This window comes from Bos taurus, chromosome 19 (genome assembly GCF_002263795.3).
Source record: "Bos taurus isolate L1 Dominette 01449 registration number 42190680 breed Hereford chromosome 19, ARS-UCD2.0, whole genome shotgun sequence".
Lineage (NCBI taxonomy): Eukaryota > Metazoa > Chordata > Mammalia > Artiodactyla > Bovidae > Bos > Bos taurus.
The window spans coordinates 30,311,162-30,887,877 of NC_037346.1; the positions used below are offsets into that span (position 1 = coordinate 30,311,162).

At 44.8% G+C, this 576,716-nt stretch overlaps 3 protein-coding genes, 1 long non-coding RNA gene and 1 other non-coding gene across 25 annotated transcripts; 3 read left to right on the forward strand and 2 right to left on the reverse strand.

Annotated features, from left to right (window-relative positions):
- Positions 1-17,431: 17,431 nt before the first annotated feature.
- On the forward strand, positions 17,432-307,894 carry DNAH9 (dynein axonemal heavy chain 9). 10 transcript variants are annotated; one of them, XM_024980551.2, is made up of 69 exons: positions 17,432-17,923; positions 26,588-26,784; positions 28,857-29,015; positions 29,630-29,760; positions 35,421-35,632; positions 36,745-36,978; positions 48,200-48,367; positions 50,484-50,600; positions 53,657-53,807; positions 55,172-55,286; positions 59,480-59,548; positions 61,671-61,797; positions 63,632-63,887; positions 65,096-65,337; positions 72,443-72,578; positions 75,876-76,072; positions 76,170-76,594; positions 86,153-86,375; positions 87,181-87,347; positions 96,566-97,436; positions 100,943-101,073; positions 101,411-101,537; positions 103,540-103,692; positions 105,541-105,666; positions 108,622-108,861; positions 109,198-109,358; positions 122,915-123,071; positions 125,732-125,836; positions 130,370-130,527; positions 132,803-132,941; positions 134,012-134,299; positions 137,492-137,702; positions 143,382-143,509; positions 146,226-146,334; positions 147,489-147,636; positions 148,294-148,468; positions 158,603-158,776; positions 159,519-159,726; positions 171,096-171,261; positions 173,191-173,293; positions 174,239-174,478; positions 181,038-181,199; positions 182,056-182,252; positions 187,005-187,167; positions 188,049-188,172; positions 202,785-202,927; positions 203,931-204,092; positions 204,238-204,471; positions 218,390-218,650; positions 228,818-229,243; positions 236,609-236,728; positions 238,963-239,151; positions 242,014-242,249; positions 244,779-244,901; positions 246,681-246,885; positions 248,661-248,825; positions 252,025-252,165; positions 254,296-254,466; positions 257,352-257,474; positions 265,502-265,695; positions 266,536-266,684; positions 277,507-277,634; positions 280,426-280,653; positions 282,574-282,765; positions 284,061-284,252; positions 285,850-286,020; positions 290,578-290,760; positions 299,204-299,593; positions 302,309-302,784. In XM_024980551.2, the coding sequence occupies exons 1-69, from the start codon at positions 17,507-17,509 to the stop codon at positions 302,534-302,536; spliced, it is 13,461 nt and encodes a 4,486-aa protein (XP_024836319.1). In that variant the 5' UTR covers positions 17,432-17,506; the 3' UTR covers positions 302,537-302,784.
- Positions 305,006-328,844, reverse strand: ZNF18 (zinc finger protein 18). Of its 10 annotated transcripts, none has more exons than XM_024979785.2 (8): positions 328,775-328,808; positions 327,830-327,998; positions 316,508-316,987; positions 314,145-314,331; positions 313,619-313,722; positions 311,127-311,217; positions 310,439-310,546; positions 305,012-306,233 (listed from the first exon to the last, which is right to left on the reverse strand). In XM_024979785.2, exons 3-8 carry the CDS (start codon positions 316,895-316,897, stop codon positions 305,461-305,463), a joined length of 1,653 nt encoding a protein of 550 aa, XP_024835553.1. In that variant the 5' UTR covers positions 316,898-316,987; positions 327,830-327,998; positions 328,775-328,808; the 3' UTR covers positions 305,012-305,460.
- A 9,000-nt stretch (positions 328,845-337,844) lies between these two features.
- On the forward strand, positions 337,845-415,780 carry MAP2K4 (mitogen-activated protein kinase kinase 4). 3 transcript variants are annotated; one of them, NM_001099038.1, is given in 12 exon segments: positions 337,849-338,030; positions 348,124-348,156; positions 367,410-367,512; positions 385,667-385,841; positions 395,149-395,268; positions 399,738-399,857; positions 402,221-402,272; positions 403,996-404,123; positions 408,487-408,564; positions 410,740-410,888; positions 411,924-411,969; positions 413,130-415,780. In NM_001099038.1, coding segments are annotated over 12 exon segments (1,239 nt in total). In that variant the 5' UTR covers positions 337,849-337,909; the 3' UTR covers positions 413,244-415,780.
- Positions 386,195-386,294, forward strand: MIR744 (microRNA mir-744). The gene has a single exon (NR_030988.1). It is a non-coding gene; the product is annotated as a microRNA mir-744 (primary transcript).
- Positions 415,781-426,145: 10,365 nt separating the features above from the next.
- On the reverse strand, positions 426,146-428,987 carry LOC132343047 (uncharacterized). Its single transcript, XR_009491704.1, has 3 exons — positions 428,373-428,987; positions 427,644-427,805; positions 426,146-427,269 (listed from the first exon to the last, which is right to left on the reverse strand). It is a non-coding gene; the product is annotated as an uncharacterized lncRNA (long non-coding RNA).
- Positions 428,988-576,716: the final 147,729 nt, after the last annotated feature.

Here is a 576,716-nt window from a genome sequence, read left to right on the forward strand (position 1 = left end):
GGGGATCAGAGCAGCCTTGATTTATGGAGCCAAACAATTTCAGGCAACCAGCTTCAGCGAAGAGGTCAGAACAAAGATGAGTTTACACAAGCATTTACTGTATAGCACAGGGAACTATTTAATATCTTGTAATAACCTATAATGGAAAAAAAATCTGAAAAAATACATACATATAACTGAATCACTTGGCTGTACACCTGAAACTAATACAATAAGGCAAAATAACTATACTTCAATCTTTTTTTAAAAAATGAATTTACAGAGGATTAACTATTTGGGAAATAAGAAACTGAAGCAGGGTGTATAAACCATCTGTGCATGCATGCGTGCTAAGTCACTTCAGCTGTGTCTGACTCTTTGCAACCCTATGTACCATAGCCCACCAGGCTCCTCTGACCATGGGTTGCCATGCCCTCCTCCAGGGGATCTTCCTGACCAAGGGATCAAACCTCCATCTCTTATGTCTTCTGCACTGGGAAGTGGGATCTTTACCACTAGCACCACCTGGGAAGCCCAAAACTATTTGTAGGAAAGTTTAATAGAAGAACAGATAGGTTGATGAGAAGTTTTCAAGACCACACAAACCTGCTGCTGCTGCTGCTAAGTCGCTTCAGTTGTGTCTGACTGTGCGACCCCATAGACGGCAGCCCGCCAGGCTCCGCTGTCCCTGGGATTCTCCAGGCAAGAACACTGGAGTGGGGTGCGATTTCCTTCTCCAATGCACAAACCTGAGAGTGTTCAAATTTGAAGAGAAAGGAGAATCAGGTGAGGATGGGGACCCAGGACCAGATCCATTCCCTGGGGTGTAGGAGGATCAGAGGAGGAAGAGCAGCTCCTCTGGAACTTCTTAAGGAAGCAAGACAGAGGTCACAGTGAAGGAAGTGGGAGGGGCTGTGCGGGGAGGTTTCTCTGGAGGGTCCTAGTCTTTTTGGCGATGGATGATGCAGAATCACTGAATCAGGCAGGATAGGCTGGATTCTGCTATAGTGATAAACAACTCTCAAATCTCCTTTATCAAAAAGTTATTTTCTACTCGCACTCTGCTGCAGATCAGCGGGGGCTTCGTTCTGTGGTCCTGCCCTGTCCTTACCCGAGGGCTCAGCAGCAGCTGGAGCCCTTACTATCTGTCATGTTCCCCGTCTCCCCCAACCCCCCACCACCTCCCATCGAGAAAAAAGAGAGCTGTGGAAGGTCTGGCCAGGATCCTTAAAAGGCAGCCAGAAGTGACACATATCAGTCCACTATGGTCTGCTTACACAGTCTCACCCACCCCAGAGGAGCCAGGACGTGTGGTTTTATGACCTTCCAGCTAGAGGAGGAGCAGGAAGTATCCAGTGAGTAGCATCAGTGACCATCACAGATGCCATGCTGTGCTGACAGCCAAAGACTGGGAATGTACAGAGGCAAATGGTCCTCCTCTGTGGCAAAACCCTCAAAACGTCCTCAGGGTTAAAGCAGGTAAAACTTTCCTGCAGCAGATTTATTCTATATAAAGCCAGTGGCATGTCCGTTGTTGTTTAGTCCCTAAGTTGTGTCCAACTCTTTGCGACCCCAGGGACTGTAGACGGCCAGGCTCCTCTGTAAATGGAATTTCCCAGGCAAGAATACTGGAGTCAGTTGCCAGTTCATTCTCCAGGAAAGCTTCCCAACCCAGGGATTGAACTCGAATCCCCCACATTTGCAGGTGGCTTTACTGAGCCACAAGGGAAGCCCAGTATGTCCATAGCTATTTCAAATTGGTTAGCAGATGTTTTAATCAGGAGTCATTTGGTTACAAGAAACAAAAAGTCACTGAAATTAGTCAAGGCAAAAGATAATATTATTTTAATAGTAGTAATAATATTTAATTTAATAATGATTTATTACACTAAATGAAAATAAATTTAATACTAATTATCATTGTTAGATATAAAAGCATCTCACAGGATCTAATTCTTGAATGTATCAGTCAGTTCAGTTCAGTCGCTCAGTCGTGTCCGACTCTTTGTGACCCCATAGACTGCAGCACACCAGGCCTTCCTGTCCATCACCAACTCCCGGAGTTTGTGCAAACTCATGTCCACTGAGTCAGTGATGCCATCCAACCGTCTCATCCTCTGTTGTCCCCTTTGCTTCCTGCCTTCAATCTTTCCCAGCATTAAGGTCTTTTCAAATGAGTCAGTTCTTTGCATCAGGAGGCCAAAGTATTGGAGTTTCAGCTTCAACATCAGTCCTTCTAATGAATATTCAGGACTGATTTCCTTTCAGAATATATAAGTGGACCTATTCAAAGCTAAGAAGTTGAAAGCCATCCAGGGACTTCCCCAGCAGTCTTGTGGTTAAGACTCTGCACTTCCATCTCGGGGGTGTGAGTTCGATCCCTGGTCAGAGAATTAAGATCCCACAGGCCCAGCTGTGCAGCCAAAATGTAATAATAATAATAATAATAATATACTAGCTTTCAGTGAAATTCTTTGAAAAAGAGACAGAAAGTCATCCAAAACCCTAGCAACACTCTCTCCCTATCTCATTTCCTTCTCTCTGCAAATTTCCATTCCTCTCGCGTGTGTTTCCCTTCACACATGGCTGAACCTGACTAAGGTGACACCTGCAGTCCTATCTGCATAATCTCCTAGATCTAACCCATGTAGCAAGCTGACACAGTCTCTTTGTACCTCAGTTCCAAAAAGTCTGGGAAAAAATCCAAAAAATCTCTATAAATGATTCCCCTTGTGTATTGGTTATCCACTGCTGCATGACAAAGCTCCCCAAATTTAATAGTGTAAACAACAATTCTTTACTGTTGCAATCCCTCATGGTTCTGAGGGTTGTATGAGATCAACCACACAAGACTCACTAAGGGTCCCTTATGTGGTTGCTGTTGGGTGGTGGCTGGGATTGGAGGCATCTCTGTGGTTTCCTCACTCACCTGTCTGGCTGTTAGGTACTGGTCACGACCTCAACAGGATTACCTATTGGAACCCTTACATGCATCCTCTCCATGTGGCCTGGACTTCCTTACCACATGGCAGCTGGGTTCCCAGAGCAAGTATCTAGAGATAGGATGAAAGAGAGGGAGTGGGCATAGGGAAGATATGGAGAGAGTAAGTCAGGTAAAAAGCTGTAGCATGTCATGTGCTGTAGCCTCAGAAGTTACATAGTATACTCTAAGTCATGGAGTTCTGTCCAGGTTCAAGGGAGAGGGGACACAGATTCCACTACCTAAAGAGACTGTAGCAAGGTTTCATTGTAAGAAAAGCATGTTGATGGAAGGGACAGCTATGACCATCCTTGGAAAATGCAATCTGTCACCTTTTGGGTCAAGAATGTATCCCTGGTCCCATCACTGTGGTCAGGGAACCTTGGATCACATACTCCACCACCCCTGGAGTTGTAGACAGCTTTCTGAAAAAGAAGCGGAGGATGAGCCCATACCCTGAGCAGTGTCTTTACAATTGGACATCCTTGAGATATTAAGAAAGCAGCCCACAAACATAGCATCTACTCTTTAATTCCAACCTTAAGACTCCAGAGAAGACAATGAACAGGATGTGATAACAGTGAATTCTGTGAAACTGCATTAAAATATTTCCTGACAACAGAGTGATGATTTTAAACTGATGGTTCCCCCCGGCCCCCATTTCCTTTTACCCCTACTCTATCTCCCCCAGTCCGAACAACAGTTACCCACCACCTCTCTGCTCCTAGAGAAAAGCTAGAGACCAGAGGAAGAAGGCTTGTTCAACCTTGACTCTCAAAATTGACTTTTGTCAAGCTCACAGGAGCAAAGCTTGTCATGTAATTGCAAGAGCCACAGAGTGGAAAGAGAAATTGTTTCCTATGATATTGAAAGCTGACCTTTAAGTATCAATGAGCCCTGCTTGATAAGAAACCACAGTAGATTGCATATAGAATGTGGAGGGAGAGTCCTTCCCGGCTGTACAGGACAGAGAGAAATACCTTTCTGCATCAAGAGAAGAGATTCAGGGAGAATCAGAGAAGACAGCAAGAGAGCAAGACACTTGTATTTCTGAGGGTCCTGATCATCACCACTGGGTGGGCTCCTATGGATGGGGGGACAAGGGTGGGGAACAACAGAATCCTCCAGACAGATTGGAGGATCTGAGGTCAGAATAGACTTCTGCTCAGCTTCGGGGAGGAAAATTCCTGATAAATATGGCAGGTATGGCAGCTTGGCAATGGTAGCAAGACAGATCTATATAGAGCAAACCCTGCCCGAGCAAGCCCTTCCCCCACCTTGAACACCAGGCTCCCACCTCTCAGAGGCACTCAGGTGACAATGAGTGCCCTGGCTAGGAATCTGAAGGATATGTCTGAAGATTAGGAATTTCAGATCCCACGACAGCATGGAACCACTGTTACAGAGAAAGGAAGAAATATCTGTATTTCTGAGTTACAGTCATGAATTTTAAACCTGGGACACCCACATCCTGAGACCCACTTTCAAGAGTGGTTCATATTTTACCTCTTCATCTTCTTAAGAAGGATTGACATATATACAGTACCACGTGTAAAACAGCTAGTGGGAACCTGCTATAAAGCACAAGAATCTCAGCTCTGTGCTCTGTGTGACCTAGTGGGATGGGATGGGGAGCTAGGAGGGAGGTACAAGAGGAAGGAAAAAAAAATATATATATACATATATATATATATATATATATATATATAAAATAGCCAATTCACTTCATTGTACAGCAGAAACTAACACATTTTAAAGCACTAATATCCCAATTTTTAAAAAAGTATTGAGGATCCCAAAGAACTTTTTTTGGGTGGGATATATCTATATACATTTATTATACTATAAATCAAAAATGGAGACCATTTAAAAAGTTATATATTAAGTCATTTTAAAATAAAAACAATAAATCCATGATGTGTCAACATAATAACACACTGCTGTGAGAAATAACTGTTACTTTCCCAAAATACAGTAACAAGGGTAGAATTACTTCACTCTTTTGCAAGTTTCCTTGCATCTGACTTATGAGAAGATATCTAGATTTTGATACGTGCTTCTGTAGTTATCAGATACTTTATACACCACCCCTCAGAGGTAGGGGAGGTGGAGGATTGACACATATGTACTCCCATGTGTAAGACAGCTAGTGGAAACCTGCTTTAAAGCACAGGAATCTCAGCTCTGTGCTCTGGGTGACCTAGAGGGATGACCTCACCCACAGAGGAACTGGCTGGAAAAGCTGCCCCTTCTCCACTGTCACTGGTCAGCCCCTCCCTTATCAAAGGGACACTGACAAACCCCAGTATACCTGAGCTTAGGCCAGGAAGATGCTTTAGTGTTGCATTAATTTGGAATTGTTACTGTTCTAATGAACTAGGCATATTAATTATTAAGCTGTGAAGTGACCAAATGACTTATTTTCTAAGAATAACCTGGAAAGTAGGGGACAGAAGGAAGGAATTAAGTTGTAGGACTTACTTGCTTGATATTATATAAACAATGTAATGATTATATAGATAAACACATCTGGCATGGGACCTTTGCACAATGTCTTGGATCAAAGTAGAGGAAACATTCATGGAAAAGCCTCAAAAGAGGATCATAAAGCTGTAGGAATGAGAAACCATGACATGGTCAATGGGCTACAAGAAGACAAGGCTTTAATGTCAGGAGCAGAAAAATCCTACAGAGAGCTAGCATGGGAAGGGAGAAGGTGGCACACAGACATGTGATTCGTCGTCCTCCATCATCCTGGCCACCATGTGGTGCCCTACACGCCTCTGGGTATTAGACACCACCACATGCCAACTCCCAGCACAGGTGCGTAATGCAGACCAGACCAATTGAAAGTGAAAGTGAAAGTCAATTCAGTCGCGTCCAACTCTGCAATCCCATGGACTATACAGTCCATGGAATTCTCCAGGCCAGAATACTGGAGTGGGTAGCTGTTCCCATCTCCAAGGGATCTTCCCAACCCAGGGATCGAACCCAGGTCTCCCACATTGCAGGCAGATTCTTTACCCCGCTGAGCCACAAGGGAAGCCCTCACCAGTCCGATTCTTTCGTTTCTAAACCAAAACTTAAAGAGAGAAAATTCCCTCCTTCTCAAGGAATGGGTCTTAATGATATGAATTTAGGGCTATGAGTACCCTTGTCCCCCACAGTATGGAGAAAAAATGCAGAAAAGAAGAACAGTGATAGTTGGCATTAAGTCAAGGCATGATTCCCAAGCACTTTGCATGTATTAACTCATTCAACCCTCCTGTTGTCTCCTCGTGAGCAGGAATTACTGCATCCCCCACTGTTAAGGGGTCTGGCCTTATCCCAAGAAAGAGACGGCACTGAGGCCCCTAGGAAGCATGGTGACAAGATCAAGGCTCTATTTCAGAGGGATCCCTAGGACTCTACTGCAGGGAGGGATTGGAGGACTTCATGCTGAAGGGAGGGAGACTAGGGAGACTCATGTGGATCCTGTGCTGAACCAGAACTTTCACCCTGTCCTCAAAATTTCAACTGCACAGGGCAACACAGGGGTCTCTTGAGGACTGAGTCATTTTCTGATGATTAAAAACCATACTGAGTTATCCACATCATTAATGGTTTTTACAAAAATCTATAGATTAGGGCTTATGTGGTGGTCCAGTGGTTAAAACTCTGCCTTCCAGTGCAGGGGGCACAGGTTTGATCCTTGGACTCAGGATCCTACATGCCACATAGTGAGCCAAAATATATATGTGTGCATACAAGTGTACCTGTACATACATGTATACATACACATAAGCTAATAAACTACTTGGCAGTAGCTAGTATTTGTCACAAGTCCCCCTTTTCTAGTCATCGTTCATCTAGCACTGTGATGTTTATACAATACTTTAAAAAACTCTGAATCATATGTATGTATAAAATGCATAGATAAAAGAGTAAGTAAATAATAGCAACAAATCAATTATCACTAAGTGGTGGGGACTCTATTTGATTTATAGTTATTTCTTTAAATTCTTGATAATTTCTAGTTTTCTATAATTGGAAAAGACTCTGATGCTGGGAGGGATTGGGGGCAGGAGGAGAAGGGGACGACGGAGGATGAGATGGCTGGATGGCATCACTGACTCGATGGATGTGAGTCTGAGTGAACTCCGGGAGTTGGTGATGGACAGGGAGGCCTGGCGTGCTGCGATTCATGGGGCCGCAAAGAGTCAGAGACGACTGAGCGACTGAACTGAACTGAATGAGCATACATTACTTTTATAATCAGAACATAATCAGCATAGGCAATGTTATAAACATCATAAGATCATTTTGTATATAAATGTATCTCCGTGTGTGTGTGTGTGTGTGTGTGTGTGTGTGTGTGTAGCAAAATGACTGGAAGAAAGTTACTCTTAACTATTAAGAGTGACTTACTCTTAACTTTTAAGAGTGAGTTACTCTTAACTATTGGTGGTGAGTCTAGGTAATTTTTAAATTTCCTTTTACTTGCATGCATCTTCCCAATTTTCCATAGTGAACATGCATTCCTTTTATTATGGAAAAAGTAAAATTTATCCTTTTAATTTTTAAAATAAGTGGGGCTGGAGGACTCAGTTGGAATAAAGATGCCACATGTTTCCAGAAAACAAAGTAGCAAACATAACCATCCTCCAGCAGAACCTCCTTTACAAGGGAGCCCCATTGCTCATCCAGGGTTTGGCTTAAACGTGGTAGATTCAAGCACCAAAGGGAGAAGGTGTACTGGGCACACACCTTAAGGGGAAGAGTCGAGCATCACCTGCTCTGACCTTTGTCCCCCTTTTTCTTCCTTTCCTGGACCCAGCTTTGACAGCTCTCTGATAGGCAGAGTCCATCAGTCCCGCTCGCAACTGAGGAATTGGTGAATCGACAGTTGCCACAGGGGTCGGGTGGGCAGAGTGAGTGGCTGCTCTTCCCCTCGGTAAAAGCACACCCTCTCTGGTTCTCCTAGTCCCCCTCACTCCCTGCTTTATCCCTTATAAGACAATAACTCCTGCCTTCAAGGAGACACAATTTCTAGACTATCTGTAATGTTGGCCTAATATAGACAAGTGAGACCCCTTAGGAGGGAGAGATGATTATGAAACCAGACAGCACAGCACACCTCCAGTGAGTCGCTATGACATAAAAATGCCGGCCCAGAATGGCCTATCTTTAATACGTTAAAGGATGAAAAGTACACTGATTTTTAAACGTAGCCATTTAAAATGAAAACATTCTCTGGGCCAGTGTGTTCTGGCTAAACACAACATGTCTGTGAACCATGGTTTGGTTGCTCAACTAAAAATACAGAAGTTCCAAGTCAGTCAGTCAGAGCTGGGCTTCCTTACCCTCATACATCTATGGCTTAGCGTAAAGGCTTAGTCATTAAGTCATGTCTGACTCTTACGACTCCATGGATGGTAGCCCACCAGATGCCTCCATCCATAGGGATTCTCCAGGCAAGAATATTGGAGTGGGTTACCATTTCCTCACCTGGGGGTCTTCCTGACCCAGGGATCAAACCAAATGCTTGTCTTCTGCGTTGGCAGGCAGATTCTTTACCACTGAGCAACTGAACTGAACTCTTTACCACTGAGTCACCAGGGAAGCTCCAACTCATCTGTTTAGCTCAGTTCAGTCGCTCAGTTGTGTCCGACTCTTTGTGACCCCATGGACTGCAGCACACCAGGCTTCCCTGTCCATCACCAACTCCTGGAGCTTATTCAAACTCATGTCCATTGAGTTGGTGATGCCGTCCAACCATCTCATCCTCTGTTGTCCCCTTCTCCTCCTGCCTTTAATCTTTCCCAGCAACCAGGTCTTTTCAAACGAGTCAGTTCTTTGCATCAGGCAGCCAAAGTATTGGAGCTTCAGCTTCAGCATTAGTCCTTCCAATGAATATTTAGAACTTATTTCCTTTAGGATGGACTGGTTGGATCTCCTTGCAGTCCAAGAGACTCTCAAGAGTCTGCTCCAACACCACAGTTCAAAAGCATCAATTTTTTGGCACTCAGCTTTCTTGATAGTCCAACTCTCACATCCGTTATGTGACTACTGTAAAAAAACCACAGCTTTGACTAGACAGACCTATGTAACCCCTTGGAAAATTCTTCTTGGGGATATCTGTTATATCCTAGAAGTAACTTGGTCCATCTAGTTTTGTGTCTCCTGTTAGGAAGGGTGTTGTCCCCTGAAGAAGAGGAAGAGAGTGGAAAAGAACTGAGAACTTCCTCTTTACTGGAGAAAAATCAGGAAAGTTATCTTTGCATATGACAGCAGATAACAATGAGATAAAGAATCAAGGATCTTTTCTCTTCTCCTTAGTTCCAGGCACCATGAAGAATAGACTTCATTTTCTAATCACAACTCTTTTCCAGCCCCCTCCTCATTCTACACCCACCCACATGAGCAGCTCAGGGGTGAACAGAAATTTTCAGATGTTTGATAATACATGTCCTACTTCATTTCATGATGCAGTCACGACTGAAGATATATATTTAGAAAATATGTAATCACCCCACCGGAAGGGTTAGCACCCCAGGCATCTGAAATATACTATTTCTTTCGAAATCAAGAGGCTTATAGCCGAGGACTAAAGTGAATGCCAAGCCCTAAGAATTCTCGCAATCACACACACAAAAAAAGAGCTGAGAATGTGTGCTTTCTGCAGCTTTCCTTGTTCTGCCCACCTGTTTCCTGGGGTGGAAAATGTACAGTTACACTCTATAGATTATTATAATTAAGTGGTGTGCGAAATTCGTTTCTTTAAAAATAGCTTCATCGACTCTTCACGGCGTATTTCTGTGAGACAAGTCTACGTGAAAAGCAAGTGAGGATGGTTATTGTTCAGCACGTTTAATTAAGTAAGTATTTCTTTCACCCTTCTGGGAATTAAACATTGAATGGTGAATAAACACAGGGAAATGTGCCCATATTAATTTCTGGTTCACTGCCTCGATTTAAAAGCAGGGTGAAAATCAAGAACGGAGTCCGTGATCTGGAGTCCTTATATGACAAACGAAGCAATTGAAGTTTCACCCTTCACGTGTCCTGTAGGAACTGTTCCAGGAAGAGGCCCTTTTGTGTTTTCTCTCAAGTGTCTCCCTGATGGATTCCAAAATATATCTTCATCTCTCCTCTTTCCTGGAGAAATGTTTCTTTCCCTGACAGTTGCTTCGGTGTGACTCATAAGTAAGAGGGACAGCAACTGGCTTCCTGGGGAGGGGATGTCTTTGCTCACGTCAATGAAGAGTCCAGTGTGGACTCAAACAGTGTTGTCAGCAACTGCTTTCTCTTCTCCATTTCTTTCTTTCTTTTTAAAGTTTATTGCTTCGATGGGCACCCTTTGACAGGCTTTTAAAAACTGTTTTAATGCTGGATTAACAAACAGGCAAAATAGATAAGTAGACGTTTTAAAACTCTTTATTTTATACTGGAGTATAGCCAATTAACAATGTTGTAATAGGGATTCATGGCTGAATCCCTTTGCCGTCCATCTTCATTTCTTGCTCCATTTTCCTTTTTCTTTTTAAAAATTTTTTAACTTTTTGGCTATGCAGTGCAGCATGTGGGATCTTAGTTCCCCAGGGACTGAACCCATGGCCCCTGCTGTGGAAGTGTGGAGTCTTAACCACTGGACCCCCAGGGAATTCCTTTTTGCTCCATTTTCAGATGACTCTTCCCCTCATGGTACCAAGGGGGTCCCATTCAAGTCAGTTCAGTTGCTAAGTCGTATCTGACTCTTTGCAACCCCATGGACTGCAGCATGCCAGGCTTCCCTGTCCTTCACCATCTCCCGGAGTTCGCTTAAACTCATGTCCATTGAGTCAGTGATGCCATCTAACCATCTCATCCTCTGTCCCCTTCTCCTCCTGCCTTCAATCCTTTCCAGCATCAGGATCTTCTCTAATCATTTAGTTCTTCCCTCAGGATCTTCTCTAAAGAGTCAGCTCTTTGCATCAGGTGGCCAAAGTATTGGAACTTCAGCTTCAGCCTCAGGCCTTCCAATGAATATTCAGGATTCATTTCCTTTAGGATTGACTGGTGTGAAGCCCTGCCCTTATCCTTCTAGGTTCAAGTCCAGGAGGAATTAGAAAGACATTATTTATCCCAACAGTCAAACCAAAGCCTTGGGTCTGACTCTGCTCTTTTGATGGAGTCACATGTTGTTTAGTTGCTTAAGTCGTGTCTAACTCTTTTGCTGCCCCATGGATTACAGCCCACCAGGCTCCTCTCTCCATGGGATTTCCCAGGCAAGAATACTGGAGTGGGTTGCCATTTCCTTCTTTGGGGGATCTTCCCGATCAGGGGATTGAACCCACATCTCTTGTGTCTCCTACATGGGCAGATGAGTTCTTTACCACTGAGCCACCTGGGAAGCCCCAGTGGAGTCACACGTCCATTGCAAAACTGGTGACTGCCCCGAGGGAATGGAATAATCCTGTTAGCTTAAGCCAAATCACATAGATTCTTTACCCATTGAGCTATGGGGAAGTCCCCCTACTCCAATCCTAGCAAGAATTCTCATTTCTCCTTTTAAGGAAATCTGCTTATCAAGTCACCACTGGCTTTTATCCATCTACAGCTTAGCATTCACATTCTAACCTCTCATTCCTCCAGACTGCCCTGTGTATTCAAAGCCAAGCTCTTGGAATTAAACCAAAGGAGCAACACAACATAAACCTTTTCTCCCCCTTAAGTGCTTGGCTTTCACGATAAAAGAAAAGAAGTAGCATGGCTTTCATCGCTACTGTCTCTGCTCTGTGTTTAAAAACGATTGAGAAATTCAATGGACTGTTTCAGGCTGCGGTCACACTCCCCGAGGCATTAAATGTCACTAACTCACCAAGTAAAAGAGCCGCAGGGCAACATCCAAACACACAGGAATAGAAAACCTCAATTAGTATTTCAAAATGCACCCCCTACTTGCAATTGTTAGCACACGCTATCGGTTTACATGATCAGAAAACCAGACCAGAGAGTGCCAACGGAGTCAAAGATTCCCTGCAACAATAAATCGTGCTGTGAAGAAACCCGTCATTATGAGAACCAAACAGGCTGTCATAATTTCAGGCAAAAATCCATTCAATGGGACATTATCTATATCCTAAAACATTTTTAAAAATCACAAAAAAAGGGAGGACAAAAACTTCCTTAAACAATCCTGTCGTTTCAAAATGTTACCTACAAAGGATCAAAAATCAAGCTGGCTTCAGAATTCTCTCCAACAATGAGTTTTAGGAAACTGTGGGATAATTTCTATATAGCTTTGAACAGAACATGGGTATTATCCTGCAATGGTATACCTCTCTAATTCTGGGCTGGAGATGTGGGTTTGGGGGCCATTAGCAAGGCGATGGCACCCCACTCCAGTCCTCTTGCCTGGAAAATCCCATGGATGAAGGAGCCTGGTGGGCTGCAGTCCATGGGGTCGCGAAAAGTCGGGCACGACTGAGCGACTTCATTTTCACTTTTCACTTTCATGCATTGGAGAAGGAAATGGCAACCCACTCCAGTGTTCTTGCCTGGAGAATCCCAGGGATGGGGGAGCCTGGTGGGCTGCCGTCTATGGGGTCACACAGAGTCAGACACGACTGCCGCGACTTAGCAGCAGCAGCAGCAGCATAAAGGGAAGAATTGCATACAAGTTCATACAAGGAGAGATTTTAAAGTGAGAGGACTAGGAGCTCTGAAAGATGCCACAGCAACACCTACATGGAAGGGATGGGCAAAAAAAGAGTACGAGAAGAAGTGGCTGACAAGAGATTGCTGTCATGGAAGCAAAGAGATCAGTGAATCTGGACTCTCCTAGGTTGAACGGAGCCAAGAAGTCAAGTAAGATAGATCTGATGAGAAAGAAGTCACCAGTAATAGACCTAAGTAAAAATTTGTAAAATTGATCAATTAACATTTTAAAAATATTTGATATTTAATCTTAGAAATCTAATGAATTATAAGCATTTATTCCCAAAGTCCCATGGATAGAGGAACCTGGAGGGCTACAGTCCATGGGATCGCAAAAGAGTTGGAGACAACTCAGCGACTAAACAACAACTGAAATGAACTGCCCCACAATACTCAGAGTACAAGAAATGACACATCCTTTTGTTAGGTAGGTAGAATAGGGAAAAGGAGTCCAAAATGGCGGTGGCTAAAAGACAAGGAAGGTCCGAGGACCAGAGTGAAGACTTCGGGTAGAACAAAAAGAACAAACAGCACTCCTGGCTAAGCCCAATTTGCATAGGGCAGGCCCAGGTGGAGGAAAAAACATATAAAAGGAGGAGCCAAAGCGCTTTCTCTCTGACTCTCTCTCCCTCGTGCATGCGCGCTCTCTCTCTTTCTCTCTCTCTCTTTCTCCCTCCCCACGCACTTCTCCACTCTCTTCTCTTCGAGTCTTGGATTCTCCTCCTATCTTATAAATAAAATAGAGCTGTAACACTGATTTGCTTAAGAGCTGTAGCACGGTTTGTCCAAGACCTGAGAGCTGAGAGCTGTGACGCGCCGAGGGCTTTAATGTCCGTTGCTCCAAATCTTTGTTGTGACGAGACAAAGAACCGAGGAACATACACTCGCGTGACACATTTCTATTGTTTATAATTGTGAAGTATATCATACTTACAAAGAAGTACAGAATTAGGATGTACAGTTTACGTAGAATGATAAAATGAAAACACGTAAGCCAGGTTAAGAAATAAAACATTACCAGGAACATAAAAGCTCTACTATCCCATGTCTCTTTGACCCTAACAAGAAGGGATCAAAATCTAAATTTTGTAATAATCACTCCTTCCCTTTTCTCTAGATGACTACATATATATATCTGAAAATATATTCTTTGTTTCATTTAGGTTGAAACTTCTAATAAATATACTCTAATATACTCATCTGTAACTTGCTTTTTTTTGTTCAACATCATGCTTTTGAGATTCATCCTGTTCATGCGTGCAGCTATAGTCCATTCATTTTTACTGCTGTGTAGTACTTTATTCTATGAATAGGGTGTGTGTGCTCAGTCGCTTCAGTTGTGTCTGACTCTTTGTGATCCCATGGACTATAGCACACTAGGCTCCTCTGTCCATGGAGATTCTCCAGGCAAAAATACTGCAGTAGGTTGCCATGCCCCACTTCCTGAGGATCTTCCTGAGTGAGGATCAAACCCATATCTCCTGCGTCTTCTGTACTGAGCCATAGGGGAAGCCCCTATGAACAGTACACCATAATTTATTTATACATTCTATCATGGATGAACACTTGGTTTGTTTCCCCTAATTTTGCTATTATGCACAATATAACAATCAATAGTCTTATATGTATCTCCAGCGTGGAGCCCCAAGTAGTCTGGACTCTCCTTCTGTATGTATCTAATATATCTGGCCTATGACTGTCTGACATCTTCACTTAGGGCATTCAAGGTGGCTGGGAGGAGACCATTCTAACAAGTCACGCATGTTCTTTGAATGAAAACGGAATCATTACTTTCAAATATTTGATACAGAAAGGTTGATTTAGATTCAGTATCCACTAGCAGCACACAAGAAATCTCAATATAACATTTGTCAACAAAGAAAAGGAAGAGCTGTTAGATTATGTAAATATAATGTCACCTGTTCACTTTCGAATAACTCTAAAAGGCTTTAAATTTTGCATTACTTGCTTGCATGAAGAAACCTTGTCAATGATGACTATCCAGAATGTACAGAGATCATTATTTAAAAGCGTTACACAGGAATTGCGCCCAGCCATTTCAAGCAAAATATCTGATATACAAAATGCAATGCCTACTGAAGCAAGTTCAAGCCTCTTAAAGAAATGACAATTATTTCATGTGAACAATTACACAGATTCAACATCTTCCTTAATACCTTCATAGTGTCCAGCCTCTCAGAGAGCACCCAGTGGTTCTTATGCCCTGGTATTCACATCCTGGTGTGGTTCTCTTTCACGGGGAATAGGGTGAAAGTCTGTAACTAATGGGATTATTGTAGAAATGACAGTGTGGGACCTTCAAAGCGAATCATTAAGAGACACTGGGACTTGTCTTGCTCTCAGATCACCAGGGCTAGGGGAAGGCAGCCAAGGTGTTATGAAGACATTCAAGCATCCAGGGGAGAGCGCCACATGCTGAGAAACTGCAGCCTCCTGCAGAGAGTTAGCACTGACTTGCCAGTCATGGGCATGAGCCATCTTGGAAGTGGTTCCTCCAGCCCCAGTCAAGCTTTCAGATGATGTAGCCCCTGATGTCATCTTGTCTGAAACACTATGAGACATCCTGAGCCAGAACTATCCAGCCAAACTGATCCCATATTCTTGACCCACTATAAACTGTGTGAGATAATACAATAGTCTATGGCTATTTTAAGATGCTACCTTTGGGGGTAATCTGTTACATAGCAACAGATAACTAACACACTTGTAACTTTTACTTTTCATACCATAATTCCACAATAGAAAGACAATGTTGATTGTTTTCAATAAGTCCCATACAGACATCCCCCTCAATCTCTTTCTAAAATGGAGACAATGTAATGTTCAACAGAAAAAAAAAAAAAAAAGCAAAACCTGACATCGCCAGTGTCCTGGAGCCTTCACTCTCAGACACTTTTGAGTCATCACCACAGGCTTCTGTGTCTATTATTTTATATACTGGGGCAAAGGGACATAGAAAATGAAGGATAAAATGGGTCATGAAGGGGGAGGGGGAGGCAGGAATTTTGTCTGAAGAGTTTATAAGAACTTAATGGCCCTAAATTCTCTCTACACACAAAGCATGAGCAGGACTCACATCTGGAGTTGCCGAGCATGAAAACAATAAGGATGCCTATCTATCTGAAAAATTAAAACCCAACTAAACTATGATATGTGTAAGAAGCCCCCAACATTTCTATTTTTCCCTAATGCTTTTTTCAGAAATGTCAACTATCAAATCCATTTTAAAAATTGTTTCAGTGCTTCTGCTTTGTCCATTCACTCCTGGTTGGTCTGCCTACTGTTTAATCCAGCACTGAGAAAACACACTCTACAAACTTAAAGATTCATGGTGTAAAGTGGACACTCTTAATCACAGCACCTTCCAATCAATCATTTTACTTTCTGGCCACTGGCTTTTCCTGAGGGGCTCTTATTAGCCAAGCCTCCTTGAATAAGTGCTTCTTCTGCTAATATTCCTTGGAAGCCCATTATAAATGTTCTTTTTACCCAGAAAGTCTGCATTCTCAGATTGGTGACTAAAGTTAGGCTGGTGGGACAGAGAGGGACTCATTTCAGACCTGCAGGCCTCCAGCTGCACAGGTTGTTCCCTTCCTTGTCCCATTCTCACCTAACAGGCACACAACAGGCCAAGCTCTTTATATCCCGATCATGGAGGACTTGGCAGGTGACAAATGCTAATTTCTGAGGTCAGGGGAGGTGCTTCACATTATATCTTTCTGAAGACAAGATCCAGACATAGACAAGATCCCCATAGGATGGGGAGGCCTTGAAGACACTACATATTTAATAGTGCTTTGCTGCATTTACTGATTGCTGGGACTTGCCTAGAGGTCTGGTGGTTAAGACTGCACGTCCCCCAATGCAGGGGGACTGGGTTCAATCCCTGGCCAGGGAACTAAGATCCCACATGCTGCACAGTGCAGTAAAAAAAAAATTTTTTTTAAAGAACTAACTGCTGCCATACTCACGGAAATTAATGTGATGTCAGAGTTCGAGGCCCCATTTGTCAGATTAAGCACACACTTAAGAAAAGAACAAAGCAGGACAGTAGAACTATTTTACTTTTTCATAATTGGTATTAGAATTCTAAAGCTAAGCTGCCTAATATGACAGCTCCTAGCCACATGTGATTATTTCATTTTAAATTAATTAAAGTTAACTAAAATGAAACATCCAGTTCCCCAGTAACACTGCTGCTGCTGCTAAGTCGCTTCAGTCGTGTCTGACTCTGTGCTACCCCATAGACGGCAGCCCATCAGGCTCCCCCGTCCCTGGGATTCTCCAGGCAAGAACACTGGAGTGGGTTGCCATTTCCTTCTCCACCCCAGTAACACAGCACATTCTAAATGCTCAGTAGCCACACAAGCACTGTTATAAAACATTTCAGTTATCATGGAAAAGCTATAAAAACTTGGGTGAATTCCCTTACATTTGACATTGTTTTACCTTTGCATTACACATTTTGGGAGCAGGTGGGAGAACCATAATACTTTCAGTGACTGAAGACCTCTAAAGAATTTAATGTGACTTTAGCCAGCAGCCTCCTTTACCAGCATTTATACCTTTGATCGCGGCTCCACGTACCTCATCAAAAAGCCATTGCCCTGGACAGTCACAGGCGAGCACCTCGAATCCGCTAGATTAGACTGGAAACCAGCCCCCCCTCAGGTGGTCTCCTAGCAACAGAGACGCGACCCCGCCCCTTCCCTTGCCGAGCCTCTCCTACCTTATTGGCCTTGAGGGGGCGGGACCGGGAGTCAAGTGTCCAATAGGAGGGAAACGGAGGAGGGAGTCCTGGCCGCGTCCCCGTCGCCCGGGAAACCGCGGCATCCTGGTTTGCGCGCGATGCCGAGCGCGGAGGAGCGGGCCTCGGAGGCTGAGGACAACGCGGACGGGGAGCCCGGCGCCGACCCAAGGCTGCGACTCCTGGGGGCCTATGTGGCCCGGAGCCTGCGGCCGCCCGCGGGCGCCTGGGAGCGCTGCGCGGGCTCGGCCGATGCGGGGCAGCTGCTGCACGCCTTCCTGGGACAGGGGGCCGCGGAGGGGCCGCGACCGCTGCTGGTGGTGCGGCCCGGGCCTGGGGGCCTGGCGGTGCGCCTGGGACTGGACGCGGGACCCGAGGCCGGCCCGCCTAGGGCTAAGGGGCTTTTTTTCCTGCGCACCAGCCCTGAGCCGCCAGGCCCCCGCAGCCTCCGCGGGGCAGTGCTGTGCGGGGACCTGCCCGCCGCGCCGCTGGAGCATCTGGCCGCGCTCTTCTCAGAGGTGAGAGTAGGCCCACCGCCCCGCGCTGGCGCCGCTGGGGAGGGGGACGGGAGCAGGGGGCGGAGCCGGAGAACCGGGGCGGGGCCTCGACAGCCGTTGGGAGCTGAGTTTGAGGAGCCGAGAGTAAAATGAGATGGGCGGAGCGATGTTGGAGGGGCGGAGCTGGCGGGAAACTAGGACCCTGGGCTGAGCTTGAAATGGAAGCTAGGGGAAATCTGAGCCGGGGTCCTGTCGGAGTCTGGACGTCAGGGAGCTTGCTTCATTCCTGGTCTGTATTCAGGCCAAAGTCAAGGGGAGGCTAGAGTCGGAAGAGGGCCTGGATCCTGACCTCTTTTGGAGGCGCTATCTCTGAATCCCCCCTATATAAACTGGCATCGCAAATGATAGGGAATATTAGACTCAGGGGCATCTCCTATGGATGAAGGAAAAGAGTTAAAAAGAAGAGGTGGTTTGGTTTTGATTTTCATTTCATTCATGAACCGGAGGTCAGCCCTGTGCCCAGGTAAGCAGCTGGGACATCCAGTATATGAAATGCCCAGCAGGCATTTGGACGGGTCCGCCTGGAGCACAGGGAAGGAAGAGCTCTAGGGATTGGGTTACGGGGGCTTTGGTGGCACCACAGCAGAAGACTCGAGAGGGCAGGGGTGCCTGGGAAAGACTTTGGGACATTTAGAACTTTCTGGAATGTGAATAAAAACTTTCCTGAAAGTGAAGTGGATGTGCCTCTGGAGGCTTGATCCCCTGTTGTATCATGTTCCCTGTGATAGGTACTGTGGGGAGCACCAAAGAAATATGACAAGATCCCACCTGTGGACGTCATCATATATATCAAGTATTTAAAGCTAGTAGACTTCCCAGGTGACACAGTGGTAAAGAAGCCAACTGCCATTGTAGGAGTTGTGGGTTCAGTCTTGATCAGGATGATCCCCTGGAGAAGGAAATGGCAATCCACTCCAGTATTCTTGCCTAGAAAATCCCATGGACAGAGGAGCCTGCCGGACTGCAGTCCATGGGATGGAAAAGAGTCGGACACAACTGAGCAACTAAGCGCATGCATGCACGCGTATACACACACACACACAAGGTTGGCCTCAGTGCTTGAACTGGGTACTAGAGGCTCTCTGCTACATCAGGTGTTGGGCCTTTAGTTGCTCCATTAGGAAGCTGTGGGGAGCAGGAGTTCCAGAAAAGGGTCACGGATGACCGAGGAACTCAAGGGGACTTGGGGAAACTAGATTGTTCAGTAGATATGGGAGTATTTCAATATTTTCTTAACCCAATGGCTTTATTGCTGTTTGTTTTCTGAACATTATCCATCCCTGTAGGAATCCAAGCTTGGTTCACAACCCTTCTTAAACAGTGATGATGGGAAGAAGTGCATGAAAATGAATTCACCGTTACCAAATGGGAAAGGGAGGAGGGATAAATTAGGAGTTTGGGATTAAGAGATTAACTATATATAAAATAGATAACCACCAGGGACCTAATGTATGGCACATCGAACTATACTCAGTATAATAACCTATAATGGAGAAGAATCTAAAAAAGAATATATATATATATATAGGCTTCCCAGGTGGTGCTAGTGGTAAAGAACCTGCTAGCCAATGCAGGAGACGTCAGAGACCCGGGTTCAATCCCTGGGTCAGAAAGATCCCCTGGAGGAGAGCATGGCAACCCACTCTAGTATTCTTGCCTGGAAAATTCCCATGGACAGGGGAGCCTGGCAGACTCAGAGTGTCACAGAGTCTGACATGACTGAAGCAACTTAGCATACACACATGCATATATATATATATCTCATTTTGCTGTGTACCAGAACGGAAACTAAAACAATATTGCAAGTCAACTATTCTTCAACAAAAAGAAAAAAAAGAAGATAAACAAAATGCAAAATAGATGAATAGATTTTAAATTTACAGAATAAAAAAGGTTTACTGATATGGAAAAAGAAGTGCTGTTGGGTTCGTATGACAGACAGATGCATGTGGTCTGAGAGCCCTTCGTGTTCACCTCCATTGCTGAACTGGCTCCTGAACAAGGAAATGGATTAGGATAAACAGAGAGCAGGGTAACTTGAACAAAGGTTCAGAGATGGAGCTACACCTAATGTATGTAGAGGACAGCGGGTCATGGCCAAGGAAATGCAGTCCAACCGGAAAAAGTAATTTTAAGATACTTCAGACTCTTAGGGACTTGCCTGGTGGTCCAGTGGTTAAGACACCATGCTTCCAGTGCAGGCAGCATGGGCTCCATCCCTGCTTGGTGAACAAAGATCTCCCATGCCATGTAGCGTGGCCAAAAAGTAAAAAAAAAAAAAAAAACTTCAGACTCTTAAATGTTTGAGAATTTTTGTTGGTGAATTGAAAGAGGCTGGAAACAATGTTCATCCGTGAGGTACTGGGTGAACAAATTAAGGTCCATCTATAATTAAAGGGAACGACTGATATGAGACAGCCCTTAATTTTCTCTTTATTGTGAAAACATTAAATTCACTCTCACAACAATTTCCAACCTCTTACCCATCACCGTGCAACAAATCTCCATCACCCACCGATTGTGCATGGCTAAAAATCTCCAATCATGAGTAACTCCCACATCCCCCACCCTCAACCCCTGGCAGCCACATTCTATTTTCTGTGTCTGTTAACTCAACCTCTCCAGGTGCCTGACAGAAGTGGAATCAAGTAGTATTTGTCCTTATCTGACTGGCTCATTTCACTCAGCAGACTGTCGTCAAGGAGGTTCATTCTCAAGGTAGCACTGTGATGGACTTGCTTTCCTTTTTAAAGCTGAGTAGTATCCCATTGTATGTATATATATATTTTCTTTATCCCACTAATCCAGGGATGGACAGTTAGGTTCCTTTCACCTCCTGGCTATTGTGGATAATGCTAAGATTTAAGATAAGTTTTTAAAGGTGCAGAAAGGTATGCTACCATTTCTGCTAAAAAGAAAAGGGAGGGAGGGAAGAAAAAAACTTTATTTAGAGAGTAATCCCTAGGCGGGAGGAAATGGGCAACTCAGGGAGGTACAGGGATAGACTGAAGACTTGATTTCTACTGTAAAGCTTTTGTACTTAAAAAAATTTGCACCATGTAAATGTGTTATCTGTTTTAAAAAATCGAAATAAAATATTTTTAAAAATATCTCAGGCCTTTACTTGAATTTCTCAAAACCTCTCAACAGCAGTCCCTGGGCCACACAACCCACCCCCTCCAGTCCACTTCTTTCACACTCCCCAAAGAGGATCCAGGGCTAATTCAGGATCTTGCTCATCTCAGTCTCCCGAGCCCCTTCTCCCCTCCCAGCTGTCCTGCCCAGTCTCATCTCCACCTTTGGCTATGAGCTCCCCTCTCCTAATACCTTCCCATAAAACTGCACTAAAGCCAAAATGTCCCCAAGCCATAAACTATAACTTTGTTTTTGCCCCATTACACCAATACAAGGTAAAAAACAAATAACATCCAGGAAGCGTTTGGAGAAAGAAGTTAGGGAATATGGTAACCAGCCCTCCTGCTCCCTTTCTTGTTCCTCTCTGTCCCTTTATTCACTGCAGCCAGCCAGGTTTCCTTTCCTAGGGCTATGGAGCTCGGATACTGTGTTGGAAGTTTGCGGTTTGGGAGAGGGAGTGTTACACATCCTTTCCAATCAGGTGTCCAGTCGGGGGGACCTCCATCTGGGTCCTTCCCTTGTCCAGTGCCGGCTAGTGCCAAGTAAAGGAAAACAGGTTCAGCAGAAGTGGGAGAGGTACGGCTCTGACACAGCCCACGTTCTATCCAGGTGGGGAGTGGGGTGTCCCGCACGGCGCACGGTGGACAGCGAGGGCGGGGCTGAGTGGGAGGAGCAGGCATGCGCAGAGTCTCGTGCGTGGTGGACGCATCGTGGGTGGCGGCCCTCGGCCATTTTGGACTTTTCTTGGTTCCAGTAGTTTCTGTACTTTTCTCCCTGGCTATTTCTGAAGATTCTGCCTTAGTTCCTGTTAACTCATTGTTGACTGGGGGATTTTTGAAGAAACTAATGCCCGTGGCCGGCAATTTTATTTCAGCAGGCCAAAAATTAATTCTGTCATTTTCCTAACTCTCTGTGGGTTACTATATTCAGTATAGGCACACGTGTAAAGTCTTCTAATTTTTCATGTTGTCTTCAGTCCACTGTTCTGTAGAAGCAAAGGAGCGTCCTCCAGCACCGTGAGTTTCATTGTTACTTTCAGTATCAGAATCAATCACTTAAGGTTTTTTTGTTGGTCTAATATTCACATCGTGTGAATCAGAACTATACTCTGAAGAACTGCTATTTTCAGAGACACTATTATATATGTCGTTCAGATAGTCAGGGAGCGTATATGCATAAAATTCACCGAAAAAATTACTCTTCACTCAAAATTTCGCCATGCGCCACCTTTGAAAATTTCACATTTAGAATATACACAAGATTGGAACAAAGCACTAACGGAGCAAAATGTGAATGATAACGACATTCATAAGTTGTATCATGAACCCTTGATCAATTTTAAGCTCTTAACAAGTCCACGTGGTGATGTTAATTGTATCACTCTCTAAAAACATACTGATAGGTTTTCGGTCAATAACGTTGGGGTAACAAAAGACATGTTAATACGTCTCTAGTCAGTAATGTGTTAAGCAAGTACAGCTGTAGATGAATGGGTTGGGAGCCAGAAAGGGGAGGCTGTAGGTTGGTTTTCTGTAGAAGTGTGGGTCTCCCTTGGTCTCAGCCTGCTATGATTTGGAGCAGGGCTTGCGTTCCCCGCCAGAGCCTGGGCTGGGTGGTGGCAGTGAAAGCCCCAGTGGTCAGTGACAAAGGGCCCTGGCCCTCTGACTTTGCAGAAAAGAATTCCCCAAAGACCGTAAGTAGTGAAGCAAGTAAAGTATTTACTAAGAGGAAAAGAGTACAGTACATGTGGATAGACACACTGATGGACTCAGGGAGAGAGTCACTGAATCACACCCTCGTGGCAGTTTGGAATAACTTTCATGGGATATTTCTTCCAGGTTTCCCTTGGCCAGTCATTTTGATTTGACTGGTTCACTGCCCATATTTGGTTTATCTCAGGATCCTCTCACGTGTGTCCAAGCATCCGTTAGCCAAGATGGATTTTACCAAAAAGGCATGTGGGTAGAACATCCCTAGGCATAACTCCTCTTTGGGCTTGAAGGAGCCTTTTCTGCGCACACGAGGTCTGGGAAGTTGCCTGACTTCCGGAAGAAGAAACATACAATCTGTGCAGGGTCCAGCCTCCTCCCTTAATTGCCCTGCTGTTCTCATCTTGGAGTTTCAGTCCACAGGAAATGAATCTCCAATAGATTTACCCCCACTCCCCCAGGGCAGGGGGTGGGGGGCATCTGACTTCTGCCTCAGGTCCTTTTCCCCAGACAGGAGCGTGGATTAGGAGTCTGGCGGATCCAGGTTCCAATCCCTTGTTCTGTCAGATTTCTGTAGTGTGATGTGAACTCCCCTCAGTCAGAATCAACACACCTTGCAGGCTTTTCATGAAATTCAAAATAATTTATCAAGATACTTGAAACAGAGTATGTTAGCATCCCCAAATCCAAACTCATACTCCTTGCCACACGGCAGGCTGATAAATCAAGAGAGAAGACACTGGGGCAAGGAATAGTGACTCTATTAGAAAGCTGGCAGTTTGAGATGATGGACTGGCAGAACCCTTTTCCAAGGGAGAATTTAGGCTTCTTTCTACTAAAAGGGGAGGGAGTATGGCTGTTCATTGCAAATTCTTGGTGCCTGAATCCTTTATTCTTGCAGATGTCCAAGTGGGTCTGGTCACATTGTAAGCCTCCAACTGGACAATTATTATTCTCTGTTCTGCAATTTTTTATTATACCTTGAAAGGTCAGGCTTGGGAGGCAGAGCCTTGTGAACGGACTGTCATGTGTATTTCTGGCTGTGGGCAACTTCCTTTTATTAATACAAAGAGGCAGAGCCAACATGACTAAGACAGGCAAGAGAGTACAAAGATAGAGTAAAAGGAACTGAACCCACGTAGAGTCAGGTTTCTTCTCTGTTACGTTGGGCTTCCCAGGTGGTGCTAGTGGTAAAGAATCCGCCTGCCAGTGCGAGAGAGGCAAGAGATGTGCATTCAGTCCTTGGGTCAGGAAGATCCCCTGAGGAAGGAAATGGCAACCCACTCCAGGATTCTTGCCTGGGAAATCCTCTGTCCAAGGGATTTTCCTCCGTGGGAAAGACTGGTGTCTCAAAGAGTTAGATGTGACTGAAAACAAGTTGTTACATTAGTTGTAGGTTTTCCTTACAAATGACAAGAATTATTGTCACTCTACATCCCACTTAAAAGCTTCCTTACTTCTCTGACCCCTCCTTGTCACCTGCTCTAACCCAAACTCATCTCTTCCCAAGGATTCATCCCTTCTACCTCTGAGCCTGGAGGTGGGACAGGTAACCTTGCTCCTACTTGCTGCTTCTAGATTCAAGTCAAAAAATATCCAGCTTGAAGCTGATGCCATTAGACAAAGCTACCCTCTCCCCCCATTGCTGTGTCATAAACTAATGGCACTGCCTTCATTTCCCCATGATTGGGCTCCCACACACTGTGACTTTCCTCAGCTTTGCTCCTGTATTAACATGTGGCTATATCAATGGATAGCGGGCTTCCCTGGTGGCTCAGTGGTAAGGAATCTGCCTGCCAATGCAGGAGATGAGGGTTTGATCCCTGGTCCAGGAAGAACACCTGGAGAAGGAAATCGCAACCCACTCCAGTATTCTTGCCTGGAAAGTCCCATGGACAGAGGAGCCTGGTGGGCTACAGTCTATGGGTCAAAAGAAGAGTTGGACATGACTTAGCAACTGAGCTCAAGTGTGTGTGCACACACACACACACACGTACACACACATATTACCCAAATACTGATATAACAAAATATAGTAATAAAGTCTAAACTGGCAATAAAATAAGTAGATAAAATAAATACATAAATAAAATGGCCTCTGAGATCATGCTTACCTGCATTTGTCCTGCTTTTTTTTTTTTTTTTTTTTTGCCTCTTGGCCTTTGTGACAATTTCAGTTGCTTATATTCACCCTGTGATGAGGAAGGGATTCTTGCCCTAGGGTTCTGGACATGGCTGAACACACAACACTGGACAGATGACACTGCTCACAGGTTATTATCAGAGATACAGTCCAGAGGAGGAGGACCCTGTGCCAGGCAGGGCCACATAGGGATTACATGTGGGAACAGAGTGAACGACCAGGAAGTGTGGGAGACAAGCTTTGTACTCTCCAGAGGGTATGGGGCCCACAGGTTCCTGGAGGAGGATGGGATTGGCTTGGGGGAATATTCTGTTGGCTGGCAAGGAACAGAAGCCCACTCCCCAGGGATGAGAAGCAGATGTGCCTGGTGCCCTTGATAAACAGGGATGTTGGATGAGGGACCTTCTCTGCGGGAGCAGAATGGGTAGGGAAACTTGTGACGACTGGTTATTGCAGCTGCCCCCCACCCCCAATTTTACCAGATGTCAAGGCAGTACATGATGTTTATTTCATAATGTTAGGTATTAGCTGTTAGGTCTTAGCAGACAGGGAGACCTGCAAAAGGTCGTGCATAGCTCTCTCGACCTTTCTCAGAATAGTCTTCCTTTAAAAAAAAATTTTTTTGTATTGGGGTATTATAGCTAATTAGGGCTTCCCTGATAGCTCAGTTGGTAAAGAAACCACCTGCAATGCAGGAGACCCCAGTTCCATTCCTGGATCAGGAAAATCCACTGGAGAAGGGAAAGGCTACCCACTCCAGTATTCTTGGACTTCCCTTGTGGCTCAGCTGGTAAAGAAACCTCCTGCAATGGAGGAGACCTGGATTGGGAAGAACTCCTAGAGAAGGGAAAGGCTACCCACTCCAGTATTCTGGCTTAAAGAGTTCCATGGACTGTATAGTCCATGGGGTTGAAAAAAGTCAGGCATGACTGAGCAACTTTCACTTCATAACTGATTAACTGCTGAAGCTTCAATACTCTGACCACCTGATGTGAAGAACCAACTCATTGGAAAAGACCCTGATCCTGGGAAATATTGAAGGAAAAAGGAGAAGGGGGTGGTAGAGGATGAGATGGTTGGATGGCATCACTGACTCAATGGGTGTGAATCTGACCAAACTCTGAGAGCTAGTGAAGGACTGGTTAACAATGCTGTGATAGTTTCAGGTGGACGGCAAAGGGACTCAGCCATACATATACATGTATCCATGCTCCCTCAAGCTCCCCTCCCATCCAGGCTGCCACGTAACATTGAGCAGAGTTCCCTGTGCTACACAGTAGGTCCTTGTCGGTGGTTATTGTTTAGTTGCTAAGTTGTGTCCAGCTCTTTTGACCCCATGGACTGTAGCCTGCCAGTCTCCTCTATACATAGGATTTCCCAGGCAAGAATACTGTAGTGAGTTGCCATTTCCTTCTCCAGGGGATCTTCCTGATGCAGGGATCAAACCTGTGTCTCCTACTTGGCAGGCAGATTCTTTACCACTGAGCCACCTGGGAAGCCCCCTTGTTGATTATCCCTTCTAAATATAGGAGTGGGTACACATTGATCCCAAACTGCCTAACTTCCCCCGCCCCAGATAGTCCTTCTTTAGGGTTTCAGAAGTTGCCCACCTTTGTTTCCCGTGCACATCTGTTCCAGGTTGTCATCCCTGTCCTGGCCAATGAGAAGAACCACCTAGACTGGCCCCACGTGGTTTGTCAAGATGTCCAGCGGCATGCCTACAGCCTCCAGGGTGACCTTCTGGTTCTCCTTGAGCAAGCGAAGGGAAAAACCCTGCTGCCCCTTCCAGTCGGCTCAGAAAACATGGGCTCTGAGGGTTCTGAAATCGAGGCCACGTAAGTACCGCCAGGCTGGCCATATGGGTCTCGGAGATAGGGGAGATGCCGGTTTATCTGAATGTTTTCTCTACGACTTTTCTGTCCCTGACTCTGCACGTCTCCTTCTTCTGCACACAAGCCCACTGTTGGCCAGCATCCTCAGACTGTGTGTTCCATGCTGATTACCACCCTCACCAGTACCCCCACCCAAGTCTCTCAAGGCTATCACGGCAACGTGGCCTTCTTTCTGCTCAGAACTATCTGAGAACTGAGAGCAGCCACACTGATTCCAGAGTTTCCCTTATCAGGACCGTGTCTCATCGTTGGCAGAGACCCAGGTCCAGTCTGGGAGACAGCACGCCTCTTCCCAGCATTTACTCAGCACATCATGTCGCTGTCCAGACCCTCTACCAGCAGCAGCTGGAGAGTGTTTTCAGGTCCTGGGGACATTTTTTTTTTCCCCAAGTAGAAACAAATCAGCTTTGTCGAAGTTTGAGGTCCTTGCCTTCTGTGACTGCAGAGGCATTAAACCCCATGGCCCTTCTCCTTATAGGAGTGATACCCACTGTCAGCTTCCACTTACCATTCCAGCCCTGAGCTATCTTTGCTTCTGTTCTGTGGGGATTTTCTTCTTTTTCTTTAGAGTCAGGCTATGTACCTAAAATAATATGTATATTTTTTAATTGTCTTCTAGTAAGCATTCTGTATGTTTGTGGCAACAGTCCACTTTCCTTCACGCGTTCAGTCTGCCACATTGCTGGGACTTTGCAAACGTATTGTCTGTTCAGGGCCCATGATTTGATCTGCAGAATGAGTAATGCATGGGATAGAAATATACTTTACAGTGAGTTTTTTCATATTGGAAGTAATATGCTATGTATATAATTTGAAGCAATCCCAGTTAACTGGAAAACTTATAGGGGCTTCATAAAAATATACAATTTTCGAAATAAATACCTTCAAACGACCATTCTTCTGTTCCTTCTCTCTTTGAATATAACAACATTCAGTGTGAATGTATAATCATTGTGGTGTTTGTCTCCCTTTGTTCAAATTTGATAATTTCCCAAGAGGCTGGATCGTATTACTGGGAGGTGAGTATCTTCTACCTTTAATATCATCCATAATCACTTGTGCCATATCATTGCTCAGCAAATATGAACTTAATTAAATGAAGCGAAGGTGGATTTCTGGCATGAAAAATGCAAATGACAGATTCTCTGTCACCTGTGTCCTGTGTTCTCGGCATGCCTGTGTGTGTGCTAAGCCACTTCAGTCGTGTCCAACTTTTGCGACGCCATGGACTGTAGCCCTCCAGGCTCCTCTGTCCATGGGAGGCTCCAGGCAAGAATACTGGAGTAGGGTTGCTGTGCCCTCCTCCAGGGGATCTTCCCCACCCGGGGATTGAACCCCTGTCTCTTACATCTCCTGCATTGGCGGTGGGTTCTTTACCACTAGTGCCATGAACAGCTGTCAGTTCAGACTGTATGAAAAGGCAAACCAGAATGTATTTTTGATTTTTAATCCTTTCCAAACATCCCTAGTTAGTTTATTTTAAAGACGTATGAGGGACAACACATGGGAATTCCATCTTCACTGGAAAAGTGAGGACAATAGTAATGTTCAGACATCTGACAACTTGCCTGATGGAGGAGGAAGTAACCTGTTTCTTCTTGCTGAGGCGGTCAGAACTGAGACCAGATGAGGGACTAGCAGGGAGATGAACCTGGTCCTGGGTAGAGACAAACTCTTTCCCAAGGACAGCTGATCTTCTCAAAGAATGCACTGCCTCATCAAGCAGGGAGCTGGCTGGCATTGGTGGGACTCAAGGGTTGGGGCTTCCCTGGTGGCTCAGATGGTAAAGAATCCACCTGCAGTATGAGAGACCCGCATTAGTCCCTGGGTCCCGAAGATCCTATAGAGAAGGGAATGGCTACTCAATCTAGTATTCTTGCCTGGATAATTCCACGGACAGAGGAGCCTGGCGAGCTACAGCCCGTGGGGTCACAAAGAGTTGAACACAACTGAAGTGACATAGCCCATAGAGTTAAGCTCTTCCCTGCATCCCAGGAGACTTGTCTCTTTCGCAGCTTGGATTCTACGGACAAGTCCATCATCTATGCCATTGAGTCTGCAGTGATCCAGTGGAGCCACCAAATCCAGCTGGTGCTCAAGAGAGAGTCTTCGCAGCCGCTCCTCCAGGGGGAGAACCCTACCCCACAGGTGGAGCTGGAGTTCTGGAGGACCAGGTGGGCACAGAAACGCCTCAAGAAACGAGGCGTGACCGTTGAACCTTGGCGAGAGTGTCACCTCCCAGTACACAGAAGAGCTGCCTTGACTCAAATGACACTAAGCTGTTGGCTCTAGGGCTGATGAGAGAAGCCTGGGGGTGGGACCGGACTCAGTAGCCACCTCCCCCAGCCCATTTCCACAAACGGCTCCAGCCCCGTTTGTGTCCCATGCCAAGATACCCCATCCTCTTGCCTGGTTTCCTGACCACTCTGCTGACCTACTGTGGGGCCCTTCTCCAGCAGCCTTTCTCTGACAACCTCTCTCTCACCCCACCCAACACCTCACTGTGAGAGCTAATGACCTCCAGCTGCTGAGCTTCTGAGCTACCAGATGGTCAGCAGTGTTCCCTGCTGTTACCTCCTACAACTGCTCCTTTGAACCTGTGTCCAGACTGAGGCTCTTGCCCTTGCTATTCTGGGAACAGAGGCCCTGGCTCTTTGGACTAGAGCATGGCCTCTGCGGAAGCACCCCAAGGCAGACCTCCTCTCTCCGTCTATCTGAAAGCCAGTCATGGCAGCATGACTGTGTTCCCTGACGTTGTTCTGGACTGATGCTTCTCCTTGTGTTGCAGGTGTGAAGATCTGGAATACATTTATAATCAGCTGAGAATGATAAAGAGGAGGGGCATGGTGGGACTTCTGGATAAGCTTCAGAGCAGCTACTTTCCAGCTTTCCAAGCCATGTTCCGAGACATTGGAGCAGGTGAGGATCCACAAGTATTTTCATACACGGACTCAACTTTCTTATTTAGTGCCGGATTATCTTCCTCTCTGATTTCAGCAGCTTCTAGTCCTCACAGCCCTCCGACCTGAGATGGTTTAGCACATTGGCAAGAATACCAAACCTAGAAACAGGAAAGTAGCCACCCTGTTCTATATTTGCATTTCTAGAGCTCTGAGACCCTGGCAGAGTCACCTAACTTCTCTGAGCTTTTGCGTGTAATGCATACGCTTGCCGCCTGCTTCCCTGGGCTGCTGGGAGAGGATGTAAGTGTGAGTTCTTTGCTGACTGTAAATCATAATCCCTCACCTCTGGAGTTCATGTCCTTCCACCCCCAGCTCCTCGGAAAGTCTCTGTTCCATTTCTACCTCCATTCTGCTTTTTCTTTTCCTACTTGTGTCAGATGGGACTGCAGTTTCCTGGTCATCTGAGCACCAGAAAAGATTGGCCCTTGTCAAAACTGCAAATCCAGCAGAGTCTATACTTAGAAGTAGGTAAATCCTTTCAGGGCTCCCTCTCCCCTCATCAGTGCACTTCACTTCTTTCTCCTCTCAAACCTCCTCCGGGCTCTTGGGTATTGTAGGTTGAAATATGCTTCTAAAGGTGTTTGCAATTTCATGCTATTTAAGATTAATCTCCGGAGAAGGCTCTGGCACCCCACTCTAGTACTCTTGCCTGGAAAATCCTGTGGATGGGGGAGCCTGGTAGGCTGCAGTTCATGGGGTCGTTAAGAGTCGGACATGACTGAGCGACTTCACTTTCACTTTTCACTTTCATGCTTTGGAGAAGGAAATGGCAACCCACTCCAGTGTTCCTGCCTGGAGAATCCCAGGGACGGGGGAGTCTGGTGGGCTGCCGTCTCTGGGGTTGCACAGAGTCGGACACGACTGAAGCAACTTAGCAGCAGCAGCAGCAGCAAGGTTAATCTCAGCAGTGATTCTCAAGTGCTTTTTCTCTATCAGAACTCTTTCTTTAAATGCAACCTCTTGTGTCAATCCAGAATGTAAAACTTGCCAAGGTGTATTTGCTGTGCTAAAGAGGGAGTGTCCTGTGTCCAGAGCCCACTGGTGGAACCCTGTCGCACCTTCTCTTCCTTATGGTGTGGGGTTTGGAAACCATGCAGATGAAGGAATAAAAGCACCGGTGGTGGAGTTTCTGACTTGTGCTTTATAACAGAGAATAGCTGGCTTAAGGAGCTGGTCTCTGGGGTCCTTCCAGACCCTAATTTCTCATCCCAGAGGCCCTCTGCCAGCACCTAGAGCTGGCTTAGAATGGGGTTCCTACTGGGGCCCCAGTCTGTTGCTTCTCTGAGAGGTTTTGTGTCTCAGAGCAATCAAATGTTGTTCCCAATTTATACTCCAATTCAAATGAGGTAGTGTCCCCAGAAGTGATCTGTGTACCACTGTTAGTATGAGAGAGAGCTGGGGTAGATGTCTGGGCAGGTGTATTTTATTTTTTATGTTTTAAATTTAATTTAGTTAATTTATTTTTTAAATTGGAAGATAATTTCTTTACAGCGTTGTGTTAGTTTCTGCTGTTCAACATGCATCAGCTGTATGTATACATATATCTCCTCCCTCTTGAGCCTCCCTCCTAACCTCCTCCCCATCACACCCCTCTAGGTCATCACAGAGCACCCAGCTGAGCTCCCTGTGCCGGACAGCAGCTTCCCACTAGCTGTCTGTTTTACACATGGCAGTGGATATATGCCAATGCTACTCTCAATTCATCCCACCTTCTCCCTCCCCCACTGTGTCCACAAATCCATTCTCTGTATCTGCATCTGTATTTCCTGCCCTACAAACAGGTTCATCAATGCCGTTTTTCTAGATTCCATTATATATACATTAATATACGATATCTGTTTTTCTTTTTCTGACTTTCATTCTGTATGACAAGCTCTAGGTTCATCCATATTTTAAAATATGCAAAAGGGTAACTCCTTTTTTTGGCATGTGATGAGAGTTTTCCATTTATGGTTTTATAGAGATTTAATGGTTTCATTTTATATGATTTTATTTAGGTTAAAATTAGAGTCAAATTAGGGAAAGGTATGAGGTAATACTACAGGTTGTAGGCAGTCATGACAACTATCATAAAGGGGGTATGCCAAGGATGGAAATTTGAGGCTCTGGAATAAAACATATAATAAAAGCGTATTTATGAATTTATTATTTAGAGCCCCAAGTATATTTTTCACATTAAAAGATTAATAGAGTACAATCATTCACATTGATTAATAGTAATAAAAGATTTGGTTCCCCAGACCGCCTTCTAAAAGTTTTTTGCAAAAGAATATATTATGGCAATGAAAAGAAATTAGAAAAAAAAGACAATATCATCATAACTGTTTCAGAGAAATACCACTGTAAAAATAGAAATCCTTGAAATATATAACTCAATCCAAATAATGGAAGAAGAGGAATTTTGATCATAGTTGCCAGGTACAGACTTGGTCAGAAATTTTATTGGGATCTTCAGAGAATAAAAATATTTTAGCTGGCACCTGATTTTCCTCATTTCTAATTTAATTTCAGAGTTGTTGTCCTTATTCTGCAGATAGTATGTGCTTTGCACATACTGTATGTCATGATCAGGGTAGTTCTTTGGCTCACAGATGGACAGAAGAGAAGGGGAGGAAAAGATACAGTCCTGGATTGGTGGGCACATGGGGAGTAAAGAAGGAGGTTAAAAGAACGTAGAAAAATGTGTGTGAACGAGATTTTCTGAAGTGCAATTGATTGGGCAGCAAAGAACCTTGGGAACAGTAAGGGTACCTTGGAAAGAAAAGACCAGGGGAGTAAAGACCAAGTAGGGAGTTCCTGCCTCTGGCCGCTAGGAGGCAAGGTTGGCACAGTGCGGCCCAGTTGCCAGTCCAGCATATTTGTGGGTAGAAGCGTGTGGAGAAAAGGGCTTCCCAGGTGGTGCTAGTGGTAAAGAACCTGTTTACCAATGCAGGAGACATAAGAGACATGGGTTCTATCCCTGGGTCAGGAAGATCCCTTAGAGGAGGTCATGGCAACCTATTCCAGTATTGCCTGGAGAATCCCATGGGCAGAAGAGCCTGGTGTGCTATGGACCATGGGCTTGCAAAGAGTTGGACACGACTGAAGCTACTTAGCATGTGTATGTGGGGAGAGAAGTAAAGTCCAGAGGTTTTCTGGAGCTGCCATGGAACTGGCTCTCAGGTTCCCATGAGAGCCCATCACGTGCAACCCTTGTCAACACGGACTCCCCAGCACTCAGTGACATCAAGTTAGTAGCTTGAGATCAGACACGGTGGGAAGATTAGGAGTATTTACATCCCAGAAATTGGCAAATGCTAAAGGCTTTGGGATCAAGGCTTTTGTCCCAGAAGAGCTGTGGTTAAAGATTTACCAGCAAACCACATATATTTCTGTGCAACTGGGGTTTATATTTGAACCTGTTTGGTTTGGTTTTTTTGGCCACATTGCCTGGCCTGTGGGATTTTAGTTCCCCAACCAGGGATCAAACCCAGGCACTGCGCAGTGGAAACACAGAGTCCTAACCACTAGGCAACCAGGATATTCCCTATATTTGCATTTTTAAAAAGCTGTTAGCCTAACTCTGTATCTTTCTTCATCTGCCTTGTGAGCCAAGATGACTGCACCCTGGAGTAGATGAGCCAGCCCTCAAGTGTTGAGCTCTTGAAAATCGGGAGTGCGTATTTGTATGATTAAAGGAGATTTTTCTTATTAAAAAGTACAACATGAAAAGGAGGCTCCCGTGGTGTGATGCTCTGTTTCTCTTCCCTCAAGGCACAGATGAAAGCCTGAGCATGTGCTCATTGGAATGACTGTTGGATTCTGACACCCCCAACCCTACAGTGGTTCTGATACTTCCATCAAACCCTCCCATTTAAGAATTGCTGTTCTAGTTGATTTACCATGACATCTGTCTTTTAAAAATTGGGTTCACATAGTCCTTCCCACAACTCCATTTGGGGTATAAAGCTTGATATACATCCCAAACCTTGATGTACACACCCCAAACTCCCATGTGTAGTGAGCCCCACAACCATCAAGCCAGGGGTTCAATGTAATAAACTCGGGTATAATCCTGCTTTTGCTCAGCCGGGCAGGGCTGACCAATTAACTGGTAGACTCAAGGCAGGTTATTTAGGTCTTAGTGTTATTGTTTTTTTTTTTTAGTTTTCAGCAATTTTTATCGGATGGTACAGTGGTTTTATTTACTTATCTATTTATTGGGCTTCTCTGCTAGCTCAAGTGGTAAGGAATCCACCTGCCAATGCAGGAGATGCAGGTTCTATCCCTGGGTCAGGAAGATAGATCCCCTGGAGGAGGAAATGGCAACCCACTCCAGTATTCTTGCTTGGAGAATCTCATGGACAGAGGAACCTGAAGGGCTACAGTTCTTGTGGGGTCCTACAGAGTCGGACACAACTGAGCATGCAACAAATTACAAAAAATTAGAAAAAGAAATTTATTTGTTATTTTTTGGCTGTACCACGCAGCATGCAGGATCATAGTTCCCTGACCAGGGATTGAACCCATGCCCCTTTCATCAAAAGTGTGGAGTCTTAATCACAGGACAACCGGAGAAGTTCCTAGGTCCTAATTCCTTTGCTTACAAAGTGGAAATAATGAAGCTACCTCATATGATTTTCTATGAGTTTTTCTGTGAGTGGGATGGTGTTTGGTATATTGAAACTGTTTACTAAACAGTGTATATATTTTGAGTTTCTTTTAGGATGAATACAGAGCTTCATCCACATAAAATAACCCAAGACCATGTGCTGTCACACGACAGTGCCGGGTTACCTGCCCAGGAAAGAACCAGCCTTCCTAAACACCAGTTTCTGGGTCTTTGCATCCCCTCTAAGTGGCTCTGCAGAATTAGCACCCAGAGCTACGGTTTTCCTCCTTTCCCCTCGGCCACCACAGGACGGCAGATGGAAAGTGCTGTTTTTCCTCGGCTTCATTCAGTGGAAATGGCAGGAGGTTTTCCTGGCTTTGAAGACCGGCAGAGCCTTGCCATAATCAGCCTGAGCTATTTCTCTATTCCCTGTGACTTGTCCTCCGTAAGAGCTCAATGAGATTCTTTATTGGCAAATATTTATTAGAGATGTGATCGTGCACGCAACACCTCCTTTGGTACAAGCACTGAGCTAGCCGTCTTTGCTGCCTTCACAAGAACCCTTTACATGAGTGACTGTTCAGCCTGTTGTTGAGATTCAGACAGGATAGTCATGCCTGAGGTCACACATTTGATGTATCGGCATTTGAAGGCAGATCTTTCTGACTCTTAAAACCCGTCCTCTGTCATCCATCCCATATTACCTCAGAGGTAATACCAGCAAACAGTCACCAAGCATTTTCTACACGCACAGCACCAGAGGGCCTGGGCTTGGGAGGGCCAGGAGGCCGTCCAGATACAAGAATTCTGTAAGAGAGGCTCCTCAGACCCCTCTCCCAGCTGCCCAGGGCTCTTCTGATTTCAGTGTTTCCTTGCAAGAGCTGGCCAGCCCTCTCTGCTCCCTCAGCCCAGAAAGAGATCACAACCCTTGTTTTCTTATCCTTCATGCCCAGGCCCCAGGGCTCTGCTGGGCGGGTGTGAGCCTCAAGCTGGTACTGTGATGGGTTGTCTCCCGTTCCTTCCAGCTCTGACGGAGGCGCGGGACATCTACACCCACCTGGCGCCACTGCGTCGTCACCTGGAGGACCTCGAGAGCCTGGAGTTTCCTGACGTGAAGCCCCGGCTGCGGCCCCTGCTGCACGTGGTCTGCCTGATCTGGGCCATGTGTGAGTCTTACCGCTGCCCAGGGCGGCTCACAGTGCTGCTGCAAGAGATCTGCAACCTTCTGGTCCAGCAGGTGGGCACCCAGCAGTTCCCAGCCTCACCCCGGGGGCTGGATGGTCCAAGTCACAAGAAGAGTAGAGTGTGCATCTTTTTTTTTTTTCAGAGCAATAATGAGGGCCCAAAGGGTTCTCCTCTGGTGGCTCAGATGGTAAAGAATCTACCTGCAATGCAGGAGACCCAGGTTCAATCCTTGGATCTGGAAGATCCCCTGGAGAAGGGCATAGCTACCCACTCCAGTATTCTTGCCTGGAGAATTCCATGGACAGAGGAGCCTGGCAGGCTACAGTCCATGGTGTCGCAAAGCGTCAGACACGACTGAAGAGACTTAGCAGAGGATTCTCAGACTTGAATTGCTTTATCGTCTATAGCCAGTAACTCCCAAAACTGTTCTCAGTCCTGCTGGGGTACTTTGGAGGACCTGGGTTTGGGCACAGGGTAGAGATGGTGAATTTCAACCTCCTTAAGGATCTTTATGTATGTATATATGATTTTGTTTATATATTTATCTGGCAGCACTGGGTCTTGGCTGCTGCATTCAGGCTTTTTTCTCTACTTGCAGCAAGGAGGGGCTACTCTCTAGTTGCAGTGCACGGGCTTCTCACTGTGGTGACTTCTCTTGCTGTGGAGCACAGGCTCTAGGGCACGCCGCTTCAATAGTTGCGGCTCCTGGGCTCTAGAGCACAGGCTCAATAGTTGGGATGCACTGACTTAGTTGCTTCTCACCATGTGGCATCTTCCCGGATCAGGGATGGAACCTGTGTTTCCTGCATTGGCAGGTAGATTCTTACCATCTGAGCCACTAGGGGAGCCCAGAAAGCCAGTGAGTCACAACAAAAGCCTGGAAAGGATACCTGTCCAGCCCCAGCTGTCCCAAGAGAAGTCTCACTGTGTTTCCTTGTCTCTGACTGGTCACTCGCCATCCCTGAGCCAGTCACTGACCGTGGCTAGAACCCAGGTCCCAGTCCCTCTGTGGGACTACAGAATGGGGTCTGACGTTTCCTGTATTAGGCTTCTGGTAAGTTTTGCATGGGCAGTCGCTCAGTGAAGAGCTGTAGGCTGGGCAGAGTTGAGGACCATCCTGCACCTGCAGCCAGGCTTAGTACCACTCACCTGTCTGCCCTCCAGGCCTCTGTTTATCTCTGCCCAGAAGACCTCCTGAGAGGTGAGGTGGAGGAAAGTCAGAGGAAACTGCATGTGGTTGTGGACACCCTGAGCTTCTTCAAGCAGCTGTTTCAGGACAGAAGGGAGAATCTCCATTCTTACTTCAGAGAGAACCAGGAGGTCCGCGAGTGGGATTTCCAGTCCTCTTTGGTCTTTGTGCGACTGGATGGCTTCCTAGGGCGACTGGGCGTGGTGCAGGTGAGTGTTCTCCTCCCATCAGGCCCCGCTTCCTTGTAGGAGGGAGCAACCGAGGGATCCAAAAAGTAGCAGCAGTAGCAAAGAATGAAATATCATCATGTGCAGCATCATGAAGGGATCTAGAGAGTGTCATATCGAGTGAAGTAAGTCAGGCAGAGAAGGAGAAGTACCATATGATATCACTTATATATGGAATCTAAATAAATAATACCAATGAACTTATTTACTACACAAAAACAGACTCACAGACACAGAAAACAAACATGATTGCCAAAGGGGAAAGAGAGGTGGGGAGGGATAAGTTAGGAGTTTGGGGAGTAACAGTACACACCATTATATGTAAAATAGATAATCAGCAAGGTCCTACTGTATAGCACAAGGAACTATACTCAATATTCTATAATAACCTATATGGGACAAGAATCTGAAAAGTACATGTGTGTGTATAGAAGCCACCAGGACTTACCTGGTGGCTCAGTTGGTAAAGAATCTGCCTGCAATGCAGGAGACCTAGGTTAGATCCCTGGGTCAGAAAATTCCCCTGGAGAAGAGAATGGCTACCACTCCAGTATTCTTGCCTGGAGAATCCCATGGACAGAGGAAGCTGGTGGGCTACAATCCATGGGTTGCAAAGAATCAGATATGACTGAGCAGCTAAACTACCACCACCATATATGTGTGTATGTATATATATGTGTATGTAGATACGTGTATATATGTGTGCGTGTGTGTATATATATGTGTGTATATATATATGCATATATATCTGAATCACTTAGCTGTACACCTGAAACTAACACAACATTGTAAAATAATTTTTAAAATAAAGTGTAGTATTTAAGATTTCAAAAAAAGAAAAAAATGAGGAAGAAACAAATATTTATCAAATTAATTAATTTTTAAGAATAGCTGCCTTTCAAGGTATGTGGAAATCCTATTTTATTCTCTAATGGAAATTAAGTTTTCTCTTATATGTAATTTTCATTACATTTTATGTATGGAGAATGCAGTAAGAGAATTATTGTGTATCTGCAATTCCCAGGCTATGTCATTAGGTCAGCATTTGGCCTTTTCTTTATTTCACGTCTGTCTGCCTAAAGGTAGGATGACCAAATAAAAAGTGAACAAGTGAAAAACAGCAAAGCGCAGAGTAAGAAGAGGTCCGAGACAACAGGGTGATCAGCCTCGCGTTGGCTGGAAGAACCCGTGATTCAGTAACTTTCTTAGAATAGTCATCATGTGATGGTAGTTCTACTAGAAGTTTAGGAAATTCTGATCATAGTCTCAGGAAGGAGTCTCAAGGAATCAATTGACAAATTCAGTTGGTTTTCAAATTACACATAATCTTCTTGCTAGAGGTCTCATAGGAAATGGCCAGTGAGCTGACCTGGATGCAGGTGGCCATGCCCACAAAGCCACTACCTTGAACTTCTCCACTTTCCCACCATCAAGGTGGCTCCAAAAACTACATGACTAGCATGAGTGCTAAGTTGCTTTAGTTGTGTCTGACTCTGTAACCCTGTGCATGGATGGTAGCCCGCCAGGCTTCTCTGTCCGTGGGATTCTCCAGACAAGAATACTGGAGTGGGTTGCCATTTCCTCCTCTAGGGGATCTTCCCAACCCAGGGATCAAACCCGAGTCTCCTGCGTTGGTATGTGGGTTGTTTACCGCTCGCACCACCGGGGAAGCCCAAGACGAGAACGAATCCCTGTACAAATGAAATGCGACTTTTCCTCTTCTCCCCCGGTTGTTTAAAAGTCAATGCAAACATTAGTGTAAGGACCAAGGTAAGAAAACAAGGGCCTTTCTCTTTTGACTGTTTTCCATTTCAGGATTTAGTGTGATTACCACGTGTTTGCATGCTTTGCAGCTCTGTATTCACTGATGAAACTTTGCAGGGAGAGTAGTGGGTATGACAAAACAAAATACATACTTATCCTAAAATTAATTTGGGAGATGCAGGGTCAAATTCAAGATTAGGACAATAGCCAAGGAGACTGAGAAGGAATCAGAAGCCAGGAGACTGAGAAGGAATCAGAAGCATGTTTCTATCCACGATCAGCAGAGATTTTGGGTGAAGAGAAGGGCTGTGTTGAGAGGAGGTAGTGATAATTGCATGGCAGAGACCATGCAATTATGAGGATTAGAGAAGATGAGACGGAATCTCTTCACTTCAGGCCCCAAAGCATAGTTCCAGCACTGCCATGCTCTAGGCACCATGCACCAGGCTCTGAGCTGGGGCCCCAGGGGCAGGACGGTGCCTAGGGTACAGTTTTGCCTGTAAGAAGCCCACGGACCAGAAGACATGAAGAAGGCAGAGACTGATGGAAGAGATCCAGGGATGGGAAGACAATAAAATCTTGAAGCTTCACTGAGGTGTATTAAGTGCCATGATAAAAGCAAAGTGTGTGTGTGTGTTAGTCACTTAGTCATGTCTAGCTCTTTTTGACCCCATGGACTGCAGCCCACCAGGCTCCTCTGTCCATGGGATTCTCCAGGCAAGAATACTGGCGTGGGTTGCCATGCCCTTCTCCAGGGGATCTTCCTGACCCAGGAATCGAACCCAGGTCTTCTGCATGGCAAGCAGATTCTTTACCATCTGAGCCACAGGGAAGCCCAATAAAAGCAAAATTGGTGTGATATTGGGAGCAAGAAAGAGGGGTTCCTAACCCAGAGGGCCTCTGAGAAAGTGGGGAGTACAATAGGAAATAAATTTAGAAACTGGAGTAGGAATTCTCTGGGGAAACGAAGACTGGTGAAGGTGGGAACGGAGACAGAGAAAATGTATGAGCCAGAAGGCCAGACCCTAGATCTTATGAAAGATGCACCTTAAATCCTTCTCTGGGATCATGGAGAATATAAATAATTGATGCCTAGCTTTTTCCTAAATGCTTTGTTTTTGGCACCATTTCCACTATAGCCCTTGAGGAGCAGCCTCTCTTCCCCTTCTTCTCCATTCCATCCCTCTCCTCTCCAACACCAACCTGTTCACTCTCTTTTAACTGGAGGTGACAGAGACTCTCTCGCTCCTGCCTGCCCCTGGCCACTGTGGGGACCAGGGCAGACAACCGCCTTCACAGTCTCCCTAGCCCCGAGGATGGTCCTCGGAGTGGAAGCCAGGGAGCAACGCTCAGCTCTGCAAGGCTGTTGGGCTGTGGCCTGGGGCCCTGCACACACGTTAATGATGTGACTTTGCATATAGACAGCTATCCTGAAGTTGGGCGCCTAATCTGCTGGGATTATTCAGTAACCACAAGCGGCCCTGGCCACTAGCCTCCCCAGAGTCATTACCCTTGCAAGTCCACTCTCTGGTTGCTTTTTCCTTCTAAATCAATGCACAGATGCATAAAAAGCAAAAAGCAGTTGCCCCAGTTTAATTAGAAGGTGAGTTGAATGTCACCCGGTCCTGCTCCTGTTCCTCTCGTAAGTTTTCTGTCCCTGGCTCTGGTTCACTTGTCTGCTCTTAGGCCAAATGCCTCCACTTCTTTTGTCCACTCATTTTCCCTCTTCCTCCCTCTTCCCTCTTCCTTTTCTGCTGGTCTCGCTCCCCTTCTCTGTTTTCTTCTTTCTCTTGTTTAGTTTCTCTTAGCTCTGTTCACCCTGTGTTTCCCTGACTCTGCCTTTTCCTGTGGCTGTTCCTTTCCTTCGTCCGGGCATTTCTCCTTCTTTCATCTTTCATCTCCTAAACATTTGCTCAGATATGCCCCCTGGCCCCTGTCTTCCCTGTCTCTTCCCCACTCAGCTCAGTGCAGCAAGACACAGGCTATCGATCGGCTCTGGGCATATTTCACATCGCCCTTTAGTTAACATTCTGTGTATCCCTGTGATTGATGCCTGTTTGAGATGGGGTTAATCTGTTTCTCTCCAGCAAGAATTAGCATGAACCCAGCCTTATTTATCTTGCCGTTCTGTATACTTTGTGGCCCCTAAAACATGGGCAGCTGCAATTAATAAATACATGAAGCCAAGTTAATAAAATGATTTCAGTGCGTTTCCCTCTCTGCCTGCTCACAAGAGTGAGGTTGTTTAGGGCTGGTTTTTAATCTCCATTGTTCTGTTTTCCCTTCTGATTTGCCTGGCCTTTTTTTTTCTCTTCGCTCTTTGAAACAGGAAAGTTTTATTGTGCATATGGATGTTTCTCCTCTTTTGCTATTCAGTCACTCAGTCATGTCCGACTCTGCGACATGGACTGCATGCGGCACGCCAGGCTTCCCTGTCCTTCACCATGCCTGGAGCTTACTCAAACTCATGTCCATTGAGTCGGTGATGCCATCCAACCATCTCATCCTCTGTCGTCCCCTTCCCCTGCCTTCAATCTCTCCCAGCATCAGGGTCTTTTCCAATGAGTCAACTCTTTGCATACGGTGGCCAAAGTATTGGAGCTTCAGCTTCAGCATCAGTGCTCTGGGCACCTGCTGAATGAAGGTGAGGGCAGGACTGCTTGGCCAGAGGTCCTGACTTGCTGAGCCATCCTGCAGGTCTGTCTGCAGAGGCATGTGGAGTAATTGCATTCTCTGCAAACCTTGTCCTCCTCCTCCCCTTCCTCCTTCTCACCATCCCCATGATGCAGCTAATCTCTTAGAGAGCCAACCCCTGGGAGGGAAAGGAAGAATAGACCAAGAAAGAATTAACATCTTTCAAGAGCCAATCTCGTGTCAGAGCTGCAGCCTTACAACCTTGGAAAGAGCTGGGTATTAGTACCTCTAACAAATGAGCACCGTTACGTGTGACACAAAAATGAACTTGCCCAGAGTCATAGGCTCAGCAAGGCTTAGCTGGGATTCATACCCCAGGGTACAGGGTTCCAAGCACTGTCTTTCCACCAAACGCAGACATCTCCCAGCAATTATAAAGATCTGTTCCCCTGCCTCCCTCCCTGCCTCCCTCTCTCCCTCCCTTTTGAGAGTCCCACATTGGTTTTGTTGTTTTCTTCTGCCCTGACACACTCTATTCTGTATTTGCACACACTATTTTTACGACATGATTTCTCGGTCTTTTTTTTCCTGAATAAGTCATTTGGGTAAAATTATAATTCCCACTCCATGAAAGGGCCTTACTAAGGAAATCCCGAAAGTATATACAGTCTTTGCAATTTAAAGGAACAGTCAGAAATCAAATGGAAAAGTCTTCCGCTGCCTCTGGATTTGTTTCCCCACCCTGCCTTCCTGCAGTGTGCTTCATTGTGCACCTGTGCACCCACACACAACACACACCATTCATACAGACACACACTGCACACACACATACACCATACTACGCATGCATACACACACACACACACCACACTCACACATACAGACACACTGCTCATAGACACACAATACTACACATGCAGACACACACTGCACATAAGCACAGCACACTACACACATACACAGCACACTCACACATGCAGACACATATTGCACTTGTGCACACAGTACTACCCACACATTACATGCACCACACACACATTGCGCATACACACCACGCACACATGCGTGCATACATACACTGTGTACACAACGCTGCGGGCAATACGTGCACGCACACACACATACAGTTTGTTGTTGTGCCATAACATTGCAGATTCTGCAGCTGCCCTGTTTGTGTTTCCACCCCCAGCCTCTCCCCTCCAACAGTGCAGTAAGTAAGCAGCTTGGGGAGAACCCCCATCTCTTTCACTATGAAATTGCTGTAAAGCTGTGATTCTCTTAAAGATGGGATGCTTTCCTGCTGAGGCTCCATGCGCAGTGATTAGCAGGCAGTTAGGTAATAAGCTGACCCAATCTACCATATTTCCCTTGCTCTTTCCACGTCTCCAGCCCCTCCGCCAGCTCCTTTCATTCGGTCTAATTGGGCCGCTTCCCTTTCAGCCAGGCCTGAGCGCTCGGTCGCGTAGGAGACCATTAGCTGCATAAGGTCGACTGCCTTCAGAAGGTAAAGAAAACAGTCTTTTTCCCAATGACCTTTTGAGATTCTCGTCTGTGAATGTCTGCTTTGTGTTTGCCCATAATGAATTCTGAAGACATTTCTTTTAAGATGCGCGGCCTCTCCTGAGAACAGGCTTGCTGTTTGTGGGGCCACATCACCCCATTAAAGGTTGCACAGTTTTCAGAAGAATAGGGCCCAATCAATCCAGCCAGCTGCCCAGGACCCCTTGCTCTTTGTGGCTTCCACCTGGAAAGGAGCACCTGAGTATCAGCTACTGTGCACATCTCGTAGCCACCAATCTGATCTAATGACATTGAGGTGATGCTAATTAATTACAGTGCCTACCGTTCATTGAGGGCTTCCCTGGTGGCTCAGATGGTCTGCCCACAATGCAAGAGACCCAGGTTGGATCCCTGGGTTGGGAAAATCCCTTGGAGAAGGAAATGGCAATCCACTCCAGTATTCTTGCCTAGAGAATTGCATGGACAGAGGAGCCTGGCAGACTACAGTCCATGGCATCACAAAGAGTCAGACATGACTGACTACACTTCACTTTTTTTTTTTTCCCACCATTTATTGAGGGCTTCCCAAGTGGCTCAGTAGGTAAAGAATCTGCCTGCAATACAGAAGTCACAGGGGATGCGAGTTCAGTCCCTGGGTAGGAAAGATCCCCTGGAGGAGGAAATGGCAACCCACTTCAGTATTCTTGCCTGGAGGATTCCATGGACAGAGGAGCCTAGTGGGCTACAGTCCATAGGGTCGAAAAGAGTTGGACATGACTGAAGTGACTTAGCGTGCACACACACCATTTATTGAAGTTGTACAAAGGCACTTCCCATGTAACTCTGTAACTCATCTGCAGATCAGGAAAAGGAGGATTAGAAAAATTAAGTGTCTTGCTTTAAGTCACGTAGCTGGTGAACGGTAGAACAGGGCTGTGTGAACCCAGGGATCTGTGCCCCAGCACTCCTCCCATGATGCCCTGTGTCCTACCCCTGACCTTGACATTTTCAGCCTGAATACAGTATCATGGATTTTGTGTGTTTACAGCAGTGATGGATAAAAATGAATATTTTAAAAATTTAATCTAAACCTCTCATGGGTTTAAATGGCCTTTTATCTGTTTTGTGAGGACTTCTAAATAAACAATGGAAAGAGCTCACATTTAAATATTTTAAGAATCAAAGATATAGTCACCACGATTTCTGTAAGTCTGTTTCTACGATTGTGATTCAGCTTCCTGCCTGATGCAGGAATCTTCTTTATGATACCTCCGTGACATGACATCAGACTTTCAAAATCCACCCAGAGGGACTTCCCTGGCAGTCCAGTGATTAAGACTGTGATCTCCCAGTGCAGGGGGCATGGGTTCAGTCCCTGCTTGGGGAACTAAGATCCCACATGCTGCATGCTAAGTCACTTCAGCCGTGTCCAGCTCTGTGCAGCCCTATGGACTGCAGCCCTCCAGGCTCCTCTGTCCATGGGATTCTCCAGGTAAGAATACTGGAGTGGGTTGCCATTTCCTCCTCCAGGGGATCTTCCCAACCCAGGGATCGAACCCACGTCTCTTACATCTACCTGGGTTGTCAGGCAGGTTCTTTACCACTGGTACCACCTGGGAAGCCCCCATGCTTCATGGTGCAGCAGAAGAGAAAAGAGCTGTGAAATCCCCCCAGATATGGGGGGCTTAGCACCTCTCTTAGCAGCCCAGTGTATGGCTGGACCTTTCCAGGCATGAAATGATTGTGTTTCATGGAGTAGAACCACACGAAACTGCCATTTCTTGTAGGTCAATATGGTCAAAAATCAGAAATTTTGTAAGTTCAACCTACAGGTTGACCCCAAATCTTCTGCTTTGTCCTTTTCACTCACTTTCCTTAATTCTGCCCTCACCTCAGGGCCATGCAAGGTTCTGCCTCGCACTTGACCACAGCTCATCAAACGTTCAAAGGCACAGTTTTGCCTTGCTTCCTAATTCTCTGTTCTTGTCTTAATTCTCTTTATTTTATCCAATTGCTCTGAGTCCAATGTTTCTAGAGTCTCTACCACCCTGTCACCTCTCCTGGAGGTCCTGTTGCTAAGTCCAAGGTCAAAGATGATGTCTTCCTTCATTCAACAAATATTTCTTCAGCATCCAGGACTCTTCCAGGGATGGAAAATACAGTGGGATCTCTAGGGTGTTTACAACCTACTGAGAAAGGTGGATAGGAAATAAACAATATGATGTAATCCAAGATAGTATATTATAATGGCAGAGAGTGATTAAGAGTTCCGAAGAAAAGCTTATGCAGGAGAAGGGCATACAGAGTGTAGGAGAAAAGTAGGGTAAGAGTCTCTTTTATTTGGGGAAGGGGTAAGGAAAGGATTAAGACCTTGAACTGAACCCTAAATAAATGTATTGCCCATCATGTGTTTGTTAAGCAACATAAATATCCATTGTTTCTAGTGACCAGAGTTTCTCCAAAAATAGAATGATTATGTAAGTATTCTTTGGGGGCTTGCCTGGTCTCTCAGTGGTAAAGAACCTGCTTGCCTGCAGGAGATGCAGGTTTGAACCCTGGGTCTGGAAGATCCCCTCAAAAAGGAATTGGCAACCCACTCCAGTATTCTTGCCTGGGAAATCTCATGGACAGAGGAGATTGGCGGGCTACAGTCCATGGTGTCACAGAAGAGTCAGACATGACTTAGTGACTAAACAACAGTATCTATGATTTACCTGTTAGATTGAAAATGAAGCAGCTTTCAGTGACCACCCAGGACTGTGCTTCAAGAATTCTTGAGAAATAAAATATAACAAAATTATCATTTAGTTTTCTGACATAATCAAACACATTGAAATGCATCTGTCTTTTAAAATGGTTAGAAGGTACCTCCTAAAAATTGAAATTAGCATCCACAAACTTATGAAAAATGGGTACCCACATGACATTCCACAGCACAAACACAGTACATTTCTTCTATCAGAATGACTCAAATTACTACTAAAGTCCATTTCATTTGAATCAAGGTGATTGCTATTTCCTCCCTGCATACAAAGTCAAATATGTGTTTAAATAAAGCCTACCCCCTTTCCCCATCTTTGTCAGGATCTCCTGGTTTGGGTATACATCTTCCTTCAGTTGGCTGTTTCTTCCTCCTCCTTTCTCCCAGTTCAGTCCCGGCTCATCAGTTCAGTTCAGTCACTCAGTTGTGCCCAACTCTTTGCGACCCCATGGACTGTAGCATGCCAGGCCTCCCTGTCCATCACTGGAGTCTACCAAAACTCATATCCATTGAATCGGTGATGCCATCCAACCATCTTATCCTCTGTCATCCCCTTCTCCTCCTGCCTTCAGTCTTTCCCAGCATCAGAGTCTTTTCATATGAATCAGTTCTTTATCAGGTGACCAAAGTATTGGAGCTTCAGCATCAGTCCTTCCAATGAACATTCAGGACTGATTTCCTTTAAGATGGACTGGTTGGATCTCCTTGAAGTCCAAGGGACTCTCAGGAGTCTTCTCCAACACTACAGTTCAAAAGCATCAATTCTTCAGTGCTCAGCTTTCTTTTTAGTCCTACTCTCACATCCATACATGACTACTGGAAAAACCATAGCTTTGACTAGATGGACCTTTGTTGTCAAAGTAATGTCTCTACTTTTTAATATGCTGTCTAGGTTGGTCATAGCTTTTCTTCCAAGGAGCAAGCCTCTTTTAATTTCATGGCTGCAGTCACCATCTGCAGTGATTTTGGAGCCTCCCAAAATAAAGTCTGTCACTGTTTCCATTGTTTCCCTATTTATTTGCCATGAAGTGATGGGACCAGATGCCATGATCTTAGGTTTCTGAATGTTGAGTTTTAAGCCAAATTTTTCACTCTCCTCTTTCACTTTCATCAAGAGGCCCTTTAGTTCTTCGCTTTCTGCCATTAAGTTTGGTATCATCTGCATATCTGAGTTTATTGCCTTTTCTCTGGCAATCTTGATTCCAGCTTGTGCTTCATCCACCCCAGCGTTTCTCATGATGTACTCAGCCTAGCTGAGCAAAAAGGGGACTTAGACAGCTGTCTATGGCTGTAAGGATGGGTACCCACTTGAAAATGCAGGAAAAGTCAACCACTTCTTAAAATTTCCCAGTGCCTCTGTCTCTGCTGCTGGGCTTGGTGTCTTGGTGAGAAGCAAGAGATGGGCTGCCCTCTTCTATCCTGATGGGTTAGCCCAGAGCAATGGCCAGTGATATGGGCATTCCCTGGAATGACATCAGGACCTGCTGGGTTTCCAGTCTTGGGACACCTTTCCCTCTTCTTGCCGTTTAAATCTCCTCAGGGTGGAGGACTGCCTCCCAGGGATCCCTGTCACATGTTTGCCAAAATGACACGAAGGTACCCCAGTCTCCCTCTTTGCTACTGAAGAGCTAAGCACACAGACTGGAAGGTACAGCAGGAAGCATGCCTTGATTTAGAGACTTTGTGATTTTCAGTGGGTAGTTGTGATAGATCAGTTAGATGCAGAGTTAGATGTGTTCTGAAGGCTCCTATCCTATCAGAAGTGAAGCGTCCTCGATGGACTCAAGCAGCATCACCGCCCCCGCCCCTCCACCAGGGCTCTAGGTTGTATTGTCACCTGTCACTTGATCCAGAGCCCTGCTGGGAACTGCCAAGTCAATGGTGACGGTAACACATACTCACTGCCTATTTACTGGGTGCCATCCTGAGCCTACACTGACTTGATTCACTCTCACTGTTGTTATCCCAATACAAAGATGTCAGGTCATCACCCACCAACACCCAGCTGGCCACAGGGTCTACAGTCCCAGGTACGCTCAGCAAGGGGACCCCGCAGATGTCTTTTCTTGGCAGAAGTCGTTGCTGAGAATGTTGGCGCCACCTCTGAGCTTGTCCTCAGGACTACTCAGAGGATCCACTTTCCTGTCAGTTCCTTCCAAGACAGCTGTCATTCTGGAACCACACAACATGGTCCATTTAAAATTGGTTTCTTAAATGGGAATAAAGCCACCGGCCATGTAAATAGTGTTATTATTGTATTTTATTATTTATGAGAGAACACAGAAAGAGGTTGAAGCATGAATTTGGTTTTTGTGTGCGAGTAAATTTTATTTATTGGAATTTTCTCTTTGTTATCGCATGTCACCAAGAGTTATTTATATCAGCCCAATCTAATAAAAAGGTTACAAAACTAACCAAGCTTCACATTTTCCTAAGCAACCGCCACCCCCATATAATTTCCAGCCCTTCCTGGACCAGTTTGCGCATCATCCACTGTTGTTGTCATCCTCGTTATCTTAATTCCATTGCAAATTGTCTTCACAGGATCTTCTGAAGACAACTTCGGATTTCCACAAACTGGAAAAGCTTGAGTTCAGTGGTATCAGAGGAAGTGCCTTGAGCCAGCAGGCCCAGCAGATGTACACCGAATTTCAAGAGATGTACAGGGTCTTCTCAGACTCTTCCTACGACTGCTTGGATCTCCAGAGCGTGGTAGGGCTTGGAACGGCTACCTTGCAAGCTTTGTCTCTTTTTCAGATGCCTGCAGCCTCTAGCCTGGGTATTTACTTGCATTTCCCCTGTGCGTTTTCTTTGGCTCTGTGGTCCCCATGGTTTTATTGGCAGAGACCACAATTAATTATCTTTTGTGTCAGGAGAGAAGTCAGGGGAGGGAGTTTTCCAACTGCTGACTTCTTCGGAGTGAAGATACCCAGGGTTTCAGAGATGCTGAGATGGAGATGGGGTGATGGTGGAGGCTGCAGCCACTCTGCAGCTCCCAAAGCTTTAAGCTTTGAGCAGCACCTGCTGTGTGAAGGCCAGGCACACCCAGGCAGAATTTCATTAGTGGCCCGCAGAGGGGTAAGTGACGCAGTAGCCCAGTTTTCTGATCAGACTCTAGTTCCCTAGAGAGACCTCAGGATGAGGCAAGGGCCAACATTGCATTTTCCAGGATCAGGACACGGGAGTCCACATCCCACCTGTAGTGCAGGAGAGCTGAGACCAGTGAGTGCAAGACTGCAGGAACCAAAAAAAGCAAAAGGGTCGGTACAGAAACAGGGAATGGAGTTCCCGGGAAGGGAATGGCTGGATTACTGGAAAAGGAATTTTAGAGCATTTGAGGGAAAAGGAAAAAGCAATTAAACATCTGCTCTGAGCACCCTCCACTGTCTGCGTTCGTGCTCAGTCATCACTTGTGTCTGACTGTGGTCCCGTGCACTGTAGCCCACGAGGTTCCTCTGTCCTTGGAATTCTCCAGGCAAGAATAGTGGAGTGGGTTGCCGTTTTCTCCTCCAGTGGACCTTCCTGACCAAGGACGGAACCCGCATCTCCTGCATTGGCAGGTGGATTCTTTACCACTGAACCACCTGGGAGCCCCCTTCCATTGTCTAGGGGGATCTTAGCTGGCCAAACCCAGGAAATGGAACTTTCTAAAAGTTCCATTAGTTTAAAGTAGAAAAAAAGTTGGCTTACAAAGCAGGATCTATACTGTATGTTTTCTACCATGTGATAAAACAATACAAAACAAAATCCTGTACATAGAGAAGTGTGCTCCAATGTTAGTATGGTTGGGTTTGGGAAGTAGAGAAATACTACTGTGTTTTCCTACTTTTCTTTATCTTTTCATAAAAGTATGCATAGCTATTGTAAAGCAATAATAGATAATAATTTCACAAATTAGAGATGTTTCTCTGAAAATCAATGTTCTCTGAAAATTGCTACATTTGAAGAAAGAGCATGCTCTGTGTTGCTGAATAAAATACAGTTAATTGGGACAGGCTTATACTAAAAAAAAAAAAATTCTTTGTTGATCTGAAATTTAAATTTAACGGGCATCCTGTAATTTTATTTGCTAAATTTGGCAACCGTGGGGACAATGGCTAGCTGCTGTCTTAAGCAATTAAGTGTAGTTAGAAGAAATAGTGTATAGTTGTTAAATTAGCTTACTTTTCTCCTAATAGCCATATCAATTTGTTTACACTGAAAAGAACAGGATTTTCACTTGAGGGAGGAAGGGAAGTCGGGGGTAGTGATGAAGTAGCCCCATTGTTGGGGCTGTTGCTGCCAAGGTGGCTTTCAGGGTGGCCTGAGCTGGTGCCGCAGGTGAGAGAGAAGGGGCTGCAGGAGCTGGAAGTGGGGACACAGAAGAGAGGGACAGGGGGCCAGCCTCACCTCCGACTCTTTACCATTTTGCCTCGAGTGACTCAGACAGTAAAGAATCCACCTGCAATGCAGGAGATGTGGGTTCGATTGATCCCTGGGTCAGGAAGATCCCCTGGAGAAGGGAATGGCTAACCCGCTCTGGTATTCTTTCCTGGAGAATTCCATGAACAGAGGAGCCTGGAAGACTACAGTCCATGGGGGTCACAAAGGGTCGGACACAACTGAGTGACTAGCACATGCTAATACTAGAGAATCTAGGAGAAAAATGCTTAAATAATAGGGCAGCTATTAAATATCCCTATTTAATAGGGATAAACACTGAGGCACACCATAGTGAACTATAGAAAATCAAAATATATCCTTGGTGTGACAGATTAATAGGAAAAAGCATTCCGGGATTGTCCTTCAGAAAATCATGTTTTCTTATGTCCATTTGCTGTCTCTTCAGGAATTTGAAAATGACATCTCTGACTTTAATCAGAGAGTAGAAGACCTTGACAGGAGGCTGGGGACTGTCTTTATTCAGGCCTTCGATGACGCCCCTGGCTTGGAGCATGCCTTCAAGGTTTGTACGGGAGAGGGAAATACCCCCTCCTTCCCCACCAGTGCTGCACTCTCCCTGCCCTCTCAGACAGGGATAAGCATACACTTCCAGCTGTTTTGTTCCTGCAGAGAGGAATTGTTGCTGTTGGTCTAGTAGAAGCAGTACTGTGTGTGTCCCAGGGTGAGGGAGCCTGGAGCCTGCAAAACTGGTCTTCTCAAGTTGACAGCTCAGGCTTTTCTGCAAACTTGATGATATAAAAATACCTTGTAATTTAATTTCTTCTTGATTGCTGTCTTTGGGCCTTACCTATAACCTGGGTGCCTATTAAAAGTGAAGAAGCCTGCTGTGGTCACCAGGGCTGTTTTGACGGCTGCTATCAGGTCAATTCAGGCTGGAGCAAACCACTGAAGCATGAGTAACTAGAATAAGATAATGTGGACCCTTGCCCTGTGTTGCCCAGATCAGATGGTGTAGGAATGTGCAGGAAGAAGTTCAGGATGATGAGTAGATAAATGACTACAGAAATGAGCAGTCTAGGTCCTGAGACCTGAAAGCTTAGGGAGACAGAGCAGGGTTTCCATAAACTATGAAGAAACTTACTCTGTAAAGCCTGAAGGATTAGAACAAGGACTAATCAGGTTACAAGGAGGCAGAGTTTGGCTCAAAAGAAGAAACAGATCTCTGCTAATGCTATTTAAAGATGGAATAAACTTCCTTGAGAGGTAGTTAAGTTTTCAGGTGCTGAACATGTCCAAACATAGACTGGATAAGTGATGGGACAGTCATCAGATCAGATCAGATCAGTCGCTCAGTTGTGTCCGACTCTTTGCGACCCCATGAATTGCAGCACACCAGGCCTCCCTGTCCATCACCAACTCCCGGAGTTCACTCAGACTCACGTCCATCGAGTCAGTGATGCCATCCAGCCATCTCATCCTCTGTCGTCCCCTTCTCCTCCTGCCCCCAATCCCTCCCAGCATCAGAGTCTTTTCCAATGAGTCAACTCTTCATCATAGAAGAGGCTTAAACCCAAGATAGTGAGTCCATGATGTTCTAGAACACTGGATACATGTATATTTAATTCACTCAAGAATATACATATGTATTACATACCTGCTACTCCATAACTCACATAGGAAGCATTTTAGATAATTTCAAGAGAAGGGCTTATATGAAATAATAATAATAATATTTGCCATTATGTCATAATCATTACTCCCATGGACTTCCCATTTAGTGTTAGTGGTAAAGAACCCGCCTGCCAATGCAGGAAATGTAAGAGACACAGGTTCAATCCCTGGGTCAGGAAGATACCTTGGAGGAGGGCATGGCAACCCATTCCAACATTCTTGCCTGGAGAATCCCATGGATGGAGGAGCCTGGTGGGCTATGGTCCATAGGGTCGCAGAGAGTTACACACGACTGAAGTGACTTAGCGCTAATTGGGTTAAATGGGTTGTTACCACTTAGGTAACTGGTGATTCTGGAACCCCATTTCTACCTTGAGGATGTCCAGCTCCATCTCTTTGGTAAATCCCTGTGCACCACGAATTTCAAGATGTCTTCAAGGGTCTCACATATACTCTCAAGTTGCTCTGTCTTTGACATCATCTTTGTCTACAGTCTGCCTTAAAAATGTCCTCTGCCCAGGAAGGTGCTTTCGGGATCTTATTATTGCTGTCCTGATGATCCCCACCATGACAGCATTTCTGTTTATGCCAAGGGCATGTTTCTCTGGGTTCCCAAAACTCCAGTCCTTGCCCATCGTGATGGAGCAAGATTCTGGGCAGAAACAGAGAAAAGCCTTTCCGACTTTGCATACCCTTTACTACCAGGTCCTGAAGCAGCATTGCTCACACCCTGAGTCTCAAAGGACTCTCACAGAAGCAGACCCTTTTTCTTTGGGCTCTGACTCCTCTTCTCAACAAACTCCCCGCCCAGCCTATGGACCTTGTAGGAGAACTGTAGCCATTCAGTCCCTTCTGCCTGCTTGGTTTTTCTCTTTGGAGTCATCTCACCAACAAGAAACCAAAGCCCTTCCTTCCTCCTTTAGTCCAGACAAGAGCTCCTGTGTTCATAGCTTCATGCAAAGAAGTGTGTTTTCGGGTTGTGTAGGGACTGAGAGATCCCCTGAGTCCAGATACCCCGTTACTGCTGTAAGACCATCTGACCACTAGGTGTGCCTCAGTGGATGTGACCTGAAGCAGTATGTCAGGGTCAGAGAACCCGAGCTGGACGGTATAGGCTGGCTGCAGTGGTCCCTCAGCCCACCCCTCCCAACAGGATGTTTGAGCCAGAACTCGGTGAAAACTGCTTGCTTATGCCTCCATGGAGGGAGAGCTCTTTTCTGCTGTCTCCTGGGATTTGGGTGATTTGGGGTTGGAAAACAGGGTGGTCCTAGAAGTCATGTATTGTTGTATCCTAAACACAACTGAACTCATCCACTTTGCCCTGACCTTGTCTCAGGGCAGCATCACAATCAGAGAAACAGTCTAGCAACCAGGAGAAGACGAAAAACACTTCAGCATTTTGATCCCGCTGTTCCCACCAAGGGGGCAGGGCAGTCATAATGCACAGAAAACATCTTCAGAGTGTCCTCGAAACCACTGCCTTCTGGGGGCAACTGCTCTCTGAAACTCTTTTCTTGCCCCTACTCTCAAATTTTAGCCCTCCTAATTCTCCCCAACAGCCAGCACACTTAGCTTCTTGTTTCTTCTCCATCATCACCCTCCATCTCTGCATCGGGTCTTTATGATGTATGTCAGCTTACTCTTTCTGACACCTTTAATTTTCTCTTCATGTTACCCTCTACCCAGCTTCTCACAACACAAGAGGAGGGTCCAGTAGGTCATTCAGCACACAGGGATCCCTCCTTCAGAAACAAAGGTGAGATGGACAGGCTATGAGTATCTGCCAATTCTTTTTTTTTTTCTTCTGCTGATTCTTAATTGTCCATCCATGACCCTCTTACCTTGGAGGACAGACGTATGAAGGAAAAAACTGGGCTAGAGGATTAATGTAACGATGGAAAGGTGGGGTCTGTGACATTTCCCCATCTTCCTCTGCCTCTTTTGCAGCTGCTGGACATAGCAGGAAGCCTCCTGGAGAGACCAGTGGTAGCACAGGATGCCTCTGAAAGATACCTGGTGCTCATCCGCATGTTTAGCGAGGATCTGGATGCTGTGAGGCTGATCCACAGTCAGCGTGTCCAGGAGGAGGCAGAGCATGGTAAGCTTGCTGCCAGGAGACTTGGATGGGGGCGTCTATTAGCAGAAAGGGCACAGGTCCTCTGGTTACACGTCTGCTGTGGCTCTAGGACATTCTCCAAAAGCACAATCTTCTTGCATGAAGATCCAGACCATCTCGCGCGATAGTTGAGCTCACTGAACTGTGCATTTCCCCGTGTCTGGGGCAGGTTTGGCAGACTTGACCCAGACCGGTGAAGTCCTGACTGCTGCCTCTGGTCAGTGGAAACCTCAGCGTAATATATAAGCTGAATCTCGATCCATGCCGCCACACTGATTAATCTTCAGCATACCTCAATTCCACGGTATATTTGCACATGTTTGAGAAACGGTTCTCATCCCTTTCAGTGCCGTACCAACCATGCTTTCGGAGGGAGGAGCCATCAGGAGTTTGACAGCGGGCAATTACACACCTAGGTGTGGCATCTCTGCTGTTATTGCAATTCTTAGATGCCCTGCCTTGTCTGTTTGAAAGTCAACCAGTTCAGTTCAGCTTTGCAAACATTTCTTAAGGCCATGCTGTATGCAAGGTCCATTTGTGGGCACTGCATGCAGAGGCCGACCAGGATAAGGGAGAGAACAATTAATCCTAAAAGGTGGTTCTTCAGGGAACACAATTGGCATATATGGAGTTATAAAGAACTGTAGCAAGGGACTTGCCTGGCAATGCAGTGGTTAAAACTGTGTCCTTCCACTGCAGGGGACATGAGTTCAATCTCAGGTGTGGGAACTAAGATCCCACGTGCCAAGGGGCACAGCCAAAAAAAAGAAAAAGAAAAACAACAAGAAAAAAAGATAAGGTAGCAAAACAGGATGAATTGGGCTGGGAGGTGGGAGGAGAGTTAATGGAGATGGTGGCCTTGTGCTGGACCCTGAAAGATGGGGAGATGGACAGCCAGAGAGAAGAGGCCATGCCTTGGAAGCAAAGGCATGACAGGATGTGGAAGGTGACTAGTCGGACCTGCCTGTAGCCAATCGAGGTGTATACAGGGAGATCAGGTCAGCCATTGAGTTTGGGACCAGGTCATGAAGTTCTCTGAACACCCTATTAGGGAATCCAGAATTCCGTTATTCAGGCAATTGGAAATTTTCAGAAGTTTTAAATGCTGGAGTAACAGGACCACTCTTTCTATAAACAGGTTTCACAGTAAGGTCATTAAGGATGGAGTTCCCTGAGGAAGTCATCCAGAAATTCTGTTGGCCTCAGCTTTACATGGGGCTATCCCCAGAACGTTTGGGACCATCCCTATGGTGTATGGGACCACCTTCATGATACAGGGGTTGTTCGTGGGCGGAGCAGGGCTCAGGGAGAGAGCCACGCTTCAGTCTGCTGTGCCCTGTCCCCAGGGTTCTCCTCCGTGCACAAGAACATGCCCACTGTGGCCGGGGGCCTCCGCTGGGCACAGGAGCTGAGGCAGCGCATCCAGGGTCCCTTCGACAACTTTAGATGCATGACACACCCGTGAGTACCCTGTTCCTGAAACGCAGGTTCATTTCACACTTCCGCTATCTCTCTGAATTTCGAGCATCATAGCAGCTCGACTCACTTCCTTGAGGCACAAAGATCATCTTCTTTTCTTCCCAACAATCAGCCAGTGTCTTAGTCCATTCAGAAATACCATAGATGGGGGGGAGGGGTGGAGCTTATAAACATCAGCAATCTCACTTTCTCAGTTCTGAAGGCTGGGGAGTCCATGGTCCAGGTCCCAGCAGATTTGGTGTCTGTTCAGGAGGACCTGCTTCCTGACTCACAGATGGCCGTCTTCCCACTGTGTCCTCAGACTTGGCGGGAGGGACTCAAGAGCTGTCTGAATTCTCCTCATACAGGCACTCATCCCATTTGTGAGGGATTTGCCCTGTAACCTAATCTCCTCCCAAAGGCCTCCCTTAGGCTTCAACATTTGAATGTGGGGAGGACACAAACATTCAGTTCATAGCAGCCAGGTAGCTACTGGCCAAGGGCTTCCCTGGTGGGTCAGTGATAAAGAATCCACCTGCACCACGGGAGATGCGGGTTCAGTCCTGGGTCAGGAGGATCCCCTGGAGAAGGAAATGGCAGCCCACTCCAGTATTCTTGACTGGGAAATCCCATGGACAGAGGAGCCTGGCAGGCTACAGTCCATGGGGTCACAAAGAGTCAGACAGGACTCAGCAACTAAATGACAATAAACAAACCAGGCTGGGGTCTGAAGGGAGCCTCCACAACACCATCTAATGCCAAGGAGAAACAATGCAATGTGAGAAATCTCCCAACTGTTGGAAAGAAGCCGAAAGCCTGGAGGTCCCTGTAGATTCTACTTCACTTCATGGTGAGGAGTCCAAACCACTTTCAGTAGCCAGTTCATAAATATATTACAGAGTATACACACAAATGTGAGTTCATGATCAAAACAAATGGGAATTTTGTCTCACAAGTGTGAGACACCCAGCTTTAGAACCAGCAAGTATTCCTCTTTTTTTTCAAACTCAATACTAGTCAAGCCATCGTGCCTGTGGGTCACATCTGCCCACTGGGAGATCCATCTACTTCATCTACACTGTCTGAGGGAGCGCTTCATTTTGCAGACGGAGACACTGAGGCAGATAGAAATGAGGTGACCTGCCTGGAGTCCAGAAAGAACAAAGACAGAAATGGAACAGGCATCTGGGACTCAGGGGTCCTTGCCCAGAGCTCTCCCCGGGGGCTCCCTCAGCCACAGGGAGCTCCAGAGTCCAGCTGAGCCCCCATCTTCTCCAATATGCTCCCCGCTCTGAGGTGGGAGGGAGAAGATATGAGAATGGCCAGGGAGGGTGGCAGGGCTTTGTCTGGGCATGTGTCCTGCGGGAGCTGTCCTGGTCTGGTTCGCTGGGGCAGACTCCGAGGCGTGTGTGCAGGAGTTAACAGGGATGCTTTAGGGACCAGTGTCTGGGGCAGGGTGTCAGGGGGATACGAGGAGAGGCGGGAGCCAGGCAGAGGAGGAGCTGAGCTGTAGCACAGCTGCAGGCAGGCTTCAGCCTGCCCAGTGGGGAAGTCTGTACAGTTGCCTGGCCTTTGTCCCCCTACATCAGCTGGTCATTGGAAGTGGCTGTGGGGTGTGAGGGGGTGTGGCCCTGGGAGAGGAGGCAGTTCTGTCTGGTCGGCTGAGACTGTTCCCAAAGAGGGAGGTGTCATCAGCATCCCGAATTCTTGGTGAAGGGAGATTGGGGGTGGCGGGTGGTCCCCATGAGGGCATCTGAGTGGCACCCCACCATATCCTCCATGCCTCCCATGAAAATATCCACTTATTTTAATCATGAACTCACATTTGTGTATATACTCTGTCATATGTTTATGAACTCGTTTGTCAACTCTTCACCATGAAGTAAAGCAGAATCTACAGGGAGTTTGATGCACTTATTTCTGTGGCTTCTCCAGCCTGCTAGGGGAGTCACAGGGGCTGAGGTGTGAGAAGCCACTCACGCCTCTAAACTTGTTCCTTTTATTTTTTTAAATTGGTGGCTTTACACTGCTGTGTCAGGTTCTGCTGTATAGCACAGTAAATCAGCTATGGATATCCATATATCCCCCTTTTTTAGAAAATTTCCTTCCCGTTTCCCATACAGAGCACTGAGTAAGGTTCCCTGTGCTACACGGTAGGTTCTCACAAGTTCTCTATTTTATACACAGTATCAATAGTGTATGTATGTCAATCCCGACTTCCCAACTCATCACACCACCACCCCTGCCCCCTTGGTATCCATACGTTTGTTCTCTATATCTGTGTCTCTATTTCTGCTTTGCAAATAAGGTTATCTTTACTATTTTTCTAGATTGTGCATATGTGCATTAATATTCAATATTTTTCTCTTCCTGACTTCATTCACTCTGGGTGACAGTCTGTAGGTCCATCCACATCTCTGCAAATGACTCCATTTCGTTCCTTTTTATGGCTGAGTAATATTCCATTGTGTCTTTGTACTACATCTTCTTCATCTGTTCTGTTGATGGACATTTAAGTTTCTTCCACGTCCTGGCTATTGTAAATAGTGTTGCAATAAACAATGGGGTGAATATATCTTTTTCTGAATTATTGTTTTCTCTGGGTATATGCCCAGTAGTGGGATTGCTGGGTCATATGTAGCTTCATTCTTTTTCAGGTAGAAACTGAGATCTGGGGTCAGGAGACTTGTGGAAACCCCAGGGCTCGTGAGGGGAGGGCTGGTCCGAACCCACCCCCTGTTCCTCGCTGCCCTGCAGACGCCTCTGCTCCTTCACCAGGAAAGGGAATCGAGTGACTGGGAAAAAAGCCAGGAAATCCAGTGCTTTCTCTGCAGGCATGAGGGCATTTATCGAAGCTCAGGGGAGCTTGTGAAGAAATCCTATGTTGGCTTAAAGAGCAAATGGGTTTTAAAGAATCTTTGCAATAAGCTGCCTCGTTTTGCCAGCAGAACAAACAAGATCCTCCAACACAGTTTGTGTGAAGGTTTCTGAAAATTATGGACACTTCATAAAAAAGCTGGACTCTCTTTTTGTGTTGTAAAGAAGCGTCAGAACCAGGGAGCAGGTGTGGGTAATAATAGCACCTCTGTGGTCCTCAGTGGACCTGGAGAAGCTTCTGAGCATGTGTCTGCCCATGTGAGCATACGAGTGTATGCACGTGTGTGTCTGTGCGCATGTATGTGTGTGGTGTGTGCTCAAGTTTGGGGATGCAGGAGGTGGAAGGGGCCCTCATAGAACATGGCAGGGCTTCCCTGGTGGCCAGTGGTAAAGAATCTGCCTGCCAATGCAGGAGACACAGGTTCGATACCTTGTCCAGGAAGATCCCACGTGCCTCCGAGCAGCTAAAGCCCCTGCACCACAGCTATTGAGCCTGTGCTCTAGAGCCTGCGAGCCACAGCTGCCGAAGCCCACGTGCCCTAGAGTCTGTGCTCCGCAACAGGAGAAGCCACTGCAAGGAGAAGCCTGTGCGCTGCAACTAGAGAAAGCCCATGCAAAGCAACGAAGATCCAGTGCAACCGAAAATAAATAAGTTAATAAAATAAAGAACTCACAAATCACCTGCGCTCACCACCCCCCCCCCAAAAAAACACCATGGCAATGAGTAATGAGCAGAATTTCCCATTACATGTCCTAGATGGATTTCAGAGAACAGAAAATAAGTATATATTCAGTTATGTGTATAACAATGCTTAAATATGTGGGGATGTGTATATAAATAGTTGTTTTATATATGCAATGTTATATGCATATACACATACAGGTATATAATGTTATATAGTTTTTGTTATAATGTATAATGTTATATACATTTTTGTTCTTAAATTCAGGAAACTGCAGCACGTAGAATTTTTCTTTCGTGTCTCAGTGTCCTGTTAAGTTTTTGAAGGACTTCATTTTCCCGGGGCACGACTGACTGGCCGGCCAGGGCGAGGGGGCTGGTGGAGCCCTGGAGGAGAGGGGCTGTCCTGTCCCCTGACCGCTGCCTGTATTGGGGGGAAGCACACCTGCCCTCTAGTGGCCAATGGAGGATGTTCAGGAGGAAAAGCGGCAGGCTCATTCAGGGGCCTTTGCCTTTGGAAACTGGACCGGAAGGCTAGTCAATCTCTACTTTACAGGCTGGCTGCAGTTGGTCACTCAGATCATTATTTCAACTTCTAACTCGATGTCATTTTTTTCTCCCTCTTTTGTACGGGTAGTTGCATGGAATCTGCCGAAGCAACGCGTATGATACAAAAATATGAAGACACGCTTTCATTGCTGGAAAAGTAAGCCGCTTCTGCGGTTGCATCTTTTTGTAAACTGAAGCCCCCTCCCAACACCCGTACCCCTCTTCCCCCCGCCCCCCGCCCCGCTCTACCATCGCCCCGTGCAGTCCCGAGTGTGTCCATGTTCCCCAGCAGCAGTGAAGCGTCACTCCATGTTTTATGTTATAATCACGATACCTGTGAATACAGTTCTTCTGGGTCGCAAACACCAGGTCTCTGGGGGGACGTGGCTCTAGTCTAGAAACAGCTGCTTTTCCAGTGTAGTTTCGAGGGGAGTGAGTTTCCTAACTCGGCAGAACTAGAGGTGCAGTGCTCCCCGTGTCTCCCCGAGATCAGGGTCCCAGGAAGTCAGTCGCTGCTCACTAAGCAGGTGACAGTTGGCACTGCACGAAGAGACAGTAGGTTAGAAAAAAATACTGCCCGAGTCCTTTTATGGAGAAAGTACAAGAATGAAGCTTTTACATGGGCTCACAATTGTCTGGTCTTTTGAGGGGACAGGGTCCAGATACAACCCACGTCTTGCTGCTTCTCTCTGATGCTGGCTCGTCTCCTGATTCAGGAGAGGAGGGCTGCAGACATGACAGTTATGATTATAGTTGTGGTCACACTTAGCATTGTGGAGACTTAGCGTTAGCTGGGCCATCCCCACCTACCAGGTCACCCACGTTCTGTCCCTTCGACTTCCTGAATTCTAGCTTCCAATCTGCCCCCTCCTCTGTGTCCCCACCCCCTACATCTTCAGCAAAGACCAGAGCGTCTTGGGCCCGAGCTGCTGCAGCAGCTCCTCCGAGCCTCCCTGCTCTGAACCTGTCCCTCAGTGCCCACGTCGTCATCGGATCCCCTGTCCCCACACCCCGTGTCCCCCCACGCACCCATCTGGGAAGCCTCTCAGTACCTCCATCATCTCCTTAATGTGAAATGAGAAGTGCTCCCTGGGGACGTCCCTGGTGGTCCAGTGGCTGGGACTCCACACTCCCAATGCAGGGAGCCCCAGTCCCATCTCTAGTCCAGAAACTAGATCCCCCATGCCAAAACCAAGAGTTCATATGCCTCAACTAAAGATCCTGCATGCCTCAACTAAGACTTGGTGCAGCCCAGTAAATGTTTAACAAGAAGGCAGAAGTGCTCGCTGATGTAGCCTCCCTCTCCCGTCCTGGCCCTCGCCCCCTCCTCCCTCTGACCTACCGTCTACTCACTGTCCCCAGCACACAGCACACAGCCTGCTGCTCCTGCTGTGAACACTCACTCCCCCATCGCTGCCCAGCCACCATTCATCCTCTGAGACTCAGCAGACCGTCACTTTGGCCCCTCCTGTGTGAGGCCCTCCCCAGCATCCTCTTTATCACCCCTACCCACTCACCTTCTTCTGCCACTTGAAGCCTGCTGCCCTGTATACTCCCTGTGTCCTCCATTGACCTGGGGTTGTAGCACTAGCTACATTTGTTGTGGGGTATTTATTCATCATTTCCTCTCCCAAGCCCAATACATCAGTGTGAAATGACTGAATAGTGCATGTCCATGAGCTATGTGAAGATTAGTATCAGAGGAAACCTTACTCAATAACTTCTTCCAACGTTTCCTAAGTCTAATGGCCACTTCCCTTATCCCCCCAAGGTCACATGGAGCCTCTCTTTCCACTCTCCCATGATTTAAGTTATGCCACCTTTAGAAACAAGGGGTTACATGTAGAAGCTGCCGTGCCTGGCCGAGTCAATGACTCTGACTTCATAACGTACTCAAATGTTTTACAAATTAGCATCTTCAATTCATGAGACGTACATCTTAAAAGATAGATATAGAGAGGTTGGCGTCCCTGGTGGTTCAGTGGTAAAGAATCCTCCTGCCAATGCAGGAAATGCTGGAGATGCAGGTTTGATCCCTGGGCCAGGAAGATCTCCTGGAGAAGGGCATGGCAACCCACTCCAGTATTCTTGCCTGGAGGTGGGCTGTAGTCCATGGGGTCACGAAAGAGTAGGACATGGCTTAGTGACTAAACAGCAATGATAGAGATGCTATTTTATGTATACATCTATCTATGTAGATATATCTTCAGTTAATCATTGCCAGATGTTGGGAAGCTGGGAGGGTGCGTGTGAGGTGCCCATTGTCTCTGATCTCACAGGTATGAAACAAGACTTTATGGGGACTGGTGTCAAACAGTAGCAGAGAAGTCCCAGTACAACCTTTCACGGCCACTTCTGAGACGTGACCCGGAGACAAAGCAGATCACTGTCAACTTTAGTCCACAGGTAAGTCGATGGAAGGAACTTCCTTTTGTTCTCTAAGAGTTGCATTTTTGACTCTGCTGATTTCAAAGGCCAACAGGCTGGCTTTTTATAAGAATATGCAAAAGGTGGTCCAAAGAACTTGCACCCTGCATTTCATTTTTGGGAGGAGTGAATCCTAGGGTGTAGTGTTTTCTTAAGATGTCTACTCTTCATGTTTTCCTCCAGGGTCCCCCAGTGAATTTGCTCTGATGTCACACAACAGAAAGTACTGCAAAATACCACTGATCTTTTGGTATCAGAGTCAACTGGGCCCACCTTATCTTTTATTTTGTGGTTGTACATTTGAAACGGCCCTCTCTACTGCCATATTATATAAACAGTCCACGCTTTTATTCTTTTTTTTTTTCATTTTTTACATTTAAAATTTTAATATCTATCTTGAGCTTATTTCAGTATAAACTAGGAGGCTGAGGTCATTTCCCGGCTAAAGGATGAGCCTTTGTCTCAGTGTTGTCAGGACAGCAATGAGAGCTGACCCAGAACCACTGGAAGGAGAACTGGGAGCCCAGGAGTCTTGATATGGAGGTGGGGCTGGGGCTGGGGGGAATCTGGCTAGCTCTGTGTTTTGTCATCTGTCCTTATATGTATCAATCCTCAATCAACTCCGAGATAACACAATAAATTAGCAAGGGATGAAGAATGGGATGTCTGGAAACCCTGCTGGAGGCCTCTGTCTTTTGCACGGGACCACATCAGCTTGGCTTTTCCCTTCTGCACTTCCCACTAAACTCAATGCCTCCCCTCAAGAAGTTCAGAGAGGCCTGTGTGACATCTATTTCCTGACCCCCTAGTATATTAAGCCTTTAGAATAAGGCTTCCCTGGTGGCTCAGATGGTCAAGAATTCACCTGCAATGTGGGAGACCCAAGTTTGATCTCTGGGTCAGGAAGATCCCCTGGAGTAGGAAATGGCAAACCCACTCCAGTATTCTTCCCTGGAGAATTCCATGGACAGAAGAGCCTGGTGGGCTACAATCCGTGGGGTCGCAAAACAGTCAGACGTGACTGAGCAGCCCTCGCTTTCACTTTAGTATATTAAAGCACAAAGCATGCCAGGAAAGAGTTACAGAAACTAAGGGATATTTCCAATAATTATATTTCACAACTAAAGTTGTAAAACGTGCACCTCCTCTCAACTCTGCCAGTGTCTGTGACCTTGTGGGGAGGGGGCAGATGGTCTTCATGCATGTGGGTGATCCTAGTCCTTCCCCTGACCACCCCCCAGCCCCCAACCCCCGCCACAGAGCATGGCTCCGCAACCAGGGACCGACTGTTCTCATCATGGAAAGTGATAATTGCTCAGTTGAGTCTGACTGTTTGCAACCCATGGGACTATAGCCCACCAGACTCCTCTGTCCATGGGATTCTCCAGGCAAGAATACTGAAGTGGGTTGCCATGCCCTTCTCCAGGAGATCTTCCTGGCTCAAGCATCAAACCCAGTTCTCATGCATTGCAGGCAGATTCTTTACTGTTGGAGCCACCGTGGAAGCCCCTGTTTTCATCATCCACATGCCCAAAAGCATCAAGCTAGAGCCCTCCTTGGCTATGGCTGGCGTCTTCTTTCTCAGGTTTTCCTCTTCTTACTCTTTGTAATTTACAGATTCGGTAAGTCTTAGTGCTTCCTGATCATCTTCCTTTTGCCTAATACTCAATTTTCCCTTGCAGAGAAGATTTAAGGAACTAGTAGAAGTAAAAAAGAGACCCAGAAGGCCCTCTGGGGTTTCCCGGTCCTGACCTATGTTGCTGCTATTCGATACCACTGAACCGCAGGAACTCATGTCGACTCTTTCCTCCAGCTGGTCTCCGTGCTGAAAGAAATGAGTTATCTTCAACCCCAGCAAATGACGCACATCCCCGAGACAGCAGCAGCCATGTTCTCCTCCAGAGAGTTCTACCGGCAGCTCGTGGCTAATTTGGAGTTGACGGCAACTTGGTACAACAAGGTTATGAAAACTCTGCTCGAGGTGGAATTTCCATTAGTTCAGGAAGAGCTGCAAGATATCGATCTTTGCCTGAGAGCTGCAGAGGAGACTCTGAACTGGAAGACAGAAGGTAATAGGCCTCCACCAGGAGTCTGGGGGAAAGGCTGAGAGTCAAGATTCTAATAAAGTTGGTAGAACCTCAGTTTGCTCCCTGGTTAACCTGATTCGGGTTTGAAGCATGGCTCCGTGCTCTCGGATATGCATCCAAAGCAGAGAGGACATGGAGGAATGGTGTCCCTCTTCTGCCTCCTCTCTGTGGCTAGGAGGTTTGGACATCTTTGCTACCACAGTCTGGGGAGTTTGCGTGAACTCACCCGTAGTCTCCAGCATATACCAGGCACTCCATGGGGGAGGAATTACACTGTATTAGGTGGCACAGTGATAAAGAATCAGCCTGCCAATGCAGGAGATGCAAGACATGTGGGTTTGATCTCTGGGTCAGGAAGACTCCCCTGGAGAAGAAAATGGCAACCTACTCCAGTATTCTTGGGAAAATCCTGGGAAATCCCAGGGACAGAGGAACCTGCCGGGCTACAGTCCATGGAGTCACAAAAGAGTCTGACTTGATTGAGTGACTGAGTGCAACAAAGTACACATCATTGTAACCCTCTTTCTCTCTCTCTCTCTCTCTTTTTTTTTCCAAGTAGTAGAATTCTGGGTGATTTATTTTTTTCTTCTTTCTACTTTCATTACTTTTTCTTAGAAAGTGAAAGTGAAAGTCACTCAATCGTGTCCAACTCTTCGCAACCCCATGGAATTCTCCAGGCCAGAATACTGGAGTGGGTAGCCTTTCCCTTCTCAAGGGGATCTTCCCAACCCAGGGATCGAACCCAGGTCTCCCACATTGCAGGTAGATTCTTTACCAACTGAGCCACAAGGAAAGCCCAAGGGAAGACTTTTTCTTAACTGGACCATAAGTATCTTAAATAAGGGAACTATGCACTTACTTTTCTTATATCCTCCAGTTCAATTCCATAAACTTTCATTGACTGATTAATACATGCAGAGTTCCATGTGCAGGACTGTGGGGGAGACTATGATCTGTGAGTTATAGGGGAACACCACCCCACCCTCAAAGAACATGTAACCAGGGTTAGCGTCAGGGGTGGCTTAATGATATTAACTAGGATGGGAAAAGCTCTGATGATAACAAACTAGCCTGTTCAGAAAAGTCTTATAAAACCCACAAGTATGAAATCCCTATCTTTCAGAGCAATCACACCTTTTGCTCTGCCACTATAAGCTATTTCAATTAATGCTGTTTCTTTTGGGGAGCAGGTATTTGGGATTATGTCATTCAGATCACCAATAGTATTCATGATCTCGAACAAAGAATTCAGAAAACTAAAGACAATGTGGAAGAGATTCAGAGCATCATGAAAACATGGATGTCACCAATGTTTAAGAGAAAAGATGGGAAAAAGGAATGCCTTCTCTCTATGGATGATCAGCATGATCGAGTGGAAAAATATTACTGTCACATCAAAGAATCTGGCCTGAAGATCCATGCCCTTGTGCAGGTAATAACCCACCTCTCAGGCACACATCCCACCAGTCCAGGAAAAGTGCCAAGGAGAGTGTTTGGGTGCTAGAAGTGATTTGGGAATTAGAACAACCAGTAGATGCTGTGTCTTCTGCAGTCATTGATAGAAGTTAAAACTGATAGCAAAAGAGCTAAAACTAATGGAGGGAGAGAGTGCCAAGTCACATTCTGGTATCAGTGTGTCAGTGTTAAAACTATCTTAATAGTGACACCGCTTAGTTGCCACATACCTTAACGTCACACACAGAACCCCAACAGGTAGAAGGAGATGCCAAGTGCAGAATCCTAAATTATCTACTGCACTAACCACCCCGAACTCATCCCCACAACGTAGTGTGGCCCTCCAGCATTGTCTTCATGACCTAGCCCTACTGAGCCTGGAGACACACAAGATGCACTCGATAAAGAGAAGGACAAATGCAGAGCACTGCTCTTCCCCGGTGGCTCAGAGGTGAAGAACCCAGCTGCCGATGCAGGAGACAGAGGTTCCATCCCTGGGTCAGGAAGAGCCCCTGGAGGAGGAAATAGCAACCCACTCCAGTGTTCGTGCCTGGGAAATTCCTTGGACCGAGGAGCCTGGTGGGCTACAGTCCATGGGATCACAAAAGAGTCGGACATGACTTGGCAACTGAGCATGCAGTAAGACTTCATGCAGTAAGGCTCTGCCCTGCATTATGAGCAGGGAATCCTTGTGTCTTATCACCCAAAATGGACAAAGGAAAAGAGCTGTAAGTCATAAATGGCCACCAGCTCCAGTCAGTCCTGCTGAGGCCATGGGGCAGTTCTCATGCACAGTCAGTAGTGAATCACAGTTGTTATCTTTGGGTTTTCTGTGGTTTTTGAAGACCAATCAAATGTTGTACTTTTGATCTTTTAAATTTTCTTTATCTGTTTTCTAGTTTACTAATCTATTCTTTATCATTTCTTGCTGTCTAGTCGATTTGGGACTACTTGCTCAATCCTTCTTTTCTAGCCTATGAGGGTAGAAACTTAAGCATATTGATTCCAAGCCTGTCTTCCTTTCTAATACAAACATTTGACGATGTAAATTTCCCTCATACTACTTCTTCAGTTGCATTCCCCAAATTTGTTCTGCCTCATTCTCATTTCAATTTTAAACTGTTTCTCTTGTGATTTGTTCTTTAACTCAGTGGTCACTTAGGAGTATATTGTTTAATTTCCATGTATTTGGAACTTCCCTGGATAGGTTAGGCTTCCCAGGTGGTTCAGTGGTAAAGAATTGGCCTGCAATGCAGGAGATGCAGGTTTGATCCCTGGGTCAGAAAGATCCCCTGGAGAATGAAATGGCAACCCGCTCCAGTATTCTTGCCTGGGAAATCCCATGGACAGAGGAAGCTGGTGGGCTACAGTCCATGGGGTCTCGAAGAGTCAGAGACAATTCGGCGATTAAATCACCTCCACCACCTGGGTTCAGTTCACATCACTGAGCGATTGCTCAGTCTTGTCTCACTCTTTGCGACCCCATGGACTGCAGCATGCTGGGCTTCCCTGTCTATCACCAACTCCCGGAGCTTACTCAAACTCATATCCATTGAGTCGGTAGTGCCATCCAACCATCTCATTCTCTGCGTCCCCTTCTTCTCCTGCCTTCAATCTTTCTCAGCATCAGGGTCTTTCAAATGAGTCAGTTCTTTGCATCAGGTGACCAAATTATTGGAGTTTCAGCTTCAGCATTAGTCCTTCCAATGAATATTCAGAACTGATCTCTTTTAGGATGGACTGGTTGGATCTCCTTGCAATCCAAGGGACTCTGAAGAGTCTTCTCCAACACCACAGTTCAAAAGCATCAATTCTTCTGTGCTCAGCTTTCTTTATAGTCCAACTCTCACATCCATTGACCACTGAAAAAACCATAGCTTTGAGTAGATGGACCTTTGTCGACAAAGTAACGTCTCTGCTTTTTAATATGCTGTCTAGGTTGGAAGTGATTTTGGAGCCCCCAAAAATAAAGTCTCTCACTGTTTCCTTTGTTTCCCCATCTATTTGCCATGAAGTGATGGGACCAGATGCCATGATCTTAGGTTTCTGAATGTTGAGTTTTAAGCTAACTTTTTCACTCTCCTCTTTCACTTTCATCAAGAGGCTCTTTAGTTCTTCGCTTTCTGCCACAAGTGTGGGTCATCTGCATATCTAAGGTTATTGATATTTCTCCCAGCAATCTTGATTCCAGCTTGTGCTTCATCCAGTGCAGCATTTTCTCATGATGTACTCTGCATATAAGTTAAATAAGCACGGTGACAATATACAGCCTTGACGTACTCCTTTCCCAATTTGGAACCAGTCTGTTGTTCCATGGCCAGTTTTAACTGTAGCTTCTTGACCTGCATACAGATTTCTCAGGAGGCAGGTCAAGTGGTCTGTTATTCCCATCTCTTTAGAATTTTCCACAGTTTGTTGTGATCCACACAGTTAAAGGCTTTGGCATAATCAATAAAGCAGAAGTTGATGTTTTTCTAGAACTCTTTCTCTTTTTTAATGATCCAGTGGATGTTGGCAATTTGATCTCTGGTTCCTCTGCCTTTTCTAAATCCAGTTTGAACATCTGGAAGTTCACAGTTCACATACTGTTGTAGCCTGGCTTAGAGAATTTTGAGCATTACTTTGCTCAAAGTAAGCTACCACCTGGGTAGCTTAATGAAATTGATACTGTGTAATTCCATTGTGGGCAGAGGAAATAAACAGCACACATGGGAACCTCACAACAATTCAAACTGCCCAGCCATCTTTTGTAGTGTTGCTGTATATATGCATGTGTGTGTATAAGATATACCCCACAATAGAATATTATGATTTTGTTTTAAACTGTTAAATTTCAGTTATTAGGAATTCATCAATTCTTGTTTTATGATTTAGACTATAGTCTATCTTGGGCTTCCCTGATGGCTCAGACAGTGAAAAGTCTACCTGCAATGCGGGAGACTGAGGTTTGATCCCTGGGTTGGGAAGATCCCTTGGAGAAGGGAATTGCTACCCACTCCAGTATTCTTACCTGGAGAATTCTTTGGACAGAGGACTCTGGCAGGCTTCAGTCCATGGGGTCACAGAGAGTCAGACAACTGAAAAAGTAACACTTTCACTTTTCTTCATGGTCTATCTTACTGGATGTTCCTTATGCAATGGACAATATGTTTATTCTTTAAATGTTGGGTGTAGTGTTCTATAAGCTATCAGCTAGTTCAAAGTGGTCGATAGTATTGTTCAGATCATCTGTGTGACTCCTCAGGTTTTTTCTCTGTTTGTTCTACCAATTACTGAAGCTAGAATGAATAATGAATGGGCAAAGAGTCGGACATGACTGAAGTGACCTATCACAGCACACAGCACACGTGGGAACCTGGCATCAATTTAAACTGCCCAGCCATCTTTTGTAGTGTTGCTGTGTATGTGCATGTGTGTGTATAAGATATACCCTACAATAGAATATTATGATTTTGTGTTTTAAAAACTTTTGGGGAAAATCTTTATAGTGTTTTGTATTTACCCACATAGTCACCATTTCCAGGCTTGTTTTCCACTTCTGCAGAATTGAGTTAACACCTATGGTCATTTCTCTTGGGCTCAAAGAACTTCCTTTAGTATTTCTTGCAGTTCAGATATGCTGATGACACGATCTCTCAGTTTTTGTTTATCTGAAAGTGTCCTTCTTTCACCTTTGTTTTTCAAGAAGAGTTTCACTGAATATAATATTCTGTGTAGACAGTTCTATTTTCCTTTCGGAAGTCATTTCATAATCTTCTATCCTTCAAACTTTATGAGGAGAAGCCAGCAAAATGTGTATCTTTGTCCCTTTATATGTAATGTATTGCTTTTCTCAGGTTACTTTCAATAGATTCTAAATGGATTTTTTAAAAATAAATTCTTTGTGTTTTTTTCATTTAACCATGATGTGCAGAAATAAGTTTTCTTTGTATTCAGGCTGCTTGAAGTTTGTGATATTTTTATCTGTTTTTCACCAAGTTTGACAAGTTTTTAATCAAATTATAACATTCTCATCTACTAATTCCAACATCTATTTTATTTTCTGAGTCTTTTTTAATGTGAAAGAAGTTTATTTTTTTCTCATAAAATAAGTCTAAGAAATAAACATCCCAGGATTGGTATGACAGTTATTTTCTAAGTCTGTTTTTACTGATTATTTTCTCTCTTGGTTAAATGTCACATTTTCCTGCTTCTCAGCATGTCTAGTAATTTTTTATTATGTTCTAGACATGTTGGATGCCACTTTGTAATCTGGGTGTTATATTTCCCTTAAAGAATTGGTGGTTTTGTTTCAGTAGGCAGTTAGCTCACTAGTGGTCAGCTTGATCCTGTTGAAGCCTTATTTTAAGCTTCCTTGGGGAGAATCTAAAGAAGCCTTACTCTAGAATAGAGCTCTAATCCTAAAGCATTGCATTTCTGGGGTCTCAACTGAAGTCCTGGGTTATCTGTTATCTTTTCATTATTTCTGATAAAACACTAACATTTTCCGGCACTATATGACCTTCACAAACCCATTCAACTTAGAGTCTCCAGTAACTGTTCTCTGCCTAGCCTTGCAGAATCTTGCCCTAAATACATACAGCTTAATGCTCAGTCAGAGACCCAAGAGGACTCAGCAGCCTCAGCAAATCCCAATTTCTGTCTTTTTCTGTCCAGCAGGAAGGGTGCTCTAATTGACATCCACTTCTCTATGCCATGCTTTGGAAAGTGCCTCCAGGTAGAAAGTCAAGTGGTTGTGAGGCTCACCTTGAATTTTCCTTTCTCTTAGAGATCATATCCCAATACTATTATCCAGTTACCCAAATAATTATTTCTTGTATCCAGTTCTATAGTTGTTTGTAGCAGAAGGTAAAGTCTGATCTCATTCTTCTGTCTTAGCTAGTATCAGAAACTTGAGCTATTTCTTCCTGGTTTGTAGAAAATTCCAACATGTTTGCTCCTTGTACCATAGTAGACTTGATGTAGGAAGGTACAGTTAGCCATCTTGATATGGTGACATATCAAGATATAGAACAGCTCTACAAGGCAGTTATAACAACTATGAGTTTTTAACTGTAGAAGCAAACAGACGTGAGCATGTTAGTAAGACCTAAGAACAAGCCTGCATTGTCACTGTGCTGTCATTTGCAGATGATGGACTCCCACTAAATCTTTAAACTTCTTAGGAAGCAAAGGGGTAGGTAATGCATTTTAGAAAATTTTAGAGTTTTGACATTTAAAAGCAGAAAAATGAGATTTACAATCTGGCAGTGTTTCCTAAAGGGGTAAGTGTGAGTCACCTAGAAAATTTACTTTTGCAAAGTGGTAGCCACTTTCTTTGAAGATATAAGATAAATGGAAAGTTGCTGTAAAAAAGGCTGAATAATGAAAATGATGGTGAGTAAATGGGACACCTAGACTTGCCATACTGCCAGGTCGGAGACTGTACCATGTAAAAAGAAGGAGAGAGAGCCTGTGTGTTTGTTTCTGTGTGTGCGTTTTCCAAGTCAGTATGATAAAAGTTTTTACTTAAATGCCAACAATACTCTCCAACTCATTTCTCTTTCTATTTATTTTATTGAAGTATGATTGATTTACAATGTGGTAGTTTCTGCTTACAGCAGGGTGATTCAGTTATATGTACACATTCTGTTTCATACTCTTTTCCATTATGGTTTATTACAGGATACTGAGTAAGTTCCCTGTGCTGTACAGTGGGACCTGTTGCTCATCCATCCTGTATGTGATAGTTTGCACCTGCTAACCCTGAACTCCGATTCATCCTTCCCCCACCCACTGCCCCTTGGCACACACACATATCTCTTCTCTGTGTCTGTGAGTCTGTTTCTGTTTGGTAGATAAGTTCGTTTGTGTCATGTTTTAGGTTCCACATATAAGTGATGTCATATGGTATTTGTCTTTCTCTTTCTGACTTATTTCACTTAGTATGATAATCTCTAGGCTCATCCATGTTGCTGCAAATGGCATGATTTCATTCTTTTTTATGACTGAGTAGTATTCCATTATAAATATGCACCACATCTTCTTTATCTATTCATCTATCAATGGACATGTAGGTTGCTTCCTGTCTTGGCTATTGTGAATAGTGGTGCTATGAACATCGAGGTGCCTGGATCATTTCGAATTAGAGCTTTGTCTGGATATATATCCAGGGGTGGGATTCACTCCAGTTTATTTCTCCTTAGAAAGAAATATTTCTCCTTTTCTAGGAAATGCTTTACTTGCTTGAACCTAGATTTCTTATGTCTTGAACTGTAATGCTCTTTACCTTTAGTATTCATTCTTCTGCCCACCCTGCCTTCTGCTCTGATGCAGTTTCCTCTGCAATGTCAGTCAGCATCTATGAGGCACGCGCTGCATCCGTCAGCATCCCTCCTGAGAAGCTGGCCTGACCCCATCCTCCTTTCTCAGGGAGAGGTTGCAACATCGTATTTCCATCATGGATTAACTTTGTGTTCCTTTCAAGCAAGGGTTACACGCATTAGATAGGAATGGATCTGATACACATATACAGGCATCTCTCATTTCATTGTGCTTAGCTTTATTGTGCTTCACAGATACTGCATTTTTTTTTTCAATTGATGGTTTATTGCAACCTTGCAATGAGAAAAGTCTAGCCACGCAATTTTTCTCTTGTCAAATTTTTGGCAATTCTTACAATATTTCAAACTTTTTCATTATCATCATACTTTGTATCTGTGATCTTAGATACTATTGTGAAAAGATAATGATTTCCTGAAGGCTCAGGTGATAGGTAGCATTTTTTAGCAATAAAGTATTTTTAATTAAGATATGAATATTCTTTTTGTAGACATAATATTGCACACTTAATAGAGTAAAGTATAGTGTAAACATAACTGGGAAACCAAAAACTTTGTGTGACTGACTTTATTGCAATATTGGCTTTATTACAGTGGACTGGAGCCAAACCTGCAGTATAGCCAAGGTCTGCCTATAATAGAAGACTCTTCACAACAGGGCAGTTTTTCTCTGTGTGTTGTCCTCATTCCCATTCATGATGATAAGAGCAGTCCTTGCATATTATTAAACATGGTTTATATCTGCTCTTCTTTGTTTTGTAGGAAAACCTGGGTCTTTTTTCAGCAGATTCAACTTCTGATATCTGGAAAACGTATGTTAACTACATTGATGATATGTTGCTGGATGGATTCTTTCTTGCCATTGAGTGTTCCCTCAAGTACCTCCTGGAAAATACTGGTATTTAGTGGCTTATGGATGTGGGTTATTACTGGGAAGATAACAGCCATAGCATCTGTTGAGTTACAGTGAAGTGCCATTGAGTGCTCGGTGACTTTTCCCAAAAGGTGTGAACACTTTGTGAAGTGTACACAGTAAAATAGAAAAGGCATTGTGTGTCTGTAATTGTTTAAAGGTAAAACACTTCTCCCTCTCCAAAACCCAGATGACAAACCAGGCTCTAACACAGTGAAACCCGTAGCCAGGGTGAAAACACAAAAGCCGATTTACTCTAGGGAACTCCCTGGAAGTCAGTAGCTAACACTTTGCACTTCCAGCGTTGGGGGGCATGGGCTTGATCCCTGGTTGGGGAACTGAGACCCACACACCTTATGGCATGGCCAAAATAAATAAATAAATTTCATGGTTTAAGCCAAATGTACTCTATCTCCGTGGCCTTTTGAGAACACAGGGAGTTTGTAGCAGCTGGCTTATGTAGAAGAAACAGATGTTTTTCTGTGTAAAAAAAAAGAGAGACAAGAAGCTGGGGATGAGATAGCTTTCAGAAGGGAAAGGTATATTAAGGAGGCAGCGGGCATTCTTTGAAGCTGTTAAAAGATAGCTAAGGGCTTCAAATTTATGGTTGATACACAGGGCCAAAGATTTTATAGTAAAGGCTAACCTTGGTTAGTAAATGATGGGATGGAAAGGGGAGAAGAGTTCAAAAATAAAGTTGAATTAAACCTTTCACATTCTGGTAGATTCTGACATGCTCAGCAAGACTGAAGGAAGAGGTGAGGATGAGGCTAGATGAGAGCTTAAGGCACTGAGTAGAACCCAAGTTAAATGCAGAGTTAGAATAGGTGGGCTGAGACCAGATCTGGGTATCCAGCCCCTGTAAGAAGCTGATGATGCAGAGAGGAGCAAGGCCAGCGCTGGGGTAACTCCACCCTATGGTCCTGGTAGGCGAAGTGACTGAGGTCAGAGGCAAGGTCTCTGCTTTCACAGTATAAGGAGACACAGAAGCAGGAAATGGGCTCAGGCCTAGTCAACAAGGTGGGAGATCACCTTCTAGAACCTCGGGCAGTGAACACAGGTGCCGAGACTGGGGAGCTGGTTCCTAGGGACCAGTGCCAATGGTGCTCATCTTAGTGAACTGACCCAACCTCGTCTGATAGTGGAGCTCGGAGACTCGCCACTCAGCTCTCCTCTAGAAGTTCTAGGAAGATGCTGCAGCCACACTTGAGTGCAGGCACTGCACGGGGGACTTGCCCCGGCTCAGTGTCTGTCCAGCCTTCCGGATCTGGGCTGTCTGATGTGTCACGTGTCCTCCTCTCATGGGAAGGAGAGCCAGGGAGCAAGAGGGTGAGGACAGGGGATGGTAGCCAAAGTCATCTTCCCTCCGTGGAAGTAGGAGGAAGGGAACCCACGCCCTCCACAATGTATCGGCAGTTAAGGGGCAGGAGCTGGCCTTAGGAGCCACCTGAGGTATGGTTGAAATGAAAAGGCGCTGGTTATCAAGGGGAGGTGAAGGAGCCTGAAGAGAACGGCCTCTAAGAGGAAAGCCACCGTGACCCTTCACCATAGCCCAGCTGGACAACTTCAGTCACCTGGTCCACCTTACTGTCTCCACCTCTCACACTTGGCCAAACCAGTACCATTTCCATGGCTTGGTCTGGCTTCCCAGCCACCTCTCAGAATCCAGACCTTGCCTGAGTTAACTGCTACCCACTCCGTCTGGAAACATTCTTCCTCTTCTCAACTCTTAAAGAGATTCACTTGTGCCAAGGATGTGGAACCACCAGGCCATCCAGTTTGCACGGTAATTGTGTTGGTATTGCATCTGACATAGGGATTATGGTTTCCTGTGGAGTTTCCCAGGTGGTGCTAGTGGTCAAGAACCCGCTTGCCAAGCAGGAGACGTAACAGATGCGAGTTCAATCCCTGGATCAGGAAGATCCCCTGGAGGAGGGCGTGGCAACCCACTCCGGTATTCTTGCCTGGAGAATCCCGTAGACAGAGCAGCCTGGTGGGCTACAGTTCATAGGGTGACAAAGAGATACAGCTGAAGCGACTCAGCACACACAGGCCTCGCCTTCTGCAAAGGTCCAAACTCTGTGGACTGTATTTCTCTCTAAATAGATCTACTTCTTGAGAAGAGGGAGGCTCATGAGGGAGGGGAGATATAATTATATATAATTTATATATATATATATAATTATGACTGATTTGTGTTGTTGTACGGCAGAAGCCAACACAGCATTGTAAAATGATTATCCTCCAATTAAAAAATTAAAGAAATAAATCCACTTCTTACCTAAAATATATATGTATAAGAAAATAAGTGGTTATTAATAAGAGTCTAAGCATTTATCTTGTAATTGGAACATCTTATTCCATATTATATTTTGATTTAAATTTAGCAAGGCAGTTTAGTCTAGCAAGTAATCAGGAATTTGTTAATTATTTATACTGTTTTTAAAAATTTTATCACTACAGGACTACAGAATTAAAACAAGTCCTATTTTTACAGAAAAGGAGCAGATGGGGAGGGATTGTGACTGCCCTTTTTTTCCAAGCCTACACGACCTTGGACAAGCACACCCTTGTTCCCCTAGTGGCTGCCGATGGAGTTGCCTGGTTTGTGCTCAGGATGATGTCCGCCGCTTCCAAGAAACTGGCTTTGCAAAACCAACACCTTCTCAACCAGAGGCCGTATTGCCCCACGGGAAGCTTTGAGAATGTGGAAGCGTTCTGACTTGGGTTGATCAGTCACAGGACGTGCTCTCTAAGGACAAGGAGAGTAAATGCCCTGCCATGCTCTGATGCCGGAGCTCCAGTATTTTAGCCACCTGATGTGAAGAGCCAACTCATTGGAAAAGACCTTGATGTGGGAAAGATCGAGAGCAGGAGGAGAAGGGGACGACAGAGGATGAGATGGTTGGATGGCATCGTCGACTCAGTGAACATGAATTTGAGCAAACTTCAGGAGACAGTAGAGGACAGGGGAGCCTGGGGTGCTGCAGTCCATGGGGTCACAGAGTGGGACATGACTGAGCAACTTAACAACAGCAGCAGTTCCAGGACAGCCACGCACAGGGAACTGGCCTTCAGAATGCCAGCGGTCAGTCCCCGTGTTGATCAACGCTGCAGGACTGCCACCTTCACCTTTTCTGGGGTTTTAGCAAAGTTTATATTTCTATTTGCTCAGACCGGAACAGCAGCTCTAAAGGAAAGAAACGCTCGGAGTGCTTTCAAATCAGTGTTGCATTTTTGCCACTTACCCACTGTCTCCTGTTTGTTTTCTTTGTATTTCAGAAGGTAAGGCAGGACTCACCCCGATATTTGAAGCCCAGCTGAGCTTAGCCATCCCAGAACTGGTTTTCCGTCCGTCACTGGAGCCTGGCGTGAAGGGCGGCTTCTACGACCTGGTGGAGGGTCTCGTCACCAGCATCTTCAGCATGGCGTCCTTGGTGCCCCGGCTTTCTCCTGAGAGTGGCTCTCCCCACTATCAGGTACTGGCTCTGCGAGCATCTCCCCCGCCCTCCCACCAGCCTGGAGGCCCCTGTGAAATGCTAATGTTACCCATCCACTGCCATCTTGCTCCCCCAGGGGGACTTGGAGGCCAGGGCTGACCTGGCGGGCCTGCGGGCCGAACTGATGGGGCGGGTGCAGGCCATGATGGCCCTCTGTGGCGACTACCGCAGCACCCTCAGCCAGTACTCCTGCCTCTACACGGAGGACCGGAAGGAGGCTCTGGGCCAGTTTCTGTTGTACGGCCGCGTGCTCACAGCCGAGGAGGTGGAAGCCCACGCCGAGGACGGCATCCCAGAGAATCCTCCCCTCCTGCATCAGTTCAGGGCGCAGATCGACTCCTACGAGAAGCTCCATGACGATGTGTGCAAGCTGGAGCCTGTCCGGGTCTTTGACAGCTGGATGAAGATCGATGTGCGGCCCTTTAAAGCATCTCTGCTAAATATAATAAAAAAGTGGAGCCTCATGTTCAAACAGCATCTCGTGGACCATGTCACTCACAGGTAACAGGATCCTTCTAGCTTTCCTTCCAGCTTCCTGGGCTGTCGGGAACACCATGTTTTCAATCGATTTGACATTTCCCCCCATAGGTTCACTGGTTAAATGAAAAGTTAGAACAGCTAGATGGAGGTTCCAAGCTTTTGGACACCAGCAGTAACTTTAGTCCTGTCCTCTCGTTTGTCCATCAGACCTGGCCTCTTCCTGTTTTGTTTTCTCTCCGGCGCCCAGTGTCCAAAAGGCGCTCAGTACGCAGTAAATACTGTTCGAGACGATAATAGCCGGTCAACCCTCCCTGCGCAACTCTGGCTGCGAAATCTCTTTAAGCCTGAGAAGCAGAGGGTGTCTAATGGGCCTCTTAGATTTTATTTCTCCCATTTACTCCTTGTCTTAGATTATCCAGCTGTGCAGCATGGAAGTCCCTAAACCTACATGCCCCTGATGCATTTTTTTTCCTTATAATTTTATTTATTTATGGCAGTGCTGGGTCTTCATTTCTGTACGGGGTTTTTCTCTAGTTGCAGAGAGTGGGGGCTGCTCTCTGGCTGCATATGAGGGCTTCTCACTGCAGTGGCTTCTCTTGTTGCAGACCATGGGCTCTAGGGTGTGCAGGCGTTAGTAGCTTTGGCTCTGGGGCTTGGTACATCTGGGTGATGAGCTGCTTCACCCCATGCAGGGTGGGGTGGGCACACGGAGAGGGATCCAGCCAGTGATGGTTTAGGTCGAACCCCATCAGAGAGCCCCTGTAATTGCCCAGGTAGACACCATCAGGGTTGAGCATGGGTGTGACCTTGAAGACCAGGTGCTCCCACAGAACATGAGCAATAGAGTGCTGGCTTATGAGGAAGTCAGTGATCCCCTGACAGACAAATGAAGAGGGTGTTTCTCCTGGGTGGACTTGTCCTGTGATGAATACTACCTTCTGCTCCCTCCCAAACATTGTCCTTCTCGGAACTCTGGCTGTGCATCTGACTGGATCTGAAACTCTGCCTGTTCCTCCGTGGACTTGGACCCTCTCCCAACTCCACCAGCCCAGCACTAGACTCTCAAAGCCTACCGCTGGGCCTAAAGGTAGATGAGATAACACTTGCCCTTCAGTGTGGCCTCCAGACTCTTCCACCCCGTTCTCTCTCAAAATCACCATCTCCACTGAGTTCTTCCAGACGGTACTGACTGCCACCTGTCTTGGCTGCAGTCACTGGCCAAGCTCTTAGTCATGCCTCCCCTTCGTTGTCCGGCTCAGTCTCCCTCTCCCATCCTTCTGCTGATAATCATGCTCAGTGACTCAGCATCCACAGGGTGTCTTCATCACACCTGCCTCTTGTTTTCTCGACCTCTCTCTCCAATGCCTTTCCCTCCCCACCCTTCTGTTCTGTGCTGTGCTCTCGGTGGAGTGGAGGGAAAGGTGAGCAAATTCATGCTTCCCCTTCAAACTCTCAGGATGAAGCGTTCTGTCCCCTGACCACCACCTGGTGTCTTTCCAGCTCTCCTACTTGGCAGCGCTGCTGTGCAGAGTTCTTCAGACCCATCAGTTCCCAATCCACTGTTCCCGACACTTGATCAGGACAGCTCAGTGTTTATCACCCGTGCTCCCCAGCCCTGTCCCCACCTTGTAAAACCCCGACTGTCTGAACTCAGCACTCCACGTCTGTACCCGAGCAATTCATCCTGATGAAGGAAAAACACGCCAGTATTCTGACCAATCTCAGGTTAAATTTATGAACATAAACTTCAAGCAAGCCCTGAACATTTTCACGTATGCTTCCTGACTCCTCCAGATGCTTTTTTTTCCTCTCTTGCCTTAAGCCTCAAGTATCTTCTCTGCCCTTTTAGCCTCGCCTCTCATTTCCCTGGAAAATGAGAACCAATCACCAGAGATCTAACTCAGCTTTTCACCAATAAATCTACCAACCTACCTGCATTTGAAGCCGTACGTTCAACTACCTCTTCTTTTACAGTGAATGAGCTGCTTTTCGAACTGTAGCCTCCTCCTTATCTACTTGAAGACTGACCTCCTTAAACACTGCCTTCATTCATTCTCCCCATCATGCAAATATATTGTCTTATCTGGCCTCTTAAAAAAAAAAAAAAGAAGAAAGAAAGGAACACAGTCCCAGGAGTGCTCCGCTATGGCACCCTTTCTGTGCACCCTACTTCACAGCACAGTTCCTCAAAAGGTGTCTCTATACTTGATCCCTGAACTCTTTTTGTCTTCCATCCTCTCTCTTCAAGAAGTTTTATTATAAAATGTAATATACATAAGATTTAGAGAAAAATATTAAATACTCAGATTTTCCTTATCCAGTGAAGAAACAGGACATTAGCTATATTTTAATATTCCCTTATGGAAGGACTTGTACGCATTGCTGTATTTAAAATGGATAACCAGTAAGGACCTACTGTGTAGGAACTCTGCTCAATGTTATGTGGCAGCCTGGATGGGAGGGGAGTTTGAGGAAGAATGGATACATGTATACGTGCAGCTGAGCCCCTTTGTTGTTCACTGAAGCGATCACAGCATTATCAGTTGACTATAGTGTGTGTTAGTCGCTCGGTCGCATCCGACTATTTGTGACCCCATGGACTGTAGCCTGTCAGGCTCCTCTGTCCATGGGATTCTACAGGCAAGAATACTGGAGTGGGTTGCCATTTCCTATGCTCCAATACAAAATTAAAAGTATTAAAAAAAATAAAATATAAGTTTTAAACAGTGTGAAAAATAAAATTCCCTTATGGACTCTTCCCTGATTAAATCCCTCTTCCTCCCTGCCAGTTGTTAGCCCTGCCCTAAATGTAACCTAATTCTTTTTTCATGACACATATATGCATATATATGTATATATATTTGTACACACAGACACACATATATTGAGATTTGCATTTTAAGGCTATAAAAATGAAACAACATTGTATGACTGTATATCTCTCTGTGTCCTGTCTCTCTCACTCAGCCTTGATGCTTGAGATTCATCCATGTTGAGAGCGTAGCAGTGGTTCCTTCATTTTCACTGCTACAGAGTATCGAATCATCTGAATATGCCACAGTTTATCTATCCATGCAGTGGTTGACATGGCTGGTTCAGATGGTTTCATCCCAACAGGATTTCGATGAGTTCTCGTCTACAGATATCGCAGTGTACTCAAGCCAACATCCCTCTAGGGTGTGTGCCTGAGAGTGGAATTGCCGGATCAGTGCGTGTGATGCCCGCTGTCTACCAGGTGCCTCAGCCATGTGTGAAGGTGCCTGCAGCCCCACACCCTTGGCACCTTTTGATACAAACTATTTAGTGCTGGCCCTTCTGGTGGGAGCTTAGTGGTATCTCATAGTGATAAATATCTTACATTACTCTATGAATAAAGTAGCTCATCTTTCTGTGTTTTGGGATGAGTCATTATGTTTCCTCTTTGGTTATTCATAGCCCTTGACCATTTTTTATTGGACTATATCTTTTCCTTTTTTATATTGGAAGTAACACATATTTTAATTCTTTGGTAGTTGTATATATTGCAGATTTAGTCTCCCATTTTGCAGCCTGTCTTCCCTCTGCATTTATGGTATATTTTGATGAAGGGTTCATTTTTATGTAACCAGATGTGTTCATCTCTTCCCATGTTGTCGTCTTTTCTCTTGTTAAATCAACCCTTTCTTGTCCTGAGATCCTAGTGATACTCTCCTGTGCTGCTGCTGCTGCTAAGTCGCTTCAGTCGTGTCTGACTCTGTGCAACCCCATAGACGGCAGCTCACCAGGCTCCCCAGCCCCTGGGATTCTCCAGGCAAGAACACTGGAGTGGGTTGCCATTTCCTTCTCCAATGCATGAAAGTGAAAGTGAAGTCACTCAGACTCTTCGCAACCCTATGGACTACAGCCTACCAGGCTCCTCTGTCCATGGGATTTTCCAGGCAAGAGTACTGGAGTGGGGGTGCATCGCCTTCTCCGATACTCTCCTATATCCTTACCTAAAAGTTTTACTTTTTGTGTTAAGTAGCTCTTTGTCTGTCCCTGCCTTAATATGAAACTGTCCTAATTATCATAGCTCTGTAATAAATCTTAGCTTCTCAGGTGGCTCAGTGGCAAAGAATCTGCCTGCCAATGCAGGAGATTCGGGTTTGATCCCTGGGTCAGGAAGATCCCCTGGAGAAGGAAATGGTAACCCACTCCAGTATTCTTGACTGGGAAATCCCATGGATGGAGGAGCCTGGAAGGCTATAGTCCATGGGGTGGAAAAGAGTCAGATACCACTTAGCGACTGAACTACAACAATAAATCTAGACATCTGGCAGTGGAGTCCCCACCTTTTTCAGTTTCATTAGGGATGTCTCAACTTGGCCCTTACTATTTTACATACATTAAAAATCAGTTTGTAGAAGAAAAGATTCCATTGAGATTTCGATTATATTTGCTGTGACTGTAGATCATTTTGAGTAGAATTTTCTTCTTTATAGTACTGAGTATTCCTAAGAACATATTATCTCACCATTTATCTTCTTTAATGTCTCTCAATGAAATTTTATAATCATTACCTTTAAAAGTATTTTCACATCTTAAGATTTATTCCTTAATATTTTATTTTTTGTTTCCTAGTATAAATCATATTTTCCACAGAAATGAATTGATTTTTGTATATTGATTTTGTATCAAGCAGCTCTACTAAGTAGCTTGTTAATTCTAATAATTTATCTGTGTACTCTTTGGGATTTGCCATGTACATAATCATCATCTACAAATTTATGGAAATTTTATTTTTTCCTTCCCTTTTGTTTTTAATGTATTTATCACTATTTATCTGATCACCCTGATTAGGATTGTCAGTATAATATCGGATCAAGTGATAATAAGTCCTTGTCTTGTTCCTGTTCTTAAAGGGGATGCTTTCAACATTTCATTACATGGTATAATATTCTGTGAGGTTTTTTTTATGGATTCTCTTTATCTGATTAAAGATGTAAACTTCTAGTCCTAATTTGTTAAGAGGATTTAGCATAAATGGTTGTAACATTTTCTCGAGTGCCTTTTCTAACTCCATTAACATAATTCTGGTTTTTTTCCCCTCAGTATGTTAAAGTTGTGAATATATTTTTTGGTTTCTAATACTGAACCAATCTATCGTTACTAAGATAAGCCAAACACAACATATTGTCTTTTTCAATATATCCATTGGTTGGTTTTGTTTGCAGATATTTTATATAGCACTGACATGTCTGTGTTTGCTGAAACTGGCTTTCAGTTTTTCCTTTCTATATTGTCTTTGATCTTGCTCCATGGTTTTGCTAGCTTCCTAAAATGTGTTAGGAAGTAATCCTTCTTGTTTATTCTCTGTAAGAGTTGGTGTAAGATTGAAATTCGCTAATCCTTGAAAGTTTGATTTAAATCTCCTAGTGAACCATCTGGCTTGGTGTTTTCTTTGTGGCAGGATTGTTACCTGTGATTTTTCTAATGTTTATAGAAATATTAAGTTCTATTCCTAAGTCATATTTTTCTAGGGTTGTATCCATTTCATGTAAATCTTCATATTATTGTCATGAAATTTGTATTATTCTCTTACCTGTTTATGTATTAGGGATGCTCCTCTTTAGATTTCTATTCATTTCTATTGTGCTTTCTGGCTTCTTAATTAATCTTCCAAGTGATTTACAAAGAGTTACCTAATGAACCCATTGCTCTTACTTACTACAATTTGATTTTTATTTTGATAAGTTTTTCTTATGTGTTTATTATTTCCTTCTACTTTCTTTGGGTTTATTTTCTGTCCTTTGACTAACTTAAGATGTGTGCTTTGCTTATTCATCTTGAGTCTTCATCTTTTTTCATGTAACACTTAAAGTTATAAATTCCCTTCTAAGTACAATTTTATCTACATCTCACAGGTCTTAGTATGTAGATTTTCTTTATAATAAAGCTCTAAACATTTTTAATATCCATTAAGATGTGCTTATACTTTTTTAATCTTAAAACATGGATTCTTTTAGTTACATTTCTGTTATTAATTTCTAACAATTTCATTGCAGTCAGATAAAGTGATATACTTAATAGAAAGCTTCTGAAATTTGTTGAATTTGGTCAGTTTTTATCAATATTCTGTGTACATTTTAAAAGAATATGTATTCTAGAACTGTTGGGTGTAATGTTCCGTGCATACTTATTGGATCAAACTTGTTCTCTTCAAATCCACTACAAACTCACTGCCATTTTTTTGGTCTGGTTAATTTATCAATTACTGAGATAACTGTTAAAAATCTCCACTTTGATGGTAGAGTGTCAACTGCTTGTACTTCTGCCTCTTTGTGTCTCATTTATTTTATGTTATATGATCATACAGAGCTTGACTTTTTTATCTTCCTGGAAAATTGAATATTTTTAGTCACACATTAAAAATCTTTTATCACTAGCTATATTTCTTGTGTTAAAGTGTGTTTTGTCTTGGGTATTAATAAAACGAAACCAGTTTCCTTTGAATGACATTTGCCTGGTGTCTCTTACCTTACCCTCTGGCTTTCGATCTTTCTGTGCCTTTGTATTAGAGGAGATCTTCATAATTGGCATGGAACTGAATGTTTTATCTACCTTAATATCTTTCTTTTAACTGGAGGGTTTTCCTCATTAGTGTCTATTATGCTGTATTTAAATTCATTTGTACCATTTTATTGTGAGCTTTTGTTCTTTTTATTTTTCTTTCTTGCCTGCTTTTGGATTGAAATTTTTTTCATGTTTTCTTTTCTTTTTCCTTTTTTCCTATTCCATTTTCCCCCTTCTGCTAATTTGGATGTTGTGCTATCTAAGTCTTCTGTTCCAATAGTTAACCATAGCTATTCGTAAAAACATTCTTAAAAGAAATAAACTAATCAGTACCGTTACTCTTTTCACAACCAGTACAAGGACTTCAGAATAGCTTGATCTCTCCTGTTTATCCATCAAATTATATCCTATAATTCTAGGTAATTTCAGTTGTACTCCATTACTTATCTAAATTCCACAAATTATACTTTATTTTTATACACTCACTGTTTATTTAAAAATTTACCAACATCTTTGCTCATTCCATCTTCCTACATTACTGACTTGCTCTCTGAAGTACAGCCATCAGAAGGCTCATTAAAAGGTTCTTTTGGTGAAACTCTCATTCTTTCTTTGTCTGAAAATGCATGTATTTTGCCTTCATTCTTTAAAAAAAAATCAATTTGTGGGAGAGAGAATTCTAGGATAACATATTTTCTGTAAATTTATTGAAAATATTATTCCATTGTGTCCTGGGTTCATTTTTGGTCTTGCATGGTCAGCCACCAGCCTAGACTTTTTTTTTTTAAGTAAAATTCTGTCTTTGCTCTTCAGCTAATTTAAATATTTTCTTTTTCATTTTTGGTAATCTGCAGTTTCATACTGAAGTACTTATGCAGGGTTTTTAAAAAATATTAATTTCACCTTGAGTTGGTTGGGCTTCCTTGGTATTATATTCGGTGTCTTTCATTAATTCTAGGAAATTCTCAGTCAGGATCTCCTCAAAGATTGCTTCTTGCCCATTCTCTCTATTAATATCCGTTTGGCCTTCTTATTGCACTTTTAAATATCCCCCATGTCTTTGAACAATTTTCAAAGTTTTCATTTTTTTTTTGTCTTTCTTCACTGCAGTTGAATAACTTCTCCACTTTTTTCAAACAGCAGTCCGATTCTCTCTTTTAGTTTTGTCTGAATCTCCTGTTTAATCCATTCATTGAGCTTTAAATTTTCATTATACTTACCGGTTTAGATCTTATATTGGTTATTTTGCAGTTTTGCTTACTCATTTTAATACCCTCTCATTCTTTGCTCAAATTCATTTTTAAAAATTATTCATTTTTCAAGTTTCAGAATACATTTACTAGATTCGTGGTAAGGAGTCTACCTGCCAATGCAGGAGATGCAAGAGACATGGGTTTGATCCCTGGGTTGAAAAGATACCCTGGAGTAGGAAATGGCAACCCACTTCAGTATTCTTGCCTGGAGAAACCCCATGGCCAGAGGAGACTAGTGGGCTCCAGTCAATAGGGTCGCAAGGAGTCAGTCTATGACTTATTGATTAAACAACAACAAGATCTTAAGATAACTTTTGATTTGTCAATGAATAATGGTTTGTTTCTTCTTGCCATAGATCAGAGTTAACATAAAAGCCTATGTAAAATTATGTGCTTCTTTCTCCTGTAATTGTCCACTAACATAACATGATGTGATCATTTTTGCATTGCTAGAACACATATTAAAAGCTTCTCTTCATGAAATAATGCCATCATAGGCCATAATTTTCATGTTATCTGCTTCAGTAAGTTTTGTCACTTCTTGAATCCATCAATCAATACGAAGGTCCACATGTTATCTCAGATTCTGGGCATATTTGAAAAGCCACTGAAATTGTTTCCATTCCTGACCCTGAGACAATGCTGAATTTATGCTTGAACTTAAAAGGCAGGTTGGGGCTGGGGTAAGGGTATGGTGACCTGTGGAGAATGTAAGAGTTTATCTAGGCTTCTGAAGGGCAATTCCTAAAGAAATCATTTCTGTACTGACTGATACATTATGCTTAAAAGGAAGAAATTGTTTTTCTTGGTCAATCTAGAATAGATACTGAGAAATAGCAGGAAAAGCACTTGTTCCTGGTACGTGGGTGAGAAACAATAAAGCAATCACCTAAATAAGAACTCTTTTGTCCTTTGACATATCAAATGTCACTATTTATATTATGCACCCGAATTGCAATATCTAAAATCTTCAGAGGTTTAATACAGCCGTTTCTGCTGGTTCCCACTCATGGTGACCTCTTTCCTTGGGCATAATGTAGCTTTCAGTTATAAAATCATGTTCCTTGGAGCTTTGTCCTTTGAGGACTGGATTCTTGCTTCATTCCTCCAGAAAGGATGTTCGTTTTTTAATTAAATCATGAGTCCCATCTAACTTTCACAATAACCAGTGAGAAAGAAGTGATCTTTCTAATCTTACAGATAAAGAATCTGAGGCTCAGAGATATTAAATGACTTGGCCACACATCTAGTAAGTGTCAAAATCAAACCCAAGTATGTATGATCCTATAGGCCATACTATTTATTTTCCACTTTTTAAAAAATAATTTCAGATTCACAAAATAATTTGTAATACATTCGCTGTGAGATTATTTCACTTTGAAATGATTTCACTCTGAAATAATTTCAGACTTACCAAAAAAGCTGTAAAAGCAGTACAAAGACTTCTTTTTTACCTTCACTCTACTTTCCAAAGATGTTACCTCGGTAACATTCAAGGTAACCATAGTATAGTCATTAACACTAGGAAGTTAGTATTGATGTAGAAGGTGTAACTAGTTTGCAGTTATTCGCATTTCACCAGTTGTCGCAATAATTCTCCTTGTCTCCTGCGTCTCCTCCATCATGGAAGGCTCAGTCTTTGTCCTCTGTGACCTTGACACAACTGAAGAGGGTTGTATCTCATCATCAGGCTATGGAGAGCTTTCCATAATAATAGCTATTATGTTGGGGAAATATAAATTCTTTTGAGGAGTGGAAGGGGAATGGCCGCTCACATTCTGTTTGTTCTCCGTAGCTTGGCCGACCTTGAAGCATTTATTAAAAACCGCGAGAATGGCTTGCTCAAGAAAGTCGAAAAAGGAGATTTCCAAGGACTGGTTGAGATCATGGGGCACCTGATGGCTCTTAAAGAACGACAGAGCAGCACCGATGATATGTTTGAGCCTTTAAAGCAAACGATTGAATTGCTGAAGACCTATGGACAAGAATTGCCGGAAACAGTGTTTGAGCAGCTGGAGGTCAGTGCAAAGTCTATGTTTTCTAATAAAGGAAATAGAGGGAAAGTATGGGGGTTTCAAAGTGAGATGAACACGGTGAAGTCAATGAAAAACAGGGCTTATGAGAACTCAAGATCCATGTTTTGGAAGTAAATGTGTACCACTTTCTTAACACTCACTAAATATGAAACACTTTAACACTGGAGAAATATGCGAAAACTGATGTGGATGAAGTGTGTGTGGTCTTTTTCCAGAGTTAGGGATGAGCCAAATTTTGATTCAGAGAGGGGGAAAAAAAGGAGGTTTGAGGAATGTTATGATGATCTAAGAGGAAATGTGGGGCATCCAAGAAAATAACCAGGCACTGCTGGAAAATACAGAAGAGGGTAAGGCTTCCTGAGGCTTCCTGGGTGACTCAGGAGTAAAGGATCTGCCTGCAGTGCAGGAGATGCAGGTTCACTCCCTGGGTCAGGAAGATCCCCTGGAGGAGGAAATGGCAACTCCCTCCCCCTCCAGTATTCTTGCCTGGAAAAGCCCGTGGAAATAGGAGCCTAGTGGGCTGTAGTCCATGGGCTCTCAAAGAGGCAGACATGACTCGGCAACTAAACAACGACAACTAAGTTTACTGAGGAGAAGTCGAGAGCGAGGAGGATTGTGCTGGGTCAGAAGCAGGTGACCGTCGGGAGAGCGGGCAGCCGGGGAGCCCCGTCAAGGAAGGGGGCCGTTGTAGACAATGGCAAACAGTACTACCACGTTTGTGGGCCAGAGACTAAGATGTCTGAACGTGTCCAGCCTCGGGTCTGACCACGCCAGGTCTCCTTGGCAGGAGCTGCCCGAGAAGTGGAACAACATTAAAAAGACGGCGGTTACCGTGAGGCAGCAGGTGGCCCCCCTGCAGGCAAATGAAGTGACCCTCCTGCGCCAGCGGTGCACGGCCTTCGAGGCGGAGCAGCAGGCCTTCTGGGAGCGATTCCGTAGAGAAGCGCCCTTCAGGTATGGACCCAGGTCGCCACCACGGCCCCCTGTCCTGGAAACGCAGCAGCATCTTAAGTCACGGGTGGCCTCCCCATGGAGCCTGTGTATTTTCTTAACAGAAGACTGGTTACTCTTCCTCCCTCCCGTTTAGGTCCGCTGGTTAGACCCGGTGCTCCTGTTCACAGAGTCCTGTTGTGGCCCGTGTGGGATGAACAAAGGCTGTACAAATACTTAAAAAAATATATCTAGAAGCTTCTATGTCTCCAGGTCTATAAAGGGATTGTGTGCGGTAAAATTACTCATCTTTTACTAAACTGTTAGTATTCTGATTTCTCCCAGACTCCTATTCACTGAGGGAATTTGAAAATAATTTGGGGGGACTTACGTAGTGGTCCACTGGTTAAGACTCCACACTTTCAATGCAAGAGGGGTGGGTTCAATCCGTGATCAGGGAATTAAGATCCCACATGCTGCACAGTGCGGCCAAAAAAAAAAAAAAAAGAATTTAAAAATAATTTTGGAAGGCATTTCAGTAGCCTAACGGCAGGATGCAAGGTGACAGATTTACTTTAAGGTGTCCTTTCTCTGCTTAGCAGTTAGTGCTCAGACTGCCCCCTGCTGTGGTCAGGGATCTTTACATAAACAAAGAAGGGTGGGGTAGACACCGCAACACCATTCACCATTCACGTGGGCCCGCGTGCACACACACAGTCCTTCTTTCAGGGGCTCCCTCCCCTTGTAGGGAAGCCTACGGGGTCTGCTCCTGGTCTGCTGCTCAGCGTCAGACGCTCCAGCCAGGGGCCAGTTCTGGTGGCCCTGTGTCTACTGACAGGCTAGCTGAAGCGGACCCTCTCCCCTCAGTCCAACTCCAGAGTTTGCTTTCTGTTTCCCCAGCTGGGCTTCCTGCTGCATCTCCTCTCTGTAGTTTTGTGTAGACATGCCTGGAAGTCTCCAGACTGAAACACGCCATGTGTAAGGAACCAGGAAGCTTTTTATTTTCAGATTACTTACAGAAATATGACCTTAGGTGATACATGCTAAAGTGACCAATGAAGCAAGGAAAGAAAATCCCACAACTTTATCAGGAGTTAAGGCGACATAATGGTTAAGCACACGGACCCTGGATTTAGCAAGCCCTCTTAGCAAGCCCACTACTCACTTGCTGCATCAGGGAAGTCACTTACTCCAGGGCTGTCACTCCGTGCTGTGTGTCGTCATCTGTAAAGTGGGGGTATTAATAGTATCCACCTCGGAAGGCTGTTGATAGGATTAAGTAACACATCTTCACAAGCTTTTAGCACAAGACCCAGCACCCTGGTAACCAGCCATCTTGGTTTACCTGGCCCTGTTTTTGGTTTTGGCACCAAAAGTCATACATCTAGGGAAGCCCCTCTATGTCAGGCAGACTGAGACCCTTGGTCATCCTACCTGGCACACAGTAAGGGCCTAACTCTTTTTATTATTCATCATCAAACATATATGAAGCAGCTGGTCTCCAAAGCATCATACCTGGGGCTAGACAGAATGAGATGAGTGTGTCAAGAGACAGGGAAAGGGACTTCTCTGGCGGTCCAGTGGTTAAGACTCCATGCTTCCAGTGCAGGGAGCATGGGTTTGATCCCTGGTCAGGGGACTAAGATCCCACATGCTTTGCAGCCAAAAAAATTTTTTAAATTAAAAAAAAAAAATGAAGTACAGAACTTGAAAAGCCTCATACAGATTTATTTTTAAAAAAGAAGACAAGAGAAAGGAAAAATGCATAAACTGTATTTAGGCTAAATGTACAACATACCACTCTAAAGCATTAAAACCACCTGGGAGATTTTAAAACTTCCACTGTCCAGCCTCTCCTGCAGACCAACTAAATCAGACACTGGGGATTAGACCGGGCATCAGTAGTTTTTAATGTTCCCTAGGTGACTCTGATGTGCAGCCAAGTTAGAGACAGCCACCCTAAGGGAAGAAACTGGGCCCCTTTTAAGCAATCACACCAGGGCGCATAACTCCAGATGACTCTGCATCCCTTTAGATTCACAGCAGTCCACAACCTTTTTGGCACCGGGGACTGATTTCTTGGAAGACAGTTTTTCCGCAGACCGGAGCTGGGGAGAATGGTTTCGGGATGGTTCAAGCACATTACCTGTATTACTTTATTTCCAATCTAATGCCATCAGTGACCTGATAAGAGGTACTAGTCCCCAGTCCGGATGTTGGGGACCCCTGCTTTTAGAATAAGCACCTTGGGAGCTATGCCCTTGTTCCGAAGAAGCATCTATTGTGCAAAAACATTTGTGGAACTCCTTTGGGGACTATTCCTTCCAATTCTGAAGCACATCCCTTTGACTCTCCTTTGGATGTGCAATTGAGCACAGGATCAAAGCTGGTAAGGCAGGCGGGATGTGAAGCTGGGTATTTCTGGGCAGTGCTGACAGTATCCACACTAGGGCAGCAGCCGTGAAGGTAATGACACTGATATCTTTACATCATCTGTCTCTTTTTTAAAAAATTTCAAGAAAGGAATTCCAAATATGTGTGGTGAGATATCTTTCCAAACAGGCTCCCAAGACTGCCTGAACAGAGCAGCACTCTTTTTGCTGCTGTGTTTCTGTGTGTCTGTCGGAAACCTTGATCTCCCCTTCCTAGTTATATCACACTTGTGTATTGATCAGCTCTTGTTTTTTTTTAATGTGATAGCTGCTTTGGTTTTTCTTTCTTTGCATTTGTATCTGTCTGCTGGCTATGAGGATATTACTACCCTTAACCGAGTCTTTCAAATTCACATTTTTTTTTAAATTGGAGGACAGTTGTGTTACAATATTGTGTTGGCTTCTGCCATACAACAGCATGAATCAGCCCCAAGTACACATATGGCCCCTTCCTCCTGAACCTTCCCCCACCCCCAACCCCATCCTACCCTCTAGATTGTCACAGAGCACTGAGTTGAGCTCCGGGTGCTGTACAGCAGCTCCCCACTGGCTATCTATATTATACATGGTGATGTATGTACGTCAGTGCTACTCTCTCAGGTCATCCCACCCTCTCCTTCCCCTGCTGTGTCCAAAGTCTGTTCTGTATGTCTGCATCCCTACTCCTGCCCTGCCAATAGGTTAGTGAGTACCATTTTTTCTAGATTCCGTTTATATGTGTTAATATACAAAATTTGTTTTTCTCTTTCTGACTTCCATCACTCTGTATAACAGACTCTAGGTTTATCCACCTCACTAGAATTGATTCAAATACATTCATTTTTATGGCTCAGTAATATTCCATTATATATCTGTGTGTATATATATATGCCACAATATCTTTATCCATTCATCTGCTGATGGACATCTAGGTTGCTTCCATGTCCTGGCTATTGTAAATGGTGCTGCTATGAATATTGGGATACATGTGTCTTTTTTAATTATGGTCGTTTGTTTTTCTGGTATTGAGCTGCATAAGCTGCTTGTATACCAAATTCACATCTGTTAATTTAACATGCAGATGAATCTTTGCAAGAGACTTCTTTGAAAAGAACTGCTCAGAGCAGTGCAGAAAGTCAAACATGACTGCAATCTTGATGTATTCCTCTTCTTGTCAAGAAGACTATCAAGACTAGAGCAGAATCATGGATTTATTACTGAGGGCAATCTTTGTGGGTGTCAACACATGGGTTTACTTCTTAAGTTTCGTGTGCACGAATGTGTGTGTTTAAAGTGTTTTAGATGTGTGTGGCAAATGAGTTCTGGTTCCTTTGCCTTCAGATCACTCACAAAATTCTAAAATGCATCTTGCTGAAGGCAGGTCTCACTTCCTGATTAGATTACAGGAGAAACTCACGTTGATCTTGTCTTTGGGAAGAAAAGGAGAGTGTGGGTCTTTATGGGTACAGGATGAAGTCAGGTCCCTAGGGGTGAAGTTCTTTCTCCGTGTTTAAGTTGAGTTTTTCTTCCTCCTTCTATTCTTAACTTGAAGCTATGTCAGCATATTCCTAGCTGAGCTCTCTCAGTAATCACCTAGATCACTGTAGCCAGATTCAAGCACTTCTCACGACTCTTGAAATTGGAGACTCATTCTCCACGGTTGAGTGACAGGGATGCTCCAGGCTTCTAGCAGCTCTCTTGTTCAGGCTTCCTGGCTTTAAGAAATGGTACCATGTCATCCAGTTGGCATACCCATATCAAGACCAGGATAATCCAGGTCTTGATAAAAGAATTTGCTCCCACTGAGCTCCAGCTCATTGGAGACCATCAGTGTTTCTAGCTGGCCAGTCCCCAGATTCTATGAATGGTGGGAAGGACTGTCTTGAAGACACTCTCCCATTGGGTGCTGCATGACAAGCAGCAAATCAAGGCTTTCCAGACAGTGTAGCAAATGTGCCTTCATCTTGCTCTTGAAGGGTCTCCTGTCCCTTCAAAAGCTGAAGGAAAGGGCAGTATTAATCACTGAATCTCTCAGGGATGTATCAGTATCCTCAGACACATCATTAATTCAATTTGACTCTGTTCTTGCAGTTGATCTGACTCACTCACATGGTTCAGGCTTCCACAGAGCAGAAGAGGTGTGTTCTCAGCATGAAGTCAGCAAAAAATAACATGTGCTAGGATATTCGGATAATATGGATTCCCTGATCTCAAGGACTGACAGACTCAGGGTCAGTTTCAAAAATGAGTAACTGAGGACTTCCCTGGTAGTTCAGTGCATAAGACTCTGTGCTTCCAAGGCAGGGGATGCAGGTTCCGTCCCTGGATGAGGAACTAGGATCCCACATGCTGGAAGGTGCAGGCAAAAAGAAATTAATAATAAGACATGTCCATTGGGCCCAACTTTGATGCCCACTGGGAAGGCAGTTCACAAACTCCACAGAAGCTGGTGCTTCAGCCAATGGGCAAAGGAGAATTAGCCATTTGGAAAAAGAGAAGTGGAAGTGATGGTATTCCAGGCAAGGGAAGCAGAACATGGAGAGAGACAGGGGGATGAAAACATAACACACAGCTGGAGGACTGCACATGTGTGTGAGTGGAACGCAGGATGCGGGAGGTGAGGAGGGAGAGGTCCAGATGACCAGGCTTAGACCATGAATGAGCACTGCGGAGTCCAGGCCTGAGAACAGCGTCATGTAGACACTACTCTTGTGACTGCAGAGAACCAAGCGGATCAAGGTAGACTCAAGGCAGGGGCTCCATGGCGATGGGGGGCAGAGTGATTGCAACAACCCAGGTGAGAAGCAGGAGGCCTGAACTGAAGCCATTGCAGTGAGCATGGAGAGAGGAGGATGGATGTGAGGGACCCTCAGGAGGGAGAATCAGGAGGATTTAGTGAATAATGGGAGCTGGAAGAATCGTCACTCAGTGGTGTCCGACTCTTTGCAACCCCATGGACTGTGACCTGTCAGGCTCTTATGTCTATGGGATTCTTCAGGCAAGAATACTGGAGTGGGTAGCCATTCCCTTCTCCAGGGGTTCTTCCCAATGCAGGGATCAAACCTGGGTCTCTTGCATTGCAGATTCTTTTACTGTCTGATCCACCAGGGACAGATCCAAGCGTAATTCTCTGTCTTCTGTCTGAACCAGTAAGTGAAAGGGCGTATGTTTTGCTGCCCCTAAGATGGGACCATGGGATGGGAAAGGTCACCAGGTCAGAAGGAACAGGCTGAGTTACAATACGCTTAGGGTTTCAAGCACAGGTGTGTCACTGCTCCTTATATGTGCAGTTAGGGGCCCGAGGTTGATGGTTTGCCAGCTGCTCACATCCCAAGAAATCATTTAAGTCACTTATTCCTTTCTGTCTGTGCCCACATCTAGGGCAGGCCCAAATCCTCTTTTCCAAGATCACACTCATGAGCACCCTATTTCCATTTCTCTTAATTATAGCTTTGCTCATCCAGACTTTCTAGGCATTTCTCTTTTAGATTAAAATACTTGTGCATTATTATTTCAATTTCAAAGACTAACTCCACCCTTTTCCCTCCTATTACTTTCTTGTTCTCACATTGTATTGTTCCCCCAGGCTTTGGAGAAGTGCTTCAAGTTTATTAGGTGCATTAATCAGGTCTGTGAATATCCTGACAGTTTGCACCAGAGCTTTGAAATGGGAAGCGGGCTATTTGCTCCCCTGTCTGGAGGTTCCTTTCACTACTTAGGTCAAATTAACTTTTATATGCGCTCAGCTATAGGGAATGAATGTCAGCAGATTCAAACCATAAACAAAAATTATGCCACAGGGCAAATGAAGTTTGGAATAGGTTTGACAAATGATCACCTCTTACAAATATTTGAGGATCCAATATTGATTCAAGGATGTTCGTAGGCACTGTGGAAAGAAACATTAGGAAGATCATTTATTATCTTCTGTGCCTACCCCCCAACACTCTGATAACTCCTGTCTTACCTACTATTTCTGAACCATACTCTGTTAATAAATTAAACAGAATGTGGGCTCTTAGAATCTGTCTGATATATACTAACACCAAGAAGCCAAGTTCACTTTCCACATTCACTCTAGTCAAGATAAAAGGTAGAACCAACACGTTCCAACAATTAGTCTTCGAAAGAATGTGCGGAAGGAACCTTCATGCTGGGTAACCTTTTCTGATGGCTCACTTGCCGTGAGGATGTTACCTTCCTTTCCTTCTAATTCTTTCTCCACTGCTCTCATAGAGGAGAAAGCTCCTTGGCTATACAGACAGAGGGTCCTCTTCAACTCTGAGAACTCCAGGCCCTTCTGAAGCCCTCGCTGGCTGGACAACAGTGAAGACACACGATGGTATTCAGTCTTAAGATGAAAATCCACCACCAGAGCATGCCAGCCAAAACTATTTAGATTGAACAAGCAGGAATCAAACATAGCAAGCATCAAAGTTAATCTGACACTAATTTAATGGTATGCATAACTGTTATTGTATTGCATGGCAATTAGGCTTAAGTGGTGAGCAGTTCAGGTAAATGACTTTAATTAGGATTACTTTCCATCCGTCAAGTCAAATATTTCCAGAGACAGTTGAGAGAAGAGGCAGTTCAAGGAAAGGTTCTTGCATGTCATCATCTTCCCACCAAACAACACACACACACACTCACACACACACTCACACACACACAATTGCAAGAAATGGCCAATTCTCTAGTCATTGCTTTTCCCTCTCAACTTCTTTATATTGGACTCCACAATTCCTTATTCTACTTTTAGAGAAAGATGGTGTTCACACTTAAGTCATGGTATCCCCAATATCTGGGGCTTCTCAGGTGGCACTAGTGGTAAAGAACCTGCCTGCCAATGCAGGTGATAAAAGAGATGCAGTTTCGATCCCTTGGTTGGGAAGATCCCCTGGAGGAGGGCATGGCAACCCACTCCAGTATTCTTGCCTGGAGAATCCCATGGACCGAGGAGCCTGGCTGGCTACAGTCCATGGGGTTGTGTGGAGTCAGGCACAACTGAAGTGTCTTAGCATGCACATATGCATCCCCAATATCTAGCTACCCCTCAAGCACACAGAAACAGGAAGACCTGAGACTGGTGATGGGAAGAAAGGAGGGAGGCTAGGGAAAAAAAACAAGAGGCTCCTTGAAGGTTGTTCTGGGTGCTCCTGACCCACATGGGAACCTGTGAATGAGCAGTTCCTACATCAGAGAAGAGGTTCTGCCAGAAATGTGGGTTGAAGGGGCCAGAACATAAAGGGGGTTCATGGGGTGAGGACCAGGAGCAGCAGTGGGAGTCCTGAACATGGGGAAAAGAAGAGGAAAGATGAACTTGAACGTAAAGTTTGATGTAGTGTTTACAGGAGTCAAGTGCAGAGCCAGAGGTCACTGCAGGACACAAGAGGAGACGAGGCCACTTGAAGGAGGAACTTGAGAGACGTGGGGCCTGACAGGAAGCACACAGTTCGGGAAAGCCATGCAGCGCAGGCCTGTGGTCAGGACTTTGTGCTCCTGCTTCAGGGTCCCTCTCAGTGGTTGTCCCACCCAGAGGCACTGCTTCCTGAAGGTGATGCAGGCCGTTAGCGTGAACCTCACCACAGAGAAGGAAGCCAGCCCAGGGAATCTGAAAAATGCTGGTACCTGCTATTTACAATAGCCAGGACATGGAAGCAACCTAGACATCCATCACCAGATGAATGGATAAAGAAGCTATGGTACATATAAGTGTTAGTCACTCAGTCATGTCTGACTCTTTGTGAACCCACGGACTGTAGCCTGCCAGGCTCTTCTATCCATGGAATTCTCCAGGCAAGAATACTGGAGTGGGTAGCCGTTCCCTTCTCCAGGGGATCTTCCTGACCCAGGGATCAAACCCATGCCTCTTTGCAGGCATGATTCTTCACCACCTGAGTCCCCAGGGAAGCCCCAATGGAATAATACTCAGCCATAAAAAGGAATGCATTTGAATCAGTTCTGGTGAGGTCAGTGAACATAGACCTTGTTATACAAAGTGGAATAAGTCAGAAAGAGAAAAACAGATATTGTATATCAACGCATATATATGGAATCTAGGAAAATGGTGCTGATGAACCTATTTGCAAGGCAGGAATAGAGACTCAGACAGAGAGAAGAGATTGATGGACACAGCCAGGGAAGGAGAGGGTGGGATGAACTGAGGGAGTAGCATTGAAATACATACATTAACTGTGTGTAAAACAGATGCCTCCTGGTGTGACCTTTGCCTTCACAGCCTCTGCAGTAACAGGACGATGCTCTTTTGTGTCAAGTGGGCTGGACACCAACAAGTGAAACAGAGTCTAAAGGGGGCTCAAACCAAGGGTTATTCCCCCACTGGACCTAGGGAGGTGAGGAGTATTTTTATTACCCTCTCGGATGTAGAGGGCTTCTCTGATGGTTCAGTGGGTAAAGGATTTGCCTGCAATGCAGGAGACACGGGAGATGCAGGTTCAGTCCCTGATTCCCTGGAGTAGGAAAGGGCAACCCACTCTAGTATTCTTGCCTGAAAAATCCCATCGACAGAGGAGCCTGGTGGGCTGCAGTCCAAAGCGTTGCAAAGCCTCGGACACGACTGAGCACACATGGGTGTAGAATACATCCAGACAGGACGTTCCTCTTGAGTCCTCCTTCCTCCTGCTGGTTACGCTCATCCCGCTCCGACCTACCTGCCTATCTTTCCTGCGCAAGCTTTGCTGAAAGTCCCTGCTCTTTGCTAAAATACTGAGGATTTAAAGATTTGAGCTGCTGTGGCTCTGGTGATTCTAGGAGATGGTCCCTGAGTTCTCCACTGATAAAGGGGAAACATTCTGTCTTGTCTTGCAGGTTTGATAGCATTGACCCTCACCAGACGCTGGATGCCTGGCACTTGGAGACCCAGCAGATGGAGTCCACCATGGCCTCCATTTCCGCGTCCGCCAGCTTGTTTGAAGTCACCGTCCCTGACTATAAGCAGCTGCGGCAGTGCAGGAAGGAGGCGTGCCGGCTGAAGGAGCTCTGGGACACGATTGGGTTGGTGACCTCCAGCATTCATGCCTGGGAGGCCACCAGGTGGAAGGATATCGACGTGGAGGCCATGGACTTGGAGTGCAAAAGGTTTGCCAGGAACATCCGGAACCTCGACAAGGAGGTCAGGGCCTGGGAGGCCTTCACAGGCCTGGAGAGCACCGTGCTGGACACCCTGACCTCCCTGAGGGCCGTGGCCGAGCTGCAGAACCCGGCCATCCGGGAGCGGCACTGGAGGCAGCTGATGCAGGCCACGGGCGTGACCTTCACCATGGATGAGGGCACCACCCTGGCCCACCTCCTGCAGCTGCAGCTGCACCACTTTGAGGACGAGGTCCGGGGCATTGTGGACAGAGCTGTGAAAGAGCTGAGCATGGAGAAGGTGCTGAAGGAGCTGCAGACCACCTGGGCTGGCATGGAATTCCAGTACGAGCCCCACCCACGGACCTGTGTGCCCCTGCTGCAGTCCGACGAGGACCTCATCGAGGTTCTGGAGGATAACCAGGTCCAGCTTCAGAACCTGATGGTGTCCAAGCACATTGCCTTCTTCCTGGAGGACGTGTCGGGCTGGCAGAAGAAGCTGTCCACCGCCGATGCCGTCATCTCCATCTGGTATGACGTGCAGCGCACATGGTCTCACCTAGAAAGCATATTCATCGGATCTGAAGATATCCGGGCTCAGCTGCCCCAGGTACCTGCTACAGAAACCCTGCTCCCTCTGTTCCCAACTCCCAGTCAAGGGACAGTCCCCCAGCCCCTGCATCCTCTACACCATTCCTTATCTGCCTCCCTGCCTTGGCTTCACCCAGGGGCATCTCCAACAATCATAAACCTTTCAAAACATCAAAAGCCAGGCATAGGAAAAGAGAGAAGGTAAAACGCCTGCCAGTCAGCTTGTTCTTGGGCTTCCCTGGTGGCTCAGTGGTAAAGAACCCGCCAGCCAAAGCAGGAGTCCCAGGAGACCTGGCTTCAATCCCTGGGTTGGGAAGATCCCCTGGAGGAGGAAATGGCAACCCACTCCAGTATTCTCACCTGGGAAATCCCATGGACAGAGAAGACTGGTGGGCTACAGTCCATGGGGTCTCAGAGTGGGACTCGACTTAGCAACTAAACAACAACAAACAGTTTGTTCTTAGATGGGTAGGAAAAAGAAAGGAGAACCTGGTTTAAAAAACAAAAGAAGTGTACCAGAGAAAGGAGGTCAGAAACAGGAGCTGCTCTTGTGTTGCTCTACACGTAATGACGGTGCGGGTACCAACTGGGAAGCCAGCATCATTTCCAGGCAAGCTGAGTTCCTGCTCTGCAGCAAGTATTCTGTAAACCTCCGGCCTGTGCCAGCAGGCTCAAACACTAGTCTTCAGCTAAGTGCTAAATGAGGAATTTCTCTAAGATATGCATTCTTCTCATTACTACCGTTCTAATTTGTTTGCCCCTTCTAATTGTCCTAATTAACGTATCCCCTCTCTCAGTGGACTCTAATTCATTTTAAAAAAGATGTTTGCAGACTTATTCCGTATCCCACTCCAGTATTCTGGCCTGGAAAATCCCATGGACAGAGGAGCCTGATGGGCTACAGTCCATGGGGTCGCAAAGAGTCAGACATGACTGAGCGAATAACGCTTCTATATCCCTCAGCACAGTGAGTTCTTTGCTTGCAAATTAGTTTGATTCCAAAATGTCACATGTTATCCAGACCTTGTTTCAGAGTTAAAGCACATTCTATCAAATCATTTTTCCAGCTCATCCCACAAAAACACATTTAGTATAATGATACAGATTAAAGTTTGTACATCTGCAATGAAAAATAACAAAATAATTCCACTAAAGCTACTGTCATGAAACAAAATCAAATAAGCCAGATTTTATTCGTCTCCAATGCTAATGATTGAAGAAGGGCAGGTTTGATGAGAAGCAGGGGAGAATGTAGGTGGAGACTTTTGCAGGCATTTTAAAAGAGGCATTTGAGAATTTACAATAAAAAATAATAAATAATTCATATCATTAACTCCTCAGGTTTATGTGTAAAATGTGTAAATACATTTGTCTTCTTTGTAGTGACAATATGGTAACATAGACAACTCTGAAATACAACAAATCATCATGTTACACCCTAACTAGTAAATATTTTCATTCACTATGAATATTTTCCACCTTTTGTTCACATATATACATGTTTTTACACAATTGCTCTCAGGGTAATTACAATTTTCCAGTCAGTTCTTTGCATTTCAAACATTTATGTCAGATATTTCTGATGTGTGTGCATGCTCAGTCCCTCAGTAATGTTCTGACTGTTTGTGACCCTATCGACTGTAGCCCGCCAGGTTGCTTTGTCCATGGGGTTCTCCAGGCAAGAATACCGGAGTGGATTGCCATTTCCTACTCCAGGGAATGTTCTTGAACCAGGGGTTGAATCCGTGTCTCTTATGTCAGTTGCATTGGCAGATAGATTCTTCACCAGGAGTCACCTGGGAAGTCCCTTATTTCCGACCCTTCCTTTCTATTTATCTTATGTTTGGCTGTGCTGCGCCTTCACTGCTTTGCTTGTGCTTCCTCCAGTTGTGGTGCACAGGTCTCTCATTGTGGTGGCTTCTCTGGTTGCACACTATGGGCTCTAGGCATTTGGGCTCACAGGCTTGGTTGCCCCGAGGCACGTGGAATCTTCCTGGACCAGGGTTGAAACCTGTGTCCCCTGCATTGGCAGGCAGACTCCTATCCCACTGTACCACCAGGGAAATCTTCTGATGAGTCTATAATCTTAATAATTTTTCATTTTTGACTGGTGAAAGATACCTCACTTAAGGAATCGTAATTTAAGTCTTGATAGGAGAGAGGCATGGGTCACAGAGGTCCCAGCAGACTGGGGCCAGCAGCCTAGGCTTGAGTCCACTCTCTCAAGGACCTGAGGGAAGTTACTTGAACTCTCAGTGCCCTGGTTTTCTCATCTGTAAATTGAGACTAAGCCCGGTCCCTACATCCAGAAGTTCATTAAAGCTGAATGTTCAGCACATACCATTATGATTGTTGTTATGTAATCATAACCACACAAGCTCTCACCAGGTATCAGGTGTTGGGGTGAGGTGCTTTGCATTTAGTATTGTCTCAGTCATTTCAACAACACTGTGAGAGTGTGTGTATTTGGGGAAAATGATAATATTTAATTACTTTTGACATCACGGGCTTTCCCAGTGACTCAGATGGTAAAGTGTCCACCTGCCAATGCAGGAGACGTGAGTTTGATCCCTGAGTCAAGAAGATCCCTTGGAGAAGGGAATGGCTACCCATGCCAGTATTCTTGCCTGGAGGGTGCCTTGGACATAGAAACCTGGCAGGCCACAGTCCTTGGGGTCACAGAGATTTGGACATGACTGAGCAACTGATACTTTCACTTTCACTTTGACATCATAATAGCACCTTTGCTGCCAAAATGCTTACTTTGGTTATAGAAATTTTGCTTGGGCCCAGAAAGCACATAGGATCCACCATCTGCCTGACTTAGGAATTATGTAGTTTATGCCAACAATTCTCAAAGTGTGGTCTGATGACTTCTGGCAAGGGGTCCCTGAGACCTTTCCAGGGGATCCTCAAGGTCAAAGCTATATTAATAATAATACTAAAATGGCATTTGCTGTTTTCACTTGTTCTTCTATTAGCACACAGTGGAATTTTCCAGAGGCTACATGGTGTGATATCACAACACACTGGATGCAGAAGCTGGGAAGAGAATCTGTCTATCTTCTAAGTCAGGCATTAAAGAGATTTGGAAAAAAAAAAAAAGTGCAATGATGCCACTTTTTCCTCTAAGTTATATTGTTTTGGAAAATATACTTATTTTGAATTAAAATATGTGTTATATTAACATAATGTGCTTATTACTGTAATTTTAAATGAATTGACAAATATTTTTTAACGTTTCTCAACTTTAGCTTCTAATGTAGAATATGCATTGATAGATATAATATTACCGAATAAATGAAAGCTCTTTGCACTCCCCAGTAAGTTTTACAAACATAAAGGGATTTTAAGACCAAAATGTGTGAGAACCACTGATTCAATCTAAAGGTATTTCCTCCTTTGGGCCTAATCTCTGTGTTATACAACCTAGGAGAGGTTTTCAAAAGCAGGCTTGGTACATGAGGGTAGCTTCTTGGAGTTGAAAGGAGTGGGGGTTAATTTTTTCCACACTTTAATTTGCAGGATTCTAAAAGATTTGAAGGCATCGACATAGACTTTAAAGAGTTAGCTTATGATGCTCGGAAAACGCCAAATGTAGTGGAAGCCACCAACAAGCCAGGTCTTTACGAAAAGCTGGAAGATATTCAGAGCAGGTGATGGCCGGTGTGCAGTTGCCTTTGTAATGGAGAGGCTTTGTCTCTCTTTGTCTCTCAAGTCCTTACCTTAGTTAACTGCCCGAGTGAGAGAGTGAACATGTGTATCTGGTCGGGTACCTTGATTTGCCTGTGTGCTTGGGTAACATGGGATATTGTTAGAGGTGTTTATTCTGATTGAAATGTACTAGTAGGGCTATATGCACATGCCCACAGATGTTCCATGTATACATCACTCCTGAGGATAATCCACAAGTCACACTCGTTTGCATTTAGGTAACAGCCACATGCCTCTGGATCCTGGCAAACCTAACAAGGAAATTCTTTGTGCCCTCAGGCTGTGCCTGTGTGAGAAGGCCCTGGTGGAGTACCTGGACACAAAAAGGCTTGCCTTCCCCAGGTTTTACTTCCTCTCCTCTTCTGATCTTCTAGACATTCTTTCCAATGGCACAGCCCCTCAACAGGTAAGCGGGGAAGTGCTTGTAGAAAGTCAAAAGGCTTGAGATGCTCCAGCAGGAGAGTTTCAAGTTCCCCATTATGCCCCATTAAGCAATGTATCCATTTGACCTATGTTGCCATCAGCACGGTCCCTAAGCTCATCTCTGGCTACCTGCTTTTTTTTTTCCCCTTAAACCTTTCTAGGTAGCCCAGTTTCTTTCCAGTTGGATCTCTGTAGAGATTTGATTTTGATCTGTAGAGATCAAATTTTGATCTGTAGAGATCAAAATTTAAATTAAATTTTTGAAAATTTCTGTATGCTTGGATGCTTGCTTTATCTTTCTCTAACACATGATGAGGTTTTTGTTCCCTTTCTAAAAACTGGGGCTTTCATTATCTTGGAAATGTTTTCTTTCAGTATACTTTTGCATAGTATTTCTTTTTTTTCTTAGTTTTTTTTTTTATGTGGACCATTTTAAAAGTCTTTATTGAATTTGTTATGATATCGCTTCTGTTTTACGTTTTGGTTTCTTGGCCATGAGGCATGTGGGATCTTAGCTCCCTGACCAGGGGTTGAACCCATACCACCTGCATTGGAAGGTAAAGTCTTAACCACTGGACCGCCTGAGGAGTCTCTACATGGTATTTCTATCCCGGTTATGTGGATAATTTTTTCCCTCTGATTCATCATATTTCCGTAGGTTGAGATTATTATCTTCATCTGTTCATACATTTTTGTACATACTTATACACTTCTTTCTCTCTCAGTCCTCTTCCTTGGCATTCTTCCATGTCCCTCAGATTTATCCACGTCCCTCAGATTTATCCACCATATTTAAGTTGTGTGTTTTTATTTGGTCCTTTTGTGTTGCTAACACTGTTAAAAACTACACTGTACCATTTGTTTTCTTTATTTTTCTACCTCTACCAATTCTTCTTATCTTCTACCTCAAATTTTATAGAGTTCATGTTTCTTTCATTTAATTGAAAGCAAAACAAGGTGATATTTTTTCAACACTACTTCTGTTTCCTGTATTAAGCTTCTAATATATACAGATGCTTTTATTCTAGTTCTTGAGTCTGGCTTTCGCCTTCTTTTAAGTTGTGGGATAATTTCACAGGTCTTGTGTTAATTGTTTGTTCTTGTATAAAGAAAAGTCTTTCTCTATCATTTGTTCCAAGTCCCTGGGTGGGATCTCCTCCAGCACCTTCAGTTTACTTCAATACTCTTAGAATTTCTCCCGCCATCTCATAAGTGAGAGAGCTCATTGCCGTAAACATAAGGGTTAAAACTCACAGTTTTCAGGAGGCCCCTGTATTTCAAAAAAGCTCTACCTGAGGCAGCTTCCTGTTTGTCATTTCTTCTCCACCTGCTGTTCTTCTCACTGCAGGACCACAGTATGGTTCTGTCTGGCACCCTCCTAGGATTACTGCCCAAGGCATCACTGCCTCCGTATCATGAGATGCCATGCTTGGGAGAAGCTCTGGCACAACCAGGCTTTCTGCCTGGTGTGAGTTTGCTGGCCCTTGATGTGGACCCTCCAGAGGCTGGTCTCCTGCCTCAAAGTGGTTCCTACATCTGAGTGACTTCTTCCACAGGCCATGGTCACCACTGCCCTTGATCCTCCAGATTTGGGCATGTTAGCAGCAGCAGCAGCATTCATCTGTAGACTCTCCTGTGCCTACCCTCCTGCAGCACAGTAGTGTTTTCTTAGGAAGAGGGCTTATGAATTAGTTATTGCTCCAGTCTGTTCCCATCCGTAGTAGATTAGGCAGAAATTACTCAAACCTTTGTGGCTTCGTTGGTTTGTAGTTAACGCGTGTTGCCCACTAGATCTATATTCCCTTTTATCCAGTCCAGCTAAATTCCATCTTCACATCTTCATCATTCCCTAGCTTCCTTCTAAACGTTTGGTACCCAACACTTTAATGGTTGTCACAGGGTAGCCCTTTAAGCAATACAATAATAATAAGTAGCTTCTAAGCAATAATCATAAGTGACTTCCTGGACATGCTCTCCACTTATAGGTTCAACGCCACCTTTCCAAACTCTTTGACAATATGGCCAAGATGCAGTTCCAACTGGACGCCAGTGAGAAGCCAACCAAGACCAGCCTTGGCATGTACAGCAAGGAAGGAGAATATGTGGCCTTCAGCGAGCCCTGTGACTGCAGTGGGCAGGTAACGCATGCCTTGCTCTCTCAAGTGTCTGCAGTCAAGCATCAGCCTTCAGAATGGCGATTGTGACCTTGGACCAGAACTGCTGTCTGTGCCTGGGGCCTGCCCAGTCCTCTGACTTGAACCGACATCAGAGCAGCTTCCAGCGCCCACTTTCCTCTCCCTGGGAAGGACACATGTCAATACCTGTATATCTTCCTCACTCAAAGTCCTGTGCAGAGAGCAATAAAATGCACATAAACAACTCCCTGAGTCAACAAGAAAAGGGTTTGGAAATGATTAGCGGCACCAGGAGACTTTAACATGACAAGCCCTGGGGCACCCCACTGGGGAATCTGGGTCACTGACACCTTCCCCGGGAGAAAATGTCCTTTGAAATCAACCATAAACCTGAGCGTTCACTTCTCTGTACACATACACCTCCTGCAGCCCTACCCCGTGGAGAGCCCACTGCCACCCTGCTCCAGAAGCTCCACATCTCCCCGGCACAGTTCAGGAAACACACAACACGACACCCTTCTCTTCTGAACCCCCCGACCCGTCTTTCACCATCTTCACTAAAGTAGACAAGTCTTTGTTCATTATCCTACTGCATTTTCCTCCTCTGCTTCTTTTTTCTCTTCTCTTTCTTTCCCTTCCATTTTCTCTGTGCTGTTCTCAGTCATGTCCCACTCTTCGCAACCCCAAGGACTGCAGCCCACCAGGCTTCTCTGTCCATGGGATTTCCCAGGTAAGAATACTGGAGTGGGTTGCCATTTCCTACTCCAGGGGATCTTCCTGACCCAGGGATCCAGCTCAAGCCTTTTGAGTCTCCTGCATTGGCAGGTCGGAGAAAGCAATGGCACCCTACTCCAGTACTCTTGCCTGGAAAATCCCATGGACGGAGGAGCCTGGTGGGCTGCAGTCCATGGGGTCGCTAAGAGTCAGACACGACTAAGTGACTTCACTTTCACTTTTCACTTTCATGCATTGGAGAAGGAAATGGCAACCCACTCCATTGTTCTTGCCTGGAGAATCCCAGGGACAGGGGAGCCTGGTGGACTGCCATCTATGGGGTCACACAGAGTCGGACACAACTGAAGCGACTTAGCAGCAGCAGCAGCATTGGCAGGTGTACTCTTTACCATTAGTGCCACCTGGGAAGCCCCCGTTATCCTAAATATCCAAAGAAACATGGTCCCTGGGGTGCTAATCCAGTCCAGAGTAAAGCCTGGAGAAAAGATCTTCTTCAGAGTTCCACCTTCATCCAAATCCAAATAAAAATCTCATTTTTATGAAAGGGACATTGAGGTTTGAGTCAAACCTTGGGTGTTCTTTCTGTAGACTCAGAAAGCATTTAGTTGGAAAATATAATCCATATGCACCGTGGACAAGGTCATGAGAATCCACTGACTTATTTACACCCCTGGGTCAGGAAGATCCCTTGTAGTAGGAAATGGCAACCCACTCCAGTTTTCTTGCTTGGGAAATCCCATGGACAGAGGAGCCTGGTGGGCTGCAGTCTTTGGGGTTATAGTCAGACAGTTCTGAGCATGCAAGCACAATCCAGATGAAGATTTCCCCCTAATCTCTGGTCAGTCGTCTTGTCTTCCCTAAACCTGCTCCTCTGCTCTGTGGGTCCCAGTGGGCACACCGCCCCCTCCCCCGTTGTTAATTGAGCTTCGGTCTCAACTACCATTGCCCTGCATTGCACAAACGAACAGTTTCTCTGTGCCTTTGGGCAACCATGTGGAGTTGCACATCTTGCCTGGGCTCATCTTCTTCAGTGCCTCTGTCTGAGTGGAAGAAAACGTGTGTCACTGAGCACATCTTCTTAGGAGCCCCGAGTCTAACCCCAAGCTCTTCTTCCAGGTAGAAATATGGCTGAACCACGTGCTGGCTCACATGAAGGCCACGGTGAGGCACGAGATGACAGAAGGTATAACCGCCTACGAAGAAAAGCCCAGGGAACAGTGGCTCTTTGACTACCCAGCTCAGGTATCCTCTGATCCATCCTCAGGCGCTCTCCTCCTCCATGGCCTCTGTCGGCCTCCTGGGGCTGCCAGGCTCACCCATGCTTCAGGGTCAGGAGAGGCTGGTCAGGAAGGGGTCAGCAGGAGGGACCAGGGAATTGTTAGCCACAATGCAATTCAGCGGTTACCTCAGGGCATTAAGGGTTGTCCATTTTACTCCATTAGCTGCATACAGCAGGGAGAAAACATAGACCATTTAACTCACTGAGCCAGCTCTCTTTGTATATGCCAAGCTCCCTGCTGAGCACAGGAGACACCAGCAGGAAACAAGACAATGTAATCCCACTCTGATGGAGTTTACAGACTGGCGTGGAAGTCAGCCACCTAAAGATGGGACCTGGTGTGATGGTAAAGGAAAGTCGGGGTCCTCTGGGAGCTGGTTAATGGAGTCTGGGGATGACCCTCCTGAAGACATGATTCTAGGCTGAGGTTTGAAATAGGAGTTGGCAGGTGAAAGATAGAGGGAAGAGCACCCAAGTGTGGGAAAGAATGTGGACAAAGGCTCAGATGCAAGCAAGAGTCAATGTGTTCGAGGCATGAGTAACAGGTGGAGGGAGCAAGGGACAGCAGATGGATTCAGGGGAGGAAACTGGGACACAGTTCTTATAGACCATGCATGGGAGTGATGTGATTCCAAGATATATCTAAGTCCTGTCCCAGGATCTCAGGAGGGTAATAAAAGAAAGAGGGGGAGCTAATGAGGTTACTTTTTAATGACCTTGGCTGCAATACACCACCCCTCCCTTCCCTGTTAATGTCTAGTATTGGGCTGGCCGAGAAGTTCCTTTGGGTTTTTCTGTAACATCCTACAGAAAAACCCAAACAAACTCTTTGGCCAACCCAATACTACTGCTGGTACATTTGGGGGTTACAGATATCTGGTGGTGATTGAAGCCATAGGAGTTAGGTAAGAGTGTGTAGACCAAGCTGAGGCTGCAGATCAAACCCACGAGCATCATCCAAAGGCTGCATAGGCAGAGAAACCAGGGCAGCAGAATGAGGAACAGTCCCTTTTCTGATGGAAGGAATACCTGGGAATGGCAATCACGGAAACTAAAACAGAAGGCGTTGATAGCAGGTAAGAGGTCAGTTATGCCACACACGTCTAAGAGGTCAAGCCAAGTAAAGAGGCTAAGGAACATCCATGACCTTGGTGAGGCCATCTCAGTGAAGTGGTAGTGAAGAGATCACACTGCCGGTAGTTGAGAAGGTAGGAGAAGGCAGGAAATGTTGACAGTGAGTGTAGACAGAGCAGAGAAATAAGCCAGTGCTGCAGAAGGAAAGGAGCCTCCCAGGTGGCGCTAGTGGTAAAGAACCCACCTGCCCATGCAGGAGACATGAGTTCACTCCCTGGTCGGGAGGATCCCCTGGAGAAGGAGATGACAGCCCACTCCAGTATTCTTGCCTGGGAAATCCCACGGACAGAGGAACCTGGTGGGCTACAGGAGTCGCAAGTACAATTGCACATCACGTTCAGACCATTCTGACAAGATTACACTGCAGGAGGAACCTCTAAAAAAATCCAAACATGTCTAAATCCAAAGGCAAAAAGGAACAGGTAAATTCAAGAATAGTACTTTTTACTACAACAGAATTCTCTGCTCCACGAAGTGAATAATTCCCTCCAGGATTCCTTGTTTGCCTGAATCAGAATTTTGAGGCAAGAAAATGTGTTTCTTCCTGCATTCTGACAGATTCATCTAGAGCAGTGTCTCCTGAGCCAAGTGGGACCACAGAGGATCCATGTCTCTAAATTCTTCACCATGCAGAATCGAAATTATGCATTTTCCGTATTAAATCTTCTGTTTCTCAGCAAGCAGAAGAAAGGTTCATTTAAATCACTTTTTCCATTTATTTATTTTGAATCTCTGAAGAATACAAATCAAAGTGTTGTTGTTGTTTGGTTGCTCAGTCATGTCCAACTCTCTGCGACCCCATGGACCATAAGCCCACCAGGGTCCTTTGTCCATGGGATTTTTTAGGCAAGAACACTGGAGTGGATTGCCATTTCCTTCTCCAACAAATCAAAGTGACCACACTGAATTTCAGTGTCATCCTTCCTGAGCTGTGAAGAGTGGACCTTTTAAAGTTAGAGACACAGATGTAAGAATGGACATGTGGACACAGGGCAGGAAGGGGAGAGTGGGATGAATGGGGAGATGGGATTGCCATGGATACACTACCATGTGTGAAATAGGTAGCTAGTGGGAAGCTGCTGAATAGCACAGGGAGCTCAGCCCTGTGCCCTGTGATGACCAAGATGGGTGGGACGTGGGGTCCAAGATGGAGGAGACATATGTATACATATAAACTGATGAATCACTTCGTTGTACAGCAGAGACCAACACGTGTTGTAAAGTAATCAGACTCCAATTTAAAGAAAGAGCAGGCTTTTCAAAGTTAAAAATTTGAAGAGATTTTTAAAGATATAGTGTAAGTACTATGGTCAAGAAAAAAATCTGCCACACATAATCAGCAGTGGCTCACTCAGCTAGAATACTCACTCAACTGTAAGGGTTTCCAGAAGAACAGAGCAAAGACTATCATTGAGATGTCCAATCAAGACTTTGTTATCCTCCCAGGCACAGGAAAGGTGCTGTGGCCTGAGAAGCAAAAACAGAAAGGTCAGTGTAGCAATTTCTAAAAGCTACTAACATTGACCTGAATGAGCCTTTAGCTGTTCTCAACCACATGGTGCATTTTTCAAGAGCAGAAAGGACTCTCCCCACTTGTGTTGTACCCACTTTTTATCTCCGAGGACTTAGAAGCACATGTTCAAGGGAACAGTGCTGGTGGAAGAGGGAGGGAAGGGATGTCCATCACCCACACAATTATATTCTCAGCCCCTGCTGTGTGACAGTGGGCTGGTTTGAGAGACAGTCCTGGTAATGGCTTTCCTAAGCAACTCTTGGTGCCATAGGTGGCCCTGACCTGCACCCAGATCTGGTGGACCACAGAGGTGGGCATGGCATTTGCAAGGCTGGAGGAAGGCTATGAGAATGCCATGAAGGACTATTACAAGAAGCAAGTGGCCCAGCTCAAAACCCTCATCACCATGCTCATTGGCCAGCTCTCCAAGGGGGACCGGCAGAAGATCATGACCATATGCACCATCGATGTCCATGCCCGGGACGTGGTGGCCAAGATGATTGCTCAGAAGGTGAGTCCCGGACTCTCAAGAGTACCGCTCTTTGTGGGTAGCTATACCACAAGTATTGGGATTTGGGAGAAGCTCACATGTGGCCAAAACACAGGGCCTCCAAACTCTGCACCAGTCGGGGATCTGGGAGAAGATCAAGGTGGCTGCTCCTACCTTAAAAACCCCAGCAAAACAGCATCATCCAAGTGGCTCGTGCTTTCTGTGCCATACCGGGCAGTGTGCTGCTCTCCTGAATTGTGCACAACACCTGAGCCCTGTGAATTCTGCAGCCATGGGGCCACCTCCTACCTGTTGAATCTTGTGATTTACCAACCTACTCTGCCACTCCCTCTCTAGGTAGATAACGCCCAGGCCTTCCTCTGGCTGTCCCAGCTAAGGCACCGATGGGATGACGAGGCCAAACACTGCTTCGCCAACATCTGTGATGCCCAGTTTCTATACTCCTATGAGTACCTGGGAAATACCCCTCGCCTGGTGATCACGCCCTTGACAGACAGGTGAGCACTAGCATCAGCCACTGACACAGGAGCCTTCTGCTGTCTGGCTCTCACCATCCACGGTCACTTGCCATTTGTCCGCAAGGCTGCAGGGCGAGGGCCAGACTTAACCCAACAGTTGTAACATAAACTGAAATGGCATAGGACAGAAGCCTGATCAGAGCAAACCCCAGAGCAAATCAGTGAGCCACGTTTGTTTGTTTTTAATTTATTTATTTGGCTGTCTTGGGTCTTAGCTGTGGCATGCAGGATCTCTCATTGTGGTGCACACATTCTCTAGTTTTGGCACACAGGCTCTGGAGTGCATGGGTTCAGTGGTTACGCCAGGCAGACTAATAGTCACTGGAAATGCAGAGATCACTAAAACTTAAACTCCAGTTTTGTTGAGGGAAATAAGACACGTGTAGATAAAACTTTCAGAAGTATAAGGGGAAGGATTTCCCCGGTGGTCAAGTGGTTGGGACTCTGTGCTGTCAATGAAGGGGGCTCAGGTTTGACCCCTGATTGGGGAACTATGATGTTGCATGTTGCACTGCACGACCAAGAAAAACAAAAGTTTAAAAAAATCATGCTGAAGAAATGATGCTTTTGAACTGTGGTGTTGGAGAAGACTCTTGAGGATCCCTTGGACAGCAAGGTGATCAAATCAGTCAATCCTGAAGGAAATCAGTCCTGAATATTCATTTTAGGGACTGATGCCTCAGCTGAAGCTTTAATACTCTGCCACCTGATGATAAGAACTGACTCACTGGAAAAGACCCCGACGCTGGGAAAGATTGAAGGCGGGAGGAGAAGGGGATGACAGAGGATGAGAAGGTTGGATGGCATCACTGACTCGATGGACATGAATTTGAACAAACTCAGGAAAACAGTGAAGGACAGGGAAGCCCAGCATGCTGCAGTCCATGGGGTCACAAAGAGTTGGACATGACAGAGCAACTGAACTTATTAAAATAAATAGCACAGGGAAATGTGCAAGGTCATAGTACAGAATAGGGCACGGAGCCACTCACTACAGACTTCCAAGTAAGTGACCTCTGAGCACAGAGGATCTCAGCCACTGCAGGAAGAAGAGGACCAGGAACTCTCCAAGGAACACAGTATCTGATTTGGACCCTGAAGGGTGCGTAGGACTCTAATAGGATTTCAGTTGGTTTTAGGATGACAGACAGGCTATCCATGAAATTGTACAGAAAGCTGTGCATGTGTCACCTTTTCTATTGAAAAGGCACACTGTTGTTTTTCAGTCTCTCAGTTGTGTCTGACTCATTGTGACCCCAAGGACTGCAGCATGACAGGCTCCCCTGTCCTCCCCCGTTCCCCGGAGTTTGCTCAAATTCATGTCCATTGAGTTGGTGATGCTATCTAACCAGCTCATCTTCTGTCACCCCCTTCTCCTTTTGCCATGAGTTGGATCTATAGCATCCATTAATTGTTAAAGTGGTCTGGGATGCCCCAAAGTTGAAGAACTACGGATTAGCGTTCCGGTTGGAATTTTGTGGGCAAAGATGTGGATATGGGAAAATTTAAAGCATGTTCTTGGAAGAGGGACTTTGGGGGAAGTAGTCAGGAATGAGCCTGGTAAGATAGGAAAGAGTCTAACTGTGAAATGTGAAAATCATATTCTTTATCCAGTAAGGAGTGATCAACTATTGAAACTTTTTCATCAGAGGAGTAAAAAAGGATGAAAACTTGTAAAGATTCATCTGACAAAAGAATGTGGGCAAAGGACAGAGAGGACAGGGAGATAAGGTCATGATCCGTGTCAGAAATGGTATATTAATTCTGCAGAGACTTCTATAAATTCTGTTAAATGCTGGTGCCCTTTCCCCTTATAATTCCACTGAACATTAAATCTCTTCTTCTGCAAAAAGACCTGTGTATGTGAGTGACTGGCTCACCCAGAATAAGCAACCTGTAGGTAATGAAGACACGGTCGTAAATTGTGATGGTTAAAGTGGCCAAATAGAATCCGAGCCATCTTCTACTTAATTTTCTCTCTGCCTATTTTAAGTATTATCACCTGTATTCTGGCTAAATCCTCAGATATATTTCCAAATAACAATTAGTGAAATTGTAATCACTCTGCTCGCAGAACGAATAGGGGTGTGGGAACTTCAAAGTCACTGGAGGTCCCAGCATCATCCATAGAGGAAGACCTCCTGGTCCCTCTCCCCCCATGCTTTTCATTTTTGTAATTCATCTTCCACCCAGAGTCCCGCTCAAACCACTCATTTGTTTACTCTTGCATCTCTCTGTTTCATGGGAGCTTGTAGAGGTCACATCACTGTCTCCAGCTGCTCCCCACTACATTTAGACTAAAATATGAATTCCTTGTGGAACATCGTAATTCCTGCCAACCCCCCTGAGGCCTCACAGCCTGCAGTCCAGCCACACTGGCCTCCTCTGTGTTCCTCGATCCCTTTAAGTTCATTTCAAGGTACAACCTTGAATATGTGTGGTCCCTTCTGTCTGGACTGCTCTTCCCCATGCTTTCTGCTCCGCTGTCATCCTCTCATCCTTTCTTGTTCTGCTCTTCACTCTGAGGAGACCTTCCATGACCACTCTTTCTAAAAGACAACCTCTCCCACCTCTCAAACACACACACACACACACACACACACACACACACATACCTGTACACACACAAATAACATTAAGGATCCCCCCATTTATCCTCTCCCTAAGAGCTTCCCTAGTAGCTCAGCTGATAAAGAATCCACCTGCCATGCAGGAGACCCGGTTTGATTCCTGGGTCGGGAAGGTCCACTGGAGAAGGGATAGACTACCCATTCCAGTATTCTTGGGCTTCCCTTGTGGCTCAGCTGGTGAAGAATCCGCCTGCAGTGCAGCAGACCTGGGTTTGATCCCTAGGTTGGGAAGATCCCCTGGAGAAGGGAACGGCTACCCACTCCAGTGTTCTGGCCTGGAGAATTCCATGGACTGCATAGTGCATGGGGTCACAAAGAGTCAGACACTACTGAGCGACTTTCACTTTCACTTTTCAGCATCTCCCACATTCTGAAATGAACTTACCTTCTGGCTTCTTGGCAACAGTACCCTTTGGAATGTAAACTTTTTCCTCTCAGAGATCTTTGTCTGTCTCATCTGTTGCTATTTTTACCAATATCTAGTAGATGTTGAAGAGAAGGCGATGGCACCCCACTCCAGTACTCTTGCCTGGAAAATCCCATGGATGGAGGAGCCTGGTAGGCTGCAGTCCGTGGGGTCGCTAAGAGTCGGACACGACTGAGCGACTTCACTTTCACTTTTCACTTTCATGCATTGGAGAAGGAAATGGCAGCCCACTCCAGTGTTCTTGCCTGGAGAATCCCAGGGACGGGGGAGCCTGGTGGGCTGCCGTCTCTGGGGTCGCACAGAGTCGGACACGATTGAAGCAACTTAGCAGCAGCAGCAGCAGCAGTAGATGTTGAATTACTATCTCTCAGTGAATGAATGCGGAGAAGGCAATGGCACCCCACTCCAGTACTCTTGCCTGGAAAATCCCATGGATGGAGGAGCCTGGTAGGCTGCAGTCCGTGGGGTCGCTAAGAGTCGGACACGACTGAGCGACTTCACTTTCACTTTTTACTTTCATGCATTGGAGAAGGAAATGGCAACCAACTCCAGTGTTCTTGCCTGGAGAATCCCAGGGATGGGGGAGCCTGGTGGACTGCCGTCTATGGGGTCACACAGAGTCGAACACAACTGAAGCAACTTAGCAGCAGCAGCAGCAGTGAATGAATGATAGTTCATTGTTGAAAACCCAGGCTGTAAGAATGACAGAATTGGGAAGAGGGGATTGACTCAAAGGAGGGGTCCACATGGGACTCCGTCTATGCCTTGGCTCCCAAAGAAGAAGCAGGTCCTATGCTCTCTCCTGCTCTCAGCTGGGCACCCACTCTGCTCCCTGCCCCAGCTGAAGACAGAAGGCAGACAGCGTCAGTTCAGGGGGAGAGGCAGATTTCTCTGTAGCTAGAACAGTAAAGGCAGCAGCAACTCTGAGGGTTCGGGTGTCTCAGGGGTTTTGCTAGGGCTTCACTGGATCACAATCAGTTGGAGGGGCTCATTCGCTGTGGGTACAGGGAAAAGCTTTCCCACCTGGAGTTTCATTCACAGGGGACCCTCTCACATGTCTTTGCCTTTGTGGTGATTCTCAGCAAGACACCTGTTCTAAACAGGAAGGGCATCCGGAAGGGTGTTCTCTCTGACAGTGAGGGTTTTTTTGCCTGCCTTGGACTATGAGCTAATAGTTTGGGAATTTATATCACTCAGAGCAGAGAAATGAAGCTATTATATGTTTGAGCAACTTGATTAATGTCTGTCTCTAGCTTTGGACTCTATGTTCCACAAAAGCATTGACTTTGATTGGCTCACTACTCCATAGTGCCCCAGGACTCAACATCATGTCCAGCAAATAACAGGCATTTGAGAAATATTCCTTGTGTAAAAGCAGTGAAATGATTTCTGAGACCTGGGTTGACGCATTCAGCTTCCCATACCAGAGTATTTCCTTCCTCTCCCCTGGCACATCAGACGTTATTCCAAGTAATAAAAAGTACACGACTTTCCTTTTTCCTGGGTCTTCACACCTGCCCATGGGTTGAAGGCGATGATTGCCTCTTTTGGAGTTAGAGATCTCTAGTACTCTAATGCTGAAGGAAATGGCAACCCACTCCAGTGTTCTTGCCTGGAGAATCCCAGGGACAGGGGAGCCTGGTGGGTTGCTGTCTATGGGGTCGCACAGCGTCGGACACGACTGAAGCGACTTAGCACAGCAGCAGTAGCAGTACTCTAATGCTGAATACCTCCTAGAGGGACGGGGTAAAGTTTGGACAATGAATTATTACCAAAATAGGCATTATTACCTCTCCTATGGAAGAATGCAAATAGGAACTTGATTTGCTGCAAAGATCAGTGAATACTGTACAGAGCTTGACCTTGTTCTGCACATGAGATGCTCTTCTACTGTGGAGTGCATACTTATACGGCAAATTCTATTTTCTCATTGACTTCCATTATTATCTCAAGAAATGTCTTGGCCAGAAAAAAAAAAAAAATTGGCTTCCACCCAGAAAATCACATTTTAAAGAGCATTGAGTTTTTGCTGGTGTACTGCTTAAGTACATTTAATTCTCTCCTGCCAGAGGAATTAATCAAATGGACAATTGATCTGCACAGCCTCTGCACATTCATTAAAGGCACAACCACATTACTGTATGTCCGACTGATTATGCCTGTTTCTTCGGAACGTCCCACTGCCTGGATGGGACCAGAATGTATAAGTAGGTACAATGGCTCAGCCACTGTCCCAGGACTTGAACACAATGCTAAGTTGAAGGGCTAAATGGAGATCCTTTTTCATGCTGAACAAAAGCTGTTCTCCTAGGTTGCCTCTTCATCTTTGGAGATCTCCCCCCGCTTCACTCCCCTTCCCTCACCTTCACACACAGCCCCCTACTGGAAGGATTGTCTTAGTCAACTGCTTATCCATTTGCAGAACCTCTTAATTTCTTAGGCACTAAGGCAAGTGGGTGAGATATAATTGATGCAAGAGTCTGAGGGTGATTTTCTGAATAGGCCACAATTACCAAAGTCATGGTCTTCCCAGATTGCACTAGTGGTAAAGAATCCATCTGCCAATGCAGGAGAAGCAAGAGACACAGTTTCCATCCCTGGGTCAGGAAGATCCCCTGGAGAAGGAAATGGCAACCCACTCCAGTATTCTTGCCTGGAAAATTCCATGGACAGAAGAACCTGGCAGGCTACAGTCCATAGGGTTGCAAAGAGTCAGACACGACTGAGCACACACACCCATAGCAAAATGATACCCTCTGTTTTCAAGTTTTTATTGAAACATAGTTGATTTACAGTGTAATATTAGTTTTGGGTGTACAGCATAGTGATTCAATGTTTTTATAGATGATACTCCATTTAAAGTTATTGTAAAATATTGGGGGTGGGGTGGGAGGGAGGCTTAAGAGAGAGGGGATATATATACACATATAGCCGATTCATTTTGTTGTACAGCAGAAACTAACACAACGTTGTAAAGCAATTAGACTCCCATAAAGTAAATAAATAAATGTACTGTGGTTAGTCCCGCATTGCAGGCGGACTCTTTACCATCTGAGCCACCAGGGAAGCCCAAATAAATAAATACATTTTTAAAAAGTTGTTATACAATATTGGTTCTATTCCCTTTGCTGTACATCACATCCTTGTATCTTATTTATTTTGTACATTCCAGAGAGACAAGTCTTAATCCCCTTGCACTATATTATTCCTCTCTTCAACCCTCTTCCCACTGATATCTGCTAGTTTGTTGTGTGTATCTGTCTGTTTTGTTATATTCATTCACTTTATTTTTTTGGATTCTACATAGAAGTGAAAATGTACAGTATTTGTCTTTCTCTGTTTGACTTAACTGCACTTAGCATTATACCCTCCAGTGCCATCCATGCTGTTGCAAATGGCAAAATTTCATTCTTTTGAAAACCTTTGCACCATGAAGGAAACCATCAGCAAAATGAAAAGACAGTGTACTGAGTGGGAAAAGATACTTCTAACCATCACCCTGTTCAAAGCTTTGAGTCTATCAAATTGCCTCAGCCTATCTGTTCTTCCTCTGTTTCCTCATTATGTTAACCCATCTATATGCTGTACTCTTTAAGGACTGCAGCTGTATTGTCAGTTGTAATATTTTTATAGCAAGGTATTATCTATTTGCATTTTCCTTTTTTTTTAAGCTCTTCCTTTCTTCTTTCAAATGAGCTTTAATCATTTTGTCAAGTCCCAAAATATAAATGATTAGGGTTTTAATTGGTGAGCCTTAAAACCTTCAAATTAATTTTGAAAAAATGGCCTCACATATTTACAACATGTGCTGTCTTTCTCTTTGTTCATACCTTTGTTAGGGGAAGCACACTGACGGAAACTGCCCACCCTGGCTAGGTACCATAGTAACCATTTGCATGAGTTGTTTTATGACAGGAAGTCCTGGCAAGGAACACAGAACTAATAAGCTACCACCAACCAAAAGTGTCCGGGAAAGGTCAAAAAGAGACACCACATGTCTGACCACCTCCCAGAATCCTCCTCACTGGCCTCCGTCTTGGCTGAACAAGGTGAGCACCACCAGGAAGGAACTCTGAGTCAGAATGACTGGCTAAGGACAACCCGGAAACTAATCCCATCACCATAAAACCCAAGGTTGTGAGTTGTGGCAGAGCAGTTCTCCTGGGTTCCCTCACCCTACTGCTCTCCACCTGGGTGCCCTTTCCCAATAAAATCTCTTGCTTTGTCAGCACATGTGTCTCCTCAGACAATTCATTTCCAAGTATTAGACAAGAGCCCAGTTTCGGGCCTGGAAGGGGTCCCCCTTCCTGCAACACCTTCAGCTGTGTTTCTTAGAAAAGTTTATAAATATCTTCATATAGATTTGAGTGTTTCTTATGGTTACCTCTGCTGCTGCTGCTGCTGCTGCTGCTGTGTATCATTACCTCTAGGGAGTTTTAAATTTTTTATTCCTATATAAGGTTTTTTTTTATTATATATATATATAAAATGAAATATATATATTTAAAACAACTTATTGAGCTTTATTTTATGTCAAAAATTTTGCCCACCCAAGTGTATAATTCAATGATTGTTAGTAACTTTATCAAGTACTGTAAACACCACCATAAATCAATTGCAACATTTTTATGCTCCTCAATAAGATCCCTCATGGCCATTTATAGTTAATCCTCATTCCCACCCACAGTCCTGTGCAGTCACTAATCTATTTCTATCTCTATAAATTTGCCTATTTTGTACATTTCTTATAAATGGAATCTTACAGTGTGTTGTCTCTTGTGTCTGGCTTGTTTCATTTTATGTGATGTTTGGGGGTTTTTCCTTATAAAATATGTGTCAGTAATTTGTTACTTATTATCTCTGAACAATAATCCATTTTACAGATAATGACATATTTTGCCTATCCAGTTATCTTAGGTAATTTTTAGTTTGGGGCCATTACAAACAGTGTTTCTGTGAACATTTGCTTGCAAGTTTTTGCATGGACATATGTTTTAATTTCTCTTGGGTTAATACCTAGGAGAGGAGTTGTTGGGTGGTATGGCAGTTTTATGTTTAACTTTTTGATAAATTATTTTCTGAACTAACTTGATTGTCTTATATCCCCACCAGCAATGTGTGAGGCTTCCCATTTCTCCACATCCTTGACAACATTTATTATTATGTCTTATTATTGTAGCCATTCTAGTGGATGTGAAGTAGGATCTCATTTGAGTTTTAATTTGTATTTCTGTAATAATGATATTGAGCATATTTTCATGTGCTCATTGGCCATTTGTATATATTCTTTGGCATAATTTATGTTCATATCTTTTGTCTATTGTTTGATTGAGCTGTTTGTACTCTTACTAAGTTCTCAGACTTTTTTGTATATTCTGGATATATTGCATATGTGTTTGCAAGCATTTTATCCCAGCCTGTTGCTTATCTTTTCATTTTCTTCATGGCATCTTTTGAAGTGCAAATGTTGTTAATTTTGATGAATGAAATTAAGCAAAGATGTCTTAGTTACAACAGCAAAAGTATAGTCCATAAAAGAAAAACCTGAAAAACAGAATCTCATCAAAATTCAGTTGTGTATAGGAAAAAGTTGGTCTTTGTAAATTTATCTCCTATTCTACCCGTCTACTGCCTTGCAGTAAAAATTCTTTAAAATTTTCCACCGAGGACCTCAGTCCTACAACTAGTAAAGCTTAATTCGGCCAAGAATTCAAAGGAGACTGGAAGCAGGTTCTTCCCCAAGAGGGTCCAGATAAGAGTCCAGTCAACTGGTTCCTTGATTTTGACCCTGTGAGACCATCAGTAGAGGAGCCACCTGGATTCCTATGTATAGAAATGAGATTATAAATGGGTGTTTTTTAAAAAGCCTCTTTGTGTGTGTGTGTATAGCAATAGGAAATGAATAAAATCAGCTGTGATTTCACCAACTCTAAGATTAGCCAAACCAAATGGCTAGAATAGCCTCAAATCTATTCATAGCTGAAATCAAGATATAGCACCTTTGATATTTTCTTTAATCTGCCATTTGAATGACTGTATCAAAAAAAAAAAAAAGAAAAAAAAAAGGGAAAGCTACATTTCCTGTATTTATTATCTTAACAGATAATACCTTGAAAGTGGATCAGCTTTCTACTTTCCAAGGCACTATCTTATCTCTTATCTCATCTTGTCCTCACAAGAGCCTGGTGGGTCAGATAAAAACAAAGCCGGTAGACATCACTTGCCCGAAGAAAGTAAAACCGACTTTAGCTCAGTACTAGGAAGGCCTTTCAAACAATTAGAACCAACCCACGGTGGAAGGGGCCAGCTTCTAAAATAATAAACCATGTCTTACTGGAAGACAAAGCTGCATGACAGTATTTGAAGGGTTTAATGGGACGCAGAGTGGCATGGTTAAAGAGCCAAGCCTCTGAGATCTCTTCTAACATTAAAAATCTGTCTTCCAGATAAGCAATCAAACTAAATTAATGCATATTCATGTTGGGGTTAGTCAGTGATTCCTTGCCATTTTCATAATTGCAGTTGTTTTATTTTTGTTTATTTTTAAAGTTTGTTTTTCAACTGTGGACCATTTTTAAAGTCTTTATTGAATTTCTTACAATATCACTTCTGGTCTTTTTATGTTTCGGTGTTTTGGCCAAGAAACATGTAGGATCTCAACTCCCTGACCAGGGAACAAACTCACACCTTCTTGCTTTGAAAGGCAAAGTCTTAATCTACTGGACCACCAGGGAAGTCTCTGCAGTTGTTTTTGAGGCAGCAGATCTATCTAAATTCCTTTGTGCAAAGAAAATCCTGTATGATAGACCCCCAATGACACATTTTTTCAAAGGCACCAAAGTTTATTAACCTGGGTGGATTTCACAAAGGCTTTGTAGTAGAGGCAAGCTTTGAAGTTAGTATGTCTGACTCCTGAGTCCTTGCCTCGAACCACAACAGCGTGACCTACCCTCTCAGTAGGAAACAGGAGCAGATTGAAGCAGCGACTTAGACATTTAAAGAGATGGACAGTCTAATGAGACTGCAGACCGAATCTTGGAGGAGGAGTGTGTGTCCCAAAGAATAGGACATCCTGCTGGCTCAGTGGCCCAACCGTAATGCCAGTGCCCCCCACCCCTCCCAACACATACAGAGGGGAGGAATACTCTTTCCTTTCTTTGTGTTTTCCTCATGGCCCAAGCTAAAGGCCCACTGCCCCTGCCTTGGTTACTAGAACTCCTTAGACAGCCCACCTTCCCTCCCTTAACCTCAGTCTCTTCGCGTTGTGCGTGCCTGCTCAGTCATGTCCGACTCTTTGTGACCCCACAGACTGCAGCCCACCAGGTTCCTCTGTCCATGGGATTCTCCAGGCAAGAATACTGGAGTGGGTTGCCATTTCCTCCTCTAGGGGAATCTTCCCTACCCAGGGATCAAACCCATGTCTCCTATGTTTCCTGCATTGGTAGGTGGATTCTTTACCACTGAGCCATCTGGGAAACCCACAAATCTCAATCTATCCATCTGTGATTTAAGGGGTTTGGATTAGTTGATCTCAGAAATTCCTTCCAGCTCCAGAGTTCCTGTTATTATGGGCAATTATATATATAATTGCCCATAATATATATGAGCAATTGCATATATATATATATATACATGCTGCTGCTAAGTTGCGTCAGTCATGTCCAACTCTGTGCGACCCCATAGACGGCAGCCCACCAGGCTCCCCCGTCCCTGGGATTCTCCAGGCAAGAACACTGGAGTGGGTTGCCATTTCCTTCTCCAATGCATGAAAGTGAAAAGTGAAAGTGAAGTCACTCAGTTGTGTCCCATTGCCTTCTCTGATATATATATACACACATACACACACACATGTATGTATGTATTTTGGCATTTCCCCCCAAGTGCTTCTTCTAGAGATACTCAGAAGCTCAGTAGATGCTCAAAAAGAGATTGACACCCAGATCTGAGTATTTCTTTTGGGAGATTCTTGAGTTTCCTTGAGAATTCTGTTTTTGTGGAACCTTGTTCTTCTGGGCTCTCAGATTCCTTGAGAGCTTTGCTGCTGCAGCGAGATGAGGTCTGAGTTGCCCCCTAGCTGAGAAGAAGAGGCAGCCGTGGGACAGTAAAAGGTTGGGAGAGTTGGCTGGGGGCCAGGATTCCCCTGTCCAGGCAGTTGCCTTTCATCCTGGGGATACTCAGGGCTACAGCAGGCCCTCAAAGGTCTGGGTGAAGCCTCAGGAAGAAGCCTGAGACTGGTGAGATGGAAGGCGTTGGGGTCAGTGTGGAGGCAGAGCTCAGCCTAAGAGCACAGGTTTGGTTAAGGCTGCACATAGAACTCTGAGGATGTAGCTATCAGTGTTGGAGAGAAGCGTTGCCAAGTGATCACAGTGACTGAGGAAGGTGAGGTGGGACCTAGCTTTTCACCTTAACCCTGACTTGCCTTCCCTTGTGGCTCAGTAAAGAATCTGCCTGCAGTGCAGGAGACTTGGGTTGGACCCCTGGGTCGGGAAGATTTCCTAGAGGGGAGAGCATGGCAACCCACTCCAGTACTCTTACCTGGAGAATCCCATGGGCAGAGGAGCCTGGCAGGCCACAGTCCATGGGGTCACAAAGGGTCAGATATGACTCAGAAATGAACACTTTCACTTTCTGACTCACCTCACCTTCTGGCCCACCTCACAGATCAGGAGCTGTAGGGCTTCCCCCAAGGCTCAGTGGTAAAAAAAAATCTGCAGTGCTGAGGACATGAGCTCGACTCCTGGGTCGGGAAGATCCTCTGGAGAAAGAAATGACAACCCACTCCTGTATTCTTGCCTGGGGAATCCCGTGGACAGAGGAACCTGGAGGGCTACGGTCTATGAATTCGCAAAGAGTTGGATGTGACTTGGTGACTAAACAACAACAGAATAACAATGTGATTCAGTTGCATGAGCCCAGCTCCCCAGGAGTTAAAGGCAGCCCGCCCATCCCCTCCTCACCCCATTACACAGGAGAACTCCAGGTAGAATAGCAATTCTGCATATTCTCTCCACCTGGGCAGACTGCCTTCCTGGGTTTCTTTGTCAAAGGCTGAAGTAGCTATGGGAATTTCACACTGAATTAAAGGAGAATTCAGGAACCTCAAAGCTTTTCAAAGCAATTTTGGTGGCAGTGGAGGTGCAGTCACCATCTGGTGAGAAAAGTGTTAAGTCAGAGATTCTGGTCAACTCTAGCATCAGATTCAGAACCAAAGAGTTCATTTCAGAGACACCCCTTTCCTCAGACAGCCCCACCCCCCATCTACACTGTAGGTTGAGAGCTTCTGTATTGATTTTCTAGGTATTAAAAAAGCCAATGCCACAGTTTTAAAAGCTCTGTTGAGATACAATTTACATGTCTTAAAGTAAGACACCCATTACAAGTGTACAAATCAATGACTTCTAGTGAATTCTTAGACTTGTGCAGCCGAGATCACAATTTAGCTTTAGAATATTGCTGCCACCCTGTTTGCAATCAGAGCTCACTCCCATCACCCTCCCTAGGCAGCCCCTGATGTGCTATCTCTGTGTCTTGTAGACATTTCGTAAATGGAATAGTATGGGATCTTTTGCATCTGACTTCCTTCATTTTAATGTTTTTAAGGTTCATGCATGTTGTATGTGTCAGTACTTGATTCCACTACTTTGTTAAATAGCATTCCATTGTGCAGATATATTGCATTTTGTTTATCCATTCATGGTTGATGGACACCTGAGTTATTTCCAGTTTCTTATTGTTACAAATATTGCTGCTTTGAACATTCCTGCGTAAGTCTTTGCAGGATCTTTTAGTTTGGGCATTTGAACTCTTAGGTGCAGCATGTGGGATCTAGCTCCCTGACCAGGGATGGAACTCGGGCGCCCTGCTTTGGGAGCATGGAGTCTTAGCCACTGGACCACCAGGGAATTCCCTTGTCATTAACTCTTGAGTCAGCTCTTTGAGGCTCAGGGGAGACCTGGGAGACTAAAGCAAAAGCCATTTATCTTAAAGGACAGGGACACAGGGACTTGTATGCACATGGTAGAAGGGACAAAGGATTGTTCGGGATCCCTTTATTAAGGCACGAAGTCCATTCATGAGGACTTCACCTTCATGACCTAATCATCTCCTGAAAACCCTGCCTCCTAATACCACAATCTTTGGGGAGTTAAGATATGGTCTCAACATATGGATTTAGCAGAGACACTAACATTCAGACCATAGTGCTAAGCAAGTGAGAATACCTCTTCACAAATGAACTTAAGAGTACTTGGGGTGGGGCAGTGGGAAGGACGGTGAGAAGTGAGCTAGGGAAATAAGCGAGGGGAAGGTCAAGACAGTCAGGAAGGTGCCATTTAGAAACCTCCTCCCACAGCACAGAGGGGAGCAGACTGGTGGGGTCTGGGCTTTCCTTTACAGAAGCTGTGTCAAGCCTCTTGTGGCCTTGAACCTCAGTCCTGTCTCACTAGGACCAACCTCCTCCGCCTTTCTGTGTTTGGCAGGTGTTACATCACCCTCACCCAGGCCCTGCACCTGACCATGAGCGGGGCTCCAGCAGGACCTGCAGGCACAGGCAAGACAGAGACCACCAAGGACCTGGGCCGGGCGCTGGGCGTCATGGTCTACGTGTTTAACTGCTCCGAGCAGATGGATTACAAGGTACAGGCCCAGCCTTGGAGGGGCTGGGGCTAGGTGGTGGCCCAAACCATTGATCAGCTTTATCCATGCCGCTCTGGCCAAGCTCAGAGACGCAGACCAGGAGGTCTCTGCTTCTCCACAGGAGACATGGGGACCCTTGGCCCTGGGAGCTGAGTGACCTCCTGTTAAACCTCACCACCGTGGAATCCACTTCCTCTAATGAGCTCTGCAGCCACAGATGGGTGACTTACCCTCTGGGACCTTCCTTCCATCATTTGTAGAATGAGGAAGCTGAACATATGTCCAAAGGCCTAAATTCACTACTTGACCCAGAAGCACAGAAAGGCTCATAAGTGGTTGATATGAAAGTCTTCACATAAAAGCCATAGATGTGCTCTTCTGTAAAAGTGGGCATTTTTCCAGGATTTCTCAAGGGCACAATACTCTACAAGGGCAGATTTGGCTTCTGAAGACAGACTAGAGTAACCTCTATTCTTTTTTTTTTAATTTTTGGCTGCACTGGGTCTTAGTTGCAGCACGTGGGCTTTTCTTGCTGTGGTTGCATGCAGCATGTGGGATCTTAGTTCCCTGACTAGAGATGGAGCTCCCGGCCCCTGCATTGGAAAGCAGAATCTTAACCCCTGGACCACCAGGGAAGTCACAGTAAGCTCTGTTCTTAGCAAGAGATACATAAAAGACAAGTACAAGGCTAATATTCTTCATTCAGGCACGCTTCATTTTTACATTATTTTAATATCAAATGTATTCCAGGCGCTGTGTCATAAAGAAAGGCAAGGGAAACAAGACAACCGTTAGGTCACCTCTTAGCAACATTCTGCTTACAGCTAGACCTTACATAGATTCTTTGTTATAAAAGCATAATAATAGGTTATCTCACTGTCTCATTTTTTTTTCATTGTGTGTATTTTTGTAGACTGCCATAAGTCCCTTTTGAAAATAGGATGGCATTTAAATAAATTTAGGGCAGAAAAAGAAAATAATTACATTAAATAGATCAAATATTTATAGGTATAAATGATGTGATACGTTGATTGCAAAATAAATTCAATTTTAAAATAGTTTTAGAGACTGCAAGATAGCATTTGCAGTTACCCCATACAGGACTCTTTAAATGAGATTGATCTGCTGCAACTTTAATCATTTCTCTTGTATATAAAATTTTGCTGCACAGAGTTGCAGAATCCTGTAGCACCATGTTTTCTCACAGAAAGCAGACAAAATGAGGATTCAGGCCCAAAATAGCTGTGCTCCCATAGTCTATGCACTAAATTTTAATATGGTTGCTTTTATTGATGAACTCATAAAGATAACATTTCTCTTTAAGCCAGGCTGGAAGAAGAAATATTTTTCCCCCTTTAAAGAAACAAGCTAAGCTTTAGGAATAAACTTTCTAGATTCTTCTAGAGTTAAGCAATGGCAGCAGTTCTGAGATAAACATACTCTCCGAAGAGGAACATTCTGGAGGACACACTTATTTAGATATGGAAGACCTTGGATATTGACTGAAAAAGGAAAGGCATATTTCTTAAAGTCACACCTAACATGGGAAACAGGAAGAGATTGAGTTGGCTCCATGGTCCTAGGTCACTAAGGTCATTTTACTCAATCCTTTCAAAACTTGATTACTGAACTCTGACCCCACCAATTCCTCTAAGAGTACGGGATGAAAGGACGAGTCTGCCCTCAATTTGTTTGAACCATGAGAAAGTTCAGCCATGTGTGTCTAGTCCAGACACAGATCAGAGCAAGAACAGTAAGTATAGCTGTAGTGGGACACAGCAAAGGTAAGATGACCACTTCCTGGACACCAGACATCCTTTGTAACCAAGCAGCCTCACTAAGCAGAGTCAAACCCCGTCTTCCCTTTCTTGTTCAGCTATTCAGATAGAGGAATGGAGTGATGGGCAGATGGATAAATGGAGATGGAGTGATAGATGCTTGATTGATCAATAAATAAATGATAGAGAGATTAGTGCTTCCCAGCTGGCACTACTGGTAAAGAACCCACCTGCCAATGCAGAGATGTAAGAGACGTGGGTTCCATCCCTGGTAGGGAAGATCCCTGGAGGAGGTCATGCAACACACTCCAGTATGCTTGCCTGGAGAATCCCGTGGACAGAGAAGCCTGGCAGGCTACAGTCCATGGGGTCGCAAAGAGTTGGACATAACTGAAGTGACTTAGCATGCATGCAGAGAGATATATAGATTAGATGTATGCAATAGTTGTTGTTGTTCAGTTGCTGGTCATGTCCGACTCTTTGCGACCCCATCGACTGCAGCACGCCAGGCTTCCCTGTCCTTCACCATCTCCTGGAGTCTGCTCAAACTCATGTCCATTGAGTCAACAATGCCATCCAGCCATCTCATCCTCTGTTGTCCCCTTCTCCTCCTGCCTTCAATCTTTCCCAGCATCAGAGTCTTTTCCAATGAGTTGGCTCTTCCCATAAGATGGCCAAAGTAATGGAGCTTCAGCTTCAACATCAGTCCTTCCAATGAATACTAAAGATTGATTTTTTTTTTAGGATTGACCAGTTTCTAACCAGTGGTCTTTAAGGAACCTGGAGTTCTATAATAAAGGGGATAGAAAATTATCAATACTTAGACATGTAATGGTAAGCCTAGCACGGATGGTAATTTAATCTCTGTACATCTCTTTGCAGTCTTGCGGCAACATCTACAAGGGCCTTGCTCAGACTGGTGCCTGGGGCTGTTTTGATGAGTTTAATCGAATCTCTGTGGAGGTCTTGTCAGTGGTGGCGGTGCAGGTACAGGGGGCAAAAGTTGATGGGAACATGTGGTCTTCATGCCAAACACTGAGGACTTCTGCATCCTCTTGATTTCACCCTCTCCTCACCCTTCCCCCTGTTGCATTTCTTCTATCTGCTTAAATCAGGCATGGGTGCAGCACACGGTATCCACAGGGCCCTACCAATACATTTACTGGCCTTGATTCTCCATTTCCTTTTCTGTAAAATGGGAAGAAAGAACATCCATGCACCTGTTTCTTGGGGATGAGGAAAGGCTCAGCAAGATGGCAGAGCCCAGCTCCTTAGAAAAGGCACGGAACTGTCTGTCATGAATACTCAGACCCATGGTGGCCCAATGCAGCACCTAGTACTAGAGGTTACCAACAGGCTGTCTCCATGTGTCCCTGCAAGGAGTCAGGGGACAAAAGGGGAGCAGTGAGAGACAGATAGACCAAAGTCAGCAGAGGGTTTGCCTTGGGCTCCAGAGATTATATGACCAAGTTCCACATACAGCTGGGATTGTGAAAGAAGCAGGTTCTTGTAGAGTTAGCCAGACAAGGCGGGGAGAAGTGGTTATGTGTGTCGGCTCTGAAACCACACTGCCAGTGTTCACTTCTGGTCCTGCCACTTACTAGCCATGTGCCCTTGGGCAAGTCAATATCTCAAACTCCACATCTGTAAAGGGAGTTAATAATAGTACCTACTCGATCTGGTTGTAATAATTATGGAATGAGTTAACTTAAAGCCCTACACATAGTGGGCACACAATAAATGTCAGTCTCTGACATGATGGTGATGGTGGTGATAGTCATGGTGATAATGGTGGTTGTGGTCATGGTGATGATGATGGTGATAGTGGTGATGATGGTGATGGTGGTAGCGATGATGATAAGGGTGATGATGGATGATGGTGGTGATGCTGCTGCTGATGATAATGGTGATGGTGGTGGTGGTGGTGATGGTGATGGTGATGGTGGTGATAGTGATGGTGATAGTGGTGGTTGTGGTCATGGTGATGATGATGGTGATGGTGGTGATGATGGTGATGGTGGTGGCGATGATAAGGGTGATGATGGATGATGGTGGTGGTAGTTGTGGTGATGGTGATAATGATGATAATGGTGACGGTGATAATGGTGGTTGTGGTCATGGTGATGGTGGTGGTGATGGTGGTGATGATGGTGATGGTGGTGGCGATGATAAGGGTGATGATGGTGATGATGGTGGTGGTGGTGGTGATGCTGCTGCTGATGATAATGGTGATGATGATGGTGGTGGCGGTCGAGGTGATGGTGGTGACAATAAGGGTGGTGACGACCATGGTGGTGGTGGTGATGGTGGAGTGGTGGTGATGATGATTACTCTCATTATTACTTGAACCCTGAAGGAAATGGGTTGAAGAAAGTAGAAGGTTGGAACACACAGGACAGGGAAGAAGGGTCTACTCCCTAGTCTCTCTGGTCTCCTCTACACCCTTCACTCCTTCTCAGCGGGCCCAGGTCTGGCTGTCTTAGCAAACTTAGCATCCTAACTAATGAGGCAGTGCCCAGCAGCCACTGTCCCCAGTGTAGAACAGACAGATACTGAATTTGCCTAATTTTGAAACTGCCCAACACAAGGGCAGTAATGAGGTCTCCAAGATCAGTTGCCTTTTGCTTCTGGAGTTAAATGAAATCAATTCAGCCTGGAATTCCCTGATGCTTTCACATTCTCATCCAGGAATATATCTAAGGACACATTCTCAAGAAAGTGGTCTGACAACCACCTGGGCAAAAGCTGAGTTGCTACTGTTTAAAATCATAGACCCCAGAGGGGAAAATTGCACTGTGTTCACGCCGCAATCCAGGTTGGCATGTTGGTGCAGAAGCCACAGCAGCTGTGACAGTTCCCCCGCCCTCCCCTCTCCTCCTCTCCACTCCTCACATGTCCATGTCCCTCTTCCCAGTAACTTCTACAAAAGTGAGCATGCCTCAGTGTCCTCATGGGTGGAAATTTTCATTTCTCTGTCCGATTGGTTAAGCAGAATTACGTATCCAACTGGGAAAGGTAAAGCAATTCCAAGAACAATTATTTTTTAAACATATAAGATACTACTTTCCTTTTTTCTGGAATTTTGCCACTACTGTTGCAATCAGCTCCCAAGGCTTCGGGTTATATGGGCCAGCCATTACCCTGCGCCTCCAGCCTGGGTCCCCTCCATGCTCCCTGATCAGATTCAAGCCCTGACTGTGTGCTGGGCTGTGGCTGGAAGCGGTTAGACACAGCAGAGTAGCTAGCAGGGGCTCTAGAACCCAGCACAGCAGTGTTTCAAAAATTAACGCGCTGAACAAATAGATGCTAGTGTCTCAGAGCTAGGGGAGCTCCCATGAAACACCGTTTATAGAGGAGCCTGCTACTGCTGCTAAGTCGCTTCAGTCGTGTCCGACTCTGTGCGACCCCATAGACAGCAGCCCACCAGGCTCCCCCGTCCCTGGGATTCTCCAGGCAAGAACACTGGAGTGGGCCTAAGGTCTAAAGTAAAAACAGAAACATTTTTTAAAATGTAAAATGTGATGAATGGGTTGCATTTCCCAAAGAAAGCAGACTTCAATCTGCCCCTACAGAGAGAAGCATGGAGTGAGCCAGGCAGGGTTTTTGATTTTGATTTTTTAATTTTGTATTGGGGTATAGCTGGTTCACATTGTTGTGATAGTTTCACCCCACATCCCTCACTGGGCGATGAGGGTGGTGAGGGGCCCCAGGGCAGAGTGGTGCTGTGAGCGCCATGGGAACCAGCAGAGTCTGGGCTGTTGGGCCAGCGTGCCGGGCTCTGGAGGCCACCTCGGCCAGGATGCATGGACATTCTGTGCATGGAGAAGAAGTTTCAGTCTCAAGCTAATTGCTGTAAGCTCAGCAATTCTGTCATTAGATCTTCACTTGGGAAAGAAGCTGAATCCCAGTTGTGGAACCGCTGGGTGTTCTGGCAGAAACCGCCCTTCTGGACACTAACATCCTCACCTGTGGGGGATGGTCCGCTTCCTCCAGCCCCTCTTCCTGTCTCTGTCTCTGTCTGTCTGTGTGTCTGTCTCTCTGGTCCAGCTGTCTGTCTCTCTCTCTCTTTCATAAGTGTTCCAGTTCTGATTCTCTCTCCGCCTCTCCTCTGTCTCTGTCTCTGTCTTGTTTATGATCCAGCTGTTCCTCTCTCCTGTCTTATACACACTCCAGTTATTTCACTCTGAGCCTCTTTCTCTCTCTCTCTCTCTCCTTTGTTTCTGATCAGCTCTGTTTCTCTCCCTCTGCTTCTCCCTCTGGTATATGGCCCAGCTCTCTGTCTCTCTGTTATTTATAGTCCAACTCTTCCCCTCTCCTTCTCTCTTATATACACTCCAGCTGTTTTGCTCTCTGTCTCTCTCTTTCGCACACATATTCAGACACACATCCCTGCAGCCCAGCCTCCACAGAACCCTTGACTGTTCTAAACACCTGAGCACAGCTGATACACATGAGGTTCACTCAAAACCTTTCACTGGCCCCGACTTCCCAGTTCTGCAGATGTCCTAGGGCCTGGCTGGACAAGAGAGGCCCTTTTGCCTTCCCTCCTTCTGCTGCTGATCATTTTCGCACACATTTTCCCAAAGCAGCAGGTGTGGAAATAAATAGGTGAATTTCATTTCTGTCTCTGCTTCACTGCTCTAAGAATGATCTAGAATCTACATCTGACCAGGTCAAGCTTCAGCGTAAATCCCCTCCGGCTCCAGACCACATTTAAGAAAAACTCTAATCTCTTTAGAAAGACATGACTGGCCCCTGGGCATCTGGCCCAGCCTCCCTTTCCATTGTGGCTCTTTCCTCTCCTCACCAGACACTCCGTCCCTGCTGGACTCACCTGTGCTTTCCAGGTCTGTTGTAGAAATGTAGATGGGGGAGGAGCTGAGAGAGTTAAGACCAGATAAGGACCACACTGCAGCGATGGAGGACAGGTTAACAGTTTCCATGTTAGTTGCTGTTGTTGAGCATTTTTGTGTGTGTGCTAAACTCCTTGTGGACTTTATTTCACTTATTCCTTAGAGCAAGCCCGGGCAGTAGGTCCTGGTGTTCCTTCTTTCCATCTTGTAGTAGCTGAGAGCCCAGGCTCCAGAATCCACAGGTCTGGATTCTGATGCAGATACCAGCACTGAGCAGCTGTGGAGGGCTCAGCAAACTACTCCCCTTTCGGTGCATCCAATTCTTTACAGAGAAAAAGGATGATGGTAGTAAAGAGCTCCCCTCAAAGGATCCTGGTGGGGATCCCACAACTTAATCCAAAACTGTGCTCAGGACAGCAGTCAGTATGGGGGGAGGGAACCAGTGTTCAGAGCTGTCCATCTCCAACCTTTTAGACACCACGTGATAGGCATGGGCATGGGGCTAGGGGCAGCCAGATCCTTTAGACACGTACTCAGTGCCCATTAGTAAAGGGTCCAGGGCTCAGGCCTTAGGCCTGTCCTTCAGTGTAACCCTGGGGTCCCAGCCTTAGCCACCATCCGACCCCTGGAACACAGAGGGGGCGTTTTCCCATGACTTGTTCACCAGGTAAAAAGCATTCAAGATGCAATTCGAGACAAGAAGCAGCGGTTCAACTTCCTTGGAGAGGAGATTAGCTTGAACCCATCTGTGGGCATCTTCATCACCATGAACCCAGGCTATGCTGGTCGTACAGAGCTGCCCGAAAACCTCAAGGCTCTGTTCAGGTGAGCATTCACTCTGCCCTGGGCATACAAGGACCCCAGAGACAAGCTTCTTTATTCTTTCCACTGAAAACATATGACATATATGCTAGAAGAAATGTAGAACATATATTAAAAAGTAGATTATATAAAACACATTTAATGCCATCAGCAGTACAATGATTTTTTTGCCGAATTGTGTTCTGTTCTTCTTTACAGGCATAGAATTTACGCATTTGTAGTGTATGTTTGTGGTCTACACACAGTTTGGCATTGTTCTTTAATTTCATAGTTTGTCACAATCCTATCATAAATAGTTTCTTCTTCTGTTAAATATTCTTAAGAAATCTCATTTCATGACTGTGTTTTATTCTATCAAGTGCATGGTCCGCAATATAGTTAGCAAGTCCCCTGTAGTTAAACGTTAAGACTGTTTCTGACATTTAAAATAAATTTATTCATCATGGTAAAATATACATAAGTAGTTTTTTTGTATGCATGATTATTTTCTTTGGCTAGGTTCCCAGAAATGGAATCACTGAGTTAACAGGGAGAAACATTTTTAAGGCTCTCGACACACATTGCCAAGTTGCTTTCCACAAACAGTAGTGCCGAGTGACACTCCTGGAAATGATGCATGGTTGTTGTTCAGTCGCTCAGTCGTGTCCAACTCTTTGCACCCCACGGACTGCAGCGTGCCAAGCTTCTCTGTCCTCCGCTATCTCCTGGAGTTTGCTCAAATCCATGTCCATTGAATCAGTGATGCCATCCAACCATCTCACATTCTGCTGCCCTCTCCTCATTTTGCCTTCAGTCTTTCCCAGCATCAGGGTCTTTTCTAATGAGTTAGTTCTTCCCATCAGGTGACCAAAGTACTGGAATTTCAGCTTCAGCATCAGTCCTCCCAATGAATATTCAGGACTGATTTCCTTTAGGATTGACTGGTTGGATCTCCTTGCAGTCCAAGGGACTCTCAAGAGTGTTTTCCTGCACCACAGTTCAAAAGCATCAGTTCTTCACCAGTCACTCTTCTTTATGGTCCAACTCTCACATACATACGTGACTACAAAAAACCAGAGCTTTGACCATACAGACCCTTGTCAGCAAAGTCAAGTCTCTCCTTTTTAATACACCATCTAGGTTTGTCGTAGCTTTCCTTATAGAGAAATGCAATAAAGACACATAACTACTCTAAGCTCCTATTACATACCTCATAATTTTAAAATTAAGTAATTGTAGGGACTTCTCTGGACTTCCCAGGTGGCATTAATGGTAAAGAACCCCCACCAATGCAGGAGATGTAAGAAACATGGGTTTGATCCCTGAGTCAAGAAGATCCCCTGGAAGGGGGTACGACAACCCACTCCAGTGTTCTTGCCTGGAGAATCTCATGGACAGAGGAGCCTGACAGGCCACAGTCCATAGTGTTGCAGAGTCGGACGCAACTGAAGCGACCAAGCACAGCACAGCGCAGGGACTTGTCCAGCAGTCCAGTGGTTGAGACTTCGCCTTCTAATGCAGTAGGTGGGATTCAATCCCTGGTCAGGGAGCTGAGATTCCATGTGTCTCATGGCCAAAAAACCAAAGCATAAAACAGAAGCAATGTTGTAACAAATTCAATACAGACTTTAAAAAAAAGAAAAGAAATACAAGGGAAAGAAATTCTTTAAAAATGAAATAACCATAAAATAAAATGTTACTAGAAGTAGAAGGAAAAGTCACAGTAAGTTCTTATATACAGATAAAAATTCCCTTCGGTATTCTATTTCTCATTTTGTGGCAAGGTGGGGTTAACAGGTACTGACTTCAGCTCTTGGCATTGGGCGTTGGCATTTGTATGCAAATAAGTGTAGAATAATCTCTGAGGGTCTGGACTTGGAGAAGACAAGTTTCAGGATGAAAACTAGACAGATTAGAGAGACTCAGTTCCTCAACAGTAGCCCCAAATCTGTGATAATTTGGGGCTAATTACTAACCTGTAATCTGCTAATTACTCAGGCTTCACTAATCTGTGCCTTGTGTAAGGCACACTAAACTTAGCTTTAAGACTTGAGTCATAGCTCCAACTCTGTTCCCATCTGATCACATCATCCATCACCTTGAGCGGGCAAGTCCACTCCCTGTTTACCCTTATTAATTCATTTTAACATTGAAAATCTTCGATGAAATCATTGCCAAGGTCTCAGTTTCCACCCTCACACATGCCTTCATCTATGATCTCAGCCAGTGTCTCTTGTCTCACAAGCTCCCGTCCAGGCGTGGCTGGGGACCCAGTCAGCCCTATGTCTCCCTCTCACAGGCCTTGTGCAATGGTTGTCCCGGACTTTGAGTTGATCTGTGAAATCATGCTGGTGGCCGAAGGATTCATCGAGGCACGGTTATTAGCCAGGAAGTTCATCACCCTTTACCAGCTGTGCAAAGAGCTTCTCTCTAAACAGGTAACCCTCCCTGGTTACACCAGGTGACCACTCAAGTGTGATATTCCCAGCTCTGGATAGATTCTGGAGCTGGGGTATTAGGGAGACATAGCACCTTCTCATAATAGATTCTTTACTGTCTGAGCCACTTATCAGACTTCCCTCTATGGGCTTCCCTCATAGCTCAGTTGGTAAAGAATCCGCCTGCAATGCAGGAGACCCCAGTTCAATTCCTGGGTCGGGAAGATCTGCTGGCGAAGGGATAGGCTACCCACTCCAGTATTCTTGGGCTTTCCTTGTGGCTCAGCTGGTAAAGAATCCGCCTGCAATACGGGAGACCTGGGTTTGATCCCTGGTTTGGGAAGGATCCCCTGGATAAGGGAAAGGCTGCCCACTCCAGGATTCTGGCCTGGAGAATTCCATGGACTATACAGTCCATGGGGTTGCAAAGAGTCAGACGCGACTGAGGGACTTTCAGTTTTTCAGTTTCATAGTAGATAGTCACTGTGCCTATCTAAGCATATTCAAAGCTCTGCAGACTTCTATAATAAAGATATTTCTATAAATAAACTATAACAAGGAAACTTCTGTAATAAAGATACATGTTTATTATCTTAGCTAAGATAATAAAGATACATGTTTTTTATTAACTAAAAATTTAGCTTAGCTTAGCCCAGCATTTAAAAAATAAACCTGTTTGGCCGTAGCGCTCCATTTTTTAATACAATGCTTAGTAACACCTCGTAGACTACCAGTGTCCCATAAGAAACATTGCATGGCCAGTGAAAGCCCTTGGAGGGAGCGGTCTCTGCCTGAAGGAACATGAAGAAAACTGGGGAGAGAGAGTCAGACATCAAATGGCACCCCAGTGCTCTTTGTTTCTGGCCCTTAAATGTGGCTTCTTTCCAGGCCAGACCAGGAACTAGGAACCCGGAATCTTCATCTGCTATGTCGTAGATCTTTTCTTTTGCCCCCACCTTGACCTCCCAAGTGACCTAGTAGTGACATGATATCTCATTCTGCTGACACGAGCCTGAGCCCGTGGGTCCCGAGTTCCAGCATGTCTGGTCTCAGCAGCCCCCTTCCCCCAGGATCACTATGACTGGGGCCTGAGGGCCATCAAGTCTGTGCTGGTGGTGGCCGGATCCCTGAAGCGAGGAGACCCTGACCGGCCTGAGGATCAAGTCCTGATGCGCTCGCTGCGAGATTTCAACGTCCCCAAGATCGTGACTGATGACATGCCAGTGTTCCTGGGCCTGATCGGGGACCTGTTCCCTGCCCTGGATGTCCCTCGGAGGAGAGATCTCCACTTCGAAGCCCTGGTTAGGAAGGCGGTGGTGGAACTGAAACTCCAGGCTGAGGACAACTTTGTGCTCAAGGTACATGGGGTTTTTCCTCCCTCTCGAGATTTGTCTCTTAATTCTTTTCTTTGACAATGGGTTATACTTCGTCCTTAACCCAAAGGGCTGCTCTCAATGTACAGATATTCATCGACTGCAAAAACTCAGTTGACTTCACTAGCTCTTTACAGGGGCTTCCCTGGTGGCTCAGGGGTAAAGAATCTGCCTACAATGCAAGAGATGCGGGATGGATCCCTGGGTCAGGAAGATCCCCTGGAAGAGGAAATAGAAACTGTCTCCAACATTCTTGCCTGGGAAATCCCCTGGACAGAGGAGCCTGGCGGACTACAGTCCATGGGATCTCAAAAGAGTCAGGCGTGACTGAGCAACTAAACAACAGCAACAGCTCTTTAGAGGGACACCCACAGTGTGGAATGTGTCATAGGAATGCAAGAGAGGGACAGAGCCCCTACCATCGGGGGTTCACATTCTCACAGAGGAATGAGACACAGGCTCTGTTATATCGTGTTCCTTTCCCGTGAATTACTTCATGCACCATAATAACATTGATGCGTCTCAGAGACGTTACTTTCTGCAAAAGTATTCAGCAAAAATAACACTTAGGGCAAAGAAGGCTTCCCTGGTGGCTCAGATGGTAAAGAATTTGCCTGTAGTGCAGGAGGCCCAGGTTTGATCCCTGGATCGGGAAGAACCCCTGGAGAAGGGAGTGGCTTCCCAGTCCAGTATTCTTGCCTGGAGAATCCCATGGACAGAAGGGCCTGCAGGGCTACGTCCATGGGCTCCAGGGTCATAAAGAGTTGGACACGACTGAGTGACTACCACTTTCACTCAAAATGTACAGAATATTGTACCCAAAGCCCTAAAAACTCAGCAATGTGTTATTTCATCAAAAAGCTCTGGTTTGAGAAGGCATCCTGCAGTCTTTTAAAAGTGATAATATTAACTTGGGAAGAAAAGGAATAGTCCCATGGAAGTGTGAAAACTGGGAAGGAGATATAACAGTAAATTTCTGGAAAGATGGAGAGAGGATGGAAGAAGACTGACAAATCAAGCAGAGCAGAGGGGGTTGCAGGTGTAGAAAGGGCTCAGGGGACGAGGAGCCAGGAGGCCTCCAGTCTGCCAAGCAGAACCTCGGAGCAGCTCTGGGCTCAGAGCAGGTAGTGAAGGAGGGCAGGGAATGAGGAAGAGAAGTGAAAACAGCCAGGAAGGGGGAACGTTAAGACACATCATAATGGGATTTCAGAAGTCAAGGGTCAAGAGGAAAAAATGAAGGTTTTGTGGCTGGGTGATGGATTGAGGTGTACAGGTGACCCACGAAGGAATGAAATTCAGGATGATGTCAGAACCTCTCACCAACAATATCAGATAGTACTGGACAAGGAAACCATTCCTTCAGATTCTGAGGTGAAACGATCTCAAAACTCCATTATGTGCCAGGTTATCAGATATTTTCAAGGAGTTACAGATTTTATTAATATTACACAGGCATCCTATTCGATTAAGCTATTTGAGAACATACTACAACAAAACATGGATGAAAAACAAATGTCATGGGATTCAAAAATTCAAGAATCAAATAAGGGAAGTCTTTGAATTATCGCTGTCAGCAGACCTAGAAAGCAGTTAACCCAAATCAAGGCAGCATTTCCATGGTCTCTAAGGAAAAGGACCTCAAAAGTAGACAAGGCATATAAATGGGAAAGAGAATCACTGAAGAGCTTCAGGCAGTCATCTACCTGGTATGTGTGTGTGTTGAGGGATGAGAGACAAAATTAGAAGCTGATTTGGGCCAGATTGCAACAGGGCCTTGTAAACCAGTGTAAGGATTTGGGATTTCATCACCGAAACTTAGGAGAACCACTGAAAGGACAACCTGATGACAGTGACAGGATCACATTTTCATTCCAGTAAGCATACAAGAGTGTAAAAAGGTGAGCCTGAAGGCAAACTACATCAAGAGTGATGATGCCTCCCATGTGACCACTGTCCCCCAAAGAGCTCCTTGACGCCAGCCTCATCAAGCCATCTGGTCAACCACATCATGCTCTGTCACACCACAAGCCTTTGTGCTGTTTCCTCTGCCTGGAATATCCTTCCCATTCATCTTGGCAAACTCCTACCCACCCTTGAAGCCCCAGTTCAAATGCCCCATCCCCTGTGAAGCCTTTCATACTCCCTTTATCTATATAAAATCTACTGTTTCTTTCTATCTGTTGCCATAATGTCCATGTTCACGGGGTTCTCATGGCAAGAATACTGCAGTGCGTTGCCATTCCCTCTTCCAGGGGTGGGCTGATGCTTTCAAATTATAGTGCTAGAGAAGACTCTTGACAGTCCCTTGGACAGCAAGGAGATCAACCAGTCAATCCTAAAAGAAATCAACCCTGAATATTCATTGGAAAGACTGATGCTGAAGCTCCAATACTTAGGCCACCTAATGTGAAAAGCCAACTCATTGGAAAAGATCCTGATGCTGGGAAAGATTGAAGGCAGGAGGAGAAGAGGGAGGCAGAAGACCAGCTGGTTGGATGGCATCACCAATGCAAAGGATGTGAATTTGGGCAAGCTCCAGGAGATGGTGAGGGACAGGGAAGCCTGGTGTGCTGCAGTTCTTGGGGTTGCAAAAAGTCAGACGTGACTTGGCTACTGAACAGCAACAACAGTCTCTTTTCACAGCATTTAGTAAATACATCAGCCGTAGCAATTATGCCCTTCTTGCATGTGTGCATGTACTCAGTTATGTCGGACTCTTTGCAACCCCTAGACTGCAGCCCACCAGGCTCTTCTGTCCATGGGATTCTCCAGGCAAGAATGTTGGAGTGGGTTGCCATTTTCTCCTCCAAGGGATCTTCCTGACACAGGGATTGAACCCACATCTCAATTATCTCCTTACATTATAGCAGTTTGTCAATATGACTTGCTTCTCTATCAGACTATGAGATCAGGAAGGGCTGGAGAGTCATCTCTGAATCTCTCTCACCAGACACACTCTCTAGCACTTAGTGGTTACTAATAATTACTCACATGATGAATAAGTGAATAAACGAATCATGTTGCCCCACATTTAGGACCCCATTTTATCCTGGGGGGAGTAACCCTTCCTGTGTTGACCTCAGGTCTCACTTCAGGCATCAGTCGGGCTCACAGGGGAGTGGTGGGGATGTGGGTGAGTGACAAGCGGTCCCTCTGGCCGGATTCTGTGTCTCCCAGGTGGTCCAGCTGGAGGAGCTCTTGGCAGTGCGGCACTCCGTGTTCGTGGTGGGCAGTGCAGGAACTGGCAAGTCGCAGGTGCTGAGGTCCTTGCACAAGACCTACCAGATCATGAAACGCCGCCCTGTCTGGACCGACCTCAACCCCAAAGCGGTCACCAACGATGAGCTCTTTGGCATCATCAATCCAGCCACACGAGAATGGAAGGACGGTAAGGGCAGGATGCTTCTGTCTTAGCTACTTGGGCTGATGAGAAGGCAGTGGGGAGGGTGCGGAGGAGGGAAAGCCGAGCTGATCAGTTTGGGGTGGGAGGAGGTGAAAAGAATCAAAGAAACTGATTTTGGCTTGGAGAGGATCATCATCCATTGGGGTATTTTCTCTCCTTGGGGATTTTTCAGCTCATAGAGAGAATAAACCAGGCAGGCCTTCTCAGCTGCAGTTCCGTGATTGTGGACTGCAAGTCATGGGGTTCCCACATTGCCTGGCAGAGGGTGTGACATGGGTCAGGCAGGGAAGCCCACCTCTCATTCCCAAAGGAGCAGGCAGTCTAGCGTCCCACAGAGGGTACCTCCCTGTCAGTACCACCCCAGGAGTGATGGGGAGGCTGCTACAGAAGACTCATCTCAGGAGCATCCTGGGACCACAGGAAGATGTGTATAGGATGGGGCGTCCCAGGTGGCTCCGTGATAAAGAATCCGCCTGCACTGCAGGAGGCATGGGTTCAATTCTTGTGTCGGGAAAATCATCTGAAAAAGGAAATGGCAGCCCACTCCAGTATTCTCGCCTGGAGTGTCCCATGGACAGAGGAGCCTGGCCGGCTGCAGTCTATGGGGTTGCAAAGAGTGGGACAGGACTTAGCGACTGAGCACATATGCATGTGTGCAAGTGTATAGGATAATACAAACACTGCTCCCTTTTATATGAGATCTTGAACATCCATGGATTTTTAGTGTCTGCAAGAGTTCCTGGAGCCAAGGAGCTGGTCCCTTCTACAGTGATTCAGATTGTCCCAAACCCATGCTCACTTGGGGCTGACCCCAGTGTCGCCTTCTGAGAACTGAAAATTGTGACAGGTGTTGAAAGGGTATCCTGTCACTGGGAGAGAGCAAAAAAGAAAATGGAGAAAACTCTCCACAAACTGATCAGATCTCTTTCCAAAAGCAGTGTGGCTTCCTGAATGTGGTCATCTCAGGTCCCGCCTAACATCCCAGTGACTACATCAGGGTATACTGCCTGTTGTTGTTCACTGGCTCAGTTGTGTCCGACTCTTTGTAACCCCATGGACTATATAGCACACCAGGCTTCCTGTCCTTCACTATCTCCCAGAGTTTGCTCAAACTCTTGTCCATTGAGTCAATGATGCCATCCAACTGTCTCATCCTCTGTCGCCCCCTTCTCCTCCTGCTCTCAATCTTTCCCAGAATCAGGGTCTTTTCCAATGAGTCAGCTCTTTGCATCAGGTGACCAAAGTATTATAGCTTCAGCTTCAGCATCAGTCCTTCCAATGAGTATTCAGGGTTGATTTATTTTAGGATCGACTGGTTTTATCTCCTTGATGGCCAAAGGACTCTTAAGAGTCTTCTCCAGCACCACAATTCGAAAGCATCGAATCTTTGGCACTCAGCTTTCTTTATAGTCCAACTCTCACATCCATATTTAACTACTGGAAAGACCATAACTTTGACTATACAGACCTGTGTCAGCAAAGTGATATGCCTGGATTCCTCTAATTTAGGGTCTTCCATCAGAGGCCTTGAAAAATGGGACTTAATGAGTAGCCTCTCTAATTTTTATTTCACTATTAATGAGGCTTAGCATCTTTTCCTTCTTAGCGGTCTTAGTAATTGGCTCTTTTGTAATTTTATTCCTCCTTATTATATTCTTATCAGTGTGTAAGTTTTTTTTTTAATACATCAAAGACATTAAACTTTTATCTGTTATATGCACCACTAATGGTTTTGATCTGTCTTCCATTTGTCTACAGATACTTCATGACATGTTAACCATGTACTTTATAAAAGGAAATTATGTCTGTCTAGTCTTTTTAGCATCTGGGATTCCTATTTAGTTTATGACTCTTTCTAATTTTAGAGCATAATATCATAAATTTGGACTTAAAGATTCTTTTCACATTAACATTTTTTACTCATCTGAAGTTTATTTTGGGGCTTATCTGGGCTTCCCAGGTGGCACAGTGGTAAAGAACCCACTTGCCAATGCAGGAGATGCAGGTTTGACCCCTGGGTCAGGAAGATCCCCTGGAATAGGAAATGGCAACCTACTCTAGTATTCTTGCCTGGAAAATCCCACAGACAGAGGAGCCTGGTGGGCTACAGTCCATGGGGCTGCACATAGTCAGACCCGAATGATCACAAAGTATGAGGTGAGGCAGAGAATCAGCCTTATTTCCTCCCAGATGGATAATTGACTGTGAAATCTCCATTTATTAAGTAAAGTATCCTTTATCTCTGAATCTAAATTCCAGCTTTTCACATGTGCAGTTTTCCTTTGGTATCCCTGGGATATTGGTTCCAGGAACTCCTGCAGACACTAAAATCCACAGATGCTCAAGATCTCATATAAAATGGAGTAGTATTTGCTTTATCCTATACATATTCCTCCTGTAAACTTTAAATTATCTCTAGACTATTTATAACACCTGACACAATGTAAATGCTGTGTAAATAGTTGCAAAAACAATGTAAATGCTGTGTAAATAGTTGCTGCTGCTGCTAAGTCGCTTCAGTCATGTCCGACTCTGTGCGACCCCATGGACTGCAGCCTACCAGGCTTCTCCGTCCCTGGGATTCTCCAGGTAAGAACACTGGAGTGGGTTGCCATTACTATTGTTGCTAGAATATGCATGTTGCTAGACTATGCTAGAAATAGTTGCTAGAGTATGGCAAATTCAAGTTTTGGTTTGGGGAAATTTCTAGAATTGTTTTTTTTTTTCCCCGAATATTTTCAATCTATGGCTGGTTGAATGCACAGACTTGAAATTCGCATATTGAAAGGGAAAATTGTATTGACATCTGATTCTGGGTTTTCTATTCTGTTCCATCACCTATATCTAATCCTGTACTAATGTCATTCTATCTTAATTATTATCATTTTCTATCATTTTCCTGTCTGATGAGGTAAATCCCTCTTTAATACTTTTCTGTAATTTCTTTGCTAGTCTTAGATACTTCTTCCACCTTAAATTTAAGCTCACATAATATAATTCAAATTTTAAAATGTGAGAATTTTAAAGTTTTATTAAATATACTCATTAAATATGGAGAAATATACAAAAGTTTATAATAATCATAAATCTATGTTCCCTAAACAAGAGATCTTCCAAGTAAATGGAATATAACTTTTCAAAAATTTTAAGAATTTGATAAAAATAGAAATACAGTGGTTTATATTAATACTTGGAGAAGGCAACCCACTCCAGTACTCTTGCCTGGAAAATCCCATGGATGGGGGAGCCTGGTAGGTTGCAGTCAATGGGGTCACCAAGAGTCGGACACGACTGAGCGACTTCACTTTCACTTTTCACTTTCATGCATTGGAGAAGGAAATGGCAACCCAATCCAGTGTTCTTGCCTGGAGAATCCCAGGGACAGCAGAGCCTGGTGGGCTGCTGTCTATAGGGTCGCACAGAGTCAGACACGATTGAAGCAACTTAGCAGCAGCAGCAGCAGCATATTAATACACATTTTTCAATATTAGAAAGATTCAATAGACAGAAAAATAAGTATAGGCAAAAAAGAATTAGGAAATGCATCATCAAACACAATGTAACACAAAGATATAGAACTTTGCATCTTGTAAATAGAAAATATTCCTTTCTTGATAGGTTCGTGGAACATTTCCAAAAATTTAAAGTTTAGCTGGGCACAGAAGAAATTGTAATAAATTCAAAAGTATCCATTTTTCAGGCCACTTTGTTGGATACTAATATAATAGAATTAGAAACAAATAGCAAGAAAATGACCAAAAATAATTTTATTACTTGCAGTCAAGAAATACCGAGCTCCTATATTAATGGGAAAATTTAATTGTAATCCTTCTTGGAAGCAAAATAAAGAATGTTTATACAGAGACCTCTGGGACACATCTAAAGCCAATAATGAAAATTTCTAAACTCTCATTATTACAGAAGATAGGCCAGAAAAAAAGGAAATCAGTATCCATTTTAATAAATTATTCAAAAAGTAATAAACTAAACCTGAAGAAAGATGGGAAGAAACTAATGCAAATAAAAGCTGAAATTAGTGGGAAGGAACAAAAAAGTATAGGAAGGATAAATATAAATATCGGTTCTTTGTAAAGACCGATAAGTCCATTGTGAGCATGATTAATGGGGGTAAGAGAGAGTAAAAGTACACAAGATAAGGAGTTAGAAAGAAGATATAACAGTAGATACAGACAAGATTAAAAGAGACACAATTAGATCATACATATTTGAAAAACTGAAATAGATGATTCCCTAACCAAATATAATTTTAACAAAATTTACTCAGTGAGAAGTAGAAAAAGTAAACTAACGAAATGAAAAGTTTTTAAATAGTAGCTGAATTAAGAAAAGATAATTCCAAAATCATAAAAAGCACACCTCTTATTTCATTTTGTGAAGCCAAAACAATTTTGATACCAACTTTTGTGCAGAACCAAAAAGAATAGCCCAACTTCCATTAAAATTAAGAATAAACCAAAGAGATCTATTACCAACATTATTATTCTGTTTTGCCTGTGGAAGTCTAGAAAATGCAGTTAAAACAATAAAATGGAATCCGTGGTATAAACTGGAGGAAAAAGACAATTATTAGTTTGGTGATTGTACAGCTTTATATCTAGAAAATTCAAGACATTATTGAAAAATCACTAGAATCAGTAAGAAAAAGCATTAAAGATAACTCAGTATAAAGTGAAGTACACCAAATTTAGAAGCTTATCTCTGTACTAACAGTAGCCAACTAAAACTGAAAATACAGGGGAAAAAATTCCATTCACAATAACAATAAAAACAAATGCTTAGGAATACCTTTAGCCAAAGAGATACATTGAAAATGCTGTAAAAATTTATTAAGGAACATAAAACAATATTTGAACAAATGAAAAGACATACCATATTATTGACTGGGAAGGCTTAGTATTATAAAAAATCAATTCAATCCAAATTAAGATATAAATTTCATGTAATGCCAACTAAAATCACATCAGGCCTCCTCTCAAAGCCTGGGTTTGGCAAGATTTTCCGGGCCGCAGTTTCAAAGAATGAAACTTACCTAAGAAGGTTTCATGTAATTCCATCATGTCGCAGTTGCCTGTTGAAATGATTTGCTCAGTCCCTTGTCACTTTAAAACCTTGGACCATTTCCTTCTCCAGGGGATCTTCCTGACCCAGGGATTGAACCTGTGGCTCCTGCATTGACAGGTGGATTCTTTACCATTGAGCCACCAGGTAGAAGGGGATAAATATATGTAATTATAGTTGATTTGCATTGTAGTATGACAGAAACCAACACAACATTGTAAAGCAATTTTTCTCCAATTAAAAATGAAAAAGAAAACAAACTGGGACCATCAGGTTTTCTTCTAGTTTTGTTGATGTCATTGTTGCTTTTGCTGATGACATCTGTTGTTGTCATTCTCATAAAAATTCAGATTGGAGCACAGAAAGAGCAGAACCTTGGGCATGATCAGATTTTTGGTAGAGTAGGAGAAAAGCCCAGTTCTGACCTGAATTTCCCGTGTACACCTCCTTCTGAAGGTTGTAGCTGATAGGGAAAGTTTGTGTTAAGAGAAAGAAGATTGATGGTGACCTGGAAATGGAGACATCTGTGGTTCCTCTTAGGACTGTTGTCTTCTATCATGTTGAGACATCTGTGGTTCCTCTTAGGACTGTTCTCTTCTATCATGCGGGAGCTTGCCAACATCACCCATGATGGGCCCAAATGGATTTTACTGGATGGTGACATTGACCCGATGTGGATCGAGTCTCTGAACACTGTCATGGATGATAACAAGGTACCAAGGGGGAAGAGGAGCCCCATGTCATCCCCAATCATGAGTGAAACCAGCTCCCCAGGCACATTTGAAAGCCTGGATTGCACAGTAGGGCTGGCTCTGAGTAAGGAATTATTACTGGTGTCTTTTAAAATTTGGGGGGGGGGGCTTTATTGAGATAGAGTCAACATATAACATTGTTATAATTGATATAAAACATTGTGTACATTTAAGGTATACAACCTGATGATTTGAAATACTTGTATATTGCAAAATGATTACCACAATAAGGTTAGTTGACAATTCCATCACCTCCCATAATTACCTTTGTATGTGCCTGGTGAGAACTTCTAATATCTATTCTTTTTAAATTTTCTTAAATTGAAGTACAGTATGGAAATTCCTTAAAAAAAAAAAAAAAAAACTAGAAGTAGAACTACCCTATGACCCAACAATCCCACTACTGGGCATATACCCTGAGAAAACCATAATTGAAAGAGATGCATATACACCAGTGTTCACTGCAGCACTTTTTACAATAGCTGGGACCTGGAAGCAATCTAGATGTCCACTGACAAGATGAATGGAAACAGAAACTGTGATACATATATGCAATGGAATATTACTTGGCTATAGAAAAGAATGCATTTGAGTCAGTCCTAATGAGGTAGATGGACCTAGAGCCTATTACACAGAGTAAAGTAAGTCAGAAAGAGAAAGACAAATATCGTATATTAACTCATGCATATGAAATCTAGAAAGATGGTACTAAGATCTATTCTTTCAGCAGCTTTCAAGTACACAGTACAATATTGTTAACTACAGTCACCATGTCTTACATTACTTATTCATCTTATAACTGGGATGTTTATAATTGCCCACCCAATACTCCATCCCTGGCAACCACCAGTTTACTCTCTGAGTTGTTGTTTTTTTTAAGATTCCATAAATAAGTGAGATTATCTATTGTTTGCCTTTCTCTGTCTGACATTTCATGTGCCATAATGCTCTCCAGGCCATCCATGCTGTCACAGATAACAGGATTTCCTTCTTCTTATGGCTGAATAGCGTTTCATTCTGTGTGTGTGTGTGGCATCTTCTTTATCCATTCATCCACTGACAGACACGTAGGTTGCTTCCACCTCTTGGCTGTTGTAAATAGCACTCCGGTGAGGACAGGATGCAGATAACTCTTCAAGATCCTGATTTCAGCTACCCGTAAATGGCAACCCACTCCAGTATTCTTGCCTGGAAAATCCCATGGACAGAGGAGCCTGGCAGGCCACAGTCCATGAGGTCGCAGGAGTTGGACACGACTGAGTGACTTTCACTCTCACTTCATCTTTAACAGGTGTCTCAGAACTGATTCATCCCATACAATAACTTACAGTTATCTTAGAGCCATGCCATCACTCCCGTGTTTTTAGCATTGTTGTAATTTCCTTTAGAATCTTCCACATGTAGATCAATTCAGTATATAGAGCTGCAAAGAATCTTAAATCATTTATTCAAATCTTTTTTCTAAAAGGGATTTTTGTTTGTTTATAAATAAAGGAAACTGATGATCAGAAACATTCTGAGCCTGTCAAGTGTCCTCAGTGGTGGTCAATCTTTATTTTATTTTTTTATAAACATTGAAAACTGACTGCCCATAAAGAGGCTGTAAAGTTGGGAGCACTTAACTTGTTTGGAAAGCACACCCAGATTAGAGGTTTTACGGTGGCTTGAACATGTACGGAACATACTCTTCCAGAGGGAGCCCTTTAAAAGAAACAGTAGTTACATGAAACCTGAGCTCTTTTCCTTTAATTATCAATTTTTTTTAATAGGGTCTGTTGTTGTTATTGTTCATTCACTAAGTCATGTGTGACTCTTTGAGACCCCATGAACTGGAGTATGCCAGGCTTCCCTGTCCTTCACTATCTCCTAGAGCTTGCTCAAACTCATGTCCATTGAGTCAGTGATGCCATCTGACCATCTCATCCTCTGTCACCTCCTTCTCCTCCTGCCCTCAATCTTTCCCAGGATCAGGGTATTCTCCAATGAGTAGGCTCTTCACCGGAGAAGGCAATGGCACCCCACTCCAGTACTCTTGCCTGGAAAATCCCATGGATGGAGGAGCCTGGTAGGCTGCAGTCCATGGGGTTGCTAGGAGTCGGACACGACTGAGCGACTTCACTTTCACTTTTCACTTTCATGCATTGGAGAAGGAAATGGCAACCCACTCCAGTGTTCTTGCCTGGAGAATCCCAGGGACAGGGGAGCCTGGTGGGCTGCCGTCTCTGGGGTCGCACAGAGTCAGACACAACTGAAGCGACTTAGCAGCAGCAGCAGCAGGCTCTTCACATCAGGTGGCCAAAGTACTGGAGTTTCAACTTCAGCATCAGTCCTTCCAGTGAATATTCAGAACTGATTTCCTTTAGAATTGACTGGTTTGATCTCCTTGCTGTCCAAGGGACTCTCAAGAGTCTTCTCCAGCACCTCAGTTCAAAAGCATCAATATGGTCCAGTTCATTCAAATCACTGACATCACTTAAACTTTTCAGACAGCTTATTTCCTGACTCAGTACACAGGGATGGTGATCAAGAAGCTACCGAAGGAGAGACAGAGGACTTTGTGGAAACTTTCAAAGATACTTATAATTGTAATGCCTATCAGGAATAAAAGCCAAACTCCCCTGAGCTGGTCTCACACCCTAACTCCTCCCTGCCTGCTGCACCCCTCCCCCGTGTCCAGGTGCTGACCCTGGCAAGCAACGAGAGGATCCCTCTGAATCCAACCATGAGGCTTCTCTTTGAGATCAGCCACCTGCACACGGCCACGCCAGCCACTGTCTCCAGAGCAGGTATGGACCACAAGAGGGAACAGCCGCATGCCTACTCAGCTGAAAACAGGTGCCTCTAGTGATACCTGTTTCGCTGGCTCTGACCAAAGCTCCAAGCAGGAGTCAGACATTGACCATCCAAAACTCTGGCCTAATCCTCAGCCCTAATCCGTGCCCATGAAAGTGAGCCAGTGCTCTACAGCCAGGATCATGTGAGTTTCTCAATTCAGAAATGTTTACAGTGACAAAAAGAGGAATAGCCCCTGAGCTGGACAACTGCTGTCTTCTGCACAGAAATGCCTCGAATTAGGCTACTTTCAGGCCAGTTCTAGCTTCCATGGAGGCTAGTGAAGATGATTGAGCATTACAAGTTCTCACTATATCTTGATGCAAAATGACTTTATACCTAAACTTTCCTGGTTAGGACATGGACTTGTCCTTTTGACGGGCTTCTCTGGTGGCTCAGTGATAAAGATTCTGCTTGCCAATGCAGGAGACATGGGTTTGATCCTTGGATCAGGAAGATCCATTGGAGGAGGAAATGGCAACCCACTCCAGTATTCTTGTCTGGAGAATTCCATGGACAGAGGAGCTTGGCAGGATACAGTCCATGGGGTCACAAAAGAGCCAGACACGACTGAGCAACTAAACAATATCCTTTTGGGGGCCACCATGAATGTGCACACTTCCTCACCATGACAAGTATTGCTGATCAATCACAGTCTTCTTTCCTCCTGAGCCTGGATTTGGCCTCAGGATCCTTCTCAACACTGCTGTCCATCAGCAATTATCAGGGCATCAGAGCTGACCCCAAAAGCAAACCCTCTTAGATCTCAGCCAGATATCTGTTATTTTCTTTTTCAAGATTTTTTTTTTTTTTTTTGCTGTGGACCATTTTTAAAGTCTTTATTGAATTTGTTACAATATTGCTTCTGTTTTATGTTTCGGCTTTTTGGCCACAAGACATATAGGATCTTAGTTCCCCGACCAGGGATCGAACCTGCACCCCTGCACTGGAAGACAAAGTCTCAATCACTGGACTCCCAGGGAAGCCCTTCTGTTCTTTATAAGGCCAGTCTTCTGTACATTTTTTTTAACAGAGAAAATAACTCTGGGGTGAAGAATATCCTGAGCTCTATGAACATGTCACTAAGCTATATTCTCTGTGCTCTCAGGGATCCTGTACATTAACCCGGCAGACCTGGGCTGGAATCCTCCTGTGAGCAGCTGGATCGACAGGAGAGAGATCCAGACAGAGAGAGCCAACCTAACCATCCTATTTGACAAGTACCTTCCGACCTGCTTAGATGCGCTCAGAACAAGGTAGGCCAAGCAGTGAGGAAGGCGAAGAATTAAAGCAGCAACAAAGAGCCTGTTGGCTCATACCTGGTGTCCTGCTGATGTTCTATCCTGTCCCCAAAGTCAGACATCCCCAGGCAGTCCCCTCCAGGTGTGGCAGATGGCAGAGGGAACATACATTAGGATGGAGTTGAGATGCCTGTTGTCAGTCCAGGCAGGAAGAGAGGGGAGTGAAGAGAGGAGATTTACAGAGCCTTCTGTGAGTGCTCTGCAGGTGTTTCTGGAGGAAATGCAAGTTGTAGTTGTTCAGTTGCTAAGTCATGTCCGATTCTTTGCAACCCCGTGGACTCTAGCCCACCAGGCTTCTCTGTCCATGGGATTTCCCAAACAAGAATAGAGTGGGTAGCCATGCCCTCCTCCAGGGGATCTTCCCAACCCAGGAATCGAACCCATCTCTCCTGCATTGGCAGACAGGTTCTTTAACCCTGATCCATCTGGGAACCTAGATGGCTTGCTTCTCAGCCACCCTGCGCCTCTATATTACCAAAGCTTTTGCTGCTACAAAGCTGCATGGAGTTGTCGGATCCACAGACACCAGCAAATTTCCATAGTCGTCCAACAGCACCACTAGGATGGAATAGTCCAGTGTTTTAGAACATATCTGGATCTCTCTTTCTTCAGATTTAAGAAGATAATTCCAGTCCCAGAGCAGAGCACAGTTCAGATGCTGTGCCACCTTCTTGAGTGTCTGCTGACCGAGGAGGACATCCCCGCAGACTGCCCCAAAGACACCTACGAGCTTTACTTTGTGTTTGCTGCCATCTGGGCTTTTGGTGGAGCACTGGTCCACGACCAGGTAAGAGGGTGTGTGCTGAGGCTAACACCCACGCTAGCCAGCCGAGATTTGGGAGACGGAACAGCTAAATGTCAGAATTAACATGGGGGCATCAAACCATTTAGTTATGTCTCCCTGATCCTGCTGAAGACGTCAGCCCCCTTAGGAGAGCTTCCTGTAGTGAGACAGATGAGACTGAGCTGCGTTTTGTTGCTTTTTGATTCAGTGAATGTGTCCCTAATTTCTTGGACAGTTGTTGATTGAATTTGAAAAACTAGAGGTGTGAATACCTTACTTAGAAAGATGTGTGTTTTAGGTGGGATGGTGCTGTGCTGTAGAGGCTTGAGTAGGAGGATTCCCTTCCTAAAAACCTTCTAGAACAAGCATGCACCACTCTATACCAACCATCACATCTTCATCAGCCCTGAAACACAGAGCTGTCCATAGAAGGCTTCTGCTGTTGTTCATTGCTATGTCATTTTTGACTCTTGATGACTCCATGGACTGCAGGAGGACACTATGCCCCCCTGTCCTCCACTATCTCCAGGAGTTTGCTCAAATTCATGTCCATTGAGTCAATGATGCCATCCAACCATCTCATCATCTGTCACTTACTTGGCTTCCTGCCCTCAATCTTTCCCAGCATCATGGTCTTCTCCAGTGAGTGGACTCTTCCCATCAGGTGGCCAAAATATTGGAGCTTCAGCTTCAACATCAGTCCTTCCAGTGAATATTCAGGGTTGATTTCCTTTAGGATTGACTAGTTTGGTCTCCCTGCAGTCCAAGAGACTCTCAAGAGTCTTATCCAGAACCACAGTTTGAAGGCATCAACTCTTCATTACTCAGCCTTCTTTGTGGAAGAAGAACCATAGAAAGTTAGACCAAAGGTTAATCGACATCGAGTAGAAAAATGAAGTAGTATTTATCTCATGGTGTTTACTGCTGTGGTTTAAGGCTGTTTGGCATCCTATTCTCTAAGCTTTGTGTATTCTCAGCCTTTTACTTTACTGCTAAGTCGCTTTAGTCGTGTCCGACTCTGTGTGACCCCATAGACAGCGGCCTACCAGGCTCCCCCGTACACTGGAGTGGGTTGCCATTTCCTTCTCCAATGCATGAAAAGGAAAAATGAAAATGAAGTCGCTCAGTCGTTTTGGACTCTTGGCGACCCCATGGTCTGCAGGCTACCAGGCTCCTCCGTCCATGGGATTTTCCAGGCAAGAGTACTGGAGTGGGGTACCATTGCCTTCTCCAGTTTTCTCCAAATAAAAGGTACTTTACTTGGAAACAGCATAATTGAGGTTAGGCAGACCAGTCTTTTACAACTGACTCTAGCTACCAGGGTAGCTTAGCAGTAAAGAATGCTATGCTATGCTATGCTATGCTAAGTCACTTCAGTCGTGTCCGACTCTGTGTGACCCCATAGATGGTAGCCTACCAGGCTCCCCCGTCCCTGGGATTCTCCAGGCAAGAACACTGGAGTGGGTTGCCATTTCCTTCTCCAATGCATGAAAGTGAAAAGTGAAAGTGAAGTCGCCTGGTCGTGTCCGACTCTTAGCGACCCCATGGTCTGAAGCCTACCAGCCTCCTCCGTCCATGGGATTTTCCAGGCAAGAGTACTGCAGTGGGATGCCATTGCCTTCTCCGGCAGTAAAGAATACACCTGCCAATTCTGGAGACATGAGATTGGCCTCTGGGCTGGGAGGATCCCCTGGAGAAGGAAATGGCTATCCACTCCGGTATTCTTGGCTGGAGAATTCCATGGACAGAGGAGCCTGGTGGGCTACAGTGGCGGGGTCGCAAAGAGTCAGACATGACTTAGTGACTGAGCATGCAGCAGCTACCAGGCAACATCATGTAGAGGCTGAGAATGTGGACTCTGGATTTGAATTCTAACTCTGCTACTTGTTACCTGGGGACCCTGGACAAGTAATTTAACATTTCTCTACCTTAATCTCATTACTGGTACAAAGAGCTAGAAAAGTTGCCCAAGTGTCTTTATCCTGATCCCCAAAGCTTTGGGTACAAGGCAGTGAAAGCGACAATAGTGGTGCCCACTTCCTAGGACAGAAGTAAGGGTTAAACGGAGGGGTGCTGTTCTAACCGTCCACGTGTAAAACTCCTACAGTACTGCTTACTATTAATGTTCTCTTACTTAGGGCTTCCCAGGTGGTGCTAGTGGTAACCGCCTGTCAGTGCAGGAGGCTCATGAGACACGGGTTTGATCCCTGGGTCAGGAAGATCCCCTGGAAGAGAGCACAGCAACCACTCTAGTACTGTTGCCTGGAGAATCCCATGGATAGAGAAGCCTGGCAGGCTACAATCCATAGGGTTGTAGAGAGTCAGACGTGACTGAAGCGACTTAGCACGCGTGCACCGTAAATATTCAATTTTATAGTAAGTATCTGATGCTTTTCTCACAACAGGGGATTAAGCCAAGCTGCAGTTTCTGGAAAGTTATGATTTACTCTTTCTGGTCTGGGTTGATTATGGGCTCTTCCAAAGAAAAAGGTAGGGGCTTTCCTGGTGACACAGTGGGTAAAAATCCACCTGCCAAGGCAGGGGACTTGGGTTCGATTCCTGATGCAGAAAGATCCCACGACCAACCCCCTACACCATGACTACTGAGTCTGTATTCAGTGCCCGCGCGCGGCAACCACTGAGCCCACGTTCCTGGAGCCCACGCTCTGCAACAAGAGAAGGCACCACAATGAGAAGCCCGCACACCAGAACTAAAGAGTAACTCCCACTCACCACAACTAGAGAAAAGCCCACGTGCAGCAACGAAGACCCAGCACAGCCACAATTAAAGAAATAAATAACTTTTAAAAGATGCAGCCCCTGACGTTTCAGCTACTGAAATGTCAGCAACCACTGCTGGTTTCCTCTCTTACACTGGTGCCGAGCAGGCTGTGAGGTATCAGGATAAAGACACGTGGTCAATTTTTTCTGTCTCCATGTAGAAAAATTTAAATCCACTCAGCTCTTTTTAAAAGTGAAAGAGAAAGCCTCCCTCCAGGCATCCCGGGCTCTGAAGCACTTGGAGCTGTCGGCGGCCGTGCTGGCCCTGCGGGGTGGAGGGGGGCAGAGCACACGGGAGAAAGCTTTCAGCAGCAGGGACTGTCCGAGACCCCCTCACAGCCTGCATTCAAGCCAAACACGAAATAGCGCTGTAAATAGAAAAGTATGAAGGTAGCCAGAGTATTCACATCAGGAACACCCATGGTGCTTATATTGAAAAAGCTGTTATTAACGAAAAGCAGAATATAATACAAAGCACAGCCCATACCTGGGTAGACATTCCAATAAAAAGAGGGAGTGGGCAGGTGGATCCTGGCTAAATACTTTGCAGCAATCACAGGAAATTCTCTCTCAGAAGCAAATGCTTCTCAGCACGCTCTTGGGCACCTGGGTTCAACTCCCGATTCTTCTCTTTAAAAATAAATAAATAAATGAACTTTTTATTTTATATTGGAGTACAGCTAATTAACAATGTTGTGATAGTTTCAGGCTGAGCAAAGGGACTCAGCCATACATACACATGTACCCATTCTCCCCCAAACTCCCCTCCCATCCAGTCTGCCCCATAACACTGAGCACAGTTCTCTGTGCTATACAGTAGGCCCTTGTGGGTTATCCATCTTAAATATAGCAGTGTGGACATGTCCATTCCAAACTCCCTAACTGTCCCTTCCCCCGCCACCATTCTTTCCCTGACTCCCAATTCTGCCATCTGCTGCTAGGATGTAACCGTTGGGCTTTTGCTTTTTCATGCATGAAATAGGAGTAATTTTCAGTAGCCAGGCTGACTTAGAGCATCATGAAGATCAAACGAGGTGATTCCGTGTTTCCAAACTCAGCTCCATTGCACCACACTGTATGTCAGCCCTCCTGTTGTCAAGTTCAAAGGGCAGGAAGAGGACCAGAGACTTGTCGGAATCTAAAGGAGCTGGAGTTCAAAAGGAGCCCCTTCACTGAGGTCGCTCAAAGAGCAGAGACACTCAAAGAGTCAAACTGAGAAAAGGCCGCTGGATGGCCCAGCAGAGGTGACCTTGTCTTTCTAGCGTCTAGTCAGAGTAGAAGGTTAGGTGCAGTGCCAGGCTTCAGGAAGCCAGACAGAGCAGTCCAGGGAATGGCTTGGCTGAGAAACTGACCGGGTAGCTCAAAGTGGAATTGAGAGTGAGGAAAGAGGGTCCCCCACCAACCTCCTTCTTTCTAGAGTTGGTCTGTGTCTTGGGTTCTCCATATAAACCTAAAATCTGGTTTTCATTAGGAAGCCAAAGGTCTTTAAGAATTTTTTTATTCCAAGGTAGACAACTGTTACGTTTCCATGAATAAATACTGTCAGCCAGAAAACAGTTGCTGTCAGGTAAGACATTTTTTAAGCTTTGTTTTGTATTTTCTTTTCATTTAGTTTTCATTGGGAATGGTTTTTCAGTAGCACTCTTAGTTCTGCTTAGGTGTTTTAGGGGAAAGCCCTCTTTTCCATAGTGTGATTCCATTTAAGAGGTTGTCTAAAAATCGTTTTAATTCATAGAAAGATTTTAATATCTGAGAGTACTCAAACTAAGGTTGTAAAATTCCTGTGTGTGCGTGTGTTACTTGCTCAGTCGCGTCTGATTCTGTGACCTCATGGACTGCAGCTTGCCAGGATCTTCTGTCCATGGGATTCTGCAGGCAAGAATACTGGAGTGGATAGCCATTCTCTTCTCCAGGGGATCTTCCCAACCCAGGGACCAAACCTGGGTCTCCCTCATTGCAGGCAGATTTTTTACCATCTGAGCCACAACAGAAGCTCATAAACTTCCCATATCTTCCTATTATGGTGAAAAAGCACAGAAAGCACAACCCTTGAAATCATATAACATTGGTTATTTCTATTTTTTGCACCTATTTTAAATTCTGTTAGTGTATTTAAGTAAGTAAGTGTTAGTCGCTCAGTCGTGCCCGACTCTTTGCAACCCCATGGACTGCAGCCCACCAGGCTCCTGTGTCCGTGAGATTTTCCAGGCAAGAATACTGTAGTGGGTTGCCATTTCCTTCTCCAGGGTATCTTCCCAACCCAGGGATTGAACCCAGGTCTCCTGTACTGCGGGCAGATTCTTTACTGACTGAGCTAGTGTATTTACTTCATTGTAAATATTCTTGAGGGTACCTTTGCATTTTGCTTTTGACCTTGGATCTACAATTTGGATGTCAACAACTTCCCTAAAAAGCACCAGTATGTTAAGTTCTGATGTCATGATCCCGATCTGGGTTATTCATCTTTAATCTCGTTTTCAGTATCTGTTCAGCAGTATTTTTAATAAAGAATTACAGAGGGAAAAAAGAATTTCATCCAAGGGTCAAACATTGGGATTTGTTGCCCCTAACATTTCTTATTGCAGAGGACAGATATTAGGAAGATATTTTGTCCCTTTAATCTGAATTCACATCAGAATAAGAAGAGCAAACAAACCTGTCCTTAGAGCCTATTTCCATTCTCTTTTTAAGGTGCAAGAATTCAATCCTATTTACCAAGTAGGCAGCAAGTTCAGTTCACTTCAGTTCAGACCCTCAGTCGTGTCCAACTCTTTGCGACCCCATGAATCGCAGCACGCCAGGCCTCCCTGTCCATGACCAACTCCCGGAGTTCACTCAGACTCATGTCCATCGAGTCAGTGATGCCACCCAGCCATCTCATCCTCTGTCATCCCCTTCTCCTCCTGCCCCCATTCCTTCCTAGCATCAGTCTTTTCCAGTGAGTCAACTCTTTGCATGAGGTGGCCAAAGTACTGCAGTTTCAGCTTCAGCATCATTCCCTTCAAAGAAATCCCAGGGCTGATCTCCTTCAGAATGGACTGGTTGGATCTCCTTGCAGTCCAAGGGACTCTCAAGAGTCTTCTCCAACACCACAGTTCAAAAGCATCAATTCTTCAGTGCTCAGCCTTCTTCACAGTCCAACTCTCATCCATACATGACCACAGGAAAAACCATAGCCTTGACTAGACGGACCTTTGTTGGCAAAGTAATGTCTCTGCTTTTGAATATGCTATCTAGGTTGGTCATAACTTTCCTTCCAAGGAGTAAACATCTTTTAATTTCATGGCTGCAGTCACCATCTGCAGTGATTTTGGAGCCCCAAAAAATAAAGTCTGACACTGTTTCCACTGTTTCCCCATCTATTTGCCATGAAGTGATGGAACCGGATGCCATGATCTTCATTTTCTGAATGTTGAACTTTAAGCCAACTTTTTCACTCTCCACTTTCACTTTCATCAAGAGACTTTTGAGTTCCTCTTCAAAAGGTGGAAGATGACACCACCTCTTCATAAGGGTGGTGTCATCTGCATATCTTAGGTTATTGATATTTCTCCTGGCAATCTTGATTCCAGCTTGTGTTTCTTCCAGTCCAGCGTTTCTTATGATGTACTCTGCATATAAGTTAAATAAGCAGGGTGATAATATACAGCCTTGACATACTACTTTTCCGATTTGGAACCAGTCTGTTGTTCCATGTCCAGTTCTAACTGTTGCTTCCTGACCTGCATATAGGTTTCTCAAGAGGCAGGTCAAGTGGTCTGGTATTCCCATCTCTTTCAGAATTTTCCACAGTTTATTGTGAGCCACACAGTCAAAGGCTTTGGCAGAGTCAATAAAGCAGAAATAGATGTTTTTCTGGAACTCTCTTGCTTTTTCCATGATCCAGTGGATGTTGGCAATTTGATCTCTGGTTCCTCTGCCTTTTCTAAAACCAGCTTGAACATCTGAAGTTCACAGTTCACGTATTGCTGAAGCCTGGCTTGGAGAATTTTGAGCATTACTTTGCTAGCATGTGAGATGAGTACAATTGTGTGGTAGTTTGAGCATTCTTTGGCATTGCCTTTCTTTGGGATTGGAATGAAAACTGACCTTTTCCAGTCCTGTGGCCACTGCTGAGTTTTCCAAATTTGCTGGCATATTGAGTGCAGCACTTTCACAACATCATCTTTCAGGATTTGAAATAGCTCAACTGGAATTCCATCACCTCCACTAGCTTTGTTCGTAGTGATGCTGTCTAAGGCCCACTTGACTTCACATTCCAGGATGTCTGGCTCTAGGTGAGTGATCACACCATCGTGATTATCTGGGTCGTGAAGATCTTTTTTGTACAGTTCTTCTGTGTATTCTTGCCACCTCTTCTTAATATCTTCTGCTTCTGTTAGGTCCATACCATTTCTGTCCTTTATCAAGCCTATCTTTGCATGAAATGTCCCCTTGGAATCTCTAATTTTCTTGAAGAGATCTCTAGTCTTTCCCATTCTGTTGTTTTCCTCTATTTCTTTGCATTGATCACTGAGGAAGGCTTTCTTATCTCTTCTTGCTATTCTTTGGAACTCTGCATTCAGAGCCTTGTATCTTTCCTTTTCTCCTTTGCTTTTCGCTTGTCTTCTTTTCACAGCTATTTGTAAGGCCTCCCCACACAGCCATTTTGCTTTTTTGCATTTCTTTTCCATGGGGATGGTCTTGATCCCTGTCTCCTGTACAATGTCACGAACCTCATTCCATAGTTCATCAGGCACTCTATCTATCAGATCTAGGCCCTTAAATCTATTTCTCACTTCCACTGTATAATCATAAGGGATTTGATTTAGGTCATACCAGAATGGTCTAGTGGTTTTGCCTACTTTCTTCAATTTAAGTCTGAATTTGGCAATAAGGAGTTCATGATCTAAGCCACAGTCAGCTCCTGGTCTTGTTTTGGTTGACTGTATAGAGCTTCTCCCTCTTTGGCTGCAAAGAATATAATCAATCTGATTTCAGTGTTGACCATCTGGTGATGTCCATGTGTAGAGTCTTCTCTTGTATTGTTGGAAGAGGGTGTTTGCTATGACCAGTGCATTTTCTTGGCAAAACTCTGTTAGTCTTTGCCCTGCTTTGTTCCATATTCCAAGGCCAAATTTGCCTGTTACTCCAGGTGTTTCTTGAGTTCCTACTTTTACATTCCAGTCCCCTATAATGAAAAGGACATCTTTTTTGGGTGTTAGTTCTAAAAGGTCTTGTAGGTCTTCATAGAACTGTTCAACTTCAGCTTCTTCAGTGTTACTGGTTGGGGCATAGACTTGGATTACTGTGATATTGAATGGTTTGCCTTGGAAATGAACAGAGATCATTCTGTCGTTTTTGAGATTGCATCCAAGTACTGCATTTTGTACTCTTTTGTTGACCACGATGGCTACTCCATTTCTTCTGAGGGATTCCTGCCCACAGTAGTGGATATAATGGCCATCTAAGTTAAATTCACCCATTCCAGTCCATTTCAGTTCGCTGATTCCTAGAATGTCAACATTCACTCTCGCCATCTCTTGTTTGACCACTTCCAATTTGCCTTGATTCGTGGACCTGACATTCCAGGTTCCTATGCAATATTGCTCTTTACAGCATGGGACCTTGCTTCTATCACCAGTCACATCCAACTGGGTATTCTTTTTGCTTTGGCTCCATCCCTTCATTCTTTGTGGAGTTATTTCTCCACTGATCTCCAGTAGCATATTGGGCCCCTACTGACCTGGGGAGTTCCTCTTTCAGTATCCTATCATTTTGCCTTTTCATAGGGTTCATGGGGTTCTCAAGGCAAGAATACTGAAGTGGTTTGCCATTCCCTTCTCCAGTGCACCACATTCTGTCAGATCTCTCCACCATGACCCGCCCGTCTTGGGTTGCCCCACAGGCATGGCTTAGTTTCATTGAGTTAGACAAGGCTGTGGTCCTAGTGTGATTAGATTGACTAGTTTTCTGTGAGTATGGTTTCAGTGTGTCTGCCCTCTGATGTCCTCTTGCAACACGTACCATCTTACTTGGGTTTCTCTTACTTTGGGCGTGGGGTATCTCTTCATGGCTGCTCCAGCAAAGCGCAGCCCCTGCTCCTTACCTTGGATGAGGGGTATCTCCTCACCGCCGCCCTTCCTGACCTTCAACGTGGGATAGCTCCTCTAGGCCCTCCTGCGCCCGCGCAGCCACAGCAAAGTCGGTGCCATTTCTTCCAAGTTCAGATTCATTGTCGTGCACCCAGCTCCCTGGTCTGTCCTGCTCTGCAGAAAACATTTCCTAAATTGCCCATTCTGAACCTCCTGAGGACTTTTCCTAGGTCTGTGTGTTCAAAGCGTGGGTTGGCTCCCCAGGAGGGGAGCCAGTAGCAGTGGGCGTCTGTGTGTACCTGTGTGGGGTATCCTGTGGGTGGCGTGCGTGTTACGGTTCGGTCTGAAAGAAATAGCCTTGAGTCCTCAGGTGCTCAGCCCTGTCTTAGGGGCTCATGCTCTAATATGGGTGCATGTAAATACCGTGTCTCTGTCTATTCCTTCTGTCAGAAAGGCCTGTATAGCTTGTCTCCAATGCCCCTAGATTTGACGATTTTTGCTCTGGAAGGAAATTCAGAAATACTCTTTTCTAGAACCCTCATTTTATAGATGAGGAAACTGCGGCATGAAAAGACGTGACTTACTGCTGGTTATGTACTCCACTCCCCGCTGAGATTCTTATCGCTGTTTCTTCCTGTGCTCCCCAGGTGTCTACAGTCACATTTTATTTTTTAAAGATTTTTTTTTAACGTTGATCATTTATAAAGTCTTTATTGAAGGTGTTACCATATTGTTTCTGTTTTATACTTGGAGTTTTTTGGCTAAGAGGTGTGTGGGGTCTTAGCTGCAGGACCAAGGATCAAACCCACACCCCCTGTATTGAAAGGTGACGTCTGAACCACTGGACCACCAAGGAAGTCCAACAGGCACCATTTTATTCCTTCTGTCCCCGACTGCCGTCCTGGACATGGCTCAGAGTCTTGGGAGTCTAGGGGGATGTGATAGATCGGTCTCTGAAAGTTCCTGGCTGCACTTGCCCTTCTTGGGGTTTCAGGATCCCTCTCTCCTCTGTGTTCGTACACCTCCTTCCCTCCCTCCCCTCCACCTGCCAGGGCTCTGAGACGCACCAGGCCGGGGTGACCCAGCCCCGTGGTCAAGCAGGTGCACACATATGCACTCCAGAGCAGCCCCTGCTTAGCTGGGCCTTGTCCGGGCTGGTCTCGGGGGACAAGGAGGAGCCGGCTGTGCTCCCGGCCCTGACCTTCTGCCTGATGCAGGGCAGCCTCTCCAGGCTTCTCGTGCTCTGCTGAGCCTTGACTCCTGACTTGCTTTGTTTGGGCAGCTCGTGGACCACCGGGCAGAGTTCAGCAAATGGTGGCTCAGTGAGTTCAAGACCATCAAGTTTCCCTCCCAAGGAACCATCTTTGACTATTACATAGACCCAGAGACCAAGAAATTCGAGCCTTGGTCCAGGCTCATCCCGCAGTTTGAATTTGACCCTGAGACACCTCTGCAGGTGAGTGTGGCTGAGTGACAACCAGGGATATGTAATGTCCCCAGAATCTGCGGTGGCTCTCGTGGCGCCCCTAACGGATTCCCAAAAGGTTTGACCTCATTAAGAATTAGCTCCTTTTCTTTTCAGAGGAAATTAGAGGTTCAGTATAGTGATGCATGTGTGCATGCTGAGTTACTTCAGTCCGACTCTTTGCGACCCTATGGACTATAGCCTGCTAGACTCCTCTGACTATGGGATTGTCCAGGCAAGCATACTGGAGTGGGTTGCCATGCCCTTCTCCAGGGGATCTTCCTGACCCAGGGATCGAACCTGTATCTCTTATGTCTCCTTCATTGCAGGCAGGTTCTTTACTGCTGAACCACCTGGGAAGCCCTCAGCATAGTCACAAGATCTCCCCAAGCCTAGCTATCTTAATTAGCAGGCCCCCCTGCAGGCATGCTGAGACAAGGCAAGTCGGGGTTGACCAGGCAGAAGGCTTTAAAATGCAATCCAGAGGCCGCAGGGAGGCAAACATCGCTAATAGAGGGGGATGGGCGTGCACTCTAACCACAGCATGAGTTACCAGGAGGGTCTCTGTGGGTAACGGGGGCCCTCCTGCCTGCAGTAGTGAGCCCCCCAACCCCAGCTCGATTCCCTCTCCTGAAATGCCCCAGGGTGCTCTGACAGCATGTGAGTCTCCCACTAGCCCGCAGTTCGCTCCTCCTGTCTCCCGCCACACCCGCCCTGTCTCCCCCGACCCCAGGCCTGCCTGGTGCACACCACTGAGACCATATGCCTCTGCTACTTCCTGGAGCGGCTCCTGGCGCGGCGGCGGCCTGTCATGCTGGTGGGAACTGCGGGCACTGGCAAGTCGGTGCTGGTGGGGGCGAAGCTGGCCAGCCTGGACCCTGAGGCGTACCTGGTGAAAAACGTGCCCTTCAACTACTACACCACATCAGCCATGCTGCAGGGTGAGTGTCAACACCTCAATAACCAAGTGAATCGGCCTGCTCCTCACTGCTTACAAAGTCAGGTACTCACTCACCAACGAGGGAGGAGATATGGGCCTTTAATCAAAGTGCCAGCAATCTGGGGAGACGGTGGATTCAGTGTCTCCCAAAAACTACTTCCCAAGACTGCTCCATGGTTAAAACGTTTGAACAGAAACAAGTCACCTCAGTTAATCACTGAGATGAGGATGGCGGAGGTCAGAGTCATGGCCATCTCCCCACTGCATGCAGGCTTGTCAGCTCCAGAGATCTTCTAGACCAGGGTCTAATGCCTGATGATCTGAGGTGGAACTGATGTAATAATAATAGAAGTAAAGTGCACAGTACATGTAACACGCTTGATTCATCCCGAAACCATCCCTCATCCCTCAGTCTGTGGAAAAATCGTCTTCCAGACCGGTTCCTGGTGCCAAAAAGGTTGAGGACCGCTGCTCTAAATGTCATCTTGTTCACACAGTTTGATTTGTTTGCAAGATGACTGAAGAGGAATCTTGGGAGAGGTCTGGTCATCTGTTAATTCGGTTCAGTTCAGTCTCTCAGTCATGTCTGACTCTTTGCGACCCCATGGACGGCAGCACGCCAGGCTTCCCTGTCCTTCACCAACTCCCAGACTTTGCTCAAACTCATGTCCATCGAGTCAGTGATGCCATCCCACCATCTCTTCTTCTGTTGTCCCCTTCTCCTCCTGCCTTCAATCTTTCCCAGCATCAGGGTCTTTTGCGATGAGCCAGTTCTTTGCATCCTTTGGCCAAAGTATTGGAGCTTCAGCCTCAGCATCAGTCCTTCCAATGAATATTCAGGGTAGATTTCCTTTAAGATTGACTGGTTTGATATTGCAGTCCAAGGGGCTCTCAAGAGTCTTCTCTAACACCACAGTTCAAAAGCATCAATTTTCGGCACTCAGCTTTCTTTATGGTCCAATTCTCACATCCGTACCTGACTACAGGAAAAACCATAGCTTTGACAATATGGACCTTTATCGGCAAAGTAATGTCTCTGCTTTTTAATATGCTAAGTTGGTCATAGCTTTTCTTCCAAGGAGCAATCAATCTATTAATTGCTTATTTGCCATTTCAGGCAAGTAGAGCATGGGGGTGCCTGGTTTAAAAAGTGAGTTACAGTATGTGTTTGTGTGTGAGTTGCTCATCATGTCCAACTCTTTGTGACCCCATGGACTGTAGTGCTCCAGGCTAGTTACACTATAGCTTCGCTAAAGAGACAAGAAAAGGGGCTTCCTGCTGAGGGCGATTTCCTGCAAGGAGCTGCTCTCATAAAGGGCCCAGGGGCATGGAGGGGGGGACCTGATGTCCTCCACTCTGAGCTTTAACGGAGGTCAGGCACCTCCCCGGCTGACTCCCCTCCCACTCCTCTCTTGCCTGTCCCCTCCCCTATCTGTCCCTCTCTCCAGCACCTTAGCAAGGCTCCCCTTTCCCATCCTTTTTCCCGAAGTGCCTCCCTGGCTGCTGAACTCCTCCAGGGCAGGAGTTCCACACAGAGCAGGTCAGTGCCTCGATGACAAAGAAAACAGAAAACCCACTGAAAGATTTCCACAAGCTTACAGACTCCTGGCACCAGAAGGGTCTCTAGAGGTCATTTCATGCACCCCTCACACCTTATACGTGGGGGAGCTGAGGCTCCGGTTCAAGTATGTGGCTGCCTAAGGTCACCATGATGCAACAAGGCTGGTGTGGCCCTCCAGCCTGCTGAGCACGCAGAGTGTGCGTGTCACAGGCATTTACGGGCTGGGCTCCCGAGCAGACGGGGGCCTCAGGGATCCCAAGGGTCACTTCATGTGCCTCCCCCACCCCAGCCACTTTCTCCTTGACCTTCACTGATTGTTAAGTCTCCTTGTGTTTAGAAACACTCCTCACATTGACCCTAGAAGCAGCCTCCTTTTGAAGAAGTGCTGAAGCCAGTCTCCCCACAAGAGGAGGGTAGTAGCCGGGCTGGGGAGAAACCCCCCTCTCACTCCTCACACTGGAACAGCCTCGCCTCACCCTCTGGAGTCTTAGCCACTGGATCACCAGGGAAGTCCCCAAATCATTTAATCTTGTACAAACCTGTGAAGTAAGTCCTTTTATCATCCCCATGTCATAGATGAGAAAAACCAAGGCACAGGGAAGTTAAATAAGCTCCTTGAGGCTACACAGTGAGCGGGTGGAACCAGGGTTTGAATCCAGAGAGTCTGACTTCACTGCCTGTGCCCTTAGCCACTAGGCTATACCTCCTCCCCTGAAAATAAAATGCTTTGGAAATTGAAATAAATATTTGATAATATTACTCTTAACACTAGCGACACTATTTGAGTCTAGAAAGATTATTTTCTAGAATCCTATTGTAATGATTCTATAACGTAAAAAGTACTTTGACTAGAGAGTAAACATTCATTGCCAAGAAAAAAGAGATGAGTTTCATATCCTTGATTCTGAAAAATGCCAGATTCCCTTACTTGAAAATTCCCATCCATCACTTTAGTCACAGTCCAAACAAGTTTGTTCATTTGGCTTCTTAGCTGAAAACATTTCAGAAGTAACAAAATGGCAAGAGGAAGGGTGCTTAGCAATTATAAAAGTTGGAACAAGAAAGCTGGTATCCAAGGGGAAATAGAAAACGGTAAAAAGGAGATGCAGGAACCCACAGGGTGGCTTCTCTGACATCAGACAAGAAGCAAATTGCCGCCCCCCACAGCAAGAGTCCATGTCTCTGTTCTGGTTTTGGCCATGGGGCATGCAGGATCTTAATTCTCTGACCAGAGATCGAACCCATGCCCACTGCAGGGTAAGCACGGAATCTTAACCACTGGACCTCCAGGGTTGCCCTCCATCACTCTTTCTGAAGCCCAGCATTTTTACTGCAGTTTGTGGTTAAGACCCTATGGAATTATGTTTAATGTGATGTGGTACAGTCTGCTTTAAAAGGCAGGCAGTAAACCCAGACAGATGTGCAGAATGAGTGTTTATAAGGTAATGAATGTAATGATGGCAAAAGACAGGAAATAGCCCAGTTATCCATATGATAGAATGCTAAGCGTTATTACAAAGAATGAGGACATTCTGTATGAATTAAGCTGGCTCCATTTCCAAAATCTTTGTCAAGTGAGAAAAGCACAATACAAAACAGTGTGTATAGTATGCTCCAAATTATGTCTTGTTTAAAAAGAGACATATAAAACGTTGCATACACATACACTCGCACATCTATGCTTATACATCCTAAGAATATCTCCGGAGGGACACGCGAGCAACAGCATTTGCCCTTGGCAAGGGGAACTGGATGCTAAGAGTGGGGATGGAGAATGACTCAAACTTTTTTAAAATTATGAAATATTTCGAGCATTCGGAAAAGTACAGACAAGAGTATAACAGATGCCCGTGTACCCACCACCCAGACTTCACAGATGTTAACATTTCTGTCATCTTGCCATGGATCTTAGCATTTTAAGTACAGCTAACGCACCACCCCTCCCCCAGCCCTTCCCCCATCATGCCCTTGGAGACCAGACTAGGACCACTACAGCTGATGTGCCGTCATTCCCAAGGTACGCTTTTGATATATGTATGTAGCCATGAAATACACGATGTTTTTGTGTGTATTTAAATTTTAAGTATGTATCATATTATAACTTCCTTTGGTAACTTGCTTTTCTCATCCTTGTCTGTTTTAATGTGTGTGGAGTGCTTCTTCACTGGTTTTCACTGCTGCATAGAATTCCCTTGTGTGACTAAATCACAGCTCATTTACCCATTCTCCTACTAAAATGCAACATAATTTTTCAACATTTTCCATTTATAAAATATTTTTTTAGTTATAATTGACATATAATACATGGTATGGATTAAAGCACATGATCCAATAAGTTTTTAAATATTTACCCACCATGAAACCATCACTATGATTGAAATAATGTACACATTCATCACCTCGAGAGTCCCTCACCTCCCTGGTAATCCCTCCCACCCTCCCAGCCGAGCCCCCCCCCCCCCAACCCTGCTCTATGTCTAAGGCAACCACTGATCTGTTTCTGTCACTACAGGTTAGTTTGCAATTTCTAGAATTTTATATAATGGAATTGTCATACAATAGCCCTCCTTTTTTTCTGTCTGGCTCCTTTCACCCAGCTTGATTTTGAGATTTACCCATGTTGTTGAGGGCACGACAGTTCATTCTTTTCATTCCTGAATAGCAAGACAAAATATGTAAAACACTCAGAATGATTCCTAGCATACAATAAGTGCTCAGTAAATGGAAGCTGTTATTCTAACAATATTAAAATCCTTCTCAAATTTAAGTTATAAATACTATACAAAAATCCCAGAGCTGCAACTGCCAAAACAAAAGGAGCATGAGCAAACCCCTTTTGCTTGAAAAAAAGACGTTTAGCATAAGCTGTGCTAAAGCAAAAATAATGTTTTTGGAAAAAATGTTCCAGCTTACAAATGGGCAATAACTTCACCCAACAGGTCAATTCACTGAGGTCTCCAGAGGAGTGTTTTACAGCTCACTCATCCTGCTAGTCCATCGGATGCCATTTTTCTCAAATCAGATGTTCTTTTATAGAGAAGGCAGCTGCTTGATATTCCCTGCATCTTTCCTCTCTTATCACTTCCAGCTCTGGGGTCTCCATTGAGTACTTTTCTAAACAGATTCAAAACTCCTTCAGATGCAAACAGGGCTTGTGTTTCAAGGCATTCATATTGCTTATCAGTGTGGATAGCACATGCTTCATTTGAAGTTTTTACTATGCCAAGCCCCTGTATTAGTAATGCTTTTGACTTCAAGCAGCAGACAGCGTATTAAAAAGCAGAGACATCAGTCTGCCTACAATGGTCCATATAGTCAAAACTATGCTTTTTCCAGTAGTCATGTGGATATGAGAGTTGGACCATAAAGAAGGCTGAGTGCCCAAGAATTGATGCTTTCATCTTGTGCTGGGGAAGACCCTTGAAAGTCTCAATGCTGCTGCTGCTAAGTCGCTCAGTTCTGTCCGACTCTGTGCAACCCCATAGACGGCAGCCCACCAGGCTTCCCCGTCCTTGGGATTTTCCAGGCAAGAACACTGGAGTGGGTTGCCATTTCCTTCTCTAGTGCATGAAAGTGAAAAATGAAAGTGAAGTCGCTCAGTCCTGTCCGACTCTGTGCGACCCCATGGAATGTAGCCCACCAGGCTCCTCCATCCATGGGATTTTCCAGGCAAGAGTACTGGAGTGGGGTGCCATTGCCTTCTCCGGTTCAATGCTATTGAGGCTATAATATCTATTATTCTCTTACATGCTCCCTCAGGGTAGCGGAGTCTCTGCTGCTCCAGCTATCACATCCACATTCCAAATGGAAAAAAAAAAAAAAAAAAGATAAAGGTAAGAGTTAGTGCCCTTGTCAGGAAACGATAGCTCTCCAGGAATCCCACTGATTTATGTGTCTGTTCAAAATTGTGTCACATGGCCAGGCTAGCTGGAACACAACTAAGGAGAAGGAAGACGGAAATGATGTCCATCACGGATCTGATGACAGTCTCTCTTTTTACAGAATGAGAAAATGAGGCTTAGAGGTCATAAGTGACTTCCCTCAAAGTTGCATAGTGATTTAATAGCCAAGCTGTCTTATTTCATTGAGCTACTGTGTCCATCCACTTTGATTAAGTCGTGCGTCTACATTTCCATAAGAGAATGCCAACTTTGCTTCCACTTGTCTAATATCTGGAGCACATGGGTGTCTCTGCCTTTGACAGTAAGTAAAAGAGGCGCTTCACTTGTTCAGTGAAACTCTCAGACTTAACCTGACCACTTGCCAGCAGCTGCACCAATCGCAGGTTAATAACCCTGGCATCTTGGCTAAGGAGGTGGATCTGTGTCCCTCCAGCTGCTCTGAACACCACAGACCCAGGCCCACTACTTCCTTTCCCTTCACTGAGTTATCATCTAATGATCCACTCTTGGATGTTGTTGAAGGTTAGGATGATCAAAGATAATTTAAATGTTTAAAAAATACCTGCTGTAAAAACCTAGGCTGAAGACCATGCCCATTTTGCAGCCCAATACACCTTTTATAAGTTTCCAGGATACATGCCTTTTAGAATTGAGTGCCTAAAATTTGTTTTCCTACAAAAGTAGAGATGGGTTTGTATCAGTGATCTGGGATGGCATGGCTACTGTAATTAAACACAGATTGAGTTCTAAGCTTTCAAAAAGCCAGTTCATAAAGGACAATGTGGCCATTCTTATTTCATTACAGTAACTGTATCACCCATGATTAGTGGCTCAAATAAGTTTCTTCTACTATATAGTTTGGAATCTCTTTTAATCTTTTTCAATTGGCCTGTTTTATGTCTATTGAAATAGCGTAAGTCTTTTCTCATTCATTTTGGAAATACAAGTGATTTTTAAGAACTAAAGGAATTTGCAATGACCCATCACCAGGACAGTTGAGAAAGGGAAAAAGAGGAGTAAAGAACTGGGTCATGGCATTGATGGGCTTATATTTGCAGTGCAGTGAGAGTGAGCCAAAGCAGTGCTCATCACAGTCCCAAATTCTCCTGACATCCAACTGCGACTTGAAGTATTAGCTCAACAAATATTTGAGTGTGTAATTACACTAATTAGATGGGAGCTCGGGTGTCTGAGTCTTTGTGTAAAACAAATCCATCACCTGTTCATTAAAAGTTAAATCTGGACAAGACCTTGAAAGATCTGATCAAGCTCTCGACCTCAAAGGAGCGCTACATTATCAGATAGATAGCTTTCAGCACTTGCCTGAATATCTTCCAAAAAGGAGATGCTGTGCTGTCCTTAGTGTCTCAGTCGTGTCCAACTCTTTGCAATCCCATGGACTGTAGCCTGCCAGGCTCCTCTGTCCATGGGGATTCTCCAAGCAAGAATACTGGAGTGGGTTGCCGTGCCCTTCTCCAGGGGATCTTCCCAACCCAGGGGTCGAACCCAGTTCTCTTGCATTGCAGGCAGATTCTTTAACATCTGAGCCACCAGGGAAGTGCAAGAATGGATGGGCTACTTAAATGGGTAGCCTAGCCTTTCTCCAGGGGATCTTCCTGACCCAGGAATCAAACCAGGGTCTCCCACATTGCAAGTGAATTCTTTACCAGCTGAGCCACCAGGGAAGTCCAAAAGGAGATGACACAGAATTAAATCATCAAAGACTTACCTTCTAGTAGGCAAGATGCTCTACTTCAAACGGGGATTCAAAACATAAAGAAATTGAAAACAACACGTTTAAGACTATAGGGAAATCATCCCATAAATTTTAGCACCTCCAAATTATGGAATGCAATGCAGCAATTAAAAATCATGTTCTAGTAGGCTAGGTATTATCATATAAAAAGGTTTATAATATATGAAATGAAAAACAACATACACAGGCAGAATATACAGTATAATTCTTATTTTGTAAAGGAAAAAACCTAACAGAGGAAATACACTAGAGTGAAATAGAACAAAATATTGAAAGTTATGCTTACTGCTAGGTGATAGAATTATGGGCAATTTTCATTTTCATCATTATGATTCTCTATGCTTTCCAATCTTTATATAATGAGTATGTATTATTTTATAATCATGCAAAACATGTTATTTTTTGAAAGAAAAAATGAAGAGCCCTTACAATATAACTAAAATGTCTTAACATGTGAAAATTTGGATAATACTAAGGAAAAAGAGTTCAAACACAGAAACACAAATCAGGCCAATGCAAAGTGAAGACATGATTAATTATTAACCATCTCTGTCAAAAAACTTGGTCAGGCAGCGTGTTAACTAAACCAGGGGTTTTTGAAGGACAGGAGCCAGGTCGTAGTAACGTTTCAGAAGCAGTGTGCTATGGTGGGTACATAAGTTTCCATAGTCAAGCAGAGCTGGGTTAGAATCCTGACTTTGTCCTCAGTAGCTGGATGACCTTGAATAAAGTCCCTTTATTTCCCTAAAGCTCAGTTTTCTCTTTTGTTGAGAGATTTTTTTTTTTTTATGTGAGATGTTTTTAAAGGTGATAATAATACATGCTAGGGCTGCTCTGAAGGCTCAGTGATATGGTGCATGTCACTTCCTCCGTACAGACCCAGGTCCCTAGTGATGCCCAGCAAATGAATGACTGCAGGGCTCTGGTGCTCAGAGCCTGGAGGAATCCTGGGATGAGTGAGAAGGGCTCACAAGGTCTCTCTTCCCCAGCCATGTGAAAGAAGCATCGGGATCAGTATTAAGAGCCCTGGGTTCTAATTCCAGCATCACATTTAGCCTGTGTCAGCCTCTGATTCTTTAGTTACAAAGAGGGTATGATAAACCTTTCTTTGCTTATTCATGGAGTTTGCCATCATATAAAGCCATGTATTCATTCATTCTTTAATCAGTTTTTGAATACCTTCCTTCGTGATAAATAATATCCTAGGTGCTGGGGTCATGACAATGAGGAAAAAAGAGAAAGATTCCTGGCCTTTTAGAGTTTATAATGTGGAGGCACTGAGATAATAAACAAGACGAATAAGTAAGATATACAGGATATTAAGTGGTAATAAGTGTTAATGGAGGAAAACGAAGTCAGGGCCAGAAATAGGAGGTTGCGGTGGGGGGGCAGTGCTTCAATTTGTGCTCAAGTGCTAGGGAAGGGCTTCCTAAAAAGATGGCATTTGAGTAAGTAAATGCCTGATGTAAGTGAGGGAGCAAACTTCTGGCATTTAGGAGAAAAGATTGCAGACAAAGGAAGCAGCCAGAGCAAAGACACCATGGCCATGGGTGACTAGTGAGCCAGAAACAGGATGGTTGGAGCAGAGGGAGTGAAGGCAGGAGCAGTGGGAGAGAAAAACCAACATGGGAGGTTTGCCCACGTAACCAGATAGGCTTTTGCTCCAAGTGAGATGGGACGCCACTGGGGGGTTTAAGCATGGGACTGGCACAGTGTGATTTACATCTTACAAGGATACCTCTGCCTGCTGTCTTGAGAATAGCGTAGGAATCTAAGGGCAAAAGCAGGAAGATCATTTGGGAGGATGTCATGGACACCAGGTGTGAGAATGAGTGGACAAGGATGGTAGCAGTGTTGTTGTTCAGCCACTCAGTTGTGTCTGACTCTTTGCGACCCCATGGACTACAGCAGGCCAGGCTTCGCTGTCCTTCACCATCTCCTGGAGCTTGCTCCAACTCATGTCCTTTGAGTCACTGATGCCATCCAACCATCTCATCCTCTGTCACCCCCTTCTCCTCCTGCTCTCAATCTTTCCCAGCATCATGGTCTTTTCCCTGAGTCAGCTCTTTCCATCAGGTGGCCAAAGGATTGAACTTCAGCTTCAGCATCAGTCCTTCCAATGAATATTCAGGATTGATTTCCTTTAGGATTGACTTGTTTGATCTCCTTGCAGTCCTAAGGACTCTCAAGAGTCTTGTCCAGCATCACAGTTCAAAAGCATCAATTCTTTGGCACTCAGCCTTCTTTATGGTCCAACTCTCTCATCCATACAATACTGGAAAAACCATAGCTTCGACTATACTGACCTTTGTAAGCAAAGTGATGTTTCTGCTTTTGAATGCTCTGTCTAGGTTTGTCATAGCTTTCCTTCCAAGGAGCAGATGTCTTATGTAAACCCACTTCTGTTCTTCCAGTTCACTACTGTTTCATTCTAGATAAGACTTGGAGCAGAGCTCAGCCAAGAAGGGATCCAGTGTGTGTGCCTTTTCTGGGGAGGCCTCTCTTTTCTTAATCATCATTTTGAGATAATCTGATGTATTCCAAGCCCACTTCTTCCTAACTGACATGCTTTTCTCCTCAACCATCCTCAAGTAGCATAAAAAGCGTAATCAACCCAAATTACAGGGTCTGCTTAATTCCAGGAGTTGATTTGAATATCATTGCTTCAGGAGGAGGAGAAACAAGTCTTCCTAAGGAGAGAATTTCCTATTAGAAGGACTGTTCACAAAAGCGTGTCCTTGGCAGCCCATTAATTATATTTCATTTTGACAGATCTCGTATATAGTTGTTATGTCTTAAGGGGGGTAGGAAGGTGTTGGGTGATTAATTGGTCGATAGTATATGTTAATTGCATGCTAATTAAATTTAAATTTAATTCCTATTTGGAACACTTAATTTAACTCAGGACCAGAAAATTAGAATATTCAAGCTTTTTTAAAGGAACATGTCTTTCTATCTGTCACCTTCATATGTCTGTTGACACTTCCTCCTTGTTTACAAACTTGTTTTTCGAGAAAAGGGATGAGATGGTTCTTAGAGCCTCTAGCTGTAATAGTATTGGTTCTTGCAGTACATAAATATCTAATTGGTTTATTGAAAAAAAAAATACATATATACCCTGTTCTTAGATTTGCTCTGAACAAGTTCTATCAGGCTGGGAAAATGTACTCTTTGATTCCTTCCCTCTGGCTGGATAATTGAAGATGCAGCTCCAGGACAGAGTCTGTACTTAGTTTCTAGAAAAGCACTGAGATGCTCTGCTACCCCAAGGCAGGGGGCAGGGCATCCATGACACTGGGGGCTTCTGGGAAATTCCCTGGGGCTGTTGTTTCTTCTCTCCCTCAGGGAAAACCCCAGGAGGGGAATACTCTGAGAACACTGTTGACAAAATATCCAGGATTTCCTCTTTTACAGTCCAGGGGTGGAAGGGGAACCACATCCTTCCTCTCCTCCTCTGTCCTAGGTAGAGAAGGTGTGTGTATGTGTGTGTGTGCACGCGTGTGTGCTAAGTCACTTCAGTCATGTCCAACTCTTTGTGACCCCATGGACTATAGCCCCCCAGGCTCCTCTGTCCATGGGGTTTCCCAGGCAAGAATACTGGAGTGAACTGCATGCCCTCTTCCACGGGAGGCCACACAGGTGCCACTTGGGAAGTCCACTTAGGATCTGGTTGTTTGCAGATTTCCTTGAGGGTAGAGTACTAGGCCTTGGGACTTCTGTTTTTAGCCTGCAAAGAAAGCCGTGGACCTCAAGTATGGTAGAAGGAACATGGGTTTTGAAGTTTAACTGATTTGGATCTGTACCCTGGCACTACCTTAGACAAGTTAATTCATTCTTCTGAGTCTCAGTTCTGTCATCTGTGAAAGGGGTGATGGTTCTAATCTTACAGCACTGTTTTAAGGCTTCAGTGAGACCATAAATGTCTGTGCAAACCTAACATATGCACAGTCAGATGGCCAAGGCCTGGGCGCTGCTGTCGCCACCCCTGGCTGGTCATCACCCGCCTCCCCTCTGGTCCTGTGGAGCTGCCTGCCCCTGGACGCAGCTCTCGCGTGCACACTGCACTGTGGCTCATCCTTGACACTGGACTGTCTTAGAACTGGCCTCTGAGCTTTGACCCTTCTTCCGTCACTAACTGGCTCTCTCCTCAGCTGTTCTGGAGAAGCCTCTGGAAAAGAAAGCCGGCAGAAACTACGGTCCCCCAGGCAACAAGAAGCTCGTCTATTTCATTGACGACATGAACATGCCCGAGGTGGACGCCTACGGGACTGTGCAGCCTCACACGGTCCTCAGGCAGCACCTGGACTATGGCCACTGGTAAGCGAGCACACGGAGGGACTCGGCCGGGCGGGGGACAGGTCCAAGGCCGGTTTGTCCTGCTGGAGCTGCAGATCTGAGCTCAGCTCTGGCACCAGAGAAGGCGCTGGTCAGAGAAGCTACTGAGCTCTTATTTAAGGGAAAATGCCTATTCTTTCTTTACCACTTATCTCTAAAGTTACCTTCTTCAAGCTTCCAAAGCATGATTAACCAAGACCCCCCTACCCTCCCACCCACACCCCACCTCCCGCTGTGGTTCTGTCGCACTGAGCAGGGCCTTTGATGAGAACACCTAACATATGCCTTAAATCAGTTAATTAATTTAAAAAAATTTGTTTAATTGGAGGATAATTGCTTTACCATATTGTGTTGGTTTCTGCCATACATCAACATGAATCAGCCATAGATATACATATGTCTCCTTCGTCTTGAACCTCCCTCCCACCTCCCACCCCATCATACCCCTCTAGGTTGTCACAGAGCATCTGATTTGAGCTCTCTGCATCATGCAGCAAATTCCCACTGGCTGTCTATTTTATACACAGCAGTGTGTATGTTTCCCTGCTGCTCTCTCACTTTGCCCCACCCTCTCTTTCACGCACTGTGTCCATAAGTCTATTCTCTATATCAGCCTTTGTCTCTCAGAGCATCTCACAAGCTCCATTGTTATCTCCTCCAAGTGTATCATTTTTAATGGCAAAAGGTCTAAACTTACCAGAAAGAAAAAAAAAAAGTCGGTGATTTGAGGCAACTCTGGCTTACCATCCTACCTCACACTGAATCCAGTAAGACCTTCCTGGAAATTCTACTGCACGGCCTTCATATGGTCACCTTTCCGCTCCCAGAAATACCCGCTTCATGCTTCTCCTCTCTCTCCAAGCTTGCCACCCAGCCTCCGTGGATGACCACACTCACTACCTGCATCTCTAACTTCCACGTCTATACAACTTACCCGCCTCCCTGTGCCTCCCCCCACCACATCTTCCCTGAGGCTTAACCACCCACCAGCATCTTTGCATCTATTCTTTCCGCCTCTGAAATCTCACTTCACCTGTTAGTCCCTCCTGATCACTTCCTTCACATCATATTTAAACTTGCATGAATTTACTTAGTGATAGTGAAAGTCGCTGAGTCATGTCCGACTCTTTGCGGCCCCATGGACTATACAGTTCATGAAATTCTCCAGGCCAGAATACTGGAGTGGGTAGCCTTTCCTTTCTCCAGGGGATCTTCCCAACCCAGGGATCGAACCCAGGTCTCCCTCGTTGCAGGTGGATTCTTTACCAGCTGAGCCACCAGGGAAGCCCAAGAATACTGGAGAGGGTAGCCTATCCCTTCTCCAGAGGATCTACCCGGCCCAGGAATAGAACCGGAGTCTCTTGCATTGCAGGCAGAGTCTTTACCAACTAAGCTATCTGTGTTCAAAAATACCATTTTCTGACTGCTGCTCTGTCTCCCTCTGTGTTACCAGATTCTCTCCCCAGTTTCCAGTTCCCCATCTCCCACTCACTCCTCCAGCCACAGTGATTAGGTTTCTGTCTCCCCCACTTTACTGTTCTTACTCAAACAGCTGTATCTTTACTGTGACGTCCTGCAGACCCCATTGGGTCACCATCTTTCTTCTCCGTACACACTTGATGTGGTTGCCTGCTCTGTCCTGGAAGTCCTGGCTTTCTGGGTACCATACAGCCTTGATTTCCTCCTACCTCTTTGACCATCTCTGTGGTCTCTCCTTCCTGTTCTACTTCCACAGACATGGTATCCCTTAGGGATTTGTCTTCAGCTCTTTTATCTTCTCCGTTTCTACCAGTGGGTCTAGTCTTTTTTTAACCTCTCAAACACATGAGTGATTGGGCACATCCCAGCTCAGCTTCACAACACGCTCCCCTGCCTGAGCCCTCTCTCACCTGCGGCTTCTGACTGTCCCAGGTATGATCGAAACAAACTGTCCCTGAAGGAGGTCATGAACGTCCAGTATGTTTCCTGCATGAACCCCACCGCAGGCAGCTTCACCATCAACCCCCGGCTTCAGGTATGGGGGGAACTGTGACCTTGGAGTCCTAAACATCACCTTCCAGACCAGATGTTACTGGTCTCTGTGGGAAAATTGGCTCTCCACCCATCCAGCCTCTTTACATGGTAAATCATACAGGATGTGGACTTGCGTTTCCAGGAAGACAAAAAAACACCTCAACCCAGACCCCCTGAAGCTTTGTTTTCTTTTTTTTATAATTAACCTTCATTGGAACATAGTTGATTTGCAGTGTTGTGTTTCTGCTGTACAGCAAAGTGAATCAATTATATGTGTGTATACATACACACACACACACACAAATACACACACACACACACACACCCATCCTTTTTAAAATTCTTTTCCCATATAGGTCATTACAGAGTATTGAGTAGAGTTCCCTGTGCTATACAGTAGGTTCTTATTATCTGCTTTATATATTGGAGTGTGTGTATGTCAGTCCCAATCTTCCAATTTATACCTCCCTCCCATTTCCCCCTCGGTAACCATGAGTTTGTTTTCTGCATCTGTGACTCTTATTTCTGTTTTGTAAATAAGTTCGTTTGTACCACTTTTTAAAGAAGCTTTTCGAGCCAGATGGAATCATAGGGTTAGTCTAATTCAACTTGGCCTTCAGAATGAGAGAACGTCAGAGGGGTGAATGACCCTGCCAAGGTCACATGCATTCTCAGTATCACGATCAGATTTGGACCCGGAGTCCAGGTTCCCTTCTCTTTCTGCTATGCCACACTGACATCTTTGACCAGAGGTCCAAAGCCCTTCATTCATTCTAGGCTCAACTAAGTTTGGGTTTAATGTGAGAAGTGTGGCCAGAATGTAGAATTCAAAGCCCTTCTAAGAATTCTTGACCACCGTATCCAAATCCAGAAGAGGTGATTTCTGTTCTGTGACCACAGAGTGTAACTCGTGGCCTCCTCCCTGTGGCTCTGTTTTCCCGAGCAGCGTCACTTCAGTGTGCTCACCCTCTCCTTCCCGGGAGCAGACGCCCTGTCCTCCATCTACAGCGCCATCCTGACTCAGCACCTCAAGCTGGGGAGCTTCCCGGCAGCGCTGCACAAGAGTGTCCCCCAGCTGCTCCATCTGGCCCTCACCTTCCACCAGAAAATCGCCACCACGTTCCTTCCCACAGCGATCAAATTCCACTACATCTTCAACCTCAGGGACTTCGCCAACATTTTCCAGGTGAGTCCGACCTCTCCGAGACACCTTTGGAGGCTTGACAATGACCCTGTTCCCTCCATCCTTGGCCAAACTCTTTGATGAAGGCAGGGTTCTTATGGGGTGATGAACATATAAGTAAACAGAGTACCGTGGGATCTGTGTGGGTCTATTCAAGAGAACAGAGTTCCGGGGCTTCCCTGGTGACTCAGTGGTAAAGAAGCCACCTACCAATGCAGGAGACACATCGATCCCTGGTCTGGGAAGATCCCACATGCCTCAGAGCAGCTAAGCCCATGCACCACAACTGTTGAGCCCAGGTGCCACAGCTACTGAAGGCTGAGTGCCCTACAGCCTGTGCTCCAAAGCCCAAGCACCTCTACTAGAGAGTAACCTCTACTCTCTGCAACTAAAGAAAAAGCCCTTGTAGTGACCAACACCCAGCACAGCCAAAAAAATTTTAAAATATAGAATTCTATTAGTCGATTGAGTTACTTCTCAGTAAGCCGGATGCATTTTTTGAGTTGGTTCCTTCAAGCTGAATGTGGCTCAGCATTTCAAAGATAATGTTATGTAATGATTTCAGCCTAGGAAAAGAGAGTGGCACGGAAAAAAGATAAAAATATTTTGCACGCCCTGTTGGTCCACTCATCTTTCTTGACTTGCAAGAGAACGTCCCCCACACCATGCAGGAGGGCTCTGCCTCCTATAGAAGCCATGTGGTGCTACTCCTAAGACACCATCCTCCAGCCTCTGGGATGCCTCAGTCCTAGAAACTCTGGCTTATTTCCCAGGTCAAAACCATTTCAAAATAGTGATGCTCTTCCAACTAGGGATGGCCTGTGTCTGCCTGGTGCTTCCAATCGCTCGGCTCCTCACTATCAAAACCTCCAGAGGGCAGTGCAGCAAACCCGGCCCCTTCTTCCCCTTGCTCAGGTAACCCGTCCTCACATCATGGGTCCATAACCCTCCCATCCTGGAGGAGAATCTGCAGAAACTACTCAGAGGGACCCCTCTCCAGGACAGCTCTGAGCCATTTTTGAGGGAAAGTGCCTTTTATACCAAGCAGAGGCCACACCTGTAGGGAAATGTCAACTTGACCAGGGAGCAAGGCTTGACCCTCCACGGGGAGCACATTGATAATTACCCAGGGTGAAGAGCCGACTCATTGGAAAAGACCCTGATGCTGGAAAGGACTGAAGGCAAAAGGAGCAGTGAGTGGCAGAGGATAAGATGGTCAGATAGCATCACCAACTCAATGGACATGAATTTGAGCAAACTCCAGGAGACAGTGGAGGACAGGAGAGCCTGGTGGGCTATAGTCTACGAGGTTGCAAAGAGATGGACGTGACTTAGTGACTGAGCAACAGCAACACTCAGGGCACTACCTGTGCAGGTAGGACTCTGGGAAACCTCAGACTAGCAAAAGTCCAGGCACTGAGGCCATAGGGCTTGCGGGTTCCGTGGTCGTAAGGAGCAGAAAGCCACTGAACATTAGTTCAGTGATCTGAGAGCAGCGTTCCCAAAAGGCTCACCCAGAGGGTGGACCACTGAGCCCCACAGCCAGGCCAAGTCTCTGAGAGCACGTGTGACCTGACCCAGGATGGCGCTCCTGGGTCAGGTGCCTCCAAACATTCACTTATTAACTTATAAATGAGGAAACAGACCCACAGAGCTTACACTGATTTGCCTAAGAGCACACAGCCAGCCAGGGAAGGAACTGGACTAGAACCTAGGTCTTCAGGTCCCCCTTCCAATATGCCATTCTGTCCTCATCCATCCTTTTGATGAAACAGCCTAAGACAGTTAAGGCAACAAGTAGGACCCAGCCCCGTGGCCCTCAGACCTGGACAGTGGCAATGTCTGTGCATCTCCACCCTCACCTCCCATTTATCAAGTATTCATTGAGAAAGACTTTTAAAATTTTTATTTATGTATGTATTTATTTTTGGCTGCTCTGGGTCTTCATGGCTGCACTCGGGCTTCCTCTAGTGGTGGCAAGCGGGGGCTACTCTCTGGTTGCGGTTCACGGGCTTCTTGTTGCGGTGGCTTCTCTTGTTGCTGAGCACAGGCTCTGAGCACAGGCTCAGTTGTTGTGGTGCACAGGCTTAGTTGCCCCATAGCACAGGGGGTCTTCCTGGACCAAGGATTGAACTTGTGTCTTCTGCTTTGGCAGGTGGATTCTTAACCACTGGACTACCAGGGAAGGCACTTTTTTATTTTTTAATCACACCAGCCATTTCTTAAATCTCACTGGAGTGGGATGAGACACAGGTGTCACCGTCTGCATTTTCCAAATGAACAAAAAGGAGTTAAGTCGTTAGATCAAATTCCCACTGCTCATAGTGGCAGAATGAAAGGGAAAAGAGGCATCAGGTCTCCCTCATACGATGCCCTGAGCCGGCTCCTGCCTGGACAGCAGCTTGTCACCTGTGCAACCTGAAATTCATACTCACAACAGCCCTTTGGGATACACATTATTATCCCAATTTAACAGAGGCTGGGAGACGTTGCCAGCTCATAGATGACAGCGTGAATGCTCGGGGAGGTAGAAGAGTACGCACGGTGTCGGTGGAATAACAAGTAGGTGGGAGCAGGCCTTGTAGGTGTCACCAAGCCACAAGATCGGGGAGGGAACTTTGAGATCAGAGAGGATCTTTGTAAAAGGTCCAGCTTCAGTCTGTAATAAAGCTGGCATTTATTGAGCCAGTCCTATGCCCTCTGCATCTGTTAGCTAATGATTTAATCCTCAAGACAACCATTTCAGGTACAACACTGATCACTTCCAATTTGGAAATGACAAAACTGTGTCACAGACAAGTCAGTAGCTCGAGTATGTTCGCATAACTGCCAAGCAGAAGCCTCGTACCCCAGATGAGTGGGGAGGTCAGCTCTCTTGTGTGGGGATTCAGGCTGCCAAGGTGTCCTGAGGAAGGAGGGTCCCAGTCCAGCCTGTGTTAGCTCCTCCCTAGTCAGGGAGGAACTAGGAGGAGAGGTATGGTGTGGGGCTAAGTCTGGTTCTTTTCCAGACTCAGCCAGCCTGAGTAGCAACCCCCGGGCTCTGTGTCCCAGCCCGACCTCTGCAGCCTGCCAGCTGTCAGCTCCCAGCCCCAAATGTGGGAAGTGCACCCCCACTGGAGAACCTGCCTCTGTCCATCGACACAGCCCCTCACCCTCCTCCTCCAGAACAGAGTTTTGAGCCCACAGCTTGGCTACAGCCTCCCCCTCCCTCCCCTTTCCCAGCCTGCTTGCCTAAAGGCCTGACAGGAGAGCTGTAAGGAGGGTTGAATGCCCGCAAGGAGACAGGTGCTGTCTGGAGAACACGCCGTTTTCCTCCATCCAGCTTGATCCAAGCTTCCATCATTCAGCCCTTCTCTGCGCTTCACTCACTCTGTCCAGGATCCGGACATCAGGACAGAACTTGATCGTGCTCTGAGCAGAAATCATTAAGCATTCCCATCTCAGTGCTACACAAAACTGTCTGAGTTGGTGCAAACTTTGCCCTTGACACACTCTCATCGACTCAGCCCTTAATTGTCAGTCAGCCTGAGCATCTGGCTGTAATGGGGCTTGTAAACTTCAGCTGATGGCTCTCCTCGCTCCCAGGGTCAGCACTGGTGGTGGGGCTCCTTCTCTGCTGTCAACACCTCACACAGGGCTGGTACCCAGGAAATCCAGGAAGCAGGCAGGGGTCAAACGGACCCACTGAGATTTCTGTCTTTCTCTAAAATAAACTTTTTTAAAAGTCTCACATCCAAGCCAAAAAGCGCCGAAGTCATGAACACACATCTCAGTTAATTGTCACAAAATCATCACAGCTACATAACCATAACTCAAGTCAAGAACTACTTTCCCAATAAATACATTTTTTAAAAAAGAAGTACATTGCCAGCATCCCTGAAACCCCTTGTTTTTCTTTCTTCTGTTCACTCTAAAAAAAAAATGAAGCTTTTCTTTTCATTGTACTTCCCTATTTTTTTGGCTACATTGGGTCTTTGTTGCTGCATGCAGGCTTTCTCTAGTTGAAGTGCCGCGACTTCCCATTGTGGTGGCTTCTCTTGTTGTGGTTCGTGAGCTCCAAGTTGCACGGGCTTCAGTAGTTGTGGCTCCTGAACTCTAGAGCATGGGGTCTGTAGTTGCGGCAAACCAGCTTAGTTGACCCGTGGCATGTGGGATCATCCCAGACCAGAGACAGAACCTGTGACTCCTGCTTTGGCAGATGGATTCTTAACCACTGGGCCACCAGGGAAGTCCTCCACTCACTCCTTCTTCTCCTCTCAGAGCTAAAGTACTGTCTGGACTTCTAGCCCCATACGTTATTTCAGCCTATTTGGGGACTTTATATGCAAATTGTATGGAAAATACGCTTGTGTACTTTTGTTCAATATTATGTTTGCACCTATATACACAATCATGCCATTGGTAAAAATGAATCATAGTAACAATTCCTTTCTTTCTGACCCTTAAGTCTTCCCATTGCTTGTTCTTACCTGCTGCCTCAAGGAAGAGACATAGTGAGAGTGGCCTTGCACAGCATTCCTAATTTTAAGGGCAAGTGTTTACAATAGTTGGCTGTTAAGTGTGATGCTTACTATAGATTTTCGTGGATGCTCTTTACCAGTTTAAGAAAATTTCTTTCCGTTTATAGTTTACTAAGAGTTTTTTTTTTATCATGAATATATGTTGAAACTTAAATGATTTTTCTATATCTGTTGAAATCACTGTATCTATCTTTTTCTCTTTTTTTTGTGGAAATGGGATAAATTACATTGATTATTTTTTATTAATCAACCCAACTGAGTTGTTAACATGCTGAACTTACTTTATTTTCTGGATTCCATTCATTATTTTTTTCTCTATAATGTTTGCACCTATATTAATATGATTTTCTTATCATTTTTCTTTCTTCCAGTGTTCTAAGGTTATGAAGTCCTCATAAAATGCATTGGGAACCGTTTCCTCTATTTCTACTCTCAGGAAGATTTTTTAAGACACTGTATTGTACCTTCATTAAATGTCAGAAGAATTTAGTGATGAAACCATCTGGAGTTTTTTTGTGAAAGATTTTCCAGTATAAATTCCATTTTTTAAATACGTATTAGGCAATTCACATTTTCTCCTTCTTTTTGCATCAGTTGTGGTCAGATGTCAGTGTCATCAGCTTCTAATTTATTAGCATAAAATTGTTTACAGTATCCTGTTGTTATCTTTTAAGTATCTGTTTTGTCTGACATGTGCTCTCTTTTTTTGTTCTGGCTATTGATTATGTGTACCTTCTCTGTTTTTCTCTTTTTATCTTCAATCAGCCCTGCTAGAGACTAGGGCTAATTGTGCTAGTCTTTTCCAAAGAAACTGAAAAAGAGACGTATGTCAATATTATGTGTTTGAATTTATTGGTTATCTCTATTTGATACATTTTTGTATACAAATTTATTAAAATTTGCTCTTTTCTTTATAATCTCTTTCTTCCTACTTACTCTAGGATCGAGATGAGTTTGTTCTTGTTCTTCTATCTTCTTGACATGGCTACTTAGATCATTAATTGTCAGCCTTTCACCTCTTGTTATGACCCGATCTTCATGCCATGCAGGTGAATCTGAGCATCATTCTGTCTGTAGCGAAAGTGTTAGTTGCTCAGTTGTGTCTTGACTCTGTGACCCCATGGACTGTAGTCCACCAGGCTCCTCTGTCCATGCATTTCTTCAGGCAAGAATACTGGAGTGGGTAGCCATTCCCTTCTCCAGGGGAGTCTTCCCAACCCAGGGATCGAACCCAAGTTTCCCTCGTTGCAGGCAGATTCTTTATTATCTGAGCCACCGGGGAAGCCCATTCTGTCTGTAATGACGTACAATTAAAGGACTCCTTTTCTTGTAAGATAAGACAGAAGTCAGTGAGGGCAAAGAAGGCATTGATGAGCTTTAAGTTATAGGATTTGAAATTGTCAAGAGGCTCTGACCTCAGTGGTGTCCATTTTTCCATAAAGGAGGTTGGAGCACTGGCTAATAGTAACAGGGAAGTGATGGACATTTGAAAAGAATAGTAAATATTTAGAATGATCCCTGAGGTGTATAGGAAGGAGAACTTACTAGAGGTGAATAACTAGATTGCTGACCTGTAAAAGTTAGCTATGTTCCTTCCAGCCCTCTGTTGTCCTTCTGATTTGAATTAACAGTCATCACCCAGATTAGCTTTCAAAATGGCACTTGTAGAGTTGAAATACAGCCAAGAAGCCACCTCACCCATTTCTGTGGTGATTTGGAAAGTAGTGGTTGAAATTCCAGGATCTCAGGTCAGGCAGACCTGGCTTCAAAGCTGTGTGGTTTTGAACTAAGGCCACTTATTACCCTATACTGTAGAGCACGCTTGCTTTCTTTCTGAATCTCACCCTTCACCTTATGCTGAATAACTATTGTAAAAATTACTTTGTAGGTTCATCACTGTGGTTAAGTGAGCTTTGTCTGGCAGAACATCTAGTTCAGTGCCTGTTGCATAACTGGCTTCCATCAATAGTAACTGCTGAAATTTTAAGTTGCTATTTATGTTATTATTATTTTTTTTTTTTTGCTGTTTATTCTCCTTACAGGGTATTCTCTTCTCCTCCGTGGAATGTGTCAGGTCCTCACAGGACCTAGTAAATCTCTATCTGCACGAATCGAATCGGGTTTATCGGGATAAGATGGTGGAAGAGAAGGACCTTGATCTTTTTGATAAGATCCAGGTAGACGTGGTCAAGAAAATTTTTGATGTGAGTATTGCCCTGTGAATTTCTGCTTACATCTGAAAAAGAATAGTGATTATGCAAGGATCACCAAAATGATAAAAATCCAGCCCTTAAATTGAAGAAAATCATATTTAGATAAAGAAAGAAAGTCTGTCCTTAGTGTGACAAAGTGGAAAATTCTGGGGCAAGAAGAGATACACATTAACCATAGAATCTCGGTCTTGTGAGGCCTGTGAAGACCATCTGACCATATCCTTGTCCTTTCCCCAAATTGGTCATCCCAGCTGACACACCAGCATCCTTGGAAATTCAGAGTCTCGTCTCTGCAGAGCCAGCCACTTTGGAACTGCTACTGGCTGGAAATTTGGAACAAGTCTGAAACTTGGAACATTTGGAACAACTCTAGAGACTGAAGATTTATTTAAATAGTGATTTAAAATGTATTTCCTGGGTTATGCCCCTGCTGTTGAACAGCATGCTGATCACCCTCTTCCCAAGTGAGTCCTCCAGTCTGAACCTTAGAAGGAAAGAGTGGCAGGTGGGAACAATTGCTCAAGCTGACATAAACTCCTCCTGATGCATTAGAAAGCCTGTTCTTTCTTGGACTCACTTTCATAACAATCTCCACCTCTCAAAATCCCAAGTATTTGGGTTTTGATAAGTAAACAATTCCTTTCTGGATTATAAAAAGAATAGCTGTCCCTTTGAAACTTCAAGGATGGCTTGGTAGTGACGAGACAAAGACCCCCTGTCTTTTAAGTCAGGTGAATGGTACTGGGTATTTTATTTTCTTATACATAATAAGATTTGTCTCCACTCTGTGTGGGAGCAGACCCAAGAGTCGGTCAGGAGGGTCCTTGCCCCTGTGTCTCATCACCAGGACCTTGGAGAGACTGTGGAGCAGACCCAAAGCCTGAACGTGTATTGCCATTTTGCACACGGTATCGGGGAGCCCAAGTACATGCCTGTCCAGTCGTGGGAACTTCTGACCCAGACGCTGGTGGAGGCCCTGGAGAGCCACAACGAAGTCAACACGGTGATGGACCTGGTGCTCTTCGAGGACGCCGTGCGCCATGTGTAAGCGTGCTTCTCTCCTTGCCTTTCTTCAGCTGTCTCCCCTTCCCAGTGTCAGGTCTCACTGGGGCATTTGAGGACACCTAGATAAAATCGGGAAAGCAGTGACTGCTTCTGCCGTGAAGGTCGAGATGGCAGCTGGAAGAGCAGCTTCTGCCACTGACCTTGGGGGGCAGTGTCGTGTTAGACTCTGGAGGAACAGGATTTGTGCACATGGTTGCCATTCACAATCCTGGTCCTGACCACAGTGACACCAGGGGAGAATGGGAGGTCATCAAATAAGGCAGCAGAAGGGCTGAGGACCTGTATTCCCAACCCACCCTAGTCCAGTGAGATCGAAAGTTTTAAGTGCACACGTTTCAAAAATTAACTGTCCTTTTAAGTCTTGCTCCTGTCAAGTGAATGGGCTTCCCAGTGGCTCAGTGGTAAAGAATCACCTGCCAGTGCAGGAGACACAGGCTCCATCCCTGGGTCGAGAAGATCCCCTGGAGAAGGAAATGCAACCCACTCCAGTATCCTTGCCTGGGAAATTCCATGAACAGAGGAGCCTGGTGGGCTACAGTCCGTGGGGTCACAAAGAATCAGACATGACTTAATGACTGAGCATGCCCTAAGCACACAGGCTATCAAGTGAACCATGGAGAATGGTCTCCAAACCTCCCAGACAGTATGTACTGACACCTGAGCTGCATTTACCACCCTTCCTGCCTTCTACAATCACTCCACCCTGCCCCCTGCTGCCCAGGGTCTCCAACAGCAAAATCCACTTGGTCTTCCACTTCCGAATTCTTACTGAAACCTAACTGATCCCTGGGTTAAGGAAAGTGTGTTTTTTCTTCCCCCTTCTATATGCCCCAGGGCCTAGAAAGATGTAGGGACCCTCCTTCTCCCCTCACTCCATGCCGGTGACATTTCTCTGCACCAAACAATATAGTGAGAAGCACAGATAACTAAGCTTACGGGCACCACTGCACACAGTGCCCAGGATGGAGTCTGTACACACTTTCCCAGGAACCCACAGGCCCGGCTGAGAGCCAGGCCCCAGTTCAGGTCCTCATCCTGCCACTGACGGGTAGTAGTACTGTGCAAAGGACACAACTGCCCCAAGCCTCGGTTTGCTCCTCCAGAAAGTAAGGATTTTTGAGGGTCCTGCCTGTCGAGGGCTTTACGCTGCATTACAGTCCCTGAGATTAGAGTCTTTGTCTTTTTGATGTTGTTTTCTTTCCCTCAAAGCACCTTTTCTCTCCTACCAACTTCCTTCACCATTCCAGCACATTCTCATTCTGCTTCTTTGGAAAGCTTTGCACTAGATTGTTCCTCCTGCTTTTGGCATAATCTTTGTCTTTTTCTTTGTTCGTTTGCTCCAATGTATGTTTTTCTGCCTCCTCCTCTTCCTCTTAGAATCACTTCATGTTTATTAACAAAAAAAAGGAAATTCTCTCATGCCCCTTCTTTTGTACATCTTATTGGTTCTCTCTCTCTCTCTCCCTCTCCCTCTCCCTCTCCCTCTCCCTCTCTCTCTCTCTCTCTCTCTCTCTCTCTCTCTCGTGTGTGTGTGTGTGTGTGTGTGTGTGTGTCCAGTCTTCAATAAGCCAGTTTCCTCCAGCTGTGCTGCGGTACATCTTCAGCTTTTGTTTTTAATCTCCCAGAAGCTCAGTAATGGGCTTAACTCAGACTGCCTTGGTTTTCTAGCCCAGGCACCCTTTAGAATATTGATCTTCCTTTCAGATTTTGTGATTTAAATGCAGAGTCCTTTGCCCTCATCAGAGGTTGTTAATGAATCCCCCAGCTGGCGTCCGATGCTGACAGTTGCAGACTTCACCATTCTTCTTTGAAAGCTTCAGCTCTAATGATGCATTTCCATTTAGCTATAGAATAGCATGGACCATGCTGAACTGACTTCAGGCCTTCCAGAATACAGCTGGGTGTTGGGCGGCCCACAGAACCTACTTGAGTTTTTCCTTCCCCTTGCCTGCCTCTCTCCTCATCAGTTCATCCCTTGTTGCTGTTCAGTTGCTCAGTTGTGTCCGACTGTTTGTGACCCCATGGACTGCAGCACTCCAGGCCTCCCTGTCCATCACCGTCATCCTGAGTTTGTTCAAATTCACGTCCATAGAGTCAGTGATGCCATCCAACCATGGCATCGTCCATGGTTGTCATCCCCTTCTCCTCCTGCCCTCAGTCTTTCCCAGCATCAAGGTCTTTTCCAATGAGCTGGCCCTTTGCATCAGGCGGCCAAAGTATTAGAGCCTCAGCATCAGTCCTTCTAATGAATATTCAGCATAGATTTCCTTTAAGATTGACTGGTTTAATCTCCTTACTGTCTTAAGAGTCTCTCAAGAGTCTTTTCCAGCATCACAGTTTGAAAGCATCGATTCTTCGAAGCTCAGTCTTCTTTAAGGTCCAACTCTCACATCCATACATAACTTCTGGAAAAACCATAGCTTTGACTATGCAGACCTTCATTGGCAAAGTGATGTCTCTGCTTTTGAAAATGCTGTCTAGGTTTGTCATATCTTTTCTTCCAAGGAGCAAGCGTCTTTTAATTTCATAGCTGCAATCACCATCTGCAGTGATTTTGGAACCCAAGAAAATGAAGTCTGTCACTGTTTCCATTTTTCACCATCTATTTACCATGAAGTGATGGGATCAGATGCCATGATCTTTGTTTTTTGAATGTTGAGTTTTAAGCCAACTTTTTCACTCTCCTCTTTCACTTTCATCAGTTCATCCCCGCACTCCGCCCCTCTTTTTTTGAATCTGAAGAAAGGGCCTGGACATTTTTGCACCACCATCTCTCCTTTTGTCACTGTAGGCAACCCTTTCTCATATAGACACAAAGCAGATGATTCCTTGCAACTTCTTCACCCCCAAATGTGATGCTTAGGATAAGGTCTTGGGTGTTCTGCTTCAATTTAACAAAAACTTCTTGAATCCCTTCAATGCGCTAGCACCATAGAGAAAGTAAGCTGAGAATACACACTCTTCAGATGTCTAGAAACTCTGGTTTAATAACAGATCTGGAGAAGTATACATCTGTCTGATACAAGACAGAATATCAAAACTGAGTAATTATAAATGCAAAAGTAAAATCATAAAATGAGCTAAAGTAGGTCAGTGAAAATCTCCTGAATATTTGTTGTATTGTGTGCTCAGTCATGCCCAGCTCTTTGCAACCCCATGGACTGTAGCATGCGAGGCTCTTCTGTCCGTGTGTGTGTGTGTCCAGTCTTCAGTAAGCCAGACTCCTCCAGCTGTACTGTGGTACATCTTCAGCTTTTGTTTACTTGCCTGCAATTTTCCAGGCAAGAATAGTGGAATGGATTGCCATTTCCTTCTCTAGGGGATCTTCCCGATCCAGGGATTGAACTCCAGTCTCTTTCCTCTTCTGCACTGGCACACAGATTCTTTACCACTGGGGCACCTGGAAAGAATATTTAGGGGAATAAAATGTCACTAGATAAATTTAGTGACATACGACCTGTTCACAGTGGCTGCATCACTGTGCTATCCATCCCCAAATATATGGGCTTAACTTCCAAATTCAACTCATACAATCTGACATATTCTTATGCTCCAATATAGTAGACTCAACTTTTGACTACTTCTACCTAAGAAGAAATTAGTGCCACCATAATGGGGTGGTGGAGAAGGCAATGGCACCCCACTCCAGTACTCTTGCCTGGAAAATCGCACGGATGGAGGAGCCTGGTGGGCTGCAGTCCATGGGGTCGATAAGAGTCGGACACGACTGAGCGACTTCACTTTCAGTTTTCACTTTCATGCATTGGAGAAGGAAATGGCAACCCACTCCAGTGTTCTTGCCTGGAGAATCCCAGGGACGGGGGAGCCTGGTGGGCTGCCGTCTCTGGTGTCGCACAGAGTTGGACACGACTGAAGCAACTTAGCAGCAGCAGCAGCATAATGGGGTGGGGGAGTGCAGTTTTTCAGCATTTATCAAAAGCCGTGAAAACTGTCTCACTAGGAATTCATCCTGTGGACATAATTAGAGATATAACCCCAGGCCCTTCCTGTTGCCATCACAAACCCCTCCTGGCTGCCTTGGGCTCTTCCTCCACCACCTGTGCTTCACCAGAGGCTTTGGCTTAAAGCAGAGTAGGGAGACTTTAGTCCACTCGGGCCAGAGGCGAGGCCAAGCTTGGGGACCATTGTCAACTACAAATTGGCGCTTGCCAAGGGCATTTGCTCTCTGCCTTTGCAGAGATTGAACCCTGTTCTGCTACAACTGTGGACCTTCAACACCCCCTGAAGAGAGTCCAGGTTGGAGAGTGAGGCACTCTGTGCTCCAGGAAACTGGTGGAACAGGTCTTTAGATAAATATTTTCAGAAACTGATTTCATGATCCCAATCCTTGCATCACCTCATATCTAGAAAAGCACTGAATCCCTTCACGGTGACATCAGCTCCTCAAGACTAGCAGAAAACCTTGGATTGCTCTGAACTCCCTCTTTACCAAAATCTTATCTAGCGATCTTTCCCCACGACCTCTTTGGAGCAGCCTCTCAGAGGTCTCTGCACCGCTGTCTCCCGAGCTGCAGTCCTCATTTTGCCCCAAATAAAACTTAACTTGCAACTCTCACCTTGTGCATCTTTTCTTAGTCGACCTCTTAACTGAGTCTTCCCAAGCTCAGCCCAGGATGTGCCTGCAAGGGTTCCAGGTCCCCCCGGACCATTCCACCTGCTCCTGACGGAGGGGAATCTGATCGAAGCCCTGTGTCTCTGCTTCTCTCTCAGCTGCCACATTAATCGCATCCTGGAGTCCCCCCAGGGAAATGCTCTGCTAGTCGGCGTTGGGGGGAGTGGCAAGCAGAGCCTGACCCGGCTGGCGGCTTTCGTCAGCTCCATGGACATATTCCAGATCACATTGCGGAGAGGCTACCAGATCCCGGACTTCAAGGTAGGAGGGTTGGCGGCTGCAGGAGGAGACCTAGCCTCTCCTGAGCTGCCCAGCTCCCTGTCACCCTGCATTAGCTCTTCGGCTCTCTCGCCCAGAATCTCCTCTTCACAGTCTGTCCGCCTTCTTCTTAGACTCTGGGCTGGTGGCTGGAGGGGCTCATTAGACCCTGCCTGAGAACCTGGCCTTCCCAAGCTCTGTATCTGGGAGACTTCCGCTGCTTTAGTGACATCTGTAGAGCCTCAGCTCTCACCCAAATAGGAAGCACATCTATTAATACATCAAAGTCAACAACAACAAATTTTCTACCAAATGATTGTGTGTGCATATGTGTGAGTGTGTTTGTGTGTTCCCCCATGTACATATATTTTTTGCAATACAAGTCTTTTCCTGGAGCTAGTCATAAAAAACACAAAACTCTGCTATCATAAGATATAGTCATCTACCCAGGCCTGGAGGCCCAAGTACGTGGTGACTCTTCTGTCAGAACTAAGAGCGTTTGCTTTCCTCCTGGGGCAAGTCATTCACTTGTGTGATGATATAAGTTAACACAGGTGAACAGGGGACCATCCTTGTCTTTGGAAAGCTCATGTCTCTTTGCACAAGGCAGGAGTCCTAGAAACTCGTTCAGGAGCCACGGTGGTTGTGTGAATTAAAGATCACCACTGTTTATTCTACTTTTCCATCTATGGGATCAAGGCCTGGGAATGAGGCATATTTTTCTGCCTGTGAGTTCAAAGTCACACTCCTCCTTCCCTCCCATTGCCGTCTTTCCTTATTTCCTGTGAGAACAGACAAGAAAATGGTCCCGTTCCTAAAAAGTGGGTGGGGGTCTCTTTTCAAGGAGGCCCTCTTCTCAGAGATCTCTGCCGTGGTTTCTGCAGGCGGACCTGGCAGGCTTGTGCCTGAAAGCCGGGGTCAAGAACCTCAGCACCGTGTTTCTCATGACCGATGCCCAAGTGGCTGACGAGAAGTTCCTCGTGTTCATCAACGACCTCTTGGCATCTGGTAAGAGACTCTTTGTACTTGAATATCTCTAATGAATTCCTGCTGGAGTCAGAGACATTCCCAGGTGGAGGCTTGGTTCAAGGTCAGAAGAGCAAGGCCACAGAAATGAGGGAGAAAACCAATACAGGGGAGACTTAATTCATGAAGGTCCTTCGAGGACTGGTGCTGGGCCTGCTGGCTTTCACTGTCCTTACACTCCAAACAGACAGTATTCTTGGGGCTTCCTTAGGTGGGACCGGATATGACAATAGGAAGAAGAGCAGCTGAAGGGCCGGCTGACCTGCTGAGTCCAGAGAGAAGGTGGTGTTCCCTCCTACACCCAAGACAGAGGAGATGGAACGTGTGCAGTATTTCAGGGAGGTTAGGTGTTAGCTGCAAGATACACAGAAAATGTGCACCCACAAAACTTAGACAATAGGGCAAGGTGAGGTTGCCAGTTTAATTAACCAAGGACTCAGAACTTGATGCAAACAAAGTAGAAGCAAAACGGACAGAGGATGGTTTTCTTAGATTACAAAGAACTTGACAAAGGCTGTCTCAATGTCCCTGTGACAATGTGAATGCAAAATAGGACTTCACTGGGAAGTTCAATTCTTTTTTTTTTTTTGGAAGTTCAATTCTTGATACTTTGCTGTCCTTATTTCTTTAGGGATTCAGGACTTATGTCAGCCATTCAAGAAAAAAAAATGTTTATGTATACATATATATGTATCTATAAACATATACTAATATATAAAAATATGTATATATGCATACACAAGATATATATATATGTGTGTATCTATATATTTAAGGACTTCTGTAGTCTAGTAAGAATCTGCCTTACAAAGCAAGGGATATAGGTTCAATCCCTGGTTGGGGAGCTAAGATCGCACATGCCTTGGAGCAATTGATGGCAACTAAGTCCAGATGCAGCCAAATAAACAAATATTAAGTGTTAGGGAAAAAAATTTAAGGTATATGTATTTATATATGCATACCCAAGAAGATAAGACAATATAGTACAAAAATTATGCATTTTCAGAAATTTGGGGAGAGATGTATATATTTATATTAATTAAAAAGAGAATATTATTTCTTGACTCAGTCCAAATTTCACATCTACAAAGCCACCTCTTCATCTGGGCTGATAAAATAGTCTGTGCACAGGTGTTCTGAACACAATTTCTGCCTCCAGATTTCCAGCGTTTCAGAAAACCTGTTTCTCCCCACCTCTGACTAAATCTTCCTTGGTCTGTAATGTCCAAGGACCAAGATCACAGTGTGATTCTCCAAAGTCTGTTCCATGTCATATAAAATACCTTTCAGGATGGCTCCTCCCATGCGGTCTCTAGGAACTTCACAGCTTCACAATCGTTGACTGCTTCGCATTTTGTTCCCTTGTACCCAGGGCCGTTTTACTGTCACTTCCACGATGAGCCCCTGTCCCTGGTTTGGACCATGCACTAGCAGGCTCTGTGAGAAGACTTTGGCTTCTCCCTGATGAGGACCAGAGTCCCAGGTTCCTTGCTGTGCTGGTTCCAACCATTACACCGACTCCACATTCTCATTTCTTTCCCAACCTGCCTAATTCAAATTACCTTTCAGTCCAGGAATTTGCTTATTAACTCTTACACCTTTCCTCCCCCAATCCAATAAGTGGTTCTTTTCTCTTTTTTATAATTTATTTTATTTATTTTTAGCTGTGCTGGGTCTTTGTTGCTGCTCGGGTTTTTCTCTAGTTGCAGTGCACAGGTTTCTCCTTGTGATGCGTCTCTTGCTGTGAAGCACAGACTCTAGGGCTCTGGGCTTCAATAGTTGCAGCATGTGGGCTCAATAGCTGTGGCTCCCAGGCTCTAGAGCATAGGTTCAATAGTTATGGTGCATGGGCTTATTTGCTCCCAGGCATGTGGGATCTTCCCAGACCAGGGATCGAACCTGTGTCTCCTGCATTGGCAGGCAGATTCTTTACCACTGAACTACCAGAGAAAGTGAAAGGGAAAGTCACTCAGCCGTGTCTGATTCTGTGCAACCCCATGGACTGTATCAGTTCAGTTCAGCTGTTCAGTCGTGTCTGACTCTTTGCAACCCCACGAACTGCATTCTGCCAGGCCTCTCTGTCCATCACCAACTACCAGAGTTTACCCAAACTCATGTCCTTTGAGTCGGTGATGCCATCCAACCATCTCATCCTCTGTCGTCCTCTTCTCCTCCTGCCCTCAATCTTACCCAGCATCAGGGTCTTTTCAAATGAGTCAGCTCTTTGCATCAGGTGGCCAAAGTACTGGAGTTTCAGCTTCAACATCAGTCCTTCCAATGAACACCCAGGATTAATCTCCTTTAGGATGGACTGGTTGGATCTCCTTGAAGTCCAAGGGACTCTCAAGAGTCTTCTCCAGCACCACAGTTCAAAAGCATCAATTCTTCAGTGCTCAGCTGTGTTTATAGTCCAACTCTCACATCCATACATGACCACTGGAAAAACCATAGCCTTGACTAGATGGACCTTTGTTGACAAAGTGATGTCTCTGCTCTTTAATATGCGATCTAGGTTGGTCGTAACTTTCCTTCCAAGGAGTAAGTGTCTTTTAATTTCATGGCTGCAATCACCATCTGTAGTGATTTTGGAGCCCAGAAAAATAAAGTCAGCCACTGTTTCCACTGTTTCCCCATCTATTTGCCATGAAGTGATGGGACCAGATGCCATGATCTTCGTTTTCTGAATGTTGAGCTTTAAGCCAACTTTTTCACTCTCCTCTTTCACTTTCATCAAGAGGCTCTTTAGTTCTTCTTCACTTTCTGCCATAAGGGTGGTGTTATCTGCATATCTGAGGTTACTAATGTTTCTCCCGGCAATGTTGATTCCAGCTTGTGCTTCCTCCAGCCCAGTGTTTCTTATGATGTACTCTGCATATAAGTTAAATAAGCAGGATAACAATATACAGCCTTGACATACTCCTTTTCCTATTTGGAACCAGTCCGTTGTTCCATATCCAGTTCTAACTGTTGCTTCCTGACCTGCATACAGGTTTCTCAAGAGGCAGGTCAGGTGATCTGGTATTCCCATCTCTTTCAGAATTTTCCACAGTTTATTGTGAGCCACACAGTCAAAGGCTTTGGCAGAGTCAATAAAGCAGAAATAGATGTTTTTCTGGAACTCTCTTGCTTTTTTGATGATTCAGCAGATGTTGGCAATTTGATCTCTGATTCCTCTGCCTTTTCTAAAACCAGCTTGAACATCTGGAAATTCACAGTTCATGTATTGCTGAAGCCTGGCTTGGAGAATTTTGAGCATTACATTACTAGTGTGTGAGATGAGTGCAATTGTGTGGTAGTTTGAACATACTTTGGCATTGCCTTTCTTTGGGATTGGAATGAAAACTGCCCTTTTCCAGTCCTGTGGCCACTGCTGAGTTTTCCAAATTTGCTGACATATTGAGTACAGCACTCTTGCAGCATCATCTTTTAGGATTTGAAATAGCTCAACTGGAATTCCATCACCTCCACTAGCTTTGTTAGTCCATGGAATTCTCCAAACCAGAATACTAGAGTGGGTAGCCTTTCCCTTCTCCAGGGGATCTTCCAGTTAGGTCTCCCACATTGCAGGCAGATTCTTTACCAGCTGAGCCACAGGGGAAACCCAAGAATACTGGAATCGGTAGCCTATCCCTTCTCCAGTGGATCTTCCTGGCCCTGGAATCAAACTGGGGTCTCCTGCATAGCAGGCGCATTCTTTACCAACGGAGCTATGAGGGAAGCCCTTGAAGCCCTGTCCTTTTCTTAAATACTGTCTTCTTAACATCCCACCACCTTCTACAATAGTACTTCAGCTCCAACACTGCCTCACCTTTTATTATTTTACCAAATAGGTCTAACTGCCCTTCCACCCTGAAGCTGTGCCCTAAAGTCTAATTTCTAAAACGATCAAAAAGGTTGAATTGTGCTTCTCAAGACTTACAGCTTTGAAGATGCCAGGCAAGTTGCAGACTCACTCTGTATCTCATTTGGCTCCAGTCCAGCCGGGTCACCTTCTCCTATAATAACGTCTGAGACAGGAGACGTTACACTTTTACTAATTGAAATTTTATTCCTCAATGAAATATTTTTAATTTTGCATTTGGAAGACAACTTGGTTCAAGTCAAATGAATTTCTGAAACCCTGCCCAGTGAAAACTTACTGCAGTCAATCTGCTCCAAAGTCATGGAATTTCAAGCTCATATTTCTTTTGTATGGCTTTTAGACAAAAACAGGATTTGCATTAAAGATGTCTATATGGAGATACAGTGAAAAGTAATACTTTTCTAATCTTCCTCCCTTTTTTCTTACTGTTTTGACAGGGAGAATTGAGCATATCTGAGTTGTAATTTTCCCTGTCAGATAATTTCTGACTAGAAATTAACTTACTGCCAATCCAGGCAGAGTTACAGAGGTTCCTCAGGGCCTTGTCATCCCCTTAGTTTTTAGTTTTATGGGATTGTGCAGCCACTCCATTCTTGGATAACACAGTGCCTGTGTGTACATGCTCAGTCATCAAGTAGTGTCTGACTTTTTGTGACACTATGGACTGTAGCCCACCGGACTCCTCTGTCCGTGGGATTTGTCCAGTAAGGATACTGAAGTGGGTTGCCATTTCCTAATCCAGGGTATCTTTCCGACCCAGGGATCAAACCCAAGTCTTCTGCATCTCTGCCCTGGCAGGTGGGTTCTTCATCACTGAGCCACCTGGGAAGCCCAGATAGCATAGTGTTGTTTCTCAGTCGCTCAGTCGTGTCCAGCTGTTTGCAACCCCGTGGACCGCAGCACGCCAGGCGTCCCTGTCCTTCACCATCTCCTGGAGCTTGCTCAAACTCACGTCCCTTGAGTCGTAATGCCATCCAACCGTCTCATCCTCTGCCGTCCCCCTTCTCTTCCTGCCTTCGATCTTTCCCAGCATCAAGGTCTTTTCTAATGAGTCAGCTCTTCACATCAGGTGGCCAACGTATTGGCGCTTCAGCTTCAACATCAGTCCTTCAAATGAATACTCAGGATTGATTTCCTATAGGATTGACTGGTTTGGTCTCCTTGCTGTATCTCAAGCAAGGAACTCTCAAGGGACTTGAAACTCTAAAGAGGGACTCTCAAGAGTCTTCTCCAACACCACAGTTCAAAAGCATCAATTTTTCACCACTCAGCCTTCTTTATGGTCTAACTCTCACATCCATACATGACTACTGGAAAAGCCATAGCTTTGACCATACAGACCATTGTGGGCAAACTAATACCTCTGCTTTTTAATATGCTGTCTAGGTTTGTCATAGCTTTTCTTCCAAAAGATAACAAGTAGAGGCAAGGAAACTACTAGAAAACTATGCATTGGGCTATCTTGTCATCAGCTCATCTCTCTCTAGTTATCTATAAATCCTGTTAGACTGAGGATAAGGTACAGTGAGTGAATTCCACTGATTTAACACTCCAGTGATTCATCTTCTTCAGTGACTTAAAGTGGGCTCAGTGGGCTATCTGCTTTCCTCCCACACTTCTTTAGCTCACTCTTTCATCCCTTGAATTCCTGACACCATTTCCAAGATCAAACTGTATTTTTAATTCAGCACTTGATTGGTAAACCCCACTTCTGACACTAACCAAACATTTCAGAACCCATCATTACGCCACTTGCATCTCAGATTGGTTGCAGACTGACAGTAAGAAATCCTATGCTCAAAGTTAAAGTTTAAATCAAATTTCTGATTCAATTAGCAAAAGCCATATAATTGTATAAGAAGCAGGGTGGCGACACAAATCCGACTGAATGAAGCCTTTCAGTTTCTTTCTTTGGCTGCCAGAGTCCTTAACGGGGCTCTTGAAGCTGCTGGTGAAATGATGCATGAAATATTGGCCCTTGCCGAATCTGAAAAGTTCAATTCCTACTATGTCCTTGTTGTCCTATAATATAATATAATAATTCCTGAATAATGTACATGGACCATCAAATCCAGATATTTTAAAAGTCTACAAAATTTGTTCTCTCTTGGCCCTTGAACCAAACTCAGCATCAGCAAAGCCCCTGCTGCTGCTGCTAAGTCACTTCAGGTGTGTCCGACTCTGTGTGACCCCATAGATGGCAGCCCACCAGGCTCCTCCGTCCATGGGATTCTCCAGGCAAGAACACCGGAGTGGGTTGCCATTTCCTTCTCCAATGCATGAAAGTGAAAAGTGAAAGGGAAGTCACTCAGTCGTGTCCGACTCTTCTTGACCCCATGGACTGCAGCCCACCAGGCTCCTCCATCCATGGGACTCTCCAGGCAAGAGTACTGGAGTAGAGTGCCATCGCCTCCTCCACAGCAAGGCCCCATCTTAATCTAAATGGAGAAAATAGAATCTTTTCCTGGCTTTTTGGGAGCGTACCTCTGCCTCCAGGTTCCAGCAGTCCAGAAAGCCCATTCTACTGCAGCCCCAGCTGAGAGACCTGGTCTGCACCAGGTGTGGTGTCTTTTCCTCTCCTCACTTTCCCAGATTTCGTACTTCATTTTACTTCAGGATCTTGTTTTGGAATTTTCCTTTTGCTTTTCAAAAGGTTTAATTGTTCACTCAAAAATTAATGCTCCTCTTCCATGGCTCAAATTAAATCACTTTGCATCTACTCACATATTCAAAAATCATTTTTTAAGCGTCCATGTTCTAGTCAGTAGCCCCTATGTGGTCTATTGAAATAGTTTATGAACAATTGAGTCCCCTCTCTTGCAAAGCCATGTGCCTCTTCATCCCTGTCCTTTGTACATGTGGGCCAAATCTCCTCTTGGAATATATTGAGTAGGTCAAAAAGTTAGTTTGGGTATTTCTGTAATATCATATGCAAAACCCAAATGAACTTTTTGGCCAACCTATTAAAACATGAAGAGATTCCCCTGGTCTTCCGGGTGGTCTAGGATTAGATGCTGGGTTGATGCATTAGTGATCTGCACACATCCCATGAGAATGTGGAGTCTGGAGGTTTTTGTAACGATATTGGCATTGAGTTCTTCTTCTCCCATGAGCAGTTGGAACTGGATTTCCTGATGGACCATCTGTGTTTTATACAAATCGTATTTGACCCAATTTCCCTGGAAGGAACAAAGATAAAGTATAGGGCAAAAGAGAAGCTGTCAAACATGCACCAGGTCTTCTAAACATCCTTTCTGCTCTCAGTGGATCTATTTATAAGGTACATCCACCCCATAAGCCATGGAAATCTAAACCAGCACCTGGTTGGCTCCAGCTGCCAAACAAAAATGCCCAAAGGATAATGCAAAAAGATGCTTGAGTAACCAACCTGTCTTTAATTCATGTAGTACTAAATCCTCATACACATTGAGACCAGGTCTCTGTGCATTCTCCTACATTACTATATTCTCCCTCACCACCTGTACCCAACAGGTAAGCAGTTGCCACCAATTTCAACCTCTGTTTCTGAATCCATCCTTCTCTGTCATGGCTACCACTGGTTTTTTTCATCTCTTTCTTCAACAAATGCCGACACATCTTTTTCTTTTTAATTTATTTTATTGAAGTATAGCTGGGCTTCCCTGGTGGCTCTATGGTAAAGAATCTGCCTGCCAATGCAGGGGATCCTTCCTGGGTTGGGAAGATGCCCTGGAGGGAGAAAGGGCTACCCACTCCAGTATTCTTGCCTGGGAAACCCCACGGACAGAGGAGCCTGGCAGGCTACAGTCCACGGGGTCTCAAAAAAGTCAGACATGAGTTAGCAACTCAACAACAAACAACAGAATAGTTGATTTACGATGTTGTGTTAGTAACCACTGTACAGCGGTAATTAGCGATCTAGATATATATACATTTTTTCATATATATATATTATATTCTTCCATTATCATTAATCACAGGATACTGAATACAGTTCTCTGTGCTACACAGTGAGTGTGTGTGTGCATGCTCAGTCATGTCTCTTTGCAACCCCATGAACTGTAGCCCACTAGGCTCCTCTATCCCTGCATTTTTCCTGCTAGAATATTGGAGTGGGTTGCCATTTTCTCTTCCTGACCCGGGGATTGAACCAGTGTCTCCTGCACCTCCTGCAGTGGCAGGCAGTTTCTTTACCACTGAGCCACCTGGGAATCGCCTGTGCTATACAATAGGACCTTATTTATCCATCCTATATATAAAAGCTTACATTGAAGACACTTCTTAACTCACCTCCCTTCATCCCAGGGAGCTCCACTACAATCCATTCTCCTTGCTGCTTCCAAAAAGGTCTGTTTAAACCATAATTCCTTCATTAATTCCTAAGTGAATGCAGGATAAGCTGTCTTGTACAGAAAGGCAAAACAAAACAAATCCGCCTTTGACCTGCTTCCTTCCTTCCTTGCTGGCTTACCTGCCCCTTATAATGCAGCAGTTCCTACCTCCTTGAAATAACATACTCTACTGTGCCCTGACATCCCTACTGACTCACACTGTTCCTTTTGAACCTCGTGCCCTTCTCCTTCTTTGTCTAGATTAACTTCTACCCATAGTACAAGACTTACCTTGGGTGTTCTAATATCTCTCTGGGAAATCTTCACTAATCCACTGTCACCTCGAGGACGAGAAACACCCTTGTGTGTTTCCCTGGCCCTCGGTGCTTGCACACACCACCGCTGTATTGCACCGACATTGCAAACTTATGAAAGGCAGAGACTGTGATGTCTGCTATTGGTGCACTTTTTGTTATGAAATAATCCAGAGATACAAAATATAAGGATTAAATACTTACCACTCAACTTAGGAAGTAAAAGATGGCTGGTGTAATTATAACCCTCTGTAAAGATTGTTATTGTCATCATTTATATGGTCAGTTCTGAACAGAACTCCTGGCCCATAATTAGCATTCAAGGGGTATTTGTTGAACGACAGTGTATAATATCAGAAGGATGATGTGCCATGTTATGTATTACTTTTTATTTTTTGGCTCTGCTAAATTTTAGTTGTCCTGTAGCATGTAGAATCTTAGTTCCCCATCCAACATGTCTTCTGCATTGGAAGCACAGATTCTTAACCACTGGACCACCAGGGAAATCCCTAGGTATTATTTCTGGACATGTGCTTTGAGAAAGTTTCCAGCCACGTAGAACAGAGGGCCAAGGGTCCTGAGACAGTCACCACACCCCCTATTTTTTCTCTCTTGAAACCAGGGAAATGTTTTGAAAAATATTATTCCTGGGTGGGGTCAAAGACCTTAAGCCAGTGCAAAGTTGACTGGTTCACAGAGAATAACCCTCAGCTTTGCCCTTTTTTTTATCACCAAGCTCCAGACAAGATCCATCTTAAACTATCAGGATCTCCTCCCCCCAGAGCAGTTGTGGGCTCTCTAGACCACACAAAAATGATGATGAGTCTGACTTGCAAAATATCAGGACATGTTAATGACCGCATGGAGCCTTTCTGCACTTGGCGGCAGAAATAAGGCTTCCCAACTTTAGGTCTCAGGAGGAAACTTTTCAAATATTTAAATAGCCTCTGCCTCTGTTGACATCACAAAATCCCCTCTGGCAGTTCAGTCTCCTGCTTTCAGCATGACTACCTACATCGCACAGTAAATGACAGGAATGTTGTCAGGAGAAATTGGAGGAACAAGCCTGAAAACGCAAACTTTGCTCCCAATTCAGAGGTGCTCGATTCCATCTGGTGCTCTTCTTAAGGGATTTTGGGAATCACGTGACAATGGCCTGAGTGTTTTCAATATTTTGGCACTTAAAGGTATCACAGAATACAAATGAACTTAATCTCCGAAACAAAACCAGACCCACAGACATAGAGAACAGACTGGCTGTCAGGGGGGAGGCAAGGGGAGGGATGGACTAGGAATTTGGAATTAGCAGATGGAAACTATTATACACAGAATCGATAACAAGATCCTACTGTACAGCGCAGAGAACCATATTCAATATCCTGAAATAAGCCATAATTGAAGAGAATATGAAAGAAAGTATGTATATGTATAGCTGAACACTTTGCTATACAACAGGAACTAACACAGCATTGTGAATCAACTACACGTCAATAAAATAAATTTTTAAAAAAACATATCACATAAACCTGGGTGAGCCTTAGAGAAACACATTTTCTATAAAGGGTCAGAAGGTTAACATTTTCAGCTTTGCAGACCATATGGCCTCTGTCACAAATACTCGGCTCTGTCATTGTAGTGGGAAAATAGCCATAAACAATATATAAATGAAGGAGTATGGCTGTGACCAATAAAACTTTATTTATGGACAGTAAAATTTGAACATCATGTAATTTTCATGTCATTAAACATTATTATTTTAATTTTATCAACCATTAAAAATTGTAAAAACCATGCCCAGCTTGAGGGCAGAGACAGAGGGTCAGATTTGGCCTATAAATCATAGTTTACCCCCTCAATACCCAACGTGAAGGGCTTTTCTAATGGCTCAGTGGCTAAGAATCCACCTTGCAATGCAGGGGACACAGGTTTGATCCCTGCTCAGGGAAGATCCCACATGCTGAATGGTAGCTAAGCCCATGCACCACAGCTACTGCAGCCCATGCACCTAGAGCTCCACAGCAAGAGAAGCCACTGCAGTGAGAAGCCCGGCACTGAAACTGGAGAGGAGCCCCTGCTCCCTGTACCTAGAGAAAGCCCGTGCGCTGCAGTGAAGACCCAGCGTAGCCAAAAATAAATAACTTTTTAAAATACGCAGCATGTTATCCACAAAACACCAAAGGACATAAATTTTACCTATGTTAAATAATAGAAAGGTGAAGAATGCACACCAAAGGGAATCCAAGTTCTCACTGGAGGACTATATAACACATTTACAGATAAGAAAATGCAGACTCTCAGAGGAACAAAGGAGAAAGAAATCCAGACCACTGCAGGCAGTCAGCCCCGAAAGTAGGAGTACACTCACATCGTTTCCATTGAAGTATTTCTCTTTTTAAAACTTTCCTGGGCTCCTCAGCTCTCGCACGTGTGTGCTCGGTCCCTTCAGTTGTATCCAATCCTTTGAGACCCCATGGACTGTAGCCTACCAGGCTCCTCCGTCCGTGGGATTCTCCAGGCAAGAATGGTGGAATGAGTTGCCATGTCCTCCTCCAGGGGATCTTCCTGACCCAGGGATCGAACCTGAGTCTCTTAATGTCTCCTGTATCGCACATCTTGGGAAGTCCCCTTAACTCCCAACACATGCTAAGTATCATTTCATTTCTCTAGCAGTTTTCTCTCACCCCATATTTTTATCAAATCAGGCTGAAATGGATTATTCCAGTAATAAGACCTCGATTTTGACAAGTTATAGCACTGGTTATTTTATATGCATGCTATGAAATATCTTAATGAATGGAAATTAAATCAAATTTGTCCAATTAAGGGAAGAAAGTAAATGATCATTTTCATGATAATTTTTTTTTCATTTTTCCCATTTAAATAATTAAGCTTAATTAGTATAAACTACTACCCAACTCCTGGCTGGATTCGTGTTGTCAGACTCTAAAGACCAGAAATTTGTTAAAAAGTTGGCATGAGTTCCCTCCAGATATATCAGTTCAAGGAAGTGCAGCTGCATCGGTGGCAAATATTCATAATTTCCATCACTTAGAGAGGCTTCCCTGGTGACTCTTTGGTAAAGAATCCCCCTGTCCCCCTGCCAATTCAGGAGACAATAAGAGACACGGGTTTGATCCCTGGTCTGGGAAGATCCCCTGGAGAAGGAAATGGAAATCCCACTCCAGTATTCTTGCCTGGGAAATCCTATGGACTGAGGCGCCTGGTGGGCTACAGTCCCTGGGGTTGTAGAGTCTGACAGGACTTAGCAATTCAACAACAGCGGGGAACTAGGGTCCTACATGCCCGGAGGTGAGGCTGAGAAAATTAAAAAAAAAAAAAAATTGCCAGCTGCCCTCCAGTGTAGTTGTACAAATTTACTTTCCACACAGATAGCTGTTTCTTCCCAACCTCGCGGAAAGTTGGTTCATCTGACACACCAGTTTTTGCCCGGGAGTATGAAGTGGAATCTCAGTCTTGTCCTTTCACTTCCCACGTGTGACACTGGAGTATCTTTTCAAGTGTCTATTGGCCATTCATCTTGTTCCTTGCCTTTTTATGTAGTGTGCTCTTTGGGGCTTTCTTTTTCTCATGGATTTGTGGGAGGCCTCTGTATTTTCTGGATACCTTTGTTCATTATACAGTTGGTAAATATCTTTTCGAAGTCTGCTCCTGACCTTTGTCATGCTGATTTAGTTTTAAATGTTGCAAAACAGTCTTTTTATGTTTCATGCTTTTCGTACTGCTTCAGAAATCGCATCCTAGCCAACACCATAAAAATAATCTTTTGTGTTTCATCTTTAAAATACTACTACTTCATATTCATGTCTTTAATCCACCCAGCATGTATTTTTGCACAGTATTCTAATTTTATTTTTTGTTATTAGTATTGAGTTATCCTAACATGCTTATGGATCTGCTCATCCATTTTCAGCATACTGATTTTGAATATAAATTTCCTGTTTACATCTGGGTCCATTTCTAAGTGATTCACTCACAGTTCTATTTATTTACCCAAGAACCAATTTCACATTTTTAACTAACATTACTTTGCTGCTGCTTCAGTCGTGTCTGACTCTGTATGACCCCATGAACTGTAGCCTGCCAGGCTTCTCTGTCCATGGGATTCTCTAGGCAGTAGGACTAGAGTGGGTTGCCATGGCCTCCTCCAGGGGATCTTCCCAACCCAGGGATCAAACCTGGGTCTCCTTCGTTGCAGGCAGTCTTTACTGCTGAGTCACCAGGGAAGGCCTAACATAGCTTTATAAGGAAACAATTTCTGATAGAACAAATAAATCCCTCCATCCTGTTCTTCACAACTATCTTTACTGCTCTTTACCCTTTGCTCTTCCATATAAATTTTAGAATATGATTGTCAGGATGATAAGAAACCCATTTATTTATTTTGGAATTGCATCTTTATGATATTGGTAATACTGAGTCATCCACTCTTTAACACTACATTTGTTTTGGGTTTTATTTATGCCCTTGAGTAGTATGTTACAGTTTTCACATCAAGATTTTGCATACTTTATTTATTATTGCCTGTCTTATGATTGTTGTTGGTATTCTAAAGTAACTTTTAAAATAACTTTTTTATATGCTAAAGCACAGAAGTGCCGTTTTATTTTCAATGTTGATTTTGTATCCAGCAAGCTTTTGTTTAACACACTAATGAGTTCTGTTATGTGTATATTCTCTTTGATTTTCTATATGAAAACTTATATTTTGATGATAATAGCTTTATTGTTTCCTTAACTATCTGTATACAGTTTATTTGTTTTCCTTGACTTTTAGCCTTTGATGTTCAGTTGCTCAGTCGTGTCCTACTCTTTGTGATCCCAGGGACTGCAGCATGCCAGGCTTCCCTGTCCTTCACCATGTCAAACTCATGTCCATTGAATCCATGATGCCATCCAACCATCTCATCCTCTATCACCTCCTTCTCCTCTTGCCCTCAATCTTTCCCAGCATCAGGGTCTTTTCTAATGAGTCAGCTCTTCGCATCAGGTAGCCAAAGTATTGGAGTTTCAGTTTCAGCATCAGTCCTTCCAATGAATATTCAGGATTGATTTCCTCTAGGATGGACTGGCTGGATCTCCTTGCAGTCCAAGGGGCTCTCAAGAGTCTTCTCCAACACCACAGTTCAAAAGCATCAATTCTTCAGCATTCAGCCTTCTTTATGGTCCAACTCTCACATCTAGAGATGACTACTGGAAAAACCATAGCTTTGGCTATATGGACCTTTGTGGGCAAAGTAAGGTCTCTGTTTTTTAATATGCTGTCTAAGTTTGTCATAGCTTTTCTTCCAAGGGCAAGCGTCTTTTCATTTCATGACTACAGTCCCCATTTGCAGTGATTTTGGAGCCCAAGAAGACAAAACCTAGGACCTTTGTATAATGTTGATTAGAAAACATGAATAGCTTAGAAAACAAGACAAGTCATGCTTGTCTTGTTTTCTCTTTTTTTAAACTATTTACTTTATAGGACTATAGTGAGAATTTATTTATTTATTTATTTACTGCACTGAATGGCGTGTGGAATCTTAGTTCTCTGACTAGGGATCAAGCCTGGGCTTGATCTTTGCAATCACAGAGTCTTAATCACTGGACTACCAGGAAGTCCCCCTTGTCTTGTTCTTGATTCAAAAAAATATATTTTAGTATTTCACTAGTAGACAGATGTGATGTTTGCTTTGGTTCTGCTATAGATACCTATGATCCAGTTAAAAGAAATCTCATTTATTTATAGTTTGCTAACAAACTAAGTTTTCAGAAATTCTGTGCAACTTTTTTGATGATTGTATTATTTTACTTCTTTAATCCATTAATGCAGTAAATTTTTCTCACAGATTTTTCTTAACCATCCTGGCATTTCAAAGATAAACATTTCTAATTGAAATTCTAATTGAAACAATTCTAGTTGCATTTCTAATTGATCATCATACATTTATCTTTATATATTAAGTTCAGATTCTTTAAAAATATTTGTCTATTATATACTGCCTCACTAATAACACTAGTTTATCTACTTTTCAGAACTTAGCCAACCTGGTAAAAAAAAATAACAATAATAATAATAATTAGGCATCTGTGCTCCGACTCTTCCTAGGAGAGATCCCAGATCTCTACTCTGATGATGAGGTTGAAAACATCATAAGCAACGTGAGAAATGAGGTCAAGAGCCAAGGTCTGGCTGACAATAGAGAAAATTGCTGGAAGTTTTTCATAGAGCGAGTCCGACGGCAGCTGAAGGTACGAGGGTCTGCTGCTCAGGGTACAGAGGACAAGAGATGACTCCCAGGAGCCTCTGTGGACATGTTGGACACAGCAGTCCTTATTGGCCACCTTGGGAGTTGGGGGGACGGAGATGCAGTTCCCTCTGATCCCAAGCACCTGTGTGAGGATGCCCTTCTCACCTGCTGCTTCCCAGCATTCTTTTTTGCTAAATAATTTTAGATTGGAGTGTAATTGCTTTCCAATGTTAGTTCCTGCTGTACAATGAAGTGAACCAACTGTATGTATACATATACCTCTCCCTTCTTGAGCGTCCCTCCCACTCCACCCCCCATCGCAGCCCTTGGGCATCACAGAGCACAGAGCTGAGCTCCCTGTGCTAGACAGCAGCTTCCCCCAGCTCTCCGTTTTATGCATGGTGTGGATATGTATCAGTGCTACTCTCCCGTTCTGTCGCCTCCTCTCCTTCCCCTGCTGGCTCCATGTGTCCATTCTCTATGTCTGCATCTCTCTTCCTGCCCAGCACACAGGCTCCTCAGTACCATTTTTTTAGATTCCACATATATGCTTTAATACACAATATTTGTTTTTCTCTTTCTGACTTACTTCACTCTGAATGACAGACTCTAGTAGGTCCACCCACATCACTATAAATGACTCAATTTCCTTTTTTATGGCTGAGCAACCTCCCATTGTATATGTGTACCGCATCTTCTTTATCCATTCATCTGTTGATGGATGTCTAGATTGCTTCCATTCCTGGTTATTATAAATATGGCTTCAGTGAATACTGGAGTGCATGTGTCTTTTTCAATTACAGTTTGCTCAGGTTATGTACCCAGGAATGGGTATTGCTGAGTCCCAATATTCCTAATCCCTTGGCTAGAAAGGCTGGCTGAGAGTTTACAGATATTGTCTCTGTTGATATGGCTCCTAATGTCCTGGGAAATAAACAATCCAAGGCTGTGTGGATCTCTCTCTAAGTACCTTCTGGGTTCTCCCCATCTTTCTGCCTTCTCAGGTGACTCTTTGCTTCTCCCCGGTGGGGCCCAACCTGAGGGTCCGCAGCAGGAAGTTCCCCGCCATCGTGAACTGCACGGCCATTGTCTGGTTCCACGAGTGGCCAAAACAGGCCCTGGAGTCTGTCAGCCTCCGCTTCCTGCAGAACACGGAAGGCGTTGAGGTGAGAGGGCAGAGGAGACACCCCTCATGCTCCTCTCCACCTCAGGGAGTGAGGGGTCCCCCATCCGGCCCATTGAGCCAAGTGGGCAGTCACCTGCCATCAGCATGGCCAGGTGACCTCTTTATTCCCTGCCATTTGATTCTAGACCACAGTCAAGCCATCAGTTAGTGAGTTCATGGCTTTCGTCCACACAAGTGTCAACCACACCTCCCAGTCCTATCTGAGCAACGAGCAGCGCTACAACTACACAACGCCCAAATCATTCCTGGAGTTCATCAGACTCTACCAGAGCCTGCTGCGCAGGAACGGGAGGGAGCTCAGGTCCAAGATGGAGCGGCTGGAGAACGGGTTGCTGAAGCTCCACAGCACCTCTGCCCAGGTAAGCAGCGTCCTTCCGGTCCTCCTATCCACAGCGGGCTCGGAGGGAAGGAAGGGCAGCCCCTTCCCAGAGGACAGAGACCACAGTCACGCTCTGAAGACCACGCACGGTTCTCCAGAGGCTCCAGCGTCATCAGAACAGTGCCTGTGGTGCCCGAAAAGCTTTATCAAAAGTCCAAGCTCTTGTTCTGTGTGCTAAGTCCCTTCAGTTGTGTCTGACTCTTTGCGACCCTATGGACTGTAGCTTGCCAGGCTCCTCTGTCCATGGGATTCTCCAGGCAAGAATCCTGGAGTGAGTAGCTTGCTGTACCCTCCTCCAGGGGATCTTCCTGACCCAGGGAGCAAACCTGCGTCCCTTATGTCTCCTGCATTGGCAAGCAGGTTCTGTACCACTAGCACCACCTGGGAAGCCCCAAACTCTGGTTCAACTCATCCAAAAGAATCTGGTCTAGGAACACAAAGGCAAAACACGTACACACACTGAGGAGCAAAGAGAACGAAGAAGCAGTTTGTTCAGGGCAGAAGCAGAAGCTACACACTCAAATAAGAGTTCAGGCATGCTCAGAGTGAGAGGTACACCGCAGGGTTTGTTGATCCCCCTTTTATTTTTAACCCTTTGACTAAGTGGGGTCTCTCTGATTAGGGGTGGAACAGTCGTTGGGGGAAGGTCGAGGAGTGGCCTGGATTGCACCAGGTGGCATCAGCTACCATGGTCCTGTCCATTCATCTCCTGAAGTCACTATGCCTGCATTCAAAGAGATGCTTTCCCTTCACTTCTACGTACTAGTCAAGCACCACACATAGAAGGTCGTACAGGGTCATCAGCAACCTGTGTGTGTTTTTATTGGAATATAATTGCTTTACAATGTCATGTTAGTTCTTGCTGTACAATGATGTGAATCAGCTGTATGTATACATATACCTCCTCCTTCTTGAACTTCCCTCCCACTCCAGCCCCCATCCCAGCCCTCAGATCATCACAGGGCACCGAACTGAGCCCCCTGTGCTAGACAGCAGCTTCCCACTAGCTATCTGTTTCACACGTGGTAGTGGTTACACGTCAATGCTACTCTCTCAATTCGTCCCAGACTCTCCTGTGTCCCCCACTGTGTCCACAAATCCATCCCCTACTGAGTCCACAAACCCATTCTCCATGTCTGCTTCTTTATTCTTGTCCTACATTTTTATTTGCATGTGTTCCACAGTTTTCAGGAGAAGGCAATGGCACCCCACTCCAGTACTCTTGCCTGGAAAATCCCATGGACTGAGAAGCCCGGTAGGCTGCAGTCCATGGGGTCGCTGAGGGTCGGACATGACTGAGCGACTTCACTTTCACTTTTCACTTTCATGCATTGGAGAAGGAAATGGAAACCCACTCCAGTGTTCTTGCCTGGAGAATCCCAGGGACCGGGGAAGCCTGATGGGCTGCCGTCTATGGGGTCACACAGAGTCGGACACGACTGAAGTGACTTAGCAGCAGCCACAGTTTTCATGGTTGATTTCCTTGCTCAGATGCTCCAAGGTTTCTGTTTTAGATGCCACTTCTCCAAGCATCATGGCCTCATTAAAAGCAAAACAAAGAGGTGACGTTGTTGTTGTTCAGTCACTAGGCTGTGCCCAACTCTTTGTGACCCCATGGACCGCAGCACACCAGGCTTCCCTGTCCTTCACTATCTCCCGGAGTTTGCTCAAACTCATGTCCATTGAGTCAGTGATGCCATCCAACCATCTCATCCTCTGTCATCCCCTTCTCCTCCTGCCCTCAATCTTTCCCAGCATCAGGGTCTTTTCCAATGAGCTGGTTCTTCACATCAGGTCACCAAAGTGTTGGAGTTTCAGCTTCAGCATCAGTCCTTCCAGTGAGTATTCAGGGTTGATTTCCTTTAGGATTGACTGGTTTGATCTCCTTGCAGCCCGAGGGACTCTTAGTCTTCTCCAGGTGACACTGACTCTGCCTAAATGCCTGGTCCTGTCTTTCCTGCCTCACCATGAGCCCGGGCTGAGCTCGCTCTTGGTGGAAGTACACACCCTCAGCTTCAGTTTGGGAGGTTCCCTCTCACAGATACCAAAATCCCTGGAAATACTCCCTTTTTTTCTTTATCACATGTTCGTTTTCCTCTACTTTCTTTTAGTCTCCTACCCACAGTCTCTTCATCTTCAAAAATCCAAACAGTTGAATGGCTGGGAGCAGTGGTTGCAGGGTTGGGCCAGTTTTCTTTGATTTCTTGCATCTTACGATGTTCTCTATCAAAGAGCCTTTGGAACCAAATTCCTTAAACAAACCCTGTCTCATGTCATGCGTGTTCCTCTACGATCCTAAGTGGTTACACCTCGGAAGAAGGCCCCTGTCATCCTGTCCTTGTTTTATTTTTCTACTTACTCTTCCAAATGGAACAAGTCCATTTCAGTTACTTTACTGTTGGAGAACTGTGGACGACTCGGGCACCTCCTCTGCCCTGCTCATACCCATCAGATACTGCTGGGCCCTTCTTTGTTCTCTGTTTACCAGCAGCAGACCCAGCCTCTCATTAAGGTGGTGGAATTTCATGCATTTTCACAATTAAACTAGCATTGTAATCAATTTAATTCTTGAGCATGGCATGTTTCTGCAGATTTCTGAGTCTTTCATTTACTGTCATTTTTTTTAGAACTCTGCCTTCAGAATAGCTCTGTTGAACTTCCTCCTGACTTGTCCTTTTTCTCCACTTTTTTTTTTCTTTTCTTAATTTTTTTTTAACTTTTTTAATTTTTATTTTTAAATTTGTACTTATTTATCTATTTATTTTTGGTTGCACTGGGTCTTCATTGCTGTGCACAGGCTTTCTCTAATTGTGATGCACGGGCTTCTCACTGCCATAGCTTCTCTTGTTGCAGAGCGAGGGCTCCAGAGCTCAGGCTCAGTAGTTGTGTCACACGGGCTTAGTTGCTCTAAGGCACATGAGATCTTCTCAGACCAGGGATCAAACCTGTGTCCCCTGCATTTTCAGGTGGATTCTTAACCACTGAGCCACCAGGGAAGCCCTCCACTTCACTTTCTTGATTCATATACACAATACATCTAAAGGATTACAGTTTATTCAGTGGGATGCAGTCAGCCCTTGCAATCTATACACACAGGATTTTTCCGCTCAGGAAATTTTCCTCCTGTGATGAGGTTTCGCTCATCTGGTCAGGCCTTTCCTGCAGGAGCAGTGATGAAGTGGATGGGTTCTTTGCACTTCATGTCTATTGGCTTCTCCCTCATTGCTTTCCTTCCCTTTGGCCTTTTCCTCTACATTCTAGGAAGTTTATCCTCAATGATACTAATCTAATTGTGGGCAATATTGCTTCTGCTTCTTACGCCTCCAGTGAAGACTTTAATTATGCTATTACATTTTCAGTATCCCCACAGACCTTCCTCATCTCATCCTTTCCCCTTTCTAACATTGCTTTTGTATTTCAGCCTATTTTTCTGCAACCGTCTATCACAGGAACCATTCTACTGATGATGCCAAACAGCTTTCTTGATGTCTTCTCTAAATCCAGTCATGGGTCGTTTTTCAGTTGCGTTGTTCCTCTTAGTCTTCTAGATGCGATTCCTTCCCTTGTTCTGTATTTACGTGAAGACCTTCTTACCCCTTTGTTTACCTCCAGGCATGATGAGATCTATTCAAACTCAGTGTTTGTCAACAAATGGTATGTGACAATTATCTGCGATGCTACTCTTTTTCTACTATGTTCTTGTAACCAAAACTCCTTCTTAGAGCTACAGTTCAAAGCAGCTTGAGGTACACAGTGTCCCCAGCAGCTTACTTGGTCATACCTTTGTTGCAGTAAGGTAGTGTCTTCTCACCCCAGTTACTTTGTTATTCTCTCCATCTCGGAGCCTCTAGAAAACAGAGTAAGATAGACTCCCAGAATGCAGTACTACCAGATTTGTTTCGCCATGTCTCACCTCTTCCTCTTCCTGTCTCCCCCTGCCCCACCTACAGTGCCCTCAGAACATCCTGTATCCCCACTCACCCCTGTTCTGCAAAACACCCATCTCTCCTCTGGGAATTGCTGATCATTCTACACAAAAGACCGTTGCTGGGGAACCATCAATGGGACGTTCACAGAGCAGCACCCAGTGTTCTGTCTTGTACCAACCCTGGGTGTCTGAGCAGACGATAAAGACAGTCTGTTCTCCTGCTTTAAGCAGTCTCTTTAATATGAAGAGGCCTGATTATACCATTAGGTGAATCCAGCTCTCTCTGCCCACCATCAGTGGGGAGTCCTCCCATGTCCTGGCATCCTCCCATGTCCTCCCCTGTCTGTTCTTCTCCTTCTATTTTCTCTGCTTCAATGAATAATATGTCTATCTACCCAGTTACCTAGCCCAGAAACTGCAGTGTTATTTTATACACCTCCTCTTCCCTCACTGCCCACATTTAAGCCTTAACAGCTTCTGCAGATTTTCCAAGTACCTCTCAGGGGCATGCCTTTCACTGTGTCCCCTATTTAGACACGTCTTACCTGGATTATTTCAATAAACTGAACCTTCAGGTCTCTTACCCACCCCAAACCCACTTCACCCACATCCTCTCGTTTCAGCCAAAGTCTTCAAAATCACCCCCGACCCTGCTCACGTCTCTCTTTCTCTCACTATCCACTTCTGGCGCATCAGAAAATCCCAGTTGGCTCTAGCTGCAGAGACGCCCAGAATGCCGTTGCCTTGCACCTCTTGCTACCACCCTGCTCTGAGCCACTGACACCTTTTCTCCTGGGCAGCCACGATACCCTTTCACTAGTTTGTCTGCTTCCCTCTAATAGTCTGTCATCAGCTGAGCAGCCAGAGTGATCGATTTATTTATTTGTTTATTTTTGGCTGCATTGGGTCTTCGTTGCTGCATGCGAGCTTTCTCTAGTTTCAGTGAGTAGGGGCGACTCTCTAGTTGGGGTGCTTGGCCCCTCATTGTGGTGTCTTCTCTTATCATGGAACACGGGCTCTCGGGCGAGCTTTCTCTAGTTGAAGTGAGTAGGGGCGACTCTCTAGTTGGGGTGCTTGGCCCCTCACTGCGGTGTCTTCTCTCATCGTGGGACATGGGCTCTCGGGCATGCAGGCTCGGTAGCTGCAGCTCCTAGGCTCTAGAATGCGTGCTCATTAGTTGTGGCACCTTGGCTTAGCTGCCCTGCGGCATGTGGAATCTTCCTAGACCAGGGATCGAACCCGTGTCACCTGCATTAGCAGACAGATTCTCAGCCACTGGACCACCAAGGAAGTCCCAGCACGATCAATTTAAAGCATAGATATGTCACTTTTTCGCTCCACAGCCTGAAATAGCCCCTACTTCCCTCTTTACACTGAGTCTCCTTCCCAGCCCTGTCCTGTTAACTCTTCAGATCTCATCTCCTACTGCCCCGTCCCCGAGGCATGCCCCCTTAAACCTCGCTGCGTCTCTGTCCTTTCCTCAGACATTCCAGGCCGTGGCACCAGCTGTTCCCCTCCCTGGAATGTTCTTCCCTCTAACATCCCCAAGGCTTCGTCTCTCATCTGCTTCAGTTCTTTATTTCAATGTCACCTTCTCAAGGAGTCCTACCCTATGATCTCATTTAAAATTGCAGCCCCCACACCATTCCTGAGCCCCTTATTCTGCTCTACTGTACCTTTCCCCCATAGGATTTACCCAAACAGCAACCCACTCCAGTATCTTGCCTGGGAAATCCCATGGACGCAGAAGCCTGGTGGGTTAGAGTCCATGGGGTCGCAAATAAACAGACACAACTTAGCGACTAAACAACAACAAACATGTTCCATGGGCTTCCCTGGTGGCTCAGTGGTAAAGAATCTCCCCGCCAATGCAAGAGACACAGATTTAATCCCTGGGTCAGGAAGATCCCCTGGAAAAGGAAATGGCAGGATTCTTACCTGGGAAATTATGGAAAGAGGAGCCTGGCAGGCTGCAGTCTATGGGGTCACAAAGAGTCGGATACAACTTAGTGACTAAACAACAGCAACAACATATTATATGGTTTACTTATGTTTATATTTTGCTGTCTGTCTCCACCTGTTGGATTCAAGCTCTATAAGAAAAGGGATCCTTGTCTGTTTTGTTTGCTGATGTATTCCAAGCACCTAAAACAGTGCCTGGATGGAGCAGGTACTCAGTAAATATTTGTTTAATGAATTAATAACATTCTACCTAGTCTCCCTAACTGCATTCTGGCAGCACTCTATACCAGCACTACCCAATAGAAATAGCCTGCAAGTCATAGTCACAAATCTAAATTTTCTAGGGAATTCCCTGATGGTCCAGTGGTTAAGACTCAGTGCTTTCACTGTTGTGGGCCCAGGGTCCAACTCCTGGTTGGGGAACTAAGATCCCACAAGCTGTGCAATACAGCCCCCCAAAGAAGTCCAAATTTGAATTTTCTAGTAGCTGCATCAAAAAAAGTATAAAAGAAGTGGATTTTATTTTATTTTAATCATATATTTAATAGTATATAATATCACATAATTTAATAGCATTTTATTTAACCCAGTATATTCAAAATATTATCATTTTAACATGTAATCAATGTAAGAAAAATGTTGTTTAAAAAAATTGCTCATAAAATATTTTCCCTTTTTTTTCTATAAGGCTTTAAAAGTTCATGTATACAATTACACTTACAGGGCATCTCAGTTGAGACAAGCCATGTTTTAAATGCTTTCTGCCTGGAATGCTGCAAGAATACAGTCAGAGAGACTAAGCAGAGAGACCAAGTAGAATGTTATATTTTAAAGTACGTTTTAAGTGGTTATTAACCACGTGTGGCTGGTGGCTGCCAAACTAGGCAGCACAGCTTCAGACCAACCTGTGTCCTGCTCTTAGAAGGACTAACAGCAGTATTTCACGATGTGTGCAAGAGAAGTGATCATCTTTGTTCAAACCTCAAGTCTGAGTATTCACTTGAGTAAGCCTTAATGATCTTAGACATGGCCATTCAGATTCTCTAAACTTTCCCGGAACTTTTAAAATTGCTTATAACTCCATTCTCTTCTTCCTCTTTTTGATCACACTGCACCCTGAAGTCCAACAGCACTATTTGAAGTTCTCCCCAAATAGTTCTCTCTCTCTCTCCATGGCTTGTTCACATCTCTGTGTCTTCACATATGTCCCTACCTTGTCAACTTATCAGTGTCAGGACCTAAAAAAGTTTCCTACCCGCCTGCCCACAAGCCCTCTCTAAGCTCTGAGCAGTGTACCTTCCCTTCTCTATGTCCCTTGAATTTTTCATCCTTTTTTAAAAAATTGAAGTATGGTTGATTTACACTGTCATGAATTCATTCTTACGTTTCTTCTCTTGCATACACGTGAAATACTGCTATTAGTCCATCAAGGGTAGAAATCAAGATTTATTGGCACAGAGTAGGTGATCTATAAATGAATAGCTAGGTAGATGATAGATAAGTAGATTGATAGATAGGCAAATGAATGAACAGGTTCAAAAATCACCTACAAACAGAGAGGGGATGGCGAATGGGTCTTTTGAATGGAATGATCTGAGGTGCCTACCTCTGATATAAACCCTTCATCTGGAACTATTCCTTTGATAGAAAAGGACTGAAGTATATCTCACCATAATCTTGGTAAAAGAATGATGACTTTAATTATTAATATATTCTATAGTATCTTCTGCTTGATTATTACAGCTTTTGGTGCATATAATCTGGTAGGAGTAAGCTAAATGGATCTCACAGCTTGGACTCAGGCAGATTTCCAGATTTGTTTAGCAGTTACTTCCCAGGTGACTCAGTGGAAAGAACCCACCTGCCAGTGTAGGAGACAGTTCAACCCCTGGGTCAGGAAGATCCCCTGGAGAAGGAAATTGCAACCAATTCCAGTATTCTTGCCTGAAAAGCCCCTTGGACAGAGGAACCTGGTGGACTACAGTCCATGCGGTTGCAAAGAATCAGACACAGCTTAATGACTCAACAGCAACAAGTAGTATTAGAAGTAGTAGTAATGACAATAATTAACAATTGGGTGGTAACCTAAAGTTAAACAGACTTTAGACTTGTAATTTCATGCTTTGACTCAGCTAGTCAGAATATAACTTTCTTTTTCAGTAGCTGAATTTAACTTGGCCCTGGATCCATCTTTTTTCCTTTAAGAGTAGAAACCTCTTAACCTTGCATTTCAGGTTGAGTTGGTCATATCATGTTAAAAACTCAGTCTTTGGAGGGCAGTCAGTTCCCTGTCTTGACACAACCAGAGCCCCCCGCCCTGCCTGGGGTCTCACTCCTCTCACTAACAACCTCAATTCTGTGTTTAACTCAGGTGCGATCACGAGAAAAAGGGACTGTTGGATTTAATCCACAAATCTATCTACCTGGAAACCTTTATTTTTTTTAAATATTTTATTTAACTTTTTATTTTATATTACAGTATACCTGATTAACAATGTGTGATAGTTTTAGGTGAACAGTAAAGAGACTCAGCCAGTTGCCAGCATGAAGGATAGGGGAAAGGATAGTTAGGGAGTTTCGGATGGTCTTGTACACCCAGCTATATTTAAAATGGGTAACCTACAAGGACCTACTGTGTAGCACAGGGAACTCTGCTCGGTGTTATGTGGCAGCCTGGATGAGAGGGGAGTTTGGGGGAGAATGAATACATGTATATGTATAACTTGGAAACTTTTAAATTCAATTTATCCTGGGGTTTAAAATAACCTCAATAACTGTCACCTGGAGTTGACAGTTAACATTTATGATGACGTATTTGTCAAGACGTTTTTGTTTGCAAGTGAAAAAGAAAACTAACTCAAATTCACCCAATGAAAAGAAAAAAAGTGGAAAGTGAAGGAGGGGAGGGAGGGAGAATAGGAAAGAAAATTTTGAGATTACATTAGATGTTTATCAGAACCCTTTTGATGGCAACTAACCAAAATCCAACTGAAGTTGATTAGACAAAACAAAATAAAAAGGAGTGGATGAATTCATATCCCTGAAAAGCGAGGGATAGGGTTTAACATGGATAGGACTGGAGTTAGATGTTCACCAGATGTCCTTGTTCAGGCAGGCAATCCCCATGGCTCTGAAACCTCAGACAAGTATTCTGTCTGTTTTGCTCCTTATTTATTGTATTTTTTGGCTGCTCTGGGTGTTTGTTGCTGCTCTCAGGCTTCTCTAGTTGTGGTGGGCTGGCTTAGTTTCTCAGAGGCATGTGGGGTCTTAGTTCCCTGACCAGGGATCGAACCCTTGTCCCCTGCATTGGAAGGTGGATTCTTAACCACTGGACTGTCAGGGAAGTCCTTGCTTTCCTTCTTTTCCAGTATTTTCAGCCCAGTTCCTGGGCTGGCTCTGAGAGAGCTTTTTAAGGCTTTGGTTCGCCCATATTGAGCCAATCTATAATGTGGACCCTTTCATTGGCCAAGCCAGGATCCATGACAACCATCGAAGTCAGCCCCACCCAAAATACAAGGACTTAAAAGGCAAGGTCTCTAAAAGAAATCCAAGTTGTGTTACCAGAACATAGTTTTTATATTATTATTAGTTGTTATATAATTATTATTGTTAGGCAGGCAAACCTAACAGATGTCTACTCTAGACAGAAAACATCTGTATCTAAGAGGAAAGCCTGCTTGAAGTCCAATTTCACATCAGAAACGGTTGGAAGTTTTGACTTCATCCCTGGCTCTAGGATTGGATTTGTAACGTAGGCATAGGTCTCAGAGACATTTGGTCTTGAGTATCTTTCAGGTATGGACCCATGACCTCAAGTGACTGACTCAGGCATACTGATACTAATTCTAAGATTCTTTTCTTCCTTTACTTTCTGTGGTTGGAGGTATGAGGATATAATCCCAAGTTCTTGGCCATCACCTTGCCATTCTGACGGGAGTCACTGACTAAAAGTGTATTCACTTTAAAGTACAATGATGTTGAGAGACATGGTGTCGTCTGTGTTCTAGGATGAAGCTGTATCTGAAGCCAGTATAGCCCCAGAATTAAGTTATGTAAATCATTAAATCTTAATTTTGATAAAAAAAGAGAAAGTGTTTGGTGACTCCATGGATTCTGAGTCAAGAAGGAAGCTATCTCTAGGCCTCCAACTTTCGATGGAGTGTTATTTGTGACTGATTATTCTGGATTCCTTCTCCACCTTCTGGAGCTCTGGGGACCTCTCTGTGAACCTCTCTGAATCATGTGCCTGGACCTTGAAGAAGGGAGGGTCTCCCACCACCATCTTACCCTTGCTGGACTCAGTCAGCGTCCCCCCACCTCCAAGAGTCAGCATCGATGGTCGATACTCGTGGGGAGAGGGTCTCATCAGTGTTGGTAACACCTTCCCTCTTGATCTTCCTATCCAAGTGTGGGAGTGTCTAGGTGACAAGAAACCCAGAGTGTAGCCTGAATGCTATGAATAAGGGGGAAAGGGAAGAGAAAATATTTAAGTCACTTACTTCAATGTCCTGTTCTACTGAAGAAGAGCCACCAGATGACCCTGAGTTCTGCCTTGTTGGTAGCCTACATCTGATGAGCTTCCCAGGTGGCTCGGTGGTAAAGAACCTGACTGCCAGTGCAGGAGACACAGGAGACATGGGTTCAATCCCTGGATCAGGAAGATCCCCTGGAATAGGAAATGGCCACCCACTCCAGTATTCTTGCCTGGGAAACCCCACGGACAGAGGAGCCTGGTGGGCTTCAGTCAATGGGGTCGCAAAGAGCTGGACGCGACTGAGTGACTGAGCAGCTACAGCCTACTTCTTTCTGGCTGGCTGGCCCCTCGTGTCACTCCCTGTCACAGCTTAAGAGTTATAAAGCTTCCATCCACAGCACTGGTGATTACTTACCCGGGGCCTGAGGTCATAAGGCAAATCTGCACGCCATAAAACAAACAACAATAACAACAACAAAAAAGACCCACTTCAATTTTCTCAAATCTCCCAAGATTTGGAAAGGAACACAAAGTTACTGGTGTGTTTGCTGACTGGAGTGATTATGTGGTTCAATCATTTTGATTTACAATTGCATCTTTGTCCTTGTAGAAATTACTCTGCAGCTGAACAATGGGAGAGGGAAAGGGATTAACCTTCCAACACAAGAATACAAGACCCGTTCTAGGGAGCAGGCCTCCATCTGAGGTTAAGCAAAGTCTCCGATTTCTATGAATACACAAAATTAAAGCACGTTCTTTTTTTCTTCTGCCTTCATTTTCTTTTCTTTTGATCTGCCATGAAAAGGGAATTATCAGCAACGTCTAAGCCCCCGTTTTATTTTTGCAGCACTTGAATCTGTTTGACATGTTCTAGGAGCTCTGAAGTAATCTTTGGTGGTTGCATAAAATAGACTTCAGAAAAATGAGAGACAAGGGGTCATCCTGGAATGTAAAGTTTATCCGCCATATTGCAAATACAATTGACTTTTTTTTTTTTTTTTACTTTCCAGAAATAAACAGATCTGAGTCTTCTCTTTGCATACGAACAGCCCTTGAGTTAGGCCAGTGATTCTCAAACCTAGGTGGGCATCAGATTCACCCAGAGGACCTATTAAAACACAGATTGCAGGGCCCCACCACCAGAATTTCTAATTCAGTAGGTCCAGAGTGGACCAGAGAACTTGATCCCTTTTTTTTCAAGATTTTATTTATTTATTTATTGGCTGTGCTGGGTCTTCACTGCTGCATGTGGGCTTTCTCTAGCTGCAGTGAGCGGGCTTCTCATTGTGGTAGCTCCTCTTGTTGCAGAGCACAGGCTCCAGGGCACGTGGGCCTCAGTAGTTGCAGCACATGGGCTCTGTGGTTGCGGCACACAGGTTTAGTGGCTCCGAGCATGTGGGCTTCTCCTGGATCAGGGATGGGACCCATGTCCCGTGCTGTGACAGGTGGGTTCTTTACCACTGGACCACTGGGGAAGCCCCAAACTTTGCATTTCCCAGGTGGTGCTGATGCTGGGTACCACCTCCTGGGATCTGAGGACCACATTCTGAGAGCCATCACCCGCTTCTGAGCACATAGAAAGCCATTCACCTCTTCCCAGCTGACTGGGAACATAGGATTCCTAGGAGCCAGTGTTCCCACCACTCCAACATCGTCCCCAGATGCACATGGACATAGAGGTGGGCGGAGAACACAGCTGGTCTGGACCATCGGAATCCATGCTGTTCCACTTCAACCTGGTCATCTACTTCTTGAAAGGACTGTGGGAATAGATGAAGTCCAACTAAAGGAGGACGAGCAAAGGCTCTTTATTCAGAGCTCACTCTAGCAAGGCAGTCAGCCACCATCATTTGCGCTTCGGTAGAGACAGTAACAGGTCTCCCTGGTGGCTCAGCAGTGAAGACTCTGCCTGACAATGCAGGAGACACAAGTTCAGTCCCTGGGTTGGGAAGATCCCCTGGAGAAGGAAATGGCAACCCACTCCAGTATTCTTGCCTGGGAAATCTCATGGACCGAGGAGCCTGGCAAGCTACAGTCCATGGGGTCACAAAGAGTCAGACACGATTTAGCGACTGAGCAACAATAACAAGAGACACAAAAGCAGGCAGAGGAATGGGAAAGCTAAATAGTTGGAAGAAAAGCATTCCCAGATGGAGGCTGTCGGCTATTGGGAGGCAGAGGAGGGCAGATCAGAAGCTGGGCATCTTGTTTAGGGGTGGGTGTTTGAATTTCTCTCATTCCTGGTCCTTCATTGGGATAAAATTAAGAAAGTTGTCAGTTATTAATCAAGTCCTGGCCATTTTGAACTGATTCTTATAGAGGTTATTGCCTGTCTTCATGGACTGTTACTTAGACAGTAGACTTGTTGCCAAACCAAGGTCCAGTCGCTGGCTGCTCAAAAGCCAATAAAGAGGTCAGGTTGATGGAAAGGAAAATCTGCTAAATTTGGATGCTAGAAGCTGGTGGGGAGAGCGGATATATGTCCAAAGGCTGACTCCCCCACCCGGTAAGTCAGTGGGCAAGAGGTTTTGTAGACTGAGGAAGAGGGCTACATGCAGAAACAGCACAGCTCTGACAGTCAACTTGAAATTGGTCATCATTATTAGGTATTCAATTCCAAGGTCAGTTCATTCCCATTTCCTTGAGGCCAGTTCTCAGAATTATGGCAGCTTACGTCATGGCTACAGTCTGGTCGTTATATAGTTGGCTTCTTCACCTGGTAGGGGTTTCTGTATCTACACAGGATATGGCTCAGAATATTATCTGTAGCCCTTGAGGAGGAACCAAATGTTCTTGAATATGTTTAATGACTACGTTATTATTATTTGGTTTCCCTCAGCTGTTTTCCTTTGTTCGTGCATGTTCTCACTTCTCTGATTGAATTTATTTTTGGCTAGTTTTTCCACCAACAAGAGGCAGGCTGAGGACATTGCAGGGGCAAGGACACAGGGTCCTGTTCCATTTCAGTCTGACTTGTGGCAGGCTGGCTTTCTCAGCTGGTTGCTGTAGATAATGGGCTGGTCTCCTGGGCAGGTTGTTGTAGGTTCTAGGTCAGAGTTCTGCTTTTATGGTCTGGCCACTGTCTGTTCATATATTCCATCTTACATGATACCCAGTGGACACTCACTTTTTATAGTTTGCTAAATCCTCAGTGCATTCCAGACTGGCCAAATTCAATTAAAGGATAATTGTTGCTTATTAAAGCCCTACTATGTGCAAAGTGTTATATTAGGCCTGTGAGGTTTTTACAAGACACAGACACCAACATCAGTGAGAAGCCAGCTGTGTCATTTAGGCATCAAGGAGAAAGAAAGTTCACAGCCTCCGTTGCTTAGAATCTCCCACCACATTTGCTGCAGAGGAGAGAGGAAGAGGGTGGCCAGGGCACCTTTCCTTTCCCAGGTCAGGGAGCTTGGTCCCAGCTGAGAGCTCAGCTTTGCACCTTTGCATCAGGAGCTGGTGTTCTTCCCTGCCCTGCAGGGTCAGACCCCACCATGGTTCCATCGGAAAAAACCTGCCACTTTTCTGCTGCAGGTGGATGAGCTGAAAGCCAAGCTGGCCACCCAGGAAGTGGAGCTGAGGCAGAAGAATGAAGATGCCGACAAGCTGATTCAGGTGGTGGGCGTGGAGTCGGACAAGGTGAGCAGAGAGAAAGCCATTGCCGATGAGGAGGAGCGGAAGGTGGCCCTCATCATGCTGGAGGTGCAGCAGAAGCAAAAGGACTGTGAAGAAGACCTGGCCAAGGCAGAGCCAGCGCTCACAGCAGCCCAGGCGGCCCTCAACACCCTCAACAAGGTAGGAGGAACGTGTGTGTGCTGGCTTATCCCTCTGGGGAGGAGCAGCCTCTCCTCCGACCCAAAGGCAGCCCACCACGCTGGCGTTCCGAGGGACACAAGGGCACAGTCCAGAGGGCTGGGCTGGGACCAGCTGCCACTGGCTTATTCATTGAGCAGGCAGACATTTACCTACGCTGAATATATGTCAGGATGCACAGGCTGCCAGCGAAATCCCAGAGGTGTGAGTCCTGAACTTATCGGGACAGGAGGGGCCAACTGTCCAGCCTCCTCACTTCACTGATGAGAAAGCCAGAGCCCAGAGTCACAGACCTCAATGTTGAACTCACATCTTCAAAATGCAAGCCCAGAGACCTTATGGCTATGCAGTCCATGGTCATTTTACTTCTTCTGTGCTATAGGACACATAGGCCTCTTACGGGCTTCCCTGGTGGCTCAGGTGGTAAAGAATCTGCCTCTAATGCAGGAGAGCTGGGTTCAAACCTTGAGTCAAAGCTTCCCAGTTGGCGCTAGTGGTAAAGAACCCACCCCAATGCAGGACATGTAAGAGACTTCAGTTTGATCCCTGGATTGGGAAGATCTCCTGGGGCATGGCAACCCACTCCAGTATTCTTACCTGGAGAATCCCATGGACAGAGGAGCCTGGCAGGCTACAGTCCATGGGGTAGAACAGAGTTGGACATAACTAAAGCGACTTAGCACGCACATGCATGCAGGCCTTGTAAGGCCCTATGAAAATGTTTAAGATATGAGACTAAAGTAAGATGTCTCCAAAGTAAGAGAAAAAAATCTACAAAATCAAACTTGGCAAGTCCTCAGTTGTTGACAACATGTAACTGTGTGTCAACTAAATTCAGCTCATACACATGACCTTTTACTGGAACAAGCATGGCTCTTGAGATGTGTTCATTGGGAGCTTTATTTTGGCTCCCTTTAAAGATACTCTGTGTGTTGAGAGGTGCCTGTGGGTAGTACTTCTTCCTTTTATAGTTTTCACACTAACTTTCTTTCCCATTTGGATGCCCAGGGCTGAGAGGCTGAGGGAGGAAGATGGAAAGCAGGGCAGACAGACTCAGGTCATCAGTAATTGGTATCACAGAGGAAAGCTGATGTTTACTTGGAAGCTCACATCATCTCTTTGCAGACCCTCCACCGGTTCCTCTTTCTGCTGAGAGTCTAGATACTCACTTGCCCCTTCACAGGGGCCATTTGGTCAAGGTCTCAGAGAGCCCATGCCAGGTGGGCCATGCCAGCAGCTCACCTCTGCTCCACAGGCAACACCTGTGCCTCTTTCTTCCAGATGGAATCTGAGAGTGTTGGCCACCCATGTAGGAAACACCCCTCAAGTTCCACTGCCAGGGGACTAGCCTGCCATTTGCACCCTGTAGATTTCTATAAGTTAGAACCCCAGTCCAGTGTCATTCAAGTTGCATGACCACTGAGTCACGAGGGAAGCCCTAGCTGCAACATTGAACTCTTAATTGCAGCATTTGGGATCTAGGCCCCTGATCAGGAACCGAACCCAGGTTCCCCTGCTTTGGGAGTGTGGAGTCTTAGCCACTGGACCACCAGGAAAGTCCCTCTGAAGCTTTCCTTTATGGATTCTGTGTAACCAATGCACACCTTGCTTTGGAAGGTAGCATCTCTTGGCTTAGGTCCTCAGCACATCTGAGACTAGCTGAGGACATTGGAAAATCCTGTGATGTATAGTTATGTATAAATTGTATTAAATGTGAGATATGAGTGCATTTTGGTGTTTTTATGATGTGTGGTGGGAGGTCCCTAAAAGGAAGGACCTATAAAATCCTTAAGTGGGCCTCTACCTCACATTCATAGAAAACACAAGATTTCTCCAGGAAAATTTTAGAAATTATGGATAGACTGGGGAGTGGAGGTGTAACCCAATTATGCCACCACTTCTCAGCCTGAAAGCTTTTCTTTCTTCTTGAAGCTCTTTCTATTTTCACTGGAGGAAAATTGCTCTACAGTGTTGTATTGGTTTCTGCCAGACAACAATGCGAATCACTTCTTGCCAAGAAGATGAACGTCTTTCATAAGATTTTTTGACACAGAGATTATATGTTCTAAGATGAGCTGAGTCCAAATTCTGGCTGGACTATTTACTGTGTGTGACCCTAGGAATGACTTTATGGTCTTTGAGTCTCTGTTTCCTCACCTGTAAAGAAGAGGTGGTAGTAATATAGTCCCCATCAGGCTGTGAAGGACAGGGAAGCCTGGTGTGCTGCAGTCCATGGGGTCGCAAAGAGTCGGACGTGACTGAGCAACTGGACAACAACAGGTTGTTGTAAGGATTCAGTTAGATAACGCATGAAAAGTATTAATAGCTAACAGATGGCAGCCACTCAGTTTGCTGTAGTCGATGATGTCTTTATAACAGTGTTATCTCTTCTGTTTCCACAGGCTGAAAACAGTGAAAACCCCTGAATACTCTTGGTTAATTTTATGGCTGATTAGTTAGGTGACCTTTGCTGGTAGAAATGAACCCATAGAGGTGTAACTCATGGAAGTGACGGGATCGGATTCAGAAAAAAGCACTGGGTTTGAGTACTAGATACCTCTGCCACAAAGAAAGTGAAACTCATGTTTCTAAAGGAATGAAGTTTTCTTAATAATTTTATTTGTTTGTTTATTTTAGTCCATGCCGGGTCTTCATTTCTTCTCAGGCTTCTCTAGTAGGGGTAGGCAGGTTTCTCACTGCGGTGGCTTCTCTTGTTGCGGAGCACAGGCTCTAGGGCAGGCAGACTCAGTAGCTGTGGTTCCTGGGCTCTAGAGCACAGGCTCAGTTGCTGGGGCTCATGGGCTTAGCTGCTCCCTGACATGTGGGATCTTCCTGGATTAGGGACTGAACCCATCTCCTTCATTGACAGGCAGGTTTCTTACCACTGAGCCACCAGCAAAGCCCATGAAAATCATTTTTAATGAATGCCTACTATGTATGGTAGCTCAACGGTAAAGAATCCACCTGCCAATGTAGGAGATGGGGATTCTGTCCCTGGGTCAGGAAGATCCCCTGGAGGAGAAAATGGCAACTTGCTCCAGTATTCTTGCCTGGACAATCCCATGGACAGAAGAGCCTGGCCAGCTGCAGTCCATGGGGTCACATGGACTGCAGCTTAGAGCTGGACACAACTCAGCGAACTAACCCACAAACACTGTGTGCCAGAGAACAGGACGGGTACTGTCTTCAAACGAGCTGCGGAGCCTCACACGCCAGCCACTGAACTTCTTCATCTCTCACAATGGCATGTGATGTTATCTTAGCTTCAAGTGTACAACATAACGATTCGGTATATACAAATATATGGTGAAGTGATCACCACACTAGGTCTGGTTAGCATGTATCACCGTGCATAGTTGCAATTTTTTCTCGTGTTTTGTTTGCTCTTCTTTTAAGATTTACTCTCTTAGCAACTTTCAAATATACAACACAGTTAGCTATACACTACATCCCCAGGACTTATTTATTTTAAACCTGGAAGTTTGTACCTTTTGAACCACCTTCACCCATTTCTCCCAGCCCCCACCCCCTGCTCAGAGAAGTAGAATGGATCAGATTGTACCACACAGAACAGGGGAGATGTTTCTTCACGAACACAGGGACCCCTTGAGTATCCTCAAATTTTTTCGCATCCACAGGACTCTGGTATTTAAGGACCGCATTCCTATTTTCTCATCATTTTCAAAGTTAACAATGAAGCTTTAGTTAATACATAAAGAACACCTGTAAATCAGAGCATAGTAGTAAGTCCCTGTACATTTTAAGTCTCTGCTTTGGCAGTTTTATCTCACTTTTATAGCTAAACTGAAGCAAATCCAGTATAGCTTTTCCTGCCCTAGTTGAAGAATGGTTTTGCTTACAATTTCATGGCTTCTTTTTTTTCTCCTTGCAGAGTTACTTGAAATTTTCTATTTATTTCCTATGCGTTTTATCCAGTAAACTTACTTTTTATTATACAAATAACATATAATGGCATTTTTATCATTACAATAATTCAGAGAGTACAGAATGTACAGGATGAAACATAAAGTCACCCTTCTTTCCACTCCACCCCCAGTCCTCTCCTAAAACAGCACTCCTGGAAAAGCTTGAGCTGTATCTCATCCAGCAATTTTTCTATGTATTTATATCTGTGCAAATACACATATGAAATACAGTAGGTCTTCCCTGGTGGCTCAGACAGTAAAGAATTCACCTGCAATACAGGAGACCCAAGTTCAGTCCCTGGGTCGGGAAGATCTCCTGGAGAAGGGAATGGCAACCCTCTCCAGTATTCTTGCCTAGAGAATTCCACGAGACAGAGGAACCTGGTGGGCTGCAGTCCAGTGGGTCACAAAGAGTCGGGCATGACTGAGGGACTAACACCTAGGGCTTCCCTGGAGGCTCAGACTGCAGTGCAGGAGATTTGTGTTTAAAGCATGATATATTTTATATGCACTGCATTATATGTTTATATACATATAAAATATATCATATTTTAAATACAAATAGATAATGACAACTTACTCTTCCTCATGAAATAAGACTGTGTCACGCCAATACATACATTGAAACCATATTCATTTAATGCTTTGTAGTAGTATTCCAGGCTATAACGTACTCTATTTCTTTTAGCTATTTACTCTTGAGTGTCTAATTAGTTTCTTTTTTCTCTAATACAAATATTCTTGTACATACATCTTTACTCCACATGTTCACATATTTCTCTGGGCCAAATAAGAAATCCACTTGTTTGAGAGAATAACATGGCAGGTTGAATCATACCTCCTCCACCCCTCAAAATACCCACGTCCTAACCTCTGGAACCTGTGGATTTTACTTCATATGGTGACTCGGTGGGCGTGGTTAAATCAAGGATCTCACAGTGGGGAGATGATGCTGGACTATCCAGTGAAAGTGAGTGTCATGTCCACCTCTTTTTGATTCCATGGACTATAGCCCACCAGGCTCTTCTGTCCGTGCAATTCTAGAGGCAAGAATACTGGAGTGGGTTGCAGTTCCTTTCTCCAGGGGATCTTCCCCATTCAGGGGTCAAACCCGGGTCTCCTGCATTGCAGGCAGATTCTTAACCATCTGAGCCACCAGGGAAGCCCCAGCTGGGTCCTAAATGTCATCACAAGGATCCAAAGAAGAGGGAGACAGGAAGATCGGAAGAAGAAGGCAGCATGATGGTGGGAGCAGAGCGGGCAGACACAGCTGATATGATGTGGAACCTTGAGCCAAGGAGTGAGGCTGGCTCTGGAAACTGGGAACAGAAAGGGTCAGACTCGCTGCTCCAGCCTCCAGAAAGAACCAGCCTCTCCAACATCTTCGGCTTAGGAATCCTGACCTCCAAAATAGGAAGACTGTACGTTCACGTTGAGTCACTGTGTTTATGGTAATTTCTTACAGAAGCAATGTGTGTGCTCAGTTGCTTTAGTCCTATCTGACTCTTTGCAACCCCAGGGACTGTAGCCCACCAGTCTCCTCTGTCAATGGGAGTCTCTAGACAAGAACACTGGAGTGGGTTACCATGCCCTCTTCCACGGGATCTTCCTAACCCAGCGATTGAGCCCCTGTCTCTTATGTCTCTTGGATTAGCAGGTGGGTTCTTTGCCACTAGCGCCACTTGGGAAGCCCCACAGAAGCAATAGGAAGCTCTAACAATAATTCTCTTTTTTATATAAGTAATGCTTAATTTCTATCCAAAATAGCTATTCTTCTTTATAGTTGTAAGCACTGCTTTCCCCCACATCCTTGCCAGTCTTAAGTATTTTCAATCATTCTAATTTTTCTCATTAAGAACACAAGAATTTTTTCATTTAAAAAATTTGTGAATGGTTAGATTCCAATACTTAGATTACTTCCTTCATTATTTGCTCAAATTCTTTGTCCATTTTCTGATGAGATAATTTCCCTTTTCTGTATTGATTTATAGGGTTTTTAAGATAAATTTTTACTATATATCTTGCTTTATATGTTGTAAATATTTTCTTCCTGTCATTTGACTTGTAACTTAATATTTACAAGTTATTTATAAAAGGTATATTTTATAATTAAATGATTTTGAGAATTCTAGGGTTACAGAGTTTAACAGACTTCTTTCCTACAGGACTTTTTAAGACCTTTATTATATGACAAGCTTGATACTGAAAGTGATAGAGATAGCACAAGAAAATAAAACCTCAAATTATACAAATTTATGAGTAGTGATTTAAGATATCCATATAAAATGCTGGTAAATCAAGCCTAGCAATTTATTCAAACAACAGTATGCTGCCGACCAAAGTTTTGCCTATGCAAGGCTACTCCTGTAAATATACCCAACCATCGATCAAAGGATAATAGCTTTGGGGGACTTCCTTGTGGTCCAATGGTTAAGACTTCACTTTCCAATTCAGGAAGTGTGAGTTCGATCCCTGGTCTGGGAGCTAAGATCCCAAATGCCTTGAGACCAAAAAACCAAAACATAAAACAGAAGCAATGTTGTAACAAATTCAGTAAAAACTTTTAAAATGGTCCACATTAAAAAAAAAAATCTTTAAAAAAAAAAAGGCAAAAAATTCTGTAGTTAGAGAAATGTCAAAAATGATACCTAACACAATTCAACATCCTTTCCTATTAAAACTCTCAGTATAGTAGGAACAAAAGGATATTTGGATAATTTGCTAGCACATAGCAATCAATTCCTGTCCAAGAATGAAACATCCCGTCTAACGGTCGAGCATTAGCAGAATTCCCATTAGCAAAGAAAAAGCACAATAATGACCCCCTCTGCTTCTATTATAAAACAATTGCCCTAAAGTTTCTAGCCAATGCAATGATAAATGAAAAATGGTAATTGTGCAAATGTTGTAAAGTAGCAGACAAATGTGTTATTATTCATAGATGTCATAAAAATGTAATAAAACAAATAAAAGGGGAGGGTTAAGGGCCCATTACAAAATTTAATAGCTTTCCTAATATCAGCAGTAGCCAGTTAGAAAATATAATATTTTCAAGATAGCAATCAAAACTCTCAGTATAAGTAAACATAAATAAATTTATTGAAACTATGTGAAGAAAACTGCACATCTTTGTTGAGTAGTGTAAAATAAGATATGAACAGGGAAATAGATGTACCAAGTTTGTGTAAGGCAAGATTTAATATTTTAAGGATGTCACTATTCCTCAAATACTTTATACATTAAATCCAAGTCTAATTTGACTCTTATTTGGGGCTTACTTATTTCTAATTTCATTAAAAGTTCATATCACTTAAGCAGCTATTAAAAATTTAATAACCTAAATACTTAACAGTATGGAGTTGGCTAAATTATGGCTCATCTAAATGAGAGAAAATTGCACATACTTTATCTAAAATCATATTTTGCAAAAATAATTCATAGCATAAAAGAGTTTAAGATACAATTTTCAGTGAATGCTAGATTCAAAAAAATGGTGTAAACAGTGATTGTATATGTATATGTATGTACATATATGTATGCGTGTGTGTGTGTTAAGTTAATTCAGTTGTGTCTGACTCTTTGTGAACCTATGGACTGTAGCCCGCCAGGCCGCCCTGGCCACGGGATTTTCCAGGCAAGGATACTGGAGTGGGTCGCCGTGCCCTCCTTCTTTACCACTAGCGCCACCTGGGAAGCCTACATATATGTATATGTGTATATAAACGAATCAGCCAGACATGCATCACATTCATATATATTCACACTACATTCACTCATTATCTTTCTTTTCTGTGCCTCTTTGATAGTTTGTTAAGCATATATAATGAAACGTACCAGGACAGTGTTTATCTCTGGGTAGTAAAATGATGAGTGAGTCTGGTTTTCATCTTCATCTTTGCTAAATATTTCACAACAAATATGTATTCTTTTACTAGAAGGACTAAATTATGTAATCTTATAAACCAGTGAACAATAAGAAAGAAACTGTAAAAGAACTAGAAAAGTTACTATAAGGTCACATCATCTTAATACGTATGAAAGACCCTTCTTACCATAAAAACGAAGGATGATAGCATGATGTCATCTGGAAAAGGATTATTCAGTTTGGCTGTAGGAAAGCTGAATTTCTACCTGTCACCGAATATCTTAAATTTTTTTAATTAAAAAAAGAGTATTCTCGTGTGTGTGTGTGAAGAGGTCTTATAAATCGTGCTGGAACTGGCGTTTGTGCCTGCCCTCTCCCCACTCATTTACTCTCTGCCCTTCCCCCTCCTGAAACATCAGGTTCTCTACGTGGTCCTCCCAGAACCCCCTCCCTGGCCAAAGTGATACCATCAGTCTTCCAGAATCCACTAACCTACTAGCCCTGCTTTTTGCTTTTTTTCAGAGCACTTCTCACTCTCTAACATACCAAAGATTGACCCTTTTGTGTCCGTCCCTCCCATCTGCGTGAGCAAAAGGACTGACTTTTTTATTTACCACTACATCCCCCCTTTGCCAAATGAACGACTGTGCAGACACGTTTATTCACTCAGCGGAGACTCCCTGACTGCCCTCCATGCCAGACACTGTTCAAGGTGCCCGTGATGCCTCCATGAACAAAGATTCTGCCTCTATGAAGATTCTGTTTAGCTCTGGGCAGGGGCGAGAGACAATGAGCATCATGAAAAAGCACTGTATACAATGTGTGTGTGTGTATACATATATGTATATATTTACATTTAGATATTCAAAACACTAAGATCATGGCATCCAGCCTCCCATCACTTCATGGCAAATAGATGGGGAAAAAATGGAAACAGTGACAGACTTTATTTTCTTGGGCTCCAAAATCACTGTGGATGGCGACTGCAGCCATGAAATCAAAAGACACTTGCTCCTGTGCTCTGCCACAAGAGAAGCTACCACAACGAGAGGCCTGCACAACCACAACTAGAGAAAAACCCATGTAGCAACAAAGGCCCAGAATTTCCCAATAAAAAAAAATATATATATATATAATTTTTTAAAAGTTAGAAGGAATTACATTGAAACAGTAACAATGATATATCTAGGTTATAGAATTAAATTTCATCTGTATCCATTTTTATCTTTTCTTAATTCAGTACATTGAACATACATGCTCAACTTGAATGATATTAAAATCGCGTGGGTTTTGTTTCTGATTGTATGTTCCCTCTGTGTCCTCTCTGGCTCAGGGGAGGCCACTAGGACAGGTGTCCAAGCACAGCTGCCACACCTGCGCTGCCGTTCATTCCTGTCCATTATAGACAACACTCTCATGACTCAACGTGCAAACCGGGGCAAGAATAAATGGAGCACCTTCCTAGGTGCTTCCATGAGGTCCTAGAAATAATCCCCCTCCTGTTTTGATTTCCAGGCCTGAGAATACCCCCAAATTAATTTGGCACAAGGATCTAATCTTTGAAATAAAGATTTTCCCTGTTCACAAAATCAGCCTTGAAATCAAGTGCTTTTGAGATTACATGTTCCTCACTGTCGGTCACAACAAACCTTAAATCAACTTTATATGCATTTCTGACCAAATTTCACTTGCAGGTTTACTGCTCCCAACCTACAGATGAAAACACTAAGGCCTGAGAAGTTCGAGTGGCTTTTCAAGGTCAAGCCTTTCAGCCATATCTTTCTAGAGCAAGTGAAACTTGTAGCAAAACTCCAACCCCTGTCTAGGCAGAGGCAGTAACAGCACATGCCGTGCCTGGCTTTCTGTCTGTGTTATTTCTTGGCAGAAAATACCACTTTGCTGTCAGGACGGTCAGCTGTAGTTAGAACAAGCTCATGGAACAAAGCAGTTTAATTAAAGAAAAAAATATATAGTTGGGTTACACTGCCATTCTCTTCAATCCAAGATGGAAATTAATTTATAATAACCTTATCTTTTATTCATGGCACTCTGCCTGTTTCAGAGCGTGTTGGCATCCTTATACATTTCAGTTAAATGTGAAATAATTGTGTGTTTTTGATGGGCTGCAGGTCAAAGTGCTGAGAGAACCTCGCTGAGTCTCGACTAACCATTCGGAGCAGTCTGGAACCACTGGGGCGTTTTTGGTTCCCTTCTCATGAATCATGATATTTAAAATTCCGAGGGCACCTAAAGGCTTCGAAATGGCCCTCTCAGTTCGCTCTGAGCCAGCCTCCATGAGTGGTCGGTGACAAAGAGAGCCCACGCGTTTTCCTCTGACAATGTGCCTCTCTCTTGCAGACCAATCTGACCGAGCTGAAGTCCTTCGGTTCCCCGCCGCCGGCGGTGAGCAATGTCAGCGCAGCGGTGATGGTGCTCATAGCCCCCAGGGGCAAGGTGCCCAAGGACCGCAGCTGGAAGGCCGCCAAGGTCACCATGGCCAAGGTGGACGGTTTCCTGGACTCCCTCGTCCACTTTGATAAGGAGAACATTCACGAGAACTGCCTCAAGGCCATCAGGCCATATCTGCAGGACCCCGAGTTCAATCCGGAGTTCGTGGCCACCAAGTCTTACGCAGCCGCAGGCCTCTGTTCTTGGGTCATAAACATCGTGAAGTTTCACGAGGTGTTCTGTGATGTGGAACCCAAGCGCCAAGCACTGAGCAGGGCCACCTCGGACCTCGCTGCTGCCCAGGAGAAGCTGGCGGCCGTTAAAGCCAAGATTGCTGTAAGTGACCCCCACCTGAAGCAAACAGCCCTCTCCCCCAGGCCCCAGCACCTCGGACCTGACTTTTAAAGAAAACCAAATTGTTATGTAAAATCTTAATTTTTCAATAGAGGAAACTTTTAAGTTTTCTTTCTCAAATACCGTGTAGTCCAAACAAGATAGACCCACCGGGCCATGGGTTTAAGCTTTGGTCCTAAAAGGTTTTTTTTCCATTTCCTCCAAAGAAAGAAAAGATGACAGATGGATACGTATAATAAATGAATGGTATTATCCATGGAACCAGCTGCTATCTTATTAGCCACAGGTGAATCTAATATTTTTGCACATCTGATAGTTAAGAACATAAGGTCAGAAAAGGGAGATTCTTTAACTTATGTTATTGAAGTATAGTTGATTTACAATGTTGTTATTTTCTGCTGTGTAAAGAGATTCAATTACACACACACACATATATATTCTTTCCATTATGGTTTGTCACAGGTTATTGACTATAGTTCCCTGTGCTGTGCAGTAGGACCTTATTGCTTATCCATCCTATAGATGATAGTTTGCATCTGCTAATCCCAAAACTCCCAGTCCATCCCTCCCCCACCTCTTCCCCCTTGGCAACCACAAGTCTGCTCTCCTGTTTGTGAGCCTGTTTTGTAGATAAGTTAAAAAATGGGAGACCCCTTTTCCTCTCTGAGACATAGTTTTTCCCCACCTTTCCCCACCTCGTGCATCAGGATCTTCCATTCTGCCCACTGTCCGCCCCCTCGCTCTGATTGCTGTGGACATGTGGGTCTGTGGGACGTGTTATGCCGCCTGCACTGCCTTATAGAAGTCTGTAAGAGCAGACTAGCGTGTTGTGGTTTGGGGTGGGGGTGGTCCCTTGGCCATAAATATATCATTATTAGCCTCTTATTGATATTTTTGTTGTATGTCCCTCACCCAGGATTGGGGGATGGAGGTGACCTTTGATTCACCCCTATTTGAGACAGATTCCCCTTGAACTTCACCTTTGCCATCAAAATGACATGTGTTCACGTTCAGTCTTGTCTGATGCTTCAGGACCCCATGGACTGTAGCCCGCTAGGCTTCTCTGTCCATGGGACACTCCAGGCAAGAATACTGGAGTAGGTTGCCATTTCCTCCTCCAGGGGATCTTCCCAAGCTAGGAATTAAACCTGCATCTCCTGCATCAGCAGGCAGATTCTTTAACACTGCGCCACCTGGGAAGCCATTACAAATGGGTATTGCCAACATGAGAGGTGGAAATCAGAATCCTGCGGAATGACACGGCAGCTAAAACCCCTTCCAATCCATGCTGCGCTGTTCACCAGTGGGTGACATATAGAAAGGGCTTTCAAGTGCCCAAACTTCAGCTTCCTGACATAAAATGGACACAGTAATAGCTCCAAAATCACTGCAGATGGTGACTGCAGCCATGAAATTAAAAGACACTTACTCCTTGGAAGAAAAGTTATGACCAACCTAGATAGCATATTGAAAAGCAGAGACATTACTTTGCCAACAAAGGTCCATCTAGTCAAGGCTATGGTTTTTCCAGTGGTCATGTATGGATGTGAGAGTTGGACTGTGAAGAAAGCTGAGTGCCAAAGAATTGATGCTTTTGAACTGTGGTGTTGGAGAAGACTCTTGAGAGTCCCTTGGACTGCAAGGAGATCCAACCAGTCCATTCTGAAGGAGATCAGGCCTGGGTGTTCTTTGGAAGAATGATGCTAAAGCTGAAACTCCAGTACTTTGGCCACCTCATGCGAAGAGTTGACTCATTGGAAAAGACTCTGATGCTGGGAGGGATTGGGGGCAGGAGGAGAAGGGGACGACAGAGGATGAGATGGCTGGATGACATCAGCAACTCGATGGACGTGAGTCTGAGTGAACTCCAGGAGTTGGTGATGGACAGGGAGGCCTGGCATGCTGCAATTCATGGGGTGGCAAAGAGTTGGACACGACTGAGTGACTGAACTGAACTGAACTGAATAGCCCCCACTTTGTGAGTTTGCCGTGAGGATCAAAGGAGAGAAGCAGGTAGAACAGAAGCCCAGAGCGCAGCCCACAGGAACACAGGGAGCTGCTGCCACCACCAGGGTTCCTGTGACTCCTGACCCCTGCATTACCTCCACCTGCTTCTCCATCAGCTGCATGTGTCATCATGTCTGTGTTCACGCCCTGGTCACCACCAAGGTCAAGCTCAAGCTGAAACTTTCCCTGGATCTTTCATTTCTACATGTGCATTCTAGGCAGATAAAATTCTTACTGCACATTTCTCATGATGATAAAAAGGGTTTTACAAATTATGAAAAGCAAGATTGCAGACTTGCTTCATGCTTCAAGTTTCACAGCATTATTGATCCATAGATTAAATTCCTCAGCTAAAGACCCCAGTTCAAAGATCCTTGCAACCAGACTGTCTATAAAAAAGAGATGCTTTGGCAAAGCAAAGAATCTCCCAGTATGTTTGCTTTATAAAACCCGGATATTCACGGGCCAGATTACTGATAATCAACCTCCCAACGGCCCTCTTGAAAGAACACCAAGAGCAAAACACTCTACCACCCTGTTGACTGCTTCTAGGGGGGAAAAGACCTTCTGATCATTTTCATATTCAGTTGCTCTCAGAAAAGTGTTACAGGAACTACATTTTCAAAGCTCTCCCTCTCTTACTCAAGTTATTTTAACGAAAGGAACATTTGGTGCGAAGGGAATGTTTTCAAAATGTTTATACCTATTCAGTTAGCCAACACGCACATGATGGGCTCATTCAACCTGTGAAAGCAATCAGAATATTTTTAAAATACTTGGCTACCTTAGGAAGGCACTTCTCTTCTGCCAAAATATTTTTTGAAATTCAAAAGATGCCTTCTCGCTTTGAACAACCTCCTCTCCATCCTTGCTCATCCACATGCCTATCAACATAGGCATGACACTCACCTACTAATAACAGGAGGGTGGACTGATACCCATTGCACATATGGACGCCCACCCAGGCAGGAAAGTGCCTCCCTCTGTGTCACTGAGGCCACAGCCAGCCCTCTCCAGTTGCATCCCCCTTCACCAAGAAGAGGATGCCTGTTTTTAGGATTTTAGCATAATTCCAAGTAAAGAATTTTTTAATCATAGTATAGTTTCTTTATAATGTTGTATTTGTTTCTGCTGTACCAAGAATTTTATACTCATGATGCATAAAGCAAAAAAAAAAAAAAGGCATCTTTCAGAACACATTCTACAAGGTAATTTCAATTTGATTATATATATAATTAAAATCCCTGGAGGAGGAAATTGCAACCCACTCCAGTATTCTTGCCTGGAGAATCCCATGGACAGGGGAGCCTGGCAGGCTACAGTTCATGCGGTTGCGAAGAGTCAGACACAAATTAGCAACTACACAGATAATTAAAATACACACCAATATGAATAGTGGTGGTTATCTCCAAGTAGTAGATTTTGGATGTTTTTTTTTTTTATCTGTATTTTCTTTTTTTCTGTCACAAACACATATGAACTTGGCAGATTAAAAAAATAATAGCAGTAAAAACAAGGAAGGCATCTTCACCAGGCCTTTACTCACTCATTAAGTAAAATAACAGAGAGCAGAGAAGAGCTTCGAGTGAGTAATGACAGTCTCCTGACCTTTTCATTCTTTTGTCTGTTTCTACTGATTGTTGAGCCATAAAGAAAGCTGAGTGCCAAAGAATTGATGCTTTTGAACTGTGGTGTTGGAGAAGACTCTCGAGAGTTCCTTGGATTGCAAGGAGATCAGACCAGTCCATCCTAAAGGAAATCAGTCCTAAATATTCATTGGAAGGACTGATGCTGAAGCTGAAGCTCCAATATTTTGGCCAGCTAATGCTCATTGGAAGAACTGACTCGTTGGAAAAGACCTGATGCTGGGAAAGATCGAAGGCAGGAGGAGAAGGGGATGAGAGAATGAGATGGTTGGATGGCATCACCGACTCAATGGACATGAGTCTGAGTAAGCTTGAGGAGACAGTGGAGGACAGGGAAGCCTGGAGTGCTGCAGTCCATGGGGTTACCAAGAGTTGGACATGACTGAGCAACTGAACTGAACTGAACTGAGCTGAACTGATTGTTGATGCCACTCAGAGCTTGCAACCCAATGGCTTAAATGTCTTTTATCTGTCCTGCACGTACTGCTTGGAAATGATTTAACTGGTGGCCAGTATTTAAAACTAAAAAACCTGATTTCTGGCCAGTCTTATAACAATCACAAGATTCCTGAATATCACTGACTGACTCTGGCCTTAAGCAGTGGCTTCCCACTCGAGCAGGCAGTTTTGCTGCATTTTGTCACAGTCCCCACCGGCCCCTATTTCTTTTAACATTAGACTCATCTGGCTAGTTTGCGCCGTCTTCCTGTTCTGCGCATCTGAATTTCTGAGCCCTGTCTAAGTGCTGTGCCGCATCCATTTGTCATGTATCTTCTTTAGACAGTTGACTTTCTGCTCCAGGAGGCTGGACAGCAATCATCTCCTAGCTCATCACGGTGACTCTGTTTCGCCGAAGTGACCTCAATTCCTTGTTCAATCACACAGAGGCCGCTTCCTTGGAGCTCTCGTGTTCACGATGGACTTAGTGCCCTTGCCTTTAGCTCACGCGCCTCCCTCCTACCTCCCACTTCCCTTATCATTACTTACCGTTATTTGGTTTTTGAATCACCAACACTGAAAATCCCTACATTGTAACCAAATCAGTTGTCCCAGGCGCTCCCCATTGACTGATTCAAAAAACTGAAAGGACAGTAAATTATATTTATATTCTATGAATCTCTCTATATTGTTCATAGCAGATCAAAGTACAATTACATTTCCTTTTTAAAATACCTTTCCCCCTGGAATTTCTACTTTCTCCTTTTCTCTCTCTCTTTCAATTAGTTCCTTTGGGGGGAAAAAAAAAAAAACCTCTCTAGGTACTTCCCTGGTGGTCAGTGGTTAAGACTTCACTTTCCAACGCAGAGTGTACAGGTTCAATTCCTGGTCAGAGAGCTAAGATCTCACATGCCTTGTGGCCAAAAGAAAAAAAAACAACATTTTTTTTAAAAGAAATATGGTAACAAATTGAATAAAGAATTTTAAAAAATGGTTCACATTTAAAAAATCTTAAAAAAAAAAAATTAAATCTCCATCCACTCCAGTGTTCTACTGAGCCTGCCTTTGTTCCCAAGACCTTTCTCTCTTGTTTCCAACTCAAAGCTCTAGTGATGAAGAGTAATCACATTCACTGCTCTCTCGGGCTCACTCCAAAGACTTCTGGTCCCCATGGCTTCTTTCTTGATTTCTTCTCTTGTTTTGCTTTGGCTCATTCTTAAATAACTTTTTCAGAAATGTTACATAAGAGATAAATTATCTAATATTCTGGTCTGGACATATCTTTTTGTTTCTAAACTGAATTGACAGTTTCACTGAGTTTTAAATTCTGATGCTAATATTTTCCTCTTAGAACACTGAGTTCTTTATCTTTTGGTCTGGTGAGAAGTCTGATGAACAGTCAGGGTCCCATTCCTTTGTGGGTGCACTGTGTTTCTGCCTTTCTGGAAGTCTTTCGATTTTTTTTTCTTTATTCTTGGTGTCTGAAATGTTACATTGATGTACTTAGCTGTCATTCTTTTTTTATTCTTTGTGCTTGGCCTGTAGAGACTTATTTTCTTCGGTTCCACAAGATGCTTTGTAGTTTCTCTTCTGTTTCTTTTTTAACCTTATTTCCTGGAATGCATATTGATTAGATATCAGAACTTCTCAAAGTAAAAGAAAGTGAAAGTCGCTTCAGTTGTGTCCAGCTCTGCGACCCCGTGGACTGTAGCCCACCAGACTCCTCTGTCCATGGATTCTTCAGGCAAGAATACTGGAATGAGTAGCCATTCCCTTCTGCAGGGAATCTTCCCAACCCAAGGATAAAACTCAGATCAAATCTGCATTACAGGCAGATTCTTAACAGTCTGAGCCACCAGGGAAGCCCATCGAAACTTCTGACGGGTCCTCTACTTTCTTTTATTTTTTTTCACTTTATGTTTTCTTACACTGTCTAGATTTCCTCCAGTTCATGTTTTAATCCTTCCCTTGAATTTATTCCCTTGTGGCTCAATCGGTAAAGAGTCTGGCTGCAATGTGGGAGACCCAGGTTCAGTCCCTGGGTTGGGAAGATCCCCTGGAGAAGGAAAGGGCAACCCATTCCAGTATTCCTGCCTGGAGAATTCCATGGACCGAGGAGCTTGGCAGGCTACAGTTCATGGGGTCACAAAGAGTCAGACATGACTGAACGACTTTCACTCATGATCATGTTAGAGAAGTCTTGGGAAGAAGAGGAGGCAGAAGAATGTGGCCAGCCTGCCACCGTTAACTGGATGCCTCACCACCTCCTGGTTAAGCTGCTTGGCTGTATAAGTCTGGCTCTTCATTTCTTCCTCTTGTGACTTGGTGATGATGGACAGAGCAGCCTGAAGCCCTACTATGACACAGATGTGAGACTTATCTGGAGGTGTCTTCTATGCAACTAGGTGGCTTTGCGGATGCAAACAGGCGTGGTAGGGGCAACAAAGACCGTGCACTTACATTCTAAATTCTTAATGCATTTAGAAAAACTGAGAACCATGTCTTTTAAAAAAATGTTCCTCTATTTTGGGATAATTGGAGAGAATGGAGGAGGTTAGGTGAAGTTGTCTTATACTCCTGAGACCTTGAAACAAGGAGAGGACCCAGGTTGCAGACCAACTCCAACCTGCAAACCAACTGCAGCAGACAGTCTGGCTCCTCCCTGCACCCCCACCCCCAATCCTGGGATCCTTCTGTCCATTTCCAGGCCTCCCCAGGCTCCAGTGAGCTTTTGCTTCTAAAAGCAAAGCAGCGCTTTCACTTTTTTCTCAGAGTACTGGAACCCATTTTCCCCAGTACAGAGAGAGACAGAACTTAAGTCTCTCTCTCCTGGTCCATTCCCTGGATCAAGAAAATCCCTTGGAGAACCCACTCCAGTATTCTTGCCTGGGAAAGTCCATAGACAGAGGAGTCTGGTGGGCTGCAGTCCCTGGGGTCACAAAGAGTCAGACACAACTTAGCAACTAACATTTCATTTCATTTCTCCTGGTCCATCACCCCCTCCTGTTCCTGGACCATTGACTGGGTGAGGGACGTGAAAGCTGGGTTCTCTCTCTTGGATCAGGACCCTTTGGACTCCCACGGGGATCTGCCTGAGAGCCCCCCAGCTTGCCTTCCTTCCCTTCCCTGCCCATTTCCCCAGTCCCTCACAGCTTCTTCCAGGGAGCACAGGGCTTCTTTAAAAATGCCCTGCACGTGGACCCTTGTCTCTGAAGCACTGGAATTACTGACAGACCTTGCATTCCTTCCTCAACAGCACCTTAATGAGAACCTGGCCAAACTCACAGCTAAGTTTGAGAAAGCAACAACCGACAAACTCAAATGTCAGCAAGAAGCTGAAGCGACCGCAGGCACCATCTCCCTTGCAAACCGCCTGGTAAGTGTGAACCTCCAGGGACGGGGTGGGGGAAGAAGGGGGATTTAATTACACAAGCTGAGCTTGTTGGTGCCTCAGAGGTACATAGTAGATGAACACAGCTGAGCCCCACTTTGACAAGAGTGGCAAGAAATATTAAAATGCTCCAGGCTGTAGAGGCTGACTCCTGGGGAAAGTATGAATGCATACCCTGATCTAGTCAAAGGAGATTTCCTACAGGGATGGTTGGGAGGAAGGGGTGTGGGATCCATCAGGCAGCTTTCAGGAGGCATGACATGCTTACCTGTACCTGCAACGGCTATGGGAATCATTGAAGACAAAACTAGCCTTTGATAGGCAAACCCAGGCATTCTTCCCTGTGGGGCGTTTGATAACAAGGGTGTGGACAGGATGAGGCGCTGAGACAGAAGCAGAAAGGAGCCAGACAGCTGACTCGGAGCATGGCCACCCATGACCTTGGTCTGTCCAGCAGGGTAGTCACCTACATGGCCACTCAGGGCTCCAAGAGCAAGTGTCCCAAGGACAGAAAGTAGAAGGTCCCATTCTCTTAAGGCCTGGGACCAAAAGCCAGCACAGCATCCTTCCTTGCATTCTACTAGTCAAAGCAGTGTCAGATCCGGGGAGAGGGACCACAGGCCCCAGCCCCTGACAAGAAGAGAATCACAGGATTTGTAGCCATTTTCATCCCCTGTGGCTTACATTTCTCATCATGAATCATCAGCTCAGAGCCTGCAAAGCAGTGCCCACTGGACATGATATCTCTTTATGGAGGGCCCTTACAGCACCTCCCTCACCAGTGAAGGGAAGTGGAATCAATCCCTTTTCATACACGTTTATTCCAGCCACCATTTATGTATATAACAAAGCCAGGTTTCCCAGTTCAGGGACAGTTGAGTCATAACCGTCACTGAACCAGCCGCACTCCAGTGATGGGAGGTGAAACCTCAGGTGTGTCTGAGCCCTTGTGTGTTGAATCTGCTGCTGCACAGCTCTGAGACCCCCAACCTCACTGAATGGTGGGGTGTAGAGGCAGCTCCTCCACAGACGAGCGGGAGGCAGTCAGGACCTCCCTGCCGGCCTGTCATCTGTTCACTCCCCTGCCTGGTTCCCAGAATTTCCCTTGGCCTCTCTCTGCCCGGTTGGAGACTTTTCTGCATTGGTCCTCATAGGAGGTGAGGTGGGGCTCTGCTCTAAGACTCAGGACAGATGGTCTCTGAAGCCCCCCGACTTCCACTGACCTTGGGGTTCTGACGAGATGCTGGGACTTTCTGATCTTTATCTGTGTGATCTAAGACGGGGTGAGGATGGGCAGGTGGGGTAAGTCCCTCAAGTCCGTCAGCTCTGATGTCCTTGGATGTCATCTTTCGAGGAAGAAAAGGCGACCAGTCATCACACCAGAGCACAGAGGGCTTCCCGGGTGACTCAAGCGGTAAAGAATCTGCCTGCAATGCAGGGGATCTGGATTCGATCCCTGGGTCAGGAAGATCCCCTGGAGAAGGAAATGGCAACCCACTCCAGTATTCTTGCTGGAGAATCCCATGGACAGAGGAGCCTGCTGGGCTACAGTCCATGGGGTTGCAAAGAGTCAGACCCGACTGAACATGCATGCGTGTGCATAGCACAGAAGCCAAGCTTCACCGAACAGCTCGCCTCACAGTCCTCCCATAGGGAGACCGTCTCTCTTCCAGAGAGGGTGCCTCTGACGTGGGCCGGCAGAGTCAAGCCCTGCTCTGCAGTCTTGGGACTTTGCTTCTGTGTATCTGTGGCTTAATGACCATGCCCATCCTGGCCTCTGTGAGTGATTTATAGTGCAATTGATTTTCTTTGATTTTCGTATCTTCAGCATTTGAAGAGAAGGGAAAGGTGCATGATTTTATGCTATGTTTTGAGTACCATACATGACCCCAAGTGATGATCTCACACAGTCACACTAAGTTCTCTTCATGGCCCTTCAAGGCAGGCATGTTCATCTCTATGCCTGTCGAGGGCAGAGCCCCGAAGGCTGCATTCAGACCCTGTCTCTCCACAGCCCAGCAGGTTCACGGCAGAGAACTCAGGGGCTCATTTGCTGCAGTGTTTGCTGCGGCCGGTGCAAACCCGCATTGATCACAAGGGCCACACAGATGATGTCCCGAGTCCCCTGCTGGGAAACGTGTGCTGTGCATTCTCTGTGGCTGAATCGTGGCCTGTGGTATGACGTGCCTTCTCCCCCTCTCTGCTCTTCCAAATGGCAGGTGGGAGGCCTGGCCTCTGAAAACGTGAGATGGGCAGAAGCTGTGCAGAACCTCAAGCAACAGGAAAGGAAATTATGTGGAGACATTTTACTCACTGCAGCTTCCATCTCGTACCTGGGCTTCTTTACAAAGCGGTACCGCCAGAGCCTCCTAGACGCGGCGTGGAGGCCCTACCTGAGCCAGCTGCAGGTGTGTCTGGCCCACGTCACTCGTGAGCTCACGTGACAGTAGCAATACAAATCTTCTAGTCCCTTCCTGCGTTCTTCCTCCCGTCACCTCCAGAGCATCCCCTAGTGACCTCCGGGATCCAGGACGGAGACCTGGGCACCCATGTCCTTCCACACTTCCATGTACCGCCATGCACTGCCCTCCAGGTCACCTGGGGACAGCACCTGTCCTCCTTCTGGGGTCTGCGTGGGAACTCTGGCCCACCACCTCCATGCTGTCTCCTGACTGTTCTCAAAACTGTTAAACCCACGAGGCACCAAACACATCCTGTATTTCCCTCCAACCTTCCTGCTCTTGTGCCAAACTTAATAGCAGCAGTGGAGGGCACACCTCCTTCCCCAAATGCTGCCCCCCTGGTTACTGTGCCCCGAGCACCACGTCTGTGTCTGTGACCTACAGACACCCCTATGAAGGCAGTTCATCGGCTTTGGTCAAACGTCCTCAGCTCTCAGTGTGAGTAGGTGGCTCACGCTGACATGACCTGATGGGGAAATGCCAGTTTCCAACCGAAGAGGACTCAGGGTGTGTTGCCCCTCGACACTCTCACAGCGCTCATGGTCCTCAACCCACAAGCACTTGCCAAGTCTTCATCCTGTCCTACATGCCACTGGCGGGAGGCACAGAAGACAGTCCGTACCAGGGTGTCGGCGGGACAGTCTTAGTCCCGCAGTCAAGACGAGAGTCATAAGAAGCAGCTGCCTGAGAGTTAGCACAGAAGAATCACCACGTACAGTTAGGGTTGTGTTCCAGAATGCATTTATAGGTGTCTCCTTGGAACACAAAGCCCAGACCGTCTAGTGATGGTTGGCTTCTCAGATCAGCTCATAAAATCCCACCCACCTGATAATTTGCTGAACAGTAGTTTAAAAACTCTTATAGTGCATTTCCCTGGTGGTCCAGTCGTTAAGACTCTGTGCTTCCAAGGCAGGGGGCACAGGTTTGATCCCTTGTTGGGGAACTAAAATCCCACATGGCACATGGCACAGCCAAAAAATTGTTTAAATTTTTTTTAATTAAAAAAAAAAAACAGTTACAGTACTGGGAAATAAACAAAAAATTAAGCTGTTATTTATTCACTTTGAACACTTGTGGAAAGGAAATCGTTGAAAGGACAGCCATTAGCTGAACAAATGAAGGCAAGGAGCGCAATAGCAGGTTAATGAGGTGTTTTCTGGCTCTGCTTTGGGGACTCAAGTATTTTTGTGCCATGGACCCTTTTGGCAGTCTGATAAAACCGATGCATTCCTTCTCACAGTAATGTTTTGTAGTATGTAAAATGGAATGAATACGATTACAAAGGAAAACGATTCTATTGAAATACATTTCTGATGCCAGGATAAGAACTTCCAGTGTCTGGTTTTCCCTTTGAGATCTGCTCGAAGGTATAGAATTGGCCGTTCGTACTCTTAGCAGATATAATTAAAGGGAAAGGAGAGGCTTTCCTGAGATAACTGGGAGGACAAACTGCAGAGAAGAGAAGGATGGAGAGGTTAATATTAATAACAGGGCACATATGTGAACCTCAAGAGTGTTCTGAAGCCAACACAAAAGGTCACATGTATTGCATAATTCCATTTATGTGAAACCTCCAGAATAGGCAAATCCACACAGACAGAGAGCAGATTAGAGGTTGTCAGACCTGGGGGTAGCCGGGAATGGGGAGTGACTGCTCGTAGAGGTGCAGTTTCCTTTTGGGGTGAAGAAAATGTTTTGGAAAGAGACAGAGCTGAGAGTTGCACAGCATTGTGAAAGACTAAATGCCGTTGATTTGTGCACTCTGAAATGGCTAAGGAATGTGACATTTACCCCAATTAAAAAAAAAAGTTTCTAATGAAAATGATTATTCTGAGAAGAATTAAATGAGCTGAAAGAGGTAAGCAGAAGAAAAGGTAGGGTTCCCAACAGGGACAGTGGACAGGTTTGCGGGACGAGGTCCTGCAAGCAGCCTTGTGTTGAGGGGGTTGGTCTGCAGCAGGAGAAAGGAGAGGGTCTGCAGTCCTTTGCGAGCTGGGCATTGGCAGCAAGTGGTGATGCCAGTGAGAGGAGAGGGTGATCGGTGTGCGCTCGTGTGGGGACTGGGACCGTGAAGCACAGAAATGCAACAGGAAATGACTCTGCTAACACGGGTAAGGAGGATGGAGACTGCTGTTAACATGCAAATGATACTTGGTTGCTCAGTCCTATCTGACTCTTTGCAACCCCATGGACTACAGCCTGCCAGGCTCCTCTGTCCATGAGATTATCCTGGTAAGAATACTGGAGTGGGTTGCCATTTCCTCCTCCAGGGGAATCTTTCTGACCCAGGGATCAAACTTGCATCTCCTATGGCTCCTGCACTGGCAGGCAGATTCTGTACCACTGAACCGAATCCACCTGCAGTGCAGGAGACAAAGAATACTCAGGTTTGATCCCTAGGTTGGGAAGATTCCCCTGGAAGAGGAAATGGCAACTCACTCCAGTATTCTTGCCTGAAAAATCCCTTGGACAAAGGAACCTGGTGGGCTAGTCCGAAGGGTTGCAAAGAGTCAGACATGACTGAGCAAACACACTTGGATTTGATCTGATTGATCTATGGTAGTCATTTGACTTAGAAAATATACCGAAGAACCTAGGATGACAAGGGTGGGATTTCTGCTGCTGTTCATCCCTCAAGAGAAAAGACTATCAGGACGCTGAGGAAACATGCTCCGCAATCACACAGCCAGGAAAACTCTCCTCAGGGGGATTTTGGTCTTGCTTTTTAGAGGAGTTCTGTCTTTTGAGTGAGCTGTGCCCCACCCCCTGCTTCCGTTCTGAGCGCCTGTGCCCTTTCTTTCCCACCAGGTTCCAATCCCGGTGACCCCCACCCTGGACCCCCTACGGATGCTGATGGATGATGCCGACGTGGCCACCTGGCAGAATGAGGGCCTCCCTGCAGACCGCATGTCCACGGAGAATGCCGCCATCCTCCTCAGCTGCGAGCGCTGGCCACTCATGGTGGACCCTCAGCTACAAGGCATCAAATGGATCAAGAACAAGTATGGTGAGGACCTCCGGGTCACCCAGATCGGCCAGAAGGGGTAGGTGTCTGCACACAGAAGTTCCCACTTTGCCAACTACGCAGAAGGGAAAAGTGTCATGAGCGGGTTTTAAATCACCGAAGATTGTTTCTACCCCGCTGGTCCCCCCAGGAGTTTTCTCCTGATTGTCCTCTCAATTTAAGAAACATCTCAGCAAGAGATGCTTGGGTGCCGAGTCTCTGCTTTTCTTTCTTTTTATTTTTGTTTTTATTGGAGTACAGCTAGTTTACAATGTTGAGTTAGTTTTAGGTGTATAGCAAAAGGAAACAGTTATGTCGTTGTTGTTTACTTGATAAGTCGTGTCTGACTCTTTGCGACCCCGTGGTCTATAGCCCTCCAGGCTCCTCTGACCATGGGATTTCCCAGGCAATAATCCTGGAGCGGTTTGCCATTTCCTTCTCTAGGGCATCTTCCTGATCCAGGGATCGAACTCGAGTCCCTGCATTGGTAGGTAGATTCTTTACCACTGAGTCACCAGGGAAGCCCGAATCAGTTTACTTATTTGAAGTTACCCAAATAAATAAACGAGCCCTATAATTCATCATTTTTTCCAGCACTCTCAACTTTTGGTCTGTGATATCCTTTAAGACTTCTTTCTGCATATCCATATTCAAATTATAGAAAATATTTTATTATCAACTAATGTAAATCCCTCCTGTTATTCTTCATCATCATTTATTTCTTAAACCATTCTTATATTCTTTTAGATTAACTTTAAGATTTTTGGTCAAGGTTTAAAAAATTATATTGTTATTTATTGTGTGAATTGAATCACATCAAACTTGTAAATCTATTTAGGTGAAATAATTTTTTATGTGCTTATTAAACTCTGCATAACATTGAAAAATTAAAAATAGCCTCAGTTCAGTTCGGTTCAGTCGCTCAATCGTGTCCGACTCTTTGCGACCCCATGAATTTCAGCACTCCAGGCCTCCCTGTCCACCACCAACTCCCAGAGTTCACTCAGACTCACATCCATCAAGTCGGTGATGCCATCCAGCCATCTCATCCTCTGTTGTCCCCTTTTCCTCCTGCCTCCAATCCCTCCCAGCCTCAGAGTCTTTTCCAATGAGTCAGCTCTTTGCATGAGGTGGCCAAAGTACTGGAGTTTCAGCTTTAACATCATTCCTTCCAAAGAACACCCAGGAAAAATAGCCTAGCTTTTGGTAATTGATTGTTAAGTAAATTAAGGTGTATCAATACATTCTAATACCCAGTCACATAAATATTGTTATAGAAGAATATTTAATGACATGGGAAAATATTTACAATACATTTGATGTACCAAACTCAGGTTGTAAATTAAATGAGCCACAGGGATAAAACAATAAATAAACATAAATACAAATGCAGACATAAATAAAAATATGAATAATATAAAATAAATAGAAATAGTAATAATAAACTTGAAAATATCATATATCCAGACATGAACATTCAACATCAGAATGTAAATGACACAAGGATTACAGTTAATTTCATGTTCTTTTTTGCATTTTGTTACTTTTCCCAAAAACATATCAGATCACATAAATACCATTTTTTTTAGCTTATCATAATATAGCTTTATTCACAAAACAAAATGGTAAGTTAGGCATACAAGAATCATATCTCTCAACTGAATAAGAACCCAGAAAACAATATTTCTGGAGGACAATGTAATGGTATGTGTCAAAAGTCTTCAAAATGTTTACCCCTTGACCCAACAGATTCTTTTATATGAATTTATCATAAGGAAAGATCAAACAAATGAACACAGATAAATTTTCATGATCTTTAGTGCAGGGCTATTTGGCAATAATCCAAATTTCCCAGAAAAAGGAAATAATTCCATTTTTTAAATTGGAAGATAATTGCTTCACAGTGTTGTGTTGGTTTCTGCCATACAACCACATGAATCAGCCATAAATATACATATGTCCCACTCTTGAACCTTCCTCCCAGCCCTCATCCCATCCCACCCGCCTAGTTTATCACAGAGCATCTGGTTGAGTTCCCTGTGTTATACAGCACCTTCCCGCTGGCTATCTATTTTACATATGGTAATGTAAATGTTTCAGTGCTGCTCTGTCAATTCCTCCCACCCGCCCCTTCCCCCACTGCATCCACAAGTCTGTCCTATACCTCTCCATCTCTATTCCTGCCCTGCAAATTAGTTCATCAGTACCATTTTTCTCAAGTCCATATATATGCATTAATATATGATATTAGTTTTTTCTCTCTCTGACTTGCTTCACTCAGTGTAACAGGCTCTTGGTTCATCCACCTCATTAGAACTGACACAAATGTGTTCCTTTTTATGGCTGAGTAATATTCCACTGTATAGATGTACCACAACTTCTTTATCTATTCATCTCTCGATGGGCAAGATCACATAAATGTCATTTTAAATAAACATGTGCGCCTGAAGTCATCCCAGAGAGCTGTGCCTCCAAGATGACGCCTGTGTTCCAGAGGCCACAGCCGCCTTGTTAAATTGCCTCAAATCCACAGCTTGCCACACTCTCACCTGCCCAACTCTCTCCTCAGCTACCTTCAGACAGTAGAGCGTGCTGTGGAAGCCGGGGACATGGTGCTGATTGAAAATCTGGAAGAGTCCATCGATCCTGTGCTAGGACCCCTGCTGGGGAGAGAAGTCATTAAGAAAGGACGGTGAGACCCAGCTGTCCTTCGGGCCTTCCAAGGGGCTGGTCAGTGGCCCCTGTAGAACCATGCACAGACCTGCTCTCCATAGAGCCTCCTCTCCCAGCTAGCTAGCTCTCCAAAAGCACCTCCTCATTCTTCTGAAAGAGGGACACCTAACTACCCTCCTGTCCTAGAGAAAGTTTCCTGAGGAACTTCCATCAGCCAACTCATTGGCCTGCTTCCCAACAACCACAGCACACTCCTCTGGAGGAACTTGAGGGAACATGATGGAAAAGCAGGCTGACTCTTTTTTTATATATAAATGTATTTATTTTTATATTTTGGCTGTGCTGGGTCTTGCTTGCTGCTTGAGCTTTCTCCAGTTGAAGTGAACGAGGGCTACTCTCTGCTCGTGCAGGCTTCTCACTGCGGGGGCTTCTCTTGCTGTAGAACATGGGCTCTAGGGCTTGCAGGCTTCAGGGGCTGCAGCTCCTGGGCTCAAGAGCACAGGCTCTAGAGTTGTGGCTCACAGGCTCGGTTGCTCCACGGCATGTGGGATCTTCCTGGATCAGGGATTAAACCCATGTCTCCTGCATTGGCAGGCTGATCCTTTACCACTGAGCCACCAGGGAAGCCCCAAGCTGAATTTTAACCACAAGGATTTCATCTAAGCCAGCTGTCTGAGTTCTGAGAACTCAAGTCTTTGTCGATTCGATGAGTACCTGTTGCTTTGGGTGCCAGTAGTTGATCAGGGCTTAGTAAGGGTCTAGGAGAAGGGGGAGGAAGAGAGAGACAGGGAAGGGCTACAGGCACTTAGGAGAGGGGGTGAGAGTTATCGGGAAGGACTGGTTGGACCCACTATTCAGACCTTAAGCCACCTTTGCATGTCCTTGTTTAGTCACTAAGTCACGTCCTACTCTTTGCGACCCCATGGGCCGTAACCTGCCAGGCTCCTCTGTCCATGGAATTTCCCAGGCAAGAATACTGGAATGGGTTGCCATTTCCTTCTCCAGGGGATCTTGCAGACCCGGGGATCAAACCCACGTCTCCTGCATTAGCAGGCAGATTCTTTACCACAGAGCCACCAGGGAAGAACCCTTGCATGTCTTTAGGAGGCACTTAATTACTTAACTAAGCATTTTCTCCCATAGAAGTAATGTTCCACCAATCACGAGACAATGTAAGCTCTACTGCTAGCCTGCAAACTCTTAAGGTGCCCCTTCCTGCAAGTGCTTTACTGCCATCTGCTGGAAGCATTTTATAATGCGCTCCCATGTACGTGCACCACTAAGTGGATAGCTCTCCCTCCAGCCTTACCTGAAAAAATAAACATAATGGCCATGGGGAGAAGGTCTGTCAGCCTCCACCCTGTTCCCTGCATGAAAGCTCAGTCTAGACATGCCCGTCCATCTGAGTATGGCAATATCATTTGCTGCTGCTGCTGCTAAGTCGCTTCAGTCATGTCCGACTCTGTACGACCCCATAGACGGCAGCCCACCAGGCTCCCCCGTCCCTGGGATTCTCCAGGCAAGAACACCGGAGTGGGTTGCCATTTCCTTCTCCAATGCATGAAAGTGAAAAGTGAAAGTGAAGTCGCTCAGTCGTGTCCGACTCTTCGCGACCCCATGGACTGCAGCCTACCAGGCTCCTCCGTCCATGGGATTTTCCAGGCAAGAGTACTGGAGTGGGGTGCCATTGCCTTCTCTGATCATTTGCTACGACCTTGCAAAAAATCCCACGCGGATTCTGTCCCTAACCAAAGCTCCCAGGAAGGCACCCACCTTTACACGAGCCTCTTTGTTCCAGGTTCATTAAAATCGGAGACAAAGAGTGTGAGTATAACCCCAGGTTCCGGCTCATCCTTCACACCAAGCTGGCCAACCCTCACTACCAACCGGAGCTGCAAGCTCAGGCCACCCTGATCAATTTCACCGTGACCAGGGAAGGCCTGGAGGACCAGCTGCTGGCCGCAGTGGTCAGCATGGAGAGACCCGATCTGGAGCAGCTGAAGGTACGTGAGGCGCCCACCCACCAAAGGAGGGAGGAGGAAGATGCTCTGCCACCCGACTCTGCCATGCGCCCTCCTCTGGGTGTGGGGGTGGGGGGGTGTTCCTTCAGAAATTGAGCCATGTGGTTCTTCTGGAGCTCGGAGGAGCGCCCACCCAGCAAGGGAGGGAGGAGGGAGACGCTCTGCCACCCGACTCTGCCGTGCACCCTCCTCTGGGTGTGGGGGTAGGGGTTGTTCCTTCAGAAGTTGAGCCGTGTGGTTCTTCTGGAGCTCAGAGGAGCACCAACACCATGCTCCTAGAACAACATCATGTTCCTGAAACAACACTAGTTCCCTGGAACATCCCTTGGGAAGCAGAAGGTAGAGCAGGCTGAAGACCAGGAAGCGGAAGGCAGCTGGGAGAAACCGCAGTCCCGTCCAAGACACTTTTGAACCTCTCATCACAAGTGTTCATGTGTCTATGTCCAGAACTAAATGGGATTCATTCCTGCAGGGGCAATAGAAATAGATTCAGCCATGTTAGGGGAACATCTCAGCTTGAGCTGCCATCACAAAATACCAGAGGCTGAGTGGCTGGGACAACAGATATTTATTTTGTCACAGTCTGGAAGCTGGAAGACAGTGTTCAGGGTCCAGTTTCTGGCGATACCTCTCTTCCTGGCTTGTAGGTGGCTGCCGTCTCACTGTGCATTCACAGACCTCTTCCTTGTGTCCATACAGAGAGAGCAAGCTCTCTGGTGTCTCTGCTTATACGGGCAATGATCCCACCACAGGGACCCCATCCTCCTGACTTCATTTAACCTTACTTACCTCCTTCTCTAGTTACACCCATCTCCAATACAGTCGTGTGGTGGTAGAGGGGCAGGGGCTTAGGGCTTCAACATATGAATTGGGAGGGAACACAGTTTTGTGTAGAGCGAGTACTGTTCTTTTTCCCATCTCCTTAAATATGACTGGATTGTAATAGCAGGGGAATATTAGAGAGCCAGGGGGCTGATTTAAATTGGGAAGTTCAGAAAAAGATTCTATAAGCAGGTGCATAAGCCTTTGGCATGGAGCACTCCCAGAAGAGTCAAGAGTGAATCCTGGTTATAAAGCCAGATTGAGGCATGTGGGTTTTCTTTAAGCTTTTTACTTTGCATTGAAGTATAACTGATGAGGGCTTCCTTGGTGGCTCAGATGATAAAGAATGTGCCTGCAATGCAGGGAACCCAGGTTCAAACCCTGGGTCAGAAAGATCCCTTAGAGAAAGGAATAGTAACCCACTCCAATATTCTTGCCTGGAGAATCCCATGAACAGAGGAGCCTGGCAGGCTACAGTCCACTGGGTCACCAAGAGTCAGACATGACTGAGCAACCAACACTTTTACTTTTCACAAAGGAGAGCTATTCCTTTTGAGGACAGTAGAGTTATGACAGAGAAGTAAAACTTGACCCCATCCTCTAGCTATTCCCTAAAATAACTTCCATTTAATGACTAGACCATGTCCCAGCATTCTGCTAAGCCTTGCACAGCACTGCTATGTGTAGGGCCAGGTTTAACCCAGCTAAGGTTACTGTGAAAGGGGAATTCAGCCCAAGATCACATGATTAGTAACTGCTGCAGTTGGGGTTCAAGTCCTCAGCTGATTTGACGTGCTCGTGGTCCTGAGCACTCCTCTGTTCCACCTCCAGTTTGCTAAGGGCAGGGGCCCCATAACCCTCTGTCTATTCAGACCTACCGGAGAACAGGATGCTCTGGGCTCCTGTACCTGACTCTCCCTTATGTGATACTGCAGTCAGAGCTCACAAAGCAGCAGAATGGGTTCAAAATCACCCTCAAAACATTGGAAGACAACCTGCTGTCTCGCCTCTCCTCGGCCTCCGGGAACTTCCTGGGAGAAACGGCCCTGGTGGAGAACCTTGAGATCACCAAGCAGACTGCCGCGGAAGTTGAGAAAAAGGTAAGACCCGGCAGCCTGGGCTGGGGTGGGTGGGGGCGGGCAGAGGCCCTCCTCCTTGTCCCTGAGTCCACTGTCCAGGGACAAATGTCAGAGTAAGAGATGGCTGATCCATCTTCCTGAGATTCTCCTGGAAAGTAGAGCTCGGCAGGATTCCTGAAATGAGCACCTCACTGCCTGCATGACAGAGCCCTCACTCCCTATAAAATGCTGTTGACAACTCTACTCTGCAGAAGTTTGACTGGCACTTAGATCTGTTCAGGAAATAGTGGCTCAAACTGAGTACCTTAGTGAGTCCATGGAGTTGCCCTGAAGCTAAGGAATCACGCTGGTATACAAGTACATGGCTGCACCCCCAGAAAACCCACAACCTGCAAAAACCTCACAAGTCTGATTTCAATGAGAAACTTTCAGTGATGTCCCAGTAAACTGAGCTCTCAAAAAAAAATTTTTTTTTTTAAATTATCATCCTGCAAAATTACTTAGCATATGTTTCCTTCCTTTAAGGGCGTGGAAAGGAAAGTGGAAATTAAGGAAACCCTTCCTGATGGTCTCTATGTGTGTGTGTGTGTATGTGTTAATCCCTCAGTCGTGTCCAACTCTTTGTGATGCAAGGATTGCAGTCCGCCAGGCTCCTCGGTCCATGAGATTTCCCAGGCAAGAACTGGAGTGGGTAGCCATTCCCTTTTGCAGGGCATCTTCCCAACCCAGGGATCGAACCCAGGTCTCCTGCATTGCAGGCAAATATTCTTTACCATCTGAGTCACCAGGGAAGCCCAACAGTCTCTATACAGTCTGTGAAACCATGAGTCAAGCTCCTCTGCTGAGAGTGAGGGTGTGGTGTTGAGATAGGGGGCCTAGGGAGAGGAGTGAAGGTTTTCGATAGCTGTTGGGGGAGGCAGGAATGAAAGGGTCACAGGTTAGTGGATAGCATGAAGGACCCAGGGACATGAAAAATATCAGTCAGTGAAAACACCAATCTGAGCAACTATGTGATTTCTATTCAGTTCCACTCTCTTCTGAGAATCTTTGTCTTTTAACTACTAGTTTAACCAAGTTTTACATTTTTAAACATTACTGATACAATTGGATTTCTTTCTGCTATCTTGATTTATACTTTCTATTAACAATCCTTTTGTTTCTTTTTTCTTTCTTGATTTTTCTTTATCCTCCTTTTTTGTCCATTGCTAGTTTTAAAGTTATTTACTGTTTATTTTATTGATTAATCTTAATTTTTCATCAATATATGAAAAATGTATTTCATTTCATATGTGACTTAACAATATATATATTGACTTAACACAGTCTGAAATTAAGCACTATATCTAGCCTCTTTCAAAACATGATAAGGATACTAGAAACTTTGATTATTCTTTTCCATCTTCCGTTATTGTTTTATAGCATTTCGCTTCTACCTTGCTTTCATCTGCTACTTCCAAACTGGTCATGTTTTTTATAGTCTTTGTTATTTAAATTGACTGTACATTTAAGAAATTCTTGCATCTCACTCACTTCTTTTGGGTTCAATTTTCTTCTAATCAAAGAAAATAATTACTTGTTCAAGGGCCTGTGGATAGTAAGTTTTCTTTGACATTGACTGCTTCTTCAAAGTAAAACCTCTGGTCTTTAATCAACTTTGGAAAATTCCTAACCATTATGGCTCAAACATTGCTTCTCCCCTGTTCTGTCTGTTCTCTACTTATTTCTGTTACATACATTTTGAATCTTTTTATTTTATCTGCCAGGTCTAAGAACTTCTTTTACATATTTTCTAACTTTCTTTCTCTCTGAGCTGCTTTTTAAACGGTTTCCTCATATTTATTTGTTAGTTTGCTTATTCTCTTTCAACTCAAGTTCATTATTTAACCAGTGTACTGAGTTTCCTATTTAAATAGCTGTATTCTTGTCTTTGGAAGTTCTATTTAGTTCTTTTTCAGATAATGTCTGTTCTTTTTTATAATGTTCTGATTTTATACGTTCTTTTATCTCTACTGCTTTTAAACAGAATTAGTTAATGAGGTAGGTAGGTAGTCACTCAGTCGTGTCCAACTCTTTGTGACCCCATGGACTGTAGCCCACCAGGCTCCTCTGTCCATGAGATTCTCCAGGTAAGAGTACTGGCGGAGGTTACCATGTCCTTCTCTGGGGATCTTCCAGACCCAGGTATCGAACTCACATCTTCCACATTGCAGGCAGATTCTTTACCATCTGAGCCACTAGTGAAGCCCTAGTTAATCGTAGATCAATCATCTTCAGCTCTTGGGATGCTAATCCTTCTGCGAATTTTGAGAGGGCGTTCTTCTAATTATCCCGATAGGTAACACTTCCTCTTGAGCTTTGTAGTTGTTTATTGTGAGCTCATCTTCAGTAGGGTTTGTTTTTTCCTGTGGGCTTTGCATGAATTCTCAGCAGTTTCACTCTATCCTGGAGTATAAGGCAGGTTGTACTGAGGTTATATTTAATAGGATATTCTTACAGAATTCCTCTCTGATGTTTAGGTCTCTTTTTATTTTTACCTCTGATAAGAAATTTTCTGAAAATAGACCTTTCCATTGAAAGAGATCATCTCTGTGAATTTACATGTTCATAAAAGTAAGGAGCACAGAAAACTGTGGACGTCTGTGATGGTCCAGTGGCTAAGAATCTGCCTAGCAATGCAGGGGAAACAGGTTCCATCGTGGTCCTGGCGCCTGTACTCTGCAGCAAGAGAAGCCCCGCAGTGCGAAGTCCCCGAACCACAGCTAGACAGAAGCCTCCACTCGCCACAGCTAGAGAAAGCAGCTAAGACCCAGCGCAGCCAAGGATTAATTAACTAACTAATCAATTACGAACAGCTGTCTGTGTAACAAAGAAAACAGAAAATTCGATTATGCTGCTTTTACTGGAGTCCTACTGCCTGGCTTACTTTTCAAGTTAAATATACTGATGTGTGTGCATGTGTGTGGATGTGTGTGCACCTCCCACTTGTCCCCAGCTGGAGGGGCTGACACACTCACCTTTGAGGCACTAGGAGTGTGTCCTCTCTTCCTCACTCGAGCTCGGTTAGGGAAAATCACAGCAGCTTTCTGCCCTCCGTTGTTCCCCTCATCCGCATCCACCCACCCCACCCACAGGCACAAGGTGCTGTCCCAGAGCGGCCACACTGATTCTCAGGGAGCCCTGGCTGGTTCAAACAACGGACCGCTCTTGATTTTTCTAACAGGTGCAGGAGGCCAAGGTGACCGAGGTGAGAATCAACGAGGCTCGGGAGCACTACCGGCCGGCCGCCGCCCGGGCCTCTCTGCTCTACTTCATCATGAACGACCTCGGCAGGATCCACCCCATGTACCAGTTTTCTCTCAAGGTGACTTAGCCCTGGAGCCCTCTGCACAGTCATAGCACAGCAGCGTGACATGCCCCGTGTGGCTCTGCACAAGGGCTTGTCCGTGGGCTTCATTAGCCATGGCAAGTCTTTCAGACCAGATCCAGGAGAGCAGCGACTTGGCCTTACAGGCCTCGTCTCTCTAATTGGGTCTTTCATGACTCATTGGTTATTTGGCTAAAACAGAGGGAGAGGCCGTGGCAGGTCCCAGCCTCGTTCGCTCAGCGAGTACTTAAGATCCAGCCAGCACTCTGCTTCCTGACCGTGTGGAAGAGGAAACATCGGCAGGGAGCCCTGCCCCAGAGAGCTTCACAGCTAATAGGGCTGATCAAATGTGCGCCTCCCTTGTATCTGTTAAAACCAAAGCAGGCCATACTAATAGTCCAACTTTAAATTAGTGTCCCTATTACCCTAATGGGGGGTGGTGCAGTGGTAAAGAATCCACCCGCTGTTGCCAGAGACACAAGAGATGTGGGTTCGATCCCTGGGCCAAGAAGATACAGAGGAGGGCATGGCAACCCACTCTAGTATCCTTGCCTGGAGAATCCCATGGACAGAGAAGCCTGGTGGGCTACAGTCCAGGGTGTTCACAAAGAGTCAGACAACTGAGCACACACACACAATTACCCTAATATCCTCAAAGCTACTGCTTTGTGGTTGCTGACATATTTCTAAAATCAAAGATGTTAGCAGATTGTAAGTGCTAACTAAGCTTATCTTACTCATGAAATAATAAAGACCTATAAATTTTAAGTACATCTCTGAAAGTATATCTTTCTCCCATAAGGAGTTCTCCAAAAGACCACAGCTGCAGAGTCTGTATGGGGCTCTGAACAACTTTTCTGGTTTAATCCAACAGAGAGGACACTCATATTCAGGGTGCACACCTCATCCAGCTGCCCCCTGAAAGCCAAGGTGTGGGGATGAAGCTGAGCCACTGAGAAGGAAGAAGGCTTCCACGCCTGGACCTCACTAGGCTGGAAATGGCGTTTCATCCTGCCCCTATTCCCTCCCCTAAGCTCAGAGTCTCTGTAATATTGTATGTTTTTAAAAGAAATCCAATACTTGACATTATATTCAGGTCAAAGCCCCACTTGAAAGAAATATAAAGGATTTAAAAAACAGTATAGAAGTTAATGTGATAAGCCTAGTATCAGTGATACTAATCACCTCCCTAGTTTTGAGAATAGTTGAAATCTGTTGCAGTGACTTTTCCTGAAAAAGGGAAATTAGATGAAGCCCATGAAAATATGTGTTCCAAAAAAAAACCAAACAAGAAGACTGGAAATCTGCCTAGCCAAAAATTGAAAAGACCCAATAATATCTTAATTGTCATTTTCTTTAAAGATTCATCTTTGACTTTGTTTTCTTTAATGATTATTCTCTTTATTATTCATTCTTTAATGATACATTCATTCCTATTATCAATTTTTATAAGTAGTCTATATCTAAGTTTAAAATGATAGAAAATTGATTCATATGATCAGTATGAAAATGGATTTATATTATACCCGTAATGTACAATTTGGAAGCTGTAACCGAAGCAGGCTATGCTCTCACAGTTGCAGAAAGTGTACATAAGAAAAAAGCACATGTAAGAGGGCTCATCGAATGATGTGGAGTTACTAGAAAGAAAAACCAAGAACAGCTGATATTCTGATCATTATTACCAAAAGGAAAAGTAATTAATTAAAAATATTCTGAGTACCTGTTATGTACACAGGTCTCTTTTAGAGAGCAAAGTTGTACCAGATGTTCATTCTACCATCGGGAATTTTATAATCCAAAGGATAGAATCACCCAAACTGGTTACTGTTCATTGTGTTCAGTTTCCAACAAAACTTATTAGATTTAATTTAATTATTTTGGTCACTGGACCTAAACAGTAGGCTCTTCACTGTATGCTTCATAGCTTGGCCCTCTTTGTGACAACATAGTAATTTATACGAGCAACTAAGACAGGAGTTTTCCTGTTGCCACTGGCCCTCCTTGGCAGGTTATGCTGGGAAGATAGTTCTATGATTGGTGAATTATAATACTCACCAGAGGTAGGGCCACTGGTTACATACAGAGAGCTGTGTAAGCTACCAGTGTCCTATCTCCTGCCCCCAGGCCTTCAGCATCGTCTTCCAGAAGGCTGTGGAGAAGGCGGCTCCTGGTGAGAACCTCAAGGAACGGGTGGCCAACCTAATAGACAGCATCACCTTCTCTGTGTGCCAGTACACCACCCGGGGGCTCTTCGAGTGTGATAAGCTGACCTACCTTGCCCAGCTCACCTTTCAGGTAAAACAGGATTGAAGACATTTCCAGAAAACAGGTCAATTTATATGCCCAACCAGCAGATATAAAGAAACTTTCTTCTTTAAAAAAATTTAATATTTATCTATTTATTTAGCTGCTCCAGGTCTTAGTTGTAGCATGTGGGATCTAGTTCCCTGACTAGGGATTGAACCAGAGCCCCCTGCATTGGGAGCTCAGAGTCTTCCCACTGAATACCAAAGAAACTTGCTTTTTTTAACGTCAGTTCCCATAGTTTGTGAAGATTATTGAGCTCTAAGCAGAGGCATCAGACAAGAAAATCCAGCATGGTGCACGCAGGCCATCCACTCCATTGTCCCACTCATGGCAGACATGCTTAATCAACCGTTATACTTTATCGTGGTGATGCTGGATGAGGAAGATCCTCCTCCACAGGGCCCTCCAGCAGCCACTACCAATCAGTCCAAACTAGCCCTGAGGATGAAACTGGATGGCCATACCAAAGACTGGATACTTCCTGAGAGGCACTAAGAACTTAAAGTATCCCTCGTTATTTATGTACCTGCAAGGTTGCAGGTAGCACTAGCAGAAAAGAATCCGCCTGCCAATGCAGGAACCATAGGAGACGCTGCTTCAATCCCTAGGTGGGGAAGATCCCCTGGAGGAGGAAATTGGAGAACACTCCAGTATTCTTGACTGGAGAATCCCATGGACAGAGAAGCCTGACAGGTTACGTCCAGGGGGCCGCAAAGAGTCGGGCACAAGTGAAGCAACCTAGCACACAGCACAAGGTTGCAAGTTTAATGTCCAAACCTTCCCCCAGAATAAGAAACTGCAAATGTCCTATACCTGCAACCTTGGTCTTAGAGAAGTCCTTAAGAACTGGTTCTCAAGGGCTCGGAAGCATCAGGGCTTCCAGGGTTAATAAGAAACCGTTGCATTCTTCTTATTCTCAACATCAAAAAACCATGGAAATTGATTTCCTTGAACCTAACTCTCTAGGGACTTCCTGGGTGGCTCAGTGGTAAAAAGAATCTACCTGCCAATGCAAGAACTTCAAGAGACACAGGTTCGACTCCTGGTTGGGAAGATCCTCTGGAGGAGGAAATGGCAATCCACTCCAGTATGCTTGCCTGGAAAATCCCATGGACAGAAGAGCCTGACAGACTACTGTGCATGGGTTTGCAAAGAGTCCGACATGACTGAGTGAGCATGCATGCATGCACCTAACTCTCTAACCATTTTAGAACTGGGATTTTTCCCGATTATAAATTAGAAGCACAGACCAGACTATCCTGTAGGACTCCACCAGTTCTGAAAGTCAGCTATTCTAAAATCACTTCTGCTCAGACTCCGTTTGCACATTCTGAAGTCTGAATCCACAGAGGAGCATTAGCATGGCTTGTCCCTCTCCCCCTGTGTGTTCCCCTCCCCGGCCGGATAACAGCTTGGCCATGTCAGAGAGAACATGAGCCCCACCCCAACGAATTTTCCTCCTGCCGCTCATTTCCCCGAAAGCCCAAGGAGCTTCTGCTTCTGGCTTTCACTCTACTCCCCTCATAAATATTTCAACCTCGTTTTACAAGGGCTGCTTCACCTCATCTGTGATTTCTAGCCCGTTTTTTCCTTCAAGACTTTTCCTCGAACTAATCAAATTATTTTTTTCTCTGTGAGTATTCCCATCTGTAACTTCTCAGCGGAGAACACCATTTGAAGGGGGAAGAACAATCTCCTGAGCGCCTCTCAGCATGAGCTGTTAGTTCTAACCCAGTCAAATGCTTTGCCCTCCCTGCACACACAGCACTAATTCCCTACCAAGCTTCTGCAGTTTCCACTGCCCCCTCCCTGGGAAGCCTGTCTAAATCTCATGCTCAGCTTCTCCAAAACCCAATTCAAAACCACTTACAGGAAGTTCAGTCAAATGCATCTCCCTACCCTGCTTCCTAGCCACTCCCCTGTTCTGGGTCCCTCTTAGCAGTATTTTTTTTTTAATTTATTTTTTGGCTGCGTCACGTCCTAGCTGTGGCATGCAGGATCCTTCGTTACTCTGCATGGGCTCTCCAGCTGTGGCATGTGGGCTTCTGTCTAGTTGTCTGGAAGCATGTGGGATCCTAGTCCCCTGACCAGGGATGGGATGGAACCTGCGCCCCTGCATTGGAAGATGGGTTCTTAACCACTGGACCACCAGGTAAGTCCCCTGTTAGCATCACTCATTCACACATGCACTTCTGTTTTGCATACGTTCATCCGTTACTTTGACCCTCTCCTCAAATCATGTCATTCGTCCGTGTCATCTTCTCTGTGAGATTGCAGGAATGCACTTCATGGCATTTAGGACTGATCCATCAATTTCTTGTTTGCCAAGACATACGTCATTCACTGTGTGTGCTTTAGTCACACTGGTGTTTGGGGTGAAGTCAGATGCACCCAGAGGTGATCAGCACAGATAAAGACTTTCTTCCCCTCCACCGGATTTCAACAACCAAAACAGAGGAGTGAATCTCAGGTTAGAAGTAGCACTAGTTACACTGGCGGCAACTCCGAGGGCCTCCAGGACCCACGACTGCCACCAGGTAACAAAACACAGCGCCGGGACTTCCCTGGTGGTCCACTGACTGGGACTCTGGGCTCCCAATGCAGGGGACGCAGGTTTGATCCCTGCTCAGGGGACTAGACCCTAGAGTAGGAAGTGGCAACCCACTCCAGTACTCTTGCCTGGAAAATCCCATCCACAGAGGAGCCTGGTGGGCTACAGTCCATGAGGGGTGGCAAAGAGTCAGACGTGACTGAGCGTCTGAGCCCAGGGAACTAGGTAGGTCCCACGTGCTGCAGCTAAAGATCCCATGTGCCACAACCAAGACCCAGTGCAGCCAATAAATGAATAAGAACACTGTCCTTCCACATCGCAGATCCTCCTCATGAACCAGGAAGTGCGTGCGGCCGAGCTGGACTTCCTGCTTCGATCTCCAGCACAGACAGGAGTCACCAGTCCAGTGGAGTTCCTCTCCCATCAGGCCTGGGGTGGCATCAAGGTTGGTTCCAGCCCCTCGGGAAAAAAAAATCCACCTTGTCCTCTCCTGGACTGCTGTTCTGATGGTTATCCCTAGGAAACCAGTAGGGCTGTCTTTGAGGGTTTCACCCTGAGCTGTATTGGGGGCTTCCCTGGTGGCTCAGTGGTAAAGAATCTGCCTGTCAATGTAGGAGACATGGGTTCGATCTCTGGGTGGGAAAGATCCCCTAGAGAAGGAAATGGCAACCTACTCCAGTGTTTTTGCTTAGACAATTCCATGGACAGAGGAGCCTGGCAGTCTACGGCCCATGGTATCCCAAGACAGTCAGACATGACTCAGAGACTAAACAACAGCAACGTGAGCTGTGTTAGACGTCGGTGGGTCCCTCTGCTGGCACCCCTCCGGCAGAGCTCCCCCTTCCCGGGCCTGCTGCAAGGGCTCTGCTGAGAAGGAGCAGGCACGTGCTCATGCGTGGGCTCTGCCTCTGGGATGTCGGGGAACAGAAGGAACCCGCAAGTGTCTTTGACTCAGCTGAGCAGCTTTCCTCCTGCCGGTGCTCAGGGCCAGCTCCTCTGTGAGACCCAGGCTGGTATGGAGATGCTGTGTCCATGGAGGGGGCAGATACCAGGGTGCTGCCAGCTGTCCATCTCCACGTGAGTCCTAACAGCCACATTCCAGCCTGGGATTCTAGTGGTTAATAACAGCTCACGTTTACTAAGCACCTTAGAAGCACACTGTTGTTGCCTTTCAGTCACTAAGTCATGTCCGGCTCTTTGCGACCCCATGGACTGCGGCACGCCAGGCCTCCCTGTCCTTCACACTCTCCTGACGTTTGCTCAGACTCATGTCCATTGAGTCGGTGATGCCGTCTAACCGTCTCATCCTCTGCTGCCCTCTTTTCCTTTTGCCTTCGATCTTTCCCAGCAGAAATGCTTTCCCTTATGTTATTCTCATGTTTTCCTGGGCAAGAGGTACTGTTTGTGCTCATTTAACATGTAAAGAAACTGAGGTCACTCATTTTATAAGTAGCAAACCCAAGAATTGAGAATCGAATTCTGGTCTGATGGCAAAGCCCATTTTCCCCTTCCATGTTATTCAGCTTAGTTTCATTGGGATTCAGTGAACATTGAAAAGATCACAAGCGATGAGCTCCGTCCAGTAGGGCCCACGCCTGCATTCACACGGGCTGGCGCAGTGCCGCGTGGTAAGCATGTACTGGGTGAACATCAGCCCCAGAGTCCAGACTCTGTCTCCATGTGGGTGGCAGTTGGGTCCCCACCTGGAGGAGCCCCACAGTGGGTGCTGGAGCTGTGCGAGGACCGGCACCTACCAGCACAAAGTGAATCCTATTTATGACCTTCCTGTGTTTTTTGTTTTTGTTTTGTTTTTTGCTTTTAAAGATTTTTTTTTTTTGATGTGGGCCATTTTTTTAAAGTCTTTATTGAATTTGTTACAATCTTGCTTCTGTTTTATGTTTTTTGGCCACTAGACATATGGGATCTTAGCTCCCCCAGCAGGGATTGCATCCGCACTCCCAGCATTGGAAGGTGAAGTCTTAGGCCTCGGACGCCCAGGGAAGCCCTTCTGACCTTCCGTTTGCCCCCTCTCCCACGTGTTTCATAGCACAAAGAAGCCTGAGTCTGAAGCGATGTGATTGGCTCTCTCTCTCTTTATATTTTTTTTACTAAAAGTGTTTTGAGACAATGATTCACGTGCAATTATGTGAAATAGATTCTTTGCACCGCATCCCCTCAGCAGTCACATCTGGCTTTTCTGCAGCACGATGTCACACCCAGGAAGCTGACACGGATACAGTCCACTCTATTCTGACTGCTCCTGGTTTTCATGCACGTGTGTGTCTAGTTTTATCGCACGTGAAGATTCATGTAATCAGCACTACAGTCAAGATCTAGAAAACTCCGACTGGTGCGTAGGTCGCTTGTTATAGAAACAACAACTTCCTCCCTCCCCCAACCTAATTCCTGGCAACCACTAATCTGTTCTCCATTTGTATAATTCTGTCATCTCAAGGATGTTATATAAATGGAATTATACAGTATGCAACCTTTGGGGACTAGCTTGATCACTCAGCTCAACTCCCTTGAGATCCATCCAAGTTGATTTACTTTAGAACAAAAGCCCAGCACATAATCATTTATATGCATGCTGTCCTCTTCAAAGGAGTCATCTTTCGAAATGCTGCCGTGGCCCGAAATGTTTTTCTAACTTTTCTCAGAATCTGCAGCTCTTCTTTTAGTCATCTTTAGAGCTATGTCTAAATCAAAAGCCATCAAACATTTCCTGCAGAGGGCCATACAGCAAATATCTAGGCTTTGAGGGTCACACTGTGTCGCAACTATTCAACTCTGCCAAAGTCATACACCATAGGTAAGCAAATGGAAGTGGCTGCGTTCCAATAAAACTTTATTTACAAACACAGCTGGTGGGCCAGACTGTCCCTGCAGGCCTCAGTTTTCTTATCCCTGATCTAAATAATAAAGGTGTGATTTGATTTTTATATATTAACTTCACTTGAAATTCTGAATCCAATCTGGCAAGTAAGAAGGGGAAGACTATGTTGGGAAGGAAAACAGGGGAACTCCATTCACAACAGCAACCAAACCACAAAGTCACAAAATGCCTAAGAATAATTATAATGTGTCGAGCATATGTGTGGGAAATCAGCTTTTCTAGGCCACATAAGATATGAATAGACAAAACCTAGAGTAGTGCTGTGAAAAAGAAATAGAAAGCATGCCACGTGTGTCATCTAAATTTTTCTAGTAGCCACATTAAAAATGCAAAAAATAATGTAAAATGAAATCAACAAAAATAAATTTAATAATATATTTCCTTAACCCATACAACCAAAATATTATCCTTTTAATATGTAATTGTTACAAAAATTATGAATGAGATATTTTCCATTTTTGAAGTAAGTCTGAATCCCAGTGTATATTTTTTTGCACTTATAATACATCTCAATTCAGATACTAAATCTTCATCAGAAATACTTGGCTTGAATTTAGATTTTATAAAATTTAGAGTTACAGCAGTTGATTCATATACCCAAGTTATTTCAAATGTACTCAAAAGTTCTCCAAAAGTTCCAGCTTCTAAATTTAAATTTTAAAATAATTAAAATGAACAAAAAGAATGTGTTAAATTTGTAAAAAAAAAAAAAACAAACAAAAAAAAAAACTAGATCCTATGCAGAAAAAATCCACTATACCAGAAAAGAATAAATGCATTAAAATTTTTAAAATAAATATATACAATTAAAAGCAAATAAAAACCCTCTTCTTCAGTCATACTGGCCACATTTTGTTTGCTCAGTATTCAAACGTGGCGAGTGGTGTCCTTGTTGGAAGTACAGGTCACGGAGCTCGAAAATAACGGCTCGGAGTCTGACGCCCTTATGGGAAATGAATTCTGGAGAGCAGTTCTGAATACGCTCATTTGCTGAGCTGGGCCAATAATGGAGGTAGACCAGCTGACGCAGGCTCTGAAGTCAGGCGTTCCTGGGTTCAGTTTCAGGTTTGAGCTTGTGACCTCTGACAGGTTATCTTTGTTTTCTTATCTGTTATGTGACACACATAGATGTTCAGTGACTGGAAGCTGATTATCGTTATTGTATGTGTTTCTTAGAACATCCATAACAAAGTGCCATAAGCTGGGTGGCTTAAAAACACAGACGTTTATTCCCCCAGAGTTCTGGAGGTTAGGCATCTGAAATTAAGGCGTTGACAGGTCCTGCTCCCTCCAAAGGCTCAAGGAGAGCATCCTTCTTTGCCTCTTCCAGCTTCTGGGAGCCCCAGGCATTCCTTGGTTTGTGGCAGGACAGTTCCAGTCTCTGCCTCCATCTCTACGGTCCGTACATGGCCATCTTCCCTCTGTGTCTTTGCATCTCTTCTCTTCTCATAAGAATGTCAGTCATATTGGCCACCCTCCTGACCTCATCTTTACTGGATGAGGTCACATTCACAAATCTGAGAGGTTAGGTTTTCAACCTATCTTTTTAGGGGACACAATTCACCTTATTGCAATTATGATTATTAATTACCCAGCTCTCAGGTATATATGGGCTTCCCTGGTGGCTCAGTGGTAAAGAACCTACCGCCAATGCAGGATACGTGGGTTGGAAAGATCCCCTAGAGAAGGAAATGTCAACTCACTCCAGTATTCTTGCCTGGGAAATGCCATGGACAGAGGAGCCTGGCAGGCTACAATCCCCGGGACCACAAGAGTCAGACATGGCTTAGTGACTAAACAACAGCAAGGTGTGTATATGCTGTGGTTGACATGGGTTGTGCCCAATAGAATTGTCCATCGAAGGAAAACCTTTGAGGACCTGTGAGTTGCCCAGCTGAGTCCAGTCCAGTTGCCTTTTCCTTTGTAATCCCACAAAGCCTTCTGCAGCACAAGCCACAAAGAATAACTGATTCGAGAGCACTCCACACTGTGTTCATCGTACATCCCTCCCCTCAAAAGCCTCTGCAATTTACTCCCATTCCTCTTTTGTCTGGTCTGCTTTGCTTTTCTTCACTTTGCTTTTCAGTTTTGTTTTGCGAGCTAAGCTCATCTGGCTGTTCAAAGGCTTCTGCAAATGAGTGAAGCTTTCTCTCTTTCTCTCTCTCTCCAAGTTTTGTTACAGGAGCCACCGCGTCCAGCCCCTTCCAGATCCAGCCCAGTGCAGGATGCGGGCTGGTGACGCACAATGCCCTGTGCAGCCTCTGACGGATGCTCTTTTTAAGTGTTCAGTTGGATTTTAGCCCAAAGAAACAAAAGAAGTAGAATTGAATAGGACATGATTAAACAAATAATTTTTAAGCATCCTATCTGATGAGGAAGATGCATTTCCTTGATTCCCCAGAAGGCCTAATAAACAGGTGATGAATGAAATCTGTAATCAAATACTGCTTTTATCAGTAACTTCTGTAAGGAGTTTCAAGGTCTCATCCAAAGCTGAACTTCCAGGTAACAGATGATAATGTTATCATCTCCATCAGAAGACCTCATTCACGCCACCCAGCTTTGTAAGCCTCTGAAAAGGCCCCTCCTTTCCAGATGCCAATTTAGCACAGTTGTACTTTGGTACCCAGTCCAACGTAATTAGGTTAATTAGTCATTTCCATTTAGCTTATTAGAAGGCTAGAAATCCCTTTCCCTCATTTGGAAGATTAAACATTGCAATTGTGTTCAACCCAGAGCTTCAGGAAAGCGTGTTTCAGACCCAGCCACGCCAGCTGGGAGCCCTGATCACCCTGTAATGTCCTCAGTTTTGTGGTGACTCCAGAGGAGGGTAATGGGCCTGCAGGAGGGTTAATGGGGACACAAGCTGGGAAGAGGGGGGAAAGTGGCCGCCTGAAGGAGGACGGAAGTTTGGTCCTCGGCACAGACAGAACTAAGCACCACATCTGCAGCTTTGCTCAGCCTGCCAAGGGCCCTCCCAACAGCCGCCCAGATGTCCAACTTTTTTAACGCAGCGCTTCCTAAGTGCCAGGCAGCCTGCGAAGCCTGAGGCTACAGAGATGGCTCAGAATGTTCTTGCCCAACAGGGAACTCTCAGTCTTGTGGGAGTCACAGACAAGCAGACCAGCAACTGCAATCTGATAACATAGGAGCCCCCCAAAAGCACAAAGAGGGTCTTTACAGTCTTCTGAGCACCCATAGGTACATTAGAGCATAAGCTAGGCAGACGATGATTACATGGCCTCATTTTCCAAATGAGAAAATCAAAGCCCACAAAGGTTTAAGAACAGGCTCTGAGTCAAAAGAGGCTCGTAAGAAGTGGCACTGGGACCAGAGCTCTCGTCTTCTGGTGCCTAGACCACCATCATACACTCCACTCCCTGCTCCCCCGTCCATCCCCCACACTACCCCCTCCCCCACTGTCCCCCAAACCGCCCCTCCTCTACCACGCACCATGCTCCTCCTCCCCCTCCACTCCCCACGCCCCCTCTCCCCTGCCACCCCACTCCAGTCCAGGTCATGTCTCAGCACCACAGGTGCGCCCCCTGCTCTGAGTGATCAGAGTGAAGTTGGGAAGCCACAGAGCCCAGGTGATAGGGCACTTTAGACAGGACACATGTTCGTCCACTCAGGAGAAGAGCCTGGGCAAGCCCAGCTCGAGTGTATGTGTCCTTCTCCAGCCTGACCTTCCCCTTGTCGCCTGTCACCCCTCCACTGCAGTCACGTGGCCTCTGCCATACCCTCCCTGCTTCAGACATGGGCTCCGTGGATCCTTCCCCATGAAATGCCCTTCCCTTCTCTCCACCCCTCTCTTTGCCCAACAGAATTCTACATCCCTACTAAGCCCTCCCTCATCTCTGTTTAGCTTAGGATTGTAAGCACCTTGAAGGTACGTGTATAATCGCCTTTGTATTCCCAAGTACTTGGCATGTAGCAGACATCTCATAAATACCAAAGAATGAATGAAAGACTTCACATAATGAGCATGAGTGGGTTCCTTAAAGTTCACAGCACTGTGGTAGGTGCCCTGGACCCAGTGTAGCTTTTCATCTCATTGGAGAGATGGAACCCACAGGCAGAGTTGAGTGATGTGCAAAGGTTGCAGGTAGGCGACTGAGTCAGTGAGGTTCACCTGGGCACTCTGAAGAAACAGGATGGAGCCCCACCCAAAATGCAGCTCCCATGTCCAGACTGACGATGCCTCGTGCATACCCAGAAGGCATGAAAGACTTTGTTGCTCATATAATGAGACTTTCTGGGCAGAGTAGGGGAGTTCCTAAGTAGTGTGAAAATGGCTTGGGAGAACCAAGAAAGGTGGTGTCTTGGGCTTTTTATGGTTGTTGGGAGAGGGGCAAAGGCTTGCATGATACAACTTCCCTTTACACAAAGGAAGGAGCACCCAGACTACCTACCAGGTTGCCTGGTGGAACAGAGAGGAAGAGGGAGAGATAAGGCTTAAAAGTGACCAGCAGTCACACATCCGTAAAATGAGTCAGTCTTTATAAAATGTATCGACTCTGTGAGTAGTCCTGGGTGGTCCACAAAGGGGAGTGGGAGGGCTGTGTGTTCCAGGTTAGAGAAGGTGGATGTGAGTGGCTGACTTGGGACTGGACTTGAGCAATTTGTTAGCAATTGGTAAAGGCTTCCCTAGTGGCTCAGACAGTACAGAATCTGCCTGCAAAGCAGGAGACCCAGGTTCAATCCCTGGGTCAGGAAGATCCCCTGGAGAAGGGAATGGCAACCCACTCCAGTATTCTTGCCTGTAACCCACCAGGCTCCTCTGTCCATGGGGTCTCAAAGAGTCAGACATGACTGAGTGACTAACACTTTTTAACAACTTGTAGAACCTTGATAAATAATTATGCCCAACACAAGAAAGGAAAGGAGTAGAATTTGTGGAGGAGAGGACTGCTCCCGTGATGCAAGAAGTGTGAACCAGACATCAATCTGGGAGAGCGCCTGGCACATTTCCAGGGTTAAGTCAAATGTGGGTGGACAGAGGGGGAAGGACGTGGGCTGGGTGGTTAACTGGATGGATTGGAGGGAAGCCCTAAAGGAAGAGATTTGATTCATGTATTTGGACTTAACCCTTATGAAAGCAAGAGACACGTGGAAATTTTAGAGTAGAGTTGGCATTAACACAAAGTTAATGATCCTAGATCCTAGAGACATCTTGAGGGATGGAATTGACAGGTGTTGCTGGCAGCATGACAATGGGATTGAAAGGGAGGTGTCAGAGACTTCAGTACCAGAGCTGTGATCAGAAAACTCACAGCAGCCTCTTGTCCCTCTTCCCGTGCGGTACCCCCTGGGAGGTGCTTTCAGTCCCACTGCTGATTACTTCCCAAATGCTTTGCTAAACCTTACATATCCCTGGGGCTTTTGATGGAGGTGAGTTGATCAAAATCCTTCCTCTCCCTTGTGCTGGGGGGAAGATTCGAGACTCCAGAAAAGGAGGAGAGATGAGACAGAATTGTGTCTATAAGACCATCCTGCTCCCCTACCCCCAGCGACGGTGCAAATGACAGCTTTCAGGAGAAACTGCATCCAGAGCCAGGTTCCCTGACCTTTTCCAGGCACTTTCATCAATGGAAGAATTCTGTAATCTGGATCGGGACATTGAGGGATCCACCAAAAGCTGGAAGAAGTTCGTGGAATCAGAATGTCCTGAGAAGGAAAAATTCCCCCAGGAGTGGAAGCACAAGACAGCCCTGCAGCGCCTCTGCATGATAAGAGTCCTGCGGCCGGACCGGATGACCTATGCCCTGCGGTAGGGATGGGTGGCCACAGGGAGGCCAGGGGTGGTGAGGAGGCCAGGGGTGGTGAGTAGGCCAGGGGCAGCAGGGAAGGCAGGGCGAGTGTGGCCAGGCCAGCAGGGCTGAGCCCAAAGCCACAAGTTTATCATGACAGAAGCCTTTGTGCCAACGTCCAGAATCCCACAAGGCCCATTGCTCTGTGTTCTTAAACACATGTATTGTCAACACATGTATTGACAATATATTGCAGTATTGCCTTAAAATCTAAATGACCCGTTTGGGAAGAGGTGCTCATTGACATCTCAGTGGTAAAGAATCTTCCTGCTAGTGCAGGAGATGCGACTTCGATCCCTGGGTTGAGAAGATGCGCTGGTGGAAAGGAATGGTAACACACTCCAGTATTCTTGCCTGAAAAAAAATCCCATGGAGAGAGAAGCCTGGCGTGCTACAGGGCTGCAAAGAGTCGGACACAACTGAGCAACTAAACATACACACACAGGCGTGGAAGAGCTCAGGGATCTAACGTGTGCAGGGTTTAGCTGCTTTCTGAGGACGCTGCTCCTGGCAGTCTTCTGATGGGCGGTGGTGATGTAACAGGACCTCTAGGTTCCATAGAGGAGTCAGCGGTGGCCTGGATGGATGGGGATCCAGAAGGAGCCCTGATCTAGGTGAGCGGGTGCACAGCTAGCAACGTGGGTTGTGAGTGTCGACTTAGTGAGCAGTGTTGGTGTTGCTCCCAGCTCCAAGCCGTGACCCTGAGTGCATCTTTCCACTTCCACAGACCTCTGTTGCTCATATGTTATCATTCTGTGACTGATGTACACCCATAGACCTTTTTTTTTGTCCCCTGGCAGAGATTTTATTGAGGAGAAGTTAGGAAGCAAGTATGTGGTGGGAAGAGCACTGGACTTTGCAGCCTCTTTTGAAGAATCAGGACCAGCCGCTCCCATGTTCTTCATCCTTTCTCCAGGGGTGGACCCACTGAAGGATGTGGAAAGTCAAGGTATGCAAACCGCACCGTGGAGCCAAGGTTGCACCGGCCCCATGCACTGTTGCTCTGCCTCTGTCAGCTTCCGTTTTCCTGATTCAAGGCTCATTTTGCAATGCTTGATATTTGCTAAGCATACAGAGATCTGGGTCATTACTGAACCGACCCCAGGGGGTCACCACCAACTGGAGGACTGTTCTGGGGTATAAGGTAGCAGATTCATGAGGAGACTTTGTCTCACCACCCTCCCTGCCAGCCATTCCCCTGCTTGTAGTTGGAGCAGTGATTCTGAAATACAGGTACAATCCTTTCACAGCTCCTATTGCATTCACGATAAAGTCCAAACTCCTTAACTTGACTTATAGGGAGCTTCACGCTCCAGTCTCTCCCTGTCTCTCCAGCCTAGTTTCCATTAATCGTTTCCTGTTTCTTCTGTAGCAAATGATCACAAACTTAGAGGCTTAAGGTAACACTATTATTTTACAGTTCTGGAGGTCAGGAATCATAAATGGGGCTTACTGTCTACCTCATTCCCTCATAAGGACACCTACAATCAGGCCCACTCAGACAACCCAGGGTCATCTCCCCATCTGGAGGTCCTTAATCACATCTGTAGAGTCTCTTTCGCCGTAAAGTCACATCTATTCACCAGTTCCGGGACTTAGGACATGGACATCTTTGGGAGCTCCTTATTCTGCCTGTATTTCCCTACTGCCCTCTTTCTCACTCAACACAGAAGCCATTCCATTCTCCTGAATAGTCTGTTTCTCCTCTGGCCTCCCTTCACCAGGCTACCTTTTACTCATCCTTTAAATACCCATTTCATTGTCACCACCTCCAGGAAGCCCTACTGGACTTCCAGGGTGCTTGGTATCCCAACCCCCATGTACTCTTAGAACACCCTTCTATCTGTATGTCACACTGTAATCGTCCAATGACTATGGTGTCTTTATGTGAGAATGAGAGCTCCCTGGGGATAAATGTCCTTTTCAGCATAGTATTCAAGTTCCTAGTTCTTCTCATATGATAGGTACTCAGTAAGTAAATGAAAGGGTGACAAATAAATGACTAATCAAAACAATTAAACTAACAAAATTGCAGCATGTTGCCGAGTTAAATCAAGACTTGATGGGTTTTTATAGAGTCCAGTCTTTATAGGTAAGAATACAGACCGAGTACTACACCTCCACAAGCAACCTGTTATTCCATATGTAATGAAAGGAATAGGCTTTCCTGGTGGCTCAGTGGTAAAGAATCCACCTACCAATGTAGGAGACATGGATTCAATCCCTGGGTCAGGAAGATTACCTGGAGAAGGAAATGGCAGCCCACTCCAGTATTCTTGCCTGGGCAATCCCATGGACAGAAGAACCTGGAGGGCTGCAGTCCATGGAGTCGCAAGAAGAGTGTGACATGACTTAGGAGACTAAACAACAGCAACAATGACAGGAACATGTACCATATACCTGGTGTTTGGCTCCGAAGAGCAGATACCTGTTTAAGGGAGAGAATCATCTTGTTCACTAACTTAATGTATGTTTTTGTAATCTCCCAGAAGTTCAAGTAACGTATTTTTTAAATACTGATAACAAAGAACTTGGAAAAGCGACAGTTCTCAGTCCAGCCCTCGCCACACCCAGTGTCCTTTCCCAGACCTCGGGCTTTTGCCTGTTTCTGAACTTATTCCTTCTGATAATTTCTTCTCTATTTCCTGTTAGTGATTTACATCACTCCTTCTGAATTTATCAAGTTTCACTATCTACTTATCCTGTGATATGAAAAATAAGAACTTAGCTCCCGTTACTGACAATCAATTGGCTTCATCCTAATTTTGCTAGCATAGGTCATCAGGAAAAAATCATGGGAAGTAAAATTTCTGAATCTTTGGGTAACTAAAAAGACTTCATTTTGGCCCACATACTCATTTGATGAGTTCTGCTAGGTCCAAAATGATTTTTGACTCAGAATGTGTCCACAATGCTCGATTGTCCTCTAGAACTCAGTTTTATTCCTATGAGACCATATGCTAGTAAGGTGTTATTCTTCCCTTGTTTCTTTTTTTCTAAGTATTTAATTTTTGGCCACATGGCATATGGGATCTTAGTTCCCTGACCAGGGATTGAACGCACGTCTCCTGCATTGGAAGCTTGGTGTCTTAGCCACTGGACCACAGGGAAGTCCCCTGCCCTTGTTTCTTTGTTGGTGACCTGTTTTTATTCCCTGGAAACTCTCAAGTCCTCTCTCTACCTTATGTTGTGACATTTCATGAGCTGAGTGAGGTGCAGGCCTTTTTCACTCACCTGCTCAGCACTCAGCCTGCTGTTTTTTCATGTGGGAGAGCCATACTTCTCTTTCCTCTGGAAATCTTGCTCTGTCATTTTTTTGTAACTGTCACCACGATTCACCAAGTTGCTCGTGTTAGAAACCTGAGAATCGGTCACCCTGGACACCTCCTCCCACCCATCACGCTTGGTCCTACTGATTCTACCTCCTGAATGTGTTTCAGATGGGTTTAATTGTTTCATTGTGCCTCCCTCCTCTGAGTCACCAAACTATCTCCTGGACTATCCCAAGAGCCTATTAACATCCCTCTTCTCCTCCTCCACCTGCATTCTTTTGCCACTCACAGCCAAACTCATCTTGCTAAATCTCAGATCGGATTATAATGCACTTCTACTAAAATCTCTCTAGTGGCTCCCCACTGTTCTAAAGGTAAGATCCAATACCACTCACATGGTCTCTGTGACCTGCAAGCCCCAGTCTTTCTGTCCAGCCTTGGATCTTTTGTCGTTGTTTAATTGCTCTGCTGCTGCTGCTGCTAAGTCGCTTCAGTCATGTCCAACTCTGTGCGACCCATAGACGGCAGCCTACCAGGCTTCCTGTCCCTGGGATTCTCCAGGCAAGAACACTGGAGTGGGTTGCCATTTCCTTCTCCAATGCATGAAAGTGAAAAGTGAAAGTGAAGTCGCTCAGTTGTGTCTGACTCTAGTGACCCCATGGACTGCAGCCTACCAGGCTCCTCCGTCCATGGGATTTTCTAGGCAAAAGTACTGGAGTGGGGTGCCATTGCCTTCTCCGTTTAATGCTCAGTCATGTCCAACTCTTCTTTTGACCCATGGACTGTAGCCCACCAGGCACCTCTGTCCATGGGATTTCCCAGGCAAGAATACTGAAGTGGATTGCCGTTTCCTTCTCCAGGGCATCTTCCCAACCCATGAATTGAGCCCACATCTCCTGCATTGGCAGGTGGATTCTTTACCACTGAGCCACCAGGGAAGCCCTCAGCCTCAGATCTTAACTTTCCCCAAACGCACACTAATACTCCAGCCACATGGCTCTCTTAGGGCCATCACCTCATGAGCTCTCCCGGCCCAGGGCATTTTCACGATCCATCCCTTTTATCTGAAATACTTCTCCCCAGTTCTTTGGTCCAGTGCCTGCCCGTCCTTCATGGATCATCTTCTCCCGAACTTCTCCCTGCAAGACTGTCTGGGTCTCCGTTACACATGTATTTGCTTCAGAGTGTTTAATGCAGCCCTTTTGAATGTGTGTTATGTATTTGTTTGGCTGTGCTGGGCCTTTGCTGCGGCGTGTGGGCCCTGCATTGCTGTGTGCGGGCGTTCTCAAGTGGCAGCGAGCAGGGGCTACTCCCTAGTAGTGGACTGTGGGCTTCTCGCGGGAATGGCTTCTCTTCTTGCAGAGCACAGACTCTAGGGTGCACAGGCTTAGTTGCCCTGCATGGAGGCTCTTAGTTCCTGGACCAGGGATCGAACCCAAGTCACCTGCATTGGCAGGTGGATTCTTAACCACTGGACCACCAAGGAAATCCCGATACAATTCTAATTAAACCTTTCTTTTATCATTTTAACTTACATTTGCCTACCTACTTTTCACTAAGACCCTGGAGATCAAGGACCACAACATCTTGCTTAGGATTTTATCTGTGTCTTAAAGTCTAAGTAGCACAGAGCGGGGCTCAGTAAATATCAGTCGAATGAATTAGCAAACGAATGAATGCACATAAAAGAACTGTTGTCATTGCTAAGTTGTTCCTGACTTTCAGGTTTTTTTTGATAGAGTTCTGTATTCTTCTGTCCCATGGGGGTTTTATTCCTTTCATATTAACAAATCGAGCCTCCTTATTTTTAGTCAATGTTTTCCTTTCTGGAAGCTTTCATATACCCTGTTTATGAGCAATTTCCTCCTGTTCTTTGCCAAGTGACCTCCAACTATTTCATCATGTAGATTGAAGCTTTCTGTCATTCCAGGCAAGCTGACCCGTCCCTGAACCATATTGGTTATTTGTCTCTGAATATATCATCTCAACCCTGCCCTTGGTTTAATCTTAACGCACATTTCCTTAGCAGAGGCAATATTGCCGCTCATCAGCTAGCAATTACCTACACACCTGTGCCACTTTCTGGATGGCTTGACTTGTTTTCTCATGCACCCATTTAGAACATACACTCTGGGTTCATCATGCACTCCCCATCTTGGGTCTAATCATTTTGTCTGATGGACTCCTGTTCTCAGGTTTGGAATCCACATGACTGACTCAAACACTTTCCCCTGTGTCTGCCAGGCCCCTGCTTATAAAGGAAACTCACCATCTGCAGTTGGGCAGAATCTGTGCATCATACCATCCACTGCTTTACTCTACGTAGCCTCTTAGAAAGCCTGGGATCCTTCCCTGCCTTTGAGTGTGTGATCCATGCTCTTAACTCCTCCATGTCTCTAACCCTTTGTTTCATCGTGGCAGTTATTATTTATTTATTTGGCTGTGGTGGGTCTTCATGGCTTTTCTTTAGTTGTGACAAGCAGGGGCTACTCTCTAGCGGGGCTTCTCATTGCAGGGCTTCTCTTGTTGCAGAATGTCGGCTCTAGGGGGTGTGGGCTTCAGTAGTTGCAGCTTGAAGGCTCTAGAGCACAGCGCTCGTAGTTGTGACACATGGGCTTAGCTGTCCCTGCAGCATGTGAGATCTTTCCAGATCAGGGATTGAACCTGTGTCTCCTGTATTGGCAGGTAGATTCTTTCTTTACCACTGAGCCACCAGGGAAGCCCCATGGCAGTTCTTAACATTGGGCTAGGTTTTAACACCCTGAAAGTCAGATGAGAGATTTTATTTCCCCCATTCTCACTCCAGCCCTTCTCCCAAAATGCATGAACCCACAGGCAAACAAAATTCTCTGTATGATCTTGGGAGTTCTCTAAGCTTCCAAAGCTCATCTGTTGACACTCGATTAAGAATGTGTGCTTTTCTGAGAATCTGAAAAATAAAAGATATATGTATAACTGAATCACTTTGCTGTACACCTGAAACTGACACAACATTGTAAACCAACTACGCTCCAATAGAAAATAAAAATGTTTAATTAAATAAATTAAAAACAAAGAATCTGTGCTTTTCTGACACTTGTGTCTCCTCCACGATTTTCCATCCTTAATAGAGGAGGAGGAGGAAGAGGAAATTCCATCCACTTTCCTTGGCCTCTGTTTTAACATGAACCTGCCACCACTCACTCACACCGCATTCCTTCTTGCCTTCACAGATCAGTCCTTTAACACTCGTTTACTTTTACCCTCCTGTCTCTGTTTTCTCATAATGTCTCTTCATTCTATCTATTTTTGGCCACACCGTGCACAGTGCAAGATCTTGGTTCCCTGAATAGGGGTAGAACCCAAGCCCCCTGCAGTGGGAGCACGAAGTCTTAACCACTGGACTGCCAGGGAGGTCCCTCCTCTCTCTTCTCATCACCTTCTTCCTGAACGAGCCACACTTGCTTATTGGCACCATTGTTTTTGCTTTTGGTTCATCTAAAAGCAATCACGCATTGTTTCCCATCACCCCTATTACGTTCCCCCTAGGGTTGCTGTGAGGATAAACATGAAATCTCAGGTGGGAAAAGGCTTTGAAACACTAAGACTACATTAGCATCATACGGCACTCTGATGACAATGATGATGCTCCTGTTCTTTGAGGCAGCTCAGTTTGCTTTTCCTTTACACCCTTTCCTCGCGTTCTTTCACAGCACAGCGTCCGCCCGGGCCCTCCCCTTTCCACCCTCACAAGGCATCGTCTCTGGTCCTTCTTTCACTTGACTCGTACATGATGTTGCCTGGTCTCCGTCCTCCTTTGTCCAGTTATCTGGCACTGACACGATGAATCCTGACATCTCCATTTATCTACCACCTTGGTCTTCCACTGCCTCCTCTTTCTCTTTCCAATGTGCTGGTCAGAACAACGGGCTCATTTAGATTTTTGTCAGCCTGCTACTAGGGGTGTTCAAAGAAATGGTTTTCAATTCAGTGTCTTTGCAGCTAGATTATCAACACTTTGATTACAGTCTCTTTTTCGCTGCTCCCGACGCCGTTCTCTTTTTCTTAAGCACCAGTTGAAGTTGGCCAGGTTGGAGCATGTCCAGTCTCTACAGAGCAGCTTCAAGATCAGCAGAGTGTTGTTTCTGTGTGGAAAGGCAGTCCTCTCTCTGTTCTTATACTAGGGGAGTGCGGGGCATCTCTTCCATTGGGGGGGCTATGGACGGGAATGGAACAGGGATGTGGGCAGTGTCAGATACAACGGCAGTAATAGAAGGTGTTCTACCAGATGGCAGATCTTGCAGTAGAGAGTGGAGCCAAGTGCTGAGCATAAGAAGTGGGGGGCTCCATTAGAAGTTTATTTATTTATTTTTAAATTCTTAAAAAAAAAAAGCTTTCTTTTTTTTTACATGTATTTATTTATTTACTTTGCCACACAATGCAACATGCAGGATCTTAATTCCCCAACCAGGGATTGAACCCTCAGCTGCTACAGTGGAAGCATGGAGTCTTAACCACTGGACTGCCAGGGAAGTCCCCCTTCACCACCCTTAGGAAGCTTAAAGGCAGAGGGGAGTAGGCAGTGTAGCAACTTCTGGACGTGTGGAAAGATTACCGAACAGTCTCCTGAGATTGAGAAGTGTCAACTTGCCGTGGCCCCAGTTCACCCGGTGTGTTACTTTTCTCTTGTATTAATGCTCAGGTTTGTGCAGGATTGCGTGTGTATGTGTTTAGTCTCTCAGTTCAGTTCAGTCCACTAGTCATGTCCAGCTCTTTGTGACCCCATGGACTGTAGCATGCCAGTCTTCCCTGCCCATCACCAACTCCCGGAGCTTGCTCAAACTAATGTCCATCGAATCAGTGACACCATCCAACCATCTCATCCTCAGTCATCCCCTTCTCCTCCTGCCTTCAATCTTTCCCAGAATCAGGATCTTTTCTAAGAAATCAGTTCTTCACATCAGGTTGCCAGAATATTGGAGCTTCAGCTTCAGCATCAGTCCTTCCAGTGAGTGTACAGGACTGATTTCCTTTAATATTGCCTGGTCTGATCTCCTTGCAGTCCAAGGGACTCTCAGGAGTCTTCTCCAACACCATAGTTCAAAAGCGTCAATTGCTCAGTCGTGTCCAACTCTCTAAAACCTCATGAACTGTAGCCGGCCAGGGTTACGGTTTCACAAAAGTTGGGTGATGCAGATGTAGAATGGACAAGACTTAAGAGTCTTATAAGATCATGGTTCAAATGAAGGGTTATTGGATCCGTATTAAAAATAACAGGGAGGTAAAGAAGAAGGATAGGTTAAACAGAGGAGCCAACACACTGGGTGTTTTATTAATGTGGAATCATATGAGCAGGGAGCAGGGAGTAATAAATTGAACAGTCTGGGGCCTCCCTGGTGGTCCACTGGTTAAGGATCTACCTGCCAGTGCAGGGGACACAGGCTTGATCCCTAGTCTGGGTTTCCACATGCTGAGGAGCAACTACTGAGCAACCACTAAGCAACTACCCTCGTGCCACAACTACTGAGCCCGCATGCCTAGATCCTGTGCTCTGCAACAAGAAAAGCCACCCCAGTGAGAAGCCAGAACACCACCACAAAGACCCAGCACGGCTAAAAGCAAACAAATAAATAAATATTTTAAAATAATTTTTTTAAAAGATTAAACAATCTGACGAGCAGGACATTATCATTGTGAATAAGTATGAAAGAATAATATATGAGACACAGGATCATTCCTAATGATAAAGTCCTTGGTGCAGCCTCTGAAAGTGGGTACCAGAAATGGAATGAAGTTCTTTGAAGACGAGGAAACATGGGGCTGGGTGTCGACCGAGTCATCCACAGTGACAGCAAAGTTCACCAAGTTAATGAGGAAGCAAGAAAAGAGGGAAGATTTTAAACCAAGTTCCAAAGCCTTAATAAAAGTGACTCTCTCTGGGAAGTTGATAGAAGGCATAAAACATACAAGTTAGTAGGTAATATAACCGATGCATGTGCTTTAGAAGAGAAAGGGTTTTTCTACAAGAGTGGAGAAAAAATAGTCTGCAAGTTCTAAGAGAAGGCTAGAAAAATGTTCACCTTCCTCCCAGCCCTGGGGCTGTACGGAGCGAGGGACAGGGACACAGAAGTTGTCATGTCCTCAAAGAGACTGGCGTTCGAGGAAACACAGCTGCCAGGATGGTCAAGGAGGTTTTCAGTGGGACTTGGCTCGTGGTGACCCCACCATAAGGCGCACTGGAAGGAAGATCAGAAAGGGAAAGATGAGGCAAAGGTGAGGAGTGGGGAGGGGAGGGCTGGAAGTCATAGCACACAGTATTCAAAGTAATCTAAACCTAAGCCCTTTTTACCCCTTATCCTTTGTGAATAAAGAAACGAAATAGGCTCTTTTGTGAGCAGAAATGTCACCGAGACTATCTAACAGTCCAGCACCCTTATCCTAGTATTTTCTGTGGAATTCACTGTTTATATTCCCAGCTCTAAAGCTGACATCAAATCCATTGCCAGCTAAGATTTGTAGAGTTTAATAAGGGTGTTTCTTGGGTTCATCTCTGCTGAATCTGTAATAACCATTCCTCAGTACAAAAAGTCATCATATGGCTTTGTCCTATACAGTTTAATAAAATTCCATATTTTTTTTAGTGCTTTAAAGACGCTTCCAATATTGACAGTGTTCTTTAAAATTTCTTGCAGAAATATCAAATTGCATCTTCAGTTTTAGTTCCCCTGAGACTAAATTTAAGTACAGACTTTTATTCTTTTTTTTTTTTTTTAATTTCTCCTCCTCTCTCTCATGTTCCTTACCTTCTGAGAAAAATTGCCCAACAACTCCTTCATGGTATTGCACACTTTTGTGATCCTTTGTCTAAAGAAAACTGTATACTTTCTCTAAACTTTATTGGATTGGTGAATAGCTAGTATTCAGGCAGAATTGGTGTCCTTTAGTAAGGTTATTTCTTTGTGTGAAGTCTTTCTCAGGTTTGCAGAGCAACTCTTTTTCATTGATCTTCATGTTTTTAATTGTGATATAATTGACATAGAATATTGTGTAAGCTTCAGATGTACACCATGTTTTGCAACATGATTATCACCGCAGCATTAGCTAACATCTCTGTCACGTTACATAATTATTATTTATTTTTCCATTGCTTTTTTTAAAATCAGAGGATGATTGCTTTACAATGCTGTGTTGGTTTCTGCCGTACAACAGTGAGAATCAGCCATAAGAATACATGTATCTCCTCCCTCCTGAGCCTCCCTCACCTCCCCCATCCCACCCCTCCAGGTCATCATAGCACTGACATATATATACTACCATGTACAAAATAGATAGCTAGTGGGGAGTTGCTGTATAGCAAGGGAGCTCAGCTTGGTGCAGAGCAACTCTTGAGCATTCGCCTTGCGCCAGTGACATGGTTGTGACATGTGTGTTCACGTGGCTGTTCCCTTACACCAATCCTAACACTGAGATGCACAACATTCACACCCACACAGCCAGGTTCTTCCTTGGCATGCCTCTCTTCACTCTAATTCACGCAAGATGACAACAGTAAATGTTCTATGTGGTGGGAATAACAAGGAGGAGGTTCCTATGGAGTAAAGTACAGGAAGCTAAAACCACCTGAGTCCTGCCCCTTGGGGCCACACCTCCCAGTAGGTGTCCAGGGAAAATACACATTATTATTAATATATATCAGGGGATCAAGCAAGCTAGACCCAGCCATACCCACACACTTGCAACTCTCTGAGCCTTTTCACTCTACGACAGTGGCCCAATGCCTGGTCTTGGAGTGGAGGCTGCACAAAATGGAGGGGCATGTCTGTCCACTCTTGGGGGTGTTAACTGAAAAAAAAATAGTACAATGTGAGAGTTGTGAGTTGAGTTTCATTTGGGGCACAGTGAGGCCTAGAGCCTGGGACACAGCCTCGCAGAGAGCTCTGAGGAGCTGCTCCAAAGAGGTGAGGGAAGGAGGTCGGTGTCTTATATGGTTTTAGTGAAGGCTGTACATGCAGCCGAGCACACGGTTGGCCAAGGCTGGATGCTGGTCACGAGGAGTGATGTCTCCATTAATGATTTCAGTGCTTTTCCAGATATGAGGAGATTCAAGAATTCGGGCTCATAAAATCTCCTGAAAATATCTAACTATGTGAACGTCTGTTCTGCCAGTTTTTCCCAGAGCACAGAGCATACCATTCCTGATCTCCACCCTGAACTCCTTTCAGGGAGTTTGGAAGGTCAGGAGCTACAGTGGCCTTGTAGAAGCAGATGGCAACTGCCAGTATTTAGTTGGCAGGGATTCAGTGAAGAGCGCGGGGAGAGGTTGCTTTGTCTCGACAAGCGTGCTGCTTTTTATTTGGGAACAAAAAGTTGGAAGACGTAGCAACCCCACCCTGGGAAGGAAAAGGGTCTGTGCATGAGGTTGGGGTGTATGGCTCCTGGCCGCTGGCGATGGGGGTGCTGTGTAGGGGTGAACACTCAGTGACATGAGAGGTGCTAATGACCACTCCATGCTCCTTTCAGGCAAAAAACTCGGATATACCTTCAACAACCGGAACTTCCACAACGTGTCTTTGGGGCAAGGACAGGAGGTTGTGGCTGAGGCTGTGCTGGACCTGGCTGCCAAGAAAGGCCACTGGGTTATTTTGCAGGTACGCCCACTCTGCGCTGATGGGGCCCATTCTTGACCCATCCCTGTGTGGACCTCCGGGGCCACCCTTCCTTCCACACCCTCCTCCCCTGACTTCCTAATCTTCTCAGGATGCTGGCTTTCAGCTGGACTTTTCCAGCTGCTGATCTTTTCCCATGCCTTCCTTTTCTGTTCCGCCTTTCCTCTGGGTCACATGGTCCATGTTCTCCATCACATTCATGACTAGAATGCCACATGTGCAACCAGAACTCAGCCTCTTCATTGAGAGCTCATGTTGGCATCTAGAGTCTGGAACACCTACTGTTGAGGTTCACTAAACATAGGAAGTAAAGGCTGCCCTTCTTCTGTCATGGCCTGTCCTCATTCCTGTTCTTGCAACTTGCATGGATGCTGAGGCTGTGGCAGAGTGAGCGGCAGACCTTCTCTCCTCCTGTAGCACCCTGTAGCCACCTCTGTGAGCGCATCCACGGCTCTGTAGGAACAGTCCACCATATATATGCCTGTGTCCTCCACTGCATTTTTTTAGGGAAAGAGACATCCCCATCTACCTTTGGCACCCAGCACACTACTTCCCTCAGATGCTGGCTCAGATGGTAAAGAATCTGCTTGCAATGCAGGAGACCCAAGTTCAGTCCCTGGGTCGGGAAGATCCCCTGGAGGAGGGCATGGTAACCCACTCCAGTATTCTTGCCTGGAGACTTCCAGGGACATAGGAGCCTGGCGGGCTACAGTCCATGGGGTCGCAAAGAGTCAGACACGACTGAGAGACTAATACTTTCCCTCCTTTCACACTACCGTGAACACAGTAGACACTCAACCAGAGCCTGTTGGGTAAAAGAATCAGTGAAGAAAGCAACGGAGGAAAGAATCAAATGGAAAAGCCAGTCCCTCCCCTCCCATCTGACTTTGATTACCCAGAACTTCCTCTCTCCTGATGACTCAGTGAACACTTCATGCTGTTGGGTCCTTATTATCCCACTGTTTGTTTGAGCCTAGCAGCAGAAGGACCTGTTGTTCCCTAGGACTCCTTTTCCAGAAACAGGGGGACCTTAAGGAGGAAAGAGAATGACAGCAGGGTCTCTGCCTCCTCCCACTGGATCAGCTCAGTGATGGGAGGGTGTGACCTCCCCAGCTGTCTCAGGCTCATCTGTCAAAGCGACCCCGTTCTGGCCACTGGGTTTTGGTAAAGAATCCATCTTTACCTGCAATGCAGGAGACCCAGGTTTGATCCCTGGGTCAGGAAGACTCACTGGAGGAGGGCATGACAACCCACTCCAGTATTCTTGCCTGGAGAATCCCCATGGACAGAGAAGCCTGGCAGGCTACAGTCCATGGGGTCACAAAGAGTCGGACACAACTGAGCGACTAACTTTTTCACTTCACTTCACCCTGGGCACTAACACCTTCAGGAACCCAGCCCCCTCCAGAGACAACAAGCCGTACCTATCTGCTACCCTGGACTGTCACATCTTGTCCCGATGTGGTTTCTGAGAGATCTCCAAGATCAAACTCAGAAGCTGGGATTCCTGATGCAACGGCAGAGTTTCTCACTGGGGAGTGGCGGTGCTGCCCGGCTCACAGAGCCCCGACTCTCTAGTCAGCCACCAACCTCTCTGCTCCGATAGAGTGATGACAATGAAATTCTTTCCTCTAATAAATTTTCATCTTAGCATCCACTCCTAACTCCTGCATAGCATTTCACAGTATACAAAGCCCTCTCAAATCCATTACCTTTGGTTATTTGCAGCAACTCTGGGAAATAAGTATGGCATGTATTACCGTTATTTCTCTTTTCATAGAAGAGAAAGTAGACCAGATGGCTGTGGCCTCAGCACTGTGTCCTGTGCTGACCTGTGTATTTAAGGTTCTGCAAGCAGCCTTCCTCAAATATTTATCAGGGAGCTTTTATCTGTCCATCATAATGAAACATATTGCAATGAAGCAAAGTGACTATCCTTGCTAGAGTGAAAAGTGCATGCTGCAAGGTGGTGCTAAGAAATTAATGTCGTTTCACATAGACAGACTGACAGATAGGAATCTCAGGGAGGAGGAGACAGGCTCAAAGACTGGAGGGGCTTGGGCATAGACGAGGAACCTTCCCTCTATGAGATCTGCAATGTCCCAGTGTGTTTTAGGAAGATAAGTTTGACAACAATTAGCAGAATGATTTGGAGAGGGAGGAGGAGGAAGGAGAGCTAGCTAGAAGTTTAAATGAATGCTTTTCAAGCCTGAACATGCAGACAAATCACTGGAAGATCTTATTAAAATGCACAAATTCAGTAAGTCTGAGTCAGCATTTCTAACTGGCTTCCACGTAATGGTAACATCACTGGTCCACGGGCCCCACATTTGAGTGTCAGAGGTTCAAAAAAATCCGGGTGTCAGGCTGTGGGGATCTGAAGTTGGAGGGTAATCATGCATGAGGCACTTCAAGTGTGACCCCCCAGACCGGGAGCAGCAGCATCACCTAAGGACTTGTTAGAAGTGTAAGCACTCAGGCCCCTCCATGGATCAGCCACTCTGAGGTGGGGCCCAAGGACCTTTGTTTCAACAAGTCATCCAAACAAGGGGATTCCGAAGCCTCAAGGTCAAGCTTGAGATCCTTAGGACATGGAAGGATAGTTTGAATGGCAGGAAAAAGGGGTCCTCATTACTGAGAACCCCAAGAGTCTTGCTAGGATGTGATTTGTTTGAAGCAAAGGCCAGGTACCGCCCTCCACCCTGATCCTCCTTCCTGATCACCATTTAAGCAGAGGTTTGCATGGGGCGGGGGGCTCCTTCCTTCCCACCAGAATATCCACCTGGTGGCCAAGTGGCTTGGCGCCCTGGAGAAGAAGCTGGAGGAGCATAGTGAGAACAGCCACGCAGAGTTCAGGGTCTTCATGAGCGCGGAGCCCGCACCCTCCCCTGGGAGCCACATCATCCCCCAAGGCCTCCTGGAAAATGCCATCAAGATCACCAGCGAGCCACCCACGGGCATGCACGCCAACCTGCACAAGGCCCTGGACAACTTCACTCAGGTAGGGCCCTGGAGGGAGGGGAGCAGGACACCTCGCCTCGCAAAGAGCAGACCCCCCACCCCCACCCCGGGCAGGAGGAAAACACACTCTCTTGCAGGAGTCAGTGGCAGGGCATGCCCTGCTCGCCTGCCCTGAGGGTCCTGAGCAGAGACAGGGAAGGGGCGGCAGCTGCTTCAGTGGTATAGCTCCTAATTATTAAGATAATAGAACTATGCCTCGGTAGGTTTAGTATCATCTTGTCAGCCTCCCCAGGGGCCCTTGTCTTTGGGCTTACACCATGCAAGCTCAACATCCAGTCTTAGTTATCGAGCAGTTGGGAAGTATATCTCAAGAGATGCTGGCTTGTCCTGGTTCTGCTGTGGAAGGATACACAACAGTTGACATTTGGGACTTTACCAGCCTCTGCAGTAGGTCATTTGGAGGAACAGGGACAGATTCAGGAGTCTCTTCATTGCTCACAAGAGTGTCAGTTGCTCCATTCTGCATTTGCAAATGCTTGGAAACAGTGGCCCGCTTAATACCCTCTAGGATTTGCTTTGTTCCTCCAGAGCCTTATTTTCACTGTTTATGGGACAAATCACAGAACTGGGGTCTTTTCATTCCCTCTTCCCTGACCACTGTGCTGTTTGGAGATGATCATTTCATTCTGACTTTCATTTGAGCGAACCCGCTGTCAACTAGCTTCACAAGTGTGGCTTCTCATCTTTGTGCTTAAAGGCATTTTTTCAGCAGGACTCGATTTTCCACGTGTGTCAGAGGTAACAAAGGAAGCTCCTTACACGTCCGCAGAGAATAGCTCTGTCCAAAAAATCATTATTATAATAAGTTCCTGTTTGCACAAGGCAGTGACTTTGTTTCCTGTACCATCTCTGACCTTTCACATCCATATCTTCATGGCAAGCGTGTGCCCAATCAAGGGACCAGAGAGAGAAACTGTGTCACGGGTTCACTGGGGAAAAAATCAGACCTACCAGCAGCTTAATCTCTGCGGTCTCCTCTGCTTCCCTTCATTGCTGTAAGCAAAGTCTAAGGTCCACCTCCTAGAAGAAATGCCAGGACTGACTGAACCCAATCTAGTTGTGTGAGCTTTGTAAGTGCCTCTCGGGCTCTAGCAGCAGCATCTTGCTCCTTCCTAACAGAGGAGCTCACTCAGAGGACACATTTCCTTCCAAAGAATCCAGGGTTCGCGTCCTAACAGCCGTTCACAATGCAAGTTTCTCCCTCCCCACTCATCCCCATGCCCATTAACATCTAAGAACAGTTCCACCGACTTCCTCTGGATTCTCTCTTGCTTTTCTTCCATCTTCCCATCTTTCATCCTCTCTTCATGAGTCAGACCATTTCCCCTGCCTTCTGCGCTGCAGCCAGGCCCCTCGGGGGTCTTGCATCTGCAGCCACGTGTCTGTTAGGATGTAAAGGGCAGGGCACCCCTCTGTGTCTTGTGGCTCCAATTCCCACCGCCCTCTGCTTCAGCAGTTCCCGCAGCAGATGAGCCGTGGGGTCGTCAGTCACACAGGCAGTAATTACACCTACTGAGACTCCATGATGGTCAAGGAAACATGACAGGAAGGAGGGGAGTCAGAGATGATGCTGTGGGTGTCCCCACCCACATCCCAGTGCTGAGTGCTGTCAACAGGACAAATGTAACACTTCTGTGGCCCCCTACCCTTTTCTCTGTTGGCTACACTTGGGAACGTCATTAGCATGTCCGTGTGTGCAAACTGCAACTGTAAACAAGCTCTGTTATAGGCTGAATCTAAACTAAAGCCCAGCCCCTTGGCAAGGTCCTCTCAAACCTGACTCCATGCCTGTCTGCAGCGCAACCCACTGTCCTGCTGCCACCCAAGTCTCCGCACCCCCGCGCTGCCTGCCTCGCGTCACAGCTGCTCTGCTCTGACGCTGGGCATCATCTCCTTCCAGGACACCCTGGAGATGTGTTCCCGGGAGACGGAGTTTAAGAGCATCCTCTTTGCGCTTTGTTACTTTCACGCTGTGGTGGCAGAAAGACGGAAGTTTGGGCCCCAGGGGTGGAATCGCTCCTACCCCTTCAACACCGGGGACCTCACCATCTCTGTGAACGTACTCTACAACTTCCTGGAGGCCAACCCCAAGGTACGGCAGGTCGGGAGGGCGCCTCTGAGAAAGATGATGGGGCATCAGCATGGGGAGATGGGGTGTGCTCACTGGCGCAGGTCTACAGCCCCCCAGGGGGCATGAGGAAGTGCAGGTTTACTGCAGGGTCAACCCCAAGAGCAGCGTGAGGCCGAGGAGGAAGTACCATGAAGGGAGAGGGGTGTGGTGAGAGTAGTGAGAAAGCTCAGGAAACCAAACTATTAACAGTGACTCACACTTGGTGTCAGTCAGTCCCATGGGTGTCTGTCCCAGCCCCCTTGTGTACTCCCAGCATTGCTGGGGGTGGTGATTGGCAGAAAGAGACCCACTCTCATATGCTACAAGCTCCCAATTTAATTCACCAAAGACAGAGACCTTCTTGTGGTGGTGCACACAGTTCCTCGCATAAGCACCGTCTTAAGCATGGTCTTGCTGAAGTTGAAGAAGCCAAATGCTTCCTTCTTCCTTCACCTCGCCTCCTTTGTCCCGCCTGATGGCTCCATTTTATGAGACACTGACACCGATGATCCACGCTCTTCAGTTTAGGGAAGACCAAACAGCCTCTGCAAGGCCTCTCCCTCTTTCTCTGGGGACAGTGAATCAGGCCCAGAAGCAATGCCCTGGCTCTGGCTCCAGGGTCCTGGGAAGTCCACCACAGAACACACCATCCCTTCACCTGCCTCGAGGACCCAGGCTTCCAAGTGGCTTTCCTGCCTAACGCTAACATTCATGAACTCGTGTGCTGTATTTCACTCACTCTGAACTGTCCAAGGAGACGATTAATCAATAAGCTAACTAACGGCAGCGAATGAGAAAAGTACCCACGTCTTTGCTCTCCTCTACTTGAGCTTGGCAGGTTTAAAGGACCCGTAGGTAGAGCCTGACTTCACTGCCACAGTTAATGACTGTGAACGAGGGCAGGCGTGTGTGCAAGAGTGCCTGTGTCTTACCTCTTCTCACCCTTTGATCTAACTCTTCCCTCGTTTAATGAGCTCCCAGAGGTGCTCGCTCCCAGAGGTGCTCGACCTTGCTGGGTACCAGGGAAACACGGATGAATAAGACACTGCTCCTGGGACTTCCCTGGTGGTCCGGTGGTTAAGACTCCATGCTTCCAATGCAGGGGGGTACGGGTTCAATCCTTGGTCAGGGAACTAAGATCCCACGTGCAGTGCAGTTCAGTCAAAAGATTTTTTTTAAAAAGACGTTGCTCCTAATCTCCAGACCCACCACATCCTGTGGCTCACATCTGGTCGGCCTGAGGCCAGCGTGCAGGGCTTCCTCCCTTCCTGTCTCAGGTCCCCTACGATGACCTGCGGTACCTCTTCGGTGAGATCATGTACGGGGGCCACATCACCGATGACTGGGACCGGAGACTCTGCAGAACCTACCTGGAGGAGTTCATCAAACCAGAGATGCTACAGGGAGAGCTGGCCCTGGCCCCAGGGTTCCCACTGCCCGGCAACATGGACTACAATGCCTACCACCAGGTAGGGACCTGGGTCTCCCTTCTGTGCAGCCCAGGAGGACTGGAGACGCCTGGGCAGGGCCAGGGGAGGACGGCTGAAAAAGACGAGCTCACACGCAGCGTGGCTCTCAGCCTGCTCAATTTGAGGGCTCCTAGAGGACTTCTAGCCTCCAATTAATGACAAAATTGAACTTTCAGAGATCTTTTTATTCTTGCCGTTCGGTTCAATAATTCTATTTGTTGCTCTTTTCTACAAACAACATCTCGGGCATTTACTTGATTGTTTTCATTCAGGATATTGACAAAACCATTAGGAGCAAAAATTCAGGTAAGAACTTAGGCAACTTTAAGTTTCTATTCGTGGTTCAGAATACCTTCAGAGGGACATGGTCTTGTGGAGCAGACCACTCACCCTCCTGTTCTCAGAGGCACGTACACACACACCGAGAGAACATTCTTGGTGAGAATGGAGCTTTTGCATACTGTCACTGGAGGTTTTCATTTTACTGCAGTTCAGTTCAGCTGCTCAGTTGTGTCCGACTCTTTGCGATTCCCATGGACTGCAGCACGCCAGGCTTCTCTGTCCAACACCAACTCTTGGAGATCGAGTCGGTGATGCCATCCAACCATCTCATACCCTGTCATCCCCTTCTCCTCCTGCCTTCAATCTTCCCCAGCGTCAGGTCATTTTACTTTTACTTCAGTTATTTTTAAGGTGTGCATCTTTGCCTATTTAGCCCACCATGAAAATGTATTAAAAGGCAATTAGAACAAACAAAAAAAAAACTCGTTTGTTGCTTGACTTTTAAGATTCCTAAAAGAACTCTTGAATAACAAACTTAAGGGAAACAGTGGTCATAGGAACATTAACTACAAGCTTTACGCATATTTTTAATTTCTAAAGTTTAAGAATATGTCATAAAAGTCACTCAATCCAGAAAACTAAGTCTATAAGAAGAAATTAAAAACAATAAGACTAAAAAAAAAAAAAAAAAAAAAAACTCTTGAAAGTAAATCAAGGGAATTTTAAAAATAAACACGTTGAAAGCTTTAGCCAAGAAAGTTGTGCAAGAGCATCCCCTACTGTCGGTCGATGGAACAACTTGACCAGAGGCTGGAGAAGGTGTTGGAGGATATGGTGGTTTGCAGGCTTCCCTCTCTATAATCTGTCAGCTAATAGACGGTTATAGGGCACCTACCAAGAGTCCAGGAGCATGTACCGGGTGCTGGAAGAAATGCGAAAATAAACACGCGGATTTGCCTTTAAGTAATGAGCCATCTGTCACTTAGACTCTGCTCTGTTGCTGTTGCATGCTCAGTTACGTCTGACTCTTGCGACCCCATGGACCACAGCCCACCAGGCTCCTCTGTCCATGGGATTTCCCAGGCAAGAATACTGGAGTGGATTGCCATGTCCTTTGATCCCGACCCAGGGATCACACCCGAGTCTCCTGGATTGCAGGCAGATTCTTTACCAACCACTGAGCCACCTAGGAAGTACCACTTTGCTCTAGATGGGCCCTGCTCTGACCCACTGACTGCCCTGCGGAGGACGGGTCAGGTGAGAGCGGGGAGATACGTCTGGCTGGTTTTCAAGTGAGCTTGCCCTTGACTTTCAGTACATCGATGCCCAGCTGCCCCCAGAGTCGCCCTACCTCTACGGCCTCCACCCGAACGCTGAGATTGGCTTCCTGACCCAAACATCGGAGAAGCTCTTTCGCACAGTGCTGGAGCTGCAGCCCCGGGACAGCCAGGCTGGAGAAGGAGCAGGGGCTGTGAGAGAAGAAAAGGTATGTGGAAGGCTTGCCCTAGATATTCTGGGGGCCTAGTACTGCCCAGGGCGGCGCTTCTCCCGTGGGCCTCGATGGGATGCACGGTGCAGACCGCAGGGTGCACATCTTCCGCTTCCATGAATGGTCCAGCATTCCTCTCCTAGGGCCCCGCCCCGTCAGGTGACCTGGTGGGCCCTCAAGTTACCTAACAGGAGGTACCCACTTTCGGTGTGTCGGTGCTTTGCCCATCCACCCCAAAAAAGTGAAAGTCGTGTCCAACTCTTTGTGACCCCATGGACTGTAGCCCTCCAGGCTCCTCTGTCCAGGGGATTCTCCAGGCAAGAATACTGGAGTGGGTTGCCATTTGCTTCTCCAGGGGATCTTCCCAACCCAGGGATCAAACCTCAGTCTCCTGCATTGCAGGCAGATTCTGTACCAACTGAAGCACTAACCCCAAGGCAGATTTTATTCCCATTTGTCAACCCAAGTGAAGAAAAGGCAGGGCCGAACAGCTGTGGTTTGGGGACCTTGAAAAGGACCTCGTGGTTCCTTGGCAAACTAAGCAATGATGGGTGGGGAGCTGTTCTTAAACACCCCACCCTCACTCGGCCAACTAGATGCTGGTGAACTCACTCGTGTTTCAGATGAAAATGTGGTCTCTCTGTATGAATGACAGTCCCAGAGCCTCCTAACATACAAGTAAGTGCTGCTAAGCACAGCACTTTCTGAAACTAAAGGAAGATGGAGGAGAATTCTTGGGCAGAAGAGCAGAGGAGAGTGTGGAGTGGGTTTAAGGTGACCAGAGGCAACCTGGGAGCTCTGTCCCTGATGAGGGCTGAGCAGAGGGCAGGAAAGGAAGAAGCTAAAGTGAAACTTGCCTGTGATGCTTCTCAGGACGAGGCAGCTCAGTTTCCAAAGTTCGCATCTCCTTCACCCCGCCTCCCCTCTGCAGTCCTGCCTGGTTTCCCTTAGTTAGAGATTCTCTGGTACTTGGAAGATTATGGATTAAGAAACCCGGAGCTATCAAACATTTTGGCTCCAAAGACTGATTTCAGGAAAACAAACTGACTGATAGTAAAGGAGCTGGATGTTTGTTTAAAGGTATAGAGTGATGTCATTAAAATGACTCAAACGTTAATACGCCTCGGAATGAGCTGGGGAGCTTCGGATAGGTTCTCAGGTCTAGGGTGACGCCCAGGAATGTGCAGCCTTGCAATGGTGATGCTGGTGAACCTACTTGGAGAAAGCTGCTCTAAATCCCGCAACTCAGCCTGTTTGACCTTTTGATGCATAGGGTATAACTCGAGAAGCAAAGGAAGATAGGAAAGCTTATGTGGCTCAAAACTCAAACCACCCACCTAGTATCAAAAATGTTCTTAGCTTCACCACAAGAAAGAGTAGCCTCCACTCACTGCAACTGGGGAAAGCCTGAATGCAGGAACACAAAAAGACCCAGCACAGCCAAAATATAAATAAATAACATCAATTAATTAATTTTTAAAAGTTCCTAGCTTTTTTAAAAATAAAAAGACTGAAACTATATAGAGTTGGACTGTGAAGAAGGCTGAGCGCCGAAGAATTGATGCTTTTGAACTGTGGTGTTGGAGAAGACTCTTGAGAGTCCCTTGGACTGCAAGGAGATCCAACCAGTCCATTCTGAAGGAGATCAGCCCTGGGATTTCTTTGGAAGGAATGATGCTAAAGCTGAAACTCCAGTACTTTGGCCACCTCATGCGAAGAGTTGACTCATTGGAAAAGACTCTGATGCTGGGAGGGATTGGGGGCAAGAGGAGATGGGGACGACAGAGGGTGAGATGGCTGGATGGCATCACTGACTCGATGGACGTGAGTCTTGGTGAACTCCGGGAGTTGGTGATGGACAGAGAGGCCTGGCGTGCTGCGATTCATGGGGTAGCAAAGAGTCGGACACGACTGAGCGACTGATCTGATCTGATCTGATATAAGTAATAGGCTTAGGGTTCTTCGGGCAGCGTTCAAATAAGTTTCTAGTTCTTGTCATTTCCTTATCTCCTCCTTCTAACCACTTCAAGAAACGGTGTGTGTGTGTGTGTGTATGTGACAGAGATGAATGAACTATGATCACTTGCCAAACTAGAAGAACCCTTTTGCAACACAGCTATCAGGAAGTGTGCAGATTTTTACTAATACACAGAGTTCTAATCTATGGAAGGAAAAGGAGAGAGAAGAGAGAAAGGGGGAAAAGGACACAAAAGAAATTCACGTGATAATACAAATGGCCAATAAAAATAATAAAATATTCTCAACATCACTTGTAACTAAATGAAGTTCAGTGAAATACGTTTCACACGATGGTAAAAAAGTTTTTTTCCGTATTAGGAGATCCAGTGGTGACAGTAAGAGGACAGGCACGCTTGTGTCTGTTATACAGGTTTACATTACAAAACAATTTGACAACAGCCACTGAAGTTCTAAATGTTCATGTGTGTTTCTCATAGTTCTATTCCTTGGATTTCAACGAGTGGAAACACTCAAAAGGGCACAGATTTTATGATAGGTATCTTTATCGCAGAGTTGTTTATAGTAGTAGAAATGATAAACAAGTAAACCAAATATCCATCAGCAGAGAAATGACTCAATAAATTATTTTGGCACATGCCAAAACAGTGAAACAATATATACTATTAAAAAAAAAAAAAACAAGGAAAATCCATATGTACTAACAAGGGAACGTATTCAAGATCTATTCCTAGGTGAAAAAAGCAAGCTGAGGGACTTTCCTGATGTCCAGGGGTTAAAATTCTGATCTTCCACTGCAGGGGGGCTGGGATTGATCCCTAGTAGGGAAACTAACAGCCTGTAGGCCATGAAGAGCAGTCAAAAGAAAACAAAAACAACAGGCTGAAAAAGCTATGTGTGTTATGATTCCACTAGTGATTGATAGAGAAAGAAGTGGAGAGGGGGGAGAGGAAGGGATAGAGGAAAGAAGTGAGGCAGGAAGGAAGGTGTGACGGACATGCAAAAAAGGAGATGGGTGGGTGGATGGTGGATGATGGATGGGTGGACGGACAGACGGACGGACGGATGGGGGTGATAGGTAGATAGAGTTATATGCATTGAAGAACACCTGCAGAAATTATAAACAGATAATTCACAGTGGGTTTTCTTTCCCCCTTTCAGGGAAGAGGCAAATTTGGTGGAGAATTTTGCTTTTAGTATCAGATTAAATATTTAGATTAAATATGTAGCGTTTAGATTTTCACGATAAGCATTTGTTATCAGAGGCGTTTGCTTGCAGAAATGAGGTAGACCACACCCCTGGGCACCCCCTGCTCCCATCTGAAGGGTGCGCTTTATGTCTGTGGATCCGCTCCCTCCTCAGGCTGGCTCTCCAAATCCTCCACCACCTGATCAGTGACAGAGAGAACTCTGTGTCCCCACCTTCACTGTGTTTTGAAACAGTTAACTCCAGATTGTCCTTTCCTTTCTTTGTGAGTAATGTCCAAACGGCAGCTCGCTGATACAGGGCTGTTTCTCCCAATTCAGCTCCGCAGACAGAGGTGTGATGTAGTTTTAGCCATTTGTCTTCTGGTCCAGCGGCAGCTTCCAGGTACCATTAAAATTCCATCCCAGTTTTCGCTGTGACAGCACCAGAGACCCATCTGTGACACGGCAATGAGTTTTTAACTTTCTTTTTTCTAACATCAGCTCTTTTCCTAGAGAACGCGTTGTATGTTAACAACACAAGGCACAGTGAATATTACCCCAGGAGTTGGTGGGGGAGAAAGACACTGTGGTAATTTTTGTAGATGGGAAAATGGAGGCCTAAATGACTTGCTTAAATTCACACGGGTAATACACAACAGCACTCGTTAACTCAATCAGGGTTCTTTGCTTGTGAAGAACAGAGACCAATTTGGCTGAAACAGGCAAGAAATAGCTCGTATCGAAGGAATCCACCCAAGAAAGAACAGAAACCACAGTGACTCCGGGTCCCTCAGGGAAGAATGGTGGACCATCCTTTCAGAGAGCTTCCCTCCACTTTCTGCACCTGAATCCTAGCTTGAGGTTCAATTCTCACACTCCTGGAAAACATCATCTGATTGGTCCACTTGAGTCATGGGAGGGCTGGGCATGGACCATGCACCCAAACAGCGGGGAAAAGGTAATTTCACCAAAGGAGACGCGGCCCTGTTACAAGAAGAGGGGGATGAGATGAAGGAGCCAGAACGGAGTCCACCACACACGTCCACCCGCTCGCCTGACTCTGGGCTGGCACTGGCTCCCTGGCCCCTTCTCTTTACCCCCCAGTGCCCCCCTCTCTGCCCCTGCCACCCACACGTTCTATTAAACCTGCACTTTCTCATTTTTCTTTGTCTGCTGACAGAGCTCCTAAATGGCAGACTCAGCCTCCCAGTGTGTGTGTGAGTCGCTCTATCATGTCTGACTCTTTGGTGACCCCATGGACTTGTAGCCCATTAGGCTCCTCTGTCCATGGGATTCTCCAGGCGAGAACCCTGGAGTGGGTTGCCACATCCTCCTTCAAGGGAGAAGCTGGAGCCTCGTCCTAACCATGTATTTCCCCTTCTGGGACAGGTCAAGGCGGTCCTGGAGGAAATACTGGAGCGGGTGACAGATGAGTTTAACCTCCCAGAGCTGATGGCCAGGGCGGAGGAGCGCACCCCCTACGTGGCCGTGATGCTCCAGGAGTGCGAGCGGATGAACGTGCTCACCAGACAGATGCAGCGCTCCTTGCGGGAGCTGGACCTTGGACTAAAGGTGGGTGAAGCCAGGCTGGGGACGGGGCTCTGGGGAGCTGGAGCACAGCAGTCACAGCAGCCTCACCACCCAGGAAGGTGCCCCTCCTAGAAACGGAGTGTGGCCCTTCCACAGGGGTGGGTGAGACAGGCTCCGGAGCCGGAAACTGGGCAGGTGGACTGAGCTGTGACTGGCAAGCTGCCCAGAGCCCACACGCTCTGAGCTCCAGGCAGAAGAGAAATCGACACCCAGTGTCTTCTGCTGACGTGGCTGGCATTGCTTTCCCAGGAGGTAGAAGTGTGTGTGCTGCTGCATCGAAACACAGGGTCCAGACACCCCGGACCACCTCCCCGCTCTACTGCATCCTCAGCGTGTGACTTCAGAGTGACTTAAGCCTCACCCCGTCCCAGTTCCTTTACCTGTAAAACAGGGCGAGTGGTCCTGCCTCGGGGGGCTTTGGGAAGGACTCAATAAATCTATTTGCATGGGTTTCCCAGTGGGTCAGTGGTAAGGAATCTACCTGCCAATGCAGGAGATGCGGATTCCATCCCTGGGTAGGCAGATCCCCTGGAGGAGGGCATGGCAACCCAGTCCAGTATTCTCGCCTGGAGAATGCCCATGGACAGAGGAGCCTGGCGGGCTATAGTCCATGGAGTTGGTTGCAAAGAGTCAAACACGACGGAGTGACTAAATGATAACAACGTAGAATGTTGTAGAACAATGCCTTCATGTGGCAAGCACCCAGAAGTGTAAGTACACACAAATGAGTTCCATTCCAAGAGCGCATTAAAAGTCCACTTGGCTCAGAAACCCAACAAAGTTAGCCTAGGTACCCAACTAACACAAACGGCTATATAGCACTGTACTGTAATAGGTTTATAATACTTTTCACACCAATAATGCATAAAAACAAACACAAAAAACAAAACAATCTTACATCACAATACCTTGAAAAGTACAGTTGTCCAGCACAACAGCTGGCACACAGGGCTGGTATCAAGTGAACAGGCAGGAAAAGTTACTGATGAAGGAGGGAGAGGAGGAAGGAGATGGTAGAGCTGAAGGGTTGTCAGCAATAGGCGACGGAGGGCAAGCTGTAATGTCACTCATGCCTGACGTGATAGATGCCTGACACTGGCATCTTTGAAAGTTCACAATTTGAAGGTTCGTATGTAGGGGACTTACTGTATTATTACTGCCCCATCAGGGGAGGTCCTTCATTGGAAGGACTGATGCTGAAGCTGAAGCCCAAATACTTTGGCCACCTGATGTGAAGAGCCGACTCATAGGAAAAGACCCTGATACTGGGAAAAATTGAGGGCAGGAGGAGAAGGGGGCAACAGGAGTAGATGGTTGAATGGCGTTGCCAACTCAATGGACATGAGTTTGAGCAAACTCTGGGAGATAGTGAAGGACAGGGAAACTTGGCTTGCTGCAGTCCACAGGGCCGCAAGGGGTCAGACGTGACTTAGCAACTGAACAACAACAGTGATCAGAGGAAAGGAAAGAATTTTAATCTTTTGCAACCTCATGGTTATGTGAAGCATCCAGGATGCTACCCGAGCTCTGAGCAATGAGAGAATCCCTTATTTATACCACCAGTTATTAAGCACATCTACTTCATTCACCATCAGAAAATTCCATCAAGTGCCCAGCACAAAGCCTAATGGAAAAGCCCTGCTAAAACCATTCAGCTGGACAACAGGCAAGTGGGAGGGCCTGCTGCCATTTAGGAGCTGAGGGAGGCAGCTGCTGTCAGTTTACAGTGGCACACTTATTAAAAGAGTTGTATCTCCAGGCAGAGGGAAAGGATGGACCCAGTTTCATGGCTGGAGGCAGAAGCTCAGTCCAGCCCTGAACATCCAGGGCTGTGATACGCTGCTGCCCTCACATCTGGCTCTTGGAGTTACATGACCACCGTCAGGCATGCAGAGGACACAGCCCTGAGCGACTTCACGTGTAGTCACATAGAAACTGTGAAGTAGGCTGAGAAACCTGAGTGAGTTGGGTTTTTTTAATCTGTTAATTTGCCTTCTGCCCCAATATGGACAGATGGAAATAAGGAGAAAAGAGGGATGGGAAGAGATGCTGAAGATTGATGTCACTCCATAATGTTTTAAAATTATACACTGGCTTGCATCCTGTATCAAAGGAAATACAGAATTTCATAGAACAACATCAAATGTAAATAAGGACCTTGGCTGTCATTTTATGTGGCTCGGTTCCTCAGATACGCAGGTTGATATTAGTAATTATCTTGAGTTGGTTTGTTGCAGTCTTAGTTTATTGAATCCATGCAGTTTGGCGCAGTCTGTTTACCCATCCAGCTTCCAATTCATTCTCTCATTTTGTTTCCAAGAGCTTTTGCTGGGGTTTGGTGTCAGGAATTTCAGTGCATGCCTAGGTGAGGATGAAGGGGGTGGGGAGGGACCTGCTCTTTTCTTCCAGTCTAGCTTGAGAAGGCTGGTAGATGGGCAGCCTCTGCTCTCACTTCTGCCTGGAGGAGGCAGTGGAGACTGATGGGAGCCTTCCTCTTCAGACAGACAGTCTGGCGGGAAAAGAAACATAGAAAATGATCACAGTACCAGGCACGACTGATTGCAATGAGGTGGGAGGAAAAGGGAAGAGACAAGTGTGGGGGAGGAGAAGTGGCATCCAGGGGGCTTTGGAGGAAGGGTAGAATTATGACAGCTGATGATAAGAAGAATCTGCTGAGTAGCCCTAAGCCTGTTCTAAAAGTTAACTTGCTTTGGCTGGAGCAGAGAGTCCACTCAGATGAGTATGAGTGATATGGTAAACTTCAAAAGGAAGAAAAGAGCAACTCCTTTGCTACCCAAAAGGTACTAGCTGAACTGAGAGGCACAGCACTCAAACCTCTGAGAACTGTGGGAACCCCACAGCACACAGCACGCAGAAGTAACCCTCTGTGCGAGGTCTGCCATCCACAGCCATGAATTCCACAGAGAGGAATTCAGGAAAGAGTCAGACATCCGGCTCTTAGCCTTTCACAACGAAGAGCCAGGTCCTGTGAGTATACTAGAGCTGATTGGCCAATGGTACTGACTCATATTAACCAAACGCATGAAAGCCTGATGTACGAAACTGTCAGCTGTCACTTTATTCCTTTACAGTCAACTAGGTTATAACTTTCAAAGGATCTACTGATGGCAACTTGCCCAGAAAATCTCTGCCTATGTAAGAAAACTACAGGACAAGCTAAATGCTTATGCACTGTCCAGGATGGTGGGCTTCTCTGGTGGCTCAGATGGTAAAGAATCCACTTGCCAATGCATGAGACCCAGGTTCGGTTCCTGGGCTGGGAAGATCCCCTGGAGATGGGAATGGCAACCCACTCTTCTTGCCTGGAGAATCCCCATGGACAGAGGAGTCTGGCAGGCTGCAGTCCATGGGGTCGCAAAGAATCTGACATGATTGAGCAACCAAGTACACACATTCAGGATGGTAGCCACGAATGGCGGGTGAGCGCTTGAAATGTCCACACCGAGATGTGCTGTAAGTGTCAGTCAAATGCCAGATTTCAGAGAGACAGGGCCAAAAAGGGGGAATACCCTATTCATAATTTTTATGTTGATTGTATATTAGACTATTTGACATTTTATACATATCACATTAAGTAACATGTTATGAAAATTAAATTCACCTCTTTTAAATTTTCTAAAATGGCTACCAGAAAATGTAAAATTACACACATGCAATATTTTGAATTTTTAAAATATTGATTTTTTTTACTGATTTGGCTGCATCCAGTCTTGTTGCAGCACACAGGACCTCTGTTGCCTCATGCAGGCTTAGTGGCTCCGAGGCACGTGGGATCTTAGTTCCCCAAGCAGGGATCGAAACTGTATCCCCTGCTTTGCCAGGCAGATTCTAAACCACTGGACCATGAGGGAAGTCCCAATTTTGTGAATTTTAAATGTAAAATTACACATTCACAACTTGTGTTACATTTCATTTCAGTCATGCTCTCTTAGATGGAGCCCTGGCCAGTCCAGTGTCTGGGACTGGGAGCTGTTTTTTTATTATTCAGATGTTTAAACATGTGAAAGATATTCAGACTTAAAGCCCAGCTCGACGACTTGAGGGACTGCTCTGGCACTTTACTTTCGTCCATTGTATGTTGACTTAATAGTTCAGCTCTTGCTCTGGCCATTTAGTGACTGATGATCACCACCACGCAGGCAGCTTCCCTGGCCCACATGCCTGCTAGAGTGCATGGATGGACCAGCTGCTGTCATCCACAGTTTGGGCACCAGACTGGCCGGGGTGGAACCCACATAATTCCCCGTCTTCCCTCCCCATCTCATCACCCCCTGCATCTCATACGAATGACAGCTGGTTGCAAAGACCATCTTTGTAGGGAAGGAAGGGAGGACCAAGGCTGACCTTCAGGTCAGGGGGCAGCCTGTAGCCCCTGGAGAAGGGCATTTTGGGGCATTGCTGTGAGCCTGTGAGCCCAGAGCACCAGCCACTTCCCACCCCCAAGAAGGGACCTTTTCTGGCCATCCAGAGTCCTTCAGTTTGGACTGGAACCTGTGAATCTGCACTCTCCACAAGCCTCCTCATTTAAAGCGATGAAGGCTTAGAGGGAAAATCATGTTTTTATTTTTGTTGTTATTCAGTCATGTCCAACTCTTTGTGACCCCATGGACTGCAGCATGCTAGGCTTCCCTGTCCTTCTCTATCTCCCAGGGTTTGCTCAAATTCATGTCCATTGAGTTGGTGATGCCATGCAACCATCTCATCCTCTGTTGTCCCCTTCTTCTCCTGATATCAAAGAAAGACTGAAAACATTTATTTATAGGGACAAAAAAAAGTGCTTAAGGCCCCATACAGGTGGCCCTTGTACCTGTGATAAAGTACCCCCCAGTCTTCAGTTCTCCCCGGTTTCCTGCAGTGTAGACAAGGAACAGGCCAAGCACAGGACCCAAAGTGTGACGTCTTTTTAAGGATTTAGTGTTTTCTTTGTACATTTTCTTACTTGACATGTGAGCAAATAAGCATTTAATTTAATTTAATGTAGTGTTTTCTTTGTACATTTTCTTTCTTGACATGTGAGCAAATAAGCATTTAATCTGTGTTCCACACGACCCAGGCAGGAGGAGTTTGAGGATGTCGGGGTGAGCAGATGGAAGCAGATTTCTCTATGTGGGTAGCTGGAATCTTCACGAAAGGCTTCCTTACCCACCATTTGGCCCCAGAGACTTCCTGTGTGCACCCATCCCTGCCCACAACCCCCGCCTCTACCAATCTGGCCGTGCCTGAGGAGACGAATCTTCTTTGTACACCTTTCAGGAAGTGCTGTCCCAGGGTCTGTAGGTTTATTCCTCTTCTTCTAAGAAAGGGATTTGAGTTACACTGCGCTAATTTAGTGTAGGGCTGTCTGGGTTCTTCTCGACCCCTCCTCTGAAAATGAGTTGTTTCTACTTCCACTTGAGGTCGTGGGCAGATCTGAGTTCAGAACCCTAACCACCAGATGAATGGCTTCTTCTTTTCCTAAATTGTTCCTGTTTCACTCTCAAACGAGCAGAACCTAAGAGATGACACCTTCCTTAAGGCTCCATCACTTGCACATTCAATTAGTAAATGCGAACTCGCTGTCAGAATAACTTACAAGCAGATGTGAGAAATTTTTAAGGAAGCCAAGATACACATTTTGTGCTTCCCTGCTGTCAAAACGACCTTAGGTTTCTGAAGAGTGTTAAAAATTAAGTATTGTGTACATATTTTGTATTATGACTTTATTTTTTAGAGCAGTTTTAGGTTCACAGCAAAATGGAACAGAAGGTACAGAGCGTTCCCATTTACTCCTCCCCCCACGCCCACCCCCCACCATGCACAGCCTCCCCACCATCAGCATCCCCACCAGAGTGGTCTGTTAGCTACAGCTAAATCCACACTTCCATCACAAGCCTCAGAGTCACCTGTGGTTTTACTTAGGATTCACTCTTGGTGTTGTACATTCTATGGATTTGGACAGCTGGATAATGACATGGGGGCTTCCCATGGTAACTGGTGGCTCAGTGGTAAATCACCCGCCAATGCAGGAGACACAGGAGATGCAGGTTCGATCCCTGTGTCTGGAAGATGCCCTGGAGGAGGAAAGGGCAACCCACTCCCGTATTCTTGCCTGGGAAATCCCATGGACAAAGGAGCCTGGCGGGCTACAGTCCTCGGGGTCGCAAAGAGTTGGACATGACTTAGCAACTAAACAACAACATAATGACATGAGCCACCATTACAGTGTCTTACAGAAGAGTCTCACTGCCCTAATATTGCATTTATTTTATTCTTAAGCACATGACTTCTTCTTACAACACATATCAGAGAAATGAAGGTTTACAGGACCTCAGTTTTCAGAAGTGGCACATCTCTGTGTAAGACATGGTCACACAGAGCTAAGGGGTTGAATTGACTAGAGGAGATAACCAGGCAACACAGGACTTCTCCGTACCCGCAGATGACAGTGGCCGGCAGAGTCTAGGGCTCCGTCTGAGTTCATCTCTTCCAGTCTGTCTGCCACAGCCCTCAGACGTGCCAAAGGACTGGGACATTTTCATCCTAGTTTTCCCAGTGGTGCTGACCCAGTTTTGTTAGGTCATGCTATAGGATGAACCCAGGGTGGGAGACCTTACCTTCCCATCGACTCACGACAGCATTCACAAGTACAACATACTTCCACAGATGCAGCCAGACTCAAGAGAACCCACAGCACTGTGGTGGAGAAGCAAATGTATTTGCTGTATTATTTATAAAAGCACTCTATGTCAGTGTATTGGCCGTTGAAAACTTAAAATTTTTATTTTAAAAGGAAAATTTAATACATCCTATATCTTTTTTTAAGTCTATTGGACTTTATTTTTTTTTAATGAATCCTTGTTTGTCTATGTTTTTTTTTATGCACAGTTTAACAAGCATGTACTCTTATATGTCCATAAACAGGTTCTATTAAAACTGCAACACACAGGATTTTTAACACAACCCTGACAAAAACATACACAGTACAGTTTAATTAGCAACAGAAAACTAGGCCTTTCTGTTTAGAACAGTGCTGTCCAATAGAACTCTCTGTGATGATGGGAAGATTCCATGTCTGTGCTAATCAGGGCACATGTGACTGCTGAGGACATGAACTGCCACGAAGGAACCGATATTTAATTTTATAGTTCTAAGTCATGCACACATACTCAGTCACTAAGTCTTTTCCAAGTCTTTGTGACCCCATGGACTGTAGCCACCAGGCTCCCCTGTCCATGGGACTTTCTAGGCAGGAATACTGGATGGGTTGCCATTTCCTCCTCCAGGGGATCTTTCTGACCCAGGAATCAAACCCACATCTCCTACATGGGCAGGAGGATTCTTTACACTGAGTCACCTGGGAAGCCTCAATTTTTAAGTCACTTTTGCTTAAATAGCTTCATAATACTGATGGTCATCATATCAGACATGGAAGGCCTTGTTGGGTACTCTGTTTCCTGTGCAGAAACCACTGAAGTAGAGATGACATCTTCAAGAAACTGTAGATCCTTGGCATAACTAAGGTTACAAAGTTTAAAGACGGTTTTCAGTGTTAATCCTCCATCACAAATTTCATCCAACAATTGCAAGAGGATCCCTAAAAGTTGGCTATGTCTCTAATAGCTTGGTTTCTGAAGGAAATTCTTGATTTGGGGGAATATAGATCCTCCTGGCTTTGGCTTCTCTCATTTCATGGGAGGAGCTCACTGGGACACCCAGGTAGACCCTGGGTGGGGGGGTGGGGCAAAGTGCATCATCTGCAGGCTGATCACACACACACTGCCCCCTGCCCTCTGGCTGTTTGTCTTCAGGGAGAGCTGACCATGACCAGCGACATGGAGAGCTTGCAGAATGCCCTGTACCTGGACACGGTGCCAGAGTCCTAGGCCAGCAGAGGCTGCTGCAGAGGCTGGAGGAGAACAGAGGAGCCCAGACTTTAGGCTCGGGTGGAATCAGTATGGGCTTCCCTGGTGGTTCAGTGCTAAAGAATCTGCCTGCCAATGCAGGAGACACAGGTTTGATCTGGGTCTGGAAGATCCTCTGGAGAAGGAAACGGCAACCCACTCCAGTATTCTTGACTGGAAAATTCCATGGACAGAGGATCCTGGAAGCCTGCAGTCCATGGGGTCACAAAGAGTCGAACTCAAGTGAGCAACTGAATCAGTGTGGAACCCACAGGTAGTTTTAGGTCCAGAGTGAACCTAAACTACGTCAATGGATAGGAGTAGACTCTGATGTCACTGGAGCAGGGAAAGTTTTAAAGGACTAGCCTCTATGAGACAAACCTACAAATCAAGTGCTAGAGAGGGACCATGGTTGGGTCCCCCACCTCTGCAGTCATCTCCTGTCTTCCCCAGCATCCCCAAGGCCAGCTGTTTCCAGGGACCTGCCACCCCTCACCTTTTCCCCTCTGGCTGTTTGTCTTCAGGGAGAGCTGACCATGACCAGTGACATGGAGAGCTTGCAGAATGCCCTGTACCTGGACACGGTGCCAGAGTCCTGGGCCAGACGAGCCTACCCTACCACGGCAGGCCTGGCAGCCTGGTTTATGGACCTGCTTAACCGGATCAAGGAGCTGGAGGCCTGGACAGGAGACTTTGCCATGCCCTCGACTGTGTGGCTGACGGGCTTCTTCAACCCCCAGTCCTTCCTGACGGCCATCATGCAGTCCACGGCCCGCCGGAACGAGTGGCCCCTGGACCAGATGGCCCTGCAGTGTGACGTGACGAAGAAGAACAGGGAGGAGTTCCAGAGTCCCCCCCGGGAAGGAGCCTATGTGCATGGCCTATTCATGGAAGGCGCTCGCTGGGACACCCAGGTAGACCCGGGTTGGGGGTGGAGGGGCAAAGGGCATCAGCTGTAGGCTGATTACACACACATCACCCCTCCCGTAAAGTCCAGTTGCTAAAAGGGGCGCTCTAGAGTCTTCTGTCCTGGATAACCTCTCCTTGAGGCTGTCAACTCATTTCCCTGCAGCCACGGTCTGAAAGCATCAGTTCTTCGGCACTCAGCCTTCTTTATGGTCCAACTCTCACATCCATATGTGACTACTGGAGGAACCATAGCTTTGACTGTATGGACCTTTGTTGGCAAAGTAATGTCTGTTTTTTAATGCACCGTCAAGGTTTGTCATAGCTTTTCTTCCAAAGAACAAGCATCTTTTAATTTCATGGCTGCAGTCACCATCCGCAGTGATTTTGGAGTCCAAGAAAATAAAGTGTATCACCGTTTCCATTATTCCCCCATCTATTTGCCATGAAGTGATGGGACCAGATGCCATGATCTTAGTTTTTTGAATGCTGAGTTTTAAGTCAGCTTTTTCACTCTCTTCTTTCACCTTCATCAAGAGACTCTTTAGTTCCTCATTGCTTTCTGCCATTAGGTGTCATCTTCATATCTGATGTTATTATTGATATTTCTCTCAGTAATCTTGACTCCAGCTTGTGCTTCATTCAGTTGCATTTTGCATGATGTAATCAGCGTATAAGTTAAATAAGAGGGTGACAATATAGAGCTTTGACATACTCCTTTCCCAACTCTGAATTAGACTGTTGTTCTATGTCCAGTTCTAATTGTTGCTTCTTGACCTGCATACAGGTTTTGCAGGAAGCAAGTACGGTGATCTTCTGATATTGCTATCTGTTTAAGAATTTTCCACAGTTTGTTGTGATCTGAAGGACTTCCCTGGTGGCTCAGACAGTAAAGCGTCTGTCTACAATGTGGGAGAACCAGGTTCGATCCCTGGGTCGGGAAAGATCCCCTGGAGAAGGAAATGGCAGCCCACTCCAGTACTATTGCCTGGAAAACCCCATGGATGGAGGAGCCTGGTAGGCTACAGTCCATGGGATCGCAAAGAGTCAGACACGACTGAGCGACTCCACACAGTCAAAGGCTTTAGTGTAGTCAATGAAGCAGAAGTGGATGTTTTTCTGGAATTCCTTTGCTTTTTCTATGATCCAATTCTGCTGCTGCTGCTGCTGCTAAGTCGCTTCAGTCGTGTCCGACTCTGTGCGACCCCTGAGACGGCAGCCCACCAGGCTCCCCCGTCCCTGGGATTCTCCAGGCAAGAATACTGGAGTGGGTTGCCATTTCCTTCACCAATGCATGAAAGTGAAAAGTGAAAGTGAAGTCGCTTCAGTCGTGTCCGACTCTTCGAGACCCCATCAACTGCAGCCTACCAGGCTCTTCCGTCCATGGGATTTTCCAGGCAAGAGCACTGGAGTGGGGTGCCATTGCCTTCTCCGCTATGATCCAATGGGTGTTAGCAATTTGATCTCTGGCTCCTATGCCTTTTCTAAATCCAGCTTGTACACCTGGAAGTTCTCAGTTCACATACTATTGAAGCCTCGCTTGAAGGATTTTAAGCATTACCTTGCTAGCGTGTGAAATGAGCATAACTGTGTGGTAGTTGAACATTCTTTGGCTTTGCCCTTCTTTGGGATTGGAATGAAAACTGACCTTTTCCAGTCCAACAGACTACCTCCCATTTTTTCACTACCTTGTTTCTGAATAATAACAAAACCAAAAATAACACCTCAAAGTCTATATCCCAGAAAGTGTTGAGCAAAAAGGGAAGGGTAGGATGTCCAAAGTTCCTCTCCTCCATAAAACAAGGGCATTGGCAAAAAGAAAAAAAAAATGTATGTATTAGATATACCAAGTTCTGTCATCAGCATAAGGGGTTCAGGGTCACCTAGACAGAGGCGAGGGATCTGTGAATCTCTCTGGATGATCATCTCCCCAAAGTGTGTTCGGAAGACACTAGCGATGTGGGAGATGGATAGGTTGCAAGAAAAGGGTCCTGTGGTCAAAGTAAGTTTGGGAAACACTGGGATAAATAAGTGAAACTTTTTTCTTTACTGCCAGGTCTTCTTGTCTTCAGTGTGCATGGTAAAGCTTCAAGTACAGTGTATGGTAATACCGGTAGGCTCTGTGTCTTGCTAACCTGAAGTCCCTAGCACCTAGCATGACATCTGGCAAATAGCTGCATTCAGCATGCTTACTAAATGAATGATAAAATAAAACAGAGATTCAAGCCCTAAAGAGACTCGCTCACATATGACATATGAGCACTTTGGGAACTCTGCTTCGAGAAGATATTCAGGCTGAAAACAAGTAGAAATATGTTGTGCACCTGGTCCATTGCATGGGCCTCCCCGGTGGCTCAGTGTAAAGAACCCGCCTGCTAATGCAGGAGACGCAGGAGACAAGGCTTGGATCCCTGGGTCGGGAAGATCCCCTGGAGGAGGACGTGGCAATGCACTCCAGTATTCTTGCCTGGAGAATCGCAGGGACAGAGGAGCCTGGTGGGTTACAGTCCATAGCGTTGCACAGAGTTGGACACAACTGAAGTGACTTAGCATACACCAGTGCACGCCACCTTGGGTTGTTGAGAAAACGCTGCAAGGGGATGGGCCCTGGGGCAGCCTGGCCATCCCAGTCTCTCTCTCCTGGATCTCCCGACAGGAGCGAGGCTGCCTGTCCAGGCTCAGGGCCTGACCTGAGAGGTGCTCTCTCGAATCCTTGTCCTCAGGCTGGGATCATCGCCGAGGGGAAGCTGAAGGAGCTGACACCCGCCCTGCCTGTGATGTTCATCAGGGCCGTCCCTGCGGAGAAGCAGGACTGCCGCAGCGTCTACCCCTGTCCTGTGTACAAGACCCGTCAGCGGGGCCCCACCTATGTGTGGACTTTCCAGCTGAAGACTAAGGAGAAGCCATCCAAGTGGGTTCTGGCCGGAGTCGCCTTGCTTCTGCAGGTTTAGCTTTCTGCAGAACCCCCGAGGAAGCAAAGTTGGGCTGGAGGCTGCCCAGAGGGACCAGTGGGTGAGGGCTAAGATCACAGCCATAGAGAAAGATAAGAAATGGACAGTCACAGTTCTGAAGAGCTCCTTTGGGAAACTCGAGAGAAGTGCCTAAAGTGAGGTTGAGCTGGAGGAATCTGGACCTAGGAATTAGGGTAGAAGAGTTTCCTAACACTGGCCCTTTCCTAATAAAGTGATTTGCTCTTCAACTGTGTTTGGCCCAGGCTCTGAGTGTTGCAGGGTCAGAAGTTATTGTGACAAGCCCAAGAGAAAGAAGCCGCAGATCCCTGAGCCCTGACATTGTTACATGACCCCACACCCAGTGCCCTGGTTTCCGGCTAGTCCGTAGGCCAGCGGCCCCAGGCTCACCTGTGAGGCAGAGTCTGTATTTTAACAAGTACCGCAGGTGATCTATATGCATGTTACTCTGGATCAGGGGGTCACCAGACTTTTTCTGTTAAGGATCAGAGAGCAAATATTTTAGGCTTTGCAGGGCATATTGTTTTTGCACAACTGCTTAGCTCTGCCACTGTAACCCCAAAGGAGCCACAGACATACATACATAAGCGGATGTGGCCACATTTCTTTAGAACTTTATTTACACAAACGGGCAGTCAGCCATGTTTTGCTGACCGTTGCTCTGGAGGATAAGGGAGGTATGCGTGCAATATTTGGGCTTCCCTGGTGGCTCAGAGGTAAAGAATCCCCCGGTCAATGCAGGAGACGCAGGTTCAATCCCTAGGTCGGGAAGATCCCCTGGAGAAGGAAATGGAAACCCACTCCAGTATTCTTGCCTGGAGAATTACAGGGACAAAGGAGCCTGGCAGGCTACAGTCCATGGGGTAGTGAAGAGTCGGATATGACTTAGTGACTGAACAACAACAAATACGCAATACCTATCTTCAGTTAGGCCCCACATGCCTTTATCAAGTGTTTATCTAACATCTACTTCTTGCTGGGGACAAAGCCACAAACAAGGTAGGTTGCTTCCTTGTCTGTCATCTTTCAGATCATTTAAGAGGGGCCCAAGGAGAAACCTTTCATCTACAGTTCACGTACAATTTTCCTTGATTTTCCTATGGAACACATTCTCGCTGGATGCCCAGCAAAATCTATGGTTTCCATGAGTTGTAAAACTCCCTTTGTGGGGCTTGTTTGTTGTCTGGGCAGGCTCCCTGTTCCTTCTAGGATCTTTATTCCCACGAATCCTTGGAGAAACATTTTTTAATTAATTGCCACTTAGCAAAGTGTTTCTTAATCTTGAGCAGGTATCAGAATCCCCTGGAGGACTCGTTAAAACAAAGTTTTGTGGGCATCCTTCAGCATTTGACTTGGTAAGTCTAAGAAACTGCTGATGCTGCAGGTCCTGGGACCGCACTTTGAGAGCTGCTTACTCCAAATGTAAAATCCCACCCTCCTGCAAACCTCTGCTATGAGAGGACAGAATCTAATGCCGACTCCACCGTGATCTCCCTGCTTTCTGCCTTGTGGTCTCCACACCCTCAAAAGAGGGCCCTCCCTCCTCATCTTTGTGCCAAAAGGGAGGTGATACATTCCTCCAGAATCCAGGGATTCCAATTTAAGAGTCATCTCTTGTGCGTCAACCAGAAAAGCACTTTCTGCTCTTTGCTTACACTTTACAGTTTCTTGCCTAGAGTTCTTGTTTCCAGGGAGTCAGCTCTGTCCTCATCAGCGTCATCCTGCCTGCCCCTCACTGGGAACAGTACGGTAAGAGCAGGCAGAGGAGAACCAAGATGGAAGGGGAGTGGTCTCGCTGAACCAGAGCAGGACACCCTGGGTCACGCCACTTTCGGGACAAGGACAAGTGTACAGGTTAGATGTGTGTGTTAACAAACCTGAGCTGTTGAGTCGCTAAGTCACGTCTGACTCTTTGCGACCCCATAGACTGCAGCCTACCAGGCTCCTCCGTCCAAGGGATTTTCCAGGCAAGAATACTGGAGTAGGTTGCCATTTCCTCCTCCAGAGGATTCTCCCCACCCAGGGATCGAACCCAGTCTCCGGCATTGGCAGGCGGGTTCTTTATTGCTGAGCCGCCAGGGATCTAGACACTCTATAAATTGAATTGATGCTATTGATTTCTTCCTAACACATACAGACTAAATGAGATAAGGAAGATAATTTTACAGCCCAGGACACTTTGGCAAAAATGATGGACAGCCTAAGGGAGACACTGGGAGAAAGAGGAGAAACTGGAAGCCGCAGAGCAGGTGGGAGGCAGGCCTGGGAGGAGGACACCGGGATGCCTGGCAGTGGCCAGGCTCTGACCCGGGCACCAGGCTGCCATGTTCTTGTCACTGTCCCTCCAATGGTAAACTTGGGGCGGTTGTTCGAGCTAATCTGGGAGCTCAAGCACCACTGAGGGTTTGTGAGTTCCAGTCAGCACACGGTGGACGCTGCACACACAGACAAGACGGGGAATGACCACCAAGTTTATTGAAAGTTAGCTTTGCACCTGTACAACAGAGACTACATGTGAGCCCACTGGCCTCTTTGCTCCCCCTTCTGGAACAGAAAACCTGCTCTAGGACCACAGTTCTGAGGGCAGATCCAGTGAAACTCTTTCCAGAGAACATTCCTAAAACGGGGCCTCCAAGTGACACATCTTTCCCAAGGGGTCCGGAAGGACAGACGAGTGGAAAGAGGAAGACTTCTCTTTCTCCTGACGCAGAAGCAAGAAAGTCAGCCCGCGTGAGATCCAACTCAGAGGCCGAGCTCTCCTCCTCGTCTAAAGCCGTGTTCTGGTCTCTGCTCTGCAGTCCATGGAAGACTGAGAGGGCAGGGATGCTTCCTAAGGGACGCAGTTCCTTGGGATGGAAAGTCTTCTTGAATGGACCAGGGAACAGAACGGGGCTCAGAGAGCCCGGCTACGGGCGGGGCTTCTTTCCCAGGTGGGATCTCTGATGCTTGTCGAGGCTCGAGCTCCAGCTGAAGCTCTTGCCGCAGCGGGTGCACTTGTAGGGCTTCTCACCTGTGTGCACCCTCTGGTGCCGGTTGAAGTTGGACCTCTGGATGAAGCTCTTCTCACACACGGGGCACTTGTAGGGCTTCTCACCCGTGTGGATTTTCTTGTGGTAGCGCAGCCCCGAGAAGTCGCTGAAGCCCTTCCCGCAGTAGTCGCACTTGCAGGGCTTCTCCCCCGTGTGGATCCGCTGGTGCTTCATGAAGCTGGAGCTCCGCAGGAAGGCCTTTTGGCAGGTGGGGCACTGGAAGTACGTCTCCCGGCTGTGAGTTCTTTGGTGGAAAACCAGCTGCGAGTTCCGGTAGAAGGTCTTGCCACACTCCCTGCAGGTGGGGAGTCTCTGGGCCATGGGGGCCCTTGGCTGCCCCCGCAGCGCGGCCTCTCTCTTCTCCTCAGGCCATGGTGCGGGCGAATCCCCGGGAAGCGGGGGCAGCAGGTGCGGGCCTGGCTGCTTCCTGGAATTCCTCTCCTGGGGGCAGAGCTGACCCCCTGTCCCTTCGCCCCGCAGGTTCCCCTGGGCCTCTGAGAGGTCCTCTCCTTCTCCAAAGGGTCTTGGCTCGTCCTCACTGAAGAGGCCGCTCAGGGGAGCCTGAGGGGGAGGCTCTCCCAATGCCGGAGGGTCCTGGGCCCTGTAGTTCTCCAAGTTCAGGTTCTCTTTGTCATTCTCCCCTCTGTCCCCTAGAATGAGAAAGAAGATGCAGAATTGCTCAGTCAGCGGTCCGCCCTGCTTGCCAACCTGTGTGTCAGAGAAAGGGTCAGCACAAGACATAACGATTTCTCTTTACCAAGAAGAAGGAAAATGCTGTTGGACCTGAGCACCCAGCACTCGCTTCACATGCGTCCGGCTGTGACTCAGCTCTGGAAAGGAGGAGAACGCGTGACAGTGGAGGATGGCTCCTAGAGGCCGCAGCGGCCTCCTTGGAAAAGCAGCAGCCAGCTTCCGAAGCCCAGGAGAAACAAGTCTAATATAGGAAAACGCTACGCTAACGAGTATTGGTTTTTATCGGATTATATAAAAAGGATAAATGTGATCATGAAAAAATAATTTGAAAAGCATATGAAAGAAAACAAAATCACCCTTAATCATAGCACCCAGAGGCAACTACTGTGAGTGTACATTTCCTTCCAGTCTTTCATTTAAACATGTATGTCGGGAAGATACCCTGTTGAGGGGCATGGCAACCCGCTCCAGTATTCTTGCCTGGAGAATCCTCATGGACAGAGGAGACTGGAGGGCTACAGTCCATGGGGTTGCACAGTCAGACACAACTGAAGGGACTCAGCATGCACACACGCACGTACACGTGTCTGTTTTTCGCTGACACGACCAGGACCATACCGTATAAATAGTTCTCTACCTGGCTCTGTAGCCTTTCAATGGTAAAGGGTGGTGTTTATCAATTTCACACGGGTCCTCCCTTCCACAAATCACCCCGAAGTTCATGTCATGTCCCTGGAGCTGTGATGCTCAGAGAAGCTGCCATGTGGAAGTCTGCACCCTTGGTCTGTGCAAGCATCCAGCTTCATTGGTGCTTCACTAACTTCATTAACTCACAAAACAGTTACACTTTGTTTTTCTATAACTTGGGGTTTGGTTATTACTACTCAGGGACCCATGTGGTAAAGATCTTTATGTGGGTGGTAGAATTTATCTTCAACTTTTATAAATGACTTTATTCCTATAGACCTGAAGGAGCTGTCTGCCCTTCTCTCTGCTATGTCAGTGTCTTTGGAGCTGTCTGCCCTTCTCTCTCCTATGTCGGTGTCTTTCACATTATCGGCTAGAGACCCAGGAATCTGCTGGAGCGCCAGACCAGAGCTTGTTAATTCAGAGCCTTAGAACTTGTTCCTCTTGGAAGGCCAAGGTACTCTCTCTTGTCTTGGAAGAAGCCTTTATAGGTATCATTTTAAAGAGCTGAATAACGGCTCACCATGGAGATATGATAATAAACACAGTAGACTAAAAGAAGATAATTTATTTAAGACTTCTCCTACTGTGGGAATCTAAGTTGTTTATTTGGCTACTGTAAATAATGACGTGAGAAGCTTTTTTCTTCACAAATTCTGCCCACATTTCTGATCAGTACCTTAAAGTTTCCTCAAAATACAACTACTGTGTCAACAGGCATGAATGGTGTTATTAAGGCTGCTGACACCGACTGGCAGATCAACTTCCAGAATGACGGTGCCATCCTCAGGTCTAAGAGGCTGGGCAGAGAGGAGGCAAGGTTTCAGTGCCTATTGACTGTCTCAAGAATCTGCTGCTCAGACTGGTGGGAAATGGCTTCTTGTTGGTATAAATGTTAATTCTTTAGTTATTAAAGGATCAATTTTTTTCACATTTATGAGTTACTTTTCATACTCCAACACTGCTGTCCATTATTTTTAAACTGGGAAAGTCACTTTTCTCTTATCAACTTGCACTCACTCTTTCTATTTTAAGAAAAATAGTCACTTGCCTGTCATGTCCATGAAAAGTTTTTCACCAGTTTAGTCATTATTATTTTGTTTGGGGTTGTATGCTCTGTGGCTCAGTCGTGTCTGACTCTCTGCAACCCCATGGACTACAGCCTGCCAGGCTCCTCTGTCCATGGGATTTTCCAGGCAAGGATACTGCAGCAGGTTGCCATTTCCTCCTCCAGGGGATCTCTCTGACCCAGAGATCGAACCTGAGTCTCCTGTGTCTTCTGCACTGAAGGCGGATTCTTTACTGCTGAGCCATCGGGAGTGGGGAGAAGCCCCTTGTTTGGAGTTATTTTTATGTGCAGAAGTTGTGGTTTCTTTCTTTTTAAATATAGTCCAGTCTGTTAGCCATTTACCTAGTGATTTTTTTCTGTCACTTTTATACTTATAAAAATCATCCCCAGCTTGACATGAGTCAAATATTTACCCATTTTCTTCCCTATTACTATTATTTTATTTTCATATTTGATGTCTTTTCCATCTGCTTCCAACTTGTTTTGGTAGACGACACACACAAAGTTGAAGCAGATTACTCTTCCCGGAGTGTTTTCTCCTGATTCTGCTCAGAGAAGAGTGACTCATCCTGTGGACTTGCGTTGCTTCTTCCTTCCTCAGTCCCTTACAGACCAGCGTCTGGTCCCCAGCCCCCTCTTCAGTTCCACCGGCTTGTATTCTATCAGCATGACACTATGTGAATGAGTTTACCTTCCAGAAATGACGCACTCTGAATATTTACAACCCAACACTGATGAAACCCTCTTTCAAACCTTTGTACTATTCTTGCAGTATTCTTCCCGATAAGTGCTTAAGAATCATTTTTCCAAATACAGTTGACTCTCGAACGATGTGGGGGTTGGGGTGACCACCCCAGTGCAGTGAAAATCCAAGTGTAACTTTACAGTCAGCCCTCTGTATCCAAGTTCTCCACCTATGACTTCAACCAAACGTGGACTGTGTACAAATTTATTGAAAAAACTCTTGAGAATAAGCACTCCCGCACAGTCCAAACCCTTACTATTCAAGGGCCAACTGTATGTGTATAATTTTCATCCTTTGAAATTGTGATTAGAGGTATGAGTGTAAGACTTTTTCAAGCTCACTTCCCTGCTGACCTACTTTTCCTGTGAGCTCTTCTTCCACGTGGTCAAACAGAAGAACATATCCACTCTCTGGGGCTTGTGTCCCCTGCTCTCAGCCCAGGTTAGGCTTCCCTAGTGGCTCAGTGGAAAAGAATCTGCTTGCCACTGCAGGAGATGCAGGTTCCATCCCTGTGTTGGGAAGATCCCCTGGAGAAGGAAATGGCACCCCACTCCAGTATTCTTAGCTGGAGAATCCCATGGACAGAGGAGCCTGGCGAGCTGCACCCCATGGGGTTGCAGAGTCAGACACAACTTAGAGACGAAACAACCACCGAATCTAGGTCTGGCAGGTGGTTAATTCTGGTAACCTTTGGGGCCAGACCACTCCTTTCCTGTCTTGTTATTACTGCCTCGTCCCTGCACACCTGGACTTCTATGTCAGTGGCCCCCAGGACTCTCCTCCTTGGGGGGTACCCTCCCAGCCTGTCCTGCAGGTGGCTGCTTCCTAAGTCTCTCTCCCCACAGATCCTCTCTCAAGAACCTATGATGGTGTTTCTTTGCCTTATCAAGGCAGGCTGGCTTTATACCCTCTCCACAGTCTGGTTCAAGGTAACATCTAACAAGACTGTTGTTAGAAAATGAGATGAAAGGTTGTGCGTGTGTGTGTAGGTAGGTAGGTAGGTAGGTAGGTTTGACAGTCGATTTTATGTAACTGTAGTGTTTTTAAAAGAATTCAGAAGGCAAAGGGTGACTTCTGTTTTACAACAGATCAAGTTCATATTTCTTTGTACCAACCTTAAAATACGTGATTGATATGAAGTATTTGTTGTTGCTGCTGTGTAATGAAACTTGGGGTGCATAGAAAGTAGCTGAAACACGTTTTTCTGCTTGGTGTCTTGTTTATTTTGTTTGGAGTTGGTGAGTTACCATTTACCATAACCAGAGTCAAAAAAAAAGACTAGTTACTCTGGACCTTCTCCTTAGGAAGGATAACAGTAATCTGTTAGATGATCTTTTTTTTTTTAATAATAGAACTCAATCCATATCTGATTTGCTCTCAGCCTGTACAATCTTAATTCTTTCTGAGAAAGGAAGCCATCACAACAGGCTGGAGTGAGGCAGCATATCAGATTCAGGGTCCTTCGTCCATAATTAAACATCTGTCAACAACCTGACAGCCAGACAGGAGACCCAACCTCAGTATTCAACCTGGACTGACCAGGTCATGGCTAGTTATGACTGATGTAATAGAAACCAAGTCCTAACCTCTCCCCCACCACCTCCAATTTAATGACTGGGGGTCAGAAATGGCCCCCGTCCAGAAATGGACAGGTCACTCACCTATGCAGGTGGGTCTTGGGATCTTCTCATTGGCTTGCAAGTGTGGCCCTGCCAGCTCTACCCCATACCCAGCTGGATCAGTCAGGTCAGGCCTGGCACTGGAAATGCCTGGAACAGAGAGGAGATCTGTGGGCCTGGATGAACGGGGAGGACTGGGGACCAGGCTGTGCTGTTCAAAGGAGGGCCATGCGTGGACAGGGAACTGAGAGGCTCTGGATACCACTGAGGAGCCCGTCTTGGAGGGACACGGGGAACCTCGAAGACACCAGCACCTCCGGGATGGCCAGATGACGGCAAAGGCCACAAAAAGAAGGCTCTGGGCGGGAGGGGTCAGACCACCTGGCAGGCTGGTGCGCGGGTCGTGACTGGGACCCCACCCGTGGTTGGCTGGGCACAGTCGGCCACAGCCGAGCCCTGTTGTAACTCAACACCTGCAAGCTACGAAACAGTGAGAAGGTGACTAGATCTGCCGCTCACTGTCACCATCTAACTGAGGGCACCCTGGCACCCACTTCACAAAGGAGAGGAGCCACCGTGGGGCCAGGCACACGCAGCGTGTTCAATACATGGGAGCTGACACTGTAGCCCGGCCCCTCCAACTCCCCAGCGCCCGGCTATGTCTCCAAGGGTTTCCGTCACCCGGAGAGCACTGAGCAGAGTGGCCAGTCAGTCCACCAGGCTGACCCACCTGCACCTCCTGAGACCATCTTCCCGTAGGTCTCCAGCATGAGATCCCAGTACTGCTCCTTCTGGGTAGAATCCAGGTGCCTCCACTGCTCCTAGAGAAGAACACAAGGCCTGAGTCCAGGGGAGGGTCCCGAACCATCCCTCCCTGCCTGTGCAGGGCTGAGGAGAAAGGAATGGCCTTAGGGTCCTGGCCATCAGAAGGTCTGAGAAACCACAGGAGGTGGTTCCAGATGGAGTCAACAGGCCCGGCCTCTGTACTTCTTGCCATGGAGCGGAAACATGTAGGTTTTAGGTCCCGTGTTCTCTTTTAAGTTGCCTGTTTGGGGAAGCCCTTTCTCCACTCGGCTTGTGTTTAACTCTCAGTGCTCATCGGAGAGATCTTTGGGCAGAAGAAGGAGCCTGAAATTCCCAAGACGTCATTGATGTCTGGAAATTCAGGAGGGAAAGGAAAGTTTTAAAATGTAGTTCTGATTAGCAGATATTAAGCTTAAAAAAAGAGAAGAAAAGGAGGAGTTAAATGTTTTCGGGTGGAAGAAACTGCAAAGGTGAAAAGTGACCTCTATATGTTTAAGTATTGATCATAACATTTTAAATATGGACTTTAATTTAAAATTTTATAAAGTAGGAATTTTTTACTTTGTTGATCTTCTGTGAGTGAAGTTACCTTAACAACCGTCTGGAAATAACCAGCTTGAGCAAACCCTGCTGAATGCAGGAGTCCTTGGTCCTTCCGGTCAGAACACACAGACCCGCTCTTCAGCACTGGCAGTAATACCCGCGAGGCGGCCTGGCCCCCCAGACACACGGGCACCAAAAGAGTAGCCACCAAGATGCCGAAGACATCCACCAAAACCCTCTGGGGCAACAATCGACCCTTTCAAAGCCCAGAAAAGAGTCTCTGAACAGCGTACCTCCAACCTTAAAGCCACAGACTTACTCGAGGACTGCTAGAAGCCAGCGGTGCTTGAATGAAACCCTTGACTTAAGAGACAAGACGCCAACTACAGTCCTCCTCCTTCCTCTCGTTTTCACAAGAGCAGAAAAAAATCTAACTTTCTACTCTGGGAAGTATGAGATTTGATAGGGAAATAATCTGGATTTCATGTGGAAACAGCACCACCTTGTGGGTTTGTGGGGCACTGCCACAATTGACTCGCACAGAGACGTGTGGACTGCGTTCCCCTCTGGAGGTCTGAACACAGGGAACCGGCGCCACGCATCCCCGAGTCCGGGAGGCTCTGTCTCTGACTCAGTCACACGTCTGACACGTGGACCTCACACCCTGCCACTGTTCTTGAGGTTCCCAAATCAGGGAAGAGATTAGAGGACGTGATTCCTTACATTTAAACATTCCCTTCAGATATAAAAGACTTTGTTGAACATCGAGGGCCTTCTGATAAAAACAGGTGTTGTTAGTTTAGGGAGGGGCACCGGGACTGGGTCGGGACGGTCTGTCAGGGCTGAGCTGCTGTTCATCAGGCATCAGCTATATAGGAAATTTATTTATACTATATATTTATACAGGGCTTCCCAGGCAGTGCACCGCGGTAAAGAATCCACCTGCCAATGCAGGAGACACAAGTTTGATCCCTGGGTTGGGAAGATCCCCTGGAGGAGGACATGGCAACCCACTCCAGAATTCTTGCCTGGAGAGTCCCATGGACAGAGGAGCCTCGCGGGCTACATTGTACGGGGTCACAGAGTCAGACATGACTGAGAACACACCACATATTTATTTATATACATACATACATATACACACACACACACACACATATATGGTGCTGCTGGTGAGCATTAAGAATCTCTGGACCTTGAGCTATCCAGAACAGGTCATGGCTAATGTCCGTATGTAAGTACCACAGAGCTAACAGCTAACCCCACTAGCTGAAGTGTGTTAATATGCACACCTTTCACAGGGATACCCTGTATTTACTGCAGAAGCAACAAGAGGCCTCCAAGTCTGCTTGAGATCCTTGGCAGAATACCCAGTTCTTTCCCTGCAAGCAGCCTCCTGCCTAACAGTCTGGTTCCTGAGTACCCTGAAAGCAGGAAGAAGGGTACTCTTGAGTCACTGAAAAAGGTATATCCCCCTGCCCACTCCCCACCCCCTACCCCAAGTACAATGCGAAGCTGGGACTCTGGTTTCTAGATCTGTGGGCCTGGAGAGCTGAAGCTCAGACCTGGCTTCACACCACGTTCAACACACATAGCCTTCCTCATGTTCACTCTAAAGGACCCCACAAGGAGAGTCCTGAGAAGAGGAGTTCTCTAGAAGTTTGGAACAATGCTTTGACTAAAGTCTACAGACACTTGAAAAACTTCATTTTTATCAAATGCAACTTTTCAGAGTCGCTCTCCACATAATCAAAATAGATCTGTTTCTGAGACTTCTGTTTGTGGCCAGGATGGAGTGAGAGGGGCTGGGTTTACCTTCCTGCTGAAACCCTGAGGGCAAGGTTCTGGGGTCGAGAAGCAGGGGACCCCACTCACCTGAGATGCTGTGTGGAGAAGGGAGGCTCTGAAGTCCTGGTCCCTGACAGGCATTTGCTCGGGCTGGGCAGGCAGCTGGGCAGACAGCTGGGTGGCGGCCGCTGCTGAAGACAGAGACAGAAGACTGAGCATCCTGATGTCCTTCTCGACCGCTCACAGAGGGCACAGGGACAAACCTCCCCGCCAAGAACCCACACTTGTCCCACCATCCGCAAGCTCAGACCCACATTTACCTCCCTAACCAACTCTGGCTCCTCCAACCTTCCCGACAGCTGCCCCCAACATCTCCTCCCACCTTCCTCAGATCCCAGATCCGAAAGGCCTGGCCCTGTCATAAAGTGGCTTACATTGCAGACTTTGAATCCCCCGTTGCAGTTGATTCCTGTAGGTGCACCCTGCTTCCCACATATCCAGACACACCCCAATTGGAGCGGCCTATGGGGTCAGTTCCCTCTTGGCCTGCTGATCACAGTCCCCCGGTTTCTCCAGGAGGCAGCACACACCACCACCAGGAACTGCCCCTCACCTAGACCTTGCTCCATGTCAGACTCCTCTTTCACCACACAGCTCAGTGGCTCCCCGGGCCCGGGGGCTGTGTTCTGGAGCCCAAGCTTCTGAGGTTCTTCAGCAGGAGACCCTGCGTCCCCCGCTGGGCAGCTCGCGGGCTCTGCCTTCTCTGAGAAGACTTCCTGTCCCAGAACTTGGATGCTGATCTAGAGACAACACAGTGCTGATTACTGAAAGACCCAGACTGAGGGTTTCTGAAAAACACAGAGCTACCCTTCCAGAACGCATCCTAAGGCAGGCCTTAGGGACACGGGGCAGGGAAAGAAAAGGCCAGCACTTATTTCTGGTCCAGCAGGAACTGGGCAGGGAAGCACCCTGAGGGCAGCTGGAGGATGAGGCCAGAGGGAGACCTGGGAGCCCTTCAGACAGGCCGCTGGGGCTGTGTTTCTACTGGACAGCCTCCACCAATTAAGACGCAGGTGTCTTTGGGACAACTCCCCAAACACTCCAAAGATGGGATGGGAGGGGAGACTTTATCTTCAATCCCTAATGGCCGAAAAGCGTAGTGTCACAGGGAGACCTAGGATCAGGTGTGGCGTGGGGATATACAGAGGAGGTATAATGAGAAACACGCTGAGGAGATATAATGAGTCTTCGTCCCAGGCTCCTGGCACAGAGCTCTGAAACCCCTGGGATGTCCTGAAGGACAGGAGTGCCAGGAGCCACTTTTGTGGTTCAGATGAGCCCCTCCCAACCGTCCCTGAGTTAGATCATGATAAGATAACTCTTGGTGGCCCTGGATAGCTTCATGATGGAGGCCCGTTGTCAGGGGAACTAACCTGGTGACTGGAGGGCCAGAACATTCAGCCCTGCCCCTCAACCTCTAGGGCACAGAGAGGGGCTGGAGCTCTTCAACCACTAATGGCCAATGATCAATCTATCATGCCTGAGTAACGAGAACACTATGCTGCTGCTGCTGCTAAGTCGCTTCAGTCGTGTCCGACTCTGTGCGACACCAGAGACGGCAGCCCACCAGGCTCCCCCGTCCCTGGGATTCTCCAGGCAAGAACACTGGAGTGGGTAGCCATTTCCTTCTCCAATGCATGAAAGTGAAAAGTCAAAGTGAAGTCGCTCAGTCGTGTCCGACTCCCAGCGACCCCATGGACTGCAGCCCACCAGGCTCCTCCGTCCATGGGATTTTCCAGGCAAGAGTACTGGAGTGGGGTGCCATCGCCTTCTCCCTAGTAACTCCTAAACTGTGGGGTTCAGGGAGCTTCCAACCTGGTGAACACATACAAGGGTCAGGAGGATGGAGTGCCCAGAGGAGGGCATGGAAGCTCTGTGTATCCCCATGTCTTCTATTTGGCTGCTCCTCAATCATAGCCTTTAGAACAATCTGGAAAATGGAAGCAAAGTGTTTCCCTGAGATCTGAGTCATCCTAGCAAGTTATCAAACCTGAGGAAGGGGCCATGGGAACCTCCCAATCTGTAGCCAGCTGGCCGGAAGTCTGAGTGAACCCTGCAGCTTGTGACCGGTGGCTGAAATGGGGGAAGTCTTACAGGACCAGCTCTTATCCTCTGGGTTGAGAAAAGCAGACCGCTGCTATCATAACTGAACTCAATAGGAGGACACCTAGTTGAGATCAGAGACTCGGAGAATTGGTTGTTGGTGTGAAAAACCCCACATATTCAGTGCCAGAAAAAAAGATAACCCCCTGGGACTTCCCTGGTGGTTCCATGGTTAACCACTTCCCTGGTGGTGCCAAGGCAGGGGACACAGGTTCGACCCCTGGTCCAGAAAGATCCCACATGCTGTGGGGCAACAAAGCCTGTGCATCACAACTACTGAGCCTGCACACCCTAGAGCCGATGCTCTGCAACAAGAGCAACCATTGCAACGAGAAGCCCATGCACCGCAATGAGAGTAGCCCCCGCCACGAGAGTAGCCCCTGCCATGAGAGTAGCCCCCACCACTAGAGAGTAGCCCCCGCCACTAGAGAGTAGCCCCCACCACGAGAGTAGCCCCCGGCCACTAGAGTAGCCCCCGCCACTAGAGAGTAGCCCCCGCCACTAGAGAGTAGCCCCTGCCACTAGAGAGTAGCTCCCACCACAAGAGTAGCCCCCGCCACTAGAGAGTAGCCCCTGCCACGAGAGTAGCCCCCGCCACTAGAGAGTAGCCCCCGCCATGAGAGTAGCCTCCACAACTAGAGTAACTCCGCAACTAGACAGTAGCTCCCGCAACTAGAGAAAGCCTGCACGTGGCAACAAAGACCCAGCACAACCAAAAGTAAGTAAATGATTAAAAAAAAAAAAAGACACGCCCCTGCTAAGACCCCAGAGGACCTGGTGCTTCCCTCACACATCACAGCACTCTCTGCTCACCCACTGCCACAGCCTCTGGGGGTCTCCCTTCAAGCTCTCCACGAGGGTCACGGCCTCCTCCCCGCTGCCTGGACACTGCTTCCGCACCCACGTCTGGATCTCCCCAGGCAGAATGCTCAGGAACTGTTCCAGCATCAGCATCTCCAGGATCTGCTCCTTGGTGTGAACCTCTGGCTGCAGCCACTGGAAACAGAGCTTCCGAAGCTGTTGGAGGGTTTCATGGGGCCCGGACATCACCTGGTAAGGAAACTGCCTGAAGAGCTGGCGTGCGGTCTCGGGGCTGGAGGGCTCCCCTCGGGGGGTGGCATCTGGGCCAGGGAACAGGAGCTCCTTGGCCTTGGCCGGTGGTGGCAGCAGGACAGGAGCCTGCCCCAACTCCACGGGCATCATCTGGCGTGGCGAGTCCTTTTAGGGGACGTGCTTCTGGGACGGAGCTGTCCCCAGGAGAGCCAGGTCTTCTCAGAGCCTCTCACAGGGACCCTGGAGGGGCAGCGAGAGCAACATTACATGGGCTAGGGGGATGCACTTTCACAAAAGAACAGAACCACCTGTCCTGCCTGAGAGGTGAGGGAGGGAGTCGTGGGTCTTCTGAAATCAATGGATGCACTATTTTACTTTGAAATATGGTAAACTTGAAGCTGCAAAGCAAACTACTAGAACCATAGCTAGACTGTCACCACAACTCTGACCATTTTTAGTGTTCTCTCTTGGTCTTCAAATGGCCAGACCAAGAAGAAGAATGAAATGCACCACGTGAAGCATATCCACTAGGTTTCCAGGTAAACAGCTCTTCTCCACAACACTCCGATATCTGCACCCATAGGTCTGCAGACCAAAATAGAGAGCCGAACAGAGACACTGATGGCCTAGGATTAAAGACTAAGGTTGAAAAGACTGTGTGTGTGCATGCATGCTGAGTTGTGTCTGACTCTTTGCAACCCCATGGACTGTACTCAACAAGGGTTCTCTGTCCATGGAATTTTCAGGCAAGACTACTGGAGTGGTTTGGGTTGCCATTTCCTTCGTCAGGGCATCTTCCTGACCCAAGGATCAAACCCATGTCTCCTGCATTGGCAGGTGGATTCTTTACCACTGCGCCACCTGGAAGCCCAAGGTTGAAATGACTAGATGCTTCCAAAATAAATATGAAGTTGAAGAGAACTTTTTCCCCAAAAGGTGCAATGAAAGTTCTAAGTGACCTCTTTTGAGTGCCATGTTGACAACTGGGAATTTATGAAAAATCTGTCATACTAAAATTTTCAACCCTAAACTGAAAAAAGTCTTAGAATAAATACTGACTACCACAAAAACATTCCTACAGACATGAAGCAAGTTTTATGGTGAGTGGTATCAAAATTCAGAAGGCAGGAACTAAGACAAGGAAAAGAGAATTAGGAAATGACGAAGTTAATATTAAGATGTTTCAAAAGGAGCGTGCAATATTTCTAGATAGCTTTCTTGCATGTAATCCTAATATTGGATTATTGGGTCTATCTTAAAATATTACAAAGGAGCTGGAGGTCATCATTTCTCCATAACATGAACCATAACAACCAAAACAACACCCAGTCACTTGGGTGCCAGGGTTAATCAGAGATCAGTATAACACTCTAGCTTTTGATGGCTGCTTTGTCCTTGAGGGGGCTTCCCTGATAGCTCAGTTGGTAAAGAATCTGCCTGAAATGCATTAGATTCCTGGGAAGGAAGATCCCCTGGAGAAGGGCTAGGCTACCTACTCCAGTATTCCTGGGCTTCCCTTGTGGTTCTGCTGGTAAAGAATCTGCCTGCAATGCAGGAGACCTAGGTTTGATCCCTGGGTTGGGAAGATCCCCTGGAGAAGGGAAAGGCTACCCACTACAATATTCTGGCCTGGAGAATTCCATGGACTGTATAGTCTATGGGATCACAAAGAGTTGGACATGACTGACCAACTTTCACTTTCAATTTTTTCACTTTTGTCCTTGACGTGTAAGAGCAATGTCTTTATCCCCATGACTTCACCCAAACAGTTCAAACTACTCTATATCACAACATCATTTAAAAATAAAACAAGCAGGAGATTGCTTCAAGATGGTGGAGTAGAAGGCCACGTGCTCACCTCCTCCTGTGAGAGTGCCAAAAGCATAGCTAACTGTTGAACAATCATTGACAGGAGGACACTGGAAAAAAAGGTACCCCATGTCCAAAGACAAAGGAGAAGCCACAACAAGAGGGCAGATGGACGCAATCAAGAAAAAATCAAATCTCATACTTGCTGGATGGGCAACCCACAAACTGGAAAACAATTATACCACAGAGGTTCTCCCACTGTTGGGAAGGTTCTGAACCCCAAGTCAGGCTTCACAATCTGGGAATTTGGCAAAGGGACTAAGAATCCCCAGGGAATCTGATGTTGAAGGCCAGCAGGATTCAATTGCAGGACTTCCACAGGACTGGGGGAAACGAAGACTCCACTCTTGGATGGCACAAAATCTTATGTGTACCAAGACCCAGGGGAAAGGAACACTGACCCCACAGGAGACCGAACCAGACCTGCCTGCTAGTGTTGGACTGTCCCCTGCAGAGATTCAGGTCGGCAGGGACTCACCATAGGGACGGGGACACTGGCAGCAGCAGTCCTGGGAGGGGCACCTTGGCATGAGCCCTCTTGGTGTTTGCCAATAGCCCTATCATCAGTTCAGTTCAGTTGCTCAGTCATGTCTGACTCTGCGACCCCATGGACTGCAGCACACACCAGGCTTCCCTGTCCATCACCAACTCCCAGAGTTTAGTCAAACTTATGACCATTGAGTCAGTGATACCATCCAACCATCTCATCCTCTGTTGTCCCCTTCTCCTCCTGCCTTCAATCTTTCCCAGCATCAAGGTCTTTTCAAATGAATCAGTTCTTCATATCAGGCAGCCAAAGTACTGGAGTTTCAATTTCAACATCAGTCCTTCCAATGATTATTCAAGACTGATTTCCTTTAGGATGGACTGGTTGGATCTCCTTGCTGTCCAAGGGACTCTCAAGAGTCTTCTCCAGCACCACAGTTCAAAAACATCAATTCTTCGGCGCTCAGCTTACTTTCTCGTCCAACTCTCACATCCATACATGACTACTGGAAAAACCATAGCTTTCACTAGATGGACCTTTGCTGGCAAAGGTCTCTGCTTTTTAATATGTTGTCTAGGCTGGTCTACCACAGAGCCTATAGATTCCAGGGCTGGGTAGCCTCAGGCCAAAGAACTAACAGGGAGGGAGCATAGTCCCACCCATTAGCAGATAATTGGATTACAGTTTTACTGAGCAAGGCCCTGTCAGAGCAAGACCTAGTTTTTCCCCAGTTCCTCCCATCTGGAAGCTTACACACTCTTAGCCTCATCTACCAGAGGGCAGAGAGCAGAAGCAAGAACAACTACATTCCTGCAGCCTCAAGAACAAAAAGCACAATCACAGAAAGTTAATCAAAATGAAAAGGCACAGGATTATGTCACAGATGAAGGAACAAGATAAAACCCCCAGAAAAACAACTAAATGAAGTGGAGATAGGCAACCTACCAGAAAAAGAATTCAGAATAATGATAGTGAGGATGATCCAGGATCTCAAAAAAAAAAAAAAAAAGAATGGAGGCACAGAGTAAGATGACATAAAAAGGTTTAACAAAGATTCAGAAGAACTAAACCAGAAAAAGAAAGCAAAAATTTTTTGAGGGGATAAAATAGAAAGGTAAGAAGATTATGTTTCTTGTGTGGACCCCACTAACTGTCCTTTGTGCTTACAAAGAGACCATGTATCGGGCTGGTCAGAGAGTTTATTTGGGTTTTTCCATAACATCTTACAGAAAAACCTGAACAAACTTTTGGCCTACTTGATATTTCATTCATATATTCATCCAGCACCCAGAGGGCTACAGCAACATGTGCTCAATAATTCAGGAATTCTATTTCTTTTCATGGCAGCCTACCCACTGTAAACAACAACAGTACTGGAGAAAGCCTAAGAGGCCACTGTTTTCAGGCACTGAACAACAGGTAGGCAAGAAAGGAATCCCTGAGAGAAGAAAAGCTCATGAGGAGGGTCCCATGGTCATCATAGCTGTCTGCAAAGGAATGATTTCCAAAGCCCAGTGCAGGACGCTGGAGCTCAAGCAGAGACCAGGGGCTACTGAAGCGGCTAGAATCATAAAGAGCAGGGCAGTGGGGAGGAGGAAGCTGTGGCAATGGAGGCAGACAGTTGTGGAGGGAGGGGGGTTTCCTTGTGATGAATCTTGGCCAAGGGTTGGACTGCACTCAGCATGGTGGAACTATCCAAGGTTCAACAGGGAGCAGTTGCTACCATGTTAAAAGAGCAAATGAGGGATACAGAAGGCCAACCAATGATGAGAGACATTTACATTTCTGACCCCAAAAGTAGAGAAACATTCAATGCATCCTGAGTTATCTGAAAGGTCATATTAGGAGTAAGGACCATGCTTGAGAGTAAGACCTACCTACTCTAAACATGCCCCCAAAAACCTAAAAATATGTTTCAACAATATCCACCAAGGAGGCCCAGTCTGTTGGTCTATTCTGATCCAGTTACAAGAATTAGAGGGAATTCCTTGGCAGTCCAGTGGTTAGGACTCCATGCTTTCACTGCCAACAGCCCAGGTTCAATTCTTGATTAGAGAACTAAGATCCCACAAGCCATGCAGAACAGCCAAAGAAGAAAAGAATTTGGGAGACACCTTGGGTTTTCAAAAGATCTACCCTAAAACCAAGCTGGTTATTGTTCAGTCACTAAGTCATGTCTGACTCTTTGTGATCCCACGGACTATAGCATGCCAGGCTTCCCTGTCCTTCACTATCTCCTGGAATTTTCTCAAATTCATGTCCATTGAGTCGGTGATGTTATCTAGCCATCTCATCCTCTGCTGCCCCCTTCTCCTTTTGCCTTTAATCTTTCCCAGCATCAGAGTCTTTTTCAATAAGACAGTTCTTCGCATCAGTGGCCAAAGTATTGGAGCTTCAGCATTAACACTTCCAATGAATATTTAGGGTTGATTTTCTTTAAGACTGACTGGTTTGATCTCCTTGGAAAGGTATGGCAAACCTAGACAGAGTATTCAAAAGCAAAGACATCACTTTGCCAACAAAGGTCTATATAGTCAAAGCTATGGTTTTTCTAGTAGTCAGGTATGGATGTGAGAGTTGGACCATAAAGAAAGTAGAGCACTGAAAAATTGATGCTTTTGTATTGTGGTGCTGGAGAAGACTCTTAAGAGTCCCTTGGATTGCAAGGAGATAAAAATCAAACTAACACAACCCAAAGGTGATCAGTCAGTAATTGAACTGCCTGCTAGAAGAAAAATCAACACTCTTCAGAAGAAGATAACAGAATCCTTAGTGTCTACAATGTGCCATCCATAATATCCATGATACGATCCAAAATCAAGGGGAAAGAAGTCAAGAGAATCCAGGCCCTGATGGCCTCAGGACTTAAAAACAATATAATTTTAATGATAGAAGAGATAGTGACTTTCCACAGAGAACTAGAAATCATAAAGAGAAACAAATGCAAATTCTAGAAAATGAACTGTCAACCCAGAATTCCACATCCAACAAAAACACCTTCCAAAGAAAGAATTAAAAAAGACATCTATCAGATAAAAAAAGCCATGAAAATTTCCCCCCAATGATGCATACTGCAAGAAACGCTAAAGGACATTCTTCCAGTTAAAGGAAAACTCACATCTACAGAGAGGAATGAAGTGAAGTTGCTCAGTCGTGTCCAACTCTTTGCGACTCCATAGACTGTAGCCTACCAGGCTCCTCTGTCCATGGGATTTTCCAGGCAGTAGTACTGGAGTGGATTGCCATTTCCTTCTCCAGGGAGTCTTCCCAACCCAGGGCTCGAACCCGGGTCTACCGCATTGTAGACAGATGCTTTACCATCTGAGCTACAGAGAGGAATGAAAATCTCCAAAAATGGTAAGCACATGGTGAATAAATGTAAGATACTATGCTTCTATTTCTTCTAACTTCCTTAAAAGAAGCAACTGACTGTTAAGGCAAAAATAGCACTAGTATAAGTAGAACATAAGATAAGTATAAGTGAAATATATAAATACAGCACAAAGAAGGGGGTAAATGGAATTAATCTGTTATTAGGTTATTACATTTATGAGGTGCTAATGCAGAAACAGAAAATTGAAAGGAAGAAGTAATGTCAGGTGAGGTGACAGATGGGAAATGTAAAGGTGTTAAGTGAGGGGTAGGAAATGAGAAATGTGAGTTATAAAGTGGAACAATATTAAAGCACACTCTGATAAGTTAACCTTTGATAATTGAAGGATGCATAATGCTAGCTGTAAAAGTATTATACAAAGAGGTATAGCTAAAAAAACAAGAGACAAACAATGAAAAGCAGTCAGTAATATACAGGAAAGAATCAAGAGAAGAATAAAAAGCAGAAAGATCAAGTGCAAAAAAAGACAATATGACAGCCTAACACCCAACCAATCAATAATTACATTAAATGTAAATGGACGAAACACTAGAATTATAAGGTACAGATTGTCAGATTTAAAAAAAGCAAGACCCAACTATATGCAATCTACAAGAGACATTTTATATTTAAAGACACAGATAGTTTGGAAATAAAATGGAGGAGAAAAGACATTCCATGCAAACAGCAAGCACATGAAAGCTGGTATAGTTACATTAGTATCTAACCAAGAAACTTCATGACAAAGAGAAAAGGAGGAACATTTTATTATGATAATTGGGTTAAACCACCTAGAACACAAAGCACCCTAAAAGTGTAGGCACCTAATATCAAGTCTAAAGGGAGAACTCCTCAATCATCATTAGAGATTTTAACACTGTTCTCTCAGTAACTGATAGAAAAATAGACAAAACAAAACAAACAAACAAACAAACAAAAATATATATATATGAGTAAGGAAATAGATATCTACTACTGTGGGCAAGAATCCCTTAGAACAAATGGAGCAGCCATCATAGTCAACAAGAGTCCGAAATGCAGTACTTGGATGCAATCTCAAAAACAACAGAATGATCTCTGTTCGTTTCCAAGGCAAACCATTCAATATCACAGTAATCCAAGTCTATGCCCCAACCAGTAACGCTGAAGAAGCTAAAGATGAACGGTTCTATGAAGACCTGCAAACCCTTCTAGAACTAACACCCCCAAAAGATGTCCTTTTCGTTATAGGGGACTTGAATGCAAAAGTAGGAAGGCAAGAGATACCTGGAGTAACAGGCACATTTGGCTTTGGAGTACTGTATGAAGCAGGGAAAAGGCTAATAGAGTTTTGCCAAGAGAACACACAGGTCATAGCAAACACCCTCTTCAAACAACAGAAGAGAAGACTCTACACATGGACATCACCAGATGGTCAATACCAAAATCAGATTGATTATATTCTTTGCGGCCAAAGATGGACAAGCTCTACAAAGTCAGCAAAATCAGGACCGGGAGCTGATTGTGGCTCAGATCATGAACTCCTTATTGCCACATACAGACTTAAATTGAAGAAAGTAGGGAAAACCACTAGACCATTCAGGTATGACCTAAATCAAATCCCTTACGACTATACAGTAGAAGTGACAAATAGATTCAAGGGATTAGATCTGATAGAGTGCCTGAAGAACTATGGATGGAGGTTCATGACACTGTACAGGAGGCAGTGATCAAGACCATCCCCAAGAAAAGGAAATGCAAAAAGGCAAAATGGCTGTCTGAGGAGGCCTTACAAATAGCTGGGAAAAGAAGAGAAGTGAAAGGCAAAGGAGAAAAGGAAAGATATATCTATTTGAATGTAGAGATCCAAAAAATAGCACGGAGAGATAAGAAAGCCTTCCTCAGTGATCAGTGCAAAGAAATAGAGGAAAACAACAGAATGGGAACGACTAGACATCTCTTCAAGAAAATTAGAGATACTAAGGGAACATTTCATGCAAAGATGGGCTCGATAAAGGACAGAAATGGTACAGACCTAACAGAAGCAGAAGATATTAAGAAGAGGTGGCAAGAATACACAGAAGAACTATACAAAAAAGTTCTTCACCACTAAGATAATCACGATGGTGTGATCACTCACCTAGAGCCAGATATCCTGGAATGCAAAGTCAAGTGGGCCTTAGGAAGCATCATGACGAACAAAGCTAGTTGAGGTGATGGAATTCCAGTTGAGCTATTTCAAATCCTGAAAGATGATGCTGTGAAAGTGCTGCATTCAATATGCCAGCAAGTTTGGAAAACTCAGTAATGGCCACAGGACTGGAAAAGGTCAGTTTTCATTCCAATCCAGAAGAAAGGCAATGCCGAAGAATGTTCAAACTACTGCACAATTGCACTCATCTCAAACGCTAGCAAAGTAATGCTCAAAATTCTCCAAGCCAGGCTTCAACAGTACATAAACCATGAACTTCCAGATTTTCAAGCTGGATTTAGAAAAGGCAGAGGAACCAGAGATCAAATTGCCAACATCCGCTGGATCATTGAAAAAGCAAGAGAGTTTCAGGAAAACACCTACCTCTGCTTTATTGACTATGCCAAAGCCTTTGACTGTGTGGATCACAACAATCTGTGGAAAATCCTGAAAGAGATGGGAATACCAGACCACCTGACCTGCCTCTTGAGAAATATGTATGCAGGTCAAGAAGCAACAGTTAAACCTGAACATGGAACAGACTGGTTCCAAATAGGAAAAGGAGTACGTCAAGGCTGCATATTGTCACCCTGCTTATTTAACTTATATGCAGAGTACATCATGAGAAACGCTGGACTGGATGAAGCACAAGTTGGAATCAAGATTGCTGGGAGAAATATCAATAACCTTAGATATGCAGATGACACCACACTTGTGGCAGAAAGTGAAGAACTAAAGAGCCTCTTGATGAAAGTGAAAGAGGAGAGTGAAAAAGTTGGCTTAAAGTTCAACATTCAGAAAACGAAGATCATGGCATCTGGTCCCATCACTCATGGCAAATAGATGGGGAAACAATGGAAACAGTGACAGACTTTATTTTGGGGGCCTCCAAATCTACTATAGATAGTGACTGCAGGCATGAAATTAAAAGACGCTTGCTCCTTGGAAGAAAAGTTATGACCAACCTAGACAGCATATTAAACAGTAGAGACATAACTTTGCCAACAAAGGTCCGTCTAGTGAAAGCTATGGTTTTTCCAGTAGTCATGTATGGATATGAGAGTTAGACTGGAAAGAAAGCTAAGCACCAAAGAATTTGATGATTTTGAACTGTGGTGTTGGAGAAGACTCTTGAGATTCCCTTGGACTGCAAGGAGATCCAACCAGTCCATCCTAAAGGAAATCAGTCCTGAATATTCATTGGAAGGACTGATGTTGAAGTTGAAACTCCAATACTTTGGCCACCTGATGTGAAGAACTGACTCATTTGAAAAGACCCTGATGCTGGGAAAGACTGAAGGCAGGAGGAGAAGGGGACGACAGAGGATGAGATGGTTGGATGGATGGCATCACCGATTCAATGGACATGAGTTTGAGTAAGCTCGGGGAGTTGGTGATGGACAGGGAGGCCTGGCGTGCTGCAGTCCATGGGGTTTCAAAGAGTTGGATGCGACTGAGCGACTGAACTGAACTGAAGGAAATAGAAAATCTAAATAACACTGTGACCCAAGTTGATACAACCATCATTTAAAACAACAACTGCAGAGTACACATTCATTTCAAATGCATAGGAAGCACTCATGAAAACAGAATATGTGTATAATTATGTTTCAAAACACTAGAATCTTAAAGTATAGATTCTCTGATCACAGAGTAATTAACTAGAAAACAATAAGATACCTAGAATATCCTAATATATGGGAATATTAAATAACCTACTGTCAAAGAAAAAAACCAGATAGGAAATTAAAACATTTTTTTCATATTGACCGATAATGAAAACACAACATATTAAAATTTGTAGGAAATGGCTAAAGGCTGCTTAGAGAGAATTAAACAGCTTTAAGTAAATATGTTAGGTTGGGAACTAAGTGAATTGCAAAAGGCTTAATCTGCAGGGCTTAATGCAAAGCCAGAGGAGGAGATACTTTTACAAAAAGGATTAGAGTTAACTTTTCCAGGAATGTCTTTTATAAACAAATTATTATTAGTGGAAGTACTTTGTCTCATAATTAAACAACTGCTGAGTGAATTTTACAACTTAATTCAGACGCTGAGAAAAATAAACTCTACTGAAAATAAACAAACATGTTAAAACTTTTAACTATATATGCATCCTTCACTAGCTAGATATGGCTCCTGAATTTCAAATAGCAAGTAGCAAGATTTTAGATAGCAAGAGACTGATCTGTGGACTTATTCATATTTACTTAGTTCCTGAATTAAGATAGCCGTTTAGATAACACCTAGGGAAAGCGACTTTCAGGGAAAACTGTCTCATAAAATATTTAACTCTGATTTCAGCTATTATACTTTCACATAATGGTAGGGGAAATGCCTCAAGTATTCATAGTTACTTTATGGGCTTCCCTGGTGTTTCACGTGGTAAAGAATCCACCTGTAATGTGGGAGACATAGGTTCGATCCCTAGGTTGGGAAGATTCCCTGGAGGAGGGCATGGCAACCCACTTCAGTATTCTTGCCTGGAGAATCCCCATGGACAGAGGAGCCTGGCCAGTTACAGTCCATGGGGTCACAAAGAGTCAGATACCACTGAGCAAGTTAAGCACAGCACACACATAAATGGCTCATAGGTTGGTACTGCAAATACTTTATGAGACTCTACTCCTATTAGTTTTGAAAAAAAAAAAAAAGTAAAGTTCTCCCAAATGTATAGTTGTTATACTTATTAAAGCTATAACAAATTAGAATGCACTTTTAAATGAACATCTAGGTACACAGATACTTATCCATTCACATATGAGCAGCCATTCGCAGAGCACAAAGATGGTCTCCTTAAACTTCAGTCAAGCTTCTGAGTCATCTTTTTGAGTAGGGCTGGCCCTTGGACTCTGTCCTTGGCCCTTCTAGTCTAGTTTAGCAAGAATCTTTCTGACTCCAGTTTAGGGAAAATCCCCTACTTTTGAAATTTGATCAAATTCAACATCCTTTGACCATCCTTGGTATCTGACCAAATTCCCTATGGCCCTGACCTGCCTTCAGCAAAGCCGGTCAAGTTAGTTTAGCCAGAATGACCCCCTTAAGCCGGACGTTTCCTCTTAGTAATTTTCCATCCACTGACCCCACCCCACCCCTTGACTATAAATCTCGACTTGTCCTTGTATTCAGTCTGTCCCTCCCATACCTCAAAACCCCATGGGAGTCCCCCTGAATACTGTCCACCTTATTGCTTTTAAGGAGTGTCTGAGTAACTTTTTTCTCTATCAAGTTCCATGTTAGGCACGGTTCCAGCAGATCCTCAGAAATGGGCTTCCCTGGAGGCTCAGCAGTAAAGAACATGTCTGCCAATAACGGACAACGCAGGTTCCATCACTGGGTGGGAGGAGATCCCCTGGAGAAGGAAATGGCAATACACCCCAAGTATTTTTGCCTGGAAAATTCCATGGACAGGGGATACTGGCAGGCTGCAGCCCATGGGGTTACGAAGAGTCGGACACGACTTAGCGATTAATCAACAACCCTCACAAATACCCAGCAAGGCGAGTATTACACTGTACAGGTCTGAAATCTCTGAGGCTCACCGAGGCGGCCAAATTCAAACCCAGGAAGCTCTAACCGCCTGTGCCTTTGGGAGGAGAGCGGCAAACCTTTGGTAACTTGAGTGGGGGAGGGGCGGAGCGGGCGGGCTTAGGAGCTGTCACAAACAGCTGGAGGGGAGGAGGAGCTACAGGCACTGAGGCCAGGGAGGGGATCCGGCCCTGCCAGGCGCCGGGCAGCGCTGCCCACTGCGCCCTCCACCCTCTGCCCAAGACGCCGACCGCACCCAGGAGCCAGGCTGCGGACATCAGCCCATACGGGTTCCCTCTTCCCGAGGCTCACTTCCAGCCTTCTAGGGGAGGCAGGAGAGAGGCCCCTTCTCGTCCCAGGCCAGAGACGTGGCTGGAGAGTCCGGCGGGGCCCACAGGCTCGGGGGCGCTGGCCCGGTCGGGGTACCTTGCCTCCACTCACAGCCCCGCTGCCCCTCCCCCCACACTCGCGGCGTCCCGCGCGCGTCCAACGGCCGGACGCCGCTCCCGGAGGCCCGTCCGAGTCCGGCGCGCACGCGAGCGGCGCCATGCCCGGCCCCGTGCTGCGGCGTCCAGGCCACTCCAGCCCGCGTGCGCTCACCTCGGCCCGCGGCGCCGGCTTCGGGCGCACTTCCGGGAAACGGACGGCTGTGGGCGACTCTGGGTCCAACGTTGGGGGGCACCGGGGCGGGGCGGGGGCGGGGCTGATGCCCAGGCTCTGATTGGCTGTCCGGATAGCCCCGCCCCACTCGCGCCTCTGAGGCCGCTGTGCGTCACGCAGCGGGCGGTTCTCTCATTTATTTGAGCTCCGTGCGGTCGCTCAGTCCTCACCTGGACCTTTAGTGAACCCCAGGTCTGGATCGGGCACTGGGCCAAGCAGTGCGACGGATGCAGAGGTCGCTCTCGTGTCTTTCCCAAACCCTTCGGCCCCTAACCCGGCTCTTAACCGCAGTCTCTCCTCCTTGTTGTCCTCACCTCACTTAGAACTCCCAGGGGCGTTTGATTTGCCCTGACCTTTCTCTGTCAGGCTTCTCCAGCTCTCACTGACTCTGCGTTTCCTCGGCTCTCTTCTTCCACTGTTCCCCTTTCAGTGTTGCAGTTCTCTTCCCATCTCGTCTTGTCTGTCTGCCCCCGCCTCCCCACCCCACCCGCATTCTCACTCCTTCGAGATGATGTCTTCCTTGCCTCCTCCCTCCCCTTCTTCCCTTTCCACTTGACAATAATCTCCAAGTCCTAGGATTTTACCGCCTTGTTCATCTCTCCGACACCTTTCCCCTCTCCATCCTCTACCCCTACCTCCTTCCAAGTCATTTCTAACTAGGATAACAACTGTCCATTTCCAGGTCATCCTGCACTCTACCACTCAGTCATCCTGTGTGTTTTTTTAGGTCCCAGGGCCTGAGCGAAATCCACTGTGTGAAAACTACTATTTCAGCTTAACCCATGTGGGAGTTTCTGAAATTGACTTGTATAACAATGCTGTTTTTTTACTTCCTGGGCAGAGCGTGGTAGCAATTTGTCGGAGACATGTAGAGTGACACTTGCCTAGGGTGTTACTCCGAACGTCAAGGTGCTTTGCTTTTAAGAAAGTCAAGAGGTGAGCTGGTTTGGAAAGGGAGGATGATGGATTTCTATCATCAACATGTTAGTTTTTAGCTGATCAACATCCAAGGAATATAACAGTAATTTGGAAGCTTTAGTTGGGTCACAGAGCCCTCTTGAATCTGATGGAAGGTATAAATCCATTCCCAAGGAAAATATACATACATCTCTACACAGAAAATTTTGCACACAAATTCAGGGAGTTCACAGAACCCTGAAGTGCATTCTAGGAACTCATGAATTTCAGGTTGAAAACTCTTACTCTGGTAATTGGTTCTTGATAAGGAAGTGACACTTGGCAGTTTAATAATTTCTTTATAAACTGGCAACTTGCTCCTTGTGATATAGGATCATATTCCTGCCCAAAGTTTTGGCAGCTAACTAGGTCAGTTAGTTTGTTGAAGTATGAGTTAAGAAACAATTATTTATTATTATGCTTAAAACTATTGATTATTAATTGTGTATTGTAATGCTTCTCCTTAGACCACTGCCGAAAGCATCATCTTGGCAGTTTGTTAAAAAACTGTATTTCCAGGCCCCACTTCTCAAGAGCATCTGATCAGAGAAGGCAATAAATCTGGCTTAATGTGCCCTCTCTATGAGTCTGATGTGTAGCCACATCTCAGAAACCCTGGTTTAGAACGGTGGTCACTACACTTCTTAGATCAAACACTCTTCACCAGTAAAACTATTTTGAGGTTAGACAGCCACTAGTTGTGTATGTGTTTATTAGTAAGTAACATACATGTATTATTTTGCCTACATATTCTATATAATAAAACATGTGAATATAACAGTCAAGAAAGACAGATATAAGAATGAAGAAGTAATATTTCAAAATATTTATTTTACTTATTGAATAAAGTTCCCATTTAAAATGAGATTTGATAGGCCTCATTATGTGAGCAAATCTTGGTTTAATACTCTAGTTACACAGAGATTTTTTGCAGGTCTGGTTCTAACTTTAGTTAGTTGTGTTTTTTTTTTCCCCCAGAACTTAGTTTTAATGGTTTTCATAAATGAAATAAAGAAACGTTACAAACCTTCCAAATAGAAAAAGTACATCATTGGCAGAACATGTTCATTTTTCAATGCCATCTGCTAACTAAGCAATTTTTGATGAAATGTGGCTACTAAGCAACTCCGTAAAGTACCTGGTAAGATACTGTATGACGTTACACATCACTGAAAATCACCTTCGTGCTCTGGATAGGATTTCAACCACACAGCCTGAATTTCACTGAATGCCAGGGTCTCGACGTCATCAAGAGTCTCTGTAACGTCAATCTATCTTTTGTTGATGCCAGGAAAAGAACTCCTGCCTTTAGGTACAGATCTGGAAAGCTTCTGAACTGTATAGATTATTTTTTTGTGGGTCTTTTCAATTTTATTGAAATATAGTTGATTTACAACATTGTGTTAATTTCTGCTGTACAGCAAAGTGGTTGCTATACATACACATACATTCTTTCTCATATTCTTTTCCATTCTGGTTTATCACAGGATGTTGGACATAGTGCCTTGTGCTGTAACAGTAGGACTTTGTTAATCCATCCGGTATATACTAGTGGGCATCTGCTAATCCCAGACTCCCAATCCATCCCTCCCCAACCTTCCTCCCCCTTGGCAACCACAGGTTTGTTCCCTATGTCTGGGAGTCTGTTTCTGTTTCATAGATGTGTTGATTTGTGCTGGATTTTAGATTCCGCATGTTAGTGATAGCATGAGGTATTTGTTCTTTTTCTGACTTAGTTTGCTTGTATGATGCAGAGATGATTCTTTATCCCATTAACTGACCAGGGGCCCTTTAAAGCTTGGAAGGTTCTAGCTGGTTAGCAATTTTGGAGAGATTGACCAAGAGGCCTCAGACCCCCTCAAACATTCTACCATCCAGAACTCTCCTTCTTTGGTCTTTTAGGTGCCTCACCTTAACCCTCGTTACTGACTTCCACTTTCCACATGGTCACTTCTGACCCCGATGGGCCTCCTTCAGTTCAGGTTGCTTGATCCCTTGATGAGCTGATGACCCTGCCAGCTTTGGACAGCCAGTCCCTGCCCTTGTTGAATCTGTGACATTTCACTCTTCTTGATGGCCAGGGTTCCTGAAAACACATCATCATGGAGCAGTGAGAGGCCCATCTGTCCCTGCTGTTGGATGCGAGGGAGGCTGGACCACTGCCCAAGCCAAGCTTCTGTCTGCACTGGGGTTTTCAGATTGAACTTTCCTGTCTCTAACGGAAGCTTCCAGGAGCATGTGGTGACTCTTGAAGGGCTTGAGATCAATAAAAGAAGCAAGCGATTCTTCCTCTAGGGAGCCAGCAAGATGGATGAGTCATCTGTCACTGCTAATTAGAATGAGGGGTCTGAACATCAGGGAACACATGGAGAGAAAAGGGTTGGGATGAACCAGACATTGGGGTTTAAAAGAAAACACACAAAAAGCTACTTTCCAGAGTGCAGTCTATTCATGATGTGGTGTTAGGAGAACACACAGAAAATTAATTGGCAGTAGTAGTCTATTTTAGGAAGACTTGGAGGGCCATTAAAGAGAGATTCAGGCTGCCCATGTAGAGGTGCAAAAGAAGTAGCACATAACCAAAGGCATAGAGCATAACCTCATCTTGGAAGAAGCGTGGTCACCAAGAATCAGGCGTAGAGTGTATTCATTAAAGCTTGCATGATTTTACCCATGATCCCTTCTTGCCTCTTATGCTGCTATGGATCCTCCAAACCAGGAGCTGGAAGCGTGTATTTCATTTGGCCAGCACAAGTTTTGAAATTCTCATTTTGAATACAAATGCCTTTTACATTCTTTTTTTACTCTAAGTGACATCATTTGGAGCTGATGAAGCAATGATGTGGGTTCCCCCGAGGTCCCTGGAGCATCCTGTCCATCACCAGATGCTATCCATCTCTGTGTTGTCATACACTGCTGAGCTTTTAAGATCATGTCTCCTTGATCCAGCATGCCTGAGAGGGAAAGAAACAAGAAATCCTTTAATTTTGCTTCCTGAAAACAACCGAACTATACCAAACTGTCTAAAAATAGATTCTTGAATTCTAACACACAGACTCATGAGATGGTAGGGAAAAAAGACTTGCTAAAATATGGTTTATATATGTAACATCAGGAGAGAGTAGTTTGTTGTTGTTCACTCGTTGTGCCCAACTCTTTGAGACCCTATGGACTGCAGCACGCCAGGTTCTTCTGTCCTCCGCTATTTCCTGGAGTTTGCTCAAATTCATGTCCATTGAGTTGGTGATACTAAGCATCTAACCATCTCATCCTCTGTTGTCCCCTTCTCCTTTGGCCTTCAGTCTTTCTCAGCATCGGGGTCTTTTCAGTGAGTCGGCTCTTCGCATCAGGTGGCCAAAGTATTGGAGCTCTAGCTTCAGTGTCAGTCCTTCCAGCGAACATTCAGGGTTGATTCCCTTTAGGATTGAAATGATTGAAAGGCTATTCCCTTTTATTTGACTGCACTTGTGGCTTGGATTTAATAAGGCATAAAACACCAAAAACAGTGTGAGAGCTCTAGAGTAGTACCTGTCAAGAATAGGTTACAATCACCAGAGAGAAATGGGAGGGTGGCTTAACAAAACCTTTTTTTCAGACTTGAAGTGAACCAATAAAGACTGTTAAGTAGAGATGTTCTATCAAAAATTTTACTCTATTGATCTAGTAAGAAATGTTCACTGGATAAATTCTTACAGGATTTATCATCTGTGTACCTTGAAATTCATTGCTATTCAAGTAGCATCTGAGCAGAGAACAGAAACTTGGTACCTTTGTTTTCTGTTCAACAGGGTGAAAAAAAGAAACATTCTGTGTAAGTAAAATAGAACATGTAAGGAAAAAGACATGTCTCTATAAGACAGACTTTTCAGACTTAATTTGTTTCTGATTAATTTTTAAATGAAGCTGCTTACAAGAATATAAACATACAGTAATATTTTGTTACTTATAAAAGAATGCTTATTACAATAACAAAAGGACAGCTATCATTCTCAATTTAGCTACATATTACTTTTCATTTAGATATTACATTCATAATATTCACAATTCATAAGCTACCAAAGGTTTATTATCAGTAGACTTTCTCCAAATCCTGTTGCCCAGCAACTTACATGGAGAAAGGAAAGATGAATAAAACAGATAAGAAGTGGTAAAATTCTAGTTCTTTATGAAATTTTAGCTCTTTATAACACATTTTGATGCAGTATTATGTGAAAGTCTTACAACTCAAAATTGATATTGGAATGTACCTATGTTTTATGATCTATCAGCGGCCATCTTTATCTAAGAGCTAAGACAAGATCAGGGAGAGAATGATTTTCAATAAATGAACTTCAATAAATGAGTTCAGGTAAAGGCAACCTTTCTTCAAACTAATGGGAGCTTGTGTCTATATGTACATGCTGCTGCTGCTGCTGCTAAGTCACTTCAGTCGTGTCTGACTCTGTGCGACCCCATAGACAGCAGCCCACCAGGCTCCGCTGTCCCTGGGATTCTCCAGGCAAGAACACTGGAGTGGGTTGCCATTTCCTTCTCCAATGCATGAAAGTGAAAAGTGAAAGTGAAGTCGCTCAGTCGTGTCCGACTCTTTGCAACCCCATGGACTGCAGCCTACCAGGCTCCTCCATCCATGGGATTTTCCAGGCAAGAGTACTGGAGTGGGGTGCCATTGCCTTCCCCGCTATAGGTACATGGGGCCTTTTTGTTTGTCCATTCTGTATATACTAGTTTGCACCTGCTAATTGATTGCTCCCTCACCCTCTTTCCACTTTGGTAACCATAAATGTTTATGTCTGTGAGTCTATTTCTGTCTTGTAAATAAGTTCATTTGTATCAGTTTATATTCCACAATATACTTACTCTTTTAATTCAACTTTCTTGAATGAATTTCCTAGTTTGAATGTTTTCCTCTAGGTTTATTTGTCACATATATTTTTCTTATTCAAGTTCATTAAACTGTATGAGGTCAATGTTTTTCTTAAGTTTCTATTAGAGAAATATGTATAATCGGAAAAGGGGGCTAGTAAAGCTTTACATACGACTGTAAGTATTATCAGTGGTGCACAGCAAAGAACAGGGGAGAGATGCTTGTGGTACTTGTCGGGGTGGGGAGATGAGAAGTCCTCCAAGCCATTTCTTGGTACCATTCCAAGACCCAAGGAATTGCAAGTGAAAAAATGAGATAACATACACAGCAGTGACATTTAGACCACAGGGACTGGTTGTGAAACCTACTGGCAGGTACTGGAATACAGTGTTAGAAAATTACTCAAATAGAACTGTTTGGTGTCAGTAACCCTTCATCTGGAGTCTGATGATGACATTTGGATTGTGTGCCAGGAAACTAGGAGGCTGTTGATGCCTTTCCCATGTATGTTAAAGAGGCCAAGTCAATGGAAATGCAAAATTAGCGCAAGGGTGGAGGTGGGACGGGATCCCTATTTTTTTTTTTCCCATTAGCATTTTTTGCTAATCGTTGGCAAGTTTTGTTGATGTTTTGAAAGATGAATTTCATTTGATTTTTGATATGAACCTCTCGAGTACTAAAATATAAACCTCAAAGAAAAGAAAGCCATCTTCGAATCTGTACCCCCAAGAAGAGAGTTTAGGGAGCTTCAGCGTGTCCTCTTCTCTGCCCTTTGTTGCTTCTCTTCCCATCAGCACCATGCCAAGGATGCCAATAGAGTATTTAGCCTTCACTCTGGGCTAAACAGCCTGGATGGGGGACTTTCCATCTAGCTTCTGATTAGGATTTCCCAGGACTTACGAGAGCAAGCTGGTATACTGATTCCCAGATGGGAATTTGGCAGTGTTTATAGTGACCTGGAATTGGAGATACTGCTCCGTCTGCCAGGCCCTTGGAGGAGAGTTCTGGAGGGCTGGAAATGTGAGGCTCTCCACTTAGGCACACCCACCTGCTCTCACCTTCTATTTGCCTTCACTTAACTTTCCCTACAGAGAAGGCAATGGCACCCCACTCCAGTACTCTTGCCTGGAAAATCCCACGGACTGAGGAACCTGGTAGGCTGTAGTCCATGGAGTCCCGAAGAGTCGGACACCACTGAGCGACTTCACTTTCACTTTTCACTTTCATGCATTGGAGAAGGAAATGGCAACCCACTCCAGTGTTCTTGCCTGGAGAATCCCAGGGACGGGGGAGCCTGGTGGGCTGCTGTCTATGGGGTCGCACAGAGTCGGACACGACTGAGGTGACTTAGCAGCAGCAGCAGCAACTTTCCCTATGCCCTATCTCTGGGGTTTCCCAGGTGGCTCGGTGGTAAAGAATCTGCCTGCCAGTGCAGGAGACGAAGGTTCAATCCCTGAGTCAGGAAGATCCCCTGGAGGAGGAAATAGCAATCCATTCCAATATTCTTGCCTGGGGAATCCTATTGATAGGGAAGCCTGGCAGGCTACAGTCCATGATGTCGCAAAAGAGTTGGAGACAACTGGATAACTAAACCACAAGCCCTATCTGTACCCACTGTGTGCAATCAAGATGATGGCTGAGGGTGGTTTTCAGAGCAAGAAGGCAGGTTTCTGTTGATGGGGGACGGATTACCAATATGCTAGGAGGAAGTTCCAGCACAGATAAGGTCTGCTGGAAGGATGTCCTGGTACAGATTGCTCAATACTTCCAAAGGGCAGGAATCATCTGGCTCCATGGTTCAGATTACCTGGTATGTTGTATAGCTGGTCATTCTATGTATAGGCAAGACATACCTCTGCCCAGAGATCCATACCTTACCATCCCAATTACATTTCTGTTGGTCCACAAGCCCCTAGTCTCATAAGGGACTTTTTCTTTCTTTCTTTTTAGCTGCTACCTTCCTAAAATCAGTCTGTGCCAAGCATTGGAAGAAACCTGATTTTGTTCTATGAGGTTACCATCTTATATAATTCATATATAAATTACATATTTCTATAGCTGGTCTTATAAGGTGTAGAGGACGTGAGGGAGAGAACCCAGTGTGTATTTAGGGGAACGTGGTGATGTGTGAGCTCAGTTGCTCAGTTGTACCTGACTCTGCGACCCTGTGGACTTGAGCCCGCCAGACTCCTCTGTCCATGGGATTTTCCAGCAAAGAATCCTGGAGTAGGTTGCCATTTCCTCCTCCAGGCGATCTTCCCAAGCCAGGAACTGACCTCTTGTCTCTTGTGTCTCCTGCATTGACAGGCAGATTCTTTACCACTGAGCCACCTGGGAAGCCAGATGGTGATACAGATGATGAGGTGGTGCTAGTGATAAAGAACCTGCCTGCCAGTGCAGCAGACTTGAGAGACATGGGTTCCATCCCTGGGTGGGGAAGATCTCCTGGAGAAGGAAATGGCAACCCACTCCAGTATTCTTGCCTGGGAAATCCCATGGACAGAGGAGCCTGGCAGACTACAGTCCTTGGGATCACAAAGAATCAGACAGGATTGAGCGCACACACACATTTTGGGAGGTCAGGAAACTTGGGTGCTGAAGGTACTGCTTTCAAATTTAATGTGCATGCAGATCACCTGGGGATATTATTAAAATATAGATTGTGATTTGATCTTGGGGTGGGTCCATTGGTAGTACTTTCAGTAGCATTCTCTAGGATCTTCCTTGGCAGTGTAGAGGGTTGGGGTGACAGGCAGGGTCTAACAGGAGCTCCATAGCTCAAGTCAACTCCCCTCTGGAAGTGCCATGTCAGAGACTGGACAAGAAGCACGACCTCCGTGACCCGGTTTCAGTTTTAAGATACTGATTTTAAATTCTGAGATTTCAACAACAGGCTTCTTGAACTTTCGGGGTCACAAACCTCTATGGGAATGATAAAAACTATGTACCCTTTTATCCCCCAGATGCACACACTCTCAGACCGCTGTAGGCCCCTCAGCGGGCCAGCAGCCCCGGATCAGGACCTCTGCCGGTCTCTTGGGCCGGGCACTGGCGACCTGAGCGGCTCTGCGGTTCGGCATCTGGTGCGGCTCGGCATCTGGTGCGGCTCGGCGTCAGGCGCGGGCGGAGGCGTGCCAGGGGGCGTGCCCGGAGGCGGGGCCAAGGCGGCGCTGGCCACGCCCCTCGGCCGTGCGAGAGGCCGAGCTTGCTGCATTGCAGCCGCCGCGGCGCCGCTCGGCTCCTCACTCCCAACAATGGCGGCTCCGAGCCCCAGCGGCGGCGGCGGCGGCGGCGGCGGCTCCGGGGGCGGCAGCGGCACCCCGGGCCCCGCGGGGTCCCCGGCGCCCGGCCACCCGGCCGTCAGCAGCATGCAGGGTAAGGAAGGCGGCGGCGCCGAGACCCCGGCCCCTCCGGCTCTGCCGTCCGCGTCGTCGCGGCCTGTCTCCGCGCTGCGGACGCCCCCGGACCCGGCTGAGGAAGCGGTCGCGCCGCCCGCGCCGGCCAGCCTCCCTCCTCCCCGGCCTTCCCGGGCTCGGCCTGGCTCCCGGCGGCGGGCCGCGGCCTCCACCCGCGCCCGCGCGGCCCGGGGCTCCCCCCTCCGCCGGCTGCCGGGCCCACCTAGAGTCCGACCCGCCCCCGCGGCCGCCCCGCCGCGGCCCCGCTTACCTGGCGCGCCCCGCCCGCCTTTCCGGGAACGCGCGGCCGGGCGGCGGCTGGAGGCGCCCGGGCCTGGCCTGCGGTCCCGGCCGCTGAGGGCGGCGGCGGCGCCCCGGCCCTCTCCCCGCCGCCGTGGGGCCCGCGCAGGGCCATCTTGGTCCCGCGGGCGCCGCCGAGCCCGGCAGGCGCGCTGACCTTTGCGCTTCGCGCGGGCCCTCTGGACCCTCGGTTTGCAAACTTTTGCAGGGTTTCCGCGCGCCGGGCTGGGCGGGGGGTGACTCCGGCCTGTGCCACCTGTGAGAGGTAACGAGACAGCCCTTGGCCCGGGAGCGGCGATTTGTTTCGGGCCGGGGGTTTCTGTGCTAGCGTTGCATGCGGACCAAATAAAACTGGGAATTGGGTTTAAAGGGGGAGATCCGGGACCTCGAAAGGCTGGGGTCAAGAGTGGGTCTGCGTGGGGACTGCGCACCTGGAGCTGCCCTCCTCATCAGTGACTTGCCCCACCGGCGGTGGAACGCCTGTGAGCTCTCTGTAGCCCTTGACTGGCGGTGTTGTTAAAAAATACTAGGCCCCAGCCCATCAGGGACCGTTTCCTTGAGTTTACTGGGGAATTTTGAGCAGTCACATTATTTTCAAAAATAGGGAATCTCGGAAATCTCCTGACAACTTTCGCAAACTACTTGCCTTTTTCAATAGCTAACAGAATCAGCGGGGTTACCCTTCATGGTCAGTGTGGCCATGGTTACTCTTTGATGAACATTTACCTAAAGGGCTCTAAGATCTGTCTTAGGCCGTGTGTCTAGTTAGCTTTGATATTTATTGAGTCTTTCGGGTTTATGCGAGTGTGCTTCAGGAAGCGGAGACGGGGATTTTTGTCATTTTTACCTCCCTGTCCCCCTCCACCTGGGATATAGGTAAGGAACAGAGAGGACACTTTCTGTGCAGGTCCTCAGATGATTAATTGGAATTGAATTAGTTACTGGATGCCACTGTGTTGTACAGTATACAGATGAATACAGGATGCATTTCCTGATCTTTCCGTTGGTGGTGGTGAAATGAAACAGTAAAATGACAACTTAAGATTGTATTGCATATCCAAAACGAGTGACTTAATGAGCTTATAAATATGCAAGTTTGGGGGGTGCTGAGGGTAGGGAGGCTGATAGTTTGAAAAAGCTGTAGACATTTATTTTCCAAAAAATATTTATTGAGCATCTGTTTAGTGCCAGGCATAGTGCTCCAGCTCATAGTGCTCTTTATAGGAAAGAGTGAATCAGAAAGCCTCATTCTTGATGGAGCTTATTCTTCAGGTAGGATTGGGGAGGGAAGACTGTGCAGATAAATAAGAAAAATTGCTAATTGAGAAAAGGGTAATGAAAGTAACAGGCTGGGGTAGAATTTGATTGGGGAGGGGGCAGTCTGCTTTGATAAGGTGGTCTTAGAGGACCTGTCTGGTAAGATGATTCTTGTGATGAAGAGGGTTCTAGGCAAAGGGAACCATACATGTGAAGATTCCAAAAAGTGGAAAAGAGCCTGTAGTATTCTAGGAACTCAGAGAAAGGCGTCATGGTTAGGGGTTACTCTGATGCTCTCCATTCTCCTCCTCCCAACCCCTGGGTTTTTATACTCAGTCAGCTGACCTTTCTAATATGCAGTTTTGTTGTTGTTTAGTCATTCAGTTGTGTCTGACTCTTTGCAACCCCATGAACTGTAGCCGGCCAGGCTTCTCTGTCCATGGGATTTCCCATGCAAGATCCTGGAGTGGATTGCCATTTTCCTTCTCCAGGGGATCTTCCCAACCCAGGGATTGAACCCGAGTCTCCTGCAGTGCAAGCAGATTCTTTACTGCTGAGCCACTGGGGAAGCCCCTAGTAAGCAGAACCCAGTTTAAAAGGGAGAGGGAGGACTTTAAGACTTCTCTTTGAACTCCTGATGAATTTTCTTTTGTCACTGCTGTGTGTAGCCTTGATTGATTCAGGAACCTGTTGGTTATATCTTCTTGAACCAATCTCGATTACTCAGAATGAAGAGAAGCACTTGAAGCTCTCAGGATGTTCTCGTGCAACCCGGGTTACAAACCATGGGCTTAAGCAGCTGGGTAGGATCTTCATTTATCTTGTGATGTTAGAGCCTCACCTTCCCTCCTTCACCTACCAGATCTTTGGCTTTAGGTCAAACTTGTGATCCTTGGTTGTTTGGTAAATGCCACTCCCTTCCCCTCCCACCCCCAAACATGGTCAGTTGCCACCCCAAAGTACTGTCTCTCTGGAGTTGTTAATGACTGTGCTCATTCCAGTAATGGGGTTCAGTTGAGGGGCCACGTGGAATATACATCATCTAACAGACGTCGCGGTCGATCTGTGTGATGAGCATTGTGCTGGACACTGGATCACTCTGCACACTTTTTTATGGTCTGAGGTTTGTGACCCAGGAGTGGTCTCAGTTGAGAATTACTGTTTTTTAATATAATACTTGAGTTAAGCCAGAGCTCTGGAGTCCTGGATTTGAATCTCTTCATCAGGATTTATGAATTCTGTGATCTTGGGCAAGATACTTAACCTTTCCAAGTGTCAGTCTCTCCATTGGAAAGTAGGAATACAGATTACTTTACAGGAACTTCTAGAATGCAGATACAGCGTGGCCTGACATACAGTTAAGTATGTGATCAATACATATTAGGCATATCAATGATATTAGGCATTATCATTGTTAATAGCAACAATGCTCTTACTTATTATGGTCTAATTAATTGTCTCTTTCATTATTAGCAGATGAGTTCCTAACCCCTCATCGTGGAGTTTCTTTAGCTTCATTATCATTGGGTTCTACCCTTTTCTGTGAACTGTTTATTTCCATTTTTCATTATTGAGCATTTCTGTTTAGAATGTTCTCGATGAGTATTCTTCCTGAGTTCAGGTAACTGCTCTGCCATGTACAAGCTCTGTGACCTTGGCAAAATTACTGACCTTTTCTGAACTCATCTGTTTCTCATTTGTTATAGTAGGGATAATACTTACAGGCCTGTTGTGAGAATCACATTATTAGATTAATGCTTGTGAAAGTGCTTTGAAAATTATAAAATCTCTACATGTACATAAAGGGCCTTCCCAGGTGGCACTAGTGGTAAAGAACCCGTCTGCCAGTGCAGGAGGCTAAGAGACCCAGGTGCTATCCCTGGGTCGGGAAGATCCCCTGGAAAAGGGCATGACAACCCACTCCAGTATTCTTGCCTGGAGAATCCCATGGACAGAGGAGGCTGGTGGCCCATAGGGTCGTAAAGAGCTGGACACGATTGAAGCGACTTAGCATGCACACACACATACGTATATAAGGATTGTTATTAAACATGGTTTGTTAAATGCTTTAGTTAGTAGCCCCTTAAAAATTAATACATTTTAAAAAATGAGAAATTTATTATGGAAAACTTAAAGCAGGGAAAAATAAAAACATCTTAAACTTTACTTGGGTAGCTGAGAAATGTCAGTTTTTAAAAATGGTTAGAATAGTTAGAATCTGTAAGTGTGTGTGAAAAACAGAGACATCTGTAAAGTACTTGTTACAGGAAATGGTTATAAATTATATGTTATAGGTGCCTCTGATTCTGTTAATGTGCTTATCTAGGCAATTTTTCTTTTTTTGAGTCTCGTATAACATGTATAATACATGTATAACATATATGTTTGTATAACAGAAAACTTATAGACTAGCCCATTCCTTACCCATTTACCCTCAGCTGAACATTTTACAAATGTCAATTTAAGTAAAAAGATAACTTGATTCTGCTTTTAAAAAATATACAAAATAACGCACAGCATAGCAACCATAGTTAATAATATTGTATTGCATATTTGAAAGTTGCTTATAGAGTAGATCTTAAAAGTTCTCATCACAGGAAAGTTTTTTTATGTATGATGATGAATGTTAATTTGACTTATTGTGTGGTGATCATTTCTCAATTTGTACAAACATCAAATCTAGTTGTATACTGGAAATTAATAGAACGTTATGTCAATTATACCTCGTTAAAAATTTTACAGAAAGAAAACACAAACACACACACAAAACTTACAAGTGTAATGAAACATATCTGTTGAGGAAAAGTGAAAATTTGAATCAGTATACTTTTTTCTCCCAGTAATATTTGCATATACAAAATTAGTATGAAATGCCCTAATTGTGATTCTATTTGACCGTCTTTCTGTCTTTACCATTTACCAGAGGAGTGTGCCTTAATCCTAATTTAAAAACACTGAATGGTGCACAGGGATAAGGTTCCAGACTTTGGAGTGGCTTGCCTTTCCTAGTGTGTTGGAACACACTTTCTCTCACCGTTTATTTGACATGACCTGAAAAATAAAACTCAGCTCAGGAAATTGGTGCCCCCTCAAAGCACGTGATGTGTTTCTCTATGTTCCTTAAAAAGGAGAGTAACCCTAGTATTAAATTTAAGAAAGTAGAAAAACATAATGCTCTCAAGATACTTATTTTCTCATGTTTTCCTTAATGTCCCTTATCAGACTGTATATTGACACTTGTTTAAAGTGATGTATTAGAGAACCCTGTATTTTAAGTCATATTTCTTTTTTTGTAAATTTCTCTTTTCCTGTTCTGTTTCTGTTACCTGATTTGAGAAGCTTGAATTGACTTGGGCCCATAGAGTTTTTCTTATTTTTAGGGGTCTGGAAATCAGATCAACTCCATTGCACATAATTCAGATGGAGATCTGGACAGCCCACGTGATACAATCTGAGGAAGTATAATTCAGATTTAAAGTTAAGAAGGAAAACTAATAGTTATCACAGCTCTTTTTCCACCGTCTTTACTTAAGTTGATGCTCATAAGCTCTCTTTAAGGGTAGATGGGCATGGTCCCCTTTCTTAGATAAGGGAACAGACATTTAAACTGAGGGATTTGCCCTGGTGAAAGTGGGTTTTAATCGACCTGGTGACAGGCAGCCTTTGTTCTTCTTTCCTAGGCTTCCTAGCATGAGGTGAGATGGTATTTCAGCGCTTAGTTATAAAATCGGAGTCAGTGAGGTAGTCACCAGCCACAGGGAGGAAAGGAACTGGGCATATGGGGACTGACAAGATCCTGAATGTTAATTGTGAGTGACTAGTTCTGAATGATGCAGATAACCTGGAGTTACTCTATTAAGGTGGGTTCCTTTGCAGTTTGAGAGAGGTGAAGTCAGGAAAACTCAAGGAAGTAACCCAGCAGGAAATCTGTGGAACTCTGTCTAAGTACATTGAAAATACAAGGTCTGGATAGGCTTAGATAGGTGCTTAGATGTTAGAGCCGCCATGGTGTACTGTGAGTGACTTTACAGTTGAAGGCATGCGCCAGAATTCTGAGGTTGGAGTTGTAAGGAGACCCACTGCTGGCGTCTTCCACTGTGTAGAAGGAGGGTTTGGGCGCTTGGTCTGTGGCCTGACCCAGGAAGCAGGCAGCTGTGATTTTCTTTATGTCAGGTTGGCTTCGTACTGTAGTCATCATCCCTTTTCAGCATTTCTAGAATCCAGGGTGTCCGGAAACCATAAGGTGCTCCTGAGGAGGTGGGCAACTACTTAGACCCCTGCCCACCCCCCACCCCATTGTACCCCCGCCCAGATGAAGAGAAGGGGGATGGTTGCTGTGCCCCACGAGGGCCATTTGACAAGCAGCTTTACATGTGGGCATGCTGCTTCAAATTCTGAGATCTCTTGATGTTATTGTTAATCGTATATATAAATGAGGAAACTGGGCTCAAGTGAGATGACTTGTTTGAGTTTCACAGTTGGAACTAGAACCTGGGTGTGACATTCTTCATTTTGTTTTCTACTTTCTTAAACACCGTTATGCCTTTGGTTTTAATGTACACTCACACACATCCTAAGCAGCCTTTTAAAGTGTTGCAGACAAGCTCACTTTATCTGGTAAGTACAGTAAATTGTAGGTTTCCAGTTATGGCCAGTTAAGGGCTTCTCAGGATTGGGGCTAGAGGTTGAGAATGAGGGGAACATGCGGGAGAAGCCTGCTGAGAAAAAGGAGAGGAAACCCCCTCCTCCACCTTTATTTCTTTTGTGGGCTTGCTAGCATCCTGCCCTGTGAAACTCTGTGTTTTATCATTGGATGTCTGAGATTTGGTGAAAAGAAACTTGGTTGGGGCCAGATAAAATGAAAAAGACTCAGATTTGAAGCAGGAGATCAAGTAAAACTAAGGCCCCGGGTACAGATACTAAGTTAAAGAGTGCAGCACCTAAGATTTTGAAAATTTAACCTGTTACTAGCAGTGGGTTCAGCTGCTATGCACTACTCTCGGAGATGCAGGGCTCAGAGTATGTGCATGGAAAGACAGAATTTAGACGTAATTTGTGAGCAAGTGAGACCTCAAAAATTGAATATATGTGAATGAATATTAATGGGATAATTACAACAATCACAAATTTGCTTAAGTTGAGGATATTGGAAGTTTTCCTCCCCATTTCTTTCTCACCATCTTTCTCTTCTTTTACAAGGTTGGTGGTGGCTCCCTTGGCCCCGCCCTGCCCTTTGAACATTATAAACTTTCCCTCATCTGTACTGTACTGCTAGCACCAGTTCTCTGACCTTGGTGGGTTCTTCTCCTTATTTATATAATCTTTCTCTATATAGGTTCTCTCTCTCTACATATGTGTGTGTGTGTGTGTGTGTAAGTGTTGTATATGTATACACGTATGTGTGTATGTGTAGTCTTAGAGGTCTAGAAAGATGTACTAATAACTTTTTATCTGACTTCATCGGTAAGATGGCATGGAATTTCAAGGAAAAGGCAAGTCGTTCTGTTCCAGTTTCTCTAGCCCATGCTTGCCCATGAACCCCAGGTCAGTTAGCAGATCTTTTCTGAATGAAGAATAATGCAGACAGGGAAGTAGGTATGAGTCCTTAGAGTCTGTTCACCTGGTCACTTAATCCATAACTAGGTTAGTCTGTCCCCACTCCAGTACTCTTGCCTGGAAAATCCCATGGATGGGGGAGCCTTGTGGGCTGCAGTCCGTGGGGTTGCGAAGAGTCGGACACGACTGAGCGACTTCACTTGCACTTTTCACTTTCATGCATTGGAGAAGGAAATGGCAACCCACTCCGGTGTTCTTGCCTGGAGAATCCCAGGGACGGGGGAGCCTGGTGGGCTGCCGTCTTTGGGGTCGCACAGAGTCGGACACGACTGAAGCGACTTAGCAGCAGCAGCAGCAGGTTAGTCTGTAGTTTTGCTTCGAGAATTCTACCACCTCTGTTTTTAGTTACATGCATGGGTTCTGTACTGATTATAGAACTTCCAAGTTTTGAGAACTTTTTAGTATTTAAAAGGCTTAACTTCTAATGTGTTCGGAGAGTAATTGGTGACATTTCTAACATTCCGAGTTACATATGCCTTAAATTTTTTCCTATTGAAGGCAATGGCACCCCACTCCAGTACTCTTGCCTGGAGAATCCCATGGATGGAGGAGCCTGGAGGGCTGCAGTCCATGGGGTTGCTGAGGGTTGGACACGACTGAGCGACTTCACTTTCTCTTTTCACTTTCATGCATTGGAGAAGGAAATGGCAACCCACTCCAGTGTTCTTGCCTGGAGAATCCCAGGGACGGGGGAGCCTGGTGGGCTGCCGTCTATGAGGTTGCACAGAGTCAGACACGACTGAAGTGACTTAGCATATAGCATATACTTTTACCCTGTGACTTATTTTTAATACAACCATACAGATCCTTCTCATTCTTCTTCACATACCTTTCAGATTTATTTTTCCTGCTCCTTTCCCCATTCATATTGCTGTTCAGTTCACCTCTTCTCTCCCCTTTTATTTTTGCTACCTAGTAGCAACTACTGACTGTATTTAGAGCTAACAAGAGAATAGTAACTATCAAATTGTTTCAGTGTTTTACCAGCTTCCTCTCCAGTCTGCAGGTGAATTTCCCCCTCCCTCTTCCAGTGGTAAGGGTGGGAGACGGGCCTCTGAGCTCCTCCGTGTTCCTTTTCCACAGTTGCTTCCAGAACGCCAGCTGCCAGCTCCCATTCCTCCTGACTTGTGCCTGGTGGGATGCTGGCTGGCTTTTAGTTGCTTAGGTTCATAACACCCACAGAATCCCTCCCCCCCGCCAAGAGTGTTTCTAGACTTTTAAGAGGTGTGGCGGAGAAGGCAATGACACCCCACTCCAGTGTTCTTGCCTGGAGAATCCCATGGATGGAGGAACCTGGTGGGCTGCAGTCTAAGAGTCGGAAACGACTGAGCGACTTTCCTTTCACTTTTCACTTTCATGCATTGGAGAAGGGAATGGCAACACACTCCAGTGTTGTTGCCGAGAGAATCCCAGGGACGGGGAAGCCTGTTGGGCTTCCGTATATGGGGTTGCACAGAGTTGGACATGACTGAAGCGACTTAGCAGCAGCGGCAGCAGCAAGATGTGTGGGCTTCAGTAGTTATGGCATGCGGCCCTAAAGTACACGGGGCTCAGTAATTATGGTGCATGGGCTTAGTTGCTCTAGAGCATGTGGGGTCTTCCTGGACCAGGGATCAAACCCATGTCTCCTGCATTGGCAGGCCGTCTCCTATCCACTGTGCTATCAGGGAAGTCCTATAACTTAAAATCCTAAGAATTTTGATAGCTGGATAGGAGAGATAATCCTTTTTTTTTTTTTGTCCTGGCTCTTTTTCCTACAAATTTTGATTGAATTTGTATAAATACATTTGAGCAAAACTCATTCTAAATTTGATTTCTCCATTTTGTTCCCCAAAGCAGTAAAAAACAGAGGTATAGGTAGACCACTAAGAAAACTGGAAATTCACCCAGTAGACTGAGGGCAAATGAATACATATTCATTTGTATTTTGGAAGGCTTTTGTTTTGAACAGCTCATTTGACGGGGTGCATTTTACAGAATTACATCTATCTATATAAATGTATGTGGGGGTAGTCCCTGGTGGCTCAGAGGTTAAAGCGTCTGCCTGCAATGGGGGAGATGCGGGTTCGATCCCTGAGCTGGGAAGATCCCCTGGAGAAGGAAATGGCAACCCACTCCAGTATTCTTGCCTGGAGAATCCCATGGAGGGAAGAGCCTAGTAGGCTACAATCCATGGGGTCGCAAAGAGTCCGACACGACTGAGCTAACTTACTTTCACTTTCACTTTCAAATGTATGTGGAAGGTATAACCAGACCTAATTGAATTTGGAAATATGTTCATGTGTCTAAGGAGAATTTACAGGTTTTCTTCCTATAGCTCCTATAGTGCCACTTATCATTTCTAGGGACATGGTCTTTTTTCAGGCCTACTTTAGAGAATTTCAGCACCTCTTTAGTAGTTCACTGTCTTATCATTTGATGTTAGCTCATTGGCACAATGTTCTATGCATGTTTAGCTTTTACAGTTTATCGACTACCAAAGCTTTTGAATCAGGGGTAGTAATCAAATAGTTTCAAGTTTGTAATTTGAGTTAATAAAATGTGATATGTTCTGAACTTGTAGATTGAAAAAATCGACAAAACTGTCTTAAAAGTTACTATTAACTTCTAAGGGCTAATAGCTATTCTTTTTATTGAATAGATGCGAAAAGTAAGGGTAAAGACAATGTAACTCTTATAATTTGAACTTGATTTCAGTTGCATATAATTATAAAAGTACATCTACGTCAGAAAGAGCTGAGTTTTTAAAGAAAGCCCATGTGTTACAGTTATCTCTGTGATGGTGGAGGTTATGTGCTTTGAACTGTTCTTGATTGTAATATAAAAATGCAATGTCATGTTCTAATTTTGGTTTGTTTGATTTACAGTAAATGAACTGGAACTTATCTCTTTTACTTTAGGCTTTCAGATAAACTTCTGTGAAAAGGCACAAAGTAAGCTACAAGTTTTATGATATTATGCTACTTACTTTTTTCATACCCATCTTGGTATTGGGAATGTGTCCACTATTGTTTCAACTAACCAACCATAGCAGTTTTACTTTGAAAGAGCTTCCATTTTTCATTAGTTTCCCAAATTAAAAAAAAAAAAATCTGTGTTATATTCTTGATTGTAAATTGTTCTTGCTTTCACTTGGATTGACCTAGGAGAAACATATGTAGGTGTTCAAATGTATGTAAGTATAGGAAGAGATATATAGATATAGACATAGACAGATATACTAGATTTAGAAAGATACACATTCATAGTATATAGTTGTATAGAAAGATGTATATAGATATTTGGACTTGGCCAATTTAAATCACAAGTTGAAGAAAGTTCACTTTTACGATTGGAGTGCAAAAAAGTATATAGTATAACTGTACTCTGAGACTTCATGCTTTACAGTTGACTTATTTTAAAGCATGCATTTAATGAATTTTAAATTTTTTTCTTTAAAAACAAAGCTTTTTTTCTTTCTCCTTTCCACTCCCCTCAAAATAGACCAGGGTTGTATATTAGAGCACCAGTCTTCATAGACTACAGAATAGGTTTTCTATAGGAAAGCAAAATTTCTAAAGCTAAAACAAATAAACTTTAAACTTAAATGTCATTTGTATAAAATGCAATATAAAAAAGTCCCAATTCAAGAAGACTGTTCTTTAGTTACCACAAATATATCCCCAAATACAATATGTTCATCTTCTGCTTATTGTTTCATAGAGTGGAGAAGAATAACAATCGTGCTTTTTTTTTACTTTTTGGCTATGCCATTTGCCAGGATATCAGTTCCCTAATTGAAGTTCCTGGATTGAACCCAGGACCTGGCAGTGAAAGTATGGGCAACTGGGCAACCAGGGAACTCCATGACCACTTTTTTATATACACTATTCTCTTTCCTCCAGCTTTATGAGACATAATTGATACATGTCACTGTGTGAGTTTAAGGTACATGCATGGTGGTCTGATACTCTTACATGTTATGAAATGATTACCACAGTAGGGTTAGTTCACACCTCCATCACCTCACTTAACTAAGAGTGAGGACCTTTAACATTTACTCTCTTAGCAGCTTTCAAGTATATAATACTGTGTTGCTAGCTATAGTCACAATGCTGGACATTTTAGATCCTCTGATATGTATCATTTTTAAGCTAGTTCAAACGAAATAGTTTAACCTGGAGAAAACATTTCTGCTGTTTTAAAACTTTCTGATGGAAGTGAGTGAGTGAAAGTCACTCAGCCATGTCCAAATCTTTGTGACCCTGTGGACCATACAGTCCATGGAATTCTCCAGGCCAGAATACTGGAGTGGGTAGCCTTTCCCTTCTCCAGGGGATCTTCCCAACCCAGGAATTGAACCCAGGTCTCCCACATTGTGGGCATATTCTTTACTAGCTGGAGTGGATAGCCTAACCTTTCCCAGTGGATCTTCCCAACCCAGGAATTGAACTGGGTTCTCCTGCATTGCAGGGGGATTCTTTACCAACTGAGCTATCAGGGAAGTCAATGGAAGCAACATACTTAATTTCCATTGGTTGAACATTATGACTTCCTTGGAAAAGTAGTTAACAAAAATTTATTTCTTGAGTGGTTTTCCCGTGATATAAATCTATAATGAGTAATAGAACATGCTAGACCCTAGGATAAATATTTTTTAATTGGTCCATATTGTCATCCTTGTCTTACCTTAAACTAAAAATGGTACATGATTTCCTGCTTATAGGGAACCTACACATATGATACATACCTCCATGTAATGAAGTTACAGCTTCTAATTTATGCTAAGTTTTAAATGTATATGACACATTTATTGTGACAGTTTTTATATTTTAACATAAAACATTGTTCTGATATTTAATGTAATTTAAAAATGTTTATGTATGGACATAAAATCTAACTTAAGAAAAATGTTGCCATTTAAAACATTTAGAATTGCATTTACACGGTTGTTTTTTTCTCTTAGTCCTTTGGTGGACTGTAGAGAATAGTCCACAATACGAGAAATACTGATTGTTTTAAGTTTAAATCATGTATACAGCGACTGTAAATCTCTTTGGGTAAGATGCCTTCAGACTGTCTAAATGGTGCGGTGCTGTCTCTTTCCGTTTGCTGTGGAAATACCAGGTTTGAGGTGTTGCATGCTTTACTGTAGCAACAGAACCCAACTGGGAAGTGTGTACATGCCCACCTTTGGTTGCTTTCACCACTTCTTCACACTGACTGGGCTCTCCCTTTTTATTTCTCCATCTTTGTTTGGGAGGTCTCCTTTGAGTTTTCTGGCTTTTGAAATTCCCCAGAGGCTTGGTGGTAAAGAATCCACCTTGCAGTGCAGGAACCATAGGAGCCCCGGTTCGATCCCTGGATCGGGAAAATCCACTGGAGAAGGAAGTGGCAACCCACTCCAGTATTCTGCCTGAGAAATCCCATGGACAGAGGAGCCTGGTGGGCTATAGTCCATGGGGTCACAAAGAGTCAGACATGACTGAAATGACATTAGCATGCATGCATGCACAGTTTTGTGTATTCATTCACAGAGCACATGTTGGACACTGAGGTTCCATCCAGTGATGGAGATTATTGGGGCAGAAGTGAATAGAACAGGTCCCTGCCCCTGGCAGGCTCTTCTTAGTGCAGTGAAGCTGCTGTGTCCCGGGCACCTTTGCTCCCACTGTTCTGTCAGGAGAGAGAACCAGCATGAGGGCTGCTGTTGGAGACCACGGCTCAGAGGTCCTACAGTGGCCAGTCCTGCCGTGGCGTCAGGCAGAGCCGTCTGTGCGGGCTTAGACCTCAGAGGATGTCTCGAGGAAAGGGAGGGTGGGAGCTGGGATGGTGGCGCGGAGGCCAGCTCTAAGTTGACGGCTCTTGTTTTTGTACAGTTGGTACCTGTGTTTTAGGGTAAGTTTTCAGTTGTTGACATCTGTTAACGCTTTTACCCAAGACTGGTCCTGTGATCTGCGTAACTTAAAATTTATAAGTGCAGTTTGGTAATGTTTGCAGAGAATCAGTCTTTCAGTTTGCTCTGGAACATAGCCATTAACTGTATGTTAAAAGTAGCCACTCATTTCTTTGCAAATGAAGGGCTTGAAATCACCAAAGCAGCACTTTCTTACTTATTAGGGTATACTCTAGTGCCAGAATCTCCAGTTTGATTCTGAAGGTGTTTCAAATGATCAGAAAAACTATAATTTAATTCATTAAAAATAATTATATAGCAGACAGTAGTTGGAGGAGGGAATGGAGTACAGAGAACACAAGTACATTTTGTTAAAAGTCCACTAAGTGTGAATGCTGCTTCAATATTCAATTCTCCATCACAGATCAGAAAGACTTATTGTAAGATGGTTCTGATGACTAATGGAAGCTCTGAAGGATTAATTTTTCCCCATTGTTTGACTTACACATAGTTTTTGTTTTTTTTATATTGCTATATCACCATTCCAGTAGTTTATTACAATTGCCTGTTAAAAGTTAGTGAAGTTTTATTGGTGATGTGTGTGTAGGTTTATAATACACACACATACACACGTGTGAGATTGCATATTTAATTTTGGAACCAGATTTTTATAGAAATTCAATAAAAATCCACATTATACCTCATGATCTTTGATCAATTATAGTTTCTGCCTTCATTTGGTTTTTTAAATATATATAAGAATATATATTATTTATCTTAAGATAAATAAAGTTATTATTTGAGACAACAGTGTTAATATTTCTTTTTAACACTGTTGGATTATTGAATTTTTCTAAAGTCTGAATGTAAGACTACATCAGGGGAAAATACTTTTTTCCGATGTAGAGCTCCTACATTTAGAAGGTTGATTAGTTCATCATTTATCGTTTGGAGATAATGATTTTGTACTTGTAGATATGTTTATGTGATTTATGAGCAAGTTTGATATCTCAGTGACTGTAATGAGCTAACTTGTAAACATACTTCTTTAAAATATAATTTGCCTTGCTTTATAAAACCAGTTTTTCTTTGGATGGGAGGGAGCAGGAGATTTGCTCGAAACAAAGCTTTTGAGATATGGTTTTGTGAGTGTTAAATTTACCTCCATGAGTCTGCATCTTGATTTTTTATTTCTATGAGAATTTTAAGACCCCAGGGCATAGGGATTTTCCTCATAAAACACCTAATGGAATCCTGTGCCAATCAAAGCGAGAGCAGTTGGGAATCTGGCAGATAATCTCACACAGGAGCGCTCTAGCTCTTTCCCCACCACGCGCTGCAGTGTGTTCTCAGCCACGTCTGGAGAATTCTTGGCGGCTGAAGACAACTCCCGGGAGCGCTGAGCGTCTGTACCTTTGCCTTTTGTACTTTCCGTAGCTCTGAAAAGATTCAGTGGCTTTAAAAAATTGTTTTCCCTGAAAATGTTTGCATAGCAACAAGGTGTTTATTTAGAAAACTTCATGTTCCAGAGCTGATTGTTATCCTTGAAGTCAGTAGTAGAAACTACATTACTATTGATTGCTTTGATTAACACTGCACAGCTAAGTATTTGGGGGGAAATGGCGATATCCTAATGACAGATTTTCCTTTCATTGTGAAACTATTCTTTTGAATAAGTACCCTGGATTGTTTTAAAATTGGTAATAATAAGAATGAGCCAATGAAGAGGAGAAAGGATGTTTTGTCTTCCTAGAAGTTTGAGGAAGTCGTTTGTAAGTTTACTGACTTGGTAAGTTCTGTGAAAGATGTTTCCCTCAGGAGGCTGTTTGACTCTGCCGGAGGTGGAGTGTAGAAAACAGGTGAGCAAGCAGTACAGGGAGGGTCAAGCCCTCCCGCATTTAGAACTAAGGGCTTAGAACACTTGGTGACTAAACTTCTAATATCCCACTTTATGTAGCAGAAGTCTATACTCACGACTAAAATTTTATTGCTTGAAATTTATTAAACTCAACCATTCTAAGAAACAGAATGACCACATTTGCTATGATTGGAGGTTAAGATGGGTTATTTAAATTTACATATATGCTGAAGTTAGTTGAAAAATGAGACTTTTGTAGGATTTGCCACAAGTCCTTAGGACTAAACATCTATTCTATTCATCACTATCTTTGTGGACCCTGATAAACTGTCAAGAGAAAGCCCTTCTGCTTAGAAACTATTTTTATACTAATTGAAGCCCATGAATTGTAGTCTTGGCAGAGTCAACTTCTCATGTTCCCTGTAAACCAATTACCATTCCAAGGGGAATGTTACCTAATTATCTCTGGTCTTGGGAGTGATGGGAATATTAATTCTTCCTGAAAATGGTTTTGTTGCTAGAAGAAGAAAGGTTTCAAATACCTATTACACCTTAAAAATCATTTGGAGAAGCTTACTGTGTGTTTTTGAATGAGAAAAAAATGGGTGGTTCTCCCACACTGCAGGAAGTCACACTGCAGGAAGTCTCCCTTCATCTTCCAGTCCAGCTTTACTCTGAGCAATGAGAGGATATTCGACAAGACTTTGGTGAGAAGTTTCCAGAAAGTATTCCCAACTAATTCGCCAATTAATCAAAGTGACTTTCAATTTAGTGTATAAATTAAGGGTGATGGTTTTTAAACCAGGTGCAGTAAATACTTGAATTCTTACTGCATAACTTTGAGTGCTTTGAAAATCCAGACCCAAGTGTCTAGATGAAAAGATATTCCAGAGGAAATTTGCAGGGGCCATGTTGGTGTTCATCTTTCATTAGGTAGAATTCAGTGAATATTATTCAGAAATGAAAATGAAGTGTATACATATTTACTCCTCTTTAGAGAACCTCTTAAAAAGGTTAAGTAAACAGAGGCACGGTGTAACATTTAATAAATATGTATATGCCAGTAGTGGTGAGAGCCACCGCTGTCTTTAAAGATGGATTAAATCTTGAGCCTACTCTGAAGAAGCTTATGTTCTTTAAGAAATTGCACATGTAGAGGCAGACCACGTGGTAGAAGTAAATAACAACAATAGGTAACTCACTTAGTGCTTGCCAAACCCTGTTCTAAGCTTTTTATTTCTTACCTAATCTTCTCTATCACTTTAAAATTATTTACGTTATTAACGCTGTTTCTTCCAATAACCTTTTGAAGTAGGCACATAGATGAGACTGAAGCCCAAAAAAGTGAAGGGCATTTTCCAGTCATGCAGCTACAGAGTGGCCGATGTGTGACGCTGGCCTGGTCACAGGTTACGTGCTGTAAACCGTAGCATTTTATTGATTCTTGAAAGAAGCAGTGTGCACTCATAGGAATGATGCTTTAAACCAGATGGGTTTTGAGGGGTCTTCAGTTGAAAATGGTCGTGAGATCTGGACTTATATAACTTTTGATTTTTCTTTTTGTCCCCAGAGAGTTTCAAAATGTTATCTATAAAGTCTGACTAAACATTAAGTGGAGAGATTCCTTCTTGCGGCTCTGAAGGAAGGGACAGAAGGGATCTACCACTAGGGAAGAAATGGTTAATGAAAACTCTAAATTCTGACCTAGACAGATGCAGAGAACGGAGTGCTTTGGGTGGGATTGTGAGGCGACTTGTTTGCAGAACAGCTGACAGAGATGAGTAGGTCAGGAGACTGGACCTCTTCCACCACAGTGGTGGTGCAGCCATGTGCTGCTTGAAGACAGACTTGTGCACAGGCTCTCGAAAACCAGTTGATGCTTTTAGCAAAAGATTTATGCTCCTCCTACATTCTTGTAATGAGAGGTGGGAGAAAGAACATTAATTGTTAAAAAACTTTTGATGATAGATGTTTTCCAACTTAGAATAGTATGATAAACCCCATGCACCTATTACATAGCATCACTGATTACAAACTTATGGCCAACTTTACCGTATTTGTTGTACTTCCTTCTGCTAAAACACTGTCAAGCAAGTTCTAATTATCATTAGTTCATCCACAGATGTGTCAGTCACACATCTTCTAAGTGATAAGGGTTAGACAATGGCTTATCACACTGTTAAGTAAACAAAACAGTATTATCAGACAGTCGCTCAGTGTTCAGATTTCCTCAAATGTCCTACAGGTGCCTTATTCACAGTTGATTTGTTCCAAATTGAGCTCTCAACAAGGTCCACACTGCATTTGGTTGATATGTCTCTTAAATTTCCTTCAAGCAGCTCCATCTTCTCTTCTTTTTTCTCACCACTTATTCATTGAAAAACTTGGGTCGTGTGTTTTGTAGCATTTTGTACACTTTGGATTTGACTGATTACATCCCTTTAGTAATTAGTGTCTCACATGTTCCTCCTTGCCTGCATTTCCTGTTACTTGATAGTTAGCTACAGAAGCTTTGATCCTGTAGAGCTTCAGGTTTGGGACAGGAACACTTGATAGGTGGTGCTGTGTGCTTTTTGTTGCATCACACCAGGAGGCACGTGATTTCTGGTTGCAGCTCTCCTTAGGACTGATCGGCGGGTTTCGGTGCTGGCAGTGTGATCGTGTGGAATAAACTTCCCCATCAGCCTTTCAGCTGATGCTTCTGGCCGCCGTCAGTGGTTTTCATCTAGACTAATTCTTTCATTTGGGACTGGTTAACTTGCATTTCTAAACATTTGTGGTTTTCTGCAAATAGTTGCTGTCTTCAACCAACAAACAGTTTGTGTTTGGGGCATATTGTCGAATGCATGTTACTGCAGTGATCATGTATGACTTAACTGCACCAGTGCTGCTGGCTGTGAGGTGCATGTGTATATATGCACACGCACGTACACAAGCCCTAATTGCACTTGTCTATACTCCAAGAGAATTAGACCTGGACATCTGTCTCTTCTTCTTACCCTGGAACATGAGTTAATCTGTTTCCTAACCGGGGTTCTTTTCAACTTATTTTTAAAGATCTCTCAATCTCTATAGGTAATAAAAAGCCATGTCAAATAATAATTCTTGTCTTTTTTTTTTTTTGGTGAAGTTGAGGAACCAGTGGGCATGTGAGACCAGTTCTGCCAAATTAAGATCAGTCCCAAACCGATGCCAGCTTTGCTCATTAATTGATATTCAGCACTTAAGAGTGCTCAGCTCCTCCAGGCATTCCCTTCCCAGGACTTGGGAACCAGGATTAGTCATCCAAAGTCAGTTTGGTGAGAATAGAAGGAAATAGGAGTTCTCATCCAAGATATTAAAAAAAAAAAAACCGCAAAAGACATCAACACCCTGTGTTCCAGTTGGCAGTCACCTTCTCAGTGACTGGTTTATGCTTGTTCAACACGTGTCGTTATTCACCTTTCATTAAAATGACAGTTTCTTAAGTGGCTTTTACCTGTCACTGTCCCTGTTCAGTCACCCATCTTGTAACTACAGGATGAATGTCTCCCTGTGGTGGTGGTCTGATACGGCTTTGACCTTGCACAGTGGTGAATAACAAACCCGAGAAACCTCCATCAGATGTCTAGGGTAATGCAGCGCTGAAATAGAAAAAGTTGGTTGAGTGTATAAAAGATGATCACAAATCTTGCAACTGAAGGCAGTTAAAAATGCCAGTTGTTTTTTTTTTTAAGCCGGAGGATGGTGACTAATGCTTGTGTCATGAAGTTCTGTCAGTTAGGTGCACTTCTTTAGTTAAAGTTTGCTGGCTAATTTTTTTTAGAGAACCTACCTAACTTCTAGCTATGCTTCGTTTGATTAATGTGAACCAAAGAAGCAACAAATTAGATCTATCAGGAAGTACGGACAGAGCCCCCAATCGAGACGTCTGAGTGAAGCTATTTGTCCTAAGGGTGTTAAATCAAAATTTGAGCTTGGATTATTCATTTATTCAAGAAATATTTGAGTCCCTGTGATATGCAGGTGCTATTATAAAAAGTCACCGGAGTGCTAAATCTAATTTCCAGTGGTCAGAAGTCATCCATATGAGTATGTAGGTTCTGAGCGTGAAAATGCTTTTGTTCAGATGTTGACCATGTCCCCGAAGAAGCAAGGGGTTGTTATATAATAAATGAGGTATGCTCTTGAGGACTAGTTTAACATTATATGTTGTAGGCCTTTTGGCCCCTCTTCTAACTATGGATGATATTTTAGAATTGGAGAAACTATCCTTGAAATATAGCGTCGCTTCTGCTTTAGGTGGCACAAGCTGAAGGCTTGCTCACAGGTTTGGGTAGCATAAAAATATCAATTTATAAATACTGGTGAAAATAAGGAAAGATTTACTTCTTGACGTTAACTTCTTTTGCCTTTAGTAAATCTTAATATTCCTCACTTTTCACTGTTTCGCATTTTGACACTGAGGTATTTTCTGACCCTACACAGTCTTCCAGCATCAACTGTGCAACTCAGTTCTGACACTGTCTGCCTGGGTTTAGCATCACATCTCACAGGTGAAAGGGTTCAGCCCCATAAAGTGGCCCTGACTTCAGATCCAGCTGCAAATGGGGTGCCCAGGCTGCACACATTTCTCCCTGGCTGACTGCATGTCACAGGGTTCCCTTAGCACCTCCCCGCCCCCCCCTCCCCCGCCAGGGTTCACTTGTTTGCTAGAACAGCTCACAGAACTCAGAAGAACACTGCACTTATGTTCACCAATTTATTATAAACGTGTGTAAGTCAGGAAGAGCCAAATAGCAGAGGCTAGGGCAAGGGATGGAGAGAGAGAAGGGTATAGCTTCCCTGCCTTCTCTGGGTGCATCATCCTTCTATCTCTTCTGTCTGTTTGCCAACCAGGAAGCTCAGAGCTAATTTTAGGGAGTTTTTATGAAACTTTCATTGCAAAGGTATGACTGATTAAATCGTTGACCTTTGGGAATTGAACTCAGTCTCCACACCCTCTCCCTTCTTTGGTGGTTGGTGGGTGGGGCTGAAAGTTACCACCCTCTGATCACTTGACTGGTTTTTCTGGCCACCAGCGCCCCCCATCCTGAAGTTCTGTATGCCCTCCCCACCCTCCACCTAATTAGCATAAACCCTGATGTAGTGGAAGAAGGCTTGTCATGAATAATAAAAGATGTTTATTACTTAGGAAATTCCAAGGGTTGTAGGAGCTCTGTCCTAGGAGCCTCAGACAAATATCACGTGCATTTTTTTTTTTTTTTTTTTAGTTATTGATACATCACAGATAGTGTCTGTAGCAAAACCTCATGCATACAGCAGACACATAGCTTTGAATCAGTACAGTTTCTAGACAGGCTAATCTGGAGTTAACCTGGAAGGAAGAGTGGGTACCTACCCACTGTCTCTTTGGCCATTGGATAGTTGATTTTCTGTTGTGAAAAGGATCAAGATGTCCTGTCTGAGGACTGAGTGGTACCTCCAGTGTGATGCTAAATTGTCTGTAAAAGAAACAGCTTCCTTTATCCTAATCTACTTGCTAATTTAGAGGATTAGTTGAGAAAAGTTAATTATTTATGACTGTGTGGGAATCCTTATTGGTATTTTAGGCTGATAAGGAGAGAAATTAGATGAAGAAATTAACAAAATGACAAAAATCTGGCTTTGTTGCATGAGAGTCTCTTGAACTGCAAGGAAATCAAACCAGTCAATCCTAAAGGAAATCAGTCCCGAATATTCATCGGAAGGACTGATACTGAAGCTCCAATACTTTGGCCACCTGATGCAAAGAAATGACTCATTTCTTTGCATCAAAATGATGCTGGAAAAGATTGAAGACAGGAGGAGAAGGGGATGACAGCATGAGATGATTGGATGGTATCACCAACTTGATGGACATGAGTTTGAACAAGCTCTGGGAGTTGGTGATGGACAGGGAAGCCTCGCAAAGAGGCAGACACAACTGAGCAACTGAACTGAACTGATAATGGTATTATTCTAAGTAAACTCTGTAAGGAGAAGTCAGATCTGGTTTTTTTAGGAGCTGCCCAGTCGAGTTCCTGCTGTTGGCTGAAATGGTCACCTCCTTAGCCCTGTGTCCTGGAACCACTCACTGGAGCTCTAGGTCAGTGGCACTTGCTTTGCCTTCATTGTGTCATGCACATGTTCTTTTCTTAGCACTGTGGTGCATATAAAAAAAGGTGTGAAGCACTGATTGGAAAAATACTGACTATATTATTAGAATATATGGTGAATGTGCTTGTTTCATTTATAGGTGGTGGGAAGTTAAAATGGTGATGGTAGGATGTTGTGGGTTTGCCACACAAGAAAAATAAATGTGATATAAGACCAGAGGGCACTTTGTTACCTGTTAGAGCTCAAGCATACCGTTGTGAGAACACCTGCACCTCTGCCTCCACGGTAAGGCTGGTGGAAGCTTCTGCGTGGCCTCAAGGTGTTGGAAACTGAAACAAGCCCTGTGACTCTTTTTGGCACAGTTTTCCTAAGTTTGCATATTATGTGACTTGTCCCACTAGAAGGAGGGCCACTGTGGATGGTTTTCCAGAAATCCTAACAGATTGGCGCATGCTGAGACAGTAACTTCAGACTTTGGGAAGCCTGAGGGGTCTAATGGGGAGGCCTGCCCATCTCAGGAGAAGGGAGCTGTCTAACCATCAGCGTAGAAAGTTTTGTTGGAGTTGATCAACACGGCGTTTATGTCTCACTTGTCTCCATGGGGCCCCTGTTGGTATGTTCACACGTTTGAGGCTTGAGAGCAAAATGCCCTGTGGATTTGGCTGAGTTTGGGGGGTTACGTGGATTTCAAGTGTTCTGCTGCCTGGACAAGGTGCTGGGAGCCGTTACTGACTGGTGTGCCGTGAATGTTCCCCTCCCTGACCAGGGTTCTCAGCGTGTGTGGCCACCGAGCTTCTGTGTGGAGGGAAGTAGGGTAGGTGTGTCGTGGGCTAGGCCTTTTGTACGGGGACCGTGAAGGACGAAGGTATAACGGAGATGCTCAGTAAGCTGGAGACATGTGAGGGACTCAGAATTCTCAGCGCCTCTGTCTGCCTCTCCCTCCGCGCTGGGACAGAGGTATGCTGACGGCCATGGCTGCCACCACTCTGCATCCATTTGGAACCTTCGCAGCTGGAATTCCCACTGTTAGGGTCCCATGGTGGCTGTGCTTGCACTGCCATTGGAGCAGGGCATTGTGGAGGGAGGGAATTGCCTTGGATAGCGATTCCTGTTTTCTTGGAGATTAAAATATTGTTAATTTAGCTGATTCCCAATCATTGGACCACCAGGGAAGTCTGCATACTTATATTTTTAAGGCCTTTTTTTTTTTTTTTTTTTAACGTGTTCTCTCGGCCTCAGCAAGGTTAGTTTTAGAGAATAGATCGGTCGCTTTTAGAAAGTTCTGGTGTCAGGAGCAAGGAAGTTATAATTAAAATAGAAAAGAAAAGAAAAAAAAACCCTTAGTGTAGAAAAACTGAAACAGAAAAGCAGAAAAAAATTTAAAAATCACTGATGATTTTAGCACTATGAATTAATTAACAGTGATGTTCTGGAGAGTGTGTATATAAATTATATACACATGTGCTTTAGTAAAATGATAGTTTATTAGACACATTACACACTGCCTGATTAAAAGGGGAAAAAAAAGCCCTTAAACTATTAACGTTAGTTCTAATGTTAGTAGTCTTTTGTGGTGTGTTTTCTTGGTGGTAGTGTGGTATTCCCAATGTGGGTGTGCCATATTTTTTATCACTCATCTAACACAAATATCTCTGCTTTGGATAACTTTCTTTGTTTAGTCTTTAACTTCCTAAAGGACGGACACTTAGGGATGGAGTTATTGGCTTAGCCATCAGGACACTTTGAGGTGTTCTGTAGGTATCACCCTCTAGAAACTGGGCCAGTTAACATTCATTCACAGCAGCGCATCGTTTGTTCTTTTGTTTGTCCGTGTTCGTCTGCTGACTGAAGAAGTGTTGAGGATTTATGTGTCTGGTGTAATTCTTGGGCCACTGAGGCACATGAGAAGTAGTTTCTGCACTGCTGGAGCTGAGGTGGGTAATGGACACCACCTGACTACACACAGCTGTGAAGGTGCAGCTGTGGTAAAGTCCCTTGGGGACCGCTGCCTATCATACCTTCATGAACTTTGATATTAGGGCTCTCTATTTATGTGTGGTATTTAAGGCAAAAATTGAATTTTATTTTTTAAATTAAAAAAATTGAATTTTATTTTTGGATGACTAGAAGAATTTGAAATTTTTTTTCATGTTAATGGCTTATTTCTATTCTATTTGTATTCTTTCTTTTGTTAATTACCCATTCATGCCGTTTGTGTATTTTCTAATGGGGATATTTGCTGTCATTGATTGGTAAGGCCCTTATACCCTCTCCTGGTGTGTCATTGCAGAAGGTAGTGGCTTCAACTGAGGCGCTGCAGTTCAGACAGAGGGCTTCCCTCTTTGCCTCTCAGTGACTCTGGGGTCCTCACAGCAGAACTTGGGTATGCCAAGATTCTGTCTGCATGGTGGTGTGGACAGGCTTCTCAGGTCCTGCAAATTTTAGTAGAGCCTGGACATTTATGCTGTACTGGTGATCCTGGGAGGGTCTTCCTGAACTGGCTGGCTTCCTGGGTATTTTTGAGGAGTTTGGACTAATCAGGATTTGGCCAGTTTAGTTGGAGGAGTTGCATTTGTTTGCTGGTTATTGACATCCCGTCTGTGTTAGTCCTTATCACAGCAGTTCCGACACGTAAGGGACAGTTTGTAATCTTGGTTTTACAGATGTGTGGATTACTAGACCACAGAAATATCCCTCTTTTTATCTTCATCAGTATTTCATTGATGCTCACTTAATATCTAGCAAAAGTACTTTTCTTCCCTATCCCTCCCACCACAGTCCCTTTTAATTTTGGCAGGATACCAAAGGCAGTAGTCTTTGTGGGTGGGTCAGTGCTTTGTCCTTTTGTCCCCTCGCCTGGCAGACTGGCTTGCATATAAGTGTGACATTTCTGCACCTCTGGCTACATAACTTCTTTCATTGGACTTCCCTCAAATCCATCTTACACACACAAGTGTTAAAATGTGATGAAGGGGCTGTTGGTTTCTTAAACTCAGCACAGTCCAGTTTCCAGAATACTTACGTAAATGGGTGAGTGACAGTGTTTTGTTTTATTGATGAGAGCTCAGAGTTCTAAGTGAGATCTTATTAATTTTTGGATGTTGCTTACCCTTATGTACCAAATTCTGGAAGAGGAGGAAGCAATGTAATGTTAGCTGATAGTGGCTCGTTTAATGATTGGAATGCCTGGGACTGTGAGCCTAGAATGGACAAAGTTGCCCATTTCTCCTGATTCCAAGTCAACGTCCTTCCTCTCTTACTCTTTTGAGTTCATGATATAAGAGAGAGCACTTGTCACGGTAGTAATGGAGGCAGAAAAGGGCATGAAAGTAAACTCTGCCACTTTATTTCCTCATTTCTGAAGTTGTTTGAGGTTGCATAGTTGCAATTGTCTTCCTCTTTTCCGGTGATTACAGATAACTTGAAAAATTACTCTGGATATTCTGTTTTGCAAATGACGTTACTCGGAGCCAAGGGAGAAATGAGAATTTAAGGCAGCTCTTTTCCCCCACCCTTGGTGGGGTGCTCTGAACACTTGTAGATCAGTCGCTAGTATTCCTGGAGGTATGATAGGAGTGCTCTGTTGTAGTTAAGGTTCCCACCTACTCTTGGCCATGGTTCTGGGGAGTCCCCTGTGGTGGCAGGGTGCTTCCTCCAGAGAGACTGATCTGATCACCTTTCCATCATTTCTGCCAGCTCCTCTGGCATGTGAATAGTGGCTTAAAACAGCAACTGTTTAATTCTTCATGATTATGTTTGTTATTCACACGTCTGTGTTCAGCTCGTTGGTCTGCTGGGGCTGCTTCAGCTTAGCTGGACTGGCCGGGCCTTCAGGCCTCCCGCTCCATGTGCTCCTTCATCGTCCAGGAAGCTTGACTGACCTGCTTTCCATTTAGACTCAGGAACTCTGCAGGAGGGTGAGAGTGGAACCGGCAAGGGCACATCCCAGGCCTGCCTGGAGTCAGGAGGGGGACACAGATTCCACCTGCGATGGCAGGAGCAGCCGAGTCACGTTGCAGAGAGGCATGGACACGGAGCTGTGGTTCATTGGTGGCTATTTCTGTAACAGTCTACTGCAGAAACCACAGATCTGAAAGCTGAAAGATGTCTTCCTTTCAGCCTCAATATTCAGAGTTGTTCTGTGGTCGGAATTAGAGCAAAAGATACTCCTGGGCCGTAGTGAGTATGGATATGCTTGGACAGGTCCTCTTGCTTCAGAATCGCTGTTCTGATTATTCTTGAAGATCCCATGCTTGGGAATGCTCCTCCCATGAGAACTGTGAGGAAGAAATTGTAGAGTGATGATACCGGAAAGGTTGTATAAATGTCACTGGCATCCTCTTAAGGCAGAACTTTGAAACCAGAATTTCAAGGGTGATGCAGAAAGGTTGACCCCTCTGTCCTTGGAGTGGCTGAGTAGGGCTTGAGGCTGCTGAACCACCTCGGCCAGCTTCGGGGCCAGCTGTGGTTCTCATTTTCTCCCTGCATTAAACAGATGTCCTCATTGTCATATAAATTGTGGCATGAAAAAAGTCAGACAGCCTTGCCCTAAAGGACACAGCAGCGCTCTGGGAATATGACTGGATGAAGACACATACTGTTTTCCTTATCAGTCAGGGTTTCTGGGTGCAAACAGTAGAAACTGATTCCAGCTGATTTAACCCACGCTTTTTGTTGTCTGGGTCTGTCCCTGTCAGATTTATTCCAAGATCAGTAAACATGTGAACCTATTTTCTATATCAGGCACTGAACTTGGGTTTCAGGTATACAAAGACAGTCTTCTCTATGGGAAACTCCTTCCATATAAATAAGGCGTTTGACCTGCCTTGTTTCTATCGTACTGCAGATAAAGGGGGAGGGTCTGTTTATTTCTGTTGATTGGTTAGGAATTTATTATTTGGTGACAGTCTTACCAAAGGGAGGATTATAATCACAAATTTGTAGTCTTTCTTGATAGTGACTTTAAATTACTTGTAAAGCTATTTTAATCCCTGTTAGCTTCTAAAAATCTCCACTAGCCATCTATAGTATCCTTATACTCTTTTCTGCCTGTTGCAGGCAATAGAAAAAAAAAAATCCATATTGATCCAATATCCTGTTTGTTTGTAGTTTTGTCAAAATATCTGAATACATGGTGACAGGTTGCCTTTAGGGTTTAGTTTTTTGGGGCCCTTGAGAAAGAGAGGTAAAGACAAAAAAGATCAGAACTAAGAAAGGTTCTTACTTAGAGAATGAATATAGAGGAAGAGATGCTTAAACAAGCAAACAAAAAGGGTCATGCCTACATTCAGAAATAGCCCTTAAAGTATTATAGAAGCTGCCTCTTTCTACCTTACCGTCCACCTCACCTTTGATGGCCTTTCTGGGGTGTTCATTGTCCTCTTAAATGTGGGGTGCACTGCTGAGAATGGGTCATGTAACTCAATCTCAGACTCTGAGTCATTGCTGGTTATAGATACTTTGAACTTTTATAGAACTCTTTAGTGTATTTTGTTGGTGAAAGATCAAAATATATACTTGGACTGTTTTTAAGGTAGCTGCAGATGTTTCTGAAGTCGAGTGTGTTTAAATCTCATTTATGTAAGTTAAGTCACATTCTGTTCCTTGTGTGCATGTTCATTTATATAGTAAATGTCCTTTAAGGACCCTAATTTATTTTTGTTTAATGTGAATGCAGTGTGAAAAGGAATCTTTGTGTGTGTATGGTTGTGTGTGTATTATATAAAAATACTTATTTTCAAAAGAGCAGTTTGAGTAAGTTTTAATTATAGTCACATGTTTTATTTGCCTACAAAGGTTAGCTACTGTCCTGTCAAGTTGGGCTTTTGCAGAGAGGGCCAGTTTGAGTGTCTGTCTTTGGACAGTTTTCACAGTGATTCTGTGTTCTGTTATTGTCCTTAGCATTTAATCTTTTATCACTTTTTCACCCTGCAGAGAATATGGGTGATGTACCAGTCAGTTTCAAACACACACACGACAGGTGGTGTTCAGCCTTTGATTTGGGGAGCTTGTAAGCATTGAGCTAATTCAAATTTATGATCACACAGGTTCTTAATTTGCCATATAAGGTGTCATTCATAGAGCCAGTATTTTGGGGGCCACCTTTTCTGCCCACTACCATCTGCCTCTGGTCCCTATGTAATTACATCTGTCCCACATGCAAAATACATTCGGCCTCCTCAACATTTCCCAGAAGTCTTGGCTCATTACCAAATCAGCTCAAGTCCAGACCTTGTTTAGACATCAGCTAAATCAGCTCACCAGTCCCAAATCTCGTCATTGGAAGCATCTCAGTCAGGTATGGGTGAGGCTCTGGAGTATGATCCATCATGACACCAGCTTCTTCTCCATCTGTGAACCTGGTAACTAGACGATGAATTATCTGCTTCCAAAAAATGTACAGTGGTAGGTTAGGCAGTGGATAACCATTAGGGAGATTTTCATTCAAAAAGGGAGAAAACTGAAGGCAGAAAGGAGTGAACAGGCAGTCACAAATAATTTCAGAATCTAGCAGGGCCTGCGAATGGTCCTCCACCTTTAAACCTTCCTTAAAGACAGTTTGCAGGACATGAAAGAACTTACTCATTTAAAGCTGCTGCTTGTTTGCTGCTGAACCTCTTCCCAAAGGTTTTTCTTCTACCAGTACTATATTTTGCTAGTGATTCTTTTACCTAGTCATCTGATCACCATATTATCATTAAAAGGATAAATATATGTGTACAAAAATAAAACCTCTAAACTTTTCAGTTTCACGTGAACAAAAGTTTTAACTGTTTTTGGTGTCACTAAGTACCTTTCATAATTTTTTCTCAGTTTTGTGTAACTTTTCATACCCTTGCCATTTTTTGTATTTTTTCTTGATTTGTGGGATGTTATATGTAGTTATATATAGATAGTTTTTGATTTTATATGGCAAGAATTTTCCAAGTCTTTATTTAACTTTTTAAAGTTTTGTTTTTGCATATTTAATACCTTTTGCATGTATAGTTTGAATATCCCTTCTCTACTTGCGATCAAATTAAAAATTATTATTACCTTTTTTTAAAAAGGCACCCAATAGGACAACTTCTGTGGAAAATTCACATTGTACTCTGCTTATTTCTGACAGTGGGCTCCTTAGGAATCACTGTTATCCTGTATCAAGGCATGTCCCTGGGAGCCGCTCCTGGAGCCCCATAGGAGCCCCGTGCTCCTGCCCTGTGGTCCTGTCCTGCCAGCGTGGTGCTCTCAGCCTTCCAGTCTCCTCAAAGCCCTGGGCCGAGTGGGTTGAGCCCTCTGACCCCTCTTCTGAATCCACTGAGGCAGGAAGGGGTTTGGATGGGAGAGATGTTGTTGGAATAGGTAGATCTGTGTATGATACATTGTGAAAAATGAATGTTGTAAAATGTATCCTTAATGTGTACATGCAACCAAGATGTATTAAAAATGAGGAAAAACCCAACTCTGTTACAAAATTTCCATATAGTAAACCCCTACACTAATGATTTTGTAAGATTTATTGACATAGGAAAAAAATGCATCTATGACTAAAGCATGTTGCAAATCAGTACTGTGGCCTGACTTTGATTGTAGAGGGAAAAAGATATCTGTGTAGAAAATAGTCTGCAATAGACAATGGTTATTTTGGGATAATTGGACTTTTAAGTGTATATACAAGTTTTTAAAACCCTATATACTTATAGGTGTATATATAATATTACATATTTTTGTTTATCTTTTCTGAATTTTCTGGCTTTTCTGTAAAGGACTTTTTAAAAAGAAATATAACATAAAACATTGATAATTTCTCTCTTCCCAAGCCAAATAAATTGCCCCAGAGAAATGATGGTTTGGCTTGCCCGTGTTATTAACTTGAAATTGACTGTTCCATGATGTTTTTAGCATCATGGTTGTGAAATGCTTTATATTCTTCACTCAGTTGTTCATATTGCATTTGAGGGGAAATGATTTTTATTAAACTAAAGAATTAAACCATAACACTGGAAAGGTACTGATATTTTAGTATTTTTCAATATATCTGCCGAGGAGAATGATTTTTATAGTGGTATTTTTACATGCAAAAGCCTTAGCACCTCTGAACAATATAAACTGAAAGCACTGAGTGCTGTTTTCTGTTCTTTTGGAGACAGTGAGTGATTTGTGGTTAGTAACAACGTTGGATCATTTTTATTTACTTTTTCTTAATTCTGAGAAATTCTTGGCCACCTCTCAAAATATTACATTAACTATATGTTAAAGCAGAATTTCCTTCGTCTTGGTGTGAATTTCTTATGCCCTCAGAATCCTACCTGTTTTATAGTACTTGAAACTTTTACTTTTTATTTGTTATTTCTTAGGTAAACGCAAAGCACTGAAGTTGAATTTTGCAAATCCACCTTTCAAATCTACAGCAAGGTTTACTCTGAATCCCAATCCTGCAGGAGTTCAAAACCCACACATGTGAGTATTCCTGGTAATCAAATAAAAGGCTCAACTCAAGCAAAGGTTTTAAAGTTATTGTTATTTTATCAATTTTTGCAAGTCAAGGGGTTGTTGTTTCTCCTATTTTATGGGCCATTTGAAATATTGCTATTTGGACTTAGAAAAGCTGTTGATCCTATAGTCTGAAGTAGGCAAACACAATTTTCCTTTCTAAAGTTTTACTTGAAGAAAAGAGCTGAAGATTCAGATACTTTTATACTGTTTTAATTTCTCTCACTGAACACTGAGAGTATTGTTAATACCCCTCCTTCTGGATTTCCAGTTGAGTTGTGAGTAGTATTCAGAAGGGTGGAGACGTGCACAAATCACCCCCACTCACAGGTGACAAAGCTGACTCCCATTCTGAACATACCTAGTGCCCGTCGGATTTCCGTGTCATAGTAAGTGGAAAGAGTATGTGCATGTCAATGTGCAGGTGTTAGTGATTCTTTAAAAACTGAAAAATAGAAATGACATTATCTTAATAGCACTTCACTGAAAAGTATTAAAAATATATTGGTTAATGTAAAACATTCTTATTACAATAATATTTTACAGAAACCTTTGAATCGAAGTGAAGTGATGTGTTAAATAATAGTGGCTTCTCCTCAAACCTGGCAGGAACATGAAGGGTCAGAGCCAGCAGATTTACATTTCTACTCATGTCCAGAAAGAAAAAAATTTCACCCATTTCTAGTATTGAGAACTATAAAGCAAGTGGTGGAGGACACAGTTAAAAAAGCTGTCAGATCCATTAGTTTATAGCTTTGTAATAATTCCTCAACACTTTGCATTCAGACTTTATTAGACTACAGATACGTTTATTCTTTCCAAAGAGGCGCGTTTATTGCTGTTTTCTTTTGAAATTGGGCATGCACAGTCACATTGGTAGAAGAGTGTCTTGCAGTAGGGATGCTGAAATATTTTTAAAGCATCAGTGTCTAGAAGGAAGGAATATATGTATGTGTATGCTCTTAGGCTTACACCTGTTACCTTAAGGGAAATGAAAGGTATTTTAAATGAAAACTGAGTAGCAGTTTATTTGGCTGGGCGTGGTGTCTGTCAGCTTTATTAGACTACTTCATTAGACTGCTGTTCCCAATGAGGTTTCTTGTCAGAGCTCAACCTTTTTACCTTCTCCGAAACATATTGAGGAAGGAAATTCTTAGTATTGCCTAATTAGTCCAAGCTCCAGCAGCAAGGAAACACTCAAAAGAACCTCCTTCCTCTTTTCCTAGAATTTCTAGTGAAAGCTAGTACAAAGCTAATTCCTGAACAAAGTCCATTTCTGTTACCTTGGTTGCTAATTGAACCTCATGTTTGACATCTGAGAAAGAAAAGATATGTAGTAATCGCCGAACTTGACAAATCTTTCTTTCATTTTTTTTTTTTTTAAAGCCCCCTTGGACAAAGAGAAAGACAACCTGATTTGCATTTAGAACTTAGAAAAACATTCCCATATCTGTACTCTCTTCTCTCACGACTTCTTCATGTCTAGGGGAATTCATGGACAATTTTTTTTTTTAAACAGTAAACAGTATGAAAGTAAACGTTCTTCCAAAATTTAAGTCAATCAGGTCCCTCCTTCCCCTCGGCCCTTTCTCTTTTTTAAACCTACTACTTCATAGTAGTCCTGTAACCAGCTAGGTTTCTTTCTTGTCTCTTCTCAGCAGGTGTTAAAAGTTAGAGAGGACACAGTAATAGACATTTTTACTTTGTGGTAGACTCTTTGGAACTTGATTCTGGTATGTACACGATTTAGACCCTGCCGTTGAGTTTTGTTATTGGCACTGGTCTGTACCTGGATTGGGAATAGGCAACTACCAAAATTGATACTCGTCAAAGACAGTTCTTCGCTGCTTAGTGGACTGGCATATCTCCTACCTCCCACCCACCTCCATGGGGCTCCTTCTGTGTCATCTCAGGGCTCATCACTGTTCAGGATAAGTTTGCAATTAGAAAATACAACTTGCAGTATGTAGGGGCTTTGAAAAAGATGTTTAGCTGCTCAGTCGTGTGTGACTCTTGGTGAGTCCATGGACGGTGGCCCACCAGGCTCCTCTGTTCCTGGGGTTTTCCAGGCAAGAATACTGGAGTAGGTTGCCATTTCCTCCTCCAGGGGATCTTCCCCACCTAGGGAAGATAGCACCTCTGTGCCAAAATGTTTCCTTCTCCTAAAATATCCTTGCATTCAGTGTTGTTTGTTTTTAACTTTAGTTGTAGATATAAATATAAACTTTAAAAATGAGCTTAGAGCACGATTAGATGAAACGTGAGCAGCTAATGAAGTTAAGCTTCGTCCCAGGCACGAGTTTCAGGCCCTTTTTGGCGTTGTGTGGGTGCAGGATTCTGTGGAAGATTGAAAAAAACAAGACAGTGGCCTTACTTTCTGAGAAATAGCGATTTAAATAAAATTTCAAGAAGACAGCGATTCGAGAAGTAAGGCATGGGGTAGTACAGATCAAGTGTCAAATGAGTGGTGCAGGAGGGGCAAGAGCACTTCCAGATAAACAACCTGGAGAATGTCACGGATGACCAAGGTTTGAACTGGGTTTTGAAAGCCCCGTGGAGGAGCTCAGGTGGAGAAAAGGGGGAGAAGGGCATTCTGGTGAGTGTCGGTGCACGATCCATTTGAGGGAGCCGTGCTAGGTCCGTTTCACTGTAGCGGAGGTGCTACTTGCAGATGACATATTCCTCTCTCGCTTTGCGCACTATGTCCTTATTGTTGGTGTTCTACAGTTATATCAGAGTATGCTTAGGTTTGGGTCACCTTCTGTGTACTGGATGAATGGTTTTAGTCTGAAGATTCTTGTTCTCTGTTTCCGAGTTCCTGCTGCTTTTCTTTTGAAGATTCTTTCATGTTTCTCCTGTTCTCTCCTCCTGAAATGTGTGTTATTTCGTTTCTCTAAATTTGTATTCTGAATTCATATCCCTGAATTCCCGCGTGTTTGACTTTTCTATTTTTTAATCTTTGTTTTCTTGCTTTATATCCCAGGAGATTTAAAAATTTTTCTGGCCCTTCTATAGAATGTTCTGTTTTGGCAATTGACTTTTATGTCTAAGAGTTGATTCTGGCTTTTTTCTTGGTATTTTATTCTTAATTTATGGATGTAAAATCTGAAATTTAAAAATTCTCTTCGGTTCTCTAGGTAATCTGTTTCCTCAAGGGACACTGTTTCTTTTGTCTTTCTCTTTCGTGTTAGCTTTTTTCCACATGTCTAGTAATTCTTGCTTGTCCATTGATAGTTAAGGATGAGGAACTTAGAAAGCTTATTGGAGGCTCTGATCATAGGCGGTCAGCTGGTGGGCTTGCCTTGACTTTTCTGTGAGTGGTTTGAGTACTGGTTGTTAGGCCAGGAATATTCTAGATGCCATACTGAAGAGGCCAACATTTGCCCTCTTAGGCTTTGTTTTTTTCCAGATAGTATTTTTATTTTCCTTAGAGACATGTTCTCTTTTCATTTGGGGTTGAATGTGGGGGGACAGGAGATGCTGGGTAAACCTTTCTTTTAGAAAGAGTTTTAATCAGCTCTTGAGTTTCTGGGCCTTCTTCCTGCCCAGCTGTGGTTCCTTTCTAAGGTCATGTTGGAAGCACTACCTGCCTCTTGTCTTTGCTCTGTGCTCCTCTCTTACCATGTGTTGTGGCTGGCGATTTTCTATATTTCAATTTTTTAAAAAAACTCTTATTATGGAAAGCTGTAAATATATCCAAAACTGGAATATGGTAGATGAATCTTTATGTATTTATCAATCAGCTTTAGCAGTTAATATGGCCACTATTATTCCTTTGCCCTCCCTAGTTTTAACCAAACCTCAGACATGTTATTCCATCTACAAATATTTTAGGATGTGTTTCTAAGAGATAAGGACTCCTTTTAAAAAACACAATTATAATATTATCATTTTAATATCAAATAAGTGACTACTTCATCACTTTTTTTTTCCCAGGAGTTTGAAGCAGGAGCTTAACAAGGTTTTGTACTGCTCTTGGCTGGTACGTTTTTGAAACTGTAGAGTCCCTTCTCTTGGAATTCGCTAGTTTTGCTTTGTCTACATATTTCGGTGTGCTTCAAGGTATTCAGAAATTTGCCTAAATCTCTGTTTCTTTATTTCCTTTTGTTTTTTTAAGTCATTCTTTTCTTGTGTGTCCTTAAAGAATAAGACCACCTGAACAAGAAACCTTGGCTTTTATTTATCATTGGTTAAAATTATAGTATTTCCGACATACACACACAAAAAATGAGTGGTATAGTAGAGATTCTTGTACCTACAGCCTAGATATAACACATCTTTAACATTTTGCCCTTTGGCTCTTTAAATGAAAGATTAAGCTGTAAAATTACAGAGTACATAGGAAAATGAAAGGAAAAAATGTGTATCTGTCTTCCTTTACATTTCTATCAGGATTGGATCATACTCAGCACCGTACATGTTTCTGATACCCCAAGGGTGGTTTTACGAATGTGGCAGATGTATGCTGAAGTCATATTCTATATATAAAATTTGACAGGAACAGAAGTAGGTGCTCCACTGCCGTGGCCTGTGCTTTCATTGCGTCACATCTGAGTGACGTGTGAGTGCTCTCAGCGTGCTGAATCATTTGGAGTGCACCACATACCATTGTGATTCTAAAAAAACAGCCCTTTTATCTTCACAGCATAGCAGGATTGTAAAGAAGAAACACTAACTCAAAAGCTAATGTTGGAAATAAATAATGATGAGTAAAGATACATTTGGGGGTTTAAGCTAAACATTTTGAAACCATATGTTGTAAATTTAGGGGGCTCTTTTTCTGTTGAGACCAAGAAGATCTCTAGGATCTGATTTATCTTTGTTACATTGGAACAGAAAAAGGCTCACTTGTGCCCTGGAACATCTAGGAAGTAATTTTAAAAGAAGTTTTGAAGTCACTAGTTAATCACTAGTGTTAATTCCATGCTGTGCCTACTTAATAGAGCTGCATCTTAGAATGTAATTATAAATGACGTAGGCTCTTATTCCTGGTTAAATTGTGGGAGCTTTATCTTCTCAACTTATTCTTTATGTTCTCAACTTATTATCTTGGGTCAACCTTTTCATTAATGTGGGAGTCCTGGTTTCTGCCTCAGCATCGTCGTGGTCTCTGTGACCGTGTGTCACTCAACTCTGATCTCAGTTCAGGCACTGAATTAGGGTAATGACTTACATTATTGTATATGGTGAATGGCAGGGAACAGGGGAGAGAAAATGAATAGGAATCAAGCCAGTTTCGTGCTCTTTTCTTGAAGTAAAAATCTCCCGCACGAGCCTGACAGGCTGTTTGTGGAGGTGGGAGAGACGTCTGTGGCGGTGTCCGCCTTTGTTCCCCAGCGTAGTCCCAGGACATCAGCGTGAGCAGAGAAGCGCTTTTCTCCATTTGAAGTGTTTAGTCACACTCATTTGGAATCACAGTCATTTGGAATCTCTACGTTTCTGTGGTGGGGCTCTTTTACATGATGGCAGAAATATTTATAGGTACAAATCAGTGCATGTTCAGTCGCTAAGTTGTGTCTGACTCTTTGTGACCCCATGGACTGTAGCCCACCAGGCTCCTCCTCTGTCCGTGGGATTTCCCAGGCTGGAATACCAGAGTAAGTTGCCATTTCCTTCTCCAGGGGATCTTCCCAACCTAGGGATCGAACCTGCATCTCCTGCCTTGCAGGTGGATTCTTTTTTTTTTTTAATGTATTTATTTATTTTAATTGGAGGCTAATTACAATATGTGGTGGTTTTTGCCATACATTGACATGAATCAGCCATGGGTGTACATGTGTCCCCTCTGTCCCAAACCTCCCGCCCCATCCCATCCCTCTAGGTTGTCCCAGTGCACCTTGGGCTTTGAGTGCCCTGCTTCATGCATTGAACTTGGACTGGCAATCTGTTTCACATATGGTAATATACATGTTTCAATGCTATTCTCTCAAATCATCTCCCCCTCGCCTTCTGCCACAGAGTCCAAAAGTCTGTTCTTTACATCTGTGTCTCTTTTGCTGTCTTGCATATAGGGTCGCCATTACCATCTTTCTAGATTCCATATATATGTGTTAATATACTGTATTGGTGTTTTTCTTTCTGACTTAATCCACTCTGTATAATAGACTCCAGTTTCATCCACCTCACTAGAACTGATTCAAATGCGTGTTTTTAAATAGCTGAGTAATATTCCATTGCTGTGATGTGCCACAACTTTTTTATCCGCTCGTCTGCTAAGGGTCGTCTAGGTTGCTTCTGTGTCCTAGCTATCGTAAACAGTGTGCAGGTGGGGTCTTCACCACTGGTGCCCCCTGGGAAGCCCATGCCCCTCGGTGCTTCATCGTGTCCAGTGCTCCATACCTCTACGGACTGTAGCCCGCCAGGCTCCTCTGTCTGTGGAATTTTCCAGGCAAGAATACTCCCAGTTAAAAAATGCTAAATGTGTCAAAATCTGTGGGGTAATTACTTATTTTTGGCTGGCTTAGATTTACTGCAGCAAACTTCATTTTTCTTACTGTAGCAAAATATGGGTCACATAAAATTGAGCATCCTAACCATTTCTTAGTGTACAGTTTAGTAGCATTAAGTGCACTCGTGTTGCTGTGTATCCGTCACCACCATTCATCTCCAGAGCTCTTTTATTTTCTCAGACTGTAACGCTGTGTCCATTGAACACTGACGCCCCATTCCTCTTTCTTCTGCTCTCTGATAGTTACCGTTTTAATTTTATTCTCTGTTTCTTTGAATCTGATCACTGTAGATACCTCATATGAGTGGAATTATACAATACTTGTTCTTTTCTGTCTGGCTTATTTCACTTGACATAATGTCATTATACTCCATCTGTGTTGATACGTGTCAGAATTTTCCTCTGAGGGCTGAATGATATTTATTATATGTATATATAACATTTTGTTTTCCATTATCCATCGATGGCATTTTGGTGTTGCTGACTTTGTGGTGAGCAGTGCTACCGTGTGAGGTAATCTTTCACAGCGTTTGTTGTGGTACATCTCACAGTTCAGAGGGGTCTGATCTCGTCCTCCGTCCCCCACTCCACCTCAGCCGCGGTTCCCCTGGTGGTTGTGGTGCCTGGAGGGTCGTGCTGCCAGGCGTGACTGAGCTGGTCCTCTGTTCCTCTCCACCCTAGAGAGTCACTCGTGTAATCTTAAGCCGGAGGTTTATAGCTGAGGCATTGGATGTTAATTCTGGAATATTTTTTTAAAGAAACGAATATGATAAATGCTGTTGATTTGCCTGTCTCCTGAAAATGAATTTCATTTTGGTGTTTAGTTTGGTGTTCCCACTAACTAAACTAAATCCCTGGTGGTTCATATGGTAAAGAATCTGCCTGCAATGCAAGAGACCCGAGTTTGATCCCTGGGAGAACGAAATGGCAATCCACTCCAGTATTCTTACCTGGGAAGTCCTATGGACAAGAGGAGCTTGGCGGGCTTCAGTCCAAGGGGTCACAAAGGGTTGAACACAACTGAGTGACTAACACTTTCTTGGTGCTCCCACAGCATGGGAGGCTGTGGCAGGTTAGAAGCAGGTGAATGACAGAATCTGACTTATGTTCTGCGGTGATGATTCTGGCTGCTGTGTGGAGTGTGTTGGAGAGAGGCTAGAACAGACTTAGAGAGACCCAGTAAGACTGCACTGGTGTAGCGGAGATGTAATGGGTGGTCATGATGTTAGGTGGATGGCAGGGGAGGTACAGGAAAATGGACAGATTCTAGAGATTGGGGGAGGTAGCATTCATTAATGAAATTGGTAATAATTCGAACGTGGGTTGTGAAGAGGGGAAGGCTTTCATGGTGACTTCCAGAATTCTGGCTTGAATGACAGGTTCAGTGGCTGTTCCTGGGATGAGGACCATTGGGTCTGGAGCTTTAGGGATGAGGGAGCACAGACAAGCAGGAGTTCAGCTTGAGGTATGTTAAGTGTGAGCTGCCTGAGAAAGCTCCCAGTGGAGATCCCAAGGAGGTAAACATGGCACACACTCTGGTGTTGAGACTGAAAGTGTGGTACTGAGAGGGAAGGGTGCAGGTCGGGGGTGGAAAGCGGGGAGCTGCCGCCAGTGGATGAGACCGTCGGTCCAGGGCTGGACCCTGAAGAAACGTGGCGTTCAGAGGTTGGACAGGAGGAGCAACAGGCTGAGATAGGAAAGACCCTTGAGAGGCAGGAATTACATCTGTAAAGTGTGATGTTCTCGGAACGGAGCATCGTTTCTGGGGGTGGGGGTGGGAGTGGGGGTGGGGGATCTGCCGAGCCTAGTGTTCTGAGGGTACTGGGAAGGCTGTTTCTACTGGTGAAGACTCCTGAGGTGCACTTTTAACTTATCCTGCTTGGGGGGATGGGGTATTAGCTGCCAATGGAGATTGGAGCCCAAATGGGGAAAGGATCTTATGAAAATTTGTAACCTGCTGGTTTAGGGCAGCCTTCCTACCCTTTCCTGTAAAGAGCAGAGCCCAGAAAAGCCATTCCAGTAATAAGCCTTAAGTACAGCCGACAGTGATCAGCTCTTAGGGTATGTGCAGCAAGATGTAAATGTGAACGTCTGTTGCATTCTATTACTCTCTTCCTTTGTGACTAAAAACAAAGTACTTCTACTTCATAAATCACTACTTCAAAATGCTGCAGACTTGTACAGTCAGTACTTTCTGTTCACTGAATATGAATATCAGAATTTGAATGTTTATCTTTGGATTGTTTGAGCGATTCTTCTAGAAAATCTTTCCTTTTTCAGCTTTTCCTTTTGCCTCATCTTGGATCTTAGCAAAGATACTCATTTTGTTAGTAGTGCCAGGAAGCAGGCAGTTTCCATGGCAACCGACAGATTGCGTTTACTGTGGAAATTTCCTGAATTAACAGAGCTGCATTGCAGAAGGATGCATAAAGCAGTGTTCATCTAGAGATCCTAAGAACATGGACACAGAAGAACAGTTGCAGTGCGGTGCAGGGTATGTGTTCCGTTTGTTTTCCTGTCTGAGGACGCTTACGCATTCTATCTATTTATATGCTGAGGAGAGAGTGAAACAGCTTGAGGCATTTTAGTGTGTGCTTGCTAAAATCAAGGAAGCTCTGGGAAGGAGGTGGAAGGGATAATTTGGGAAGAAAGAAATGTTTGACAGCATCCGGAGGAAGTCAGGGTAACAGTAAATGAAGTAGAAGAACATGATAATGAAATAAGAGGAGAAAACACATTTCCAGCTGATTAGATAATAAAGGGGTCTTATGAGAGGTAGCTGTGGACACAAGAAGATACTTATTTATCAGGGGAAAACGAGCAGGCCTTGGCAGGCTCGGGGAGTCACACTTTCCCATGCAAGCAGGAAGCCGCTGCTGAGGTAACGACTGCCGCTGGAGACCCTGCCACTGTGAGGGCACCCGAGCCGGGTGGCATGTGCGGCCTCGTGCCCTCACCACCCTGCACAGGGAGAAAGGGGGGAGCCACAGAGGGGTCTCTCCCAGGGCATCTGGGCAGGCTTTTCCAGAAAAAGCAGGAAGTGTATCTCAAGATTAATTCCTGGAAATAAAACTATAGGATCTGGGTAGATAATTGAAATTTCTTCTCCTCCAGAGCATAATTGTAAATTTGAAAGAGAAGCGATGTGAGAAATGAATGGATAGGACTCAGATCATTTCAATGATGAGTGATACTTAGCCGACTGGATGTCATTTAGATTACGCAGTCAGCAGACTGCAGCCCGTGGGCCAGGTGTGGCCTGCTACTGTGTTTTTGAAAATCAAGTTTAATTGGGATGTAGCCATACCCATGTAGTCATATGTTTGCCGCAGACACTTGTGTAGATGGCAAAGCATGACGTATTTATTGTCTGTCCCTTGACAGAAGAAGTTTGGCGGCTTGTGATTCAGACAGCATGTGGGATTCCTAGGGCTGCCGGAACAAATTACCACAGACTTGGTGGCTTCAAGCAACAGGAAGGTGTCCTCTCAGGTTCGGGAGGCCAAAATCTGAAGTCTTGGTGCTGGTGGGGCTGTGCCTCATCCAGAGGCTCCAGAGCCCGCCACCCTCCCCCCCCACTCCCAGTCCTGTTTCCAGCTCTGGGAGCTCCTGGCATTCCTCGGGTTTTGGTTGCACAATTCCAGTTGCCGCCTTCCAGACCTCCCTGTGCCTCTCTGTGTGTCTCTGTTTTCTCCTTTTCCGTCTCTTATAAGGACACTCATCCTTACATTTAGAGTCCTCCCTACTCCAGGACAGTCTTCTCTTGAGACCATTTTCCTACTTACACGTGTAAAGATACAGTCATCTTCTGAGGTTGCAGGGGGGACATGTCTTCTCTTGGAGCCGTGATTGAGCCCACTGCACGTGGTGTTGCAGAGCTGAGCTTTGGCTTCTTGGACCACGTGCTGCGTTACGAAAAACCGGTTCCTGGCAAGTTTCCTTGGGAAACCTATGAGGCAGATACTCTGAAGTAGACTTGTTGACCTGCTGGAGAGGACATTAAACTAACTTTTCAAGGACAGGACACACAGGCGCAGTTGCAGTCACAGCACACGGCCTCTGTGATGCAGACAGAAGCAGCTGGGCGGAGGTGGTCCTGGAATATTCACAGGAGAAGTGCTAAAACATTCCTGGGAAACCACGAGCATCATCTGCTGTTAAACATCACCATCCGTCTCTCCTCAACTGCCACCCCCTAGGAAACAGCAGAGTGAATCTGGAAATGTATTGAGAGGTGGTTGGAACCAAAATAAGAACCAGCGTTTTGAGAGATTAGACTAGATTGTGACAACGGGAAGTGTGTACATGATTTAAAATAAGTAAATTTCATACACGAGCAAGTGAACAGAACCATTAGTTGGAGGCTTGACTCTGGTTGGAGAGCCTCTGTGTTGTCAAGAGAGCGTATAGACTGTTGGCCTGGGCAGGTGAGGCCAGTGATGTCTCCTTTACCTTCTGAACGCATTTATGAGCCATGGTCGTGATGGTGGATTTCTGTCCCTTGGAAGCCTCAGTCAGCGTGTTTGGGTCTATTTGGAAATGTTTCAGCCGTGACACCTGCCTGTAGTGAAGAATCAAATGTAGACAGGGGATTCTAGTGAGAGTGGTGGAGCTGCAGAGAAAACTCCCTTTGCTCTGTGATCTCAGGGACCCCCGCCTAGTGCCTGCATCCTCACCTGTGTACCTGAAAATGAGCCCCTGGTATAGACTTGATGGACATAATCACAGAATTAAGCAGAACTAAGCAACGATGGTTAGAAGTGGATCCAAATTAGGGTTCACCAAGAATAAGCAATACAAGCCAGCCTACTATGTGGGTGTGTCTTGGTCTCACCATATGTGGGCACAGAGGAGGAGCACTCAGCCCGTTCCAGGGCTCTCAGGCACAGTTTCCTGAAGGACGAGACTAGATGAAGCTCGTATTTTCTTTCTAATGGGATTCTGTTAGTGTGTGACTCTGGATCTTGAGTACCAAACTGAGAAGTTAGGAAGCAGTAGGAACGGGAGTTCTCTTTTCTTCTTCCTTTCACGAGATATTTTATGTGTTAAGTGCCAACCATGGTGAATTGTATGCTTTAGAGAAGAATTCAAACCCACTACAATGACTTTAACTTTTAATGTTTCTATTGGCACCTAGAGTATACATAAGGAAATAGAATGAGATAAGGTTTAAAGCACATAAGTTGTGATTAAGCTGGTTGATCACAGTTTACACAAGCTAACAATTTAACACTCCAAGGTTCAAAAATATACTAGGTTTCAGTAGATATATAAAATACATGCTAAATGTGTCTGCTAATAAAATTTATTTCTATAAAATCTTTTTTCTCACTGGCTTATTTGGATAAACGCTCCCCCCAAATATTAAAAGCTTGAGAATATAGTTTCATAGTTATGTGTTTAAAAGACAGTTCACACAGTAGTAGTGTCAAACATTAGCTATAGGTTAGGAATGAAAGTGGTTCAGACTCTTGGTTCATATTTGTTTGAGGAACTAAAATTCTGATTTTGTAAAAGTAATTTCATATTTGTAGTACAAAATGATATGTGAGTAGCAGCCACCTGCTAAAACATTAAAAAAAAAAGGTGAAAATATGAAACATAGAAAATTAGGACAACTTAATGCTAAATGCTATGTCTGATCACGAATAACAGTAACAGGGTAAAGAAAAAAGGTACCCAGGGTTTCTCTTCCAACATTGCTGCAGAGACTGCCTGTGGTAGGGGACCCCCCCTGAGCCTCTGGTCTCAAATGCAGAGAGCATCTTCAGTCCCTTTTCTGTCCCGCCCCCTCTTGGTAACCACAGAAAGTAACTGGGGAGGGGTGGGAGGAGGAGGAGACATGGATGCTGACCTGTTCTGCTGGGTAGTGTGTCATTCTGAGATGTGTTGCAGGTGGATGCAGGGAAGGGTTGGAGCAGCAGATGGACTGGGAGATGTAGTTTGTTCGTGCTGCTGTCAGTCGAGAGCACAGTGCTGGAGAACAAGGAGACTGGGGGTGGTCCATTTGCCTTGGGAGCAGCCAGTGTTCTGATTGGTGACGTGCTGAGCCCTGGATGCCTCAGCTGTGTGCTTTCAACTATAGACATGTGACAGGCACACCCCTTTCACACAGAGTGGGGTCCAGGGAAGCCAGTCTGTCTGTCTCCCTCTCAACAGTTTTATCAAGGGGTAATGGACACAGAATAATCTGCATGTATGTCAAGTGTACGTTTGCTAAGTTTTGCTGTGTGCGCCCATGAAGGCATCACCACAAGCAAGAAGGCAGACATGTTCATCATCCCCAAAGTTTCCTCCTGCCCCCTTATGGTTTTTACATCTAGACATTTGATTTGGTTCTTCTCTCCATTCTTTAGTTTCTTGAACACATGGAATGCAGTCATAAGCACTGTTTCATTGTGCTTATCTGCTCATTCTTGCCTCTCTGTCATCTCTGGGTCACTTTGAGTTGATTGCTTTTTCTCCTTGAGATGGTTCCTAGTATCTTGCTTCTTTGCATCCTTGATTTTATATTGCGTGGCAGATATGGAGTGCTGGCTATTTTTATATCTTACGTATTTTTGAGCTTTCTTCTTTGGTTAAGTTACTCAGAAATACTTGGATCCTTTTGGGTCTCCCTCTTTAGCTTTGGTAGGCGAGACCGGATCCTTCCGTGTGCTTTCTTGAATTCCCCATGAATATGGAGTTTTCTACTTGGCAGGCGGGGATTGTTGTATTAGCTTGGGTATCCTTCCCTGTAATGCTTTTGGGTAGCTCTTTCCTCAGGCTTATGTAGGTTCCTCATAAGCTTGTGCTGATCAAGGGACCCCTCCTGCGTGTCTCTGGGGTTCTTCTGTGCAGCTCTCTTATCCAGCACTCTGCCTTGAGAACCCAGTCTCCCCAGGTGCCCAGACCCAACACCTTCACGTGAGGGTCTGCCTGCATCTGCCCTCCCTGTGTTGCAGTCTGTGCAGCCTTCTCTAGGCAGTAAGTTGGGGTGCTGTAGGGCTCACCTCGTGTATTTCCTGCTTCTCAGTGCTCACTGCCCTTTGCTGCCTGCTGTCCAGGGTTTTCAAGACATTTCCATATATTGTCTGATTTTTTAGTTGTCAGTCTGTCTCCTGACGCTCCATAGTACCCTGAACACAAGTTTCATAAGACACTCTTTGTGAGATGGGAGGAGAGGTATGGAATTAGGGAATCATATATTCAATGCTTTGAGAAAGAGCATCTCTGAATATGATATTGCACAGCATTCAAAATCACTTCCCACATGGATGATTAGCATTTGTAATTAAGTAGAAGAAATCATGGCACTTCTTAAAAAGGATTGGAAAGTATTGAGGAGAGAACAAATTTGGATAAATAGGCAACTGAATTACTGAAAAGGGTGATAGATGAGAAAAAAAAAGACAGTGCTAGGAAACTGAAAATGCAGTGGTGGAGTGAAATCCATATGCATGTGGAAGTGAACTTAGATGGTACTGCAGGATGCAAAAGGATGTGGTGGGAATGATTAATTCTAAAATGCCCCAGTTACTGCATTTTTTGCATGTATAATTTCTTAAATGTAGTAGGAAGGTAAACAGCACCCTGGAGAAATATGTGTAGTACAGAACAAAGAGTTGACAAGGATGTTAACAGAAAAGGAAGTTTTTAGCAGAAGCAGTGGACTTCCCAGGTGGTACTTGTGGTAAAGAACCTACCTGCCGGTGCAGGAGATGTAAGAGACAAGGGTTTGATCGTGGGTCAGGAAAATCCCCTGGAGGAGGGCATGGCAGTCCACTCCAGTATTCTTGCCTGCAGAATCCCATGGACAGAGGACCCTGGAGGGCTACAGCCCATGGGGTTGCAAAGAGCTGGACACTGTCGAAGTGACTTAGTACAGCATAGCAGAAGCAGCAACAACAAAACAAACACTGGTGTGGGAGAGCTCTGCTTAAGGGGATGTTATCTCAGGTGGTTAACCAAAGAAGAAGCAATTGTTTACCGAATAGCTGAGAACATCCGACTCTAAGAGTAATAGATCAAAATGCCTCTTACGAGTGATCTAGTCACTGTTCAGGTTGGCCTGAAAAGGTGCGTGGGCCTGGCCCAGGGGGCTCCTGCCCCTGGTCCTGCGTGGTCAGTGCAGACAGACTCCTAGGCAGTGAGATGCAGCCACGTGGCTCGTGTAGTTGCACTCATGTCAACAGTGCGTTCAGTGACATCTGTAAAGCAGGAAGTGTGACAGGTCACTGTGTAATAGTATAGGAAAATGCGAAAGGTGTACACTGAATTGTTCATAGTGCTTTTCTCCCCTTATGATCGATTTCCTTTCTTAAATTTCTCTTCTGCCTGTGTAGCTGCAGGAGAGATTCAGATTGGGTAATCCGGTTGGAAGAAGGGATTCAGGTGCTTGTCCTGCTGCTGAATTTGCACAGCAAAGCCCTGTATGTAATAGACGTGGCGGTGGTGGGGGGTGGGGCTAGAGCCATCCGAGGTCACTTTGGCTGTGCCGTTCTGTGTCTTTAAAAAACAAGCCCACCCTCCTGTGTACAAAGCCGCAGGCAGCTTTATTAGACACATTAGATAGAAATAAAACTTTTCTCTGTGCCCAGTCTGATTATGTTCTGGAACATCATGTCACAGTTGTTTGACTTTTTAGGTATCAGTAGGATTTCAGAAACTCATAGATTAGTCTGGGTCAAAGAAGGGACAGAAATTAAAATACACTAGTGATGATTCAGTATTAATGGACAAGTTGCTCATTTCTGTCCCAAAGAACAATTATCAGAGAAAGTACTCAGCCATTCAGATGGCTGACAGGCACTTGAAAAGATGCTCAGTATCACTAATTACAGGAGAAACACAAACCCAAACTATAATGATGTATCACCAACCTGTCAGAATGGCCATCATCAAAAAGTGTACAAGTAGTAAATGCTGGAGAGGGTGTGGAGAAAAGGGAATTCTTGTACAGTGTTGGTGGGAATGTAAATCGGTGTCGCCACCGTGGAAAACAGTATGGTGATTCCTTAAAAAACTAAAAAAGCTACCATATGATCTATCAGTCCCACTCCTGGGTATATATCTGGAGGAAAAGACCCTCTCTTTTGAGAAGATATGTGCACCCTAGGGTTCATAGCAGCACTATTTACAATAACCAAGACATGGAACCAACCCAGGTGCCCATTAACAGGTGGTTGGCTTACTCAGCCATGACAGAGAATAAACAACTGTGATTTGCGGAGCCATGAATGAACATAGAGAATATTATACTTAGTAAAGTAAGTCAGACAGAGAAGGGTAAATATAACATGTGTGGAATCTAAAGACATAATACAGATGAATCTATTTACAAAACAGAAACAGAGTCACGTAGAAAACAGATGTATGGTGCTGACTCCTCCCGCCTTGGGGATGGCATCACGTAGCATGTGTCCCTGTGATTTTCACAGCTCTTTTCCTGTCTAACCGAGGAAGTGGATCTCTGGGTAAAAATCACGTTCTCCTGTTCATCTTTTTCTTTCAGCAGCTTTATTGAGGAGGTATCACCCATACACCATACAACTCCCCCATTTAAGCTGTATGATTCTATCGCTTTGAGTATATTCAGAGTTGTACATCTATCACCTTACTCAAAATTTGTGAATGTTTTCATTAGCCTGAGAAGATAACCCACATCCCTTATCTGTCAGTCTGTTCACTTTCAAAAAGAAAAAAAGGAGCTTATCCAGAAGCCATACAACAGGTCTACAGTAAGCTGAACTGTTTGCAGAGATACTTATAATTCTAAAATTTGATCTTTGTGGCAGTGTTATAACTGTTGTTTTTGTGTGACTTTATGTAGCAATGAAATAGTCATTTCATTTCTCAAGAATGCTAATGGTAAATGTTATGTGATACAGTGTAATCATGAGTGATAGCCTTTGCTGTATTCTGTTGGCTGGAAACAAGCCACGGGTCCCCTCTGTGTTCAAAGAGAGGTGCTTACATAGAGATGTGGGTACTAGGAAAGTGGAGGTCACAGGCACCACTTTAGAGCCTGTCTGCCATGACCCTCAGCAGTAGGCCAGTGCTGACTATTTCACCAGTGATTAAACTGAGCCATAGAGATTTTCTTGTCAGTGGTCATAGAACAGTAGTCATTATATATGAAACTTCTTTATGTTAGAATATTTCCTGGCTTAATCTCTCTACTTACTTCAATGGGAAAGTAGGTAGAGACCCACTTGCTTAGATCTGATTCCATCTTAGGCAGTTCAAGCTTCACACCTGAATGGTCACTTATGCCGCTGGTTTCTGGGCTTCCTGTGACTCAGGATGCTAGGTATACATAGTACTGGTGAAAGTGTTTTGTAAACTGAAAAGAACTTGTATGGATGAAAGCTGGTACTGTGACTTATTAAAGTTATGGTTTGAGAATCTGACATTTGGAATGCTGGTTTACTAAGTTTTTATTTAGACAAAGTGTATTAACTTTTTAACTATAACCTTGACTCAGATGTTACTGATACTGGTATAAATGATTATTCTCGGAGAGTGATTTTAAAATTCTAAGTACATGAGAAGCTTAAAAGTAACTATAAAAAACAGTCGTGCTAATCTGAGAAAACTTCCTAAATTTTGGAAGAAGAAATAGGTAACTGATCATGTTCTTGCTTGTATCACGAGATCAAGTTTTAAAAGTTTCTGATCATTTAATATGAAATGAAAACCTGTAGATAATAGTCAGTGGAGTCTGTTTCTTTATGTCTGCTGCACTCTTTGATACAGTTCATTCCTACACATGGGTGTGTATGCAAGAGAGAAACCGAAAAACACGATTGATGTAACATTTTTCATTGGATTTGGTGTTTTACGAAGTATGGTTAGAAGTTAGTATTTGATCTCTGGCTCACATTTTGGAGGTGCTTTTTTTATTTAATGGAAATCTGTAACAAGTGAGTTCTTCTGTCCATGAAGCTTTTTTTCCCCATCCATTGCTCTATCTGCTCATCAAGGACTGAGAGGCTCATGTGTCAGTGTTCCTCTTGGAGCCAGCTGGCTAGCTGTTTAACTGTTCTCCCTCCACAGCATGGCGTTAACAGGAGCAGGGCAGTACCCTGAGGTGCTAGCTCCCAAACTTTGCTGGCATCACCTGGGTATCTTAAAATACCCTGTTTTCTGACCTCTGTGCCCACATATTCTGATTTGATAGCCATATGATGATGCCTGGGCATTGGGAGTGAATACATATCCCCAGGTGCTTCTGATGGATGGCAGAGTTTGTGAACATCTAGCTGTACTAAGGACCAAGGACCTGGAATAATCCATGTTGGGTCAAGCAGCATAAGAGATTTTTGAAAATGAGGTTCGTAGCACCTGGGATTCTGCATTTGATAATGCAGTTTTCAAAGTCTGGAAAAGACTTTGTATTTGGAAATGAAACTGTGTGCAGTAGGAGTTTCTCCCACAGATGGAAGTCTGGCTTATGAGTCCCATTAAAGCTGTTGGTCAGCTCCCTGAGTTTAGGCCTGTCTTAACTCAGTGTGTGAGAAACCAAAATGGCACTAGCAGATGAACAAAGAAATCCCAGAAACTCAGACTGTTTTATAGTAACTAATGACGAAAGAAATTTTCCCATGCATTAATCAGTGCTAGCTAAAAAAGAAAAAATAAAGTCAAAACCTATTTAAAATGTGGAAAAATTGCTTCCTAATATCTTAACAGAGAGAGACTGAGAACACACAGCATTGAGTCGTCAGGAAAACTGAAGATCTCCCCTGAGCAGCACTGGGATTTCACTGCAGAGGATTTGAAAGACCTTGGAGAGATTGGACGAGGAGCTTACGGTTCTGTCAACAAAATGGTCCACAAACCCAGTGGGCAAATAATGGCAGTTAAAGTAGGTGATGCCCGCGATTATTCTGGGTACTCTAATCCGTGAGGCGTGGTGTCTGGGCGTGGCAGTGCCACTGTTCTGTCCCTGCTGTCCTGGTTACACATGGGGCTCACACAACTCTTCCTCCCAGTTCTTCTGCGCGCGGTGTTCTTAACTGCTAGCATGTTTTCTCTCCTCTGGAAACATGAATTGTGACCTGTGCATGTTCCTTGCACCCCTGGCATGATGCATTAACGTGTTTTGAACTCCAGGCCCTTCCGCTGCCAAGGTGAGTTCCGGTCGGGCGGCCACACCCCGGGGACCTGGGCGGTGCTGCGGGGCGCCAGGCGGGAGCCGGACGAGGAGGCTGCGCTCTGGGTTGGGCGGGGTGCGGGGCTAGGGCTAACAGCAGGCTCACTGACGGTTTCCCGGAAACCACGCACATGCTGTTGCCACTAACCTCAACCTTACTCGGTCCTGACCGGCTCGGCTGCTCTGTGTGTATGTCGTCTCCACTCCGTAGGCCCCGCGCCCAGGGCGTGCTGACACGCGTCCTCTGTGATGGTGCTGTTGCGTCTGTCAGTACTGTGACTGTCTTGAGTGGCCACACGTGCAGATCGGCCCGCACACCGTACCTGGCAGGCTGACGTTGGCACCTGGGAGGAGCCGATAGTTTCCACCTGACTCCCCATGTCCATGTAGTTTGTTCATCTGTTCATTCAGATGTTTAACTGAATGTTCCCTCTCTGTAAGATATTTCAGGAAAATTGATGATGGCTGGGGGCAATTTAAAATGAAAAAGGGAAACATGAGATAAGGCCACACTCTCATCGGACTTAAAATTCTTATGGGAACAAATACTTTCCCAGTCTGTAAGAACTGAGAATGGATTTGCAGACAGACTAAGCGAATCATCTTCCTGTTAGCCCCCTGATTTGAGAGGTTATCAAAATGACTTGATGAGAGGAGTTGCCTGTTTCCTGCTTGACTTTTGGGAGTGGATTTGTGTCACATTAATCTAAAAACGCTTCCTGTATTGAAGTTTATTGTGAGTGAGGTGTTTCTCTTTTAGCCTCGATCACTGTTGAGCAGTTTTCTTTGCTGGTTTTGTAAAACTAATGAAAAATTGATGGTGGGATGAAATTGTAGGATTCTCCCTATGGAGCCTAACCTGTTTTTGGCCGTATTTCTTTTACAATGTGGTGAGAACTATAGACTTTTTCTTGGGAAGATGCTTACATATAAACATTTTGCATGTAACCACAGACCTGTCAACATGCACAGGCTGGAACCTCTGCTTTGGATTATCTGTTGAATTAAATGTTGTTTTCCTTGGAATGTAAAATAACTTCTCTTTATGCTGTGCACTGTAGTGTGAGTGGAAAGAAAGTCATTTTATTTAGATTGCTCTGCACAAGCATTGCATTGTTCTTATGTACTGTCCGTGCATGACACTCACTTTTACATGGCAGAGGTTGAAGGAAAAACTGTCCTGTAAACTGAAGTTCTAGACTTTTCTCCCAGATGCCAGGGAAGGTACTTTTAATAATTATGTCCTGCTTTTTTCAGTCTGTGCTTCACTCTGTTGATCAGCAGCATAATCTGTTTTGGTAATATGGATAGACGGTAGCCATGGTTAATGCGTTTTAAAGGTGCACAAAGAAGTTCCTTCATTTTGATGTTGAAGATTTTCATTTTAATTTGCTGACATTTGCAACTGTATAATGCTTACTCACGTTTTGGAAGAATTTAAGAGTGAAAATTGGAAACTGTCTGCCGTCCGTCATCTGACTGAGAAACGCTTCTCAGGCGGTCTCGGGACCTGCAGATGGACGCCTGTCACATCTGCACTCACCAGCTGACACTGTCTCTCTATCACCTTGAATTCTCGAGCAAGCATGATAATTTAGCATGGGGGCTGCTGGGAGGACAACTTAAAAAGAAGGAAAAAGTGAGACGTGGCCACACTCTCGTTGAACTGGATAATGTGCCATTCCAGTCAGGGTATTGATCGAGTATAACGATTGGAATCTGTGAATTCGAATAATGATGGAAGAGTAAGTGTTTGTGCATTCATGTAGTTAAAAATTGACACCCGTTTGATGACTGATACATGGCCATAACTGCACATTTTAAATGTATTGTTGTTGGTCTCTTTGAAAATACTTAGCTTTTCCTCACGCCTGAGAGAGTCTATGTGCTCTTCATTTTGGCTCACAGACCAGATCGACAGTACAGATACACAGAGGCATTGTGTGATTAAGGATTTAGGTGTGACTGTTCACATGGACAGCTCTATTCCTGATCAAGCGCTGGGTTTAGCTCTGAGATATGGAGATTTAAAGGAACTGTGAGACAGCGGTTCACACTAGGGAAATGAGATGGCCACTTGAAGTAACTCCACACTGTCATCTGACGCACTTTGGGAATGTATTGCCACAGGGTCTTTTAGAGGTCAGGAAGGACGTCCTCTGACACTGGCCCTTTGGGCTTGGATCGGCATCCTCTGCAATAACATTTCATGCCCCAATGTATGGTGGAATAACCACTGGACGAACACATGAGACACGCAGTCACCATCCTCTGGGAGGGAAGTAGGTGTGTGCTTAGCTCTCTGGCAGGGCTGATTGTCCGGGGAAGGAGCCCAGGGTTCAGACCAAACAATTGAGGAAGCAGTCAGGGTTAGAGAAATTCAGATCTGGGAGAAACCCCTAGCGGAGTTAGTCCCAGATGATCAGAATCTGATCCAGGCAAATCCAGGGACACTGGAGGGAAGAATCAAGAAGAGCTGTCTGTGGCTGGAGTAAGGATGGACGACTAACTAGGATTGCCACCCAATGGCCGGAGGAGCGACCTCATGCAGGCCTGGACCACTGCTGCCCTGTTGGTAGGTCCAGATTGACTTCTTGAAGGAGCTTGCCCAGTTCTTGTTTGTAGAGAGAGTAGGAAAGAATGAAAATGGAAGGGAGGGGGAATAAAAGAGAGTGAAGATGGAAGGCAGTGGGGTTAACAGGGGCGTCAGGTTCTCATCTCAATGGAGAATGGACCTGATCTGACCGTTGGGTGGGGTAGGGAGGTGTAAGGATTGTCATTGTTAAGATGAGCTTTGAGTCTTCTAATTGAGAAGTTATCTGGGTTGATCAGGAAAACAGACCGGCTCTTTGAAATTTGCTGCATAGGCTACACCAAGTTAGTGATGTGACCGTACATACATTGAAGGGTTTCAGGTGTTTTCCATTTCTTGGTTATCTGCCTGACTTGTTCCTTCTGCCCTCAGTGTTTTTCTCTACTCTTCCAACTTTCCTGTTGCATTGGTTTAATTGTTCCTGATCCTGAGCTGGTAACCTGATCTTGATTCCTGCATTCTTGCCTCTCCTTGGTATTTAGATCTTGACGCCAGTGTCCCTGACCTAGAATTGAGACCTAGGTTAACCCGATGGCTGCTGGGAAGGGCCAGAGCCTCCACGTGCGGTGTCAGCACCCACAACCCTGCCCTCCCTTGCCCACGTGATCTCCTCACTTGCAGGCCTCCTGTGTGGACAGGGCTGCTGTGGGAGGAGGTGGGGGTCTGCAGAGCAGGGCTGAGTTTCATTTCCCTGCCACTGCAGGTAGTTTTGTTGATTCTCAAAGGCCCACAGTGCTAGTATTTGATTATCCAGATCACCTGTGGGATGCAGAAGCCATGGCTATCTTTTTTTGAATTGAGACTGAATTCCAGTGTCTTAAGGTCTCATTTGGCTAGATCAGGGGGCTTATTAGGAAGACCAAATGGATAGCCCCATATGATTTCATGTTGCTAATGTTGCTTGAGTGTTGTGAGTGAAACATGTCGTGGAGCACTTCCGGGGAGGGTGGATCCCAAGGAAGTGGCAGGGCTGTGCGCCCCGCCCCCCAGTCCCTGGTGCTGTGGTGCTAGAACTCCTCGTGTGCATGGTTTCTTTTGTTGTTGCTCCCAGTGTTTTGCTGACTGTGGGTTCTTTCTGTTGACACAATTGTATGTAAACCCCAGCAAATACAGTAGACCACATTAGTGCTCTTCTGGTTGTCGTGATGGAGCGGAGTTGTGATGTGTTTGTGCTCTTCTGGTTGGTGTGTGTTGTGATGCCTATCCGTGTCAGAAGCCCCTGGGGTGACAGCTCTGAGGAACCTTTGGTGTCCAAGTGGGATGGTTTAGAAATGGTCGCTCTAGGTGAATCTAATCAGCCCTTCAGTGTTTCTGAGGACTCTGGATACCTAGTTTCTGAAAGCCTTTGTCTTCACTTGACTGACCCGACTGAATTGTGATGTAGGACTGTATCCCAGCTTGTATGTAATAGTTATTTGGAGAAGCGCCTGTCTTACCGCACCTCTCTCTTAAGTGAGAGAGATGTTTGATAACACCTCTGCACATTTTCTGCCATTCTTTGTTGTCTCACAACCATGCCTCTGAAACTGTGTATCAGATTTCTCTCTTGTCTCACTGTATTGTCATGGCTCCCAAAGTGGTGATCTGTCATTTACGATCTTCAGGCCCTTACGTACTTCAGTGCTGAGGTTAACAGTGTGCTCTTTACATGTGGGTGCTGTCATTAGTGAAGGGGAAGATGATACCACACTTGTCAAGACATATCAAGCTTGTCTTCAGAGCAGCTCGTCCCATGGTGAGGTAGCACGTGTTTTTGGAACTGATCTCACAAGTTGTCTGATGATGCACAGCAGAAATACGTAGAAGGAATTCAGTATCCTCAGTGAGAAGAAGGGCAGGTCCTGCTGTTAATTTGATCAAGATACATTTGAAAGTTCATTAAATAGATTATAAGGACTTGGATGGGCTTCCCAGGTGGCGCTAGTGGTAAAGAACCCACGTGGCTATGCGGGAGATGGAAGACGCCTGTTCATTTCCTAGGTGGGGAAGGACTTGGATGGTTTTGCAATTAAGAATTGGTATTCTTTCTTCCTGCCTTAGTAAAAGTGTGTGTTTTCATAATTTAAAACAAATGATTCAACACACACAATTTGTTATTCTTTGGCATTAAAGGCAGTTTTGCATTTGTGATCAGCATTACATTTACTTTTTTTGTTTTCCCTTTTTTAAAAATGGTTTGTTTTGGCTAATGTTGCCATCTTCTTTGACCTTATTAGTGACAGTATTGTGAGGTATCAGGGACATTTTTGTGTGTGATCTGTTTAACAGACTGTAGCAGCGAAGGCTGAGATTCTTGCTGCCTCTGTGGGGCAGAGAATCTTTGTTTTGAAATGAGGAAACTAAGAATGCCTAGGATTTCCTGCAGCTCAGAGGAAAAGGGCAGCCCACGGATGCTCTGCAGTGGTTTCTGGGGTTTCTGCCTTTGCATCTGAAGTGAATTCTAGACGTTGCTGCTGGGAAAGCAGCCTATTTCTTTGTAAGGAGCCAATGTTTGTAAGAATCCAGGGGGCCTTGGGGATCTGAATGTGATCCTTGCTCCCCTAGCCCCCACCTCACTAACTGAGGTTGATCTGAAGTCAGCCACTGAGTGGCAGGGGAGTCTCCTTTGTGTTTTATTCTTAGATACTAACCTTAGGAGGAGTGTTTGGCAGGGAAAGCGTCATGAACAAGGTTGCATGTCTGGCATAGCAGTGCTCGTGTTTGTGGAAAGTGGACACTTTGAAAATACGTTTATTACAATTACATTGATTAAGAAGTCCTTGTCCTCTTCATTGTTAGATTTTCAATGAAATGCTGTCAAACCATCACTCTGTCCCTCTTTAGTTTCTGTGGAGGAGTCTGCCCGAGATCCCGTGCCTCGTGCCGTGTGGGGCCTCAGTTCCCCGACCAGGCGCTGGACCTGGACACCCTGCAGTGGAGGCGCAGAGTCGCATCCGCTGGACCACCAGGGAAGTCGCGCCTTATCTAACTTTAAGTTTTTGATATCAGTAAATGAAAATTTCTTGTAACTTGAGGCATTTATCAGCACATTGGATTTCTAAACATTCAAATTATAAGAGAATTTAGGTTGGCTTCACCTCTGCTTGCATTTCCAGCGTCCTCGTGAAGGGACAGCTTTATAAGGGGAGGGAAGTTTGTTCTCCCTGACATGCTCCACTTACTTATTTCAAATGGGAGAAATCTTTTCCATACACATTGCTTTGATGTTCATTTAGAAAAACTTTCCTAGTAGGGACTTTTATTACTAAGTATTCTGTCACATGACTCACTGATTATTTAAGTGTTCTCCAACGTGAATCACTTACTGAATTATGAACTAAAATCATTAATTGGAAGCTACTGCTGTTGTGGGAGATGTATGCTTATAGTTAATCCCCTCTTTGAGTCCTTTTGAATTAGTTTATTTTATTAATTGCTCACATATAACAAATGTTGCCGTGCGACCGTAAAGCTTCAGTATAACTGAGAGCTAGCTGCTCTTGGTCAGTCTCAAAGAATTGGGATATAATAGCAGTCGCTCCCTTTGCTCTGCCCATCACTTGGACGAGATGTTCAGAAAGCGTGCAGAGGTTCTGCTCCTGGACAAGTGTCCAGGAGCAGAATCTGTTTCATGTTTGAGCAGCAGGCTCTCCAGCAGCCACAGGTTCTCTTCTACGCTGGCAGTAGTGCTCAAGAATATTTTACAGATGAATAAGTTTTCCTCCCATGCTCACAATCTCAAATTATAGCTGTGCCAGGAGCTTTGTCTCCAGTTTGGTTAGTAATAATCTTGTGTATCAGTCAGATACTGGGGCTTCAGTTAGGCCTGCAGTTCAGTAGTAACATGTATCCTTTCTGCAACAGCAGCAGCGTTTTTAGAAATTGGTCCTCAAGAGCCAAATATTGATGATAACTACTAAGGTTTATTGTAAATTTAGAAAGCCATCTAACCAGTGTATGGAAAGAAAAAACAAACTAGCAAGGAGGGCATCTTTTAAAACAGTGTTTTGTAAGTGTGTGTATTAGTATGTTTACACTTGTAAATATAGAAAAGTAGAAAAAAATAGTGAAAGTGAAAAAAAAATCTTTAAATCTGTTAATAGTGACAATTCTTCAGTAGATCAAAATCTTTCCCAACCAGAGGGTCATTTGCTTTTTCTTTCCTATTTGTTTCTAACTATCGGAGAAGGCAATGGCACCCCACTCCAATACTCTTGCCTGGAAAATCCCATGGACGGAGGACCCTGGTGGGCCCCAGTCTGTGGGGTAGCTAAGAGTTGGACATGACTGAGCGATTTCACTTTCACTTTTCACTTTTATGCACTGGAGAAGGAAATGGCAACCCACTCCAGTGGTCTTGCCTGGAGAATCCCAGGGACGGTGGAGCCTGGTGGGCTGCCGTCTATGGGGTCGCACAGAGTCAGACACGACTGAAGCGACTTAGCAGTAGCATTAGTTCTTTGTCCTTTAAATTTAGAAACATAGGATTGTTAAATGTTTTTTAAAAGAATTACTTTCCCAAATTAGTATTTCCACAGCTACACTTTTAAAGTAAAGTGTAAAGTGTTAGTTGCTCAGTTGTGTCCCTACTCTTTGCGACCCCATGGACTGTAGCCTGCCAGGCTCCTCCGTCTATGGCATTTTCCAGACTAGAATACTGGAGTGGTTGCTATTTCCTTCCCCAGGGGATCTTCCCAATCCAGGGATTGAACCCTGGTCTCCCGCATTGCAGGAGACCACCTGAGCTACCAGGAAAGTCACACTTTTAAAAGTTATATTTTTAAAACAGGAGTTAATATAATTTAAATGTTTATAAAAATTATCAGTGTTTTGAACAAATATAAATTACATTTCTGGACTAATTTGACTTTTCAAAAATATCTCTTTTGAGCAGACATTATGCCAATGTTGATATAAAAGCAAGAATATTATTCTCCAAATTATGAAAATACACAAATGGAGGTGGGGGTGCGGAGTTTCTTAATTTTAAAAGTATCAGTGTTACTTGTTTTTATGTTTCATTCTTTCTCTTTCTTTCTTATATATCTGGGCAGGACATTCAGTGTAAGAGTTTAAAATCAGTATATACAAGATGAATTTTAATTTGTAAATTTTATTTGGTATGAGGTACTGTAGCTAGCAAGCAGGCTATAGATTTTAAGTTATAAAATAAAATTTGTTTGTATTTGGAATATATAGAGTTCTTCATTTAGTGTGGAAAAATGAAAATGAGAGACCGACTTCTTTTCCTTATATACCTGCTTATTGTCTTGTCATGTGAAATACATCTTGTATACTCTGTGCCTCTGGCTTCTCTTCTGTAAAATGCACTCAAGAATTGTAATTGACTGCCTTCATCCCTTTCGAGAGCGAGGACACGCCTTGAAGTCTTTGGAAGACTAACTGCCACCTTGTGTATTTTTGTATACTAACTTGCCTTGTAAGTATGTGCTGTGTATTGTTCACAGTGGCGTGGTGTGACATTGTAAACTTTTTTATGAGAACAGCAGCTGTTTGCATGCCTCCACGTGAACCTCTAACTTTGTTACTGTTTCACACTTTCTGAACCTGTTTCTTTGCTGTCAGTAGTGGGAACTGCCCTCTGAACATCTCCGTGTTCAGCACGGATCCTGGGTGGGCAACGGGAGGCGGGGTCCTGGTCTTCTGTGGCTGTCTGCTGGTGTTGTGCAGAGACGGTACCGAGGGGGCGTGGGGATGGAGAGGGACTCGTCACCTGAGGGGCAGACAGACAGCCCTCTGCTTCCTCACTGCCAGGTTTGCTTCCACACGTTATGTGCCCTGCAGTCTGAGTCATGGGTTGGAGAGTCAGGTAGAACTTTGTTTCTAACATACAGAAAGTGTGGTCAAGGGGGAATGCCAGTATAGGGTTTGGGAGACTCTGGTTGTAGCCTGGGGGCTGGTTCTCACTTTTACCTGTTCTGGGCTGTTTTCCACGTGTAAAGGAGGAGGCGGCTGGGCGTAAGGACACGGGGAGCGAAGGGGGCCGTTCTTGCACTGAAAGCCTCGCTTCCATACCGTTCTGAAATGGTGACTAACAGTATGTAGAGTCCTCAGAACTCCTGAGGATTGTTCCGTGTGAACTGGTTCAAGGCTGGCTCCTCAGGACATCCTTTGTTTTTACATGTGGGGCTGGTTTTCACTGCCCCACAACTTGGTTGCATTCCTGCCACCGTGATCAGAGAGCACTTGTGGTTAAAAGCCTGGGTCCCTCAAAGCATCCCTAAGGGCCGTACTGTGCAGGTTTTTTTTTCTAAGTGCTATTGTGTTTTTCAGTGATAAATTGTTCTTATAAGGAAGATTATAATTTTTGTGTGTGGTTATTTAGTATTTGTGAAGTTTGCTTGGAAATTTTCAATCTTGCAGAAGTGGCTTTTCTCTAGTTTGTCGTTTTGTGTTTTTGTGATGTCTTTTGTCCGTCTTTTTCAGAGAATCCGGTCGACAGTGGATGAAAAAGAGCAGAAGCAGCTCCTCATGGATTTGGATGTAGTGATGCGGAGCAGTGACTGCCCATACATTGTTCAGTTCTATGGCGCGCTCTTCCGAGAGGTAGGAACAGGCCATGTGGGTCTTAGCTGACCAGTGGACAGCTACTTAGAATAAGTAAGAGAATGGCAGCGTTTGATTCTCATCTTCAGTTAAATGCCTTACATTAGTAATATGTTGATTTCTCAACATTTTAGTATATCACTGTGGTAATTTACTCTTAATTTCTGCTGCTCGTGTTCCTTGGGTTGGGGGTGAATTTCATACTTCAGCTAGTTAGTTATTTTTTGACTGTCATTTGTGAATGCCATATTTCCTTCTTCATTTATAAATATTTTCTGTTTTTTAAGAACCTGGCACATCAACTGGCTTCTAAATATGTTACTGTTTTTAGATCTATCTCTTTTGTCCTTGAGCTCCCTCAGTACCCCCCAATCCCCTTTTTAAACCTTTATTCATTTCCATCATCACATGTATCTGCCTTTAGCACAAGCATTTATTTGTGTCCACCCACAATCCTGAGTAAAATCCGTCAGACAGGGAAATTAACAGCTATGGTAGAAATCCTTTCATTTTATTCCATTTTCTAGATTTTTATATAGAAACTAGAGCTTCAATTTCTTGGTTTCAGGATCATGTTTCTCTTTTGGCCTCTGCCTATTCTGTGTCCTGATGTAGGTTATCACTTCTGCCTCCAGCTCTCAGCATACTTACTGGCTTCTGGTCACCTTGCTACCTAAAGCAGGAAGTGAGTCAGGAAGTAGAGCTGGAGCTATCAGTGAATACATGTGGTGTCCTGGACAGTTGTCACACGCTTGTGATGTTCATTTAGAAGAATGGGACTTGAGCTGAACTCTTAAGCATTTTAAATACTCATTCTCATTTTGAAAATGTTAGGACGAGCCGGTACCGGGGGGTTTGTTATGAACTGGTGAGAAAAAAATGTGTCCCACCCCTTCTCCTTTTTGGGTCTGGGTCACACAGAGTATAGTCTTGGTTTTGTTATTGTTATTGACTTAAAAAGTACTATGTTGTAAGACTGAACTGAATGTTACACTAAATAGAAGTATGTACTAATGGAAATATGAACTCTTAAAATTAGAGAAGACCTTAGAGGTTCGACAGTTAATTCTTCGCTAGTCCTGAAGTTTTTATGCATTTTTCTGTACTCTTGATAGATGATGATAGTAACTGGTAGCATTCTCCTTCATGATACTGCCATCCCTTTGTTGAATCACTAAGTTAATCACTAAATAGTTCTTTCCAGACTTCCTTAGCTGCTTCTCCTACCCTTGTACTTTTGACCTGAGTGTTCATTTTTATGACCTGGTCTGTTGAATTTGTTCACTTTCTTCCCCATTTCACATAGTGTTACATCAGTCACATCGGCACACATAGTCCAGTATACAGACGCAGAGCTGCACCCTGCACTGAAGTGTTATACACTGGCATTCTGTTTGCAAGATGATGAATCTGGAACTTTGTTCATGTTGCACAGGTTATATAAGCGGCAGTGACATTGGCTGAATTTAGCCACCTCCTCCCTTTCTGACCCTACCTCTGTCATATCTTTTCCCTTTCCTTCCCCCCATCTCCCCACTGCCCCCAACACACACACACACACACACACGTTTTCAGTTTAACTATGGAAGTAAAATTGACAGTTGGCTGCACTGTGGGATTATCACCATAGTCAGGATAGTGAATGCACCCGTCTCTCCTCAGCTTCCTTGTGGCCCATAAGTAATGCACACTCCTCTCTACTCCACTGTCCTCAGGCAACCGCAGGTCTGCTTTCTGCCATGTGAATTGATTTGCATTTTCTGCATTTTTGTGTAAATGGAACCATACAGCATGTACCACTCTTTAGTTTGTTGTCCTTCACTCAGCATAATTGTTAATATTTTGCAGTTCAGTTTCTTTCAAAGAGTTCTATTCAGGTTATCTGTTTCTTCTTGAGTGATACTTGGTTGTTTGATTATATTTTCAGAAATCTATGCCTTTTATCTAACCTGTCAAGTTAGTTGGTATAAAGTTATTCATAACAGCTCTATGCTATCATTGTTATACCTGTGGAATCTTTAGTGATGTTACCTCCCTCTCTCTCTCTCACTCCTGATATGATTTGTATCTAATTTATTTTTTCCTGATTAACCTGGCTAGACGTTTTGCCTCATTTATTAGATGTATTCCCAGCTGTTTTTTCCTTTCCAAATGAGTGGTGTCTTTTTAACCATTTCATTTTCTAGGTGCTTCCAGTTGGTATATAAAAATTATGTTATTGGTTTTGTCTGGATATTGTCTCTGAAACCCTTATCTTGATCTTAGTAGCTAAATTTCGCTAACCTCCACCTTCCTCTTCAGTAAATCCACATTCAGTAATTTTTATTTTTGTGTTTCAATTGTGTGGTCATCCTGTGTTTTGCTTGAACATGGAAGTAATGTTGCTGTCAGTGCCTTTTGAGGCAGCTCTGACTATTCCTCTTTTTTTTTTTTGTAAACGCAGCTCATTGCTGCTGTCCCCAGTTATGGCTCCAAGGAACTGCCAGGAGAAAAAACGTTTCCATTAGTTATGTGCCCTAGGAACTACGAGGATTTCTCCCTCATTCCATGATCGCTCTTTGTCTTTTGGTTGCTTTTATGTTTTCCATCCTTTCCCCCTTTCCCCTTATTATCTTAACTCTTGTTTTTAGCCCCTGCTGGGCACTTTACTTTGTGCTTTACATAAGTTAACTCATTTGATCTTCATTAGAGTCCACTGAGGATGGGGCTATCCCATTTCATAGATGTGGAGTTGATGGGGCCCAAGCTGATGCAAGTAGAAAGTGGGAGAGCCTGAATGAGTACATCAGGCCTTCACACTCTTAACAGTGATTTTCCCACTTTACTGTTACTGCAGTTAAGCTCCCTCCTCACTGTTTTTCTAAGTAGGTGGGTTAAATGTATTTTTTCTCTAATTAAAAAATTCTTGTAAATCTGTTGAAATGGTGTCTTTAGATAAAAATAAATTCATGTGTGTGTGTTAGGTTAATAGTGTTAGTCTCTTGTGAAGGCTGAAGAGCACTGAAAGGAGAAAGAGATCTCAAGAGGAAGGTTTGGAATAACTGTAAGTGCAGGTTCCCTGTGTCAGATACGCTTTACAAGGTGTGGAGCTGCGTGACTGTGGTAGCAGACGGTTCTGTTTTAAGAGTGAGATTGTTCATCGCAGCAGTCATGACCGCGTGTGCGCTCTCTGCATGTAAATGAGGTGTCCTGCACTGTAGGTGTTGTTAGGAGAGCGGAGTTAAGTCAACTGGATTCTGTTTACGGCTGTGTCACTGTTTAGCAGTGTCGTTCCGAACAAGCCACTTTACTTCAGCAGGCGTTGATCTCTCAAATAATCTGGGCCAAGTGTTGGGGTGGGAGGTCTGTACGAGAAAATCTCTGAAGATACATCTGGATCCAAAAATTAGTAACCACACGCAGAATTTTGTAAAGGTAGTTTTTGCCATCATCCCAGTATCTCTGCATTCTCCAGGTGCGTTGTAGTCCTTGTTTACATGTGCACACAGCTGGCAGCGCTGTAAACATGGTGTTTGCTCACAGTCGTGTTTGCTCATGTACGCCTAGTGAGCTGTATGGCTTTCAAAATAATTGTATTTAATCCTTTTAATAATGTACCACTTTTTCTTGTGAGATCGTTCAGAGGTTTCTAGTTTGTTTTTGTTTCTTTTTTCCTTTTATAATTTATGAACTATTTAAGTTAGGTCTCTAGTCAGGGAGTGAGCCTATCAAAGAGTATAGGCACTTTAATTTCTCTTGTTTTATTGTCAAATTGCATTCAGGCTGGTTTAAAACACCCTATAGCGCTGCCAGTAGGTTTTGAATGGTTTGGTGTGGTTATAGCCAGCATTTGTTCATTTAAGGCGTGTTTATTGAGCCCTTGTCCTGGTGGAGTATGTGTTCCAATAGGAAAGATGAGTGAGAAACATAAGCAGAGAAGAATGGTGTTTTATATTAGAAGATGGGGAGCACTCTACGAGTAGAGCAGGTAACGGGATGTGAGGAGGATGACTTGCCTGGGAATCAGGCATCTTCAGCCTTGGCCACTGAGAAGGTAGTGTTTGAGCAAGGACTTTAGGCATTGGGTTCGCTTTATGTATATTTTTTTCTTTCTTTTTTATGAATTTGAGAAGCTGACATAATATCTCAAGATTACTGTAATCTGTTTACTTTCTTAGTGAGAACAGTTTCCCACATATTTTCTATTTTTATATTTAATTTTGGCAAAGTTTGAAAATTTCATGAAAATCCAAAGGTTTTCTATGTAAGACTGTGCCTGTCCTTAAAATTAAGAGTGGAGAAAATTGGGCAACTAAATTTGTGTTTGAACATGAGAATATTCAGTCCAGGGCTTTAATAAGGAACAAAAATTACCACTCATTTAAAGTTAAAAAAAAAATTCTTCTCCCTTTGTATTTCTGTTTTAAGTGAAGGAAAGCTGTGCTTAATGTTAAGCTGTGTAAGAGTGACTTGTGTCTGTTATTTTGTAGGGTGACTGTTGGATCTGCATGGAACTCATGTCTACCTCGTTTGATAAGTTTTACAAATATGTATATAGTGTATTAGATGATGTTATTCCAGAAGAAATTTTAGGCAAAATCACTTTAGCAGTAAGTACCTGGTTTTCAAATTGTTCGGGCTATATATACTTGCATAAAGATGCTGCTGGAGTTATGAATGTCCTTCACAGAATGTTATTGACCTTCCTGGAAAATCATTTGTAAAAGGAAAAGAGACAAAGTCTCTTCTGTGGGGTCATTAACAAAATAAGTCATGAGAACAATTTTCAAAGTACCGATCTACAGATACTTTTCATTGTTGAAAAGTACATATTGAAGTCGTACATTTCAATAGTAAATACTGCAGTGTTCTTGTCATTAAAATCGTAGTGAGCCATAATAGATTGTGCTGTAAATAAGGCTAGAAAAAAGCAATTTTCTGTTCCTCTTTCCCTTGTTACTTTAACTATTTTTAAATAGGTTATATTATTACAGTTCTCCTTAAATTAATTAGAATTGCAGCAGTTTCCCTGAAGTTCTTTAAGTGAAACTCTTAGCCCAAGTCTATTTTCTTTTGCTTTAAGATTTGGGCTGTTCTGTCTAAACTAAAATTGTTGACCAGCAATTTCAGTTACCAACATTACTACTAATTTGATAAAATAACTTTTACCATAGTTCAAAAAAAAGAAAAGAAGTACTGTTTTGCTTATGTATTTGTAGTTTTGAAAGTGAATTCACGACCATTTTCTTTCTTGTTCTTGTAGCTAACAAAGGTCATTCACAATTTTTTCATAAAAAGTAAAACATTTTTAATAGGGTATAATTAATAAGATTTCTTAGAAACCCCTGAGAATCTGAATTAATGGTGACCTGGGTTAGTGGATGTGTAAACTAAACTTTATAGGAAACTGTAAGATAGGTTTTCTGGTTTCATGTAATCTCCTCTTTCTTCCCTGCCTCCTCCACATCCAGTATGGTCTGCTGTTAATTGTCAGTTTATATGTTTAATCACTAAAGGTTAATGTTGCAGTATATAGATAGCCTCTGAACTGTTTTTTAGTTGTAAGAAATGTGTGTGTATAATTGGGCTTTAAAAAGTCAGATTAAACCTAGTCATTATAATATTAAGATTCATAGATCCCATGTTAATATTTTATTTATCTGAATTAATGGTTAATTTAAATGTTTTATGAGCTAAATGTTAAGATATATACCCTTTCATATAATTTTATAAAAAGAAGCTGTCTAGTATAAACAACCTTATACTAGAAACTTGTTCATTATTCAGACAGGTATATGAAGTTTTATGTTGTTCAATTTAGTCATCTCTCCAATATACCAAACCAAGCTTTATTTTGGAGCTTGGTGCTATTCATAATTACTATAATAGAATAACAGTAGAATAATAATAGCTTATGGTTATTGAATGTTTATTTGTGTCAGGCCAAGATCTCATGACATTTTATGTTCATAGCAACTCTCAGTGGTAAATAGTGTAACCCCCTTTTTGCAGATGACAGATCTAAAGCGTGAAGAGTTTAAGTACTTAATTTGCTGTGAAATTCATACATTTGTAAGTGTAAATGATTTAAGTCCAGGCAGCCAGACCCTAGAATGCAGCTGTTAAGCGCTCTATAACAGGATGATCTAGAAACTGGAAAACATAAAATGATTTTATCTTATATTACAATATATGTAATATGTACTAATAAATCATTTATTACATATTTGCCTGTGTTTCTAGACCTGGTGATCATCTTTTATATTAAGCACAACATTCAAGATTACTTTGTGTTAAATCCCTCTTGCTAGTTAAAAGCCCCTTGAACAAGCCTGGCTGTGTGAAACATTTGAGCTTGTGTTTCGCTCTTCTAACCCTTGATGGCTTGATGGCAGTGGAGACTTGACCTTCCTAATGGTTGGCCAGTTTGCCACTTCTCTTTTAGTCTGAGACTGTAGAAATTTTAATTCAAGTCTGTTTCCTCTAATCCTTGAGAAATCTTTGATTTCTTGATCATGAGCAGTGATCAAACAGTAGGATAAATTCTGGCTCTGCAAACATAACTTTGCAGGTTCCATATCCAGTGAGGGTGAGTGAGTGTGAGAGTTTGGAAAAACGTGCTAAACAGGAACCATGACTATGGGATCCTTTTGTATTAAATATATTAATATCTATTCTTGAAAAGTTCGATGGTATGAGAAAGATTTTACAGCTTTTTAATGACTCATTTTAAAATTGGTAAGTTACCTGTTTTTTAGCTGTCAGAGAAGAGTATATAAAGAAAGCTAAGTTTTCACATCTAAAATCATAATTTAGCATCTTCAGTTAACATAGAACAGGACAGGATATTGAAATACTCAGCTTAAAAGAAGCTGAGACCTACCTGAGCTGTAACTTTATGACCAACTGCTATGCTGTTTGGTTAGAAGGAAACTGATGGCTTGTCCTGTCTTTCTCTGTTTTTTCTCCCTAGACTGTGAAAGCACTAAACCACTTAAAAGAAAACTTGAAAATCATTCACAGAGGTGGGTATGACTGTAGCAGCCTTTTTACCAACTAGGGTCAGTTAGCTTTTTTGCTGTGATTAGAGTGCTTTTGATTACAAGTAATAGAAAAGCCCGTTAACTGGCTTAAAGTTCAAAGAAACTCATTATCTGTCATAGTGAGTCCAAAGGCAGGGTGGCTCCAAGCGCAGTGGTTAGGCTGAAGCTCTCTCCGTTTGGCTCTGCTCTCCTTAATGTGTCGGCTCCATTCTCAGGGGAGTAACAGCTGAAGCAGGGCCTGTGTAACATCCGGACGTGTCGGCTCCTTGAAGAAGCAGCTTTCTCTCCTCATGTGGCTGTCTTAGGAGCAGAGAAATCTTCCTTATGTCTCTCTAGTATCTTCTCTTGTCTCATTCACCCGAGTTTCCTCATGCCCTCACCTAAATGAGTCCCTCGTGAGAAGCATTAGTCTACCCTGATAAGCTCAGGCCAGTCAGGACTCAGTGCTTGGAGGTATGGGTGGACCTACACTGGAGGCTGGAGATCCCAGTAAAGCCGAAGTCCCCAGAGTAAGGACGGCCTGGTTAGGAGCGGATGCTTGATAAGCAGTCAGCTGTGTCAGTGACAGTAAGCACTCTTCTCTGGAGTTTTTGGTAGATCACCTTCTGAGTTATAGACAGATACTTTTGTATTCTATATTTATTTTTATCCTTACTTTTTATTCATAGAGCCATGACAGTGACAATGAAATGGATTAAAAGATTGAGAAAGGTGCAGAGAATTAGTGAGTGAGGGGGAGAATTGGCCAACTAGCTGGTTTGCACCAACTGGCCGAATTAGTTGACGGTCAGTGAGGAGAAGGTGGTAACCTAGGGGCCATTGTGGCCAAATTGTGTAAAATCTGGTGAAACAAATGAAAAGGACTTAGCTTTCCCATGTGTGCAGAAAAGTGCACTCACTGTGTAATAGGTATTTTCCTTTCCACAACCCTGTTAGGAATTGTTGCTTATATTTTGTAGACAAGGGGATCATGGGTGCTAAGTGAGAGTTCAAAAGCTTACTCTAGGTAGAGTTGTGAATATCAGACCTAGGGCTCAAACCTTTGCTTTTCTGACCCCAGAGCTTGTGGTCTGATGAATGTACTGGGTTGGATACTCTTCTTAGTTAGATAAAGCTCTACTTAAACAAAATTGTGGGTTTAAAATTTGTGTACTTTGCATTTAGTTGTATCATCTTTGACATGTATTTTAAAGTAGCTTGGGCTTCCCTGGTAGCTCAGATGGTAAAGAATCCACCTGCAGTGCAGGAGACCTGGGTTTGATTCCTGGGTTGAGAAGATTCCCTGGAGAAGGGAACGGCAACCCACGCCAGTATTCTGGCCTGGAGAATTACATGGACTGTATAGTCCTTGGGCTTACAAAGAGTCGGACACGACTGTGCAACTTTCACTCACTCGCACTCATAAAGTAGCTTAGTATTGTGCATGTTATGACTGTTCAGTAATGAATCTGAAACAAGTAAATGAATATGTCTCTTGATGAGAACAAAGAAAACTTTATAGAATGCCTAAATTTAATATAAGGCATTTTTTTAATAATGCATTTTTAGCATTCAGAAAATTTTATCATCTTCTTATCTATCTGAATTTTACGGACTTGATCACTTATGTTTCCTAACATTTTTCCAACATTTTTCCTTGGACTTCTTCAAAATATAGCTCATTTGATTAATTACTTGAACGTTGAATGACATCTGTGTCTTGCAGATATCAAACCTTCCAATATTCTTCTGGATAGAAGTGGAAATATTAAACTCTGTGACTTTGGCATCAGTGGACAGCTCGTGGACTCGATCGCTAAGACAAGAGATGCTGGCTGCAGGCCCTACATGGCAGTAAGTGCAAGTCCAAGCCTTCTTGCCTGACAGTCATTGCACAGAGAGCCTGTGCCCTTTGGTGCTGTACTTGCAAGGAATCCGCTTTAGTCACGCAGTTTCACTATACTAGAGTATTTGCCTCTTCCATGAAGACCAAACTCAGTTCTAACTTTGCTGTGAAACTTGTCAAAATTTTCCCAGTGAACTCCTGCTTCATGGTCTTACTCTGTTCTTCTTGCGGCACTTAGCATATATGGTCTTTTCTGATTATTGTTTTTTCATTATATTCTAGTTAGTTCTCCAAAGGCCTCTTTGTGTTTCTAGACCAACCCTCCCCGCATGTTGTCTCGACTGTAGGAGGTGATACTGTAGTAGAAACATGGGTAATGTAAGTGGTGCTATTTCCAGTTAGAGGAGAATGGGAATACAGGTTCCTCCCAGAACTCAGTATGTCTCATAGAGTCTTTAGGGGTGGAGGAAGCTCACTGACACTTACAAGGGTGAAGGCCTCAGGGGTTTCCCAACCTGGAGCATCACAGTACCTGCTGATACATAGGGAAGCTGCTTACACTGATAGGTTTATTTTATAACCAGCTAAAATACTCATAGCTTTTTTCTTAATAGGTTTCAGATGGTACTCAAGATACCATTCTGTAATAATTTTTGCCTTTGCTTTCTTCATATTTATTGATCTTTTTCATATCTATCCCTCTACCTACCTATAATCATATATATGTGTGTGTGTATATATATATATATATATATTTTTTTTTTTTTACTTGTGTTTATTTTTCTTGCTTTGCCTAGAATTAGATCATTGTTGATTGACAGTGGTGATAGTTGGATTCATCTGTTGCTTGACTTGAAGGCAAATGTCTTTTTCTGGTTTACTAAGTATATGTGCGTATCTGTGAGTGAGAATGTGTGTGTGTATGAGAGAGAGATAAGAAAGAATCAGGAAGGGCTGTTAGATTTTATTAAATGCCTTTTTGGCATCATTCAGTATATGATGAAATGTTTCTGTGTAGCTGTTGACATGACACATCACAGTCACGTATATTTCCAGTGGTTGAACCATGCTGGCATTCCAGAGGTGATCCCTACATGGTTCATAGTTGATATGCTTAATATGTTTCTACATGTGCCATGTTAGTATTTATGATTGCTACACAAAAACGTTTGAGATTGGTTTATAGTATACATTGTAAAGATATTAGATGGGTTATGCTAGTTTTAAAAATCAAATTGGGAAAATTCTTTTCTCTTTATTCATACATTAAAGTATTGATCATCTAGTGATCAAAGACATAACTTTGACCTCCTTGAGCTCAGAAAATTTTCCCCAGAACTCAGAACCATTGTGCTAGTGTAGTTTTCTGTTCTTTGAGGCTGAACTCCATCTTGGCCAGGTGTCTTTGGGAAAGATAGCTAATTATATGAAAACTGAAGTGTTACTGTTTCCTTAGCATCACACATGTGTGGGTGCATGTGCATGTGTATACATACGCGTACTTTGCTTTTCTTATTGTTTTAAGTGTCAGAGCTGTTTACTGAAGTGTTTTAAGTACCAAGTATGTGGTAGTTTAGAGTCTGTCCAGTCTCTGTAAATACTCCTCCCTTCGAAAGGTGGTGACTAAGTGCAGCGTTGAGTGTGGACTGAACTCAGTGGCTTACTTCTCATGAACTGCGTGTGGCAGCAGTGAACACATCCTTCTGAGGACAGGTCATAAAGAGGCAGGTGGCTTCTTTTCTGTTTTCTTTCTTGGATAGCTACTTGCGGGGAGCCCAGCTGCCATGTTGTAAAGACTTTCAACAAGCAGCATTACAGAGACACTCATGTGCTGAGGAGCAGGGACTCCCTGCGGTAACTGTGTGTAAGCTTAGTGATGCGTCTTCCAGCCCCGGGGAGGCCGACAGCCCTGGCTGACTGCTTGACTGAAGCCTCATGAGAGACCCTGAGTCAGAACCCCTATCACAAACACACGCTGATGCCTGACTCACAGAAACCTGAAATAATAAATGTCTGTTGGTTTCAACCATTAAGTTTTTAGGTGCTTTGTTACACGAATAGCTAACTAGTACAAAGTGATTCATGTTAATCTTCTTGCTTATTCCTTGCTTTTTTTAGCATGTACGTTCCTGCCTTTTGGCACATATTAAAATTCTTTTTTTTAGCATAATAAATGATCAGTTAAAAAAAGAAATATTGGAAAAGGTCTGTTCTGTATTACTAATTACATTTGTTCAGCATTTTTTGCCTCTTTAAAAAAAATTGAGTTCAAAATTTGATAACATTGTGATTGTCAATTTCTCCTTATTCCTTGGTTTTTATTTTATGTACTTCAATACTGAGTAACTTGAGTTGTATATTTATTATAAATTATATGTTTTAGGTATAAAATTGTTTTATCTATTACTTTTTTGCTGTTTGGTTCGTGTTACAGACCCTATTCTCTAAGTTGATATTTTCGTATTGAGTTGTTGTTCAGTCACCAAGTCATGTCCTCCTCTTTGCGACCCCATGGGCTGCAGCACACCAGGCTTTTCTGTCCCTCATCATCTCCTGGAGTTTGCCCAGATGTGTTGGTTTTAAAAAGCTTTTTGTTTTTCAAACCCATACTTCCTACTTAGTTTTAGGATACAGGATCTTTAATTCGTTTCATGGATCTTAAGTGTCTTCTCCTCTCAAAGAATACTTTTCAAAATTTTAAAAATATTACACATACAAATAAAGAATGAACATGTATCAAGAATGTATTTAACTCATTCATGAGAAAACTGGACAGGCAATTTGGTGAAACTGGCTCAAAGAATGTTTGCATAATTCAGTATTTACAGTCACTAAAGAAAGAATATTGGAATGAAATGTCTAATGCAAATATAAAATTGCCAGTTATCTCCAGGTCAATGAAATAACTTTTGGGGGTTGTTGAACAGAAACATGTGCATCCCTACCTAACAAAATCTGCAGGTTATTTTGTAACTTAAGGGTCTTGGCCCTAATGAAACAAGTATACTTTCACTGATTACTTCATTTTATTTTATATAGTTCATATATAGTTTATATATATATATATCATTGTCATTTTATTTTATATAGTTCAAAATATTTTAAAGCTTTTTCTTGAGACTTCTGTGATCTATGTGTTGTTATTTAGAAGTGTGTTGTTTAATCTCCAAATATTTGGGGATTTTTCAGGTTTTCTTTCTGTTAATTGATTTCTAATATAATTACTTTGTGGTCTGAGAACATGCCTTGCATGATTTCTGTTTTTTAACATAAAGTGTGTTTTATGTTTTAACATAAACTAACATAGTTTATGTTAGTGAATGTTCCATGTGAGTAGGAGAAGAATGTGTATTCTGCTGTTGTTGGATGGAGTATTTTCTTTCTTGATTGACTATCTGGTATTATTATGTAATATGTATGTTATCAGGTAAATACATATATTTACAACTAAAAGTAAAAGTGAAAAGCTTCCAGTGAATATTTATGCGACATAGTACTCTGTCCAAAACAGAATGCATAGGTTTCCAAACTAACTGTTGCCGACAGGCAGAGAACATTACACAGTGACTATTGTGCTTCCTGGACATTTCTTTCAACAGCAGTTACTGTCAGTCTTAGTTAAGGCTCTATTGTCAGCTCTGTGCTACTGACACCCTCTCTTTCTTTTATTCTCCATCCCTGACACTCTTTGTGGATAATGGTCCCTTATTTCAAGAAAATGTGAAGATGCTCCCTTCATAGAAATTACTAACAATGACTTTTGCTGGTTTTATGATAGGATCATATACTGTACTACTGGCAGTGCCTTAATTTGGGTAACAGTTAGACTAGTTGGACAAATATCTTTATTTGATAGAAATACAAATTTAACTTTATGGTGAAGAGTGAGTAGAGCAATTATAATACACTTGGCTTGTATTTGCTTTTGTGTCTCAAATATATTGTAGTGTGTCCTTATTCACTGAAGCAAAGAGGGATAAGATCCAAAGACTTACTCTTTCCCACCCCCCACCCCCCACTTCTTTTTACCATTATTGACTACTAATCTGGCCCCATTGTAATTCTTTGTTTTTTCCTTTTCTTCCCCTTTCTCCCTTCGTCTGTTCTCAACTTCGGTTTTGTAAACCCTTGTGAATCCTTAGGGGGAAGAGTTAGCCTTGTCTTCCCTTTATGGAGGAGGCCACTGAGTTGGGTCTTCCCTTGTTGTTTGTTTTCAGTGTAATGTTGACGTCCTCTTCCTCCCTGTCTGTCCCTGGGCATGGGTTCCTCGAGGACTGTGCTGGCCTTCTGGCTGCCTACTCAGCCCTGCTTCCCTTACCTGCGCCTGGGGTGTGTGCGTCGTGAATGACGTGGCTTCTCTTTGTGTTTCAGCCTGAAAGAATAGACCCAAGTGCGTCACGCCAAGGCTACGACGTCCGCTCTGATGTCTGGAGTCTGGGGATCACATTGGTAAGTTCACGTTGACTCTGCCTTGTTGTGCGGGTATGACGAGAAATCTAGAAATGAAAGAAAAGTTAACCAGTCTTCCACCACTCTTAAGAACACATCCTGTGTCTTCCAGTCTTTGATTTTTATATTGCTGTTTCTTCCTGTCCCCCACCCCTCACCCCATGGCTGCAATTGCAGAGACTATATTTTCTAATTGTTGAGAACAAATTTTTACTTTAAAAATCAAGCTAGAGTTGATTGTTTCCCTCATGGCTCTGTGAAGCTCCTGGGGCTCTTTAATGCAGTCCCTCTGGATCTCTTGGCCACAGATACTTGGAGTCAGAACTACGCTCAGAGCAGGAGCAGGAGGCCGGCTCACCCGGCCTTAGAATAACCAAGAAAGAACTGTCTCACTTCTGGGCTATATTGAAATTTCGGTTCTATTTTAAAAATATATTTATTTGCTGATTTCCCTATACCAAGATTTGTTTTGAAGTCTCAGAATTATTTTCTTGTGCGTGCTGTTTTACCAGGGCTGAGGGGCATTTTTCTGACTTGAGACGGAGCAGCTTCTTCCACATTGGATGTTAATTTTCTATCACTCAGGGTGGGGAGGTTACTATATCCTTTTTGGTAGGCAGCCCAGAACTTATCCTGTCATCTCCCCGCCATCTTCTTAAGACCCCAGAGCACCAAGACCACAGGTTCAGGGCAGGAGAGTCTTCCTGGAGCTTGTTAAGCAGTCTCCATTTGTTCACCAGCACTGTATGTACTAAGATCCTCTTGCTGAGGCCCACACACCCTGTGAGCTGTCCTTGGTGAGTCATGGCACCACACCTACTGAACTGTCTGTCTAGAGACGTGCAGGCTGACAGCTCAGCTCTGCGCAAGACTCCATCCGGTTTCCCTTGTGACCAAACATGGGGGACACCTCCAGGAGTCTTTTCTCAGCATGAAGCTGCTGACGAAAAGGATTCCTTCCCAGTTACTCAGAAGAAAACACGAAACTTGGGACTCTCTTAGGTCTGGTGACTGGAGCAAGACTTGTAGTTTCCAACTGAGACAGCTATTTGCATAGAAGGATGCAAACAGCTGTCCATTGCATAGAATAAGGATATTCAATATTCAGAAAAATTCATCAGTGTCCAAGCCAGTTATGCTTAGAAAGCAAGTTTTTACTTTACCGTAAAGGTAAAATTTTTGTCTGTGAAAAGTTTTAACATAGGAATTTTTTTTTTTGGCAGTTTCCTTTAATACATCTGGCTAAACTTTGTTTAAAAGCAAGGCATTCAGTACTTATAATTGCTTTATAATTTACTTTTCATAGGCATTATTCTCATAATTATGTAAAAAGGATGAGATGAAATTAACTTCTGAGATCTGAAGTCTTTCACCTTATAACATGCATCCTGCTCTTTCCTTCTCTTATTAAAACCTATTCTCAGAAATGAATCTAATGCAGTTATTCCCATTGCTATGAATGGTTAGTGAGGTTTGCTTCTTCCCAAGCATTTGTATTTTCATCAACAAGAAACCACAGGTGAAGGAGTGGATTTCTGTGTGCCTGTGTGCGTGCCCGCCGGCCTGGTTCCCGAGGCCCTGTGTAGAGCGGACAGTGCCCAGCTAGCGGAGCATTTTTTGGGGAAGAAGGCTTTCCTCGGCGGCTCCCTTTTGGAGGGTGGCTTTATGTCTGCTTGATCGCCTTGCTTTCATGGTGGAAACTAGTACTTTTGACATTCAACTGGACCGACAGAATCAAATCTCAGCCGAGGAAGCTCTGAGCCAGTCCTCTCAGATAGCGCACCCTCTCATGTGCTGTCTCTGATGAGCTTGGGGCCATCTCCGCATATCAGTCACCTGCCAGTGCACATAAAATGGGGTTCATTTAGGCCATGCTGCAGATTTAAACCTAGTTCTTAGGAAAAGCACACAATTTCTGGGTTTCCATTACCCTCCAAACAGAGTGGAAATGAGAACACAGTTCACAAATGTATATGACCTGGGGCAGGTGAGGACTTGCCATCCTGATTTCTAAATATCACTTCCACTTGCCTATAGACATTCTGAAAGCTCGTACCTCAACCTCGCCTTGATTTGATTCAAGCCTTTTTCAGGAGTGTCAGGAGTTTCAGAATTGTAATGTGAAGTAACAAATAATGTCCAGCGTATTTTGTTTTTCTTCTGTGTTTTCTTTAGTACGAATTGGCCACTGGCCGCTTTCCTTATCCAAAGTGGAATAGTGTATTTGATCAACTAACACAAGTCGTGAAAGGGGATCCGCCACAGCTGAGTAACTCTGAGGAAAGGGAGTTCTCCCCAAGTTTCATCAACTTTGTCAACTTGTGGTGAGTATTTGACTTATGAATACTCCAAACCATCTGGTGAAAGGGCGGTGAGGTAATTACTTCCTCTTAGCAATGTTGGTACTTTTTACTGGGGAAGGAGGGCTTATTTGTATCCCTGTGTCCTCTGAGCTGGGACTCTGGTCACTGTGGCTACATGGAAGGCCCCAGCGAGCCTGGTGGGGCGTCACTCTTACTCTGCTACTCAGGTGCCAAGGAAGAGCAGATGTGGGTGGTGGAGCAGCTGCCGCCTCCAGATTTCTAGTACCTTGTACAAGAGATACAGCCTCCCTGAGACTCACCCTCTTACTCTGGTGTGGTTCTCACAGTGAACTTGTACCAGAATCACGTGGACACTTTGACTGAGTTAAGATCCTACCAGGTCAGACTTTCAGGAGTGGGTCTCTGCGGTGACATAAACACATAACATAGTCGGGTCAGGCCCAGAGCTTGACTGGTAGAACCATACATTGGCTCAGGGAGATCTTATGCCAAGGAACGCATGAACCCCATGCCTGATGTTTTTGTGTGTTCATCTTTTAATGTGTGGGTGTGTGTGTGTGTATGGCACGTAAGGATAAATACATACTGATGTGGCAAGAGTACCGTTGTGCCTTGTACTATTTCAATCTATATTTTAAATAAAACCTGTTTTGTTATCATTTGAATGTTTTTGATAATTATTCTGTTTATCTGACTTGATTTAGAAGTAAGATACATTTGTGAGCAAAGAGCTAGAGTGTTTTGTATATTCTTCTTTTCATTCTTGAAAATGCTTTTCTTTTTCTCAGTTTTTTCTTTCTGGGAATGCTGCTTCTCTCTATTCTTTTTAGATCCTATAAGACTTTAACATTTCGTGGTCCAGATTGCTGAAGTTTTTCTGTCTTTTATGTTTGGCAGCTTGGCTGCTTTGTGACTTTGTATCTGAAGGAAAAAAAAAAAAAACCTGACCTATTGTGATGCTTTTGCTTGTGAAAATAAAAATACTCGAGTAACTGTGTCTCCATTTTAATGCTGTTAATTTCTGTGTTATTTTAGCCTTACGAAGGATGAATCCAAAAGGCCAAAGTATAAAGAACTCCTGGTGAGTCTGAGCCTTTGGGCTGGGAGGTGTTTCCTCACACTTGACCTCTCCAGGACGCAGGCTCACTGAGCAAGCCGCTGGCCCTGCTGCTTGACCTTACTGAGCGTTTTTAAAGATGTTTAAAAACAAGGAGATTTGGAAGGACAAAAGTTGTGTCTGATTTTCCTACTAATTTACTAGCTGGATTCTGATGGGAAATTTTGGCTTCAGCACGTTATAAAAACTACCCCCAAGGAACTTTAACCTTCGCTTTCAGGAGCTATTTCCCAGCCTGTGTGTGCGACAAAGACGCATCTGTAACCATTTTTGTGTTCATATTGCCTTGACTAAAAGCTCTCGTGCAAATTTACGTCCCATGGCCCGTTCCCGCTTCTTTGAAAGTTCTCACCCTTCTGTAGAACTGGGGCTTTTTAAGCAGTACCAGATCTGGCCTTGGCCCTGGGAATGAAGAAAGTACTGTGACCTAATAATGTGGGAGTATTTTAGGAAAAAACCCACTTGTCACTCTTAGCGTCTAGCTTTCCAAGGATATTAGGTGAAACTCTGGTCCACCCCAGCACTGACTAAGCTTACTGAGTCCGTGTACTTAGCAAAGCTATGGAGAAAAACATCGCTGGGGTTGGAGGACGAAGAAGGGGGCTTGGGAGGCAGATACGCAGCCATGGCATTTGGAAGGTGCAGGCACAAGCACACAGGAGGAGGAGCTGCTGCTGAGCCTCTTTCGGAGTTGGGGGGAGGGTCAGAGGATCACAGCGGAGACTTTGCCGTAAGGTCCCTCTGCTGTTCACGGGGACGTCCTGCATCCAGGAGGAATGGCAGCTGGGCCTCATGCAGTGCTTCTGGGCTCTTGGAGGGCAGTAGAGGCTCCAGCTCTGATCTGTGCTGAAAAACACAGGGGCCCTGATATGCAGATAAGCTTCCAGACCCCACAGCCAGGGGTGTGGGGTATACCAGCACCATACCAACACAGCCACACCAACACCGTGTATGGTATCTCACTAACCTGTGTGTGTGGAGCCCAGCCTGGCTTGCCTCCCTGCAGGCCTTCACAGCTCCACCTGGCTGGATCCTGCAGAGCTGGATCTCTGCAGGAACAGTTCCTCCGAGCTCTGATGTGAATCTTGATCACATGTCTTTTCTTGTCTTCCATCCTCTTGCAGAAACACCCCTTTATTTTGATGTACGAGGAGCGCGCCGTCGAGGTCGCATGCTACGTGTGTAAAATCCTGGATCAAATGCCAGCCACCCCGAGCTCCCCCATGTATGTCGATTGATGTCGCTGCTACGTCAGACTCTAGACAAAGGGCTGAGAGGAAGCAAGACGTACAGAACCTTCACCCCTACCACAGTGTTTTTATTGCTCGCCAGACACCATGCACACCACGACTGGTGTTTGTTTCCATCCCGTCTGTATACTCCCGCCACCCCGAACGCGCATCCCCGTGCGACCCGAGCACCCGCGCAGCGTCAGTGCCGGTCAGAGACCTCGCCTGCTCTCCCGTGAACGTGGATGTCAGTACGATCAGCTTGCTGACTGTGATAAGACCACATTGTAAACTCATTTCTAGACTTGAAGCCTGGAGACGCAGCTGCTGGAAGGGTGTTTCATCAGGCTTCCGAATGCTGGATGGATGCGGTGGTGGCCACGCTGTGTCTGAATGCAGGCTCTGGGCTGGAGCGCGAGGCAGGCATGGCCGGCGAGACACCTTGCCTTCCGGAGCTGGGAGACGGAGGAGGGGTAGACTTTCTTCACCAAGTGCAATAGGTTGACTGATTGGACCTTCTGTTGTTTGACAGTCACTGTCCACGCTTGGGGATCCATGTGCTCAGCCAAATTCCCTGTTTGAAATATCACGTTAAATTAGAGCACGTTTATCTTTACCAAAAACCATGCTGCGTTCAGAGAGGAGAACGTGAAAATGCCGAGACGGGACAGAACGTGTTCTTTTCTCCCCCGCCCACCCCCAGTCCTCTGCCCTCCATCGGGGAGACTCAGGAGTCTGCCACGCGTCAGAGAAGGTGCTGATTCTCAGAATTCGGTGTGCTGCCAATTGGATGTTCCACCTGCCACAAACCACCCGGGCTGAGAAGGGAAGAATACGGAGGGCAAAGTTTACAGATGTTTTTAATCCTAGAATCCTGTCTGGAACAACTCGTAGCAGCTATGTATTTCCCCTGGTCCCAAGCCTGATGCTCCGGCCACCATAACTCACTGACGGGGAGAAGTAGCTGGTAGCAATGTGCCTTGACTGATCAGATAAAGATGTCTTTTAGGCAGCGAAAGACCAGATCTCAGCTGTGTGACATGCCTGGTCCAGGTCTGCAGCTTCTGCGTCTCTTTCCCCACCTGTGTGGTCTGTTGCCCCTACGTGACTCTTGCTTGATCCAGTATCTCACCTTTTTCCCTATAACAGAAACCTTTATGATTACCAGGAATGTTCCTTACCAAGAATTTGTATAGCCCCCAGTGTATCCCATGATCTCAAGTTTAAAAGGCTGAGAAGGTGGGGCCCAGCTGATGTGGCAGGTGATGGAAGAACATCTCTTCTAGAGATAACACTTGACCAGAGGAGGATTTCTTTTACATGAGTTCCTCACCTACAAGACTCTAGCAGGTCACCACATTTCTTACGATTGGAATTCTACAAAAAACAACCCTAAAACCAAAAAACCCCCAAAGAGCCCCAGAATAGTTCTAGGGGGCCGTTGAAATTTGCATCTTCTGCTGTCCTTCCTCCCTTCCCCACGAGCCGGGTCTCCATGGTCTCCCTCCGGCCCCCCTGCCGCCCTGCGTAGGTGTGATGGTCAAGTCTGTCCAGCAGCGCCGTGAGCAGCTCACGCCCACTGGAGCGTAAAGCGGCCGAGGTCTGAGACGCGGCAGATGCCGTGACGGAACCAAACAGCGGTGGGTGTCGCTGTGTCTCCTCCCAGGTGACAGTCACGGACACTTCTCAACAACAAAGGGAGGATGGTGCTGTTTACAGTTACATCCTGTCAATTTCTGAATTCACCAGTGGTTTCTCGCTTTGGTCCACTCGCCTGATCTTCCTGTTTTCTCTGCCGTGGCATCGAAACCCCAGATTTCCCAGCCTCGGAGGGGAAGCCCTGCAGCGCCTGCCCCTGACCATGCCAAGCCATCGCCCCCCATCCCCACGGCTCCCGGGGACTCAGGAGGACTCCGGATCTCCGTGGTCACCCTTCTGTCTGGCTCCGCGTGGGGTCACTTTGCCATATGCAGATGGAGAGGAACACAGTGCTGACCGTCCAGGAGCTGATCTGACTGTTCTCTCATGTGGATGACCACATAAAAAAGGCAATTTTAGTGTATTAATCATAGATTATTATAAACTATAAACTCAAGGGCAAGGAGTTTATTACAGTGTATCTTTATGAAAACAAAAGGGTGTGCAGTGTTCACACACTGTAACAATAGTGTAAGAACTGTACATTGTGAGCTCTGGTTATTTCTCTCCTGTACCACAGAAGCATATTGTATAAAAACTGTCGGAAAGCTGATGTGAAGGGCTATTGCCTTATTTGTCTGTAAAAAGTGCAGCTCAGTCACATGACTGCTTCCTGGAGCTTGGGAATAGTTTATCCTGTATTCTTGTTTGAATTCTCCCTCTATTTAAGATGTATCCATGGAATCGAAGTGTCGATGTAATAGTTCTCTCCTCTTGCCTGCAGGTCAGTTGTAATAAATCTAGGATGTGATGATGACTTTGTAATTCGATTTTCTGAAGTCAGACCCTGAGAGGGGAAAATCAAGTAAATTCCATTAAATTATCTGTGCATTTCGCATTGGGAAAAATTCTCTTGTTCTGCAAGTGTTTATGGCTTCTTTCTCTTTCTCCCCGCTTCTCGTGGTTGCCTTCTCTCCGCTTATTCTTCTTGCAAGAAAGCTCTGCTTTCTGTTGGAGCAGGCGTGATGGGGTCTTTCCAGATTGATTTCTTTGTTGGTCTCCCTGACCTTCCCCACAGTGGCAAAGAACCCACCTGCAGTATTGGAGACACAGGAGATACAGGTTCAATCCCTGGGCTGGGAAGATCCCCTCAAGGAGGAAATGTCAGCTCCATTCCAGAGTTCTTGCCTGGAGAATCCCATGGACAGAGGAGCCTGGCGGGCTACAGTCCGTGCGGTCTCAAAGAGTCGGATGTGACTGAGCACAGGAGGACCTGCCCCAGCTCTCTGCTGCTGACAGCTGAGGGTGCTTGACCCTACGTCTTGGTGGAGAGACAGCTGGTAAGAAGCCGGCCTGCCTTGGCCTGACGTCTGACCACCAGGCACTTGGTCTGCTCCTGGCGCTGAGACTGCCAGGTGGAGGTGAGAGGTCAGCTCAGATGTAGCCACTCACTGTTTCCTGAAAGACGGGGGTAGGGAGATTGGGGGGTGGAAGCCCCACAGAAGTCAGACCTGGGGGGCTTGTGGGTGGAGGACATGGGAGTGAGTGGAAAGCCATGGAGGCCTGGGAACTAGAAGAACCTGGGGCACCCACCCCAGACTGACCTGTTATGCTTCCACCTGTCTCTCGTTGTTGACATCCTGACTCACTGAGCATAGACTAAGCCAGCACCTTACCCTTCTCCTGCGCCCACTGCCAGCCTGGTCTCAGATGCAGGAGATGCCATTACAGGAGCAGTTGTGGTGAGTAACCAAGCGCTGACCTAGGAAGGGCATGGCTAGAGGAATCCTGGCCCTCCAGCCAAGCCTTAGCTTCTGGGACAGAGACCCCATAGAATTGCCAGGTCCTGGCTGAGCACCAGCTCTGTGCAAGACAGAGCATCGTAGATGGACCTTGCACACCACACTTTGTGGACACTACCTGTGTTTGCTGATCTTATCTGATTGTAACTGTAGCCTTCCAGAGTCAGGTGGCAGAGGCCCTTTTTAGAGGTTAGAGGAAAACCAGGCTCAGAGCTCTGACAACAGAGGGTGGAGAGTTGAGATTCATCTCCAAGGCTGTAGCACTTACTCTGAGAAATTACATGGATTAATACTGCTATTAAGGAAATGTTGAGCACTGGGAGAGTGAGCCATGCCTGGGGAGTGCTCTGCTCACAAGCCTTACCACTGCCTGCTGTGCTGCCTTGAAGTCCGAGGTTCTGGGGCCTCAGTGGGGCTTAGTGGGCACCGTAAAGGCAGTTGTGGAGAAGGGAGTTTCTTGGAACTAACCAGAGGACTCAGCTGATTCTCAAGCATGACGTGAGAAGCCTTGTGATGATGTAACGTGGCCCCGTCACTGTGGCAGGACATGGACTTGAAGTGGCTCTTTTAGTATTAAAATGCCCTTTCTTTTCTCAGTTCTATCCATCTTAGATGCAGGAGGATAGTTTAGGGGTGCATGAAGGCTTGAAAGCACCCGGACACTGGCTGCTGGTCTTGGAGGCCCAGACGGGGCTTGTGTCCCAGCTCTTGGCCAGAGCTCTTATGTTCCAGTTACATGCATACCATCGGTGCTTGATATCTGAGAGGTAAGGGGTAGAGAACCCAACACCGTTGGTCTTGAACTTGTCTCCCTTAAATACCTCGTTAAGTGGCTTGAGGGCAAATGCAGTCAGTGGTGACGCCCTTCCGAGGGTCCTTGTGAGGTGTCCTGAACAGTTGGTGTTAATGTGGTGTAAGGAGTTCCTCTAGTCTGAAGCATCAGTTTCCATTACCTCCTAGGGATTTGCTGAAGGCTAAAGTGACGTATTGTTTGGTCTTCCCTGTCTTCCAGGTAAATGGATATCTAGGAATTGTCATCTCAAACCTTGAAACCATTATATAGGTCAATAGTTCAATGTCCTCAATAACAAATCTTTCCTGGTGCTATGCCAAAGTGTGTTCGTATTTCTTGAATGTAAAATGTGATCCTGCTCTCTAAAATTGTCACCCCATGTATAGCATAAAGTGTAAAGTTAAAACTGAATCATTCCAGTGCGCAGTGAGTCAGATTTCCATCTGCATTTGAAATTTCTCTCTACCTACACATTTTGCTGAAGAACCATGAAAGAGGACCTCCAGTTTTTCACAGCACTACCCACGGATTTAATGTGAAGACAACTCTCTGAAGTAGAAAGTTGCCTCAGTCCTACTCACTGGACACCAGTCTGAAATAGTTAGATAATTTGCTTAAGGTCATAATTATGTAGGGAATTGTACATCATGCCACAGATGGACTTTTTTTTTGGTACATGAAAAATTTATTTTAAGCTTGCTTTATAAAGGATATAGTGTGCATGCATGCGTGCGTGCTAAGTTGCTTCAGTGGTGTCCAACTCTTTGCAACACCGTGGCTGTAGCCCACCAGGCTCCTCTGTTCATGGGATTCTCCAGGTAAGAATACTGCAATGGGTTTCCATTCCCTCCTCCAGGGCATCTTCCTGACCCAGGGATGGAACTTGTATCTCTGTGGCTCCTGCAACGCAGGTGGATTCTTTACCACTGAGCCACCAGTGAAGCCCTGAAGTTGGGGCATGGCTATGTAAAATTGAAAATAGAAATCTGTTACCCAGTTAGCAAGCAGGTTCCATGATGCTTGTCTCTTAAGACCCGATTTTGAAGTCTTGGTGGCAATTCTCATAACACCAAGAACACATCTGACGTTTTTATATAAATAAGAATGCACCGAGTTCTGTATTCAAAGATGGACTTTTATCTCTTAAGTGATTTTAAGCAGGGAAGTGGCCTGATCTGATTGGTCCTTTCCAAAAATCATCTCAGTGACTGGGTAGGCTGGAATGGAAGTGGTGGAGCTGAAGGACAATCGAGGAACTTGGACTATTCTGCACAAAAATTGGGGGGCGGTGAAGTAGTGGAATGGAGTGGATTTAAGAGTGAGCTTGGGTGGGATGAGCTGACTGGCTCCTGATGAGGGGTAGAAGCATGTGGGCGGCCTGGAGGAAAGTTGTCTTCTGGCTTGAGAGATTCGGGTTGCTGTACAGAATCTGTGCTATATTCACAGCCTTCCATGGTTTGCTGAACCTGTTCTGCTCTGTCATGCCTTCTTGGTGCCTAAACCGGCCCCTCCATGTGGAATTCCTTTCTTCACTTGTCTTTTGAAAACACCTGCTCATTCTTTAAGACCTGGGTTAAATGTCACACCCTCTGGGAAGCCGTTCCCAACTCTGTCCTCTGAGCTCTAATCACGTTTCTTTTTAAACACAGCCCTATGCAACAGTTAATCGTGTTTCGTGAATTGTCTCTCTCCTTCCTTGTCTGTGAGTTGAGTCGGCCTCAGACGTCTTGGTGGCCCAGTGGTAGAGTCAGTTTAGCGGAGCTACAGTGATAGTCCTTTTCAGCTAAAAAGGACTTGTAGGCCTGACGTTTTCATACCTGACGGCAGCATCTCATCCTGTTGAGCGTAACTGATTGTTTTCCCAGAACCATGCCAAATAAATTGGATTTACATAACCACTGGGTATTTCTGCTAAAAGCAAGGAGGTGAACGCGGACTGTGGTCGTGGAACCACACACTCAGTAGTGAGTAACCCAATTTTAGGTCCTGTGTAAATAGAAGTAGTCAGCTGTCATTAACAAAGTACTGGTGACTTCTGTCTTTGACCGGACATTAGCTTGGATACTGTTAACAGTACTCCTAACTGGAGTAACTACGCTGGTAATCACAAAACTACTTTCAAATGCTTTCCCCCAAGTTGACACAAAAGTAAGGAATCTCTGAAGCACCCTCACCCCCAGCCCCCATAAATAGAAGCAGCAGGAACTCTTGATTCCAACCTTTTTTCTGTTTCTAGAAAGTAAATCCATTTTCAAAGAATGGAGAGTTGTTTCACTTGAGAACAGAAAGTGTTAAGAACTTGCCACGAGCAACTTTTGTTCCTGAGAGTGTGCGGGAACAATGTGAGGACGGTAAGTCTTCTTTGCTGAGTTTTGAAGCTTGGGCTTTTGTATTTAAAAGTATGCGGGGTTCAGGGCTCAGGAAGGAAGGCATGGCACCAGTGCTCCAGCAAGGCTGAGACCTTGAAGGGCTTTGTACGAAATTAGGCGGACAAAGATCTGCCAAGTGGTGGGAAAAGAAATGGAAACATTCTTGTCTTCATCCTGGCACTGGATGCAGGAAAATTTTCAAGATCTCCAAGAAGCCATAACCACAAGTCAACTTCCATGTGGGTTCATGGTCTGAATTCCCGCTGTGGTCCCAGAACCCCAAGCAAAAGGTTTAAATTAAACAGACCTGGTTTAGTATCATCCCCAGGTGATTGGCAGAGGCCAGAAGTAATTGTCTCTGGTGGAAGTCTTCAACTCAGGTTCAAAGAATTACCACAGGTAAGGCTCAAAGGAAAATGACTAGTTTACAGTCAAAAATGTACGGCTGTTGGATGGGAGGGGAGTTTGGGGAGAATGGATACTTGTATGTGTATGGCTGATCCCCTTGCTCTCCACCTAAAGCTGTCACAGCATTGTTAATCAGCTATACTCCAATATAAAAAAGCTTAACATCTCAACAGACCTATATAACAAGTGAAATAAATCACAAACACAAGCAACATGCTAAATGAGAACCATCAGAGACCATAAGCAGTGCGAACTACTTGAGTTTATCAAAGAATATAAAATAAATGTTTAACATGTTAAAGAAATCAAGTGGGAAGATTGAACATATGAGTCTGGAAATAAGAGACTATCAGTGCTATTAAGAAGTAAAAAAGATGAAATAAAATTTGTTGAACTGAACAATATAGTCATCGTCTGTCAGCTGCTAAGTTGCGTCCCGCTCTTTGCGACCCCGCGGACTGCAGCATGCCAGGCTTCCCTGTCCATCACCAACTCCCGGAGCTTGCTCAAACTCATGTCCGTTGAGCATGCTGCCATCCAACCATCTCATCCTCAATACAGAGACTGAGCTAGCAGAGCAAGCGGTGCAGTGGGACTGCTCTTCATCCTCCCCAACTCCACACCCAGAATCTCTTCTCCTTTCCTTCCTTTTAGCCCTAAAAACATGAGTTTTACTGGGCATGTGGTGGCCTAGCTAGTGAGTATTTTCCTCCTTACTATATTTAGATGATTGGCTATTACTATTTTTGGGGTCACACCTTGTGGCATGTGGGATCTTAGTTCCCCAACCAGGGATTGAACTCATGCCACCTGCAATGGAAGGTGGAGTCTTAACCACTGGACCACCAAGGAAGGCCCTAGATAATTGGTTATTAACTAACAGGAATATAATGAAAACTTGTGAAAATAAAACTCATAACTAGCAATAACCTGTATCTAACCTCACCTTGAAAGAAAAGTTATGACCAACCTAGATAACATATTCAAAAGCAGAGACATTACTTTGCCAACTAAGGTCCTTCTAGTCAAGGCTATGGTTTCTCCAGCGGTCATGTATGGATGTGAGAGTTGGACTGTGAAGAAGGCTGAGCGCCGAAGAATTGATGCTTTTGAACTCTGGCATTGGAGAAGACTCCTGAGAGTCCCTTGGACTGCAAGGAGATCCAACCAGTCCATTCTGAAGGAGATCAGCCCTGGGATTTCTTTGGAGGGAATGATGCTAAAGCTGAAGCTCCAATACTTTGGCCACCTCATGCGAAGAGTTGACTCATTGGAAAAGACTCTGATGCTGGGAGGGATTGGGGGCAAGAGGAGAAGGGGACGACAGAGGATGAGATGGCTGGATGGCATCACTGACTCGATGGACATAAGTTTGAGTGAACTCCGGGAGTTGGTGATGGACAGGGAGGCCTGGCGTGCTGCGATTCATGGGGTCGCAAAGAGTCGGACACGACTGAGCTACTGAACTGAACCTCACCTCACAGTTACTATCACATTTCCCTGCCTTCCCTGACAACATAATCCTTCTCTTGAAGTCCCATGTTGGTTGGTCACTTGCTTTCTTTTCTTTGTCTTCCCTGCTTCCCTCTCCTCCTTTCCTTCCCCTTCTTCCCTTCCTTCCATAGATAGATAGAGCATATTTCTGAGTTTAGGCCTTATATCAAAACTTCATGCTGTTTATACTATTTGGGGATTTTTCCTCCTAATATCTGTATTGCTGTTTGATTGCTGTGTAATATTCCATTGCATTAAAAAAAAAAAAAAACGTTTTCCCATTCGTGGGCATTTTGTTTATTTCCAGATTTTTCTCAGGTGAACAGTACCACTGTGAATATTCTTGTCCTTGTGTCCTGCTTCACAAGGGCTAGAATTTCCTTTGGACCCATGCTGGAGTCAAATTGCTAGATCGTAAAGCATGCATTGAATGTTCAATTTTGAGAGATAATACCAAACTATTTTCCAAGTAACTGCACTAATTTACTCTCTACATCTTCTCCAGCATTTGATATTTCAGACTAAGTTTTTTTTTCCAATAGAAGAAGTTTAAAAGGTGACCTTGATATGACAGTCGCTAATGATGAGATGCCTGTAGACACATTTATTCGCCAGATGTGTTTCCTCATTCATGTCTCTGCTCATTTTCTCATTGGGTTACTTATTTTTAGTTATTGTCATTTCTATATTATCGATCCATATTGCTCCTGGGTGTGTATACTGAAAATACCTTTTCTTGGTAACTTATTTTTTTCACTTTTTAAAAGGTATCTTGATGAACAAATGTTACGAACATCAGTTATTCAGACGGACATCAGTATTTTATAATTCATGGTTTTTGCATCTTATTTGAAAGACTAAGATTTTAATCACAAGGTTTAACTCTGCATCTTATACTAAGAGTTTTAAAGTTTTACTTCAGACGTTCAAGTTCTGAACTCATTTGGAATTGATTTTTGTAAATGGTGTGGGATAGAAATATAATTTCACCTTTTCCTTGTGACGATCATGGCCTTTTCAGCTGGGAGGGGATCCTAGCCATCAGGGTTCATGTTGCAGGAGGGGAGCCCACCTGTCTTGATCACACTCACCTGGGACTTGGCCCAGGTGGCTGTGGGCAGCATGGGAAATTCGTTCAAGTCCTACTCTTTGTTGAAGAAAGCCATCTAACTGGGGACCAGGGAAGAGGGACCCTGTGGCCCTGGCTGCAGCATTGTGCCGTGGAGTCTCTCCTTTGTTGAACTGTGTTGAGGGAGGGGGTGGTGAACTGGTTTTGGTTCAAATACCACGACTCACTTTTCTTGCTGAATTTTTGTAGGTTTTCCTGATTAGATGTTTCTGTGTTCTTTGCCTTTAAGACTATTTGCAGAGGCTTAAGATAGAAAAGTGGAGAAGGCAATGGCACCCCACTCCAGTACTCTTGCCTGGAAAATCCCATGGACGGAGGAGCCTGGTAGGCTGCAGTCCATGGGGTCACTAAGAGTCGGACACGACTGAGCAACTTCACTTTCACTTTTCACTTTTATGCACTGGAGAAGGAAATGGCAACCCACTGCAGTGTTCTTGCCTGGAGAATCCCAGGGACGGGGGAGCCTGGTGGGCTGCCGTCTCTGGGGTCGCACAGAGTCAGACACGACTGAAGCGACTTAGCAGCAGCAGCAAGATAGAAAAGAAAATAATTTTCACTAGTTTTGTTAGGGAGGGGTCATTGGAGCCCCTCTTGATGTTATGCCAGGTGTTGATCTCTTCTCTGATTTTAGAATAATCTCATCAAGTTCTTTGAAACTTCTGTTTGCATTCTTACTGAATTGCAGTGAATGCATACATTAGTCCTCAGGTCAATGCTGCTGCTGCTAAGTCGCTTCAGTCATGTTTGACTCTGTGTGACCCCATAGATGGCAGCCCACCAGGCTCCCCCGTCCCTGGGATTCTCCAGGCAAGAACACTGGAGTGGGTTGCCATTTCCTTCTCCAATGACTGAACAAAAAGCAAGTTGCATTCGTTCCATCGACCACCTGGGGGAGCCAGATAGCTGAAAACAAGCAAGTTACCAGCAAGTTAAGCAGAGGTTCTCTCTGAGAGCAAGAGTTGAGGCTCCTCTAGTTTCAGGCTCTTATTTTCACATTTCGGGAAACAGAGGCTCAGAAGAAATGATTTGCTCACTGTTATGCAAGTAACTGGTAACTAAAGATGAGATGCTTTTTACTTACCAGGTCATTAACAAATCACTTGAAAAAAACCAACTTTAGTCACAACCCTACTAAGTTCTGAGCATGGCTAAGTCTGTTCAGAGTTGAAAATCACCCCACCCTTCTCCATTTCTCAGCTGATAGCTTTCCTGGGTCGGGAAGATGCCCTGGAGGAGGGATAGACTACCCACTCCAGTATTCTCGGGCTTCTCTTGTGGCTCAGCTGGTAAAGAATCGCCTGCAATGTGGGAAACCTGGGTTCAATCCCTGTGTTGGGAAGATCCCCTGGAGAAGGGAAATGCTTCCCACTACAGTATTCTGGCCTGGAGAATTCCATGGACTGTATAGTCCACGGGGTCACAAACAATTGGACACAACTGAGCGAATTCCACTTTTACTTTCATCATAAACATGATATGTCTTTCCATTTGTTTAAATCTTTAATATGTCAATAAAATCATGTTTTCTAGAGGTCTGCATGTTTTAGATTGTTACTAGGTAGTTGAGATTATCTGGTATGATTATAATGTGATCTACTGTTTAAATATATTTTTATTTGTATATAGAAATTAATTATGTATGGGCTTTATATGTGGCTTAGTGGTAAAGAACCTGTCTGCCAATGCAGAAGATGTGGGTCCAATCCCTGGGTCAGGAAAATCCCCTGGAGAAGGAAATGGCAACCCACTCCAGTATTCTTGCCTGGAGAATTCCATGGAGAGAGAAGCCTGGCAGGCTACAGTCCATGGGGTCTCATGGACATGACTGAGCACAGAAATTAATTGAATTTTGATGTATTAATCCTACACCCATCACATTGCTGAACTCCCCCCTTTTTCCCTCTGATCATTGGCCTATAGTTTGTTTTGAGTTTTCTGTTTAACTGGTTATAACATCTCCAGATAATGAATGTCTTACTTCCTTCTTTTTTTCCTTAAACCTTAATTTCACTTTTATTATCTTATTATACTGGTTATAACCTCAAATCCCATAGTACACAGAATGGGGATACCAGGCATGTTTGTCTTATTCCTTACTGTAATGGAAATGGAGCTAACATTTCCCCGCTTAGCATGACCTTTGCCCTGTTTTGTTTGTTGTTTTGGTAGATATTCTTTCACAAGTGAGAAAGTTTCCTTTTATCTAGAATTATGAAGAGTTTATTTTGGTTAGTAAATGAGGTTAAAGTTTATCAAATGATGTGTATGCATTTGCTGAGATCAGTATTGATTTTTCTTTTTTTCCCAAGCTGTAAACTTTTTATTTTATATTGGGGTATAGCCGATTAACAATGTTGTGGTTGTTTCAGAGTATATGATTTTTCTTATTTAATCTGTTACTGTGGTGAATTACTTATGGATTTTTCTAATATTCAACCACCCTTTAAGTGAAAGTCGCTCAGTCGTGTCTGACTCTTTGCGACCCCATGGACAGTACAGTCCATGGAATTCTCTAGGCCAGAATACTGGAGTAGGTAGTCTTTCCCTTCTCCAGGGGATCTTCCCAAACCAGGGATCAAACCCTTTAAACCATTATTTAACCACCCTTTAAACAATTATTTAGTTACAAGAATAACCACAGTTGTATGTAAAATTTTCACATCCATAATCCAGTGGTACAAACCTGTAGTCTTCAACTTTCTTCCAAGATTTTTCCCTCTGCTGCTGCTATTTCCTCTTCCCCCTCCCCTCCCCCCTCCTCCTCATCTTTCTTCTTCATTGAGTTATGATTGCCTGATAGAATGAATTGGGGAGTTTTCCCTCTCTTTTCTCAGACTGCCTGGGTTTGGATCCTGGATCATCACTTACTGTTGCCACGTTGAGTCCTGTGTCTTGGTTTCATAGTATGTGAGCTCAAAATACAGGAAATAACTGCCTCCTAGTGTTTTGGTGAAAATGTTAATGAGAAAATGCATCCAAAATGGTAATCACAGGGGTTGACTGGGGCTGTTCCAAATCGGGAAAGGAGGGCGTCAAGGCTGTATATTGTCACCCTGCTTGTTTAACTTGTATGCAGAGTACATCATGAGAAGTGCTAGGCTGGATAAAGCACAAGCTGGAATCAGGATTACCAGGAGAAATATCAATAGCCTCAGATATGCAGATGATACCACCCTTATGGCAAAAAGCAAAGAGGAACTAAAGAGCCTTTTGATGAAAGTGAAAGAGGAGACTGAAAAAACTGGCTTAAAACTGTACATTCATAAAACGAAGCTCATGGCATCGGGTCCTGTCACTTCATGACAAATAGATGGAGAAACAATGGAAACAGTGACAGATTTTATTTTCTTGGGCTCCAAAATCACTGCAGATGGTGACTGCAGCCTTGAAATTAAAAGAAGCTTACTCCTTGGAAGGAAAGCTATGACAAACCCAGACAGCATATTAAAGTGTTACTTTGCCAAAAAATGGTCTGTATAGTCAAAGCTATGGTTTTTCCAGTAGTCATGTATGGGTGTGAGAGTTGGACCATAAAGAAGGCTGAACGCAGACGAATTGATACATTTGAACTGTGTTGTTGGAGAAGACTCTTGAGAATCCTTAGGACTTCAAGGAGATCAAGCCAATCAATCCTAAAGGAAATAAATCCTGAATATTCATTGGAAGGACTGATGCTGAAGCTGAAGCTCCAATACTTTGGCCACCTGATGCAAAGAGCCGACTCATTTAGAAAAGACCCTGATGCTGGGAAAGGTTGAAGGCAGGAGAAGGGGACGACAGAGGACGAGATGATTGGATGGCATCACTGACTCAATGGACATGAGTTTGAGCAAGCTCTGGGAGATGGTGAAGGACAGGGAAGCCTGGCGAGCTGCAGTCCACGAGGTTGCAAAGGGTCAGACACGACTGAGTGTCTCAACAAAATGCAAGTTGCATTCATTCCATCGACCACTTGGGGGAGCCAGATAGCTGAAAAACAAACAGTTCCCAGCAAATTAAGAAGAGGTTGTCTCAGACTGAGAGCTAGAGTGGAGGCTCCTCTAGTTTCAGGCTCCCATTTTCGCATTTTGGGAAACAGAGGCTCAGAGAAACGAAATGATTTGCTCACTGTTGTGCAAGTAACTGGTAATCTAAAGATTGAGAGTCTTTTTACTTACCAGCTCATTAACGAATCAGTTGAAAAAAATCAACTTTAGTCACAAGCCTACTAAGTTCCGAGCATGGCTAAGTCTGTGTAGAGTTGAAAGTCACCTCACCCTCCTCCATTTCTCAGCTGATGAATTCATGTTGTACTTTTCATTTCATTAAGATCTGTGCTTACAGAGGAGTAGGTTACCAGATATTGTTGAATACATCTCATGCCCTGATATCCACAGGTCTTACAGCATACAGACAATCGGCACTGTGAAAAAGAAACATACTGACACACAAGAATAAGGACACGCGCGCGCACACACACACACACACACACACTCTTGGCGAGCTCACCCAGTTTCCAAGCTTTAAGTATGCCCTGTAAGTGGATAAATCTCAACTTTATATTTCCACCTAGATCATCCTCCTGGACTTCAGGCTCATTTATCTAACTTCTTACACAACATTTCCACTTGGGAGCCTGTGAGGCATCTCGTGTTCTTGTTTAAAACTGAGCTCCTAATCTCCTCCTGTCCTGTTCCTCCAACAGACTTAGTTCAGGGCAACCGCATTCTTCCGTTAGCTCAACCAACCTTCCTGTTGCCTTTAAACCTGTTCTCTCATTCTCCACACTGAACTCACCAGCAAGTGTGTTGGCCGTGCCCTTCAGGATAAATCCAGAATCCGACCACCTCTTCCTGCTTCTGCAGCTCCCGTCGTGGCTCGTGCCACCATCATCTCCTCTCTGGCCATCGCCAGGGCTCCTCCCTGATCCCCCGCTTCTGTTCTTCTGTAGCTTACTCTCTGCAGAGTGGCAGAGGGCTGCTGTTACAGATCTCAGTAGTGTCACTCAGTCCCCGGCTCAGGAACCTCCCCTGTGTCCCACCTCACCACCCTTCCGGGGTGTCTCCATATGCCTCTGACTGTGTCTCCTGCTTGTTCCCCACTCAGCCTCTCAGCTTGGCCGCGTGGACCTCTTCACTGTCCACTGACTATTCCAGGAAGCTCCCACTCAGCCTCTGTGTCCGTGACCTGCCACGCTCTGACCCCAGATGCCTACAGAGCTCCCTCACCTCCCTTCCTATCTGTACCCACATCACCCTTCGCCACTCTTTCCACAACTGCAGCACCCCACCCCACTTCCTTTCCTTCTCCCATGACATGTAATCCCCCAGATTCTACCTATTCCACTTATTTTGCTCAGGGTCTGTCTCCCTCCTGGGGAACGGTAGCTCCACGCGGGCAGTGCTTCCTGTTGTTTATTTCCAGCACAGAGCAATGCTTAGCGCATTGTTGGAATGAAAGGCACAGACTTCAGAAGCTAGGCTGTGTGAGGCAAAGGCGCTAGGATAGGAATAAAGTGATTTTTACCTGCTTATCCCTGAGGTTACTGAATCCCTTTTGCTGAGGCCAGTTGCTCTGTCTTTGATCTTACATATGAGGGTGCGAGGGTCCTTTTTGTTGTTATTGTTCTAAAATGTCAATGGAATGAGTTAAGACCCTGCAAATGTTGATGAACTGCACTCAGACCCTGCAGGGCCTCTGGTTGTTATGAGGCAGGAGGCAGTGCTTCCTGGCTGGAAAGTCACTGGCTATGAGACAGTAAGACGTGACGAAGCCAACAGTGACCCTTTGTGCAGGAAGTGTTGAGACGGTGAAAGGCAGGTCAGACAGCGGCAGAAGGGTCCTTGAGGGGTGTGATGGGAAGGACATCTAAAAAGATAGGTCGAGGCCGTGTTTGCAGAGATTTGTCTCCAGGTCAAAATCCAAACTCCTTAGTCTTGAATTCTGTGGGTGAGGCACGACTGATTTTGAGCAAGAGAAGACCCAAATGGTCTAGAAAGATTCGTCTATCCAGGATGGATTAGAGGGAGGTGATTCTGAGTCAGGAGGTCATTAAAGATTTTTAATCTCAGATGGTGATGGCGTGGACTCTCAGAGGAGCAGCAGAATAGACTTGGAAGAACAAGGGAACATCAGGAAAAGACTTGGAACTAAACAGCTGCAACTAAAGGAAAGGGAAAAGAGAAAATTCACTAAGATATGTAGACAAAGAAAGGAAGAAAGGAAGGCCAGAGAGGAAGCTAAATTGTGGAGGAAGTTGAGCATTGCAGGGTCTGTCTTAGTGACTCCAGGGGAACTTCAACCACAAACTTTTCTCTCTCACAGTTCTGGAGGCTGGAAAGTCCAGGGTCAAGCCGACTCGTTGCCATGGCCACCTTCTCTCTGTGTCCTCACACAGAGATCTATGTCGTCTCCTCTTCCACCAATCCCACCAGGGGGCCCCACCCTCACAACCTCATTAACCCTCATCATTCCCAAAGGCCACCTCCAAATTCTCTCCCACTGGGGATGAGAGTTTCAACACATGGGTCTTGGGTGGACACCAACATCAGTCCACAGCATGGATGCTCAGCACTCACTAGGTGAGGAGGGTCAGGGTTGAGGTCCCTTTCTGGGTGTTCAGGAGCAAAGGACAGAAGTTTGAGAGAAGATTCTTGTCCACATAGGGAGATCTGTGATTATTTGAAGGCAAGAAGGAAGAAACCAGGACAGCGAGGAGAAGATCAAATATGCCAGGTAAGGAGCAAGATGGAGAGGCGGTTCTTTCCAAGGAGAGAGGTCTCTAGCTTGCTGAGGCCAGAGGGAATCTTGGCAGGCTGGAGAAAGAGAAAATGTTTGAAGGTAGAGATAAGGAAACCGGAAGGAGCTTACTGCTCATGATGCTTCTGGGGAAGAAGGAAGCACAGTTCTCTGGCAAGGGCGGGATAAGATGCAGAAGAGGGATCAAGGCTTGCTGAGGAGGGTGTGGAACCTGGCACTTGGATCCCACGGACCCATCCATCCGTTGATCTTACCATCTTCTCACTGTTCCTCACTCCTTTCCTGTTCTTGCTTCCTTTAGAGCCTGCTTAAAATCCATGGCCAGTCACCGAAATCATCGTCTTTCCCCTCTTCACTGTCCATGTGGTTTCTGAACCATAACCCTGATATAATATCACTCTTTACCCCACCCAGGTCTTGACCCGTTCTGCACCCACACGAGCTTATGTAATACAGCAATCCTGTGTGCAATAAAAAATGTGCTTACCCTTTCTGCAGACCAGGATGCAGTCTGTGGGTGATGTCCACTCTTCTTGATGTCATGTATCTTAAATAATGTGATGTCAAGTGAGTTGTTATTAATATATGTATATTAGATGATAAGGAGAGAAGAGAACAAAAATAGTTGATACATATACATAGACATATTCATAACAATAAGGAAGATGGATGTGAGAGTTGGACTATAAAGAAAGCTGAGCGCCAAAGAATTGATGCTTTTGAACTGTGATGTTGGAGAAAAATCTTCAGAGTCCCTTGGACTGCAAGGAGATCCAACCAGTCAGTCCTAAAGGAAATCAAACCTGAATATTCATTGGAAGGACTGATGCTGAAGCTGAAACTCCAATACTTTGGCCACCCGTTGCAAAGAAATGACTCATTGGAAAAGACCCTGATGCTGGGAAAGATTGAACCAGGAGGAGACGGGGATAACAGATGATGAGTTGGTTGGATGGCATCACTGACGTGAATTTGAGCGAGCTCCGGGAGTTGGTGATAGACAGGGAAGCCTGGCATGCTGCAGTCCATGGGGTCACAAAGAGTGGGACACGACTGAGCAACTGAATGACTGAACTGAAGGAAGATGCGCTCCATAACAATGATAGTTCTCATAACAATTATAGTCCTCACGTCCTGAGATTGTAGCTGATATCTATAATACCTTCTCCCACTATTCTTATTTCCCCCTGGTGGCTCAGACGGTAAAGAATCTGCCTGCAATGCGGGAGACCTGGGTTTGATCGCTGGGTTGGTAAAATCCCCTGGAGAAGGGAATGGCAACCCACTCCGGTATTCTTGCCTGGGAAGTGGCATGGACAGAGGAATCTGGCAGGCTACAGTCCATGAGGCTGCAAAAGAGTCAGACGCGACTTAGCGACTAAACAACAACAACAATTTATATTAACCATTTCTTCTATCAGTTTTGTATATCTTGTATTTTTCCAGGAATTTACCCATTTCATCTAAATTATTTAAGTTTTGGGTCTGTGGTTGCTCAGATTATTCACTTACAATCCTTTTAATTTTGGTAACATCATTAATGATACCGCTTCTTTTAGTTCTGATTTTTATTCAAGTCTTTTCTCCTTCATGCTTGGTCAGTCTAGTTAAAGATTTGTCAATTTTGTCAGACTTTCAGAGGGCCAGCTTTCAGTTTCATTGATAGTCTCTGTGGTTTTTCTACTCTCTTCTCTTCCTCAGAGTCCCCAGCACAGTTCTCTCAGCAGCATTGACCACTGGAGCCTGAGATGTTGGCAGATAGCCCTTTGCCAGCAGGTAGGATCCGTTGGTTCTTTTTCCTGCTTAACATGAAGCTGGGGGATTAACAGCATTGAAATCACCTATGAGTCTATTAGACCCACAGGCTCTTGGGACCCCATCCCGGTGTCCTGATCCTAAATCACAACCTGTATGTTAACAGCATCCTCAGGGAACCGTTTGCACATTCAGGTTTGAGAAGCACTGTGTCTGATACCTTCATCTTGCAGGTGAGAAAATAAAGGGCTTGAGAGGCAACGTACCCCCCAGAAGGGGTTCTCGTAGGAACACTAAGAGATGACGGGGAGGGTGGGGAGGGTGAGGAAAGGGAATACAGGAGGGCAGGAGATGAGAAAACATGAACCAAGAGCTGGGATGTGGGGAACTGTCAGCGGGCAGGAGGGCCTCGTTCATCTAAGGCCAACTGGGGGACGTCTTAGCCATGAGGGTACAAGGCATCTCTGTGTTCTCGGTGTCAGGCTTGAACGTGCCTATCAGAAAGCACACCCAGGTTTCCGTAGACCCCCAGTTCTTCTGATGGTGAAAGTCACTGTTAGAAAAAAAAAAACAAACAGAAAATGGAAACATCTGTTACGGGCTCTCGAGATGCCCAGGTGTCAGAGTCCTGGGCCCAGCTGTCCCCCCGCAGGCCTGCTCCCTGGACCTCCCGCAGGCCACCGGCCGCCGCCCTGGGCCCTTCAGACCTGCTGCCATAAATCTGCAGTGACCCTCCCCTGCCTGCACGCCCAGCTCCTCTCCAGGGCCATCAGAGGTTATTTATGGCAGCCCACAGCATTCTCTGTAAGGTTTCAGCCCCAGATGCAGGAGACGCATGTTCTATTTCTGTTTGACATCCCATGTCAGGAGTGAGCCCTGGACGAGGTGAAAGTAATTCCGCATTATATACAGAGGGTGAAGTTATGTGGTGATGTATCAACACCGAGCCCTGGAAGTCCTTGGAAATCAGGAGAGTATAATTTTAGAATGAACGTAATGAAAACGTTAAAAGAAGATCCATTTTTCTCCTCTACCTCTAAGCTGGGCTAACAGATAACTGGGAGAATTTTCCAAGGGTGGATGAATGCCTCCTGCTGGAGTTGTTCCCAGGAGAAGGCCATTGAGCTGGGAGATGGGGCCTCCCTTGCACCAGCCCTGACCTCTCTGGGGTTCAAGACCAGAACTTCTTGCTGTCTCTCAGACGTCTTCCCAAAATGCCCTGCTGACAGCAACTCAAACCCAACCCATCTGAAACAAAACTCCTGACTTTGCTTCCAAGTGCCTCCTCCTTTTCTAGTCCACAGCTAGGTTATAGGACCATTTAGTTCCCTCTTACCCAAACTCCAAGAAGTTTCCTCTTTGACTTGTCCTGGTCCCCAGCTCCTCCTGTCTGGGAGTTGGCTTGTTGTTCAGTTGCTAACTCCTGTCTGACTCTTTGTGAGCCCCTGGACTGCAGCATACTAGACTTCCCTGTCCTCCACCATCTCCTAGAGTTTGTTCTAACTCATGTCCATTGAGTCAGTGATGCCATCCAACCACCTCATCCTCTGCCCTTAGGGGTGCAAATCTAACACCCCCTCTCTAGTGGAGTCCTCATGCCTTCCCAGGCAGACCCCCCAGGCAGTGCCTAAGTGCTCCCCTAGACGCACACTCTGTCCCGCCGTGGGTGGACACATGTTCCTCTTTGGGTTGAGAGTTACAGCTTCTCATATTTAGACAGAGGCACCATGTAGGAAGGTGGAAGTTTCCTGACACACTCCACACACGCAGTCCTCCCAGCTCCAGATGGTCCCAAGACATCACATGTTTGTTACCTGACTCCCCCTTGTAGAGGCTTGATATGGGAACCTAGTTCTAAACTACACATTTTCAAATTCTTTTTTTTTTTTAAGAAAGAAAATGCTTTTAGAAAGCAAGTGTTGCTTTAGTTAAAGGCAGAGAGAAAAGCCAGGAGCCCCCTAGACCCTTGCGTCCACAGTGGGAGCCTTGGTGCTCTGCAGGGCACACACTGAAAGGCCCTGCCCCAGCCCCTGGTGGTCTGTCTACACTCTGATCTGGCAGCACCTGCTGATTCTAGCCTGATCACCTGTAACCACAAGCAGCAACAATCAGGCCTCCAGACCTGCCCGAATCCCCCCACCCCAGCCCCATCCGGCCCGTGACACTCTCTTTCCTCTGCCTTGTGTGATCACAGCCCTGTGTGTCTGGAGCCCCACAGCTGATGAAGTCAGCGAGGGACTTGCAGGGGATACTTCTGCAGGACGCTCCACTGCTTTTTGTGTTTCCTCCAGCATTTTACAGAATTGTTGGCTTTCTTGGGGCCCTCAATCCCCAATATAATGAATTTTAAACAAATCAGGCAAAAATGAATCAAATACTCAATTGATTCACTCAATTCCCTCATGAGGAAGTGTTTGTAAAACAGTCCCCATCCTCTTGTTTGCTAAATATTTGTGATTCTTCTCACCTAACAGTAGTGAGCACACGGATGCAGAATGTGAGCTTGGAGAGTAAGAAAATGGCCTTCTCTTGCACTTAAGATGTGTTGAGACATACACCCCCACACACACCCTCCACGAAGCCCTGCCTTTGGTTTGTGTTCAGACAGTGGGTATTGGTTTGCTCTGTACTTCAGCTCTGCCTCATCTTCCTAAAGGAAGTCATAAGAGGACAGATGACTCTTTTGCTGCATCCCACATCACATGTGCCCAGGGGTCCTTCTCATTCTCATCTTCCTCCCAGTTTGGCCTAGAGGCTGTGGGAGTGCACACTTGTCTGACCACTCTGGAAAACAGTTCACAAGTTCCTTATGAACATTCTCCTACCCTACGAACAGGGCTACCCAGGTGGCGCTGCTGGTGAAGAACATGCCCGACACAGCTTTGATCCCTGGGTTAGGAAGATCCCCTGGAGGAGGGCATGGCAGCCCACTCCAGTATTCTTGCATGGAGAATCCCATGGGCAGAGGAGCCTGGTGGGTACAGTACGTGGGGTCACAGAGTCGGACGTGACTGAGCATGTGTACACACGGGATTGGAGTGGGTGAGAGGGTTTGCCTGCAGGGGCGGCCTGGCCGCTGGGCTCTGGGGTTTTCTGTGCCCTCCTGAGGCGGCTGTGTTTGGCACTGACCATCGACGGAACTTATTTTCAGCAGGTTTAACTGTGGCGGGCCTGTCCTGTTCTTCAGTAGCAATGAAGCAGCAGGCTGATAGAGGTGTGTGTGCATGCGTGTGTGTCTAATGCTAAGTTGCTTCAGTTGTGTCTGGCTCTGTATGACCCCAAGGACTGTAGTATGTCTAATAAAGCTTTTATTTTACAGCAGTTTCAGATTTACAGAAAAGCTTCAGAAATAGTGCGGAGGGTTCCCATGTACCCCACACCCAGTGACCCCTTCCAGTAACCTCCGACCTCCATGGGGTGTATTTGTTATAATCAATGAGCTGAGGTGAGAAAACTGTAGGGAGTGCGATTGTGAGCAGGGCCTCGGCAGGCGGGGTGAGGACCGAGCACCCCAGGAGAAGGCATGGTATGTGGAGAGCCAGGGAGTGGGCCTGAGCAGGGTGAGCTCAGGGGACAGGGGGAGCCCAGCGGGGCTGGGTGTAGGCTGACGGGGGAGGCTTTTCATGCAATAGGCGATTGTTCCGGGCGCATAGGTGTGGCTCTTTTCCAAAGGGCTCTAACCCACATCCCCGACTTCTCCTTCGTCTCTTTTCTGACGTGGGGAAGGAGATGCCCTTTGCTGGACCCACCCTGAGAATGTGCTCTGTATCGCTTCTCGGCCTTTTGGCTAAGATCAAGTGTAGAATGTGCTCTGCTGGAGCTTTCCTGCACGTACGTACTCTGGTCTCACTTGTCTCCGTAATCAGGAACCCAATCTATTTCTCTTAACACAGAGGTCTGTGGGATTTATGGGGTTAATAAAGGATGCAGCTTTTACACTTATTAGAAATCACAAAGTCCCCCAGATGCACCATCCTACCAACGTTATATTACAGTTGCTAAAAATACCCCACGACCACGGGTGAGCTCAGAGCAACAGATAGCCCACAGACTAATTTCATCCTTGGCAGAAGGCCACGCAGCCTCCAGACAGGATCAGAATCAAGCTGGGGGCTGCTAAATATAGAAATATAAATTTGGGTTTGTTTGGAATCATTTGAAAACTGAAAGAACACATAAGGCCGTGATCAAGGCTGGTAGCATCTTCCAAAGGCAGAGCTCACCTTAGTGTCGGTTGGTCCTGCACCCCCAGCCCCATTCTCGGCCCCTCAGTGGAAATATGAGGCAGTCTCTGGGTCTGAAGTCGTAGCAGACTCTTGAAGCAGCCTGGGCTGGATATAGACGCAATACCGTCATCTACTCCCAGGGGCTGCGCTGAGGCCCCGGAGGCCGACTGACTTCAGAGGTGACTTCACGCTCCTTGGAGACCCTGGGCTCTCTGATCTCATGTGTCTGCCCCTTTCCCGTCTAGATGGAGGATGAGGGTCTATCACTTCCCCTTGAAGTTTCACCCAGCACCGGGGTCCCACTGGGCAGGACTGACTGGGAAAAGGGGAGAAGGAAAAGAGCTTCCTTGCAAGCATCCTGTCCTGCATGTCCCTCTTGTTCAGTGTTTATGGTGAGAAGGTTCCTCAGAGCACAAACACACCTGCCCAGAGGAGCTTTGGGTAGGTGGCAATGCAGGTGAAAGATGACCAGGTCAGGGGAGGAGAGTGGGGGGCTCACTTGTGGTCCTGTTTGGGCACCCCCTCTAGATCCATCCCTGAGGGAGTCAGCACCATCAAGTTAAAGGGCTCTGGAGAACATGCTAGGACAGCCGGCCAGTTTAACTGGCCCAGAGTTTCCCAAGTGCCTTCAGGCCCCACACACATCTGTCCTCTGGCTGCCACCCTCACCTCCTCGGGACCACTCTCCTTGCCCATGTGCTTCTCTCACTCCAGCCCTTTGTCCTTCAGTTCAGTTCAGTTCAGTTCAGTTGCTCAGTCGTGTCCGACTCTTTGCCACCCCATGAATCGCAGCACGCCAGGCCTCCCTGTCCATCACCAACTCCGGGAGTTCACTCAGACTCACGTCCATCGAGTCGGTGATGCCATCCAGCCATCTCATCCTCTGTCGTCCCCTTCTCCTCCTGCCCCCAATCCCTCCCAGCATCAGAGTCTTTTCCAATGACTCAACTCTTCGAACGAGGTGGCCAAAGTACTGGAGTTTCAGCTTTAGCATCATTCTTTCCAAAGAAATCCCAGGGCTGATTGATCTCCTTCAGAATGGACTGGTTGGATCTCCTTGCAGTCCAAGAGACTCTCAAGAGTCTTCTCCAACACCACAGTTCAAAAGCATCAATTCTTCAGCGCTCAGCCTTCTTCACAGTCCAACTCTCACATCCATACATGACCACAGGAAAAAACATAGCCTTGACTAGACGGACCTTTGTTGGCAAAGTAATGTCTCTGCTGTTGAATATGCTATCTAGGTTGGTCATAACTTTCCTTCCAAGGAGTAAACATCTTTTAATTTCATGGCTGCAGTCACCATCTGCAGTGATTTTGGAGCCCAAAAAAGTAAAGTCTGACACTGTTTCCACTGTTTCCCCATCTATTTCCCATGAAGTGATGGGACTGGATGCCATGATCTTCTTTTTCTGAATGTTGAGCTTTAAGCCAACTTTTTCACTCTCCACTTTCACTTTCATCAAGAGGCTTTTTAGTTCCTCTTCACTTTCTGCCATAAGGGTGGTGTCATCTGCATATCTGAGGTTATTGATATTGCTTCTGGCAATCTTGATTCCAGCTTGTGTTTCTTCCAGTCCAGCGTTTCTCATGATGTACTCTGCATATAAGTTAAATAAGCAGGGTGACAATACACAGCCTTGACGTACTCCTTTTCCTATTTGGAACCAGTCTGTTGTTCCATGTCCAGTTCTAACTGTTGCTTCCTGACCTGCATACAGATTTCTCAAGAGGCAGGTCAGGTGGTCTGGTATTTCCATCTCTTTCAGAATTTTCCACAGTTTATTGTGATCCACACAGTCAAAGGCTTTGGCATAGTCAATAAAGCAGAAATAGATGTTTTCCTGGAACTCTCTTACTTTTTCCATGACCCAGCGGATGCTGGCAATTTAGATACCCCCAATCCTGCATTTCTGGACCTTTGCCTTCTGCCCCCTGGGAAGCTGTTCCATCTGGTGCCTTTACAGCCTTCCTCTTTTCACTTAGAGGTCAGTTCAAATGTCACCTACTCTGAGAAGCTTTCCTGAAGCAATTCCACAACTGCTGTTTTAAATTTAATACCATCTCCCTGCTTTGTCTCCTTTGATTTAACTCATTACTACCTATTATAGATCACATCACACCATATTATATCTTTGTTGTTATCTATTTTCCCCATGACTCAAAGCTGAAAAGCAACTCAGAAGAGCTGGCCTCCCAACATGTGGGAGATTGTAGAAACACCACCATCAATTAATGGAGCATGGATGTTCATTTTTATGCACAAGAAAACAACCCAGTCTTATGTGTAACTAAGCCTAAAAGAATGCCTCATAATAAGTATGACAACCATTCTCAAAAAGAATGCATAAGAAGGCATAGCGTCAAAATTCCATGAGCAGAAATTGGTATTTCTTTGAATCAAGACTGCCGTGAGAAATATCAGCAGCTTCAGATATGCAGATGATGCCGTTCTAATGGCAGAAAGTGAAGAGAAACTAAAGAGCCTCTTGATGAGGGTGAAAGAGGAGAGTGGAAAAGCTTGCTTAAAGCTCAACATTCAAAAAACTAAGATCATGGCATCCGGTCTCATCACTTCAGGGCAAACACAAGGGGAAAATGTGGAAGCAGTGACAGAGTTTATTTTCTTGGGCTCTAAAATCACTGCAGATGGTGACTGCAGCCATGAAATTAAAAGATGCTTGCTCTTTGGAAGGAAAGCTATGAGAAACCTAGACAGTGTATTGAAAAGCAGAGACATCACTTTGCCGACAAAGGTCCATATAGTCAAAGCTGTGGTTTTTCCAGTAGTCATGTATGAATGTGAGAGTTGCACCATAAAGAAGATTGAGCGCTGAAAAACTGATGCTTTCGAACTGTGGTGCTGGAGAAGGCCACATTTTGAGAGTCCCTTGGACTGCAGGGAGATCAAACCAGTCAATCATAAAGGAAATCAACCCTAAATATTCATTGGAAGGGCTGATGCTGAAGCTCCAACACTTTGGTCACTGATGTGAAGAGCCGACTCATTGGAAAAGACTCTGATGCTGGGAAAGACTGAAGGCAAAAGAAGAAAGGGGGCAACAGAGAATGAGATGGTTAGATAACATCACCGAATCAATGGACATGAATTTGACAAGCTCCAGGAGACAGTGAAGGACAGAGGAGCCTGGTGTGTTGCAGTCCATGGGGTTGTGAAGAGTCAAACACAACTGAGCAACTGAACAACAACAGAGTTATAGAAAAGAATCCAGAATCAGTGAGATCTTGGATTTGATGGAGTACGACGAGTACAGCGAGTGTGAAAGTCTGAGAGTGGAGCAGCACCAGGTGATGGGGACAAGTGGTGGGGGCACCGGGGTCTTGGTGGGAGGGCTAGGGGTCCCGCAGGAGCAGAAGTCACTCAGGAAGGGACCGCTCCTCCCAGCTGGGCTCCTCTCTGCAACGTCACTGCACTGTCATCGTAACAGCCCTCGGGGCCACTTAAGTGTAAGAATTACTTTGCTACCGACATTGAGAAAAAACACATGGCAGATAGACCCAATTCCCGCTCTCCAAATTACCCCAAATAAACAGAAGAATGTTTGAGGCCCCCGAGGGATATATAGGGAAGAGAAAAAGGCAAGTGCGAGCTAACAGCTGTGGCTGGGGAGGTGGGGGAGCCGTCTGCCCAGACGTTGCTGCATTCTCTCTCCAGGTCAAGCAGAAACTGCAAGCAGTAAATGCAACTGTCCCAATTTGTTTTCTCATGAAAATGTCAGCTTGAGCTCTTGAAGGAATCCTTTTCTTATGGCCCAAGCAAAGAAACCTTTTTTTATTGTGTGGCCCCTCAGGACAGAAGAGGCTTTTTGATCCTGTTCCATGTTTCCAGATTGCTGGTATCCTTCAGATTGGCTTACCCAGGGGGCTGATATAAATTTTCAGGTGGAGAAGCGCGATGCTGACACATTTGTTTGGTTTAAGCCAGAGCTGTCTCCAGGGCCCAGGAGGGATGGGCTTCTTGGCTTCCCCTCCGCCTGCCCCCCAGGTGAGACCCATGGCCGCAAATGGCCCTTTCTTGGCAAGACAGTTTAATGGCATGGGGCATGAAAGGGATATGGCTGCATAATTCTTGTTAATAAATGTCTTATTTAGTTACCTCATGTTAATTATTCACTAAGCAGAGGCAGTTGTGACTTGGAGCTCTGGTTTGAATGCTCCTTGAGCTTTTTCTTTCTCCCTTCCCTCCCCCTTCCTCCCCCTCCCCACCCCTCTGAACAGCTCTTCTCCAAAGAAGAGAGCTGTTGTCTGGCTCCGGAGAGAACCAGCAGCTATTACAGCTGGACAGGATGTCAGAGATCACAGAGTCGGGTGATTTCCAAACCACTTTGAGGAGTCTGAGGGTTTTCATGCTCAGCCTCTGGGATGGGATGGCATGGCTTGGTGGGCAAGGCCCCTGCCTCTCTGGTTCAACTCCTGTGCCCTGATCCCGGTTCCCTTTGCACGTGTGCAATTTCAGGAGCAGGTTTTGTAAGGAGAAAAAGATTGGAATCCTGGAAAGGTCTAAAAACCACTGATGCAAATCAGGCCTCTCATCTACAGGTGAGGATGCTGAAGTCCAGAGAGGTAGAGTGACTTTACTGGGTTGCACAGCTTCTTAGTAAGGGAGTCTGGACTAGGAGGCCTGTCCTCTCCCTGTTGCATGGCTTGGGATGGAGAGAGGAACCCAGAGAAGAGAGAAAAGGTGGGAAGGAGGAAGGTGGTCGAATGTCCCTGTCTCTCTTCTGGCATGCAGAGCAAGATGGCTTCTTGAAACACCTCTCTGGCTACAGGCAGTGATGTCTTAGTGCACTTGCTGAGAACAACAGTGCAAAAGTGGCCTACCTCTGGGATCTGTCTAATTACTGGGTGAACACAGGCAGTGCCTGCTCTTGAGGCTGCAGGGTTTGTGGTGTCAGACCTGAGCTGGCTGCCAGTTTCACTGTGAATGAAGTTCTCTATTTAAAAACAAATGTATTGTTATTTTGGGGGTGGATTTCTGGGAAATATTTATGAAAATGGACACCAATTTTACTATATTTACTATTAGAATGAATTTAGTCTTTGAGATGGAGTTATATTTAGGTTCTGTTGACTTAGGGTAAGTTTTACAGTAAAAAATTAGACATAAATAAAAATGTTCAGTATATTTTTGAAATCATTGCCTTTGTTACTCTTATTAAAACAAAACAGAATTTTCAAGAGTTAATAGAATTCTGTGGTTAGAGACTCTGGAAACTCACCTCTGCTCCTTGATAGCTGTGTGTGTTAAGTCACTTCAGTCATGTCTGACTCTTTGCAACCCCATGGACTGTAGCCTGCCAGGCTCCTCTTTCCATGGGATTTTCCAGGCAAGAATACTGGAGTGGGTTGGCATTTCTTTCTCCAGGGGATCTTCCTGACCCAGGGATTCGGCCCGGGTCTCTTACATGTACTGGGATATGGGTTCTTTTTTGGGAAACCTCCAGATAGCTGTGTGACGTTGGGCAAATCACTTAACCTCTCTGAGCCTTGAACATCCCTCTCTGTAAAATAGTGATAACAATAACTTCCCTTGTGCGCACTGACTGTGTTAATACATAAAGTCTTTACAACAGCACCCAGTGGGATTCGCTGTGCTTCATGAATCTCTCAACAATTTTAGAAGACTCCTGGTCTATATTGTTTTAAATATTGTCTCTTCCCCATTCCACTGGGCCTTTTCCAAGACTCGTAGCATGCCTTTTATGTTTCCATTTCTTTGTCTTTACAAGGTCTTCTGGATAATGTCTTTGGTTCCATCCTTCAGCTCACTGAGATTCTGATGTACTCCATCCAATATGCTTTGTAACCCATTCGTGATGGAGACCACTAGCTGTATGCAATAAATCATTCTCTCCTTCTTTTGTGTTAATAGGACTGTGGTTGGACACCTGCCTCCTCAACTCTGCGGCATTTCCCAGCTTTGCAGTTGTGTGGCTGGGTCACTAAGCTGCATTCAGTTGATGCCAGTGGATGTGGTGTGGACAAGGGGCACGTCTCTTCCACAGCCTGTCTCCTCTTTGTAAGACAAAAAGTGTGTAAAGCTCCCCGGTCCATAAACTCATGACTTACAATGGGATTAGTTAAAAAATGGAGGGAAAAGCATTTTGACCCTTTATAGCAATTCAGCCTTGTCACAATACCTAAGCATGTAATCATTTTTCAAGTCGTTCGTTTTTGGGGGGAGGAGATATTTTATAGAAGTAATAGTTTAAAAAAGATTGGAAGAAAAAACGATTCTGTTATCTGTGCCCGTGACCAGATGATGTTAACGTCTTAGGGGATGGATGAGAAGCAAGATGGAGGGGACCTGTGACCCTGAATAACTGCATGGAGCAGAGCTGCCTCCCAACATGGAATGCTCAACTCAGTCTATGACATCAGAGCAAAATGCACCCTCCTTTCTTTCAATGGATTGAATTATTGTCAGATCTCTTCCTGTGGCTGTTGAGCCTTACCCAGTGCATGTCCACGTTTTTCATTCTAGTGAGTCTACATTTGACTTCTGGAAATTATATTTCGTTCTTTTTTCAAATCTCTTTGGTTGTTGTTGTTTTTTTTTAAAATAGGTTCTCATTCCTTGATCATGTTTGAAAGCCTCTGTTGTCTTTTAATCTTTCAACATTTGCTGAAATAAAGTCTTCAGCATCAAGATACAGCAGATACAAACTTTCAGACAGAGGTGAAATATCACCAGATGCAGATACTCATCAGGAATTTCTAAGAACTTGTTCTGTAACACTTAGATTCTTTCAACTACTTAAAAAAATTATTTATTTATATTTGGCTGTGTGGGGGCTTTCTGTAGTTGCATCAGGTGGGGCTACTCGAGTAGTGATGCTCAGGCTTCTCACCGTGGTGGCTTCTCTCGTCGTGGAGCGCAGGCTCTAGGGCAAGTGGACTCAGTAGCCGTGGCTCTCAGGCTCCAGAGCGTGGGCTTAGTAGTTGTGACGCACAGGCTTAGTTGCCTTACAGCACGTGGAATCTTCTCTGTGGCACATGGACTCTTTCCCATGGATTAAACCCACGTCTCCTGCATCGGCAGGCAGATTCTTAACCACTGGACCACCAGAGAAGTCCTCTTTCAACTACTTCAAGAATAGAAAAGGATTCAGAGAGATGGTGAGAAAAGGTTTCTATGACAAAGAGCTCTTTAGAAAAATCAATATTGAAGGCTCCATTTTCTGTTCACACCAGAGAGGATCCTGCATCAAAATCAGTGGCGAGCGGAACAAAGGCCACCTGTGGGGACAGTGGATGTCTGGGTAGACTTTGGCTAATCCGTGTAAACGTTGGTTGAAGATCTCTTTGTTTCTCTCTCCTTGAACTGGCTGAGATTGAACATCATCAAAACAGTCGGTATTTGTTTTCTGGGGCTTCCATAAAAAAGCACAACAAACTGGTACCTTAAAACCTCAGAAATTTGTTGCTTCATAGTTCTGGAGGCTGAAAGTCCAAATTCAAGGTGTCAGCAGAGCCACATGCCCCCTGAAGGCTCTAAAGGCAGATTTTCTTTGTTTCTTCCAGCTTCTTGGAGCCCCAAATGTTCCTTGACTTATGGCAACAGGACTCCAATTTCTGCCTCCCTGTCTTCAGGTTCCTTGGTGTCTGGGTCTTCGTGTGTTTCTCCTCTGTGCGTGTGTCTGTGTCTAGATTTCCTCTTCTACAAGGATCCCAGTCATGCTGGATTAGGGGCCCACCCACTCTCTACAGTGTTGACTAACCTGCTTAAGTGAAGTTGCTCAGTCATGTCCGACTCTTCTCAACCCCATGGACTGCAGCCCACCAGGCTCCCCCATGGGATTTTCCAGGCAAGAGTACTGGAGTGGGTTGCCATTTCCTTCTCCAGGGGATCTTCCTGACTCAGGGATTGAACCCAGGTCTCCTGCATTGTAGGCGGACGGTTTACCCTCTAAGCCACCAGGGAAGTCCAAACTACGTATGTCTGCAGCAACCCTGTTTCCAAGTAGAATCACGTCTGATGCTGGGAGTTAAGGCTTCAGCATATCTTTTGAAGACACAATTCCACCCATAGCAGAGAGGAAAAGTAGAGGGGGTGGAGGATGAGAATTCCACAAGAAGGATGAAAAGTCCATCATCTTGGTTCTGCTTCCCATAACCCCTGCTTCTCCTCTGCTTGGCTGGTCCAGTTCCCTAGTGACTCAATGAAGTTTCAGTGTAAACTTTCTCCTTCAGAAACTCCTGACCCTCCCACCTCCTGCCTGATTCTTGTGCCCCATTGCTGCAGACTGGCTTTCCTCCCTCATCTGCCCCCCATCATGCCCCTGGTCTCCCTACCCAGTTCCTGCTCACCTTCCTTGCTCAGCCGGACATGCAGACACAGTCACAGCCCTGACCCTCCTTCCCCTCCTGCAGCGTACAGACCTTTTCCTCTCGGGCTGTGTTCCCAGCACACAGTGAGCCTCCCAGCTCCAGCAGCCTTGCCCCAGAGTCCCCTCCCTCCCTGACCTCCCCGATCAAACCATCTGCTGGACGCCAAGCCCTGGCCATCTGCTGGAGAACCGCTTCCGCATCTCAGAGCTTAGCATCCCGAGTGAGGGAGTTCTCACCGTAGACCTTGAGATGGTCGATATTTTTCCTTCAGGGCTGGTGTGGCATGATACACATTTATCAACACAGAGGACCAGGGCTTTTAAAGGGGGAGAACAGAGCTGGAGAAACAATGTTAGGAAATGTGTGTGTGAACGAGCCTCAGCAGAGAACCAGAGTTCAAACAAAATTCACATTTTCATTTTTCTCTCCTAAACCTGTGAGCCAGTCTGAATTTTTCCTTTTTTCATCTGAACACATTGTCCAGATATATCTTGACCCATCCCTCTCTTGAAGGAATGTAGCCAACAGCTCCTTCCTCCCTGTAAAGCAATTCTCTAAATCAAAACCAACTTAAAAAAAAAAAATGATTCACAGTTGAAAGAACCATTTTCAGGTGCTACCAAAAAGCCATTCAGACACGAGACTGTCCTTCTTATCTGCCCTAAGGAAGCTGTGGTTTAAAATTTTGGAAAAGTTCTTGGACAATTCTACACCATGGTAGGGACATCCGGATGCATGTGTGTGTGCTAAGTCGCGTCAGTCGTGTCTGACTCTGCGACCCCATGGACTGTAGCCCGCCAGGCTCCTCTGTCCATGGGATTCTCCAGACAAGAATACTGGAGTGGGTTGCCATGCCCTCCTCCAGGGGATCTTCCCTGACCCAGGGATCAAACCTCTTATGTCTCCTGCATTGGCAGGCGGGTTCTTTATCGCTGAGCCTCTGGGAAGCCCAGGGACTTCCAGATAAGGAAGGCCATTCAAAGTAGAGTTTTGTAACAGTGTTTTCAATCTGTAACAGAAATCTCCTAGAAAACTGATTCTTTGCTTGAAACAAATTATACAATATGAGACAATATATGTGTGCCTTGGAGAAGGGCATGGCAACCTACTCCAGTATTCTTCCCATGGACAGAGGAGCCTGGTGGGCTACAGTCCACGGGGTCACAGCGTCAGACACAACTGCGCGACTAAGCACAGCTCGGCACAGCACATGTGTGTGCTTAGACTAATGTTTTGGCTTGAAACATATGGCCAGTGTGGATCCAGGGGCAGGTTGGTAGCTGGGAAGGGGTGGGGTTGACTGGTTCTGCAGGGGTTTGTCGCTTGGGCATTTAGCATCCCTCTGTCTCCCTCTTCCCCCCAATGGCAGCCGGATATCCCTCTGGGAAGCCTCCCACCGGCATGGCCTGTCTACCCCACATTTTGTTTGGTGCTCCAGGGCTAGCCCTGTGTGGAGTAAGCCGGCCCAGGACACGCCATCTCCCTTGCTTCAGCTTGTTGGCCTGCAGTGCTCCTTTGTCCATGGGGACTGGTACCAAGGGCTCAGGGGGTATGAAAATCAGTCCCTTTATGGGATGCAACTCTCATCTTTGGCTGTGAATGAGGAAGCACAGAGCCCCCGTTCCTGCTGCCAGCAGCCACTTTACCATTAGGATGGAAGTACATCTGAGGATAAACTTGATCTGGGCAAAAATGAAAAAATAAATGCAGGGGATCTTGTAGGGGGAGTGGGGGTAGAGAGGAACAGGCAGTACACATAACCAAATCAGCGCAGATGCACACAAATAAATTAACCAGGCTCATGCGATGGGTCCACGCCTGTGACTGGATGGGAAGAGAAGCCTGTACCACAGGCCTACCATGAAGGCTTGAGCTAAACAAGAGGCATTTCATGCTGTTGGGGGAATTTCCCATGTGCCTTTGCAGCAGACTTCAGCATCAAATACATACAGGCCAATTTCTTGATTGTGACCCGAGGTCCTGTCTGATCCCTCACAGCCCTCCTGGTCTCAGTACCAAAATCCCGTGCAGTGTCTTGTTCCCTTCTGTGGACAGACTTTTCAGCTTTTGCAGTTTACCACAGAGGAGCATTTGCACAAAAGACAGAAAGGCCCCTGCCTCACACTTAGATGGTGTGAGCTGGAAAAGAGGGAAAGACACATCCATCTCACAGCTTCTGCTCGCAGGCCTGCCAAGGAATGTGGTCTGGATGGCAGACTTTCCACGGCTGTGTGCGGGGCTGGGGGGCAGTGGTGATGCTGTGATGGCCCCACCCCACCTGCTGTCGTTACACCATGGGGAAGGCCTGGTCTTCACAAGAAGGTCAAGGAACCCTGGAGAAAAATGATGGATGAAGGCAAGGATGGTGAGAGAAATATGAAAAGAATCAAGACTATTTCTCCTGGAGAAGAGGAGCAGAAAAGGAGACAACTCCCATAGTAGCCAGACTGGGAGACCTTGCTTTCCCTGTTTGCTTATCAGGAAAATGAAGCGGATAAACTGTCATCTACACAGTGGTTTTCAGCCCCAAGCTCTGTGATCCTGGGACTAATGTCCACACGTATGAAAATATTTATGCACAAGGTGGTGGCTGCGTTCCTGACTCCATTGCAACAGAAGAAAGAAAAAAAAAAGCGAGACCGCAGGCCAAATTTCTTGACCTTGAGAGTTGTTGCAATAGTGGAAGCAAATGGAGTTTTAAAATCCCAATTCCCAGAAATATATCAGAAAACGATACCTTGTTATTTTTCTGGGATGGAATAATCCCAAGAATCCACTCCCTAAAAGTGTGAATTTGAATTGCCTGGAGGTTAATAGGCTAAAATGTAAATACAGTGTCCTAAGTTCATAAAAAAATTTCTTGCACAGTAACAGGAAGGTCTGAGATGATATCTCTTAACACATTTGCTGTGCATTTTAAAAGCATTGAGGCTGTGAATCCCTCTTAAAAGGGGGTGTCCTCCAAGCTGGGCAAGTGGGGTTTATGATGCTGAGATGAGCAAAGATGAAGATTGGGGAGCATTAGAGTTTCTTTCTTTTACTAAAACAATGCTCTGAGTTTAAAGGGTGTGGGAAAGAGTTAATGACCCTCAAGATGTCCAAGTCCTAATCCCAGGGGTGTGTGAATATTTCAAAGAGATTCTGTAGGGCTTCCCAGGTGGCGCTGGTGGTAAAGAACCTGCCTGCCAATGCAGGAGACGTAAGAGTCACGGGTTTGATCCCTAGATTGGGAAGATCTCCTGGAGGCGGGCATGGCAACCCATTCCAGTATTCTTGCCTGGAGAATCTTATGCACAGAGGCTACAGTCCATGGGGTCCCAAACAGTCAGACATGACTGAAGTTAGTTCACACATATGCACACAAAGAGATTCTGCAGAGGAGTCTCAGATGAGAAGTTTGTCCTGGGTCACTCAGATGGACCTGGTATAATCCCAGGGGTCCTTAAAAGATGAAAGAGAGTGGCAAGAGGGTCAGAAAAGGAGACATGAGGATGGAAACAGAGGTTGGAGGGGTGTAACTGCTGGAAGGGGCATAAGCTGAGGATTCAGGAGTCCCTGGACCTGGAAAGGACAAACAAATAGATTCTCCCTTAGAGCTGCTGGAGACAGTGTGATCCCCTGACGCTTCTCTTGGCCCAGGAAAACCCATTCTGGACTGCTGACCTCCAAATGTATGTAAGATAATACTTCTTGGCCGTCTTAAGCCACTGAGTGTGTAATAATTTGTTACAGCAGCCAGAGGAAACTCATACAAGAGAGAAACCATGATGGCTTGATGTAAGAAAACAAAATGGAAAAAAAAATGCTTAAGAAAAGGAGCAAGAGAGGCAAGATAGAAGGAACTGGAGACAAGGAGCCGGGCCTGTGAGGGGGAAGGGCTGGGCATTGGAGGCTGCTCTGTCCTGGGTGCCTCAGGCGGGGAGGACACGGGTACAGGGCAGTGTGGTGAAGGGAGCCGGGGGGTGCTGAGCCCAAAGACAGCCAGGCCATCTTCTGCCTCCCTGTCTCAGCCTGTGTTCCTGGAGAGCAGAGCCGAGCCAGGTGTCAGTGTGAGCGGTTAAGCTGAGAGTGAAGGATGGGAGCGAGACAGGATCAAACAGAGGAGTGGGAGGTGAGCCGGGATGCAGTACTGAGGCTGTTACCAGCAGAGAGCCCACTGCCCGAGTCCTGACTAGGGCACCAGCTCCTGAGGAAAGAGCTTTATTGTAGGTCAACTATAGGCAAGGAGTCAGGAAGCAGGGCTTGAATCCATTTCCAGATCCAGGGTTTGGGATGAAATCTAAGGGACTGGGGGAAATTTCAAACTTGGAAGTGAAGTCAGGCGTTAGAATCGTTTCACCTGGCATCATTAATCAAGATGCTTTAAGACTTGCATGTTCTCCAAGGGGTGTGTGTGTGTGTACACTCAGTCATGGCCAACTCTTTTGTGACCGCATGGACGGTAATCCTCCAGGCTCCTCTGCCCATGGGATCCTCCAGGTAAGAACACTGGAGTGGGTTGGCATGCCCTCTTCCAGGGATGGAACCCACATCTCCTGCATTGTAGACAGATTTTTTATTGCAGAGCCACCTGGGAAGTGGGCCCAAGGGTCCCTAAGCAGCCTAATCAGGAAGACTGGGATCAGCTGGGTCTAATTTGGGCTGAACCAGTTAGGACTGGATAGGACCACTGGCCTTTCCACTGGCCACACGCAAGTGTCTGGTGTCTGTGCAGGAAGAGTCTCACCCCTACAGACAATCAGCTTTCCCTATGCCTCCCAGGGCATGCCCCCTTAAATACCGCTGTCCCTGGCCTAAAGATTTACTGAGCATGGCCTCACCAATTAGAACAAGACCCAGTTTCCCCATCAGGAAGCTTCTATAAGCCTTTTATCCTCCATCAGAGGGCAGACAGACTGAAAACCACAATCACAGAAAACTAACCAATCTCATCACATGGACCACAGCCTTGTCTAACTCAATGAAACTTTGAGCCATGCTGGGTAGGGACTGGTCATGGTGAAGAGTTCTGATAAAACGTGGTCTACTGAAGAAGGGAATGGCAAACCACTTCAGTATTCTTGCCTTGAGAACCCCAAGAACAGTATGAAAAGGCAAAAAGATAGGACACTGAACAATGAACTCCCCAGGTTGGTATGTGCCCAATATGCTAATGGAGATCAGTGGAGAAATAACTCCAGAAAGAATGAAGAGATGGAGCCAAAGCAAAAACAACACCCAGTTGTGGATGTGACTGGTGATGGAAGTAAAGTCTGATGCTGTAAAGAGCAATATCACAAAGGAACCTGGAATGTTAGGTCCATGATCAAGGCAAATTGAAAGTGGTCAAACAGGAGATGGCAAGAGTGAACGTCGACGTTTTAGGAATCAGTGAGTTAAAATGGACTGGAATGGGTGAATTTAACTCAGATGACCATTATATCTACTACTGTGGGCAAGAATCCCTTAGAAGAAATGGAGTAGTCATCATAGTCAACAAAAGAGTCCGAAATGCAGTACTTGGATGCAATCTCAAAAATGACAGAATGATCTCTGTTTCCAAGGGAAACCATTCAATATCACAGTAATCTAAGGCTATGCCCTGACCAGTAATGCTGAAGAAGCTGAAGTTGAATGGTTCTATGAAGACCTACATGACCTTCTAAAACTAAACCCCCCAAAAATGTCCTTTTCATTATAGAGGACTGGAATGCAAAAGTAGGAAGTCAAGAAATACCTGGCGTAACAGGCAAATTTGGCCTTGGAGTACAGAATGAAGCAGGGAAAAGGCTAATAGAGTTTTGCCAAGAGAACACATTGATCGTAGCAAACACCCTCTTTCAACAACACAAGAGATGACTCTACACGTGGACATCATCAGATGGTCAACACGAAATCAGATTGATTGTATTCTTTGCAGCCAAAGATGGAGAAGCTCTATACAGTCAGCAAAAATAAGACCAGGAGCTGACTGTGGCTCATATCATGAACTCCTTATTGCCAAATTCAGACTTAAATTGAAGAAAGTAGGGGAAACCACTAGACCATTCAGGTATGACCTAAATCAAATCCCTTACAACTATACAGTGGAAATGACGAATAGATTCAAGGGATTAGATCTGATAGAGTGCCTGAAGAACTATGGATGGAGGTTCATGACATTGTACAGGAGGCAGTGATCAAGACCATCCCCAAGAAAAAGAAAAGCAAAAAGGCAAAATGGTTGTCTGAGGAGGCCTTACAAAAAGCTGGGAAAAGAAGAGAAGAGAAAGGCAAAGGAGAGAAGGAAAGATATACCCATTCGAATGCAGAGTTTCAAAGAATAGCACAGAGAGATAAGAAAGCCTTCCTCAGTGATCAGTGCAAAGAAATAGAGGAAAATAATAGAATGGGAAAGACTAGAGATCTCTTCAAGAAAATTAGAGATACCAGGGAATATTTCATGCAAAGATGGGCTCAATAAAGGACAAAATGGAATGGACCTAACAGAAGCAAAAAATATTAAGAAGCGGTGCCAAGAATACACAGAAGAACTGTACGGAAAAGATCTTCACGACCCAGATAATCACAATGGTGTGATCACTCACCTAGAGCCAGACATCCTGGAATGTGAAGTCAAGTGGGCCTTAGAAAGCATCACTACGAACAAAGCTAGCAGATGGACTTCCAGTTGAGCTATTTCAAATCCTGAAAGATGATGGTGTGAAAGTGCTGCACTCAATATGCCAGCAAGTTTGGAAAACTCAGCACAGGACTGGAAAAGGTCAGTTTTCATTCCAATCCCAAAGAAAGGCAATGCCAAAGAATGTTCAAACTACTGCACAATTTCACTCATCTTACACACTCGCAAAGTAATGCTCAAAATTCTCCAAGTCAGGCTTCAACAGTATGTGAACCATGAACTTCCAGATGTTCAAACTGGATTTAGAAAAGGCAGAGGAACTAGACATCAAATTGCCAACATCTGTTGGATCATCGAAAAGCAAGAGATTTCCAGAAAAAAATGTCTACTTGTGCTTTATTGAATATGCCAATGCCTTTGACTGTATGGATCACAACAAACTGTGGAAAATTCTTCAAGAGATGGAAATACCAGACCACCTGATCTGCCTCCTGAGAAATATGTATGCAGGTCAAGAAGCAACAGTTAGAACTGGACATGGAACAACAGACTGGTTCCAAATTGGGAAAAGAGTACATCAAGGCTGTGTATTGTCATCCTGCTTATTTAACTTGTATGCAGAGTACATCATGAGAGACGCTGGGCTGGATGAAGCACAAGCTGGAATCAAGATTGCCAGGAGAAATATCAATAACCTCAGATATGCAGATGACACCACCCTTATGGCAGAAGGCAAAGAAGAACTAAAGAACCTCTTGATGAAAGTGAAAGAAGAGAGTGAAAAAGCTGGCTTAAAACTCACCATTCAGAAAACTAAGATCATGGCATCCGGTCCTATCACTTCATGGCAAATATATGGGGAAACAATGGAAACAGTGACAGACTTTATTTTTGGGGCTCCAAAATCACTGCAGATGGTGACTGCTGCCATGAAATTAAAAGATGCTTGCTCTGTGGAAGAAAAGCTATGACCAACTTAGACAGCATATTGAAAAGCAGAGACATTACTTTGGCAACAAAGGTCCATCTAGTCAAGGCTATGGTTTTTCCTGTGGTCATGTATGGATGTGAGAGCTGGACTATAAAGAAAGCTGAGCTCCAAAGAATTGATGCTTTTGAACTATGGTGTTAGAGAAGACTCTTGAGAGTCCCTTGGACTGCAAGGAGATCCAACCAGTCTATCCTAAAGGAAGTCAATCCTGATTTCATTGAAATTCCATTTCATCCCAATTCATTGGAAGGACTGATGCTGAAGCTGAAACTCCAATACTTTGGCTACCTCATACGAAGAACTGACTCATTTGAAAAGACCCTGATGCTGGGGAACATTGAAGGCGGGAGGAAAAGGGGATGACAGAGGATTAGATGGTTGGATGGTATCACTGACTCATTGGAAATGAGTTTGAGTAAACTCTGGGAGTTGGTGATGAACAGGGAGCCTGGGATGCTATAGTCCGTGGGGTCTCAAAGAGTCGGACATGAATGAGTAACTGAACTGAACTGTCCCTGGTGTTCTAGAAAGTCAATTTCAAGTCTGTTCTGACCATGTGCTGGGCTGCTTTGCGAATAAAACCCTCTTTGCTGCAAACCTGGGTGTCTCAGCATTAGGTTTGTTGCATGTTAGGAGAGCGAACCTGGTTCAGAAGCTAATGGGCCGGCCTGGAATCGGTCCACAGACACTACTCGAGCTGCTGGAAGCTGAATTTCCATCTCGAAGGATTCTTCACTTCACAAAAAGGCAGTGGTGGCAATGCTTCTACTTGCTTCAGTTCTAGGGATGGAGGGTTCTTGGCTCTGTGGTGTCCTGGAGATGCAGGTTTCTGTCTTGTACAGGAGTGGTGCTGTCTCTGTAACGTCTAATAACCCAAGTCTTAATTACAGCAACAAGCTGTTGAAGGAGACAAAACCAGTTGAAGCTGGTGCTGTTTCAAGGGGGCCACCGACTCACCATCCTGACCAGGGCAGTGGCAGTAGCCGGGCTGCAGGGGCCCTACTTTCGGCCCAAGCAGCCTCTGCAGGCCCTTCTACTCCATAGGCTTATTCTTATTAACCAGCTGCTCCTTCCACCTGCATTTCACTGTTGGTGACTGTTCTTCTGTCAAACCATCAGATGGGCAGCTGACCTGAGAATCTGAGTGCTGCACGGAGACCAAAGGCCATTTGGAGGGAGGTCTCCCCCGACTTGGTCATAGAGCACCAGGAGACCGAGAGGAATGGCACCAGGAGGTAGGTGGACTCTAATGCCCTTCCAGCTTCTGGGTGCTGGCGCTCAGTGTGCTGAGGCCAGGGTCTGGGCATTGCCACTCAGTGTTGCCTCCATGGGCACCTGTGTCCCCCCCATGCTTACCCTGTGTCCCCCGGCTCTGTTCTTCCTGGGTTCTTGTACGACTCGAGCGACGGGAATGCCATTGGCTTCACGTGTTCACCAGCGTTACGGGAACAGCCCTGGTCACACTTCAAATTCGGATCCTAGAAGCCCATGTGGACGCCCTGCCCCTTCTCATGCACTGTGGCATTTTTGAATCTTCATCCTGGTTCATGCATTCAATTCACTCTTTTCTGTGTAATAACCCATCCTCTGATTCATGATGGGTGTTACCTGGAGGGGGTGCCTTGCCCCTGTGACTTGCGTTCCTAGTTCAGTGATGCTTGATCTGGGAGGGGTTTTTCTCTAATCCTGTTTCATTTGTGAGATCTCCTGGCGTTTTATAAACATATGCCCATGAACAGGAAGGTCCCCTGGTGGGTGCGGGGACTTCAGCTCCTGGGCGGTAGGATCTTGCTCAGACTCTTCTGTGTCCTTCTTGCATCACTAGTATCAGGACCCAGCGTGGCCACTTCTCACTTGGTCAGAATGTGAAAGCCACCCAACCCCAGCCCGTGGGGTTCCCCAGGAACCCTGGTCAGGCACCCACTGGGCCTCCTGCCCCCTCGCTCGCTCATGGTACCCTCCATCTTATCTACTACTTGGGTTGGCTGGCTTCTTGCCCTGTGTGGTCACTTGCCTGGTAGATGCCAGTCTCTGTGTGTGTCCTGTCCTCCAGACACACCTCATCCAGCAGGGGGTTAGCAGAGATGCAAGGGGAGGGGTGGCGGTGTGGAGCCCAGCACTAGAATCTGAACAGCTGGGGTGGGTGTTGTGGCTTTGTTACATTCTAAACTTCTTTCCACATCTTGGATGTGGAGAGAGGACCTGGCCAACCTCGCAACTGCATTGCAACAGTTGTGAGAATCTAAATCTGCATTGTACTCAGAATACTAGGTGTTCCTGGCAGCCGAGGAGGCAGTGAGAGAATGTTCCTAACACTTTGTTCTAGCAGCTTTGAGCCGCCAGGAAGAGAAGGGAAACCTGCAGAAGCACAGGCTTGAGCTGGTGGAAGAGGATGGGAGGCAGTGGTGGAGACCCTGCCCCGTCCTCCCAGCATTGGCAGGCAGAGTGCCTGCTGTGTGGTCTGGCCCTGGGCCTGGCTCCTCCCCCCCTGCCCAGAGCAGGCCGCCTGTGAGGCTGGAGGGCACTCAGAGGGAACGTAGCCTCCTCTCCTAACCGCCTTCCTCCTCTCTTCGCGTAGAACATCATTTCCGCAGTAGTGGAAGCAACTCCATCTTAGCTGTATGCATCTGGATTTCTGTGTCCAGAAAAAGAGAGCGGATGCTTGGACCTCAGTGACCTTCCAGGCTCCACACCCATCAAAGGTGCAAACTGTGCCGGGGCTGCTTCTGAAGATTCAGGGTGGCCGTGCCTGGTAGCCCAGAACATGCTCAGAGGAGCATGATGGAAGAGTCATGTGCTCTCAGGATGTGGGCCTCCACCTGCTGCTGGTCCCAGCTCAGACAGTTGGCAGCAGGCAGGACTGGGACAGAGGTCCTTGTTTCCTGCTGGCCATTCGGGGTGTTTTCTGGCTTCTATTTGACCGAGAACACAAGGAGACAAGTGTCTGTCCCATTTTTAAAGCCAGGATAGAGCACAGTGACAGAAACACGACAGGGTTTCTGTGTCCCAAAGATTAGGGCTTTCAGGTAAAGTACAGAAAGTTTAACTTGCATTTCACATCATTGTTGAATGAATGTTTGGTGTAAGTGTATCTCAAGTATGTGTTTAAGATAGACTTTTGGGCTTCCCTGGTGGCTCAGACAGTAAAGAATCCACCTGCAATGCAGGAGAAACTGGGTTTGATCCCTGGGTCAGAAAGATCTCCTGGAGAGGGGAATGGCCACTCACTCCAGTATTCTTGCCTGGAGAATCCCATAGACAGAGGAGCCTGGTGGTCTACAGTACGTGGGGTCACAAAGAGTCAGACCGAGAGACTAACAATTTTCACCTTTTTTGATGCTAAGCATTTACTGCTTATCCGAAATTCCAGTGGAATGGCATGTCCTACGCTTACATTTTGCTAAATCTGGCAACCCCATCAAAGAAGAAATTCACATTGAAAATGTTTATCAGACTGAATTATGGCTGTGCAGCCCTGTCCTGGGTCTGCACTTAGAGGCAGAGTCTGCGCCTTTTCTGGGAGTTCTTAGGACCACGGCTACATCTGGAGCAGTGCCAAACCTCCATGTGAGACCAGAGCATTTCAGTCACTTGTCCACAGTCCCGATGTTCACAGCCGGTAGACAAAATACTGAGATGTTTGGCAGGGCCGCCCGGCTGTCCCCTGGAAGTCTGGCATCTCACAGCCTCAGCTTTCCAGCTCGCCCTGTGCTGGGACAGCGTCTTCCCCTCAGTTCTCTGATCTGTGAGGCCCCTGCCCCCACCCCGACCCTCACATCCTCTCCCACCAGACCTGGGACACACTACTAGACTCTTCAAGGATGCAGCCGACGTCTGGACGCGCTTTGCATTCTGTTCGTTTCTTGGCCCTGGGCTCCCATGAACGTACAGTTGTTTTACTTCAGTCTGCTGATAAAGCTCAGGCTTCTCCAGACTTCTACTTAGTCTCTGTGATGTAGGAAGCCCAGAAAGAAACTCATGTTTTTTGTTTTTTTTTTTTTTGTTCTCCCTCAGAGCACAATGAACTGACATAAATCCTGTCCGTGTACTAACACTCTGACCCCAGTAAGAAGATGGATGAGAACAGTGATTTCAAACAGCACGGGAAGCCCTGAGCAGGTTAGCGCTTCTTCTGGGGAAAAGGCATTCATTGTTTCAACTGTTCATTCAACCAACTTCCCTGCCCCCTGTACAGGCAGCGGTGGGATGCAGAAGCTGGGGACGTGGGCTCTGAGGCCGGTCGCCTGGATCCTGTTCTCAGCCCTGTGACCGTGCATTAGTAGTATACCTGTGCAAGGTTAGTGGGCGCCGCTTCTCCTGTGAAATAGGATTAATGGCATGCAGTCGTTGTGAGGATTAAACGAGAATTCATGGACCTGCTTAAGGACGATGTCTGACATTTAGTAAGTACTTAACAATGTTAGCTGTTAGAGCAGATACATAGCTGCTGTACAGATACTTGGATCTTGGAAAGGGCAGGCTCTCGTCTGTAGAGGTAAGATTCAGAGTTATTGCTTGGCAGAACCTGGTTCTGAGTTATGATATAGGAGACCCGTCCTGGGCCTCATAACCATGACCACCTCATTCTCTTTGGCTGGCCGGTGGTCTAGGAATGGCCCTGATGCAGAGTTCTGGCCAAAGAAATACAAATGGGTACCTTCTTGCTGATACTCCTGGAAAATCTTGCTTTCCTGATTTAAAACCAAACAACAACAAAAACCAGAAGACCTTTTGGCCTGGAACACATTTATGATGCTTGGAGGTACAGCAGCCATTTTATGACTCTGAGGTCACAGAATGAAGACAAAAGCTGTTGTGCTAAAGGTGATTTTTTTTTTTTAAAGAACCCAGTTCTTTAAGGGTATATTTAAGTAACTCCACCAGATTACCTACCCCCAAACTTCTTACCAAATGAGAAAAATTAACATGTATTTTTCAAAGCCACTGTAAGCAAATTACCACTTGTAGCTAAATGGATTTTTTTTCATTGATACAGCCAAATTAAGACATGCAGTCTCTTTATTCAATGAAGTCATAGCCAAACAAAGGGAAAAACCATGCATGATGAAACAAACTAGCAAAGTGCTTTGTGCACACAGGAAAGGAAGAGCTCATGGGTGATGGGGACATCTTATTTGATTATAAAGAGTTCTGACCTTGTAAGGTAGACTCCTGATGCCACTGCATGGACCTCTCACCATCACCTGGTTCTCAGGACACCTTTCTAGAAAAAGTAGAAGTCCCCACCTAAGTACAGTTGCCATCCTGGGCCTTGCATCTAACCTCTGAAATGGGAGCAGTCTCAGGGGACCGAGCCCTTCACTTCACAGACCCCTCTCAGGGTCTGTGCTGACCCTGGGGAGTTAGGGTCAGAGTTGAATCAACGATCAACAATTGGTGTCTGGAGACTTGGGTGGGGGGATTTGGTTTGGGAAAATCTCCATGCATTTGCTGTCAGAAGTGTTGTGAGAAGAGAAAAGGAAATACAAGTTTTTGGGATTGCTGTTTTTTTGGTTGTTGCCCTTGCTAGGAGAGCTGTGTGTGTTGGCTTGAGTTAAAGGTGGAGGACAAAATGATGGCGAGAGAGGAAAGGGACAGGCTGGAGACTGAAGACCTCACGGAAGGCCTCCTGGAGACAGATGTGCGTGAAGAGACTGGCCAGACACAGGGAGGAGTCGGGAGAGAGCGGAGCGGCTGATGGAGCGACAGCTTTGTGTGTGGCATGGGGTTCAGAACTGGCCTGCCCGGTACCAGGAAGACCCCTGAGTCCCTGAAACAGGAACACGATGATGGGGGAAGAGTTATTTGCCAGATGTGGGCATAGCATTGACTAAAGTATCAAGCAGTCAAAAGATTTGCAGTCATGGAAAAAAGAATCTTCAAAAATCTTCAGAGGCGTAATGGGCCACTTAAAGTATCTGAGTCAGTGGGGGCTCCAGTTTGCTGTCTTGTAATAAGTTCTTATCAAGTTTCTGCTGCAGATAACTGAAAAGCGTAAGCCTCAGCTGGGGTAACATCTTAGCTACATAACTAATTTTTCTCACTCAACCAGGAAGTGGTTTCTGTGTCTTAGAGACAAGCTCCACGCTCCTTTTGATGTTAGATGTTGCCTCGCTACATTGTAAGAGCTTGATGTTGCCTTGATACATTGGCGTGTCTCTAGTAAAAGCGAATCAACTCAAATGGAAAAGTTAGGCAGTACCGCAGTTTATGTAAGAGTTTTTAAGTCTTTAAGAGTTAAGTGGGTGTCCTGCATGGATTTAGAGCTTTATGTGTGTTAGTCCTTCAGTCTTGTCTGACTGTTTGTGATCCCATGGACCATAGCCCTCCAGGCTCCTCTGTGGAATCCTCCAGGCAAAATTACTGGAGTGGGCAACCATTCCCTTTTTGAGGGGATCTTCCAGACCCAGGGATCGAACCCAGGTCTCCTGCGTTGCAGGCAGATTCTTTACCATCTGAGCCAAATTAAATCGATTCTAAGAAAGTCTGATGAGGTTGATGCTGCTGCTACTGCTGCTGCTAAGTCGCTTCAGTCGTGTCTGACTCTATGCGACCCCATAGACAGCAGCCCACCAGGCTCCCCCGTCCCTGGGGTTCTCCAGGCAAGAACACTGGAGTGGGTTGCCATTTCCTTCTCCAATGCATGAAAGTGAAAAGTGAAAGTGAAGTCGCTCAGTCGTGTCCGACTCTTAGCGACCCCATGGCCTGTAGCCTACCAGGCTCCTAAATCCATGGGATTTTCCAGGCAAGAGTACTGGAGTGGGTTGCCATTGCCTTCTCCGGATGAGGTTGATACCAGCCCCATTTAACAGATGAGGAAGCTGAGGCTCAAAGAGGTTTGGAATCACAGGTTAGGGTGTATCACAGGGCTGTTAAATCCATGCCACAGAACCTATGATCTTCACTACACTGTGCTGCTTCTCTGTTTTTACAGGAAACTGCCAAGAACTAGGACAGAGTCCCCAGGGCATGTGACAGCCACCTCATAGTCTGGATGCTTCCCCGGGGATTAAAGAGAACACTGCATAGAAAAATATCCCCCTGCCTCCACCATCCTGCTCTTTCTGGGGCAGCACTGGGCTTCAACCGTGAGTTTGCGAAGTGACCTGGGGGCCATGTGGAGTGAACAGAGAGCCAGGCTGTGTGGACCCTCTAAGAAAAACCGTGTAACCTTCGTGAAACAAACAAACAACTGGGGGAAAGGCACAGATCCCAAAGGGACGTTGCATAACATTTACGAGCATTTTCTCAAACAATAAAAAGGTCTAACTGGTGCTTAAGCTTTTTGCAAGTGAATGTAAATTACATCTCCAAGTACTGTTGAATATCGAATTTGACATTCAAATAATCTCTGAAACGTTTAGAGTCAGTGGGGGATTGTTTTATGAGAGAGAAGAGAGGGAAATGGCTTGTGGGTTTGGAGGGGAGGGATGGGTACTGTTCACTGCGGGGGACCTTCCTGGCAAAGGATCCTGAAGGGTTCTGTTAATACAGCGAGTGGCTTTGTCTGAAACCTACACCTTCCAGGCAGGGTGACGAGTTTTTCGTTACCCCTTAAAAAAAACTGGATGGAAAGATGATCCAGAGTGTTTTATATATGTATATATGGTCAGAGAACAAAGCAAGGTGGGGTTAGGGCTTCTGACCCAAAGTCAGGCTGAAAAGATTCCAACCCTTCAGAATCTGTAAATTCACCAGTAGTGTGGAATCTTCTCCTTTTTCTTCCCAAGGGACAGTGGAGCAGATGAATGCTGGTTCTCTCTGTTTAGATTACAATTACCCAAGGGCCTCCTTTCTCTGTGGCTGGAAAGTCTATCTCAGATAGCACTGAGGTCTCCTGACCAGGACCTCAGGGCCTTCTAATGCCTTCAAAGGCCTTGCTTAGGGCAAGAGCGCTGCAAGGTCTCTCTGGATTTTGGTCTACTCCTGTTTTAAGGTGCTTGTTACAAAAATTAATGTGGCCCCTCGATGTTTGATGATTTTGCCTGCTTTTTGACGTGAAAATCTTTGCTGAAACTGGCACTTTAGTGTATATAATTTCCCCAAACTGTACACCTGTACAACCTATTTATAGTAAGGTTGCGTTGCTTCAAATACTCAGGTTATGTACTGCTTCTGATTATTGGTCTGAGGATAATAAGCTGTGTTTAAAAAAAATTTTTTTTTCTTAAAAGGGAAAAATTCACAACTAACCCAAACATAAAAAAAATAGCTGTCCATTTTTATGTAGCTTGAGAATTAGTGAAGTATCTAGTAAGAGGAAAAAAATCAGTTCAGAGGAGAAGTCAAAGAACATTATGTGTAAGTAAGCAATCAGAAATACTAACGTTTTCTAATAGATACAAAACTGGTCATTATCCACAGGGCAATTAATCAAGTGCATCACTTTTTAAAAATTTTTGTAAGATTTTTTTTTTGAGGATCATTTTTAAAGTCTTTATTGAATTTATTACAATTTTGCTTCAGCTTTATGCTTGGTTTTCTGGCCAAGAGGAATGTGGGATCTTAGTTCCCCCACCAGGGATCAAACTAGTACCTCCTGAACTGGAAAGTCTTAACCACTGGACCACCAAGGAAATCCCGATCAAGTGTATCTTTAGCAGGCAAAATTAATGTGTATTTCTAAGTTCAAGAATCCTCCACATTACTCTCCTCAGCTTACAGAGTGGTAACATAGCTCAGAGATCTTTGTAGAATCCAGTCACCCGGAAGGCTGTGTGCACATTCAGTTGTGTCTGACTCTTTGTTACCCCGTGGACTATAGCCCACCAGGCTCCTCTGTCCATGGGATTCTCCAGGCAAGAATACTGGAGTGGGTTGCCATTTCCTTCTCCAGGAGATCTTCCTGACCCAGAGATGAAAGCCATATCTCCTGCATTGGCAGGTGGATTCTTTACCACTGAGCCATCTGGGAAACTCCTGGAAGGGTGTACTTAGTATTTAATGGAAAAGACATTCATGAAACTTTTTTGCTCATTTCCAAGCCTTCTAACATTTTTTCCTGATGGCTAAATATCTGTGCTGAGTCAAAATGTGAGTTTCAGGCAGGAATTGAGCAGCTGGGTAATTCCTGATGCCTGAAGATGTGCTGGAAAAAAAAAAAAAGTATTGGTTTTAATTAAAGGGATCAGATGACTGGCGGAGAGGAGGAAGTGGGTTAAATGAAAGGGCTTCTGCCATCATGTGTGTGTGAGGAAGCTCCAGGCTGATGATACCTGGGGAATAGTATGAGGAGCGTTTGGGGAATAACAGAGGGGTTAGAGCGTCGCAGTCCTTGGTCTGGGGCCAAGTAAGATGTCAGTTTTGGTAGGGGAGTGCCAGAAATCCTGTTCTTTCATAGAGCGAGCTGTTTGGGCTGTGTCTTGATGTAAATCTGTGGAGGAAGAAAAAAGAAAACCCTCTACAGAGATGGTTGGGTGTTTGGTTCCTAAATCGGAGTCTGATTTGGGTCCGATTTCTCTGAGTTTTCATCTTTTGACAGGGGAACCCCTACTGCTGTCGCCCTCTTGGCCTCTTGAGGTGTCTAGAGCATCACTCCCCCATTTCCACCTTTTAAGTCATGGGTCAGAGTTTCTCGGAGCAGAGACACACCTCTGATCTCATGACCAGCTAAGTCACAGCCTGCAGAAAACGTCTTTGCTCTAAATCTCTCCTGCCTACTCATATAGTCATAAAACATTTTCCCCTGTAGCTTTTAATCTGGGAATTTCAGATCTGCACACAGAGTTCCTGTGTGCCCCTCATGCAGTGTTTGGCATTACTATGGCAAATCGGTCCAAATTCAGAAGCATTACTATTCACTAAACTCCAGACTTCCTTTTGATTTCAACTCTGTTTTCTATTCAAGTTCTTGCTATCTAGGAGCCCATGCAGGGTACCATGTTGCATTCAGCTGGCAGGTTCCTGTGGTCTGTGATCACTTTGGTCTGTCGTTCCTAGTGCTCAACAATCTTGTCGGTTCCTGGACAGTGCAGGCTGAGTATCCTATACAGTTTCTCCCAATCAGGGTTTGTCTGGTCTTCTCATGATTTGAGTGGGCTTATGGGTTTTCCTGCGCCCTGCTCGTGGGCACATCATGTGAAGGGCACACAGCATAGCTGGTGGTGTGAAATTTCGTCTCTTGTTTGAGGTGTGTTTGCCGGTGACTCAGCTGCACAGTTACTGTTTTTTCCTTTTCACTTCTCTTCTTTGTAATTAAATCACTAAGTGAGTTCTCACTTCTTTCTCCATTCTCTGGTGTGGATTAGACAATTCTTTTTTTTTTTTTTTTTTTTTCTGTGAAAGTTCTAAAATATCCACTTATAACACTTTCTGGGCTTAGTCTTTTTGGAGATAAATTTTAAAGACTTTCAATCAAGATGTCCTTGGTTCTGAGTCTATTGAGGTCTCCTACATTTTCTAATGTCAGATTTTTTTTGCGATTAAAGTAAAACGAGCCATTGCATTGTGATCTTAAACTTCACTGGATACTGTTTTGTCTAGCATCCTCTCCTTTTGTACACTTGATACCTTTCCTTCTGACTAATACAGACGTGCATTTTCTTTCCCTGAGTCGGCATGCTATTTATGTTGCTTAATTTACAAAGGAAATCCTTGGTAGGGCACTTTGGATTTGTGACTCCTAACACGGGAAAGCCCAGGAATGAGAATTCGTAAAATTTGTTTCTTGAAATAGCGAGCCAGAGACTCCAGCGGAGCGCAGGGAGAGCGCCTTGCTGGGCCGTCAGGGGAGGGCTGAGATGACGGTGAGCCACGAGCGAGTGCCCAAGACTGTTTGTCCTCGCTTCTCTTAGCCCTCTTCTGGGCAGGGATTCTAGCTGGGGGAGGAGAAAGGAGCACAGCGCTCTGGGGAGAGAGCAGAAGATGCTTCCTACCCCTCCCTGTGTTTCCCCCTAACCATCACATGGGGCCTGGTCATGCCATCTACGAGAGGCCTCTTGCCAGCTTGAGAACCAGCGCCCTTCTGCCCGACCACCCTGCTGGGAGTGGGGATTTGGGGATATTTGGGGCAGGAGAAATCACAGACTGTACGTGTAAGGCGAGCGCAGAGGAAAAGAGAGCAAGCTGGGCAGTCAGGCAGAGAAAGATTTATTATAGGAAGAAAGAAAGAAAGTGACTGGCTGTGGAGAAAAACCAGTGCCCTCCCTTTACAACCAACCCTTCTTATAGCCTATTGATGGGAAATTGTGCCCCGAAGGGTGGGGGCCTTAGTTTATCTTTACCCCATAGCTGGGGTCTTGTGGTCACGTAGTCGACGGGGTCTCACGGTCAGGTGGTCACGTAGTCTTGAGAAACTGGCACCAGCAGGGAAAAACAGGATATTGTCTTAAGGAAAAACAGGATGCCCACCAGGGCAGTGTGGCCACTGTAACTTCATCCCTTGTTTGTCAGGTCACCACAATGGGTCCTATTTTAACTATACCCCTGTGAGCCCCTTGTGAACCCTAACAGTACAGTCTACGTGGGACCTCAGCTCAAAGCTGGTTCACCGTCTCCTCGTTTCAAGGCTGTAAAAATGGAGGTGAAGCTGGCAAGACAAATTTCAGAAGCATAGAGACAATCAGCGATGACACCAGGGCTCTGAGTTCACATTTCTTTCCTTTCCCCTCCCCTCTCCCCGACTGACTTTGGACCAGGCAGACCTAGAGGCCATTCAGATAGTCAGTTTAGCTGTGCTAATTCTGGGCAGGCGGGGGTCGGAGGGGAGTGCATAGCCAGGGGTGTCTGCACTCTTCATGGTGGGTATGTGGTCACCGTGGGACCTGTCCTGGTCAGACTGTCATCAGGAGGGTGGCCTGAGACTCCCCCTTTGGATCTGCACTTTGCAAATCCCCCTTGGAAAACAAAAGCATATTTGGAGGTGCTGCTATATCTCTCCGATCTACTTCTCAAGCAATCCTGAACTTCTAGCTTGAGGCTGAGGCCGGGCTCCTTGCCAGTTTGTATACACGCTGTCCATCCACAGGGGAGACACCAGAACTCGGGCTGCGTGGAGATTCCCTCTTTCGGCTGCTTGCTCAGGCTGTGTATCTTGAAGCGGGATCCACATTCCTGGCAGGTCAGCAGGGAGTCGTGTTTGACGTTGGTGGAAAAGGGCCGTTCTCGGATCCAGGACCTCTCTGCTTATATCTGTCTGCACTCCTGGGGAACAGGCTCTGACGGGGCAGAAGCCAAGTGTTGGAGGGTGTGTTTGGCTCCATCTCAGAGGATGATGGAGTCCAGTAGGCTGATGCCCAGCTCGGAAAGTTCCCTTCCCTCTATTTGTGCAGAACACATCCAGAGCTGCCTATGGGTCAGTGGTCTGTGTGGTACCCATCCGAAGTCACTGTTCACAAGAAGGCTTCCTGTGGGAAATGCACAAACAGCTGGCCTGGGATGACAAGAGTTCAGCACAGGGAAGATCGTCTGTTCCCTTCCCGACCTCTAGGACCTGGAGCTTGTTGATTTGTTCTTACCACATTCCAGCTGTCTGTGAAGTCACGTGGTAGTGTAACAGATCTCAGACCAAGTTCTGGGCTCCTGGCATGAAGCCCAAACCAGATCTGGCTTTTCCTTTCAGCACCGGTGGCTTTGATTCCTGATGGCCCATGTGGGGTCATCTTAAATGTCTGTTCATGAGGCAGGTAAACTGATTGCCTCCGGGGAAGCATTCGGTCAATACAGATGCACACCTGGAGGAAATCTACAAAGGTTAAAAAGACACACTCTTGTGAATGTGTGCTCTGTAAAATCTATTCCCAGTGATCCTTTAGCTTTCTTAAGTGATGTTCCCACATCCTTTTCTAGCCCTGGCTGACATGAGCTGACTGACGGGATTCATTGCTGGGGCCCTGGGTGAGCAAGCTGTGGGCAGAGGCTACACTGCATAAAACTAGTCCCAGTCCTCTAGTGACGTGTGTGCAGACTCTAATGGGGTAAGGGAAGCACAGGGGACTTAAGCCAGTGCTCCCCCGACACATCTTTGGTGTGTCAGACAAGCTGTACCAATCAAATGGGCTCTAAATACCACCCTCCTCCTATGCCCAGCAGCTCCACGTACCAGATCAGATCATGTGACTTCTGTGGCTTCCAAAAGACATGAGCAGGGCGGTGGGGCAGGGCAGGTACAGACCACAGAAAATGTCAGAGAAGTGAGTGTTTTTCTTAGGCTTAGAGTCAGCCGAGCTCTGAGGATGTTTCCATACCAGAGGACCTTATCCATGGCTGACTTATTCAACCAATATGTAAACAGAAAGAAAAAAATGTCAAGGTCATAAAAGTTCTTTTTTTCCCTGACTCTGATAAGCTCTTATCTATAGGCATATATTTTTGTGCTTCTCATTAAGTGTAAGTTCAAATCTTCAGAGACACATTTTCACGCTGCTATCTTCAAGTCCTTTATCTCTTTATGAGTTTGCAGATAAAAGACCCAAGCATGTGCAAAATCTTCCAAACTGAGGTGAACTAGATCCTTACTCTCTATTCAGAATTCTGTCACATCTGTCATTCTAATTTAAAAATGCAGCTATGAGAGAGACCTCAGAGAAGAGTATTAAAGGTAGCCTTTTCTTTTTTTTTGTCATTTATTTTGACTTAACTTTGGCTTAAGGTGTGTGTGTGTGTGTGTGTGTGTGTGTGTGTGTGTGTGTGTTGTGGTTTCTGCCATAATCAGCATGGATCAGCCATAGGCATACACATGTCCCCTTATTCTTCAGTCTCCCTCTCACCCCTCCAGGTTGTCCCAGAGCACCGGCTTTGAGTTCCCTGCATCATAACAACAGACTCCGACTGGCTTTTTGTTTTACTTATGTTTCAACTCTATTCTCTCAGAAAAGCTTTTTTTTTAAAAAAAGTTAATAATTTAGAATTTTTAGAAAGAATAAAATTTAAAAAGATAGCCACCCATGAATTTCCCGTCCAGATTTGAATACTTTTTAACAATACTAGAGTGTGTGTGTGTACATATAGACACACACATATACCAATGAAATTTATAAAATGGGATCACTTAAAATAGTCTCTTTAAAGTCATATTTTTACATACTTTATTGTAAACTTTTTCTTTTTTTCCTACCGTGAGATTGTAATGGGTAAATATCATTCCATCCTACAGATAAACCGTAGCTTATTTAGTGAGTGCCCTCCTGTTGGAGACCTAGGTTGTTCCTATGCTGGGCTGTCACTGGGAATCCTGCGGACCCATAATGACAGTCACTGTGCTGTTTGCATGTTATCCTAGTTATTTCCTTAAGATAAATTCCTGGAAGTAGGGTCAATGGACAAAAATGTACGTAAAAATCCTAATACCCATAACTGTGTTGCCTGCAAGGGGTATAGATTTATCTTCCCACAACCAGTCTGTTGCGGGGAAGGGGGGGGCTACTTTCTGTTTCTACTTGATGATAACTGGTAAATTAAGGTTTTGCTAATTTTTCTAAATAATACTAGATCATTGTTTTTATTTACTGGGCTGCACCCGGTCTTAGTTACAGCATGTGGGATCTTTTCTAGTTGTGGCTTGTGAGATCTAATTCCCTGACCAGGGGTAGAGCCTGGGCCCCCTGCACTGGGAGCATGGAGTCTTAGCCACTGGACCACCAGGGGAAGTCCCTGTAAGTTGGAGGTGAGGGGCCATGAAGGAGAAACAGGAGGTGAGCCCCGTGACTGCCCTGAGGAGTGCCTGCAGGTGTAGGTGCAGCCCAGGGTGGGGAGCCAGGGGCTGGGGAGTCAGAGAGGGGAGGGGAGGGACACCCTGGGTGCGTATCACAGGAGAGGACAGAACCGCACAGAGAGAAGGTTCCAGTGGGTCCGCTTGGCTCTCGAGTCGGGGCTGAACATTTCGCACGTGTGAAGAAATGTCCCTCCCCGAAGCTGGAGAAGGAACCCCCTCTAAGGATTAAGGACATGGTCAGTGCCTATGTTGGGGAGATCCTGGGTGGAGATGTTAAGGGAGGAACAGCAAAACCAGGGCCTGGAGAGGAAGTGTGTTGTCCTGGGGGTGCTTTCAAAGGTTGATTTTTTTTTTTTTAGTTGGAATATAGCATATCCAGAGAAGTGTGGGCAAATCATAGTGGGTTTACTGAATTTTCACTCGCGCACTCGGGTAAACCAGACCAAGAAATGGCTTGCTGAAGCTCTTCTGTTGTTGTTGTGGCCCCCAGTCATTAACACCCCCCCCGCCCCACCCCACCCCCCGCTGACCCCTCGTCCCCTCACCTAGACACTTCCAGTTTTCTCTGCAGGCGGCTGCTGCCGCTTCTCAGGTCAGCTCTGAGTGGCAGTTACGAGCTCCGGGTGGCTGGCAGAGGCCCAGAGGCTGACGTTCTCGGGGTGCCCCTGGAATTCTTCGGAACACCCTGTGGGGCCTCCCCACTGCCCGATTCCCTGACATGGGCATCCTGGCTCCGGCCCGCTGTCCGTTCTCCGTCAGCCCCGTTAGCAAGGCCCGCCCAGCTGGCAGGCAGCCCTCTTGGTGGGGTACCGGAAAGATGGCTCAAGCCCAGCTGCATTCCAGTGTCTGCTGGGCCCATGGGAAACTCTTGGGTCCTGGTCAGGCCCACGGCAGCCAATCCCCTCTTGCTTGAGCCCCTGTTCTCTCTTCTCCCATTCACATAGACACAAGTTTGTTAAGGATAGAGATCTCCCACTGGAGAAGGAGGACCAGTCTGCTTCCCGTGAGAGTTTATCAGGGTCCTCTCCCCTCACTGGACTCTGGAGAGGAGACAGGAAAAGTGACTTGTTCAGCACAAGGCTGGTGGCAGCCCATAGCTACAGCTCTGCTCTCTTCTCGTCTGAAGAGAGTGTGGCATGGGGTGTCTGGGGAGCACAGCCAGAGTTTTAAAGGTATCTAGATTTGTTATAATCCCACGTGCTGAGACATGCAGACACAGACATGCCCATCCAGAAGTCAAGTGTTTATTAGCCTCTCAGCTCCCTAGAAACAGGAGGCTCAGAAGACAGGGCCACATGGGGGGCACCAGGGTCAGCCAGGGGAGGTCACGCAGAGGAGGAAGGGTGGGTGTGCAGCGGGCAAGAGCCTTTCCTGGGGTTTCTTCAGGAAGGAACAGGCAGGGCGGGCCAAACCAGCTTATGTGTTGCTGGTTTGTATGATTCCAGTAGATTGTGGGGTGCAGGGGCTGTCCCAGTTGTCTGGTACCCAGCCCTGGGTGATTAGGGCGGGTGGACAGTAATCCAGAGTGTGAGATGTAGAAGAAGCAGTTGCCAGTGTGGCCTCTGGGTTGGCTGGTTTGCATTTGAATGGTTTTCTCAGGGACCAGTGACTCCCCCATCTCTAGGAACTAAGTCCCTTCAGGGTCAGCAAGAGCCCACTGCTGTCAAAGTGTCAGAACATAGAGAATGAAGGACTTGGTTCACACAGCAGAAATACTGGCTATTTCCTAGTAAGCTTTGTAGGAGGTTTCTGGTTATTTTCAGTGCTTCTTAGAATGTATGGTACTTCAGTCCTCATTGATCCCAGCTCTGGGTCCTGGCTGTCAATTCTGAGGCAGCAGGAAATAACCTAACATCCTGCTACATCAAGTCGTTGTCGCTTATGATTATCTAACATCCCTCTTAGAAATGAATTGGAAATTAAAGCAGCATAGGCTGAAATGAACTCCACGTGTGATGGGGGCTCTGCGTCTGCATTCCTTGGTCCCTAGCACCAAACCCTGAGTGCCTGATTGAGACAGAAAGGAGGACACGGAGAGACTTGTGCAGAAGGAAGGGCTTCTGAACGGGCACAGGCCTACACCAGGGTCCTCTGCATCCAGGAGTCAGATTCTAATGAGGGGACTCCCCGCCAGAGGCTGCGGGACTTTGACATCACAAGCCTGCCCCATGGAGGAGAAGGGGGTGGTTCCTGGTACTCTTGCTTCTAAAACAAGAGGTTGTGACTTCTGCCTTAACAAACAGGGCAAAAACAAAACCCGTTCACCACAGGGAGACAGGGGAGTGCGAAGAACACAGATGTGACTTCAGAAGGGCCATCTTTGAGTCTCTCTCTGATTATTTTGGTCATGGTTTCTATAGACTGCTGTGTTCTCAGCTGCAGAGGGCGACAATAGCCTTCATCAGATGGTGGCAACAAGTCACCGAAAATGCTACAAATATGACAAGCCCCTACATTATTGTATGGCATGAGGACAAGCTAGGTCCCGCCTTCTGTGCCACGTCTCCATGGCCCTGTACGTGGTGGGTCTCAGCCTCTGTGTGTCAAGGACCTCCTTATGAAGACGCTTGCCCGGGTGGCAGTGAAGCATAAAACCTTCACATGTCCTGGAGATGAGCCCGCATGCTCTAATCTAATACGTGTTTAGGCCCTGCATCCCCCAGTGGAGTTGAGTCTGTGATACGATCGTGGACACCTGTCCCCCTGACTCTCCTGTGAAGGACCTTGTATGTCTCTCAAGATGGACAGGAACTGACTCCAGAGGGCTCTCTGCCTGTGGGATGCATGCCAGACAGATCTTATCTGACCCACTGCCGCCCCGTGCTCAGCCCTCAGCGGCTCCAGGGTCTCTGCTGACAGTCTTCCAACGTGTCCAGCTGATGTGCCAGAAGCTATTGAAAACCCTCAGCCTGCACCGTGCCAGCAGCGCCCTTTCAAGTCCTGAAACCCAGGCCTGTTCTGGGAGGACAAGGGCCTGAGATGCCTCTTTTCTCCTGCAGGAGACCTGGAGGTGGGGGTAACGGAACCCTCCTGGGTCCAGAGGAAGCCTTGGGCGTCCCTTTTCTCCCCTGCTCACAGATGGAGTGGTGTGTGTAGCAGATTTCTAGCTTCACCCTGAGCTGTGTGCTCTGCTGGAATGGGAGCCTTGATATGAGGGGCTGAGAGCCTCTGAGAACACTGATCCTGATGAGCAGAGGCTCAGACACTCGCTCTGTTGTCTGAATAGATGCCCAGCTGTGGGGAGTGGGGGGTGGTTCTGAGCGCAGAGCGTGGTCCTTGTATTAATCTCCCAGCCCCGCATCGTCATGGTCGGGATGTGATAAACCCCAGTGACTTAAAATCACAAGCACGTAAGCTTGCCTGCTCAGTTGTGTCCAACTGTTTGCAACCAAGGCACAGCATAAATGACATTGCTTTGCTGTCAGTGTGAAACGGAATAAGGAGGATGGTGAGGAGAGGTTGGTTTGGTGACCTTTGGCACCTGACAGCCTGTCCCTCACGTTTGTGTCCTGACACACCTGTTGTATTAATTCTCCTGGTTTTTTGGGTCAGGAGGTCAGGCAGGCAGGGCATGGCTGCGCTGCTCTGTGCTCCAAGCAGACTGTGTCTATCCAGCACCCCATGGGCATTGACCCAACGCTTCCCTGGTCCAGGGTGGCTTCTCCGCACACCTGGCACACTGCCAGGGAGGCTGGGTGCTCCGGGCTGGCCGTGTATTGGCTTCTCCGGGGGTTCTCGCCAGCAGATGGCTCAGGGCACCAGGGGCCCTGCTGCAGTGGCATGACCTTCATGTCATTTCCTGGGCAGAGCAGTTGTGGGCCAGGTGGATTCATGGATGGGGAGAGGAAGTGACCCAGACCTGTTGAGGACGTGGGCCGGAGGACTTATGAGCATTTCCATCACGCCTTCTCCTCCTCCTCCAGGGAATTCAGGGCATCTCCTGCCTCACGTGGTCGCTGGGGAAAGCAGTGGCCACGGCTCGCCCGGCGTCGCCAGTGCCCTAGTGAGGCAGCCTGTCTGGGTGTGACCTGGGGGTGGAGGTGCCGACCCTGTGTGTGCTGTCCCCTCACTGAGAGGGAGAAGGTGGCCCTGGCAGGCATAGCTGACTGCACTTGACTGTATCCCCTGGAACTAGGTGACACACTCGACCCGTGTGTCCGCCCCCTGGTTGTCTACTTGATGGAAAAGTCGATGACGTGTGTCAAAGAGGCACCCCCACCCCCAGGGGGTCCCTTCACAGCCTGTCCCTCGGAAGGCAGCGAAGCTGTGCAGGTGGAGCTCCTGACCCCCGTCTACCTCCAGGATGACAGCACTTAAATGTCATGAGTCCCCAGGGGGGGCTGGCTGGGGTCTCACAGAGCTTGGCCCTCGATGCTCTGCAGAGCTGTGGCATCACTTCCCCTGGCCTCACAGATGAGGAGATGGGGGCCAGCAGTCCTCAGGGATGGGCCCGGCTCATGGGGGACAGCGGACCTGAGCTCGGGACGGTCTGATCCCAGATGGTCCCCTCCCAGAAGCCCCGCCTTCAGGAGCCCCTCGAGGGACTCACATCCCCTGGCACTTCCTCCTCTGCCAGGAGGCCTGGAGCCAGGGTCAGGGAGCCTGGTTATGACCACCACCTTCCTCAGGGAAGAGCTCAGTGGGCTCCTGCAGGACAGAGCTCATTCGGGGTGCTTCCTTCCCATTGGCGTGCCCACTGGGTTCCAGCTGCTGTGGCCCCTGGAGGTCACCGGGGAGAAGGTGGGTGGAGGGCCTTTGGTTCCGAGACTTTCCTGTTACCTGAAACAACCTCGCGTACGTTCTCCCGTTGGTGGACTCCAACGGTGGAAGCAAGATGGACTTTTCTGGCTTTTGCCAGAGCCTGTGATGGCAGCGCTGCTGCTGTGGGAATTGTTGGCAGAGGGACCTCCAGGCTCCATCTGGTCTGCTTGTTGTCTTTGCCTCAGAGGCTCCATCCTTGCCTCCTTCTGGGGAGCACACCCGGTTGTCGGCAATTGGCATCTGCTGGGAAGGAAAGGCAGTCATGGATGGGCCAGCAAGAGCAGTGGTCTTCTCTACTTCCTTAAACTGTCAGCTTTGTGATGACCTATCTATTGCCATTTTTCAGTCATGGTTATGGTCTCAATCTATGTAAAGAAGTCACTTAAAATGTGCTGTTCTGTTCAGGGCTTAGTGTCTTTCAGAAATCAATTCTGAGGAATTCTACCGGAGGCAAGTTTGAACTCAGACTGTTGTCTGGCTATTTGAATCAAATGCTAGTGATTATCACACTTTTCTCTTTCTGAAATTGCTTGATATTACCTTGAAAACGATATCTATAATCTTAAACTATTTTGATAAAGACTTAAATTTTTTGCTATTCAGAAGTAGACAATCCTCAGTTTGTATGTTTATTGAAGAGGGGGCCCATGAATCTCAGGCACAGATTGGGTTAATTTTAACATGAGGATGGCATTTACCACTTGGTGGCAGTGTACCCCAATGACAAGACCTTGTCAAAGAGAATACTGGGCTCTGCTAAGTGCTAAAACTACAAACCAGAAGTTATGAAGTGACAGTAACAACCCATATCTGGATTCTATTTTAGTGACAGAGCTTCTGGTTCAGCACTGTATACTTAAATGCTTTCTAAAGTCACCCTCTTTGGGAATGTCACTGTTCCCCTGATGAATATGTCTTAATTTTCCTTTACTTACAGCTAGAGAATACAGATGTAAAGATCTTGTGAAGAAAAGCCAGGAAATTAATGACTGGTGTTATTTTTTTCTCATTGTAAAAATTAAGTTTCATTAAGAATGTTTTAAATATTTAAGATAAAGTGTTTGTGTATGACTAGACTGATAGGCCCGTTCCTTACGTACAGATTTTATAAGTCAGCGAGGAGGTCCGTGTAAAGTTTTCTGTTTGCCGAGAAAGTAATTCCAAAACAATTCTGGAAGGAACCAGGGGTGCTTCTGTCTCTGGGAAAATCTAAACCCGCAGGACATCAACTGAGGGTGTCCTCTGGAGGGGTGGTTTGGTAGGATGTGGGAGGAAAAGGGGTGATTTTTCATCCTTGTATGTGCTGCCATAGTCACGTACCTAAGTTTGTAACCGGCAAAGACGAAGCTGTGTTTTGCATCTGAAGGGAGTGTTGGAGATACTGAGAATCCGGAAGACCAGTGGCCCCGGGACTGAAGCAGGCTTGGGGGACACACTGGGCCCCTGGGCAGAGTGCGTGAATCGCGTCCCCAGCGGACACGTGCTGCAGCAGAGGCGGGCAGAGCTGCTGCTCTGTACCTTTCATTGCAAAGCTCACTTCCGAGCCAGAGTTAGTGGGGACACGGGAAGCGGCAGTTATCTCAGTTGTGCAGGGTCACCTAGGGCCTGGCTTCTTTGCCAGGGACGAAGAAGGAGGGCACATGACTGCACACTGCTTGGATGTGCTCTCAAGAAACACTCTGAAAAAAAAAAAAGAAACACTCTGGGTGGCTTTATGATTCAGACTTACTTACCATTTTGTATAATTTAGATATATTGTATATACTATATTTTATTGAAAATTTATTTCTAATTAGGAGGCTACCCTTATGTGGGCAAAGGTGGGATCTTGTGAAGATAACATTTCCTCAGACCGTGCTGTAGTGCCTATGAGACCAGATTGGAGTTTCATGTTGTTCAGAGTTTGAATCCTCCTGGCTAATGCATCTGGCATTGAAAAATGGAACAACAGACAACACAAACTACAACCTTTAGGGAGCCTCTGGTGGTGTGACCAGACTCTTAGGGTCGTATTACACAGTCCTTTCACTTAGACCTTCCATCACCTGTATGTAACAAAGATGACAGTCTCTGTTGTAAAGATGAATAATTCAAGTCTCAGAAGGTAAACGACTTGGTTAATTAAGTTCAGACAGCTAGTTGCGTGTAGAACTGGGACTCAAATCCTAGTTTCTGATCTATGTGATGTCCCGATTCAGTCTTGGGAAAAAGTGAGGCCTGACTCCCTCAAGGGGTGGAGGGAGCCCTGGAGGCCTTGGGGACCTGGGTGGGATCTTCTCCTTGAGTGAGGAAGGGGCAGGCTCCTGATATGAACAGTCTTCCACACTCTCCCCTGGGTACCTTTTCCCCCGTTCTTTCCTCCTATCTTCCCTCCATGCAGGCCATCCCCATCAGCTACCCAGGCTTCCCCAGGTTCCCAGGCATGCTGCCTTCTCTTGTACTTTTCTTCCTTCCCGGAATGTGCTTCTCCCTCACCTTTCACCTGCTGGACCTCCCCTGACCCTGGACATCAAGTCAAGATACCCAAATGTATGCTCACCTGTGGCCTTTTCTGCTCTTACTGATCCAAAATGATTTTTTTTTCCTGAACCCAATTTTTTCAATTGAAAAAAATCATGGCAAAACACACAGAACATAAAATTTAAACTTATTTTTAAATGTGCACGTAAGTGGCACTGACCACCCCCCAACTTCAGAACTCTCTTCATTTTGCAAAACTGAAACTCTGTCCATGCTAAATAGCTCTCAATTCCCTCTGCCCCCTCCCCACCCCTGTATCTCAGCATAATGCTTTCTGTCTCCATGAATTTGACCGATTACACCTCATAAGTGGCATCATACAGTACTTATTTTTCAGGGACTGGCTTATTTCACTCAGATTCATTAGTGTTGTGGCACATGTCAGAGTGTCCTTCCTTTTTCATGGTGAATAATATTCCATTTAACTCAGATGACCATTATATCTAATACTGTGGGCAAGAATCCCTTAGAAGAAATGGAGTAGCCATCATAGTCAACAAGAAAGTCTGAAATGCAGTACTTGGGTGAAATCTCAAAAATGACAGAATGATCTTGGTTCATTTCCAAGGCAAACCATTCACTATCACTGTAATCCAAGTCTATGCCCTAACCAGTAATGCTGAAGTTGAACGGTTCTATGAAGACCTACAAGACCTTTTAGAACTAACACCCCCCAAAAGATGTCCTTTTCATTACAGGGAACTGGAATGCAAAAGTAGGAAGTCAAGAAACACCTGGAGTAGCAGGCAAATTTGGCCTTGGAGTACAGAAAGAAACAGGGCAAAGGCTAATAGAGTTTTGCCAAGAGAATGCACTGGTCATAGCAAACACCCTACTCCAACATCACAAGAGAAGACTCTACACATGGACATCGCCAGATGGTCAACACCGAAATCAGATTGCTTATATTCTTTGCAGCCAAAGATGGAGAAGCTCTATAAAGTCAGCAAAAATAAGACCGGGAGCTGACTGTGGCTCAGATCATGAACTCCTTATTGCCAAATTCAGACTTAAAGAAAGAAGGGAAAACCACTAGACCATTCAGGCATGAACTAAATCAAATCCCTTATGATTATACAGTAGAAGTGAGAAATAGATTTAAGGGACTAGGTCTGATAGATAGAGTGCCTGATGAACTATGGACAGAGGTTTGTGACATTGTATAGCAGTCAGGGATGAAGACCATCCCCAAGAAAAACAAGTGCAAAAAAGCAAAATGGCTGTCTGCAGAGGCCTTACAAATAGCTGTGATAAGAAAAGAAGTAAAAGGCAAAGGAGAAAAGGAAAGATATACCCATTTGAATGCAGAGATCCAAAGAATAGCATGGAGAGATAAGAAAGCCTTCCTCAGTGATCAATGAAAAGAAATAGAGGAAAACAATAGAATGGGAAAGACTAAAGATCTCTTCAAGAAAATTAGAGATACCAAGGGAACATTTCATGCAAAGATGGGCTCAGTAAAGGACAGAAATGGAATGAACCTAACAGAAGCAGAAGATATTAAGAAGAGGTGCCAAGAATACACAGAAGAGCTGTACAAAAAAGATCTTCACGACCCAGATAATCACGATGGTGTGGTCACTGACCTACAGCCAGACATCCTGGAATGTGAAGTCAAGTGGGCCTTAGGAAGCATCAAGATGATGGTGTGAAAGTGCTGCACTCAATATGCCAGCAAATTTGGAAAGCTCAGCAGTGGCCACAGGACTGGAAAAGGTCAGTTTTCATTCCAATCCCAAAGAAAGGCAATGCCAAAGAATGCTCAAAGTACTGCACAACTGCACTCATCTCACATGCTAGTAAAGTAAAGCTCAAAATTCTCCAAGCCAGGCTTCAACAATATGTGAACTGTGAAATTCCAGATGTTCAAGCTGGTTTTAGAAAAGGCAGAGGAACCAGAGATCAAATTGCCAACATCCGCTGGATCATCAAAAAAGCAAGAGAGTACCAGAAAAACATCTATTTCTGCTTTATTGACTGTGCCAAAGCCTTTGATTGTGTGGATCACAATAAACTATGGGAAATTCTGAAAGAGATGGGAATACCAGACCACCTGACCTGCCTCCTGAGAAATTTATATGCAGGTCAGGAAGCGACAGTTAGAACTGGACATGAAACAACAGACTGATTCCAAATAGGAAAAGGAGTACGTCAAGACTGTATATTGTCACCCTGCTTATTTAACTTTTATGCAGAGTACATCATGAGAAATGCTGGGCTGGATGAAGCACAAGCTGGAATCAAGATTGCTGGGAGAAATATCAATAACCTCAGATATGCAGATGACACCACTCTTATGGCAGAAAGTGTGGGAGAACTAATGAGCCTCTTGATGAAAGTGAAAGAGGAGAGTGAAAAAGTTGGCTTAAAACTCAACATTCAGAAACTAAGATCATTGCATCTGGTCCCATCACTTCATGGGAAATAGATGGGGAAACAGTGGCAGACTTTATTTTGGGGGGCTTCAAAATCATTGCATATGGTGACTGCAGCCATGAAATTAAAAGACTCTTACTCCTTGGCAGGTAAGTTATGACCAACCTAGAGAGCATATTAAAAAGCAGAGACATTACTTTGCCAACAAAGTTCCATCTAGTCAAGGCTATGCTTTTTCCAGTAGTAATGTAAGGATGTGAGAGTCGGACTATAAAGAAAGCTGAGCACCAAAAAATTGATGCTTTTGAAGTATAGTGTTGGAGAAGACTCTTGAGAGTCCCTTGGACTGCAAGGAGATAACAACCAGTCCATCCTAAAGGAGATCAGTCCTGCGTGTTCATTGGAAGAACTGATGTTGAAGCTGAAACTCCAATATTTGGCTACCTGATGTGAAGAGCTGACTCACTGGAAAAGACCCTGATGCTGGGAAAGATTGAAGGTGGGAGAAGAAAGGGAAAACAGAGGATGAAATGGTTGGGTCGCAACACCGGCTCAGTGGACATGAGTTTAGGTAAACTCCGCGAGTTGGTGATGAACAGGGAGACCTGCAGTCCATGCAGTAACAAAGGGTCAGACATGACTGAGCGACTGAACTGAACTGCGCTGAATATTCCATGGTATGGATCCACAACACCTTGTTTCTCTGTTCATCTGTTGATAGCTACACTTGAGTTGCTTCCAGTTCTGGGCTGTTATAACTAACGCTGCTGTAGAACCAACTTGTTTCTGCTTTGTTGGATAGATATGTCTTCTCCTGGAGGCAGCATCAGGCAGCCAAGGATATGGGATTGGAGCTTAAGACATGGAGAGGGAGGGATGGCTTCTCTCCAGGGGCCAGGGACTGGGTCCTCCCTCCCTGGGACCCTTCACCCTCCTCATGATGAGTGTGGATGACCCGACTGTCCTCAGGCCTGGGCTACTGTTTTTCCCACTTCAGAGGAGTGAGACTCAGCCACATCCCTTTGGGAGTGGAGGCTGCTTGTTAAAGCACTTGAAGTGACGCAGGACTTTGGAACAATATTCTAGTACAAGAGATGCATCTGGAGGCTGCTCTGGGATTTGTGGTGGAGCTGAACCTCAGTGATAAACTATGAGAAGCAGAAGGATGGGTTCTGAGACAAGTACAGGAGACAGCAGTCGTCAAAACATCCCCCCTCCCCCAAGGGAATACCAAAGTCAGGATATAATTTGCTTTTTCTGAGATGGTCAGGTGATCTGTTCCCTCTTACCTTTTCTGTTCTTGTGTTCACTTATCAAAGCCTTGTAAGGGATCTATTCTGTACTGCAGAAGGTGGATATTTAAACATGCAGAGATTTCATACCTCACAGATCCCATTGTTTAGAAAGACCAAGGTGGCACAGAGGAAAATGGTGACCAAAGCAGACGGGATTGAGTCCAAGATACTCGAAATCAGTGACCTCAGTACACCTTATGGGGAGAAGTCTTTAGTCCCAGATGCAATCTGGGAGAGCTGCTTGGAGGAGGGAGCACATTTTGGTTGGGTTCCTTGGAATGCCTCTCTGAGTCCGTACTGGTATATTTCCTCATTAGGGACACTTGGATTTCTCAGCTAGGGAAAGAAAAAAAAGATGGTTGATTCCACAAATTAACTGCTGGTACAACTGGGATTTGGCCGTTGATATTTGTTGTCTTGACATGAAAGTTTGAGACTTTCTGAGGCCTTTTAGTTTTTTTAAAAAACATTTATTTTATTTATTTGGCTACACCAGGTCTTAGTTGCAGCATGTGGGATCTCATTCCCTGACCAGTTATGGAACCTGGGCCCCTTGCATGGGGAGCATGGAGTCTTAGCCACTGGACCACCAGGGAAGTCACTGAATCCTTTCAGTTTTAAGATTTGATTTTTCCAGAGTTTTCAGAGTAGGAACTGAGCTGCAAGCTTGCAGTACAGTTGAAAAGAAACAGGTATGGAAAAAAGGCTTACACATTTCTCCTTTTCTCTGTCAGGTTTATATCAAAGCATTTTCTTTTCCCCAGATCCCCATCTTTGACCCTTAATCCTGTAATCTTAAGGGAATTTGAGAAACTAAAGGACTGGTGCTCCAGCAAAGATGTGACCAGAGAGTTTGCCAGCAGAACTAAACTTTTATGAAAAGCAGGATAGGAGTGAGAAAAAGATGTTAATGGGTGAGCAGTGGAGGACAGTTTGGTCAGGTAAAGATTCAACAGGAATGTAAAGGATGCTCGCAGGATGACCTGGGACATCAAAATAAGAGCACTCTTGAGCTGTATTCTTTCATACAATAAGGAAATGGTTGGTCTAGTCTGAAAGCCCAAAAACAGTTGAGGCCTGACAGCTTGGGGAAGAATCCTCAGGTCAGTTATAAGAAGTTGAGACTGGGGTGGATGGTAAAGTACAAGAAAGCTTCTGTCACTAAACACATTTCTCTTATCACAACAGAGCAGCAGTCTCAGGTCAGCTCTTCAGGCGAAGTAGAGTGTCAAATCTCGCTGAAGAAATGTATTCATCTCCTTATTCTTTCATTTATTCAAATAGCATTGAGCACACCCTAGGCAGTAGGCACTTCTCCAGACTCTGGGGACGTAGTGGTAAATATATATGTATGTATATCCTGGGCTTCCCAGGTGGCGCTAGTGGAAGGGAAACTGCCTGTTAATGCAGGAGACATAAGAGACGTGGGTTCAATCCATGGGTTGGGAAGATCCCCTGGAGAAGGCAATGGCTGCCCACTCCAGTATTCTTGCCTGGAGAATCCCACAGACGGAGGGGCCTGGTGGGCTACAGTCCATGGGGTCGGAAAGAGTTGGACAGGACTGAAGTGACTTGGCATGCATTCATGCATATGTCAGAAAATATAGCCCCTTCTCTGAAGAAATAATTCTTGATGAAGGCAGTCAATAAACAAACAAAAATATCAGATAGCTGTGTGGTCTAGAGAAAAAGACATAAATCTGGGGAAGGGGATAATATTAGTTTCCTTTGAAGAGCCAGTGGGATCATGGGTAGAGTGGACACAGGCTGTGAGGGCGGAGGGTGCCGGGAGGATGCTGTTTAGGCTTCTGGTGCTGAGAGGATGAAGCTGCTGCTTGTTGAAGTGGAGAAGAATAGGTTTTGCTGACATAGGAATGAGAGTTTGATTTAAGACATGTTAAGCTGGAGAGGATATTTGGTGTCCAGGTAGAGAGGCAGGAGTCTAGAGTTCAGGAATAGAGTGTCAGCTGCAGATGGTTTAGGAAGCAACATTCAGAAAACGAAGATCATGGCATCTGGTCCCATCACTTCATGGGAAATAGAAGGGGAAACAGTGGAAACAGTGTCAGACTTTATTTTGGGAGAGCTCTAAAATCACTGCAGATGGTGACTGCAGCCATGAAATTAAAAGACGCTTACTCCTTGGAAGAAAAGTTATGACCAACCTAGATAGCATATTGAAAAGCAGAGATATTACTTTGCCAACTAAGGTCCGTCTAGTCAAGGCTATGGTTTTTCCAGTGGTCATGTATGGATGTGAAAGTTGGACTGTGAAGAAGGCTGAGCGCCGAAGAATTGATGCTTTTGAACTGTGGTGCTGGAGAAGACTCTTGAGAGTCCCTTGGACTGCAAGGAGATCCAACCAGTCCATTCTGAAGGAGATCAGCCCTGGGATTTCTTTGGAAGGAATGATGCTAAAGCTGAAGCTCCAATACTTTGGCCACCTCATGCGAAGAGTTGACTCATTGGAAAAGACTCTGATGCTGGGAGGGATTGGGGCAGGAGGAGAAGAGGACGACAGAGGATGATATGGCTGGATGGCATCACTGACTCGATGGACGTGAGTCTGAGTGAACTCCGGGAGTTGGTGATGGAGAGGGAGGCCTGGCGTGCTGCGATTCATGGGGTCGCAAAGAGTCGGACATGACTGAGTGACTGAACTGAACTGAACTGAACTGATTTGGGATTTAATCAGCCAGCCAGAGGAGAGTTTCCAGGATGGGGCCCTTGGGTCCTCCAGCATTTAGAGGCTGGAAGGGTGAAACACAACCAGAGGAGGAGGTCAAAGGGCATGGCCAGTGGGGTAGGAGGACATGAAAAGTAGAGAGAGTGGGCATGGGGTGGGGGGATCTGTGTCAAGTACAGCCGGCTCTGAGAACTGATCATGGGATGTGACTTTCACAGGTGCATGACCTTCATTGCAGGAGTATGAACCAGGGGTCAGAACCAGGTGGCCATGGGTTCAAGAGGGCCTGGGAGAGCAACTGTCCAAACTTGGTGTCCCCGACTCCTTCAGGAATTTACCTTTTCAAGAAAAGCAGAAAAATTCCAGTAACTAAACGTGAAAGTGACAGTGAAAGCGAAAGTGGCTCAGTCGTGTCCAACTCTTTGCGACCCTGTGGGCTGTACAGGCTATATCCTCTAGGCCAGAATACTGGAATGGGTAGCCTTTCCCTTCTCCAGGGGATCTTCCCAACCCAGGAATCAAGCCGGAGTCTCCTGCACGAAGTTGGGGTCAAAGAAGGGATCCTCTTTTCAAGGTGGGAGATAATGTAGCATTGTATATCCTGATAGAGATGATATAAGAGGGATGGAAAAATGGATGATGGGGAGTGATGGCAGGGTTGTTGAAGTGATAGCTCTGAACAGGTAAGAACTTGTGGGATCCAGGGTCAAATGGAAGAATGAGCTTTATCCAGGAGGACAGATAATTAATCCATAAAAATAGGAAGGTGCCAGGAAAGGTTTGAATGGGCACAGATATACCCATGAGCTTGGTAAGTGGGGCGGTAAGAATGCACAAAAGGGTTTGTCTTCTGTTTTTGGTTTTGGTTTTTTCTATGTTGTCAGAAAAAGTAGAAGCAAGGGCACTAGCAGAGGGGATGTGAATGATTGGAAGGCAGAGGTGATGATGTTGCCCAGAATGAAGCGATTAGGGCAACGTGGCAGATGGCCGAGTGCACCCACTTGGGATGGGTGGCCATTCGTTTGTTTTGTTTTTTATAATTGGAGTAGAGTTGCTTTACAATGGTGTGTTGGTTTCTGCTGTTCAAGAGTGTGAATCAGCCGTCAGTGCACAGGTATCCCCTCCCTCTTGTGGCCATTCATTTAAAGTGACTGGTCCTCATGGTCAGATGTTTTCCTCTGGCGGTGTTCAGATGCACAGGTTAAGGCTCAGGAGGGGACGAGGGCACTAAAGGAGGGAGAGGAGAGGAGTCGAGGTAACAGGTGAGGAAGTGGTCATGATGGACTCTGGGTTCTAAACTTAGTGAGAAGGGGAAGTGAGGATGAGAAGAATGAGGATGGAGGGAGCTTGCTGGACGGACGGATGGAGGTCCTGGAGGGGTTTGCAGGATTGTTAGTGTCCAGACAGCTGCAAGGCATGAGCTTGGGACAGCAAGGGGCAGTCATGACTGACTCATTAGGGAGAAGCAATTAGGGCTGGGGGCTGGTGGGCACTGTTAAAGGAAGAACCGGATCACCAGGATCATCCACATATGGATGATAACCAAGAACGATGCAGGAGTGTTAATGAAGAGAATTAAGAACTAAGTCTTCAAGGAACTAAGGGAAGTCTTCTAGAAGTCTGCTGACAGCTGAGACATAGAGGGCTGCCCAGTGGTGAGATTGAGGGTGCTGGGGCAGAGGGCAGAGAGGGACCAGCTGTGAGGAGCAGGAAGCACAGACCCCATCTGCAGGTCCTTGGCCTGAGGTGTGTGAAGGAGAAGGTGCTAAACACCCAGGAGGTCTTGAGGGAGAGTTGTGTCCTCAGGGGAAGCCAGGTTTTACTTATAGCATACAGTGTTGGATGAGGGTAGGGAGATGGGGCTGTGCCAGGTGATGTCCAGAGCAGAAGTGTGAGGAGTAGGGGCTGGAGAACCCTGGCTTCCTGAGGTGCCCAATTTCAGCCAGGAGATGGTCCATGGTGCCTTCCAAGGCCTATAGGGGGAGTAAGGCCTTTGGAACAACATGGGGCCATGTTGGGCTGGCCTTGGCCAGGAGTCCGGGGGAGGGGGGAGTCCCTGGGCCCCCATCTTCACTCTGCTTCTGGTACTTTGCAGCCTGGAGGGACAATGTTATAGCTTGAACTCTGGGACCCTCCTTCCTGGCTGTGTTAGGGCCACAAAAGGGCGTTGCCATCACGTTCTCAAGTCATGTAGATAAGACACGGAGCAGCCTCCTTTTTGGAAGTTGCTTTAAAATGAGACTTGTTGAAAGTAACAGTTGGCTGGATCCGGAGGTGGGCTCGCAAGCCTGAAACATCACATTTGAGGTTTAGTTATTGTCCTTAGTGAACAGACCTCCAGATTCTGTTCGTTCTCTAAATAGATTCTAATTGTCCAAATAGATTCACATTTGGTTTCACGATTGGAAGATAAAAGATCACTTCTCCCTAATGATAAACAAAAGAATGTTTTCTCAACTGAAAAAAAGGTTAAACTGCTATTCATCATGTTTTGTCTTCAAACCTTTGATAAAAGAAACTTTGGTTTTTACCATTTATAGCGATTAAAAAAGGTAGAGTTTTGGGTTCAGTAAATATAGTTTATGAAAGCAATTTCAACACACATATGTGACCTGAACAGAAAAAAAATGTAAGAACCAAAGTCCGCTCCATAGAAGGGCTGAAATATCTCTTCTTGGGTTTTTCTTCTTTTTCTGAAGTGATTTCAGGGGAGAGAGCCACTACTTAATTTTATACTAACACAGGAAAGAGATTCTGAGAAGATCATTTATTAAATAGGTGGTTTAGGGTGGGAAGCGTTTAGGGTGATATCTAGGAACTAAGGGCTTCCCTGGTGGCTCAGATGGTAAAGAATCTGCCTGCAATGCGGGAGACCTGGGTTTGACCCCTGGGTTGGGAAGATCCCCTGGAGAAGCGAATGGCTACCCACTCTAGTATTCTTGCCTGGAAAATGCCATGGACAGAGGAGCCTGGAGGGCTACAGTCCATGGGGTCACCATTACATCACAAAAAGTCAGACGTGACTGAGCGACTAACACGCTGGGAATTAAATGGAGGGAGTAATGAGCAGAATTTGATAGAGAGATGGAAATAGGAAGTATTTTATTGAGCGTTTTATAGACAGTGTTTAGATTTACTTAAAAAATTTTATTGGAATATCATTGCTTTACAGTGTATTAGTTTTTACTGTACAGCAAAGTGAATCAGCTATATGTATGTGTGTGTGTGTGTGTGTGTGCATTCAGTCGCTCAGTTGTGCCTAACTCTTTGCAAGCCTATAGACTGTAGCCTGCCAGCCTCCTCTGTCTGTGGGATTTTATAAGCAAGAATTCTGCAGTGGGTAGCCATTTCCTCCTCCAGGGGATCTTCCTGACCCAGGATCAAAAATGTAAACAATAGAGGGTCATTTGATGTGAAGAAACTCAGCTAAGAAAAAACTACTGTAGAAGGAATGAAGCCTCTGGGGTCACAGCATAAATACTCAGTACTGCTCTGTGTGGGGGTGGTCTCATGACTCAGGGCACATTTCCACAGGGGAAGTGAACAATGGAGCACCATGAGGGAGCATCTGCCCATGTCTTCAGAAGTCTATGCTCACTCCCTGGATGACATCTCAGGGTATTACTAAATACTCCCTTTATACTTCTGACTTCTGCACTTCTGTCTCCAGCCTGGATCACTCCTCTTCAGTGTGTGTGCGTACATGTGTGTGTGTGGGTACTCAGTTGTGTCCCATCCTTTGTGACCCCGTGGACTGTAGCCTGCCAGGCTCCCCTCTCCATGGGATTTCCCAGGCAAGAATTTTGGAGTGAGTTGTCACTTCCTATTCCAGGGGATCTTCCTGACCTAGGAATTGAACCCATATCTCTTTTGTCTCCTGCCTTGGCAGGCAGATTCTTTACCACTGTGACACCTGAGAAGCCCCTCTTCACTCTGGATGGCCCTCAACTCCTGATTTCCTTCCAGATAGCTTTACTGAGGTGTGTAGTGAGAATCTCAAATATGACTCATGGGGCAGCTAGCCTCCAAGATGGCCTCAAGGATCTAAGCTCCTGCCCCTCTCACTTGGCCCTGTGAACAACCCCGATCAGAACCACCCATTAGTGGGGATCAGACACTGAGACAGTGAAGTCGGGCTGTTTAATCTGCTAAGTTTCGGGGTCATTTGTTACACAACAATGGAAAATAGATAAAATCCAAAGCAAACTCCCAATCCTCCCCAGAATTCTTCCTGTGTTCTTTCCTGTTGCTCTTAATGATAATCCTGTCCTTTCAAAAAAGCTCAGACCAGAAATACTGGTGTCATCTTTGAATGATGAGATGGAGTCTTCCCTATGTTTCTCAAATCCCACATCCAGTTTTACACCAAATCCCTGTTGGCTCTATCTTTATACTCTATGCATAATCTGACTACGTACCACCTCTACCGGTCCTATTGTGGTCTAATGGCTTAGACTCTAAACCACTATCCTTTCTTGACTGGATTATGGCATGGCTCCTGTTGGTTTCTCTAATTCTGACCTTGTCCAATTTGTACATTCACAATAAAGCATCCAGAGTTATCTTAACAATATAGATCAGATTATGTCTTTCCTCTGATTAAATCTCTCTGAAGGCTTCCAATATCACTTAAGACAAAAGCCACAGTCCTTTCAGGGGCTCTGATATCTGTTACTTGTCCTTCCTCTGATCTCACCTTGTACCTTCCCTCTGGCTCTCTTTCCTCTAGCCACACTGGTACCATTATTTTTACTCCCAACAGGGAAGGAGCAATTCTGTCTTAGACTTTATACTTATGGTCCCCTTTGCCAGGAATCATCTTCTTTTTGATAACCGCGGGGTCTTTTTTCTTGTTCTACATTATACAAGTCTCCCTGGGGACAATTCTATTTAAAATTGTAGCCTCCATCCCTGCCCTCCACCTTTCCTGCTTTTTTTTTTTTTCTTAGCTTTATCACCCTCTGATCCTGTACTTCAGATATTGTGTATCTTGTGTCTCTCCCTCCACTAGAAGGCAAGCCCTGAGCAGCTTTGTCTCTTCCGTGCATGGATGTATTTCAAGTCCCAGGAGCAGTGTCTGGTTCCTGCTATAGCTTTATTGTGCTTTGCAGATAACTTCATATTTTACATATTGAAGGTTTGTGGCAATCCTGTGTTGAGCAAGTCTGTCACTGCTATTTTTCCAACACCATTTGCACACTTTGGTCTCTGTGTCATCTTTTGGTAATCCTTGCCATGTTTCAAGCATTTTCATTATTATATCTGTTATGGTGATCTGTGATCAGTGATCTTTAATATTAGCAGTATGACTTGCTGAATGTTCAGTTGATGGTTAGCCTTTTTTAGCAGTATCTTAAAATTAAGGTATACTCATTGTTTTTCTAGACATAATGCTACTTTTTTGCACACTTATTTGACTACAGTATAGTGTAAACATCACTTTTATGTGCACTGGGAAACCAAAAAATTCATATGACTCATTGTAGTATTCAGCTTATTGTGCTGATCTAGAACCAAACACACAGTGTCTCCAAAACATGTCTATAGGCCCTCAAATATTTTTTGAAAAAGTAAACACTATAAACAGAAAGTAATATCATACTGTTTGTAAAAGAGGAAAATCTAAAAGATCCTAATGTACTTTAAAAATTATTAAAAGTGAAAGGAGAAGCATGAAAAAAGGTACTGTTTAAATCACTCGGACTTGAAAAAGAATTGAATATCACTTCCAGAAATGATAACAACAGCAACTAAAATGTAAAAAGACCATAAGCAATTAGAGTTAGAAGACAGATCTGAGGAAGCCACTCAGAATGGGGCACAGAGATAGGATGAGATTAAAATCATGAAGAAAGAAATTGAAACCTGGAATGAGAAGGTCTGGCGTAGGTGCTGAATAGAAGTTTCACCAGAAGAAAGCAGTGGCAGTGTGGGAGAGGAGATAATTAACAAGACCATGGCAGAAAATTCTCCATATTTGAAACAAAACATAAACCTTTAGCGGAGAAGGCAATGGCACCCCACTCCAGTACTCTTGCCTGGCAAATCCCATGGACAGAGGAGCCTGATAGGCTGCAGTCCATGGGGTCGCTAAGAGTCAGACATGACTGAGCGACTTCACTTTTACTTTTCACTTTCATGCCTTGGGGAAGGAAATGGTAACCCACTCCAGTGTTCTTGCCTGGAGAATCCCAGGAACGGGGAAGCCTGGTGGACTGCCATCTAAGTGGTCACACAGAGTCGGACACGACTGAAGTGACTTAGCAGCAGCAGCACCATAAACCTTTAGACTAAAATAATAGAGTCCCAAGCAGGACTGTAATCTATATCTAGACACACTGAGGTAAAACTATAAGATATTGGGAAGGGAAAAATTTCAAATATAGTGACAGAATAAAAGAGTGCTCACAACTGTGAGGCTGACAGCAAGTTCTTCATAAGTAATATTATTTGTCAGGATACAATGTAAATATGCCGTCAGTCAGCTAATGGAAACAACCATTATCCTAGAATTCTATACCCAGCTAAAAGTATCATTCAACAATGGGGTGGGGGGAATAAGAGCATTTTCAGCTCTTTAGCAAAGAAGCTTTGCTGAAATAACTACTGAAGTATGTACATCAGGAAGGAGAAAATTGAATACAGAGGTTTGAAGAGGGTTGGAGTTACATTGCTCTGAAACGAATTTTCTCATAGTGCTAAACATTGACTTACAAACAAGAGAGAGGATTACAAACAGGGAGAAATTAAAATACTGAAACAATAAAGTGGCAGATGGGAGAAGGGAGATCAGAATTGAATGGTTCTAAGACCTGGTGGTGAGAGATTTTGATTGACTTTGTAGTTTTTTTTCAAGGTGTCAAGTATGCATAAACATAGATTAAAATGTATAATTTTCAAGCTGGCAAAGGGGCAGAGGAGAATGAAGAAAACATTACCCATTTAATAGAAGTCAGACAAAGAGAAAAATGGTCAAAAATTGAGGAGAAAAACCTGAACCAGGAAAGTACTAAAGAGAGGAAATTTGATTAGTGGTGTTATCAGATAAAATTAATTTGAAAGCAAATAGCATTGGTGTAGATGAAGATTATATGAGTGAAAAGCGAAAAAATTCACAGGTAAGGTACAAAGCTAGTCTAATAACCTAGATTCAAATATATAAGGAAACAATGGACAGAACTTCAAAGAAAAAGTAACAAATTTGCAATGATGGTAAGAGATGTTAACATATCTGTACCAGAAACTAATGAAAGAAGACAAAATATTAGTCAGGCTGTATTAGATATGAGCAACATGATTAACAAAGGTGACTTAATGCTTCAGTCATGATTAACAAGGATGACTTAATGTCAAAGTGCATATTCTTGGATACGAACCTCCTGCCACTTTTTAAAAAGTACATATTTACTGACTATAAACACCACATAATTGATATCATATAAAATATATTCCTTGGGAGGGAGGTTCAAGAGGAAGGGAACATGTATATACCTGTGGCTGATTCATGTTGATGTGTGGCAGAAACCAACACAATATTGTAAAGCAATTATTCCCCAATTGAAAAATAAATACAAGAATATATTCCTTGATCACAATGTACATTTTTAAAGTAAAGATGAAAATCTCCTATTCTTTGGAAGTGAAATAAATATACTTACAAGAAGTAGTTAAAGATAAAATTGTTTTGGAAATTGTGAAATAATCAGAACCTCTTCATAATCATTGCAATATGTGCCAAAAGGTGAGGATCAGATTTATATAATAGAAAAAACAAAAGATTGAAAAGTAAGTGAATGAATTATTCAAGCCATAAGGTTAGCAAGAGAAAACCAGAAAAAGAAATTATATGTAGAAGAAATAGATGACAAAAAGTAAGATAGTGAAAAAAGCAATGCATATTCAGTAAAAGAGCACAACACAAAGAAGAAATTAAGTCACCCACCCATTTCATTATGCACAGGTGCTCCCTGTTAATATATTGGTGCAGATCTTTCCAGTTTTTTATGAAGTGATGGAACCCATGCCAGAGCTGTGTTTTACTTACAGAAAGTTTGGGTTTTCAGAGCAGGGAAATGTTTGGAAGTGGTGATGGAGAGAAAGTAAGCTTTCTATTTTGGGGTTTTGATACAAATGGATTTAGGAGGAAAATGCCAACTTGAGACAGTGGTGGTGATACCTATCGTTAAGGACTCTGTTGTGCAAGGAAGAGGCCAAGGTTTTCTGAAAGGAGATTGGGGACACGTGAGAGCTTCCTGGTCAAAAACCCGGAGCTGAGAGGTAACGTTGAGAGGGCTGTGGAACAGGGGGCTGGGTGGTGAAGTGGGAGCCAAGGTCTAGTGATGCTGGATTCTTCTGACTGGGCCACCTGGAAGGGACTGGTCCCCGGCAGGTGGGCGTGACCAGACTGTTCCTGTTGTGTGGTCTGGCAGAGAGTGGTGAGTGGTCAGTTTGAGTTGTGGTCTTTAAACTTAACAAGACGGTGAGGGGGCTTGTGGGGAGGGGGTTGGGGGAGGGGGAGGCAGCCCCTGACTACTTCTGCCATTACATTATCCACGTCTTCTGTCAGTGTCTTCTTCTAATTTCTTGTCTACTGAGGGTAGCAGGTTTTTCAGCTTTACTATGAACTACCTTCTTCTGCTGATTCCAGGCTTAGGGGTGCAAGGAAAAGGTTGCAGCCTGAGCCTGGTATGCCGTCTAGATCTAGGCGGAGCCTCCATTTTGACTTTATTTTCCAGTGGCAATGGGGTTCAAGTTCTCTCTGCTTGCTCCTTTAAAAGGCAAGTCTTTCCAGGGTTCACAGTAACCAATGAAAGCTTTCTAAAATGAACAAGGCAGGCCAGGATACAAGAAACCTCTAATGAAGGGAGATCAAAGACATTGTGTTCTGTTTGTCCCCTGCCCACTCCCCGTTCCCCCCCACCCCCAAGTACTCTGTGCTTCATCCCCAAAGAAACCTGCAGAACAGGCTTATTTTTTCCTGAAAACCTAATGCGTTCACTGTGGCCTCAGGAGGAGTCTGCACACACGCCACTGCCTTTGATCAAAAGTCCATTCCTGTAACTCAGATGACTCAGGCAGAACATGCCTGTGCCATTTTACAGGTGACAGTAAACTCAGCGTCTTCCACATGCCTCTCCTCCTGGCAGACTTCTGGCTGCACTGTAAGCCTTGGGCCGAGACAGAAGAGTGGACTCTGGTTATCAAAGCTTCGTCTAAATAAGCTGGGACCGCGCTGTAGCTGTCTTGGCTTTAGAGCTAGGTATATGGGCAGTCTGCCTTGGAGGCTCTCCAAAGTGGAGATGGTTACTGAAGTATTAAAAGAAAAAAAAAAAAAGACCTCCTTATAAGGAAGATTCACCTCGAGGAAGGCCCCGGCATCGACTCAGCCACTAGCACGAGAGGGGCGCTCCAGGGCGTCAGAGCCAAAGAGGATTCTCCTGCCCTCAAGCAAAGGCCAGGCCTGTTTTTTATAGGCCAGACATAAATCTGAGAAAGTATTCACAAAATAGACAGAGTCTATCTGCAAAGCTTAGAAAACAACTTTTATAGGTTCATTCTTAGAAAATCGATAGGAGGTTATTTACAGAAGTGGCTTATGTGGGGAATGACGTTCTGTCACCTCATCTGGCCCCATTCATTCAGCAAAACAGGACTGTTCATCTGGGGCTCCCAATGCGCTCGGAGCCTGCTTTACGGTGTCACTGCCAGAGGACAGGGGAGCCTCTGTGAAAAGTTCATTAGTGGGTCTCAAAGCTCAGAGCTGATGTTCCTACCATGCCCCACCCCCCATTTACAGTCTGTGAGGATTCCCACTTGGTGTTCCAGCCTCCATGAAGGCCGGGAGAGCTGGAGTGAACCAGGAGTCCTGTGCTGATAGCGCCTCTAATGCTTGTCCTGCCAAGCCTGCCAGTTCCAATAGGTGAGGACGCTGACGCCCAGAGAGGGCTCTCTCCTTTCCACAAACATCACTACATACAGAGCACGATGCTGGGCCCTCTGTGGGATGCAGAAACACAGGGGCCAGTGTCCTCGTCCTCAGGGAGTGTTTCTGATAAAGGAAATGACACAAGTATACAAATAACAAGTATGAAGCTAGTCAATCCTAAAGGCAGCCAACCCTGAGTATTCACTGGAAGGATTGATGCTGAAGCTGAAGCTCCAATGCTCTGGACACCTGATGCAAAGAGCTGACTTATTGGAAAAGACCCTGATGCTGGGAAAGACTGAGGGCAGGAGGAGAAGCGGGTGACAGAGGATGAGATGGTTGGGGTTGGATGGCATCACCAGTTCAGTGGACTTGAGTTGAGGAAACTCAGGGAGAGAGTCAAAGACAGGGAAGCCTGGCGTGTTGCAGTCCGTGGGGTCACAAAGAGTCAGATATAACTGAGCAACTGAACAGCAACAAGAAGGATGAAAGCCATAAATAAATGCATCCTATGGGGGTTTGTGTATTTAGAAGGAAATCAGCCCATTTTTGGGGGGGGGACGGGGAATGGGAGAGCAAACTGGTGATTGTTATGAAGTATCAATCAGATATGATCAGATCAGATCAGTCGCTCAGTCATGTCTGACTCTTTGCGACCCCATGAATCTCAGCACGCCAGGCCTCCCTGTCCATCACCAATTCCGGGAGTTCACTCAGACTCACGTCCATCGAGTTAGTGAGCCCATCCAGCCATCTCATCTTCGGTCGTCCCCTTCTCCTCTTGCCCCCAATCCCTCCCAGCATCAGAGTCCTTTCCAATGAGTCAACTCTTCGCATGAGGTGGCCAAAGTACTGGAGTTTCAGCCTTAGCATCATTCCTTCCAAAGAAATCCCAGGGCTGATCTCCTTCAGAATGGACTGGTTGGATCTCCTTGCAGTCCAAGGGACTCTCAAGAGTCTTCTCCAACACCACAGTTTAAAAGCATCAATTTTTTGGTGCTCAGCCTTCTTCACAGTCCAACTCTCACATCCATACATGACCACAGGAAAAACCATAGCCTTGACTAGATAAACCTTTGTTGGCAAAGTAATGTCTCTGCTTTTGAATATGCTATCTAGGTTGGTCATAATGTTCCTTCCAAGGAGTAAGAGTCTTTTAATTTCATGGCTGCAGTCACCATCTGCAGTGATCTTGGAGCCCAGAAAAATAAAGTCAGACACTGTTTCCACTGTTTCCCCATTTATTTCCCAAGAAGTGTTAGGACAGGATGCCATGATCTTCGTTTTCTGAATGTTGAGCTTTAAGCCAACTTTTTCACTCTCCACTTTCACTTTCATCAAGAGGCCTTTTAGTTCCTCTTCACTTTCTGCCATAAGGCTGGTGTCATCTGCATATCTGAGGTTATTGATGTTCCTCCCGGCAATCTTGATTCCAGCTTGTGTTTCTTCCAGCCCAGCGTTTCTCATGATGTACTCTGCATATAAGTTAAATAAGCACAGTGACAATATACAGCCTTGACGTACTCCTTTTCCTATTTGGAACCAGTCTGTTGTTCCATGTCCAGTTCTAACTGTTGCTTCCTGACCTGCATACAGATTTCTCAAGAGGCAGGTCAGGTGGTCTGGTATTCCCATCTCTTTCAGAATTTTCCACAGTTTATTGTGATCCACATAGTCAAAGGCTTTGGCATAGTCAATAAAGCAGAAATAGGTGTTTTTCTGGAACTCTCTTGCTTTTTCCATGATCCAGCGGATGTTGCCTATTTGATCTCTGATTCCCCTGCCTTTTCTAAAACCAGCTTGAACATCAGGAAGTTCACGGTTCACATCTTGCTGAAGCCTGGCTTGGAGAATTTTGAGCATTACTTTACTAGCGTGTGAGATGAGTGCAATTGTGCGGTAGCTTGAGCATTCTTTGGCATTGTCTTTCTTTGGGATTGGAATGAAAACTGACCTTTTCCAGTCCTGTGGCCACTGCTGAGTTTTCCAAATTTGCTGGCATATAGAGTGCAGCACTTTCACAGCATCATCTTTCAGGATTTGAAATAGCTCAACTGGAATTCCATCACCTCCACTAGCTTTGTTCATAGTGTTGCTTTCCAAGGCCCACTTGACTTCACATTCCAGGATGTCTGGCTGGAGGTCAGTGATCACACCATCGTGATTATCTGGTTCGTGGAGATCTTTTTTGTACAGTTCTTCTGTGTACTCTTGCCATCTCTTCTTAATATCTTCTGCTTCTGTGAGGTCTATACCATTTCTGTCCTTTATCGAGCCCATCTTTGGATGAAATTTTCCCTTGGTATCTCTAATTTTCTTGAAGAGATCTCTTATCTTTCCCATTCTGTTGTTTTCCTCTATTTCTTTGCATTGATCGCTAAAGAAGGCTTTCTTATCTCTTCTTGCTATTCTTTGGAACTCTGCATTCAGATGTTTATATCTTTCCTTTTCTCCTTTGCTTTTTGCTTCTCTTCTTTTCACAGCTATTTGTAAGGCCTCCCCACACAGCCATTTTGCTTTTTTGCATTTCTTTTCCATGGCGATGGTCTTGATCCCTGTCTCCTGTACAATGTCACGAACCTCCATCCATAGTTCATCAGGCACTCTATCTATCAGATCTAGGCCCTTAAATCTATTTCTCACTTCCACTGTATAATCATAAGGGATTTGATTTAGGTCATACCTGAATGGTCTAGTGGTTTTCCCTACTTTCTTCAATTTAAGTCTGAATTTGGCAATAAGGAGTTCATGGTCTGAGCCACAGTCAGCTCCTGGTCTTGTTTTTGCTGACTGTATAGAGCTTCTCCATCTTTGGCTGCAAAGAATATAATCAATCTGATTTCGGTGTTGACCATCTGGTGATGTCCATGTATAGAGTCTTCTCTTGTGTTGTTGGAAGAGGGTGTTTGTTATGACCAGTGCATTTTCTTGGCAAAACTCTATTAGTCTTTGCCCTGCTTCATTCCGTATTCCAAGGCCAAATTTGCCTGTTACTCCAGGTGTTTCTTGACTTCCTATTTTTGCATTCCAGTCCCCTATAATGAAAAGGACATCTTTTTTGGGTGTTAGTTCTAAAAGGTCTTGTAGGTCTTCATAGAACCGTTCAACTTCAGCTTCTTCAGTGTTACTGGTTGGGGCATAGACTTGGATTACTGTGATATTGAATGGTTTGCCTTGGAAACAAACAGAGATCGTTCTGTCGTTTTTGAGATTGCATTCATGTACTGCATTTCGGACTCTTTTGTTGACCATGATGGCTACTCCATTTCTTCTGAGGGATTTCTGCCCGCAGTAGTAGATATAATGGTCATATGAGTTAAATTCACCATTCCAGTCCATTTCAGTTCGCTGGTTCCTAGAATGTCGACATTCACTCTTGCCATCTCTTGTTTGACCACTTCCAATTTGCCTTGATTCATGGACCTGACATTCCAGGTTCCTATGCAATGTTGCTCTTTACAGCATTGGACTTTGATTCTATCACCAGTCACATCCACAGCTGAGTATTGTTTTTGCTTTGGCTCCATCCCTTTATTCTTTCTGGAGTTATTTCTCCACTGATCTCCAGTAGCATATTGGGCCCCTACTGACCTGGGGAGTTCCTCTTTCAGTATCCTATCATTTTGCCTTTTCATACTGTTCATGGGGTTCTCAAGGCAAGAATACTGAAGTGGTTTGCCATTCTCTTCTCCAGTGGACCACATTCTGTCAGATCTCTCCACCATGACCCGCCCATCTTGGGTTGCCCCACGGGCATGGCTTAGTTTCATTGAGTTAGACAAGGCTGTGGTCCTAGTGTGATTAGATTGACTAGTTTTCTGTGAGTATGGTTTCAATAGTTGGTACTTAAGGGCAGTCTAGGTGAATGGGGAGGAATTTAGCTCTGTTGGCATGGTAGCTAAGAGTAAACATACTGGAATGGGAAATCCTGGTATGAAAAGGAAACACTAGGAGGTTGATGAGTCAGAGAGGAAAGGACAATAGGGAAAGCATAAGAAGAAAGGCTGGAGGGACAAGTGCGGCTCAGTGACAGCCCCCTGAGAGCTGGAGTGGGCGGTGCAGCTCGGTTAGGGGCAGTGCTGGCCACCAGGGCTTTTCCTGGGGCAGGGGTGGGTGAGATGGGAACAGCAAGAACAAGAGGGTGACCAGAAGCTCATCCTCTCCCAGAATTCAAGGGAGAAAAGATTCAAAAGTGGACTATGGCTCAGGGTGACCAGTGCTTCCAAGAGGACAGGAGTGATGGAAAACATTGAGGTAGGAGCCCAATTTCAGGGGTTTGGCAAGGAGTGATTGATATGCGTGCAGAGACAGCACACGGGAAATTCTGATGAGTAGTTTGCTAGTAAGAAAAGAAAAACTCTGGAGGTAGTGTGTGTGGGGAAGCAGTCTGCAGGGGATGCTCTGAGAGGATGAGGAAAGCAGCAGTTGTGAAGGGTCGGGCTGGCTGGACCCACTGAGCATGGGTCTTGGGATTCTGAATGTTCTTCGTCCACGTGATTGATGGGGGATGTTTCCTAGAATCAAAAAACCTGAAGGTGCAGTTTCATCTGATGTCGTCACTAACCATGTAGAGCTTAGAACTTGACCCAAGTTCTAAGGGTTGATGACCAATTTGGAAGGCCAGGGTTGATGAGCAGATTGGAAGGCCAAGGTGGGTTCCCCGGTGGAGCTCACGCATCGCCTGGGGACCCTGAGGTCACTCCCGAGGCTGGCAAGTAGCCATGGGGCTCTGCTGAACACAGAGAGCAGCCATTCAGATTATCTGCGGATCAGATCAAAGGAGATATTACACTGACGTATTTCCCCCTTAACTCAAGCATTTGGCAAACATCTCATTCTTTTTAGAGAAGATTTTGATTTTTGTAGAATTAAGACTTTTTTTTTTCTCCCCAAGCATATTTCTCTCCGTTTTCAAAAGGTTGGGTCCTTGTGGGAAATTTAATCCACATGTTTATGATTCATTTCAACTCCACTCCTTTCAAATTTATCTTTGGAGCCTGAGTTGGTACTTGAGAAGCCTTTTAAAGTTCAGGACTTTGAGAACCAGCTAGTTATTTTGCTAGCTGTGTCTTAAACACATATCAAAAATTGTCTTAAGAGCAAACCCCAGAGTTTGGAGGGTCATGTGAACATAGCAAGCGCCCAGCTCTCAGCAGTGTATCTGCAACAGCTTACCTGTAAGCAAGGATGCCGAAGCTTGAAGGGGTGGTGGAGAAGGGGGCATCTGTGTGTCTAGGGGCAGCATCTGGGGGGCTCCAAATGGTCCCAGAGAGGCCCGGGAAGCATCATGGCATCTCTGTCCACTGGGGTTGCCCTGCTTCTTTTTATAGCTTCTCAAAGCATAGATCTTTGAGCTGCTGGAACATTCCAGATCACCTCCAGGACTAGTTCCACTCCGTCATCTTGTAGCTAAAAATGGAAGTTCCAAAAGGTTCAGTGTCTTATTCAAGATTTTGCACGCTTTTGTTTTAGAACTTCTGCAAGCTTTCACTTCATCTATTTTATTCCAAGAAGAATATTTGATGGGAGTCAAGGTCACTTTGGGCTTCCCAGGTGGCTCAGTGGTAAAGAATCCACCTGCCAGTGCAGGAGATGCAGGGGACTTGGATTCAATTCCTGGGTAGGGAAGATCTCCTGGAGGAGGAAATGGCAACCCACTCCAGTATTCTTGCCTGGGAAATCCCACGGACAGAGGAGCCTGGCGGGCTACAGTCCATGGGGTCGCAAAGAGTTGGACTCAACCGAGCACAACACACAGCAGGGTCACTCTTCAAAGACTCAGAGTTGGGACTGGGAGGGTGGTGGTGACAGTCTGGAGGGTGAAGAAGGAGGTTGCACGCTTACTTCCACAGCGAGTGCCTTCTTTGAGTTGTCCCTTTGAAATTGTCTGCTTGGGGTTGTTTCTCCTCTTGGGAAGAGGAGCGTGAAAGAGGACTCAGGAGGAACAGGCTTTTAAAGCCGTAAACCAGAAGGGTGTCCTATGGGGAGGGTGGAATACTCTGAGGTTACCCTGCACCCAGATGACTGCAGCGTTCAGATGGACACACGTTCCTTCTCAAGAACACTTGCGTTTATTAGATGAGTCAATGGGTGACCATTCTAAGTATGTTGGGTCCACACAGCCACTGCAGGGGAAATCTATTGACCTTGGACCCAAACTCTGGCCCAGATCAGCTCCACTCGGCTGTTTAGTTTGGTTGTAAAAAATGTGGGAAATAGATGCATATCAGTGAAGGTCTTGGTCTTTGTTCAGCAAGGAAACTTGTGGTGAAATTTATGAAGGTTTTTATCAGAGTGAGGTCAACAGAACATAGTCACACACATGCCATTTAAAACAGCGTTTGTTTTATAAGTGATTATAAAAGTACTATATGTTTGTGGTGGAAAACTTGAAAAATGCCAAAAGTATAAAGAAGAAAAGATAAATTACTTATAATTCCACTACTTAGAGATAACCAACGTTAACATTAAACATTTGCGCGTTTCCTGTCTTTTGGGTGGGTTTATAGACTTGTGTGTCCAAAATATACTATTTTCAGATGTTGTGCATTGTCAAAAGGAGAAAAAGATGTTCCATGAGCACCTAAAGACCAGAAGCTGTGGTTCTGGTGGGTCTCCAGATCTGGAATGAGGTCCACAGCATTTGCAGGACCCACAGCAGCTGAAGTTCACGGCTGTTCCTTCTCCACACTTCTTCCCGTTTCTGCCTTTTCACTTTTCTTCCCACAACTAACTAGCAATCTCAATTTTCCCCTTCTCAGTTTTTAACCTTCCGGCTTCTTCTCACACGTGGTTTCTCATTTCTTATGTTTTGGCTCACGCACAGCCCGCTTCTACCTCCTGGCCTCAACTGCTCACATACCACTTGTGTGACATTTTCCAGCTCAAACTCGTCAGAGAGAAGCTGATTTATTCCATTAGTGACTCTTATCTCTGTCGAGCACAGCTGGGCACCTGGGCTTTGCCATAAATTGCTGGGCAGCCGGGTTGGTTACCTCTCCCCTCTGGTCGGGTGTGGCTAGATGAGATTCAGGTAACATCTAGGAAATAATAGGGAAGACAGTGAACATCATGCCACATTCTGCTGCTCTGTTATTCTCTAATAAACACTGTTAATATTTTCATGAACTTTTTCCTTTCAGTCATTTTTATGTGACACGTGCATGGGTATGTGTACGCCATTTTTACTTTTTTAATATTTATTTTAAATTGAAGGATGATCGCTTTACAATATTGGTTTGAGAAAGGATTTATTTTAAAAATTTGGGCAGAAGCTGCTGGTCTGGGATGGGTGGATGTGAATGCAGGCAGGCTTGGGGAGGAGGCAGGCTGGGGGGAGAAATGTGACCATGTGCCATTTTTTAGCCAAGCATTATATTATGAACATTTTCTTACATTTTACCTCTATTTTCTAAAACCTGATTTGTTGTTGTGTATAGGGTTCACTTTTTGGGCATGAAAGTGAAAGTGGCTCAGTTGTGTCCGACTCATTGTGACCCCGTGGACTATACAGTCCATGGAATTCTCCAGGCCAGAAAACTGGAGTGCGCGTAGCCTTTCCCTTCTCCAGGGGATCTTCCCAACCCAGGGATCGAACCCAGGTCTCCCACTTTGCAGGCGGATTGTTTACCAGCTGAGCTTCCAGTTTATTTCACAATTTCAGCATCACTGGGCACTTCTTGGGGTCTGCAGTGTGGGGAGGGAGGGACTCTGCTCCTCAGCGTCCTCTCAGTGGAAGTGATGTTTTGCTAGGTGGCCCCAAATTGCCAAATACTTACCATTGACTCTTCAGATGAATGGTTTAGTTTCATGAAAATAATGAAGACACTTGGGTTTATCTTTTTCTTTCCAGTTTATTTCCATAGATCCTATGGAATTAATTTTGATGAATGGCATAAGGACGGAATTGACCCTTAACATTTTTCCCCTAAAATTTTCACATATTGTCCCAGAATCATCTGCCCTCTATCCATTCTTTCTCAACTCATTACGAATTTCAGAATGTAATTTTCTTGGTTCTCAGATGCAATTGGTTGTAAGATTGACCTTTGACTTAGAAACCATAGCCATTTAAAATTCTCAAGTCACATCCTGATACCAGAAATATTCAGAATTTTCAAAAATTTTTTTAAGAACCACAATCAAGAAATGTGGTACCAAACTGTCCTACTCATTAGCCATTCCTGAGCTTTCTATCCTCTTGGACTGACCCATTTTGCAGCATGTTTTTTTAATAGTGATGAATTAAAGTTTCTTTTGGTATCTGGAACTTTATTATTTTTAATCTAATCTTGTCCTTCTGTTTTTCTATGTGATTTTCAAAATGAGTTCCTCCCATCCTATCGCCATTCTTCAGCCTTGCATTAAATGTGTAATAAATGTGAAATAGCTTATATTAATAATATCAATACTTGATTTTTGATATTATAATGAATAATTATAATAATTATTTACATTTTATTGTTATTTGCATAAATATACATTTCCCCCATGGTTTGCTCTAGTTTTCCAATTGTGTATTAATTGAATATTGAGTGTATTTTTAATATTGTATCTGACTTTAATAAAAATGCTTTAGTGTTTAATTATTCCCAGTGATGGCTATTGGTCTGAGGTAGGTGATTTTCTGTCTTGTTAACGAGATACACCAGTTTTTTCAAGAGTTTTAATTAGGATTAAATGTTAATATGCCTTTGCATCTCTCAAGGACTTACTGTGGTTTCTTTTTTTTTAACTTGGTAAGTAGATTTTTAAGCCTTTGGCCAAGGTTTAATTTCTCTGTAAACTTGACTTTGCTTTTGGGTGTCATATTAGTGAATGTTTAACATCTGTATTTTTTTTTTTTAATTTAAATGTATTTGTTTTTAATTGGGGGATAATTGCTTTACAGGATTGTACTGGTTTCTGCCATGTATCAACATGAATCAGCCACAGGTACAAGTAACATCTGTTATCTTTATTCATAAGGGAGGTTTAGTCTATAGCTTTCTTGGCTTTTCATTTTCTTTTTTCCCTTTTTTAAAAAAACTCCAGAGTAGAGGGTTTACTCAGACTCTTTCCTTTACAGCACGTTTTTGTCATTCTTCGGTGCCGGACACCATCGTGTATTTGTTTGTTTGCTTTTTTCTTCCCATCTGTCCCCGTGCCCCACTGTCATCCCCTGCTCCCTTCTAGCTCTCCCACCCCACCCACGTACACAACTATTTTAACGTTTTAAATGTGCATTTGTTTATGTGACTGGGTCCTTTAACAATGTGTCTTATAGTCATAGAGTATGCATTGTTACTATTTTACAGATCTCACACTTCATTTAGACTAAGCCCTGTGTATTCAGGACGCACCCTCATTGTTTCTGCTGCACAGTACTCCGTGGGTGTGTCCCCATATGTGATTTCTCTGACTCTTCAGATGTGGTATCCATGGTTATGCCAGCTCCATTAATAAAAACTGAAGGCATGCTGTGTTTTATTTTTTAGTATTTTGGCAAAGTGTAACCTGTGTGAAGTACTTATTCCTTGAAAGTTTGAAAAACATCATCCGTAAAGCCTAATTGTACCTGGTGTCATTTAGGGAATAGTTGTTATATGCACACACACACACACACACACTCAACTCTCTTCCATCACTATGAGTCTGTTTTTGGCTTCTTATTGGGAAATTTTTATACTGCAGGTATTTTTTGAGAAAATCATTACTGTTCAAATCTAACAACAAAATATTTCTTATAAATTACAGTCTTTTATAATTATGGTTATATTGCTTTTCATACTCTTGATGGTTTTTGTATTTGTGTCTTTGCTCTTTTTGCAATTTCTGCTCCTTTCTGATCTAGAAGTAAAATATGCCTGTTTAATAAGAGGACTTGGATGAGTTTCTTTTTGTGCCTTAACCTTGTCCAGAACTTGTTCTGCTTCATTTTTTTTTAAAGAAACAAAGTTCTTTATCAATTTAAATGTTTTCTAAATAAATTTTTAAAAATAATTTTATATTTATCTATTTCTCTTACCTGCATTTTAAAGATTGATTTTCTTGATCTCTTTCAGGTTAATGAATCAGATACTCGGTTCACACAGTCAGTCTTGTTTATTATAACGCCATTAGTTTTCCCCAGTATATCTTTGGCCATAGCCCTGACATTTTACATGTTCTGTTCTTTTTGTCATCGCTTAAAAAAAATACTCTGTACTTGTAGCTTTGGTTTTTTCTCTGTCTTGAGTTATTTAAGAGAGTCTAACATTTCTAGTGTTTTTTAAAAAAAATTCCTGTGTTATGAATTTCTGGGTTTATTACAGTGTGGTTGGAGAATGTGAGAATGCAGTCTGTCTTGTTTCCACTTTTTGAAAACTAGCAGGATTTTCCTTGTGGCCTAATATATGATCAATTTTTGTTAATGTTCCATGCCCATTTGGAAAGAATACATGCGATCTGAACATTTCTGAGGCTTGTGTATATCTATTAAATCAAACACATGACGTAGCATGTTTTTACCCTCCCCACCCCCCCACATATGTGTGCCTGTATCTGGTCTACTAGGCCTGACAGTCTGAACGCATATATTAATGACTTTCCCTGTAACTTTGGTTTTGTCAGCGTCTCCTTGGGTTTCCAACCATTTTTGCTCTATTTCATCAGTAGAATCAGGTGTCTTCCAACATTTCTTTAGCTGCGTTCTATAGGGTGCTGCAAAGAACAGGTATGTTACAAAACAAAGCATAGCTTAATTTTTATTAAGTCTGGTTTGATTGGTATTATATTAGGGGAAATTTAGACCATATTCCAACACTGGAGCTGGTCATCATCATTATGTGAATTTTCATGTTGTCCTACATTTTTGCTTCTTTAATCCTTCAGCATACATCCACTCAGACATCTTCTGTGTATCTCCATTCATCTAAAATTATGTGCAACCCTCCCTGTGGGTGGGTTCTTCTGTCCCACCCCAAAGAAATCACGTTCTGCCCTGTGACTTGCTTTGCCCAATGACTGTGACCTGAAGTGATGTACATCACATCAAAGCATCATGCTTTAAGGTCACTGCTTTTGTGTGTGTGTGTGATTTAAAAAAAAAAATTATTTTGTAATGGGTGGAAGACTGCTTTACAGTGTTGGTTTCTTCTGTACAAGAATGCAAATCAGCCATAATTATACACATACCACCTCCGTCTTGAGCATCCCTCCGCTCCCCCCATCTTATCCCTCTTGGTCATCACAGACTGCCAGACTGGGCTCCCTGTGTTCTATAGCAACTTCTCACCAGCTATCTATTTCACACATGGCAGTGTATATATGTCGATGCTGCTTTCTCCATTCTTCCCACCCTCTCCTTCCCCTGGTGTGTCCACAAGTCCATGGTCTGTGTCTCCATTCCTTCCCTACAAATAGGCTCATCTATACCATTTGTATAGATTTCATACATATGTGTGAATATACTATATTTGTTTTTCTCTTTCTGACTTCACTCTGTAAACAGACTCTATATTCATCCACCTCACTAGAACTGACTCACATTCACTCTTTTTTATGGCCAAGTAATATTTCATTGTGTGTGTGTTCCACATCTTTATCCATTCATCTGTTAATGGACATCCAGGTTTCTTCCATGTCCTAGCTATTGTAAATAGTGCTGCTATGAACATTGGGGTACGTGTGTCTTTTTCAGTTATGGATTTCTCAAGGTATATGCCCAGTAGTGGGATTGTTGGGTCATATGATAGTTTTATTCCTAGTTTTTTAAGGAATCTCCATACTGTTCTCCACAGTGGCTGTATCAATTAACATTCCCATGAACAGTGTGAAAGGGTTCCCTCTTCTCCACATCCTTTCCATTTATTGTTTGTTTATAGATTTTTTTTTTTTTTGATGCTGGTCAGACCGATGAGAGGTAATACCTCATTGTAGTTTTGATTTGCATTTCTCTACTAATTAGTGATGTTGAACATCTTTTCATGTGTTTATTGGCCATCTGTATGTCTTCTTTGGAGAAGGGTCTGTTTAGATCTTTTGCCTATTTTTTGATTGAGCTGTTTGTTTTTCTGACTAAGAGCCACTGCTTAATGTGACATTGTTCTGTTTTCTGTAGGTGCAGATGGGGGTGTGGGCTCACTCAGAGTCCTAGAATGGGGTCAGCAGGGAGCATCCCATCCCACTCACATGAAGGGGAGTGGGAGTGGGAGACCCACCTTTGTGTTGTAGCCCTCGAGACTTTGGGTTTGTTTGTTAACACAGCAGACATAGTGATGACTGACTGCTGGGTACTGTGTCCATCAGGACCTGTTTTATCCTTCGAGGTCAAAGATCTGAAATGGATAAAGCTCCTTCTCTTGTGACCCCCTTTGCAGCTTCTTGGGAAGTTGAAAATGTCTGTAAGGAGTGTCACTAACTACATTTATATAGGTCTCAGCAATATTTGACTGTTTTCTTCAGATAGAATCTGCATTTCTTGCTAGGGTTCTCCAAAGTACTCTGCATCTTTTTCCTGTGGATGTAACCTTTCCCATTGTGTTGTCTGAGCACATGTGGTGTGTGGGCAGTCTACAGATTTTGTATCTATATGTAGTCAGTTCAGTTCAGTCACTCAGTCCTTTCCAATTCTTTGCAACCCCATGGACTATGGCATGCCGGGCTTCCCTGTCCATCACCAACTCTCAGAGCTTGCTCAAATTCATGTCCATCAAGTCAGTGATGCCATCCAACCATCTCATCCTCTGTCATCCCCTTCTCCTCCTGCCTTCAATCTTTCCCAGCATTAGGGTCTTCTCCAATGAGTCAGTTCTTCGCATCAGGTGGCCAAAGCATTGGATTATCCAAGCATTTTATTAAGCTTTCACATTCAAGCAGTTACATAGCTTTTCATTGCAGTTTCTAGGTATATAATCATATTCCTATTAATAAATTTGCTTTTTTGCAATGATTACAACTAATTTCTATTTATAGCTCATTTAATTGACCAAGTTTTCATAAAAATGTTAAGTAATAATGGTGGTAGCAAACGTTTTTGGAGAAGGCAATGGCAACCCACTCCAGTACTCTTGCCTGGAAAATTCCATGGACAGAGGAGCCTGGTAGATCGCTAAGAGTCCATGGGGTCGCACAGAGTCGGACACGACTGATCGACTTCACTTTCACTTTTCACTTTCATGCATTGGAGAAGGAAATGGCAACCCACTCCAGTGTTCTTGCCTGGAGAATCCCAGGGATGGGGGAGCCTAGCAGGCTGCCGTCTATGGGGTCGCACAGAGTTGGACACGACTGAAGCAACTTAGCAGCAGCAGCAAATGTTTTTGCTTTCGTTTTTTATTCTAGTAGGAAAGTGTCCAGCATTTGACTCTTTGGAGATGACTTACCTGTTTGAGTGCCTTGTTGAGAAGATCATTTTCTGTTTCTCGTTTTCTTTGAGTTTTTTTTCTAATCGCATGTTGCGTTTTTGTAAGTGCCTTTGTAGTGTCTACTGAGATGACTGCATGCCTATCTTTGTTAATTGTTTTCCTAATATTAAAATACTTCAGCATTCCTTGACAACCCAGTTGGTCATGATGGGTGATCTTTTAATATACACTTTCATTCAACTGGCTGCTATTTAAAAAAATTTTTTTTGAGTTGGTATGTTATATTTTCATTTTTATTCAGTTCAAGAAATTTTCTTTCCTTTTCTCTTTTTTCTGGCCATGAGACATGTGGGATCTCAGTTCCCCAAGCAGGGATCAAACCCGTACCCTCTGCTGTGGAAGAGCAGTCTTAACCATTGTACTTCCAGGGAAGTCCCCAACTGGCTGCTATTTTATTAAGCATTTTGGAATTTGTATTCATAATTGATTTGGTTTATTGTTCGTCTTTTGTGGGTGCTATCTTTGTGAAGCTTAGTTCTTTTTTATGGGTGCTATCTTTTTGAGGTTTTGGTATCAAGATGATTCTTACTTGCAGTAGACAATTTAAAATTTATTTATTTATTTATTACTATTCAGGAATAGTTTACATTGCATAGGGATTATCTGTTCCTTGACAGTTTTAGCTGACTTGATATAAAACTGTCTGGGTGAGCTTCTCTTGAGGAGGTAATACTTGAATAACTTCTTCAACTTATTCAAAGGGCTCAGATTTCATATCAGGTTTGGTACTTCTTAAGTCAACTCTGCAGGGACTCCTTCAGACGAGGACTGGGTTCAGACCTGGGTCCATCACGTGATGAGGGGTGGGGTGGTTCCCTCACCTGCTCAGACTAGATCTTCAGTTGAATTCTGCCTCTAGAATTGAGTTTTCTTGGAATGAAAATTTCCTAAGTACTTTCAACTTCAAAAATAAAACAACCAGTTACCTTACTAGAAAAACGGGTTTGTTTGGAAATAACCAGAGTAATTGCAATTCAGGAAAGGCAAGCGATGGTGGACCATCAGCAAATAAGGGAGGGGAGGCTGCTTTTATAGAGAAAGGGGGGAGGATAGGCTTTTCTAAATTAAAGTTCATTGGAGGAAAGTAAGAGTTCAAAGTGGCAACGGTGTCTCATTGACTGAGCTTCTGTGTTTTCTATTTGCTGGGCAAGAAAATGGAAGTAGAAGCACCTTCTTGTTGGAGCTGCAAGACACCTCTCTTTCCATGTGGGGTAACTGACAGCAAGTGGGGCCCTCCTAATGACGTAATGGTAATACAGTTACCTCTAGAAAGGCCCTGTGTCCACTCAGGCCACATTCTCAGTCCTCACTGTGGGTATAGACTCCAACGTGCCCTTTGGGGAAACACAGTTCAACCCAAAACAGTGAGTAAGGCTGCCCGTGGAAGTAGAATCAGAGGGTGTCCCTATGTCACAGGGACGGATGTCATCCATGTCACACAGCAAGCACCAGCAGGTCGGGCACCGATGGTCTTTCTTAATCCCCTTCATCGGCCATCTTAGTAGGCAGTTTTCTCAAATTCAGTTCACAGACTGTTCAATATTCCTAGTATGACATTTTGGGGGAATCTGGGGCTCCAGCATCTTTGTTTTTTTTTTGTCTTTAACAGTGTTTTTCTGGAACAAGGAGAGGGGCTACTTCAGGCCCTGCTAGGTTAGAAGCCAGAAGTTGTTCATGGGACGTCGTCCTGTGTCCAGGTTCTATTTTTCTGCCTTGTCCTTCTGCCTGGTCTGAGGAGCTGGTGGTCACAGCAGACCACACGTCTGAGCACCTCTGCCTCAGGAATTGGAAGAGGCAGGGAGCAGCCCAGGGAGAGTATCCATTACACACAGCACGGAGGCAGAGACTTTTGTGGGAGACCACTGTGGGCTTCCAGAGCTTTCCTGCACACTCAGGTGTCACTGTGTGGTTTCTGCAGGTCCCTGGCTGTCTCTCATGCTCACAGCTCCATCGTCTTCTGGAGTCCTGCAGCTTGTAAAGCAGCTCTTTTGGCCCTAGGCATCCAGTAATCATATTTGACTCTCACTTCGCCTCCCCCCTTGCTGGCTAAATAATGTGACATTTCAGATTTGGACTCTTCAAGTTCAGCCTACATTTTTGGCTTTGACTAATTGTATCAAGGTCTTCTGGGATGCTCGTCGGTTTCCAGAGTGCCCCCATATGATCTCATCTTCTCATAATAAGTGGCTTTTCTGCTCATTTTTTCACAGCGATAACCCACAGAAGTTACTGGAGGCGCAGGGGCGACTTGGCTGTTGTCACACGGATGGCGGAGGAGCCAACACCGCAGTTTAGGTCCCACTCTCCCCGGCTCCCTTCCACAAGGTCACCCTGCTCCCTGCTGCCTCACAGCCTGGCCAGCTCTCAGCCCTCACTGGAGATCTCAGAGTACTGCCACCTCCTCCCCGGAGCCTTCCCAGGTTCAACTGAGGGGAGGAACTGACAGCTTTCCATTTACTGCTGGGTTGTGCAGATCAGGGTCTGGGAAAGTCTTGCCTCCACGGCCAGCTCTTGCTGGCCTAAGAATGGTTTTCACATTTTTAAAGGGCTGTTTAAAGAAGAAGAAAAAGAAAAGGCTGTGTGACAGAGACCCGTGCATGGTCTGCACAGTCTCAACTATTTACTCTCTGACCCTTTACAGGAAAAGTCTGCACGCCCCTGGTCTGGGTATCTGTCTCCCTTTATCCACTTAAAAACTTCACTCACCCTCCATCTGTTTTTCTGACACCCAGGTTTGTCATCTCTTTACTTAATTTTTTAAACATGGATCTGAGATGGTTCTTTGGAATATTAGAAGCTGCTGCTTGCTATTCCCTGGGATTTTCTTTTCTCTTTTGGGCACTGAGCAACAGGCACCATGTGTTATAACCTGTCCCTTGCAGTTTATTTGGGAAGAGAGGAGCTTGGCATCAAATGTATGTTGGTATCACATGGGCAGTGAATAGTATGTACAGTCAGTACTGACTTGAGTTAGTCAGGAGGAGGGTCCTTCAGGACTAGACAGGAAGCCTCATGAGGCCAGGGAGCTGCTCTCAGCATCAACCACAGGTGCCTGAACTGAACTTGGAAAGAAATGAGGATGATCTTGGGTAGGAAATGGGGCTTTTGCTGAGATTTGAAGAAGGGGGTAGGAGTGGAATAAGTAGGAAAAGAGACAGTGCTTTCTTGGCAGGTAGGCTCATTTGTAAGGGGATAACCTAGCGTATATCTTCAAAGCATCCACTATCGGTGAGATGAACTAATGACTGCGGTGTGTGTGTGTGCTCAGTTGTGTCTGACTCTTTGTGACCCCATAGACTGTAGCCCAGCAGGCTCCTCTGTCCATGGAATTTTCCAGGCAAGAATACTGGAGTGGGGTGCCATTTCCTTCTCCAGGGGATATCCCCAACCCAGGGATCAAATCGGCATCTCCTGTGTCTCCTGCATTGGCAGGCAGATTCTTTACTCACTGAGCCACCTGAGAAGCCCAACAGTTGGTTTAATTAATTTATAATAGACTTTATTTTTAGAGAAGTGTTAAGTTCACAGTGAAACAGAGCGGAGTAGACAAATAATGCATTTGGACAAATGCATAATCACGTATATCACCATTAGGGTATCATACATGACTTGCTTAATCTTTTTAAATTGAAATATAATTGATTTACAATGTGGTGTTAGTTTCAGGTGTATAGCAAAGTGATTCAATTATATGTGTGCTCTTTTTCAGATTCTTTTCCATTAAGGTTATTACAAAGTACTGAATGTAGTTCTCTGTGCTATACAATAGGTCACTGTTTACCTGTTATATATATATATATAGTGTGTGTGTGTTAGTCACTTAGTCGTGTCTGACTCTTTGTGACCCCATGGACTATAGCCCGTCAGGTACCTCTGTCTATGTGAGTCTCCAGGCAAGACTACTGGAGTGGGTAGTCATTCCTTTCTCCAAGAGATCTTCCCAATCCAAGGATCAAACCCAGGTCTGCATTGCAGGCAGATTCTTGACCATCTGAGCCATCAGGGAAGCCCTTTATATATACTAGTGTGTATCTAATAATCCCAAACTCCTAATTTATCCCTCTCCCTTTTCCTTCAAGAAAATTAGAGATACCAAGGGAATATTTTATGCAAAGATGGGCACAATAAAGGACAGAAATTGTATGGACCTCACAGAAGCAGAAGATATTAAGAGCAGGTGGCAAGAATACACAGAACTATACAAAAAAGATCTTCATGACCCAGATAACCACAATGCTGTGATCACTTACCTAGAGCCAGACATCATGGAATGTGAAGTCAAGTGGGCCTTAGAAAGCATCACTACGAACAAAGCTAGTGGAGGTGATGGAATTCCAGTTGAGCTCTTTCAAATCCTGAACGATGATGCTGTGAAAGTGCTGCACTCAATATGCCAGCAAATTTGGAAAACTCAGCAGTGGCCACAGGACTGGAAAAAGTCAGTTTTCATTCCAATCCCAAAGAAAGGCAATGCCAAAGAATGCTCAAAGTACTGCACAATTGCACTCATCTCACATGCTAGTAAAGTAATACTCAAAATTCTCCAAGCCAGGCTTCAACAGTACATGAACTGTGAGCTTCCAGATGTTCAAGCTGGATTTCAAAAAGGCAGAGGAATCAGAGATCAAATTGCTAACATCCGCTGGATCATTGAAAAAGCGAGAGTGTTTCAGAAAAACACCTGCTTCTGTTTTATTGACTATGCCAAAGCCTTTGACTGTGTGCATCACAACAAACTGTGGAAGATTCTTAGAGATGGGAGTACTAGACCACCTGACCTGCCTCTTGAGAAACCTATATGCAGATCAGGAAGCAACAGTTAGAACTGGACATGGAACAACAGGCTGATTCCAAATAGGAAAAGGAGTATGTCAAGGCTGTATATTGTCACCCTGCTTATTTAACTTATATGCAGAGTACATTATGCAAAATATCAGGCTGGATGAAGCACAAGCTGGAATCAAGATTGCTGGGAGAAATATCAATAACCTGAGAAATGCAGATGACACCACCCTTATGGCAGAAAGCGAAGAAGAACTAAAGAGCCTCTTGATGAAAGTGAAAGAGGAGAGTGAAAAAGTTGGCTTAAAATTCAACATTCAGAAAAGTAAGATTATGGCATCTGGTCTCATCACTTCATGGGAAATAGATGGGGAAACAGTGGAAACAGTGAGAGCCTTTATTTTCTTGGGCTTCAAAATCACTGCAGATAGTGACTGCAGCCATGAAATTAAAAGACGCTTACTCCTTGGAAGGAAAGTTATGACCAACCTAGACAGAATATTAAAAAGCAGACATTATTTTGCCAACATAGGTCTGTCTAGTCAAAGCTATGGTTTTTCCAGTACTCATGTATGGATGTTAGAGTTGGACTATAAAGAAAGCTGAGCCCTGAATAATTGATGCTTTTGAACTGTGGTGTTGGAGAAGACTCTTGAGAGTCCCTTGGACTGCAAGGAGATCCAACCAGTCCATCCTAAAAGAAATCAGTCCTGAATATTCATTGGAAGGACTGATGCTGAAGCTGAAACTCCAATACTTCAGCCACCTGACATGAAGAACTGACTCATTGGAAAAGACCCTGATGCTGGGAAAGATTGAAGGAAGGAGGAGAAGGGGATGACAGAGGATGAGATGGTTGGGTAGCATCACCCACTCAGTGGACATGAGTTTGAGTAAACTCTGGGAGTTGGTGATGGTCAGGGAGGCCTGGCGAGCTGCAGTCATGGGGTTGCAAAGAGTTGGACATGACTGCATGACTGAACTGAACTGAACTTTTCCTTTTGGAAATGGTAAATTCATTTTCTGTGACTCCTTTTGTCTTTTGTAAATTAAGTTTAGGGCTTCCCAGGCAGTAAAAATGGAGAAGGAAATGGCAACCCACTTCCAGTGTTCTTGCCTGGAGAATCCCAGGGATGGGGGAGCCTGGTGGGCTGCCGTCTATGGGGTCGTACAGAGTCAGACACGACTGAAGCGACTTAGCAGCAGCAGCAGCAGGCAATAAAGAACCCACTTGCTAATGCAGGAGATGTAAAAGACGCATGTTCATTCCCTCGGTCGGGAAGATCCCCTGGAGGAGGGCATGGCAACCCACTACAGTGTTCTTGCCTGGAGAATCCCATGGACAGAAGAGCCTGGCAGGCTACAGTCCATGTGGTGGCCAAGAGTTGGACATAACTGAAGTGATTTATCAAACAAATAAGTTTATCTGTATCTCTTTTTTAGATTCCACATATAAGTGATATCATATGATAATTGTCTTTCTCCTTCTGCCTGACTTCACTTATTATCTCTAGGTTCATGTATGTTGCTTCAAATGCTGTTATTTCATTCTTTCTAATGGCTGAGCAATATTCCATTTTGTATATATATATACCACATCTTCTTTATCCACTTCTCAAACATTTATGTTTTGACTGTTGTAAATAATGTTGTTATGAACACTGGGGTACATGTATCTTTTGAGTTTGCTTTTGTCTCTTCTGGATATATGCCAGGCATGGGATCACTAAATTGTTCGGTAGCTCTTAATTTCTGATCCAGCAAGCAACAGCAACTCTAAGGTTGGTGACTTTGATGTGTTCTCTGGGCATCCCCACTGCTTGGCACCAAGCATAACAGGGGCCATGTGGCCCTCTGAAAGGAGTGACAGTCTTTAAGACTGCGAACGCAGACTAGGGCTGAGGGTGGGGAGTCTTACCACTGGCCAGGGGAGTCTTCACTGGCCAAGCCAAGAACCTTGAAATCATTCCTGCCGGTAGCCCAGGGGTCCGCAGACCGCACCCTGAGGGCCAACTCATTGAAGACTCAACCTAGGCCACCTTAACCTCCAGCTGCAGAGCCCAGTGGCTGAGATAGGAAGCGTGTGCGATCCTTTGGCCCATGAAGCCTAAAACATTTACTATCTGCCTCCTGTAAAGATAAAGTTTGCCACCCTGTGCTGAACGGTATGGGGGAAATCTGATAATGCTTTTGTGAAGATGTTGTGGGCACCATCAGGCACAACAGTTCTGCCAGTGTCCCCAAGCCCCAGTGCCCGTCCACCCAGAGACCTCCCCGGGCACCCTGTGCCAGCCAAGGATGCTCCCAGCCACGTTCTGTTCTCAGCAAATACCACGAGCCTTGGTCGGGTGTGAACTGCTCCTGTGCCTCTTGAGCACTGCCTAACTTTACTTTTCAGGGAGAGAGAGCTAGCAAATGATTTCCTGGGGAATTCCCCAGCCTCCTCTGTTGCTCGTAACTCTCTTATCTTCTGAAGGTTGACAGTTTATGAAATGGTTGCTTCGGCCAAAGTTGCATAACAGAGAATGACATTCGCCTCTCTGCTCGCCTCTGTCTTCGAGCAGCTGAGGAATATGGTGTTTTGGAACTTGAATCTTCATGTTTAGCACACATTCTGACTTTCTCCAATTTTATCCATCAGTTGTCATGCAAGCAGCCTAGAGGGAGATTTCCTGGTTGTTCACTAGGCACTTTTGAAACTCTTGAGAATTTTCATCCCAAAGGTGCAGTTCAAACAATGCTCCAGGGAGTAGAGGTGCTCAGAAGCACAGGCGACAGCCTGGACTTGCATTTGGCATCTGAAGTGGGCACGGGGGCAGTTCTGTGGGACTGAATCCTGCATCTGTAGAATCTGAGTTATCTCCATCCAAGGCGATCGAGTCAGCATCGAGTTGAATTAACACACCCAGCTGGTGTTGAAGAACTACTTAATGTAGACAGTGGAATTGGTGATCAGAATTGTGGATAAAGACCCAGGCTGTATAAATGCGAAGTCACTTCAGTCATGTCTGACTCTTTGCGACCCCATGGACTGTAGCCCACTAGGCTCCTTAATTTTATGTGTATGTCACATTTTTCCATCTGGGAATTTGATGCCAAAAACTTGGTCTCTGTGCACCGGTGCTGAAGTGAATCTTGGAGACAGAGTTTTAGGTAGAGTAGGGGAGAATAGCTGTATTGCTTTGCCAGGCAAAGGGGACACAGTGGGCTCATCCCCCTCAAAGCTGCATGTCCTCACCTGGGGGGATTTGTGATTGATTTTTAGCAGTGGTTCAAGGGCGCAGTTATGATGAGGATCAGGGTGGATGCAGGGACTGCAGCCTTTGATCTGGCCTCACGCCATCTCCTGATGAACTGCGGTTCTCAAGGTTATCAAACCTCTCTCTGGAATGAAGAGCACTTCATCTGGCAGTTCACATCTTCCATTGGTTGGGGCTCCATTCTGCAGAAGAGCTCAGAGGTACTGTTATGCATATCTCTTGAAGGGGAACCAAGACTCTGCCCCAGGTGGTCGACTCACTTCTCTAGACCTCCGTTTTCTCATCTGCAAAATGGTAACATGTACCTAGATTGTGACTGAAACAATGGGGGAGCCAGAAGGCCAAATCTACCCCCTAACCACCTCATCTGGACCTTTCCTTAAACATTTAACAACAGGGGGAACCCAGGATGGTTTTCCTGAAAACGTGGATTGTTAGCGTCTCTCTAAAAACAGTAAAACCATGTCTGCACACCAGTTCCACAAAGCCACGGTGCGCCCACGCGGGGTGGTGGTTGCCCACCTGAGATGGAAAACTCATCAGTTCACTACAGTGCTCCCCGTTCCCTCAAGTCGGCTGTTTTCAGTGGCCAGTTGTCACTGAGCCAGCATGGTTGTTGTCTCCTGTGGTTAGAAAAACACACTGCCCATGTGTTTGTGAAAAGTGGGAGGACAGAAGGTGGATGAAGAGGGCTGTGTGATTCGAGGGAAATGGCAGAGGTTATATGGAGAGAGACCCAGGGAGAGAGCTTCGTGGTGCTTCACCTGAGCAAGGAAGCCAGTTGAAAGCGATACCTGACATCCAGGGGCTGGGATCTGGCCCTCAGGCTGGCGCGGAGCAGGAAACTGTCTCTTCCAGCTGTTGTGAGCCCGCGTCACTGTCATTTAGACACGGCGGGTCAGGCTACACCCAGGAGAGGAAGCCCTGCTCTCAGGAGAGACTTCTCTGCGCCCACAAAGACTGCCTGGAAAGGCTTGCGGCCTCTGATTTCCATACGGCTTCTGGCACATTGTTTTACTCAAAAGGAGAAAAGGAAACAACGCAGTGCCTTCCAACCCTAAACACAACGAGCTGGCAGCGGGAGAGGCGGTTAAGTCACTCCAGTAACATGCCAGGCTGAGAATAACAACATCTGTTCCTGCGGGCAGTTAGCAGAGGATTAAAAACAAAGAAGAAACCTTAGCTTTGAATGCAGCTAGATATACTGACTGGTGACTTGTAACTCCTGTTGGGCAGCTGGATGTCCCAAATGGCGGGCTTGGGGCTTGTTGCATGGGGTTAGGGTGCTGTGGCAGTAATGGGTGAGTTGGAGGAAAACGGCTCCCAACTTCTGTGATTTATAATTTGGGCACAGGGACACTCACATTGCACTCAAATGCAACACGGGCTGGCTTTCCTGACATGAGCATCAGACCTTGAAAGGCTCTTGCTTTCTGTAGGAGAGATTCTCTTAAATAAATACCCCTGCAGATTTTCGCCAGCCTTTGCTTTAGGCTTCAACGCAGCTCTGTTATTGTCGTTAAGTTGCTAAGTCCTGCCGACTCTTTGTGACCTAGTGAACTGCAGCCCGCCAGCCTCCTCTGTCCATGGGATTTCCCAAGCAAGATTACTGGAGTGGGTTGCCATTTTCTTCTCCAGTGGATCTTCCCAACCCAGGGATCGAACCCATGTCTCCTGCATTGACAGGTGGATTTTATTTTTTTAACTGCTGAGCCATCAACACAGCAGACGGTTCTAAAACTCCTCTTTTCTGATGCCCTCAATTCTTCTAGGACCCTCAAGAGAAGTCCTCAGTAGGGTGTTAATCGTTAGCACTGAATCCCCTCAAATTATAGAGCAGGACTTCTTCCTTCCAAGAAAATCAGACTTACAGAAGGGATAAGGTTGTTAGCATGAAGTCTGTCCTGGACCACTCCCCTGCTTCCCCGGCCCCCATAGCTTACAAGATGAGTTCAGGTCCCTTAAATGTGCACCTAAGTAAGCATGTCAGCACCCAGGCTTTGCCCACTATCTCCTCCCAAGTCCTAGCATCTGTTTCTTTCACAGGTGGACTTTGCTCTACCTGGCTCACCCTCACCTGGAGCCATCTCTCCCCATCTGCCGGCTCCACCCTCAGAATCCCTCAAGTGCTTTTCCTGTGTCCTTCCATGCGCCGGGCACTGGCATCTGTCAGGGCACTTAATACGCTGCTGCATAGACAGTAAACTCCTTCCCCATCTCCCTGCACTAAATGCTACTTAGCGCTTAATTAAATAAACGCAGTCATTTATTCGGCATTTATTGGTTTGCTTGGCTCCTGGTATTTGTCTTATGGGACATGTAACAAAGAACCAGGCTTCATCTCCATCCTCTGTGGGCAGGGGAGAAGAGCAGTGTCCCCACGCTGCTACAGTGTAGCGAGCATCCTGTTACCAGATACAGTGGGCTCCATAAACCTGCTTACCTGGCTGGTGAAGAAGCTTCACCAATTTCTTCTGCATCATTTCCTTTCCCTTTCTTCGGTTTGCTGTAAAATGAGGTAACTTTAAACTGTGAAAGCCTGAGTCTCAATCTTTCAAACCTGAGATAACTGGAGCAGATTTCTGCCCATTTGTCTACTTCAGGTGGAAAAATGTGTTTCTTCTGTGGACAGTTGGGTCTGGGGTCTAAATTCAAATGATTCAGTTTAACAGTGTGTTTTCTGGTGTTAAGCAAGCCTGGATTTGAACTGTGGCTCTAAGACTAGTTAATTAAATGACTTAATCTCTCTGAGCCTCAGTTTTCTCACTTGTAAAATGGGGATAATCCTGTACATGTTACAGGGTTGTTTCTGTAATTAAGTAAGAAAGCCAATCTGTAGTGTAGTGCTTAGCACATGGGTAGTGTTTAATAAATGTTAGCTTTCCAGCCATTATTGTGGCCCCTCACCCTTCCGCTGGATCTAAAACAATGGCTAACTCCTATTACTAGTACTGTCCTACTGAAATACTTTAGCGTGACTCTTGTGATGGGTAAGAGCAAGTTATTTAACCCAGTAGTTCTGGTTAATTAGCCTGTAATATAACCAGAATCAATTCTTGGTTTGTCTAATTAATGTGAACAGTTAGAGGTAATTTTAAAGATTGATGAAATCAGTGATATTGAAGCTATACAGTCAACAAGAAACAGTGCAATAGTCCACCAACCTTGCATGAAGAAGGTAGAAGAAGCCAACCAACCCCGAAGTCTGAGCTGGAGCCCACCAGCCACACCCCTCCTCTTTTCCCCCTGGCTCAGCTGTCCATAGGACCCACAGACACCCTTCCATCCTCTTGCAAGGAAGCCTGTCCTGCCAGGGGCTGGTGGGGGCACCACCGACTGCCTCTCACCAGCTCCAGATGGCTTATTTTGCCATTTATGCTGCTTATTAAGGAACTTGTTGAATTTGGTCTCTGATGTGGTTAGAACTGGTAGCAAGTTTCTAATCAACACAGCAGGAAGATTATCTTGTCCATCTCCAACCACAAGGATCTGACATCAGTGGGATGCCAAACCAGCTTAAGTGTTTCTCTTTACTCATCTCCTCCATTCTTTGTTAATTTCTTTTCAACTTTGTACTTTTGCCCCTCACCTCCCTTAAGTATCAGGTCAGAACTTAGCTTATAGTTTTCTTTTTTTGCCCCATAACCAGTAAAGTTTCATGCTGATGGAAGGTTCACTACACGGACTTATGGAAGTATTATAGATGACTTCCTGACTTTAAGATAAATAATATTTACATGTATTTTCCTGATGAAAATAATGAGACTCTGCATTGTTTAAAAATCCTTCCATCATAATTGAAATACGATTTCAATTCTTACAAGATTTATAGATTTCTCCCTGCCAGTAGAATCTGACCACTTTTTAAAAACTATACTGGATGGATGAATCGTAACTTCAGTGTACTTTTCTATCTCAAACAGGTAAATAAATATTATGGGATAATAGAAATGTAACAAGTAACCATTGCAGTTAACATAGAGTTTCACAGGACGGCTTTTTGTAAACAAACTACTGAATTTTACGATGACAAGACACAGAATAGCTATAAATGTGGCAAGAAAAGAACCTTCAAAGAAACTGGCTTAATGTTTAAATTCTTCATAAGTTCGAGGTAAACATCTTGCAAATATCTTCTAGCCATCCCGTCATCTACATAACAGGATGAAATGGCTTGGTGCATTGTTCTCTAAGCCTCTTGCCAACAGCTCAACTTTTCTCAGTCTTCTGGTATTATGGACTTGGTGGCCTTTCGCATCCATTTTAATTGGTGCTAAGTTAAAAGATTTGCACTGCAAAACTTTTCTTTCTGTATTTTGCAAAGTGCAGTTTCACAAAGCTGCTTCCTGTTGACCTCTCCCTCCTCCTTCCCAGCATATCCCGTATTATCCACCTTTCACAGCTGGGGTGGCTGAGGTTCAGTGAAGCTGGGTGCCCTGCCAGATAGAACACCGCCAATACTCACTTGCACTCTGATTTCCCCCGGTACCAATGACACACTAGTCACAGCCTTCCAGGGACCAGAGGCCATGCACAGAGCTCCAGCTTCTCTCTCTGAATTCCATACTTCTCCAGTCTACCTTGCCAAAGTAATGAAATGGAGAAGGATTCGCTGCTAGTTGGAAATTTCCACCAAGAGCTAGGATCCACTGACATCCTATCCCAGGGGAACCATATAAATGCCATAAAGTGCAGGAAAACATACATATTAAAAATATGAACGGGTACAGTAATTTACCTGCAAGATCAAGGCATCTCCTGAAAGACTATTAGTTAATTTCAAGGGGACCCTGACGAGTAAATACCGTGATGGTGCTGTGAAACTCCAGGAGGCAGTTCTTAAGGCTCTTATTTTATGACCTGCCCACTCTTCTCATTTCTACTGAAACTTCTCCATTTGGAAGCATCCTGTTCCCCTGCTCCTTATATTTCTGAGGCCTGCTGTTCTAATTTCTTTGCCTTTGATGGCTAGCAAGCGGGGCTTTGTTTTCCAAGAGTCTTGTATTTTTTCATCTTCATCACAGATTCTTCCAGGGCTCCTATACCATGTTTTAAAATAGCTTCTCAGGATTCCTGGGGGTTATTAACTTACAGTGTGACGGTTCACTTACCCTGCAACCCTTGTGCCTACACATTTCTTTTTCATGGTTCTATTTTTAAACATTAAATAACTATGTGATGAACGTCTTTCCTATAGTATCCTATTCCATGGAGGCTGTAGACATGGCAAGTGGGAAAGGGAATGGAGTGGAGTAATTGAGCTTAAAATGAGAAAATGAGTTAGCTTTTTTTGTGTGTGGTTTAAAAAACAAAAAAATATAACATTTACCATTTTAACCATTGTTAAGGTTACAGGTCCATGGTTTTAAGTTCGTTCACATTATTGTGCAACCATCACCACCATGCATCTCCAGATTAACTATGTTTTAAGGTGTCCTGGCCCCTGAGACAGTTAGGTGGCTGAATTGGTGAAAATGCTTGAATTTGTCAGCTCAGAGACTACCATAACACAGGACCGTACATTGGGTGACCTGAACTACAGAAGTGTACTTCTCACCCACTTAGAGGCTGGGAAGTCCAAGGTCAAGATGCTAGGAAGGTGGTTTTCATTCGGAGCCCTCTCCTCTTGGCTTGTAGGCAGCTGTCCTCTCACAGTGAATCCACATGACCTCTTGTCGGGGGGATGGAGAGACAAGCTCTGGTGTCTCTCTTTGTAAGGGCACTGATACCCTCACAAGGGCCCCATCACCATACTATACGGGGATTTAAGATATTTTTAAAATATCCAGAAAAAATAATTCCCCAAAGCAACATTTGAACTCGCCCCATGCTACAATCATTTGCATTGTATTTACATAATATTGGGTTTGTAAGTAATCTAGAGATGACTTAACATATACAGAGAAATGTACATGGGACCTATGAAAAGACCACAGCCGTTTTATATAAGGGGCTTGATTTCTCAGATTTCATTTCAATGTGCGCTATTCTATGGTCAGTGTTTAGGAGAACTTACAAATTGTCTAGTGGTTTGTAGATAATGAAATTGGATATATGTAAATTAGGTCTATCTTAGATTTTTATCCCTATTGTTATGTTACCCACAGCCTCAGTAATTTTCGTTTCACCTAATATTTCCTGAACTGACAGAGCTAAAGTAAAACTTCCTTTTACTAATGTAGTTTTCCTTTTACTCCTGGTAGTTCTGCTTTATGATTTTGATGCTCTCTTATTTGATAGTTATTAATTACTGGAAGAGCTTACTGGGTATATTTTTTATAAATGTGGCCTTACTTATCTTGTTTAATACTTTTTGTCCAAAATTCAAGCTTCAGTTCAGTTCAGTTGCTCAGTCGTGTCTGACTCTTTGTGACCCCATGAATTGCAAGACGCCAGGCCTCCCTGTCCATCGCCAACTCCCGGAGTTCACCCAGACTCACGTCCATCGAGTCAGTGATGCCATCCAGCCATCTCATCCTCTGTTGTCCCCTTCTCCTCCTGCCCCCAATCCCTCCCAGCATCAGAGTCTTTTCCAATGGGTCAACTCTTTGCATGAGGTGGCCCAAGTACTGGAGTTTCAGCTTTCGCATCATTCCTTCCAAAGAAATCCCAGGGCTGATCTTCTTCAGAATGGACTGGTTGGATCTTCTTGCAGTCCAAGGGATTCTCAAGAGTCTTCTCCAACACCACAGTTCAAAAGCATCAATTCTTCGGTGCTAAGCTTTCTTCACAGTCCAACTCTCACATCCATACATGACCACAGGAAAAAACAGCCTTAACTAGACGAACCTTTGTTGGCAAAGTAATGTCTCTGCTTTTAAATATGCTGTCTAGGTTGGTCATAACTTTCCTTCCAAGGAGTAAGGGTCTTTTAATTTCATGGCTACAGTCACCATCTGCAGTGATTTTGGAGCCCCCAAAAAACAAAGTCTGACACTGTTTCCACTGTTTCCCCATCTATTTCCCATGAAGTGGTGGGACCAGATGCCATGATCTTCGTTTTCTGAATGTTGAGCTTTAAGCCAACTTTTTCACTCTCCACTTTCACTTTCATCAAGAGGCTTTTTAGTTCCTCTTCACTTTCTGCCATAAGCGTGGTATCATCTGCATATCTGAGGTTATTGATATTTCACCTGGCAATCTTGAATCCATCTTGTGTTTCTTCCAGCCCAGTGTTTCTCATGATGTACTCTGCGTATAAGTGAAATAAGCAGGGTGACAATATACAGCCTTGACGTACTCCTTTTCCTATTTGGAACCAGCCTGTTGTTCCATGTCCAGTTCTAACTGTTGCTTCCTGACCTGCATACAGATTTCTCAAGAGGCAGGTCAGGTGGTCTGGTATTCCCATCTCTTTCAGAATTTTCCACAGTTTATTGTGATCCACACAGTCAAAGGCTTTGGCATAGTCAATAAAGCAGAAATAGATGTTTTCCTGGAACTCTCTTACTTTTTCGATGATCCAGCGGATGTTGCCTATTTGATCTCTGGTTCCTCTGCCTTTTCTAAAACCAGCTTGACATCTGGAAGTTCACGGTTCACATATTGCTGAAGCCTGGCTTGGAGAATTTTGAGCATTACTTTACTAATGTGTGAGATGAGTGCAATTGTGTAGTAGTTTGAGCATTCTTTGGCATTGCCTTTCTTTGGGATTGGAATGAAAACTGACTTTTTCCAGTCCTGTGGCCACTGCTGAGTTTTCCAAATTTGCTGGCATATAGAGTGCAGCACTTTCACAGCATCATCTTTCAGGATTTGAAAGAGCTCAACTGGAATTCCATCACCTCCACTAGCTTTGTTCGTAGTGATGCTTTCTAAGGCCCACTTGACTTCACATTCCAGAATGTCTGGCTCTAGGTCAGTGATCACACCATCGTGATTATCTGGGTCATGATCTTTTTTGTATAGTTCTTCTGTGTATTCTTGCCATCTCTTCTTAATATCTTCTGCTTCTGTTAGGTCCATAACATTTCTGTCCTTTATCGAGCCCATCTTTGCATGAAATGTTCCCTTGGTATCTCTAATTTTCTTGAAGAGATCTCTTGTCTTTCCCATTCTGTTGTTTTCCTCTATTTCTTTGCACTGATCGCTGAAGAAGGCTTTCTTATCTCTTCTTGCTATTCTTTGGAACTCTGCATTCAGATGTTTATATCTTTCCTTTTCTCCTTTGCTTTTTGCTTCTCTTCTTTTCACAGCTATTTGTAAGGCCTCCCCAGACAGCCATTTTGCTTTTTTGCATTTCTTTTCCATGGGGATGGTCTTGATCCCTGTCTCCTGTACAATGTCATGAACCTCATTCCATAGTTCATCAGGCACTCTATCTATCAGATCTAGTCCCTTAAATCTATTTCTCACTTCCACTGTATAATCATAAGGGATTTGATTTAGGTCATACCTGAATGGTCTAGTGGTTTTCCCCACATTCTTCAATTTAAGTCTGAATTTGGCAATAAGGAGTTCATGATCTGAGCCACAGTCAGCTCCTGGTCTTGTTTTTGCTGACTGCATAGAGCTTCTCCATCTTTGGCTGCAAAGAATATAATCAATCTGATTTTGGTGTTGACCATCTAGTGATGTCCATGTGTAGAGTCTTCTCTGGTGTTGTTGGAAGAGGGTGTTTGTTATGACCAGTGCATTTTCTTGGCAAAACTCTATTAGTCTTTGCCCTCTTCATTCCGTATTCCAAGGCCAAATTTGCCTGTTACTCCAGGTGTTTCTTGACTTCCTACTTTTGCATTCCAGTCCCCTATAATGTAAAGGACATCTTTTTTGGGTGTTCATTTGAAAATTATTTTGTGTATGTTGCTTGATAGCATTTGCCCATCTTTTATTTTCAACCATTCTTAATCATTTTCTTCTAAGTCTGATTCTTGTATACAGTAGAGAATATAACTGAACTTGCTCTTTCCTCAGTATTTCTTTTTTTAATTTCTTCTCTTTCCTGTGTAGTTGGATAATTGGAGTAAAAATATTCCTTCAGAAACTCTTGATACAGATCTGGATCATGCTTCCAAATCTCTGTTGTATTTGAACTGCAGAATAGATATTGTGTGAGGCTGTGTTGTACTTACATTATGAAGAAGCAGACACACACATGCACCTTCATACATACCCATGTAGCCAATGTGATTGGAGCAGAGTTTGAAGAAGATTTGTATTTACCTGATTCATTTAAATTTGTTACTTTCCTTTTCAGTTTTATAGAAAGAGGACCACAGCTCTCAACATTAAATTTTTGCAAGTGAACAATGTTTGGGGACATAAAGAAGACTTTTCACAGGATTTTTCCATAGACCTAATGTAAAGGCTAGGCAGCCACATATCTTGCTTTCACTGAAACGTTGACTCAGGCATGTTCTGAAAGCTCAGATTGATTGCTAATTGGTGCCTAACAGTGGACTTTATGATTATAAATTGAAAAGACAGGAGCCTGTTATATTATACCTGATGTATCCTAGTTGACTGATAGTCAAAGAGGTGTAAAATGGGAGAGGAATAGAGTACTTCTTTCAGAATACTATCTTGCGTTCTAAAAATTTTTGCACATGTTTGTATGTGTTCCTTCTGAAAATTCAGATTCATATTTTTGTTTTTAGAACTTAACTTTATATGTTTAATTCATTATTTCTTTAGTCAAAAGCTTTTGACTCCTGTTTATGATGATGGTATTTGTAGTGATAATTGATATATTTTCCCTTCATCCTATTTTCCTTTTATTTCCTCTAACACTCCATTGTAGCTGATTATATTATTTTTCTTAGTTCTTCCAAAAGTTACCTGTATAATTTAAATATATTTCTTATACCTTAATTGTTGTTTATCAGCTACAGGTGGTAGAGCTCTGTATTCACTGCTCTGTCCTCAAGTCTTGCATTTGCTAAATAATTGCTTATTGGTAACCTGTACTTTTTTCTCAGCTAAGAGTCATATTCATGACCTTGCCCAGTTCTTTCTGTTGATTAGAGTACATTTTTCCATCTATTACATTTGTTAAAATTATTTTCCTAGTTTATTTTTTGTAACTTGTGATATACAGAAGTTTAAATATTTTTATAATGTTGTCATATTATTACTATATTTCAAAGTTTCTTTTTTTAATTTTCTGCCCAGTCTTCCCCAGTTTGAGACCAGATGAATGCTCTTTTTTTCTGGCTGCTTTAAGGTTTACACATGACTCTACCTTTTCTGGAATTTATTTAGGATATTTTTTGATTTTAGAACTCTACATTTTCTATTTTGTTTTATTACTTGAGAAACACTTTCTTAGAGGTACCTCTGATGGTAATGTGAAGAGATATATGCTTGATTTTTTTCATTTTATATTTTCCAAACCATCTATGACTAAACAATTCAATTTCTGCATTAAGAAAAATAAAGAATCACCAGGTTATGACAATACTGTAGGACAGATTAAAGAAAACATTATACTAGATTCATCTAGTAAAATTTTGAAATTTTCTGCTGAAAATTTAAAACACGGGTTGTACATTGGAAATTCATCTAGAAATGATCTCAACATTTACTGAAATAGAGTGAAAATAAATTAGAGTCCAAATTCAGCCCAGCAACCCTCACATATGGTTTTAAGCTAATTAAATATTTTTTTGACAACTGAACTGAAACTAAGGAGCTAATTAATGATTATACTCATAGATCATCCTACTATGGGTTTAATCAGCATTTGGTTTGCCTTAGCTCTGAGATGGACTAAAATAAGTCACTCTCTTTTGACCAAGTGTTATAACAAAGTGAGGCTCATTTCATTTAATGCTGTCACTCATTGTCATAAACTTATCATCACTTAAAACATCTGTCAAAGTTGTCTTGTAAAATTGTCTTCAGGGCTGAAAATATACGCCTTTTTTTTTTTTTTTTACCATTCTCAGTACACTTTGAGGGAGGATGTAATTTTTGGCAATCGTCCAAAGAAATTTGGATTAAAGTTTGGGGAATACATTTGTTGGATCTGATGGATTAATTTAACAACAAAAAAAAAGACTATTGTGTTGTATCACTCATAATAGTATATTTAGCCTTGAGGAATACAAAAAGTAGGTATGGTGGCTGAAACTAATGACCTTTTGTTTATGATGCATTGAAAAGTCCCTGGCTGCTGGCCTGGGTTTCAGTTGCTCCCTGACACCAGGACCGGCATTGCTCTGACTGTTTCGGTCGATCTCTCCTGACTGCTGCCCAGGGTTACAAGGTGGCCAATGTGTCTTTAGGCCCCACGTCTATGTGCAAGGCTGAAAGCAAGGGAAAATGCAAGAGCCATGCTTGGGTCTTACTCACTGATCGGGAAAACCAATCATTGCTCCGATGTCACTGGTCAGAACTTGCTTGCACTGCCATCCCACCAGCAAGAGCCCTGGGAGAGCAGGGGGCAAGTGTGCCATGATCAGCTCAGACCATCGTCACCCATAACCCAGATAGAAGTTTCTGAAACAAAATAGGGGTTCTGATGACAGGGACAAAATGCTCATGGGAAGGCCACCAACTGTGTCTGCCACACACATGAATGGTGGTAGGTGGTCTGTGAGGAAAGGTGCAAAAAGAGTCACACAGTAAACAGTGGCAGCCTTTTTAGGACCTTTGAAGAATGCCTCAATTTGGTCATATATGCTCTGGTACTTTGTGAAAGAACTAATAGCTGTGCCTTTATTCACTTTTTGATTATTAGTATTTTGATCTTTGTTCTCAAGTTATGTTTTTCCTTAAGATAAGGACAGTGGTTTTTATGTTACTGTGGATGGAGAACTCTGTATCTTGTAGGCACGAAGGACATGCCTATGTAATGATTAAATGGAAATCAGTGTAATTCCATGTATATTATTCACAGGGTGCAGCTGACCTTGCTTGGTACCTTACACATTCATGGGTGACTACAAATGCCGCGTGTTTGCTGGGATAGCTATGGGATAGCTGGATAGCCAGCTATAAAGAATGCCAGGATGCTCTTAGCTATCAAGTCTGGCTAAAGGAGTCTCTGGATTAATCATAAAACCTTGGCAGTTATAGAAACATCAGAAATACTCAAAAGTGAACCTTACTGGTGCTTTTGACTAAATAGATGGAATCAAGAACTGAAAGTACAGCAGTCAGGATCCTTCAGCTTTATTGGAATAAGGTGATGTGCAATGTTCCTGATTTTGTGTCTGCATAGCGTTAAGGTTCAGAGCATGTGGAACCCAGGGAGTGAAGCAGAGAAGTGAAGGAACGTGTCTATTACTAGTGCTAGAAAAATGATGTTTGCAGTTGGGCAGTGTGAGCGTGCGTTTGAAAGTTCCTGAGTTGGGTTAAGTGCTGAGAAAAAGTAAAGATGACACCTGACCCAACCCAAACTGCTTTAGTGAAAAGCGAACGCGTTGACTCACAGAGTTGATCAGTCCAGGTGCAGTGGAGGTGCCAGGGTTGTCAGTAGACTTGGTGTCTCTTCATCTCACTTGCTTCCGTTTTCCATCCCTTATGGGTTCATTTTCCTCCTACGTTGTCCTAGGGGAAAAGTGTCCTCTCCGATCATGTTATCGCATTCTTTGAGCTTGATGGTCTAGGAGGAAAAGAAAGAGCTTTCTCACCAAACAGTGAAGCAAAAGCTTAGAGCCTGGATCATTGAACTGAGTCAGGGTCACGTCGTGTCTTCACACCAATCCCAGGGGTCAGGAGTTGTGACTCATTGGCTGGTTCAGATCGGCCAGTGTCCACCCAGACCCCAGGATGCTCAGCTAGCCCACGCACTCCCTTCCCTGGGAATCATCTCGCATACCCATGGCTACACACTGTGTCCTGCGTGGCACGGAGAACAGCGGGTATCAAAGGTGTCCCCGGGGCCATCAGCACCCACCTGGGAACTAGTGGAAAAGAAAATTCTGAGGCCCTTCCCCAGACGTCCCAAAGCAGAAAATCTAGGGATGGGACCCCATCTGTGCTTTCACAAACCCTCCAGTTTTGGTGCCTATTAAAGTTTGGGAACCACTGGCTTAGAGAAACGGACTCCTTCTGAGAAAGAGGCCTGGTTGGAGGGAGAATATATTTTCATAGCAATGAGGGCGGTTTAGCCAAAGGTCAAGTTAGATGAACTTGGAGACTCTATCAAATGCCAGAAAGAGAGAGAGGAGAAAAATAACTGTAAGAGGGATCACTGTGGGCTGTCTGAACATGGCTATTTTGACCCTGGAAAAATGCACATACATTTTTGTTCCCTTAGCACACATTCTGCCGTCCAGTAATAATGCATTGTAAACAGACCCTATTAAAACAAACAGTTCTCTCTGGATCTTTTTTTTTTTTTTCAATATTTTCTCTAAATAGTTATTTGGTAATACACATTTTTCTGTTTTGTGAAGTCCCTAAATAGCAGAGATCTCACTTGAAGGAGCCAACTCGGGCCTCTTAGTGCCAGAACGTTCATGAAGTTTTCGTTTTACTAAATAAAGAACTGGAGTGAATGTCACCCCCATGGTGGTACTGGGCCCTCAACCCAGTAGGAAAACGAGGGGCTCTGAGTTCCCTTCCCCTTCTCAGACTGAGCTGATCTTAGACTGAACGGCTCCAGAGGGGTGGGGGGGGGAGTCCCATCCTCTGGTTTTCTGTTTCTTTAGGCTGCCCTTGCTGGTGCCTTTGGTCCCAAAATCAGACCCTCACTTTTAAAATCAGCTGTTGTTGCATGCATGCATGGCTCACGCCCAGTAGAATCCTCTCAGATAGAAAGTGTCTCAATGCAACGCTTACTGGGAAAGATGAGTATTGGAAAAACAGCCCGAGGGACGTGAAAGTGGCCATTTTCTGCTTCTGACTATGTTACTTGAAGTCAAAATTGGTTCGCAGCTTGGACGACTTGTTCTTCAAATTCACCCCTATGGTAGCTCTCACCAGCTCAGAATCCAGGGTTTGTATCCACCTCTCAACCTTCTGCCTCTCAGAAAAGGGACACCAGAGTCCCTTACAGCCCGAGGGCTTTGGCATTCCAGCTTCATATGTGTATGGTCTTGGAAATAGAAGGGACTTTGGCAATTGATCGTTTATCCATTGGTTTCCTTTAAGGCAAACTGTGTGTTTGAATGTCACGTGATGGATTAGGATTCCAATTGTGTGTGTGTGGGGGAGGTGGTAGGGGCCTTCCTCACACATGGTGTGGGCAGAGCTGGGGGCTGTGTTACCTTCTGTGGCCTCAGAGCACCCCTCAAAGGACATTCTGTGCCATTAGAACTGCCCCATCTCCCTCCCCGCCACCCCCACCCAAGGCCAGCCAGAAGCAGCACTGTGCAGGGGTTAGCTCAGGGCTCAGCACCTGGGCTAGGGAGACGGACTACAGGTGCTCAAGTGTTTGCCAGGCACCTGCTGGCTGTGTTCTCTGGACAGGTAACTTAACTTCTCTGGTCTCGGTTGTGAAATGAGGACCATAATAACATGAGAGGATTGAAGTGAGTGTAAAAGGAATGAACAGGCATAAAGAGAACTGAAACTGCTTAGACTCAGGCCCGGTACCTGAGGAACACTCAGTGTGAGAACCCCTTGTCTGTCCCTCACCCTCGGCCTCCCATTCTGCCTTAGAAACTTGATGCATGCTGCCCTTCTGCATGGAGGTCATCTCTAGGACCGTGGCTTTAGCCGCTCATCCTCTGGTAGCTAAACCTCAGTATAGAATCTTGGGTTTAAAAGAAGGTCAACAATTATATTTCGAGTTAAATTGAAGCTCCTTCACCCCATCCTAACGTATTTGGCAAATTCCAGAAAAATGGGCCTCACTGATCCTTTCTTTCACCTGGGGGTAAGTTCTGCAACTTAATCTGCTGCAAGATCGCTGCCAGGATTTGAGTCTCTGAATTCCTTTGGAGAAATCATTCTTTCCACCCCACAAGGCTGCTCACCACTCACAGGCTCTCTCCTTTCTTCTGTCTTCCCAGGGTCTCCAGTCCCAGGCTTGCCAATAGGAGTCCCACCCCACTGAAAAATACAACTGACCAATTCCTCTCTGGGGTCATCTGATGACATGCTTTTTCCTGCATGGTACCAGGGCCTATAATTTGGTAACCCAGAGGAATGTCAGGCCCAGGATGAAAGAATGTGGAGTGGGAAAATAGCCTTTGAGTTCTTGGTGTCATGATACTTAAGTCTTACATCACCCTCTATTGTCTCTTTATGACCCTCTGACCTTGTCCATGCTCTTGCGTCTCCTGCACTGGTAGGTGGATTCTTTACCACCATACCACCTGGAAATGGGTGGCCTAAAACAAATAAGAATGGATCATCTCACAGTTGGGCTTCCTAGGCGTTAGTGGTGAAGAACCCGCCTGGCAGTGCTGGAGATGTTAGAGACACGGGTTCAATCCCTGGGTTGGGATCCTTGGAGGAGAGCAGGGAAACCCACTCCAGTATTCTTGCCTGGAGAATTCCATGGACACAGGAGCCTGGCAGGCTATAGTCCACAGGGTTGTACAGAGTCAGACATGGCTGAAGTGACTTAGTATGCACACATCTCACAATTCTGGAAGTTAGAAGCCTGAAATCAAGATGTCAACAAGACCGTGCTCATAAAAGCTCTGGAAGAGGGTCTGTTCCACACCTTTTTATTAGCTCATGGTTTTGCCAGCCATCTTGGTGTTCTTTTGTGCCAATACCATATTGTTTTAATTACTGTAGCTTTATAACACACATTGACCTCTGAGAGTGTAAGTCCTCCAGCTCTGTTCTTCTTCAAGATTGTCATGGTCTTTGGCATTAGAATCACTCTGTTTATTTACACACACACACCCACCCATCCACCCACCCACACTCCCCTGCTAGGATGTTGAACAAACTATTGAATCTTTAGCTCAGTCTGGAGAGACTATATATATTTAATCTCTAATATTGGGCCTTTAAATTCATAAACATGAATTTTATTATATAGACTGTCTTTAATTTCTCTCAATGTTTTAGTTTTCTGGGTAGCTTTTTGCATCTTTTATTTGGTTTATCCTCAGGCGTTGGATATATTTTTGTCACTGTTGTATTAAAACCACATTTAATGTTTACTTTTCTCATTGCCAGTGAATAGAAATGCAGTGTAACTTTGCATACTGAATTTGTATCTAGTGACCTTTCTAAGTTCACTTACTGATTTTAATGATGTAGCTAGAGATTTGGGGGGATTTTCTCTACATACAATACTGCCAGCTGTGGATTATGACAATATTCCTTCCCTTTAAATCTTTGTAATTTTATTTTGTTTTGCGATACTGGCTAGTATCTTTAGCACAGTGTTGAATAGAAATGGTGCATGTGGGCATCATTGTTCCTGATAAAAGGGGAAAAGCTTTAAATATTAAGTACTATGATTGATGTAGATTCTTCTGTAGATACCTTTGGCAGAATTAAGAAAAATTACATCTACTCCCAGTTTACTGTGTTTTATCAGTGACTGGATACTGAGGCTTGTTACATGCTTTTTTGGTATCTCTTCAGATGATCAAATGATTTTTGAAAATTCTGTTGATTGGATTTTGAAATGTTAGACCAATTCTCTGTTCCTGGAGCAAGCCCAGTTTGACTGTGATGGATTGTTTTTATATTGCTGACTTTGATGTGCTACCCTTTGTTTAGAACTTGGGCAATTTTGCTCATGAGAGTTCTTGGCCTACAATTTCCTTACTTGTAATTTCCTTGCCAAGTTTTGGTAATAAGATTATATTGGCCTCATAAAATAAGTTGGGAAGTATTCCCTTTTCTTTTTCCTAGCCTCTAGAAGTTGTGTTTAAAATTGTTAGTTCTTCCTTACACATTCAGTGGATCTTGACACTGAAGCTCTCTGAGATGGAAGTTTTCTTGGTGGAGAGGTTTTAAATTATGAATTCAACTTTAAAAAATATAAGTTTATTTAGATTATGCCAGTTTATAGATTGTGTTTTTCTAGGAATGTGTCTTGCCTGAAATTTCACATGTATTTATGTAAAGTTCAAACATATACTTTTGCTGTTACTTTATTATCTGTAGGATCTGTAGTAATACCTCCCTTTTGAGGTCCAATACTGGGAATTTATACCTTTTCTTTTATTAATCAGTTGTATTTATTAAATTGCATCTTTGTCAGTTGTTTTAGTTTTTTCAAAGAGACAGTTTTTAACTTCGACTTTATTATGTTTACTTTTGTTTCATCAATTTTTCTCTTCTGGTCATAATTTTTTTCTTTTTATTCTCTTGGGTTTGATCTGCTTTTTATCCCTATACCCTTGAGACAGATACTTACACCAAGGTTTAGCCTTTTTCTCTCCTAATACATGTATTTAAAGGTACAACTTCCCTGCAAGTATGGTAAAACTGAAAGTGTTAGTTGCTTGGTCATATCCACTCTTTGTGACCCCATGGACTGTAGCTTGCCAGGGTCCTCTATCCATAAAATTCTCTAAGCAAGAATACTGGAATGGGTAACCATTCCCTTTTCAAGGGATCTTCCTGACCCAGAGATTGAAACCAAATCTCCCACATTGTGGGCATTCTTTACCGTCTGAGCTACCAGGGAAACCCCAGTAGTAGCCTAAAGTTTTAATATGCTGTGTTTTCACAATCATCTACTAAACATACTTTATATTTCCCTTCTTATTCCTTCTTTGACCCATTAGCTATTAGTGTTGCCTAATTTCTAAGGATTTGAGGATATTTTGTGTCTTGTAAATTGATTTCTAGAGTAATTTCTGTGAACTCAGAGAATATATTCTGCATGGTTTCAGATTTTTGGAACTTACTGAAACTTTATAAGGTAGTTTATATTACATGGATTAACTTTATAATGTTCCATGTGAACTGGAAATATCTATTCTGCAAAATCTTTTAATAAATCAGGTTAGATTTGTGCAAATCATCTATATTTTACCTCACATTCTGTCTGCCTGTTTTATCAGTTACCAAAAGAAATGTATTCAAATCTCCCATTTGATTGTGGATTTTTAATTTTTCTTTTCTTGATTTCTGCAATGTATCAGCACAGTCATGGAAATACTTTAAAATATATTCCTATTGGATGAGTCTCTCAACATTGAGTTCTTTTTTAAAAATTTTATTTATTTTTAATTGAGGGATAATTGCTTTATTGTATTGTGTTGATTTCTACCAAAGATCAACATGAATCAGCCATAGGTTGACCTTTGGGGTTTTAAGCAGGAGGTGTCAGAAAAGTTACCACAGGGATATCTGGATTGTGGCGGCCAAGTGTTCATAGTTATGTTGCTTTTTGATCCTTGGATGTCGGCTCTTCCTATAATTGTGAAGCAGAATTCACCAAAATCGAGTTCTTGAAAAGATGTGTTTTTCAGTCTTCCATCACAGTAGAAGTATTTACATTTTCCAAATTTCTCTTTAGTTGTTTTTTTTTTTTTTAGCATTTTATATTAGAGATGTGGATCTGTGGTTTATATTAATGGAGACAAATAATGGCTTTCTCAATATTCCCTGAAGTGAGAAATAACAGGCTGATGGGAGAAGAGCTGTCCTAGATTTATGTGGAACTGTGAGACCAGAGAAGGTGTTTCTGAAACTCAGTCTTGGACTTTGTCATGTCCTGTTTGGCTTTGATTTATTTTTTTAAATTGTAGTTGATTTGCAGTGTGTTAGTTTCAGGCATAAAGCAAAATGATTCAATTATGCATTACATACATATATTCTTTTTCATATATTTTCCATTATAAGTAATTATAAGATATTGAGTATAGTTCCATGTACTGTATAGTAGGCTCTTGTTGTTTATTTTATATATAGTAGTGTGTGTGTATTAATCCCAAACGCCTAATTGATCCCTCCACTTTTATCCTTTGGTTAAGCTTCCCAGGTGGCTCAGTGGTAAAGAATCTACATGCCAATGCAGGAGACTGGGTTTGATTCCTGGGTCAGGAAGATCCCCTGGAGAAGGAAACAGCAACTCACTCCAGTATTCTTGCCTGGGAAATCCCATGGACAGAGGAGACTGGCAGGCTGCAGTCCATGGGGTCACAAGAGAGTTAGACACAACTTAGCTACTAAAACAGCAGTGACCACCAGATAGTTCTATGTCTGTGAGTCTGCTTCTGTTTTGTAAATAACTATTGGTATCATTTTTCAGATTCCACATTTAAGTGATGTCATATGATATTTGTCTTTCTCTGACTGACTTCACTTAGTAGGATAATCTCTAGGTCCGTCCATATTGCTGCGAATGCCATTCTTTTTTGTGGCTGAGTAATAGTCCATTAATAATATTACATCTTCTTTATCCATTCCTGTCAATGGACATTTAGGTTGCTTCCATGGTTTGGTTATTGTGAATAGTGCTTCTGTGGATATTGGGGTGCATATATCTTTTCAAATGAGAGTTTTGTCCAGATTCATACCCAAGAGTGGGACTGCAGGATCATATGGCAACTCTTTTTTTGTTTTTTGAGGAACCTCCATGCTGTTCTCCATAGTGGCTATAGCAATTTACATTCCTAGCAACAGTGAAGAATTCCTTTTTCAAGTTTGAGTTTGGTTTGTTTGGAGGGCTGTTTTGGATCTCATGTTCTTTACATGCATCTGTGCATGAAGATGGATTCTCCTTGTATAGAATCATAGTTATTAGTTGGGAGTTTTTGAAGTTGAAGATATCATTTCTGGTGGCAGTTTAGAGCTAAGTCTGCACACGCCTTCCCCTCCTGGTGTCTGAAAGAGACCGGCTGCCTTTTCTGCAGAATGAGTGTTAGGATTGCATTTCCCTAAATAGTGATTAACTTTAGATTTTTTGTTTCAAAATTACTACAGCATTGCTTCCCAAAGTATTTTGTAGGTGCTTTCAATATGGTTAACATGTGCTGTGCTGTGCTTAGTCGCTCAGTCGTGTCCAACTCTTTATGACCCCATGGACTATAGCCCATCAGATTCCTCTATCCACGGGATTCTCCAGGCAAGAATACTGGAGTGAGTTGCCATTTCTTCTCCAGGGAATCTTCCCAACCCAGGGATCGAACCCAGGTCTCCCGCATTGTAGGCGGACTCTTTACCATCTGACCCACCAGGGAAGTCACATGGTTAGCATACTTAATATGTTAAATAGCAAAGCTGTGGGATGTGCAGTGATAAGGGAGAGTTCCTGGGTGAAAGAGCAAAGTTAAACAACCAGGTTTATTTACTGGGTTATTTCTTAGACGAGAGTGTGTCTTTACACTACACATTGTTGCTCTCCAAGACAGGAATGAAGGCAGCATTTTTCAAGTGAATCTGAACTCTGCCGACCCTTAGCTTTCTTCCCAGTTCAAAGGAACTTCACATTTAAAAAAGACAAAAACCACAGGTTTGATGCTGTGCTTGGGAGAAGCAGGGTCGTGGGGTAATGTTGGGGTTGGGGGGGATGATGTGGTGAGGAAGTGTTGGACAAGACAGCCCCAGAGGAGAAGATACATTTCTTTTCTTTTCACTCATAGTCATTTTCAGTGTTATTATGCTAAGAAATGCTTTTCTTGTTTGTATGGGGTGTTTGTTGTTGTTGCTGTTCTGACTTTAAGCCCTTAGGGGAAACATTTCTATAGAAACTAGGCAGTCAGCCAAACCAAATGCTCACAACTCCTCCATCTTCACTTGGGAATTAAGCATAAGGGATGGAAGGAAGGCAGCATTGGCAGTAACACCCCTGGGGGAAATCCCTTTGCCTGAGAATAGATATCCTTTGACTTTGAATTCACCTGGGAGCGTGGCTTTCTGGTGGTACCTGGCGTGTGGGGCTTGGAGTGATCCTGAGCAATCCTGAGTCCAGACAAACCTCTCCTCCAAGGATGAATTCAAAAGACAAATCATACGGGATCATGCCTGTTCCCTTATTCGAGAGCAGCCATAAGAGGAAAAAGCAGTTGCAATGAGTCAGCCCTGGGGGCAAGGGAGATAGTGGTTATTTAATTATGTAATCAATCAGTGTCTTAAAACACGCTTTGATGAAGTCTTCCCTTATGAGATCACAACATCTATGAGTTGCTAAATGTTTATCACTGGTGCTGTGTGTGTCTGTGTGTGTGTATGGCTGGAAATGGGGGAATTATGCCCCTCTATTTAGTCCCCTTAATTCTGGCACAGAATAACAGCTCCTTGTGGCTGTCGGAGATGATAGTGACAAAGGTCAGAGGGAATTGGGCATCCAATTTGGCAATGGTGATGTAGCCGACTATTTAAGATGAATTGGAATTAAAGGGAAAAAAAGAACAGTTGGCGTTATCGGGGAGAGAAATCAGACGCCAACAGACAGCAAACCTCCCCAGAGCCAGCCATCTCTGTCACTCTGAGCAGAGCTTCTCCAGTGAACTTGGGTGGCGATGGTGGGGGCAGCGGGCAGGCTGTTATGTTCCTTGACTCTTCCAGAGAAATTTCATAAATAGTTTGCGCAGTGTGTCAATCTGGGCATCTGGGAAGCATCACGCGTTCTTGGCATCGAAGCTCCCGGTGACATCCATCCGTTGCCTCTCCCCGAAGGAGAAGGGCTCGAGTTCCTCTATTTAGAGTGCTGGATATTTTGGTGTCTGTTATTTAGAACGTGGGGATCTCTCTTCAAGCCGAGCTTATTTTTGTCCCCAAATAATCGAAGCCAGGCTCCCTCTGGGAGGTGGCATGTTGGTGGCTGGAGAGCTCATGTAGAACCTACTGCCCCTGTACAAATCTGGTCATCATCATGCTGGTGAAGGAGCGGGAGTCTGGATGGAAGCTACTGGAGAGGAGTCTAGCCTGATAATTTTGATCATATCTAAGGCAATGCTGGGAATGCAAGTCCACTTTCTCTGGGATACACAACATAAAACTGTGGGTCCTTTGACAATGTTTTGGCTCAATTTTTGGCAAGGGAGGTGACAAATTAGGCACTGAGGTAAGTTACCGTCAGTTTTTAATCCTAGCACTAAACCTAGTTTCTATCTGAGCACCGGGTGGTGGTGTGATTTTTGGCAGAACTTCAACCCTCTTTATGATAGTTGGTTTTGTCCTTTCCTGCTGCACACACGTAGGAGAGGGCCTACTGCAGAAGTTGTGAGACAGATCTTGAAAAGCTAAAGACCCTAAGACTGACTTCCTCCCTTCCTCTTCCATCTGCTGCTTGTCATCACCACCACTTCCTAAACTGCCTTATTTCCAGTCGCATTAACTTCTTGTACCCATCATTCATCTGATATGCCATTATTGTCAGTGTTGAAACAAGTAATTTGATCATGACATCATTCTAAGGAAACTTTTAACTGGAGCTCAGTGTCTTTGCAGCCCTGTGCTCAAGGTCTTTATCAAGGGGGACCCGATTCCTCCCTGATTTCAGCGCCCAGTGCTACCTGAGACTGTGAACCCTTGCCTGCTTGTGCTCAGGGATGAGTTACCTCTGTATCATTGTTCTCGTGCCCGCTTCCGCCCACCACAGAAATGCTTTTCCTTCCTCTCCTTACACATAAATGCTACTCAGCCTTCACGATGTAGCGGAGATGTTACCTTCTTCACCCAGAAGCATCGTCTTCCTCTTCTCTCTTTCCAGCATTTAATCTGTTCTTTCATCAGGTCACATCACATTTTTCTCAGTGAAAAGTGAAAGTGTTAGCCACTCAGTCGTGTCTGACTCTTTTGCGACTCCATGGACTGTAGCCTACCAGGCTGCTCTGTCCATGGGATTCTCCAGGTAAGAATACTGGAGTGGGTTGCCATCCCCACCTCCAGGGGATCTTCCTGACCCAGGGATCAAACTCAAGTCTCCTGCACTGCAGGCAGATTCTTTACTGTCTATATAGTTTAAAATACATATTTTATCTTTACTGAGTTAGACCCTCTTGAGAGCCAAGGTCATATGACTGAACTTTAGACAGGCCATGCCTAGTCCAGTACAGTGGCAAGTGGTGCTTTGTGTCTTAACTTGACTCCACAATCCTTTCTCAGAGATCATTCTGTAAATTTCTGGTGTTTCACTTTACTAATTTGTCAGGGACATCACAATGGCTCTGTATTATTCTTACAAAAAGGTATTCTGCTGGGGTTAGTCTTTCTGCATATAGAGGGCAGGAATGGGACAGGCCTGATGAACAATGCATCGTTTGAGTCCCCTTCATATGGAGCAGTAGGAAACCATCCCGTTGCCATGCCAACAGCCTCCATCCCCCACCAGCAGTCCTTGCACGTGTCTGGGGCTCTCCAAAGTGCTGTCGGTCATTTCTATCTCATTGACTCTTCTCCTTCAGGAAGGTGGGGTAGGCAGAATAGTCAGATCAATTTGGATGGATGGTGAGGGAGAAAAGGTCGCTGAAGAGCCAGAATGATGTGGGTGGAGCTGCATAGCTTGGTGGTGGTAAAGTGAGGGAAGGATCTAAAAATTTCTTAATCTCATTCCATAGATTTCTACTAGACCAGACAGCGATTTTCAAACTATAATCATTTATTACCTTCTTCCACAATTAAAAGAAAAAAAGCTCGTCTGTGTATACTGATGCCTTGGTTTATATAATATTTTTTGTTTAAATCCATCATGTTTTAAACTTAAAAATGTTGATTTCCAAGGAGTTTTCAGTTTATTGCCATAAATGGAAGGCTAGTATTATCACTTGCCATAAATAGAAGGTCACCTTAAAAAGAAGTATCATTGCCATAAAACTATGTTATTAAATTCTGAGCCATCAAACAGCAAGGGCTGATAAGGAGCCAAGAGTGAGCCGAGAGTAAGCAGAAAGTGGGGAACAAGAAACCTCAAGTAAGAGAGAACCGTAGTGAGCTGCGAGAACACAGCGAAGCCGTCGATATGTGACTTCGGGAGTGAAAGAAGCAGTGTTTGATGGGAGCCAAGTCCCCTCAGTGATGGGGTGTATATGGTGTGTTACAGAAACTAAATCTTCTTGGTCTGGAAGCCCCTTCCAAAGCCCAAAGCCCAGTTGACATTTCACTTCCCACGAAGTCTGACATGAGTGCTGTCTGGATTCCAGAGAAATTTTTCTTTCTCTTCATTTCTCTTGGGATACTTACACTTGCTATGTGCTCAGATGATCAGTTGTGCCCGACTCTCTGTGACCCCATGGACTTGTAGCCCACCGGGCTTCTCTGTCCATGGGATTCTCCCGGCAAGAATACTGGAATGGGGTTGTTAGGCTATTGCTTAAGGCAATTTTAATGAGCCTCTATTCTTTGAAAGTAAATGAACCTAAGACAATTGTAAAGATGTTTATTCCTCCTAGATTAATTGCTAAACTTAATGCAAGTCTACTTAAAACAGGAAGGATTTATTATTTTTTTTAAACCTGACAGTGGTTTTAAAGTTTGACGGGGCAATAAAAGGCAAGCTGACCATGAAGATTCAGAAAAAAATGATGGGGCACGCACACTGCCAAACTTTAAAATGGTTTATAGGGATACAGTAAAAAAAAAAAAAAAAAAATGGTTTGAAACTGGTACAAGAATGGACTGACTAGATGAAGAGTAAGACCAGAGTTTGGAATATGGCATTTATCATCTGTAGGGAGATGTGTCAGGACCTTCAGTAAGCCATTTCAGACAAAACCAGATTAGTCTACACTTCAAACCACATACGAAACCAGCTCCAGACTGATGAAAGAATTAATGCAAAATGAAAGCACAAAGAATTTGCAAAATACAAGAGAATCTGACCCAGGGATGGGGGAATCACCTTCCTGTTCTTCATATGGGGTCAGCTTCATGGGCGTCAGGTCTGGGCCATCCTGAGCTGACCTGGGTCTCCCTATGTCTTCACACCATCTTGCCTCCCTGTGCGTCTGTCTCTAAAACCAAATTTCGCTTGTGAAGGACAGCTGTCCGATTGTATTCAGGCCCATGGTCATGACCTTATTTTAACTTGATCTCTGTAGAGACCCAGACTCCGTAGGGTCATGCTCCGAGGCCTGGAGGGTGAGGGGACAGAATTCAGTCCGTGACAAGGCTCAGCTTGGCTCCTCCCTCCCCTGCGATGGACTTGATCCCACAGTGATCTTCCCTACTCTGAGTTCCTGATTGCGCATCTCAAGTCCCAGGCTGAAGGTTTTATATTCCATATGGATGGCTTCTCCAGGTGTCGAGGAAACTGCCTGTGTTGCCTCTTTCACTTACCATCTCCTGAAGGTCAGGAGATCTGTGTTTTCCACCTTCTTGGAATTGACTTAATTCTTTCTGCTGAGGAGGTCTTCCCTTGTGGTCTCCGGTCGTTCCGGGGAGATCAGCTCGCAGTCTCGGAAACTTGAAACGGACACCATCAGATCCTCGAATGCGTGGATGGGCGTTGAGGGTGAGGGAAGGGGCAGGGGGTTCCCGGGGGTGCTGGGGCAGCTGGGAATCGGGAGTCCTTTCCCAGCCCCGGTTCCCTCTTGTGCCCCGTGCTTTCCCACCAGGTCTTCATTACACGTCCTGTGGCTCTTCTCTTGGGCTGCTCGTTCCTCAAGGCTGGAAATAGGAAGTCGAGTTTAAATTGAATAAGTGTGGGGGGCATGAGGGACCAAAGGCCCTCTGAAGGCTCAGACAAGCTCTGGTTGGAGGAGCCTGTGGTGGCGAAGGAGTGATGGTCCAGAAGACACACATGGGGGTGGGGTGGGGGGACGATGGGGAATGCCTTTTATGTGAATCAAATATTCTCACAAAAAAGGGGTGGGGGAGCAGCCTGGGGGGACTGTCGGCATCCTCAGCTGCTCTCCTTCGCTCCTGTGTTCCCTTCCGAGGTTTTAGCTTTTCTAAAACTCCCTTTCATCCCACTGCTTCTCTGCTGGTAAAGCTGGGCATTCTTGTTACCCTCTTTTTGCCTCCCCCACCCCCCGCCAACTTGCTCTCAGGGCCATGGAAGGAACCAGGATCCCTTCCCCTTGCAGATCATAGAATAATACCAGTGACTATAAAAATGACAGCTTATCTTCGTGTGGTATCCCAACAGTTTATGCTGTTCTTTCATTTGCATAATCTTATTGTTGAAATAGATAAGACAGACCTTTTACAAGCAGATCTTTATGAAGGAACCAAGGGGAGGGGAAGAGCTACAACACCTCAAAGCAAATTCACAATGGGCTGATGGAGGACAGGTTTCTTATGCGGGACAATGAAAGTGCGGCCTCCCAGATGCTCGGCCAGACCTGCTCTGGGGCCCCCTCAGCCCTCTTGGGAGAGCTGCACCCTTAAGGAATCTCAGGGTACTTGGCAAGCTCTTTCAGGGGCACTGAAGGCAGGATCAGTGAGGTGTGTCCCCAGGCCTTAAGGACTTGGCAGGTGAAAAGAGGGCAAGGTGCAGTACTTCAGGAAACACACTGGCCTGGAAATAAAAGAGCAGGATGGGAAAGAACTTAGGTGTCTGGCCAGCAGCTTCATGGTTTCCTGTGAGCTCCCTGAGGCCAAACAAATGTCTCCATGGCTGGTGGTGAGGATGTGATTTCCAGACTGGAATGGCTGGACTGAGTTTATGTTCTGAATCCTCCATGCAAACGAGAAGGCATGGTAACACTTGGCCAGATGGGTCAGTACACACGGGTCCTAAATGTGTGTGTATGTGTGTTGCCAAGACCATCTATCTAACCTCAGATCCATTCCTTGTCACAGGAGCCAATCTCAACCCCAGTGTTGCCAGGGTCCTAGCTTGGCTAACTTCTGGCCGGGGTCACTGAGAGAGTGCCTTGCCCCCAGGAGGCAAAGGGTGGGGGTAGGAGGAACAGGCTGGGGTGTGTCTCCCCGCTTCACCATTTCTGAAGGTTTCTCCAGTAGCCCTTGCATATCCTCCATGGCCTCAGTTGCCATCAGACAGGCCCCCCGTGATTCTAAACTTCTGGAGGTGACCCCAGCCCCTAGGCTCCTGTCTCTTGCCTCCTCCCCAGCTTGGGACCTTCCAGCTTGGGCCCATAGGAGCTTCTTGCTCTTGCTGGTCTTGGAGTTGCACCCCCATCCTCTCAGCTCATTTGTTACCTGGAAAACCAGTCTCCTGCCCGAAAGCCTCTCTGTTGTAAACCTTCCAGAGGGTTTGTTTGCTGGTTAGATCCCAGTGGATAAGCCCTTCTGATAAGAAAGAGCCTGGGCACTGGGCATTGTTTGGGGAGCCGCCTTGGCCAGGCTTCTCTTCGCAAAGCCCAGCACCCTGCAGGGAGCCGCAGGCCCCAAACTGCCTTAAGCCTCTTCTTGGACGGAAGGCTTGGAAAATTGGGCTCTGGGATCTGCTGGACACATGTTTACATGGAGGGCCTGCACAGTCCTACAGATTTCACGGCTCCAAGACGTTAACCGACTTCCAAGTTTTATATGTTGGAATGTTTAAAAAATAAATTTGGCTGCAAGATGAAAAGGCTGGAAATAATTTCCATGTCCTCATTTGTGCACTTCAGATATTACCAGTGACATTTTGTAAATAGTTTAAACCTTTCTTCACCTTCTATATGTCAAGATAAAAAAGGACATTTGAGATAATAGCTTGTTATTGGCGGGGGCAGGGGCGGCGCGTGGAGCCTCTCTCTGGACCAGGGACTGAGGACCCCCTGATGATGTCCTGTGGTGGTCACTGAACGCTTGGGATGCAGTGTCTTGCAAAGCACACGACAAGGACCTGTGTGAATGTGTGTTCGGTGGTCAGAAGGTTTTTTCATAACAAAATCATCCTGTCCGCCCTGGCCTCCAGTGCTGTGATTCATGCCCCGCATCTGGGGTCAGAGACTCCCTCTGCTCCCCACCCTGATGCAGAATCCGCACCCAGCTCACTCTCCCTTCCCTCCCTTCTAGGGGCCCATTTCTACTTCTTTTGTGGCTTGTGGAAGCACATTAGGGATCTTTAACCTCTTTCGGATCATAGGGTCCCTTTGAAAAAGATCTCATAAAATTGTGGAACCCCAGCCCCACCCCTCGCCCCCGAAGGGGACCTCCACTTACCATAGGCAGTATTAGCAGATTAGTACTCCTGAAGCTTCTCTCCCTAAAGCGCAGTCCTCTTCTGGGTCACAGGGCTGCGGATCACAGTTTGAGGGACCCTGCCCTGTGTGCTCAGCCTCTTACATCAAAGCTGCTTCTGTCCTCTCACTGAATTGTTTTCTCTTTGAGGCACACACCACTCTCCATTTCATCCTTCCTGATAGGAGCCCTGAATTGAACTCTGTTCCATTTAAGTCCATCTCTAACTTATTTCCACTGTGGTCAGAAAATGTAGGATTTAAATCTTTTCAAATGTAGTGAGGTTTGTTTCATGGTCTATTCTGTGTGCCCTGGAGAATATGATATGTACCTCTGCTGATGTGTGGGGTGATCTACAGGTGTCTGTCGGGTCAGGTACATTTGTCAGTTTGTCTATATCTTTATTGATCTCTTGTCTTGTTGTTCTGTCCATTATCATAGGGGAATACTGAAGTTTCCAACCATTATTGTTGAGTTGTTATTTCTCCCTGCAATTCTGTCAATTTTTGCTTCGTGTATTTTGGGGTTCTGTGGTGTGGTGCATATATTCTTATAATTGTTGTATTTTCCTAACAGATTGCCTCTTTTATCATTACAAAATATCCCTCTTTATCTCTGCTGCTGCTGCTAAGTCGCTTCAGTCGTGTCCGACTCTGTGCAACCCCATAGACGGCAGCCCACCAGGCTCCTCGTTCCCTGGGAGTCTCCAGACAAGAACACTGGAGTGGGTTGCCATTTCCTTCTCCAATGCATGAAAGTGAAAAGTGAAAGAGAAGTTGCTCAGTCGTGTCCGACTCTTAGCGACCCCATGGACTTCAGCCTCTGCTGCTGCTGCTGCTAAGTCGCTTCAGTCGTGTCCGACTCTGTGCGACCCCATAGACGGCAGCCCACCAGGCTCCCCCGTCCCTGGGATTCTCCAGGCAAGAACACTGGAGTGGGTTGCCATTTCCTTCTCCAATGCATGAAAGTGAAAAGCGAAAGTGAAGTCGCTCAGTCGTGTCCGACTCCTAGCGACCCCATGGACTGCAGCCCACCAGGCCCCTCCATCCATGGGATTTTCCAGGCAAGAGTACTGGAGTGGGTTGCCATTGCCTTCTCTGACAGCCTCTAGTAACATTTAAAAATTTAAACTCTATGTTGTCTGATATTAATATAGCCATTCTGACTCCTCTATAGTTGCTATTTTCCTGGTATAGCCTTCTAATTTCTTTAATGCTTTTTTAACTGTATAGTTTTAGTTATTTTCTTAATGCTTTCTCTGTGCTGTGCTGTCGCTCAGCCGTGTCTGACTCTTTGTGACCTCATGGACTGTACTCTGCCAGGTTCCTCCGTTCATGGGGATTCTCCAGGCAAGAATATTGGAGTGGGTTGCCATGCCCTCCTCCAGGAGATCTCCACAAACCAGGGATCAAACTTCCATATTGCAGGAAGATTCTTTACTGTCTGAACAACCAGGGAAGCCCAATGGTTGCTCTAGAGTTCACAGTATGCAGCTTCAGTCACCAGAATCTCCTTCCGATTCACACTAACTTAATTTCAGGCAGATGCAGAAACTTGACTGTGTGTCTACCCTCCTCCTTTTTAGTGTCATCATCGATCATGTCTATGTTACAAACTCAATGATGCATCACTGTAATTGGTACTTTATAAAATTTTATCTTTTAAAGAAATGGGGAGAAAAAAAATCAGGAATATATTTATAGAGTTTGTTACATTAACTTTATTTACAATTTCTAATTCTCTTCATTCTTCTTGTGATTTCTAGTTACTCATTCCATTCCATTTGATTTATTCCCTTCCTTCAGCATGAAAAAAAAAAAAAAAAAAGAACAACTATCTTCTTAAACTTTACTCCTGACATTTTCTTTCTTTCTTTTTTTTTTTTTACTCCTGACATTTTCAAAACACTGCTCTACCATGGCTCCTCCAAGTTCTGGCCTCCTTGGAAACCTGTCACCCATTCAACTGACTCCGTTAGGATCCTTGGTGGTGCCTCCTCCAAGGTCAGAATAACGTTGCCCAGTGATTCATGTTCTGGCGTAGTCTTCTTTTGTGCCGTCTTTCCCAGGAACTTCTGATACTGTGTCAGTCATCATTCTAGATGTTTAAACAATGTAGGCACTGTTGCTGCTAAGTCGCTTCAGTCGTGTCCGACTCTTAGCGACCCCATGGACTGCGGCCTTCCAGGCTCCTCCATCCGTGGGATCTTCCAGGCAAGAGTACTGGAGTGGGGTGCCATCGCCTTCTCCGATGTAGGCACTGTACATATCTTTTCGGATCATTAGCACCTCTTCCTCTCGTTGAAGTCCATTGTATCTGTTTTTTCTTCTTAAGATAGTTTTTCACTAGTTCCCCAGTATTACCTGATGGTCTTAATTGAACACACCCTTTGTGGTTAACATGCTTTCTTTCCATGGTAAGCCAGTGTGCTCTTCCTGCTGGTCTGTTGACCCTCCTTCCCTTAATATTTTTCATTTCTTCTTTACTAATCCCCAGACTTGAGCCTCTCTGGCTCACTCACAGCAGGCTCTCTAGTGGATATTTGCTGGGTTTGGATGGCCAAGGACTCATCTGCTATAGTTTCATCTGGGAAACTGTCAGGCCAGCATACTGTGGAGTGGAGTTGACTCCATCTCAGCTGCAGGGGTGGGCATCACACATAAACATAACTGTACAGAATATCACAGTCCCCTGGCCACAGCGGCATTGATCCAGAGATGGGTACAAGCAAACTAAAGACAATGTGATGCAAGGAGAACTGTGACTGGACTGTAGGGGAGTCACAGCTCTTTAGAGTGGATGCTCTTTAGAGTGGAATCTGCAGACAGCAGCACCACGAGGAGGGAACCCTTGAGTCTTAGGGCATTGTTTGAGACTCTTAATCAACCCATACCTAAAGCTGGAAGAGTTTTTGTATATCTGTTACAAAACTGAAGAATTCCTTTTTTGTGTGGGCGGAGGGATGTGGTTCTTTCTGTCTTGAGTAGTTTGAGCTAGATTTCTGACTTTTGCCATCAAAAGAATTGTAACTGATAGATCCCCTTTCCTTACAGGTGGAGATTTTAGGATATGAAGAGCAAGATATCTTGTTGAGTGAAAAGTCTTTTGATTCTCTTAGTAATCTCAAGTCAGACAGCCTTTCTGCCCATCATATTGATAGAGAGATGGGCAAAGAACGTGATCAAGCAATTCATAAAAGAGGTGGTATATAAAACTGGTGCATGGGAAAGAAAAACCTCGTTGTTCATCGAGAAGTGCAAATTAAACCAAAAGATGCTGTTTTCTTGCATATGAAACTGACAGTCTTGACCAAAGTAATACTTTTCAGTGTCATTGCCAGAAAACTTACAATCCCAATTATTTTTAATGGTGCTGTATATGACTACAACTTTCCTGAAAGCGATTTGGCAATATAAATGTAAAGTCTGAGTATTTTGAATATCCTTTGATCCAGGTATTTCACTTGTGGAAATGATTAAGGTGGTTCACAAAAATAAAAAACTAAACAGTTGTTCTTTGAAGCACTGTATTCAAAAGCCAACATTTTAGAACAAAATACCCAAATTACAGAAGATTTTGCCTAGTAATTAGGTAGCAACTTTGTGATGGTGAGAGAATTAATTCTTAGGTAGGTTGATAAGGAGTCCAGGGCCCTTGAGGAGGAGAAAGGGGTCTAGGGTTCTCAAGGAGGAGAAAAGGACAATGTTTTTTTCTACATTGCTGTATCTTAGTCAGTATAACAATGTATCTTGCATGAGGACATGTTTCTCCTTAACAAGAACCTTCTGACTAATCTTGTTATCTTAAGACTGGGAGTGGGTCTGGTAAGATCTTTCTATTGTTATTTCTAATCTTATTAATTTAAGATATTTGTAGTAGGCATGGGTCTGGTAAAAGTATATAGGGCCTTGATAACACTAGTGAGTGGGGGCACTCTCTGTCTCCTTTCTGATGTTTATGTCAGAAGCTTTCTCTGTCCTCTCTCACTTTAATAAAACTGATACACAAAAGCTCTTGAGTGATTAAACCTGGTCCCTGGTCCCAAAGCTAAATCTTCCTTGGAGGTCATGAATCTGACATTGTTCACCATAAGCTATCAATGGTATTTAAGTTGGTTAAGAATTGCTGACTTTTAATGGACCTAGGTAGTTCCCTAGGACCAGACTTTTGAACATTATTTTTATTTCATCAAATAAATATTTTTTTCACATGCCTACTACAAAAGAAATGAATTCAACCAGGCCTGAGAGCCCCAGAACACAATTCCTATCTTCAAGAAACTCCCAATCCAGTGTTGGATAAACCACCACCACTGATGACATATGTACAACTGTTAGACGCCATAAACCTAAATAATTGGTAGAAAATCACAGAAGAAGAAGAGATTCAGTCTAACAGGTAGAATTTGAGAAAGCTTTATGGAGGAAATGACATTTGAAATAGCTTTGTAGGATGGCATAACCCTAAGAGACCATAAGGCTGGTGGTCTGTCCACACTGGCTTTTATTTTATAGTGAAAGAGGAGATGCGGTGGGAAGTTCTTGACCCTGGCCGAGGCCACCCTTCAGGCCTGGCAACCTGCCCGCTCCCCAGGAGCCCCCTTCTCTCCAGGGAGCGCTGGCCCCAGCAGCTTGCCTGCGGCCCTGAGTGCGGCTGGCTCTGTGCTGTCATTCCTGGGAGCTCAGCTTGTGGTCCGGGTGTGCTTTCCATCAGATTTATCTTTGCAGTGAGGCAGGGGCGAGGGAGATAGAAAACTGGGAAAATTCCCCTTGAGTTCCTTCAAATGAGAGTCCGATGAGATCTCCAAAGAGATTATATGGAAAAATCTTGGCTCTGTCCATGGGTCCCATGTGTGAGCCACAGTCTCTGTGGTAGTGTAGGAGAGGCTGATCATGGCCATGTGGGAAAAATTGCATCTGTTTGTGTCACTCCTCCTCTTGCACTGCCATGCCTTTTTGGATTGAGAACTGTGGCGCTGAGATCGCTGGACCGTGCAAAATACAAGACCGACTGTGGGCTTGCAGTGGCCCAGATTAGAGTGTGGAGATGCCCCCAATACCGGATGAGAACAACAGGAAAGATGTGACTCACTAGGTCCCATCTAGGGCGTGCTCACGAGTCCCAGAGGCGTTTGTAGACACCAGTGCAACACTGAGCACGTCCGCATTCCTGACCCTAACTGAAGATCAAACAGAGCGCAGGTGCATTGTCCGCAGTCTCGAAAATGGCTTTATGAAGTTGGATCCATCTAAGTGAATCACACATGGAGTTATCGAATCTGGCCTCAGAATCCTAGTTTTGTTGACATACGTAATAATCTTTCTTAGGGGCCAATTTGCATTAACAAAACTTCCTGAGATGGATAGATAAAACTGGACTGACGTCTGTAGGTATGAACGAGAGACAGTACCCCAAGGCCAACCTCACCTTGCTACTTGCTGTTATATCTGCCTGACACACTGCCCCATTTCCCCTCCTGCCCAGCAGTCTTCACACAGATGGTTCCTTCCCGTTATTTCGGTCTCGGGTTCATGGCTCAAGATGCTACTTTCTTAGGATAATTCTGTAAGAAATAAACCAAAACAATGTAGAGTGGCACAAAGCACACTAGAAGGTCAAAATTTTTGGCTCATGTAACAAATGAGGGGCAGGTAGACAGGTCAGACCTTGCTCCACAGAGTCATTCAGAGACCCAGGACATCTGTGGCTCTAACTGAAGATGTAGTTCTCAAGGTCTCCTGAAAATTGTCTTATCCTCCCAAAGTTTTTCTCCAAAGAGAAAAACTGAAGAACATTTAGGAAGTTTGAGGAGTGAAACATGAAAGCATGTCACCTGTGTTCTTGTTAGTTAGTGCAAGGCAGGCTTGTTTCCCAGTATGTGTTAGCAAAGGAGATCAAAAACTTGGATTTTCATCAGCAGTCCCTGCTGTTGTAGTTTTGTTGCAGGAGGTACATTTTTACACAGACTGTGGTATAAACGATGCCCTCAGAGTTGTGTAGCATATACTGTATTTCTAGTGCATAGGACAGAGAGTGGTGATAGAAGTTTGTAGAAGGTGACTGCTGTAACATGGACAAGAGCATCTCAAGTCAACACGGTTAGCATGTGCTTTCTTCATGTGCAGAATTTCAGGAGAAGCCAAATTGTAGCCAGTGGTTTCTTTGGCTGTGGGCAGTTACTGGAGAATTTAATGGAAGCAGGATAAGGTGTTGTGATGCTTCCTTGTGATAGGTAAATTCTTCTTCCCAAACCTGGAAAAGTTGAGTCCCTAAGTCAGGGCACACTTTCAAGCAGATGAGTTTGGAGTGGGGACTGCCCAAACCTGCCACTAACATCCTTATTTTCTACCTAACTCAGAAACTCAATCAGGACATGAGAGCTATGATTTTGGGAGACTGTGCAGAACTCTGCCTCCATGAATTATCTGGTTTGAACCATTAGTTTTTATAGTTGATCTGAGGAGGTCTTGCCCAACCTGTGTTTGTTAGCATTATAAGGTACTTTATCATTTACAATGCGTGTGCTCTTAAAATATACCATCTGATTCTCACAATGCTGGGAGGAAGATGAGACAGCTAGCCTGGCCTCAGCTTTCCAGATCAGCTCAGAGACAGTGTGACTTTCTCCAGTTCACACAGGAAACAGATGCTACTGAGGCCCCCAGTTTTCACCTGTGTCCCCAGCCACTCCATCTCTACCTTCTCTTAACCACCAAATATGGTCTTAAGTTACTCTTTTTCTATTAAAAGAAAATAACCTCACTCCTTGATCCTGCATGCCCTTGACTTTGTAATTATGGGGTTTCTCCCTTCAGGATTCTCTAACACAACACCCTGTGTCCCCCCAATTGCTCCTCAACCCAGGGCGGCTGCTCCTGCCATCGCTTCCTGCCACCTCTGTGTCCCCAGCTCGTGAAGTTACTCGAGCTCCTTTTCCTTGACTGTCACCACTGCCTTCTTCTGCAGGCCTGGCCCCTCCATACACAGGAATTCTGGAAAATGACACTTCACACTAGTCCTATCAAAGAAGTTAAAAATATATATGGTGCATTATTAAATATAATTCAGAAAGGAGGGGACTTCAGCTGGGATCAGATGTTCAGGACTTTGCATGTAAGATGGTTGGCAGATATCCTGTGTGACATTTCAAACCTCACTTGTCTTCACTCCTCACATATTTCTGGTATCAAGTGTTGCAGGACACATACATTGTAATGCAACCCTGGTCCCTCATGTTCATTTCACAATGCTGGGCGAGTCAGCACAGTGGACGGTAGGCATATTCCTAAAACCATTCCTGCACCAGCATAGCAAGCAACAATTCAGCTATTTATGGAAGTGACCGTGGACCCCATAAATAAATCCCACCAAATAAAAATGGAATGCCTCTCTAGCTAAACCTATCTTTTAGTATAATTTAAAAGATGCCACCCAGGGTGACCCAGCACCAGGATAAGTATGATAGCAGGGGGTCAGAGTGGAAAAACAGTAGTCACAGTGTATTTTTAATAAAATAGCAGTGGTGTGTACACGTGGCCACATTCCCAGCTAGGACGTGGAAGGCACCTCTGTGGGTGATGGTCCCCAAACTTGAGTTTCCTGGTGAGTCTACTTGGTACCGTGTCAGCTAGAAAGAGCAAAGACGGATTTCCCTGGTGGTGCAGTAGATAAGAATCTACTTGCCAGTGCAGGGGACACAGATTCAATCCCTAGTCTGCGAAGATTCCACCTGCCTCAGAGTAACTAAGCCTGTGTGCCACAAGTACTGAGCCCATGCTCTGGGGCCTGTGAGCTGCAACTGCTGAGGCCTCAGGCTGCAACTGTTGAAGTCTGAGCACCCTAGAGCCTGTGCTCTGCACGAAGAGAAGCCACTGCAATGAGAAGCCCACACACCACAGCCAAGAGTAGCCTCCACTTGCCACAGCTAGAGAAAGCTGGAGCAAAGCAATGAAGACCCAGCATAGCCAAAAATAAATACAAATAAAATTATTTAAAAAGCAAAGTGACTTAACTGCAAGATTGACTTTTAAGGCCAATGGACCAAAAATTGATTTAATGCCGAGTGAACCCCTTCCTTCAGTTTTGAAAGCCAGAAACACAAAGCAGTCTGCTTGCTCTCACTAAGGCCCTGGGCCAGCATGAGGTCTGTCTGCCCTTGGATCCCTTCCCGGTCATTGGCCTTGGCCTGTTTGCTGCCCCTCATGGAGGGGCTGCCCTCCAGGGCTGCACCTTCCTCCCGGCTCCAGGCTCTGGCTCTCTGGACAGGCAGGTCCTCCAAGGCCCTCAGGTGCCCCCTCCACCACCACGTCCTTGGCCTGTCTAGACACAGCTGGTCCCGGCCTCCTGCTGTGGTTCATCACCACGTGGCTCACCTCCATCACCCAGCAGTCCATTCTCTACTGTCCATTCCCTCTGCTAATGTACTTCAAGTGGGCTTTTTTTTTTTTTTTCTGCTTAAACTAGTCAGCAGTGAAGAGCCTCTTTCCTAAGAAGCTTGGGAACTGTTCACTTTGGGATGGGAGAAGGTTGCTCTGAGTTGAATGGTTAGAGCACAGGCAGTTATTTAAATGCCATAAAGATTATTACCATGGTGCACTTGCTGTCATAGCCAGAAGCTTCTACAAAGTGAGAAACTCTTTACTATTAAGAGTCATACCTCTGGAAAAAAGTCAGGGGTTGTAAAAGTATAATATAGTAGAATTGTTTTACAAAAATATGAGGACATATGTTTAATTGTTCAGTCACCAAGTCGTCTTCAACTGTTTTGGATCCCATGGACTGCAGCACGCCAGGCCTCCCTGTCCCTCACCATCTCCCAGAGTTTGCTCATATTCCTGTCCCTTGAGTTGATGATGCTGTCCAACCATCTCATCCTCTGCTGTCCTCTTCTCCTTTTGCCTTCAATCTTACCCAGCATCAGGGTCTTTTCCAATGAGCTGTCTGTTTGCATCAGGTAGCCAAAGTATTGGAGAAGGCAATGGTACCCCACTCCAGTACTCTTGCCTGGAAAATCCCATGGATGGAGGAGCCTGGTGGGCTGCAGTCCATGGGGTCGCTAAGAGTCGGACACGACTGAGCGACTTCACTTTCACTTTTCACTTTCATGCATTGGAGAAGGAAATGGCAACCCACTCCAGTGTTCTTGCCTGGAGAATCCCAGGGATGGCGGAGCCTGGTGGGCTGCCGTCTATGGGGTTGCACAGAGTCGGACATGACTGAAGTGACTTAGCAGCAGCAGCCAAAGTATTGGAGCTTAATATATGATATAAATAAATATGCATATACATGTATACAATTAAGAGAAAGAATACTAAACATGCCATTTATTCTGTTTAAAAACTATGAACAGTGTGATATTGTGATTTATAATAAGAAATATATATTTGGTCTTTGTCCTGTTTCTGGCACAGAGCACCTAAAACCCTTGGAATTTCTTAGTTGATGGGCGCTCCAAAGATGTATTTGTTAATGAGGTGACTTTTGGATGTCAGTGGGGATGGGAGCTGGTGGCCAGGAGAACTGGGCAGTGACTGGAGGCTGGAAGATTCAGCCCCACCCCCGACCTCTAGGGGGAGCAGGGAGAGGAGCTGGAGGTTGAATCCATTGCCAACCTGCAAGGATCATGTCAACAGTGCCTGTGAAAGAAAGCCTCCATAAAAACCTAAAAGGATGGGGTTCTGAGAGCTTCCAGGTTGGTGAAGTTTCTGCGAAAGAGTGGTGCTTCCAGAGAGAAAAATTCGTAACTAACTCCAGTCTTTTAGGATGTAGATTCAGAAATCATAGCAGGTCCTTAGAATGGGGTACCATACTGCCTTTAAAAAATGTTATATTTATTTATATGGGGAAGTTTTAGTTTTATATTAAGTAAAAAGATCATTTAAACCATATATGTGTATCTTTGACATTTAAAAGTACATTAAAAAAAAAAAAAACCCACTAGTAGGACTTATACCACCATGCTTACAATATTTCCTTCTCTCCTCCCCTCAAGACTGGTTTGTCTCCCCTCCGCCAGCGCTGATCCAGAGTCACCTCAGGTTCATATGGACAACAGAAAAATGGGGACCGAGAGATTCCTCCAGCTTTTTATCATTCCTCCAGCTTTTTAGTCATTTTGGTGGAAATAATTTTAAGGCACAGATTCAGGATCTAAGGTACTTAGAGGGAGGTTGGTTAGGTTCTGTGCATCCAGAGAAGAATTCAACTTCAGTCAAATTAGTCAGGCTATGTGGAGAGGGGGGCTTTCCAGGAGGCTCAGTGGTGAAAGAATCCACCCGCAATACTTCCCATGGAGAGAGGAGCCTGGTGGGCCACAGTCAATGGAGTCACCAAGAATCACACACAACTGAGCGAGTGAGCATGCATGCATGTAAACAGGAGACCTTGATTATTATTATTTTTAATTCAGATTAATGACACCAGAGAGGAAAAGATTTAAAGGGAATAATTATACCCCCAGACCTTTGTGATGGTTGGACCAGAACTTCTCACAATAGAAAGTACACATGCATCATGTGGAGAGGTGGTTAGAATGCAGATTCTGATTCAGGAGGTCTGGGGAAGCCCGAGTCTGCATGTCCAACCAATGCCCGTGCCATGCTGGCCCACTTTGAGTAGAGACGGTTTTAGACGATTCTGATACCTCTTCTCAACTTGTTTTTAAGTGATTGTCATTTACATCATGTTCCTATGAGAAAACAATGCTTTTTCTGTGTTCTCTTCCTTTCTTCTGGGGTTCTGACCTGATTGCTTCGCCTTCCCAGGAATGAGTGTCCTACCTGAGGCTTGGTCAAATATAGGGTTAATGGCCCCCCAAACGTCGAGAGCAAAGAGAGAATTAAAAAAAAAAAATGCATGGAAAAAAAGACTATTTTTTTATCCCAGGCAAATACTTCAGTCAGATAAAACAGAAAATATCTTTATGAAACTATTAATAAATCCCCAAGACATCTCAAATTAAACAATGGCAAGAAATGTTATGTTTGTAGAAATACATAAAATTCATTTGAGGTCAGGACATTTTACGGTGTCAGCCAATAAAGCAGATGGGAGATTCTACTCATTTGAATGAGCCTGGGATAAAGCTGTGTGGCCCCGGACCCCAGAATTGGGAGTTCAGTTCTGGACCAAATAATGGAGGGGCAACTCTGCGGGGGGTCACCCTTTGGCGTCGATCTGATCAGTTAGCTCTTGAGTCCAGGAAATATTGTAGAATTGGCTGAAAAACTGCGACGCAGAGGCCCAGGTAGCCATGAATTACTTAATGACTCAGAGTGGGGCTTTGCAGACTGATGGAGTCATGTTAGGGTCAATCTAGCTGCTGTAACCAATATTCAAATTGTTCCATAGCTCAAAGGCAGTGTAAGTTTCTCTCTCCCTCCTTTGACAGTTTTAGGCAACTGCTTCCAGGCAATGGTCAGCTCTCCTCCAGGTGGTGATTCAGGGCCTCAGGTTCCTTCCGTCCCATAATCTCCCTCCGGCCTGCCTTTAAGGGAAAGAGAATAGAGGAGGCATAGCTATTTCAGTTTCTTTGTCCCTTATGCAGTCACATGGTTATCAGCCCTTGGCGTTGGTGAGAGCCAAACTCGGGCATGTTACTGGCAGCAGGGCTACAGGGCAGTGAGCACTGGCTGTGTGTCAGGAGGCAGAGGAGGAAATTGGTACTTGATCCACAGCTTCATCAGAGTTGATACTTACTGGGTGTGAGCCGATCAGGGCCTGAGCCCCTACCCCTAGAACTCAGACTTGGGATAGAAAGAATGGTTTACAAAGTCAGAGGCAGAAACAGCCTCAGGTTCTTCTTGGTAAAAATGTTACGGACAACAAATGGGGTGCGGGAGGCGGGGGTTAAATAATTCTGAGGCCATTCCATTTTTAGATTTAGTTTCAGGATAATTCACTTCCTCTGAGATGGTTGGTAATGAGCAGAGGCCCTCATTACATGGCGATGGGGCTTCTGGCACTGGGATAACTGTGATTCTTATCTTTAAAAAAGAACCCCTGTCAATGTGAAAAGCAGAGAAACGAAGCCCACAGTGGTGCTCCACAAAGAGGCTTCCGATTTCAGCAGGATATATCTCCTTATCTCTTGCGGTGATGGGTGAGGCCCGGTGTGGCTGCAGTGTGGGGGCAAGCTGCCTTTGTCTGCGTGAATTACATCTCATTTTAACCCAGGGTGGTGGTGCCACCTGTGTGAGCCTTGACGCGGAAGCATGTCTCTACGTAAAGACATGCTCAAAGCGGTGTTTTAAAAACCTCACACGTTGCTAATCTCACAATTAGATAACAATTCTGTATCCTTTCCCAGCACCAGTCATGGCTTAATATGCCATCACTTATTTTATTTTCAAGCCTCAACCTCCCCCTCACCCAGCAAGCATTCGTTGAGCACTGATTGTATACCAGACACTGTTCCAGCGCGGACTTGTAAGCCTTGACCTTCAAGCTCATGTTGGCATCAAAAGATCTAACATTGTTTTGGTTGTATCCTTAGAGCTGCCTCTGTTTTTTCCTCTCTCCCCCTTAACTGTGGGTACATTTTCCCATTACACTGGTAAAAATAAGTCAGAGCAGATATTAATTGGCCTTTAATTACCCTCCCGTGTTCCCTAAGAAATCCTGTGTATTTTCTGTGAGGTATACAAACAGGACACCTAACATTTACAGAGATGATCTCTCTGTGGGGCGGAGGGAAGAGGGGGCTGGGGAATGAACCTCAGCGACAGTGTTTTTCCAATCAAAAGAGAGGAATTTTCAATCAAAACAAAGGGAAAACCTCCATCCCCCGACAGGTAGATTACTAAGTGAAATGAACACACAGCTGCCAGGTTTTTACATTAAACACTTAGTTTCTGTTTAATGTCCTCTTTATCAAGATCGTCATACTTCATCAGACACACTCGGCCGCAGTCAGGGAGTTCCTTAGAAGTGAGGGACTTAGCTCGCGTCTCTCCCAGAACCCGAGATGTTTAAACAACATTTAAACAAAACAAAACCAAACCAAAAACTTAACAAGGATTTTGAAACAGAGATTGATGGTGGCTTCATCCCCGGCTCATTCCTTTGGGGCTCGGCCCCGGGTGGCCAGCCCGTGCTGCCAAAGCCTGCAGTGTGGCCGGCCCCGCGGGCCCGGCCCCTCTCCGGACGGCAGCCAGCCCGTCTGAGGACGCTCGGACACGTGCTCCTTACAGCAGCCCGGAGTCCTCTCCGGTGCTCGTGCCGTCTCTGAAGACGCCAGAGCAACGCTTAGAGCATTACTAGCCATGGGGAGGGGAGAAGGAAATGGCAACTCACTCCAGTATTCTTGCCTAGAGAATCCCGTGGACAGAGAAGCCTGGTGGGCTGCTGTCCATAGGGCCGCACAGAGTCCGACAAGACTGAAGCGACTTAGCATGCATGCATGCACTAGAGAAGGAAATGGCAACCCACTCCAGTATTCTTGCCTGGAGAATCCCAGGGACAGACGAGCCTGGTGGGCTGCTGTCTATGGGGTCACACAGAGTCGGACACGACTGGAGTGACTTAGCAGCAGCAGCCATGGGGAGAGACCGCTGATACCAGTGACACTCTGTGCAAACGCTTCCAGGAGAAAGGGGCTTCTGGGAAACCCCCAGTTGCAATAGCTTATGTTCTACCATCCACAGGTCTCCTGCAAAGACACTGAAGTTTGCTGGCTAAGAGGCCATAAATAAGTGTCTTAGAGTCAGAGGAAGCCCAGGAGGTCTAAACGAGACCCGCTGTGCTGTTCCTTGAGCCTGTTGAGAGCGGTATCAGGCATGAGTGTGGGTCTTGGCCGTTCCAGCCTTCGGTCAGCCTCAGACCAACCGACGAGCTCGCTTCCTCTGGTGCCGGGCCCTGGGTGGCTTCGTTCGTTCTTTCTGGACCACAAATTGGCCCCTCTCTTCCAGGTCTCATCTGTCTCTCTGGGGTAGTCTAAATATTGACATAAGGCCTCTCCCTCCTTGACTGGCCCTTCTTTATCAAGCTTCTCCCTCTCTCTCCCCAGGCCCTGGCTAACGAGCTGGGGAAACTGTCCTCCGTGTCTGATCCATTTCCCAAGTGTTTTCAAGCTGACCTTTGAGCAGTCAGTTGGGTTGTGTCTCAGCACCCTGCAGCAGCCCCGTACCTCTCATGGCCCCATTGTCTTTGACTTAGCATCAAGTTCTCCCTCCTTGCCCTGGCCATCAGAAATACATACTTAGGAAACACCATCCTCTTGGCCTTTGTTCAACAAATACCAACTCCAGCTTCTTTCTGTTTGCTGATTTTCTTGTGCAGCGGGTGCTGAGGGGGAGGACATTATAATTTGGCTACTTCTCCGAGTCCAAAAACAGGGAGCTAAATGTAGTTACATAGATTCGAAGCAGGTTTAACAGGGTCCAGCAGAATGACTTGTTTTGCATAAATTGTGTGTAAGATTTGGAAACCCAGCAGACTAAAGGCTGTTCAAGTTACATTTCTTTCTGTTTACAAAATACCTACTCGATGATGCCTTGAGGGATTTATGCACGAGTCTGGGGCTGAAATGAATTAGAAGGCTGACACCAGGCTCCTTAACCGTGGGGTATTTGGAAAATGAGTTTGCCGCTCTCCCTGCCTTGAAAGAGCTGATAAGCTGAGCTGGAAAGATGGGCTCATAAAACCCAGGGAGCAATGCAAGATGGTGAGGTGCTTTAGCCACTGTTGACTGGAATAACTTCCCGAGAAGGTTGGACTTTAGTTGGACTCTGAGGAGTTTTAAATAGAGTGGAAGGAGTAAGCATTTGGGAAGAGGAGGACAAAGCCCTGGAAATGTTAGTAGATTTGGTAGCACAGGTGAAACCTGGTTTGAGTCAGAGATAGAGGCAGAGGCAGTTGGGGGTTTAGGGGACATGTGGACAGAGAGATAAAACAGAGCCAGATGGTGGAGAGCCCTTGTGACCATAAAGAAGGCTGAGTGATGAAGAATTGAAGCCTTCAAACTGTTGTGCTAGAGGACTCCTGAGAGTCCCCTGGACAGCAAGGAGATCATACCAGTCAATCCTAAAGGAGAGCAACCCTGAATGTTCACTGGAAGGACTGATGCTGAAGCTCCAATATTTTGGCTGCCTGATGTGAAGAGTTGTCTCACTGGAAAAGACCCTGGTGCTGGTAAAGATTGAGGGCAAAAGAAGGGGGTAGCAGAAGATGAGATGGTTAGATGGCATCACCAACTCTCAATGGATATGAATCTGAGCAAACTGGGAGATAGTGAAGGACAGAGGAGCATGCTGTGATGCTGTCCCTGGGGTCTCAAAGAGTCAGACATGACTGAGCAACTGGACAACAATTTGTGAACAGAAAAAACTTGTTGTCTGGGTGTCTAGAATTCTTAACCATTTGAGGATATACTCTGACTCCAGGATGAGCACCTAAGAAGAGAAAGATCCTACTTCCTGGCACTTTTTTCAGAGACGTGTCATCACCTTGATCAGCATTTCGTCTGGTCCTTCAAGGTGTTCCTATATTTTGTCTCTGTTTTTCTTTTACTTTTTGCTGAGATGTTCCTTGGTGGTCTGTGTCTTTGAAAGTGTTTTCCTATCCTCCACTCTTCATGTCAGAAGGTAACACTTGAGTTTAGATTTCTGTGTGGTTTTCTCAACTGAAAGCATCATTGGTTCCCTGGAAACACCTGTTCTGTGATGGCCCTGAAATCCCTTTGCTTGAGGGACTCTTAAGCTGTTTTTTCAATTAAGAAAATTCATATAACAAGTCATATAAGGAGAATTCATGTAAGGAATCTTTCTTGCAGATGTATTCCCCTACTGAACCTGAAGTTCATTCATGTACTAACTTCAGGATTATTGAGGATGCAGACTACTGGGTCCTGGGCCTCAAGACACTTTGGGTGAATTTATTAAGTTCTTTGCACATCCCTCTTTCACCTGTAGAATGAGAAGAATAAGTTACTTGGTTGTTTTGTCTTTTTTTAGGATCTAAGCCCTATGGTCTGATGATTTTGTGTAAAAACCCAAATCCAGTTGCTTCAATCTCAGACCTAAAAACCAAGCCCCCTTTCTATCAGGTGTGGATGCTCAGGGACAGGGTTTGAATGGGTGGGTCCAGAGGGGCTGCAGGAGGGTTCCTAGCAAGGGTGTGTCTAAACTGGCTTCGCCAATGCCTCAACTTCCACTGTTACATGTGGACAAAGACCAGGAGGGGTCTTCTCAAGACAGAACTTGCAGCACGCCAACAGTCCTCGACTGGAGATTCTCTGGGGTCTCTTTCAGCTCTTCTAAGATCACACTGACAATATACAACCTTGATGTACTCTTTTCCCAATTTGGAACCAGTCTGTTGTTCCATGTCCAGTTCTAACTGTTGCTTCTTGACCTGCATACAGATTTCTCAGGAGGCAGGTCAGGTGGTCTGGTATTCCCATCTCTTGAAGAATTTTCTACAGTTTGTTGTGATCCATACAGTCAAAGGCTTTGACATAGTCAATAAAGCAGATGTTTTTCTGGAACTCTCTTGCTTTTTTGATGGTCCAGCAGATGTTGGCAACTTGATCTCTGGTTCCTCTGCCTTTCTGAAATCCAGATTGAACATCTTGAAGTTCACGATTCACATACTGCTGAAGCCTGGCTTGGAGAATTTTGAGCATTAACTTTGCTAGTGTGTAAGATGAGTGCAATTGTGCAGTAGTTTGAACATACTTTGGCATTGCCTTTCTTTGGGATTGAAAACTGACCTTTTCCAGTCCTGTGGCCAATGCTGAGTTTTCCAAATTTGTGGGCATCCTGAGCGCAGCACTTTCATAGCATCATCTTTTAGGATTAGAAATAGCTCAGCTGGAAATCCATCACCTCCACTAGCTTTGTTCATAGTGATGCTTCCCAAGGCCCACTTCCAGAATGTCTGGCTCTAGGTGAATGATCACACTATTGTGGTTATCTGGGTCATAAACGTCTTTTTTGCATAGTTCTTATGTGTATTCTTGCCACCTCTTTTTAATATCTTCTGCTTCTGTTAGGTCCATATCATTTCTGTCCTTTATTGTGCCCATCTTTGCATGAAATGTTCCCTTGATATCACTAATTTTCTTGGAGAGATCTCTAGTTTTTCCCATTATATTGTTTTCCTCTATTTCTTTGCATTGATCACTGAGGAAGGCTTTATTATCTGTCCATGCTATTCTTTGGAACTCTGCATTCAAATAGGTATATCTTTCCTTTTCTCCGTTGCCTTTAGCTTCTCTTCTTTTCTCAGCTATTTGTAAGGCGTCTTCAGACACCCATTTTGCCTTTTTGCATTTCTTTTTCTTGGGGATGGTCTTGATCCCTGCCTCTTGTACAATGTCACAAACCTGCATCCATTGTTCTTCAGGCACTCTGTCAGATCTAATCCCTTGAATCTATTTGTCACTTCCACTGTATAATTTTAAGGAATTTGATTTAGGTCATACCTGAATGGTCTAGGTTTTCCCTTCTTTCTTCAATTTAAGTCTGAATTTGGCAATAAAGAGTTCATGATCTGAGCCACAGTCAGCTCCCAGCCTTGTTTTTGCTGACTGTGTAGAGCTTCTCCATCTTTGGCTGCAAAGAATATAAACAATCTGATTTCAGTGTTGACCATCTGGTGGTGTCCCTGTCTTCTCTTGTGTTGTTGAAAGAAGGCATTTGCTATGACCAGTGCATTCTCTTGGCAAAACTCTGTTAGCCTTTGCCCTGCTTCATTTTGTACTCTAAGACCAAATTTGCCTGTTACTTCAGGTTATCTCTTGACTTCCTACTTTTGCACACCAGTCCCCTATAATGAAAAGGACATCTTTTTTGGGTGTTAGTATTAGAAGGTCTTGTGGGACTTCATAGAACCATTCAACTTCAGCTTCTTCAGCATTACTGGTTGGGGCATAGACTTGGATTACATGATATTGAAAAATTTGTCTTGGACTGCAAGGATATTAAACCTATCAATTCCAAGAAAATCAGTCCCGAATATTCATTGAAAGGACTGACACTGATGCTGAAATGCCAATACTTTGGCTACCTGATGTGAAGAACTGACTCATTGAAAAAGACTCTGATGCTGGGAAAGATTGAAGGCAGGAGGAGAAAGGGACGACAGAGGATGAGATGGTTGGATGGCATCCCCAACTCAATGGACATGAGTTTGAGCAAGCTTCGGGAGTTGGTGATGGACAGGGAAGCCTGGCATGCTGCAGTCCATGGGGTCGCAGAGTTGGACATGACTGAGCAACTGAACTGAACTGAAGATCAGACTTCTCTCAAGTTCATGTTTATATCTTCTCCATCTTGCAGGTCCTGTCAGATCCATCTTTCTCCAGCTTGCTTCTCTCTCATCACCCCATCGTACTTCACTGTATCTTACATGATCAGTCTGACTGAGGGTGTGTATGTGTGTGTGTGGTTTTTTCCTCTTAGTTTCTTGCAGGTTTATCTCTACCCCTCCCCACAAGTTCCCCTTTCCCAACTAAATAGATGAATACACGGTTCTTTAGTTGGGAGTCTGTGCTTCTTAATATTGCCCTAGAACCCACGCTAAACATTTGGTTCCTCTTAGCTGTTTGGTAAATATGCGCTGATTAATTGATTAAGCTCTACAATATCAGGGACAGGAAATGTGTAAAGAAGGACAAAGAGACATTTTAAATTCCAGCTATCCTCCATCTGCTGGGTCAGAACTTCATCCTCATGGGTGATTTTGCTTCAGCCAACAGTCTTTTCAACAGCCACACCAAGGCAAGGAAATGCTCGGAAATAGAGAGGGTGCCAAGCCTGGACTCTCTGGACCACCCACTGAGGCTCCAGGGGGAAGGAGAGGAGGCGCTGGAGAGTGATGAAACGGTCCTGAGGATGCAGAGCTGGGACAGATGGACAGAGGACCACAAGGTGACCCAGCCAGGGCAAGAAGGAAGAGAAGAGGCTGCTGTAGGTCTGGGGCAGCAAGAAGTTTACATGGATCAGTTTATATGATTGGATTAATACTGTTTGGCTGAAAAAAATAGTGTAAATAAGATGAATATAAGCCATCTGGTTGGTAGTTGGTGCAAAATGGTCGAACAATAAGTAATGGAGAGACATGTTGAAAACAATCAGAAATGCATTTTAGCTTCAAAAGAGTGCCACAATTCTGCTGTTTAAAATCGGGGGAAATGGGTTAGATTCCTGCCATAGCTATAATCACACAAGAAGCCACAAACTGGACTTAAGCTTCTGGACCCTTCTTGCCATCGTGGCCGAGGTTCTCTGAAGTTTCTCAAAGTGGAGAGCAGTTGATAGTGCTTCACGGATGATGCCTGAGTCCCTGCCAACAGTTTTGTGTTGCAATTAATTAAAATTTACAACAGAGTTAATCTGGCAACAGCCATGCATTGAACAATATGGGTAATTGTTGCTGCGTTGGGAAGCTTTTCCCAATGAATGGTGACCAGATCCCATAAATGCCTGGAGATTGTGTTTCTTTACACAGTGAAGCTGAACCTTTACAGATTGTCTCCACTCTGTTAGGGGTCCGTAACCCAGAAACAAAGCCAAGGTTAGCAATTCTCGGTGACACTGAGTTAATGCTGTATACACATCGCATGCACATCTGCCTTAAAAGACAGGGTTCTAGTTTGATTCCCTGACAGTGGCTTCTCCTTTCCCCTCCCATGAGAGAAGGCCTCTTTCCATTTCTGAACGTGTTCAATCCCATCAAGGACCACAAGGGCCTTCCGTGGTGGTTCAAGTGCTAAAGAACCCACCTGCCAATTCAGGAGAAGAGTTTTGACCCCTGAGTTGAGAAGATTCCCTGGAGTAGGAAATGGCAACCGCTTCCAGTATTCTTGCCTGGAAAATCCCACGGACAGAGGAGCCTGGCGGGTTACAGTCCATGGGGTCACAGAGTCAGACACTACTGAGCACGCAGGCATGCTGTAAGGACCACAAGGGAGACTGACCTCCGAGTCCCACCTGGCTGTGGGCGGAGGAGAACAGAGCCTTGAACTTGGGAGAAGGTCCTAGTCTGGCAGGGAGTGCAGGCAGGTGATCAAAAAAACTTCCCTGCTTCTGGGGTCCTTGCAGGAAGAGCAGAGCCAAAGATGAAGCTGTAACTCTTTCAAGTGTCTTGTGTTTTCTTTACATTTTTTTTTCTCAATAGTACAAATACATAATTCTTGGAAAAGTTGAAAAAATCAAATGAAGAGAAAAGAGCAAAATAAACGAGATGTGCTTTTGTAGCTCCAAGCAGGAACCACTTTTACCTGTCCTGCGTCTCTCCCTCTGTGTGCACACTGAAAGTTCCCCCCAAGTGGGATGGTCCTGTCCTGTAATCTGCTTTCTCTCTGAGTAGATCATGGACACCTGGCCAACTTATTTCATATCCATTCAAAGCACAATTTTAATAACTGCATCTCCATACTCACTCATTGTATTGTGTGCTTGCTGTATATTGGAGGACTCGTAGGGAGTTGATTTTTAGGAATTCAGTAATGCAGCTCCCATGGGATGGAAGACTGGGTTCCAGGGGTGGGGGCTCTCTGCCCACATGTTGGAAGTGGCTTCAGGCTCTAGGTGGGTTTACGGTCAATCTACCTAACAGATTTGCACAGCACTTTATAGATTCAAGGTATGTTTGCACCCTCATCTGAGATGGTAGGAGAGGTGTCTTAGGGCATCCCTGTCAATGTTGAGGAAATGGTGTCAGAAGCCTACACGTCTTAACCTTGGAGCTCAACCCACTCAAAGCCTCTATTCATAAAGAATACATGGTCCTCAAGCTCAGGTCTTTTGACTCTAAGCCTCCAGTTTTTACACTCTTTCTAAAAAAAAAAAAATCTTTTTGATGAAAGTTTGGGGGTTATCATGTTCCTAGAAGGGGCTCCCCAAGAGTGGACTCTTATCTAGCACTCAGAAACAACTTGTCCAAAGGACACACGTGAGGTGACAAAGCAAATACTCTATTGGGAAAGGGGCACCCGGGTGGAGAGCAGCAGGGTAAGGGAACCCAAGAGATCTGCTCTGCCATGTGGCTCACAGCCTTGGTTTTTATGGTGATGAGGTTAGTTTCTGGGTTGTCTCTGGCCAGTTAGCTTGCTTGGCCCATAGTCTGACTCAGGTTCTTCCTGGAGGTTCACATCTCCTGGCCAAGATGGATTCCAGTGTGAGGATTCTGGGAGGTTGGCAGGACGTATTATGGGCCGGAAGCTCCTCCGTCCTTTTGGCCTCTCCCGAGTTCTCCCAGTTAGTTTTCAGTGGCAGCACTGTGCTCCTCATTGGAAACTCGTGGTGTGAGACAACTCAGGCAAGCAGTTATTACCATGTCTGGCCAAGGCGGGCAGTTTCGGTCAGCAGTACCCTAACAAGTGGATGAAAGGATTAAGCTGAGAAGCCCTATTCTGCCCTGTCCAAACCCTCCAATTCTAGACCTGCGTGCAAATAAGTACAAGCACTCTTCCTCGCGTGCCAGCAGCAGAGGGCCCTGCTTGGCCCACAATGCTAAGCGCTGTCAGCGGCATGACTGACAGCAGCAGACTCCGCCCCTTCCGCCTGAGGACACTTGAGAGCAGCCTGAGACGGCTGCCCCATACGAAGGGCTCTGGTGGTGAGAAAGGAGATTCTTGCCACTTCCTCACAAGCAGACTTGCTAGGAAAAGTCTGGGGACTGCCTGACCCCAGGAAGGTGGGCCGTTGGGCTTTTGTCGTTCCTCCCAGGGCATGGTGACACCATCTGAAATGGCCATATATCTGTGACATTCCACACCACCCAGCCCTTTGGCAGGCTCCCTCTACGGGCTTCTTCTAACTGGTCTGGCACCAAGGGACTGGGAGATTGCAGAGCTGGTACCCGTGTGTGCGTCCAGCGTCTGAGTCAACATTTCAAGGAAGTCAGATGGTGGTTATTTATAAGGCACTGATGTCAGTTGCTCCCTACAAATCACTTATTACCATTTAACTGAAAGCAATGAGCTCATGCCTGCAAAAAGAAAGAAAAAAGCCTTAATGAAATGATGGACCTTTGGGGAGGGAGGGTTTCTCCTGGGGCCAGTTTGTTCTGGAGGGAGGCGGGAGGGAAGAAAAGGGAGGAAAGCCTCTCATTCCCCTTCCAACAAAACTACCATAATCTTATAAAATAGGGGTTTTTAGCTACATTTTCCAGTAAGTCCAGTGACTTCATTTGCATGGGAAGGATTTATGACACAAGTTCACTACCATAGATGTCTCTGACACTGAGTCCTTTGACCCAGCAAGTACTCTTCTTCTGGTGCAAATTGTTTTCTAAGCTTGAACTCTGGTTTTTAAAAGAATAATCCTATTTAAGGGGAGGAATCCTGTTTAAGGAATTGAGTATGATGCAAAGTGAGTTTCATGTGGCCTGAGCTCAAATATTCATGGTTCCTTACAAGTATTTGAGACACAGAAATAATTCTGTCATCTTTTAAATCAAGAAAATGACCTGTCTCAGTTTTCCTGATTGAACTCCCCAAATGACATAACCTGCTTGTGGATTAAAAAAAAAAATTACTCTGAGATGTTTAATATGGCATCATTCTGAATTGAGTTTTTTCTGAAACACACACACTCAAAATCTACTGTTGCCCAGAAGAAAAAGAAAGCCCATATAGTTTAATTAAAACGAAACAGTGACAACAAGAACAAAAATAACAGCAGCAACAAAACAAATTCATTCGATTTTCACATCTAGCTGGGGAATTAAGAACTTCAAAAGATGAATAATAGGTAGCACATCCATAATTCAATATTAAGAGACATTAATATCAATCAGGACAACACTGGCAACTCGGAAGAGAAATTTCTGGAAAGAAATAGTGGACAGTGGAGAAGAGGCACTCAGGGAAGAAGCAGACAAGCTACAGACAAAGTGAGATGCAAAGACGCTACCTTCCCCTTGCTCAGTTGCTTCATTCGTGTCGGACACTTTGTGACCCCGTGGACTGTAGCTCTCCAGGCTGCTCTCTCCATGGGTCTCTCCAGGCAAGAATACTGCCCTCTCCTTCTCCAGGAAATCTTGCCAAGCCAGGGATCAAACTCATGTCTCCTGCGTCTCCTTACATTGGCAGGCAGACTCTTTACTACTGAGCCACCTGGGAAGCCCATTTCCTTTACGTACCTGTAGGCAAAGTTTGGTTTTAATAGAGGACAAGGAGTCCCAGTTAATTTTCTCATTTAGATCGTGACAAGGTTTCTAGAATTAAACTGAAAGCTGAGGTCAGTCTAAAGACTGGAGACTTTTTGAACCTCATTTGAGTTGCCCTGAGAATTGTTTATAAAAGCTTCTAGAAGTGGAAAAACCAACAACAACAAAGGGATAGACAGAAAGAGAGCCACATTTTGTTTTTCTAAGCCAGTTATATATATTTCCGAGGGTTCAGTCCTAGACGAATCTGAGGAAAGTATGTGTAATACAGTCACCAAGAGCCAAGTGGCTTTTATTTACCTAAAAAAGAGCCTACTTGAGAATGTAGCTTCCAATAGAGTTCCTATTCTTGTGGTCCAACATTTTTTAACATTCTAAAATTAGTGAGGCAAACCTGATCACTTGATCCCAAGAAGAATTTTATTACCTTCTCAGTGCTTGGAGCACAAGTGCTCTTGGAATGATTGAAATTGAGCTGCAGGCTTTAAAATCTTTCAAAAATCGGGTAAACCCCTTGAGAAAGCACAGGATCTCAGAAGGCAAAGGCAGATGTGGTATAGCCTTTAATTTTCCCTGTTACAAGGACAGAAGAGCTGACAGCTTCCTTGTTTCATCTCTGCCAGCTCTACCGGGTAGAACTTCTGCGATGGGAGGAAGACTGGAGGCTGTTTTCATTGTCTGGAATTGTGCTGAGCATGTTAGGAACTCAACAGATACGTGCTGTGGTGTGTGTGTGAGAGAGAGAGAGACAAGAGAATGAGACAGAGGAAATAGTATATTTTCAGTTAAAAATGGTGCAAGCTTGGTTCGAAGAGCAGATTTGAAGGGACCGTAGATGTGGAAAAGCACCTAGGAGGGTTAATCCAGGCAGCCAGATGAGGACATCTAGGAGGAGAGGGTGAAGTCTTGGCAGGAAAGAGATGTAGACCTCAGGGATCCAAGTGAGATTTTGGGGTAACATCAGGAAGGTTGGTAACGGATGGGCTCTGAGAACCAGGGGAGGGAGCGTGTGTGACACGACCTCAAGGAGGGGTAGGGGGCTGCAGCCTTCAGAGGACAGGACCCATTCAGCTCTGGGTTCCCACCGTCCTCTCTCTCCTTCTGTCCCCTCCCCCTCCTCATCCTGCCCCTTCTGACCAGAGACCTGGAGCTGAGCTATCACACAAGACTGTTAGCTGCTCCTCTTGCTGCACGCTATGTGTTTCGAGTCCACTCTCCTTTCAGACACACATCCCACACCCCTCACTGGTGCCCATGGGAGAGAGACCAGTCTCCTAGCTGTTCCTTCATCCTGCTACTCTGAGCCCTCTGTCCCTGATGGCTCTCTCCTCTTTCCTTTCTAAATGTCTTAAATCTGACCACCCACCACCCCTGAGCAGTGTGGACTCTGTGAGTCTCTCTGCTTGGAAACTGTATCATGCTCACCGCCAGACGTTCGTGTCTGGCCATAGTGTTCAGTTCCTTGAGCAAGCGTTTGTTAGGGACCCACCCCACATGCAGAGAATTCCCCTAAATAATGTGAGGGCAGGAGTCCTTACAGAATGTTTTCTGCAGTTTGTCACATTAAGAATGATTCTCCCCCTGACCCCTAATTCTTACTAGTTATGGACGTTAATTTCAATAGTGGTCTTACCACTGCTGAAAAGAAGTATGTGATGCATTTGATTGTTAGATTTCTTAATTGTTTTGTATCCTTTAGCTAAATCAGACTTCATTGAGGAAGTGTGTTCTCTTAACATTCTGAAGAATTTTTGAATGTTTTATTCACTTTGCCTTCTGTATTATATCGACCTATAATTTTTCTTTTCTGCTGGAGTGTTTTTTTCCCCAAACAATGGATCAGAACCTTGAACAGTTTATATATTCTTGCAAGTTTGATAGCTCAGACAGTAAAGAATCTGCCCGTAATGTGGGAGATCTGTGTTCAATCCCTGGGTTGGGAAGATCCCCTGGAGAACTGCATGGCAACCCTCTCCAGTTTACTTAGCCTGGAGAATCCTATGGACAGAGGAGCCTGGCAGGCCTTGCTTCACTTTCAACCCCAGTCCTTTTTAGATGGTTAATTCTTTGAAAGCTTTTTCAATCCTTTTGGTCTTTTTGGTTTGTGGGGAGGAAGTTCTTTAGTAATTTTACTTTTTCCATATGATTGTAAATTTCAGCAGATTTAGAAGCCTAATGAATTGATTGGATTGTGGTATTTACTTATATTCTGTATTTGTTGCTGTGTTCTCCCATTTCTTGATTCTAATTTCACTTTCACTTTCTTCAGTCTTCATTTTTCCTGATTAAACTTGTTGGAAATTTGCCTATTTTTTTGTTTATATTCCTCCAAGATTAAGCTTATTGATTTGTTTATTGCTTTTCTTCTATTTGTATTTTTTTTTTTCTATTTGTATTTTTAAATAAATGCTAATTTTTATCTGCAATAATAAAAGCATTTAGGGGTATTCATTTTCCTTGGAGCATAGCTTCCAGTGCTATACATATTTTGGTATGATGTAGTTTGCTCTTTTCTCTAACTTGCAGCTTCAATTTTGATATCTTATTTCTTTGGCCAAGAGTTATTTAGGAGAATGTTTCTTCATTTCTAAGCAGTGAGGGTTTTTAAGTCATATTTTTAAATTTCCAGTTGTATTGGATTATGATGAGAGACTATACCTTCAAAACTCTGCTTCTTTGAATTTATTGTGCTTTCTTTGTGGCCAAGTATGTAATTGATTTCTGTGAATGGTCCAAGGATGTGGGGGGGGGATATATATATATTATATTAATATTAACATATTATATATTAATATTAAATATAGATAATATATAATCTTTAAGTACTATTCAACTGTGTTAAAAAAAAAGAAAACTCTTACTTTCTGTACTCCAGAGCTATCTGATTTTGGAAGAGACATTAAAAAGTTCTAGGAGGGTTATTGTTGTTTTTTCTTTTGATCAATGTTTCTTAGAATCTCTAATCATCTGTAGTATATACTTAGGTGCTATGTTTTTATCTAACATGCAGGTTTACCATCATTGTTTCTTCTTCATAAATTGTCTTTTATTATTATACAATGTTCCTCCTCGTTTTGGGCTTTTAACCTTAAGTTCTACCCCATCTGATATTAATATTGTCATCCCTGCTTTCATTTTGTTTGCATTTGCTTGACATCTCTTTGCTCATCCCTTGATTTTCAACATTTCTTTTCCATTTTAAAAAATGTTTCTTATAAACAACATATATCTGGGTTTTGTTTTTTAACTCAGCATGACAGTCTCTGTGATTTAATGGGATAATTCATCGTGCTCACATTCGGTTTAACACATGAAACTTAATTCTTTCCTGTCTAGTTTTTTTTTTGCTCAGGGATTGTGAAATTTACCCATAGTTACATATAGTGGTTCACTTCCACTGCAGTATAATACCTTGTTGTGTAAATATGCTGTAATTCATTCATCCATTTTATGTTTGATGGACATTTGAGCTGTTTTTAGGTTTTGGCTATTATACACAGTGTCGTTTACATTTGTGGCCTTGTTTGTGTGTGTGTGCGTGGAGTGTGTGTTTTTATTTAAATGAATTAGGTAAGTACCTTAACAAGTGAGACTGACAAAATGTATTTGGGAACAAACTATTGACTCCTGAAGAACATAGCTAGGTGGTGGGGATGAAAATACACAGGTGATTACTTGCTAGCTTTGAGTTTGGAGTAAAATATGAAGAAAGACCTGGTATTTTCTTTTCTATGTTGGTGTCCATTTGACTCAGCACCACTGTTACAAACCAAGTGTCTATATACATGGATCTCTTTTGGAATCCTCCATTTTGTTTTGCATACTTCTGCTTTCCTATTCTTTCTCAGTATTTCACTGTCTTATTATTGTAGCTTTATAATGAGCCCCATACCTGATAGCGTTCATCCTCCAACTTTGTTCTTCTTTGCTCTTGCCTTGGCTATCGTCATCATTCAGTCGCTCAGTCATGTCTGACTCTTTGGACCCCATGGACTGCAGCACGCCAGGCTTCCTTGTCCATCACCATCTCCTGGAGCTTGCTCAGACTCATGTTCACTGAATCAATGATGCCATCCAACCATCTTATCCTCTGTCATCCCCTTTTCCTCCTGCTTTCAATATTTCCTAGCATCAGGGTCTTTTCTAATGAGTTGACTCTTCACATCAGGTGGCCAAAGTTTTGGAACTTCTGCATCAGTCCTTCTAATGAATATTCAGGATTGATTTCCTTTAGGAATGACTGGTTTGATCTCCTTGCTGTCCAGGGGACTCTCAGGAGTCTTCTCCAACACCACAGTTCAAAAGCATCAATTCTTCATTGTTCAGCCTTCTTTATGGTCCAACTCTCACATCCATATATGACTACTGGAAAATGATAACCTTGACTACATGGACTTTTGTTGGCAAAGTAATGTCTCTGCTTTTTAATACACTGTCTAGGTTTGCCATAGCTTTTCTTGGCTATATTTGGCCTTTTATGTTCTCTTAGGAAGTTTAGAATATGTTTGTTAATTTCCACAAAAACTTGTTCAGATTTGGAGTCAACAATAAATCTGTTCATCACTTTGGGGAAGTTGAAATCTATTTATACCTGAGTCTTCTAATCCATGAACATGGTATATCCATTTATTCCTTACGTTTATTTAGGCCTCAATGTTCTATAGCCTTTTTGTGCAGAGATCTTGACCAGCTTTTTGTAAAACATAAACCTAGATAGCATATTAAATAGCAGAGATATTACTTTGCCAACAAAGGTCCGTCTAGTCAAGGCTATGGTTTTTCCTGTGGTCATGTATGGATGTGAGAGTTGGACTCTGAAGAAAGTTGAGTGCTGAAGAATTGATGATTTAGAACTGTGGTGTTGGAGAAGACTCTTGAGAATCCCATGGACTGCAAGGAGATCCAGCCATTCCATCCTAAAGGAGATCAGTCCTGGGTGTTCATTGGAAGGACTGATGTTGAAGTTGAAAATCCAATACTTTGGCCACCTCATGCGAAGAGTTGACTCATTGGAAAAGACCCTGATGCTGGGAGGGATTGGGGACAGGAGGAGAAGGGGATGACAGAGGATGAGATGGCTGGATGGCATCACCGACTTGATGGACATGAGTCTGGGTGAACTCCGGGAGTTGGTGATGGACGGGGAGGTCTGGCGTGCTGTGGTTCATGGGGTCGCAAAGAGTTGGACTCGACTGAGTGACTGAACTGAACTGAATTCCTAGTTATTTCATTTTTTGTCTTTAATGCTGTTTTCAATATTTTAAATTATTTTCTAATTCTTTCTTTATAATATAGAATGCTTTTAATATTTATAAGTTCAGTTCAGTTCAGTCGCTCAGTCGTGTCCGACTCTGTGCGACCCCATGAATCGCAGCGTGCCAGGCCTCCCTGTCCATCACCAACTCCCAGAGTTTACACAGACTCACGTCCATCGAGTCGGTGATGCCATCCAGCCATCTCATCCTCTGTCATTCCCTTCTCCTTCTGCCCCCAATCCCTCCCAGCATCAGAGTCTTTTCCAATAAGTCAACTCCTCACATGAGGTAGCCAAAGTACTGGAGTTTCAGCTTTAGCATCATTCCTTCCAAAGAAATCCCAGGGCTGATCTCCTTCAGAATGGACTGGTTGGATCTCCTTGCAGTCCAAGGGACTCTCAAGAGTCTTCTCCAACACCACAGTTCAAAAGCATCAATTTTTCGGTGCTCAGCCTTCTTCCCAGTCCAACTCTCACATCCATACATGACCACAGGAAAAACCATAGCCTTGACTAGACAAATCTTTGTTGGCAAAGTAATATCTCTGCTTTTGAATATGCTGTCTAGGTTGGTCATAACTTTCCTTCCAAGGAGCAAGCGTCTTTCAATTTCATGGCTGCAGTCACCATCTGCAGTGATTTTGGAGCCCCCCAAAATAAAGTCTGACACTGTTTCCACTGTTTCCCCATCTATTTCCCATGTAGTGATGGGACCAGATGCCATGATCTTGGTTTTCTGATAGTTGAACTTTAAGCCAACTTTTTTACTCTCCACTTTCACTTTCATCAAGAGGCTTTTTAGTTCCTCTTCACTTTCTGCCATAAGGGTGGTATCATCTGCATATATGAGGTTACTGATATTTCTCCAAGCAATCTTGATTCCAGCTTGTGTTTCTACCAGTCCAGCGTTTCTCATGATGTACTCTGTATATAAGTTAAATAAGCAGGGTGACAATATACAGCTTTGACGTACTCCTTTTCCTATTTGGAACCAGTCTGTTGTTCCATGTCCACTTCTAACTGTTGCTTCCTGACCTGCATACAGATTTCTCAAAAGGCAGATCAGGTGGTCTGGTATTCCCATCTCTTTCAGAATTTTCCACAGTTTATTGTAATCCACACAGTCAAAGGCTTTGGCATAGTCAATAAAGCAGAAATAGATGTTTTTCTGGAATTCTCTTGCTTTTTCCATGATTCAGCGGATGTTGCCTATTTGATCTCTGGTTCCTATGCCTTTTCTAAAACCAGCTTGAACATCTGGAAGTTCACGGTTCACATATTGCTGAAGCCTGGCTTGGAGAATTTTGAGCATTACTTTACTAGCGTGTGAGATGAGTGCAATTGTGTGGTAGTTTGAGCATTCTTTGGCATTGCCTTTCTTTGGGATTGGAATGAAAACTGACTTTTTCCAGTCCTGTGGCCACTGCTGAGTTTTCCAAATTTGCTGGCATATAGAGTGCAGCACTTTCACAGCATCATCTTCCAGGATTTGAAAGAGCGCAACTGGAATTCCATCACCTCCACTAGCTTTGTTCGTAGTGATGCTTTCTAAGGCCCACTTGACTTCGCATGCCAGGATGTCTGGCTCTAGGTCAGTGATTACACCATCGTGATTATCTTGGTCGTGAAGATCTTTTTTGTACAGTTCTTCTGTGTATTCTTGCCATTTCTTCTTAATATCTTCTGCTTCTGTTAGGTCCATACCATTTCTGTCCTTTATCAAGCCCATCTTTGCATGAAATGTTCCCTTGGTATCTCTAATTTTCTTGAAGAGATCTCTAGTCTTCCCCATTCTGTTGTTTTCCTCTATTTCTTTGCATTGATTGCTAAAGAAGGCTTTCTTATCTCCTCTTGCTATTCTTTGGAACTGTGCATTCAGATGTTTATATCTTTCCTTTTCTCCTTTGCTTTTCACTTCTCTTCTTTTCACAGCTATTTGTAAGGCCTCCCCAGACAGCCATTTTGCTTTTTTACATTTCTTTTCCACAAGGATGGTCTTGATCCCTGTCTCCTATACAATGTCATGAACCTCACTCCATAGTTCATCAGGCACTCTATCTATCAGATCTAGGCCCTTAAATCTATTTCTCACTTCCACTGTATAATCATAAGGGGTTTGATTTAAGTCATACCTATATGGTCTAGTGGTTTTCCCTACTTTCTTCAATTTAAGTCTGAATTTGGCAATAAGGAGTTCATGATCTGAGCCACAGTCAGCTCCTGGTCTTGTTTTTGCTGACTGTATAGAGCTTCTCCATCTTTGGCTGCAAAGAATATAATCAATGTGATTTTGGTGTTGACCATCTGGCGATGTCCATGTATAGAGTCTTCTCTTGTGTTGTTGGAAGAGGGTGTTTGTTATGACCAGTGCATTTTCTTGGCAAAACTCTATTAGCCTTTGCCCTGCTTCATTCCATATTCCAAGGCCAAATTTGCCTGTCACTCCAGGTGTTTCTTGACTTCCTACTTTTGCATTCCAGTCCCCTATCATGAAAAGGACATCTTTTTTGGGTGTTAGTTCTAAAAGGTCTTATAGGTCTTCATAGAACTGTTCAACTTCAGCTTCTTCAGCATTTCTACTTGGGGCATAGACTTGGATTACTGTGATATTGAATGATTTTCCTTGGAAATGAACAGAGATCATTCTGTCATTTTTGAGATTGCATCCAAGTACTGCATTTCGTACTCTTTTGTTGACCATGATGGCTACTCCATTTCTTCTGAGGGATTCCTTCCTGCAGTAGTAGATATAATGGTCATCTGAGTTAAATTCACCCATTCCAGTCCATTTTAGTTCGCTGATTCCTAGAATGTCAACATTCACTCTTGCCATCTCTTGTTTGACCACTTCCAATTTGCCTTGATTCATGGACCTGACATTCCAGGTTCCTATGCAATATTGCTCTTTACAGCATTGGATCTTGCTTCTATCACCAGTCATATCCACAACTGGGTATTGTTTTTGCTTTGGCTCCATCCCTTCATTCTTTCTGGAGTTATTTCTCCACTGATCTCCAGTAGCATATTGGGCACCTACCGACCTGGGGAGTTCCTCTTTCAGTATCCTATCATTTTGCCTTTTCATACTGTTCATGGGGTTCTCAAGGCAAGAATACTGAAGTGGTTTGCCATTCCCTTCTCCAGTGGACCACATTCTGTCAGATCTCTCCACCATGACCCGTGCATCTTGGGTTGCCCCAGGGGCATGGCTTAGTTTCATTGAGTTAGACAAGGGTGTGGTCCTAGTGTGATTAGATTGACTAGTTTTCTGTGAGTATGGTTTCAGTGTGTCTGCCCTCTGATGCCCTCTTGCAACACCTACCGTCTTACTTGGGTTTCTCTTACCTTGGGCGTGGGGTATCTCTTCACGGCTACTCCAGCAAAGCGCAGCCCCTGATCCTTATCTTGGACGAGGGGTATCTCCTCACCGCCTCCCTTCCTGACCTTCAACGTGGGATATCTCCTCTAGGCCTTCCTGTGCCCACGCAGCCACGGCTCCTTGGACGTGGGGTTGGTCCTCCCGGCTGCTGCCCCTGGCCTCGGGCCTGGGGTTAAGTTAACCCTGTATCCAGCAATTTTGCTGAAATCAATTTGATTCACATAGTGTACCTGTAGATTTCTTGAGATTGTGTAGGAACAAAAATTACATTGTCTGTGATTCTTTCTAACCTGTGTTGTTTTTGTTTCCTTTCCTTATGGAGCTGGATGAGCTCCATCACAATATTGCCAGGCAAGCTAGTCTTGTTTTGGATTTCTGGATGAAAGTTTTTACTGTTTCACCATTAAGTATGATGTTTGCTCTGGGCTCTGATAAATACCCTCTATTAGATTAAGAAAGTTCCCTTCTGCCAAGTGTTGGTGACTTTTTTTAATCATGAAAGAGTGTTTAAATTTATTCAATTTTTTCCTGCTTCTCCTGAGATGATCACATAATTTTCTCCTCTATTATGCTAATTTTATGATATACAAGGGTGGAGTTTTGAATGTTAAACAAATTTTGCAGTTCTGAAATAATCTCAACTTGGCCATAATGCATTATTCTTTTTCTGTATCATTGTTTTCCGAATGTTTTATCTAGGATTCTGTATTTTTGTTGAGGAGACATACTGATCTGTAATCTTCCTTTCTGAGCCTGTTCTTATCACTATCAAATTTATGCTGGTATTATAACAGGATTTTTGAAGTTTCACATATTATGAGTTATCTGCAAGAATTTGTAATCTATTTCATCTCCATATATTTGAAAATATTAAATGCTGAAGCTGTCTGGTTTCTTCAGGTTTCTCTCCTAGTCGATTTTTAGTTATAGACTCAATTTCTTTAGAAGATATATAACCATTCATATTTTTAATATAGTTTATGACTCTTGAAAGGTTTTGGTTTCACTAGGAATTTCTCACTTTTATCTAAATTTTCATATGTGTTGACATGAGGTTTTCATAGCATTTTTGTATTGTACTTTTAACCTCTTTGTCTTCTGCCTTTATCTAAACTACTTTCAGTCTTCCATTTTCTGTAAATTTAGTTATTCTTTTTCCTAGTCTTTTGTAATGGATCTCTAATTTGTTTTTAGCCTTTATTCTTTCCTGATGTATATATTTCAGACTGTAAATGTCTATCTTGACATATGTGAACTGGTGCTGGAGAAAAGGAATCATTCAGGAGTTACAGGGAAGGTTCTGCAGAGTTGACATCACTTTAAGTGGCTGTATCTGTCCTGGGTTTTGTTTTATTCAGATTTATTTGATTGGTCTTTCCCAGCCATGACAAAACCTAAAAAAGAAACAATGACTATTAAGTCAAGAATTTTACTGTCACCAAACTGTCGTCTTTGGATTACTGGCTAACAGACAGAGCCCTTGGGGCTTACCATTTTTACGACTGGTAAGTGCTTTCTACTTGGACTGCTGCTTTCTGGGACAGTGGTGGCATTGGGAAACAGAAAAAAAAAAAAAAAATGATCCACCAAGTTGAGGCACACTGAAGGAGGAATTGGCAGAGTTGGTTCAACTACTGAAAGAGTATTAAGAAGAGGTTAACAGAGTGTTTTGTTTGCTCAATAAATATTTACCAAGTGACTAATATGTACAGCAAATAGCGTGGGCTGGACATTGTTGGCAGCGGGAGCAGGACAGTGAATGCCCTGGTCAAGGTCACAATCCCGGGCTGGGGGACGGTGACCAACACACACTGGTAAGTCTGATTGTTCAGAAATGCTCAATGTCCTTAGCTGTACTGTTCTGAAAGGTGACCGTGTGAGGATGCTCTCCAGGAAGGGCTGTCTGTGTCCCTGTCATTTCACAGTTTAACTGGGTGACTGAAGGAAAATTATTTAGTGTCTTTATTATTTAATGTGCTCCAGTTTCATCATCTGTAAAATTCTTTCTCTTGCTTTAAATCAAAATGAGAAAATCTCTGTAACTTGCTTACCGTTGGGCCTCCTAGAACCCACATCTGACATGAGTGTCACCAAGGGTTTCTTGTGTTTCTACATCCTGCACCTGCCATCTCTCCATTTCTCTTTTCCTTCCATGGAGCTGAATAATAAAGAACAAGAGAACCATCAGTGTTTTAAGAAAATTTCTGGAAGTGGAATTTTTCCTGTACTTGATTTTATTTTTTCTTTACTTCTTGGCTGTGCCAGGTGGCATAAGGGACCTTATTTCCCCAAACAGGGGTCAAATCTGCATCTTGCTCTTGATTTTAAAATTATGTTTGACTTTTTTTTTAAAGATTCCACATATAAGTGACATCATGCAATATTTGGATTCAATGCCTGACTTATCTCACTTAGCATAATGCCCTCAAGTTCCATCCATGCTGCAAATGACAGGATTCTCTTCTTTCTCTTGGCTGAATAATATTACATTGTGATATACACACGTATCTTTTTTAATCTAATATATAATATGCTGACTATAGTTGATAATGTTGTTGTTCAGTTACTAAGTCATGTCTGACTCTTTGTGACTCCATGGACTGCAGCACACCCAGGCTTCCCTGTCCTTAACTATCTCCCTGAGTTTGCTCAAACTCCTGTCCTTTGAGTCAGTGATGTCATTCAACCATCTCATCCTCTGTCATCCCCTTCTCCTTTTCCCTCAGTTTTTCCCAGCATCAGGGTCTTTTCCAGTGAGTCAGCTCTTTTCATCAGGTGGCCAAAGTATTGGAGCTTCAGCATCAGTCCTTCCAATGAATATTCAGGGTTGATTTCTTTTAGGATCGACTGGTTTGATCTCCTTGCTATCCAAGGGATTCTCAAGAGTCTTCTCCCGCACCACAGTTCAAAAGCATCAATTCTTTGGCGCTCAGCCTTCTTTATGGTCGAACTCTCAAATCCATATATGACTACTAGAAAAACCACAGCTTTGACTTGTATAATTGAAATTTGCTAAGACAGAAGAACTTACATGTTTTCAATGAACAAAGTAAATATGTGAGGTGAAAAGTATGTTAATTAACTCAATGAATGGGGAGTCTTTTCACTGTGTGTGTGTATATATCTCAAATCATCACAGTGTATACTTTAAATATCATATGATTTTGTCAGTTATACCGTATATATATATATATTTATATATATATTTATATATACATATATGCACAAATTCCCATTTTTTAATCTAATACAGAAAAACTTTAAATAAATCTCATGGTAGAGATCAAGTTTAACCAATGTTTTCCAGCTATACAATTGTTTTTATAATACTTTCCATGCTTCCTTTTATAGTTTACCTTTTTTTGCCTGTGGTGTATACTGATTTTAATTTTTACAAAAACATTTTTTTCCAGTTTTATCGAGATATAGTTGACATTCAGCACTGTGCATGTTTAAGGTGCACAGCATAATGATTTGAACTACACATACCATGATATGGCTACCACAGTTAGTTTAATGGACATTCATCATCTCCTATAGATATAAAATTAAATAGAAACATTTTTTCTTGTGGCAAGCACTCTTTTAACTTTCATATATAACATACAGCAGAGTTAATGATGTTTATCATATTGTGCATTACATCCCTAGTGCTTATTTATCTTATAACTGGAAGTTTGTACCTTCTAATCACCTTTACAGGATCCTGCGTATGCCCATCTCTGATAACTACAAATCTGGTCTCTTTTTCTGGGTTTCTTTGATTTGGAGGTATGACACACCTACGACACTGTTAGTTCCTTTTACACAACACAGTGATTTGACATTTCTGCACACTTCAAACTGATCACCAAGATAAGTCTGGTTACATTATATCACCATGCAAAGATACTACACAGTTATCAACTGTATTCCCCACACTGTGCATTTCATACTGGTGACTCATTTATTCGGCAACAGGAAGTTTGTACCTTTTAATATCTCTCATCTATTTCTTTCTTCCCCCTAGTCTCTTCCCTTCTGACAACAACCTGCTTGTTCTCTGTACTGTGGCTCTTTCTGTTTTGTTAGGTCTGTTCATTTGTTTTTTGCAGATTCCACATGTAGGTGAAATTATGTATCTGCCAAACTTATTTCACTTAGCATTATACTCTCTAAATCTGTGTTGTCACAAAGGCAAGATATCATTCTTTTTTATGGCTGAGAAATATTCCAAGTGTGTGTGTGTGTGTGTGTGTGACATCGTCTTTATCCATTCATCTATTGGTGAGCACTTGTTTCCATATCTTAAATAATGCCACAATGAACGTAAGGGTGCATATGTTTTTTCTAATAAGTGTCTTTGTTTTCTTCAGATAAATATCCAGGAGTGGCACTGCTAATCACATGGTAGTTCTATTTTTAATTTTTTGAGGAACCTCCATAGTGTTTCCATAGGGGCTACACCGATTTACATTCCCACCGACAATTTAGGAGGGTTCCCTTTCTTCCCAGCCCCCCGCAGCACTTGATATGTGTTGTCTTCTTGCTAATAGCCGTTCTGATGGGTGTGAGGTGAGATCTCACTGTGCTTTTGAATTGAATTTCTCTAATTAGTCCTGTTGATTGTCTTTTCATGTGTCTGTTGACCATCTGTAAGTCTTCCTTGGAAAACGTCTATTCAGTGCTTCTACCCATTTTTTAAACCAGGTTGTTCTTTTAATTGTATGAGTTCTCTGTATATTTGGATATTAATCCATATTGTTTAACCTTTTTCAGGGCAGATATGGGACTTAGGGTTAGGGTTATCTTTTTCTGCTGCTAATATATTAGCCTTACCCTCCTGGGTCTGTGGTGGGAACATTTCTTTGGCTGTTTTGTCTCTGTGTGGAGTGTGTGTGCATGTGTGGGTGTAAACCCTGCATGTATATTTTTCCTCTTTACTTTTCGTGTGCTGTGCTGTGCTTAGTTGCTCAGTCATGTCTGACTCTTTGCGACGCCGTGAACTGTAGCCCACGGGGCTCCTCTGTCCATGGGGATTCTCCAGGCAAGAAAACTGGAGTGGGTTGCCATGCCTTCCTCCAGAGGATCTTCCCAACCCAGGGATCAAACCCAGGTCTTTCACATTGCAGGTGGATTCTTCACTGTCTGAGCCACCAGGGAAGCCCAAGAATACTAGAGTGGGTAGCCTATCCCTTCTCCAGGGGATCTTCCCGACCCAGGAATGGAACTAGGGTCTCTTACATTACAGGTGAATTCTTTACCAGCTGAGCTACCAGGGAAGCCCAAGAATACTAGAGTGGGTAGCCTATCCCTTCTCCAGGGGATCTTCCCGACCCAGGAATGGAACTAGGGTCTCTTACATTACAGGTGAATTCTTTACCAGCTGAGCTACCAGGGAAGCCCTTTCTTCTTATCAGTTCAGTTCAGTCGCTCAGTTGTGTCCAACTCTTTGTGACCCCATGAATCGCAGCATGCCAGGCCACCCTGTCCATCACCAGCTCCTGGAGTTCACTCAAACTCACGTCCATTGAGTCAGTGATGCCATCCAGCCATCTCATCCTCTGTCATCCCCTTTTCCTCCTGCCCCCAGTCCCTCCCAGCATCAGAGTCTTTTCCAATGAGTCAACTCTTCGCATGAGGTGGCCAAAGTCCTGGAGTTTCAGCTTTAGCATCATTCCTTTCAAAGAACACCCAGGGCTGATCTCCTTTAGAATGGACTGGTTGGGTCTCCTTCCAGTCCAAGGGACTGTCAAGAGTCTTCTCCAACACCACAGTTCAAAAGCATCAATTCTTCGGTGCTAAGCTTTCTTCACAGTCCAACTCTCACATCCATACATGACCACTGGAAAAACCATAGCCTTGACTAAACGGACCTTTGTTGGCAAAGTAATATCTCTGCTTTTGAATATGCTATCTAGATTGGTCATAACTTTTCTTCCAAGGAGTAAGGGTCTTTTAATTTCATGGCTGCAGTCACCATCT

Bases quoted from the DNA above. Each gene is read 5' to 3' on its own strand.
- DNAH9 (XM_024980551.2), top strand. From the start codon at position 17,507: ATGCCGAGCGCGGAGGAGCGGGCCTCGGAGGCTGAGGACAACGCGGAC. The intron at 103,693-105,540 runs GTAACGCATGCC...CTCTTCTTCCAG, and splicing joins CCTGTGACTGCAGTGGGCAG to GTAGAAATATGGCTGAACCA. The intron at 109,359-122,914 runs GTGAGCACTAGC...TGTGTTTGGCAG, and splicing joins ATCACGCCCTTGACAGACAG to GTGTTACATCACCCTCACCC.
- ZNF18 (XM_024979785.2), bottom strand. From the start codon at position 316,897: ATGATGCCCGTGGAGTTGGGGCAGGCTCCTGTCCTGCTGCCACCACCG. The intron at 314,332-316,507 runs GTGAGCAGAGAG...TGTTGTCTCTAG, and splicing joins CCCAGAGGCTGTGGCAGTGG to ATCAGCATCCAAGTTCTGGG. The intron at 311,218-313,618 runs GTGAGTGGGGTC...GTTCTTCTCTAG, and splicing joins TTCTCCACACAGCATCTCAG to GAGCAGTGGAGGCACCTGGA.
- MAP2K4 (XM_005220369.5), top strand. From the start codon at position 337,910: ATGGCGGCTCCGAGCCCCAGCGGCGGCGGCGGCGGCGGCGGCGGCTCC. The intron at 338,031-367,409 runs GTAAGGAAGGCG...GTTATTTCTTAG, and splicing joins GGCCGTCAGCAGCATGCAGG to GTAAACGCAAAGCACTGAAG. The intron at 367,513-385,666 runs GTGAGTATTCCT...ATATCTTAACAG, and splicing joins GGAGTTCAAAACCCACACAT to AGAGAGACTGAGAACACACA.